General features: G+C 45.7%; 3 protein-coding genes and 1 non-coding gene across 8 annotated transcripts; 2 read left to right on the forward strand and 2 right to left on the reverse strand.

The window, feature by feature from the left end:
- Positions 1-109,102: 109,102 nt before the first annotated feature.
- On the forward strand, positions 109,103-141,668 carry APCDD1 (APC down-regulated 1). Its single transcript, XM_065932587.1, has 5 exons — positions 109,103-109,385; positions 122,678-122,861; positions 125,909-126,440; positions 138,341-138,662; positions 139,632-141,668. The coding sequence occupies exons 1-5, from the start codon at positions 109,328-109,330 to the stop codon at positions 140,081-140,083; spliced, it is 1,548 nt and encodes a 515-aa protein (XP_065788659.1). The 5' UTR covers positions 109,103-109,327; the 3' UTR covers positions 140,084-141,668.
- Positions 141,669-157,454: 15,786 nt separating this feature from the next.
- NAPG (NSF attachment protein gamma) lies at positions 157,455-169,524 on the forward strand. Of its 3 annotated transcripts, none has more exons than XM_065932588.1 (12): positions 157,455-157,657; positions 159,478-159,545; positions 161,248-161,332; positions 162,039-162,056; positions 162,717-162,747; positions 163,717-163,826; positions 163,928-163,994; positions 164,277-164,347; positions 165,452-165,530; positions 166,439-166,518; positions 166,946-167,075; positions 167,448-169,524. In XM_065932588.1, exons 1-12 carry the CDS (start codon positions 157,602-157,604, stop codon positions 167,589-167,591), a joined length of 939 nt encoding a protein of 312 aa, XP_065788660.1. In that variant the 5' UTR covers positions 157,455-157,601; the 3' UTR covers positions 167,592-169,524. The 3 variants fall into 3 exon arrangements, with proteins under 3 accessions (XP_065788660.1, XP_065788661.1, XP_065788662.1); XM_065932589.1 differs by lacking the exon at positions 157,455-157,657 and adding an exon at positions 157,833-157,991; XM_065932590.1 differs by lacking the exon at positions 157,455-157,657 and adding an exon at positions 157,961-158,037.
- Positions 169,525-175,091: 5,567 nt separating this feature from the next.
- Positions 175,092-421,426, reverse strand: PIEZO2 (piezo type mechanosensitive ion channel component 2). 3 transcript variants are annotated; one of them, XM_065932593.1, is made up of 52 exons: positions 421,242-421,426; positions 380,018-380,113; positions 338,125-338,250; positions 307,933-307,975; positions 288,276-288,438; positions 274,875-275,085; positions 273,416-273,629; positions 257,936-258,098; positions 255,396-255,515; positions 253,174-253,212; positions 252,082-252,220; positions 250,900-251,048; positions 248,218-248,448; positions 247,450-247,573; positions 245,752-246,032; positions 244,464-244,612; positions 242,304-242,477; positions 234,682-234,893; positions 234,224-234,384; positions 233,528-233,704; positions 233,132-233,257; positions 231,572-231,772; positions 230,838-231,042; positions 230,646-230,747; positions 230,085-230,250; positions 228,260-228,503; positions 225,802-225,898; positions 224,653-224,812; positions 223,916-224,005; positions 221,876-221,997; positions 220,829-220,900; positions 216,572-216,678; positions 211,783-211,894; positions 207,920-207,979; positions 205,551-205,717; positions 204,154-204,320; positions 197,687-198,016; positions 197,177-197,435; positions 195,556-195,738; positions 192,804-193,056; positions 191,690-191,822; positions 190,519-190,666; positions 190,213-190,427; positions 189,316-189,474; positions 188,431-188,578; positions 186,815-187,003; positions 186,434-186,526; positions 184,836-185,008; positions 182,535-182,663; positions 181,108-181,187; positions 179,904-180,087; positions 175,092-178,544 (listed from the first exon to the last, which is right to left on the reverse strand). In XM_065932593.1, exons 1-52 carry the CDS (start codon positions 421,303-421,305, stop codon positions 178,292-178,294), a joined length of 8,163 nt encoding a protein of 2,720 aa, XP_065788665.1. In that variant the 5' UTR covers positions 421,306-421,426; the 3' UTR covers positions 175,092-178,291. The 3 variants fall into 3 exon arrangements, 2 of the variants coding, with proteins under 2 accessions (XP_065788665.1, XP_065788663.1); XM_065932591.1 differs by having other exon boundaries at positions 257,876-258,098; XR_010662900.1 differs by lacking the exons at positions 175,092-178,544; positions 179,904-180,087 and having other exon boundaries at positions 184,912-185,008; positions 257,876-258,098; positions 421,242-421,361.
- Positions 421,427-452,580: 31,154 nt separating this feature from the next.
- On the reverse strand, positions 452,581-452,687 carry LOC136168048 (U6 spliceosomal RNA). Its single transcript, XR_010663211.1, has one exon. It is a non-coding gene; the product is annotated as a U6 spliceosomal RNA (small nuclear RNA).
- Positions 452,688-576,716: the final 124,029 nt, after the last annotated feature.

A 576,716-nucleotide genomic window follows, 5' to 3' on the forward strand; every position in this document is an offset into this window, starting at 1 on the left:
ATTTGAGCCTTGGGTGCCCCCCAGAATAGGGTGCCTGTGTAGGACACAAGGTTCCTGGCTGGCCTGGGCTGGTTTCAGAAGGGTCCAGCCCTGGGTGTCCCCCACGGGTCCTGGCCTGATTCAGAGCCCCCAGAACCCCTGCAGAGGGTGTCAGACCCCAGGGCGGTTGAAGCAGGGGAATGCCTTCCTGACCTGGTTCCTCCTCCGGGTCCCCACCCTGTGCTCCACCGGCCCTTCCAGGAGACCCGGCAGGCTCACGGAGCTGCTGCTGCTCACTTCAAAAGAAAATGGTCCTTTTATCTCTGTGGTGAGATTAGGAGTCCAGGCACATGGACTTGTGTCTGAGCGCTTTAAACACACTCCTGGGAAAACATAAACAGGATTTATACGAAATGCTTTAATCCCCCCAGAGAGCAATGAACTCTCATGAAAGGACACCAGCCGGCCGAGAGTTGAGCCAGTGGATGTTTGCTTGTGTCTGTTCCTCACCTGGGCCTTGGGGGCGGCCCCTCACCAACCATAAACGCCGTCCCATATGCCTCTCGAGGCAGGTGCCGAGCGGAGGAGACAGGCCAGCAGGAACGGTCTGGGGCTTAGGGCCTCCTGCTTATAAACAAGCCTCCGTGTTCAGTTTCAGTGGCTCTTTCATTTGCTGGGGAGTCTAGATGGTCCTCAGGAGGTTCTGCCGTCCACATGTTCCTAAAAACGTGAAGTGTCAGTGGGGTTTTGGGGAGACTGAATATTCACGTCCACACGTGTGTTGGGATGTGGCCATGATTGTGAATTCTTCCAAAAAGAAGTAGCTGATTGGTGAATCAGGACTTTTACAGCCTCACAGAACTCAATAAGCGAGTGGATTTCACCACCGTCTCCTGAAGTGGTCTTGTTTTGTGTATAAGGAAATGGGGCTCAGAGAGGCTACAGTCTTTTTCAGTGTCCCACAGCAGCTGTAGAAACGTCCAGGTGTGTTTATAGCAGGACACGTCTGTGTGTAGATCCAACACTGTACGTTGTCATGACACGTCAGAGTTTCCGCTTCAGTTCAAGAGACTGAGCAACTTATAGATTTCATGGTAGGAGAAAAGATACACAGCTGCTCACACACACACACACACACACACACACACACAAGACATACATGCACACACCTATACAGACACACTCGAACACACATATACACACATACAGAGACACACACACACACGTGTGAGCACACTTTATGTTTGCAAGGGAAATTGGGAAAAGAAGTGTTGATGTCAACTCCCACATCCTTAGAAGAGAAGGCAAGCCCTCTGTTCACTTAAAGTGTCTGAAATATTAATTATGTTTTCTTAAAACTACTTGAATTCTTAAAGTGGAGAGTGATTTTAAAGTCAGGTGGGACCAAGAGGAAAGGACTTAAATATCTATTTCTCTTCCCTGTGAGTTAATGTCTCCGTTGTCTGTGTTCTATTATATCTTTGGAAATAATGACTCTGCAGGTTTATTTTCCTTTTATTTATTTATCAATCCATTTTTTTGGCGGCCCTGTCTGGCCGCAGGGGGACCGGCTCTGGGCCTGTCCGGAAGGGCTGTGTGCAGGGTATTGTTTGCCTTCTGTGTCTGAATGAACATCTGGCCGAAACTCTCAGCCCAGGGCCGTCGGTTTGTTTTTAGCAGGGGAGGGGGGGTCATGAATTTTCTGCCCTTTCACCCCCATCAGCCTGAGAGACTCTAGGCTGCCCTCATTGGTGGAAAAGGACCAGGGGCCCCAATAGAATCAATGCTTTCTTCTGTTGCAGGGCCTCTGAGGTGTTCGTGATGGAGCCGCAGTGGTCAGCAGCACCTGTTCTGCTGCTAGAGGGAAAGTAGGGGGACCCCAACTCTCAGGGTCACAGCTTCCTTGCTGTGTCCCCAAGGATAAAGCACACATCCCAACAGGACAAGCAGTGCCAGAGATGCACCTGGAGGGGTCGGTCCTGGCTGGTGCGGCTGAGCCCCTCAAGTAGGGGGCTTATCTGGCTCGGTCCTGGCCTCTGTGTTGCTGTAAATGGGACTTGAAAGTCAGGCTCTCAGTGGATTAGGCCTAAAGATTAGCAAGAGTGTCCTGTGCTGAGAGGCCTGTGTTCTTCTCTCTCTCCTGAGACCCTGAGGGTTAGCGAAGGACCAGTGTGTTCAGGACTCTGGCGGCAGCTGTCAGGCAGGCAAGCCGGGTGCGAGAGGTGGGGGATGGAGGAGGGGGCTGTGTCCGCTCACTCTGCTCTCCCCTGCCCCCCCACCCGAGCATCCCTGTGCCCACCACCCCAACCTGGTGCGTCTCCTAGACAACCACCAGGGAGTCAAAACCTGGAAAGGAAGGGCAACAAGGTTCTCTTCTAGAAACAGCTGGGCTCCTGAAGCCACTTAGTGCAAAGGCTGGAGGGACCATTTGATGTTAGGGGTCATGGCTGAGAGTCCCGCTGTTTGTCTGGACAGACGAGCAGGGTGGGGGGCAGCAGCCAAGCTCCTTGAGGGTCCACTCCCCTGGCCTCTTCAGGGCCTCGCCATCCTCAGGGGCCTCTCCATCCGTGGGGTCTCTCCGTCTTCAGGGGCTGGGCTCTCAGATGCCGAGGGGACACATGTCATTCACTGAGCAGGAAGCAGCTTGTAGACGCCCTGATGTGGACGAGGCCTTTGTGAGTGAATTTCGTGTTGTTTTCTGCATTACCGTGGATAGAGCTGGGAGCTAACCTCGTGGGTGCTGTGGGATCTTCTTGGGATGATTCTCTGTGTGGTTCAGTCCTCTGTCCTCACAGCAGCCCTCGAGGCCCAGGGACTGACCTGGTGGTGCAGCTCCCCCGAGAGAAGGGGGAACTTGCTCAGGGTCACTGCTGCTAATGGGTGGCCGATGGAGAATTAAAATCCAGAAATTCCGGTGGCGGGATGGGGGGGTGGGGGTTGCCAGGGCCACCTCTCCTACCCCATTAGTTGAGGAGGTGGATTTTCCACTCCGTGGTGGAAAATCACTAAGTAGGATCTGCACTTGACTCGGGGGAGGCGCCCCCTCAACCCCATGCTCCCCGCTGCACATGGTGATCAGCCGCGCTACCGCCAGCCTGGGTGAGGATGGAGCAGAGCCAAGACCGCACATCAAAGATGGGCAAGGGTGTGTGCAAGGCTCCTTCCTGGCTCCCGCCTCCATCGCGCTTTCCCGCCAGTGTGGACAACCTTGGCTGAGCACTGGGGATCCCGTGGTGCGGACAGAGTCTCTTCTCCTAGCTTCATCCAGTCCAGTGTCAACTGGTGACAGGTGGGCAGGTGGCCGATGGTGGGAAGAGCAACAGAGGCTTCTTTTTAGGACATTCTTATGACTTTCACTGGGAGGTAAAGACCAAACGGTGAAAACTGCTTACGGTAAAAAAAAAAAAACAAACAAAAAAAACAAGCAGAGATCAAAGTGCGTTGATTCTTAGTCATTTAACAGTGCAGGGAAAGAAGTGATCTGACCAGTTGTTCAAAGGGTTAGAAAGTATAAAATTCCTTTAACAAAATTCTGTGGAAGGTGATACTTTAGAAACAGAAACCTATGAGGCACCCGAGTAGTGAACAAGCTGCACAAGACCCCAGACAGGTTCTAGTCCAGTGGGGAGACTGACCTTCAACAGTCTCGGTCCAAAACCATACAGAACACTCTGAACCAGAGAGTGGGGGTGGAGGGCTTTGGGGGTGTGGACACCTCAGGGTCTTCCCCACAATGACAGTATTTTGGCTGAATGTTGAAGGGTGCCTGGGATGTCCGTAGGCAGAGCTGAGAGCAGGACACGGGCTGAGAGCAGAGCACGCATGGGTATGTGGAGGCAGGAGGGGCCTGATGAGTTTGGGGGCCGGCTCCAGGACCATGATTCTGTAAGTAAGCCATCCTTGCTCTCCATGTAGGTGATAGAAAGGGACTGCGACTCATTAGAAGGTAAAATGCCTTTCACTGTGTGGTATGAGGATGCCCCAAGCTTTGGTTGAGATCTTGGCTTTGCCACGCTGTTCCTTTGTTTGAACCAATGGTATGATAAACAGAAAGAACAAGCTGGAAACACTCGCCCACACTGGAGATGGTAAGGTCTGAGCTGGGGCAGCAGCTATAGGAAGAAGACAGCGGGGAGGAGGTGTTTTCGAGAAACAGGAGATGAGATCAGCAGGAGGTGATGGATGCCGAAGATGTGAGGTTGAGGGGATTCGAGGCTGGCCCTTTGGTGGGACCTTTGGTCAAACAGATAGACACCCAGTGACACCTGCATTTCAGATAATAAGGAATGGATGCTTTTAGTATTAGGGTGTCCCATGAAATATTTGACACAAACTTATAAATGTATGGGCTTTCCAGGTGGTGCTAGTGGTAAAGAACCCATCTGCCAATGCAGGAGACATGAATCAGATGTGGGTTTGATCCCTGGGCCGGGAAGATCAAAGGGTATGGCACCCCACTCCAGTATTCTTTCCTGGAGAATCCTGTGGACAGAGGGAAAATGGCAGGCTATAGTCCATGTACACATTTTTTAAATCTGAACATCTTTCTCTCTGGACTTAAGGTGGAGAAGTCAGCTACACAGAGAACACAGAAGAATAAGTAGTATTGGTGATGAACCCAAATCTTTGCAGTGAGCAGGAGGAGACATCCAGTTGGCTGCTGTTGGATATGTGTGTCTGAAGTTTGTAGAGTAATCCGGGCTGAAGTCACCAGCATATTTCTATAGAGGTTGAAACCATGGAATGTGGATGAATTTTCTTAGGCACTAGAGGAAGTGATGGAAATTGTAGCTCCAAGATGGAACTCTGCTTTTTAGGTGACTTCGAGAAAGTCATTCATCTTCTCAGAAATGCTATTGCCTATCTGTAAATGGAGAAAAATAAAACCCATGTCAGACACTTGTTATCTTCAGGTGTGACACCATGTGAAAGGCCCTCAGTACTTTGCCTGGCTCTTACATTTATCAACATTATCCTGTCATCATAAGTGTTACTTAAATGGATCATACAAACCAGTGGACAAAGATGAACCAGTGTCTACAGAAACAAGTATGTCAAAATATTAGCAAAATAATACTCTTATTAAGAAACAAATACAGCAAGAGTAACCACAAAGCCCTGAACTATGGATTATTTTATGTAGTTCAAATAGTAGGAGAAATCAGAGGGATACATTCTTTACTGCAATAATCTCAATTTTCTTAATTATATTCTCCAAAGGATGAAGTGAAGAAAGACAATTTGCACCACCCAACACATCACACCAACAGTTTTTAACAAAGTGTTTATTTTCTTTTACTTTGGCTTTTCTGGGAAGAAAATGTTTCAAGATGTAAGTAATATTCATTCTCTATAGCAGGAGGAAGAATGTTAATTGTCTGAATTGGCCCACAAATACACACAGACACACACACACACACACACTCAAACCCCTACCCCTGTCTTCAGATTTTGCCTGGACACGTCAGCCCCACAATGACTCACTGTTTGTTCTGTACACACGGGAAGAAGCAGGACCACCAGAGCTTTTTAATCTTATACCAAAGGTGGGAAGCTAACGCCTCAATGAAAGGAAAAGGGAACACCGAAATGTTTGGAAAAAATTCAAAAAACTAATTCCTCAAAGGATTCCCTGGACCTCATCTTGGGTAGTGTAAACAGTTTTAGTGCAGTCTATGTTCATAATCTATTCGAACATTTATTTCAAGCTTCTGTTTGATGCACATCTTCTGTTTGTTTCCCAGTAGTTGTCGAAGTAGCATCCTAACATGTTCCACCTGTCAATTAAGCCTCCAGAATTTATAAAAGAGCTCCCAGGGCCTTCCTCTATTGTAGTAAATTATTACTAGGAAACCAAGAGGTATAATGATCAGACGAGCCTCTGAGGCTCTAGGTGGGGAGTGGGGGCAGGGATGGAGGGGAAACGCTCTGGTTTAAAGACACTCCTTCCACACTTGCACTCGGAGAGAAACACTGAGGAAACAAGCAGCCCCTTGTTCATTGTCTCATTCATTTCACTCCCAGAGGCTTTGCAGCCCATGCAGGAGTTCGGTTCTGTGAGATGGGGATGGGGCAGACAAGCGGAGAGCCCACTTCCTGTTACACAAAGCTTTAGGGCTCTGCTTAACAAAAAGAACAAAGTGCCAGGAAGGGAGACCCTGGGATTAACTCTGCCTGGGTGGGACCAGAAGGCTGACCCTGAGTTTTCCAGCTGGTTGCTCAACCAGTCTTAAATGCTGAGGCTTAAGAACAGAAACCTATTGCCTGGTTTGCCATGGTCCAGTAGTCTCCTACAGAACTAGCTTGGCCTCCCCTGGACAAGCCCTACACTTTCTCCAGCCTCTGTGTGGCCAGGTCCCCTTGTGTCTGTCTGCACGACTACAGCCTAAGGAACGGGCTGGCTTCCCAGTGCTGGGATCCATCGTGCACAGCGGTGTTTCCTACAGGTTTGCTATTGGCGTGACCAGATGCAGCGGCTCTGGAAAGCATGAGTGCCCTGGAGGAATTCCTGTTACCTTCTGTCCTCACCCACATTGTCTCTTTTAAATGAAGGGCTCCAAGTATTTGGTGCCGGGCCCACATGGGAGGAGGGGAAGGCGGATTCCAATAGTGACAACAAACTGTAGAGATTGATACCTCAACCAGCAGATTAGAATTGCAAGGGTGTTATTATTATTATTCCTATTATTTCAAACTGTCACAGGTCACTGATGTGCCTGTTAAGAAGACTTTGACCCAACTGACCGATTCTCGGGACTATGAACTGGCTTTGCTGAGAAGCGATGGGCCTGTTGTGAGCCCAGGAGGCCGTACAATCACTTTTTTGCTCTTACCCTGCTGTCTCCTCTCATCTAGGGCCCTACACTTTCTTTGGAAACAAAAATCATAATAAGTAAGCAGCATTCAGTGAGGGCATACACACATATTAAAAACAAACTGACCAGATTTCCTTTCATGTATATTGGTATGGAAAGGTCTGCTATGAGAAAGCTTTTGGGAACTATAATCATGTCAGCAATCATTTCACTTAGTTCAGCAGAGAAACAAAACTCATACTTTTTTTTTTTTAACTTTAAACTTTTTATTTTGTATTGGGGTACAGCCGATAGTTTCAGATGAACAGTGAAGGGACTCAGTCATACATATACATGGATCCATTCTCCCCCAAACTCCCCTCCCATCCAGGCTGCCACATAACATTGATCAGAGTTCCCTGTGCGATACAGTAGGTCCTTGCTGGTCATTCATTTTAAATATAGCAGTGTGTACATGCCTTTTCCAAACCCCCTAACTATCCCTTCCCCCAGGTAACCATAAGTTCATTTTCTAAGTTTGTGAGTTTCTTTCTGCAAAACACATACTCTTTTAATTTGATTAATTAAGGCCTATGGAAGAGAATACCAGTGTGGGGGCAAGGTGGTGGGAGACACTTGGACCACTTTGTGCATCAGTCCTCTCTGGGTGACGTGTCTGTCTTCTCTCATTACTCACCTGATGGAGCCCTGACAATGCTGGGTATGGAACCAATAAAAAGTTTCCACATATCATCAGATCTGCGGTTTATTCTTAGGTCCATCATCTTTGATGCTCTGTGCTTCTTTTTCAGCAGAGTTGCCCTGGATTCCAGTTCTTTGCAGACCTTCAGACACAATTAAACGCTGTTGTAAGGGAGGAGGGAGCTGGACTTGTCATTGCGTGTCCAATCTTCCCAGACTCAGATGAAGGAAGGCGGGACTAGTCCTGGGCCAGACCTCAGCCTCACCATCTCTTTCCCATCTCACCACCTTAGAAAAGAGAGAAGGACTTCCCTGGTGGTCCAGTGGTTAGGGCTCCAAGCTTCCACTGCAGGGGGTCGTGGGTGTGATCCCTGGTCGGGGAATTAACTAACTTAATAAAGAAAAGAAAATACAAAGAGAAAACCTAAAATACTGAAATCAACTTTGCACCCCGGGGAGGAGGCCTCATCAGGGGGCCCCACCCACCACCTTTGTTTTCACCATCCGGCCAGTGAATCTCTGGATGTCAGTTTGCAGGGTCACAGAGGGTCTTCCTTACCCGGTGTCTATATTGAAACCACCTGGATGGGCTTTCATAAATGAAGACTTAATTAAGAAAGCCAAGACATTTGTTGTTCATCAATAGTTGAAATGAATGAGCAAACTCAGGAACTAAAAGCCAACCAGGAACAAATGAATCATCAGCAACAGACTCATGTCAGAGCCTGAGAGTTTTCTAGGAAATAAGTACATTTAATTCAGAATTGAAAATGCCTTTTGCCATCACTAACGAAACATTTTCTAGTAAACAGAGGAAACGATGATTTGATTCTCCACATGTATGTATACACGTTATACACATGTATGATATAAATATGGATGTATATGTACACCAGCAGGTACGGCCATGTGTTGTAAGCTTTTTTTTATGGCACACTGGAGACCCCATCCCATGGGAGATGGAACCTGAGTTGCCTAGGGGTGCACGCTGGGCGCATATACCCTCTTTCTGGTCCAGCTCAGCCTTTCCACTCCTGAGTCAAGTGACTCAAGAGAACCATGTGTCCAGGATGTGGCTGTCTTCTGCAGTTTTGTTTGAAGTAGCCATGGTAGTAAAAGACCCAAATGTTCATTGTAAGGATAAAGGAGAATCATTTTCTCCATTTATGCAGGCCCCCAAGACCATTTTTCCTCTCTTAAAGAGTATTTTCTGGGAGAAACAGTGAATCTCCATCCTTGCTCTGTTGGGAATACATGTACATCTCTCCAGGACTGAGCCTGGTTTCCAGCCTGAGTGTAGACAGACTCAGGAATTAGTGCCAGGCTCCCTCCCAGGAAACGTGGCATGGAGCAGGAAGATGAGAGAAACCTTTGTCCTTTTTGCGCCTTTGCTCATAAATGTGTCATGTATTCCTCTCACTTTGTAGTTGTTTTCGGTCCTCCTTCCCTGCAGGTAAGTCTGTTGTTTCCACCACAGTGAGGCATCCTCCCCGTGCTTTTATGGGTCTAGAGGGTCTTTCTCTTGGCCTGATCGCTTTGTGCCCCCACTGACCCCCCACCTCCCACAGGTGGACGGATAAGCACTCAAGCTGGTAGGTGTTTGCAACCTACTCTTTTGTCCCTGTTCTGAGCAACTGTGACCCAGGACAAGTGGTCTTCACTGCCCTCAATTTTCTGCATTGTGAAACTGGACTAAAGAGTAAAGATATTTAAGATTCAACGATTTTGTGAACCTTTGTGATTTTTATCTTCATCTGAGTGAAGAGTTGGTGAGAGGGTTTGGTAGGATGGGAGTTGGAGAGAGGAGACATCTTCCCCGATAGCCCATGCCCTTGGCTGCGGGACCAGTGGGCCCCTCACTCCCCCTCAGACACGCCTTCACCTCGGAACTGCTGCAGTTACAGCCGTCTATTATCCTTCTTCAGGGCAACAACCACAGTTTAGTCCACTTTGTCTCCCTAATACTTTGTACCTAGCTTCGTGGCCCGGTCCTCAGTAAATACTGCTGATGGATAAGTGGGTCTAGGATAGATGCACACACGTTGAAAACAGATGGAGTGAAAACCATTAACAAAAAAGGGCTAAAATTCTACTTCAGTGATTCTCGAGGAGGGGGAGCCAGATGGCATCTAACAGCTCGTGTGGGTTTTAGTCACAAATTGTGTTTTGATATTTAATAAACCTTAAAGAAGTGTTCCTTTAAGTGGGCTTCCACAGTGGCTCAGATGGTAAAGAATCTGCCTGCAATGCAGGAGACCCAGGCCAGGCTCGATCCCTGGGTTGGGAAGATCCCCTGGAGAAGGAAATGGCAACCCACTTCAATATCCATGTCTAGAGAATTCCATGGACAGAGAAGCCTGGCAGGCTATAGTCTATGGGATCTCCAAAGAGTTGGACACGACTGAGCAGCTAGCACTTTTACTTTCACTTTCAAAGGAGTGTAGGAGATGCTGTGTCCTCTACAGGAAGCAGGCGCTAGAAAGAAGTCATGTTCTGGTTTCTTCTACTCTGCTTGGGACTGGACTCATCCCCTCCACCCAGCTCAGAGAACAGAGGCCATCTCAGATCATCGGGAGAAAGCGTGGCTCAGCTCATCTCATTAAAGAGTTGCCTTAAACACTCCCAGGCAGAGGCCCAAGGGAGCTTGACCTGGAACAGATTTAATTCTTTTATTTAGTGCCCCTGAGGACGTGGGAGTGGCATTCACCTGGCCTCCGATGTCCAGGAACCATGTCATAAAGCCTTTGGGTTCAGGCACTCCTGTTACCCTGAAATAAATGGAGCATGCTTAGTCCCACCATCCTGAAAGGCCACGTAGGGCCCGTCGAGGTCGAGTGCACTTAATCGTTGGGGATTTCCTGTCTGGAGAGTGAGGGGTACAGCTCTGCCAAGTGTAATTAAACCTTCACCCTCAGATGCTTCTCAGCATTTATCCACAGCAACATGTGGTTTGTGTCCTGCTGGGACTTTTAGGGTTATTGCATTGAGAGAGAGAGTGGGGAGGGGGTGCTTTTTTTTTCTTGAAATTTCCCACTTGACTCTGAACTGCGCAGTTTTCCTGAGGAAGAGCTGACCTTCCCAATACCCCCAGAGTGCCACCCTGTTCTCCCCCGTTTCTCTCCTTTCACGTTGAGGGGCTCTAGGTTTCAAAGGCTATGCATGGCTTGGTTGCTTCTTTTCAATCATCCAAAAAACGCTGTCCATTCTTTTCTGACGTGGGTTTTCATTTCAGATTTATTAAGGGACATTGGGACACCTTTTTTTCTGAGTTCTGAGATGATCAAGTGCACATTTCATCTCTGTGTTTGTTCTACACATGAAGCATTTTGGACCACCGGGCTTAAGGCATTTCAGTCATATTTGTGTGGAATAGTCCCTTCTTCAAACTATGCTCTGTCATCTTTGCTGAAAATAGAAGCCAATCTATTTCTGTTGACTGTAAATACAAATCCATGATAAAGGACAAATACACTGATGAAAGGAACCCAGGTGATTCTCCCGTTTGATAGCTTTCAACTCAGAAGGTGGAAAAAACAAGGTAGGTGGGACTGGTTTTCTGACAGAAGACTCTGACTTCAGCTTCAGCTCCTCCCTCCTCCCTGTGGGATAAAGGTTGGCCTCACTGTCTTGTGTGTGTATCATTTTTGGCAGAAACCACTTTCCCAACCTCTGAAGGCTCCCGGATGCCTGTCTTCTTGTTCAAGTTCCCAGGCCAGGGCGTTCGTGGGATCGGGTGCCTAGTCACCCCTGGAGAATGCTTGCCCTGAGATGCCTGCTCACATCTGGTGTTTAGAGAGGATATGAAGAAGTCTGCATCCTTCTTGGTCTTGACAGAGTCCATAGTGCATTTTCCCAAGCACTTTGCCCCTTCATTTTTAAAGTGATCTATTTTCTCAGGGAAATGCAGTCCGTATGTCTCTGACTCACTTACACTGAACTCATCAGACTGCTGTCAACCGGTGAAGTTCGGTGGTGTTTGCAGCACCCAAGGGAGCTATCGCCAAGCTTTGCAGGGTATGGGGTGCACGGCCTCTGCTAGTCCCGCTTCAGACCACATCTCCTCCCGCAGAACCTCATGAGGCCAAAGTAAACGCAACTCTCCATGCCTAGAATCTGTGAGTTATCCCCTGAAACCCGCCTAAGGACTTAATAAGAAAAACCTGGTCTAGCTTCCGACCTCCCATCTCCTCTCTGCTTCCCTTTCCTTAGAAAGCGCTCAGCGTTGCAAGTGAGTCCGGGAAGGCAGATAAATGTAGGGAGTTCTGACATCCATCTGATGACAAAAGGCCAGCCCGGCCTTGGGTTCAGCTGGGTGCCTGCCATTGACCTGACTTTCCTCATCTGGGGAAGACAAATGAGCATCCCAAACAAAGAGCAAGCAAAACTCAGATTTTCTAGAAGCCGATCTTCCACTGGGAGCACCACCAACCCCGACAGGCTTCCCAATCTACTGTGATACGTGGATGGTGGACCCCAGTGAAGGGCTCTAAGACCAGAGGCTGACTGAACACAAATGCCGACAGCGGTGCCCACCACTGAGGCTTCTGCCGCTAATTGCTGCCCAGGGCTCAGCAAGATGCTTCATTATCACAGAAAATGCAGCTATTTTCAGTTCTGTGGGAGGAAAGTAAGTGCCTGCACGTGTTTTAGATACGTCTGCTACATGGTCGAGGGAAACAGCTAGAAAATTCTGGTAAAACAATGTTAACCCCCAAAGTTGAGTAACCATAACATACTGCTGCCTCTGATATTTAAAGAAAGAGGACGACAAAAGTCACCTTGAGTTGGTCGTTTCCTGTGAGTCAGGAATGTCACATACCTTACGTGCAACCCTACCCCATCTAGGGGTTATCGTCACCTCCCTTGTACCTGGGAAGACTCGGGTGGAGGTGGCACCCTTTAGGAGGTGGTGGTCCTGACCCCCAGCCTCTCCAGCCGCCTCCCACCCTCTTTTTCTCCCAGGACATCATCCATCATAGATGCTTAAGTATCTGCTTTCAGATGCTGCTTCTCTCAAAAAGGGAGTCTGCGTTTTTTCTCTAGGAGGCTGTAGTCCAGTCTCCCTCTGCAGGTCAACAAAGGATTGAATCAGACACCACCCAAGCCAGGAATCAAGGCTGAACTCTTCCTTCAAGGAGAACCATGTGGTGAGAAGGGATGGAGAAACACTCACCACATCTGGAGGAGACTGGAATTTCCCTGATATTTTCTTGAGAAATGATTTCGGAGAAGCCAGAGGTGGAGTCAGAAAGCAGGGCCCCCAGATCTTGGGGCACACACACATGTGCCCAAGGAGGCAGCTGGCCTTCAGAGGGGGGATTGAAGGTGGGAGATCACCACACCCATTTCCCCACCAGCTGCCCGAAGAGGCAAAATGAGACTCGTGTGAAGTGCCTTATCCTAGTGTCTGCTCATGGCCATGGCCCTGTTGCAGGTGAACTTGAATCTGTAAGCAGTTTAAATTTGACCAAGGCAGTGTTTTTCTCAACATGGAATGGCCATCTTGGTTTTTTCACGTGGCACCCAGAGTTCTAATCAAGGTTGGTCTGTGAGCAGACTCCTGCACAGGATTGTGGTTTCCTCCTTTCTGTTTGCTGGGTGAGGTCAGCATTAGGGATGGGGTTATATTGGATTTAAGCACATCTCACTGCACATAGCTCAGTTGGTAAAGAATCCGTCTGCAGTGCAGGAGACCCTGGTTCAATTCCTGAGTCAGGAAGATCCCCTGGAGAAGGATAGGCTACCCACTCCAGTATTCTTGGGCTTCCCTTGTGGTTCAGCTGGTAAAGAATCAGCCTGCAATGCGGGAGACCTGGGTTCAGTCCTTGGGTTGGGAAGATCCCCTGGAGAAGGGAAAGGACACTCACTCCAGTGTTCTGGCTTGGAGAATTCCATGGACCATATAGTCCATGAGGTCACAATAAGTTGGACACGACTGAGCAACTTTAACTTTCATTCCTTACTGAAACTGGTCTGCAGAATCAGGCCAAACCCAGGTCCTGTGGTTGGTTCTCAGCCTTCCTGCTTCTGGTCAGTCTAGAAATTCTAGGGTCGGGGGGGATGCCCTGTCCATCCTGCTTCTAGGCCGCTTAGAAGACCAGATGTTCAGAAAGATGTGCTTCAAAACGCAGACTGAAAGAAAATCTTTCTGGACACTTTTCAGTCCCTTAAAATGTGTGTGGGTTTTGAGACAGTAAAGAGCTGGCTTTAATCTTGGCAAAGCTGAGGGAAACCAACATGGTTCCTTATCAGCCCAATTATTTATCAGGAGTGAGATAACTTGGAAAGAACTTCACAACCAGCGGAAGGTGCTGGGAGATTGCTCACAAGCACCAACTCTGAGGACCCATTTGAAGCCTGTCTTCCCTGACCCAATGTGAAGCCAGGGCTGCCCTGATTCCCACATGTGGGTGGTGGGGCCTCTGGCCGTGTCCAGTTGGAGGAATTCAAGGAGGCAAAGTGGGAATATCTATTGATTCTTTTTAAGGTTTCCCAGTGCATTTTTAAATTTAGTTTTTATTTTATATGAAACATCTATTGGGTTTTGGATGTTCTATTATAACTGGAGGAGATTGAGCCAACTGTAGTGTGTGTGTGTGTGTGTGTGTGTGTGCAAGAGAAACACAGAGAGCCGGAGAGCCAGAGATAGACACTGAGAGACTGAGAGGAGCAGAGTAATTCTCCCTCCCCGAAGCTCCCAGAACACATGCTCTCCAGTCTGTGTCTCTGAGCCAAGCTGTGGTTCCCACCACCCTCTGGCCTTTTCAGATGTGACCCAGATGACAAAAGCACGCAGGATTTGAACCCTCGTGAAAATCAATGTGACCCACTCCCTCCAGTGACAACACACGGAAATTAAAATTCCCAGAATCCATGACCCCTCTCAATCATCGGGAAAGTCCCATCTCAGCCCCGACTTGAAGGATGAATGTGTTAGTCCCCCGCAGCCCTGAACCGGGCTCAAAGCAGGACTTTGATCTTTCTACATGAGAAGAGTGACTTTAAATTATGAAAGATTGCTTTTGATGACTGGAATAAAACGGGTCTGCTCCCACCATGCAGGCTCCTCGTCCCCCCTCTCACATTCCTGGACTTCCCATCTGGGTATCCAAAAGCTGACGGCTCGGGGGAGAGGAGGGGAGGTGTGTGTGTGTGACAGCTCTGCTGGAGACGGGGTGGACAATGGGGGCGGGCACTGGGAAAGGCCAGTCTGGGTCTGGTTCTCTGTGCCTGGTGCATGGATGTCCAGCCTACATGATAAGGTGTCAGCATGGGCTTGCTGCTGGGATGGGGGAAAGGAGGCAGGAAAGGATACAGGAAAGGATGCAGAGGGTGGGAAGGCTGTGGAGGGGAGATGAAAGGACAACTTCTAAGGCTCCTTTAAGTTGTACCATCTTGAGCAGAGCCAAGCCTGAATCATGTAAAAACTGGCTGCACGCCCACATCTGGCGATGTTCGAATGGTTTTATAAGCAAGAGCTCTGCACCCGGCATGCGGATTGGTCGGAGGTGGGGGCGAGGCGCCTGTGAGAGGTCCCTGGACTGGTGGCCAGATGGATGCCCTGGGCAAGAGGGAGCCTTTCTGGGCACTTGACTTCCTGGTGCGGCCAGATGACAGGGTCCTGTCCTCCCCGCCAGTACGTGATCTGTGTTGTTTCAAACCCTTCCCTCCCCTCCTGAATTGAAAGCCACACCTCTACTCTGCTTCCACTGGGAAGTGGAATTTTCTCCAGGTTCTCTGGGAAACATGACCTTTCCTGGAGCTGCAACTCCATCCATTCTGCCCAGACCCCTCCCCCACACGTCCTCTGCCCCAGTGGGTGATCTGAGATCCTCAGCACCCCTGGTGCCCTAGTTTTAACTCGCCTCCGTTTGCTGCTTTGAGGCCCAGATGCCGGAGGCTCGTGGTGGCCCTGGCCGGGTCTGAGGTCACAGCTGACCGTGCCCCTCTGGGTCCTGTGTGCCAGGGTCCCTCCTACAACGAGGGCTAACCTGGCCCAGTTTCCACAGCTCCCGACCCACCCAACACTTGGGAAGCATGGAGATGTGGACCTGAGTCCTCTTCCCAGAGGAAGAAAAGAAGCGAATGTGCTGGGTGACACTCGAGGGGTGGGGTGGGCAGGCAGTCAGTGCAGTCTCTGGCCTGGCATTGCTTCCCAGAGAGAGGCCCGAGGGGGCCGCGGCTGGACCGCCCTGCAGTCCCTGGACCTGAGTGTGTGGAAGTCCTTAGCTCTGTCACCTACAAATTGTCACTTGGCAAGCTCCATAGAGAACCAGGTCTGGAAGGCCCCCAAACTGGCCCTGAAGTCCCTGACTTACTTAGATTTGCTCATAAAAACAACACAGTTGTTGGTTCACCTTAAGGTGGGTTGTTTCTCGGACTCTAGCTCTGCCAGGCAGGGTCCTGTAACCATCGCTGCATGCACGCTGCATCTCACAGGCCTGGCTGGCTCTGCTCTGCTTTCCATAGACAGGAGGAAAGAGAGAGGAAAGACAGAGAGAAATGGAAGTTGAGAGAGTACCTGTTGGACGCGGGTTTTGCTGATCTCATGTTTCATGGCGAATGGCTTAACTACTCCTTTTAAAAGACAGCCTTTGCCATACATCAACATTCATCAGCCACAGGTGTACATATCCTCCTCCTCCGGAAACTCCCTCCCACCTGCCACCCCTCTAGGTTGTCACGGAGCCCCGGGTTGCCTTCCCCGAGTCACACAGCTAATTCCCACTGGCTATCTATTTTACATATAGGGCAACACAATACTATAAGCAATTATCCTTCAGTTAAAAATAAATAAATTTAAAAAGACAGCCTCTGCATTTCCTCTTTCCTACAGCTTCTATTTCCTATAAAAAGTGGTTTTGGAATTTGACTTAAACTTTGACTCGGCAGGCCGACTCCCCAGGGACAGTTTTCAATGGCCTCTAAAAGCCGCCAACCCCCACCATAGTCCAGCCCAATGGACCACAGCCACCCAGCTCAGAGAGCCAGGGTCTGACAGGTGTCCCCTGGAGGCTGACGGGTGTTATCCTCACAGGAGCCTGGGACCAGGGATGCAGCAGGCAAAGTTGTCCATGTCTCCATCCTCCTGTGACTCTGGGTTGCAACCCACTTGCATTCAACCTTGTGTTCTGGAACCCTGGCGTGTTGTCTCCAGAAAGGCAGTGAGAGAGAGACTGCAAAGCTCCAAGGAGAACGTGGGTAGGAATGTGCTCTTTGCTGTAGGCTAGGCTTCTTTACACATGGCCCTGGCTGCGATTGGGGGTTGCCTGGGGGAGGAAGTGATAAAATGACTAATAAAATGATCAAGTCTCTTGTGTTGGGTGCTGACTTAAGCTGGGCACTGCTTTAGGCAAAGCGACTTGTCTTATTTGCCTTCAACCTCCAAAGACACCTTCCTGACATCCCCCTTGACCAGGCAGAGGGAGATGGACCACTGCCTTCAGCCAGGACTGACCTGGGCCACCCTCTGCTTCTGCAGGCTGTCAACCTACAGAGGGGGTTGGTGCAGATACCTATGAGATATATACAGCAAAACGCATGGAGCCGGGGCCTCACACCTAGGACAGGAATCCTGGCTCTGCTGTTGGTAAGCTGTGAAACCCCAGGTAAATCATTTACACTCTAGCCTTAGTTTTCTCATCTATAAAATGAACATAATAGTACCTATGTCTTAGGGTACCTATGAGTGTTCATTGATTACAAAGCACATACAATGTTTAGCACAAGAGTAAATGCTTAATAAAGAGTGGTCATATTATTACTATTATAACCCCAGGAATCATTATTACATGGTTTGAACCAGGAATTAATAACTTTTTCCAATATGGTATTTAAAAATGAAAATGAAGTCAATCAGACATCTAAAATCTTGCCTTCTCTAAGCCTCAATCATAGATCTGGAGTCTGACATCTAGCATTTTGAAAATGGGCCTGAAAGTGGGTTCCAGCGGGCTAACCGGCAGAGTCCCCAGGGAGGTGGCATTGGAAAGACACAGCTTAGCAGTGACTTTCAGACAAGGCACAGAGGATGTTACACTCATGCACTTGGAACCTGACATTCCCAGTCAACCCCAGGCCAAGCTCTGAGGACGATGTCGGACCTCACAGGGGGAAAACTGGATCTTTGGCCGGAATACTTTGCGGAGCGTGGGAACAATTCCCTTTACGGGAACCCACAGCAGAGGCGTGGGATGAGCAGACGGGCCACGCGGAACCAGAGACTGAGCTGGAGGGCTGTTTGGCAGACCGACTCAATCAGAAGGACTCTGCTCAGTGGAAGGTCTTGGAGTGTCTACAGCGTGACCCAGCTTTATTCGTAAGGTTTAGAGCTTCTGGTGGACGCTGTTCACAGCAAGGTCATTCAAGTCTCTAGAGTGACAAGAGACAGCAGAAATGGATATATAAGCTTGCCAGGAAAATTCTACAGACAGAGTCTGAGCGTGGTGGGCTACAGTCCATGGAGTCGCAAACAGTTGTACTTGACTTAGCGACTGAGCACCCACACAATCTTCCAAAAATCATTTGTTTTGGGCATACGCTTAAATTATGACTGGCTTATTTTGCATGAAACCCTGTGGGTTATCTTAATAAAGCCTCTCCCAGATTCTCCAAGGTGGCTATGAAGGGTGGTCAGAGGTCACTGTCTCTGACCTTAACCTGTCCTTGGCTGTCTCTCTCCTCACTGGTCTGGTCACATCATGGCTGTAGAGACGCAAACACCTCTTGCTTTCTTCAGTAATCTGGACACAGATGGTCTCTTACTTCCAGGTGTGTGGAGGAGAACAGGGTGTGATATTTCCTAAGACACAGGTCAAGTTGAGGGGTGATGGAGGAGATTGAAAGATAACATATAACTGGCTTCAGAGGGGATAGCACGCTGCTTCAGGAAGACCTCCCACCCATCGGGGGAGGACAGGTCATCTTAGAGCCCCTGAAAAGCAACCCCTCATGATAACTTTGGAGCCCAAAGTGTGTGGTGATGTCCCATACATGGGGTGACCCAACATGTAGGATGCATAGAGAGGACTGGGAGGAGTGGGCAGTTTCCTTGAGACTGTCATGCTTTGTGCTCTGAGCTTCCTCAATCCGTGAAAACAGCATTTCTCCTCTGAGGGAATTTTAAAAAAGAGTTTGACCCCTTTGCCACCAGCTACAACATAAAAATCATTTGGTAAAGTGTGGGCCAGAGCTACGGGGAACAGACTCAAGGAGCAGCATTTTCTCAGCTCAGAGAGGCAGTTGGCGGACAGAAAACCCACTGAGACCCCTGCTAGATTCTCCTGTGTCCACAATAGTGCTTTATTTTGTGGCATCTAGAGCCACAGAGATCTATTTCGATAATTAGTGAGTCTGAGAAATATTGTTGTGTTGTTTAGTCGTTAAGTTGTGTCCAACTCTTTGTGACCCCATGGACTGTAGTCTGTCAGTCTCCTCTGTCCATGGAATTCTCCAGGCAAGAATACTGGAGTGAGTTACCATTACGTTTTTCAGGAGATCTTTCTAACTAAGGGACTGAATCTACGTCTCCTGCAATGGCAGGCGGATTCTTTACCACTGAGCCATCAGCAAAACCCTTGCGAAATACTAGCAGCAAATATTTTCCAAACAAAGAAAACAAATCGCCTTCAGACCCTGCAGAAGACTTCAGCTATTGTGAACTTTTCATCATGTGAAATCTCGTGACCGAAGGTGTGTGGCAGAAACTGCCCACTGGCCCCCAAGGTCCATTCCCCACTTTGCTCTCTTAAGGACAGTGTTTTCTGAGCTTGTTTTAGGCATTTGGCTGCCTGGATGGAGACTCATCGGGGCGGGCTTTGACTACCTCTTAGGAGGGCAGTGGGCGTGACACATACAACGTGCCATCACTCCAAAAGGAACCTCCTGATCCCACTTCTGTATCCCTCTCTGGGTGCTGGGGGATGGGGTGGTCATCAGTGTGTGTGCAGAGGGGATGACACACAAGTGGGGGCTCTGAACTCGGGTCCACCTCCCTTTGGGGCTCATGAACTCAGATGGCAGAACTCCATCTTGACTTCCACTAATCCCTGTCTGACATCTAGCCTCTCTTTCATTGTCAGATGTAGTTGACAGACAGCTGTTGTCAACAGAATCTGATTTTTACCACCATAGAATTAGGGTAATTTCATATGGCAGTTCCGTTTTTGCAAATGTCCTGAAATACCTCCACTCCTCCTATCCTCAAAATCATAATTGACGTGAGGTCTGTTGGGAGACCTGGTTACTTAATGTGCTTGTGGGTCAGTGGTAAAGAATCTGCCAGGAATGCAGGAAATATAAGATATGTGGATTCAATCTCTGGGTCGGGAAGATCCCCTGGAGGAGGAAATGGCCACCCACTCCAGTATTCTTGCCTGGAGAATCCCATGGACAGAGGAGCCTGGTGGGCTACAGTCCACGGGGCCACAGAAAAGTCAGACATGACTTAGTGACTAAACAACAACAAAGATTACAAGGGAAATCAATTACACTGAAGAACAATTATAAACATAACTGGTTCTTTTATGATCTTATGAGTCTAATTTCATGCAGGTAAAAACATTATTCTAAGGTGGCATCCATCACCTTTATCAGACTGCTGAAGCTCCTGAGCAGTCAGTTGTTAACGTTTTTGAAAGGTCACCTTTAGCAAGGTAAAACTCCATGTAAACCACCTTCTGAAACCCTTTGCTACAGTCACCGCGGGTCACCCTCTGGTTCGGCCCACGAGGATGTAGCTGACCCCTGCGTGCTGGCGCCTGCCCCTGGGGTCCCCTGTTTAATTTCTCTTGGCTTGTTTCCCGCTCAGGGAAATTGCCAAATGCTCTTCTTAAAATGTTTTTCCATGAACTGCGCTGACTCGCCCTCCCATTAGCAGTGTTCCGTGTGTCCTGTGTCCACATTCCAAAAAGTCTCCCTTGGCTGAAGGCCCTGCGAGCGCAGATAGTTCCGAGGCCTGGGGCTCGCTCGGCTGGCGCCTTCTGGCCGCTGCTCCCCCTCGGGCTCAGTTCTCTTGGCTCCTTGCACAACCATCTGGGGAGCATCGCAGAACGCTTTTAAGGGTTCCAAGAGAAGGTTTTCCAAGAAGGGCAGGTCTGGCCTGGTCGGGATGTCTGGTGAGCTTTCTGTAGTTTGTAACGTCTGCCAGTTAAGACCTGTTTATTATTTATTATACTCTGTGTGCAGGGGACCTGGGTGACCTCTCACCCAACCGGAAGGGACCCACGTGCACTGTTTCGATGCTTTGAATGTTATGGACAGAACAGAGGATAGCACAGCCAACCACAGTTGCTGTGAGAGGCCTGGGAGAGTCAGGGTGACAGGGCCACAGTCCCCCAGAGTCAGACCTCAGTGCTTGTCTGTAGCATGGCAGGGCTGGCCTGTTTGGGTCCCTGGCAGTGAACTGTCTGTAATCCTACCTTTCATTCCCCTGGGGCAGAGCAACCACAGACAGGAGCCTCAGGCCGGGGCAACGACACTCAAAGTTAACGTTCCCCTCTTCTCTGCCTTGTCAAATACAGGTTGTCCCTCAGTTCAGAGGCAGCTGGGACTGGGGCTCCCTGCAGAGAGCAGTCCTCAGATGGGGAGGAGGGTCCACGCTGGGAGGAACTGGCCTCACAGGAGGTGGTTCAGGCTCACTGCCCACTGGTGGGGCCGATGCCCACCCTCTGCCCCTCCGTCTCCAGCCCACATCCTCTTCTGGCTTGGCACGGCTTGCCCGGTGGTGGGGAAACTCCCCCTGTAGGTCACGTGGTGAAGGGCCAAGAGAAGGAGGGGGCCCCTGCAGAAGGACCGAGAGCCGTGGCCCCGGGGCACTGATGGGAGCCTGTGGGGTCTGTCCAGAGCTGCCTGCATGAGCCCAGGGCCGGGAGGGCTCAGTTGTGCCCAAAACAGGCTCAGGCTCTGTTCCCCGGAAGACACATGTGGCTTCACTCAGGTTGCTCTGGATCATCACGCAGTTTCCTCTTGTTGCTTGCTTTGTTTTTGTTTGTTTTTGAAGAACTCACATTTCCTGTGCCCAGGGTTGTCCAAACACCCCCGTGCCCTGCCCTTTCCAGATGGGACATCCTTTGAAGGCGTCCCTGGATCCCTGCCTGCCCTCCAACCCCCTCCCACCCCAAGAAGAAGCTCTCAGAGGCCTAACACTGGGGTGTTTGGAGCATTTTCTGTTTTTCAGAGCCCAGGGCCCTTGGGAGTATTTCTCCCGGTGGGAGGGCAGTCCTTTGAAGGCACTTCTGTTTTGGAAGAGAAAAATCAGCTGAAGAAAACAGTGTAAGCTCTCTGGAGGGAAGTTTAGGGGTTCAGAGACATCAGATGAGAAACGTGGAGACTCCATTTGTGGCTGGACGACACTGGGGCACCTGGGGTCACATGCATCCCAGCACGTGTGTGTCCGGGGCGCTCATGTTCATGTGAGGGGGCTCTCTTTCTAAGAGAGACCGTGGTGTACTTGTCCTTTGCCAGGAGGAAAATAAACAATAAACCCAGGCCCCAGCAGAAGGTGGCCTCCTCCCCTCCTGGGTCCCTGCTTACCCACAGAGGGAGGTAAATCCTGTGAACAGCGGAGCCTGGTGGGCTAGAGTCCACAGAGTTGCAAAGAGGTGGACATTACGTAAATGACTTAGCACGCACATGATAGTTCTACTTTTAATTTTTTTAGAAATCTCTGTACTCTTTTCCACAACGGTCACACCAATTTACATTCCCAACATCAGTATATTGTCTAGAGAATCCCGTGGACAGGGGAGGGGCCCCTCCACCCCAGGAGGATGCATGGCTTAGCTCTCTCTGTCTCTCCTCACCTTGAATCTACCTTCTGGCTACAAGCCTCCCATGTCACGTGTGTTTCCAGACAGTAGATGAACCTGGGGTTGCCTGACCTATGAGCTCCCTCTCGGGCTCCTGGGTGCTCTGTCCTCTAGGGCAGGTCACAGCATCCTTGTTGGTGGACAGGTCACCTTCTCCATGTGTGGTGGGAAGGGACCGCTCTACAGCCCCAACTCTCCGCTTCGATGTTTCCCAAAGTCTCAGCTGAAGAAAACAGAGTTGGGAAATGTGCTTTGATCTCTATCAAATGATCTTGTTTGGGTTTCTACCTGATGCCCAGTGCCTACTTTTCATTTGGTTCAGAATCTGCAGGAAGACTGAAATGGATAACAGTTGAGGTTTACTGAGGATTTACTATGAACCAGGGAAGCAAAGTTTTGCAGAACTGAGATAAAATGTACCAAGTCACCGGCTGGTCAGTGCTGGACTAACCGCCACTAGTGCTACTGAATTCCCATACTTCCAGGAGCTCAGAATTCAACAAGTGGGACCCTAACACACTAAACAGCTTCTGCAGAGGAAAGGAAACCATCGACAGAATGAAAAGGCAGCCTAATGAGTGGGAGAAAGTATTTGAAAGTCATGTATCTCATAAAAGTTAATATCCAAATATATGAAGAACTCACCAACTCAAGAGAAAAAAAAAAGCACTAAACAACCCAATTAAAATACAGACAGAGGATCTGAATAGGTATTTTCCAAAGAAGATGTACAGATATACAAGAGGTACATGAAAAGATACTCAGCATCACTAATCGACATGGAAATGCAAACAAAAACTGCAATGAGGTATTACCTCACACCTGTCAGAATGGTTATTATAAAAAAGACAAGAGACAACAAATTTTGGTGAGGATGTGAAGAAAAGGGAGCCCTCATGCACTGCTGATGGGAATATAATTTGGTGCAGCCCTTGTAGAAAAGAGCACAGAGATTTCTCAAAAAATTAAAAGTAGAACTACCATATTCATGCTGAGTCAGTTCAGTCACGTCCAACTCTTTGCGACTCTATGGACTGTAGCCTGCCAGGCTTCTTTGTCCATGGGATTCTCCAGACAAGAATACTAGAGTGGGTTGCCCTGCCCTCCTCCAGGGGATCACCCAACCCAGGGATGGAACTCGTGTCTCTTGTGTCTCCTGCATTGTGGACAGATTCTTTACCTCTGAGCCACGGGGGAAGCCCAGAACTACCATCAGTTCAGTTCAGTTCAGTCGCTCAATTGTGTCCGACTCTTTGTGACCCTATGAATTGCAGCATGCCAGGCCTCCCTGTCCATCACCAACTCCCGGAGTTCATTCAAACTCAATCCCATCGAGTCGGTGATGCCATCCAGCCATCTCATCCTCTGTCATCCGCTTCTCCTCCTGTCCCCAAACCCTCCCAGCATTAGGGTCTTTTCCAATGAGTCAACTCTTCGCATGAGGTGGCCAAAGTACTAGAGTTTCAGCTTCAGCATCAGTCCTTCCAAAGAACACCCAGGACTGATCACATTTAGGATGGACTGGTTGGATCTCCTTGCAGTCCAAGGGACTCTCAAGAGTCTTCTCCAACACCACAGTTCAAAAGCAAGGATCCAGCAAATCATCTTCTCTGTGTTTATCAGAAGCAAATGAAAACACTAACTTGAGAAGATACCTGCACCTTCATGTTCATGGCAGCACTATTTATAATAACTAAGACATGGAAAAAACTGAAGTATCCATCAGTGGGTAGAATGGATAGAGAAATTGCAGTATACATATACAGGAGAATATTATTTAGCTATCTAAAAGGACAAAACCCTACCATTTGTGACACGGATCACAATAATTCACCTTGAGTGCCTTGTGTTAAGTGAAATTAGTCTGAGAAAGACAAATGCCATATAATCTCACTTATTTGTGGAGTCTAAAAAAGAAAAAAAAACTCATTTAAGTAGAGAACAGATTGGTGGTGGTCAGAGGCTGGAGTAGGGGGTGGGTGAAATGAAGGAGGTCAAAAGTTACAAACCTGCAGTTATAAAGTCAGTCAGTCCCGGGGCTGTGATGTACAGCAGCAGCATGGTGACTCTAGTCAGTAATACCGTTTTGCAAATTTGGGAGCTGCCATGAAAGTAGATTTTTAAAGTTCTCATCACAAGGGAAAAAAAATTTCAGCAATTATGTGAGGTGATGGATATTAGCTAGACTGTTACGGTGATCATATTGCAAAATATACAAATACTGAATTATTATGTTGTACACCAGAAACTAATACAACACATATCCATTATGCCTCAATTTTAAAAAGAATGAAGTTTAGCAATTTAACTAGAAAAAACTTCCATGGGACAGAGAATGAGGGGAAAGACAAAGGCGGGGAGCTGGAGAGAGACCCAGAGATGATTGATGGAGGTGGTCCTCGGAGCCCTGACAGGTACAGAGAAATCTCCATTCCCCATGCCCTTGTCGGCTGGTGCTAGGGCTCCCCACTGCAAAAAGCAGAGGTTTGTTGACCATACATCCTGGATTTTCTGGGGTCTTCCTGATTTCAACTATTTTTATTTCCTGCTACTTCCAACGTGATTCCAAAAATAAAGATGATGTAAGTGTGGAGGTTTTAGAAGATTGAACCATCTGTCTGGACTTTGAAAACATCCTTGTTCAAGGATGGAGAATCATAAACACAATTTCCAAACAGGACTTTTTTTTTTTCCTCTCCCATGTCTCCTTTACCAGTTATGTAAGGTAAAGGAGAAAAAGAAAGAGAGTTCCAGAAAAACATCTTCTTCTGCTTTATTGACTATGCCAAAGCCTTTGACTGTGTGGATCACAACAAACTGGAAAATTCAAGAGATGGGAATACCAGACCACCTGACCTGCCTCCTGAGAAATCTATATACAGGTCAGGAAGCAACAGTTAGAACTGGACAAGGAACGACAGACTGGTTCCAAATTGGGAATGGAGTAAATCAAGGCTGTATATTGTCACCCTGCTTATTTAACTTATATGCAGAGTATAGCATATGAAATGCTGGGTTGGATGAAGCACAAGCTGGAATCAACATTGCTGGGAGAAATATCAGTAACTTCACATATGCAGATGACACCACCTTATGGCAGAAAGTGAAGAAGAACTAAAGAGCCTCTTGATGAAAGTAAAAGAGGAGAGTGAAAAAGTTGGCTTAAAACTCAACATTCAGAAAACTAAGATCATGGCATCTGGTCCCATCACTTCATGGGAAATAGATGGGGAGACTGGAAACAGTGAGAGGCTTTATTTTTCTGGGCTCCAAAATCACTGCAGGTGGTGACTGTAGCCATGAAATTAAAAGATGCTCACTCCAACCTAGACAGCTTATTAAAAAGCAGAGACATTACTGCCAACATAGGTCCGTCTAGTCAAAGCTATAGTTTTTCCAGTAGTCGTGTATGGATGTGAGAGTAGGACTATAAAGAAAGCTGAGCGCCAAAGAATTGATGCTTTTGAACTGTGGTGTTGGAGAAGACTCTTGACAGTCCCTTGGACTGCAAGGAGATCCAACCAGTCCAACCTAAAAGAGATCAGTTCTGAATATTCATTGGAAGGACTGATGCTGAAGCTGAAACTCCAATACTTTGGCCACCTGATGCAAAAAACTGACTCATTGGAAAAGACCCTGATGTTGGGAAAGATTGAAGGCAGGAGGAGAAGGGGATCATCGAGGATGACATGGTTGGATGGCATCACTGACTTGATGAACCTGAGTTTGAGTAAGCTCCGGGAGTTAGTGATAGACAGGGAAGCCTGGTGTGTTGCAGTCTATGGAGTCACAAAGAATCAGACATGACTGAGTGACTGAACTGAACTGAACTGAAGGGAGATGGTGCTAAGAGAGGAAAAAGTGAATTAAAAAATTTATAAAAATCCGCCAGAGCATTTTAAATGCAGTGTTTGTTTTCTCTCTTCAGCTCCTGTGGAGTCAAAAGGCAAGGCCAGTGGCTGACATTCCTGCCAGGAGCCAGGATCGTGTGGGGCCCAGTGGTCTGCTTTAGAGTAACCACAGGACAGCTGGGGGTGGGGGAGGGGAGCCAGGGCCAGGGCTGGGGGCCTCCTTCCCTTGGTAGTTGAGGGGGTTTCTTAATCTCATCTGCCCAGGGAATGGAAAGTGTTATTGGGTACATGCGTGCTAAGTTGCTTCAATTTTGTCTGATTCTTTGTGACCCTATAGACTGTAGCCTGTCAGACTCCTCTGTCCGTGGGATTCTCCAGGCAAGAATACTGGAGTGGATAGCCATGCCCTCCTCCAGGGGATCTTTCCCACCCAGGCATCGAACCTTTGTCTCTTGCATTGTCTCCTGCATTGAGGCAGATTCTTTACCACAGAGCTGCCAGGGAAGCCTGGAAAGTGTTATTAGATTTGGGCAAATCCCACAAGAAAGTTCTTATTTTCTGGGCAGTGTGCTTCTTCCACTTGCATCCCCTTGGACTGAGATGCTCTCCCATGAGCCTTCGTTTGCAGAAGGGAAGGTCATCCCTGACGGTAAAGACAGTCTCTGACGACGCACTCATCTTAATGAAACAGAGGAAGCACTCGGGCACTGGCAGTGAAGGTGGGTGGGGGCAGGAAGTGAAGCCAGTCGCTTGGTGTTTCAGGCCAGACTTGGGGTCTGTCTTTTGGCACTGCCTCTTTAAGGGTCTTGCGCAGGGAAGCTGGTGTCCTCCCCAGCACTCAGGGCTCCATGGCCATGAGCTGGGTCTTGTGCAACTGCCTGAAGGGCTCTGGAGCCTGCAGAGTCCTAAAAGCTCACTGTGGCCTCTTAGGCAGAATCCCGTGAACTTGCATATCACCCAACAGTCCTCTGCTTCCCCAAAGGCTCCCCAGCCTTCCTTGCAGCCTTGCCATGGCCAGCAGCTGATCAAGTCACTTTTCCTCTCCTCCCATCATGATGGCCGATCTAAAGTCCAGGCAGACTGGGGAAGTAGGGGGCGCCCAGCAGATACGGAATTTCTGCTTTTCCCTGTGAGTTCTCCCACTGTCTACTGCTGCTGACAGCAGCTGCTGCCAAGCTGCTCTCTGGCTCCTGCAGAATTTCTGTGGATGTCCACCCCCTCATCCAAGAGGTCCAACCCCGCCTGGTGAGACACTGAGGGGTTAGTGGAATGCTACCAAGTCCACGAGATAAAGTGAGCAGGTTACACATGCACCTTCTACCCACAGTAAGCACTGTGGCAGTGTCCTTGGGAAGAACCTTTGAGGGGAGTGCCTTCTACTAGGAAGCTCATTCTGGATAACGCCACAGAAAGGCTTACCTCGGTACACATGCCAAATCCTTCATCAAATAACGACGTACAGTGGGAGCTGCCAAGACTCACTGGATGAAAGCCAGCATGACTTCTCCCTCCAGGGCTATAAGCAGATGGAATTCAGTGTATTCCACACAGTATGAATGAATGAGGCAGGGAAGAAAGTGCCTCAGAGAATCTGCTACAAATACCTTAGATGATAAAAAGACTGTTTCTTCATATTAATATTTTATTGTCAGGGGGTCATTGCCAGTTGGCTGGGCTTCCTGCTTGAATGAGCAGAGCTGTCACTCTGACTCCAAATGCTGCTGCTTTTGAGAAAGCCCACGCAGGCATGCTGTCAACCAACCACAGACCAGTCCTAAATGGTGCCAAGCAGGCAATGCCTATAACCTGAAAAAGTCAGACAAAGTGTGCAAGATTATGCCAGAGGGGAAGGAAAAATGAAGAAAAAAATTGTACCTTCCGTGAAAATATTATCTCAGACTGAAACTGCAGATAAAACCTAACCAAACTAAATTTCAAATTTTCTAAGTGGAAAAGGTAAATGATGCACAAGATCATTCATTATTCGATCTTTTCCCCTAATAGTTCCATATTTATGAGAAAGTGGTGTGTATGGTTTAGCTTGTGCCCAGTAACATACATTTCTCCATGGGATTCCTTGGCATGTTGGTTGGGGAGCACAGGTGACCATTTGAAGAGGCAACTGGTCTTAATTCTAAACCCCTGAGGCATAGCCTCTAGAGGCCCACAAAGATTCTGAGGCTTCTCGGGTTCTGGTGTATGGAGATAGAGGCTACTGAAGACCAGCATCCACCTATCCTCCCATCTATCCATCCAGCCATCTACTCATCCATTTTTCCATCCATCCATTCATTTACCCATCTACCACCCATCTACCCATCCATCCTTCCATCCAGTTACTTACTTATTCATCAGGAGGGGGTTTTGCAGAATGTCTTTGACTTGGTCATAGAAAAGTGAGCTCTACAGAAAGCTAGAGGTGACCCCTTTACTGACAGGAAGTACAGCATGGCACGTTCATGAAAGAGATGTACTTCAAGGGATAGGACAAAGGCTCCCAAACCCAGCAGGAAGGCTCAGCATATGACTCACATGTACAACATTAGGACATAAGCTGACTTGAAGCTGAAAAAGGCCCGAGATATGAAGACTGCTTGGGCATCAATGTGAAGACCACTGTGGGTTTCCTGGGGGGCTGCCACGTGATTATGGAGAAGGAACCAAAGGGGGATTGTTTTCCCATCTTCTGTCCTTGTCTGAGAGATGAGGATGCTCCAGTGATGGGAAATTTGGCAGCTGGTGAACGGGCTTAATATACCAACTACTTTGTCAATGTTGATGTATATTGTTTCATGTTAATTAAATAATATTCTGTGCCAAAAGATTTTTATAAGAAATGGTGCACAGGGAAAGAAATACTATCTTATTCAATTTTTTTTAGTGTTTAATACAAGTAAAACAGGTAGCAAACAAGGTAGATTATTCATAAAATAATGAATCATGGCCTTTCACGTCTGCAGAGTTGGCATGAAGTTCATTCATTCACTCAGCAAATATTTACTTCCAATAGAACTTTTTCTGTGCTGCTCCTTCAGCAAGGCTGATGCCATGTGAAAAACGGCCAGTGGTTTTGGTGTTCGCTCTGGGAAGAAACACCAGTTTGTGCCAAACAGAAGAAGCTGCTAGCTGCACATTCCCATCCTTATACCCCTCTGAACAGCCATGCTGACCCCAGCCACCATGACCTGCATCACAGAGATGCCCACGGTCAGTGAATCTGCTCATCTCTTGTGCAAATATCCCAAACAGGTGATCCTGGCGAGTGACCAGCTCTTCTCCAAGCAGTAGCTCAAACTGTAGCTCTTTTCCTTGTACAGTGCTGTCATCCTCACCGCCTGGCTTCTCTGCATCTCATCCATCCAGAAGAAGAGGGGCAGGAAGTCTTAAAGGGCCAGGCCCACTGTCACACATCCACCCCCCAACCCCCCGACCCACTGGTCAGAACTCAGCTCATTTAACCTCCAGGCCTTGGGAGACACTAGGACTGTCTAGCTGTGGGCCAACAGGGAAACTGGTACAAAATACATTTCTGGAAAGTTTACAGGGTGCTGGGCTACATGCCAGGGTAGCAGGTTTCCACGGTGTCCATGCGTGCAGAGGGCTCTGGTCACCTGTTGAGTTCACAGGCAACAGGTTTACGGGCAGGACTGGGAGTGGGACCAGGGGGCCTGGACCAGCACGCAGCAACTGTACCCCAACATCTGATCTCGGCCTTGTCAGAGACCACTGGGAGCTGCTTCGGGCTCACACCCCCAGCACCACGGACTGAAGGAGGACCTGGCCTCAGCAGCCTGCATGTGGGAGACGTGGGCACAGCCATGCCTTAGCTGAACTTCTCCTCAAATTGTGTGGATGCGTCAAGTGACACGTACTGGGAAGAGTTGCAGAAGAGAAGGACACCTCTCTAGACATCCGCATGAGGCATCATCACCACCACCCATGACAGCATCTTTCTCTGCATCTGGATGTGCAATTTCTTCCTCTCACCTCCTGCTTTGTGCAGGGACCTTGATTCTAGTTTGCTCTTCACTAAGGACAGAGACCAGCTGCTCCTTTTCCAGCTTCTTAGATATGACATAAGGTTCACTTTGGTTAAATTTCACCTTTTTACCTCTCCAGTCTGAAGCCATGTTGGTTTCTTGCCTTGTTTCCCCTCCAGGGGCCCCAGTCCAGAGCCGATAGCGCTTCCTGGCGGTCTCAGAAGACACGGCCGTCTTGCCAGGGGACCGGAGGGACACAGAATGCTGGCCGAGGGCCTGGATCTGCCTCTGCCTCTGACTGTGTGACCCTGACCATGGGCACAAGTCTTCTGAACTTGAGAGCCTTGAAGGACAGGGTCATTTATTTCTAAATTTCTTCAACACCTAAGCTTCTTAGGACTCCTAATAATTCTATTTCCTTTTTAAAAATCTTGACTTACAGCACACCACCCCCAAAAGAAAATAAATCTTTGTTAAAAGTGAAGGGGCATTAGTTGTATTTTCTGGGCTATACTTGTCAAGTAAGATTCACTAGTTCTGATACCTGCATTTGATCACTGTGTGTGTGTGTGTGTGTGTGTGTGTGTGTGTGTGTGTGTGTGTGTGTGTAACTCAGGACTTTCTTTCAGTTAAAGTCTTACGGAAGGATCACTATAGGTACATGATTCAAAAGGATAAAAACTGTGTGTGTGCATGTTCTTAGTTGCTCAGTCATGTCCGACTCTTGCGACCCCACAGACTGTAGCCTGCCAGGCTCCTCTGTCCATGGGATTCTCCAAGCAAGAATACTGGAGTGGGTGGCCATTTACTTCTCCAATAAAAACTATAATAAAGTATAAAAAAATCACAGACTGAGGGTTTGACTCCCATACGTCTCTCCTCCCACTCTTCTTTCCTCCCATTCTATTCTCTATTACCCCCTTTTTTCCTATTTGCTTCTTATCTATTATTCTAGTATTTCTTTACATGAATACTAGTAAATACATTCCTGCCCTCTCCCCAGTTCTTATTCTGTCATCTGCTCCTTTGCTTATTCAAAATTTATTTTAATTTTTGGAGTGAGATAGACTTGACATATAACATTATATCAGCTTAGGTGTGCAGCATAATTTGATATCTGTATCTGTTGTGAAATGATAGCCGAAGTGTCTAGTTAACATCACCTCACATAGTTATAATTTTTTTTCTTACAATGTGAACTTTTAAAATCTACTCTTTTAGTAACTTTCAAATGTGCAGCGCAGTATTATAACTACAGTCCCCATGCTGTACATTACAGCCCCAAGACTCACTACATTGTAACTGGAAGTCTGACTCCCTGAACCCACTTGCCTCCACACCCCCACACCTCCCCGTCTCCCCCTTAGCCTGTGACTTCTCTACGCACCCCTCTTCAGACCACGTCCCCATCATTTTTCACGGCCACATAGTATTTCAGTGTGTAGAGCATCATAATTCATTTACTTCACCTCATGCGGATGGACACTGGGGGTGTTTCCAGTGTCTTTGGATCACTGCAAAGAGTGCTGCAATGACTAGCTTTGTAAACATGCCATTTTGTATGTGTGCAACTTGTTCTGAAGTGTAGATTCCCAGAGGCAGAACTGCTGGGTCAAAGAGTGTGTGCACTGGAAATTTTGCCAGGTATTTCCAAACTGCCCGGCGTGGGGTTGTGTCATCCTTACACTTTCACCTTCAGTATATGAGCATCCCACTTTTCCCCAAATCTGAGGATATTTGCCAAACTGTGTGAGAAATGGCAATTCGGGACAGTCTGTGTTTTGTTTTTCTTGTATTAACAATAAGGAGCTCAGGGCCCTTTGAAGGCAGCAAAAACGTTTGTTAAGAGTGACTGAATCTCTCCAGGGCAGGAAGTCTGTCTTATTCACCACTCTTCTCTAAACCCCTGGTGGTTCAGATGGTAAAGAATCTGCCTGCAATGCAGGAGACCTGGGTTCAGTCCCTGGATGGGGAAGATCCTCTGGAGAAGGGAATGGGAATCCACTCCAGTATTCTTGCTTAGAGACAGAGAAGCCTGGAGGGCTACAGTCCATGGGGTCGAAGAATGTTGGACAAGACTGAGCAACATCCGCTTTCTCTAAACCAGCGGTTCTCAACCAGGCTGCACACAGGAATCAGCTGGGCAGATTTTAACAGGTGCAGAGCCTGGGTCCACCCAGACCATGAAGACAGAACCCTGGGGACATAGCTTCAGCTTGTCACCCCACACCGAAGTCCTCTAGGTCGTGTGTCTGTCTTTTTTCTGTTGTGCCCCCTGTGGCTTCCGAGGCCAGTTTCTGTCTTCTGCTTTTCCTTAGCCACTTGGGGACATTCTAGGTCTTGTTTGCAGCGAGCAGTACTTCCTGCCCTGGAGCAGGCTCTCTGTCCTGCGACAGGTCACGACAAGCCCCACAAAGCATACTGAAGCCCTGGCCTTGGAGGCCGGCAGCTCCGCTCCCCGCTCTGCGGCCCTACAACAACAAGGTTAAGGCAGGCTCAAGTTCACGAGCATGCTGTTGCCCTCTAAGAGCGTGTCCAGCTTTGCTAGGGTAGAACTGCTCTGGCTTTTCAGAGACTAAAGCATATTCCAATGGCAAATAATCTATACTGAGAGCGTGTATGTATTAATAAACATAAACAGATATTTTGATATAATGTAGAAATACGATGGTGAGACTCTTCTGCACCAGTTTCAAAACCGTCTCCTCTCACTGACAACTATAGCTGAGGAATTTGGCAGAGGGATGAAATCTTGGCTGCACCTCTGATCTGTCTTTCAAAAACCATGCAGGCTGCAGGGGATCACGTGGCGTGTGGGCTGTCAATGGTGCAGTGTTCCCGCCACTCTGCCGACACCCTAGAGAGAGAGAGTGGCTCACTTCTTTCTCCTTCAAGCTGGAGGATTGACTGGCTTGAGTGTGGAAGGTTCTCATGGGGTCATGAGGATGGGCTGGGGGTGTGTGCCTTCAGGGTGGGAGGGGGCTGCCCTCAAGGTTAGAGGTGACCACCAGGGGCCTGCGAGGATGCCCTCAGTCAACTGCAGAGGTACCTGGGCAGAGAGCAGATGGAGTTTGCAGAGACTGCTTCCTGACCACACGGACCTGACTTGGTCCAGCTGCAGCCACCGGACAGAGCTCCCTTTGATGGCAGGGCCAGCCCTGACCTGCTGGCCTGGAAACACCCTCCCCGGGTGCGTGGGCAAGTCAAGGAGAAGCAGTGCATTTATCAGGGGACTTGGAGAGAGTGAAGGAGAACTAGGTTTGCAGACAGCTGATCATTTTCTGTTCTTTTTCTAATGTATGAATAATGCCAGTGTTTTGTTTCTGACCATCTCTATGGCTTGGGAAGGTGGCATTAAGAGTTTGAAAATGGGCAGGACTCTCTGCCTGTCTTCAAGGTCACAGATATCACTCATGCTCTTCTTGTTTTCACCCAGAAAGAGTGGTTCCCTCCCTCAGGATGAAACTCAGTGCCGTCCGATAAATTGGGGGCTTAGCAAGTGAGCGGGACTCCTACTGTTCAGTGGCCATCCTGTCGCCCAGAGCCAAGACCCTGACCTTCTCCACCAGCTAGTTTCCTTTCGACCCAAAACACCCATGAATGAAGACCACAGGTTTCAATTGGCCACACTGTGAATTCAGAAATTTCTTTAAAAACAGGGAATGTGGAAAGTTGTATCTGGGCATCATACCAAGAAAAAAAAAGAGAGAAGTTTTAAAATCAGCATTTTTGAAGTAATGGAGCACAGTTTATTTTCCTCCGTGAAAGTCCCCCAAAAGATCCTATCGAAGACAATTTCCAACATGTCTGCACAAACGTGGAGATAAGACTTTGTTCTCTATGAGGTTTCAGGGGCAAACATGAGACAAGCTGGCCATCCAGCATCACAAATTCAAAACAGTTACACAGCGTGGATTTTAAATGTCTCACCTGGTTGTCTGGGTTCCCACAAGGCCCAAAGCTAACACTTGTCTGGTTTTCTTTTGGTGACATCTAGGAAAATCGTGGCCTGCTCTTCCTGGCCTCTTCCTGACCTCTTTCCCCCAGTGCTACTTATCTGATGGCAAACCTTTCATTCTGGGCAGTGACTTCGTGGCACCAGAGCTGCTACCCTCATAGCCTTTCTCCCTGTCTCCACGATTCTGAGACTCAGAGGCAAATGGCACTTCTCAGAAAAAAGCTAGAAAAATAGAATCTGAATAAATGTGCCTCGTGGTGGCCCAGGCTGTTTCAGAAAGTCCCACATCCTCCGGGGCTCGCCTCTCCTCGTCTCCAGGGAGTGGTCCCACCAGTGTCTTTCCTGCATCTCATCCCAGAGTCATGAAGGTTCTCATTATCTTTCTGATGTGAAACCTCAGCTTTCAGAACCAGTCGTTTCAGGAGGAAAATGAAAAGACACGGGTGCCTCAGTCGACTGAAATAATTAGAGGAACAGAATTCCAAACCGGATCATCAACAGCCCTCCCCTACAGAGCGAGGATGGTGCATGGGTGGGTTGATAATGCAGAACCTTCGCTGGCTCTTCATGGGCCATGCCCGTCCATCTTCTGCCCGGAAAGAAGCTTCTTTCCTTAGCAGTCCTGCCAGAGAAGCCAGGGTCCAGAAACCTCCGCTGGAAGCTGGCTGATGCCAATGACACATTTCAAGACCCTGCATCTCCCCAGTGCTCCCAGGAGCAAGCAGAGGGGTGGTGCCCTTGAACTTGGCCCAAAGGCTCAGTGCGTCCTACTCTGGGACTCACCTACTCAGGTTCTCCCCTGCAGGTCATGAACCACTTGTGGGTCAGGAAGCTCTGAGAGCGTGCTGATCAGCGTTTACCAAAATAAGTCCCTAGAATAGAGAATAGCTACGTGGCTCAGGTGGTCCAGCTGAGTTTTATTTCAGGGAACTTGCATTTCAGTTACGCGTATGAGTGTCTCTGTGTGTCCTGGGTGGTGACATAAAGTGTGGTTTATGATGTGGGTCAAGCTCAAACGAGACTGAATGTTCATTGGGTTGGCAACAGATTCTCCAGTGGAGGTGGCTGGAGTGGTCTGTAATTGCACACAGGTCACGAGCATTGGGTTTTTAAAATATCAGACAAACAGAATGCTGATCCTGTATTACGTTTCTCCAAACTCCTTGAGCAAAATCAAGGAGGAAGACCGGGATAGTCAGAAGTCTGCTGGCCACGGAGACAGAAGCCACTAACAACTGAGAGCAGGCCACGTGGGCAGGTGTCCCCTCCCCCAGGGAGGCCTTCTCTGTGGGAGAAGGGAGGGCACATCTTTTGATTTCTTGAGGTGGGTACTGCCACTCTTCATCTCGGTCCTCAGTCATCTGCTTCCTGACATGTCCCTGAACATGGCGTTCTGAATGCCAGATGCCCAAACATCCTTCCAACTGTAAACGCAGATGCTTTCTTTTAATGTTAGCATTTTCAATAAAATCCTGGAATAAAATAGCTTTCATCCCAGACATCAAAGTCCACCACCCTTCATCCCGTATTCAAACAAGCTAATCGGCAAAGTGTGAACATGGTTTAGTGCCAGGTACCCCAGATGGGAGTCCTGGGGGCAGGCCTGGCCTTCACCTCCACACCCCTTGCTGTGTGTCCTCCTGGGTACTCATCCCTCCTGGGACCTCTTGTCCAAGCCACTAAGTGTCTGAACCATTCCAGACTGTTGGAAGGATGCTCCACTGTCTGCAGTCGAGGGAATGCTTCTCTTTGTGGCTGAGGACAGTGTTTCTCACTTATGTTTCTACTTGCTGTGTGCTTTAGCCGCTCAGTCATGTCCAGCTCTGTGAGACCCCATGGACTGTAGCCTGCCAGGCTCCTCTGTCCATGGGATTCTCCAGGCAAGAATGCTGGAGTGGGTTGCCATGTCCTTCTCCAGGGCATCTTCCTGACCCAGGGATTGAACCCACATCTCCTGTGTCTCCTGCATGGTAGGCGGATTCTCTACCACTGAGTCACTTGGAAAGCATTTCTACTTGAGGGGGTTTAAATCACAGCCCTCCTCCTGTCTCTGGGGCAAGATCAACTGATAGCGGCTAGTCCTAATACACGTTTAATGGGCACAAGTCGGGGCCATATGTACTAATTTAAGGTTGAATAGATGCCAGGATTGACTTAACTGGGTTATCTGAATGGGAGAAGTCGTCTGTATTCAGAAATTATTTAGTATTGATAAAGCCACTTTTCTCCCAGAAACATCAACCATTTTCCGACCAATACCTCCATTGCCTCCTAAATTCACTTAATTCCATTCAGTGTAGACACACCCCAAGGCGCTTGACTCCAGGATATTAAAAGATAAAGAAAGTGAAAAGTGAAAGTGAAGTCGCTCAGTCGTGTCCAACTCTTTGTGACCCCATGGACTGTAGCCCACTAGGCTCCTCCGTCCATGGGATTCTCCAGCCAAGAATACTGGAGTGGGTTGCCATTTCCTTCTCTAGGGGATCTTCCTGATCCAGGGATCAAGCACAGTTCTCCCGCATTGTGGGCAGATGCTTTAACCTCTGAGCCACTAGGGAAGCCCAATTAAAAGATAAGGACCTGATAAATGTTATGGAATGTCAGGTTAGTGATTCCCCACACCAAAGCATGATGTCTCTGACCCAAGTGAGGGGCAACGTGTGTTGCTTGAATGTTATAGTTCTAATCTCGTCATTTTCCTTCTTTTTCATTGGTCTGAAAGGAGTAATGAGCCCAACAGAATCTGCCCTCAAGACCTACTAATAAGGTCTATTATGCATGAATGCGTCTAAATTCATTTTGAATCTATTTACAAGTTCCCCTGACATCCTCAGCATAATTTGCCCCATATGTTTATAACCTATTGTAGTAAACAATATTTCTTCTATTTGTCACCAGGACGACCTCCCTCAAACTCTAAGGGGTCTGTCCTCCAGCTTAGCATTCTGAGATTCTGTTAACAAAGCCGGGCCTTCCTAACTACCTCCATCCTGTGGTCTCGAAGCTTCTTTGCAGGCAGAGGGATCCATCCCCTGGTGCACAGAGCTCTATTTCTGAGACCAGGGACTTTTGAGCACTCATCCCTCTCCCGACTTTTTGTTCAATGTTTTCCTTGATACTTGTGGGCAGAATTATCTACAGAATTCCAGAGACAGGCCATGGTTTTGCTGAAAGTCATTCTTTCAGAAGAATAATTTCCTGTGACCCAGGGTTATGTCTGGGTTATCAGTGAAAAATTCATCCCAATTATGGTGGTGGTGGTGGTAGTTTAGTTAAGTTGTGTCTGACTCTTTGCAACCCCATGGACTATTGCCTGCCAGGCTCCTCTGTCCATGGAATTTTCCAGGCAAGAATACTGGAGTGGGTAGCCATTCCCTTCTCCAGGAGATCTTCCTGACCCAGAGATCAAGTCTGCATCGTCTGCTTTGCAGGTGGATTCTTTGCAGCTGAGTCACCTGGGAAGCCCTATCTCAACTATACACAGACCAAAACAGGCCTTCTATGGCACCAGTGGGCGACCCAAGTCCATCCAATCAGCAGAATGACTCATGGAGGATCCACTATAAATCTACTCTGAGAGGCCCCTGCTTATTATGATATTACTCTAGTTAGGGGGACCATATATACACATACTCCAGAAAAAAGTCGTGAGCAAAACAATACATATCTACACAGTGATATAATTGTGGGATAATTGGAAAACTGGGCTGTAATTTTATGAAATTCAAAATAATTTGAAAAAATTTTCCGAATTTTTAGAGGATAAAATGTCATGAACTCCGTGAAGGGGGCAGAGTTTTAACAGGGTCGTAAAAGATGGGGTAGAAAATAAATCAACAATAAGACTTGGATGGTAAAGCGTCTGCCTGCAATTCTGGAGACTTGGGTTCAATCTCTGGGCCGGGAAGATCCCCTGGAGAAGGAAATGGCAACCCACTCCAGTATTCTTGCCTGAAAAATCCCGTGGACAGAGGAGTTTGGCAGGCTACAGTCCATGTGGTCGCAAAGAGTTGGACATGACTGAGCAACTAGTGCGCGCGCACACACACACACACACACACACACACACACAAGAGAGGGTGTTGTGAGGTGTTTCCTAGTCTGCACGGCACTTGGACTTAGGAGAGGTCCTTTCCACTGGTGAAGGTGGTAATGCGTCCAAAGCCTGGTCCTGCCCCAGTTTTCTGGTTGGTGTCCCAGGAACCTGCTATCCAGGGCCCAACTGTGCAGGGCCTCGCCGTCCAAGTTGATGGCACAGAAATCAGTGTGAACCCTCTGCCCTGACCTGCCCCACATGGAGCTACTCTCCTTCTGCCCTGAACTTCCCAGAGTTCACCTGCGTTCACTGTGGGACCATCTGGATTAAGTATCCTCAGTAAGCCTAGAATTTGGGGATTTAAAAAAGCCTATTTCAAAAAAAAAAAAAAGCCTATTTCGGTTTTTATTTCCTAGGCCGTGCCTAGCAACTTCTATTTTTTGTTTTTAGTTCTATTCTTTCCTAATGGGTCTGCCACCATGAGAAACAAAGCACAAAATTTCTCAAGAAGGACCATACTGCATTAAATTATTAATAAATCATTACGTTTTAACTACAGTGGCAGAGTTCTGGGAGTGGAGATAAGAGAAGAAACTATTTTCCTTTATTCTGGCCAAGTTGGCACTTCTGTCTGAGGCCTGGCATGGGAAGTTCCATCAAAACAATTTGTTTAAGAGCAGAACCCAGCTGGGGCAGGCCACAGGAAAGTCGACTCTCACCCCACACCAACCAGGGTCCAAAGCCATCATCCTGCAGAGCCTGAGGAAGAAATGCATATTTCCCTGAACTTTCAGGAAAGTTTCTTGGAGAGGGGCAAAGGAAAAGTCACAGTCCACCACTCGGAGTAGCTGAAACTCCCCACAGACATCTCTTTAATCCCAAAGCTTCTTTCCCCGCCAGCTGTTTCTCCTCTTACTGGGCCCTGGCCTGGCCCTGAAACCACCCTCCCCCCTACCACCCAACATCCTCTGCTTTCTGTCTCAACTTCATCCCTCACTCAGCAAAACAAAGTCCCCAGAGTCAGTCCAACATGCGTCGCTGGGGACAAAGCGTTCTCCACCATGTGCATGCATGCTATGTCACTTCAGTCATGTCTGACTCTTTGTGGCTCTATGGACTGTAGCCTGCCAGGCTCCTCTGTCCATGGAATTTTCCAGGCAAGAATACTGGAGTGGGTTGCTGTGTCCTCTTCCAGGGGAATCTTTCCAACCCAGGGACCGACCCCATGTCTCTTAGGTCTCCAGCATAACTGCCATTCCCAAAATGGATACTCCCATCACCCTACTGCGAGGGAGGGTGGAACTTTTGCAGCACAGCCACCACCTGCTTCCTGCTTCCCTTCGGGGTTTCTCCTGCTGCCACTCATGTGGAGAAGGGGTACCTGTCCCTGGGAGCAGCCACCCTAACGGGGTCTGATTTCTAGACTTGCCCTGGTGGTCCTCCTGCAGCCCCAGCCCAGCACTGACCCCATCCCAGGCCTGGGGGGAGGGAGGCCGGCTGAGCCCATGTCCCCAACCCCAAGCTTCTGGTCCCAGGACTCTCCCCCAGTAGGTTCCCAGCAATAATTCTCCTTTGCTCCCATTTTGGAGTCCCGCTGCCTCCCTGTCTGTCTCTATTATCCTGAGCACCTCATTTTCCTCCGATCCAAACCAAACAGGAGTTTATCAGTCTTGGGAAGAATTTTGCAGGCTCCTGCCTGAGAGCTACCCAGGGCTTCCTGTGAGCCCCGCCCAGTGTGGTGGAAGGGCTCGGGCAGGCCAGGGTCGTGGGCCTCTGAAGGGGCCCAGGGGACCCTGTTCTTTCCCTGCCTGTGACACCAGGGTCAGGAGAGCCTCAGACACAAACTCCAAAGCCTGGGGGCCAGACCTTTGCTGGGGGTCCAGGTTGCACTGAGGGAGACACAGTAAAGAACACAGGGAGCCTGCAGTGGTAGGCCTGGGGGTGCTTGTTTCTTCAGAGCTGATGGGATAGATACGGGGATGTCCACTCCCCCACTCTGGTGCACCAGCTCTGCCGGTGGAGCCAGCACCAATGTGGACAGACTCCTCCTACCTGCTGGATGCTGTGGGAGGCTTCCATCCCCCTCCAGGCCCGGGACCTGGTCAGGCTCCCTCCCCAGCCATGCATCAGTTTCCCCATCTGTCCATCAGGGAAGCTGGGACTTGGTGTCCAGGACCCCTGTGGACTCACTCGTGGTGACAAACCTGGGAGAAGGCTGGACTCACAAGTCAAGGGCAGGCGGCACTGAGTCTTGCCCATGTCGTAGGGGTGGGCGGGGTGCTGGGGACACAGGACAAGTGAGCTGCAGTCTGCCCTGGAGAAGCTCATGGCCCAGAGAGGAGGCGCCTGGTCGCCCAGGCAGTCACGGTCCTCATGTTGTCATCTTTGAGGACGCAGCTCTGGCAGGTGCCATGTCTGAGGGACACACAGGTGACCTGGGCATCAGGTGTGGCCCCAGGGGAAAGCACTGTGCTCACTCCAGCACTGCCTGGGGATGCATCCCTTGGAGTCAGATTTGGGGCTCTGAGCACCCCAGGCAGATCCTGGGTTCTGTGTCCACTGGGAGGGTGGCCAGCCTCTGGTGGCTCATCCAGGCCCAGGAGCAGGACTAGGTCCCCCTTTACTTAGCCCTTTAAGAACTGAGGCAGGAGCTTCATGCATGCAGTTTCCACTTCCCTCTTGGGCTGGTTCTCCCGACCCCGTGCTGGTCTTGCAGGAGGCAGAGCTCTGGAAACATCTGGGTGGACACCCCTGGTTCATCTCTTACTGCTGCTCTGAATCTGAGCCTCTCATTCCTGGCACCTAGGGATTCTTCCCTTAGTATTAAACATGTATAGAAATAAAACCTGATATTTTATTACATTTCCCCATATTCCAGATTTGGGGGCCAGAAGGAGGGGAGTGGGTTGGAGTCTGCTTAGGCCTGGACACAGTCCAAGGTCATTGCTGGCCCGAGAGCTGTTGGCATTCCTGCCGAAACGCCCCTTCTCAAAGCTGGCTTGAGTCTCTGGACTTTTCACCTTGCAAGCTCTGAGCAAGATGGGTCGAGCGTGATCAGGGGAAGGTGGGATGTCAGAGCTGGGGCCACTGCAATAACCCAGGTGAGAGGTGACGAAGTCCTGAGCCGAGGCAGCGGGAATGTGGGTTTTTAGGAAAAACGCGAAACTGAAACTTGTATCTGGTCTGCCTCCCACTAGACATTTTCCACACCTTTTCTCATTTACTGTTTGCAACACTCATGAGAATTTCACATTATTATCCCTGTTTTACAGATAAGAGGTTCAGAAAGATTAAGTAAATTGATGCAAGGCTTCCCTGGTAGCTCAGACAGTAAAGAATCTGCCTGTAATGCGGGGGACCCGGGTTAGATCCCTGGGCTGAGAAGATCCCCTGAAGGAGGAAATGACAATCCATTCCAGTATTCTTGCCTGGGCAATCCCATGGACAGAGGAGCCTGGTGGGCTATAGTCCATGGGGTCAGTGAAGAGTTGGACACAACTGAGCGACTAACAGACTATAACTAGGAAGGAGGTGAGTCAACATGTGGGCTGTTCTTTTCTTAACACCAAGGAAATTCTAGTGGGAGCTGGTGGTAACTTGTATGTGGAAGACGAAGAAGGGGAGGAGAAGAACAGGGACCGGGAGGAGAAGAACAGGGACCTGGAGGACCCTGGCTTGGGCAGCTATCAGCTGGGGAACAAAAGTGGCAGGAGGCCGAGGGGGCTGGGGAGGAGGAGACAGGGCTGTGTGTGCAGCACTGGGAGGTCGAGGTAGAGATTCCTAGTGGACAGTTGGAAACAGGGCCCAGGGGAGAGGTCAGCTGGAGACCCAGCCTAGTCATGGGCTTGCTGCTCTTTATGGAAACCAAGGGGAGCGATGAGTCTTCAGTGAGCTGGTAAAGTGAGAAGAGATGATCCTGAAAACATTAACATCTATGATGGGCATGGATGGAGCCAGGCAAGGGGCTGAGAAGGATGGTGAAAAGGTACCCAGTGTATCCACAAGAAGAAGGGACTCTCAAATGAAAGGAGAAATCTTTTCTTTTTTGAATAAAGAGAGGATTTTCAGTACTAACAAACGCCAAAGAGGCAAACAGAATAAAGACTGAAAAGAAGACTTGGCTGGTTGGGAAGTCACGGACAAGCTTCACCATGATGGCGTGGAGGAGGACGAACCTTGGGGGGTGGGGCCCAGAGACACAGCAGAGAAAGCTGGACACTTGAGCAGGACCTGGAGTGTGTGGGTTGTGCCAGGCAGAGGGAGGGAAAAGGCATTCGGGCAAAGGGAACAACATGAGGGGAAAACAGTTCCAAACCAAGACATTTGGAATCCAGTTAGAGCTCTTTGGATTTTCACAGACAACATGAAGTTGGCAACACAAGTGTGTCAGGCCATGTGTTGTTTTCAACATTTTGGAGAATCTTACGATTTTTCTTTTCACTGCAGATGTAAGAACTGAGATTGGGAAAGTGAATTAGTGTCTTCCAAAGGGACATAGGGTTTATTTCTTTGTGAAAACAGAGTTGGGGCTTCACTGGTGGTTCAGTGGTTAAGACTCCACATTTCTGCAGGGAGTGTGAGTTCAATCCTGGTTGGAGAACTAAGATCCCACATGCTATACAGAGTGGCAAAAAGAAAAGAAAACAGACTTAAGATCAGACAGTAAGTGGGGAGACTCTCCAGACAGATATCCTAGAGTTGTCGTGATTTAGAAGGGTGACAAATGTTGGCCATTGTGACAAATAACCCCAAAGACGGTATTAGCACCATCAGAGCTCAGTTCTCTCCTAGATCCTGGGACGGGGGGGTTCTAGCAGCTCTCCTCCACAAGGTGACTTGTGGATCTATGTCCCTTGTCCCCCAATCTCATGTCCCTTCACTTCCAGCCACATGGACAGGACAAGAGACCACAGAGAAGTCATACTGGACACAGAAAGAATGAGATCCCGCCTTTGTGACATGTCTAAACCTAGAGATGATCACACTAAATGAAGTAAATCAGACAGAAAAAGACAAACACCATATGCTATCACTCATATGTGGACTCTTAAAAAAATAAAAACTGGACTCATACATAGGGGAACAGATTGGGGGCGGTAGCCAGAGGTGGGGGGAGGGAGAGGGTGAAATGGGCGATGGGGTCAAAGGGCACAACTTCCAGTTAGAGGGTGAGTAAGTCCTGGGGACTTAATGCACAACGGGCTGCTACAAGAGTAAACCTTACAAGTTTTCATCACAAGAAAAACACTTTCTGTGAGTTGTGTGTGGTGATGGATGCTAACTAAATTTACTACGGTGACCAATTTGCAGTGAATACAGATATCAAGCCATTATGTCATACAGCTGAAACTAATATAATGTTTGTCAATTGTATCTCAATGAAATAAATAAAAATAAAACTAAGCCCCAAATTTTCTGTTACTAGAACTCTTCCCTTAGACTGTGAGCACCTTGCCTACAGGGTTGAAGACAACAGGAGAGTGTTGAGAGGTGAACAGAAGTGAAGCCCAAGTGAAGTGGGTTTTTGGAGTTAACTCAATTCAGGGGATGCCAGGGGAACCATTGCTGTGGTTGGTGCTGTGGGGGCACCACACGGAGGGGACTCTGAGTCGACTCTGGAGCTGAGTGAGTGCACAGCGGGATTATTTATGTCACAATAGTGCTGTGTCAAGACCCTATTTTGGCATATTCAACCAAGGACTCCTTATTTTTTTATAGGAATAATATTATAAACATACTAACAGCAATTCTAAGAATGAAAATGATACCTGCACATCATTCTGCTCTAGTTTCCCTATTTCCTTACAGTTTGTTTTAACCTGTGTGTAAATTCCTCATAGAGCGGCCCCTAAGTGGCCTGACTGCCACGGCCAAGGCTCTCTCTGCTGAATGTCATACAGATGAGGCCGTAGGAGGTTTCTGTTCATTTTGGGGCCATTAGGCTGAGTAGATAGACAGGCGATCAGCTTGCTAATCCTATGATGTGGCAGCAGGCAGCCACATATTAGGGATTCAAATTTGGCTGCTAATATTTTCATTTCCTTGAATTAATGAAGAGGCTGGGTTGAGAAATTTAAAGTAATTTGAAACAGCTTAAAAATTCTCCTGCGTGCCCCAAGTGATGTTACTGAGTTTACCAGAAAGAGGAAAAAAAAACAAAGAAGCTCCACTATCTAATGAAAAGTTCAGTAACTTTCTCAGCTGTAACTGTGGCCTCTGGTCAGTCACAGGCCAGGCTGGTTCTCCTCCACCTTCAGGGAACTGACCTCGAAGACCAGGGACAGAAACTTGACCTTGGTTCCACTCCTCTCAGGACCCAGCAGTGTGGCTTGGATGACGCGCTTGCGTTCGGAGGAAGGATAGGACCCCCAAAACAGGAGCCTGCTCAAAACTTGAAAGCAGAGCTGGGTTTTCGTGTCGCCTTTATGTTTTATGAGTGTTGGGAACATGCTGGCTGTTTACTAATTATCAAAGCGGGTTTTATGACTTCCCTGAAGGAAAACAAAAAAGGAAAGGATCCAAGTGCATATTCCTCTCGGCCTGGGATGAAAGCTTGACCTTTTGTGCCCTTAGGGACGGGGTGGTTTGCAGCCCTGGAAAATAAAACTCGGGATGCATGTTCAGGAAGGCAGGAGCCTTTGAAGTGAGAAGCCAAACAGGAACAGCTGTCTTGATGGCGCTGCCACGCTGGCCTGGCATGACAGACTGGTCCACGCACCGCTGCTGGCTTCCCACGGGGCTTTGCTGATGTCCCGTGGACACTTGGTGCCGATTGACAAAGGACACATTCAACAAGCCCCAGACCCCAGGGCATCTCCTTGTCTCTCTCGGAGAAAATAACATGGCCTCATTCTCCCCACAACCAAAACCAGACTTGCATGGAAGCCTCAGAAACAAGGAAAATAGAAGCAGAGAACATGCTGTTACCGCTGAAAATCTCATTATGATGATTTAAGACTCGATCAAGTTTGACTGGAACAAAAACACTTCTGCCTCTTTAAGCTTCTGAGGCCTTGGAACTGGCATGGAGCAGAAAAATATCTTCTGCGAGGAAATTTTTATTTTCTCATTGGGATCTACGTATTAGGTTAAGTGCCATCAATCACCATCGAAAAATTAGCATAAAACATTCTTTTCCCTGGAGAGGATGTGGAAACCCTTGGAGCTCGTCACTTACCATAACCACTGGGCCGCAGTATTTATTTGCATTCTTACTTTGGTCTCTTTTCAATGGACAGGCCCTTTACGGCTTCCTTCCTGTTTCTATCAGCGGAAATTGAACAGTCGAAAAATGGTAAATAACTTAGCTCTCTCAGTTCCCAAGGCTGAGGTCCTTTCTTTTATTTTCTCTTAAAAATCAGTTCAGCTATATGGCTTTCTAAAAATAAAATTTAGGGTTGCCTTTATTGTTCTAGCTTTGTGTTATCCTGTTTGAAGTCTTTATGACAATATGCCATTTCCAGTGAAAAATACGATCTATGGGAAATGAGTTCTATAAATGGACTCACAGGAGTCGTAACACATGAAGTTCAAGGTGGCCCTTATCACTGTGACGGCAGGTAACATATGGCAGTCCGTCACCTCTGCCCCCTGCTCCACCTGTGTGGAGCCACTAGTCTCAGGCAGACATGTCACCTCCATCAGGTCTCCCTGTCCGGGGCTGGAGTAAGATCCCCTCCTCCCTCCCTCTCCCACTTCGCTTCACTCTGGGTTACAAGCCTTTCAACTTTGCTTGTGGTTTTCTCAACATGCCAGATTCCTACCTGCCTCCATGACCCCACGCGCCACAGTCCTCCTCCTGAGAAAAGTCCTTCCCTCGCTGTCTCCTTGAGAACATTCAGAAGTTCCCAAAACTGCTCTTCCAAACTTGCTTCTTTATCAGCTTTAATTCCAGCTGTTTGTATGGATGCCTTGCCCTGAACCGTGAGCTCCTCCAGGGCCGAGACTGTGTCTTAAACACCCCCTTCCAGCTCTGGTGGATACCAGGTAGCCATCAGGTGCCCTGGAAATGAGCAGGTGGGTCATGTCCACCAACTCTACCTCTTGAGGTTGGTTGCCGGTGGCTGGCTTTGTAGCCTCGCACTGGAGCAGACTCTGCATCGACAGCCTCAGGGGATGTTTAACAAGTACAGTGATCCAGGGATTAGAAGACACCAGATCGGGGAGATAGCCGCCCCCCACCCCCGCCCCCCGCCACCCAGGGATTCTGGGCATAGCAGCTATGAAGAAGGCTCGGAACCACACCCTCCTCCGGTGACCGCCCCCAGGAGAGAACCAGGATTCAAATCATTGGCGTTACCGAGAGAGGTGAGTTCAGCCAGAGAAGTGGATGTTTAAGGGCATCCTCCCAGCTAGCTGCAGATGTGTGAGTGGCAGTCGTGTAAATGACACGGAGTGTTTGGTCTTGGGGTTATCACCTTGCAGACTTGGGACCAGTGGTGCTAGTTCGCTCAGTTGTGTCCGACTCTTTGTGCCCCCATGGACTGTAGCCCGCCAGGCTCCTCCATCCATGGGGTTACCCAGGCAAGGATACTGGAGTGGGTTGCCATGCCCTCCTCCAGTGGATCTTTCTGACCCAGGGATTGAACCCGAGTCTCTTACATCTCCTGCAGGTTATTTACCACTAGTGCCACCTAAGCTGTCAGAAGACAGGATCCTGGAGATTTTTACTTCCCACAAATGATATCGACCCCCACCCCCCTAATTTTAACCTTTGCTTTGTTGCTCTCGATAGAAATGATCTGTGGATAAGACTTTACCATAAAATGGGCTTTCTGCATCCTAAGCTTCTTTGCGCCCTACCCCCAGTCTGGGAGATGGCTGCTCATTGTATCTCTTCTTATTATTTGGTGGAGGCGCCAGAATTAGCCATGGGGAAGGATCCCTTTCTGACTCGTTTTCAATTATCAGAAGATTTGCCAGGCTTTCGGGAGGGGGCCTTGCTCATCCCTGCCGCCCTGTGACCCCCTGAGTGAGCCTCTTTTATCTCTTTCTGGATGTCCTGCGTCCCCGCATGCCACACTGCACTGGCTAAATAAACGGCTAAGTCTAGCTTTTGTGTCCTGCTAATCCTTTTATTTCCTAAATCTTATTTAATCTGAGCAGCTTCCTTTCATCTCTTTAACTGTCCCCAGGGTCACCCTCGCATCTCATCAGCCGTCCTTGAAAATGCTGGGTAGAGTTGAAAGGGTTCCCGTAGTGTCCCCAAGTCTCGATGGATTCCAGGCAGGCCAGGCCACACTGACCAAGGGGCAGACTGGGGACAGACTGCACCTGGGCGCCCATGGCCCTGGGCGATGCCCACCAGTGGTGGAACCAGCCACTGACCTCTAGACTCTGTGAGAAAAAAAGGCTGTGTTTCTGACCTTGGAGACATGAGGACACGGCCAATGACAATATTAAGTTGGGCTCAAAGAAACACAGTACGGCTAGTTCATGCTAATGAATTTTATTTTTGTCTAACTCAAATGAAGTTTGGGTTTGAAGGAAATAGAATAGTGATTAATACAATGCCACTGCTTAAAGACACCCAACAAGCAAATCCACATAGATCCAAAACGAACATTTCTGTTTCAGTGCCTCCTAGATGCTTATTGGGAAAAAGGATGCTACAGAATCATTGAAACACCTGCCACTGCGTTTATGATGTTTATCATCACGGTCTTTTTGCTGAACTTTGCTTTGGTTTGACCCCCGGGTACACGGGCCGTCTTCCTGGTTCTGAGCTTCTACCTCATCGCCTGTTCCTGCATTGCTGGATTTGTTAGCTCTGATTTTGGGAGAGTAGCTGGAAATTTCTGAACTAGGAAGTGTTGAGGTTTCACCGAACTTTGACTTGATCTGTCAGCACCTGTCTGGCTTTAGCTAAGCCTTGGTGACTCCCAGCACTTTTGTAACGTAAACCAGGAAAATTATTTGGCCCTTGCAGGACTGAGTGCGGATTAGAGGGGATGAAAACTGGAGCAGCTGAAGCAAGTGACACACAGGAGGGGAAGACAAATGTCAGTTCCCACCGCCTGCAAAGTTCTCTTGAGGGAGGATTCATGAGATATGCGTGTGTAAGAGACCCACACTCAGCACAGACAATAGGGACACCAGTGGTGTTCGCACACACCTTGTGTATGAACAGGGTTATAAACTGCATGAATTTTAAGGATACTGGTGAGGGTGTTCCCGCCTTGTCCAGAACCTGGAAATAATCATACCAATACAAATGTGGAGGAAAGGCTTATCTCCAAGGCTAATGTGATGAGCAGTTGGATTCTAGTTTAATTAACCCATATTGGGGTCAATCAAGAAAGAGACTTTCTTTCCAGATGAGTCAGTGGGGTGGAGAACGTGAGGGAGGTAGAGAGGCAGATTGGCATGCCAGCTGACTCCTCCGGAAGCCAGATGCTCTCCGTGAAGGGCATACGCTCTCTGCCCTGCGGCATCAAGGCTCCATCCTGCTCCACTGTGTCGGCAAGCACCTTTGCTTCCAGAGAGATGCCCCTGGTGGAAATGACACATTTACCTAAATTCTCTGGGTTCTCAAGCTATGGAAGTATCCCCAGGACAATGGTTCTGTTCTGTGAGAAGTTTTCAGAAGTCTACTTTAAGCTCAGTGTAAATCTAGAAAAATCACTTGTTTTAGAGAATTTTAAAAAATCTGAATCACCCTATGACAAGGCTCAGTCGGTAAACAATCCACCTGCAATGCAGGAGACGTGGGTTGGATCCCTGGGTTGGGAATATCCTCTGGAGGAGGGAATAGCAACCCACTCCAGCCTTCTTGTCTGGAGAATCCCATGGACAGAGGAGCCTGGCAGGCTACAGTCTATGGAGTCACAAAGAGTCGGATACGAGTGAAGTGACTTAGCATGCACGCCCGTGGGAGAACACATGACATCGGGCTGAGGTCTGGGGACCCAGTTCTGGGGTAGCACCTGTTGGCCCACTGCTGGATGAGCCTTTAGAAACGGCCTTGCGTTACCAGAGATGGGAACTAGGTACAAGGAGGGCAGGAGTGTGGTCTGGAAAAGTTCTCCCTTACAGCCAGCCTCCGGGATGGGCCCTTTGTTCCTGACCTGGAACTAAGCCTCTGTCTCCTGCTCAGGTCCTGGGGCGGCAGCCATGTGGGTGCCAGGGAGGCCAGCCCAGCTCCCACTTTCCCATGGGAACGGTAGGAAGAAACAACAAAGAAAATGCCAAGAAAATCAGCCCGTCCGCCAGGAAGCCCCGGGGCCTTTGCTCAGCCGCACAGGCCACCGCAGATGTGTCAGGTGTTCAGAGGACCCGGGAAGGGGCCGGCCATGGCTCCCAGCGGCCCCGGGGAGGAGGAAGGAGAGGTGGCTGAGAAGTCACTCGGATGCCGTCCTCAGGTGGAGGTTTACCTGGACCACCTGGTCTGTAGGGTAGGTTCATGGAGGCCAAAACAGCGACCACCACACATCTGGGGATGCTGTCTGCAGACCAGGGGGCCCTGGGCACGTGACCCTCTCTGTGACCAAGGACCATTGTCCACACCTGCCTTGCCACATGGAAAGGACCCTGCCAGCTCTGTGACAACACACAAGTGCCCAGTGACTCTCCACCTGCGAGCTGATGGGGGATGAAGGGAGACAACCAGACAGTGGACTGTTCTGGAGTCACCGCGGAGCAGAGCCGCCTGGGTGAGGAGCACTGGTGAGATCTTCGGGTCCCCTTCCCTCTGTGCAGCACGTCAGGGAGACTGACTGCAAAAGTGAACCTGCTCAGCGGGCTCTTGGAAAAGGAAAATGCTGGGACAAGGTGGATGGTGGGGAAGAGACAAGGAGGCAGTCAGTCCCGGCTGGGGGTGGAGGGGTGTCCTCTGGGGAGCCGCAAGCTCCTCCTCTCACCCTCATTACCACTGTGGCCACATCCCCGGCCGGGTGCCCACATCACTGGGGTCTCTCGGGAGCCCAGCCTCCGCTCCCTGCTCTGTCTTGCCTTGTGTGCCTGCCTGGCCGGACAAGGGCCCTCAGTGAGGGACTTGGCTGCCAGCCCCCTGTGGCAGAGAGTCCGAGAGGGAGATGGGATTATTTCCAGTAAGAGAAGGAAGTGGTAAAGCAGTGTGTGATGGGGGCTGCCCTCTCAGAAGTGTATGAGGGTGGAGAGCAGCCTGGCCTGGCTGCCTTTAGCTGCCCTTTGGAAACTCCGGTGCAGATGTCTGTGGCGGAGACCCTGAGCAAGCCCCCGACCCAGGGTACCGGCTCACGAGATTGCAGGCTGGCCCTGCACCCACAGCATTGGAAATTTGCACCTTGAGTTCAAGGATGCTGAGATGTTGGAAGAAAGTGAATCAAGGATACAAGGTGCTGGGTCTCTGGCTGGGCAGCGTCCCTCTCGTGGTACATATCATTGGAGTGACTGGCAAACTAGTTTTGAAAATGGATCAAACACTTAGGATTAATCCTTCCAATAAATCCTTTTGCGAATGTGAGAACATATCCTCTATGAAGTTTTATCCACAGCAGTGGGAGCAGCGCCCATCCATGGCAACCCACAGAATTTCTCCTGGGAATGAACAATCTGGGTTCCAGGTGACCCCATAGTCTCGGGCCTGAGGCCAGGTCGCCAGAAGCGACAGCGAGGTTGGAACTTCAGGGGTGATGCAGGGCTTGCAGCTCCAAAGTGGCCTGCCAGTCGGGAATCCATCAGTGCTAGCTGTGGGGGGCTGGCCGGGGACCCAATTTCTAGGCACTAGGCTTGTGGCTATACTCTCATCCATTTCTTCCAGCTCCCTAGGCTGCCAGAACCCAAGAGTGGATTAGAAAGACTAAACCTGTGTGCATTGGATAAGCAACCAGCACCTGAAAGACCCAGGACACCTTGGTTTTCTAGACATTATGAATTTTAGGATGCTAACAGAACACACACACATATACACATTCATATACGCACAAATGTTCACACACACTCTCACCCACGTACTTACACACCCACACAGACACACACACGGCATCCACAGACACGTAACTCACTCACACACTCACAGCCTGCCACCGATGCTGCAACCAGAACAAAATGGTCTGCTTGCAGGGAGGGGAGAAGGGTGTTTGTGGAGATAGGAGGACGTCAGCAGAGCAAAGACATTCTGAAGCCTCATTGTTTTCCACATCCCGAAGAGGATAAATCATATCTGCCTGGCAGAAAGCTTATTTTCCATGAAAAAAGAGGGAAACCCTGTTGATAATCTAAGTTGTTGATGGGTTGTGGAAAGTATGAAAGCAGGAAAGAATCTTTGGAATCACACAGGTATGCACACATGCACAGACACATGCACACGCACATATACACACACACACGTGCGCGCGCGCACACACACCCCTAATTCATGCATTTGCAATCTGAGACTACCCTCAGATTTCTTTCTCTTGATAAAGAAGCTCTTTTATTTTCTACAGAAACCTAAGAGCAGGGTGGAAATTGTCAAACTATCTGGTCTAGTTCAAATTATTTCCCCCTTGAACCATAATTTTACCAAAACACCTTCACTTTCCTACATTAAATATAAACCAGATTGTAGGAATGTCCAACCTCATACTTCACCCTTTCCCAAACAGCTTATGTTTACCTGTGTTCTGTGTTTGCCCCTTGGAAAGAAGTATTTCTCTCCAAGACCAAGCCTGAGATGAGGGAAGCCCTTGAAGCGAGGTTCCTGGTGAGACCTCATCTGTGGGCAGAAAACCCCTGGAGTGACCCCGGTTAGATGCAAGCTGGTACAGAGGATGGTGGTCCTTGAAAGTGAACCTCAGAGAAAAAGTGAGTCTGGCCTCAGGGTAGCCCTGCTAGGGACCAGGGCCATGGAGGAGGAGCATGAATCATATCCTCGATTCACTTTCCTCCGACATCTCAGCATCCTTGAACTCAGGGAACAGGTTTACAGTCTTTTGGTGAGGCCAGTGGGCTTTTACACAAAAACACTGATCGTCTACTTTGGGAAAACCCTGTCCCTTGGGCCCCCAAATCTTTGGACTTTGAGCTCGTGGTGGGGGTGGCGGGGTCCTGGCCAAGGGACAGGGCAGCCTCTCCAGGAACCGTCCAGGCAGTAGTGACCAGGTCCACACGCCTCCTCCTGAGGGAAGTGGCTAGAGGGGCCCTGTGTCTATCAGACTGCGAGGTCCTCGCTCTCCACTTGACTTCCATTCTGGGGCTCCAAGCTTCTGTGTCCACTCAAGGTACCCGGGGAGCAGTGATGGGTAAATTCCCCCTCCTCCTGAGGGAAGTGGATGGCAAACTCTGTGTCCATCAGACTGTGAGGCCCTCACTCTCCCTTCAGCTTCCATTCTGGGGCTCCGAGCGTCTGTGTCCACTCAAGGTTACCCAGGGAGCAGTGATGGATAAATTCCCAGATGTGGCCCCTAGAGCTCTGAATCCAGTAAGCCTCGAATTTTTGATAAACACTGTACACGTTTCTGAAGTAGTTTGTCGAGTTCTCAAATCTGACACGTTCCCTTACACATAAGGAGCATCCTGAGGGAGCAAGAAAAGAACATAGATTCCAAACTGGTGTGCATTTCTCCTGTTGGCGAATCTGAAAAGGCAAGTGACTGTACCTCACTACAGATTTCAGTTCTTAAGGGTTTTCCTCTCCTGTCCGTCTCTAACTAATGCATGAGCATTAAATTCATCAATCTTTGTGTTTTTAGCCCATATGTTTATCTTTGGCTTCATTCCAGGGAGAATCTCAAAGCCTCTCACAAACAACATCGTATATAAGTTGAAGTAAAATTGATAATAAAAGACTGGGGAAAGTACAGACTAAGAGTCAACACTGCTCAGTTTGAAAAGACAAGTGCTCATCGTTAAGTAGAAATGTTTCAATTTAATTCTCATACTTCATTCCCTCAAAAAAACAGGATCCTATGAACCCTTTACAATCATTCATAGCATAATTAATGTGACTTCAATGTTCTAAAAACTTTGAAAAACAAACTTTTGATGGAGAACTAACACGTTATCAGGAAAAATATCAGGAACACACATTATCAGGAAAATGAAGATAAGCATAAATGATCAAAGACCATCAACGTTAATATTTAGGTGAGCTTCCTTCAGTGTGGAGATATATGTGAATATCCATAATAAGAAATTGGGTATATCATAACTGAGGTTATGCTAATGTAAGCTTTTTCAATTCTGCTTTATATGAAATGTTCAGAATAGGCAAATTTATAGAGAAAGAAAGTAGATTAGCCATTGTCTAGGATGGGGAGTTGGGAGGGGAAGTAAGCAGGGAAGGCAGGTGACTGCTGATGAGTAAAATTTTCCTACTACAGTGAAAAAAATGTTCTAAAATTATTGTAATGGTTGGGCCACCCTATAAATCTATTGAAGATCTTTGAATTGTATACTTTAATTGGGTGAACTTTACAGTGTGTGAATTATATATCAGTAAAGCTGTTTAAAATGCTTCAGTTAGTGGCCAACCAAGAGTTCACAAGATAAATTCTATATTTTCTTTGCAATTTTCTTTTACCACCTTATGTTGAATTGAATATCAGTATATGTTAGTTTGTTGCATAAATTGTGAGATTGTAAGGGTGATTACTTTGATATAGTTTGAAAACTTTACAAAATATTTTAATAAAATGATATGTTCTTCCAGAAAAGAAAAACCATTTCCTGAATGAACATATATAATAATAGATATGGACACATCCATCCATACACCTACCCATCCATCTATTCTCCCATCCACCCATCCATCTATCCTCCCATCCATGCATCCATCCATCCACACTGCATCCATCCAACTATCCATCCATACATCTATCCGTGCTTCCATCCACATGTACATCCATCCATCATTTCTTCCATCCTTCCATCCATCTATCCTCTCATCCATGCATCCACCCATCTACCCACATATTCATTTATCCATCCATCCCTCCATCCATTCATCCATCCATCTATACATCTAACCACTGATCCACCATTTATCCATCCATCCATCCTCTATTCATCCGTTCACCTATTCATCCATCCATCCATCCCTCCATCCATTCATCCATCCATCTATACATCTAACCACTGATCCACCATTTATCCATCCATCCATCCTCTATTCATCCGCTCACCTATTCATCCATCCATCCATCCGTCCACCCATCCATCCATCCATCATTCACCATCCACCCACCTATCCATTCACCCATCCATCCCTCCGTCCATCCATTCATCTATTCATACATCCACATATCCATTCAATAGCCATCCCCTGTCTAGCCACCTAGAACCCAGTAGTGAACACAAGGCATGTGATCTTGCCTTCACCAGATGATGCTCTCAGGGGCCACAGCAAATGAAGCTGTGAACAACTGTCCCTCCAGTCATTCTTCTACCATTCACTAAACCAATTTGTTAATAAAACATGACAAGTACCTTTGAAAGGAAATGCTTAAGGCAGTTATAGAGTCATAGAATTTCGAAAGGTCCATAGCAATTTCTGTAATTCTATCATTTTATGGACATGAGAATTGACCCAGAGGAGTTCAATGATTTGATCGAGGGAGTAAGTATGTAGGCAAAATGGAAACTTCTAAATTGCACAAACTCATGTACACGACCCAGTGAACAAGAGTCATTTTTCTCTCTGGAGGCATATTTATAAGGCAGATTTTCTGGGAGAGTCCCAAACTTAGGTACTTTTATTCTTTTCCAAAGGCCATTTAAAATGTATAAGTATATAGATTTATTTCTTTCCTTTGTTAAGACTTATAAAAAGTAAATTCCAAAGTCAAGAGTGGTGTTTTTCTACAGCATGGTTTTGATTCCTTCGTCAGGCCATATTTTTGGTTTATAAAATACAGTCACTGTAACCACATTCTTCTCAAAAAGAGTAGGTGGCTGAGGCTTTGGAGTGTCCTGCCAATGTCATTAACTTGCTAAACCTGAACTTCTGCTTTCTCCAAATCTTTAATTACTCCCTGCCTCTCTCAACCCTGTCAATATTACAAGCAATTAAATTGCAGAGGTAACGTCATCTTGTTGACATCTGGAAGGCATTACCACTTGCCGTCTTCCTCCCAACCAGACCCCAGGCCGAGGCTGAGCAGGACCCCAGCACCAGCGTCTGTGAGGGAGGGACGTCCAGCCTGGGGTCTCTGGGTCACTCCAGTACTGAAGATGGTGTTGTCTGGGGAGGCTGTCAGTACCATGGATCTCCAAGAAATAGCAGGGTGATTCATCAGTGATGCTGGCCAAGACTTCGAGCAGTAAGAAGTACCAGCAACTCACACCGAGCCCGGCCATCATGCTCTAACACATGATCGAGGCACCAAGGAAGGATTTGTTCAATGAAAGGATGGATAAATAAATGATTCTTTAGTGGTAAATTTTCCAGGACTTTGTTGGGCTGGCCAGGAAGCCACCTAAGGGTAATGTCTTGGATGACATTAATAGGGGCACATATGTAGCCTGAGGTTAGACACCAGCTGACGTGGGGGGAGGGGGCATGAGAGAAACATGGGTCTTGTGACAGAGTCCCCGGAACTCTTTACTTTCCTCTGGCCTCTATTTGGTGCACTGGCAGCTAAGCCTCGTTGCACATGTGTTTCTCAGGTGCCCATAGATCCTGAGCTGAAAACCTATCGTGAAGGTGCTGGAGCCTCTAGCTTGCCCCCTGCTTCTGGGACATCTCCTCTGATGCTCTTCCAACCCCGAGCCTGTCTTCTTCAATGGGAATCACTGTCATTTAGAAGAACCACTTCTTGCTTAAAAAATAAAAAGGGTCAAACTATCATGTTCTCAATGCCAATTGTCTTAAACACAAACCACAGCTGGGAAATAGAAGAGGAACCCTGTCCAAACCTTTCTTGCACGTTTTCCTTCAAGGACCCACACTTTTCATGGGTCCCATGCGAGACCACATGCACAGACAGGGAAATAGGCTGGTGGACATCTCAGGGAAAAGCCCACTAAAAATAAACACAGCTCATCCTGCTCTGTATTTTTAAAGACTCCTCCATGTAATCCAAGAACTGTCATTTAGACACAGCCCTGGTGGAGGCCACAGAGCAGGAGAGCCCGGCCGCTCCTCCTCCTGGCTGAGTCAGCCCAAAGAGCAGGTTAGACTAAGCCTGGGTCAGGAGACACATTTCTCTCCAAAATCTGTTCTCTCTTGATAATAAGGGGGTGAAGAGTTTAAAGCCACCACTTACGATGATCTGAAATGTTCTCTTAAGAGAGAAAGCCCCTTGGAAAAAGTTCCCAGGGCTTCAGAGATGGCAGGGTGGGGTTGGAAGGGCTGGGCAAGAGCCTCCTCTGGGTAATGGGGTCTGGGATCTTCTCCTCGACTTGGGAACCTAACCGAAGAGGAAAGGAAGCAAAGGAAATCTTTGCTCCAGCATTAGGCATGTGGTTGGCATTCGCCAAGTGTTTGTTAATAGTAATGACTGGTTGATGCCAAACCCCCTTTAGAGCAAATTGTCCCAGATCCAAATTCCACAACGAGCCTGAGGATCCAGGGCCCTGGCAGGAAGCTCGGAGGGTTTGGAACAGTTCACACATCGCACAGCCGCCTGCCCGGCTGTGTCTCCTCCCAACCCCCTGCACCACTTCCAGCGCCCCCACATCCAGTGGGGTGCCAACTGGAAGCCCTCTCCCATCTCCTTAGATAATATAAGGGTGTCACTTCTTCCCAACTGTACCAGGCTTTCTGCATTGCCTTCACAAGATAAACCAGGTTCTATTGGGTTCCTCCTCTGGAGGGTATGAATCAAGACAGACTTCATGAAAGCAAAGGACCCCTGGTGAGTGGGAAAGGATTGGGAGTCTGGGGTTAGCAGATGCAAACTCTTACATAGGATGGATAAACAACAAGGTCCTACTGTATAGCACAGTGAACTATATTCAATATCCTATGAAAAATCACAATGTAAAGGAGTACGGAAAGAATATATATATGTAACTGAGTCACTTTGTCATATGGCAGAAATTAACACAACACTGTAAACCAATTATATTTCAATAAAGCTTCTTTAAAAAAGAAAAGACAGTAAAGGAGTTGACAGCTGCTTCTGTGACCAGATGATGCAGGGAAGGCTGGTCCCTTCTCTGAGTCCCTTCTCTGCAGGGGGCAGAGGGCCTGCCCTTCTCTGCAACTAACAGGATCCTCTCCTGCTTCCAGCCCTGGTCACCTTGGGGAGCATCCTGTGCTTGGGATAATGTCATCACCAAACACATTTCCCCCACATTTGCAGGGAGCAAAGAAGTAACACTTTCAAGTCTCTCAAAGACAAGGTCATGAGCCCCTGGCTTAACGAGGCCACACCACGATCATGGCCACTCAGCCCGAGGAGACTGCACCCCAGCTGCCCCCACGACGCCTCATCCAAGAGGAACGGAATCAGATTCTCACTGTCGCTCAGCTTGCCAGACAGTCATGGGTTTTGCCAACTTCAGTGTCTTTTCTGCCAACACACACAGCTATTCACACCATCCCGACTGCCAGGGTGGGATGGTCTGGGTGGCTCGGTTCATAGGTACAGTGCAGAGAAAGAGACTGAGCTGTGTGTTATTTGAATTTACTCTCAATAACAGCAATTTTACTGAGCTCTGTTGTGTATTAACATACATGGGAGAAGGAGATTCGTAACAGCGAAGGAGAAAGAAATTTCATGTTTTACAGATGGGGCTCAATTTCTTTCCAATAAGAGCATAGCTCCACTTCCTCCATTGCAGTCAGCAAATGTACTTAGCAAGCTAGGCCCCTTGTGTAGGGTGGGTGCTCTGATGGGACCCTGGAAACTCAGAGGTGAGGAGCAAGACACAGTCCTGTCCTCAGGGAGCTTCCGACAGCTCAGAACACAGACTGCCAGGCTAAATATGATGAAAATGAAATTCCAGCGTTGTTTCTTGATTTTGGTGTTGGCTGTATAGGTGTGTTCTATTAGTGAAAATTCAATGAATTGTACACTCATCTCTGTGTGTACACGTATATGGATCTTCGGTCTCAGACGGTAAAGATCCACCTGCAATGCAAGAGACCGGGGTTCAATCCCTAGGTTGGGAAGATCCCCTGGAGAAAGAAATTGCAACCCACTCCAGTATTCTTGCCTGGAGAACTCCATGGACAGAGGAGTCTGGTGGGCTACAGTTCAAAGGGTTACAAAGAGTCAGACACAACTGAGCAACTAACACTTTCAAAAAGCTAAAGACATATTTGAAATCTAAAGACTCGTTCCAACATGTGATCATGTACAAGGGAAATAGACTTTTTCCCAAATTCTGAGGATATTTCCTCTAAAACATCTTGCCCTCTGGGGAAGGGGTGCCTGAGCCTGCTCACCAAGGTTTGGGGCATCTCATCTAGTGAGAAGCAGCCCTGGGCAAATGCCCAGGTGAATCCAAGTGCAGCCCCAGGAGTCCTGCCATGGCTCAGGGCTGGATCGGCCTCTCAGGGTTGGGGTGATGGCCAGACGGTGGTGAGATGTTCCCGGTGGGATTGGTGGAGCGGACGCTGCCATGTCATCTACACTCCCCATGCCCGCAGTTCTCACACGGGCGGGGCATCTGCTTGTGTCCCTGTGGTGGTCCTCACTGACTTCCGTAAAGGGGGTGGTGAAGCGAGCCCGTGACCACCCCAGCTCACTGCCTGCTCAGGTTTCCGGCTGCAGCTCCAGGAGGGATTGCGGTGGAGGCCGGATGTCTCTGGAACAGAGGAGACAGAATGAGACAGGCTGGCTGGATTTGATGGAGCAGGGTCTTGGGGAGGAGAGAGCTGCAAGGACGGAGACCAGCTCCCAGTGCAAGGTCAGCTGGTCAGCTGAGGCTCAGGGCCCTGGGGAATCTGAGAGGCGTGGGGGCCTACCCCGCATATCCTTGTTCAGAGGGGCAAGGAATCTGGAGTATTTACCACCACCACCGCCCCCACCCATCTGCAGGGGTGAGGGCTGTGTTGTAAACATCAGGCCTCCAGCATTTCTGACTTACTCTCCTCCCGGGGTAGAAAAAACCCTAGAGGGAGGGTCACAGCTGGGATGCGGGTAAAGCACTGACAATGCCACATTGCTTTTCCATTTCTGCTTTGCGCGGAGTTGTTTGTTTTTCCGTGAACTGGTAATGAACTTTTAAAAATGTATTTTATACATCTACCAACACGATCCTGGTTTTTTCTCTTTTATTCTCCTGACATAGTGAATGACATTGATTCACTTTCAAATGTGAAACCGACCTTGCTTCCCAGAACAAACCCAACTGTTTCTGATGGCCGGTCATTTTTATATACTGCTAATATTCATCTGTATACCATAAGCATATATGATTTAAAGTAACCACTAACACTTTGTTTAAGACTTTTGGATCTTTGCTTATGAGGATGACTGGCCTAAAATTTTCTTTCTTTCCAGAGTCCTTGTCACTGGGTTTTGTTATTAGTTCTTCTGGGTTCATAAAATGAACAAGGAAGTAGGCTCTTTTTTATATTTTCTGGAAAAGTTTATGTAAGACTGATGAGAAGAATCTTCCAGTAATCCTCCTGGATCTGGAGATTTGGGGGAATGTGTTTAATTACAAATTCAAGTTCTTTACTAAAAATAGTACTATTCTGGTTTTCTACTTCTAGAATCTGGTTTTGGCAATTCATATTTTTCAAGTCATATTATCTAAATTGAAAAGTAAGTGCAAAGTGAAGGTTGGAAAGATATCAAAGATAATTGAATTTAATTATTACTACAAATGTCTGAGTGATCCATTGATAGGCTGGTGATGACTCATGTATTTAATAAGTCATTTATGTCATTTATTGTGTATTTATTTCCCGAAATTTATTTTCTTGCTTTCCTTCCTTCCAACGGAGTTACTAGTTTTGTTTTCATAATTGAAATTTTTATGTAATTTGTGTTCTGTTGTCATTAATGTCTAATGAAGCAGACTTTCTCGAGTCATTGTAGTTATTACACTGACTTTAATTTCAACTTGGAGAAATTCTTCTGCTAAGAGAATAGCAACTGGAATGTCCACAAAAGTGTTAAAGAAATTCTTAGATTCAGATGAACTGAAAATGTGACATCAAAATGTATACACAATGGATTATTTGAGGAAAATTGTCTCTATCATGGAAAATTTTATGAAATATTTTAACTTTATTACATAAATTGCTATCATTTATATTATGACTTTTCACGACTGATACCCACACAGTATTTTGTTTTTCCACTTCCAAATTTTAAAATTCTGGGTTATGATGAAGAAAGTTGAAAATAGCAGTTTTACTGCTCAATTTTCAATTTCTTGAAATCTCTAATTAAGACTATACTGTAGCTTGATCTTTAATGGCGAGAATATTGTCTCCATAGAAATTGGGTTTGGCATTGTTTGTATGTGAATCTTTTCAGTTATGTGAACATTTTCATTTTAAAAACTCTCTTATAGTTTATTGGAAGGCCACTCATTGCAGATTTCACATACAATTTCTCTTTTTCCCATCACTTTATCATGAATAATTTTAAAGACAACAGATTCAAAAGAATTTTCAGTAGACACCTTGTGCCTACCGCCTGTTCTCTCCCTTTGACATTGTTCTATCAATTTCTTCATTCCATATCTACCCATCTCTCCATTTCTTATACATACAAAAGTATGTAATACTTACAAAAGTATATAATTATTTATATAGAAGTAATTAATCTTCATTTTGATGCATTATTAACTATGGGTATAAAAACATTTCCACTAGATACTTTATCACACAAAATTTTCTTTGATTTTTAAGAAAATATTTTCTCCAAAAATTTAGTTTCACTACTTTTGAAAGTGAAATAACTAAAGTTCAATCTGTTAGCCTTATATTCATAGTAGGAAATGGTTCATGCTAATTATAACTGTGAATGTCACAATTTAAAGTTAAATTCATTTTATCTGAAGGCTAGAATGAGCTTATTTGAGTATGTTCTCTTATTTTCTTAATTCTTGTAGTGCATCCCATGTCATTCTCAAAGAAATCTAATTTTTAAAGCATTTTATTGGCATTCCCATCATATAGCCCAAAGTGGCTATACAGTCATATTTTATGGGTTTCATAGGGATGTTCCTTTCAGGGAAGATGCAAAAAAGTATCATAGATGGTCACTGCCTGGTTCTGAAGAATGTCATTAACACCCTCACAGCTGAGACCACATCTTGGTTCAGATTCATCTTTATTGACACAAGAATCCTTTGGGATTTCTGATCAGAAGTCTGCTGACACCTCTTCTTTACCATCCTATGATTATTCACCCTTAAACAGGCTGTCTGAGGAAGGCTTTCTAATAACTGCTTAATGTTAAAAGTTACTTTTTCAGTTCCTAAGTCAAACCTGTACTTCCTATAGCAGGTGTGAAAGCAGTGAGCTGCTCACAAATCCCAGCTTCTTTGTTTTCATTCTGAAGGCAGATCAACAGGTATAATAAATACTAGTTGTTCAACGTGCCTTTTTCTCAGGTATGACCTAGTTGAAATAAGGAATACTCGATTTTCTCATTGTTATACATGTTTTTTTCTTTCTTTTACTTTATTATTGTTGTTATTCAGTCACTAAGTCCTGTCCATCTCTTTGCCACCCCATGGACAGCAGCACGCCAGTCCTCCCTGTCCCTCATTACCTCTCAGAGTTTGCTCAAACTCATGTCCATTGAGTCAGTGATGCCATCCAATCATCTTACTCTCTGTCACCCTTTTCTCCTCCTGCCTTCAATCTTTCCCAGCATCAGGGTCTTTTCCAGTGAGTTGGCTCTTCACATCAAGTGACCAAAGTATTGGAGCTTCAGCTTCAGCATCAGTCCTTCTGTTCAGGGTTGATTTCCTTTAGGATTGACTGGTTTGATCTCCTTGATCTCTTTTACTTTATCATTCCCCAAGCTATTAATCTTATTTTGAATTCTCCCTCCAACAGATTCATCATTTGTTTAATTGTTCTTATCTGTCTTTCATGTTTACCATTCTAGAATCAAATTTTGAACTTGTTCCTAAAAATGTCTTATTACGCTCTTTACATATTGTGCTGTGAATGCCTTAAAATGCAACGTTACACTCAGTTAAATACTGGGCATATAACTTTCTCAGAATACCACACCAGTGTTCTCTGTTAGCTTTTTCTTACCATTGTTAAATACTATTGTTTACTCCTTAATCAGCTTTATTAAAAATTATACTTATGACATGTACAGGCTTTCCTGGTGGCTCAGATGGTGAAGAATCTTCCTGCGATGTGGGAGACCCAAGATTGATCTCTGGGTCAGGAAGATCCCCTAGAGAAGGAAATGGCAACTCACTCCAATATTCTTGCCTGAAGAATCCCATGGACAGAGAAGCCTGGCGGGTTATAGTCCATGGGGTTGCAAAGAGTCAGATACGACTCAAGCGACTGAGCACACACCATCAAGCTGTGATTTGGGGGTTGGGAGCACAGCATTTTGTGCAAGTTTTGTAAATGTTATCTGTAGGAGTTCTCAACCAGCCAAATTTCTAGCCATTAACTAGAAGACAAAGCTAACTTCTAATGTGCCGTATTTACCCAGGCTGTCTAGAATCAAATCTCTTTTTCAATAGAAAAAGAGTCCTTACTGAAAAAAAGGTAAAACTAATGTCTTTTTTTAAGCTTACTGACTTTGAGGCTGTAAGAAAATTGAAGGTCGCATAGACGTTCCTCAGAAAGGAACATAGAGACAGCTGAGGACTTGACCCATGTCCTACTGCCGGCTCGACCCTGACCCTGGAGTTTGATTTAGCTGCAGGAGAATGAACAGTTAACTGTGGTGAGCCTTGCAATCTGCTCAACAAAGACTTCCCTCCTCATTATATTTCTTCTACTTCTCATAAACCCTCCCTCGAGGACCATTTCAGCAGGAACATGATCAGAGCGTCCTACGAAATGGCTGTGCTTTGGTTACTGAAGCACTTAGGAAATATGGTTTCCCAACCACATCTTGGGAACAAGAGGTCAGATGCAGTTTTCATGTGTGATGTTCTATTGTTTCGTAGGAGAGGAATCCTGAGTTTGCCAATGTTTTCGATGGCTGAAAGAACAAATGAGACCAGTCCACATAAACCCGCCTTGTGGGTTTCACGAGCACACAGATGCACCATGCGGTGAGGGCCTGGAGCAGAAGTGCCCTGGGAGGAGAGGGTCCCAGTCCAGAGACGTGCCGGGCTTGACTTCCTGCAGTTATTTGTGCGAGGACACAATGCTCTGGGCCTCTGCTGAGAGGCTTCTCCCCACCCTGATCTCTTCCAATCACGCAGAATGTAATGAGTCCTCAAAGGAAAAACAACTTCCATTTCGGCCTGTGGAGCGTTTGTTTATAGCTGGGCTTGCAAAGAAGAATCTGGAATTATTTATTGGTAATTTGCACATTACTGAATAACAGATGGTCTGCAGAAGGGAGTCTCTTTTGCAACTTAAAAAATGGTTGGATTTCACATGCCTTCTGTGGAAGGCGACTCGTGTTGCATGAAAAGTCCTTCCAGGGCTGCCGAGGCCAGGCGAGCACCCTGAAGACGGCAGACATGTGCTCAGAACCGGGCAGCCTCTGGGTTGGCATGGTCCCGCACTGGTCTGAGTGATCATTGAGACTCCTAGTGATGCGTGAGCACAGTGACCACAAGAGAGGGTCAGAATGGAGCTTGTGACCACGTTTCCCCAAAACAACTGAGTAATAACAACAATTTCATGTTATTTCTGAGGATCCGCTGACCTCAGTGTCCTAGCACAAAAAAGAGAAGAGAAGATGGGAGGGGATGGGGATGGGGCGGCGGAGGGGAGGGTCAGGACAAGGCGGGGGAGACCGCAGGACCTAAATCCGGGCAGCGGCCTACACTCCCGGGCGGGGTTGCTGTTAGCCACCCCACCATCCTGTGCAGACACATGTGAAGTGTGGTGTCCTCTGAGACCCGGAGAGAGCAGGGCCTCAGGAAGCCCCAGCGCTGTGTCCTCCCAGGGCATTGCTTCCCCCTCAGGAGCAGCCGGGTGAGTCCAGGCCTTGGGCCATGTGCCCTGGGCCCTGGAGCCCGGGGCTCTGAGAGGGGGCTGGTAAGGGGACAGGCCGTGCTGGAGGAGGTCCTCAAGCTGGTGGGGACATGGAGGGGGCGCCGGGACACACCGCTGCCCAAGACGTGGGACTCCTTTGTTCTTGGAGGATGAGCCAGCCCTGTTGCTCACTCTCTGGGCTCCGGGACTGGCAGGTGGGGGCTGGACTGGGGGTGTGTGGAAGGATGAGGAAGGGCCGGGCCCATTTTCTGTACTCAGACCGAAGATGACAGAGGAGGGTGAGCTGCCTCTCAACCAGAAACGCTTAGGGGCTCAGCAGTGAACCAAGCCGGTTTGTTCTGTTCTCAGAAGGAAGACACGCAACGCTACCCTGAGAGTGTGAACTACTGACATCTGGCCAAAGGCTGCTGGGGTCCCCGTCTACACTGAAGCCCTTCAGACCCCAGGAGGAGGAGCGCCTGAGGTGGCCATAAACACACAACACACTTGCGGGGCTTCCACTTTCCAGAAGGAATCTGGATGGAATGCGCCCTGTTGAAATGAGGTGGACTCTGAGGCCCATCTGACCTTGGTGTGTCCTGTGGCCCCAGAAGACCAATTCTTCAATAACAGTGTGACAGCTTCTGTTGGTAGAATATTCTTAGTGTCCAAAAGACTTCTCTGTCCTCTGTTTCACCAATTTCTATAATTAAATTAAAAATTTTTTTTCCAGAACACATTTATGAAGTTATTGTCAAATGGAGTGGTGCTAGTGGTTAACCCACCTGCTTGATGGGATACATGAGATACGGGTTGGACCCCTGGGTTGGAAAGATCCCCTGGAGAAGGAAATGGCAGCCCACTCCAGTATTCTTGCCTGGAGAGTTCCATGGAGAGAGGAGCCTGCTGGGCTCCAGTCCATGGGTTGCACAAAGCTGGACACGAGTGAATGACCTAGCACGCATACACACCAAATGGAAAAGGGCTAAAAAACCCCAGAAGATCAGCAGAGGACGCTGGACTTTCCTCCAGAGGTATATCTAAAATGAGGAAAAGGAAAGGGTATAGGAAGGAGGGAAAGGAGGAGAAAAAGACCCTGAGACGAGTTCTTTCTGTTATCACTTGGGAAGCAAGTCCCTCTGGAGGCATCAGCCCTGTGAGCTGAGGCCAGCCAGAGAAGGTGACAGAGACCCAGAGATGAAAGGGGACTTGCCCGAGAGACCATGGTCCTTGGTGACACAGCCGGGAGAGGGCCCTGCAGCTGCTGAACAGAGATGCCTGGAGGAGGCTGAGGAAGCAGGGGACGCCGTCTCACTAGGTGGGTCCCCGAGAAACCCTGACTGGCTCCATGTCTGAAGACTTGAAGAAATCACCCTCCACATGACCGGGTGTGGGGCTCACGGCTTCAGCCCCGCAGCAGGTGTCGTGACAGGCCAGTCGACTTTAGTCCGGGCTGGTGTCATCCACCCCAGTGCTGTGGGTTTAATCGAGGGGGCGTCCACGGGAGGGAGAGTGAGACCCCAGCCTCATGCCATCCAGCTGCCTATGGCTCACTTTCTCAGCCCCCTACCTTGTCCTTTCTCTCTCTCTGGCTGGGTTCAAGGGCTCCTGACTGTGTGGCTCTGTGGCTGGGTCCCCTGTCACCCACCCCCGCTTGCTCCCACCAGTGTGTCCCTGCATGCACACCCCAGCACAGCCCACATCCTCTTCCGCTCCTCACCCTGCAGCCGGGACCCCCTTCTCCAGCCCCTCCAGGCTGCAGCTCCAGATCTGTGCAAATCAGGGGTCCCTCATCCTTCCCTATTTCCTGTGTGCTTGCACAGGACAGAGCTCATAGGAGAGCTGGTTAATCTTGTCCCTCTTTATCAGCCCCGGTCAACAGAAGGGAGGCCTGCCTTGGCACAGGAGGAATTTAAACTGGGAGGGCAGAGGGAGGTTTGGGGATTATCTGTGGATTTCCTTTATTTGTTCTTTTTCCTCCTTTGCAGCGGCTAATCCAAATTTGATGGGAAGTGAGGCATCAGCTGTCTCAGGGGCCTCACGGGACCCTTTGTGATGTGACTTCTGTCACTTCTCGCCTTTGTGTCCCAGACCTACATTTCTCCCATCCTCCAGCCCCACACATTGTGCTGCTGTGTTTCCTGAAGTTCCAAGTGGTTTTTGACCCAAAGCTGGTACTGCAGGCCCACCTGCAGGACCTTAGCTGGTCTTTTCAGGCCCAGAGAGCAGGTTGTAGGTGCACCCCTGGCCTCGGGCTGGATGCCTTCTGTGTTTGGGGGTGCTCTGGAGACCAAGCATCTTCATTCTACAGATTCTGCCCCCCACCTGCTAACACCCCAGCCCCACAGGGCCCCTGAGGAGAAAGGGACCCCAGTGCTCACATTCTCCTGGGACTTGGGAGGCTGGGCTGGAGGCCCTTGGGAGGCAAGGCCTCATCCACCAGCCACCTGGGTGCTGTGTCAGGAATGTGCCAGCCCCGCCACCTGCCCCCTCGGGAGCTCCACACCCGCTGCATGAAACACAAGAGCCTGAAGAAGGATGTTTGACCAGAGGCAGAAGGCAAAACTGATTGACGGATTTTTCTTAACTTTAAAATCCCCAGGGTTGCTCTTTTCTGAGCCTGATTCTGACAGTTCTGACAAGGTTTTAATAAGTACCACCATCAACTCATTTACAGCAAACATTTTCCTTTTGGACTGGGTCTTACAGTCTTCTGGGGCTCCCTTGTTATTTCAGTGGTAAAGAATCTGCCTGCAATGCAAGAGATATGGGCTTGATCCCTGGGTCAGGAAGATCCCCTGGAGAAGGAAGTGGCAATCTACTCCAGTGTTCTTGCTTGGAGAATTCCATGGACAGAGGAGCCTGGTGGGCTGTAGTCCATGGAATCACAAAGAGTCAGACACGACTAAGTGACTAATACTTTATAGTCCTTTAAGCTCTGTGTGAATTACTATGATTTATGATATCTGAATTTTTCTTTCAATTATCAAGAAGTCAAAGACAAGTTTCATTTAAAAAAAAAAAGACATTTTAATAGAAATTAGGAAGTTGGATTTACATCATTCAAGAATAAAAGCTATATGACCTCACTAATCCCATGGTATATTTGAGGGCTGATTGAATTGAATTAGTCAAGAGAAGCCAGAGATAAAAAGGAATTATTCCTCTGCTAACAAATGAATTGTGGATAAAACAAACCAGACCATCAGTTAACTTCAAAGTCTGCTAGTTCAGGTTTAGGGGGAGTGAGTCAGCAGGGCCTGTGCCTGAAACTGGTGCAACCCCAGGCAGGAGCAGGAGGGCTCTAGACTCTGAACTAAGTTCCTCCCACCCCCCGCATTGAGCTCTCAAATTCTAAGAGTGAAAGTTAAGTTACACAACTGATTTTTGAAACTAACTTTTCCAGAACTTCAAAAAAAAAAAAAAAAAAGTTAAGGAGAGTCATGAGATTTTTTTACTTCTAGTTACAAATTTGTCCTCAAACCTTTATGACTTACAATTGCATCAATGGATTTAAAGTAATTGCAGCCTGTGTGAGTGTGTCGTAAAAACCTAAGCCAGTCTTCCCAGCTGACCTCTGAAGTAAACAAATGCACTTGGAGAGATCTTTGACCACAGAACTTTTCTTTCTCTTTGGAATAATATAAAGTGGATTTCTTTGAGAAATAATTTAGGCGGCAAGATAGAGTCTAGTAGTCAGTGAAGAATTTGCAATAGAAATATCCTCGTAACACATTGCTTATTCCAGCTCATGAAGTTCCAGTCTCCCCAGCACTGGGAATGTCAGCTAACAGTTTTTATCCTCAGGCTGTGTGTGCTTAGTTTACCACGTTCGCTAATAACTCCCACTCCTTCTCCAGAGGCCATTCTGAGCTGCACCTTAAAGAAGGAACATAATGAAGTTTTACCTTTTGACGTATTGAGACCCCTCTGTGTGCATACATTTTGGGGATTTGTTCGTTCCACACGTTACACTGACTGCCAAGGGCAATTGGATGGGAAGAGCCCCACCTGTCAAAGCCGGGGCCCCTCCTCTTGACATAAGACTCAAAACCCCCAAGAAGGGCCCGGCACGCTTTCTGTAACTTGGAGAAACAGATGAAATCACTGCTTCCTCTTTCCTGCCTTCCCGCCCCCAAATCCAAGGACATGGGACATCTAGAAGTGGAAGACCCTCTGGTTTGCTGGAGGGACGGGTTATTGAAGCAGCTTTCTCACTGACCTTCTTTTCTCTTTCTTCTTGAACCACCATATACCCCATTGCCTGAGCAATTTTCTGAGATGCAAACAAGTCCACATTAACCCAGTGTGCAAAGCTTTCAGTAACCCTCTGTGGCTTAAAATCATTTCCAAGGATACAATCTTTCATGATCTGGTTCCATTCCAGCTGACCCACCTGGACACCTTGACTAGGATGCTAAGAATGTCCCGTCAGGTCCACCCAGTAGACCAAGGCTATTTTATGGTACCTACAGTGCTCTTTTTGCAAGGGTAGTGCTGAATTACAGATGGTGTGTAGTGTGGATAAACCATGTGGTTGTCAGAAGCTTCAGAGAAAGAGACCCCAAAGAAAAGCTAGCTATACATTTCATTATTACTTCATTAGCTGAGTCATATCATGTCTGACTCTTTGCAACCCCATAGAGTGTGGTCCACCAGGCTCCTCTATCCATGGAATTCTCCAGGCAAGAATACTGGAGTGGGTTGCTATTCCCATCTCCAGGGGAATCTTCTCAACCCGGGGATTGAAGCCAGGTCTCCCGCAATGCAGACAGATTCTTTACCATCTGAGCCACCAGGGAAGCCCTCATATTTGTTTCATGACTGCTTAAACATTTTCGAAAGACAAAGAGCAGAAATGCATGACCTCTTAAATCTCAGGTGTTGATTGCACATTATATTTTAGGACTCCTTTGGCTCTTGGTTTTCAGTGGATTAGGCAGAGTCAGTGATACTGTGGATGAAGAGGTGGCAGCTGAAGTTTTGAGGAAATTTCCTGTGCCACCGTTGGAGGATTTAGGGGGCAGAAGAGGTATAAGCAGAGGGACTTCACTTGTAGCCCCACTGCAAAGTTCTCTCTTACTCTCTCCACTGCGCCGGCCAGTTCCCTTCACCATGTCTTCAGAGAGGATGAAAACTTCACCCATGTGTTCAAACTCAGCCAGAGTTCTGCCCGGTGCAGCGAGGGAGCTGTCTCTGTTCTGGCTGCTGGGTCTAGCAGCACGGGGCCTGGTCTTTATGTCACAGAGACCAGAATCAGTGGTGGCACCAGGTATGCAGACAAGTTACAGGGTTGGGCATGCGTGTAAGTCCTGTAAGAATGCAGATCGGGAGGAACTGGGAGGAGATGAAGGAAGCCCCCAAACCCTTCTAGAACCAGCTCTGGCTGTTTCCTTTAGCTAAATTCGCTCAAACAAGCACTCGTTTATATAAACAGCAGTGTTTCTCTCAGTGATTCTGTGGGATTTCTAAAATGTGCATCTATTTAGTCTAAGATGAAATACTGGTTATAGGATGAAGAAAAAATTAAACACGCATTCCTCAGGGCCCCGAGCCCCAACCACAGACTGAACTCCCCAAAAGAGTCATTAAATCACAATGTGTGTGCTTAAAATAACAGATTTGAAAGAAAGTGTTCCAAGACATTAAACTTCAAAATGATCTCTGACTGTAATCCCTTCTGCTTTTTGGATCTGGACAGCATTTCCCCCCCTCCCTCCGAAACATCAAGGGGGAGACTGGCCGGGCTCCTGGGAGGGGACGCACTTGGCCTGCTGAGTGAGAACATGGAAGCTGGGCTCTGGGTGTCCCGGGGGATGCGATGCTCCAAACTATTGGTGTGTGTGTGGACATCAGTCTGGAATCAGCTTCAAAGCCTTTGGTGGTTTAGTTGCTCAACCGTGTCCAACTCTGTGACCCTAAGGACTGTGGCCCACCATCTCCTCTGTCCATGGGATTCTCCAGGCAAGAATACTGGAGTGGGTTGCCATTTCCTTCTCCAGGGGATCTTCCTGATTCAGGAATTGAACCCCAGTCTCCTGCATTGCAGGCAGATTCTTTACCAACTGAGCTACCAGGGAAGCTCATAGATAGCTTTTTCCTCCGGAAGATTCTGAGAAAGTGGAGCAGTGGATATAAGCAGGTTCTCCTGGGCTGGTGAGTAGGAAATCCTTTGACAAATCAGGAGGGAAATCTCAGGTGTCTTTCTTCAAGGGGCAGCCTGGTCCTTGAGGCAGGGTTCTCAGATCTGGGAAGGGACACGAGCTTCATGTCAAAGTCCCTGGGAGGTTTTGGCAAACTTCTCTTGCCTCCATCCCTTGGAGGGATGGGGGCGTCTGGCCTTCTCCATCTGCTCCCCAAGAACCTCTGCCCCAGAGAAAGGCAAACTGGGGCAGCCACACTAGCCATGCAGGAGCAGAGAGGTGTGGGCACAGAAAGTGTGCCCAACTCTAGAATCCACGTCCCTATCCCAACCGCTGATGGAGCAGACCCAGAAGGTCAGATACATTTCCATGACCTTACAGTAAACGCACGATGTTCGAGAACAGTTGCTTTCTGACTTTGATCAGCAGCCGGCTTCTTACAGTCTATCAGAGGAAGTCCACAGCCAGGGTGGGAGCGAGCGTGAACAGAGATACCAGGGGAGGGGGCATCATCCCCTCTGTTCTAGGTCGAGCCCAAGGGCAGGGTGGGGCCCTGGATGGGGAAAGAAATAGAAGCCATGTCTTAAAAGGAATGTTTCAAGCACTAAATGTTTACTGGAGACAAAACACAGAGCGTAGATGACAGGGTTTCCTCCACATGTTTGAAGCACCATTGTTTGGGGGAGGAAGGAGCTTTGTTTTGTTTGGCTCCAGAGGATAGAATTAGAATAGATAGGAAGAGGTTGTAAGGATCCAGACTTCGCATCAATAGCAAGGAACATTCTAACAGAACTGTTTAGACAGACAGTGGTCATTCTCCAGGGAGCAAGGGGCTCTGTCTTTGAACTTGTTCAGGAAGGGCTATGAAAGCACCTGTCAGGGATGCTGGTGGAGGTGCCTCCAATTTGGGAGGGGCGACCGGGCGACTGGGCGGTTCCTTGTAAGAGGGGCGTTCTCCATGCAGAGCCTGGGCTGCTCTCCCTGCTGGTGCTCCACGGGAGAACGGAGGCTTGATGCCTCATTGCGTCTGCAGGATGAGCTGTTTCTGAGTTGGCAAGTGGGGATACTGTAAACATTCTCCTACTCTGCTCCATGTTTGTACAAACAAATGTGTTTTTGCTGAAACTAATGTAAATACGTGCTTACTAATGAATGCACTCACCCAAGCACTGAAGAGCCAACAGACCTCTCTTTTCAACCCAAATAGCTTAGCCCAGTTGTTTTATACATTAACCAATTAAAAAAACAGAGTCCACATTTGTCTTCTTTCTTAGCTACAGAAATTACCAGTAACAAATCTAAAATCGCAGAAGCTTCCAGGGAAGCAGGAGGTAGAGGTGGATGGAAGTGGACACATGTGGGCAAAAGCAAAGATGGAGCCCCAGTGTTTTGTGGGAAACTCCCTCAGGGTCCAACCCCACTGCAGGAACGTGACCACTGGTCACCCGTCCCTCTGAGAAGCACAAGAACAAGCAGAGGGCTGGGTCCTTGTTAAGGTAATGGACACTCTAGTCACTGCGGAGCCAAAGGTGGTTTACCCAATGATACCCCAGTCTACAAAAGAAAACAGAGTAAAAGGCCAATACACCAGAAGTGTCCACACCTCAGGGCCATCCTACAGGGATTTAAAAATGAGCAGTAATTTAGACTTTGCATCATCAACAGCAGCAGAAGGGTACGGGCTGTGGTTTGTGGTCCATGGTGATGGCAAAACCCACAGGCTACAAGCGACTGTCTCAGTGCAGCCATGGAGACCCAGCGAGGAATACACATGGCCATGGTGACTCCATCAGAGACTGCTTGTTGCGTGAGCATTTCAGGATTTCATCCAACAATCACTTCCTACTGAACTGACTCTCATTCCTACAGAGTGAGACTCCAGATTCCTAGAGAAAAGCAGAAATTTGAAATTGGAAGTTGTAGCAAGAGCGGGCCGATGATCCTGGCAAATCTTTTCTAAAGAGAAGTTCAGTCATTTTCCTCAGACATTTTACACCAGTTCCTGATGACGTGCTCTTGCCAAAACCATCACTGCTTATCACAAGGGTTTCCCGGTAAATCACATTTCATGCATCCTCTATCACTGCAGGGTGTATGGGGGCCATGTTTCAGGAGGTGAATGAGGATGGCATAGTATGATGTTCAGATAGAAAAAGACAGAGCAGGCTTGCTTGTGGACTTGTGTGGGAGAGGGCATGTATTATACACTGATTTAGAAAGAACTCTTGACTGTAAGTCAGTGAACGTGCATCCAAGCTCAGGTTCCCCATTTCACTGGGCAAGGGGCACTTAGTTAAATCCCCCATCTGTTCACCAGAGGGGAACCCCCGGCTGCCCGCACCTGCAAGACCAGTGTGGACCAAGCCGGTGTGAACTCAGAAGCACAGGTGAGATTTGTGGGCATTGGGGAGAGTGTGGACCCACATAACCTGGGTTGGAATCCTGCCACTCACCATTTGTTCACTCAGGCTTTAGTTAAAGTCCCCAAGACTTAAGTTTCTCAGTTCAAAAATCCCTAATTTTAGGTGGGATTCAGCTTTGAATAAAGTTCTGTTTAGCTGCTCCCAGGGGAGGGACTTGAGAAGGGAAGTTCTGAACAACCATCTCTCTTGGCTGACCCTCATGAAGCACTTCGTGTTTTGCAGACACGGTGCTGAGTGACTTCCCGTGTTCTGTCATTTCAACTCCACGTCAACCTCGTGAGTAATATTAACCCTACATCCAATAGGGCACCTGAGCATTAGAAGAGCTCCATAACACGCTGAATGTCACATTGTTTCCATTTTTAAGGAAACACCAGAAATTCATTATTTCAGTTACTCAGGGAGCTAGCTGGTGCCTGACAGTTTCTCTGACTTTTTTGGGGGGAAATAGCATCACAGCTAGCATATTAACCACCAAAGATAAGAGTGTCTTATGACTGTAGACTTTTTCCTTGCTTTTTCCTTTTTTTTTTTTTTTTTTGGCTCAAAATGCTATTACCCAGACTGATCACCTACCTCTGTTACTAGAACCTGCTCAGACTGATTTTATTTTATACACAGATCTCAACACCGTTAAGACTTGCCAGTATTTCAGGTCTTTGACAGAACCTGCTTTAGAGTCTGAAGACTTCTCCACATGGGAAGTCTGGCTGATGGGAGTCCAGCTGGATGAGCAGAAGGCCTCCCAGGGCCCTTTGTCTGTCCTCTCAGATCCCACGTGAGTGTTTCCTCTCTGAGATGCTCTCAGTGGCTCCTCCCTGGAGGGCATCCTGTCTGCCCTTCCTGACCTGTGGCTCTCTGCACACCTCAAAGTCAGACATGCACCTTCTCTCTGGGCAGCTGGACGCTCCTGGGGGGGGAGCCCGCAGGGGGGCCCACCCTGGCCTGCCCTTCCCCCCACATGCATTACATCTCTGGGTGTATCTCCCTTAGAGTCTGATGCAGGCCGCTTGTATCTGCCTTGCAGGTGCCTGTTCTCGGCCACGCTTAAATTGCAGCATTTGTCTCCGGGTGCCATGCCCCTCAAACCACTGTTTATCATCTCATTCATCTCTTTTCCACAGTCGACTTCTTGTTCTTTCCACGTTAAGTGGCATCTCACCGCAATTCCAAGTGAGACTGGCTGTCGGCTTCAGAGACACACGTTGCTGAGGGTGAGTGTGGTCCCTTCATTTTCCAGCTGGAGACTTGAGTCTCAGAGAGGTTAGGTGATCACTCAGGGTCACATAGCTTCTAAATTGCAGACCTAGAGTAAGCCCTTGTTAGGGAATGAGGAAGACCTGAGCAAGTCGAAACTCACCATCTTGTATCCTGCTCCTTCTGAAGGTTCCCCAAATTCAAGTGGAGCCTCAACAGATCACCAATTTTCCTCTGCTTCTCCTTCCCAGACCTGAGAGCTGCCAGCTGCTGGGAAGGTATACGGATTCATCATTCGCTGTGGGGCTGTTCCTGCACATTGCTCTACATGTGAGTGTTGGTCCATGTTCTTTATCTACCTTCCTTGTTGCACGGAGGGTCTGCTCTCTCTTCTAGCTGCTTGATGATCCCTGTAGCACCTGCCACGCCCGCACTCCCCCCCACCGCCCCCCGGCCGCCACATTTCTCTTGTGTGTGTGCATGCTAAGTCACTTCAGTTGCGTCCAACTCTTTGAGATCTCATGGACTGTAGCCCGTCAGGCTCCTCTGTCCATGGAATTCTCCAGGCAAGAATACTGGAGTGGGTTGACATTCCCTTCTCCAGGGGATCTTCCCAACCTAGGGATCAAACATAGCTCTCTTACATCTCTTGTATTGGCAAGCAGGTTCTTTACCACTAGCCCCACCTGGGAAAACCCATGTTTCTCTTAGGGGGACAGATTCTGCTTTGGCTGCTGTAAGAAAAACCACAGGCTGGGCAGCTTAAACAGCAGCAAATTATTTCTCAGGGTTTTGAAGGCTGGGAGTCCAAGATCAAGGTTCCAGCAGATTGCCTATCATAGACAGAAGGGGAAAGCTCCCCTGTCTCTTCTCTCAAGGTCACCAGTCCTATCATGAGACCTCCCTCACCAAGATTTAATTACCTCCCAAAGGTAATTACCTCTTAATTACTTTTAATTACCTCCAAAAAACCATCCCATGGGATCAGAGTTCCAGCATTTGAATTTGGGAGACAGGAGCCTGTGGTCACAGTGGATCCCAAGGCTGCACACTGTGCCCTTGGCAGGGGCAGCTCCAAGCTGGCATGTCTGCTGAGCGCTGGAGGGTTTGAGGTTGGCTGTGATGGAGTGTTTATACCATGGAGACCAGCAAATTCCATAAAGCAGGCCTTTCTTCCCTTAGAGAGATGGTCACCAGTAGACCCTTAATTGGTCTACTTAATCAACTTTTTCCCCATAACCTGGTCTGCTACTTTATCATACATTAAGTTCCCACAATACAAGGATCTGTATCTGAGCTCTCTATGCCATTCTGTTGGCCTATTTATGTTCTTTAATGAGTGACATCCAGTTCTTAAAATGTGCCTACGAAGCATATCTTAATACCTCATGGAACACAATTCCACTCTTCTTTTTCAAAGTTGACTTAACTTTTCATAGACAATTAGACATTAGAATATTATGCCACGTATATTTCAGAGCCAGTTCACCAAATACATTAAAATACATCTCTGACATTCGATTGAAGTTGTTTTAAAATTATAGGACAGTGTTGAGAGAATTAATTTGTCAAAAATTTGTTATTCTATCCAAGAACATGATTGATTCTCCATTTACTTAAAGTCTAGTTTACAAAGTTTAATTAAATTGTAACATTTTTCTAAGCAGATTTTATTCATAATTTGCTAGTTTCTGATGCTGCCCAGATATTGTTACAACTGTGAAAGGCAGCTTTTTTTTTTTTTTTTTCCTTCTGTTTTCTACTTGATTAGGTCAGAGTGCTGTTGAGTTTTAAAGTTTGATTTTTGGTAAACCCTCATTGCTTCTGTTGGAATTTTTGAATTTTCTATGATCACAGTGTCTGAAAATAATGATATATTTATCTCTCCCCTTTTAACTATTACATGGCTTCTCTTTCTCTGTCTTTCTTTCTAATGATGACTATCACCTACAGTACCAGATTCAGTTGTAGCAATGGTAATAAACAGTTAACAGATCTTGATCTAGAAATGACCTCAATATTGGAACTATCAACGAGATGCTAAATATGTAAACTATTTAAATAAAGACATCAAATGTGTTAAAGAATCCAGTGCAACAGATGGACAACATGCATGAACAGATGGAAAATTTTGGCAGAGAGATAGAAACTATAAAAAGAATCAAATGGCAATGCCAGTAATAAAAAAAAAAAAAGAAAGAAAAGAACATACTATCAGAGAAGAACTCCTTCAATGAACTTATCAGCAGACTGGCTACATCAGAATAAAAAAAAAATTAGTGAACACAGATAGGTCAATAGAAATTAAACCAACTGAAACTCAAAGAACAAAGAGACCAAAACAACAAAGCAAAACATGTAAGAGCTGTAGGACAAATTGGAATCCATATGATTGGAGAGGACAGGGAAAGAGGATGGGCAAAGGAAATATGTGAAGAAAATTGCTTTAAATTAGAGAACCAACAAACTACAGATGCAAGAGGTTCAAGAAAATGGAAATCAGAAAAACAAACAAAAGCAAACAAACCTAGATACATCATAATCAAACCCCCGGAGACCAAAGATAAAAGAGAAAAATCTTGAAGGCGGCAGCAGCAGAAAACTTACATAGAGGGAAAAAAATTATAGCCAATTTCTCATCAGAAATTTATCAAGCCTGAGGAAAATCAAGAGATGTCTTTTGAGTACTGAAAGAAAAACCAATAAACCCAGCGTTCTGTTTACAGTGAAAATATCTTACAGAAATGAAGACAGAACAAAGACTTTTTAACAAAAGCTGAAAGAATTCACTGCCAAGAAATATTGAAGAAAGTTTTTCAGGAAGAAAGAACAGGCTAGCAGATGGAAATGTGGTTGAACACCAAGACAAGCAGGATGATGGAAATAATAAAAATAATGTTCCATATAATAGGCACTTGCCTTACTTTTAATATCTTTGAAAGATCATTGAATACTCAAAGGGAAAATATTAACAATATGGGGCTTATGAAATACATAGAAATAAACTAAATGACAACACTAGCATCACACACACACACATACACACACACACTTGCTATAATAAAAGACTTAAATAGATCCAGAATCTTCCAACATAATACCCAAATATCCAGGATATAATTGAAAACCGCTCATCATGCCATGAACGAGGGAAATCTCAACTTGAATGAGAAAAGACAATTTAATAGAGGCTAGCCCTGAGGTGACACAGAGGTTGAAATGATCTAACAAAGATTTCACAGCGGCCATCACAAAAATGCTTCAACAGGCAATTTTGAACATGTTTGAAACAAATGGAAAATATACAGTCTCAGCAAAGACATAAAAGAAGTACAAAGAAAGAAAGAAGAGGCAAATGGGAATTTTGTAACTTAAATATGTGTGTGTGTGTGTTCAGTCGTGTCTGACTCTTTGCAACCCCATGGACTGTAGCTCACCATATTCCTCTTGTCTATGGGATTTCCCAGGCAAGAATACTAGAGACTATTGTCATTTCCTTCTCCAATCTTCCCAACCCAGGGATCAACCCAAGCCTTCTGCGTCTCCTGCATTGGCAGGCAGATTCTTTACCACATGGCATCTGAAAATGTAAAATATATAAACTGAAGGGCCACTCAGTGAGTCTGGGATGGTGGTTCTCTGAGGAGTGGCGAGCGAGTTTTACTTGGGGGTTAACATTTGGTGCAAGTTTGTCATCTTCTACATATTTCATTTTAATAAAACCCAGAAAGAAAAGCTAAATACTTTCTTATCTTTTATAGGGAGCATTTGGATGCTTGTACATGCTTCTGCTTTAAATAAAAAAAGAAGAAAGAAGATCTTTAGAATAAAGGCTGGTGAGCACTTGTGCCCTGTAGGTGAAGGGTGCCAGGTCCACTGGGAGGACAATCTCAGTGATGCTAAGAACTGAGAAGATGGCCTTTTAGATTCTAACATAAAAATGGTCATAAATCTGTCCTTTGACTGCTCTGAATATTAATCAAACCGTGTACTCTATACAAAAAAGCTCTGTGCTTACTAGGAATAAAGTATGTGCAAGAAAAATGTTGAGTCTGGGTCCTATCTAGATTAAAATTTTGTACCCACTGGAGTGGGTTACCATTCCCTTCTCCAGGGAATTTTCCTGACCTGGGAATTGAACCCACGTCACCTGCATTGCAGGCAGATTCTTTACCACGGAGCCACCAAAGAAGCCCTAGAGCACTCACCACAGCAAAGGTTGTGTGATTCAGACAAGAGGCGCTTGTTGCTATGGAAACTTTGAAGACTCAGTAATGACTTTGGGATTATTTTATCATCTGGTTGGTAGGGTTATACAAGGACCAAGTGATGTATTTGTAGAATCTACTGCATTCTCTTAACAAATATAAGGGTAGGCAACTATTTTCAGTGTACTTACTAAGAGGTAATAAGTTCATGGTGATGGCAATAGCCATGTCCCTGGTGGTTGATAATTTGATACCATGGCCTTGAAGATAAGTATAAAGCACAGGAAGACTAGTGTCTGTTTGGGGCAGAGTATCTGACTAGTTTTTAATCAGTTACTGGGAAAGCCACTGCTCTCTGGGCTCCTAAGAAACGCAATTGGAAGATGGGATGTAAATGAGACGGGAACCGCTTCATGCATCTGTGCCAACTTTTCCTGGTTGAATGGTTTTCTAGAATCACATTAGAGCCTATTCATTATTTGGAGATTGAAGGCCAGTGTCTCACAGACTCCTCCATCCAGGGAGCCCTCGCCCTTGAGAGCTCTGAGAGGCTCTCCTGGCAAAACACGGGCTGCTCACCATCTGTCTCTCGGCGTTGGGGGGGGGGGGGGCGCCGAGTGGAGACGGGAGGCGCCATGGATGGATCTGTGGGCGTCAGGCAAGAGTGGGGCCACCTCCCCTCCCCCATGCCCTGCCCACAGGAGGTGTTAGGGCCTCTTCTTGGCTTGGGCTACTCCTGCTGAGAAGGGAATACAAGGCTGAAATCACTCAGAGCAACAGCCGATCGAACATCAATTTAGGTTTCAAGTCTTTTATACAGTAAAGGACACCTGTGCCATTTCTTACTGGCAGGCTCTTCACATCTGTGAAATTAGGAAATACCAATATCATCTATGCAAGGATGAGCAAGAGATGAAGGTCTGGGGACTTGAATCCTGAATTGGGGTCTCATTGGGGGAGGGGAAGAGAAGGGGGAAAGAGGGTGATCAAGAATTTGCTTTTATGATAAAGGTTCTTTTTAGGCTGAAAATGCTCTTGGCATAATGAGTTAGATAAATTTATTATCATCTGTTTTTCCTTTTATTTGAACAAAAACAGCCCACTTCTTAGGACCCAATTCTTGGTATTGTTTAATTGCAGGGATCTGTGATTTGAGAAACCAATGCCCACCCATCCATCTAGTTTGTGGTTTCAGCTACGAGGCCCAGAGAACTGAAGCAAGAATTCTGGGTTCCCAGTCTAGGGACCTCCATCACGGGTGAAGTCACTCAGACCACCAAGCTTTCAGTCCTTTGATGAAAACTGGAGTCAGCCTCCTGGGATGACATTGGATTCCAGTGTAGAGCAGCAGGAGACAGCTGAGGGGAAGGACCTACATCCTGCGTCACCTCCCCAGCCTCAGGTATCCTGAGTGGTTGCATGTCCTGTGTCATCCTCACCCCTGGGGGCCCCTCAGACCCTCAGGTCTGCTCTTTGTCATGACACCAGCCTTCAGTGGGTCTTCCAGGGCACCGAGGGACAGCAGAACAAGGGTGCTGACTCTGGGGACATGTCCGCAGCAATTCCTGGGGTGGGAGCTCCGAGACATCATCTGAGAACAAAGTCTGTTCCCTGGGGGTGCATCTCAGGGGTCAGTGGGTTGCCTGGGTCCGCCTTGCCCTGCTGTGCACAAAGCAGGAGCAGCCGCTCCTCGGACTTTAAAACCGAACTTCTAAAGACCCACAAGTGTCTCTCCATGTGGCTGAATCTCAGTCACACCTGGCGATGGTCCTGGCCCCATCTGGTCCGCATGGGTGCAGAGGGGTGCAGCCTTGTATCCCGGTCGCCTAAGTGCACAGCATCAAGCAGGTCAGCTCTAAGAAGTCCAAGGTTCACTGTCACTGTCTCCCTTGGGTGAATGTTGGTAAGATTTAACATCTTCCTAACATGCAAAACCATGCTCATCCATGCACACAGAAGGGCAAGGGCATGTGCGCTCAGTTGCTCAGTCATATCTGACTCTTTGAGACCCCATGGACTGTAGGCAACCAGGCTTCTCTGTCCATGGGATTTCTCAGGCAAGAATACTGGAGTGGGTAGCCATTCTCTCCTCCAGGGCATCTCCTGACCCAGGAATTGGACCCACATCTCTTGTGTCTCCCGCATTGGCAGGCAGATCTTTACCACTGAGCCACCTGGGAAGAACAGAGGGCGCAGGAAGGCCTAAATCTTAGCCAAGCACCCAGTAAGAATTTGCACATCTTGTAGATATATTAAAATAGTTTACTCTTCTTCAGGCTGTACTCTGATGGGTTGTCTTCCCCAGGGGATAAGCACCTTGAGATGAAAGAAACAAAACAGGACAGAAGAGGATGGATGAATAAACTGAATGTCCACACATCTCTCAAGGGAGCCAGTGTGTCTGGGGAGGATGGGTGGTCCCCCGTGGCCCACCCACATCCTTCCTCCTTCTGAGATGACCCCGCCCCACCTCCCCTGGCATCCCAGGCCAGGGGTGCATGGACTGCAGTGTCCACAATCCCCTGACGATATGACCTACACTCGCAGGCTCCTGAGAGGGGCGGTTACACAATCAGGGTTCTGAAAAGGCTGGTAAAACATCAGAAGCTTCACAGCAATATTTCCACACTAAGAGAGATTTGCCATTGTGAAAAAAAAAGAGGTTCCTTCATGTGGCACGGCGCCCTCCTTGGCGGTGGGGTCACTGGATGCATAAATTTGATTTTCAGACTCAAAGGTCCTGATGCCTTTTGTAACTGGCTGGGTAATCCTCGGCCACCCGGCCCCACTATCCACTCAGACTCCCCATCACTGGAGAGCAAGCCCCCTACCAGGAGATCCTGAATTTCCGCAGAGGCTGAAAAAGCTCCCTAGCAACTTGGACAGCTTCACATCCATGCCGGGTGGGGGGGGGGATCGTGGGGGGGTAGGATTTGCCAGTGGGTCCCCACCCCACCCCAGCCCCGGCACACAAAAAGGCTTCTATTTTTTCCAGGGATTACACGCAGGGCAGAGAAAGGAGCAGCGAGGGCACGTGATGTTGGGGGTGGGGTGGGTGATGGTGTGAATGGCTGGCTGAGCGGGCCTTTGAGCCTGCGGCTAATTTACTGCCTGGGTTTCCTTTCCTGTGGCTTTGAAGGGGCCGTTGTACTCCACCCACCAGAGTCATAATCGCCCTGCCTATCCGCCCAACCACCCAAGGAACTCCAAAGCACTCGGATTTATTTGAAATAAAATTGAATAAAAGGGGTGCTCGAGAAATCCTTATCCGTAAAGCCCGTTGCTTCAATGCCAAGTTTCTGATAAGACCTGCAAGAACACCTTATTCCAGCCTGAGAGGGGCTTCTGAGCTCAGCCCCCAGGCTGGCCTGGCTCTGCAGGGAGTGCGATGACCCAGCCCCAGGTCTCTACCCCCCATCTTGTGCCTGAAAGGCCCCCAGTGTCTCTGCTCCAGCCTTTTCTCTGAGCGTGGAGTCCGAGCGGGACAAGCCGGGGTTGGTCTTTCTGCCGATCAGTCTGATCAGAGCTAATGCCTTCCTCTGTTCCTGGAGGTACGGGGCAGCCGGAGAGAATGGGGCCCTAAGAGGATTAAACAGCCGGTGAGGAGACGAGCAAACTGCAGGAGTCGAGAAGGGGGGGAAATGGCACAGCGGATCACAGAGTCTGAAAGCCATGAATACGTGTTCCTTTCTCTCATCTCCAATTCTAGTGGCAAATTAGGAAAAATGAAGATGCTAAGTTTTGACTCTAGTTTTAAATGGTGCAGGGTCACCAGTCTGCCAGCACTTCTGTGCACTCACAGACCTGATAACTAGGGAAAATGGCTTAAAAACACATCAGGATTCAAAAGTGCCTTAAAATATGATTTTAAGAACCATCATTTTCAAATTAGCACTTTTATGACTCAGAACAAAGTTAAGCTTCATAACACTGCAGTATGAGAATCAGTTAAACAAAGATTGATTATACCTGAGATGTGGGGTCCTTCCACAACATCCCTGTCTCAGAAACAAATTTTAAATACAAGATGATTTTTCACTTATTAAGGAAAAGTGAATTTGGAAGTTAAAGATGGCTGAATTTGTGTGATGTTAATGGCATAGAGTAATCAGGTGTGTTCTTTCATTCCATTCTTCTCATCTGTAATCACTCACCCTCATGTTTCTGTTCTATGACTATAATTTGGATCCAAATGGACCATTCAGCCTGATGACAAACAGTGCACAGTGTCATTTATAGCTAGGAGGTTTGAATAAAACTTGACAACATCATTATGGAACCTCACAAATGCTCCAGACCCTCCGCTTCATCTCAACCCCATCCCATGATGTGAAAATGGATTCTGGAAAACAGAGCAGGACCCAGGGCCCTGGTCACGTTGGGGAGGTGAGGGTGGGGTTGCAGGTCTCCTGGCCTTGCACGGTTCCCCTGACAATTGCCTGCATCTGGAGCACATTAAATAACCTCATCCTTTATGTGGGCCCATTATGTTCTATCAAAGTCATTATCAATGATCAACTGAGGACAGAAGACGTTTGAAATCAAAATGTAGAGAAAATATTAATATTTAACAACGAAGAAAGGGATCTACATGAAACGGCGTTGCCGGTGATGGTGACAAGGAAACAGGAGCTGGGCCTGCTGTGCATCCCTTAAACTCACTGGTTTGGGCGATACTTTTTGAATCAGCTGAAGATGGGAACTTTAGCTCTCACACATTCAAGAAGAAGCACAGTCCATGTGTAAGCCAGTGTATATCTTGAATGGCGCTCAGAAGGTCATGGCCACGAAGCCGAGTTTTTGACATATTGTTATCCATGAAGGGAAAACACTCAAAAGAACACTTCTTTGAGAAAGGGGCCCCAGAACAGCGCAGCTCTAAAGGAAAATCTTTCCCACAGGATCAAGCCCCCCAAAAATCGCTGATGGAGGGGCCACCATGACCCCACTGTTCACAGAGGGCTGCCTGCCAACCTGGGACCGGCTCCACAGGACAGTGACTCCTTGGGGGACCCACCCCCGGTTTTTGGAAATCGAGCCTTAGGCACTGGTGCTCCAAGTATGTGTTTCTACCTTGGGCAGAGACCCGGCTTTTGTGCTGCAGGGATGGCCCCTGCCCCGATGTGACTCCCAGACACAGAGACCGAGTCCATCAGACGATGCTGGTCTCTACCTGTGTGTAGCAGACAGGTGTGCACGTGCTTGCTTGTGGGCACTGGGGTGGAGAAGGAGCCAGCATGCCCCTTCCTCAGCTGGTCAGGAGGGAAGACGAAGGCACTTCTACCCTTCCTGCCAAAAAATGCAAACTCTGATCACATGCATGCGAGAGAGAGAGGACGCCGGGCTCAGGATCCAGGTCTTGCTTCCCGCCAGCATCAGAGCAGAGATGTGGCCGGAAACGCTGGCCTGGAGGGAGCTCCACAGAGGAGTGGCCGCCTGACACCTGTGTAAATGTCCGCCCCAGCGAGAGTGACCCCACTGTCACCTCCACGTTGTTCGAGCCTGAACTCTCCCTCAACCTGAGCCTATTTCTTGGCACATCTGCTGGCCTCTACCTGGCTGAGCCCCCTCCTCACCACAGGAAACCTCCCTGGGGTGGGGTCGCCCCCTCACCCTGACATCAAGGGCTCAGCGTGGAAATAACCCAGCTGGGCGCCTTCTCCAGCCAGGATACTCGCCAGCCCACGTCCATTGTTTGCAGAGTAGACACAGAGACCATGGTCAACATCCAGAGGAAAGGAGGGGCTTTCCCAGCAGGCACTCCGGCAGCTCTCAAACACCCCGGCACCTTCCCATCTGCCCCCACTTTCCCACCCTCCCCCTACCTATTCACCTGGCCCCCCTTCTCACCCATCTCCTACCTTCCCACCTACTCCCCACTGTCTCACCTACTCCTCCACCTTCTCACCTGCCCCCCACCTTTCCACACTCCCCCACCTGCTCACCTGGCCCCCACCTTCTCACACATCCCCCACTTTCCCACCTGGCCCCACCTTCCCACCTGCCCCCACCTCTCACCTATCCCCCCATGCCCGCTCTCCAGCCTCCCCAGCCCCGGGGGAGGCAGTGGGTGTTTTTGGCAGGTATGATCAGGGGTCGTTATGTTCCCAAACTGATTCAAGAAAGCATTCTCGTTAGGTCAATTGAGGAACAAGTGGCATGAGCACTCATAGAAAGCACACTTGCATGTTATCCCCAGGGCTTTAGATTTCCTGAAACCCAAGCTCACATCCAGTTCTATGGACCATATCATAGAACTGACTTGGACATAAGATGGATAAATTATCCATGGATCTTGACAAAGTTCCATAATGCTGCTTAAATAAGTACACAAAGAAATGAACTTGGAAAGTAAATATGTCACCCCACCTGTGCACACTCACAGCATCACCAACAAGTGTCAGCCCCCCAAAGGTACCATGATCAGCATCATAAACTGGACAAAAACTGTCTCCGAATGACAAAGCCCAGTCCAGGTAGGCCTGTGAGGAGACTGTTCCATTTCCTGTGGCAAGCTGAATTATTTCAGTATTTCTGATGTTGTGCATATTAAAAGTAAGTTCGCTGTTCAGATTTAGCCTTTCCCATTCCAAATCCTACCCCCCAGAAATAACCAAAGAAAAAACTTTAATGACTTGTGCAAAACAGGGGGAAATTGAAATCAACTCAAATACCCTCAGAATAATTTGCACAGAAGGGATGTCTTAGATGTTTCAAAGTCATGAGAGAGTGGGTGATGAGAGATGGTTTGGGGGGCCTTCCCAGGTGAAAAAGCCCCCCTGTGTCCTGATTCTTATTTGTAGAATAAAAGGCTTTTGTCTCCTAGGCCTTCCCCAAATTCCAAAGAGCAGACTGCAGAAGTTCATGATTAGGATAAGCAAGTCACCTTACTGTCTGAGCTCCTCCTGAAGGAATACAGGTTGTTGGACCCTGATGCATACCTGTAAGAAGTTCTGTAGAAACTAAGACCCCCACCCAGGTGGAGGATGGTGACCATCCGCTGACCGCAGCATGCAAAACCCAGACTGGTTGGAACATCACCCTATTACCTCACAACAACCCATCAGAAGGTCCACCAGCTGGTCGTGCAGCCTTCAACCCTCTCCCCTCACACCATCTTTAAAAACCCTGAAAGCCATCAGGGAGTGTGGGTCTCTGGAGCATGAGCTGCCTGCTCTCCTTGCTTGGCGCCGGCAAATAGTGAACACCCACTGTCAGAGTTTGGCTTTCTGCGCTATGAGCACACGGGTGCTTGCCATGGGGCTGGCTGCACTCTGAGCTCGTCCACACGGGCTCGTTCACTCCTGGGGAGACATATCAGAGACAGAGCAGTAGCTGCTGGGGCTGCAGAGTAGGTGGGGGGCTGGCGGCACTTCAGTGGGGAGGGGGCGGGAAGGGGCGGGTGCTCCCTGTTCACTGAGAGTTGAGGGCTTCAGATGCCTGTTTTCTCATCCAGTCCTAAAACCTTAGGAGGCAGAGACTCTTACCACCAACATCCCCACATCCAAGCCCACACCTCCTCCTTCCGCCTGTCCTCTGCCTCATCTTTCCCTGTAAACTTATCACCATGTGGCACTCTGGACATCTCACTTAGTTCTCTACTCTTTCGTCCTCTCTTAGGACTTCCCTGGTAGCTCAGATGGTGAAGCATCTGCCTATGATGCGGGAGACCTGGGTTTGATCCCTGGGTTGGAAAGATCCCCTGGAGAAGGAAATGGCAACCCACTCCATTATCCTTGATTGGAAAATCCCATGGACAGAGGAGCCTGGTAGGCTACAGTCCATGGGGTCACAAAGAGTCGGACACAACTGAGCGACTTCATTTTCACTTTCTTTCATCCTCTCTAAAATGCAAACTGGGGTTTTATTTTTTCCTCTCTTCCCCACTCTCTGGTTACCCATTCCTAGATCACAGCACGTGATGGGTGCTCAAGAAGAAACAATTGAATTAACTTGAGAAATCAAACAGAGCGGCCATCCTAACTTGCCCAAGGCAGTGGAGCTGGTCCAACACGGCCCCATGTTTTGAACTCTGAATATACCTACCTGGAACCCATATGAATTTCCTTCAGTGTCTTGATCATAAGAAAACATGCATGGATGCTGAGTAGAACTTTTTTTTCTTGCAGCCTCCCCACTTCTCATCCCAGTGACTAATGATTCTCCTCAACTATTGTCAACGTTTGAAATAGTTCTCCTTCCCTCTGCATGTCTAGTCCTCACAGGAAGCAGCTGCCCCATCTCTCCCCTGAGCCCACCTTAGTTTCTCCTTCTAAAGACGTGATGTCCATCTCCTCACTTGGGCCCTTGGATATAGAGGGACAGGTTAACAGAAGACCCTGTGGCTGCTCCCCCATCACTACCCCCACCTTTGCCCTAACCTTTCCCCATCTTGTCAACTGACACAGCAGATTTAAAATCAGAAATGTAAAAAATAAAATAAAATCACAAATGTGTCTATGAGTCTGTCACAAAGATGGTGTTATGTGGGTGAAAAACTGCCTGTAGCCACGCAGCCCCCTCGGTGAGGCAGGAAGCCTGCCAGCCACACCAGCTTCTCCGGGGCTGGAATCAAGACCCAGCAGGTCTGAGCCAAGGTCCCAGCCTCTCTCTTCAGACTTGGTGATGGCACATTCCTCACGTGCCTTCTCGTCCGAGTGCCCATGGGGCGCTGTTGTATGGGCAGGGTGCCCTTGCCCAACGACCTTGAATGACCCAGCATCTCTTTACTGAGGGTGCCTCTCTGCCCCCCAGTACAACGGGAAAGGTGCCGATGGAAAGCGAGCATCACAAGCAGGAAATGGAAAGTGCTCACTCACACCCCAGCCCCGGAAAGTTCCACCCCCAAGAGTCTGTCTTTCTCACTCATAAGAAAGGCTGAGAAAGCTTCCTGCACTTTACTCTCGGGAGGAACTGCTGGAGTCAGCTGGTGATGGGATCCCTTCTTATGACCTGAAAGGACCAGGCTGCCCATCCCCAGCTCCTGAAAGCTGGTGGTCCTCCTGGTTCAGAATGCCCTCCCTGTGAGTGTCTTCCTGCAGGCTCCCCTGTCCTGCCGCAAACACCTGCCCCCTACCCCTTCCGTCCCCAGTGATGACTCTGCAGGGGCGTCTCTATGATGCTGGCTTTCAACTCCGAACCCCGAGACTGCACACCTTCAGTGAGTTCTGGTCCTTGGAGACCTTTCAACTGGAAATCTGTAGAACATTCTGTGTCTGATGGAGTTGTAGCTTGGCAGACATCAATTGCCCACCTTTCCAACGGGGATGTAGGTTCTTTGAAGTTTAACAGCATTCAGAAGCACCTTGGAAATGGCACCAAGGCGATTATTTTTGTACAAACGGCTGCTGTGACCTGGGCATCACCCAGGCAGGCTGGTTTAAGACATTCAGAGAGGAATCTGAGCCAGTCTTGTCTGATACTTTTGCTGGGTTTAAGGGAAGGAACAAGTAATGCCAGATTTTTCACATACAATCTTGGTGGGTGGTTTCAAAGAGCCGCCAGGCCCCTGGGGGATCGGTGTCACTCCTGACTTGGGAAGTGTGTCCTGAGACATGTGAGAACCTTGCACACAGCTTATGAAGGGCAAATTAAAATGTCCAAGCAGCTAGGAAACAAAGCTTTCCCGGAGGAAAGTGAGCAGGACAGACAGGCAGCATGAAAACCCCAAACCAAGGAAGGGCTGGGATCCATTTGGACGGTGGCAGTGGCCAGTCCCCCTGGGTCACATGGAGGTGGTTTTGCACCTTTCTCCTTGGCTCCCTGGCTCCCCTGGGTCCCTGAGAAGCAGCCTTGGTGCTCAGGGTCTCCGAGCCTGCTTGCCTGACTTAGAATGTGTGCCCTGTCTCCACCCCCGTCTTTCAGCCTGTGAGCAAGTCACTCACTGTGGGAGCCTCCCTCCCACGCGGCAGGCCCCGGAGCGCTGCACCTGAGTGGGGGCGGAGGGGCCTCGTGCCAGGACTGGGTGTGGTGGCATCAGCAGGCCTCGCCCCTGGGCTCTGACTCCGAATAGGCAGGAGAACACTCGTCGGTGGAACCGAGAATGGACAGTCCCTTGCATGGGGGCTGGGGGAGGAGCAGAGGGGAGCCCAGAATGGGGGCAGTCAGCCAGTTGAGTAGAGAGCAGGTGGACTTGGAGGAACCCCTTGAGCCATCAGGGCACATCCAAGGTCAGGATGGAAGGGTAGGATGGACTAGAACAGGGCAGAAATGGTAGAATGGGATCAACAGGGCAGCATGGAGCAGGAGAACGTCCCATGGAGCTAGGGTATGGATGGTCCTGTGATGTATGTTGGAGGACCAGGCAATGACGTAACATGCGGCTCCAGTTGGAGGGAGTCTTGGTTAAGGGAAATGGACTGAGCGCTTGTAAAAGCTGCTTGGGTTTGCAGTAACCAGTCCTTAACCCATCTTATGCAACTCCGCTTTTTGAGGGCAGAGTAATAGCCCACACTCAAAGCTCTGTGTGCATCCTCAGTCAGCCTTTGGAACAAACTTACTGAAGAGAAACTGCTGATTGCTGCATTTTATAGACAAGAAAACTGAGGGGTAGATGCTAGTTAACTTGTCCTTGATCACACGAGCAGCAACAGGCACAGGCGAGATTCCAAACCAGGTCCGTCTGACATCAGAGCTAAGTGGTGACATAGGCTGTCCTTTTTCTGTGGCCTTGTAAGTCCTATAACAAGGGGTCACCCTCCTCTTGGGGCCAAGAAGAGGCTTTCAGGGCTTAGAGGGTAAAGGTGTGACTCCTTCTCAAAGATGCTTCAGATGACAAGAAACCTCCCCAAATGGGACCCTCAAAGCCACTCCATAGCCCCCCTGTCCCCAACACTCATACACATCTGAGGGACCATCAAGCTGCCACGACCCCTGTCTAAGGAATACACACAACCTAACTCTGCAGTAATTTGCTCTGGAATTTTGCCTTCAGCCTGTTTTCCCTCTTTTGAAAGTTGAGGCCATTTTCTTCCCATCTCCAACCTGTGGCACTTCTCGCTTGTTTTTGTAGGATATTGTCAGTAATGTTACCAGGAGTGATGTCAAAATCCTACCATTAATTCTTGGGTTTTATGAATCAGGTTGTTGAAATCATGGGGGAAAGGGCACAAAGGAGGACTTCCTCCCCATTCAGACACTTCAAACGTTTCTACTAGACTTCAGCAGATTTCCCATCATGTCAATAAACAGGGCAGGTGAGTGATACTCGTGCACAAACTATTTCTTTTCTGTTAAATATTTTGATATATACTTTACTACAATTTCCACTCAGGAAACGTGTTGTGGACCAACTGTAATTTTGTCACCTTGGCCTTACCAGGGCTTAAGCAGTGTTGGCATTTACGTTGGGACCATGGTAAAGGAATCCATAGTTTTCGTCTGAGAACAATTGGCCCCTTCTTATCGACAGCATCAAACAGAGAGGTTGGTGTTTGGAGGTTTTGTTAATTCTCAGGAGTCAGGTCTTGTCCACAGTGTGTGGTATAAACGGGACCTCCGAGAACATCTGGTGAATCAGCGGGGCCCCAGGCCTGGTGCAGGCGACCAGGCTTCCTCTGATGAACGGGAGGGCTAGGAAGCTCTTCTCTGTGACGCTGTAGAGGTGGTCATGTCAGTCTGCGTTTGTCGAAAGCCCACAGAATGTGCAACACAAAGGTGAACCCTACCGTAAGCTGTGGCTCTGAGTTCAGTAATAACGCGTGAAGATGGCTCATCAGGTGTAACAAATGGACCACACCAACACAAGATGTTAGTCACAGGGGAGATGTTGGGGGGAGGTGGGTAGAGGGTGTACTGGGGCTGTCTGCACTTTTCCCTCAATTTGCTGTCATCCTAAACAACTAAAAAAGTGTTTTAAATAAGAACAGAAGCCTCCTCTTAGCCAGTACACAAGCCTGCTGCAACAAAATTAAAAACAAAGAGCGGGGGGTTAGGGGTGGGGAGAGAGAGAAAGAGAGAAGGAAGGAAAAAGAAGATAAAAAAAGGAGGCATTAAATGATAAAGGACCCAATTAGGAAGAACACGTAACTTAAGAAATGGAAGAAGTTCAAAAATAACTTGAGGGAAAGAAGAAATTTCCCAAGTGCTTCAAACTACAGGATTTTGAAAATGCAGGTTAATAAATGATCATGGGATGTGGCTGTGATCTAGCCAAGAGAAATGTTAAGTAATGCCATATCCGCCGCAGCAGGAGCAAGGTTAACTGAATGTACCAATATCGCGTCGCAGGGTAAACCAGCAGTAACACGAGCACCCGCAGAATGCCGTGTGTCCCGGTCAGGGATTAACACCTAAGGGACAGCGGTCCCAGAGCTGGGCAGCGCACTCAGGAGGGGCTGGCTGTGAAACCAACCTCCCTCCTACCACCAGCTCCAGAAGGGAGCTGGGTGTGGGCTCTCCACTGCCCTAACTCTGACTGTCAGAAGGGTGAACACGTTTGTCCGGGGCTTGGGGCTACTGTTAGCACTTGGGACACATTAGAAAAAGGCACCAGCTCCAGTTAGAATACGTTGAGGAATAAAAAGACGCCTGTCTGGCTGGACCAGTCAGAGAAGGCACCACCTCTGGGCAGAGCCACCGTACGGTGTCCTTCCCTCCCCACCCTGTCTGGGGCCACGGCTTGGCAGACAGCAGGCTGGATGTCGGCCCCCCCTTCCCAGTGCCTGGTGCAGGGCACAGCCTGAACCTCCAATCCTGCTTCTTCACCCAGAAGGACTCACCCACTGGAGTGCAGACCCAGTTCCTGAGCCCTGGGTGCCGATCCCCCTTTAATGCAAAAAGGCACTGATGCCCTAGGAGTTTTTGTCCAGGAGACCCTAATTCACCTCAGTAGGCAAAACCACTCCTTCCTGTTCAATATAGAAATGTACAATACATGCATACGCACTGAGTCACTTCAGTCGTGTCCACCTCTTTGTGACCCTATGGACTGTAGTCCACCAGGCTCCTCTGTCCGTAGGATTCTCCAGGCAAGAATACTAGAATGGGTTACCTTTTCCTCTTCCAAGGGATATTCTGGACCCAGGGATCGAATGTGCATCTCTTATGTCTCCTGCATTGTCAGGTGGGTTCTTTACCACTAGTGACACATGGGAAGCACCAGTACATGGGTTTCTAAAACTATTAATAAATATAGAGATAAACTAATCAGATTAAACTTATTAGATTAATTACTTGTGTTAATTTACATGTATAACCAGAACAATAATATTTGTGAGTTACACCTGAAGTCTTGAAATAAGATGTTAATATTTGCCATTTTAATCAGTTGGATATTCATTTGAAGCCAAATAGCTCATAGGTAATCTTTTCTGCACATAAAATCACTGCTCTAACATTGGAAAGCACCCCATAAAACAATAGGCAAAATAGGGTTAGAAAAAACACATATAGAGGATTATGGAATTGTACAGTTGCAAAAGTAAATTGAGCATGGAAATAATACCGTTACATGACCAACCAGTAGATTAGAAACAGCAAGAAACACAATAGTTAAGGTCAGAAATCAATGACCAAAGTAAAAGGATGCTTTCATATGATCACAGTCAAGGTAAAGAAAAAAGACAAGTCGCTTACAACAAAGACAATGTAACACGTAAAAGTCGATGTCCTTAAGAAAAAAGTCAGCCAAACAAAAACTAACAGGGCTCAAAAATATTAATCATGAAAAGAATTTTCCTTAAATGCAGGGAGTAGGGAAACTCTGGATCACAGGGCACATTTTCCAGAAAATTAATACCTAAATTATGATCCTGGTTGTTATTTAATTCTCCAGAAGAAAATCATGAGTTCTTCAGTTGTCTAAGTCAAGAATCTTCTAGGGAGTATCTAGCCAGAATTAGGTTTGCCCACAGCAACATTTGAAGCCAAGAAACAGTGGAGCAAAGTTATAAAGGAAAGAGAACGTGACCCAAGGATGTTACACCCAACCAAGATGCGTTCAAGTACAAATATCTCCAGCTTGAAAGGACTCAGGAAATACAGCACCCTGGAGTCCTTCCTAAAGAACTACTTGCTGGTGTTACTGAGGCATAAGTGGGGAAACTGAAGTGTAATGTTCAGTGCCAGAAGATAGTGAAGCAGCTTACAGGACTCTAAGCAGAATCAGGAGTCTTCCTTTCCAGCATCTGAGAATGAAATCCAGCTAACCGAGTGATAAATCAAAAGAAACAGGGCATAGAATAGCCTCAGTGAAAGAACGGGGAGAGAGAAATTGTTCCAAAAGAGAGCTATGCTACAACGTGAAATAGAAATGTTCTAGAACTCTGGCTCACATCACAGGCTCAGCTCACAGGTCTCGGTCCCTGAGGAGTGTAGCGATAAGGTTGGAATATAAATGGGCGTGTGTCCGAGGTGGGATAGCTTGGGTGGGGTCACCTCGCAACCTTGGAGACCAAGAAGGTTTCTGTCTCCAATGGGAGTGGGCACAGCATGGCCTTGAAGGGGGAGGGAGTGTGGAGAGGCAAAGTAGGTAATCAAGCCCCAAAGACCCACCCCCCCGTCCTTGCCCTGCCCGGGGTCTCCAGCAGCCTTGCCCGGGGAACCTGCAGGACACATCTCTTCTGACAAGCCAGGCAGGAGCCCCTAGGGGGATCTGTCCAGGAAGCGAGCGCTGGTCTCCTCTGGATGAGGGAAAGGACTATCCCTCTGCTGGTCACCCTGCACACCACTTCAAATACCCCGACCCGTTCCTGAATTTTAAAGCAGTTACCCCTAGAGACCCTGATGCTGGGAAAGACAGAGGGCAGGAGGAGAGGGGGACAACAGAGGATGTGATGGTTGGCTGGCCTCACCCACTCAAGGGACATGAGTTTGAGCAAACTCTGGAAGATAGGGAAAGACAGGGAAGCCTGGTGTGCTGCAGTCCAGGGGGTTTGTAAACAGTCGGATGCAGCTGAGCGACTGAACAACAGCAACCCCTACAGAAAAGCCAAAAGCCTGATTGGTCCATTTGCAAAGCAGTCGTTCACAAGTGGCACTGAACTCCTGTCCGGCTGACTGAGTCACACTGTCCAGTCAGCAGGAACGTCCAGGAGGAGATGCTCAGGCCACCAGGAAACACCCCTGGGTCAGCATGGTTCGCAGAGACCATTTTGGAGTGGCTGATACTCAATAGGCCAAAAATGAGAAGGGATTCATTTCAAGCAACGGATATTCATTTAAAAATTATAATTAGTACCTGTAGGGTACACCTGAAAACAGGCAGAGGCCAGGAATGTAGCCAGCCTCACTGATGTGGAGTCCAGAGCAAGGACCAGAGAAAACAGGAATGCTAGGGCCAGGGCAGCGAAAAGCCATGAATGAAACAGAGCGGATGGTGTTTGCCCTCTGACTCAGGCAAGATGCCTCCCTGAAGGAAACTGGGGACCAAAGAGATGCTTGGAGCACAGCTGTTACAAACAGCCCCTCATCAAGGCCGGTCCCCAAGGCCCTGCAGAGACCACAGCACGCATGCTGCTTCTCACCAGCCAGGAAGAGGTTTAGAACACCATGTTATTGGTGAGTAAGGAGTTAGAGGAGTTGGGTAGGAATGTAGACTCACAGCCTCTCTGCTGGCTGACCCTCAGGCCTCAGACGGTCATGTAAGCTGTCACTGTCTCGGCTTCCTCATCTGTGAGAGGCTGGTCCACTCGTTTGAACCCTCACGCACACCAGGGATCACCCTGAGCACTCAACCCTGCGTACTTCAGCTCGAGCAAGCCCAGCGGATCCCACCTCTTAGCATACGAGCATCTTTTCCATCCACGTGTCACACAGCAACCACTTTGCCTTTCTCCCTGAATTCAGCAAGTTCTCCAGGCAGCTCCCCCTTCCTCTAATCTATCATCCACACACCTTCCGGAGTGATTGTCCCAACACACAACCTTACTGTGCTTCTCCTCTGCTAAGGCCTTTCTGATGGCTTCCTGGTCAGAGTCACAGCCTCTTGACCAGATGTGAGTGATGCCCACCTGTCTGGTCACATCCCCGTGTTTCCCAGGTGAAAAACCTTCCAGGTTCCCGCAGGACGGTCCTGTTTCAGTCATGCATTCTGGGAAACTTCCAGTCCCTGGCAAACCAGGAAAATAGGATGGGTCTCATTGTCTACCCAGACTCTTCTCTGCAGCCCTCTGCTCCCCCAAGACTTCCTCTGGGCCATCAGGCCTCATATTCTGTGGGTTGAGAATGGTCTTCTTATCTCCTTCTATAAAATCCAGTCTACATCTCATCTTCCAGGATGGTGGGTGGGCACCATCTCAGAGGGCTGCCGCCAACCAGCAGCTCCGGAGACCTTTGTGACCTTGTCAGAAATGCACATCTATGGGCCCCACCTTAGACCTACTGACCCAGAAACTTTGGGGTGGCCCTGAGTGCTCTGGGCTTTGGCAAGCCCTTCAGGGATGCTATTGTACCTGGAGGGTGAGAATCAGTTCCCCAGAAAACTTTCCTGAGCAGGGACCACTCCCCAGCTGGTTCATCAGCCCCCAGCCATGTCCACATCACCATGAGCCTGGCGGTGGTTTTCCTGTTGACACTTGAGTGCAGTTATCGGCTGACAATCCGCCACTCTGTCCAGCAAGTTCTCTGAAGACAGCACTGGCACTTTCTGCTGCTCTCCAGGTAACATCGGTCTATCTTTGTAAATCCTTGGCAGTATTAACTCTCTTATTAACAGAACAGACTTATTAGGTTCTGTTTTGTTCCCCAGGTCAAACCACGTTACAGAGAAGTGTGTGATCCCAGGGAAAAGGAGGTGGGGAAATGACAAAGAGCAGGTGTCCACATGTTGCTCGGGAGCGAGTTTTGCCCTAATTCTCACTAAAAGCCACAGGTCTTGGTTCCCCTCATTTCGTCATAATGACAGACATTCTTTTCCTGATCAAAGGATCATCACTACTTTTCATAATATATTACCCTTGAGCTCCAAGGCTATGCACTGAAGTTTTAGACATTAAAAAAAAAAAAAAAAAACACACACAACCCTCTAGAGAACTAAAATTTGATTTTGAATATTTTACAGCCTCTGAGCCCACACTGTCTTTGTACACTTTTGGTCTCAATTAAAACCCCCGCCACATGCCTGCTATTAATAATGACAGCAATTTACTTCTGTTGAAATTGAAAGCCTTCAGTTCCCTTTGAAAAACCTAAATGCATTTCACATGGTTTACAGACATGTTTCAAAGCTTTCTTCTCTTTTATAGTTTTTTTCCTTTGTATTTTTTGAAATAGACTTAATCTTCAAAGTCTATGATTGCCATCGGGTGTCTGAAGACAGAGATCTGAGCACACACAGATGCACACGCGTGTGAGTGCATTTACATGGATAACAGTATGTATATGCTGTGTTCAAAGAGTCCTGCCTTCCAGGACAACTTGTTATTGTTCATATAAATATGATTTAACTGATTTTTTCCCCTAGCATTTTTCCTTGACATTTTAAAAGCCAGTGAAACTATGGAAAAAAGAAAAGAAAAAAAAAAACTTTCAATGAAGAAACATAATTGTTCTCAGCAAGCCACATGTGACATTTCAGATGTCTGTTTTATATGACATTGCCTTGAAAGAGTAAGCATTTGGGAAGATTTCTTGAAGTAAACCATTAGAAGGAAACCTAAAACAAATCATTAAGGTTCATCAAATACACAAGAAGAGATTGGCTTTGGACCACATCAAATGCCCGAGTTTTCATAGTCCGGTTTCATATCCTGAACATTGCAAAAACAGATTCTGATACAAAAAGATTACGTCCCTGCCCAAGAGAAGTGCACATGTTGGCGAGTAGCTGGTGTGGGTGAGGGGAGATGTCTGGAAGCAATTGGGGCGAGACATCCCCAACACTCAGTAGGAAGCAGACCCCGTACCAGGGCCCTTGGTTTCTGAAGGACTCGGAAAAGTTAGGGTCAAAATTAAGTAGAAGGTTTTTAAGTCAATAAGTAAGAAAATGCATTTTAAAATTATCTCCAAGCTACTAATGACAATGTTTGAGGGTTTGCTTGGAATCTGCTTATGTGACCCATCTTCATTGATCAATTTTGTTGAAATAGCTTATCTGTGCCATTTTGTTGAATAGACACACAAAAAACCCAAATACAATCATGCAGTTACCTACACTATAATTCACGCAGGAAGTGTTCTGTATTTACAGTGCATCAAATGAGCAACTTCACTTATTTATGTATTTGTTGACTACTGAAACAGTGGTGGGTTCATTATATTTTAGTAACTGTTCAGTAACACTGTAAGTTACTGTATTATCTTGCATTATGCTCATTGCTTTTTAACTTAACTTTGTGCATAGGAGTTGAACAGACCAGAAATTTCATGCCTCTCCAATTCAGCTATATTCAGTCATTATGTGAAGAGTATATTGACATGGGCAGTGACTAATGAAAAACTTGCTGGAAGTGACAATATGTTGATGGATCAAAAGTGAGCAGGTAAATAGACCAAAGACACACACACTGCTATATCATTAGCTCCATAGGATTCTCTAATTAAAGTCAAGTATGAGGGTTGGGAAGGAGGTTCAAGAGGGAGGGAACATAGGTATACTTATAGCTGATACATGTTGTACAACAGAAACCAACACAGCACTATAAAGCTATTATCTTCCAATTAAAAATAGATTTTAAAAGAAAAATTTTTGAAGAAATCATGTAAAACAGTACTCATAGAGAGTTAAAATAACTAGATTTCACTGAACTTGCAGAATATGTAAATCTTTGTGATAGAGCTAATGTGGCATAAACATTCCCCACACTTCCATTTTTGTTGTTGTTGTTGCTATTTAGTAGCTAAGTCGTGTCCTACTCTTTTGCAACTCCATGGAATGTAACCTACTAGGCTCCTCTGTCCATGAGATTTCCCAGGCAAGAACACTGGAGTGGGTTGCCATTTCCTTCTCTAGGGGATCTTCCCCACCCAGGGATCAAACTAGGTCTGCTGAATTGACGGGTGGATTCTTTACCACTGAGCACCTAAGAAGCCAAAACTTCCACTTTAGAACATATCAATAAGAATCCTTAAAAAAAAAAAAACACTCCAATATTCTTTAGTAAACCATTTTGAAAATGTGTCCAAATTAGAAGTTGAAAATGAGTTGTTTAAGAGATACAGAAATTACATGAAACAGGCTAGAATTCCTTTTACCATATTTAATTGGTCAACAATTTTGCTTTATAATTTTTAATTGACCACTAGCAGCTCTATTTGATCCTTGTTTTTTCAGGTAATGTTTTTTAAAGTAATAGTCAATATGTTTATGAAGAGTTCAACAGGTGAAATTATACACACTTTCTCACGTTAATACTCTAACCTTTGTCCTTAACATTTTATTTTGAGACCAAATGAGCAGAGTTCAGTAATCCCCTTGAGGTTTTAAATTTAGCTTTATATGGTGCGAAGAAAGCAGCCTCTGACCAATGGAGAGAGGATCATCTTCCATTTTCCTTGCCTGAAGCAAGGGTTCCAATTTCCTCCAACTTTACGAAACATCTAGAGCTGATGGCTCAACATTTTTGATCACATATCCCTGAGTTTAAAAAAAACCACTCCATTATATCCTTAAAAAAATACACAGAGACTATAATTTCTAAAAGGATAAAAAGAGGATAAACTGAATAGACTCTTGAATACTATTAATGGCATTAAACAATATCTTCTTGCATCATGCTGGACTATGCTTCTTTGAAAATCCAGCATAAGAATAAAGTAAGCAGAATGCCACTGTTTTCTTTCCATCACCCTCAGGCATGGGGTGGACATGTGCCCTCTGAATGGCTTTCCCAACCGTGTTTGTGTCCATCTTCCTGTCTCCGATCTCAGGTTTGGGAAGAGGCATCACCATGAGTTGGGATGTAAAATCCACATGTGCCAATTATACCTGAGACAGACTTTCCTCTCTGTGTCTTGGGCCCGGGGACAGGAGGGTGCCTGGCCTTGCTAGACCACCCTGGGCTTCAGCAGGAGCACTGGGCGCACGAGGGGCTTCTTCAACATTCCACAGCCACCAAGGTGGAGGCCCCAGGGTACTGGAGCCACGGGGCTGGGACCACACTCTCTCAGCTGACCTCCCAGTGACCAGACACCCAGCCCCTCTCGGAAGGAAGCCCCCGGGGCTGAGGGTTTCCAGCCAGTTCTCCTGGGGTCTCTGTTCCCCACACTTGGGGTGTTTTCCATGTTCAGACTTATGTGGGTTTCTGTTCCCCATGCATGTTCCTTCATCTAACCCTCAGCAAGGTGGAGGCCACCCCAGGTAGACTGGCCAGAATATTCAGAGCCCAGTCACCTGAAGTCCTCAAACACTCCTGCTCCTCGGGCCCCACCAGGAGACATTCAGGTTGTTCCTGCCTGATCCACAGCTCCCATTCAGTTTAGCCCACAACGGGGCCACCTGATGAAGCACGTCCTTTGTCACCTGCTTGAGGCTGGGCAATGCCACCATGGAGTTGGGACACAGAGGATCAGGACACCAGAAGCTCACTCAGTGCAGACATCAGCTCCAACCCTGCCTCCCTGCCCTGGGCTTGTTCAGCACCTGGCTTGGTTTGGTTTCACAGAACCGTGTTGTCCAAGCTACTGACACCATCCACCCTTCATGAATTTCATAGGACAAGCTGGTTCTCCACGATATGGTTGCAATATTTTCCTTCTTTGTATGAATGTGTCAAACAAATCACGAGATTGTCAACCGGTTGGCCGTGTTCACTTGGCCCAGTTCTGGTTTGTTTTTTCTCCAGTTTATTCATTTTACCATGGGTATTCTGGGAATGTGAGAAGCAGGCAACCCCCACACCCCTGCAAGCACACACACACAGATCCACACACACACACAGACTCCCCCCCACACACACAGACCCACACACACAGACCCACACACACACAGACCCACACACACAGACCCACACACACAGACCCACACACACACAGACCCACACACACAGACCCACACACACACAGACCCACACACACAGAGTGTGGTTGTTTAGCTAAAACCCTTGAGTGAGCTAAACTGCCTGAAAGATGGTTCCATTGTGTAGTAAGAATAATGTTATTTAATACAGCTATTTTTCTTTGTGTGTGTAATGTCAGGCTGGTTTCTGGCCATTTGGTGTATTTTATGAACTGTAAGTAAAACTACACCCCCCAAAAAGCAAATGAGCTAAAGCTAAACTATTTCATTTTTCCTTTGTAACAACTTCTGTCTCCACTTGAAATTAACTGAATAAGTTGAAGACCATGCGTCTTCATATTATGAGAAGTTGTTCTTTGTGCTCAGTTGCTTCAGTCATGTCCAACTCTACGACCCCCACGGACTGTAGCCCACCAGTCTCCTCTGCCCATGGGGATCCTCCAGGCAAGAATAGTGGAGTGGGTTGCCATTTCCTTCTCTAGACCTTCCCAACCCAGGGATAGAACTCAGGTTTCCTGCATTGGCAGGCAGATTCTTTACTGTCTGAGCCAAAACAGTAAACTTCTCAGCAATGAAAGGAGGGATCTTAAGGCCTCAATTAGGCTCTGCCCTATTGGTTTGTTTATTTGAGCCAGGTACACTGTTTTCCAGAACGAGCTCTAAATAAGTCTGTGATAGTCGGCATTTATGTTCAAGTCCCAGGTGTAAAAATAGACTCCTCTGTTTTCCTTAGGCAGTACGGAACTAGAACAATTTTCTTGAGTTTTGGGACAGCCATACCCTCATGCAGTGTCGTTGACTTGCCAGGTCCATCATGGCACAAAGTACCACTGACATTGTCACCAAAGTACCGGTGACATCAGCATTTTCCCACCTTATGAAGCATCCTTGGACAGCACAAAGGCTGTGTGTCAGTGTGTTCAATAACCGAATCATAGTCCAGTTCTTGAAATGCATCAACTGCCCACCTATCATGGGGGAACTTGTGGGTGAAGCCACTGACCAGCAGAGAAGAGGGCCCAGGAGTCCCAGGTCCCTGACTTGCTGATGATGGAGGAATTGCCACCAGAAAGTGGAAGATGCAGTGATCCGGGGCAAAGCGTGGAATGAAAAGCAGGCAGAGTTTTTGGTGACTGCCCGTCTGTCAACTCTTCCCCAGGGGTGGTGACAGGCCAGGGGGTGAGGGGGTTGCCCAAAATGTAGAGAGGAGAGGAGAAGCCACCAGCCCACAGACCTAGAGATCTGAGCCACATCATCCCTGATCTTTCTCTGCTTTCACATGGGAACGGGTAGGGTTTTGCAACCTGATTCACAGTTCGGATAATTCAGGTGCTGAATTTATGTTACATAAGGTGGAAAACAGAACAGAACTAGATAACACTGACGAGTCAGAACAGAACCTGAATACAACGCTCCCAGTGGCGTAACCAAATTCTCCACCCCCAGCTAAACATCATAAATAAAACCACCAGAGCCATCACATAAATCAAAGAGAAATCTGGCTTTGTGGAGTTCAAAATAAACACAGCGAAGCCAAGCCCTGTTGCCCCCTCCCCCCCACTCCCACAGGGAGCTGGGGCCCCGTCCACACAAGCACAGAGGCTCCCAGGTGCCCAGGCTGGGGTGGCTGTCCAGATGGTGCTGGGGGAGCTATGCTTCCACCCTGCCCCAGAAATCCTGCATCTCTCACTCACCTCTGGGCTCTGGTATAGTAGAACATCTCGTATCCATGCATTGACTGGGGGTTCATACAAAGTTACTAACTTGGGCACTGCGCTAAAGCTAATGAGAAATCTAGACAAAATCTGAGAAAACAAACTAGAGATGCATATAGCTTTCTGAGGTGTATATGGTTAACTTATTTTCAGCTGAATTCTGGTGCTTTTTGAATGATTGTGTGTATTTAGAAACGATTCTCCCCTGCTATCTTTGTAAGGAGAGGGGCAGCAAAGGCATCAAAATCTGTATACGAAAATAAAGAGATCCTAGGTTAGGGCATGATGTGATCTGACATGAATGAAACACACAATGTCTATGTGCAGAGAGGCACCACCTCAGAGTGCTATGTGTCAGCCAGAGATATTAGCACAGACAAAATAAACCTCTCCAATGTCAGGTTCACGTGTCCAAGTCAGGGCCGCCCTGGCTGTCCTCCGGCCTTCACAAAACCGCATGAGATCAAGAGGGACCACGCATCTGAAAGCCTTTTGAGGATTATAGCATGTTACACAAGTGTGGAGATTTAAGCATGACCGTGGACTTGGCACTGTTGAACTTGGTGGCCCAGAGCACTGTTTGGTTTTGGCTCAGCCTGCCCTGGAGACCTGAACTTCAGGTTGCTGGAAGGTGGTGTGTGCAGCCAAGCCTGCATGGCTCGTCACTCTGACACGTACACCTGAAACCATGACAACGGAGACATGCCCTCTACAGCTGGAAATTCACAGCCACAGGGCAGCACTGCAGTGGCTACCTGGTCAAACCACCTGTTTCACTGATCGCAATGATCTGTTCTAAAAACTAGGCTGTTTGGATATTTTATACATAAAACGAACAAAGCTAGTGGAGGTGATGGAATTCCAGTTGAGCTGTTTCAAATCCTAAAAGATGATGCTGTGAAAGTGTTGCATTCAATATGCCAGCCAATCTGGGAAACTCAGCAGCGGCCACAAGACAGGGAAAGGTCAGTTTTCCTTCCAATCCCAAAGAAAGGCAATGCCAAAGAATGTGCTTGTTCACATGCTACCGCACAATTGCACTCATCTCACGCTAGCAGAGTAATTCCCCAAATTCTCCAAGCCAGGCTTCAAAAGTACGTGAACTGTGAACTTCCAGATTTTCAAGCTGGATTTAGAAAAGGCAGAGGAACCAGAGATCAAATTGCCAACATTCGCTGGACCATTGCAAAAGCAAGAGAGTTCCAGAAAAACATCTACTTTTGCTTTATTGACTACGGCAAAGCCTTTGACTGTGTGGATCACAACAAACTGTGGATAATTCTTAAAGAGATGGGAATACCAGACCACCTGACCTGCCTCCTGAGAAATCTGTATGCAGGTCAAGAGGCAACAGTTAGAACTGGACATGAAACAACAGACTGGTTTCAAATTGGGAAAGGAGTGCGTCAAGGCTGTATATTGTCACCCTGCTTATTTAACTTATATGCAGAGTACATCATGTGAAATGCCAGGCTGGATGAAGCACAAGCTGGAATCAAGATTGCCAGGAGAAATATCAATAACCTCAGATATGCAGATGACACCACTCTTATGGCAGAAAGTGAAGAACTAAAGAGCCTCTTGATGAAAGTGAAAGAGGAGAGTGAAAAAGTTGGCTTAAAACTCAACATTCAGAAAACTAAGATCATGGTGTCTGGTCCCATCACTTCACGCAAACAGATGGGGAAACAGTGGAAACAGTAACAGACTTTATTTTCTTGGGGGCTCTAAAATCACTGTGGATGGTGACTGCAGCCATGAAATTAAAAGACGCTTGCTCCTTGGAAGAAAAGCTATGATCAACCTAGACAGCATATTAAAAAGCAGAGACATTACTTTACCAACAAAGGTCCATCTAGTCAAAGCTATGGTTTTCCCAGTAGTCATGTATGGATGTGAGAGTTGGACTATAAAGAAACCTGAGCGCCGAAGAATTGATGCTTTTGAACTGTGGTGTTGGAGAAGACTCTTGAGAGTCCCTTGGACTGCAAGGAGATCCAACCTGTAAATCCTATAGGAAATCAGTCCTGAATATTCATTGGAAGGACTGATGCTGAAGCTGAAACTCCAACACTTTGGCCACCCGATGGGAAGAACCGACTCATTGGAAAAGACCCTGATGCTGGGAAATGCTGAAGGAAGCAAGAGAAGGGGACAACAGAGGATGAGCTGGTTGGATGGCATCACCGACGGGATGGATATGAGTTTGAGTAGGCTCTGGAAGTTGGTGATGGACAGGGAAGCCTGGCATGATGGAGTCCATGAGGTCACAAAGAGTCAGACATGACTGAGCGACTGAACTGACATATAAAACAGTGAACTGCAGACCCAAGTATCCAGATATCAACTGCAATAAATGTCCAGATAACCTGGCTAGCAGCCCCTTTGAGTCTGAATATCTCAGAACAACATGGAAATCAATTTTCTACTTCTGAGAGGTAAACAACATTTATTTATTTTTTTATAGTACGGCCTTAGAGTTGAATGACTTCGCTGTTGACCCAGATGATAAAGAATCTGCCTGCAATACAGGAGACCCAGGCTCCATTCCTGGGTGGGGAAGATCCCCTGGAGAAGGGAATGGCTACCCATGCCAGTATTCTCGCCTGGAGACTCCCATGGACAGAAGAGCCTAGAGGGCTACAGTCCATGGGGTTGCAAAGAGTTGGACATAACTGAGCAACTAACACTTTAGAGCTGAAAACAGCACCTTCCTGGGAGTTAGAAAACCTACTGCTTCTACCCTCCAAAAGTTGTGTGATTTCGAGGCAAACTATTGAATCTTTCTGGCCTTCGTTTTCCCCTCTGTAAAAAGAGATTAGTAATAGCTGAAGTATTTAAATCAAAGATAAACAATATTGAATGTGATGTTACGATGATGTAACCAGATGGGAGAAGGCCATCCAGATGTCCGGTTGAAGTGAAACATAATTTGGTTTCATATAATCAAAATGTACCCAGTGAAATAAAGAAACGAAGTTATTGCACAACTTTAGTATATCCTTAATTATAATAGCAGTCATCTTATAGTTTAGACTTTTAACACAGTATTTCTCAAACTTTTCCTCATTGTTTCTCCCTGAGAACTGCTTTGGAGAAGGCAATGGCAACCCACTCCAGTACCTTTGCCTGGAAAATCCCATGGGCAGAGGAGCCTGGTAGGCTGCAGTCCATGGGGTCGCTAAGAGTCGGACATGAATGAGTGACTTCACTTTCACTTTTCACTCTGATGCATTGGAGAAGGAAATGGCAACCCACTCCAGTGTTCTTGCCTAGAGAATCCCAGGGACAGAGGAACCTGGTGGGCTGCCGTCTCTGGGGTCACACCAAGTCGGACACAACTGAAGCAACTTAGCAGCAGCAACAGGGAACTGCTTTAGACATTTCTTCTTAATTTCTCCCCCATTAAGTTGTAGTTAACGTGGGTACACATTTCACCCTTTGGAGGGCCACAGATTATTGCAGTAGCTGTGTCTTTTTCACACCCTCCCCCACCAAATGCAATCTGGGATGGGGGGTGCGGTACAGTTGCACCAGGTGGCCCAGCGGCAGGGCTCAGTGTCAGTGGGTTATTTTTAGGGCACGCTTACAGAGTGCTGGACCATGTGCAGGCCCATAATCTTATTCCTCCCATCTCACAGCTGTGTTAAACAGCTTGCCCGAGGCCCCAGAGCCGAGGGATCTGAGCCTGGAGACTCTGGCCCCCTTAGTCGAGCGTCATCCTGTCTCTCATTTGTCAAGCTTGTCTGAACGTTGCTACGAGTGCACTAACAACCTAGCGCATGCTGGGGTTGACTGCCAGAGCTTCTGTGTTCTCCTCCTGCTTCTGTCGCCGTGTCCTGTGGTGGCCAAGGGTCGTGTTGGTCTCATAAAGACTCTTTCTTGATGCTCTGATCTTATCCAGCCTCATCAACCAGCACAACAAACGCCCATTATGGAAAGTCTTGTGAAGGAGCCAGGGGAGGAGATGTAACATAATACCCAATTTTCTTCCTTTCCTCAAAGAGCCAGATGATCGAGTGGAGCAGATAAAGCAATTCGCAGCCAGCCAGCCCTACAGGAAAGCATGTTATAAGAGGATGTGAAAGTACGACAGAAATGCTACTCAAGTCCTGTATTGCCTCATGCCCCTGGGGGATCTTCTATTTTCTTTCAGTGGGTAGGGCTTCAGTTTGTCAGCAGCTCCCAGACAAACTTCTGACATAGGGTGAAGAGACGGTTAGACTGAATCAGCCTTATCCATGTCTGCCCCTGTTTTCAGATGCTTGAGTGCCAAGTCGCTTCAGTCATTTTGGACTCTTTGCAGCTCTATGGACTCTAGCCCACCAGGCTCCCCTGTGCAAGGGATTCTCCAAGCAAGAACGCTGGAGTTGGTTGCCATTTCCTCCTCCAGGGGATCTTCCTGACTCAGGGATTGAACCTGTGTCCTCTTATGTCTCCTGCATTGGCAGGCGGGTTCTTTACGGCTAGCACCACCACTTGGCAATTGATTAACACAAGCTAATGGATGGATGGGTGGGTGGGTGGATGAAGGAACGGTTGCTAAGCTCACAAACATTTGAATGTTTTCTCTGACAACTATGAATGCAGAATGGAAAGTAAACTTTAACTTCTTAAGCTCAGAAGACTGCTGTTCAGAGATGCATCTAAACAGAGATGCATTTCAAAATAGAGTTTGCTCTAATTAACATGTCTTAAAGATACAACCCAGAAGGCCATCCCTTTCTAAGGACTCTTCAGAATAATTTTATTAGCTCTGCCTCTGAGGAAGATGTGTAGGATTTTTTCAAGTTTTTGTCTTTACCAGTGAAGCTCTGCTGTGGGTGAAATACTGGAAACACTGGCTCAGGTGATCAAAGGGGTAGGGAGGTGACCCAGCTCCGTTTCTGTCCTCTGGGCTCTTACGTACTGAGGAATCACCGTGGTGTCATGGGCTTGGCATTGACATCTAATAGGAAATTATGAGAGAAGTCTGTTCCTGGAGACCTTGCCCATCGTCTGAGGATGTGGGATGATGCTTTCAACCACATTCACGGTCAGACAGATGCTTTAATTCCTCTGACTCTTCTTTAAAAAAAAATTATTTATTTGGCTGCATCAGATCTCAGTTGGGACATGTGGGATCTTCATTGCAGTGCAGGTTCTCTAGTTGTGATGTGCCTCTGGCCTGTAGGATCTTAGCTCCAATGGGACGCTGGGGAAGTCCCCCTCTGATCCTTCTTAAAACTATAATTTTCTTCAAGAACTGAAAGTCCTGGGATCTTTGAAATTTCAAATGATTTGCAGGATCGCACGCCTTTAGGTCAATTTAACAGACATTAGGAAACCAAATTGTGGCCAAAACTTTAAAGGATTTTGGTCTTTGCATTTCCCAAGATAACGCAAGTGAAACTGAGCTGCTCTCTGCTCCCTAAGATACGAGACACCTTCTGAGAAAATCCAGTCAAGGTGACCATCCAAACTCTGTGCCCAGCACAGTCCATCCCTGAAAACCTGCTCATGATCCAGGGTTACTGGGGGAGAGCAAAGGTCTGGTTTTCAAAGACTGAGCCAGCTACAGAGGCTCCGAGGATCTTCCATGCTCGTGGGAAAAGACCTCTTGGCAAACATGTGAGCGGCCTTGTGAGTGGGTGACTGAACAGTCACGGGTTCCAAGTGCGCCTCTGAACTGGAGCAGCCGCTTTGTGTTTCTTCTTCCCCATCAACATGACAAAAGTTATTTATGAGTAGCTCCAAATAGTCTAACATGCTTGCTTATTGATGCTGCTAAGGGCATCTTGTCCAGCTGTGCCTGCCTGGAATTCTCCCAACACCCCAGGACCTGCTCAAGACTTGGTCCTTACAAGTGCCCCAGGGAAGTTTCTTGTGCTGGTTTCAGGGGGCCAGCTTCTGAGATGCAGCCCATAGTCACCTTATTACCTGCCTGGAAATGCCTCCCTTCCAATTATGCGACTCTAATCATCTATCCACATGTAATCACTCTAAGACAAACTTAAACCATTTGTTTGTTTGTTTATCACTGTTCTCTTCCAGAAGTGAGTACACTAATATCAACTGCAAAAAATAATATAGGATGAGCCCTATACAGAGAACACTCTATCTTTCTAGACCAGCACAAGGTGGTGAGGGAATTTCTGGGAACAGCTACTCTGGCTGGATGTTGAGGGTCGAGCATTTTAAGTGATGATATCACATGTGGAAAATAAACTGGCAAAACAGATTTGAAACTGGTGACATCATTCTGGCTCTGTTTCTACCACACCAGTAAGACCAGTTGGAAAGACAAAAATGGTATCAACTTGATGGTTATGATGACACCAAATCATGGCTGACCTGTTGGCTTTCTTCTCCTTTTAAATGACAGGATCAAATAATCATTTATGAAGATTATCACCTAATTGTTCTGCTAACACGAGATGAATGACCTTCACATTGCAATGACCAGTTGCTTGTACATAAACACATCATCCTTAACACTCTCGTGTCATTTGCTTGCTTCAAATGTTTCCTGATAGACTAAAAGGCATCCAAAGACAAAAGCATAGAGAAGCTAGACACCTCCCAGTATGTATTGTTGGTGACAAGGCTTAGTCCTGTTTAAGCAGTCAAATATGCTGTTTATATCATTCCCAATTGCCCAACATTCACGAGGAAATCACGTTCCTGCTTTAAACCCTATTGACCCATGGGCAGCATTCAAATCCCACAGGTCATAATTGACTACCCAAACCTAGAAACAGACACAAGAAAGGGATGGAGAAGAGTTGGTCCAGAGAGAGATGCTGCAATGCAAGCTCAACTCAGCTATGTTCCTGCTCCAGGGTTTTATGACACAACTGTCCCTTCTTTCACACATGAGAGTCTTTCATCTCCAGATTTGCAAACATAGGCACATAACCCTTACCACATCTTCGTGAGGTAGGCAGGTGGTGCCTGTTATGATCCCTCAAACTAAAGATGAAAGGTAATAGTGATGGTGATAAAAACTAAAGAACATCAAACAGTATCAGCACCATCACATCAAAAGACCTGTGGCTTTCTCAGGAAAAAAAAAAAAGAAACTGTCACACATGTCCTCATCTGTTTTACCAAGTTTTACGCAGATGCTAAAGTCCAACTAGTGCTGAGAGTCTATAACACAAAGAGTTGAATTATTGATGCTACTTTGTTCAAAGGGGCAGAAAACTCATGGACATCACGCCTTCTGTTATAAGTGTTTTATTTATGAAAAACACCAGCAGAGTCCAGAATGTCCTCCTGATTCCATGTGGTCCCTGCTTTTCCTCAGCCAGTGTGAGGTGACACTCGGCCTGCTTTACTGACAAACCTCCTCCTGAGTGCCCGGTAGCCTTGGAGGAGCTCAGAAGAGAACTCCAGGCCTACCAGAGTGAGGCCTCAAGTCCGCCAACAAGGCAGCTGCCTTGACCAAAAGCAGCGCCTGGCTGTCTCTGCCTTTGGGTCTTCAAAGCCAAGGAAAAACTGAACAAACTCCCAAGACCCACAGACCTTAAACAGAACCAAGCTTTGGGCTGGGAGGAAGGGGGGATAGGGGAAGGAGACCGTCAGGGAGTGTGCCCCTGAAATTCTTCCCCTGTTCCCACAAGTCCTTGTCTCCTGGAAGCAGACTGGAAGAGGTGTCTGCACCCCTCCCTGCGCCTGCTCGTGAACCCCCGGGGGTGGGGGGGGGAAGGCGCTCAGCATTCCCACCGGGGTCGGGGGAGCCTTTTCTCCCTTCTGCCACCTCTCCTCTCCTCTCCCTCATTCGCACACAAACCCCAAGCTTGGCGCGAGGACCTCTCTTCGAACCCACTTCGAACCCGGCCTTGCAGCGCCCCACTCTTTGTCCCCACATTTGCACAAGTGGGGAATCCTCCCGGGTGAGAGGAGAGAAGACGCCGGTCCAGAGCTGCCCGGAGTGGGGCGGGCAGGGAGGGGGAGGAACATGTGTCCCCCCTTTCGGGAGGGGGGCCCGGGCCTAGAGCTGTGAAACCCTCGCAGGAGAACCTGTCCTAGAGTGGGAGTTGAGGAGGGAAGCGGGGCGGACCTGGGGGAGGAGAGGGGATGAGGTTTGAGAGGAGGGGCGCGACAGGGTCGCGGGATAAGAGGAGGGAGACGATGTGGGGAGAGCCGGAGGCACAGGGGAGGGGAAGGGAGGGAAGGGGCGGCGATGCGGTGGAGCAGGGCCGGAGGAGCCCAGCGCCCTTCTAGTCCCCCAAAGGGTCGGGAGGCTCCCCGCCCCGTCCAGGCCCCGCCCCGTTCTCGCCCCGCCCCTCAATGCCCCGCCCAATTCACCCTCTTCCAATCGCCCCGCCCCGTTCAGGCCCCGCCCCCAATCCGCCCCGCCCCTGGCCCTTTCCAGGCCCGCCCCCTCCACGCCCCGCCTTGCCTCTTTCCGCGGCGGCGCCCTGAAAATATGAAGAGGCACAGCGGCGGCGGCCAGTGCAGCTCGGAGTGGCGGCGGCGGCCGGGCGGGCGCGGGGCGGCCGGGCGCGCAGGGCCGGGCACGGGGCGGGAGGCCGGGAGCGGAGGGGCCAGGCCGGGCATGGGGCGCGCGGCGGCCGCCTGAAGCGTGCCTGGCCCTGTCCCCGTGCCGCCGGGCCGCGCCGCCCGGGCTGCGGGCGGGTCCCGGGGAGCTGGGTCCCCGGACGGCGAACGGTGCGGCGCGCGCGGGCGGTCCCGGAGGAGGCCCGGAGATGTCCTGTGTGCGCCGCCTCCTGCTCACATCCCTGTTCCCGGCCCTCCTGCTTCACGGTGAGTCTGGGGAGGGTGGGTAGGGACGGGAGCCGAGGGTGTAACCGGCGGAGACTCCGCAGAACAGAGGTGACCCCACGGCCAGGCACAACCCCTCTCTTGGGCGCCCTGTAAGAGGCTCGCGTTCCTGGGCGTCGGTAGCGCTCTCTCTGGGAGGGCGCGCGCTCACAGACTTTCTGTCCAGGTCCCACGACACTTGTGTCCACTCTGTGGGGCTTCGGACTACAGGCCGTCAAGGACCAGCAGGCTGTGCGCCCTTCACAAAGTGTCAGAGCGCAGGGGACTCGCGCTGAGCTCCAGGCTTTGGGGGGACCGTGCAGAGGACTGTGCGCCCCCTTGGAGAAGGAGTGTCTCCAGGGGCTGGGGAGAAGTCTGTCCCAGGTGGACCGTTAGGTTCTCTGGAGGCACTTTGAGGGAGCAGGGTCCTCGCAGCAGCAGAGGGGCAGTAATTAAAACTAGTCCCCTAAGTTCTCCGGGACCTGAGCTTGCTTCTCTCCTGCTCTCCTGGGTTTTGTTTCTGATTCGTGTGTCACATGTTCTCAGCGGCCCCAGTAAACCCCCAGCTAGAGAGCAGCAGGCTTTACAAGTGCTCCAGGAATCGCAGTGAAGAAAGTAAGACAGCATTGCTCTGGGCTGGGAAGGCGGACTTGTGGGGCTGGGTGGCAGCAGCACGTGTGCTGATCCAGATGTCCTGGGCCAGCTTTCTCTACAGGTGAACGCCTGGCCCTTTAGTGGAGTGTCCGCCAGGAGCAGAGCTCTCCTGTCTCCACACCCACCATGACCTCTGCATGTTAGATCAGCAGGTCAGCACCCTCACGGCCTCTAGGTTTCTGATCCAGCTTCAGAAGGCAATCAGGCAGTGACCCCTTAGACCATCTAGGAGAGGGTGGGGTAGCACCCTGGGAGCCATGAGCGGCTGTTTTCTCTGTCGTTCTGCTCAGGCGGGCGGCGTGGGCAGCACAGCTCCCAAGGGCCCTGTGAACCAGTTGGGCTGGGCCAGACCTGCTGGACGGCCAAGGTGTACCCAGAACCCCAGCAATCCCAGACTTTAAAAGTCAGGTTGGAAGACTCGCAGTTCGAGGGCCAGAGAAAGAGAGAAGGTGTAATTACAGGGTTGCGCTCCTCGGCCCATCTGCTTGGAATTACAGAGCAGTCTTCATCTTTGGCTGAAACATGAAACAAATCAGAGCCCACGGGCAGATCAAACGGCAGCTGCCACCCACACCAGAAACGAGAGGCAAAGAGAGAGGACGAAGGGGAGAGTGTCCCCTAAAAAACCTCTCATCATAGTTGAAGGAAAACGGGCATATGGGCGAATGCCTTTAAAGTGAAAAAAGTACTTGAAATTTGCATGAACAGAATTTTTTTTTTTTTTTTTTGCACAAAGCCATTTGCCTTTTGGACTACAAAAGCCATCCTCAGAGACGCGGCCATCCTTGGCCAACCCGTCCTGAGTTTTTCCTCCTTGTTTTGAGGGGTGGAAGTTGTAACCACACTTCCTGCACCACAGTGCAAGCTGCGATAGTGCCAATGGATAAGGGGAGCCCAAGTGCAGCCTCACTGTGGCTTGAATCTAGCCCCAGATCTCTGGACTCCAGCCGAAGTCAACCTGAACCCCCTGGGGTCAGGGCTTACCCAGACCCACAGTGTGCCGGGAGAGAGTCAGGAAGGAGGAGTAAGCCAATGGGGCCAGCCCCTGTACATGTGTGCACGTGTGTGTGCAGGCATTCATATGATGAAAGGATGTAAGATTAAAAAAAACAAAGTTTGCCAAGTTTAAGGGGATGACGAGGATAATCCTACAAAAAGTCATCCCATTTCAAAGTGAACCTCCTGTGGCAAAATTATGCACACTGATGTTGCCCACAGACCAGCTACGCTCGTGGGGGCACAAAGGAGAAAGTGAGGGAGTGGTCTTTCTGGGTATAAAGCTCTGTTATCTGAGAGAGACTTGCTTGTTATGATGCCTTAGGGTAGTATAGAGCACCAGGAAAGAATTGAGTATTCTCCCTTTCGCCTTTTTCTGACCTGTTTTTACTTACTTGAAGTAGTTTTAACAAAATATGGGCATTAATCCATCTAACCCAAGGGAGTGGCTTGAGAGTGTGTCCTACTCTGTAGTTAGGGGTCTTGCAAGTATTTAAAGATTCTGTAGTAACAGATGGAGCTTGATCATTTATCTTAAGAGAAGTCATCAGTCTGAAGGAAATTGCCTGCGCTCTTTTAGAATGGCTTAATGATTTTTCTCCTGATATTGGAAAAGATTCTGATGCTGGGAAATATTGAGGGCAAGAGAACAAGGGGGTGGCAGAGGATGAGATGGTTAGATAGCATCACTGACTCAATGGATATGAGTTTGAGCAAACCCTGGGAGATAGTGGAGGACAGGGAAGCCTGGTGTGCTGCAGTCCATAGGGTCACAAAGAGCTGGACACGACTGAGTGACTGAACAGCAAAAACAACTTTAGGATGCCATTTGTTTCTTTATTAATATGGTAGCAATTAATAGATTAAAACATATTTTCTATGGTGATGCACGTACTTGGGGCCAACTTTAATTAATTTAGTTCCTGACATCATTTATAGATTATTTGTTCCACCAAGAAGTCTCATTAATAAGATGACAGAGTGCACAAGACCTTCAGGAAGATTCCAGGTGAAGATGCTGGAGAAACTATTGTGTTTGGCATCTGATCTTTGTTCAGTTTGGGGGTTACTTTTATTTCAACTCAGGCAAGTCATAAATCACCCCTAGATCCTATTGGTGAGTAAATTAGGGTCTGGCAAGACAGGAGTCTTTTGTTTATTTTAGGTTTTTTTAAGAAACTGTAAATGTGGTGAGAGACCCAAGTTCAAAATGTGACAATGAGAAAGCATGTGTGTCAGTTTTACTTTCCTCTCCTTCACCTCCTGAGAACAATTGCATTTTTTAGTCCAAATAAAGCCGGTTGAATGTTGTGAAGGTCTGCAGCTGAGGGATGTCCCTTGTTGCTGTTTTCTCTGCTTCAATGAAAAGTCACAAAAGTCATCCGGCTCCAGAACACGGATTAACATGAGGCGTTTCAGAATAAGTGGTGCTATCATATGCCCCGAGTGCTGATTCTCTCTGCTGATGGAAATGAAACGTTTGGGATAAAGTTTTGGAGCCGATGTTGGGGAGATGGTCTTCTCCTCAATACTGTTTACTTTGTAGCATTCATTGACTTTTCTGAAATGGGAAGACACTTTTGAGCTATTCTCTTTCACTCCAGTGTAGTTTCTTAAAGTTGAAAGAAACACACGCAACAACCCAAACTGTGTGGATTACCAAAAGATTGCTTAACCAACAGAATGGAAGGAAACATTGCAATAGGGTAAAATAGGATCTTTGAAATACGATTTTTATTGAAGGCAGTTCTTGTGACCAAAAAAACATTGCCTTTCCTGTACCTTTTCCCCCTTAGTCATAAAATATAATCTTGAAAAGAAATAGGACTCAGCTGCTCATAGCAGGGAGCAAGGGTCGTAGGCAGATGGTAAATATTTTTTTGTGGAGGAAACTGACCGGCCTCGAGCATGTGGCTGAGCTGACTCGTTGTAGCTGTGTTCCTTCTTTTTCTCCCTAAGTGAGTAGAGAGCTCAGCACCAGTGGGAGACAGGGCTGTGCGCATGCACATCGTTAAGGGACAGACTGACGACAGCCTGGTAGAATCGCCTGAAGGGAAGCGCAAAACATTTGGGACTAGAAATGTGAAAAGGTACGTTGGTGATTGTGAGCATCTGCTGGAAGCTTACGTGGCGTGAGTGTCTTTAGGAGCCTCTGCGTGCGGTGGAAGTGATCCTGGGGAAAAGCTCAGGAGAAAGTCTGCCACCGTCCCAGGTGGAGCGCCTACTGTGTCCTGACGTTGTGTGCACAGGCTGTTTGGTTCTTCTCACTTTGGGAATAAAATTATTTTGGAAGGTCGTGTAATCGGAGGAAGCTCGGTCAGAGAAAGGATGTGAAGTCACCCTGCAGTGACTGAGGGTCTCCTGTTCTCGAAGGGTTTTCTAGCCTCCTTCCTTCAGCCATTCAGTCACCAGGTCTGTCTACCAGGGCCTCCTGGTGCCTGTGTCCCTGCCAGCTGGGGACCAGGCTGGGAGGAGGGGCAGCGCCTTCCTGAAGACTCCTGAGAACACCTGGGGAAGGGGAGAGCTTACGGAGAGCCCAGAGCCGGGAGGTTGGCACGCTGCCCTGCCTGCAGTGTTCTCCCTTCTGGGAGTCCCACACTCCACACACTCACACACCGCGCACATAGACACACCATATACACACACACCGTAACATATATACTCACACACCATAACATACACACATAACACACACACACACCACATACACACACCATACATGCACCACATATACACACGCCACACACACACCACATACACACTCACACACCACACATATAGACACACACACCATGAACACACCATGCACATATACATAGCATGTATACACACACCATACACCACATACACACACGTACTATACATACACCATGTACACACACGCCACACACATTTATCATACACATATATACATGTGCCACAGACATGTTTACACTCATACCATACATACACCACATATACACACACTATACACAAACACATACATACCACACACACACCATACACATACATACCACACACACACCATGTACACACCACATACATACATACCATGAAGACCCCACGCACACACACACACAATGCCCAAACACCACGCACACACATCTTGCACACACACACCACACATACACACACAACACACCTCATGCACACAACGAACACACAGACACACACCATACACATAGTCACACACACTTCACACACACACATGACTGTGAAGAGCAGGCTGCGGTGGCAGCCATCAGCTCCAGGCCCAGCGGGCAGAACTGCCATCTGTGGTTCAACCCCAGCGTCTGGCCCGGACACCGAGGCCTTAGAAGAAAATGACTTAGAGAATTACCTCGTTTTCATCTGAAGTTAAATGAAAGCAGGACTTTGAAATCTTGACTTTATTGTGTTTCTCATAAAGGGAAAATGCTTTCAGATAAGAAAGTTTAAAGACTGGCAAAAGCAACGCTCTCAGCTTTGATCTCTAGAGACGTGGAAATAAAAACAAGAGCATGGTGAGTGTAGGTGCCCCTCTGGAGTGAACTCCAGCTTTTGTTCCAAAACATGGCAGCCATGTGGGCGGTGGAGCAGCCTGCCGACCTCACGGCCCACTCACTGTCTCGAGGGCCCCCTTCATGGGCCTGGCGATGTCTTGGTAGAGTGATCACTTGCATGTCCCCTGTTGTCCCGTCGTCTCTCCATGGATCTGTCTGCATCACAACGACTCCACCCAGAGAGGCGTCCTTGCTCTTGTGCAGGAGGGATGCAGGTCACGTTGCATCCAGGACACAAAGGTGCATGGTGAGCAGGGATGGGTCTTTCAGAGACTTGCTGCCCTCCGAAACCACCTTTGTGCATGTCTTGATGTTATACTTACTTGGCTGTTTTGATATTATTTTTTTAAAGCATTAAAGCACCTTTGCAGTGACTACCTAGGTCAGAGGTGAGTTCAGTCCCAAGTGTCCAAGCGTGCCTAGAAGTGTTTCCTTCCCAACTGATTTCTCACTTTATTGTGTGGACGGTGGTGTGGAGTGTTGGGTCCTCAGTCTAGATGGGCAGGTGAGAAGCTGCAGAGTATATTGAGGGGACTCAGATTTTTTAAATGTTACTGAGAACTTGGGGACGTGGCCACACACCATATTTCTCCCCCATGTTTCTCTTCACGTGTCAGTGATGGAGTTGGCCTCGTATAATACAACCTTGCACCCAGTAGGCCTGCAGCCATCTGCTGAGGGGTGAATGTTGGCTCTGAGTCACTACTCTGTCCCCCACCCCCACCCTCCCTTCACCGTCTGTCTGATCCTGTCGGTGGCCTGGCTCACTCTTCAAGAACAGCATGGGTTCAGGGATCAATGTGGGTGATAGAGAAATACTGCATTTGTCCTTGTTGAAGCTAGTGTTCAGGGGTGCTTACTGTGAGCAGAGCCTGGTGACCAGGGGGATGTAAACAGTCACCTGGCCCCATGGGCCTTGAACTTAGGGCACAAAACCCTGGGTAAATGGTTAATCCTGTGTCTCCTCTAGTTTGGGGAAACCTGGTCTTTTATTTGCTATCTCTGGGAGTTTTCACTGTCTGAGCAGTAGACTGTCAGTCATGGTAGAAATAAAGGTCGTTCTGGAGTCATTTAAGATTTCTGTTGTGAGTAATTTTGCCCGTGGGAATGAGTCGCTCTTGTACACACACATGCACGCACATACCCATGCAGAGTGAACCCATGTGTTCACTCTGGAGGGTGAACACACCCACTAGAGCCCCAGGAACTCATGTAGTTCTCTGCAAGAGGTCACCTATGAAGTTGTCCCTGAGCCTTCAGGAATTAGTTTGTTTTCAGCAAGAGAACAGTCTCCTTCCAGGGTCCATGTTTTCCTCCCTCCTGTACTTGAAAGAAGCTTCCTCGTTGTCATAACCATTTGATCTGGGCCCAGGCCTGAGACCTCAGATGTCAGAGACTATTCTGTAGTGAAGTCGCATTGATAGCCACTTCATCAGAGCCCCACTGGCTGGGCCGGCTGGGCGTGGCTGTATCAGGGCCTGGCTCTTCCTAGGACCCTTGACCTTGAAGACTGGTTTTCCTCTGCTCCTTTCTGTTCATGTGCCTGACATTTGAGAAATGAGATAATATGTGAGCCAAGTGAATCTTCAAGTGTTTTGCAGATGGTAGTTACCATTCCTGTTCCTCTAATTTTTAATTTGTACTGGGGCACAAAGGCACCTGTTCGATGACTTGGCTAGAGTCACCTTGAAGCCTAGAAACAGCCCCTTTCTACCTGCGCTGGTGCCGTTTAACCTTTGAGATGCTCTTTTCCTTGTAGTCATTTGCAACAAAACTTAACGAATAAGACCCGATGAGCTAGTCTTCTCAACTGACCAAAACATCTAGACTCCTTAGTTCACCAAAACCATGATGTTATTTGTGTGTGGACTCAAACATGTGTGTTTCCTCACTCATATGAGAAACACAGAGAGGGGGACCCTCTCGTGGCCTAAATAGAACTGTCACCTGCTCACCCACGACCGCTGCATCCAGAGCACCACCCACAGTCACTGCTGTTCCTAACAGCGACGTTGCTGTACACCGCCTTAAGAACCTGAAAGGCTGTCATGTCAACTGCACTCAATGTTCAATGGCAGAATTGTCAACAACCAAATATGGCAATGGGGTTTCCCAGGTGGTGCTAGTGGTAAAGAACCCATCTGCTAATACAGGAGACTTAAGAGACTCAGGTTCGAATCCTGGGTTGGGAAGATCCCCTGGAGGAGGGAATGGCAACCCACTCCCAGTATTCTTGTCTGGGGAAACCCATGGACAAAGGAGCCTGGCGAGCTACAGTCCATAAGGTCGCAAATAGTTGGACATGGCTGAAGAGACTTATCAAAGCACAGCACACAGTACAGCAAATATGGTGATTAGCCAATGCATTTCTGATTATACTGATAATCAAATCAAGTGGAGGGTTTTAAAGTTATTATGTATGATAAGACATTTACTATTATAAATAATAAGTACACTCAGGTAGGAACTGTTATCACAGTCGCCACCTAGGAGTTGGATGTCAATTTAGGCTGTTGAAGATGGGTGAAAGTGGACCTTTAATTATTTTGCAAGAGTTTGTTTCCAGACTTAGTACTGCATTAGTAATACTCCTGCTCTCTTCTCTCTGTCTTCCTCTCCCTCCTTTCATTTTTAAATACCTTCTTGGTGAGACCTCTTCCTACCACATGCCAGAGATGGTTTGTGCCTCTCCAGAACCACAGAGAAGATTTACTGCTTGTTGAGAGCAATTCCCTTCTCTCATCTTTCTCACGTATTCAGGAAAAAACGATACACTGAGCCATGGCAGAAGCTTCATAATTGATCCTCCTGCTGCTCATCCCTCCAAAAAAGGGAAAAGCAGTCTTTCCCAAATGGAATCCTTATCCTGTGTTAGTTTGCTTAAAAGCTTTGGGTTCCTCTTCCGTGTTCCAGCCCACTCCGTGCTCAAGATGACATACACAGAGCTCCGTCCTTGGCCACCCGGGGATCTCTCCTCCATGAGACCTCTCCATTCTTCTTCCTTGTGTTGGGCGTGGGCTGTAAACTGCCTGGACCATGTCCACTGTCTTCAGGACACAGCGGCCCCTCCAGGAACCCCCCAGGGTTGAACTCAGAGGCTGCTCCCCCTCATGAGCCCCTCCATAAATCCCGGGGTCTAGTTTCTTCCCCAACTGTAGGATGTGCCTATAGTGTGAATGCCTGGCCCTCTGGAGCCTTTCTGATGGTGTGAGTGAGTTGCTAGTTTCAGTCCCGGATTTGGAGCTGGCACAGTCCTAGCGATGCGAGAAAACGGGGCCCTGTGTTGGTCCTAAGACTGGTCTTGTAGGGTACCCCCTGGCTGATCCTGGGAAGGGATTCTTGGGGTATAAGGAGTGGGGAGTGGTCCACATGGCCTCCTCTACAGCTGAACTAGGTGCCTCACGTGGCCATTTCACTTCCAGTTGTTGATTGAATATTAGACTGAGCCTGGCTCAGACACTAAAGAATCCACCTGCAACGCAGAAGACCTGGGTTTGATCCCTGCGTTGGGAAGATCCCCTGGAGAAGGAAATGGCTACTCACTCCTATGTTCTTTTATTTTTTAATTGAAGGATAATTGCTTTACAGAATTTTGTTGTATTCTGTCAGACTGCAACATGAATCAGCCATAGGTATACATGTATCCCCTCTCTCTTGAACCTCCCTCCCATCTCCCACCACATCCCGCCCCTCTAGGTTGATACAGTGCCCCTGTTTGAGTTTCCTGAGACATATAGCAAATTCCTGTTGGCTACCTACTTTACAAGTGGTAATGTTAGTTTCCATGTTACTCTCTTCATACATCTCAACCTCTCCACCCCTCTCCCCATAAATCTGTTCTCTATGTCTGTTTCTTCATTGTGACACTCCAGTATTCTTGCCTGGAGAATCCCAGGGACAGAGGAGCCCGGCAGGCTACAGTCCATGGGATCGCAGAGTTGGACACAACTGACTAACACTTTTTATTTTCACATGGGACTGGCATCCACGATTCACACCAGGCGAGCTGGGTGAGTGTTGGCGATGCCAGTCCAGAGCTGACCATTAGAAACAGCTTCTCCTGCCTGCTCCCACTTGACCCCTTCAGTTTTGCTCCCTAAGAACCATCAAGGTGATGGGTACTTTGAAGGAAAAAGATAAAAAGAGAATAAATTCCAGTCCTATTTCCCACCCTAAAGATTCATCCCCACCTGGTGAGTAGCCCTGTGTCCCAGGGAGGGGTTGTCTATCGAGTCCTCAATCCTGCTGGCCTCCTGGGCAACACCTCGCCTGGCCCCCGATGTGGCTCATTGTCCACCAGGAGCAGCAGCAAGATGGAGACCTGTCTCTAGAAGCCGTTTACCTGCTCTCTGATGATGTGCAGTTGGTGGTTTGGGGATTTTATTTCTCTCTTCCCTGGTTAAAAAGCTGCCTGTGAGCTCCGTCCCTGGGTGGCCCCCACCTCCTGCAAAACCATGCAGGTCCCGAGCACCATGCTCTCTTCCCCCGCCCCTGAACCTACCTCCTCCCCAGACCCGGTCACCATCCACACTGGTCCTCGCACGTCCAGCCCAGTGAGACCTTGAGCGTCTCCGTGTTGGAAAAACTCAGCTTCATTCTTCTTTGTGCTTCCAGCCCCTACACTGCACAGAGTGGCAGCACGTGGGCACTGGTTACGGTGAGTAGAGCTTGTCACCGGCCTCGGGCCCCCACCCTCCTCTCCATCCGGGTCACCAGTGAGTCAGCTGCTAGGAGCCCAGGCCTCTGGGCATCCTGTCCGTGCAGAGCTCGGAGCGCATCAGGTCAGGGGCCTCTCACCGTTATGGTAGCTGTTCTGTTAGTTAGGAAGGGCTTTCTCAGGGCCTCTAAGAGCCTGATCATCATTTAAATAAAAGCATACGTGCATGCTAAGTCATTTCAGCCTTGTCCTACTCCTGGCAACCCCATGGACTCCAGCCCACCAGTATCCTTGGGATTCTCCAGGCAAGAATACTGGAGCAGGTTACCAAATAGCAACTAACATCTAATAAGAACTGTGAACCATGTGCTAAAGGAAATGCTCCTGGCGAGTCCTGAGACTGACCCCAGGACCCCACGGCGCTGTTCCCTCCTCTTTACAAGTGAGCACACGGGAGCCTGTGGGGGCCGAATGATGGGTTTGTGGTCACTGTGTCGTCGTGTATTTCATCGGTTGTAGGACTGCTATCCTTTCATAAACAAGGTCTGTACAGTGGGTGTGCATCTTCCGCTCACCGTGAGCCTGCGGGTGGTAGTCGTGTTGGGGACGTGTCTTCACCTGCGTGAAGCTGCAGGTGGACCCTGGACCCAGCTGCCCGTCCTGTCCTCAGCTCACTTCCTCTCTGTGTGCTCCTGTTACTCTCCATCTGTGGCATAGTTGCCAATAGCTTGGTCCTGAAAATAGAGTGAAAGTTTGAGCCAGGTATTAGAATTCACTTGTAAATTCCACTCTCAGCGCTGAGAACAAAACCAGGGTGGAAAGCAGGCAGACCAGTAAGAGAGCCGGGGGTGTCCTGTGACATCAGTGGGGCGAGTGTTCATCTCAGAGGAAGGGTGGGAAGTAACTGCCCTTACATGTTTCCTCACTGAGAAACAATCAGTTATGTGGAAGGGAAGATGCCCACGAAAAGATGAGGCTGTGTTTGAGCTTTGTTGTCGAGCTTGTTGCAGATCAGAGCCATTACTGTCCTAGTGAAGCATTGCAGCTGAAGGCCTGAGCTCTCTGGAGAGATGAAGCAGTCAGAGGCCGTGCTCTGAGGGTGTCTGGGCACTGCTGCTAAGGCCTGTTTCATCGCTTAAATGCAAGTGCTTTTTGTCACTGGTAATAAAATAATGATGCATCTTAACAACCACTGAAGTCTTGGGTTTGATGAAATCCGTTAAGTGGCTGATCCAGTTACAAACCCAAGCAGCCCAGCTCCGGCATTTCACCCATATCCACTCCCTTCCAGCTTTCCTTACCTTTACAGGAACACATTTGCAGGGTGTAAAGGGGTTTATATAAATCAGTTTTAGAACAGAGCTTGGCTTGGTTGATCTGAGAGCATGGCATCTTGACTGAATCCTGTTTCACATTTAAAAGAGAATCTTCCCCAGTTCCCAGTGTCTCTTGACTTGAAGACTTGAATTAAAGTCTATTTTTTTTTTTTAGCCACATAACAATTGCTCACATAATTGACTAAATGGATGGCAAGTCATACTGTATTATATCTTGGTTTCATTCCCACCAGGGCACTCAGGAAGTGCTTCCTATTGTCAGGATGATCACCGCTTTTGGGGTTGGTGGAGGCACCCCTCTCCAGCCTCAAGTTCAAAGCCAGCTGAGAGAGGTCCACACAGGTGCCGGACAAATGGGGACTGAAACCCTGGAATTGGGCTAGATACCCCAGCAGAAGACACAGGGAGGGTGGATGGCCATGTAGGATTGCTAACAGGCCACCCCTGACTTTTCTAGACTTTCCTCCTTCCCAGAGCCACAGCCTGCCTACTGAACGGGCCTCACTGTGGGGCTGGCAGAGGGGCTGATCAGAGTGCATGTGTTTTGAAAACAGGCTGGCTTTGCAAAGAGAAACAGCCGGGTTAGCAGACTTGTGTCCTGCCTGTTTCCTTCTGCTCTCTGGGGAGGGTCGGGAATGGAGCACCCAGGACCATGACTGCAGCAGAAGGGCCTTTCCTGGGATGGAGTTGAAGGCCCGGGGAAGGGGTCCTTACTTAACAGCCCTAAGCACTGACGTCTACACCACCCGATGCAGATTTCTGAGTTTTAGCGTCACCACATTACCAGGTGGCACTACTGGTTAAGAACCCCCCTGCTGATGCAGGACACATAAGAGACATGGGTTCGATCCCTGGGTCGGGAAGATCCCCTGGAGGAGGGCATGGCAACCCACTCCAGTATTTTGGAGAATCCCATGGACAGAGGAGCCTGGTGAGCTACAGTCCGTAGGCTCGCAAAGAGTTGTACACAACTGAGCACACACACACACACACACACACTCTAACTCACGTGTGACTCACATGGTTTGGCCGAACAGAGTTGGTGGTGACGTAGCATTTACCATTTATTATGAAACAATTACCACAATCAGTTTTGTTAACACCCATCTTTCATTGTTGTATGTTTGTCTAATAGTAGTTTTTTTTTGTTTTTTTTTTTGCTAACACAGTGCTGAATACCTAGTGGGTCCACAATAAAGACCCATCAGATCATGAGTTATTTCAGGATTGACTCTCAGAAGGAACAGCAAGCTTTCAGAAAGACAGCTCTGTCTGTTTTCATTGCCTTTTCCTGAACACGCGGTGGTAGTACTTTTGTATGCACATTTTGGCCAACCTGGTCCCCATGTACTAAGGAGGCATTTTGGCCTAGGTCCCCTCTACCCTGGAAAACATTTACAAGTGTTCAGTCTTGCAGTCAGTCTTATTAAACCCTGTAACGTATGTTTGTTTGTCACCAACTTTGGGTGGCAACTTTGAAAGATCACTGGGGGAAATGTCACCCCTGCCCCCTTGGAGGGTGAGTGGAAGACTGGCACCACCTTTAGAAGGTGTCAACTTGGAGACCGATGACCCCGAGATGCATGAGGTAGTGCGCGCAGAAGGGAGCCCCTACGGCAGGGTGTCTCCTGAGCGCCATGGGCCTCTCCCGCCAATTCCTTTCACCCTTTTGCTGAGGCCACTGTCATCTGTGTGTAACTGGCCTGTCCACCTTCCTGACCTCCCTTCCTGCCATCCTTCCAGCCCTGTCTCCAGCCTCGGTGGCCCTGAAGCACAGGCTTCTCTCCCATGCAGCCCTGCACAGCTATCCCCAGCGACATGGCCTTGTTGGCTGGTTCAGGAAACTGGGTTTGGGCTCTGGCTTTGCTAGGGACTCGCCAAGTGACCTCACGCAAGTCACGTTCATTGTCTCCCTGGATCCCATCTTCTCAGTTGGGCGAGGATCTCCTGAGACCCTTTCCCACTGAGGCACGTGAATTCCAGGAGAGCAGGAACAGCCATAGACCCGGCGTTTCCCACCTGGGGGACGTCCCTGCCTCGGGGAAGTTCCTCCGCCAGCCTCAGGTCTCTCGGGCTCCACTGACACCAGCTTCCGCGTTTCTGTTTCAGGGCTGGGAGAGGGCTCTGCTCTCCTTCATCCGGACAGCAGGACCCATCCCAGGTCCTTGGAGAAAAGCGCCTGGCGGGCCTTCAAAGAATCCCAGTGTCATCACATGCTCAAACACCTCCACAATGGAGCCAGGATCACCGTGCAGATGCCACCCGCCATCGAGGGCCACTGGGTGTCCACTGGGTAAGCGGCCGGGGCGCGAGGGCCCAGCAATTGCACTTCTTAGAGTTTCTCAGGTGCTCAGAGACTTTCTAGAACCCACAGTGATCCTGGGGTTGTCTGAGTTCTCACTCAGAGCCAAGCGACTCTTGGAAGCCTGGGTTGATGAAGAAACAGAGCTCGGTCCTGCAGAAATCTTAGCCTGGGCAGTGGGGATACGGGGCCACGGTGAAGCCACCAGGAGTGAAAGCGTCCTTGTTTACTGAACCTGAGGACCACTCGTGTATGAAAAGAAACCATTAGCAAGTGAAATTAGCAAGGCGTCTGTGTTTCACCAACCCTGAAACATGACGTGCAAGCTTCTGATGGTCTAAATAGTCTAGCCGTATCCTAGTAAGTTGATATCCAGCTTCAGAGTCTGAGAGTACATTAAAAGGGACCCACACTGCCTGGACCAGCCAGGGCGCAGCTCTTGGCTTCTTTTCCAGGCTGTGGAGCTGAGATTTATCCTGGTTTGAGCTCTGGCTTATCTTCCATTAGAGCTTTTAAAAATAGCCCAGAGGCAGACCTGTAGTCCTCCCCCTGCCCATTAAATTGGTGCAAATTCACATAGCTAACTAGGCTAAGGAATAGTGGGATCTGACACCTTCTGTGCAGACCTTCCCCAGGTGCCTCAGGGAGGGTTCACAGGCATCCAGAGAAGAGAGGAAAAAAAGGAATAAGATGAGGAAGACCCAGGGGTTTTTTTGTTTGTTTTTTTGTTTTCCCCTAAAACTGGGGTTTCTCAGAATAACCTCCTCATCAGTATTGGCACAGACAATCTTAACACAGTGTACTTTTAAATAATTTATCATTTTGTTCAACAAATATTTCTGGAGTGCACAAATGTTTACTGTGCCTAAGCACAGTTCTAGATTTTTTGTGTGTAGCAGAGAATCAAACAGACACGTCTTCAGGAATTTCACAAATAAACACACAAAGAAGTGTTACAAAAGAGGGAAAAAAAACAACAGGTGCTCCAGGAGAATCTCAGGGCCCCTATTTTAGGACGGGGTGGGGTGGGAAGGGCTACCAAGATGAGGACACTTGAGCTGAGATGTCCTTGGCAGTGCAAGACTGGGAAGAGCTCTTGCTGTGGGGCAGGCAGAGGCTGGACTGGAGAAGCACCATGGCAGCCCTTGTGCCTGGGGTGGGCGCGGGACAGCCCCCAGGAGGCCAAGGAGGAGGCTAAGCCGGCTCTCAGGGTCCTTGCAGGCCAAGTCTCTGTGAGTTTGGCTTTTAATGTAAGAGAACATTGAAGAGATTTCAGCAAGGGCCCTGCTAACAGTCCGATGTAATGTGACTGAAGGATGCTCTGGCTCAAGGGGATGGTGGAAAGAGTGATGGGGATAGTAGGGTTCTTGGCCTCCTTAATCAATAGAAATCAATCAGAGGCCGGACAAGAAATGCAGGCCAGGCTTTACTGGGGCCCCTGCTGCAGCAGAGGGGAGCAAAAAGAAGTAGTAGGTTGCCTTGCTCGCCCAGGAGGCTTAGTGGTAAAGCATCCGCCAGCCAATGCAGGACACTCTGGTTTGATTCCTGGGTCGGGAAGATCCCCTGGAGGAGGAAATGGCAACCCACCCCAGTATTCTTGCCTGGGACATCCCATGGACAGAGGAGCCTGGCAGGCTACACCACATGGGGTCACAAGAGTCAGACACGACTTAGCGACTAAACAAGGATAACAACAACCCCCCAAGGGAAGGGTGAGCTTATTCTTTACATGGGATGAGGGTAGGGGGTGTGTCCAGGGGTTGGCAGGTGGGATGGCTTAGGTGGTCTGCCCACACCTTAAGTGGTATTGAGTGCAGGGAGCACATACAGTCCCCTGCTTTTGCTCCTGGCTCTTCAGAAGACAGTGGGGTTTTTGATCTTTCTGTATCTTGTTCATAATTTGCCCAACCGTGGTCTTCCTGTATCTTGTTGTCCATAATTTGCCCAACCGCACATGCACACAGTTACTTTTAGTTTCGTAGTTTCTGTGTATCCATTGCTGGAGGAGAGGTATGTCCAGGTGCAGGCACTGTGGCCAAGGGTCCTGGGTCCCAGCACCTTTCAACTTGGGGATGACCAATTAAAAACCTGGCTGGAGACTAGTTCCAGCTGGAAATGGCTGAGGGCTGGGTGAGGGGAGTCAGAGTCGGCGGGCTGATGGAGAAGTGAGTGGGTGTGAACTTAGAACTGGATCAGCAGATTCTCAAGTGAGATGAGGTGTGAGAAGTCAGTGATGCTCTTGTCTAAACCGCGGCAGCAGACATGAGCCTGCTTACACGGAAGGACTCCTCTCTCCCTGGGGGATGGGGGGAATATGGGTTTCCTCTCCCTCTGTCACAGAGACAGATGCTCAGAGGACCACTGGGTGCCGTATGTCCACCCAGCATCTGCCGGCAGGTGAAGGTCTCTCCCCAGAGAATGGTACCCACTTCTGGTAATGCTCAGTTGCGTCTGACTCTTTGCGACCCATGGACTTTAGCCCCTGGTCCATGGGATTTCCCAGGCAAGAATACTGGAGTGGGTTGCCATTTCCTCCTCCTCTTCCTGACCCAGGGATCAAACCCACATCTCCTGTGTCTCCTGCATTGCAAGTGGATTCTTAACACTGAGACATCAGGGAAGCCCTAATGCCCATCCACCAGTTTGTAAACTAACAGTAATTTTGAGAACCACTGGCCTTTGGGATGTCGGCTTCACAGCTTGATTTAGCCACACATGGCTCAAACCAGATTTACCATACCTACTAGGTTTATATATAAATAATAGATACAAGCAGGTTAAAGGCCAAAAGTGGTGAGAGGAAAGTCCCAATGTCACCAAGACTAGGATCTGGCTAAAGGTGATGAGTGGATGGATTCTCTGGCCAACCCATTGACCACAGCTGTGAGGTGTGGGGTCAGACCCCTGTGATGACCCCCCCACTGTGCTCACAGCATCCCCCCATTTGTCTGTAGCTGTGAGGTGTGGGGTCAGACCCCTGTGATGACCCCCCTCCTGTGGCTCCAGGCTCACTGGGTCTCTCCCCCACTTTCCTGCAGCTGTGAGGTGCGGTCAGGCCCCGAGTTTATCACCAGGTCCTACCGATTCTACCACAACAACACATTCAAGGCCTACCAGTTCTACTACGGCGGCAACCGCTGCACTAGCCCCACCTACACGTTGGTGGTCCGTGGCAAGATCCGCCTGCGCCAGGCCTCCTGGATCATCCGCGGTGGCACCGAGGCTGACTACCAGCTGCACCGCGTGCAGGTCGTGTGCCACTCAGAAGCGGTGGCCGAGCAGCTGGGGCAGCTGGTCAACCGCACGTGCCCTGGCTTTGTGCCTGCCGGGGGCGCCTGGGTGCAGGACGTGCCCTACGACCTGTGGCGGGAGGAGGGCGGGCGCGAGTGCACCCGGGCCATGAACTTCGCCATGCACGAGCTGCAGCTGGTGCGCGTGGAGAAGCAGCACCTGCCACACAGCCTGGACCGCCTGGTGGAGGAGCTCTTCCTCGGGGACGTGCACACCGACACCGCCCAAAGGATGTTCTACCGGCCGTCCAGTTATCAGCCGCCGCTGCAGAATGCCAAGGTAAGGCGCAGGGCCAGATACGGGGGTGGGGGCTGAAACACGGAGGGGCTGGGGCGTCCAGCTACCAGCTGCCCCTGAAGAAAGCCAAGGAACTCTGATGCCCCACTGTGCCCCAGATGTTGGGGGGGCTCTGTCAGAGAGGGACTGCTGGGGGTGATGGGACAGGAGGGCTGCAGGCTGGGGGACACAGAGCCTGGGTCAGAGCACCTGGAGGCTCACCTCCAGCTCTGTGATGAGGCCTGGTTTTCCCATCTGATGAGGGTGATGGTCCTGGGTTGGTGGCTCAGAAGGGCCTTGGTGGCCATCCTTGAAAATTTCTAAGTCTTCTTTCTGTCCTGACCCTCTGGGAGCTTCTTCCAGAGTCCAAGAGGAAAGCTTGCAAGAAATGGAGAGGGGTTATGATCTTAGCACCTGGGAAGACAGAAGGGCAGCCAGGTGGGGATCCCCTGGCCCTGGAGGTGGGCGTGGGGGTGGGGGCTGTGGACTGTTAGAGCCTCCTGCTCTGTCTCCACGACAACCCCGTGAGACCGCAACGACCACCCTCTTAGCAGAAAAGCAAGCAACTGAGGTGTGAGGGGTGGTCTCCTGCCCAGGGTCACTGGTTAGTGACTTTCAGGGTCAGAGCTTGAACCCAGGTCTTTCCCGAGACCCCACCCTCTCCCGGTTGGACTGAGTAAGACCTCAGTCACTGTGGCACTGGGGAGGATGTGATGGGGACAATGAAAATCTTGAATGCTGACCCGCGAATTACACTTGAATTCACCAGGCACTTCCTTCCCTCAGGCTCGGAGTCTGTGTCAGCAGTAACAGGATGGTTTCCACCACAGAATCTGGGGAGGCAGGCAGGGGGCCTGGGTTGCAGGGTCTGGGGGGAGGCAGAGAACCCCTCCCCCTCATCAGACCAGCTTTTCTGGAATCCTCTCTAGAATAGCAGCTCTCCAATCACAGGGCTTGTCTGACTTTTGCTTGCTTGGTGGTTTATTTGTTGGTTTTATATTTTTTTGTTTTTTTAAATTTATTTTTAACTGGGGGAAAACTGGGCTTCCCTGGTGGCTCAGCTGGTAAAGAATCCACCTGCAATGCGGGAGACCTGGGTTCGATCCCTGGATTGGGAAGATCCCCTGGAGAAGGGAATGGCTACCCACTCCTGTATTCTGGCCTGGAGAATTCCATGGACTTTATAGTCCATGGGGTTGCAAAGAGTCAGACATGACTGAGTAACTTTCATTTTGTTGCTTTATAGTGTTGTGTTGGTTTCTCACCTGGTTTGTTCTCTCTCCTCTGAGGGCGCTTGTGTCTGGTGAGGGTACCGCACGGTATTGCCCCCACCAGACCACAATTGTCTTCTTTCTGTGACTGCGAGCTTGTGCCGTGAGAGTTGGGAAAGTCACCTTTGTGACGACTTCGGGACATCTGTGCGGAGGCCAGCCTGCAGACGCTGCTTCCTCCGGGTGCGTGTCTCGGGGACATCCCCTCCTCGGGCTCCAAGCAGACGCATGTCAGGTCCGTGTGCTGTGCCCTGCAAGTTCCTGGGCTGTCTGGAGCAAAGATGGGACAGGGTCATGGGGGAGAGGGGGACCTCCTGCCCCCAGGACCCCAGGCGCCCTCCCAGGGAGAAGGCAGGCAAGGGCTCTGCCTGCTCCGTGGCTGATGGAGGGGCCCCAGGCCCGGCTCCTGGGAAGTGAAAGGATGTCACAGGACCTCTGTGGGTGGCTGCCACCAGACACTGTGGCTCCTCTTCAGACTCTTGGTGTCAAGACACTGTGGGAAGGGGGTTTGCAAACGTGCACTTGGCGTCCTCTGAGCCCAGTCGAGCTGACATTCACATTGTCTCTGGGAATGAGTGTGTCACTGGCGAGGATGGCCTGCAGCTCGTCCGGAAACTCCACAGGAGCCAGAGTCCTGACCCAGCCTGGCTAAGCCTATGAGAGGATTGCCTGGGAGCAGAGCCTTTATTCCTGCTCACAGTCCAGCGAGGATGCTAGTGAGCAGGATGGTCAGGGACCAGGAAGGAGAGGGAAGCCAGACAGAGGCCCCCTGGCTCAGAGAGGCCGCAGATGGGCTGGACCTGACCTGCTGCTGTGTGTGCACATCATGGGGTCCAGGCCCCGCTTCCTCACCTGAGGATGCCCACATGGGCTCTTTGATCTCCTGTGCTCTCCTTACACCTGGAAAATCAGGGAATGCCCACACCCAACTCTCTCTTCCCACCTCTTTCTCTGCCGCCTCTCAATGTTCTCTGGCTCTTAGAACAAAGTTAAAGGGTAAACCCTTGCTCCTGAGCTGGTGGCTCCAGAGAGGCACCCCCAGTCCTGTGCCCACTGGGCTGACTTCCCTCACCAAGATCCGCCATCTGTTGGGAGAGCCAGGCTCAGACTCCAGCTCCTGGAGCACACACATTTCGGAAATGAGTCATGACACGTCAGCGTGGCGATAGAGGGTGGCACCTATAAGGCTGACCTTCTTAGGATTTTCATAGAAGAGTCGAGGCTTTATTTTCTGACAACATTGGACAGACTACAGAATATGTAGACCTTGGAGATGGAGCCAGTCCCAGGGTCCAGGTCTCCCGGGGTCACCAGCTGCAGGCTTGACAGTGTTTTTCTGACCTCTGGAAGTAAATCTTTCCTGTAAAAGAAGCAGAATTGATTGGGTTGACATGCAGAGCACCATGAGGTGTTGGGAGAGGCCGCCCACCCGGCCTGCAGTGAGGAGCCCTCGGGGCAGGTGGCTCCTGGGAGGGAGGGTGGCTGAGGAGGGCCCCCCCAGCGATGATGAGGCTGTAAGATGGATCCTCCTGTTTTCTCTTCCCTCCTCTGCGGGGACTGTTTCCCCAGATGCTTAAGAAGGAAACTCTTTAAAACCCAGGCCACGATCCCTCTCCTCGTTAAAGAAACGCTAAGGGTGGAGAGAGCCTTGGACCATAGAGATTACCCAGGACACACTGTCGAGTTTTGTTGTTTGTTTCAAAGGAAGGTATTGAGCAGTGTGAAGAGTGTGATACCGTGTGTAAAACTAGCAACAGAAGAAGGTAGGCTGACCAGGGACCTGGTGTTTCTGCAATGTCGGAACAAGGAGAAGGGGACAGTACAGCCAGGGACAAATGTTTGTCACCGGGAATGTTTCTGTGCCTTTGTGCCATGATCTTAACGCTATGCAAACTCGTTACCACACTCAAATTATAAAAAGGCAGGACTCCGAGGCTTGGAGGAGAGTGGTGGCCACAGATGGAGTGGTGGCCGGGCTGGGCGGACGTGGGCCGGCGTCCAGGCCTGGGCTGTGCTCTCTGCGGAGGCCGGCCCGGCCCCGTGGCTCGGGGAGCTGAAAAGGCCCGTTCTTCTCCTGTTGTCCCAGGCATGTGCGTCCGGGCCGCTGCGAGCGAGTGGTCAGGAAGTGTTACGATCCCTCCCCAGGCGGGCTGGGGGCGTAGGTCAATGGGCTCGGCCTCCGGGGCCTCTCTAGAGCCCTAGGTGCTGTCTGCCCACCGGCTCCCTCAGGCCCGCCCTCCCGCCGCCTGGGAAAGGAGGGGCTGGGGGCGCTTCCGGACAGACCACAGGCCCAGCCGCCCCCTCCTCTGAACCCTTCACCTCCCCTAATCGCCAGTCCTTAGAGACCTGGCTGAAAATTAGCTTAACTGCTAAATTGAGTTTAAAACCACTCGTTTCAACCCCTCTGGAAATGGGACACCGTGTAAAAATAGAAAATTTAAATCAGCTTGTTTTTCTTAGCTTTGTACAACTTTGCTGTGAGGTTCAGAGCCCTCGGCAAATACGTGATGTTTGAAGAGACTCAGGTGAGCCTCCTGGGAGGATTCTTCCGGATGAAGTTGGCTACTTTTCATTAAAAAGAAAAACAGGACCCCCTAAAGTAACCCTGAAAGAAGAGGCTCAGCCTGAGTCGAGTTCAGCTTCAGGGCACGTTCCCCTCTGCCTGGATTCCTGTGCCGCGGAGGGTTAGCCAGGCGCCTTCTTTCCTCGGCAGAATCAAAAGTGATTAGAGCAAAGATTGCCGGGGTCACTGGAAACGCCAGGGCCTCAGGATCAGGCTTGCAAGCAAACGGAATTGGGCTTTATCCAAAACCCTAGGCCGGTGAGGCCACAGCATCGTAAATCAGAGAGGTGTCTGCAAACCAGACCACTCTCCCCAGCCACGTGCCTGAGGTATTTGGCCTGGAATGTGATGGCGGGGCTGCCCGGCAAGGAAGAAGCCCAGCAGCATGTTTTGGGGCTGCCTGAGCCCTGGGAGGAAGCAGGGGTTCCCATGTGCTTTCTGTCCTGCATTCTCTGCAGACCTTGGGCTCAAACAGCCATTGTCTGGAGGGAGTTTGTCTTTCCAAGGCTCTTCAGAGCCCGTGAGAAATACAGGTTTATGGTGACATCTGTGACATCCCAGGGACCTTGGACCACATGGCCGTGGACAGCAGGTGTCCGCCCAGCTCTGGGAGGTGGGTCTGCGGCAGGAAGGGTGTCTCCTTAGGCCTGTGGTTGGCATGACTCTCGGTGGGGCAGTGAGTGGGTGTCACAGGTGCACTGGTAGAAGGATCCAGAAGCTCATGGAGGAATCTGAGTCTCCGCTCTTTTCTGCCAGTGCAGGGAAAGGAGAGGGGTTTGTGGAGGTGATGGGAATTGGAAGAGGTGGTCGAGGACGGGGCATTCAAGGAGTCAAGACTGAGACAGTGTCAGAAGCCGGCTTACCTTCAGGATGCTGCTGTAAAGAACCGTGACCTTGCCCCTGCGGCCGGGTGCTGCCCAGCGGTGATGGGATCAGCTGATGGGCTCTGGACTCCGGCGGGCTTGCTCAGGTAGACACCCCGGGGCCAAGAAATGCATTATCACGCAACGGCCACGCCGCATGGCTCCTGGCCTCCACTGTGTCTGCAGAAGCGTGTTTTCTTTTTTTTTTCTGATTCCTGAGTGCAAGATTGCTTTATTCAGGGAGTCAGCAGACCAGGAAGTTGTTGTTGTCAGGGACCATGCACGCGGTAAGCATTTCGTCCCTTAAAAGGCCCGGAGGCTGGGAGGACGGCGTGAGCTCCCTGGTGCAGGAAGTCAACGTTGGGAATTCCAGGGCGAGTCCTGGTGTTCGGGGTGTTGGCCAAGCTGCGGGGCGAGGATGGGGCAGGGGTCAGACGTGGGATCCACTGCCTTCATGGCAAACTCGACTGTGAGGATGAGTTGCCTTCAGTTCTTAAATGCTCTAGGACACAACCAAGTAAACGTTAATTCAAAGTTCCTTCTGAAACCTCCCCTACAGTCATCTGTATTGAAGAGCCAGCAGTCTTCTCAAGGATCTTTCTATCCTGCTTTTGGGTCTGGGCGCAGTGTGTCTGCAACGGCAAGCTGAAGGCAGGATTCTCTCTCGTGTGATTTACAGGAAAGGTCTTTGTGAGCTCACGGCTCAGACTCTAAACCTCCTAGAAAACCGTTTCTAGGAAATGCAGTGTTGTTCCCCAGGGGACACACCCAATGTCCCGTCCTACCTCCAGGACGCAGTGTTCCCTCGACTCTGCTCCGGAAGCATCCGGCAGCCACACACAGGACCGAGGAGCAGCTGAGCCTCTCTTGCCCTCGTTGTCCTTCCAGCTGGAACCTTCTGGGTGCCTGCATCACAGCTACAGGACTGCTGGGCAGCATCTTTGTGTGGCTGAGTCCTCTTCCCTCAGCACCTGCATCAGCTCCTGGCTGGTGGTAACCAGGCTGAGTGGGGTCTGAGCGCTGCTCCGGCCTGGCCAGACGGACTGCCAGCCTCCAGGGGTGGGGAGTGGGGTCTAAGGCTACAGTTACAGACACCCAACCCATTTCTTGCTGCAGGTCACTCCTCATGTTGAAACGCTTTTCCCCTCCTTAGTCATCGTGAAAGCCTGCTATTTAAGAAAAGCATCTGGGGGACTTCCCTGATAGTCCAGTGGTTAAGAATCCACCTTGCAATGCAGGGGACACATGTTTGATCCCTGGTTGGGGAACTAAGATCCTACACGCCACAGAGCAACTAAGCCTGCCTGCCACAGCTAGAGAGTCCTGTGCTGCAAGGAAGGATCCCGAGTGCTGCGACTAAGACTCGACCCAGCCAAAGAAATAAATATTTTTTAAAAAAAGAAAAGCATCTTGGAAAAGAGAAATTTCACACCTGGGGCAGTATCTCAGCCTTAATTTTTGCTTCCCCACGGTTGTTCCTATAGATCTTTTGAGTTTTATTCAAGCCAAAGTGAAAGTGAAAGTCGCTCAGTCATGTCCAACTCTTTGCAATCCCATGATGGGCTTCCCACCAGACTTCTCTTGTCCATGAAATTCTCCAGGCAAGAATACTGGAGTGGGTCGCCACTCCCTTCTTCAGGAGATCTTCCCGACCCAGGGATCGAACCTCGAACTTGGGTGTCCTGAATTGCAGGCAGATTCTTTACCATCTGAGCCACCAGGGAAGCCCAATATTCAAGCCAAGGATGGTGGTAATTAACAGCACAAATCAAAACTTTTTAAAAAAATCCTATCCACAAGACAGAAAGGTGTTCCCTTTATCCAACCATGACTGAAACTGTCCCCTTGTTGACAGTGTCTATTGAGAGGCCAGAAATCCCACTCATTTGTGACATTTGGTTTCTTAATACCAACTGAAAGAGTTGTTTAAAATTGTGACTAGTCAACTCAACAACAATAACAATAAAAGAAACCCAATTAAAAAATGAGTAAGGGGAGTTCCCTGATAGTCCAGTGGTTAGGATTTCAGGTTTTCTCTGCCAGGGCCCGGGTTCAGTCCCTGGTTGGGGAGCTGAGATTCCACATGCCATGTGGCACAGCCACAGAAGATGTACAAATTAGCCCGTAAGTGCATGAAAGATGCTCAGCATTTCTAATCCTTAGGGAAATGCAGATCGGAACTGCAATGGGTTACCACCTTCACACCTATTAGGATGGCTGTTACAAAGAAAGGAGAAAGTAGCAATTGGTGAGGATATAGAGAAATGGGGACCTTTGTGAGAATGTATGGTGTGAAGCTGCTGTGGAAAACCGTATGGCAAGTCCTCAAAACATCAAACACAGAATTGTCATTGTTCAGCCGCTCAGTCGTGTCCAACTCTGCGACCCCATGACTATAGCCCACCAGACTCCTGTCCATGGGATTCTACAGGGAAGGATACTGGAGTGGGTTGTGATTTCCTCCTCCATAGGATCTTCCCGACCCAGGGATCGAACTCATACCTCCTGCACTGGCAGGCGGATTCTTTACTACTGAGCTACAGGGGAAGCCCAAAGACAGAATTACAATTAGCAGTTCCACGTATTGACCCCAAAGAATTGAAAGCAAGGTCTGAGGTGTATTGGACAGCAATGTTCATAGCCGAATCGTTCACTGTAGCGAACAAGTGGAAGCAGTGTAGGTGTCCACCGGCAGATGATGGCTAAACCAAGTGTGCACGCACACAGTGGAGTACCACTCAGCCTTAGGACGGAGATTCTGACACAGGCTGGCATGTGGATGAACCTTGAGGACATCGTGTTAAATAAGCCAGTTACAAGAAGGACTGTATGATCCCACTTATATGAGGGACCTCAAGTTGTCATATATTCTTAGAGACAGACAGTAGGATGTTGGTTGTCAGGGGCTCGAATGAGGTGGGGCCAGAGTTTTGGAAGATGGAGAAGTTCTGGACACAGTTGGTGGTGATTGGACCACTATGTGAATGCACTTTGATGGCAAGTGTTATGTATATTTTACCACTACAGGGGCTTCCCAGGTGCCACTAGTGGTAAAGAACCTGCCTGTCAATGAAGGAGACGTAAGAGACATGGGTTTAATCCCTGAGTTTGGAAGATACCCTGGAGGAAGGCATGGCAACCCACTCCAGTATTCTTGCCTGGAGAATCCCACGGACTTAGAGGAGCCTGGCGGGTTACAATCTATAGGGTCGCACAGAGTCAGACATGACTGAAGCGACTTAGGATGCATGAAGTCAAGTAACTAGTTCACAGATTTGGCAAGATCAATACCCAAGGGCCAGCTTCCTCCCACTCCCTCCCAGCGGATGGATGACAAGCTTCTCCAAAACTACCCAGCCTGCGTTTCTCCGCTGCCAACCAGAAATGGTTCAGGCGGGACCCTCACTTACATGAAAGAACCAGAGTTCAGCCAGGTCCTCATCTCAGAGTTTAGGACCCCTGCCCTGTCTTTCTTAAAGAAAAACACCAGACACCACCGTGCTGGGCATGGACCAGCCAGGCCACACACCAGTGCCCCCTCCTCTGAGCTGGTTCCTTTTCTGAAGAACAGTTGATCCCTGGTGTCATCGGAGCAGCTCTTATAAGAACTAAGACCCCTTGTTCCCGCCCCACCCGCCCAGTCTAAGAATTCTGGGCCCTTCCTGAATGATATTGGTGTTTGAGGAAGCAAACAGATCTTTTCAGGGATTGAGGCTCGTGTCTTCCTAGAATGGCCAGAAATGAAGTGGTCACAAGTGATGTTTTAAAATTCCCAGATAGCAAACCGAATGGTGGAAGCAGGAGGAAGCAAGTGGAGGCTGGGTTGGCCTGTCGGGACCTGTGGGCTGCGTAGGATCTGGCTGGTAGGCAGGAGTCGGGGAGCAATCAGCAGGCTGCCAGCTGGCAAGCTCCTGGGGGAGTAGCCAAGCAGTCGCTCCTTGCGTGTGTTTTGGAAGCACCCTGGTGTGTGCTCTCAGAGGGTTCTCTTTCCAGGGTGTCTCCTGCACCACTTGGCATGTTTGCTAACAGGCACCAGCATCAGAACGTTTGTGAAATCTCAGAGACTTGAGTCTGAGTACTGGGCTGGTTTCACTCAGATGTTGTGGACTGGGGTGGGGGGGCAGGGACAGCAGGTATAGTTTGATCAAGGTGCTGCTCACAATAACACTTACTAGCCATTAAGCGGCTAACTTCCTGGATGCGGAAGCTTATATGATGTTACAGGCATTATATTAGCTTTCTATCCCAAACTTTGAGTATCAGAACCCCCTTCTAAGGTAAAATAAATTTGAAACCTTCACTTCCTAGTAATTTACAAGAAAATAACATCATGGCAAAATTACTGAATTCAATGATGCTTTCTTTCAATTAAATTTGTCTTTTTCATCCTATCATGCATTTGAAAGATCGTAGCACATATAGCAGGAGACGTGCTATTTGTTTGGTCTTCCTACCAAGTGCCATGCACACACACAGCCCCAACTCGCCGAAACTTCTCTATGCAGCAATTCTCGGAGTACAGAGTGGGACCTGCCTTAATCTGTGCTCATTTCCTACAGCATTTATGCAGGTATAACAGTGCTCATTTTATGCATGGGGACGTTGACATGGAGAGATCGGTATCTTTCCTACAGTCCCCAGCTGCAGTTGCTGGCCTTTGACTCTCATGCCATGGCTGGAATCATCATTTTTTGTGCAAAGAAGCCCCCGTGGGCTGTGTGCACGTGTCCTTCCGGTCCGTGTCCTCGTGGTGGCTTGCAGACAGCCCCCTGCTGACCACGGGCTGTAGGGCACTTTCTTGTGTATCTCAGAGACCTGGGCAGGAAACCGTAGGTGTACAAACACATGAGGACCGGGACAGAGAAGCCTCTGCGCTGCCTATTGGATCTCCTCCTCAAGCCCCAAGCAAACCTCCTTTCCCGAAAATAATGCCTGGCTCCACTGGCACGAGGACTGTCAGTGGGCGTCATGCTGTCCTGGAAGGAGAGCGTGGAGGGGGGAGACTGGAATGCCCTGGTCCCCTCCTTTGCCCTCCTGCTCTTGAAGGCAGCCCCTCTCAGAGTCAGTTCGAGGGATGGAAAGGCCTCGAGGTTGGATTTCTGCCCAGAGAACAAGTGCCTGCCTGCCGAGTGACCACCTGTCAGTCCTGCCCGCAGGCTCGGAGCTGTGCCTGGTGGGCCCCAGGCAGGGGCGGGACCAGGGTTGCCCTCCCGCCACAGAGCGGTCATGTGGGCGTGGGCTTCTAGCGTGGCCGGCGTCTGGCAGCCTGGGTGGGTTTACAGACCCACGTGGCGTGGAGAGGAGCAGAGAGGATGTCCGTCCTAGGAGGCAGCCCTGGCCACAGGCCTCCTGGGCCTTGGGTCCTGCAACTGGCAATGGCCATCTCTCTGGTCACAGAGCTGCCCTCCCAACTCCCAGACCTCAGCTTTTTCTATGAACCCCGAGCCTTGCTCCAGGCAGACAGCATCCACGTGGCTGACAGTCTCGGGGCCCCTACTCGGGGTTTTCTCAGCCGCAGCCCTAGACAGCCCTCATGCAGGATCCACGTTGGTGCCCCAAGGCAGGCCCAGGCAAAGAGGCACTCCCCACAGACAAGTGGCTGCTCTCACACTAAGTACGTGGCTTAAAACCATGAAGCAGGAGTCAGGAAGAGCCAGCACACTGTCCAGACTGAGGGCCAGCGCATACAGGTGGGTACAGGAGTGCCCATATCCTCCCTGGCCTCTGCTCTTGCCTCCTTGAGGCCGAGCCCTCATGCCCTCCTTCTCGGGGACCCCTGCCCTCATGACACAGCGCCCTGAGTCACCCACGGCAACTGGAGTGCTTTTATCCTTCTGTGCGTGCTAAGTCGCTTCAGTCATGTCTGACTCTTTGCAACCCCATGGATTATAGCCTGCCAGGTTCCTCTGTCCATGGGATTCTCCAGGCAGGAATACTGGAGTGGGTTGCTATTCTCTTCTCCAGGAGATCTTCCCGAACTAGGGATCAAACCTGCGTCTCTTATGTCTCCTGCATTTGCAGGTGGATTCTTTACCACTAACGCCACCTCAGAAGCCTTTTTCCTTCTAATGTCTCATAATTATTTTCATTGGAAAAAATCTAGTTGTGGTAAAATACAGGTAACAAAGTGTACCATCTTAGTTACGTCTAGGCATCCAGTTCGGTGATGTCAAGGACATTCAGGTTGTTGTATGACCTTCCTCTCCATCCACCCCAGCCCCCAGGAACTTCTGTTCTGCTTTTGGTCTCCATAGATTTGTCCACTTGAGGTCCCTCTATGTGGGATCGTACAGGGTTTGTCCTCTGTGACGGGCTCATTTCACTTGGTATAATGTCCTCCAGGTTTATCCATGTAACAGCCTGCATGTGTCAGAATCCCCTTTTTCAAGGCTGAATCCTATTCCTTTGCATGTCTGGACCACATTTTCTTTATTCAGCCACTGATACACAATGTTGCTTCCGCCTTTAGATTATTGTGAATCGTGCTGATGTGAACAGGGGTGAACAGATTCCTGTTTGAGGCCCTGATTTCAGTTCTTTAGGGTATAAGCCAGAAGTGGGGTGCCAGGTCCTAAGAGAATTCTTTTCTGAAGCAACTACATCATTTTACATTTCCACCAGCAGTGCAATGGGGTTCCGGTTTCTCTACATCCTCACCAAGACTCTCATTTTCTGCTGGTCTTGATAGTGCATGCTAAGTTGCTGCAGCCCTGACCTTATGGACTGTAGCCCAGCAGCCTCCTCTGTCCATGGGATTCTCCAGGCAAGAATACTGGACTGGGTTGCATGCCTTCCTCCAGGGGATCTTCCCCACCCAGGAATGGAACCTGGGTCTCTCATGTCTCCTGCATTGCAAGTGGGTTCTTTACCGCTGAGTCACTGGGGGAAGCCGGGTCTTGATAGTAGCCATCCTAATTGGGCAAGGTGGTGCCAGCCTTTCTTTTTGACATCAAGTGTCCAAGACAGGTGGTATGGAATAAGATGTAACAGGATTTTCAAAGGGCCTTCAAATCACAGTTGAAATATTTAGGCCTGGCTCTACCATCACCCCCACACGTGCGTGCTGATGAGAACAGGCGGGCACACACTCCCCCAGGCGCCCTCGCGTACCCTGGTTAACGGCATGGTGCCCTGGGGAGGCGAAGGCTGTGCGTTTGCACTGCCCTCGTGGACACCGTCTTTTCCCACCTTGTGTCTCGGCTGCAGAACCACGACCACGCCTGCGTCGCCTGCCGCATCATCCACCGCTCGGACGAGCACCGGCCGCCCCTGCTGCCCCCCAAGGCGGACCTGACGGTGGGGCTGCACGGCGAGTGGGTGAGCCAGCGCTGCGAGGTGCGGCCCGAGGTCCTCTTCCTGACACGCCACTTCATCTTCCACGACAACAACCATAGTTGGGAGGGACATTACTACCACTACTCGGACCCCGTGTGCAAGCACCCCACCTTCACCCTCTACGCCAGGGGCCGCTACAGCCGCGGCGTGCACTCCGCCAGGGTCCTCGGTGGCACGGAGTTCGTGTTCAAAGGTAGGGCCCACACCGCCCCGGAGCTGATGTCATGGGGGCGGTGCGGGGGCGTGTCTGTGGAGGCGGAGCCGGGGCACAGGGCATCTTCTCTGCAGGGATGTTGGGGAGGAGACCTCCCGCCGTCAGGGCATCGTTCGCTGCGGCCCCTGGGCTGTGGTCAGTGGCGCATCTGGTGCCCCAATGTTTGCCTGTCTGACCCTGGAGAAGATGCCATGCACTTGCAGGTGGGAGGTCGGAGGCCTGCAGGCAGGTGAAGGGTGACTTCACCAGGCTGCTGTCAGCCAGGGTGTCATATGGGCTCTATTTCTAGGCTTTGTTTGAGCATGTGCATCTTTTTAGGCAGGTGTCCACCCTGTCATGGACAAATAAGACAGTGGTGTGACCCCTCCCATGACAGCATCCCAGGGTTCAAACCCCGCCCCCCCTCCCCATAGCTCTTGTGTGTACACAGAATATGGCCCCTGAGAGGGGTTCGAATTTGGTTGGGGTTTCCCTTTAATGGATTTAAGCATATTTTTCTTGCTTGCCACCTAATTAACCTTAGTTGCTCAATTCATGGGCCAGTATTAATTTGCAAGACTGCTCACTCATATAGGTGTCTGACACCAAAACTATTTAAAAACCTCAAAACCTATTCATAAAAACAAATTCCAGGTTTTGTTGACAATGGTGTCCATCCCAATGAGCAGTGTCCCCAGAGACCACTCCCTGGGGACAGTCTGGCTTCATAGAACAGGCTGGGTCAGCTGCTGAGTGGGCTCAACATGGACAGCAGATGGTCTGGACTTCCCCTGGTGGCACCTGCAAGGTGCCTGGGGTGGCCACTGGTCACGTCCACGCATGGCATCCTTTCCACCCGAGGGTCCTTCCTGTGGGCCATGGTCTGCGGGGTGGGCTGACAGCAGGGGCCTGTGAGGCGTGGCGCCGCCAGCAGCCGCGCATCACAGAGCTATCTTGTCTCATTGGCAGTGAACCACATGAAGGTCACCCCCATGGACGCGGCCACGGCCTCACTCCTCAACGTCTTCAGCGGGAATGAGTGTGGGGCCGAGGGCTCCTGGCAGGTGGGCGTCCAGCAGGATGTGACCCACACCAACGGCTGCGTGGCCCTGGGCATCAGGCTGCCTCACACGGAGTACGAGATCTTCAAGATGGAGCGAGACACCCGCGGCCGCTACCTGCTGTTCAACGGCCAGAGACCCAGCGATGGCTCCAGCCCGGACCGGCCCGAGAAGAGAGCCACGTCCTACCAGATGCCCCTGGTGCAGTGCGCCTCGTCGGCGCCCAGGCCTGAGGACTTCTCTGAGGACCCCGGGGGGCATGGGCACCGCAGCTGGGCCCCCGGGAGCAGCCCAGGTCCCCTGCTGCTGGCAGGGCTCACCGGCCTCTGGACTCTGTCACCCTGGCTCGGCCTCGGCTAGAAGTGCCAAGGGTGTGATTTTTTTTTTTCCACACCAGGATGCCTTACAATTTACAGACTTTATGGAAAGAAGAGACACTTCTTCCTCAGATGCACTTGAGCGGCTGAGAATGGTGCTCCTTCCCGCCCGCCACCTCCACCCTCCAACCCGCCCAGCCTGAGTCATGAGCTGTTTGAAGATTCAGCTTTGAACTCCGTCCAGTTGGGTCCTGGGCCTGGGCGTCCTCACCATATAATTGCACTTTAAGACCGCAGAGGGTTTCAGGCAAGCGTGTTGGCAGAGGCAGCGGGGCAAGAGCTCCACCGTCTTCTTCCTTTCCATCGTTGTGCGCTTCGGGGGAGCTCCGGCTTCAGCTTTTCCTGCTGCTTCTCTGCGGCTGCTTCCTGCTCCTGTGAACCTGCTTTGCTCTCTGAGTTCCCAGCTGGGGATGCTGAGCAGAGTTGGTTGGGACTGTGATCCAGACAGTTTTTTTTTTTACATAAAGAAGAGACAGGGGAGCAGAAAAAGACATGAGTGTAAGGGAACAACTGTGCCAGCCTTTCCGCAGAAAGAGGACAAAGCCACACTTTCAGATGTTGAAAAGTATCTGTAATTAAAGTTTCAGAGTCACTTAAACAATGGTCGTTTTAGCTTGTTGGGAAAGGAGGTGCCGGTCTGTGCTGGTCCTTGGTCATCACTCTTACCGCCCAGGCACGGGGTGGGGCGGTGCGGGTCAGCACCCTTCCCACTACAGCTGGACAGGAGCCGCGATTCAGGGAGGATGACCCGGGTGACGTGGTGCCCGTCTGGTCTGGCCTCCTCTCTGGAGGACCCTGTCCTGGCTCACGTGGCGCCTGGAGGTTTACTCTGTCACCTCTGCCGCTTCAAAGACTAAGACTCAGAGACCCCATGTGGGCGCCACGGCCCTGGCTGTCCAGAGGAGGCAGTGGGGGCATCCTAGCCGGGTCCCCAGAGACCGTTCACCCTGCTCAGGGTTCAGGCCGGGCTGACCCGGCTCTGCCCCTGCAGAGAGTCTCAGGGCACCGTCGACAGAGTCTGTGAGGGTGCGCGAGTCGCTGTGGCTTATTAGGAAATGTGCGCTCTGAACACCGAAGATGGTGGCCAGGAGAGACATGGAGGGAAGCGTGCGTCACCGAGAGAAAGCCCGGACATAACTAGAAGCTGGTGTGCAAACCATGATTGAGGTCAAGAGTCCCACTGTACTTAAGCGCTGCCTTTATGAGACGCTGTGGTGATAAGTTATAAGGGGGCATGGGGGACCACAGTGCTGTGTCTTTAGATGATATTTTACATTGCGGTTGAGGGGGGTTATTCCAATGAAAGTACTAACTTAATGTCTGCCCAGTTTAATAAACAGAGATGTCAGAGATACTCCCACAATATACATTTTACCTGTGGATCTATTTAATTAACACTAATGCTATCTTTAAAGGATATAATAAAATTGTGTTAAAAAAAAAAAACCAAACATGTTCACTACAGAATACCTCTGTGATTTACTGTAAAAATGTTGGATTTATAGTCACTCATCTGGACTCAGCTGTTCACACTGTTTAAAAGTACACTCCATGTGTATACACATATACACACCCATATGCACATATACCCCAATACACAGGCTTTAATATGTATATAGTGTGTGATATGTATGTGTCTTAGGGACGAGATGACATTCATGTGTCTTGTCACTTTCTGATCTACTACAAATCAGAACAGAGAATGACCAGTATAATTTATTCACAAATTATTGTCAGTTGGATTTGTGCCTGTCGCTCACTGTCTCACCCACATACTTCACGTCCTAAAACTAAGCTGCCCGGGTAGCCTACGAAGATTGTCTTATTTTAAGAGATTCTCCATCACTTTGAAGAAACACATGGCCTATCCTTTAATAGTCATTCTGTTTCAAGAATTGGAAATTTTAACTTAAGGCCAAGGTGCCGTCTCTGAGGAAGGAATGGCTGACTCTAGAATATTCCATAAAGGCTGACAATACTCCATAATCTGCACTCAGGCGCTGGCCAGTCTGCCCTGAAGTTAGAAGCTGGTCATATTTGTAACTGAGATTGGGGCAGGCAGGGCATGAACACTGGCTGGCTCTCCTTGGTGTTGCTGGCCTCTGGGACTGGATGTCTTGTCCTGGGCAGCAGGCTGGTCACAGGCAGCTCAGAGAGCTGCTTCTTGGTCAGCAACATAATTTGAGTGTCACCTGGGCTTCAGACTCTGTAAAACCCAAGTTGACCTAGGACTCAAGAAGGAACTTCTAGGATCCCAGTGTCCCTAGCACAGAGCAGAGGGGGTTCGTTCAGACATTACAAGCGCCACCGTTTGTCCCAGAGGCCCAGCGTCCAGCACTGCCAAGATCGTCCATCCTGAGAGGTCCGTCACAGGGTTCCCATGCCAAGCTGCCCATTGGGGTGACCCCGTGCTTCCCGACACGGAGGAGCCCTGTTCAAAGGCGGGCAGCCCAGAACCTCTCTGATGGGGCCTCGCACACACACACCAGATGGAAACAACCTGAGTGTAGGCCTTGTAGCTCCTGGCTGAAAGAAAATCTTTCTGACGGTAGAAGCGCGGTTTTCTAGTTCATCAACTCTTTAAACCTCCTACTGAAAACAGCAGTGATGTTCATGGACATACACACAAACCCTGTGATGTTCTGTTGTAAATGGTACGTCCCATTCCTGTAACACATACTAGGTCCCTGGTATTTCTTTTGGAAAATAGAAAAACCACTCCTTAAATATATGTGGAAACCATAAAGGACCCTGAGTAGCCAAAGCTATCTTGAGAAAGAGCAAAACTAAAGGAATCACATTTCCTGATTTCAGAGTATATTGCAAAGCCACAGTTGAGTGTGGTACTGACACAAAGCCAGACACAGAACAGAGACCAGGGATAAAGCCACACGTCTGCAGTCAGCTGATCTTCGTTAATACAAGCGAGCCAGGACGATGCAAGAAGAGTCTCTTCGGCAAATGACATTGGAAAGACTGAATATTCACATACACTAGACGGAAATTGGACCCTTACACCAGAGACAAAAAGAACAAACACCAAGTCAAAATGGATTCAAGGCTTGAACATAAGGCCTAAAATGGTAAAACTCTTAAGAAGGAAATATAGGGGAAATATATCACGACATTGGCTTTGGCAGTGATTTCAAGGATATAATTCCAAAAGCACAGGCAACAAAAGCAAAAATTTAAAAATGGACTACATCAAACCAAAAAGCATCTGCACAACAAAGGAGAAAAATCAATAGAGGGAAAAAGCAACCCATTAAATGAAAGAAAATATGGCAAACTTTTTATCTGATAAGGGGTTAATCTCCAAAAGGAACTCCTACAACTCAACAGCAGCAGAAAAAAAAAAGCAAGAAACTCTCTTTATAAAAATGGTCAAATGGGGACACCCCTGGTGGTCCAGCAATTAAGACTCTGCACTTCTCATGCATGGGTGCAGGTTCAATTCCTGACTGGGGAGAAAGATCCCACATTCCTGGGGGCCAAAAAAAAAAACCACCCAAAACATAAAACAGAAGCAATATTCAATAAAGATTTTAAAAATGGTCCACATCAAAAAAAAAAAAAAAAAGAAAAAAGGTCAAAGGATTTAAATAGACATTTCTCCAAAAAATATTCTATTTTATATTTTCTCTTCTTTGAGTAATTTTGCCATGGAAACAAGTGGATGATGTCAGAAATGGATGGCATAAACATGGAAGTGCAGGCTTCACAAAAGAGCTGGTCAAAGATGAGAAATAGCTCTGATTTCCAAACAAAATTCATTTCAGTAGCCAAGAAAACAGAGTCCCTGGTGTGATAAAGCACATTCTCTAAAGAACCCCCTTTGAGTGTGCTCCAGCACGAATGTCTGTCCGCAGTATTCACAGCAAACTAGCCAACCTCTGCATTTCCTTATTAGCTTGAAACTAAATAGCAGGAAATAGCCAGGGGCACCAATAACACTGCAGAATCTTGTGCCAACTTCCAGCTGGGTAGACGGCCCTGTGGAGCTAGTTTCTTAATACTTTGAAAAATTCCACTGAAATGAGAGATAACAAACTTGAAAGGCAAGTCCTTTGTGCATCAATAAATCAGACATCAAAGTGATGATTGGGCCAGAGATCTAAAGAAGTCGTGTGTCATTTTCAGCATAATAAAGCAGTGAATATGAATTCAGATGAGCAGCCTGGCTGGAAATAAAGCAAACCATGTGCTCTATTTCTGGAGTAGCCCTTCTCTCCGGGGGGTGATACAGATTTCTATTCCATGGTATCTTGCACACTTGTTCACTCATCTCCTCACATTTCCAGACCACAGAGAGCCGTAAGTTACCTTTTCCGTTGCAATTCACTCCAAAAGCATTGGACTATTGAAGAAAATGGTGATGATTAAAACAACTAAAAACTCATAGGAGCTCTGTGCAAAATTTTACCACACAGGCGAACAAACAAGTTTAAAAACAGTTAATTCATGCTATACACCTGAAAGTAACACAACGTTGTTAATCAACTATGCTCCAGTATAAAATGAAGAAATGAAGCAGGTGTTCAACCTGTTCTTGTTAGGTCCATGCGGTCCCAGCGCCCTCCTCAGGCGCACTGCACAGCCAACTGCTCCTTGCTGGGGGTCCTGCCACAGCCCCGGGGCGGGGGTGGTGCTGGCAGGACTGTGACTTACATCAGTTACTCTAAGCTTCAGACACTTACTTTGACTGTTCTTCACTTATTTTTGCATGATCAACATTAAGTAAACTGATCGTTAGACTATGCTCTGCCACCATTTAGGAATAACAGTTATGTTGCTATAAATAGAGGATTTTATACTCAAAGAAAGTTTTGAATCCGTCTCATTCCATCATATACTCAATGCAGTGACCCTCCCCTGCCCCCAGCCAGTGCGATAACTCATGAGGACATCCTGGGTCAGCCTGAAAGTTCCCAGAGTCATTGCTGAAACTGTCAGGGCATGTCATTCCATTTCTGAACACTTATAATTCTTTAAAGATTCTTTCTAATATTGGGATGAATATTAGCCCCTAGTTCCACCCATGATCCTAAGTCTCTCAAAAGGAGTTACTCTTTCTCCACTTGACAGGCTTCCAAACAACTGTTCTCCCCAAGTCTCTTCTTTGGTAGAGTTTTGTTCACATTTTCCTAATATGATTTGGACCCTGTGCTGCAAATCACTGCTCCATTCTTTCTTATTTAGTTATGTTTCAGTTTGTATAATTAACAATTCTCTAAAAATACTGAATAAAATATCATAGATACACATGGACCAATGAAAATAATCTTAGCACCACTACTTCCCCTAGTCGAGACCAACTCTGAAGACAGCTGAAAGTGTTAATTGCTCAGTCATGTCTGACTCTTTTGCGACCCCATGGACTGTAGCCCACCAGGCTCCTCTGTCCATGGAATTCTCCAGGCAAGAAAACTGGAGTGGGATGCCATTCCCTTCTCCAGGGGATCTTCCTGACCAGGGATTGAACTCCGGTCTCCTGCACTGCAGGCAATTCTTTACCATTTGAGCCACCAAGGAACACCAACTCCGGTGGAACTAATGTTTTTTTTTTAAAGACATTCATTTTTGGCACTGAGGTCCTTAAATATTTAGAAGTTGAAACTGTCTCTTTTATGCTGCATGGTGTAGAAATGTCAGGACTCAACAAACCATTTGGAGGAGGAAGTGGCAACCCACTCCGGTACTCTTGACTGGAACATCCCATGGACAGAGGAGCCTGGTAGGCTATAGTCCATGGGGTCGCAAAGAGTCAGACACGGCTGAGCGACTTCACTTTTGCTTTTCACTTTCATGCATTGGAGAAGGAAATGGCAACCCACTCCAGTTTTCTTGCCTGGAGAAGCCAAAGGACGGAGGAGCCTGGTGGGCTGCCATCTATGGGGTCACAGAGTCAGACACGACTGAAGTGACTTAGCAGCAGCAGCGGCAGCAACAAACCATTGCTATAAGAACCTTGAAAGGAATCACAGGTTTTTAAAAAAGAAATAATTTGTGTACGTATTGGTTGTGTATGTCTACAAGATATTCCAATGTCTGCTTTACCCCCCCCCCCTCACTTCTGGCATCTATGGCTGTTTTCAAATGTAATCCACAAAATAACAGATGCTGCATGAAGATATTTGTTAAAATATTTTACCTTTGACAGATTCCTTGCGTATCAAAAGCTCACAGAAGATACTTAATTGCAAGGCCTGTTTGGGAATCACGGAGTCACCACCACTGGGTTTCCTTTCCATGTGGAACCAAAAGCTTCAAGAATTTGACATCTTTCTGGGGGAAGATAAAAGAGGGAACGTCACCTTGGTCTGATAGCAAGTGATTGTACTTAGCGTAGAGGAGTGGTTATAGACTTATATTTTGCTTATCTTAGTGCTTTGCTGTTTATGCTTTTGAAAATCTGTATTCTTGGCTTTGCCCTACTGCCTTATTAGCTTAGATTTTGCTGCGTTAGCTTAGTACGGTTAGATCGTCTGAGTTCTGTAACTTGCAATCAATGTTTCTTTATTTACTTATTTTTATCCCACTTTATTCCAAAAATGAGTCAAGGCAGTTTACGGAAATACCTACAATTCAAGGGGACCGAATAGAATATAAAAATAGCTGAGTACATCTGGGCAAACAAAATCGAAGGCTACAAAAATAAGAACAATCCAGATGTGACCTGGTTGTTCTCAGGATGTGCTTGCAAATCTTAGCCCCTCACTAGAGGGGAGCTACAGTTAATGTCAGGCTTTCTAGAAGCCAAAGAGGTAACATGACAAAATTTCATGTGACTCAAACAAACTAATTACTCAGGAAAAAGAACAACCATTTCTGGAGGCAAAGAAAGAGAGATTCTCCTTGGGACACTTGTTCAATAAAGAAGAACCATGCATTCATCCCCCAGTTTATCTAGCACATTATTCCAACTCAGGGCTTCAGAAGCTCCATAATCTTTGCATGCTGCCTGCTGAGCTGGGTGCCCTTTTGTGCACTGTTTAGAAGATACTCCAGGTCTGCCCCACATCTAGTCCCAGTGTGGAAATCTCTTAAATTTAAACCCCCGAGTCCATCTGAAATTACCCTCACGGGCCCAGGGATCTTTAGAAAACCTCGTTTTCTTATTTGTGTGTCCCTTTGAAGTCTACGGCTTTCATGTTCGATTACTGTGTGAAACACGGGGGTCACGGGGGTCTTCCTTTCCTGGGCTCTGTGGAGCAAAACTGGACTTTCATCCTTCAGTTAAATCTAAGGAAGAAAAAGGAGTGAAGAAACTTCCCATAAAAGTGAGATGTTATTATGTGCTAATGAAAAGCAGACTGTCTCCTGGTAACAAAAAGTCCAGTTTTGCTACACAAGGCTGCATTCCCATCAAGGACTCTTGATGATCTGTCCCCAGAGGGGACCCATAATCATTGGCTCCTGTTACCAGGTGTGTCAATAAATGCCCAAGCATGCAGTCCTCTGTGCTGAGCTTATCCAAGTTCAAATCCCAGATCTTGAGAGCAAAACCATTTAGTATGCAACCTCCATGAGAAGGGGTCCCTGTTTTTTGTTTTTGTTTTTTAATATCCAAGGATGGTCTTGCTTAAACTGTTATGGGGGGGGTGGTGGTGATCAGGGTGTCCTCACAGTCCCCACCACAGGGGGGTCTTGATGTGGCCAACCCCAAGGGTCTCCCCTCTCTAGACCAGTCAGAGCACACCTTTCACCCCAGCTCTCTCACAAGGTGGTTGGCAGTAGAGAATCTTTTTTTATTTTTTATCTTCAGGATGCTTCCTGCCCAGACAGTTGCCCCATTCCCGAGTCAATACATCAACCCTGGGCTTTCCTGGTGGCTCAGACAGTAAAGAATCTGCTTGCCAATGCAGGAGATCTGGGTTCAATCCCTGCATCTGGAAGATCTCCTAGAGAAGGATGGCAACCCGCTCCAGTATTCGTGCCTGGAGAATTCCATGGAATGTATCCCACCAGGCTCCCCTACAGGTGAGCTACATTCCATGGGGTCACAAAGAGTCAGACACAACTGAGAGACGAACACTTTCACTGGGTGGTGTTTCTTTCTGAAGAGTCAGCTGACTCTCAGATCAGAAACACCAAGGAGAGGATTTTTAGCTTATGTGGGCACCAGGCACTCCCCTGCGCCACCCTGTCACCGATGGGCCTCCTGGCTCTGACCCGAGGACTCCCATGTCTCCCCCACTTCTCTCTCTTTCTGCACCTCTTCCTTGTTTCCTCCTTGCAGAGAGTTTTTTTTAAGTCCTTCAATGCAAGCCAACTTCTTCTCTGGGAAATCCTTGTTCTTCCTAAGAGATGTGTGTGTGTGCACATTTATGTGCTTGTGTGTGCATGTCTGTGTTTTGCATCACAAAGCTTTCTCTTTGCCTTACAAACTACTGTCCCAGGCTTTACTGGGAGGTAAAGTTCCTCCTTGGCTGGATTCCAGCTGATTTCCAGACAGGAGAAGGCAGTGGCCCCTGAATGAGTTCAAAGTGGATTTGAAGGAGTGTCTACACAGCCTTCTCGTGCTTTGCTCCCACGTGAGCGGGGATGGAGGTCATCACTAGCAGCCAGCCCAGGACTGCAGGGTGGGTCTTGTTTTTCTGCAACGTTGAGAAGCAGTCGGCCCTCCCCAGAACTGGCTACAATCTGAGAGTTGACCCAAATTAGACTCTTTCTCTATTTGCAGTCATCCCCCTTTCTCCATTTCCTTCTCCCAATGTGTTTCCTCACTTCATCATACTTACAAGAGCTAGTCCCTCTGTGTACACACTACTCACCCATTGTGCAAATACTGATCATTCTGAAAAGCAAACTTCACATGGAAAAACACCAAAGTTACCCAGATGCTTCTTTCCTCCTAATGATGGTATTATTATTATTATTATTCCTCCATCTTTTCTGCTAACTTTGAGGATTCAGACGGAGCCTGCATCATCTTGAGGAAGCATCGCCTGCTGAGTGCCTGGCCACGCCCACACCTGAGCACAGGTGGAGCACACAGCGCCGCGACCGTCCCGGAGGCTCTCTCACCCATCATTTATCCTGGTCCTTAGGACCTTGTCTCCCTAACGCTTTCCTGAGCTGTTTGAGATTACACCCATGCCCACCCCACCTCCTGGCAGGTTCTGTCTCCCCAATGAAAGTGAAAGTGTTAGTCGCTCGGTCGTGTCCGTGTCCCACTCTTTGCAACCCCATGGACTCCTTTGTGACCCGCCAGCTCCTCTGTCCATGGGATTCTCCAGGCAAGAATCTGGAGTGGGTAGCCATTCCCTTTTCCAGGGGATCTTCCTGGCCCAGGGATCAAACCCAGGTCTCCGGCATTGCAGTCAGTTTCTTTACCATCTGAGCCACTAGGCTCAGTAGCACTTTCCATATTTGTCATTTTTTTCTAATGTTACTTAACAGCTGTCACTTCTGCTACCAAAGGAGGCCCTTGGTGGAAGGGGCCGGGCTGACTGGCCCACACTGTCCACACCTGGATCCCCAGTATTTTGCAAACATGAGCTGGATTAGGGAGCAAACAGTGAATGTGCTGTCTGGCTCCCCCCACCCACCTTAGAGCCTGGCTTGATTCAAAACTGCCCCAGATGGAATTCAAAGTTACAGAATATTACAGAATTTGAACATCGTGTAAACAGATTTCATCATGGCCTTGGCAATCGGCAGAACCCCAGCTTCAGAAAGTTGTCTTTTGTTTGAGTTCAGAATGTTTGGTTCTGGGTAAAACATCCAGACATGATTTCTAAGATGAATATTACCCTCGTTCTCGGTCTAAAGCCATTATCAGGAGCAAAGACAGTAACTGAAAGTGCCCCTCGGCACAGGCAAATCCAGGGCTTGCCTGAGAAACAGAGAGGAGACCCCTCACCCAGGAGGCAGAAGGGGGATCTTGTCTTGGAACTATGTACAGATCATCCTAGCAACACGGTGAAGATCTGTGTCTTTTCTGGTCGGTGCCTGGACAGCAGGGCGGCCAACACTGGGCCCTGAGGGCCAAGAGCACAGACTTAGTCCCACTTGACCACAAGCCATTCCTTGGTGGGGGGTGGGGGGTGGGCGGGAGAAGAGGGACAGGGCAGAAGTGGGGCTGTGCTTCCGGTGAGGGCTTCTGTCTACAACCCAAGAGTCTTGGTAAACTGAAAAAGGGAAAGCTAAAGTTGTTATCGCTTTAAAATAAATAAGACATAGAAGATTGTAAGTTAGTAAGAGGGCTGATTTGAGAGTCTATTTGGAATATCAAAGACACAGCCTGTAGTTTCAACTACACACTGCCGACTGGTTGATGCTTATCTAAATTATAGGTCCCGTCTTGGACTTAAGATTCAAAACCACAGAATTTCAATTCTACAGCAATAAATGCTGCAGCTTCTGAAGAAAGGCTCTAGAACTGGAACGTCAGGGCTGCTCCAAGGGGTCTCTGTGTTCAGGCGGGTCCCTGGGGGCTCTCCACACCGCCCCCCCACCCCATCTTGGGCATGAGATCGTGCTGGGTTCACCAAGGGTCAGCATCGACCCCTGGAAACAGGGGAGTCAGAGTCAATCAGTGCTAATGTGAAACTCTTCCTGGAATCGTCCACAGACCCACTCAGTTCTCACCAGGGTCACAGCTGACCTGCTGGCTCTGAGCAGGGCCAGCTCATTGTCCTTCGGTTCCCAGGACGACACCTGGTGGGTGGTAGAAAGCCCACCAAGTCCCTAAGAGGCTGCCCTGGAGCATCCTTCCAGAGGTAACAAGACTGGTGGAGGAGGACCGAGGGGAGCCGGTCCAGAAGTAGGTCAACATGGAGGGCAGGGTTGGGCCTGTGGGGACACCAGGGGCAGGCTGTGGCCCCCCAGGGATGGGGGGAGCTGGAAACAGGGAGACCAGAATTGTGGAAAACAAGAAAAGGGTGCAGGTGCAGCTGGCGGGAGCTTGCTGTCTGAGTGGGGGAGCACCAGTACGGGAACTGAAGCCCAGGCCCGGGTCTGCGGAAGGTCCTGGAGGCTTGGTTGGCAGTCTTTCCCCTCCACCTTTTTGCTTTTTGCTTTTGGTTTTTCCTCCCTTTTTCCAAGCAGCTGCAAAGAACCACGGGAAAAGCGTGTCACTCAAAGTTATTTGTCCCAGTTGTGGTGACTTGAACGGTTCTGGAAACTCCAGGTCGGGAGCCAGAGGCAGATTGTGAGAAGCTCAGGTCCTCAAGCAAAGACCCTGTCCTGCCCTCCAGGCCTGGCTCCACTGTTTCCACTGCCCCTGGGCTGAGCCATCCTTGCCTTCATCCCCTGCCTCCTCCCCACGTCCCCCCACCGCCCCACGTTCCCCTCTCTGGGTGGCACAGCATCCGCAGAGCAGCAGAGGGGGAGGGGAAGTGGGTACCCAGCCCCCGGGGTTGCTACAGTCTCCTCTGCCCGCGGGCACCTGCTGGAGCCTGATAACTGCAGTGCTTACGGAGGATTTGTAGCCCTGAAGCCCTTGGCCGCCCACGAGGTTCAGCTGTGAGGGATTTCCATGTCCTCTGTGCTCTGGGTGGAGAGTCTCGGCTGATGGTTCTGAAAAGCTGTGCATGGAAAAAGCATGGGAACGGCAGGAATGACGAAGGCTGTATAGACAGAGCACACAGCGTGTCAGCCCCGAGTCAACAAGCTTTGGACCATCAGCTGTAAAACCGACTGTGGCTCACAGGTGGCTCTTGGTGGGCTTGTCTTCCGTGACTCAGCAGGCGGTCCCAAAGCTCGGGGACTGAGAACAAAAGGCTATGGATGTCTTTCTCCATGGTGTGGACTGGATCCTGGGTGGAGCAAGTGGGCCCCCCCACCACCTGCTTCATGATGTCTGGGATCTGCCCTGCAGTGACTGCCGGCGGGCAGGAAGAGCTCCATGGGCCCCTCACCCCGAGCTCAGGCTTGGATTGCCCAGGGCTCCCAGGACCTCAGGAGGCAGGAGCTGTCTTACCTGAAGGTCTGAGCCCTGGAAACGCCCCTCCTTCAAGCTCTATTGTCCACGCAGTCAGAGGACCACCTGGGGGCAGCCCAGGGACAGACCCCACCTCTCATTGGGACAAGTGTCCAAGACTTGGTTGCTACTTTCAATCCACCACAGTATTATTCCCATTTTACAGAAGAGGAAACCAAGGCTCAAGAAGCCAAACGATATCTGTCTTATAAAAAACACAGCCGAGGCCAGAAAGGATGATGAACTCCAGGCCTGCTCTTCCCAGGATATAGCCCAGCTCCCTCATTCTGCAGACCTGATTCAAGATGAGACTTGGTGAGGGGCTGACAGCTCTCCACAGGGTTTGGAATAAAGCGGAGCAAAGCATTTTGCCACCGTCCTTTATACTGTGTATTACTCCCTGAAGAGGCCTCTTCTGTCTGGTAAACAGCTGCAGAATCTACAATTTCCATTCTGTTTGAGAGGTTGTTCAAGGTAAAAGAGGTGGAAAAAATACCGAGGAGTAAAATCACCAATTTAGATGAGCACTACCTGGCCCAGGGTAGGTTTCTATCCTCAGAGGAGAGAAATGTATTTACATTATGAGAGGAGCTGGGTCCAATGGGAACCCCGTGTTATTATTAGACTTCCTCTTGAGAAGGATTTGTAAATGAAAACGTAACTTGCTATTTTAGTATTTTGTTTTTCAGGGAAGAAAAACCCTTTGCAAAAACAAATTTAAAAGGAAAAACTTATCCATTTCCAGCACTTGTTTATTTTCTAATTTGCCAGGCTAAATCCATCTTCTTTCATCTCTGATTTCACTGGGGGCTGGAGAGGATGAGGGCTTTTCTTCCTTTTTCTGAATCTGAAAGGACTCTTCAAATTCTAGCAGGATTGAATCCTTTGGCATCCTCGGCCCTTCTGCTTGCCTGGCTCTCGGGCGGAGCTGCGGGCAGCAGCGCCGCTCAGCGGTCAGACGGGGAAGGGCAGGCCGGGGGGTTGGGGGAGCTGCGGGAGGATGTGGCCACGGCCTCCCTGCGAACAGTTTCTCATTTTTTAGTGAGCGCCCTACCATAGTGCTGCTATTCTATCTCCTCAGCTACCGAAAATCTCGAGAAAACGGGTCTTTCAGCTGCTTTTGCAATCCCAGTGCAACTGTGGGCTTGACATTTCCACGTTTGAGTCAAATCTCCTATGGTACATGTTTATGAGTACTTTCTTAGCTTCTCTGTTAACATGTATTCCTTGTTCACCACACAAGTAGCCGGAAGTTGTATTTAAGCGAGAGATGTGTTCCTGAAGATTTTCAAACATTCCTGAAGATTTTCAAACATAATTCAAACTTTGGCTAATTCTAGGCAGATCTCAGGAAGGTGTGTGGGCTCACTGGTGCCCTCTGCTCCTGGAAGGGCCAGGCGGCCCCTCCCTCTCCATGGGCTGCCAGCTTCCTAGCTTTATCAGCAGCGCTCCTGGGCCGGACTGACCCTGACTCAGGCCTTCACTGGGCAGGTCACCTGCCTGAGGAGGTAACCACGCCCACCTGGACATGCGCGTCCCAGGTCCCTCCTTCTGTTCTGTTCCTCCCCCTTGGCAGCCCCGACCCCCACCCCCACCCCATCTAGCGTCCCCTCCACACTGGTTTATTTAGCATGTCTCTACTCCCAGATCACAGTTGTCCCCTACCCTGGGGTGAGATACAACCTGGAGCATCCACTCCACAAAGATTTGTTGAGTGAATGCCTAAAGAGCAAACAGGACAAATCCAAGTGGCATCTGCTTCTTCCCAACACCATCACGTTGAGGGCTTCTGGAGGAATTTTTCATTTGGAAGATGCATGTTATTTTTTAAAGAACACATAGAAAAAAGTGTTAATATTTTGAATTGTATTACTTCAAATTCCTTAATTGACACTTGCACAAAATATAACCACATGAATATATTCTCCTTGCAAGAGAGTTAAACTATTATAATTTAAGGCTAATGTCCTTTTTACAAATACACCTATGGGATGTGGTATTAGAAAGAGACTTTTCACAGGGTGGAACTAGGTCATCTCCAAGCAGTCCAACAAAATATAGAGTAGGACTCCACCAAGCCAAGTCAGTAGGTGGTTTTATTTTATTCAAAGGGAACAAGAGACTTCCCTGGTGGTCAGTGGTTAAGACTCCGAGCTTCCAATGCAGGGGGAACAGGTGGAATCTCTGATTAGGGAACTAGGATCCTGCATGCCACGCTGTGCAGCACTTTTTTCTCTGTCTTGAGTGATGCCCAAGAGGACTGTGCTGGTTCAAGCACCTGCGAAAGTGACTTATTGTTGGACATCGATACTGCAGATCTTCCCAGCTCTACCGCACTTGGAGCTCTTGAGCAGCACTGCATAACTTGCCTACAACATAGTGAGGGCACCGCTTTTATGTGGAAAGTTCAGTAAGAAAGCAAAACCGAATTTGACCCTGTCATCCAAATTCATCATCTTTTGTTTGGATACTTCCAGGTTGTAAAAGTACGTGCAGGTGCCGCCACCTGGTGGTGTTAGGGGGAACTGCAGGACACAGAGCCCACTGGCCTCTGACTGCAGAGCCTCAGATGGGAGAGGGCCACTTGACAGCCCGCTTCATTCAAACCTAGTAAACTCTCAAGTCTAACTTTCAAATTATTATATTAGTGAAATTTCAAAAAAGTTCCATATGCAGTAAAGTGCACTATGATTTTTTCTTTAAAAAATATGGAAATCTATAATCTGTCCATGCACCTAAATGGGTGCAATGTGAGTTATGATTAATACAGTACAGTTGACCCTTAAACAACATGGGATGAACTGTGTGAGTCCACTTATATGCGGGATGCTCAGTAAATATATTGTGAAATTTTGGGGGGGATTTTCAACAATTTGAAAAGCTCAAAAATGAACTGCATGGACTAAAAATACTGAAAAAATTAAAAGTATATCAAGAATGTATAAGATATATGTAGACACTAGTCTCCCCTTATATAGATATAAGGTGAGTGATATTTAATATAAAGTTAATGATGTGTTATTTTTTTACTGCCTTATAGTTTTATTTTCAAAGAAGAACATGACTGTACAGTATGCCTGTCTTGTAATTGAAGAAAAAGTCTATCAACAGGTATTATTTAAAAGTATAACAATGCTCCTAATATTGTATTATTAATATAATACTGTGTGTCATAAAAATTTTAAAACCATTCACTCATGAGTATGTAGGCTGGGCTACCAAGAAGCATTATATGGGTGATGCTGCTGCTGCTGCTGCTGCTGCTAAGTCACTTCAGTCGTGTCCGACTCTGTGTAACCCCATAGACGTCAGCCCACCAGGCTCCCCCATCTCTGGGATTCTCCAGGCAAGAACACTGGAGTGGGTTGCCATTTCCTTCTCCAATGCATCAAAGTGAAAAGTGAAAGTGAAGTCGCTTAGTTGTGTCGGACTCTTAGCGATCCCATGAACTGCAGCCTACCAGGCTTCTCCATCCACGGGATTTTCCAGGCAAGAGTACTGGAGTGGGGTGCCATTGCCTTCTCCAATGGATGATGCTAGGTGACCATAAAGCATCGGTATTTCTGTTTCTTCATTATCAACACATCAATTATTATCCTGTAACTCTTTCGACCCCATGGACTGTAGCCTGCCAGGTTCCTCTATCCATGGAATTATCCAGGCAAGAATACTGGAGTGGGTGGCCACTCCCTTCTCCAGGACATCTTCCCGACCCAGGGACTGAACCTGTGTCTCCTGCATTACAGGCAGATCCTTTTCCATCTGAGCCACCAGGGAAGCCCCTAAATAAATATGAATTTCTTTTTTGCATTAGCTTTTAATCTTTGACATCCAGTGTTAGTAATACTTATAACATCTACAGTGCTTGTATCACGTGAGACAATTTTGATGTAAGTTGTTCTGGTCTATCATTTAGTCGTTAAATCGTGTCTGAACTCTTTTGTGACCCCGTGGACCAGGCTCCTTGTCCAGTGGGATTTCCCAGCCAAGAATACTGGAGTGGGTTGCTATTTCCTCCTCCAGGGCATGTTCCTGACCCAGGGATCAGACCTGTGTCTCCTGCACTGGCAGGCGTATTCATTACCACAAAGGCACCAGGGAAGCCCCGTTTGATGTCGGTCAATTTGCAAGACGATTCATCTTGCAAACAGACCAGGTAAAGTTATGTCAGTGAATACAGCACAGGACTGTAAGTGTATTTTATCTTCCTTCTGATTTTCTTGATAGCATTTTATTTTCTCTAGCTCACTTGATTTTAAGAATCGAGTAGTACACAATACATATAACATACAAAATATGTTAACTGTTTACGTTTCCGGTGAGGTCTCCAGTCAGCAGTGTTTATTTGCTAATTTTTATTAAACAAGAAGAGTCGGTAGGTAGGGAGGCAGGAAGATTCTGTTAGAGTTCTGAGGGGGGTGGAGTGTGGACAGCCATCCAGGTGAGTGGGCACGCGGTGTGGTGTGACCGGGGAAATGCAGAGTCGCTCCGCAGCTCTAGAGGCCTCCTGGAGGTTTGTAAGCAGTAATTAGGTGACAGTCGTGTCAGCAGCTGCTTTGTTTTCCTCTAGCCCCTTCAACCTGCCCTGAGCCCTTCCGGAGTCGGGGGGCGGGGGGGGCTGGGGCTTCCCCAGATAAGGAGAAAGGAGGTGCAGAGGACCAGGGGGTGCCGGAACCCCGGAGAAGCTAATGATGGAGCCCGGAATTTAAGCTGGGTAAGGAGGGGCGCTAACAAAAGCAGCGGGACGGGAACGGGGAGTTCGGTGAAGGTGAAAAATCGTCGGAGCTGGAAGGGCAGCAAGAGGTCAAAGGCTGCCTGAACTGACCCGAGAGGCACGGTGCCTAGCAACAGTTAGTTACCAGTGACTAGCGAGTTCTGGGTGTGGCTCCGGGACCAGTGTCTAGCTGGTGGGTGGACACGAAGAGGAAGCAAGGGCCTAGCGGGAGTCACCTGCGGACGCTGGAAACACCGCGAGTCGTGGGTCGGCAGCTGGTTTGCTAGTATTTCTGCGAAACCCTCGCCCCCAACCTCACTCGGCGCGCACTGATGAGCATCGACTCGTGATTACGGGACAGTGACCCGAACGGACAGTCGGGTTTGCAGATTGACAGACATTTGGCGCAGATATAGGACGAATGATCCAGGCTGTTCAGGTCGAAGAACGAAAGGAACGGATCGCAGCGGCCACGCGCGTTCTCGGGAGAAGGGGTGCGAGGTCCACGGGCGTAGGGTCCGGCCTGTCGCACTCCCTGCCGACCTGCCGTGGTTAGAACCGCGCCCTATTCATAACAGGTGCTCAACACACGTGAGCTCAACCCCGGAAATGGATGCGCGAACCTCCGTCTCTACTCACCGCGCCTGCGCGGGAGCCACGCGTGCGACCATTCCGCGCGCTCTGCGCCTGCGCAACGTCTGCCCGCACAGCGCCTGCGAGGCTCCCAGGCCGCTTCGCCTCGCTAGGTTTGAGCCCTGCAAGCCCCGGTAGCACGGCGGCGGCGCCGTCCCGGCCTCCTCCTCGGCGTTCCCACGCCCACTGGCGGGCTCTCGACCTCCACGTCAGGGCCGCGCAGCGGAGATGGCGGCTCAGAAGATAAACGAGGGGCTGGAACATCTGGCCAAAGCAGAGAAATAGTGAGTGAGGGGCCCAGCGCGGCCTTGGGCGAGCGCCGGGTTCGGCGCCTCCTAGGCCAGTTTGAGTCAGCACCGGGTGGGGGGGGGGGGGGGGGTGCTGGGGCGGGGGCGGAGCCGGGCGCGCGGGGTGGGACCGCCGCGCCCCGGAAGCGCTGTCCTTGGCCGCCGGAAGTGGTCGTGCCTAGGGCAGTGGGGGTGCCGCCGGGGTCCGTCTCTCTGCATCTTAGAGGGCGTGTTCCTGGTTCCTGGCACGTTGGGCCCAACTATGTTTTAAAATCTCTAGCTTTTTCCAAGTGTAGCAACAAGACGACTGAATGGATGTGTCTTGTCTTTGGTGGGATTTTAAAAGTTATGCTATAGTGGACAATGGGGCTTCCCAGGTGACTTAGTGATAAAGAATCCGCCTGCCAGGGCTGGAGACGCGGTTTCGATCCCTGGGTCAGGAAGATCCCTGGAGAAGGGAATGGCAACCCACTCCAGTATTCTTGCCTGCAGAATGCCATCGACAGAGGAACTGGCCGGCCACAGTCCATGGGGTCACAGAGAGTCGGACACGACTGAGGACTTAGGGGGTGGGTTGGGGTGGGGATTAGAATTTTGCTTTATGACGATGCTTTCTCAATTTTGTGGATTAGAGTAGACAAGCTGCATTTTAACCATTTTGTTTTTCTCACACACACACACACACACACACACACGGTGGAAAATATAATGAGGATTTAGGGGTTGGGGTGGGGATTAGAATTTTGCTTTATGACGATGCTTTCTCAATTTTGTGGATTAGAGTAGACAGGCTGCATTTTAACCATTTTGTTTTTCTTACCAGTCGTGCCCTTACTGAGCTTCAGAGTTGTTTACAAATTTGAAACTTACAGCAGTATTACACAAGCGTAAACTTTAAATAAGTTTAATTGGCCAAATTAAAAGGAACGCAAGAAAGGGTGTACGTCTGTAGGTTATGGGGGCTTCCCCGTCTCTCAGTTAAGGTGCTCCCCTGATTCCTTGGCTTTCACCAACTGAATTCAGAATTTAAGATGGTGTTTATTTAGCAATTTTTATGCTCACCCAAGTTTGACAGTCACAGGGTTAGTTTAAGCTGTAAGTCTGAAGTTACAGAAAGCATCGAGGAAAGGACACAGAGATAGGGACTCAGGATTGATTGTCCTGTGGTCCTGGAGAACTGCTCTCGTTCTAGTCGTTCTGCTCTCTCTGGTTGCCATTCGTGTCGACTGCAGCCTTCCTGCTGACGCCCTCTGTGGGTTTGTGTTCAGTAGTCTTTCTGGCCTCGGTCTGCAGTCTCCCTGGAGGATCTTAACCCGGCCCTGGTGTGGCCCATGTTGATGGCCCAGGTTATCTGTTCCTCTCCTGAGCTGCAGTCTCAGGAATCCACCTACTCACTGCTGTGCCTCACCTGTCTCAAGCTTTAATGCACCTCAGGGCTGGTTACACCCTGGATGCTGCTGATGCTACCCTGTTTCCGGTTCAGCAGGGCTGGGAGAGGCTCAACAATTCATAAATTTCTAGTGAGTTAGCAGTGAATAGTGGCACTGCTCAGTCTGGGGACCAGGCAGTGATTACCTCCACTCTCCTTGGATGTTATGCAGACGTTTCAAAAGAGGGAGACCGTGTCTGAGAGTGGGAGGGAAAGTGGTGAAGTGTGTAGTTATCAGGAAGTTTGGACGGAGGTAGACTAATGAGGACTTTGCACTTGATGATTCCCCTACCTCCCTTTTTACAGACCTACAAGGTCCTTACAAGCAAGGCTCTGACTTAAGAATGTGTTTCATAACTTCTGTTAACTGTATCTTTCTTTCATTTAGCCTGAAAACTGGTTTTTTGAAATGGAAGCCGGATTATGACAGCGCCGCTTCTGAGTATGGAAAAGCAGGTATCTGTGATAGTTGCCCTCCCCCCTGCAGTGTGTTATGTTCATCTCGGCATGATTCTCACCCTTAGTGCTTCCTGTAGCATCTTAGTTGTTAGAAAAAACAACCAAAGACCTCCCTAGACCCTGTGCTTTTCCAGCTGCTGTTTGCAGGTTTCTCAAGTGCTGAGTTGCAGACCTGGCTGCATCCCTCTGCCATGAGGGCAGACGATGGGGCAGGCGCAGCTATGGGCTTTTAGCATATTAGTGTTTTCTTGAACTGCAGTCAGTTCATACTATGTATTTCCAGGAGTTCGGTCATACTTTTCTCCTGTTTCTGAGTAAAGACTTCCAGTTCACTTTATAAAGCACCTAAGCCTCACTCTCAGCAATTGTGCACAGTGCATGTTAGATTCTTGTTCTTTACAGCCTTGCTCAGAAATATGCTGATAGGTTTTCATCCAGTGTTAAGTTTATAGGCATATTTTAATACCTTTATCAGCATATAAGGTAAAAACAGTCTGAAATTTCCAACAGAAAGAACTTACTACAAATTCAGCATTTTTAGATATGAAATGACAGCTTTCAGCATATCTGTGATGATTTTGGATATAAAGCATAATATGATTTTGAAATAGGCTGAGCACATTTTACTGTGTGTTTCTGCAGTGGTTGTGATCACATGTGTTAGCCTTGGATAGAAATCACCTAAGAAATGTGCTTTTGGTAGACTTTAGTTTTAGTATATCACCAGGAAGAAAGAAGTCAGGTAAATTGCAACTAATCAGCACAATGTAGGATATAGTTTCTAGATAATAATTATTAAAATAACGATTACAGGTTCATGTTTTACATGGGTTTTATCAACACTTTGTACAAGAATGTTTTCGTAACTGGAGAGCATGACATTTTGCAGATCTCCTCCATGAGGGAAATTTAACATGGAACGTTGTTACATATGCATCTGAGACCATTTCTGCTTTCAGAAATAAGTACTTCAAGTCAGATTTTCCCGTTAAAACATTCTTTGTTTATTTTCTTTAAGGGCTTATGCAAAATACATTTCATCAGTAAAGTTTTATGACAGCAAAATGTAGAAATTAAGGGATGAAATAGCTTGTTGTTTGTTTATTTTCAGCATTTTGTTAAAGATAATTGTAAGAGTGTTTTTAGCAAGTAATGTTTTCTTAAAACAGTATGCTTTTCACTTATTTGTAAACAACACTTCATGAGCTTTCCAAAGTCTATAAGATAGTATTTAAAGATTGTGCTAAAAAAAATTATAAAAATATTGAGTGTGCTTATTGGACTTCAGTTTCAAAATAATTTAAATGATAGAATAAGCTTAAACTGAGTACTGTTTCTGTTGTTAACTGTGAAACTGATGAGGAAAGGAGCTGTCTTTGTGACAACCCCTGTTGTTTGACTTGTTGATTGGTTGATGTGATCTAAGTTCCTCAAAGTGTACATGCTGGTCTTAGAAAGACTTAAGGAAAAAAAAACTTTTGAAAATACTTGTAGATTATTGATAATCAAAAAAGTTATAAGAAAATGGCTTAGAAAAAAGTAGTATTTATAGTTTTATGAAGTTTCCTAAGTATTTGATTAAGTGTTAAGTTTATTTTCTAATACCTCACACATCATGCAGATTTTGGTATTGATTCATTTGAGGTTTTTTTTTAAATGATGGAAATAGAAAATCTGTTTTTATTTTTGTCTATTTCAGCTGTTGCTTTTAAGAATGCCAAACAGTTTGAACAAGCAAAGGACGCCTGCCTGAAGGAAGCTGTGGCCCATGAGAACAACAGGGCGTATCTTTTCAACTTTTGGAAATCGTTATGAGTTTGCTGCCCGTGGGTTACAGTGCTGTTAGCTTAGAAGCCTCTTAGAACAACTCTGCATGTCTGAACTCTGAAGATGATTTATGGAGACTTGATTGTGATCCACACTGCTCTGCAGAGCTGCCTTTGAGAGTTCATTATTTCTGGATTTGCTCGATGACGGTTTTACTCGGGATGAAATGAGAGAGATGGAAAGAGACAGGTCCTGAAAAGTGAAGAGGTGGTGCAGGTGGTAGAAACAGTAACCGCTGTCTTAACTGGTTTAAAAGTACAGTCTTCCTCAGGTACTTGAAATAACATTTTTAAGTAGTTGAAAACAAATTTTCCTGAAGTATTTTATAATCTTATCAACTAAAAAATGTTTGTTTTACCTCACTTGCAGTTTATGGTTATAGTAACCTTGCATTTTTACTAAAACATCAGATTAATGCATAATAGAAAATGGAAGTAGCTTAAAAATCTGTTTGGTGTTTTGTCTGTTTTTGTGAATTGTGTAGTTTTTAGTAGAGATCCACAGGCATTAAATGATTTCTTTACCTGGTTTGTAGGGTTTGCCTTTTTGAACAAATTGGGGCAGTGATTTAGTTAGCCTTGCTTTTTCAAATAATGGATCTTTAGAAACTGTTGATTTTTTTTTTTTATTTCCCTTAATTGTGGCTTTGTTACATCTATTCAGCCTTTTTCACGCTGCCAAGTAAGTATATTTCCTCTGTATGTCCATGTATTTGTAGATTATTATGTTTTAAGTGTTGTTGCTTTCCCTTAGGTCAGTAAATTTTTCCTAAGTTATAAGTCCAGAAATAGTGAATTCATGTGTACTGATGTAAATAAGATAGGCCTTTACATTTGTTTCAGTCTTCACCTGAACCTTAAAAATGAAGTCACTCCTCACTAAGATATTCAGTGTTTAAATCACCGTCATACTTTTAGGACTATTTTGTTTAGTAACCTGTGAAAAAACAAGTGAGTTAGAAACCCTGTTTTCCCCCCTTTCTTAATATAGTTACTGTGCCTGTTCAGAGAAGCAGAAAGTTTTCTTTTGCTTCTGTGGAGAAAAAAATATTTGTTTCAAAACTTGGATTTAGATTTGTCAGGTAGAAAGTCATTTGCCTTCTCTGAGCTTCATTTAATTTTGCATTTGCAAAGAGAAGTCTCTTTACCTTAGATGCCTGCTGTTTCCAAGGTATTGTTCCCCATGTAGATAAATGGAAGAAAAATTTCATTGTTTCCTAACAAGGGCCTAAAGTAAGTATGTATTGCCTGAGCCAGTTTAAACTGATGCAGATTCTTGTGTCTGGTAGGAGGTTTCTCCTCCCATCAGGATCTCATCCGAGAACTTGTATTCTCTCTGCAGAGCATATGAGCAAGCTGGCATGATGCTGAAGGTCAGTGACGTCGGGGCACAGCTGCCCTGTAGGTAAAACGAGTCATGGTTTGTAGTCTTAAGGACGAGACCAGCAAGTGTGACATCCTCAAGGATTTGTCAGCTTAGTGAAGGATGAATGGGCAGATTTGAAAACAAGCCATGCGAGGTCAGCATGGAGACGCAGCGCGTCAGCCTAGAGTAGATAACACCTGTCAACTTTACACCTCGTTTTTTCATGACTTTTTCCAGTTTTTAAAAAAGGTTTGGATTGGGGATGCTAATGTATGGCTCACATGATGCTGAGACTCAGTTTACTAGTAAGATACGTAGAGTTACTTTGTTGACGGCACTCAGAGTAAGAGGGTTGCAAGCGCAGGTGCACACAGGGGGATGGCTGAAATGGAGGAGGCAGGCCTGGACGTGCCGGGGGTGGGGAGAAATGTAGCCAGGAGGGGGTAGGTCCTCACAGCCACCACTCTGCCCCGCTCACCAGTGCCGTGTGGGGGCGTGAGCCTGCTGATGCTTTTAATATTTTAATATATGAAGCCACCAGCAGACCTTCTGTGGACATGTCTGATGACAAGATGCGGATGGTTAAAGCGCAGTGTCCTTGGAAATGAGACCCAGCCCTTGGACTGCTGGTTTGCAGCCTGGCTTGCACAGGCCTTGTGTATAGCAGGCATTCACGAGTATTCCAGCAACTGTAGCTGCTCAGGAAACACTGAAGAGCAAGTGGCTTGGCTTCTCCTATTTGTGTAGTTTCTCTGAAACCCTGTGAAGGACTGGGCTCTGCAGGATTAATTGGTGTCTTTCTCGTTTGGCTGGAGGAAGCCTCATGGGGAGAGTGACCTTGCGAAGGCGTTTTATTTTCAGTATATATATCGTTGTGTCGTGTTTTGGGTCTTTTGCTCTCTCCAGTTTCAGATTGTTAATTCCGTATTTCTTAATTCATGCATTTACTGCTTTGTGCCCTGTTGTTTGCCTAAAGGAGATGCAGAAACTCCCGGAGGCTGTTCAGCTGATCGAGAAGGCCAGCATGATGTACCTGGAAAACGGCACCCCGGACACGGCCGCCATGGCCCTGGAGCGGGCCGGGAAGTGAGTGTGGACAGGGGTTCCGCCTGGGAGTCTTTTTGATAAAGTCCGGTGAAAACAATTTTCTCTTTCTCGTATAAGTCAGATATTCTTGTTTCATTTAGGCTGATAGAGAATGTAGATCCAGAAAAGGCTGTGCAGTTATATCAGCAGACAGCCAACGTGTTTGAAGTAAGTGAATTTGTTTTCTCTAAGTAGACTTAGAATGTTCAATTTCGTGAGAAACACAGCGGCTACTTTGAAAACTCCCCTGTGCTCACAAGTGAACTCTGCTTCTGTGAGCAGCGAGATGGGTTCTAGTAGCTTTGGTGTCACTGCCCCCGCTTCCCCTGACCTGTTCCTCCCCCATCCCCTCCCCCCCATCCAGTGCAGTTACTTTTTAATCAGATAGTTGTTGGAAGAGAAAAATTCCTGCCTTAAAGCGACCCACACTCTCTTCTCTTGGATCCACAGAATGAAGAGCGCCTGCGGCAGGCCGTCGAACTCCTGGGGAAAGCCTCCCGGCTGCTGGTGCGCGGGCGCAGGTATGTCTCACACCGCGGTGCTCCTGTGACCTGTGACCTCCAGGCCATGTTTAGGCAAGGGCTTGTTGATCGTTTGGGTGCAACCTGGGCACACCAGGCCCATAAGACAGCAGCACATTGGGTTAGACATTGAAAGATCCACTGCTTCTCTGAGTGCCGTCCCAACGTGCGTTGGGCTCTTGTTGGTTAAGACCTGTCTCGGCTGCTCTAGAGACGGCTGTCTGGTCTGTTACCGGGGGTGGGGAGGTCGCAATGTCTCTGGGGTCGCAAGTGTCTGTAATGTTCACCCAGGAATGTGGGCGGGTTCCTGACAGCCGGATAGTGTCGTCACACAGGTTGTTTACCATTTTATCTTTCAGACTTAGGACCCACACCATGAGTAGCTGGATCCCAGATAACTAGGATCCTGTAGAATTTCCCTGTTTTTACTTTACTGCAGTTTAATCTTAGTAACCTATCTCCATTATTAATAAAGTTGTGCAGAGGAGAATGTGTGTGAGTGAACAAGAGAAGGTGACTGTTGAGGAGTGTGGTATCGAGGAGGATGTTTGCTCACCTCTCCCTGTCTGCCCACTCTGTGCCCCCCCCCCCCCCCCGCCCCGCCCCCAATCACTGCCTCTTTTGGGCCCTAGGAGCTGTCAGGGCCTGACAAGGTTGGGGTGGGCGCTTGAGAATGTGGACCCAGTGGGGGTCGTCCTTCCAGCAGCCAGTGCCCCGGGGCGTCTGCATGGCCTTCCAGGGAAGGAGAGGGCTCTGCGATGGCGGAGTCAGGCCTGGCCTCTCCAGGGCTTCTTACAGCCTCTCTCAGAGCAGTTAATTGAATCTGATGGATGCTCATTATTGGATGGTCTCTATCAGACCCAACTCCTATATGAAGCCTGTCCTAAAGTCCTCTTGCTCTGTCTACTGGGGGTCTGGGAGGACAAGTCAGATGCAGTAGTCATGCCAAGTGTGTGGAGCTCACGGTGGGTGTGGGGCAGTGGTTACAGCACCCGATGCCACCTTCATTTTTCTAGAACCTGTGACATCAGACATGTCACACCATGGTCTCTGCTGTGGCGCACTTAGACCTGCCTTGTTCAGCATTTCTTATTTTGTCTTCAGGTTTGATGAGGCAGCACTCTCTATTCAGAAAGAAAAAAACATTTATAAGGAAATTGAGAATTATCCAACTTGTTATAAGGTATGTTTTCAAAGTGCTTAGTTTTGGCTTTTCCTTGGATCATATTGGTATAACTGTGTCTGAGATCATGTTTCATGAATATTTGTTAATTTTTTAAAATAATACCTTCTGGACCTCTGTTTCTGGCTGAAATGAAATGATCCTACTGTTGCCTCTCTCCTGCTGTTCATAGCCAACACTGCTGGGCAGAGCACAGAAAACAGTGCCCTGAGGACTCTTGAGCATTGAGTGGGTGGGAAGGCTTCTGACTTCATGTCCCCTCTGCCTCTCAACTTCGAGAGGAGCACCCCCCCCCCCCGCCATCCTCTAACCAGAGGGTCTGGGGAAGAGGCCCCCATAGAAACCCTATCTCTCCAGCCAGAGGAACTCAGGAAAAGGGCCCAGAGAGGAGGGCTGCAGGAGGGGGCTCCCGAGTGTGTGTGCATGTGTGTTTCGGGGGGTCGCCAAGCCTGGAGCAGAGGGTTTGAACTAAGACCAGAGCCACTGCCCAGAAAACAGACCGAATGTGTGGCCTGAGCCCGGGATGGTGGGTGGGTCGGTGCAGGGGCCAGGGGCCAGTGACTGGGCAGAGGGAGTCGGGAAGACGTGATGGTTGTCAGAGAAGAAACCCAGGTGTTGGAGTCAGCAGATCTAGACCGTGAAGAGGCTGTGACAGCTGCTCCGTGCGACCAAGGGCAACACTGGTGGAGGTGTAGATAGAGGGACTGATTTTTTTTTTTTAATAGAAACTATAAATGAACTAAATGAGAGTTTTAGAGCTGAAACAGCAAGGTCTGAAACACAGTAGTGGACGGGCTTTCTCTGAAAATGGAGAATAGTGTCAGATGCAAACCAAGTTACATTCCAGGTATCTTGGAATCGACTTCTGTGTGAATGTAAACTTGGCCTAATCCCTTCTTTTGTTTTAGAAAACAATTGCCCAGGTCTTAGTGCATCTGCACAGAAACGACTACGTGGCGGCTGAGCGCTGTGTCCGTGAGAGCTACAGGTGAGGCCCAGGGTGCGCGCAGCTCTGCCCAGCTCTGCTGAAACTGCTGGCCCTGCTTCAGAGATGGGGTTTTTGTTTTCTGTAAAGTTCAGGACAGGGCAAGTTACATGGCAAGCCTTTCAGCTTTTGCAGCAGGGTTTTTATGAGTTGGGTTCTTTGCTGTGTTTTTCTCCTGGTACTTCTGTGGAAGTGAGTGACTTGAGTAATTTTGTGATATTTGCCATATGTGAAGAAAGAGAGTCCTCAGGTGTATGTTTCAGGAAGGTCAGGATAAGGGGTTTTCTCATGGGTGATATTTAAACCGAGCAGCCTGAGGCCAGCCCCCCCGACACCTGGGCCCTGGTCCTCTGCTGGTGACCGTCCTGGGCGTGATCTCTGCTCGTATGTGGTCAGACCTATGGGCGGGGTGGGTGTGCGTGTCCCGCAGCATCCCCGGCTTCAACGGCAGCGAGGACTGCGCCGCCCTGGAGCAGCTCCTGGAGGGCTACGACCAGCAAGACCAGGACCAGGTGGCCGAGGTGTGCAACTCGCCGCTGTTCAAGTACATGGACAACGATGTGAGTGCCCACCCCGCCCCGGCCCTGCCCTCCTGTCCCCTCCCGAGGCCGATGCTCAGAGAGGAGGCTCGCAGGGTGCACGCTGAGCAGGTTTACTGTGGTGACACCCCTCCTGCTCCGTCTGCGGGCCCCCTCCAGGTCACTGACTGAGTTTCTTTTAGGCTCATGGGGTCTTGGGGCCCCTCAGGCAGTGGCCACACTGGTCGAGCCCCTGCCCTGCGGCCCAGCAGTGTTGAGTTTCGTGGTGGTGTTTCCCTCCAAGTGGTGTCCAGGTTTTTGGGGGGCAGAGACCAGGCCCTGGCGCACAGGTGAGAGCCTGTATTGAAGGTCAGGCCCGGGCGTCCAGTCTGAGCTGCACTTTGTCGTTGACAGTACGCGAAGCTGGGCCTGAGCCTGGTGGTCCCAGGAGGAGGCGTCAAGAAGAAGGCAGCAGCCCCCCCGCAGGCCAAACCTGAAGGCACCGCTGCGCCCGCCGCTGAGGATGAGGAGGACGAGTATGCAGGGGGGTTGTGCTAGGCTCGGCCCTGCCCGCACGACTCACACCCCCGGACTCCTCGGAGGGCGGCCGGACTCACGGGGTCCTGGCTCTGATGCTGTAAGACAAGTCTCGTTCCTGGTTCCCGGACCACTGCCCTGCCCGCTGCCTGCAAGCGTTTCCTTTCTTTCCCTGACAAGAGCTCTTCTCAGACACCAGCAGGAATTGACAGAAACATCCCATCACGTCATAGGTGATTTTAAAATTGGCAAACCCATTTCTCCACAGACTTGTTCTAAACAAAAGGGATAACACGCATGGACATTCTTTTCTCTTGGGCTCATGTCATTTATTGTTAGAGAAGTTGTTTGCATTTTATTTCATAATTGCTGCTAAAAGTGAAGTTTACTGGTTAAACAAAGTAATATTGTAAACATTTGTTTTCAAAAGGAGATTTATGCCCCGTGATAATTGGAGACATTTAAGTTATTAAACCTTCAGATGGAGTGTGGGCCAGAGGCTGTTCTGAGCCTTACGACGTTGCTTCTCCCAGAACAAAACGCAGCTGGAGCGTCACGTGGACGCTGAATTCTGACGGGCGCATGTCCCAGGGCTCTGTGCGCGTCTCCAGTCCTCCCTGGATCGTGGGCATTTCCTCCTGAAGCTCAGTGACCGTCTCTTCACCCGCCAGGTTGTTGACCTTAGCCCCGCAGACCTGTCCTCCCTCTGAGGACCTTGGCTCAACGCAGAGGTGCTCTCTGTAAACCTCCTGTGTGTGGCTGAGAGAACAGGACTGGCTGCACATGTGGGGCGCTGGTGTGTGGTTCCTTCCCGGCCTCTCCTGACGGGTTGTCTTCAAGGTGTTCTCTGCGTGAGCTCAGCCCTCTCTCCTGGTGGGAAGAAGCCCAGACGCTGCAGTGCAGCTGATGCCACTGCCTGGCCTCCTGGGCTCAGGTCTGCTGGCTTCCCGGGAACACGGAGGTGGTATCATGGGAGGTGAAGGTCACCCTGGGCTCTGGGAGGGTCCAGGGAGTGTCCTTGTGGGGCGGGTGGGTGGTAGATGAACTCTTTGTGGAAGGCCTGGGTCAGAACACTAATGAGCATCCTCCTCCAGGCCCCCCCACCCGGCACCCAGGTGGTCTGCGGGCAGTGCCTCTTCCCAGCCCTTGTTTGGGGACACTGGTCTCTGTAGCATCCGTGCTCAGTGACGCGTTAATAGTGCACACCTGTCCTTGCTGCTGTGCCCTCCACATCCAGCCACCCTCCAGGAGTCACCTTGATGTGCATTTGAGCTCATTCACAGCCATCTCAGCAGATTCGGCCACACCTAGAAGATGCTCTCAACCGCGTTGTGTAGACTGTTATCCAGTGCAGCCTTGGAAGAAAGGCTTCACTTCTACTCTTTTCTTTCATATTAATAGAACAAAAATGCGTACTGAGCCGGGGGTGTCCTGCAGGGCTTGGGGGCTTGTGGGGCTTGGGGAGTGGGCCGCCCAGTGCAGGGGGCTGGAACCCGGGCATCCCTGACTATCCCCACCCCACCCCCACGGGTTATGGCTCGTGCGGGGCAGGTGGCTGTTCCCCTGATATCAGGGCTTCCTGCCTGGGGCCTGGCGAGAAGTGTCTCCTCTTCCTGCTGCCAGAAGCTGTTCTTGGGGGCGCTCAGGAGCAGGGAATGGTGGTCCCAGCAGGGAAAGGGGTTCAGAGCTCATGTGGCCCCTTTCCCGGAGTGGGGTCTGTGTGCGCCTTCTCAGAGCCCAGCAGTCCCCATGCTGTCTTGTGTGAGTGAACCAGTCTGCAGAGTCTAATATATTGAACTTAACTGTACATATGCAGAGTGTGGTATTTGTGTATGAAACTGTGCTTTATTCCTGTTTTTTTCCAGCTTTGATGAATGATATTAAATGTTATGGAAATGCTGATTATTGCTTCTATGGGAAGATAATTACAAAAATAAAATCTGAAACCATGCAAGTGTGATTGTTCTTTTTATTATTATATTTTGTGCTTGACTTGTTTGCTTTTTCCAAAGATACATCCTCAGCTACTGACAGGCTCCCAGCTGTGCCAGACAGCACACTGTGCACTTTGAGGTCCAGAGGCCCCTCTAGGGGATACTGTGAACTCAGGGAGCTTTTCAGGGTGCCTGTCACCAGTTACTGTCAGACCTTGTTCTCTGGCCTCAGAGAGGTGGGAGACTTCAGTATACCAGGAGAGTAATTCATTAAATGAGGAGGTAAGAAAACCAAAGTGAGGAGGTTGGCATTTAATACCTGGTGTGCACCTTAGTTAACCTGTGGATTCACGTAACATCACTCAGACGTTTCCTGAGCGCGAACTGTGGAAGCCCTCTATGTAATGACCCTGCCCTGCTGGGCGTGGGAGTCGGCGGGAGGATTTGACACCAGGACGGAAGTTGGGGTGAGAGCCTCCAGGACACCTTGGGGGCGGGGGTAGCCACAGGTGAGTGGGCAGGGCCAGGAAAGTCCAGGGGAGATGGGGAGGTGGGGCCCCTCACAGCCGAGCCTCCGAGGCCCAACACCTCTTCCAGGGCCCCATCGCACTTCCACTTCAATTACAAAACACAAAGGTGAAACTTAATTCCGGGTGACCCAGGGACACCCCTCAGAGCACGGGCACTTCTGGGCGCTGGCCCTGTGCTGACACGAAGGTCGCCGACTCCAGACCCCTCCACGGGGCAGCGCGCACACCTGGGTTCAGGTGTGAACGGTGCCTCCTCCAGCAGCAATTCTCCTGTTTGGACGTGCGACCTACCCTCCCCCCGCCCACCCGCCCCCTCCACCTGGACACTCCTCTGTCCTGGGGCAGCTCCCCCGGGGCCTGGGGTCTAGTTCCGGGTTCATCACGGGGTGGGGGCCGGGGTTGATTCCTCCCCTCCGACGCCTGGGTGCCAGCCGGCCTCTCGGCTCTGGCCTGCCACTGCCCAGAAAACCGCGTTTCTCCTGCGGGTGCGTTTCTCCTGCGGGTGCCGATCTAGCTTCTCACTGAGCTGGGTGGGTTGGGGGCGGGGGCGGGGGCGGACGCAGCGTAGGAGTGCAGAGAGTTAAGAGAAACCAGATTCAGTTTACAGCGGGAAGGCTGCTGCGGTGGAGGGGCAGTAAGCCAGAGGCCATCGGCCCCCACCGCGCCCCCACCCGCCCCAGACAGTGAGCCCTGAGGGGACTCGGGGTTGGGAGCACGGATGGCGCATGTCGGACGGGTGGTCTCTGAGCCCGGGTTCTCGAATCTTCTCACACGCAAGGAAGCAGAGGTCTGGTCCTCTGTGTGTGTGTGAGTCAGTCATGTCCGACCCTTTGCCACTCATGACTGTAGCCCTCAGGGCTCCTCTGTCCGTGGGGATTTTTCCAGGCAAGAATACTGGAGTGGATTGCCAGTTCCTTCTCCAGCGGATCTTCCTGACCCAGAGATCTATCTAGCCCAGGGACCGAACCCAGGTCTCCTGCAGCTCCGGCATGGCAGGCGGGTCCTTTACCACTGAGCCACCTGGGAAGCCCCCTGGTTTTAACAGTTTAATCCTTTGCTGTTCTGACTACCTGGTCTTTGTGGCAAACACGTCCCCACCCGCCGCTAGCTATATCCTGGCTACCCCCTCCCTCCTCGGAGCAGCCCTCAAAGCTGCCTGAAGGGCTGCCTCTGGACTTGAAGTCCTCCGACACTCGGTTCAATAAGATGTAATTCTCAGCTTTCAGGTTTTTTTGATTTTTGGGTTTTTTTTCAGGGGACAACCTTTATTTGTGGGCTGTGCCCTCTCCCTTCCCCTTCTGGTGTACTAACGTAGGTTCGTGAATCTGCCTGAAATACCTAGCTTCTTACGAGGACCTTTAGCATTTTTTTGTGTGTCTTATGAACATTCTTTAAAATCAGTTGTAGAGCTGTATAGGTCATGCAAGATTAAAAATCTAGTAAATCATCACTTTATTTCTATGATTCCTGCACTTTTCACCTGAATTTGTGTGCGCTTCAGAATATGAGTGTTTGTCTTTATCTCATTTACTATATGTCACTCATAGATCTTAAGATAATGACTGATTTTCAAATATGTTCTACTCTATTCTTACTTGCACTGTAAAATGAGAATGTGAATAAGCCTTCAGAGAAGTGAAATAAAGATGCTGATTTCAATAATAATAATGTAGTTTTGTTAAGGAAGGTCTCCCCTCAAGGGCTCAGTCCAGCACCCGAGTTTCCCAGCCACCAGGTGGCGCTGTGGAGCGGCTTCAGGACCGCCCCACGGGGACCAGCTGCAGGGTCACTGCTGAGAACGGACAGCAGGATGGACGACACTTGTCTAAACAGCCGATTGGACGAACAAAGGAGTGCATGCACTCACAGACACAGGCTTTATCAACCCTGTTTGTTGTGTCTGCCTGCTCTTATACTTCCTGCCCCAAGCCACACCCGATGCTGAGTGGTAGACAAGGACTAGCTAGCTGGGCCTCTGGGATCTCCCCTCAGCTTTGACCTGGACCACCTGCCACATTTGGGGGGCGGGGGGAGGATTGGGGAGTGTTACTGGCATTGCAGTTCAGCCAGCTGCCTGTAGGTGCTAGTAGCCCCCCAGCACTGGGATGAATAAGCAATGTCTCCACGAGAGCAGGCACGGGGTACTGTCCCTTGTCAGGAACCAAGACCGTCCCTCTGCCCACATCCCCCAGCACCACGTGATGTCAGAGTAGCAGCAGCCCCGCCTCCAAGCCTGCTGCCCCACAGTAGCCACATGGAACTGTTAAAGTGGACACAAAAGGAAATAAAATTCATTTATTTGATCACACTGTCACGTCTGAGATGCTGGGTGGCCCTGTGTGTCCCTGGCCACAGAAAGCCACTTGGACAGTGCTGGTCTGGGTGCCTGGTGGGTGTCGGAGAGTCGGATGGGGTGGGGAAGACTCAGGCAGGAATCACACCCGGAGGATATTTCCACATCAGTGGGCGAGGCCCAGTAGTAGTTTGGCGTGTACCAGGCAGCAGAGTCCAGGAGGTTCACGGAGAGGCTAGGCTGAGCTTTTAATTCCACAGCTCAGATCCCTCACTTCCAAAAGAAAACAGTGGTGCCTCCAGGAAACAGCAGAGGAGACGCTGGTGTCATCCAGCCAGCGGCAGGTGGGATGGGAGGCGTGCCTATGTGCACTCCTGGTGTTTCCTCTGGACCCGCTCAGTGCCCGGGGCTGAAACACCCACACATCTGCTGCCCGCTGGCCCCCAGATGCCGGCCTGCCTACAGAGGGTGAGGGTGTTTCCACCCTGGAAGGAGCTCTGCTTCCCTCTTTGGGGAAGAGCTCTGCTTCCCTCCTTGTTTTATGGAAATTATGTAATTTTCTGTTTTGTGGAAATTATGTAACTTTCAGTGTTAAGAAAAAGCGCAACCAGCAACCCCAAAAGTACAAAGAATAAAATAATTCTCTTCAATCTCATTTTCAGAAACAAGCATTTCCTCCATGACCATCACTCCAGGCTTCTGGACAAACTGGGAGAGACCAGCAGGTACAAATTCTCTATAGGACAGGCTCCTAGTTACTATTTGTAAATGAAAGTATGACACTTAATCTTCATGGAATTTAGTGAGAGAGAAGGAAAGCTAAAAAATTTTTTGAAATTCACATGTGTTTCTTTATAACAGATGTATTTCTAAAAGATCTCACATTTAAAATACATTGGATTGTTTATGTTTTCACATGTAACTGTTTCAACTTTTGACATTTTCTGTCAATTCCCTGCTCTGGAATATGGGAAAATTAGCACCATCTGGACCCTTTTTTCTTAATATTTTTCTGATTTTATTATTAATTTTCCATGTTTTAGGTTTGTAACATTGACATCTTCTTTAACCACAATCCCTCAGCTTTTTTTTAAGTCTAAAAAACTTACTCTTAAATTTATATTTAAATGGTTCAGAACTCACCACCACTACTTTTAAACCATAATTTTCCCTTTTTTTTAATAAAATGATTTTGACTCATCCCTTATTGACTAAATTTCTCTTTTTCCAAGAAAGGCTCATGGATTTCTTGAATTATTGCCTACATAGCAGCATCTGCTTTGTGTCTTTTTACTTTATGTACAACTTGGCTAAGGTTGACACTTCAGGGTGACCCTTCCCCTAGGAACCTAGTGGGAACCTCTACTAATATGATGAATTACCATGACTTTTTCTGATGTTAAGCCCACTTGATCATGAATTTTTTTAGGGTGCTGCTGAATTGAATTTGCTAAATTGTGTTAAGGATTTGTGTCTGAGCTTGTGAGGGCTGTCTTTCTCTAATTTTCTTTTCTTGAATCATCTGTGATGATGTTGGAATCAGAGTAACATGGGCCTTGAATTGAGGATTCTTCTCTCCTCTACTAAGAGACTTTATGTAGGTATTGGTATTTCTTTTAAAATTTTTGCCACAATTCACAAGTGAATTCCTCTTGCCTGGAGTTTTCTTTCTGGGAAAGTTTTCAATTATGAATTCAATTTTCTAATTGGCATAGAACATTTCTGGGGGGCGGGGACCACCCAGAAAATTTTATTTGGAGTCAGTTTTTGCAATCCATATCTTAAGAGGATTTTTTCCATTTTGTGTAAGTTGTAAAATGGCCTACGTTTGTTCATAATATGTAACCTCTTTATCCTTTCAATGTCTGGGAAAGCTGGACTGATAGCCCTTTCTGTGGTTCGTTTCCTGGGTCATTCTCATCAGGAGCCCACAGAGCAGCGCCAAGCCCACGCACCTTCCCCGTGGCCCTCGTGGCCCACCCCCGCCCCCAGCCTCAGTGTCTCTGCAGAGCCAACCTGAGCCTGGTGCTCACTCTGGCTGGACCCCAGTGTGGGCAGCAGCCCAGTCAGACCCCCCACATGACTGCTGTCTGCAGGGCCCCTCTGCCCCTTCTGCATGGGGGTTTTGTTTTCAGAACACTTGCTGACACCACAGGGTCTCTCCTCTTTTTTCTGGCTGTTTTTTTTAATATTTTCTGATTCTTTGTTTTATGCGGGGGTGGGGGGGGGGGAGTTGATATGCTTTCTGGGTTTCTTGCCCCAAGGGCGATACAGGGCAGAGGCTGCTTGTCATCAGCTGCTTCAGACACAGGGTGGTGCTGAGCAATGAACCATCTGCAAGGCTCATTAATATTTCACTGCTTTGCATCAGCCCAGTGCCCCAGCAGCATCGCTCGTGACTGAGTGGAGCTTTGTGTGGCTCCCTGATGCATCCTTAGCGTTTCAGGAGGGCCTGGCCTGCGCACTCGGTGTGTGTGCTGGCGGCCTCCGAGGGCAGGCTCCGGGCAGCCCCTCCGGGATGGGGAGGGGCAGCCACGCAGCCTGGCCAAGCCGTCAGCCAGCCAGTCAAAGGCACTGGGATCCAGAGAGTTATCCCAGAACTTTCCATGGCTCAACCCGCCTCTGTTCTCATAAAGTCTTCCTACACGGAGATGGAACAACATGATGGATGTAAGATTTTCCCTGAAAGAAGCTTGCCGTGATGGAGGTGGTACCAACAATTTAAACAGATGAACACATCAAAGAAAACAGCTAGGAGATGGAAACCAGTTTTATTTGGTGGGATCTTAAGTGTCTACACTTGCATACCTGGAGGTCTGTGTCCTGGGAAGGAGTGAGGGCCTGGGTCCTGCAGGCACTTTGGGGCAGGCCCAGCAGTGTAGGCGTCAGGTCAGTCCAGGTGTTCCAGGCTCCATCCCAAATGGTGTCTGTCCCTGGTGACCCACGCACCCCCAGGCCCTCCCTTCTCCTTTTCCCACTTGTCTGGCCTCCAGACACCATCCACCCATCGCAGAAGTTCAAGGAAACACACTCCCTCCCTTAGGGCTGCTCCTTTTGGGCTTCTCTCTAATGCAAATACAGTTTTTTTGTTTTTTTTTTTTTACAAAATAATTTCCGGTCTAATCCAGTGGGGGTGGGGCAGCAGGGGTATGATTTCTCCTTAGATCTGAGAGCCTCCTTGGTGTTACTGAGCCCAGACTCAGGGAGGACTCACCGCCCCCTCTAGGGTAGAGCCCAGGTTTGGGGCCCCCAGCTACACCACACTTATTACCATTTACTCCTGAGGATGCCCAGATGTTTCCAGTGGTTAGTTACAACTTGGTTCCCAGCCTAGAGACGTCTGTATCAGCCATCAGTTTTATAAGGCTGCAAAAATTCTTCCCTTTTCTCCATAAGTTTGACCTAGTTTTCCCATCAGGCATTTGACCAGCAACTGAGAAAGTCTAAGTGCTCAGGAAGGGAACCTGAGGGATGCAGATATGGACCTTCCTTCTCAGAGCTTTCGTCTCTCAGTTGCTTTTGACGACTGGGGACAGACATCCTGTGGTGGGGGTGGGTGGGTAAAGTTTTGGATCCAGACAGGGTAGATGCCAGCTTGGCCAGAGGGCCAGCAGGGTTCACGTTTACGGAGAGTCTTCCCCCTGGAATCAGGACCGCTCAGCTCTGCATGAATCTCTAGAGCACCTCTCTCGACCAGGATGGGGAGGGTGTGTCCTTCAGTGTATTTATCCGACCATCTACCAAAAGGCACCTCGGCTGCTTCGGAGATTTTGGCAATTGTGAATAAAGCATCCAGATGTTGGGCCTTCACCGGGGACCAGTTCACCAGCGCCCCCAGAGCCGGGGCCAGTCTCATGGCGCTCTGTCTGGTTCTCCCTCTTCACTGGCCAGAAGGGCCACTACCCAGGTCCTGGGGGATGCCCCTCTCAAAGATGTCTCCAGAGAACACATTCTAAGGGACACACGTCCATCATCCTCCGGGCAGGGCCTGGTGCTCATTTGTGGCTGAGGGTGTGGCTGGTTACAGCCTGCTGACTCCTTCTTGTTGCCAGAGAAGCCAGCTGAATGGGGTGGTGACAGGCTGGGCTGGGGTCCCAGCCAGCCACCTCCTTCTCTGGGTGAGTCCCCCTCCAACACAGGCAGGACGGGGCTTTCTACATCTGTGTCCTCCCTCCTCCACACCTGAGGATCTTTCTTGAACAATGGGACTTGTCTTTCATCTCTGCGTCCTTGACCTCTGTGCCTGTTAGAGAGAGTCCCTCTCCCCTCCTCCCTAAATGTGCTGTATGCTCTCTCCATATCCCCCGCTGATGTCTTTAAAAGAAAGAATTCACAACCAGGAACGTGCAGGCAGGCTGAGGAGGTCGCTGAGTGCTTGGAATTTATTGCTATGACGACAAGCATTTACCCTAAGTGGTTCAGGAGGTTCCAGGCATTCACAGCTGAGGTGCAGGTCTGCACTGATTTTCCAGAAGACACTGGGCATCGTTTGAACTCTGATATGTTTTAAAAGCTCTGTATTCACTGTAATGGTTTCCTCCTGGGAAGGTTATTTTTTACCAGTTGTTTCTGCTTTTATTAATCCCCTTGAGCACACACATGAGAAAACCAATATAGCCAACCCACCAGAAGTGGGTTCTTAGCTCTGGGCACACAGTACAGAAGAGTCGCTTCTCCTATTTCATGCAACAAGGCAGAAGGAAGAGTATTCTTAAAGTGACTTTGCAGGATGTGCTTTATTCTCAATCAGTCCCGAACCCAAACTACAGAGGGTCAATTATTTGGGACATATTCTAGTCCATTCAATGATTCTTCTCAGAAACTGTCCTTTAATATGGAATGAAAACTACATGTCAATCATCAATTTTTCATGCTACATTGTTATTTCATGAAGACGTTGTATGACCCATAATAATAATTTAAGAAAAGGCCGTTTATTTCCCCAAGCTCAATATACATATTTCTTTCATAATTATGAACTTAAAAAAACCCGTCTCAGATGTAAAAATGTGAATTGGAATATGTAAACTCGTTGAGAGACCTGAAAAACAGGGAAAAAAATGTCACATACTGGAAAAACCACTGCTGTGAGTCATGGAAATGGGAGGAAGCGTGGGGGTTGGGGGGGCAGAGGGGAGCTCAGACCTCAGTCAGCAAAGGTTATAGTGTCCAAGGACCCCACCTCCACCGGGTGGCATCTCTGTCTGTCTCCCGGGTCGGGGTTTCAGGGGAGCAGGAACTCTCTGGAACCAGAAGAGCCACCAGCTGGGCCTCGGCAACACTGCGTCCATGTCTTTGTTTTGCTGCTTTTTTTTTTTTCCTGAGAAGTCACTGGTGTTGAATGGAAAGATTTCGTATTACTCTTCAGTTAAGGTAAGGCAGTAAGTGTCACTAAGGTTATCTTTTTGCTTAGAATGAGGCTTATCCTTCCACTGGCGTCACCATGGGTCACCGGCCCCTCCCTCTTTCCCCCTAGAAGTGTATGTAGGGGTTTCAGCCCCCACTCTGCTGCATATTTGGGGTGCAGGCCCCTGGCCCCTCCCCACAGCAGCGCCCCCTTGGCAGCCGAGCACCGGGCAAGGCGCTGCGATGACCGGGTATCTCCAGGAGGGCACCGTCCACCCAGGAGAAGGTCTCTCCTTCCTCCTCCTGCTGTTCTGTGTCTCTGAGGACCAGACCTGTCATCAACTCCTCCACACAGTCAATCAGGTCGCGAGGCACCGTGGACGGCCACAGGCGAGCAGCCCCGACTTCAGAGGAACGGAATTAACACGAAGGATGTTTCAACAGCGCCTTGGCTCGTAGCTCTGGGGGCAAAAGGGAGCCCAGCCCTTCTGCTCCCGTCAGCATAGAGACTGTTTCCGCCGAACTGGAAATGCTTAGCTCGCAGGACAAGATTGTGCTTTTCTTCTTTTCTTTGGAAAATCCCCACGTTAACTCGGCTCGTGGTCTGTGGCCAGGGTGTCAGTTTGTTTTCTCCCTGGTCCATTTGATCATGGTTTCTGGTGACCGGTACAGGAATATTAATTTGGCATAGAGATCCTCCTCCAGCTCCAGCTCTCCCGTCTCCCGGACTAAAAAAATGTCTGTGCACAGCTTCAGAATCCGATCCACGTTGGGAAGTTCTTCAAACATGATGGAGTGAGAAATCCCGCTGAAGAATTCCCGGACAAACTTCCCGATCACCAGCACCACGGAAGCATAGAGGCCCATGATACTAGGGAAAAAAAGATGAAGAAAAAGAGGTAGAAATAGTATCTAGCAGTTCAGTTCAGTTCAGTTCAGTCACTCAGTTGTGTCTGACTCTTTAAATATGGTTAATAGAAACACACACACACGAGAAAACATAATAACACTTTCCCTCAAATGCCACAGAGGATGTGATAGACTTACCAAAGCTTAAATTATTCCACTTTGGTGAAAACATTGACTTTTTTGCTAATGAAAAAGGTAATGCATGCTTTCTCCATCTCTTTTCTAAAATTACACATTATAGAATTGTTGGACTTGAAAAATGAAAGTCCTTTGAAATCTCACCTTCTGGAAACAAGCAGTGTTGATAGTTTCACGTATGAACTTCTGGTGGTTTTACTGCATATGTTATATGCATAAGCTGCATAGTGTGCATGAGTGCTCAGTTGTATCCAACTCGCTGAGGCCCCATGGACTACAGCCCTCCAGGCTCCTCTGTCCATGGGATTCTCCAGGCAAGAGTACTGGAGTGGGTTGCCATTTCCTTCTCCAGGGGATCTTCCCCACCAAGGGCTCGAACCACTGTCTCTTGGCAAGCAGATTCTTTACCACTGAGCCAGCTGAGGAAGCTACATAATAAATGTGGTAGAAATGCAACTGTATCATACACACTTTCTGTATTGAGAGCTTTTCCCTGCCTTTCACAGAGATTCGTGTTTATAATAAAATTCCTAAGAGACAATGATTTTTTAAGAGGCTCTTTCTAGGAAGTGGAAAACCTTAGTGTCCTGTTGGGGGTGCCTGTTAGAGGATTGAAGCATCAGAAGGTGGAGAAGTGGTAACATCAGGCACGTCCCAAACTGATTTCTGACTGACTTTCATCTGCTAAGGTCAGAAGGCAACATCAGCAGAAAAGAGAGAACTCAATCCCAATTTCTAGATTAAACCCCAAATTGCACCGAACTGTGTGGTAGCAGGAAGGAATAGTTAAAAAGCTGGAGATACGACAAATATGGCTTCAGGTCCTGTGTTTGGTTGGAAGGACTACCCAAGGCATTTTTCACTTCTCTGGGACTCTGGTTCCTCATTTTTTAAAACAAAGTTCCCGGTGACAAACCATAATGGAAAAGAATATGAAAAAGAAATACATATACCTGTATAACTAAGTCAGTTTGCTGTACAATAGCTATTAACACAACACTGTAAATCAACTATACTTCAATAAAGTTTTAAAAATATAATATGAAGAGCCAAGGATCTGTGAATTCTAATAACACAGCTATAGAATCTGAGAATTCTAGGAAGATAAAAGACGTCCGTCCTCAGCTTGGTGTGGTGCAGAAGGGGCCCTGTCATGACCATTGATGGCAAAACGGCTCCTTACCCGTAGCCGGCCAGGAACCCCAGGCTGGGGGGGCTGACCTTGTCGTTGAAGACCACCAGCTCCAGGGCCTGCGCTTCCTGGTTGTAGATTCTGTTCCCAGTCAAGTTGAGAACCCACCACTCACTGTTCGAGTTAGTTGAATTGTCTCTGGACAAAATGATCGTGATGTTCATGAAATTATTTTCTGGAGAAGGAGAAACATGAAATCTGGTCAGCAGGAATGTTTAAGGATTTAATGCACACAGCAGTTCTGGGATGGCACAAGATGGTTGGTACCCATGGCGCTGGGTCCCAGGATGAGTGCACAGGGGCATGTTGACTCTGTGAGGAAAAGGAGTGGTGGGCCTGGCAGAGGAGGGTCTCTCTTTTTCTCCAAGAGGCCAGTCCTGCTGCTACATGAGATGGCAACCACATCACAGGGAGAAGGGAACCCCATTACTGGAACATCTTTGCTGACAAGCCCCAACAACTAACTAGACATTTAAAAACCGCAATAACTGACTTGTGATGGAATTGACGGACTCCTTCCTGTTAGCCCTGTTTATTGAGCATCTTCCAGGAAGAAGGTGCTCCAGGAGGTGCTCAGGGATCACCCAGTCGCACGCAGCCTGGTCCAGTGGGAAAGGCCACCTCCACAAGTACAGTTTATGGGCATGTGGCAACCACCACAGCACCTGTACCAACAAGGTCTGTGAGCCTGGGGAGGCCGCTTCTGGTCGGCTTTCCAGAGGAGGTGACCTCTGAGCTGAGTTTTGCTGGGTGAGAACTTTAATAGATGGAGCCCGACTACTGGCACTCAGTCACCCTTGGGCTGAATCATGTCCATTTCCTGCCATCTTTTTATTGTTTTTATCATGGGGCCTTTGGCATTAACACTGTAGGAGGCAATTTTCTGCCAAAGATGTGTTTGCTAATAGAAGCAAGTAAATAGGTTCTGATAAATCAGCTAACCTGTCACTCAACATGGATTTCAGTCAAATCAAGTTCTATATTGATGAAGAAAGGAAGATGAACATGCCCCGGGTGGGTGAGTGATCCCTTCTTGCTGGTGGACACAGCCTGGAGCCTTAGGTGTCTTGTGAACCATGTCACATGAGAAAGAAACCTGGCCAAGGAGCTTGATAGAGGCTGAAAGGGCAAACTATAGACGTTGATTGAAAGAAAAGATTAAGAACCATTCTGAAGTGATCCTTCTCATTCTTACCAGATAAGAGCTGCTTTATGGGTTTGGAGTTAGAGTCACTTGGTGCTTTCACGTAGTATGGGTAAATCCTTTCTATGGTCCTGGGAATTAAGAAGAAAAAAAAAGAGGTAATTAAGTTCTAGCTGTTTTGCGTGCTCAGTTGCTTCGACCCCATGGACCATAACCCACCAGACACCTCTGTCCATGGGATTTTCCAGGCAAGAATACTGGAGTGGGTTGCCATTTCCTTCTCCAGGGAATCTTCCCGACCCAGGAATCAAACCTACATCTCCTGAGTCTTCTGCATTGGCAGGCAGATTCTTTACCACTGCATCACCATGGATGATGATTTCCTTTTTTTTTGCTACTTTCAACTTCATTTCAAACAAATAATGGTGAGAGTCTTCCTATAATTATGCAACGTTCAGTCATCATAGTGTATGTGTATTTTACATAATGTAAATACACGTAGTGTCCATTAAAATCAAAAGTCTCCAAATCTGAATAAATTCACCAGGTTCTAACCAGATGTTCAGGCCACCTTTGTACCAAGCTAGTTAATGGCTTAAAAATGGCTACACAGATTTTTCCACACCTGTGACTTTTCTGAAGCAAGGGGCTATCTTTCTTGACAAGATCCGCCCACTCTTCCAATTTTAATTTTCAGGATTTCAAAATTCCGTATAGCGGAATGGGCTGCTCCAGCTGATATGAGGATGCGGGTGTAGGGAACAGAGGACTGGAATCCGAGCCCTCAGCCCACAGCTGCTCCGTCTCTCTAGGTTGCTTTCTCATCTGAGAAGCGATGGGGAGAGCCTGACGGTTCTCAGGGGCCCTTGGTGTTCAGTGTCTGACATGGGGTCCTTTCAGAATCATGTCTGAGGGTTGCATGGTGGTGGTTCTCACCCTCAGCGCTTTGACGTGGGTTGGGGCAGAAAAAGGGGGACAGATGGGATGGCGCTGGGCACTGGGCAGTTTGGGATCAGCAGCAGTTGTTTGCTCCTGCTGCTTCTGACATGAGACTCTAACGTCACAGCGTAGGGGTTTGGAGTGCAGTGTTGTGTGGCGGGAGAATATATAAAGACATAACTTTTCCCTTCTGCCCCCTTGCCTTCTCCTCACTCCCCTCCATTAGCCAGGCATTCAGTGCCCCAGAAGCAGGGGTGACGGTAGAAAAGGGTCTCCAGAGGCCTCTCCTTGGTGATTACGCCAGGTGGGAGCAAGGTCTGTCACCTGGAGAAGAGCTCTGTCCTCCCCAGACTCGCTGGGGGGCGGAGTGGGCGGAGAGCAGGTGGGGCTTTGATGCAGCCCGTCGGGGCTCAGCACAGGCTCACTCGAGTCACCCGAGTGAGCAGGTTGAGTTTCTCGCCCACCTATGTTTGCAGAGGGGACTCTGCACCAGACATATACGCCGACTGTCACTGTGTTAACAACGATGACCAACTCACACAGGCGTCCTGGAACTTTCTGTGTCGCCGCCGGCTATCATTTTAGCAATATTCTCTCGTGTCGTGTTTTTAAGAGGGAAAGAAAGCTTATCTGTTGCTATTTCTGCTTTTGCACCCAGACTCATGTTTCTGTGAAAGAAAAAAGAAGAGGTCAAGGTCAGTGGTTATTCACAAATCTGCAGGTGAGATGAAAACTCCTGAAACACTCCTCTCACCAAGTTTCATTGGGTCCACAGTCGTCAACCCCCACCTCTCTGTTCACCTCAGCTGGGCATCCAGCCTCTCAGACAGCCAAGGAGGCTGCGAGCACCTTCAACACAGACCACAGGTGAGGAGGAAGAGTGTGGGGACCCAAAGAGACATGGACCTGAGCATCTAATAGGGCTCTGAGGCACTTTATATTAGCCCAGCGATGTTAGTCTCCATGAGGACTCACAGAATCCAGACTTTAAACAGAATATTCACAATGAGATGTCACCTTACATCTATCAGAATGGCCATGATGGCCATCACTAAAGAGACAAGAGACAGCAAGTTTTGGTGAGGATGTGGGGAGAAGAGAACCCTTGTGCACTGTTGGTGGGAATGGAAACTGGGGTAGCCACTGTGGGAAACAGTTTGGTGATTCCTCAAAAAACTAAAAACAGAACTACTATAGGAGCAATCCCACTTCTGGGTATTTTTGCAAAGCAAATGAAAACATATCTGCACCACCATGTTCACTGCAGCATTTACAATAGCCAAAACACAGAAGCAACACACGCGTCCAGATAAATGAATAAAGAAGATATGACACATACACATGATGGAATATTATTCAGGAATAAAAAGAATGAAATCTTACTCTTTGTGACAACAGATGAACCTTGATGGCATTAGGCTAAGTGAAATAAGTCAGGTAAAGACAAATACTGTATAATCTCATTTGTATGTGGAATCTAGAAATAAAACCACAAAACCTGAACTCATAGATACAGAGAACAAATTGGTGGTTCCCAGAGGTGGTGGTGGTGGTGAATGAAATGAATTATTTCATTTCAGGAATGAAAGGAAGTTAAAGGGAATGAATTTTCAGTTATAACATAATTAAGTCCTGGTTAGGTAATGAACAGCATGGTGACTATTTTTAATAAAACTCCACTGCATATTTGAAAGCTGCTAAGGGTAGATCTTAAAAGTTCTCATCACAGGAGAAAATGGTTGGTAACCATGTGGTGAGTGTTCATTAGACACTGTGGTGCCCATTTTGAAAAGTACATAAATATTAAATCACCATGTTGCTCCCTTGCAACTAGAACAATGCCACATGTCCATTATCTCAATTAAAAACAGAATGTTCAACCAGAAATTGGTTTTTAATTTTGGGGGGGTGGCTCTTCAAAGAAGGGCTAAGAAGTGCATTTTTGCCAACACTGAATTCCATGTGGGGAGTTTGGGACATTTAAAAGGAGAAAATAAGATTAAAGAAGGAGTTCTTTAAAGTCTCAGCAGCCCTCTCCAAAATCCTTCTTTACTACTTCCCTCTGAATTCAGATTCCAGAAGGCTTTCTTCTTTACCTATCATGGTTCTCTCTTAATTCCAGCCAAGAAGCTGGTATTGTGCACCCAACAAGCCTACCCCACGCCTGCCTGGAGTCCTGAGAGAAACAAAGCTCATCAGCCAAGGTGCTGGGTCAGGTCCCCAAGCAGCCCCGCGGACACGTTGGGCTTTGGATGTGAGAACTTTTCCTGAGATAAGTGATGTGGTGGCCACAGGCTGGCCAGAGGCTCATGTCGGGGGGGAGTGTAGGAATACCCCTGCTCTGCCGCTCTGGACCTGCCCAAGGGGCTCCCCCAGCTCAGGCTTGGAGAAAACAGTCACAGGGGCTGCCCAGTGCTCGGGGTGGCAAGGGAGACTCGGGGTTCCAGGGGCTACAGGTCCTGTGTTATGAGACCAAACCCCGAGCTCAGGGAAATCTCATGCATCACCCAACTCGGTTTCATTTTATGAGTCATGACTCTATTTATTTTCTCTCCACCTCTCTCTTTTGCTCACAGACCTCACGGTCAGTGGCTTTAGAGCTAAAGTTAGTAGAAAAAGGAAAATTGAGACGTTCTTGCTGGGCCAATGAGTCTCAGGCAAATCACTGTTTAATAACACACAAAAACATTAGCTGTGGCATTGAATGGATGTTACCCAAGAAGTAACATGAACCCAGATCCATGTTAATCTGAGGTTTCTAACCTCCCACGCCCCCCACCCCCACCCCAAGTTCAGGTTGGGGAAAAGGGGGAAATTATGCACGGAAATCCAGTAACTACCTCTGAATACTCCATGAAAAAACAACAGAGAAGCTACTATTGGGGTCCTTGAGTTCGTGTATCATTTTCTGCTTACTGGGAGGGCTGATGGTCCATAAAGAATTTGAGTTTCCTTCCAGTTCTGCAACTGTTATGTCTTCTTTTTCATAATTTTCCAGAAATTGCATAGCACCCTGTATGCACACAAACACAGCTGCATAAATAGACCACACCCCCGAGGACATGCAAGAAGGTGACTACCCTTCCCTCTATCTGGCTTTGCAGAGGGATTTTCGTCCCAATGGGGTGCCTGGTGTGTTCTGGTGCTAAGAGCTCCAGTCACATCACCAGACCCCAGTGGTCGTGCTGCTACTCTCATGGGCATGGGTGCTGGGCAGATTCAGTCGTGCCCAACTCTGCAACCCTATGGACTGTAGCCTGCCAGCCCCCTCTGTCCATGGGTTCTCCAGGCAAGAATACTGGAGTGGGTTGCCATGGCCTCCTCCAGGGGATCTTCCTGATCCAGTGATTGAACCCATGTCTCTTACATGTCCTGCATTGTTGCGGGACGGGGGTTCTTTACCACAGCACCACCTGGGAAGGCCCCCTCCCCACAAGGCCACGGAATCACTCCAATCAAACAGTACAGAAAAATCAGATGATTTAGTGTTTTCTTTTCCTTCCCACTAAAAAAAGAAATGTATCAACTATTGGGGAACATCCCTCTCATAAGAGAGACAAATTTAATCCACCCTGGACATCTGGGCCCTTCCTCACAGCTGTGTATTCCTCAAGACTAGCGCTGACAGTGGGCATTACAGGCCAATCATTTTACAACGGGGAAAAGCATCTGTTTGCCTAATCACTGTACTTAAATGAAAAGTATCATTTGTAAAGCTGATTTCAACCATGAAGAGTCATGCTGTCATATTATTAAAAGCATGGAATGCAGAGAGAAGGATGACATCAGCCACAATTCCACCACCAGAACTTGATTCCCGTTCTATACAGTTAAGGATGCATGTCTTAATTTTTAAAATCAATTTTAAAATAATGGCATCCTTTTAAATCTCTTTCGTTTTGAGAAATTTTCATGCCATGAAATCATATTCATAATTATCATCTTATTAGAAAGGAATTTGCTTGGAAAATCTGCCATAATTGATTCGTTCAGTCCTACTTGTTGAATCCCCAAGCTGCCTAGTTCTTGTGAATGTGGAGGATGTTGTCACAAGCAGGTACCTGCCTGGGGCTTCTCCCATATCCTGAATGACTTTCTTAGGATAGACTCCTGCAGGAGACCTCCCAGTCAAAGGGATCAATATCTACCACGATTTTAAAACTTTAGAGACTTTAAAAGGATCAGCACCTGTTGTGCTTAACATGAAGATTCTCTGAATTAGAATTATGTTTATTATCACTTATGTCCAATAATACAGACACAACATCTTGGATAATCAAAGTGGCCAGTGGCCAGGAACCTGCAGTGTAACAACTGATCATCCCTAGGAAGTCCTGCCCTCCAGCTCAGGTCGTGGCCAAGTGGTGAGTAAGGTGACGACAGTCAGCTGGCCAAGGTGACAGCTGTTCACAGAGACCAACTCCATGCATCTACTTACAGTGTCCTTAGAAAAAGTTTTAATGAATTTACTAAACATTGGCTGGTCCATAACTTTCAGCTGGCTTTGCTGGGCACTCATTGTGAAAATAGGCTGGAAAACAAAGACACATGGGACAGTTAATATTTGAAATTCCTTCTGTGCATCCTGGGTTCTGAGAACAATATTAGACCGTGTATTACCCACAGCTAGTGCAGAGCTCTCTTTCCCTTTCTCCTGCACCTTAGCTCACATATCTGCAGAACTATCAATACTCAGACAGGAGATGGGGGTCCACTGAACCTCAGTAGGTCATCCGGGTGGTGGTCAGGGAGAGGGCCGTGCTGTGTAAGGACCCACAGTGGGGCGGGGGATTGGAGACCCGGAGAGGGGCATGGTTACCTGGTACCCGCCCAGGGTGATTGTGACTGAGACGTCCAGGGGCTGATTGATGACCCCGGCGACAGATTTGACCAGAGACATGAAGAGCAGCGGGAACCAGACGATGCAGATGAGCAGCACGATGATCATGCCCCCCATCCCGTACTTGACCACCTTCTTCTTCTTCTGCCCCCGGGGCTGCGGGTACCTCTGCAATGGGAGGGTGGCACACTCAGGTGGTGTCCCCAGGAAGGGCGGGCACTATGACCACAAAGTCTGCCCAGGACTGAGTCCTGAATCTGTTCAGAATGCATCCAGACCCAGCCCTGGAACAAGGGAGGCAGTGATGCTGGGCTGTGAGGAGCCTGCTCTGTGACCCCAACAGGGTCCATTGGGGCCTGAGTGGCATTTTCCTTAAAAGGACTCTCTGGGTTTGCTGGAGGCAGACCTGTGGACCAAGGGACCAAAGCTTCTGCTGAATAAACCTGGTTTTAAAGGATCAGGTGGAAGAAAGACATTTTACTTTAAATTCCTGAATATTCATAACTGTGCCTTTCAAGGGGCTCCTCCCCTCCCTTGGCGGGTGGAAAACATTTTAACTTCGTTCGTGACACATGTTGTCAGGACCACACTGTCCAAGCTGGAATCACCTCCATCTGCTGCATCAAGGGCTCCCCAGCCCAGAGCTCAGCCTGCAGGCGAGTGGAGGGCTCAGCTCCGCCCTGTGTCGTGGAGGCTGCTCGGGTCTACACGCCTATTCCATACTTAGATGCTGCTTCTACAGGACCTGTGTTCTTTAACGGGTACTCTGGAGGCTGAACTACATACGTATTATAAACTTTTGAAAAATTCCTTGAATAATCATGCCATTGTTCAGTCGCTAAGTCATGTCCGATTCTTTGCGACCCCCATGGACTGCAGCACATCAGGCTTCCCTGTCCTTCACCATCTCCCAGAGTTTGCCCAAGTTCATGTCCACTGAGTTGATGATGCCATCCAACCATCTCATCCTCTGCTGCCCTCTTCACTTTCTGCCTTCAGTCTTTCCCAGCATCAGGGTCTTTTCCAGTGAGTCGGCTGTTCGCATCATGGCCAAAGTATTGGAGCTTCAGCTTCAGCATCAGTCCTTCCAGTGAGTATTCAGGGCTGATTTCATTTAGGATTGATGGAATCATGATTCCATCCACATCTAAACCTTAATATCCAACCTAGTAGAATAAGCAGATATTTTCACTTTAATTTTCTCTGCACAGAGAGGTTGCCTCCTCTGTCCCTCATCGAAGAGTGACTCAGGGTGAACCTGAGTCTCAGACACCTGGACCACTTTCCTCCAGCACATCTCACCCCCTCCTGCTCCCAGATGAGCCATTTTAGATTGACTGTGTGGTCTAGCACCGTGTCACCTCTTCTCACAACAACCACAACAAGCATCTGCCCATCTGGAGGCTCTTCTCGCTATGGCAGCGGCAGGTCCAGATTCCTAACTCCAGCGGGGTGAAGTCAATGGGGCGTTCATAGGTCCTGGTGGGTTCTACCTCATTTATTGGGCCACAAAACTTGCAGAAGGTCCTATCAATCTTAGAACCGGCCTGTATCTAAAAGACACAAATACAGCTGAGGCACTGCTATTGGCTTACTTTTTCCGACTCCCGCCAACACTTGAGGATGAAGATGTGAGCATAGATGTCCTCCACACAGATCCAGCTGGACAGGCTCAGGGTCGTGTCTGTCCACACCCAGTCCATCACAGCCCTCAGCTCCGTCAGGAAAGGGACAAGGCGGAACCTGTAGAAACCAAGTCTTGTTAGAAGGATAGCTGTGGGCTGGCCTCATCACCGGACAATCTTGCAAGCTCATGGACGTCTGGACTGTCAGCCCTGACAACTCAGAAAAATTCTCAAGGTCACTGTTACTATAAAAATTCAACATGGAATACAACTGCTTTTCATTATGTTAAGGAATGGTATTTGCCTTTCCTTTTTTTCTGGCTGATGGTCTTAAAAAACTGGAATTCCTTTTATAAATACATTTGAAAGTGTCTTCAATTTCTTTCATTAAGCCTTATAGTTTTCTTTGTAAAAATCTTTTAACTTCTTTGGCTAAATTTATCTTGAAGTATTTTATTATTTTTGATGCTCTGGTGAATGGGAGTGTGCTGTTTGCTCAGCTACTCAGTCGTGTCTGACTCTTTGCGATCCTATGGACTAAAGCTTGCCAGGTTCCTCTGTCCATGGGATTCTCCATGCACAAATACTGGAGTGGGTTGCCCTGCACTCCTCCAGGGGATCTTCCCAACCCAGGAATTGAACCCATGTCTCTTACATCTCCCACACTGCAGGGCGAGTTCTTTACCACTAGCGCCACTTGTGAAGGCTCCCCTCCCCTCATGGCCACAGAATCACTCCCATCCCTGGCGGCTCAGGTGGTAAAGAATCTGCCTCCCACTGCACCTCCCCATACCCCTACTGACCCCAGATCCCCCACACCCTGTGCATGGCCAGGATGGCACCAAGCGCCCTCACCCCTGGAACAGGAAGAGGTTGACGTAGTTGTAACTCTTGGTGAGGAAGTTGCCGAGGACCCGAGTAGGGTAGCCGCAGCGGATCTGGTAGGCGGACAGCCCAAAGTACACGCACTTGACGAAGTACCACAGCTGAGCGACCAGGTTCTGGCTGAACTTCCTGGGAGAGAAAACAGAAAAGTTCAGGGTGGGATGCTCTTACAGTACAGAAGGACACCAGTTTAGGGTGAGAGAAAAGCCTAAGCATCCCTCTGGCTTCTAAAGGCAGGTCCTTATCACAGACGTCTCAGCCGCATCTGGTTGGCAGGAGTCATTCCTAAGCTAATGACATCCTCCAAAGCTGGGAGGGCAGTGTGGTCACCCGGAGAATGCCTCCAGATCCCACCCAAAGATGGGTATGTCCTCACCCCCAGAACCTGGGGACATGTGACATTCCTCGGCCAAGAGGACTTGACAGACATGCTAGGGTTGGGGACCTGGAGGTCGGGAAGAAGAGTAGCTGCCCGGGGGCCCCCACGAGCAGGCCTTAGCTGGACAGCCTTGCTCAGCTGTGGGCAGAAGGAGACGCGGCAGGGAAGAGATGCAGGGTTTGGAGGAGGAGGAGGAGACCCCAGGCATCTCTGAAGCTGGAAGAGGTCAAGAGATGGATTCTCTGGGGACTCTCCAGAAAGGACCGCCGCCCCACCCACATCGTAATTTCAGTCCAGTGAGGCCTGGGTCTGCCCCCTGGCCTGCAGAGCTGTAAGACAATGCACTTGCATTGTGTTAAACCCTGACTTGCAGTGGTACTGATTAACTCCTACCCTCTCCTTCCCTATGGGCTTATCCTTACAAAACATTTCCTTCCCCGACGGGGTGCAGGAAAATGGCCCCACAGCTCCAGTTTCCAAGGCCTCACCTCTCGGTCACGCCAGGCAGGATGAAGAACATCCAGAAGTGAATCCCAAACACCAGGATGACCTGGAAGATGACCTTTCCCAGGACGGTCTTCCTGAGGTAGAGCGCCCGGTCCACCACCATGGTCCCGAACTGAATGAGCACCATCACCAGGAAGGGCCCTGGCACCTGATCCTCGGACAGCGAGGACGTGATGTCGGCCGCAGCCGAGTGTTTCTGGGGAGGAGACCGTAGGTTCAGGCCTGGACGCACCCGCAGGACAGCATCGCTCATCCCCGGGGTGCGGTGGCCTCGGTCCCCCACCTACCCCGAAGGCCCAGAAGCCGAAGACAATGATGACGAAGTCCACGGTGTCCGCCAGGAACATAAGCACATACACATCAGTGACAGCGCTGTAGTCAGGGTGGATGAGGTCATAGAAGAACTGCCTGATGGGCACGTAGAGCTGCAGGGTCCTATGGGACAGACACCCAGTGTGGGGTGGGTGGAAATGCAGGACCCGCCAGAGACCCCATCATTCCACCCTCTGTTGCTCTCCTCCACAGCTCCCCCTCCCCTGCTCCAGTCTCAGGACACTCTGCTGGGGGCAGGGGCCCCTGCTCTGACACAGACTCTGAGCAAGTTCACGGCTTCTCTCCTGAAGCATAATGGAGTGGTAGCCCCGGAAACAAGGGGCTGGTTTGTGCCCTGACTCAGTTACTCGCCACCTGTGAGACTTGGATCCTACTACTGAGCCCTGTGTACTCCCATCTCCTCTTCTGTAAAAGGTGTAACGAGACCCGAGGGCCTGGGCTGCAGTGAGAGGGACAGGACCTCCTGGTCCTGCTGGGCCCCGGTAGATGCCGGGAGCCCTGCTCCTCCCCTTTCTGCCCTCGTCCCTGGGGCCAGGCATCATCCTGGGCTCTGGGGCTCAGCTTCCTCCATCCCTGTGCCTCCACTCTGGATGTCTGCCTAATCTCTGCCCCTCCTCTTCATTGTTCACAATTCAAGACCGTGTCCAGGTGTCCTCGGTCTCAGAGCTCAGGCTCAGGGCCAGCCTTGAGGCACTGGCCCTGTTTTCACTCCCGTCTGCTGCCGGTCTGCCTCCCTGATACCTGGGGAGGGGGCCCTGTGACCTTGGCTGGTGACCTTGGGCTGCACGAGAGGCGAACCTCTTCTCAAGTGCACCTCGGCTTCCCTCTACAGGGTGAGCATATCTCTGAGAACCTTCTGATTTGACTTCATTGCCTGTCTGGTTGGACTCATTCGTGTGCCTGGAATTACACACCGTGAGCTAGTGTGTTTAGAAGTGCAATGGATATAAAAACGAATCATCCTATTGGAAAGTGATTTTTTAATGCAATATCACGGCGGGGCATTTTGTTCTGCCAGAAGCTGATGACACTTTTGATGGGACAGGTCACTTCTCAAGCATGTCACCTTTGGCTGATGCTGAGGAAGTGTTCCCAGCCCCCAGGTATCCTCACGCACTCACTCACTTCTTTATGGTAAAAGCTTTCGCTTTGATCAAGTGTTCTTGCAGCTTCTCCATGTAAAGTTCCCGTCTGCTCTTCTGCTTGATGCTCACGACGCTGCTTCCTTTCTGGCTGCTGTTCCGGGTGCTCGTGCTGCCTGGAGACAAGAAGGAACCGAGACGCGCCGTGAGCTGTGCATCTGTTGCCGTAACTATCGTAGAAGCCCGCCACCCCCACGGCAGAGGGACTGTTGGAGGCTGGTTAGAGGGTGGGATGCACACATGTCTGTAAGAACAGCGGCGGAGAACTTGGGATCTGCAGCCCCCACTCTGGTTCCATAGCCAAAGGCATCCGTGGGCTTTTAAACTCACTGCTGGCTCCTTCCTGGGTGGCTGTGGGACCTCTGTCCCAGAAAGAATTAGACTGGGGAGCAGTTTTTCTCCTGCTCGATGGGGTCCCAGGTTTTGGTTGTGGGTTTTCTAGTCTGGGTCCAGGACCATGCCTTTTTTCAGGACCAAATTTCTCTAACTGTAAAACCAATATGAGATGGCCTGCCAGTGGTGGCCAGAAAAAAGATGAATACAGAGGGCCTGGAGAGATTCAGACAGGAGCACTGTCAACACAAAAGCGCAGTTACCCCAGGAGGGGCGACCGTAATGCACGGGTACTTTCCTGTCACTGGCTGTTTAGTAAGAAATTAGTAACTACCCTAGGAAATAACTAGGTGGTTTGGCTTAAAGCTCCTATTGATTAAGTCTAAGTGTACTTTCAAAATAAATCATGATGTACAGCACTCTGGGCACACCTGGCAGAATCTCTGGGTATGATTGACAACTACCCTGTGTCTGACACTCACTATGTACAAGGCAGCGTGCTGGTCACTTTTCACCAACACCTGAAATCTTTGTCCTAGGTGGGGGTTGGGGAATTCAGACAGACACCCTAGACAGGGATGTGAGCACCCCAGGCCACACACACAGCTCAGCCAGGATTTGAACTTTGTCTGGTTACGAAGTACATTCATTTCACATCACAGTATCTGCTACCTTGACAGCACCCAGCTCCCTTGCCCCTGACCCCCTGGCACCAGGGAGTAACTCTGCTCGAGACTCCTTACAGTGACACCACGCAGCAATACCTCTCTTGGACCTATTCGAGGAAAAGCTGGATCCCTGTGATGTCTGGGAGCCGCTGCTGGAGCGCTTCCTCCGGACGGCAGCCGGCTGCTCGGGGAAGGTCACGTGCACCGACTCCACAGATGCAGCCAGGTTGATGGACTTGAGCGAGTCGGAGGAGGCCCTCCTGCCGTGGCCGAGGGACAGCTCGTCGTCTGAGTCCACTTTGTCCGAGCCGCTGTCCACGATGTCGTCTTCGTCCCAGAGGCCATGACACTGAGGAGGCGGAAAAGGGACAGCTCAGCCTGCTGTCCAGACAGAGGCTGGGGCTCGGCCCCGTGACATCCAGGCCACCAGCGTGTCCCTCAGGATAGGAAACCACACGTCAAACAGGGCGACTGCAGCCAGCAACACTGCTGGACAGTGCAGACTGCTAGGAGAGCCAACCTAAGTGTTCCCACCAAATGCCGACCAATAGGCAGGTGAGGAACTGGTGGATGTGTTAACCAACCAGACGGGGGTCCTTGCACCATATATACACTAATCAAATCACCACATATACACTTCTGATACCTTACAATTTCACTGGCCAATTATACATTAACAAAGGATCCTTTAGTTAAAGCTATGATTTTTCCAGTAGTCATGTACGGATGTAAGAAGGCTTAGTGTCAAAGAATTGATACTTTCAAACTGTGTTGCTGGAAAAGACTCTTGAGGCTTCCCTGGACAGCAAGGAGATCAAACCAGTCAATCCTAAAGGAAATCAACTCTGAATATTCATCAGAAGGATTGATGCTGAATCTGAAACTCCAATACTTTGGTCACCTGATAGGAAGAGCCGACTCATTAGAAAAGATCCTGATGCTGGGAAAGATTGAGGGCAAGAAGAGAAGAAGGTGACAGATGAGATGGTTCGATGGCATCACTGACTCAATGGACATGAATCTGAGCAAACTCCAGGAGACAGTGAAGGACAGGGGAGCCTGGTGTGCTGTAGTCCACGGGGTCACAAAGAGTTGGACATGACTTAGCAACTGAGCAACAATACATCAACAAAGCTGAAATTTTTTAAAAAAGATAAGAAAACCAAAGCAAGGTCAGGGATCCTAAGAAAGCTTATTATCTACCTATATGTACTTTTGCAAACTCACCACACCCCAGTGACTCAAGAAAGACTCCCCCAAATGGAGGGTTAGGGACTGGCAATTTGCAAGGTGACAGAAGGCAGAGTGAAGATCTTGGTTACAGTCCACATAGGTAAAAGCCTGTGTGAAACAGCCTACCAAGTAGGATAGAGGTCGAACACACATTTAGATGTATGTGTGTGTGATGTATGTGTGTATGGCAGCCTGGTGGAGCAGAGACCAGAACCTGTCCCATGACTCGACGGTGTGGCAAACTGCGCCCTTGTGATTGTCCTGGTAAGCATGCTAAATGGACATTCTTGGGGCGGGATGTGCTCTCTGCTCCGCTACACTGCCTACCCCTTCATCCATCCCCATGAAAACAAAACAAGATGTTCCTGATCAACAGCAAATCAAACTCCGCTAATCAAACTCCCCAGTATAGCTATTCCCTAGTGATCTGATGTGACTTTTGCCAATAAAAGTGTGGGCTGAAAGGAGCAAGAGGGCCCCCTGACTCCCCGTTTGCCAAATTATATATATGTGTCTGTCTTTTCATTACGCGCTCACCCCCGTTTCAGGTCTTTCTCACCCGCTGTGCTGGACGTGGCACATGTGTGCTTAACTTAGGCCAAGCTTGTTCTGAAAAGGAACTAACAAAGATACTACTTGATAAAATGAATGTAAGATATGTTATATCAATACAGGGAGACAGTTAAAACAAGAGAAGGAAAGTGAGATTCTGACCGTAGGCACATCAGTACATCCAAGGCGTGCTGTGTGACAATCTCTAACGTGTAGACTTGAGTGGTGTATCACAAGTTCAGCTTATATTTCACAGTGTCTGAGATGAGAAACTCTACAGGTGCTCAGCAGGATGACAGGAGGTACAGATCCCAAGATACCCATCTTCCCAGAGCAATGCAGGCATGGTTTTCTCAGAAGTGACCTCTCTAGGAGCACAACTTTGGATCCCCAGGCCCATGGGTTGGACAGTCTCTCACTAAACCAATGATTTCAGAGCAAAAAACCATGAGAAAAGCAATGCTCCTAAAAGGGGGTGGGCTAAGGTCAGGCTGGAGAGGAGACCCCAAATTCTAGCTCCCCAGTGATCTGCCTTCAACTCAGGAACGATTTGATGGATCCATCAGTAAGAACCACACACCCTTTGGGCAATTCCCACAAACACAGGATAATCACGGTGCCTTCATCCCAGGGTGGGCTTCACAGGTGGTGTTACTGGTAGAGAACCTGCCTGCCAATAGGGAGATATAAGAGGTGTGGGTTCTTGGGTCAGGAAGATCCCCTGGAGGAGCGATTGGCAACCCACTGCAGTATTCTTGCTGGAGAATCCCATTGACAGAGGAGCCTGGTGGCTTATAGGCCATAGGGTTACCAAGAGTCTGACATGACTAAAGCAACTTAGCATGCACGCATGCATCACAGAGTAGAAGTAGGGGGAAATTTCCCCCAGCGAATCACAAACTCCATTATTGAGTACACAGTGCTGAGAAAACGAATGAAATGAATAAAACTGTTAACAAAGAAAACAAGAGCACACAGATAGACCTCGCCCGTGGCCCCCAGCCCCTCATGATCCCAGCGCCGGGTCCTCGGAAACATCCCAGAGGTGGTGGATGGGCAGTACCTTTAGGATGGAGCGGTGGAAGAAGAGTGCCAGCAGCTGGATGAGGTCGTAGAGCACGTAGGCGTCCTTCTTCTCCACCCCAATGATGTTGGGTGGGTGGTAAGGCTTGTCCTTGTTCAGTTCCACGTTCTTGTTCCAGGGGAAGAACCCAAACTGGAAAAAGTACTTGACCACAATGGCCACCTGGACAGACGTGAGAAATCAGAATAAATGACGCCCTTTAAGAGTAGCTCTAGATGAGGAACAGTGATACAAACATTAAGGGAAAAAGCCTAGTTTTGGTGCTGGGAATGCACACAGCATGTGGAATAACAAATTCTCTTTCCACAGATACTGACTTCAGGACAAGCCCTGAGCCACACCTCCAGGGCCTGTGACCACAGACACAGCGGGGCCATGGAGGTTACTCCTGACTTGGCTCAAATGACTTCTGCTATTGTCAGGGAATGGGCTAGTTTCTGGGCTTCCCAGGTGGCACCAGTGATAAAGAACCCACTTGCCAATGCAGGAGAAATATAGATGTGGGTTTGATCCCTGGGTCGGGAAGGTCCCCTGGAGAAGGGATTGGCAACCCATTTCAGTATTCTTGCCTGGAGAATTCCATGGACAGAGGAGCCTAGAGGGTTACAGTCCATAATGTCGCAGAGTCAGACATGACTGAAGTGACTTAGCACGCATGCAAGGGCTAGTTTGTGCTGATTCAATTAGATACTTATACAGATATTCAGCTATTAAATGAGGTCATTAGGACAAATGTGAACAGCAGGATCTTTATTCTGCAAGTATGGCTTTAGTTTGTAATCTTTAGGAGAAAACTGCACAGATACTATAGACAATTTTCACTTTATTCTGCACTCTTTCCTCTCAGCATTTTATTGCTCACTGGAAGTTCTCCTCAAGAAGAAATAAAGGCGAATGAAACAAAACCTTGCCAGCCCAGGGTGTAAATGTGGAGATGTTTGTAGAGACTGACACTGAAACACTCCTCCAATGTCTACATCATCAGGATTAACTGCATCCAACTGTGTTTCAAGTGCTTACTGTATTGTTAGATCCAATGTCCACTCACTGACCATGCACCGGTCCTAGCACCGTGCTTGTGTCTGCCTCATACTTGCCATCTTGCTGGTCAATATCACAGGGCAGACACCAGATCTCAAAAGCCTCCCCCACCACTCACCAGCTGGGTAAAGTGAAAATGTTAATCGCTCAGCTGTGTCTGACTCTTTGCAACCCCATGGACTGTGACCTCCCAGTCTCCTCTGTCCATGAGATTCTCCAGGCAAGAAAACTGGAGTGGGTAGCCATTTCCTTCTCCAGGCAATCTTCCCCAGCCAGGGATCAAACCTGGATCTCGTGCATTGTAGGCAGATTCTTGACTGTCTGAGCTATCAGGGAAGCCCATCTTGGGCCAATTATTTAATCTCATAAAGGCTGTTCCTTATTCCTTTTTTACGGAATGATATTAGCTCCTATGTTGTGTGAGGTGTGAGATGTGAAAAGACAACTATAGTTCTCAGCACCAACAACTGCTGGTTATAATCACGTGCTGACCTAAGACGATCCCTCTAACTGACTATGTGAAGCAGGGGTCAGGCAGGTCCATTGGAGGGACGCCTACCTCTGTGTAGACAATGGCCATCATCCAGAAGCGCCTGCTGGGCCGGGGGACAGACAGCATGGCCCAGAGGAAGATGAGGATGGGCAGCACGAGGGTGATCATGGAGGCGGAGACCATGTGGTTGAGGATGATGACAAAATAGCACACCATCTCGGAGCGGGCCACCAGCGTGTTGTACAGTGCGTAGAAGAGCAGCAGGAAGCGTGGCTGCCCCACGTAGAACTTCTCCGACTCCTCCAGCTCGTCGTCATGGAACATCCTGACAGAATGCTGGCCTCAGTTCCTCCCGGGCACTGATTCCATGCAGCGAGACCCCGCCCACCCCTCCCTCCTGCCTGGGTCCCCAGGCATCCTGTGCTGTCAACCTCCTGTCGTGTTACAGAGAGAGAGGTGAGCATGCATGTGGTTCTAAATGTCTAGGGGAACCTTTTCCACATGGTCTCTGCACCCAGCAGCCCAGTGGACACTAAGGGTCACTCCCAGCGCCATCGCTGTGGCCACAGCTCTTACTTGTTCAGCAGCAGCTCGCTGGCTGTCAGCTCGTGGGTCAGGGGTGGCAGGATGCTGGCCTCCAGCCGGTCTGAGCGGCTGTCGTCTGGGCTGACCTCCATGTGGGTCTGGCCGGCCGAGTCGTCCCGGGAGTCAAAGGACAGGCGCTCAAAGCTGACAGCCTTGCTGTACGATGGCGGGGCCTCCACGTCGCCGTCCTCCGTGGGGTCCTGTGGGGACTCGGCTTCCCGGGCCCCCTCGGGCGCCTCCTCATCCTGCTCAGCCTCCACTTCCTCGATTGTCTCCGTGGTCCCCTGGCGCGAGTACAGCATCGTGCACTGCGTGGGCTCGCTGTCAGGAGACACGGAGGGTGCCACCTGGCCTCAGCAACTCCCCCAGCCTTCCGCGGCACCCACCGCCACGCACCCAGGAACGTGGGTGGGGGGATGCCTCCTCACTTCCCACGTTCCATCTGCTTTGTTCCTTCTGGATAATCATGTCTGGGTGCAGAGACGGGGGAAGGGTGCTGGGCGGCAGGTCCTGGGGCGCCAAACCCTCCTGTGTGTAGCTTTTCAGTCCCATCGATGTTCCCAGGCACGGGGCCCACTGTTTATTTCCAGTCAGGACAGAGTGAGCACAGTGCACTTCCCAGAGCACAGATTGTAAAGAAAGGTGCCCAGGGAAAGGAGATGTCTCAGCTGGCTGGGTCCATAGGTCTTGGCCAAGACGCACTCTACTCTCAACAGAACCCAGACCCTTAAGGGGAGGCCCGGAATGGTGGACCATTGGCAAGATAAAGCCTGCTTCGTCCTTTATGCTGGCTCCTCCCTGCACTTCCATCCTGGGCCTTTTCTCACTGGTGCCTCTGACACCTGACTGGACGCTCACCATCGTCCTTTTCCCGACTCCCCACCACCTGGCACGTGGAAGCCCCATCCACCACTCTCTGCCCCAGGGTCTCTCCTGGGGCTGCACCCACTCTCCCCTCTGACTGCCCTCCTGCTCTCTCCTCCAAATGGCTTTCACTGCCAGCTCCTCTTCCAGCTTCATTTTCCAGGAGCCCCTCTTCCCTGGTCTTCACTCTACTTCTGTGCCCTGTCTTCCCTTTTGCATCTCTCCTTTCCTTCTTCTAACTCTCCCTGATGGGTTCATGCAAGAAACACTGGAAACGACAGTACAGCAGTCACAACCATGAGATCAAGGCCTGCCTGCTGTGCTGTGTACCCCAACACACCCGGCCCTGAAGAGAGGAGGGGAAAGTCACCTGGAGATGCCGAGTGTACGGGGTGTGCAGTGATCATCTGCTAGGCTCTGAGATGGTGCTGCTCCCCAAATGGCATGTGTGAGCATCTGGGGTCATATCACTGAGATGCTCAAAGGTGCAGACTATACCCATTTCTCTTGTCATGGTCACTGGTGCACACATGTGAATGAATGAATGCGTCTGGCTGAGCCCTGAGGCTAAAGAGCCAGACTTGCATGAGCTCTTGTTCCTAATTCAGGGGTGTTCAGGGCCCCAGGGCTTTGGCCCTACATGTGCCTACAGCACATTAGGCTCTCAGAATGCCAAGACAACAGTTTTTGGCTAAGACTTACCTTGATTAGACATGGCCATCAAACTGACTGGTCACCCAGTTTTCAGACCACTGGAGCCAGCCCCACAACAGGTTCTAACTTCCAGAGGGACCATGACCTATCACAGGCATGCTGTGTATGGGTTTTGATGAGGTCTGGCCCCAAAGGGATTCAGGTAAATCCTGGTACGTTCAGGAATCAGCAGATTGGAATGGCATAGCCTGTGCCCACCAGAGGACATCTTAAACGGCCGTGGCGTTCCCTGAAACACTGGGTGCCAGCCTCCTGCAGCTCTGAATGTGCATCCGTACATAGCCGCTGGCAACAGAGACCTAACACTGCCTGACCTGACAACACTGCCCTTAGTTTCAGATTGGGTTATTTGGGTGGTTGTTTGGTGTTAGGATAAGCACAATACAGCTTGTGCTTCTGTGCTCCTGTTGACTTTTCAAAGAAGGGCTTTTGGATTTTAAGCAAGTGATTTCATTTCTATGCATGATTATAGTTTTTATTGTGGGATTTAATGAGAAAGCATAAGCCCAAAGTAATCTTTCCCAAGCCAAACAAGTTAAGGTCTCCCAAAGTAATATACTCTACTGCATAATAATATTATTTTACACTTGATCTTAGCCGAAAGGCTGAGAAGTGATTAATATTATTTTAAAAACAACAGTTGAATATATTCTAACTTTCATGTCAGCTGGGCATGTAGCACGTGGACAGATTCATCCTGTATTGACCAAACGTGACTACATACAGAATTTGGGATTATCTCCTACTGTGTGGATCTTTGAACAAAATTATGAGAACGTTTCCTACTCTTCCTGATCCACTTCTCCCTGTGAGGACTGCCTCCTGGCACCCTCAACCAGGGAGGAAACATGCTTGCTGCTTTGGAAATAGAAAGTGTGGAATACTTACAAAATGGAAGACAATGTTTATAGTAGGATTTTTAAGAAACTCCTAACAGACAAAAAGCAAAGAGCAGTTAGTTGAATAGAACACTATCCTGGGAATGACCAGTTGTGTCCCAGGAAGGATGCTGGTTATGCTTTCATTAGTCATGCACCTTCTTAAGACAAAAGTGAACGAAAACACACAGGTCACAATAACTCCTCTGTGCAATGGCACGGGAAGGGGTTGACACGGTCACGGACAAAGCATGCACGGGTGAGCACCTGGAGGCTAAGCTGGCGCTCTCGGCTGACGAGGAGGACACATCCATGCTGAGCATTTTACGGAGCCCGGGCCGAGCGCGCTCACTCGTTTTAGGCACAGTTTCTGGTCCATCTAAATCATCAAGGGTGGACTGCCTTGAGAACAGCATGGTTGCTTCCGTGTAGCAGCTAGCAGCGCAAACAGTTACAGAGACACAGTGTTAAAACAGCGCCAGAAACAGGAGTCACACATGTCAAGAGACCCAGAGACCGCCATGCAGCAGACCACACGCCACTCCAGCACCACGGACAGCGGCCACCGCAGCGGGGCTCCAGGACAGAGAAGGGAAGATGAGACGGGGGAGCACTGGGCTGAGAACAGAACTGATGATAAAGGATGAAGTGTCGCTCTCTGGGTGGGACAGGCAACTAGAATAATGACAAGTCCTGACCTGCCTCTCACAGAGCAAAATTCATCTTTACAATTGTACGGCTGAGGTTTTTTTTTTTTCAATGACAGGAAATATATTTTATTCAGAGCCCCCCTTCCCCAATCCTGAGTTCAGTTCTTAAGCAGAAACACCTGCTCAAGTAAAATTTATATAAAAATGCCATTTGAAAAACATGGTTTCCAAAAGAAAAGAAGGAAGCTCAGGATTGACTGCAACAAACTGAATTTTCCACCCCATTTTCTGAGTGATATTCAGTTGAGCCAAACTGGATGACTTGGAGAAGAGATGCTGGTTTGATATGCAACTGGATATAAACCAACATCGAAAAGAAAAGAAAAGAAATGGTACAAAGGCAACAACATAGGAAGTCCAGCAGTGGCAGGGCCATTTTGTCTGTTAACTGTTCATTGAGCCTAATGAGTGGTTTTTCTCTGTGATCACATTCTAGGTCTTGGCGGGTGTCAGCAGGGTGAGATCCCACTGGCTGAATCCTCAGTGCCTGTCACTTGACAGTCAGGGAGGAAACTGAGGCAGATTCAGGGCTGAGCTGCTACTGAGTGATCTCAGTAGCAGCCAACAGCTCAGATGGAGGCATGATGGCAGTTCACATGCGGAGTTTAACCCCAAAGAGGCACATCCCCTGAAGCTCTTGACATTGAGGCTCCCGGGGCACTGACTTCCAACCCGAGAGTGAGTGACCCAGCTGACCCTTCATCACACAAACAACTGATTTACTGAATGAACATCAGCCTCATGTGACTGCACCAGGGGACCTGCTGTGTGCCAGCCTCACAGTAGGCACCCTTAGTCAGTGACCGTGGGGCAGAAATGGAAACCATTCAAGACGATGGAGTGACCTCTGGGGTCCCCTCTGGAGGTGGGGAATTTGAGGCACTCATGGCACTGCTGAAGGGCTTTCAGGTTCTCAGAGCCTTAGCAGTCCCTACCCCCGAGTGCTCTGCGGGAGAACACACTGACTGCGTGTCACAGCCACATGGCCAAGACAGGACCCAGCAATGGGAGAGGAGACAAGGTGAGCAACCAAATGGTCTCTAATAAGGATTTTAAAGAACAACCCTGATTCCTTTTGATGTCAACTCATCCTGAACAAGAAGAGGAGATTGGTGAGATGAAGTAGAAACATAGTGGACATTGACTACATGCCAGATTTTAGATAAATCCTTCCCCACTCTTCTGGGTCTCAGTCTCATCATTTATGAGATGGGGATCTGGATCTCTGAGCTTCTGTATTGTTTCATATTTTCAGAGGTGGATCCCCCAGCCTTTGGGGAGTTTGCAGCAGAAACAGGCCATGCACTCTGACCTGCCCGATTTTCTGTGTGGAATCAGTGCTCTGACCACAAAGTCCTCTTTACCTTGTTAATTCTTGGGTGATTTCTGCCACCATGCAGCCTGCCCTCAGACCCCACACTACTGGGTTATTTGCAGTGGATTAACTTGTCGTCCAAGCCAAGACAGTTTTAAAACTGAGAGGGAAGAGCAGGAGCTTTACAAAAACAGGTGACAAGTCTAATTGATGTCCTCAGGTCACTTGGAGCCATCCCAGGGGCACAGAGCACACATTCCAAATAATAAACACTGTGAATGTATCTAGGAATGTTCCTTGGAATGTCACCAATGTTTCCTGAAGGAACTTTATTTTCTGGGAAGGTAGAGGATATCTGATTTCATAAAACAACCATTTTTTACATCTGGATTTGAAGGAAATCGTGACTGTTCCAATAAGTCAAAAGTAACATAAGCACATTAGTTAGGTTCCTACCCCAACCCCCTCTACTGTCTGCTGAAGGGAAAAGTGGGTGAGATGGGGCAGGTGGGACAACTCCTTGCAAGCTGGGTCCTTAAGGGGCTGGGCTACATAGAGCATGTGGGTCCCTGTGTCCCTGTTGGGGGTGACGCTACCTGCCCCAGGGCACCTGTGTGGTGATGGCAAATGTCCACACTGGGGTCCCTCCCAGAGAAGACCACTACCTCGTCAGAAATCAGTGTGGCTTCTTATGGACTCTATTGCAGACACACAATTGTTTGGAGATTTGAAAGTTTCCTAAACAAAAAAAAAGGTGGAAGTTCTCCTTGGCCTTTAAGAAGAGGGCAAATATGTTCACTCAGTTACTAAGGGCATAAATGACCTATACGGTGTCTCCCTTTTCTTTATGTTACAAATAATGAGTAAAAGGACATTAAAAATAATTGTAAAGGTATTGGTTTTCTATTAATAAATTTATCGATGGATTGACCATTTAAAAATGCTGGAATATTTTGACAGTCTTTGTTAAAAGGCAACCAATGAATTTTAATATCCCCCACCTCATAGCTTTTGACTATGGGTGCAGATTTGTTAACTTGGATCAGATTTAAAGGCAGTTACTTGATTTTATTTTAGCCAGTCTTTGTTTTCTTTTTCTTCTTCTCCCTCCTAAAGTTGTGGTTTACAATATTTACTTTCTTAATTGACCATATTATCAGTTGTTACACGGCTGAAAGTTACTAATATAGGAACCATGTATGTTTATTTTATGAACAACCGATTTTCAGTTCACTTTCTAATTTTCTGTTTGATTCATTGGGTTCAGAGTTTGGTTCTGGAGCCACTATTCTTAAGCCAGGCTCATGCATAATATTCAGTAAGCCTGGGAAACGCCTGAAGTTCTACAGGAAAAAATGTGTAATTATGTGTGATCTTTCACAAGAAGTTCATGTCCCTGTCAATTGGGGATGATAACAGTATATCTCAAGGAGTCTGTTAAGGAAGTGAGGAAACCCACACACATTGCAGCCCTGGGAAAGGGTCAGTGCAGGGGCCTGTGTGAAGCAGGGGTGTGACCACACAACTCAGAAGGTGGGGCCCACAGAACCACTTCTCAAATTTTTACGATTCCGAATCATAAAGTAAAATTTCTGAAAGAAGAAGATGGAGAGCAACAAGTGGCAAAAGACTCTAGAATAGAAGAAACTTTGTGGAACAGCATTTTAAAGGCACTGAAGATGCAGTTCTTGATACAATTACTCATTTTGTGTCAGGAGGCTTGTCTGACTTTAACTCCAGCTTGGAAATCCCAGTCCTGGGCCTGGCAGTCATGTGGGTCTTTCTAATAATTTATTACTGATATCTGCTTCTCTCTGCTCGGACCAGGGGCAGCAATGCTCTGCTAGGCCATGCCCACGGAGACAGCCCAGAGCAGCTGGGCACCCGCAAGGTTCTGATCAGCCTGCACCTCTCCCATCATCTCTCACCTCTGTCATCCCTGCGGAAAACAGCACCACTATGGAGCACGGGACGTACCTGGAGATGCTGTCGTGGGAATCCAAGCTGTCCATCCTGTGGGCGCTCTGTATGCCTGCAGCAGTGCCAGCATGGTCGTCGATGGTGTCCAGTCCTGACTCCCTGGACAGGTTCATGATGTGGTTCTGGTAGTACATGTGGATGCTCTCCCGGGTTGGGACGTTGCCCTGCAGAGAGGGAGATACTGTCACAGCCCTGGGCAGACATCAGTGTTTCTCAGTGTGGACAACCCTCCGCCATCACACACACCTCCAGCAGGATGAAAAGCCAAGTCAGTCAAGCTGAGGATTAATGTCAACTCACTGAATTAATGGTGCTGGGTGTTACTGGGTCATGCTGAACAGGAAACCCCTCCTAGTTTAAGACTGAAGATGGTCAAATGTACAAACTTGCAGTTATGAAATAAATAAATCATGGGAATGCAATGGTGACTAGAGTTAATGATACTGTATTGTGTATTGAAAAGTTATTAAGAGAAGAGATCTTCAAAGTCTACTTCACAAGAAAAAAAATTTATAACAGGTGCAGTGAGGGAGGTTAACTAGATCTACTATGGTTATCATTTTACAATACACATAAATACTAAGTTATTATGTTGTAAGCTTGAAATGAATAAAATGGTATATGCCACCCACATCTCAAAAAATAAAATTAAAAAATTAAAAAGAAATCCCTTCTTTTTATTATGTAGATAATAATGTAGATAATTTTGTAGATAATATTGTAATAATTATGTAGAAAATTTTGCCAAGTGAAAGTAACCTTTCCAGCTGTGAACTATTTTTTTTTCAAATGTAATCTATAAACCATCTATGGCTATGTTTTGTCTCAGTCCCTCAGTCATGTCCAACTCTTTGCCACCTCATGGACTGTAGCCCGTCAGGCTCTTCTGTCCGTGGCATTTCCCAGGCAAGAATATTGGAGTGGGTTGCCATTCCCTTCTCCAAGGGATCTTCAGGACCCAGGGATTGAACGTGGGTCTCCTGCATTGCAGGCAGGTCCTATACCGTCTGAGCCTCCAGATGTATATATTCCTTATTTTCCCTGTGAGAAATTTCAGGTCAAACTTCCCAGACTAAAGCACATGATCCTTTATGAGACAAAACAGAGCCAGTGCAGCTGCGAACTGTCGTAATGAGAGGAGACAGAGTGAACATGCTGGCCGAGATCCCAGGACTGTGAGGGTGAGGGTGTGTGTGTGAGTGCATGCGTGCGCGCGGACTGTGCATATTTTCATTCTGAGCATGGGACAGACTGAAATACACCAAAAACCCAGAGGGGTTTTGCAAAGACTGGAGAGGAAGGATTTTGTCTGAGCTTCCATGGAGGTCTGGACACTGGCTCTCAGAGCCTTTGTGACTCGGGCAGAAGTGAAGCAGGGTCACGAGCAGGGCTACCTTCTTGATCTCTCTGGTGAGCATGCAGCGCTCGATCCTCAGGACGGTGGAGATGTCGATGTGCTCCCTGGAGATGGAGTTGAGCCACGTTGTGAAACTGTCCACGGTTGCCAGAAACAGGACCCAGGTGAACTTCAAAATATTAAAGATCCTCTTGATGATGTTGTCTAGGAGGAAGAAGAGAACCTGATTTAAAGGGACATCATGCCCTCAGTCGTGGTGCTGTGTGTGAAGCAGTGGTGTTTTACCAAAGACAGCCCTGTCTGGTTTTGTCCTTGACCCCGACATGGAGAGACGGGGCCGTGGTGGGGGAGGATGGGCACAGGTATGGGAGTGGTGGGCAGGGTTTTCCATACCTGCAGTGGCAGCTCCCAAACCAAACTCAGATAGAATTGCTAACCTTTGGTCATAGCTTCAGTCGAAACAGGTCCATACAGAGATACCAGGTCTGATTAGAAGTACAGTCTGCACTCAAGGGTATTTGCTACTGGCCAGAAACAGTCTGTATCTATCCAAGAAATTGGTTCCATTAATGCTTTTCTTATTCTGTTGGTTCTGTTGGTTCAGTAAGACTCTGATGTTTCCCACTGCAGCTGAATGGCAGTTGAACACCTTTCAAAAGTATTTTGTACAGAATTCAGTCCACACACTAAGACTCTATCCAAACCCCTGAATCATCTTTCTCATATGTATTTAATGACACCAAGCTGTGCTAACTATAAAATTTTGCCTGAGTGGTCAGTCCTTTCCAAACCATAGGAGCCCTGAGATGCCCACTGACCTTGGGCCACCTCCCTCCTCTCGGCTGTGACTGGGACCCGCGTAGGGAGCTGCATGTGACTAGCTCACCTCCAGTGCTCATCTCTACCCCCAAGTGGTTGTGTAGATTTGGGAAAGCTGGCTAGTTTTTTTCTGCCTTGGGTTTTTCTCTGTCAAGTGGGGAAGAGGGTTTTGAGGGTGTTGAACAAACTAATGTGTGTAAAGCTTCTGGTGAAGTGGACGAGCTACTCGAAGCATGGGGCACTGCTACCAGGAAAAGGTTTGCAGGAATAACAGGGTGTTGCCCCACAGACAGCAAGCCAATTGTCTGGACATGGAGGCCTGCTTCAAGGACCGTGCCTCTGAGGGCTTGGAGAGCCTTTGGAAAGTCTTGTTTTGTGTCAACAGAGTGCATCCACGGATGTATTTTTTCCAGCATGAAAGAGCCTGAGCACCTTGCCTGTGGGTAAGTGGTACACCCAGGACTGCCAGCCCCAGGGGAGAGGAAGCCACATGTCTGTGGGGCCAGAGAGGCATGTGGGTTCACTGTGTTCAGAGGCTTTTGTTTCTCCTCTTTTTTTTTTCCCTGATGGAGAAATCTTCCCCCCCAGTCTCGGGTTCTGTGAAGCCCACGTGGCCCCGGGCCTGGGCTGGGGCTCAGAAGATGTGAGTTCTATCCCTGACTGTGTGGAGTCCTGAGCAAATGCGCTAGGATTCAGGTTTCTTCCCTAAAAGGAGGAGTCAGCCCAAGCCCTGGAAGCTGCTCATTTCCCAGCATACTTACCTCTCACGCGTGCTCATTCGCTTCAGTCGTGTACAACTCTGTGCAACCCTGTGGACTGTAGCCTGTAGGCTCCTCTGTCCATGGGATTTTCCAGGCAAGAATACTGGAGTGGGTTGCCATTTCCTCCTCCAGGGGATCTTCCTCACCCAGGGATCGAAACTACCTCTCACTTCACTCCTTTTCCATGCCTTCTACATGCCAATATTTTTTTGTGCCTCCATGCTGATGGTTTCAGAGAAGGCCATGGTACCCCACTCCAGCACTCTTGCCTGGAAAATCCCATGGAGGGAGGAGTCGGTGGGCTGCAGTCCATGGGGTCGCGAAGAGTCGGAGACAACTGAGCGACTTCACTTTCACGTATCACTTTTACACATTGGAGAAGGAAATGGCAACCCACTCCAGTGTTCTTGCCTGGAGAATCCCAGGGACGGGGGAGCCTGGTGGGCTGCCGTCTATGGGGTCACACAGAGTCGGACATGACTGAAGTGACTTAGCAGCAGCAGCAGCAACTGATGGTTTCCCTGGGACATTTATAATTTGTTCCCAACTCCCTTTCATAGGCATTTGGGTAAAGGACTTTACACATGGACTCAAATCCGACATCTCATCCCAAATGCAAAGGTAGGTCTGATTTTCAGAGTCTCTTTGCAATTTCACTAGAGATGCGATTTCAAGGGATGCCGATGATTGAGGCACAGTCCAGAAACAGGATTTAATTCATTGTTTCCAGGCAGCCTTCCTCACACACCATCTGGGCAAGAAACAACCTCCCACTCCCAGCCCCCACCCCCACCTCCCCTGTTGATGGGAGTCTTCACTTTGTTACCTGGTCCATCAGACTTCTTTTTGACTGGCTCATCCTCCCGGTCTTCCCACTCCACAGGACCTGCCAAGAGTGTTCAAGGAACATGAGTTACAGCCTTTCAGGGTAAATTAACGCCTATGCTACACTCCTGGACTGAGAGGAATTTTATAATGAAATCTGGGAAGTTCCGCCTATTTGAAGAGCTCTGAGGGAAGAGTTGTCAGAATTCTGAGCTTTCAGGTTCTCCTCACTTGACTTCAGAATGAGTATCATGGAGTTGGGGATGGTAAACCAAATTGTTTGGCCAAATCTTTCCTGCTTCCTGTTGTTTAATGGCCTGTGAGTTGAGAGTGGTTTTTATATTTTTTCAATAGTCGAAAAAAGTCTGAAGAAGAAGAATATTTTATGCATAGGAAAATTATATAAAATTCAAATTTTGGTGGAACATAGCCATGCCCACTTGGGGACGTACCATCCGAATCTGCTCCAAGAAGGCAGGGTGAGTTGCAGCAGGAATTTACAGTGCAAAGCTTATCATATTTACTATCCAGCGCTCTATAGAAAAAGTGTGCTGAGTGCTGCTATATACTATGAAGTTGTAATTTTGAACACCTTGAGGATCAAAATACAGAGCCCAGAAACATACCTAAGAGTAAATGGGAGATTAACACTGTCAAAAGGAGCATTTAAATTAATAGAAAAAGAAAGATTCATTTACCAAACAAGCTTAGCATAATAGATCTCTACCTCAAAGGATAATACAAATTCAAAAGGTAAATAAGAGGTAAACAAGGTAAATAAAGGTAAAAAAGGTAAATAAAAGGTAAACAAGAAAACATATGCATAACATCTGGGGGGAAGACTTTCTTAAGCAAGATGAAAATACAGAAATTGCAAAAAGAAACCAGACCAAAAAAAAAAAAGAAGAAACCAGACCTACTTGACATCAGAAAAAAATTAAATATTGCTTAGAAAACATACACCATGAACTAAAAGATAAGCACTGGGTTGGAAAAAAAGATACTTGCAACACATAAAAAAGGATAATATTCCTAACATAAATACCTCCTAGATTAATAAAGACAATCCAATAGAATATTATGAAATGTGATAAAAATGTTTAAATCTTGGGTTTGAAAGTAAAATTTATTTACTTTTGTATTCAAATTTTTTTCATTTTAATATTTACCAAGAAAATATGACATAAAAATGTTCAACCTTATTAGTTCCATTAGTCCATGGAATTCTCCAGGCAAGAATACTGGAGAGGGTTGCCATTCCTGTCCCAGGGATTGAACTCAGGTCTCCTGCATTGCAGGCAGATTCTTTACCATCTGAGCCATCAAGGAAGCCCCCCCCCCCCCCCCACCGCCAAAACCAAGAAAATATGAAAAAAAAATTCAACCTTATTAGTTAGGAAAATTCAAATGAAAATGAAAGCCGTTTGTCATCCTTGAGAAATACACACGATAAAAAGAGTAGTAACAGCCCATAGGACAAGGCTCCAGGGAAACAGACATTCCTATGCCTCATACAGAGGAATTTAAATTTCTAAAACCTCTTGGAAAAATATTTATTAAAGTAAAACAATAAAAGCACCCACTTTAACCCAGAAATTCCACTTCTGATCATCTATTTTGGGGAAAGTATGTGTTCATCCTGCTTTTGCCATGCATTTAAACACATACACACATATGACTACATATGAATTTTTGTGTGAGGAAATCCATGATAGTGTTATTTATTGTGGCAAAAATTTGGAAGCAAACCTTATATCCATTAGTAATGGAGGAGTTGGATAAATTATGCATATCCATATTACAGAATATTTTTCAGCTATTAAAAAAAGATGATATAGTTTTATAAATACTTAATTGGAGAACTGTTCATGATATATTGCTAATGAAGGTACAGGAGAATCTGTGTAGCATGGATTCATTTTTGAATTGAAGGAAACATTACCTGCCCACAGGTATGTATATCCAGGAAAGGGGTTGAAAAGAATACAACCCCTGCAAAGATTTGGTGCTTTAGGGTAGCTTTCCAGGCTATACTGCATCTGCTTCCTTACTGCTTGACTTGCTACATCCTCAGTGTCTTAATTTTGCCTTTTTAAACCAATCAAGTAAAATAAAATGAAAGCTACAGGAGGTAGCAGGGAGCAGAATGGTCAAAAAAGAGAATGGTTTTGCAATTAGAGCTCCATTAGAAGTTATGTTTTCCTTTTCTTGTTTGAATACATTTTTAATTTCATAAAGAATCAATATACACATTTCCTTTGTAAAGAATTAAAATATAACAAGCCTGAAGCTTTCTTTAATCCTACCCCTTACTCTCAGCCTCCCCACCTCTTCTGCCAGAAGTAACCACAGCAATTAACTGGCTAAGTTTTCTTCCCAATCTTTTCCTTGTGCATTTATACACGATTACATGCATCCATTAAAAATGCAAAACATTGTCTGGAGGTACTTTGGTTTCCTTCATTTCGTAAGTGGTTTCATAATGTGCATGCCAGTTTGCAACAAATGCTTTTCACTTAACAGTATGTCAGGAATTGTTCTCCATGTCAGTTCAAAGTAAGTCATTTTGCTTTTTAAACTACTAAATAGTATGCCGTAATATACTGGTCACACAATTTACTTGGTTCTTCTTTATGTGGGCATTTAGGATATTTGCAAATTTTCGTTAGTGATAATAATGTTTGATGAATATTCTTAGACACATGTGCTTGTGAACATGAAAAAAGTGAAAGTTGCTCAGTCGTGTCCAACTCTTTGTGACCCCAGGGACTGTAGCCCACCAGGGTCCACTGTCCATGGAGTTCTCCGAGCAAAAGTACTGGAGTGGGTAGCCATTCCCTTCTCCAGGGGATCTTCCCAACCCAGGGATCGAATCCAGGTCTTCTGCATTGCAAGTGGATTCTTTACCAGCTGAGCTACCAGGGAAGCCCACAAGTGCTTGTGCTTATGTGCGAATACTGGCTCATGTGAAGCCACACACCTGGAGGTGGGATGGATCTCTGGTGGGAGAGGCACACTTAAATTTTCAGATTGACATCTGCTCTCCAAAGTGGAGGTGCTGCTTTACAATACCACAGACAAGTATGCCTCCTCTAGCTCCAAACAGAGCTATGTTTACATTCTTGCTAATCCAATTGATGAAAAAAACAGAATGAAAAAATATTTAGTTTGCATTTCTCATATTGAGCTACTTAGTGAAACTGAGCTCCTTTTGGCTGCTTCTGTTTTCTGATCTTGAATTACTTTTCATACCCATTCATTCACTGGGCTGAATTTTTCTTTTGCTGGCTCTCAGAAGTAATTAATATAGCCAGAACACTGATCTTTAGCCTGATATATAATGAAAACATTTTTCCTGAGCTCCCCACTTGCTTTTTAACTTTGTTTTGGTGTGCTTGTTATCATTTTCTCCCCTTAGAAAATGTTTCTATCATATATTTTTAAATGAATTGATAGTGTTGAATACAGCACTGGTAGGTATATTCCAGTTTTGGTCCCTGACTGCTCTTTAAGTGTGCTTTTCCTTTTTTTTCTTGATCAAATTTCTAAAGGTTCATCTTTCTTATTTTCCAAGAACAGCTTTTCACTTAATGGTCAGGTCGTCTTCTATCTCTTTTCGATGACTTAATATCCACCTAAAAATGATTATTTTGCTACTACTTTCTTTGAGTTTAGTTTGCTCCTATCTCTCTTTCCATTTTATAAAACGTGCCTCAACTTAAATTCATGTTTTAATTTATTCCAAGACCTGAGAAATTAAGGGCAAGTAAAAGTCTTTGTGCTCTTTAGACATTAAAAATTTCATTCCAATCAAGCTTTTTCCCTGTCCGCTGCCTGTCAGTTGCAGCCCTCTCCATCACTCACCCTCCCCAGATTCTTTTCTTCTTTTCTGTTCTTCTTTTGCAGATCTTTTCTTCTCTTTGCGCCTCTGTCGGAGTGCTGTTTTAGGGTCAGTAATCCAGGCTTGATAAACAAACTGAAGGGAGAAAGTTTCATTATTTTCTGAATTTTTAATAAATTGAATTAAAGAAAAAGGGACCAACACCAAGTTTCCTGACTTTCAGAAATATATATATTTTTTGTCTCAACATGAATTAAACCTCCCTTTCTCACATCTCGCAATATACTGAGCTGACCACTGCTCACTGGCCATGAAATAAAATGTGAAAATAGATGTTGTAGGCATGTATTTTGTTCAGTACCAGGCAATCATGAGATCCTCTGGAACCACGAACACCTACTTCTCCCCCATTCCCCATCCTACTACATCTCTGACACTTAGCTCCTGATTCCCTTGTGTGACATACACTAAGCATAAGCTAGAAGCCTGGCTAAGTGTCATTCATTTTCTCCCACACAAATAAAGTTTCAGTCAAGACCGAAACATCTTTTGTTCATTTACTTTGGGAAATTATTTTTGCATGTTTGTTACTCTCTCTTGTGAGTAACAACTATTACCAACAACTTGAGAAAGAGCTTTGTAGATTGATCAGTATTTGGAGAGGAAAGATAACGTGCTGTGAAGGTTAAGAGGTTATTCCAGAATGGGATGGAAGGAGAACAGGGGAGCTTTAGGTTGCCTTCTGTCATTCATTCAAGAGATGAAAATAGTTGCATTAATACATGACAACCAATAACCACAACAGAGCAATTTTTAATGTCCCACCCACCAACAGTGTCCCAAGTCATGCAGAAGGAACAGAAAGAAAACCCTGAAATGCAAAGTCAGCCATCCACAACCATGAAGCCAGGAAGCATGCTCAACATGCACCCACTAACACACCTGGTCTCAGGGAAGCTGGGTTTCTATCATGAAGATAAAGGAACAGGGGCTCTTGTAAACCCCAACACTTTGATTTTATTCTATATTACTTTCAGATTTCTGAAATCCTTGAAAAACACAGTGTAAACAAACCACTGGCATTGTAGAAGTAAAGAGGGGTTCAACTTTTCCATCCATGGAAATGTAAAGGTCGTGGGTTACTAGGTTACAGAGCATTTCCTCACAGGTAGATATCTGAATCTTATTGGCAATTCACACACATACAAGATCTGTATTGTTTCTAAATAATAAACCCAGGAGGCAAAAAAGTTATCCTAGTTTATACCAGAAATATATTTTGAAAAGTAAAAGTGAATTGCAATTTGAAGAAGAAGCACCAGAAAAAGGAATTTATGGTTGATGTTTATTGAATTTGTTAACTGGAGATTCTATTAAGAATATCTCTGAGGTTTAGGTTGTTAATAGGCAAAGTTGCTTCAGCAAAACATTGATTCTTTAAAAGAATCTGAACTGCTAAATGAAAGAAATTGTCAGGTTTAAGAAATACATACTGTGACACTTCCTTAAAATGGTGTTATTACAATATTGCTTTTGGATAAAGCAAAAATGCCAAAGTGGAAAATAAGAAAGTGATTCAGGATTTGTGAGTGTACTAGGTGAACACTCTTTTGCTCTGAAGAAAAATGAAACCCCTGGGAGACGAGAGAGGGGAGGACAGAACAGGGGAGGGTTTAGGACAGTATTGAAGGTATCTTGTAGAAAGGGCTCTGGCCGCACAAATGATGCCTCATTAAAATGGTGTTCCTGGTTCTACACGTGGTCCTTCAATGATTGATCCTGCTGGTGTTTCCTCACTGAGATGAGTGTTTGAAGAAAGGAGGGAAGGGGAGGATCTTAAGACAAGTCCTCATTTGTAGGAAAATGATTTTCATGTTCATGCTTCGAAGTACAAATATTTTACAGCTCCAGGAACATTGGACCGAGGATCAGACCAACTATTTCTGGGAAAAGTTGATGATGAAGGGGGAAAAGGAAGCATCCTGATTCTTACTGAGTTAAGACACCAAATTAAACTTCTTTCTGAAATGTCTCAATTTTGAAGTCTCAGTGGTAACTACCAGCCAGTGTCACGGGTATCTCTGGAGAACAGACACATGAAGAACTAATCTTGGGTAGAAAAACACACGAAAATGTGCGTAAATGACATCGACTTCTCCGTCTGCTACTGCCACTAGCCTGTACCCAACTTCATCTCAGAGTCCACCCTCACTGATTTCATCTTAAATGTTAGGGAAATGGGATTCCTTTTACTGAAAACTTTTTACGCAAAAAGCATTTGCTTTTTGAAACAGGAGAGGACTTTATTGAAGTGGAGACCTTTAACCGAAGTTGGTTAGGTTTTCTAAAATGTTTTTTAATCCAGTTGTGATCCAGAACCTTACGTTGTTGGTAAGAAGATATTTCTTAAACTAAGATGAGGGATAACCACATTGTAATCTTTCATATAAATTCTTAAACGTGAATGGAAAGACACATAAGGCAGTCATAAAAGGGGAAAGAAAAGAAACCCAAGGAAGTAGCAACAGGGAATATTAAACTAGAACTCAGAATTCTGGCATTTTACAAAGGGAAGAAGCTCAGGGGTCTAGACCCTGCTACGCTAGGCGAGCGACTTTAAGGCTTCACCTGAGAGCTTGAGAAAAATCTAGAATTTCAGGTCCCTCTGGACCTGATGAATTTAAATAACCTGCATTTAAATAAGACCCCCAAGTGAAACATGAGAGGCAATGGTTTCCCTCGATAGCCACATCTTTGTGGAGCATTTTACTAGTGTAAGTGTATGCTCCAATTTAAGGCAGGAGAAGCGGCTTTCTACAAAGCACAAGAGTAGTGAGTCACTCTTTATGATTTCCAATAATGAAATGACCACAGCAGAGGTAGTTAGATACTTTGTGTTGTGTGTTGGGTGAATTAACAAATAACTGTAGCAGTTCATTCAGCAGTGTTTCTGATGATGTGGACCATGGAGGCTGGGTGGACCGTCCACAGCAGCTTGGCCAGTGAAGAGAGACACTGAACTTGGGCAGAAGATGCCAGAAGAGTCCAATTTAGGAAGATGGAGGCTTAACAGGGAGCCTGAAAGGAGACGGAGCAAAACGAGTCGTTTTTTCCTGTTTGTAATTTTACCAGCTTTCTGAGAAAATGGTCATGTTTTGACACATCATATCTGATGCATGCAACCAGACGTGACCCTTTTAACATGAGACGTGACTTAGGCAGAACTACAAGAAGATTTGTATCTGCATTTTCTCTTTCTATTTTTTAATCAGCTCTGATGCCGACTGAAAAACAAGAATCACCATAATGAGGAATTTGGCTTCTCAGAACGATTTTTGGAAAAGTCTGCCCAATATTTTAAATTCTTTTCATTCCTTCATCGTAAGATGTATAGAACAGGGAAAACGCAGATGTGGGCAGTGGGGGTCTGCCCATCTAAAGGTCTACGGAGCGGAGGGCCACACACCACACATCAGTAAAATGTCAAATACCTTTGCAGCTCTGATTAAATACTGAAGAATAGTTTTGGGAAGTTTAATGATAGACTTTGGCAAGGCTAAAATGGCTGATGCAAACTTCCCAATAGCTCTCTACAAAGAAGGACAAAGCAAGAGTAATTAGTAGGAAAAAAAACAAAAACCGATCACTTAATATAAGCCATCAGTATGAGTTTGGCTCTATAATTATATCGACTGGGTTAAAACGTGCTCATCGCTGAATGTGGAATAAGACGTGCCCTGCTTGTAGGTTAGAAATAAAGAAAATGATTTATCATTCATGTCATCTGTAAAAATGGTGAAGACGACCCGCTCTCTCCTCTGCTGCCTGATGAGTGAGGATTAGAAGGAAACTCGAAATAAAAATAAACAAGTCATTAGTGTTGAGCAAGCCAGCTGCACACATGCACACGCTGTCATCAAGAAACTCACGCGGGCAGCAAAGGGGCAAGTGATAGAGCATCGTTAGAGCAAAGAGTCCCCGCGAACAATTTAGTTCTTCACTTTCACTAGGAAGACAGGGTGGAGGTAAGCTGCCCGCTTGGGAAGACCTGGCCAGCAAAGTGGACACTGGCCTCGTGAACACATCATGAGACTGGCCGGATGTCCACCTGTGTGCCTTGTAGTCTAACAATGGGGAAAGAACAGTCCTATGTCTGCTCCCTTGTAACGGAAATCTACCGAGTGTTTCATCTCATATGGAACTCTACTGACAAACCCACATCTTTAACAAACACTGATGATACAATTGCTGGATACATGCTTCTAGGCTGGTGACTCATGTCACCAAGAACGATACAGCAGGTTCTGAAAAAGAGAGGCAGTTAAGCTGAGAACATCAAAACTGGGCTGGAGGTTTTTATGATTTGAGTACAGTCTAAAATCTTTAGAAGTACCAAGGGAACTGATTTTCAAAATTCGAAATGACTGTTTTCAAATCAAAGCGAGGATTTTATTTTCATGGTCAGCTACTTCACCTATGGAACTAGAAGTCCACTCAAGTGATCCAAAGCTTGAAACGAAGTATACCCAGGGCAGCTTTAATTTTGTTTAGAGCATCAGAAATTTTTTTATGCAAATGAACAGCTGCCTGGACCATTGCCCTTGCAGGAATTCTGGTAGTAACAACTGCAATGCTGACAGCAAGCAGCAGGACAGAACAGTTAGAAGCACGCGACTTCAGATGTGAACTAGAACCTCTGGGAGCTACCATGCATGAACACGGCAGAGGAAGTCAAGGCCTGTGGTCAAGGTCTGTCAGAAAGAAAACCTCTTCAACCAACCAAGGCTGTGATGTCCTTATCCCCATAGTTACCTGGAAAGCTGACCTCCGCGGGGGCTCTTCGTCTTCCTTTTTTAATTCTTCCTCTTCCTCCTCTTCACTATCCGTTTCAAACAAATAGTAATCTCCACTCCTGACCACTAAGTAAAACAAAATATGTACTTATTTCTTGGAAGAAATATGAGACAGTTTGGGGTGTATTTATGAAATGCCCCCCAAAGACATATAAATTGTCCCTCAAAGGCATCGGTGGGGAGGAGGACACAGGAGATGAGGAGACCTCACTCTGGGCTGAGCTACATGGTCTGTGGAGCACCAGGCCTTGTCCAGGCCATGGAGGGGACCTGGGCACTGTTGGGTTCATCTGGCATTTTCTTCCTTCTTCACAGGAAATTGTACACGGATGCACCAGATCAAGCCTGCAGCAACCAGTTCTGTTACCAAGATGGCCCAGAGGACTGAAAACTATCATCATGTCACAGTTTAGCACTTTGGGACCTCAGACAAGGTCAAAGTGAAGCGGAAGCTTCAGCGTTGTCTGAATGGGTACAAATTGCTTATGGCAAAGCTAATCCGGATGATTCGGAACCAGGAGTCACGTGTCACCACCTTCTGCTTCACTCTATACTGTGCAGACACAGGCCATAACACAGGCCACAAGACATTTGAAAAAGAGGGTTTTTTTAAATCACACATTATCATGAGGAGGAAATGGGCAAATAACATAAAAAAGAAAAGAAAAGAACAGAAAAAAAAGCACAATCACAAAATCACCACCACCACACTCTGGCTATTTCTACTCATAGGCTAGGACAGAAGGAGCCAGGTGGACATGATCCATACGGTTTAGCACTGTTAGGCTTCTGGTCAAGAAGAAGCCCCCCAGTTGCTTACTGAAATTTGAGGAGAACTGTACTGACCACAGGACACAGAGCACAAACCGTATAGATGGTCCTTGCCTGGCATTTTCCTTGCAAAGACATATTGTGTCTTAAGCACGGAGGCAGTCTGGAGAGCTGAAATGTTTAGAGAGCTCAAGAAGTTTGAGAATGGAATCTTTATCAGTTTGATGGCTATTTTATCAGAGAAAAGAGACCCAGCATGTGCATTTCTGATGCTATAAGAACTGTACTGTCACTGCAGGAAAACATATGCATATTTTCAAGTTATATTAGAATTTTCAAATGCTGAGGTGTCTTTTGGATGACATCATTTGATGTCTTTAGGTATCTTCTGGACTTATTCATTGTAACATCACAGGAAACCTTGGTTTGTTGAAAATTAGTTGCTATCACTAAACATGATAGTGAGTAATTTTGCCCATGTTTTCAGACATATCTGAAACCTTCATCCATGAAGATGCAGAATGAATGAATTGGGCCTTATATCCTTGAACAGAAGCACTGTAATTTGTTATGTTTATTTTGAAGAAGGAACCAGGCCCAGAGGACTGGTCCCAGGCCTGAGGAAATAAATGCAATTCAACATAAGGTAAGAATAAGCAAGAACGAACCAAAGTCACAGCATTACATTGGACCGAGATGGAGACCATGAAAGTAATGCTTCAGATAAGCTCAGAGATTTACTGGAAAGTCACACGGACTTGACGTCACGTGGTCATTTGGTAAACACCGAGATTTTCAGGACTGAACATTTTACCCTCATTATTGGCTCTAAAATCAATGATAGCTTCAACTGTATTCAATCATACCTTCAAGAACTTTTGTTCAAGTGGCCACTTAAGTCAGTTTTCATCACAAGCAGTCATACATTGATTTTTATTGTTTGAAAGATGCTGCCAATTGTATGCGACATGTGCCATTAACACATTAAAAATGGAAGAAAATGTTTTAAAAGTCTCCTATTCCTTTATAAATTGTTATTGAAATGAAACTCAGAAATAGATAATATTTCCTGAAGTTCTATCTGCTAATAATAAGTAGAGAAGCTCTTATATTTATGTTTGTGAGTTCTGATAGGGGTTCTGCCTCCAGCCTGGGTCCGTGTATGTACCATGGACACTGATGCTGACAGCTTGCTTTTAAAATCCCACCACCTGTAACACCAGGGACTTGGTCCTGTATTTCAGATATTTGACAACAAAGTGAGGCTTGTCACTGATTCTGCTGTACAGAACTGATGTGGAAACAAGTGCGTCTCACTAGCATGGAAGGTATCATTGAACAGCAATGATGCGATGGTCTGTGTGCACATAGACATGGAACTGGGAGGATGTCACCTACAGAACATGTTAAGAGTGCAGATGCTCACCAATAATGTGAACAACACAGCAACATTATTGCATCATCAATTAGTTTGCAAAGGGTATTTCAAAGACACTTATTCTTACACTTGGCACCTCTAAGATATTTAAAAGCCCAATGACTCAAGAGATCGGAAAACAGGCTTTCGATAAAGTGCTTCCAAATCTAAAGATAGGTTTTGGAACTCGTCATTGTCTACAAAATAAGCCACACATCAATTCCTTTCCTTTCCTCCCCAGTTTGTAAAAAGAAATACCTGATTCCAAACTATGAATGACACACACTCCGGCATCATTGCACTGGAAGTTTTATAACGAGGCACAGGTAGTGTAATCCCAGCCTTCAAGAACTTGATATAATGAGGGTGAAATGAATCAGAAACTCTAAAGTCAACAACATTCAGAGGAAGTTCTTTCAAGGATAACCAACTCATCAGGTGGTGATCGAAGACCATATCCAATTCCTTCCAAAATGCAATGTTTACACGAGCAAAGGAAAGACTCATGATGACCGCAGTGGGCATATACCCCCAGGTTAAAGGACAAAACATCAGTATGACACCATTTTGAAATGGATAGGTCTCTCTAAACTAGCAAAGGGCCCTTTAAAAACAGAAAGATCAGCACAGTTTACTTGTGACTTGATAGAAATTGGCACACAGTGTCCGCACAGGAGACTGTTGGCATGACTGACACGCCAGCAGACAGTGGGTCACACAGAATTTCAGCTTGAATCTTTGTCTTTTGACTTGAGCAGCAGATGAAATGAAACTCTTTAGAACTCATGGATTTTTTCATGCCATAATGCTACATTCAATATTTGAGATTACATTTTATTACATCCAGGTATATGGAGCAAATTTTGAATATCGCTTCCTGAAATTGGCTTGATGATTTTAGGAAATTATTTCTTGGGTGAAAGGCCAAAGCCAGATCTAAATGATGGTAAGAATTAGGTGAGGGAAAGGATTCTGACTGATTTCCTACTGATTCGGACCACCATCCTGTTGACGTTAGGGACCTTGTGATATTACTTGTCTGATTACATAAGCTGCAGTTATCAAGACACAATACAAGACATAAAAGTCTGAAGACATTACAAGTAATCTGCAAGATAATGAATAATTATGCAATATTCTAACAAATTCAAAGTGGGCCAGACTGAAATGGATCATTCCATTAGAATGCCATTGCCAAGAGTAAGTGCTACATCCTTTGCGAAGCGGAGCAGGCATAGCTGCTGCATTTTGCAATTACTCATTCATTTTTTTTTTTCTGTGATAGAGTAAAACACACCATCTCTGAGTGGCTATCGAGCTCTGCTTTTCCAAAACCATCATCTGACTTTGTTCTGAAGGGTCTTGTCTGAGCTCTGGTGACTCTGAGACCACCCACACACCAGGTATTGGATTTGGAGGGTAGTTTTAGAGTTTTTTTGAAACTGAGGAGGCAGGATGAGAAAGTATTAAGGTATCCCCATCTTTGTGCTTAATAAACTGCCAACTACCCTTACATAAAAATGGAATCAATGCTTTGGAATGGCAGAGCGGTGGATGTGAGGGGGCGGGGCGGGGGTGGGGGCTCGTTCACATTCACACCCAGTGCTTTTCAAAGAGGGTCACGGACATTCCAAATACAGTGGTTTTCTTTAAATTCAGAGTTCCAGGAGGAGCTGAAAAGCATTTTCAATAAGGGATTTCAGTCATGGAACAAACACACCTCAGCAGAGCTCTGGACCTCAGAATCCAATAACAAAGCCATCACCCCCTCTTCCCTCTCTGAGCCCATCATGGGTGGTGCTCAGGAATACGTAAGCCATATGGTAGTCGGCTGACTGCTCTGGAAGATTCCACCTGTCAGGCTCAGAGACCTACAGAGATCACAGTGTTTCTCCCCTCTGCCCCTCCTATCAAGTCACAAGCATCAAACCATGCATGGAACACACAGGTCATGGGGACGCCTGAATTCTGGTCAAGGATATAAGGGTTAGAATCGATGAAATCGTAAGAGGATCAAGAAAAACCTACTGGAAGCATGATCAACCCAAGGCCGCCACCACTGCTTTTTTTTGCCCTTGGTTTTCTGTTTGTCTGCTTCTCCTAAAATAAAATATGTCCAAATATTAATTCTCAGGAAGTGAGAAAACAAACTTTGAAAACCACGCTTTAACAACTCAATTGGCAAAATCAAGACATATTGCAAAAGTACACCCGAGGTCAGGAAAAGAAATCCTACTGACTAAACATTTATGTGGTTCAGCAGTCAATTCCACAAGGTAAATATTCAGTATTCTATTAACAAAATGCCACATTTTCACTTTCTTTTTAGTGACTGAGGGCATATAAAAAGTATAAGAAAAGGATTATCTGTCAAAAATGCATCCCACATTGAATTTTCCATAGAATTAACAAAAAGAAGCACCACTCAGATATTACAGAAAAATTTAGTGGCAAATAATTTGCTAAAATATGTACATTCCAATAACCAGAAATATCTCTTGTGATCATTTTAATGCATGGTTGGAAAAATATCAATTTACTGTTGATTAATAGATACTATGCACTGGAAGAATACCATGTAATATTTCTCCATTCCCTTCAAATAGAAAAGCATGCAAGCATCTTTAAGAACTTTTAAACTTAACTGGATATAACAAATCTATAATTAGATATAATAAATATGTATTTCATCTCAAGTTTCATTCGAACAGACCATAATTGAATATTTTAACTACTGTTATTCAGGGGCCTATGTATTTAATTTTTGTATAAAATTTATAGAAATCAAAGACATAGTTTCTTCCCTAAAGAAATAAATGAAGCCAACTCATCCTATTTTCTTTAGAGGCACATGTCCGTGAAATGGAAGCTAGTTTATATTAAAGTCGTCTTGCTAAATATGGTGCTATTCATAAAGTCATGGATTTATTAAATATGTACTTTCTGAAACACATTTCACCCACAATTGGAATATAAAACTAGAATGAATAGTAATGTTATTTCACAGCCCTACCCTATATCATGTTTTTACTCAACATCAAGGTACTGAGTGAAGAAGGAAATATTTCAACATACTCTCGTCATCCTCTTCAGAAAGTTTTTGGAGATCTTGGCCTTCCCCCGACTCCTGGGTCAAGCTCAGCATCCTCTCCTTACCCTTTTTGTATTTCTGTTGCCTGGCCTTGATGCGATCCATCCTGAACAACAAAATAGCAGCAGCAATGCCAAGAACACATCCACAGTTACCTACACACTTATGCACACGGCCTACACCCGGTTACCTTTACACTTTTACGCACACAGCCAAAATCGTGGATGGAGTCCCAAAATTGGGACGTGTGGATGGCTGCTTGTTAGCAACAAGTATCTCCTTGTTTCTTATATTCTCCCAGGTTTTGCATTCTTCTTTAAAAAAAATATATTGCCTACCTCATATAGTTGAGAAGATCAAGTGAAAAGACGTATAAGTGTAAGAACTGTTCTGTAAATAGCAAGTTGCTACTCAAACATTCTTGAGCTTCTATCAGACCCCAAGACTCTTCTGTGTGCCACTTCTAATCTCTTATTGGATCTGGGAAAATGTTGTGTTGGAGCTCTTTGTCTGCTTATTCAGGAAGTCTAGTCAGAAACTTCAGTGTTGAGCTGCATCTCCCACATATGCCCTCTTGAAATATATCATTTTTAATTTTTTTTAATTAAAAAAATTTTTTTGGCCATGCTGTGCAGCATGTGGGATCTTAATTCCCAGATCAGGGATCAAAACTCTGCCCCGTCCCTGCAGTGGAAGTCTGCTGGACCACCAAGGAAGTCCTAAAACATTTCATTTCTTGGTTTCTTAAACTTCTAAACGTATGGCCCAAGTTTTAAAACTAATTTAAGTGACATTTCTGCTTTGGGCAGCTTAAATAATATTTTCTTTATTTGTTTGTCTTTAGCAATGATCATTGCCTTCATTCTTTTTTTTATTCTGACTTCTCATTTAAGGAAATGGAAAAATCCAGTGATGTAAATTATACTAAAAGGTCTCACTTATGGGAAATTAGGAACACATACTACATGTGGGTTCAAATTTGCTCTTTCTCTAGAGCTGATTTAGATAGCTAGAAACAACAATAGAAGTAACTATACCATCTTGTACTTTCATTATATATATTTTATATAACTCATATCTTTGATTATGAAAATAACCGTGCCATGGGATAGTGTGATTCATACTGACAAATATTTCTTGCACAGGGAAAGAAGCTGGGAGATGAGGTCAGGGTGGAATGAACTAGTCTTAGAAACTCAGGGAACTTTCCTGGTGGGCTGACCAGAGTCTCTCCACTTTCCTGGAGAAAGTGGCTAGGTTTTGAATTCTATGGCCATCAGCTCTTAAACTTGGCCCCAAACATGTGAGGCACTAGTCTTCCACAAAAGTTCCACTTACTTCTAGAGATTTCACTCCACGAAAATAATTATTTTCAGTGGGCTAATTAAAAAAAAAAAAGACTTCTCAGATCTCCTGGGTGGAGTTAGTCCATGGAGGGCTCCAGGATGGCGTGGTGGGACAGGAAGCCAAGAGCTGGACATGGAAACGTGGGTGTATTTTTAGTGCCACCTCTGGTGAGCTGTGGGTTTTAAGTCATCTACTACATGCGTCAGCAGCTTCTCCCCAGACTGGACCGTATTATCTCTAAAGATCCTTCTCAAGTAAGAACCCATGTTCGTTCGCTTCACCCACAGACACAATGGACTTCTCTCCGAGTTAGAGTCACTGGGAACGACCCTGTCTCAGTCACTAGCTTGTTTAATATTTACCAGGATCAGGCAGAACCGAGCCCTAATCTAAAACAGAAAACTGGAATTCAGAGAGTTCAGAGACCTGCTGGGGGATCCAGAAGAAGCATCTAAACTAGGACCTGACGCTGGTCTTGCCCATGGCAGCTCCTCCCCTTGCTCCCACTCCCCTGCATCGTCCTTTGGACAATTTCCATGTCAGTCGACATGGAGCAGACACCTGGGCATGTGTGAAGGTCACCACAAACGGCTTCCTCAGGGCTTGGGGCTCCCTGGGAGCCAGGAGCTGGTGGGATGGGATCAGGAGAACCCCAAATGAAAGGGAAGCATCCTTACTGCCTCTTCAGCTGGTCCATGGACTTTTTCTCTTCCTCGATTCTGGCCTTCACAGCCTTCACAATGGTGGCCTGGAAAAGCTCAGCCCCTCTAAAAGAAAGCCAGAAACAGAATGAAGGAGCATTTTTATCGCTATTGGCCACTTTCCCTGACAACGGTTACTAAGGGAGAGAAAACATTTGCTGGGGGAAGGGCGCACTGCTGCCCGGAGTCTCTGAACTGGGACTGGGGGTCCCAAGTCCCACCTAGAAGCCCCATCCCCATGGACAGACTCACACAGCCTCCAGTCTCTCTTGGGGAAAGGGGCTTCTCCAGCTACACTCTGAAAGGTAACAGGTGTGGATGCTTTTCTCTATCTTCAGGAGTTTCTCCTTAAAATGGAGGCGGCCGAGATGGGGGAAGATGCACTAGACTCTGGACCAACACGGTCTCTGCTTCTGTTCTGACTCAGGAGGCCCTAAGGAGCTCCTCCAGGACTGAGGTCTGGACAGAGGGGCTCAATGTCCAGTCTGTCTTTGAACTTTGAGAGTATCCCAGTCCTGGTGAGGTGTAACTCCCTCCAGAGTCTTCCTCTTTACTCTTCTGTTCTAGATCTTAAAGCCTTGGATCACTTTTCCTGGAAGGAATGTGTCTTAATTTCTTGGTTCTACAAGGAAGCTCAGACAGTAGGCCGGGTGCAATGTCACTTCCCAGCAGGTTTCTTAGGAGAAATCCTTTGATTCCACAGCCCGACCCACCTGGATGCCAGGATCTGCGAGGCTTTTATATCCGCCACCACGTGCAGGAAATAGTAACTCATGAACACTCTTCTCTGCAGCAGCAGGAAGGCAAAGCATATGCTGTCCCAAATGATTCCGGCCTCCCCACTGGGCAGTTTACATGAGGAGTCATCATCAGCTGGGGGAGGGGAAAAGAAAAAGAAAAAAATTAAAATGAATACTCATTTTCACTGTTATTTTATAAGCTCCGTGATAAGATCACACAGACAAATGAGCAAACTTCCGAAGCATTGAGTCCCTGTGAGTGGATTTATTTGCAGTCAAGGGCACAAACTTCAAGTCCGGTAATGGCACCAGTTGATAAGGCTGACCACAAGTGAGCTCTGGATACTCTAGGGCTCAGGAGGAAAGGTCAGGGAGAAATTGAATCTGTATGTCCCAACACCAGAGGGAATCTCGGCACAAACAAGGTGTGTTCTGGGAATGGGCCCTTCCCAGGGCAGCCAGCAGAGCAGCTACAATCTACTGGAAGAAGAGGTGCCAACAGCATGCCTGGCCCCAAATCAGAATAAGCTCTAGCACCTTCTTCATCTTCCTACCAGAAGGCAGGGCGGGGCGGGGGTGCGGATGGGGGAGCGCCAGGTTCCAGGCCCCATGGAGAACAGAGGACAGTGGTGCTGTCCAGGGTTCTGACGCAAAAGGCACAGGGTAGGTATGGGAGTCCCGTCTCCAGCAGCGAGGGAGTCTAACTGCAGACACCCTGTTACTCCTCCCAGCTGTCCACCCGGTGGGGTTTCTCTGAGCTTCCGGGTGGGGGTCTGCAGGTAGAGCTCCTCTGCTGACCAAGATGCCCACTGAGGCAGCCACAGGTGTGCGTGGGCATCTGTGACCCTTCCCATCAGAAACACAGGAAGTTCAGGGAGTTGCTAAAGAACTGCTTGGGGAGGGAATGGGATATTTGTCAAAGATCAAAGATTATCTTGAGGGTGGGGGTGTCCTGGCCACAGATAGCCTGGCAGCACCAGCCCACAGCTCCTTGAAGACACTGAGTTGGGCGTCCCTTCATCTGCTTCCTTCAGGGACTTTGACCCAGGTATTTAAATTAGAACACTACCTCTACCCTCCCTTCTCTGTGCCGCCATCCCCAAATCTGCTTTTCATACTCACGCATTTTGTAGCCCTTGACTGTACAGGCCAGGCTGAATGCCTGGATCAACCAGCAACTATTTTGAACCAATTTTTCAATATAGCCACACGCTCCTATCTGAAAAACAAATGGGAAATGAGTGTCCTGAAACTATGCACCCAGAAAACAAGGTTGATGTCTTGCAATCCCAACATGTGCAGGAATTCCCTGTGGCTCAGTGCTCTGGTGGCTCCTGATATCCAGTCCCACCCAGTAAAGTGGTTGATGCTTCACTTCTGGGAGTTAAACCCAAGGAGCAAGGAGGAGAAGCCTCAGCATGGTGCTCTCTGCACTGGGAAGTGCCTCTCTTTTCAAAGAGGATACTTAGAGAGTCATAGGAACAAGCCTGACTCTGCAATAGCCAATGGGTGAGCACTAATCCAGGACTCAGATTTGGGCAGAGACAAACCTAGACAGCATATTAAAAAACAGACACTACTTTGCTGACAAAGGTCCATATAGTCAAAGCTATGGTTTTTCCAGTAGTCATGTATGGATGTGAGAGCTGGACCATAAAGAAGGCTGAGCACTGAAGTATTGATGCTTTTGAACTGTGGTGTTGGAGAAGACTCTTGAGATTCCCTTGGGCAGCAAGGAGATCAAACCAGTCAATCCTAAAGGAAACCAACCCTGAATATTCATTGGAAGTACAGATGCTGAAGCTGAAGCTCCAATACTTTGGCCACCTGATGTGAATAGCCGATTCATTGGAAAAGACCCTCATGCTGGGAAAGATTGAAGGCGCGAGGAGAAGGGGACAACAGAGGATGAGATGGTTTGATGGCATCACTGACTCAATGGACATGAGTTTGAGCAAGCTCTGGGAGATGGTGAAGGACAGAGAAGCCTGATATGCTGCTGTCCATGGGGTCTCAAAGAGTTGTGGACACAAGTGGGCAACTAAACAGCAAAACAACAGCAAAGTGAAGACCAAGTCTGAAATCTGGGTTTACAGAATGAATGAATGAATGAATGAATGAGTGGATTCCACAGTTACACACTCTCCAGGAACAGCTGTCGGGAGGGATCAGCTCCCAGGCGCTGGTCTCTGCCCATCAGACCAATTTCAGGAGAAAGAGTGACCTTTTGTCCTGACTCATCCTCTGCCTAAGAACTCTCAACACCACCCCACAGGCAAACACGCACTGCTGGAGTCCAACTGAGGAATAAAAATCACTTTTACTACCAACTAGAAACTTAACCATTCTCATGGACTGGAGAAAAAATAAATTCTTCAAATACACACTCATGGTTACATAGACTTGGCTTCTCCAGACCTCTAAACATAGCAATGTATGTGCCTTCCTCAACCCAAAGTCAAATGCTTTCCAGGAGAATTGCCTGGCGAGTTCATCTTTAAGCACTAGGAAGGGGAGAAGCAGGCAGTTGTACATCACTGTTCTTTTATTTTTATTTTAATTAATTTTTTAATTGGAGGATATTTGCTTTACAATACTGTGTTGGTTTCTGCCATATATCAACATGAATCAGCCATAGGTATATGTATGTACCCTCCTTCTTGAAACTCCTTCTCACCTCCCACCCTATTCCACCATTGTTCTTCTAAAACTCTGTCAGTTACAGCCATTAGGGCAGGCCCTGGGATTAAGTTCAAATCAGAGTTAGATGTGGATTAATTCCTTCAGCTCCTGAAAGGTCACTGTTAATTTCCCGACACGATAAATAGCTTAAAAGGTATCTTTGTGGCCTAAAAGATTTCACATGACTCTGGGATAATCCATGGGCAGTTTATCTACCAGGGAAGGGCCATATTGTGGCATGGAAAGCAGAAATTTAACAGAGAACTGGCCACGTTCTGTGGGCAGGAGGTGTTCGTCTCAACCCTGAACTATCTTAGCTGTTTTTAAGTCAAGACCCCAGTGCTTAGAGCAGCCATGAAGTTCCCGTGTCCACCTGCACATCAGGGCACCATAAAACACGTGCACCTTTGGGGGCCTGTCCCTCCCATCTGTACCCCACTCTGTGTCCTGGAAAATCTTGCCCATTCTATCAATATTTACACTTGCATGGAGCTTTTCCAGTAAAAGAGTCAGTTTCAGCCAACATGATATAATTTGTGAAGACATCACATGACTGTTTCATCTCATAAAGGGCCATGTGCAGCCTGTCCTAGAGTGATAACCAATTGTTCCTTAGAAGGGATAGATTTTAATTGAGAAAATACATTTTAGAGGTTTTTTCCCCCTACAAATACATATCCGTTTGTCCTTGAGAGGGTGGACGTGAGCAAAAAGGATTCTGCTTAAAACGGCGAAACAAGGAGTAATAAATGGTCATTCCAATTCTGAGTTTGCCAGGATCCTATTTGGGGCGGTTAAGAGAGCAGCATGAGGGGCTGAGGGCTTTCAGTAACCACTGAATGGGTCATTTGCTCTGAGGCTGGGACTGCAAGTGTGTTACACGGCACGAGCCACTTACAGACAGTATGTTTTTCATTGTGATCACGAAGACGTTGTAAGCGATCAGCCAATCCCAGTAGCGCAGGATGCTCTTGATGGGTTTCAGCAGCAAGTCGCCCCCAAAGAGCAGGAAGTAGAAGCAGGCCACCAGATAGCCCATGCAAAAGATGCTGATACGGGTCGTCCCAGTGATGAAGATGATGGTGAGCACGAACCAGAAGAGGTAGCTGAAGATGACCACCTTGGACATGTCCAGGTACGACCTGGACAATGAAACCAAGAGGCAACACAGATTGCAGCCAGACCAAGTCGGGAGGTTCTAGCTGAGGAAGGAAATGCGTTCACACATCCTCCTCCTGACTCGGCCTGGAGGCACAGGCCAGACGGGACGCTCTGATCGCCGGCTGGTCCGTGGGCAATCCTCACCCAGTTAGCGATGGACGGAGCAGTACTTTGTGAAAACGCCGTGTGCACTTTTATTATCATCAAACTGGGGCCAAAATTCCCACAAGCAGCAACGTTTTCTGCCTAGTACTTGAAGAGTCAGACATGACTGAGCCACTACCGCTTTCACTTTTTTACACACCCACATGGAGCTTGCAGGCTCTGTCAGCACTCTCTCTGCACTTCCCTGGGCCGACCCAAGGTCCCGTCTGTGGGACCACTCCTCACTCTGCAGACAGGCAGATGCTTGGGCCCCCTCGTCCCCCAGTGATGGAGCTCCGGGAGCTTCCCTAGCTGGGTATCAGCTGACAGACATCGTGCCTACAAGCCACATCCTGTCTGGATTCATTTGCTCAGAGACTCTCGGCTTTGGAGGCTTTGCTTTGGTTGTTTCTCTTTCCAAGTTTGGGGAGAAGCACAGAAGCACCAATTGTGCATCAGATACTTGATAACTGAGCTGTTATTTTGTTAGAGCTCTTAAGTCATCTCTGATGAAATATGTGCTATACTGTTTTCAGCATAGTTAGGGAATAAGTGGTCCCTAGAAGAACACTGATGATGAACGGGGTAGTGAAGTTGGTGATGGACAGGGAAGCCTGGCGTGCTGAGGTCCATGGGGTTACAAAGAGTCAGACATGACTGAGTAACTGAACTGAGAAGAACACTGTCACAGAAGTGGACTTTCGGACTGTATTCTACTTAGACTAAAATATTCAACACTTCTGAATAGTTCCATGATTTTTCTCTAAACTATGTTTCACTCATCCTTGATGTCATAAACACTGGAGAGTGCATAAGATATGGGTGTTTCTCAGCATCCCACGGTCACAAAGGTAATGTCAGGGATTTGGTCCTGGTATGGGATCTGAATGCCCACAGTCCTCCTGACGTGTGTGACTTAAAGTCGGTGGAACTAGGCTGCTGGCATGTTTGAATGTGAGTGTGTGTGTGCTTGTGCACACGTGTTTGTGCATTGTATGCTTTCCATCCATTTCCCTTCCTTGCCTGCAGCTGTGAATCCCCCTGCAGGAGCCCCATCCCTCACTCCTCAGCCTGACCTGCTTTGGGTTCAGAAATCAGAACTAAGCCTGTGGGAACAGCATGGAAACACCAGCCAACATGCCCCGGGGAGGACCTCCAGGGCCCCTGGAGCTCTTGAGGCCCTTGCTATCCTGGGGTTCAGGGGCATCTGCTCCCCAGAACTGTTCTGGGCATGTCCATGGAGGACGGAGGATAACAAGGAGGTTTGGCCTCCAGACCACCAAGCCGTCTGGCCCCGGGATTCTTGGCTTCATGCATGGTGCAATCAGCGGGTCAGTGCCCAGGAAAGGCAGGGGAGCTGGAGGCACGGGCTTGGGAGTCGTGCCTTCCCAGGGGCTGCCCTTGGGCGACTGCGTTACCTGCAGTGGATGAAGTCGGGCACAGGGTTGTGCTGGCTGAATGAGGCTGCATCCAGGTTCATGCAGATCTCCACATTGTCGCCCGCCACGATCCGCACGGCGGCCTTATTCTCATCCTCAAAGATCTGCCGTTGCAGCGAGGCACACAGAAGTAGCATGAAATCATCTGGCAGAACAGAAGCATCTGTGGTCTGGCCTCGTCCTTCCAGCTACCCTGTCCAGTCTGTAGGTCTATGTCTGCGGTGGCAGCAAGAAGCAACCGCTTTCCCCAGGACCAGGCCCACCCCCCGCAGCCTCTCTCCTAGAAGGTGGGTGCATACAGGTGTGTGGGGCTTGATAGTGGGGGTGTGTGGCAGGAAATAAAATTACTAAAATGAAAAAAGTGTTTGGAATGCTAACATGGTATTAACTCTGCAGACAAAACAGGGCCAGCAGGAGCCGCTAGTGGCTGGTGATGCTGACGCGTGGAAGCCAGGGCTATATGTGCTGGGGTGCGGTGGAGGGGCAGGAATGCACCACCAGGGGAAAGATGAGCAGGCGGGACCCCAGTGCCGCACTTACACACAAGGAACACGGGGTTGGGTCGAACGATGAAGTCAGGGAAGTACAGCCACTTGACGATGTTGTCATTGAAGCTGGCGCCCTTGAATCTCCAGGGGTAGTCTGCGGGGTGTGGAGTGGGAGGAGTCGGTCAGGGAGTCCCCCATGCAATTGAGTTCCCCGCTCCCGGCGACAGTGGGGTGGGGAACTCACCTCGGCAGGGGGCAGGGGGGATGCCGATGCAGATGAAATATTGGAAGGTGATGATGCAAGCCAGGAAGCAGCAGTACTTGGGCCAGATCTCGGCGATGGCCTTCCTCCTGCGCCGGTACAGGACGGCAATCAGCCAGCAGGCGTGAATCATGGCGTAGAAGTCCATGCGCTGGCCGATCACGTTAACTGACATGAGGAAACAGGTCTGCGTGAGGATGAAAGAGGCAGAAAGTCGGCTTTACAGGGAAGGGGAGTGGCATCAGCAGGCAGCCCCCAGGGGCGGTGGAGACCTGTGTTCCTGGGGCCAGACCCTGGATGAGTTCTTCCCCTGCTCTGCCTCTGCAGTGTGTTTTCATCATGAAGACAGAAGACTGACCAGGTGGCCGTCAATAAGAATCACTGTCCCAAGTACTGAGGGCAGGCATCCCACATTAATCAGGCCAAAACAGTGTGCTCTGGCTGAGGTCATGCATTCAGAAGGCACCCAGACATCTGTGAGACCGGGCATCCTGAGAAGCCATGTCCACGGCTGCAGAGCAGGGGACAGTCACTGAGGCCCGGAGACTCTCCACCAGGCCAGGAACCCTGCCATGGAACTTCCCCCCAGACCCCTGGATCCCAAGGAGACAGAAATCAGGGCATGGAGACGTGCCACAAAGCCCTAGTGGCCACCTGGCTGAAAGCAGCTGCTGGAGTTTTCAGAAAAAAGAGAACAGGTCAGTAGGGAAACTCACCTCCAGACCAAACTTGTAGAAGAAGTAATTGATGAAATACTTGGCACAGTTAACAAGTCCATCATCCAGCTGGAGTCTTGTGATGTTGTGGAAGATGGTTTTAGACACGGGGGTTGAGAGGTTGTTCCGACCTCGGTAGTACTCCTGATGGCGGTAGATGGTGACCTCAAAGGCCAGAATGGCCAGCATCAGCAGGTTGTTCTAGAAAACAAGGAAAATATACGTGATGCCACATGGTCATCTACAGTCTCTCTCAAAAAGCCATCTCATTTCACTGTGGGTGTCTAAAGGGACAGTGTGTGATCAGATCCCACATCCATGAAACAGTCTTGACTTTAATGCTCATTTTCCCTGTATTGTGGTAACAAGGGTGGAGTCATCTCCAGTTTGCAAATCAGGCTAATTTTCATGATAACAGGATTTAGAACCTCTAGACCAGTGACTGGCGATGGTTACGCCAGATCCAGAAAAAGTACCACTGAACCAGACAGCTGGGTCCAGTTACTTGGAAGGGTTGCCTAGCCTTCTTTGAAACTAAATGTGAGAAACCCTTATACAGTATCCTACAGGGAACCCGGGAAACAGACTGAGCTGCAAACTGGGGCTCAACTTAGCAAGTTTTGAACACAATACCTCTGAAAACTGGTAGAGTAAAAAATATGCTAATCATACTACAAAATAATAATACAAAATAGGTAACATTTATGAGTCAGACACTATTCTAATCATCCCTTTCAAATATGAGTTGGTTTTATCCTTGTAACAGCTCTTAATGGTAGACATCACTTGTATGTTACAAACAATATCGGTCATATGAGCAAAACACCACGAAGCTACACCAGGAGAGAGAGGAGATGCTTAGCATGCTTTCAGATTCCAGGAGTTGAGTACAAAGGTTTTAATTACATCATCAGCATAATCCATCAAAGTAAAATGCTCAAACTATCCATCACGGAAACATGTGAATAATCTGAACTATATTGCTTTCCTTATGTTTGTTATAACTATTTGCAATCAGAATTCATTTTTCAAAGACTTGCTCTTTATATGTGGCTACTTCTAAGCATAATAGATGCCACTGATTAAAATCTGTAGAATTTAGACAGCAAGCATTTCTTGTCATGCTACACTTACTTCTCAGAAATAATTACTCTATGACCATTTGGTATAATTTACTCAATATTTTTTCTTTGTGCCTACAAGACATCAATCTATGTATCCTGTTTTGAAGTTTGCTTTTTTTTTTCAACATTACAATATATTTTGGATATCTTTCAGTGTCTGATAATATTATCAATCTGCCTCAGTCTTTGAGTGGTTTTGTAACATTCCAGTGAATATATTTGTCATACGCTATTCAACGAATCTCAAATTACTTAGCTGATTTCTTTTCAGCACAATTCAATACTGATTTTAATACTTAGTCGTGTGTTTTGGAGGTGACTGCAAATCCCACATAAGAGGACGAGGCTGCTCTCCAAGGTGAGGTGAGCGGTCTCCAGGGAAAGGGCTGCAGACATGAACTTGGCAGAGGCAACGCTAAGGATGAGGAAGCCTTACCCTCAAGTAGACAAGCAGAGGAGACGACTTCCTGAGGCCCACCCATTCTGTGGGATCGATGGGTGCACTGTAGAGCAGAGACTTGTTCAGCTGGTGCAGGGGGATGTTCGTCTGGTTTTCATTTGGCTGAAAAGAAGAGAGAAAGGAGTAAGAGACGGCCCTGCAGTCAGGAGAGTTCAGACTAGTCTCCCTCAGTTTTGAGCCAAGGGACATGGGGATGGGGAGGGGAGGACCCACTTTAGGGGGGGTCAGCATCAGGAGAGAAAGGGCCAGGACACCTCCGACTCACTGAGCCGACAGGGGCCTGACGGCGAGGGCTGGGGGACGTGGGTCCACCAAGGTCTGCCTCCCTTCCCTAAAGGCCAGGCAAGGAGACCCTCCATCTCCGGGGCTCACCAATGTACAGTTCACAGAGAAGTTCTCAGGCTTGATGGTCTGCAGCTGGTACAGCATCTTACAGACAATGATCACACACGTCCAGACGGTGCAGATGCTGGAGGCCAGACGGCGGAGCTTGGCGTATGGCAGAGCGAAAGCCCAGGAAATCAGAAACACGTAGTTGAACAGAGACACCTGAAAACACAAAATTGGAAATGGGGACAAAAATATGTCACATGGTACAACATCTAAAAACCTAGATGTTTTTAGGCAACTTGACTGATTCAGTTCCTCTGAGCTGAGCAAAGGCTGGCTGAGCTCCTCGTATGCACAAGAAATGGCTGTGGGTGTTAAGACATACATCTTGTACACAGAAAGGTGTGCAAGCAGGTGATGTTAAGTAACGTCGCAGCGGGAAACTACAGAGGTGAACAGGCTTTTGAGAGAACACCCAGAGGGTCCTCAGCCCAACCTGGAGCTTCAGGAACCTCTCCTGGGAGAGAACACGCCTGAGCAGTAGTACCCTCAAGCTGTGCAGAATTCAGGCATACCCACTCTGGGTGGACACGCGGCACACAGCCATGCCCGTGAGTCAGCGTCCATCTCTGCCCCACCTGCGCTCAGCGTGGGGACCTTAAGTCCGAGTGGCCTGAGGCTCCAGCTGGAGCAGATGCCTGGCTGGGTCTGGCCTGAAGACACAAGAGCGTCACTTGCCTCCTTCACAGACACCCAGATGATGTAGGAGGACACGATCTTGACGATGTGCAGCTCCAGGATCCACCATAAGAATGTCTGCAGCTGGTGGAAGCCCTCCAGGAACCGCAGGAGCAGCACAGTGAGGCGGTCGATCACCAAGTGCCACTTGTTCCTCAGATCTGCAAGGCAGGGCATATGACTGTGAGTGGAGACCTGGCCTGTATTGATGGGTCCCTTGTACCTTTGATCTGCAAGGCAGGGCATGCGCATAGCTGTGAGTGGAAGCCTGGCCTGTACGGCTTGTTCCCACAGTTTCTAGCTCACGGCCAGGGTCAAATAAATACTTGAGCATATGAGTATATATTTTATTATATATTTGTATATTGAGTATACATTTGATTCCCTTGGAGCAAGACAGCGGTTTCTTTCCTCCATGTGTGAGCCACATCCGAGCGGCTCCTGGGCAGGCAGCTTACCTGACGTCTCCTCCTCCTCTTCGTCCTCCTCGTCCTCGTCCTCATCCTCGTCCTCGCTGTCCCTGCCAGGCTCACCCTTCTTGGCTTTTGCAGGGCATCCCCCCGGCGTCTCCTCCACAGGCCCAGCCAGCTGCTTGACCTCCGCCACCTCCAGGCTGGCGGTCAGCTTCATCATGGCGAGGTCCGGAAGGCTTCCCTCGGGGTGGGCCAGCCTGTCGGCAGAGAGCAGCCAAGTCATGGAGGGAAGAGCGTCGGGAGCTGAGAGTGAGGGGCACGTGGAGGAGGATGAACAAAATGGAAGTCTCTACGTAGCCTGGCATGTGGGCTTGTTAGTGTCTGGTCACTTTTTATTTTTTAAAGCTTTTTCTAAAAAATGAACTGTAAACTCAGGTTTGGTGAGCTCTTCCAATTCAGGTTCTAGTGATGAGTCAGTCATGAGAGCTATCAACACCTAAACTTGACATTTTTTCCCACAGGAGAAAATGGTCAGAGTTTAGGATGGAGAAGCATGAAATGGCATCATGTAGAGCAAGCATTTCATGGCTTCACGGGGGGACTTACTCATTGTGGTGGATTGGTAATTTTTTCTTGATGCTGCTCAAAGTAATGGAAATAGAAAGAAAAAAAAGGAGATGAGAACAGAAGAGTTATAAGGAGAGTCAGAGATCACACATCATGCTACAGTCATCTACTATCGCATTCCTGTACGCCAGGTGCAGGGGCCCTAATGCCACGTGCATTCCAGGATGGCGGCCACAGCGTGCTTTGGCTGGGAGCCCTGAGCCGGGCAGCTAATCTGAGAGTGGACGGCGCTGCAGTGGTGAAGGGCAGGACGCAGAGACTGCTGAGGCAAGTCAGGTCATGCTTTCTTAGAAACACAACAAACCATCCCCTAGGAATCAAGTCATTCACAGTTTAAGGAGGGATATATATTTTTAAAAATTCTTAAATAATGTGTAATGTCAGTCAACCTTTGCATGGACCAATCTCATCCTGTAGCCATCTGAAGCATATGCAGTGGATGCAAATGCTTCTGGGGGTAAGAAGCCTACATCACACCCCATCCTGGGGCATCAGGTGAGCAGATCTCCTGGGAAGAGTGCAGCAGCCTGGCTGAGGGGGCTGCAGCCTTAGGGAGCTCAGCAACTCTTGGGGGTCCAGCTTAGCTCACAGCGAATAGTACTGAGTATGATCTTGTTCCTCAATTTTTAAAGAGTATATCTTTTTATTCATATTCAAATGAATGTTTGAAGGAACGTTTGTGGGCAATAAAGTAGACAATAGGAAAAGGCCTATTACAGATAATGCAGGTAGTCCTCCTCATTTGCAATAATTTATTCATTTCAGCCTGACTGTCACAAAGACAGACATTTAACAATGTTATCATATCTGTAATGCTCTTAGTTTTATCTGTAATATTGTATCTGTAATATCTGTTATTGGCTCTGAGTCAATTTCATGTCTCTGGAATTTTACTTTTTTTTTTTTTTTTTTTACAAAATGAAGAAGTTTGGCTAGATAAAAATCTAAGCTCACATGCAACTTGTTGGTTTTGTATTTAAAATGCCTGTGATATTGGAGAACTGTGGTCAAGGTTCTGCATTGCTCTTGGACTTTCAGAGAGGTTCTCCCTCAAAAGCAATTCCTTTTAGCGATGTCAAGCAGGTAGGTCACAGAATGTCAGAAACGAATTGCTAATTTAGTGAACAGAGTGTTCTAAGGTCGGTGGAAGAAAGTGTGCTGACATGTACTTGCTTGTTTTCTTTTTTTTTCCTTCTCTTATTGGATATATGCGTACTCTGACTCACATTGTTGCACAGCAGAAAGTAACACAATATTGTAAAACAACTATATTTCAAAATATAAATAGATTAATTAAATCGCATGATCCAAAAAAAATTCACCTTTCAGTTTGGCTTTGATAATCCACATTATAGCCAGGTTTCCACAACATTATTTTCCACTTGTATGTACTTGCTTATTTTCCTAAGCTAGATAATTCACCTGAGAAAATCTGTGTTCATAAAATGCCTCTGGATGAAAGTATTTTCAATGCACGGTTGGAGTTTCTACTTTAAAAGACACTGCATGAATCCTTTCATTGTGCTTTTGTTTTTCTCATAGCATTTTTCTGAGACAATCCAGAACAGTGTTAAAAGCATGCTCTTTGGAATCAAAAAGATTTAGATTCAAGCCTAAACTAGACATCTTACTAACGAGGGGACATGGCAAAGCTCCTTAACTCTGTCTTTTATTTTTAAAAAATTTTATTGAAATAGAGTTGATCTACTATGTGTTAATTATAGCAATGTGATTCAGTTACACATGTACACAGGATCAGGTGTAATGGCCCTGGTTTGTGTATATGTAGGAGAACTAACCATTGCTCCTGTTAAAATATTCTAAATCATTCTGTTTACAAACTCAGTTGGAACGTCCCGCAATTTTTCACACCATCAGAATTGTATCAGTCAGCCACTGTCCTGAACACAGCCCTACCTCACATCTTATAAGGTTAAGTCTAAATTGTGATTGACCCAGAAGTTGGATATAGGTATGTCCCCTCTTTCATCAGAACTCCCATCTACAAACACATTACCCTCCTTATTAAACAGCACTGAGCATACAGAAATAAATTTGGGGAGAGGGAAAGCTTATTTACTCAATAAAAGGTTCACCCTGTCATTCTAATCAAGAGAAGTCCCTTCAAAACTGGACATACTTCACGTGCAGCCTTTCAGAAGCACACACAGTGTAGAGAGAGGGTTTGTTAGGTCGAGTGCTCCCCAGGGCACAGTTCTGACTTTTAAAATGTGGGCATTCAGACAAAAATGAAAGTTCCCTGGAAAGAAGATTGAGCTAACAGTGGAATGCTTCAAGTTTTTAATTATTTTAGATGACTGCATCTGGGTCGTTCTGAGAACTCCTGAGTCAGTTCAGGGTTGATGGGCGTACGTTTTTCCTCAGGAGGAAAGCAGGGGGCCAACTCTGTACCATCAGCATCCTTGGCACATTGGTTCTAGGACACCTATGGACACCAATACCTACAGGTGCTCAAGTCCCTTGTATAAAATGCTACAGTATTTGCTTGTAACCTACGCACATCCTCCTGTATATTTTAAATTATCTCTAGATGACTTGTAATAATACCTAATACTATTTGAATGCCATGGAAATAGTAACTTGAAGACAGCAAATTCAAGTTTGCTTTGGGGAACTTTCTGGATTTTTTTAAAGAAATGTTTCTGGTTGAATCCACGGATGCAGAAACCATGGATATTGAGGGGTGAATGTATTAGTTGTCAGAGCCCATCAAACCACTCCTGCCTCTTGGGCGCCCCAGCCACTTCCTCTTAAAGCACATGGTCAAGACTTTATCAGAAACACAGAGGGAGAGAGAGACAGATATAGCGTGGTTCTTTATGAGGGATAAGACTGATATGGCTGCTCAAGATTTATGCTTCAAGTCTCTAGCTTACTTCTCTAGCTGGCAGCTAAAAACTTGAGGTTGACATTTCTCTCTCAGGTTGCCCCCAAAACCAGCCCCAAAGGGAGCCCACCCGGCCTCATTCCTCTTCCATAGAGATCTCCACAGAGATGCATTAAGTTTTTACACCTCTTTCTAGACATTCTGCCTCCTCAGGTCTACTACTTGGTTATCAGCCTCAGCATTCCTCTTAAGAGGAAAGAGAGTGGAGTAGAAAACCTACAGATCTTTCCAAGAGTTGTTTTGTTAAGTGGATTTATTGCAAAATGCATGCTTCTACTACCTAGATTACTGACTTGATTACTTAAGACGTGAAGTTATGGGAGTGGATATTTCAATTCTCTCAATAAAGTAAGAAGAGCTTTGGTGAATTAGACCTGAAGACTCTTCTCTTTTGGGCACTTGAGGATAGCTCTACACATGGCAGGTGTCAGAGCTCCCCCTTTGTTACCTGTGGTTATGAACATGTGCTATCTCCCCGCCTGGGTGATGTGCATATAAGACATGCTGCCCAACTTGGCTTTTTTTTTTTTTTTTTTTTGGCCGATGGCAAATATATTGTCATATCTGTCAAGTAAAATACCATCCTTCTATATGATGCTCTTTTAAGTAGATGCATACTTGAAGAAATTGGTGTTTTAATTTTCTCTTAACCATAGATTGTTGGAGCTATTATCACTTCATTCATGCATAACCACTAGTGGTTAAGCCTCCACGGTAGGTGAGATATTGGCCCTGCAGTGGACTGTACAGGGACCCAGGGCCTGAGGGGCGGAGGTGGCGGGCAGGGGAGATAAGACAGGCAGGCAGACGGGGCTGAAGGCCAGTGTTGGGAGGCGGCAGCAAAGAGAAAGTGCTCCGGAAACTCAGAGGAAGGGCCAGTACGCTCAGCAGGGACTCGGCAGAGATGAGTGGTTTGTGGAGCAGCTGGCTCTTGAGCTGAGCTCTCGATTAACGTGTTCAGGAGGGAGATGGGCTCGCAGGCAAGCCCAGGGCTAATTCTACCAAAGGGTGACCAATGCCGAGCACCAGCTGAAGACCCTCGGCCACCTTCGAGTCCACTCAGCAGCACCATTCGGTCCAAACACAGAATGGTTGGGTTTGCAAGAGACATCCATAGCATACCTGGAGGCCATGTTCATTGTCTGAAGATGTCAGTTTCATTTACAAGCTAATAAAGAGCTTAACACCCCCAGAGACCATTTTAAAAGAGGAGCCAAGAGAGAAAACGTTGAAGTACCCACCTATTTATTATCAGATACACACGCCCATTGACCTTGGCATGGCTACGCAGGAAGCGCAAGGCGGCAGCGGGGAGACAGTCGGAGAGAGAAAGAGGAGAGTGTTAGCCAGAGAGAAGGAGCTGACTGCGTCCTGTAAGCTCTGCATCACCAGGTGTGTCACCAACACCTTTCATGCACTGCGAAGTGTCCAGACAGCGAGGTTCGGCGGCCCCGTGGAGTCAGACAGAGTCAGGTTTGAAGACACTTGACAGTGACAGCCTCTCCCTCCCTCCCTCCCCCAAAGAATCACACGTCTGGTCAGGTACCTGTAAGGTTTAAATGTCCAGAGTGAACTTATCAAATAAAATACCACGCAAAACGTTAATTCTTGGTCCTTCTCCAGAATTAAAATAAAATCCTTTGAGTATCCGTATTCAAGAAACTGTCTTCTGAGGTTTTTCTAAAGTTAAAGTTCAAAAAAGCCATCCTATTTTTGTATGTGTCACGGTACCTTCTAAAACAAATTATTGACACGTGGCAGTCACAGATATTTAATAAGGAATGGACATTCAGTATCTTACTGTTAAGTGTTTATTATATAATAATTATGTTGTAATTATGTTATAGTGTCTATTTTATCAATATAGAAGGGAGATGATATTCCTGACAATGTCTACCTAGAAATAACAATAATTTCTCATAAGATTTGTCATAAAATTTTTCATGCTAACTCTAAATTCTAGAAGGCTCAACATGATGAATTCTGCTTCAGACACAAGTGACACTTGCCTGCAGGGCAGACATAATCACACAAACAACAGACAGAACAGGCAAAGGAGAGCTGGCTGCTCATAGAAACAACTGGATCAGAATCAATATAAGGGATAAAGTGCACTGATCATTCCCAATTTGGGATTTTTTTTTTTTTTTTTTTTTTTGGTGTAGCATCTACTAAGAGGGAAGGAACAGAGAAGGTGAAGCATGACAGTCAATCCAGTTCTGAAAAGATCTCTTTCTTCATCATTTTGACTCTAATGTAGCCACTTACTAGGGTCCTAGGGACTAAAAATCACTAGTAAGGAAAACACTGCAATGGAAAAGATTTGTGAAAAAGATGGGATATACACCCCATGCTCCAGGTAGAAATTTGGGGATTTTTATATGAAACTCCTGCATGAAATCCCTAAATACCAAACTCGGATAAGTCCTTTGAACTCCTCTTTTCACAGAACCAAAAATGAAATCCCATGACCCCAAACCATGCATACTGCTGACATTACTCATTCTTGCCTCGCCCTTTATGTTCTCTTGGAAAGTAACAGTTCAGGGGGTGCTAGGGGCTGAGCCTTGGCCAGAGGAGGGCCAGCCATGGCCTCAGACTGACCAGACCATGGGGCCTCCTTCCTGTCCAGCCATGTAACAGGGCTACAGGCTGGCTGGACAGTAGGGGAAAACAGGAGGACACATCTTGATAGGAGGCTGCTATCCTTTTTCAGAACCCACATAATTAAATCACATTTACGTACTTAAGGAAACCCTGTTCAACACATTCAGTTTTCCATAATTCCACCAGTCAATCTTAAGTGAAATCAACCTTGAATATTCATTGGAAGGACTACTGAAGCTCCAAGACTTTGGCCACCTGATGTGAAGAGCTGACTCATTGGAAAAGACCCTGATGCTGGGAAAGATTGAGGGTAGGAGGAAAAGGGGGTGACAGAGGATGAGATGATTGGATGGCATCACCAACTGAATGGACATGAGTTGAGCAAACTCTGGGAGACAGTGAAGGAAGGAAGCCTGGCGTGCTTCAGGCTTCCTGCACTGTGCAGGAACTGTGCCTAATTTCATGAATGTGCCTAATGAATTACTGCTTCATCTTCTTTCCATGGACTCACTGTTTCCCTTGAGAAGGGGCTTGGGAATTTTCACCTGTGGTGTCTGTGTTCCTCTGAAGGCAGCACTTTGCTCCCTCATCTATGCAACAAGGACTTTCCAGAAACTGAATCACAGGCTATTATGTGAAGCAGAGAGGAAAATCTGTATCAAGGCTCATGAGACGAATGCCTGAAATGTTCCTGAGATGGAGCAGGCCTATGAATGTGTGCTGACCGGCTATGGCTCCATGCACATGGCCAGGGCGAGACAGATCCCATCAGCTACTTGGAAACACTTTGTATTAGTATTGACTGATGGAAGCCAGCAACAGTGAACTGGTGGCAGAAAACATTGCCTTTGCTCTTTCCTTAAACGCTACTCTGGTTACTCACAGATGGCAGAACCTTTCAGCTGAGGTCGTTCCTTCCCGAAACGGAAGGGAGAATTCTGTACTATGCTTTCACTCAGAGACTTCCTTACTACTTGTCGGTGCAACAGAAAACTCACCCTCTGAATTTAGCCAGATTCTGTAAACATTCTAAAAACACCCCACCACCCTGGATACAAAAGACACATCACCACCACAAAGGAACCTCAGAAGCACAGCTCCTCTGGACCAACTCACACGCCTGTCAAAATCACCCACAAAATGTCATAAATCACTACCCGTGTGCAAGCTAAGTTGATCAGTCATGTCTGACTCTTTGCGACCCCATGGACTGTAGCCCACCAGGCTCCTCTGTCCACGGGATTCTCCAGGCAAGGATACTAGAGTGGGTTTCCATTTCCTACTCCAGGGAATCTTCCTGACCCAGGGATCGAACTTGTGTCTCTTATGTCTCCTGCACTGGCAGGCAGGTTCTTTACTACAAGCACCACCTAGGAAATGTAAATCACTACCTACTGTAAAGTGCCATCAAACACTCCACATTTTTTCTCATTTTTTCCCACTCAGAGGCTGACTGTCATGGCAAGTACAGGTGATATTCTCAGTGAGAAGACGGGAGGGTCTGGCTGAGCTTGCATGGGCTCACCTATAGACAGCACTGTCCTCCTTGCTGGGGATGGACTTCAGGTCGGTGAGCTCCAAGAATCGGTCGTGGAAGTAGTGCAGGTGCAGGATGCAGACCAGGAGGAAGGAGGTAGGGATGAAGATGCGCGTGAACAGCTCGGCCACCGTGAACTGCTTCAGGCCAAGGTCTTCCAGCCTGTGAAACAGGGCGGGTTTCCCCGGTGGGCTCTTCCACCCCAATGTCCACAAGAATTTGGCTATTTCTCAGTGATTTCACACTGAACATTTTCAAGACAGAAGTCTCCATTTCCCCATATTCCTGAAGCAGTCAAGCTGTTCTCGCCCCCACCCCACCCTGGTCTTCCCTGGCACAACCGTCCACCTTGAGCAAAACGCCCAAGTCAGGACATCCCCTCCCCCAACACACTTTCCTGTCTCCACCATCCACAACCCTTCACCCTCATCTCCTGAATCTGTGCTCTAGTTTCCTCTCTAGCGCCTCCTATTCTAGGTGAAGCCGCCATCCTCAATCACAGAACACGCCCCCACCCCCACCCCTGCTGGCCGACCATCTGGCTGTGTCTATTCTTGCCCCCACACATCACTGCTTTCTCTGCCAGACAAGGGTACTTTAAAGACTTGTAGACATTTCACCGAGAATGAGACGCAAACCGTCATCACCTAGGAGCCCTGCACCTCCAGGCGCCTGGCTGACCTCCACCCTCCCTGCAGGTGAGCCTTCCTGCTGTTCAGCACACTCACCAAACCCTGTCCTGCCACAGGCCCTTTGCATTTGCTGTTCTCTTTTCCTGGAATGTTCTTCCACCTCTCAGCTCCCAACTCAGTTTTCTAAAGACAAGCTCCTTTTTATTCTTCAAGAGTTTAAATGACATCTCCTGGGACTTCCCTGGTGGTCCAGTGGTTAAGATTCGGCACTTTTACTGCCGAGGACATGGGAAATCTGTGCTGGTCAGGGAACTAAGATTCCACATGCCAGGTGGTGCAGCCAAAAAATTAAAAATGACACCTCAGGGAAGCCTGCCTGAACCACTCCATCTCTAGCTATTGTGCCCCCACTTCGGCTTGTTTTCGTTTCCTTCACAGATGTGTCAGTTTGTAATTTATTTCACATAAAGTAGGTTTTTTGGTTTGTCTCCTGTCCTAGAATGTAAACTCCACTGAACTCAGACTCCCTCTGGCTTCCAGTTGATATTCAGGTGCACAAGAGTGTCTGGCTCAGGCAAGGTGTTCAGCTCTATGCTTCCTCCTCTGGACACTTGGCTCTATGCTCAGTCCTGGTTTGATTTCCAAAGGAATTTAGGAAGTTTGAGGAGCTGAGTAGAAAAGGCAAGAGTCCTGTCTATTTCATGCATGAGAAAGAGCTCATCACAGCTAGTTTCCATGGCCAAACACTCCTTGAGAGTCCCTTGGACAGCAAGGGGATAAACCAGTCAATTCTAAAGGAAATGATCCCTGAATATTCATGGAAAGGACTGATGCTGAAGCTGAAGCTTCAAGTCTTTGGCCATCTGATGGGAAGCCCCAACTGACTGGAAAAGAGGCTGGGAAAGATTGAGGGCAGGTGGAGAAGGGGACAAGAAAGGATGAGATGATTGGATTGCATCACCAATCCAATGGGCATGAATTTCAGCAAACTCTGGGAGATGGTAAAGGACAGGGAAGCCTAGCGTGCTGCAGTCCAGAGGGTTGCAAAGAGTCAGACACGACTGAGCAACTGAACAACAACTCCTTAGAATTCCAGCACTGGCTCCATCCAGGAGGGAGGCTGATGCTCTGGAGGGAGGCTGATGCTCTGGAGGGAGGCTGATGCTCTGTGTTACAAGACTCCGGTTAGGAAGGGAGACCATGTGACTGTGAGGAGCCAGGCAGGTGAGCTTCACATGAAACACTAGAAAAAGCTATTTCACTAAGAAGGGGCTCAAAATTTACTTTCCAGTCAATTCTTACTGAGTACATATTATGTGCCAAAAGCTCAGGCCTAAGTCATGAGAACCCAAAAAAAAACCAGGACCAATGTGTTCTGTTCTGGAGGAACTTACAGCCAGTGATGATGTCAGGTTTTACTAAAACCTCCTTCCTGGCAAGATGTTTGGAACAACACGCCCTGGCAACTTCACCCGGTGGGTCACTTTCCACCCTGCTGTCCAGCACAGTTACTTACTTTTCTTTTTTCAGTCCAGTCATGTTTTGCCACAAGCCTGGGAAGTTTTCAAACTGATATGTGTATATAAAGATGAGCACCAGCATTGTGTAGATAACCACTGACATCCAGAAATACTTCAGGATCCGCCTCCACCATTCATAGTGCACCTGTGAGTCAGACGGTGAACAACACATGAGAAAAGGCGTGTTAGCGGAAAGCTCACAACAATTCCTGCCGCATTCAACAAGAACAGGTGATTCCATTCACACACGTCTGAAAGCAAAGTCAAGCTCATTTTTAGTTTTTGAGGCTGTATTGCTCATAGAGTTGGGACAACGTAGATTGGAATCTGAGGGCTTCCCTTGTGGCTCAGATGGTAAAGAACCCGTCTGCCAATACAGGAGATGCGGGTTCGATCCCTGGATCAGGAAGATCCCCTGGAGAAGGAAATGGCAACCCACTCCAGTATTCTTGCCTGGAGAATCCCATGGACAGAGGAGCATGGCGGCTACAGTCATCAGGGTCACAGTCAGACACAACTGAAGCAATTTGGCATGCAGGCACATTGTGTTAGTTTCAGATATATAGCAAAGTGATTCAGCTATATGTATTATATATATATATATATATATATATATATATATATATATATATACACAGATTTTTTTCTTTTATAGGCTATTACAAAATCTGGGTACAGTTCCCCAAGTTATTCTGTAGGTCTTTGTTTACCTCTTTTATAGATACTAGTGTGTATATGTTAATCTCAAATCCCAATTTTATCCCTACTCCTACTTTACCTTTAGGTTAACAATAAGTCTGTTCTCTATGTCTGTAGGTCTGTTTCTGTTTTGGAAATAAGTTAATTTGTGCTGTATTTTAGATTCCACACGTAAGTGATATCCTATGGTATTTGTCTTTCTCTGTCTGATTTACTTCACTTAGTATGATAATCTCTAGGTCCATCCATGTTGCTGCAAATGGCACTATTTCATTCTTTTTATGGTTGAGTAATGTTACATTGTATAAATTACCACATCTTCTTTATCCATTCATCTGTACAAGACAAGGATGCCACCCTAACCCATTTTCTGACTTTTTAAGAACATAACATTTCAAATTAGTGAACAGGTGGAAGGGGCTCACTCCTCACTTTAGGATTCCTAGCTATAGTGTTTGAATCTCATCGACCCCTTTACATGATGTATCTGTGAGGTCACAGTCACTCAGAGCCTCGCCGAAGGAAGCTCCAGGCATACCCCTGGACAGATGTGAGGATGGCAACCTGGCGGCCACAAGCACCCACCTGATACAAGGCCACACAGAAGAGGAAGAGCACCATGTAGATGATCTTGTACATCACAATTTTACCCTCGAAGCTGACGAAGAAGAACATCCCCCCGCAGACGTAGATCCAGTACTTGATGAACAGGGCCACCACCAGGTTCCCTAGCACCTTCATCACATCCTGCTCGTCCGCTTCTTCCTCTTCCTCTTCCTCTCTCCGCTCCTGCTGCTCCTCCTTCGGCTGCTCTTCTTCCTCCTTCTCCTGAGCCTCGCTGTCCCCCTGTACATCCTGTTCATCATCTTCAAGACAGAAGACCCTGCTGTTACGAGAAGCTGGTCCCTGGACCAGAACCACACACTCTGACCCGTGTAAGGTGGGTGCCACACACGTTAGGCATTACCATACGATTTAAAATAATTTTAGACAGTTCTAACAAACAAGGCAGAATTTACAGAACTAATCACAGTTCACTTTCCTAACCTTCCTGAAACATAAAAGAAACACATTTTGTAATATTCTTTTACAAGCTTTTCATAGCACCTATTTCACTTGCATTGTTCAATAGCTATAATTACTGTAGGATCGAGAGAAATAAACAGACACAATAACACAAACCGAACTAACTCTGACAATTTTAGATTGACTACAATGTGCCTCTAGCAGTATTTTATTGAATCTGGGTTATTGGTAATAATGTTAACCAGAAAGTATGATTTTATAGAATGAAAAAATTGAGTTGAAGCCAAATATAATTTAATTTAAATTAGGTTTCAGGACTAATTATAATTTAACTAAATTTAACTAAATGCATAAAAAATAGTTTTATGCATTGGAAGTAAAAGCTTATTTGGTCTTACTTTAAAATATGCTAACATATAGGACTCATCTTTATGGTCCTAAGGTGACCTACCATTTGAATAACTTACTCGAATGACCAGGAGATCCACAGAGTGAGGGGAATGCACATGGGGTGAGAGGTCAGAGTAACTGTTGATCTTAAGTGAACTGTTATTTACATAAAGTAACCGGTGAATTTAATCACTGTGTTAACAGACATCCAAACTCAAATAGTCAAGATTCAAACCTTACAGACTTTTGTTGCTGAAAAACAACCAGTGTTTAAGTCTAAATGAGAAACTATAAGAAAAAGATGAGTTGGTTTTCTTCTCCTGACAAGGTTAATCTGAAGGTTACCAGCCCTGCCTCTGAGAACATTTATGGCTTCCTTTTCAGACACACCTCACTAGTGGTCTCCAAGCTGTTCTACGAGCATTAAATTTTATCGTATTTACTGGAACATCTACATAGGTAGGGAGCAAGTGATTCTCATTTGACCCATGCAGTGGGGTCTAAAACTACAGAAGTGATCACCAAAACATCATCTTCCTTTTTTTTGACTTTGTGGTACATTCGATTTTGAAAAGGCGAGAGGATTTGAATTTGGGAGATCTGAGTCACTCTCTTGGTACTAACACTCAAGAAGCTGTGACCTTGGAGGACCCAGGGAATGCCCTGCAGTGGGGATCACTTTTGAGTGGGTCAGATGACCCAGGGTCTCTGCAGCTCCAGTGGACGCCCATGTGGGCAGGGACTCAGCCCTGGGATGTGGTCATCTATCTGCTCACATCCACGCCTGGCCTCCCTCTGGTCTGGGACAGAGCCTCCAGGGATGTCGTCTGGGGCCCTTCTTCCGGTCACACTGCATGCACTAATTACCTTTTTCTTCACTTTCCTGACTTCCGATTTTGACCTCAGACAGAAGAGCTTCCTTTTCTTGGAGAGCTTTCTGCTCTGTGAGGTGCTGTCTCAGCAGCAGCCAGAATGTGATGGTGAACAGAATCTGGAAGGAGACAATAGGGATCAGAGCATCACGCCTCTGAAGTGTAAGCATGTTCAACCACGACTATGCTTCCCCGGCCTTCAGTGGGAGCACGCTGCATAAGCCTGTCTACTTGAGACAGTCAGGCCCCCACTACATTGCACCTGAAAGTCACCAGCTTTTAAATCTCCTTCCTGAGGATGCTGGCGTGTGGTCCATTGCCGGGATGCCTTCATGCCTGGGACACTGCAGGAAGATGCACAGGACCACCTATGATGGAAACCGACGTGGGCCAGCGGTCTCCTTCCTGCCTGGGACCTCAGCACAAGTAGAAGAGGAAGATGTATTTCTTCTGTGAGCCCCGTTACTTCTACAGTGTTCCTTATTTTGAAGAAATCCCCAGAAATAGGAGAAAAAGAACATTTCATCCCAGCAAACAGAGTCCCTGAATCCTCCCTTTCTTTTCTGAAAGCTGACAGGGGAGTTGTTTACAGTGCTCACATGTCTATATTAACATCTTAGTGAGGGCAAGGGGGGAAAAATAATGATTTCAAGGAGCATTGAATACTTGGAACCTACTTTTGCACGTTCCTGCTTGGATATGACTGTTTTGATTACTGTGGTTTTGTCTGAATGCCCTGCCCTCTTTTTCCCTGCCCACTTACCTTTGAGGCGAGCTCCCCCGGCTCCTTCTTTTCTAAGAATCCTGGGACCTTTTTAATCTCAGGGAGTTCGAAGCTCCATATGTACTGCAGTATGAGCAGCAGGTTTCCATAGATGACCATAAAGGGGGAGCTGATCATGGCGTACTTCCTCCGATTGCGGATCATCCACAGGGTGCAGGACCAGATGAGCAGCACAAAGGTCAGCCAGCTGTGGTAGGTGATGCTCCAGGCCTTCAGGGGGAAGGGCGAGAAAGCGGGGCGGTCAGTACATGGTGCAGTCCCCACCCTGCTGAGTTAGACGTGGTGTACAAGGAAAAGGTCAGTGACATTCACACTAGGGGAGAGGATCATGGTGAAACTATGGGGGAAATGTCCCAGCTGCATAGGGGAAGAAGCAGGGAGAAAGGCTGCCCTGTGAGCTGACACTGCCCTCAACCTCCTAGAGGGAAGAGGGTCAAGCGAGGGTAGGGACGGCTTCACTCTGTGCCCTTTGCCCTCCACCCCAGATGTCTTCCTTTTCACTGGATTTGCTGGATGAAATGCAACCCTAAGTGCTTCCTCCATTCTTCCAAATCAGCTTGGGGTCAACTATTTTTCCTGGGTGCTGGGTGAATGGGGCCAAGCTGGGCTCAGAAACAGAAGCTGTGGGACCACAGGGTCAGCAGATGAGCTGGCTTCAGGGGTCCCCTTAGCCGACCCACTGGGAAGACAGATGTGATAGGAATCAGGGAATCATCAGGAGGAGGTGGAGTGTCAGGTGTCTGCACCCCAGTAGTAAAGCCAGGCTAATGGAGAGCCCAGCCTCAGCTTCTGTCCTGTAGGGGGCAGGACATCCTCCAGTCACACCAACCCCAGCAGACCTAGAACACATCTCAAAGGGCAGCTTCCAGAACATTCTAGAAAGTCAGGCTCATGAATATCATTAACCTCAAGAAATCTATCCTCTCTTACCATAATCTTCAATACCAAATTTCTGTGAAAAGGCCTCTGTGACAATCTAGGAGGGTGGGATGGGGTGGGAGGTGGGAGGGAAGTTCAAGAGGGAAGGAACATATGCATACCTGTGGCTGATTCATGTTGATGTGTGGCAGAAACCAACACAATGTTGTAAAGCAATTATCCTCCAATTAAAAATACATAAACATATTTTAAAAAAATATTTTCTAGTTGAGGCTGAGTTCAATCATATTCCTGACTATCACAAAATTCAAGGCTTATTGCAAAGTCTGAAATGTTTTATGTCTGTTTTGCTTCTGGAAAGCAGATAAGTATTGAGATAAATAAGATAAATGAATGAAGTCAGCCCAGAACAAATACTTCCTCTCAGCAACTTGCAAATGTGTTCTAAATCAAAGCTGGTTTTTAAAGTACAGAGTTATTTAAAGTTGTTGTTTAAAACATATGGAAATTAAAAACTAGAAATTAAAACTGCTTTTATTAAAATTAAGTGAGAAACTGACAGCTATTATTAAGTCATGAATTATTTTCATGAAAAATCCTTGGAAATGGTGCTATCAAAGTGTTAGTTGCTCAGTTGCGTCTGACTTTTTGTGACCCCAAGAACTATAGCCCTTCAGGCTCCTCTGTCCATGGAATTTTCCAGGCAAGAATACTAGGGTGGGTAGCCATTCCTTTCTGCAGGGAATCTTCCCAACCTAGGGATCAAACCCGGGTCCCCTGCATTGTAGGCAGATTCTTTACCGCTGAGCCACAAGGGAAGCCTGGCGTTATCAAAGGTCAGTAATATTTAATGCCTTTATCCCAGAATGAAATTCAGATCTGACCTTGCCACTTTTGTGTGGATGACCCAGGAGAGTAATCTGCACAGATAATGTAATTCCAGGAGAATTTTTTTCCCTGTACACTATTCCTGTTTGGATGAAAAAGGAGGAAAACAAATTGGGTAATGTTTTGTTAAACTTCTCTCATTTTTAAGGCCTCAGTCACACACAACCCTCGGTTGTTGGGGGGTAGAATCTGCTTCATGTTCCTTCTTGCGTGCAGTTCTAGGATCATCTGAAGGTATGGAATACTCACACTGTGTGTTTTTGAATAAAGACGCCTATCATCCTAACAGACCTGGCTCCTTAGGACTGCTCTAGAAAGAAGAGATCTGCTGTGATTAAAAGTCTGCTGCCGAGGGGAGCTTCCAGGGAAGATGCTCACAACCGGAAAACGCTTCTCGGGACCCGGTGCTTGGTGCTCAGGCTGGTAAGCATTTGTTCCAGTTCAAATGGAATAGTCTCACTCAAATCCAAGATGTGACTATAACCCTCATCATCTGAGAGAAATAAAAGTGGCCTTTGTTAACTGTGAACACCTTCAAAGCCACTTAGAAAAGCTACCATGTCCTTTTAAATCTGAAAAACAGGGGACAGTCTGACTTGATAAGTTAATTTGAGAGACAGGTATTAATATTTAAAGTCAGGCTAAGGGGCATAGAGGAGGAAATGGTTTTGAAATCTATAGGATAAAGATCCCATGAAAAATTAACAGAATCAGCCATTGTCTGCCAAGACATCAGGAAGATGAAGAAGTCGCGCTGGTGGGAGGAGGCGGTGGGGCTTGGAGCCAGCGGGGCTTCATCACTGTCCATCCCACCAGCGCTAACGTTTTGTCCCAAGGACAGAGCAAGGTGTGGGGCGGAATCTGAGTGGAAGTCAGGACTCGGTGCATACGCACCATCATGGCGATAAGCGCACAGATGTAGCTCTGCTTCATGATGAACTGGAACACAGACACCATGGCGTGCACTTTGACACTCCTCTTCTCCTCCCGGCTCCGCTCCTCTTCAAACTCTTCTTTCTCATCATTGTCTTCCTCCTTCTTTTCTAGAGGGACAGATTATTTTATGTAACAATTTATGCACGTAGGTGAATTTCATATAAGCATCCCAAGCACAAGTTTGTCCTCTCTAGTAACAGGCAGCTCTCTTTCAACAGGATTGTTGTGTGCTAAGTCGTTCAGTCGTGTCTGACTCTTTGTGACCCCATGGACTATAGCCCACCAGGTTCTTTTGTCTATGGGCTTCTCTCTGCAAGAATACTGGAGTGGGGTTTCATTTCCTCCTCCAGGGGATCTTCCTGACCCTGGGATCAAACCCACATCTTTTTCATCTCCTGCATTGGCAGGCAGATTCTTTACCACTAGTGCTTCAACAGAATAAATTGAAGGAAAAGGGAAAAAGGTCTAGTCAAAGTTTTGGGCCTTTTGGTTTTCTCATTAGACAAAAAGAACTCTTCCAGAAAACATTCACACACTAACCAGCAAAACTACGGACCGTGATAGTGGAATCAAACTACAAAAAGACTAAAACACAAATATGCATGTAGGTTTAACACTGCAAACAAGATGACTTGTTTAAAAGAATATTTTACCTTCTATTTTTCAAAGTATATTCCCATTGTGCTCAGTCACTTCAGTCATGCCTGACTCTTTGCAACCCTATGGGCTACAGCCCACCAGGCTTCTCTATCCATGGAATTCTCCAGGCAAGAATACTGGAGTGGGCTGCCATGCCCTTCTCCAGGGGATCTTCCCAACCCAGGGATCGAACCTGTGTCTCTTAGGTCTCCTGCATTGGCAGGCAGGTGTTTTTTGTTTTTTTTTTTAACCACAAGTGCCACTTGGGAAACCCTTATCTCCATTAGGTCACTTATTTTGTACCAAGGACAGGAATGCACAGAGCAGGATAGAGGGGCAAAATCTGGGCAGAATCTAAGGAAATGGGCTTCATCAGACTGACTGTGGAAGGAAAAAAAACCCCTACTAAGATGAAAAGGAAAGAGAACTATACCCAAAGAAGGATAAACCAAAGACAAGAGATGCTGAGTTCTGCATGCCGTGGTCCCACAGGCTCCTTACCCGGGGAGGCGGCAGCGGGCTCCCAGCGATACTGCGGCGTGGAGTAGAGGTCAGCCTTGGCTGGGCCGTTCTCCAGCGGGAGGCTGGGGTGGATGGTGTGGTAGTCCACGGGGTTGCCGTTCACGGTCACCAGCAGGCCCTGCCAGGGGCGTGGGGCAAAGGCAGGTGGGACAGCAGCTCTGGTTTCCCGCACGGACCCCCCTCCTCTGCTCTGCTAGGTGGGCACACTGGACGCTGCAGAGCCGAGGGGAAGCTGAGCACTGTGGGCAGTGATGCCCATCAGCAAGACAGCCCTGATCGCCCTCCAAACCCAGCCCCACAGAGTCACCCAGGACGAGGCAAACCTGAGCTGGCCCACTTCTGCTGCACCCATGCCATGCGCCCTGCTCTCTGTATGAAGTGTGAAGCCTGGAAAGGCTGCAGAGGGCTCAGGGCCTGCTCTGGTCTTCCTCCAGCCTCAGCTCCCGGGCCTCCTCCAGCTACAGGATCTCCAGACAGACTAGGTTCTGGCCTGGAGCTACTGCCTGCCCTCTCCCTTCCCCTCACCCCAGCCCTGATCCCACCTGCCCCATATGCCGCGTGGCCCTCAGGACAAGCAAAGTCTCAGGTTAGCCACAACCCTACAGTCTCTCCCTGACACTGCAGCCTGCAACTCCCGTGTTGCAGCATCTCATACACTAAATACATTCTCCTACTTTTTCCCTCTGGTTTCTTTGGCTTTACAATTTTTTATTTATGCAGATGCATATAAACATAAGACACGCACACATACACGTGTGTCCACAGACTTGTGAGACTTCCTAGTCAAATCATAGAACAGCCATATCTGCAGAGCAAAACGCCTTTTGAGAAAAAGCCCTCCAACGTGGCTTTTTAAAAGTTTAAATACATTTTATATGTTTATACTTGAGCTCATGTTATATGAGTCAGTGTTTTAACAGCAATAAATCAGATACAATTTCTGCAAAATAGTATTCAAAAACGTATGAAAATTTTATAGAGCATTAAACTACACTCAGAGGAGCTAATTCCATTTATGTGCCCTTTCCATCACTGACGCGCACAGAAATGAGAATTCTAGGGTATACTAACGTCGGACGGCTTGTAGTCATCCTGAGTCATGGATAAAAGCTGCAAAAGCAATACAGGACAGCATGTTAACATGTGAGCAGAAAGTGATGTGATGTTTACACACAGCTACAAAGTCTCAGCACACATGCACTGGCTCCTTCAGCTGGGAGCATGCAAGTGTGTTAACATTACAGTGCAAAACATAAAGGGACAGTGATGCAGCTGGAGGCTGCTGTTTATTGTAACCATTTCTAGTTTCTGATGCTGTCTTTTCATCACAATAAACAAGCAGTCACTAACCACATGACTGAAAAAGCTGATACTGTTTTTCAAGTGTTTTATTTTCACAGAATCAGCTGCTTGGTTTTAGACTTCTAGGACCCTTTGAGATGTCTATAGGATTCTGAAAGTGTTAACTTTTCAAGAAACTGGAGTTTCATAATAAAGAAAATTTGACTTGTAGTACAGTTTAGGATTCAGATTTGCGTACTGTCCACAACAGAAGAATTATGACATGGCTATGACTTTGAGCTGTATTAGAGCTGGGGGGTCCAGTTTCCCCAATAACAAGCATCTGCTGAACTAGCGGTTCTTTCACTTTTTGGGTCAGAACTCGCTCACTTTCTTAAAAATCACTGAAGATCCTGAAGACTTTTACTTATGAGAGTCCTACCCATCAAAATGTATTGTGCTAGAAATTAAAATTGCGGCATTAAAAATATTCATTTGTTCATTCATTAAAAATTGGCTTGCTCGCATGAATAATTTTATCTAAATAGTTATCTTTAAAAAAATAGTGAAAAGAATGGTGTTGTCTTATTAAAATATGCTTTTGTGTATCTTTAATGTTGGGCTCAAAAGACCACTCCATTTATTTTCCAGTAACTGTCTGCCGAAAGCTCACACCCAAAACCCCCAAACTGTCCATCGGCTGTTCTTGCACATAGACCTGTGGTACACGGATGGCAGCTGGGTCCACTCTCCAGCCAAGCACTTCTCCTCCTCGAGGGATCAGGACTTCAGGAGGTCTTCCGCTGATGTCACTCAGAATATTAAAGAAGTGTGTGCCCCAAGGTTGAGATTTAAGAAAAGCAAAGACTATTTCTGGTTTATCAAGAATATTCTTAAGTGGAACTGACCTTTCTGTTTTGTTTTGTATGCACACGTGGCTGTCAGGTTCGTGCTGCTGCCATGGTTGGAGCTCTTGTACCATCAGAGCAAGTGTCAGCACAGCCGAAAGGCACATCTCTTAAATGTTGTTACAAAAATTGTTTCGGGCCCGTGGATCCCAGGAAAGGTCTTGGGAATCCCCAGCCGTGGTCCACAGCCCTCACCTTGGAAACTGCCATGCTGTCTCCATGGATACCATGGCTTAGTGACCTGAGCAGGATGGTCTGGCACGTGTGTGATGGGACAAAAGGGCTCCGGGACACTAGATGTCTCCGGGTACCACGGCTGCTCCTCCAGGCTGCAGCACCCTGAGAAGTTCATTCACTGTTTTCCCATCTCTTGGCCCACGACAGGCAGGTGCACAAACAGGATCAGGTGTACAAATAGGACCAGGTGTCTTAGAAAAACTGCCACCGAGTCAATCAAAGAATCCCCTCCTTAATTCCTAACGTGACCCCACCAGAGAAGTGTGAGTAACTGTGGTCCCCACATTGCAAATGGGTCACTGTAACAAGTCAGTGGCTGGGGCATGTTGAAAATAGTGAACAAATGGTGAAAACCTGAAGAATCACCCAGCTGTGCTCTTGGCCCCGGCACCCACACCATGACCCTGACAGAGGGAGGGGTTCCTCTTCATGTCCACACAGACAGGCCGGGTTCCATCAGAGGCTGTGTGAGCAGTCGTGGTCACCATGGTGACCGCCCCAACATAGAATCACTCTCCACAGCGCATCCCAGCACCCAGGCTGTCACTGCCCAGGGCCAAGGGATCGCTTTGTTTTTTGTTTTGTTTTGTTTTAAAGGCAAAAGTATCTTTAAAAATTAAGACCACTCTCTCTTTCTGGGATTGAGAGGCTTTGGGGGGAAGCACTGAACTGTCAAAGGTTGGGTCTGACAGAGCCTGGGGTTTCCTTTCCAAGCACTGGGCTCCCATGTCTGACCCTAACCTTCATCATCAAACAGCCCCTACAAACTGAGCAACCTGGGTTTGCACGTGGACTCACATAGCCTCTATTCAGCAATATGATAAAAAGCAGAAAATAAATGAGACAACCCCTGTCCTGACAGCTTACCTTTCTTTCGTCCGTGGGGTAGTGGGTCGCGTACCACAGGCTCCGCCTCCTCTCAGCCGTGATGGGTGCAGGGCTGCAGGCCAGGGCTCTGTCCTCCTCTTTGGTTCTCTCTTCCTGCACCTGAGACACAGAATAATCCACAGGACAGTCTTGTTTCTGGAGCAGGCCCCTCAGCAGCCCGGGAGCTCAGACAGAGTTGCTTGTCTCTGCCCCTACATGCTGATCTCGTAAAGTAACGTACACCCTACATGGGCTTTCATCGCGACACTTTATAAATGGCGGAGACAGCAGACTCGCTTGTGAATTACAGGAACAGGTGCCCATGCTCCATTAGGAGCCTCCAAGTATGTTCTGACCTGCAGAGGGAGGGTCGTGCAAGGTCCACAGAGGCCACAGCTGCCCGTGGAACCTGCCAGGAGACTCTCATGAAAGAGACATTCACCAAAGGCAGCACCGTCTAGAGCTTACATGCAACAGTAAGCAAAAACACAGCTACTGCCTAATACTGCCGCTCGCCTAATCGAACCTTGGCCTAAATCAGTTGCTCCAGGAGAGATGGATAGAGAGAGGAAGGATCAGTATGCACTTGGTGGTTGAGGATAGTTTCCAACAAAGATGCCCCATGAAAGGGCGCTTACACGCACTGATCTGCGGGCAGAGGGAGAGTGCTCAGTGTTGCTGCCAATTCCCGGGGCCCGGTGTCCATACAGAGCACCAGACCCCAGGGAGCCCAAGTCTTACATTCAGCTCCAGACACTTGTTCCTCTCTTTCTCAAACTTACATCATAGACTTTTACTGCAGAACTCATGTTTTTCATGACACCTACCAGGCCACCTGGAACCATGATATTAATGCAACCTGGCACCTGCCCTCCATCATCACCTTGGTGAGGAAGTCCTGAGTGCCAGCCCCATTTAAAACACCGACCCCCCTGAGGGTCGACCTGGTATGAATGAGACCCTGCTCTGCACACACCCGCAGACGCTGTAGGGTAGGACCTGCTGTGGACCGTGTGTCTTGGAACATGGCCTGTCCTCCCCACTCTCTGCCTTCTCTGGTTCCTGGACATCCCAGGGCCAAGGAGGTTGAGAGTCTCTGGGACCCGAGGGTCTGGAACAGCCTGGCAGCTCCTGCCTGAGGCACCAAGGGAAAGCCAGGGGCAAATGGGACTCTTACGAACCCCAAGGCATTAAGGTCATTTCCATCATTGCCTAAGATGTTGTTCAGAGTAGTTCTCACATTTTAACTTCTTTCGCACAGTTTTATGTGTGCGTCTACATGTACCCGTATCTGTGTGTTTGTGCAGAAGGCAAACACAGCCACACTTGTAAGGGGTTTACTGGTGCCCTCATGTTCTTAGAAGACACTCAGAGGAAAAGGTAACCAAGGTTACTGGGATTCTCCGTGAGCCTGGAATCATCCTGTCACCACCGCCGTCTTGGGGTCCAGGGAAGGTAAGACCTGAGACCCCTGCAAAAAGGATGCCTATACAGTGGGCCAGGGTGGGGGTCCCTACACAGAGGGAGGCAGGCAGACCCCTGCAAACAAGGATGGCTGTGCCATCGGTTGCTCATGTATTTGGGGGCTGCTTTTCCTCTTATAAAACGTTCAGTGCCTCCCCTCCTCTGGGCCGATGCTCTACCTGTGGCCCCAGGCTGGGGTCTGAGATGCTGGCTCGCTCTCAGTACACAATGGTGGCCTGGCTGCTGGCCACGTGGATGGAGCTGGAGGGGAGCAGGTGCCAGCCTGGCATCTCACCTTCGCCCCCCCATCCCCCTACCCCGCTCGGCATGCGGCCGGGAGGTGATGCGGAGCAGCCCTGTCTATGCCACCTGTCTCCCTCATAGCTGAGTTTCTCAAGAGTCATTTTGGGAGAATGAAAGGGATGTGAGTTGCTGTCACTGAAAAGGAAAAAAGAGGGACCACAAGCCGTCCTCCCTGATAGTGCCCCAACGTACCACATTCTACGAATAACCCAGCAGGGAAGAGCCCAGTCCTCAGCCCTGCCCAGCGACCCTGGGGGTTACAGCACCACCGAGGGTGGGGACATCCCCATCATATCATCAGAGGTCAGAGGTCTAAGATTTAGGAAACTCCAGTTGCCATGACAACAGTCTGGGTGGTCAGAGACCCTTGCATTGTCGGCAAACATGGGCTTGAATCTGATTTCTACTGTTCAGCAAGTGCGTGATTTACCTCTCTACCCTTGGTCTCCTCATCTCTAAGATGGGTACAACACCTGTAAGTAAACAGCCCCAGCACTTGGCCTGGCACCTAGTGAGTGCTCAATGAAAACGAGGCTTCACTGCCCTCACTACTGGCCCTCTGAGCAGCCTGGGGGATGCTAACACAGGGAGGCTGGTCTTTGATCTGATAGAATCTATACTTGCTTAGGGCTCTGTGTGGAAACAAAGCACTCTGATAAGAACACTATAGTTATTTCAGAATATACTATAGTCAGCAGTTGATAGGAACGAACCCTTTCCCCGGAGTCTCCTGCTACTTTGCAGACAAGACCATGAAAACTTCTGGTCCTTACAACAGGCTCCTGCAGCCAGATTCGGATCAGAGTGGCCAGCGTGTAGTACATCACCAGCAGGACGATGGGGTTGGCGTGGTGGTACCAGGACAGGTCGGGGTTGGCAATGATCTTCCACGTGCTGGAACAGTCCGTCTGAATGACTGATTTGATACCAAACAACCTGTTTAAAAACAAAGAGAAATATTAAAAAGATGCAACAAAGATCTGGGTCCGATCCACAGAATACAACCAGCTTGTCTGACACATTCCTGAGCTGTGCTGTGCTCAGTTGCTCAGTTGGGTCCGACTCTTTGCGACCCCATGGACTGTAACCCACCAGGCTCCTCTGTCCATGGGATCTTCCAGGCAAGAATACTGGAGTGGGTTGCCATTCCCTTCTCCAGGGGATCATCCCAACCCAGCAATTGAACCAAGGTCTCCAGCATTGCAGGCAGATTCTTTACTGTCTTGAGTCACCAGGGATGCCCCATATATAATACATGCATCTGTAAATCATATATATGTGTGTTTGTCTATGTGTAAAATTCATGCCAACATTACCCAGATGGCCTTTCCTCTGGTTCAACAATCTAGCTAATACTAAATCTTTGCACCGTTATTAGAAATTTATGTCTTAATTGTCAATAAGTGTTTTCTTAATGTAGATTTCTACTATATAACCAGATATGATACAATTATATAATGGGAAATTGTGTAAATGTGATTCATTAAGAAGCTCATTTTATATGAATTTTTTTCTCAGAAATGACTCTACTAAGTGAATGAAACATTTACATGTCAAGTGAGTCTCCCTGGAATGGAATCTTTCAATAGTTTGTAGCATTTACATGTGAACTTCCTTTGACTTTGACGTCCCATTTTTTGCTGCTCTAAGGTTTTCCAAGACTATGAATTCTCCACTTGTAAAACCTCTCAGAGATATTGCAGTTATTATCATGAGGCCAGGGCGATATTAGTGACCATCCCCACCCCCACTCCTATCAGATTCCTGCTTCTCTTCCTCCTCCTCCTTGGCAGGAAGCACAACTGTCTCTCCACTCCCCATGGAGCACTTGCTTTGTGATTTTTCTCCCCTTTCAAAGCACTCCCAACATCTGATAGCGCATGGTGGTTATGACTTGGCTGGGTGTTTGTTTCTCCTTGCACATGTTGGCAGATTTATAAAACCTCCACCTGTTTTCAGGTTCACTCCAGATCACATCTGTTGGTCTCTGGTAATACAGAAACCCAGCCACTTGCAAGAAATACGTAATACTGAAAATAACACCCCACTTTAAAACATTACATTGTGGTAAAATACAGATAACATACCCTGGGTTGGGAAGGTCCCCTGGAGAAGGGAACAGCTACCCACTCTAGTATTCTGGCCTGGAGAATTCCATGGACTGTATAGTCCGTGGGGTTGCAAAGAGTCGGACACGACTGAGTGACTTTCTCCTTGCAATCTCCTATACAGATCTTACGCATAACACAGAATCAATCATCTTACATTTTTAAGTGTACAGTACAGGGGTATTAACTGCATTCACACTGTTGTACAACAAATCTCTAAACTTGTCATCTTGCAAAACTAAAACCCTGTCCCCATTAACCACTAAAACCACCCCTCCGCCATCTTCCCCCTCAGCTCTGGGTCACCACCATCCTACCTTCTGTCTTCATCAAGATGATTATGCCACGCACCTGGTAGACTCTAAGTGGAATCACACAATATCTGTTCTTTAGTGACTGTTTATTTCACTCGGCATAATTGTTCTCAAGGTTCATTCACTGGTGTAGCAGGTGTCAGAATTTCTTTCCTTTTGAAGGCTGAATAATATACCATTGTATGGATGGATCACCTTTTCTTTATCCATTTCTCCAAGGATGGAGACTTACACATTTTTGCTATTATCAATAAAATTGCCATGAACACAGGTGTACAAATACCTTTTTTTAAGATCCCACTTTTGATATTTTGGGCCATATACCCAGAAGTACGATTGTTGGATCATTTGGTAGTTCTATCTTTAATTGTTTGAGGAACCACTGTACTGTTTCCCACAGTGGCTAAAATCAGTTTATGTTCCCACCAACAGTGCACAGGACTCCAATTTATGTACATTACTGTCATGTTTCAAGTTTTTTGATGGAGCCATCCTTGCTAGCATGACCTTAGACACCATGCTTTTAATTTAGCCTTTTCTCTCAAGAGCTCAGAGATCTTTACAATCCAAGCCCCTCATACTAACACCTGGAGGCATATTCTCCAATCAAATATGCCCTCACTAACCAGCTGACACTGTATCTTCACAAAACTTCACTGAGAGATGGTCAAGAGGTGAATCTTATTTCAGGAGCTTTTTATTTGTAACTCTGAGTTTTTACCAAGAATGACTTTCTTTAGTCTGAAAAACACCCTTTAATATTAAAAAAATATATATATATATATATTGTGTGTCATGAAGATCTACTGGTGCCAAACATCCTCAGTTTCATATAAGGACATCTTTGTTTGACCATATTTATATTTTTCCATATATACCTTTGGATATAAAATCACACATTGATTTTTTTTTCCAGGAGAATGTGAAAGATGTTGTCCTTTGGCATTTAGACTGGCATAATTTCTGATGAGAAGTCTGTGATCCCCTTTCACAAAATGTATTTTCCATTGTGAGGCTATTACTATTTTCCTCTATCATTGTTATTCACAATTTAATTGTACTGTGGCTTGGTGTGTCCAGCACCCTGCATTATGGGGTGAAAGGGCGGGGCAGGTGTGGGGGGGACGACCTTGCAGAACGGGGGGCCACCAGCAGACGAGGACGGAATCTCCTCCTCCAAAACCCCATGGTAAAGTAAAGGCCAAAAATCTAACTGCTGGCAGGTGGGAAACAGAATTAGTTTTACACATGAATAAGGCAAGGACACACTGTCAAGAAGGCAAGACAGGTCAGATGTCCACAGAAAATGAGGTTTGAGCTTCCACCCCCCTGAAGGCATTTCCTCAAAGTTCGACAAATGTCTTTGCTGGAAGGAGACTGAATCTAGCTCTCAGTGGTCCTCCCAGCAAGATGCTCCCCCGTCCTTACGGCAGCCCATCTGGGTGAGGACAGACCACTTTTACACACATGTTCTTGCTGCTCTGGCTTCCAACCACCCTCCCCTCTGTATTGCATCATATGAAAAACACAGCCAGTGTTTAACGTCTTTTTTCATTAGTTTCCTACTTATGCTTTAAACACATTTCCATGCCAAACCCATAGACATTTTTGAGAAACTGGAGTTTGACAGTTTCCGCACAACATTGTTTTCTTAAGCCTGGAAAAACTCTGCATGGAGTCCCCTGGGCTCTGCATCACGCCTTTGAAGTCCTTTCTGGCACACATGTGTCTTAACGGTCTGCCAGGTTGTCGTAACTGGACTTAACCCTACACGCATGGAACCCTGCCTTATAATATAAGCATTCTGTCCATGGGATGATTTTGCACAGGTAGAGTCTGTTGTCTTCAGAAAGCGGACAGCTGATGAACACACTGAGGCCATGTGGAAGTTCCTTGCCATTTCACCATTAAAGGCCCACTCCCCTACTTGAGATGACGCCACATCTCAAGAACATTTATGTGCTATGAATGTCGTAGATTTATGGTCTATTTTCTGTGTCCAAACACATTTTCACCTCTGAGAGCAGTGCAGAAATGAGTCAGAACCAGGACTCCCAGGACCAGTTGGTCATCCCATACGGCTTCTTATGACAAGGCCAAGTTCGGCCCCTAAACCATGCAGCCTTCTATGTTGGGAGCACAGGATGAGAAATATCAAATGTGGGCATTTCTATTACCCACAAACATAATTTTCCCCAAGTAGTTATAATGTAAGCATGGATTTGAATACCTCATTTTAAGGCCCTACATAGTTAATAACAAATGACGTTACAAAGGCAGAAAGAAGGAGACCCAGGCCAACTCTGCAGTTCCCCTGAAAAAATCAGGCACTATGTTGAATGTCTGAGGCCAGCCCTGCTGGGGATCTGCTATTGGCTCCATTATACATATGAATTGAGGCACAAATGAATAAAAAGGTTTGTATGTGGTAGGGTTTATGTATCCAGGTCTGCTGACTTCAAATCACACCACTCCATTTCTCAGGTGCAGTAAGTGGTGAAATAGGAAAACCCCAAGGATATCAGGAAACCCTCAGGAAAGGGCATTAGTCATAGGAAGATTCCACTACAGGACACATTTAGTAAATTTGTCCTTTTAAGTGCTGAGTCCTGAGTCTATTGAGTACTATAGTTATTGTCGAGGATGTGCAAACAAATAAGATACTATCCCTGTCATCATAGAGAATTCATGATGGTGGGAATACTACTCAAATATGGCGGAATGATTTTAGGAAACGTGCTCTGAGCTGTTCACTCATTGGAAGGTGGTTATCAAGCTTTCCTTCCATAGAACTGTGTTGCCTGGATGATGGGTGCAGAGTGATGATTTGCACCACCCCTTTCTGAGCATCAGAGCAGTAGGCATTACCTCTGAAGGGCACAGGGGCACCTCACTGACCCCATGGGAGGGATCTCACTCCCCAGTGGAGTAGTTAATTGTTGGCTCTTACATTTTAATTTATTTGAAGGTCACTAAAGAGAAATCTGCGAACTAATGACCAAGGAGTTTCATTTAGTGTCAGAAAGGTCAGAGATATAGAAGGAAAAAGATTGGATAATCCATCTACGGAGGCATGCTCAAACAGGGGAAAGCAAGAAGTCTGTAAGAAAAGTTGTAACTAAAGTTACTCTAGGAAGAAGTCAACACATCTAGAAAAGGAAACAATTGGCAGAAGTCTAGCTAAAGCCCAGATCTTCTCCCTTTAAGTCCACATAAAATGTTTCTACATTTTCTAGGATAAAGCCCTAAGTTTCTCAGGTTCATATCATAGGAAACGGCTTTCCATGAAGTGTCCTTGTAATGCGATGCAACAAAAAGTATAAGCTTTTCCCATTCTTGGGAATTTTCTCTTTTAGGGAAACATGAATATACTTTAATCAACATGTATCATGGAAGTATGGTAATGTTAATCAGTTTCAAACCCAGTGAATCATGGAATGGATTCTAACATCTGGTTTAGAATCTGGTTTTTTTTTGTTTCTTTTTCTTTTATTTTTTTTTTTAAATTCAGGGAAGCAGTTATCAGGAAGGTGAGTGCAATTTTCCATCAATATTAATATATAAAGTAACAATAATAAGAACTACAGATTTATTGTCAGACACAATGCAAGTGAGAAGACAGTGAGGGAACATCTTTAAAGTAGCAAAATAAAAGCTATTACCCCAGAATTCTATACCCAGAAAAACTATCTAGCACCAGAAGGTGCACTACAAAAAATGTGAAAAATTATTTTATGCAGAAGAAAAATACCATAGACGGAAATGTGGACATGTGGACAGAATAGGGGAAAAAGACAGTACAAATTCTCTGAATAAATTAAATAATTATTCTCTGCAATAAATTAAATAACATCATTACTGATTCTACAAATATTCAAAAGAAAACAAACTCAACATTATTAGCAACTTTATGCTCATAAATTTGACATCTTACATGCAAAGAACAATTCCTTGAAAGACACAAATTACTAAAACTCATTCAAGAAAAAATAACCTGAGAATCTTATATTTTTTAGAGAAATTGAATCTGTGCTTAAATACCTTCCCATAAAGAAAATTTCAGACTCACATAGCTTCATAAGTGAATTCTTCTTAAGGAAAAATTTAAAAATAATAAAAAAAAATTTGACACCAACTCTTCTGTCATACAAATTCAATCCCAGCAGGCTATGCCATAGACATCGACAAACTGATTTAAAATTCATATGGAAACATAAAGGGCTTAGAATTGCTTAAACAACTTCAAATTAAAATAAAATAAAAAAAAAGTCTGACATTGCTTAAATTCAAGACATTATCAAGCTACAAGTAATCAAGACAGTGACATAAAGATGAAGAGACAAATTGTATAAAATAGTCTACATATAAACCTAACCACATGATTTTCAATAGATGCAAAAGAAAACACAGTCATTTCAATAAATGATTCTGGACTACTTAACATTAAAGGCAAAACAAACTCTGAGAAGAAGATATAGAAGAAACGTTTGTGAATTTGGGCTTGACAAATAATTCTTAACTACCACACCAAAAGCATAATTCACAAAAGAATAACTATGAAGTATATTTCATCAAAACCAAAAACTCTGCTCTTGCAAAGACACTAGTAAAAGGATGATAACCCATAGACTGGGGAAATATTTGCAGAAACATATACCTGATAATTGATTCATGTCCTGGTTTTCTAAACAACTGTCAGAACTCAACTGTAAGAAAACAAAGTTAACATGATTTTTAAAAATGGGTAAAAGGTGAAAGATTTATACGATCTGAAAAGAGTGTGATGAAGAGACAGTAGCATCGACATACAGTCCATAACGTTGCAAAGAGTTGGACACGACTGAAGTGACTTAACATGCACGTGTGTGTAAAATAGATAGCTAGTGAAAAGTTCCTATAAAACACAAGTCCAGCCTGGCACCTCTGTGATGACCTAGAGGGGTAGAATGGGGGTGGGGTGGGGAAGGAGGCTCAAGAGGGAGGCGATATATGTATAATTATGGCTGATTCTCATTGTTGCACGGCAGAAGTCAACACAACATTGTAAAGCAATTTCCCCTCATTTAAAGATAAATTTTAAAAGACAAATAAAAATGGGTAGAATATTTTAACAGACACTTCATCAGAAAGAAATATGAATGTAAAATCAGCTTATGAAAAAGATCCTCAGCCTCATTAGTCATTAGGGAAATGCATTAAATTAAAACCACAAAGAATTGCCTCTACACAACAATTAGAATGCCCAAATTAAAAAAGATTGACTTTACTAAGAGAGGATGAAAAAAGAAATGAACTCTCACACTGCAAAATGAGACCTGCCTCCTGTCCCACCCAGGATAATAATAATATTAATTATAACAACAATAATAGCAACAGTAACGTTAAAAAGTACATACCACAATATTTCATTTATAGGAAGTCCTAGAAAATGTACTCTAATCAAGTCAGGGAAAGCCATCAGAGTTTACCTGGGGATGGGATGAAGGAGGATGAAGACAGGAGAGAGATTACAAAGGATGATGGTGCTCTTGGGACAGATGGGTATATTCATTCCCTTAATTATGGTAATGGTTTCACAGGTATGATTATGTCAAAACTGATCAAACTGTAAGCTTTGAATTATGCAGTTTATTTCATATCAATTATACATCAAGAAAGCTGTTAAGAAAAACAATTATACTACTTCCACCAAAAATGAATAACTAGCAACTTTATGAAAACCACTGTTAAGTTTTCTCGGGAAGAAAAGCTTCTTTAGAGAAACTCTGAAGAGAAAAATCAAAGCCTCTCAGTTCCCATTTCCAGAGCTAACCTCTTACTTCTGGGTCAGTTTGTTTAGAACTAAAATGAACACACTGCTATATTTAAAATGGATAACCAACAAGGACTTACTGTACAGAACATAAACTCTGCTCAATGGTATGTGGCAGTCTGGACTGGAGGGGGGTTTGGGGAAGAAAGGATGCATGTATAGGTGTGGCGGCTTCCCTCAGCTGTTCACCTGAAACTATCACAAGATTGTTATTCAACTACACTCATACAAAATAAAAAGTTTAAAGTTTGGAAAAAGAAAAAAGAAAAAAATGAAGACAACAACAGCCACAGTTACTGCATAAGTAACATTCTGAACTTCAGAAAGCCAAGCAGTTATGAGGCAATATCCTTCTGTATGTTTGTCCTCAAGATACTTTGCAAGTCAGCCAAATTGGCTTATCTACAGTCTAAAAAATTAATGAGGTGTTACTGCATTGAATTAAAGTCCAGTCCATGAATGAGAATCTTAGCTCTAATAAACAAGATGGTCACACTTTCCAACAAAACGTTTGATAGCAAAATAATTGTTATGTTCCAAAATGCCCTTTCTTAAAAGAGCGCTTTAATTTTTCATCAGCTGTTATCTTAACTTGAAGGATTCGTCCATCTTCCCACCACAAGAACTTTTACCATCATTAATTTGCTATTAATTTTTAAAGTTGAAAGCACTTAAATGTACCATCCAGGCATGGTTTGTAATATGTTCATTAATACTAATCATTTGGAGCAAATGTAGAAAAAAAAATAACTGCTAACTCTGCCTAATCTCTATTCCTCTTCGTATTTTGAAAGATTAAATGTAAAACGAGTCATCCTTTCACCTGGCAAGGTTCACTGGACCATACTTTATCCTTGAGAGCAGGGACAGCACTTGGGCAGAAAGGCCCTGACTTGCAGTGACCTGTGCAGGTGAGCTGCTCTGTGCAAGCTCCAGAGCTTGACTGCCCTCCAGGTCAGCGAGGAAACCAGGTCACAGGACAGGGTGGGTCCTTCCTGGACACTGGAAGAAGACCCTTCTGAGAGGCATGCTCAAGAGCAAAGGCAAGACACAGCCAGTCGAGGGTGCACTTCCAGAAGCCCAGGTGGGGAGGTTTCAGGTTCAGATTGTACAGACGTCCTGTGCGGAGGCTCGCCTGCCTGGTCAGGGGCAGTGGCTGCTTTAAACACAATGCCAGGTGTCACCTGGGTGGCAGGGGGACACTCCACCCAGGGACCCCCCTTTCCCAGGGGTCTTGGGTCAACACCACAGCCACTCACGGCCCCAGGTGACCATCAGGTTGTGGCGATTTCCCGAATGGACTTGAGGGTCAAGTATTTACATTCTATTGATTTTCCATTTATCTGTGGAAAGTCGATTTGTTTCTCTTGGTTCCCAGTTTTTGCCTTTTAGATGAGCACAGATGAAGTGGGTCTGAGATCGGTCACTTAAATCCAAAAAGAAACACAGTTTGGTTGCTGTTATGTCACCCACCACCTGGGCAAACTAAACCATCGGCTACCTGGTGGTGACACCCTTAGTGAAAAGGGGGAGTGTTAACCACAGGTTCATTTACATTCCTCAGCGTGAAAATGACCTGCTTGACATTAATTTTCCCCCCATGGGACCGCTTTCAGATGAAGTTCTCACCAACCTGCCTCCATTAAGAACAATTTCGTCTTTCTGTGCTGTTTCCATTAGCGAGGCTCAGACAGTTCTGATGAGGAGGCAGCACCATGGCTGTCCCAGGTGAGGCTGCAAACGCACTAGAACAAGCCGCATTAGACAATCACCTGCAAAGCCAACGGCATCAGACACAACACAAAAGTGACTGCGCTTTGTCACTTTCTAGGAGCCCACTGGCTTCTCCAAACCAGAAGAAAAACACACAGCATCAGGGCCATTAAGACTCCTGAGACATTACTGACATTTTAATGACTAGTGTAAGAATAGGACAAATATAATAAATAATACTGTACTTTTCGTGTTTACTTTTCATTTTTGTTATTTTGTTACAGAATGGCTAAATATTCCTGAAGTTGGAGGCTTTGACTTTCCTTTCGTATACTGTTTTAACACTGAAATAAACATGTTTTTCCTTCACTAAACAAAGCGCATTTTCTTATTGTGATTTGTTGAAACAGGACATGGAAAGGCCGACATGGGACAAGTTGTTGTGTATTTATTTAATAGAGAATGCTGCCTCCACAGGGAATGGCCTGAATCTCTCCCATTCCTTCCCACAATTCTTGTTCATTTTCAAACTGCAGGATCTAAGGTGAAAAAAAAAAAAAGCAGCAAAACAACAAAATGAATTTGAGAAAAGAAGTCCAACCCCTGCAGTATAGAGAAAGTGACTGTGACTGTCGCAGAGAAAGTGCAGAGGTTGGAATGACAGCCAGTCAGAGATGATGAGACGCGACCTTGAGGGCTATTCAGTCACCCCCACGTGAGTGCTCACTGCGCACAAATGTTCATGACACACAGAAGAAGAAAACCTACAGGTTCCATCACTCTCAGTCATGACTACGGAAACAGTAGACGCTGGCTCCCCAGCCAAGCCCTCCACCTAGCCCACGATGGAATGTTTGCTGCGATTGTCCAGATAATGTTGGTGAGAAAAAAAGGACCACCCCCCACCACTCCCACTTTGCCCAGGGCTGTTTTTACATGAGCTCACCTCAGAATTACTTGCAGTGTCATCTTTGCAAGGAAAGAGTCAACAGTGAGTTGACACTATTAAAACTGGCTTTTTGTAAAATCACCAGCGAGTAGATGTTTGTTTACAGCACTCAACACATTTCAGCTCACATTCAAGGACACCACAGAGCAAGCCAGGTCCACCAGCCTCGGTCCCGTCATCCACCCGGTGCACATCCCACACTTTCCATGCAGAAAACCCACAGGACACAAGCTGGCTGGGACTGGTGGCTTTATCACAGAGGGGAACCCAGGTGAGGACTCTGAACCCTGACCCTCGCCTCCTGGCCTTCAAAGTGTAAGGTGTTTGCTGTCTACAGAAATTCCCGAGGAAACACAAAACCTTTGGAAAGTCCCATACTTGGGATTAACTAAGCCAAATTTTGTTTAGTCTGCCATCTTCCTTAGGGAGACCTGCCAGAATACGTTGGAACTGGGCTCCATTCCATTAAACAAACTGTGCTGAGTGGTATGTTATCTGTCTTTTGTAAATTATGTGGATTAGCTTTAAAGCTTTATCGTGCTGGATCAACTTCACAAGAGGGGGCACTGAATTTTTTATGGTTTATAACCATGTGAACCATATAATCCAGTGTCTCATATCCTACTCTCAATCTGCCTTAACCTTCCCAAGTGTTATTTGCACCAGTCATGTCCTACTGTTTGTGACCCTATGGACTGCAGCCCGCCAGGCTCCTCTGTCCATGGAATTCTCCAGGCAAGAATACTGGAATGGGTAGCCATTTCCTTCTCCAAGGGCTCTTCCCATCCTAGGGATTGAACCCTAGTCTCCCACATCGCAGGCAGATCCTTTACCATCTGAGCCACCACAGAAGCCCAACCTTCCCATAGGTAAGCTCATAACTTATCAGAAAAGAGCCCTGAACTTTGTTTTGGAGAATTTGGACAGTTCTGTGCACAAACAGGTGGGAATCACTAACTTTTCCTCGGGCAGCCCTCCTCCCTGTCCCTTCTCTACATCCTCCCAGTCTCCTGTCTGCCCAGTCCACTACGGGTCCCTACCCACCTGCTCCACAGGCTTCCCTGGCTAGAACCTTTGGGGAGCTCCACCCAGTTGTGAGTGGAGTTGGAAGGAATCATATGATCTCTTGGGACTCTTGGGTTGAAAGAAGACATCACCCTAGAGAAACCCAAGCCTGCAGAGGTGTGCTCCACACAGGAGCCGGATTTCAGGTCACAACACCTGCGTGAAGACCTGTGAAGCAACATGGTGTTCCCAGGACCAGGGAAACCTCCATGCCCTCCCGCAGAGCAGAGCACTAGTCAGCCCGGCAGAGGCTCTCCCACAGCTGAGGGACCCTGGGGCTGCTTCCACTCATTATGAGTTTTTCCTAAGTTCATAAGTAACATGGATGCTCAAGAGAGCAAAAATGAAGAATCTAAATCTCCTGGGTCAGAAATCAAGGACTGACTACATTACAGCACAGCTACACAGTCAAACACAATCAAAAGCTTTGCAGGCCATGAAAAATCACACTTTACAGGAACATTTCATGACATGAAGAGATGCAGAAGTTGCACAGAGCAAGTTTCAGAATGGCCTGTGAACCATACTGTGCAACAGTCAAGCATCACGATTCAAAGTCTGTTTGTAAAAGGCACATTTATGCACAGGAAAAGCACCGGGAGAATACAGACCAAAAATGAACAGTATTTCTGGGAGTTTTCTAGGATTTTTAGGATTTCTAGGATAATTTTTTTAAGTTTTTAAAATTTTTATAAATTTTTATGATTTTTATTTTTTAATAAATTTTATAAATTTTTTAATTTTTAAAAAAATTATAATTTTTTATAATTTTTAGGATTATTTTTTTAAGTGTTTTTCCTGATTCTTTTTTACACTTTTCCAAACAATCATCCACAAGCATCTTAATGATAAACAAATCAATTCAATATTTCTAAAAGTATTCTAAATATATTCTAAAAATAAAGCTAACCTTCACCAGAAAGCCTATCTGAAAGCTTACAAGAGGACAAAAACGACTTGGATTGTTTTGAGGACAGCCACATCCGAAGCTAGATACATGGACTGGAGTCTCTGTGGTTATGAAATTTGTGACAAATGCCCACGCAAGATGACTTTTTCTTCCTGATTGTCTGCAGTTTGTTTTCTGCCAGCTCAGTTGGTGGATAGCAATGCGTTGAAGTTACGCCTTAAGAAAAAGCTATCGTTTAAAATACGTAAATTTCCAAGCTTTCAAAGGCTAAAAGGCAATGTCCTACTTTCACCAAGTTAATGGAGGAAGAAACTACAATAAGGCAGCTACATGCAAACGTATGTATATACACACATGTATATGTGTATATATAAATGTATATTGCATTGTTTAGCTCAAACTATCTATACTCTGATAAACCACCCAACTTCTAACGACTCTATAAGAGTACAGTGATGAAGCTTTTAAACTTTTTAAAGGTATTATCTTCAAAGTGTCTATAATAACTTACAACCATAATTTTAAGGTTGAGGTAATCCCAATGAAAGATAAAGATGGTAAGTTATTACACTATTAGGACTGCTATTATCCACACACTTGGTTGGAAAGTCTGGTTTACCACCTGTTGTAACTAGTGAGCTAATAATGGCTTTTGCATTTTTAAGTGGTTGGGAAAAATCAAAATAGTATTTCATGAAATGTGAAAATATTTTGAAATCCGAAGTTCAGTGTCCACAAAGTTTTGCTAGAACCTAGCCAAAACCTTAAAATCTCGTACAGGGCTACTTTTGCACTAAAATGGCTTCCTGGAATAATTGTCAACAGAGACCATAGGCCTGCAAACTCTAAAATATTTACTAACTGATCCTTTACAGAAGAGGTGTTTTCAAGGTGGTTCAGAATAGTCTTTGTATTTCCTATTATCAGTCTCTAGATGGCAGAAAAGAGCCTTAAATTGGGGTATGTGGCGCGACCACAGCCCCATAGAAGGTATACAACTTACATTTCCAATTAAATCATCCCTTAAAAGTCCAACAGTGCAAAACTTTTTGCTCTATGTGTTCAATAAAACCAAAAACTAAACTTCTAGTAGAACAGAAATATTCATTCAGTCTGGAACTAACGATCTTGCAACAGTAAAAACATTCTTCTATATGTGTTCAATAAAACAAAAATTATATGTGTAGAAGAAACTAAAAGACTCACTCAGCCTAGAACTAATGTCTGCACTGAAATTTTGTATCTATCCACTTCTGCTTAAAATAAATATTATGTAAATCCACATCATTAAAGAGACTTCTCAGTGCCCCCCAGCTTTATTGAGGTACAATTGACGTGTGAAATTGTAGTATATTTAAAGGGGACAGCATGATGCTTTGATATAAGCATAGATTGTAAAATGATGCGTAGAACCTCAATCAAGTTAATAATCACTTCACATAGCTACTCTTTTTCTTTTCTTTTTTGCGGTATGAAGGTTTAAGGTCTATTCTCAGCACGTGTCGGTACAATGTTATTACAATGCATTGCTACTACTACAGTGCCCCTGTATATAGATCCTCAGAATTTACTAATCTCATACCTGAAAATATGTACCTTTTTCCACCTCTGCCTATACTCCCCACCCTCCAGCGCTTAGCAACCGCCGCTCCCCTCTCTGTTTCTAGGTTTGGCTTTCTGTTTAGATTCCTCATAAGGAGTGAGATATACAGTATTCCTCTTTCTCTGACTTATTCCACTCAGCACACTGCCCTCCAGGTTCATCCAGGTTGTTGCAAATAGCAGGACGTCCTTCTTTTTCACGACCAAGTAACATTCCTTATGTGCTGTGCTTAGCCACTCAGTCGGGTCCAACTCTTTGCAACCCCATGGACTGTAGCCCGCGAGGCTCCTCTGTCCATGTGATTTCCCAGGCAAAAATGCTGGAGTTGGTTGCCATTTCCTTCCCCAGAACATTCCTTATATATGTATACTATTCTTTCTTTTGTCATTCGTCCATCAACAAACACCTAGATGTTTCCATGTCTTGGCTCCTCTGTTTTTCATGTCCGTGTATCCTAAAGAATTCACCCCGTATCTTCTAAACTAATGACATTTTCCCAGATAACCACACACAACCATGCACCTAAGAACTAACAGGAAGTCTGTACTATCAGCTAATAATCAGTGAATATTGAAATTTCCCCATTTAATCTCAAAAGGATTTGTCCTTAAACCGAGATGTGATCCAGAGCTGGGCTTCTCATCTGTCTGCAGGCTTCCTTGCTTCTCCTTTGAAGTAGAACGGTCTCTGCCCACACCCTTCACACACACTTCTTTTTCAGAATGCTGATTTTTTAAGAGACCAGGTCGTTTTCCTTACATTCTACATTCTGGATTTAATGACTGCTTCCCTGTGGAGTCAATTAAACCACATTCCTGCCCCTTATATTTCCTGGAAATTGGAGGTTAGGTCTAAAGTCTTAATTATACAGTGCCTCGTTCCCCACACTGTATCCAGCCTAGAAGTCTGAAAGGTCAAGAGACCCCGTTCTGGTAAAGTTTGTTTGGATCAACTGGTCAAGATGCTGACTACCCCAGAAGGGGCTTTTCCCTTTGCAATTAGCAAATGATCAGTGAGCTTACACTCTATTATCCTTGTAAACAATCTTCATCCCAGGAGCCTCTTTAAGTCATGGTTTCAATTTGTGAATAGATTTAAGTATCTCATGAAGAATTGGTAAATGATAGTTTTCTAATTCTAGCACTCCTTTCCCTTCATTAGCTAGTGACATCCTATCAGGAGGAGTTTTCCCTCATTAACTGAGAACAGCCTAGAATTCCTTCCAAAAAGTCAAAATAAATGCTGGGTTCTTTACCTTGAATTCTCATTTTCATATAAGACGTTGGGATAATAGTCAACTTCAACTGAAGCACATAAAATCTCTCTCTCTCTCTCTCACACACACACCATGGACTCATGTGTTTTTACTTTTACATTTTTATGGTCACTCAGTTCTTTTTGACCCTCAATTTGTCCTCTGTTTGCCCTCAAGAGCGCCCTCCCACGGATGCTCTGATATGTCCTTCTTATTCCTTGCTGTAAAACATTCTCCCTGGTCTCCTTCCTCAACTGAGACCATGTGTCTGCTCTTTGTTGCAAACAACAGCTTCCCTCCGCTTCACCCCAGCAGCAACCCCACCTGAAGCAACACCTCTTCCCTCCAGACCGTGTAGCCAACACATTCAAGGCAGAGACTGTGTCCCCATCCCCACCAAAGCCCGGCTGACCTACCAGTGGGCATCAGAAGAAACTTAGCAGATTCTCAGGGCCTGGTAGGGGCCTCCCAAGGGCTCAAGGACTATATTACGGAATCGTCAAATGTCCAGCGATGCCTCTTACCTGGCGTAGTAGTCGTTGGGGGGAACGGCTTCCTGGAAGAACTGGAACTGGTACAGATAGAGTCCGATCAGGTGTCCCGCGGTGAAGATGGCCAGCAGGACGCAGAGACAGCTGAAGAGCAAGGGGTCGAAGGTCCGGCACCAGGACCACCAGGTGCACAGGCCCAGGAACACGAAGAAGTACACGGATGAGGTCAGAGAGGGCAGCATCATGCCTGCGGGGGCAGGGGCGGGGCACGTGTGAGAAACGTGGAGAGGAGGAAACCCCGCACAGCTCAGCCTCCCTCACTGCTGGGGATGATGAGGAATTCCTCCTATGCGTGTAGTAAAATTCATCACACTCTCTTGATGAAATCAGAATTAGTGCTATTTGTATTGTGAAAAAAAGTCACATGTAAAGTGAAATTTGTAAACATGAGGAAATATCAGATGATGAAGAAACCCTACCTGTGACACTTGAGCCCCGACAACAAACATTCACTTCTCCAACCAGTAGAATTCAGCATGTTTACTTGCCTGTTTCCATTCTCTATTTCTCCCCCAGTTTTTCAGGAATACTGTATGTCCGTTCTAACTGTCTTCAATAAATTTTTAAAATAATGATTTACTTTTGCTTCTCTGTTGACGAGGGTTCATGATAATATTGCATTCAGTGGCAGATAAAACCTCACTAAATCTTTGTCCTACCCGACAAAATGTGATTCGCTCTATCACTAAAAGTGGAAATGTCAAATGAAGTCATTCCTTCATAGGCATTTAAAAACTTTTCAGGGAGCATTTTGAAACAACTTCTCATTAAAGTCCTGAGTTACATTTCTTGAGAAATACTCTTCACTTTTCTATCTTTTAACTCTCCCATGGAAAAACAGTTGCTTCATCTTGTGAAACTTCACAGAAGCAGGATGGAATAAAGTTCACAGCAGCTCTGGGGCAATGGGGACGGGGCAAAGATGGAGATAAGGTTTTTATGGAAGGAGCAGCCTGCAGCCAACAGGGAGAGGAAGTGGGCGTGTGTGCTGGGAGATTACCATCTAACCGGGGAAGAAAAACACTCAATCCTGAGAAGTTAAATTAAGAGACCTAATGATTCAGTGTAAACAGACAAGCTTCCGAAAGCCCCTCTGGATGGGGACAGAAAACGGTCCCTTGTCACAGATCTCCACCTACAGGCTCTGAGGGAGGGGAACAGTGGGTCTGTTGGTCACGTAGAAAACGCCACCTAACTGCTACAGGAAAAGACTGCTTTACAGAGGTTAACAAAAACCATCTAATACATTAAACCTACAACTGAATGGGAAAAACTGTGTGTGTGTGTGTGTGTGTGTGTGTGTGTGGTTTGTACACGTGGCCAGTTTCACAAAGCTAGAGTTATGATTTTGTTGCTGCAGAATAGAACTGTTTCCTTCTTTCATCATTCACCAGCTCGCTCCCTGTGCGCCCCAAGACTTGGAGGTTCTCACCTGACGAACCCAGTAAAATCGTCACAACAACCTTCCCCGCAGTGGTTATCATGTTGCCAATAAACTCCTTCAGCTTGGAGGCCACGGAGGCCAGCCTGCGGAAGAGTTTTAATTTCGTGCTTTCCTCCAAGTCGCCTTCAGGACCGTCTCCTTCATCTAAGTCCTCTTCATAGATCAGGGCCTCTTCGGAGTCTATTTTTTCTCCTCCAGCCTAAATAAATGAAAAACAGAAAACACTGCAGTCTCTGCCTATCCACCCAGAATATTATATGGTTTGTAATTTACCGGTAGGTCAGTGAGGTGAATTTCAGAAATGAGGAAAACATGCAGACTACCACTCAACCACGTAAGCCCCCTCAAGTCTCCGGTGGTCCCTGTGTGAAGCCCAAAGAACTTTGATCTTTCCTCAAGGCATAAACAGGAAGCATCGCTAATGATAGGGTCCCTAACAGCAGGTCATCTCACCTACACGAGCTCATTTTATTTTACACATAGAAGCCAAAACTGTCTGAAACACCTATTCATAACTTAGCTTTCAGCAATCTGGGTTTGGTTCCCCAGATTTACTTAATGTGCCACTAAGGTGATGGGAAGTTTGATGAATGGGCTTAAACGGAAAGGATGGGCCAGATCAGCGCTGAGGAAATCCCTTCTCTTTCTGGAGTTTATCTTTGTTCACTATTTTAGTATTTCCTGCCCGTGGGAGGACGAGTGGTCCCGGCTACTTGGCTAAATAAACAGTCGCTTCCTATCTCATCCATTTAGAGAACTGTGCATGGGTCCAACCCCAGACCACGTGGGACCTCAGGACCACCACTAGATTCAGAAGGAAACACACGCACAGCACATACACACTTACATGGATTATTTCAAACTGTGTATACCATGGGCTTTTTTGTTCATTTTTAAAGAATACATAAAATTTTTTTTGGATAATTACAACCTTTCCCTGGAAGGGCTAGGATTTTTTTTTAAGGAATTATAAATATAAACCATTCCGTTAAGATAAAAGGAGCCTGTCTCAGATGCAGGACAGGTTTCATCTTGAAAAGACAGCAGCTTCTGCAGAGTCAGACAACTCTGAGGCCCAGATCAGACATCGAGTCCAAGCAGTACCTGTTTGCTTCATTTTCCCATTTTAAAGTTTCTTTCTTCTTAAAAATTTTTTATTGAATGAAAGATCCTTTAAACTCTATGGTGCTTTACAGTTTCAAAGATTTCACACATATGATTTCATCTAATTCCGTAAGTCTTTTTTCCCTACCCCACTACTAACTGCTAGTTTGTTCTCTACACGTGCATGCCTACTTCTTTTTTGTTTCATTCACTAGCTTGTTGTATTTTTCATAGTTCACATATAAGTGATATCAAACAGTACTTATCTCTCTCTGACTTATTTCACTGCGCATAATGCCCTTCAAGTTCATCCGTGTTGCTGCAAATGGTATTACATCATTTTGTGGCTGAGTAATATCCCATTTTGTGTGTGTGTGTGTGTATATACATATCACATCTTCTTTATCCATTCTTCTGTAGATGAACGTTTAGGTTGCTTCTGTATCTTGGCTGTCGTAAACAGTGCTGCTGTGAACACTGGGGTACCTATTTCTTTTCCAATTAGGGTCTTTGTTTTTATTCAGATATATATTTATATATACATATGTATATATTTCTTTATATGCTTAATTCAGAATTACATAATATTCACAGCTGGTGTCTCAGCTTCCATCTCACTGGAGGAAGATGGGCATAGGAGGCCGGTGCACAGCTCAGCAAGTGCTGAGTGACCTGAGGGCTCAGACCTGCTGTTTGCCTGGGTGGGTACCAGCCACTTGGGATTTACACTGGCTGTTAAAGAAGCCAAGGCTATAGGATGCACTCCCACCCCTGTGCGCGCATACACACACACACACACGCACACCACACACACACACACACACACACACGAGGATGTAATCCCAGGCTATTCAAGTTCGTATACCCAAACTGGGTTTCGCATTATACTGTATTTCATCATAGCACATTTGTACTTTTTCCAGAAGGAAGAAGAATGTCTTAGGCCTGTGCATGAAGATTTTTCAATCTGCTCAGAGCCCATTATGCCTCAATGTTACTAGTAAGAGACAGAAGAGCACACACACTAGTAAGAGATACAAATAAGTCAACAACTAAATATCTCACAGAGACACTTGCTATTCCAAGAATTAAAACAGAATGATGTGATTGAGGGAGTCAGGGCGGCTGTTTTAGATTCTGAGTTCAGGGAGAGCCTCTCTGAGGAGGTGACATTTAAGCTGAGCTCTGAATGTCACAGAGCCACCAGCCATGGAGAAATTCTAGCCAGAGCCTTCCAGGCAGCAGGAAGGGCTGGCCAAGCCTCCATAGCACATCCCCAGACCCACTTCCTCTTCCACCTGCTCCTCCTCCTCACTATCAGTTGATGCCCCTGCATCCCACGTCAAAGAGACATGGGGCTGAGCTACAGTCAGTGCAACACCAGCAGCCCCACCTGGGATGATGGGAGAGCTACAGAGCTGGGGTACCAGGAGGAAAGCCCACCACCCCCTGCCCTGCACCACCTACAGAAGGAGTTTTGAAGCAAAACTCTTCGAGAGGTGGCTGGACTCAGAGCAGGACTTGACCGATGCTTCACTTCTCTTGAACCCAAGCTAAGAGGACTCTGATCACCAACCACTCCACCCAGTGAGGGCGACAAGGGGATCCCTTTCCTAGAGCAACTCCAGCAGCTGCAGTAGGGGAAGAGCAAGGGGGCCCTGCAGCCAGGAGGCTGTGCTGGTGGAAGAGGGGTTGGGGAGTGGAGCTGAAGAGGGTTCACGTCTTGGGCGAGCATCTCGTAAGTCCAGTCAGCAGACCCCAGTTGGTAAATTTCACATGGTAGGGGGAGGGAAGAAGGAGGACCAGAGGGAGCTCTTGTCTTTGTGGATGAGGTCAGGATGACCAGTCATGGAGCAAGTTGGGAAACCAGGTCTAAGGTGGAGGTATCACGGGGGCAGCTAGGGAGGAACCTGGAGTGTAGACAGAGGTGAGAATTGGAGAGGTCTACCTGAGGCTCACTGTCAGAGTGGGATCTGATGAGGTGACCTGGAGAGAACACAAAGCTGCCTACCTGTTGGAGTTGCCACACCTGGGACCAGTCTCTCTCTCCAACTTTATCCTCATCTCTTGGCCCAGAAACATCACACACAGGGAAACATGTAGAGAACCTGGATTCCACAGGCTCTCTGCCTTGGGATGTGCTGTTCCCACACCGGGGAAGCCCCTACCCAGCATCCAAGGCCCCAGCTCTCAGGCCAACTTTCTTTCAACTTCTCCATCTCCCAAAGCTGAGTTGCTGTGGGGACTGATCCAGGGATACTGTTGCTATGACATCCACATCACCACACACATGGGCATTTGTTGCTTAATACTCCTTATACAGCAGGTGGGAAACATCCTAAAAATGCCTCTAGAGGAAGAAGATTAGTCCAAAACTTTCAGTCTCTGTACTTGACCAAGGAGACAGAGAGAGGGTACACAGCTAGTGTTGCCTGGGTCACAGTCAGAACACACTCCTAACTTTCATAATAAATGACTTATTGCTCAATTACGGAATTGCTACGGATGTAGATTAAATCAGATAGAAATCTCTAGTCAAGAACCTTCTCGAGTTTAGATGAATGCACTTCCCCGACCTCTCCTGGGCGGGACAGGGACCCTGTGATTTTTATAAACAGACCAGTGTACTTGAGGTTTTTCAGCATTTTTGTACCGGAATCCCTGGGGCTTTCAGTTGAAAACACTTTCTAAACCTGCCAAACTGAGAGGGAGCCAAAAGTGAGCCCCACCATCCTGGCTGGGACCAGAAGTGCCATTAGTCACGTCAGGCTGGTCTTCTCCCTGAAATGATCCATCTGGAGCAGCGTAAACACCAACGCCCTAGAAGCCCCTCGGCTCACTCACCAGCAAGCAGACTGGGCTGCTGGAGCTGAAATAAGTTCCCACGTTGGAACTCAACTGGATCCTAGCCGTGGAGCTAAGAAGGAGTACATGCTAAGTCGCTTCAGTCCTGTCTGACTCTTTGCAACCCCATGGGGTGTAGCCCACCAGGCTCCTTTGTCCATGGGATTTTCCAGGCAAGAATACTGAAGTGGGTTGCCACGCTCTCCTCCAGGGGATCTTCCCGACCCAGGGATTGAACTCCCGTTTTCTACCGTCTCCTGCATTGGCAGGCAGGTTCTTAACCATTAGCACCACCTGGGAAGGGCTTCCCTGGTGGTTCATCTGGTGAAGAATCTGCCTGCAATGCAGGAGACCTGGGTTCCATCCCTGGGTCAGGAAGATCTCCTAGAGAAGGGAATGGCAACCCACTCCAGTATTCTTGCCTGGAGAAGCATGCTGGGGAATACATGTAACTCTATGGCTGATTCATATCAATGTATGACAAAATCCACTGAAATGTTGTGAAGTAATTAGCCTTCAACTAATAAAAAAAAAAAAAAGAAAAAGAAAGAAAGCTAGGTACAAAAAAAGAAAAACTTTGTCTTTCAGTTTCTTCATAAGAAGGAGTAGCTGTAAATAAAGATTTATCTTTTTAGTTCTTGAGCTATCTTAGAAACAAAAGATAAAGAAAGCCTTTATAGTTTAAAAAGCCTAATAAAATATTACATATCAGCATTGTCCAGGTTGAAGTCTATAGCTTATGTAAATAAATGTAAGTGCTTTGACTTATCTTCTTTAAAAGTCTCTGACTTCAAAATGTGCCAGAAGTACTCAGGTAGCATCTCATGTCACGTGAGGACACTCCAAGTGCTATGGAGTTAACTGGGTGTGAGGTCATGGTTCCCTGAGCCTGGACCCAAGCCTCCATGCCTCATCCCATCACGGTGTCCAGCCCTGCAGCCTCATCCCCAGCAGTCAAGCCTTCGCAGTTACTCCCACTCAGTTCTGGACCACGAAGACACCATCAATTACTTCTAGTAGAACCCAGACGTTCATTTTTCCTTATCCCCAAGCACTAAATGAGTCTACCTGTCTTGGACTAAATCCAAGGCTCACCTGGGGCTCTTTAGGAGGCCAGATTACCAGACTCCACCTCACAGTTCCTGAATCAGGAATTCCAGGAGTGAGTCCCAGGAATTTGTCTGAATAAAGGGCTGCATGAGATGATGTGGAAGCAGCCAGCTTAGAATCCACACTCTTCCTGATACCTGTGACCCTGGACAAACTCAACCCCCTGGAAGTCTTGTGTTTGAGTTGGATGCCAGGCAGACTCCCTTGACTGGAAAACATATTGAGGTAATTTATCTAATGGCATCTCCTTCTGATTTCAGACAAACTTTAGATGTAAGCCCAGAGCTCCTCAGATCATGGACTCCATCCTCCTCTTCCTGTGGCTTAAACCATGCTCGAAAAGATGCTTTGATGGGAGAGCATCAGAGGTACAGATAATGAGCCAGCAGATCCAGAGGCAAAGGCAGCACTTTCCTAAAATGTTGCAAGTTATTTACTCATTGTTTATTATTGAAAGTTAGCAATTTATCTTCATGGAGTGGAGTCATCTCAACAGAAGAGTCCATGGAAGGAAGAGGCTGTGACTCATTGCCAAAGACAAACGTCCACCATCCTCCACAGTGTCCCCATGGACGCAGTGCCTAGAGAGCTCTGGAGCCATGCTGGCAGGGGTCATGTGAGTCACATAAGCCTATCGTGACAGCATCGTGCAGACGAAGCCAAGATTTTATTCTGTTACCAAGCTTATTTTAGGAAGATTACTTTTCCAAATATATAAGCACAGTCAAATTGTTCCCTGCTCCATTTGGAAGAGTGAGTATAGAGATGTATGCTTTCAACCACTTCCTATAGAGAAATACAAGTTCAATAAAGGACAAGCTAAGACAGACCAAGTTAGCAGGCAGCAACCTGCTAGGCTAGCCAGGACCACAGGCCTGAGGAACTTTAATAAAACAATCCTGGTACAACCACACATCTGCCTGCCTCCCAGAATTCTGACTGAACATATGTGGGATGCAGTCTGCGCCTGGACCTTTACAAACTCCCAGGTCAAGGTCAGTTCAAAGTGGTGAGGAAGGAAGAGCCTGAACCCACCTCCTCCCATGGACATGACAAATATGTTCACAGGAGGACATAACTACAAATATGCAGTTACACATGGGTCTATTTTCCCTGGAAAGGACCTGAGAACTAGCTGAACACCTGATCCACAGAAGAGGACAGGAAGGGCCACACCTAGGCAGGTGGGGGAGGCATGAGGTTGAACTTGCCCCGAGAGAGGTGAAGTGCCCAGAGTGTGACACCTTCTGAGACTGTGTGTAAGGGACAGTCATTTGCGAATCCAAAGACATCTACTGGAGGGTGGGGGAAGGAAGACACTGCCCAGAGACTGAGGCAGCATTGTGTTCCCACCCAAGTCAAGTCATTCTCCCCCTGTCTTCCCAAAGCAAGGGAACAAGTCCGGCCCCCACACCCTCTGGCTGAGCCCAGCAGGGGCATACACAGTGCATATGGGGACATGCCCTGGCGGCCAGCAGGACTGGAGACCCTGAGCCCCACGGGGCAGTAACAACCGGAGAGACAGCTCTTATCAGGCCACCACCGCTAGGTACCGCAGGACAGCAGACAAACACAACCCCAAGCTTCCTGTGAAAAAGATCCATCTGTGGAAGCTAGAACCTCAGGTTTCCCTCACACCTGGCGGTGAAGGAGGGGCCCCTGGGGAAGTGAGCCATGAGACATCATCCTCGAACCCCCGTGGCCTTGCTGCCACTCAGCCAGACTCCAGAAGGAGCTCGTGTAACCCTCAAGAGTCCCAATTTCTGCAACTGTTGCCCAGAGGACACTTCCAAAGCCTACATCTGGAGAGCAGCAGGGATTACAATCACGGCCCTGGGACTGTATCTGTCTCCATGCTTTAGAAGCTGCTGCCGTCTGAAGCCTGGCTTCAGCCTGAGTGCTGAAGGAGAATCTCTACCCCATCAAGCACTGACAGGTCCCAACATGCCCTCAACAACAGGGCTGCTTCAGGGATAAATTAGGCGTGTAGACAACTACAAAGATTTCAGAGATAGCCGAGTTAAGGTGGTGCTAGTGGTAAAAAAAAAAAAAAAAAAAAAAAAAAAAACCCACCTGCCAGTGCAGGAGACATGAAATACAGGCTCTATCCCTGGGTTAGAAAGATCCTCTGAAGAAGGAAATGGCAATTCACTCCAGTATTCTTGCCTAGAGAATCCCATGGACAGAGGAGCCTGGTGGGCTACAGTCCATGGGGTCACAAAGAATCAGACACAACTGAAGTGACTAAGCACAGAGAGATGCGCTAAGTAAGGGTTGAAGAAGAAGGATTATCACCTACACAAGGCCGCGCCTTTAAGACTGAGAGGCGGCAGTTTTGCCTACTTCATAGAAACAGAGAGTCAGCAAAATGAGGGAATATGTTAAAAAAAAAAAAAAAACAAGACAAAAACCTCAAAACCAAGACAAAACCTCAGAAAAAGACCTTAATGATATGGAGATAAGTAATCTCTCTGATAAAGAATTCAAGTGAAGTGAAATTCGGTCAGTAGTGTCTGAGTCTTTGCGACCCCATGGACTGTAGCCCACCAGGCTCCTCTGTCTATAGAATTCTCCAGGCCAGAATACTGGAGTGGGTAGCTATTCCCTTCTCCAGAGGATCTTCCCAACCCAGGGAAAGAACCCAGGTCTCCCACATTGCAGGCAGATTCCTTACTGCCTGAGCCACCAGGGAAGTCCAAAGAATTCAAAGCTATGGTCAAAAGATGCTCCTTGACCTTGAGAGAAGGATGAATACAGTGAGAACTTCAACAAAGACTTCGAATATATAAAAAAAGAACCAGTCGGTGCTGAAGAAATTAAGAAAGTAATCGTGCTTATAATTGCATCAAAAAGAATAAAATACCTAGGAATAAATTTAACCAAGGAGATTAAAGACCTAAATTCTGAAAACTATAAGGCACTGATGAAAGAAAATGAAGATGACACAAATAAATGGAAAGATACACTATGCTCAAGGATTGGTAGAATTAGCATTGCTAAAATGGCCATACCACTCAAAGCAATATAGATTCAATGCAATATCAAATGGTAAAGGATCTGCCTGCAATGCAGGAAACTCAGGTTTGATCCCTGGGTTGGGAAGATCCACTGGAGAAGGGAATGACTACTCCAGTATTCTTGCCTAGTCTTGCCTGGAGAACCCCATGGATACAGGAGCCTGGAGGGTTACACTCTATGGAGTCACAGAGTCAGACATGACTGAGCAACTAAGCATAGACACACACACACACACCAAGTAGCAATGGCATTTTTCACAGAACTAGAACAAAAAATCCTAAGAGTTTTTATGGAACCACAAAAACCCCCAAAGAGCCAAAATAATCTTGAGGCAGAACAAAAATGAGAGGTATCATACTCTCATTTCAAACTATATTACAAACCTACAGAAATCAAAACAGAATGGTACTGGGATAAAATACATACATAGAGATCAATGGAACCCAATAGAAAGCCCAGAAAAAAGCCCACCTATTTACGGTCAATTGGAAGGACTGATGCTGAAGCTGAAACTCCAGTACTTTGGCCACCTCATGCGAAGAGTTGAGTCACTGGAAAAGACACTGATGCTGGGAGGGATTGGGGGCAGGAGGAGAAGGGGATGACAGAGGATGAGATGGCTGGATGGCATCACCGACTCGATGGACATGAGTTTGAGTAAACTCCGGGAGTTGGTGATGGACAGGGAGGCCTGGCGTGCTGCGATTCATGGGGTCTCAAAGAGTCGGACATGACTGAGCGACTGAACTGAACTGAACTGAACTGAATCTATGACAAAGCAGGCAAGAATGTACAATGGAGGGGGGGGAGGTGGGAGGGGGGATCGGGATGGGGAATACATGTAACTCCATGGCTGATTCATGTCAATGTATGACAAAACCCACTGCAATGTTGCGAAGTAATTAGCCTCCAACTAATAAAAATAATTGGAAAAAATAAAATTAAAAATAAACCACAAAAAAATAAAGAATCTACAATGGAGAAAAGACAGTCTCTTTAGTGCTCTTGTGAAAACTGGACAGCTACCCACAAAAGAATGAAACTGGACCACTCTCATACCATATGCAGAAATAAAGTCAAAATTAATTAAACACTCACTCCACCCTAGAACTGGCATAGTACTCTGAGCAGAGCACAGGCTCCATAAAAAGTTCTGACTGGAGGGCAAAATGAATGGATGGACAGTGGGGTGGTGGAGGGATGGGAAAGAAAAGCAGTGGATTCCAGGGCCACCACACTGCTCAACTTTTTGACATTTTAGTAACAAAGGCACGCATTTTCTTTGCATCTTAGTTCATCACAAGTAATTATGGTTCCTGAACCTTTATGGACACTTTTAAGCAACAGGAGTGGTCTAAATGCCCTCAAAACTGTGACTTTTTGCCATCACTCCCTGAATTCTTCATTTCTAGAGAAGGAACAGCAGTCAGAAGAGCTAAATTTAGCTGGTTCTGATCAGAGAAAATGGGAAGCTCAGGGTCAGTAATGATGTCTGTAACCGAAGACCAATAGAGAAGGATGACAGAGTCTGAGCTGGAAAACCAGGATCTAGAGGATGTTAAGCAGGTGACTCTGGATTAGATCTCGGGTGGGGACTAAGCAGATGCCTAACGATTAATATAATTAATATATGCTATAATATGTTAATTATACTATACTCTTTATTAGTCTTTAATAAAGAGATTGTTTTCTTCCATTCTTTGTTTCTTGCTCTCAAAAAAATAGCAACTAGAGCTTCAAATCTGAAGCTTAACTCACAGGCCAGATAGCCACTTTCTGTGCCAAACACCACAGTAGCCTAAAGGACTTTAGGTATCACGAAGGGGTTGCAGCTTTGAGATTCAGAAAGAATGTCTAAATAACGTGAGTGAGATTTAAATGCTGTATCCCTGATTCTTAATGGATGGGCTATATCTGACACTGAATGTATAATGTATATATGTATAAATGAGACATCATTTATATTGGATTTGTTACACTATATAGAAGAGGCCACTTGCAGCAGACTAAGTCAAGACTAAAATTCCTAATGAATCAACATTTATCATAAATTTGGTTTCATATTAAACTACTCTGTTTCAAAAAAAGCCCAAAATCTCATTAAACAGCTAGAAAGAGCTAGAAGTACACAAATATGCAGATACTATCAACTTGGTGAAATTACTGATGTCATTAGTGTTTTATTGTACAGATAACCTTTCTGCACAATTTAACTCTCATAACACAACTCATTTTTTTTTTTAAGACTTAAGAATCTGAATCTTTCAGTCATGATTTGTCAATCTGCTTCTGAATTAAAAGGAACAAATAAACAAGACCACAAGTATGTCAGTTGGCAAAGAATGGCACTTGGAGAGTTGGTTCTTGACTGAGGTTTGCTTTCTGTAAAATTCAAGAACAGAACAAAGCCTCCTCCCCCACTCCACGCCCACTGGGTTTTTTTTTTTTTTTTTTGGGAGAATCCTTGGATTTGTGATGTCCTTTAAAACAGTGAACTTAAGCCTCATTATCAAGTCCATGGAGATTTGGGAAGAGTCTTGAGCATTCTCCAGGGATTACTTGCTACTCTGAAACAAAGCTGGATTTGAAAAGCAATTCTCCCAGGCACCAGAGGGTTGATTAATCTGCCATTTCTCCACTGAGACAAATGAGAGAAGAAGCAACGCCAGCAAACACTGTCCTTTCAAAGGATCCTCAAAAACCAAGCAATCTAGAACACAATAGCCAAGATTTACGAGTCGCAGGAAGTATGCTAGGGACTTCAAAATAAAATAAATTCTCCTGCTTATTTTGGCTGTGTATTTATATTCTTTTCAGACTCTAGCCAGATGGTTCCCCAGTAAGAAAAATTTCCTCCTGGATTCATCATGGGACAGTCACTCTAGCCTGCTCCCCTCGGCCACCTGGGGCTGGAATGTACTGAGACTGTGAAACTAATATCTAAATTAGGCTCAAACAAATTTAACCTAGAGGGAACTCAACTTTATAGTAATGATATTTAACATTTTCAATATTAAGGGTTTTTCTGGTGAGTGAGACAGTGAAGAATTTGCCTGCAGTGCAGGAGACCCAGGTTCAATATCTGGGTTGAGAAGATCCCCTGGAGGAAGGCATGGCAACCCACTCCAGTATTCTTGCCTGGAGAATTCCATGGACAGAGGAGCCTGGCAGGCTACAGTACATGGAGTTGCAAAGAGTTGGACATGACTGAGTGACTAATGCTTTCACACTTTCATTTTCAAAGCTCCCCCAAAATAATGCTTAGAGAATCTACCCCTCTTTATCATTAAATAATGTAATCAATAATATATAGGGTGCAGATATTTAAACAAATTTCAAATGGGAGAGAGGTATCACGAGCCCATCTTCGAGAACAGAGGGGAATCAGGAAGGAAACGTGATTTTAGTATCAGTCAGTGACGTCGTGTCTCTTCTTCACCAGATGGGTGACCTTGACCTAACATCCCTTATCTTCTGTAGTCAGTGCAGGTTCTCCTAATTTTATGGCAAAACAGTGTTTGAACTGGAGACAGAAGTTCTTTCTGTAGGAAGCTTTGTAATTCAGTCATGGTTGTCCGTTACCAATGGCAAGGAAGGAAGTCCTTTACTGAGTGAGCTGGCCTCAAATACACCCTCCAACTTATCTTTCTCTCATTCTAAGAGGCTTTAAATTTGACATTTTTGCGATTGTTCTACTTCCTTTCAAACTGGAGAAGAGCAGAGGGAGGCAAGCAGGTGGCCCTTTATTAAGTCCTCAGGACAATCTCCACTTTGCAGAAGAAGAAAGAGGATAAACAATTTTCCCAACATCACACAGCTTCCAAGTCTGACTTCAGAGTCCACTCAGTTCACAGTAACTATCCCTTACCCTCCATCTATAATATGAGGAGAACTGAAAACAAATCTTGCCTTATAAAAAATAATAATGAAAAGTCCTAAGTCTGGAGAGCTTGAGCTAATTGATTTATTTTCACTGAATCTGGAAAAAACAGGGTGATTGTTTAAGCCAGATGATTTTTCAAAACTGTAAATACTATAAAAGAAATTTCAAATGTAAAAGCAGAGGTTAAAATTTTAAATTCTGTCTTAACCAGAAGAAAAAGCACCTTCATAGTTCTATCTATTTCTAGGACACTGACAAATGTTGTACAGTTTGTGAACTTGAATGCAAGAGATAGGTAGTTATGACCTTGCTGTAATGGTTTTTTACACCATGTACCATTTTTAACATTTACCTTAAAAACAGCAGAATATGCATATGCCACAGGATTATATATTTTTTACTCACAAGGATTTTAGGCAATAACATAATTTCTAGTCTGCAGAGGTTTATGGAATCATATTTACTCTTTCTTCATTGTTGTATTCTAATAAATATCAAGGTAAAATGCTGTTCATTTGTGAAGCACACACATTATCTGCCATAACTGAGAACTTTCTGTCTTTGATGCCATCGTGGTTACCATTCTCAATATCAGTAATTTCAACTAACTTCAGTTTTATAGGTTTAATTTCCTACCAAAGCTTATGAATGAAACATTCAGTACTTAAAAGTATCTTGGGTCAAATGTCCAAATACAGTCTTTTAAGGATTTTTTTTCCCCTGTAAATTTTATCTTTCAATTACCAGATCAATTACTTTTTAAGTCACTGTTACCTAGACTTATATGAGAAAGTGCAGTTATTAGAACAAACAAGTCAGGGACAGAGTAACAGCTGTCTCCCGCTTCCATTCGCCACGGAGTGAAATCTGACATGTCCCCTGATCCGGCTAAAAATTCACAAATGTTTTATTCATTCTTACACTTTTCCAAATGCATGTATTTTTTTCTCTGCAGTACTTTAAAAAATACCTCGATAGAGGCATGCAGATTTAACCACTGCCTGAGGATGGCAGGGTGCACAGACTCGAAGCTTCCTTCAAGGTAGAATTACTTTTTTTTTTTCCTCTGACAACTGCCAGGTGTTCCTTCTCTAAGAACGTTGCAGTAACTAAGTATCTAGGCCAGGGGCCATGACATCGACTTGAAAGGTTCCCAGTGTGAGCTAAGGGCGGATGGTAATGAAGAGACACCAGGTCAGGCCCAGGCCCTTAGGGTTAATGCGTCTCACAGGGCAGCCCTCACGTCCCCGGACTTGTTTCCTCGTGGCCGATTGTGGGTGAGAAAGCGCATGCGTGAGGACCACACGAGGTGTGCAAAGCAACCACCCAGCATAGCAGGGCATGAAGCACTGTGCGCGCCTCACTGTTCACTGTCACAACCTACAAAGCCCCCGAAATCAAAGCAGGAAGAGGCCCAGACTCAGACTTACCGACTCTTCGTTCTCAAACTCCGGGTTACACTGCGTGGCCTCTTCGGCCACTGGCTTCTGAACAATGTTCCTACAGACCAGCCAGATGGTCAGGCTGGCGATGAACATGCCTACGTCAGGCACAAACACTCGGATCCCATTGCCAGCGTCGGCTCCCTTTAAGCTATGGAGGGAACAAAAGGGAGGAGGAAATTCAGTTGTTTTGATGTTGCAATGGTTAAACCATCACAGAGTATGCATGAATACATCACAGAGTATGTATGTATGAATCACAGAGTATGTTCGAATCTTCTTAAGATTCAAAGAATGCTCAGTTTCTGCCTGGAAGGTATCAGAAAGCTTTTCTCTGACTCCAGTCTTTCACAATCTACTAAGACTCAGGAAGATTTCAGGGAATTTCAGAAATAGCATGAAGAACCTGAAACCAACTCTCACTCCTAAAACGTACTGATGAACTAAATTGTTATTAAATATGCCACGTGTCCAGGACAGAGACAGGTGTTTGTAATCCGGTGGATGTACACAAGCAGCCCTGGAAGTAAATCCAAGTTTAGAGGGAAAACAGAAGAGACATTAAAGCCATCCTTGAACAGGGACCCTTCATTACTTTGAATGCTGAGTTGATTTTGTTTTCCATCTTGTTCCAAAAAAAGGCAGGTCATTAACAGAGAGCTCAGAAGATTTGGTCCCAATGTCAGCAGGACCTGGTGGCTGTGTTTCACTGGGACCTTCCCCTCATCCTGTGCTCCCCCCTGCCCCAAAGAGATAACACTGTTCGTCTTCTTTATCACACAGGACTCAAATGAAAGTAACCCAATGTGTATCAGAGCTAAAACTTGTTTAGGGAAAAGCAGCAGAATATATGAAGTTATGTCATGTGAAGATACATATTTTTAAAATACACTTTATGTGATGAAATATATAGTCATCTACATTGAATACATGATGTATTTGGGTAAAAACATAATCAATAGCAAGACCTCTATCACCTAGAAATAACCATGTTGACATTTTAGTGAATTAAAAAAATCATATGATATTGCTTCTATGTGGAATCTAAAAAAATGACACGAACTATTTACAAAACAGAAATAGACTCACAGACAAAGAAAACAAACTTCTGGCTACTAAAGGGGAAAGGTGAGGGGGAGGGATAAATTAGGAACTTGGGATGAACATATACACAGCACTGTATATAAAATAGATAAACAACAAGACCTATTGTATAGCACAGGGAACTCTACTCAATAGTTTGGAAACTATAAGAAACTACTATATATGCAATCTTAGAGTTAACAAAACTAGCCTCATACTTTATTGCTTTTGAAAATAATTTGTTCATTTAATACATCACTCACATCTTCACAACTCCCTGAAGATTTTTAAACCTTTACCACACTCACGGTCAGATAGTAGCTACTTAACTAGTCCACTACTGTTGCACCTTTAGAATATTACCATTTATTAGTTACCATAAAATGAATGTAACTCAAGTCTTCATTAACTGAAGAGTCTCGTAATCCAGGATCTTCTAGGAAAAATTCCTCAGACCAGTCTGACTGGCTTTTTACAAAAACAGTCTGGACAAGGACCTCCCCATTAGAAGCCTAGGTTTTATACACGACTCTAATCTTCTTTGAACAGAGAAACATGGAAGTGATGAGACATCCCTTTACCTCCATATATAAAACACATGTGGTCGTGTGAGAGATTTTAAAAAATGGCAAATTTCTTGCATTTGGGCTAAAAGTAAGAGAAATCAAATAGGAAAACTTCATCCAAACGTATAATACTGTGAAAACTTCATCCAGACTTTACAATTACTTATAAAATTCATAATCCAAATCCATAATGAGGAAATCTGATGATTGATTTCATCATAAGAAAACTGTAGAGGTTTTGCCTACTTTGCAAGTACACCTAACATGATCAGACAGAGCAAAGGAGGATTCATATCATCAGAACGAGAATTCCGAGATCAAGGAGACAGGCCAGGAGATGAAGGCCAGGCTGGACGGGGAGGTGTTTCCTGGGTGGGGCTGAGGTCGGGGGAGCCGGCAGTCCCTCCCGAGTGGATTTGGGGGATAAATTACTGCAGCTCTTTTGCGGAAAACAAACTGACCATGACATTTTATGAGAAGCACAAACCAAGCCCACTGGAGGGAGAGTTCTCTGAGGAACGTACCCAGAGTCCCACCCGGCGCAGTGGACCCAGGAGCCAGCTGTGCCTGCACCCCCCCTGCCTCCAACCCCAACCTGCACTCTGTACATGGCTCTCATTTGCAAACAGTGGCTTCAAGTCAACAGCTTCAGCTTTGTGCTCCTAGGTCCCCAAGGAGACACTCGATCACCCACAAACCTGAAGAGAGTAAATGAACCCCAATTGCAAAGCAATTACTCCCCAGCCATGACAGAATGCGGCTCCCAGAACCAGGACTGGGCTGTGGTCCAGCTCAGAGTGGAATCTGTCAGCCACGGAGGTGCCAACCTGTTACCTGCTACTGTCGCCCGAGCTCACAAAGCAGCACATTCAGAGATCTGCCAGCCCACGGGCTCCAGGAGCCTCCAGAAGACGACAGCGCGGGCCGTGGACAATGACCAGGTCAGAGACCACTTGACACCTCCCATGGGGACCATATTATCACTACAGTCTCCATCTTCGCTGGCTAGACCAGAGTCTACTGAAGCACATTCATCAGAGTGCTAGTCCTCAGAAATACTGTGAATTAAAGCAAAACATGACCAAAAAAAGAAAAAAAACTGCCTCTGGTAAAATAGTTAGACAATCACAGCAGTTATTATTATAGTGAAGAACTTGAGAAGTTCTGTAGAAAAACAATAAATTGGAGTTTATGTAAACCTCTGAGCTTCCCAGGTGGCTCAGCGGGTAAAGAACCCACTCACAACACAGGAGACACTGGAATCATAGGTTCCATCCTGGGGTCAGGAAGATCCCCTGGAGAAGGATATGGCAACCCACTCCAGTATTGTTGCCTGGAGAATCCCATGGACAGAGAAGCCTGGTGGACTACAGTCCATATGGTCTCAAAAGAGTCGGACACAACTAAAGCAACTGAGCTTGCAAGCAAATCTCTGCTTCCCAAATTTACCTAAGCACAAACCATTTCTTAAAGTTTTATCTAAAATCTATTACATTTTAGATAAATGTACTACTATTACACACAGTAGCTTGTGCCCAAGCTACTGCTCATGGCACAGGTTTTAGAAAACGCTGAGCTGGAGTCTCTTCACTGGTCTAGATTTTTGATCACAATGAATGAATACTTTGGAAATTGTACTTAGATGTAATTAATACTCATATATTTGGTTTTGAATAAGCCCCTAATAACTACAGTGCCTTTCTTAGGGATTGGAATGAAAACTGACCTTTTCCAGTCCTGTGGCCACTGCTGAGTTTTCCAAATTTGCTGGCATATTGAGTGCAGCACTTTCACAGCATCATCTTTCAGGATTTGAAATAGCTCAACTGGAATTCCATTACATCCACTAGCTTTGTTCGTAGTGATGCTTTCTAAGGCCTACTTGACTTCACATTCCAGGATGTCTGGCTCTAGGTGAGTGGTCCCACCATCGTGATTAACTGAGTCATGAAGATCTTTTTTGTACAGTTCTTCTGTGTATTCTTGCCATCTCTTCTTAATATCTTCTGCTTCTGTTAGGTCCATACCATTTCTGTCCTTTATCGAGCCCATCTTTGCCTGAAATGTTCCCTTGATATCTCTAATTTTCTTGAAGAGATCTCCATCTTTCCCATTCTGTTGTTTTCCTCTATTTCTTTGCATTGATCACTGAGGAAGGCTTTCTTATCTCTCCTGGCTATTCTTTGGAACTCTGCATTCAAATGCAGAGTTCTCATTCCAATCCCTAAGAAAGGCAATCCCAGAGAATGCTCAAACTACCAAACGATTGCACTCATCTCACACGCTAAAGTAATGCTCAAAATTCTCCAAGCCAGGTTTCAGCAATACGTGAACTGAGAACTTCCAGATGTTCAAGCTGGTTTTATTTATTTATTTTTTTTGTGTGTAATAAAGTTTTATTAAAGTATAAAGGAGATAGAGAAAGTTTCTGACATAGGCATCAGAAGGGGGCAAAAGAGTACCCCCTTTGCTAGTGTTAGCAATGGAGTTATATACTCTCCAATGAATCCAAAGAATGTCTGGAGGTTGCAAAGACCTCACCAGACCCACTCCCATAATTTACATTTTAAGATAACAGAGTTGGCTAGAAGGTTTAATCCAAAGATTGTCCTCAGGCAGGATATACATCCTTTATGGGAGTAGGTCAAGCTGGTTTTAGAAAAGGCAGAGGAACCAGAGATCAAATTGCCAATATTCGCTGGATCATCGAAAAAGCAAGAGAGTTCCAGAAAAACATCTATTTCTGCTTTATTGACTATGCCAAAGCCTTCGACTGTGTGGATCACAATAAACTGTGGAAAATTCTGAAAGAGATGGGAATACCAGACCACCTGACCTGCCTCTTGAGAAACCTGTATGCAGGTCAGAAAGCAACAGTTAGAACTGGGCATGGAACAACAGACTGGTTCCAAATAGGAAAAGGAGTATGTCAAGGCTGTATATTGTCACCCTGCTTATTTAACTTATGTGCAGAGTACATCATGAGAAATGCTGGGCTGGAAGAAGCACACGCTGGTATCAAGATTGCTGGGAGAAATATCAATAACCTCAGATATGCAGATGACACCACCTTTATAGCAGAGAGTGAAGAGGAACTGAAACGCCTCTTGATGAAAGTGAAAGAGGAGAGTGAAAAAGTTGACTTAAAGCTTAACATTCAGAAAACTAAGATCATGGCATCTGGTCCCACCACCTTATGGGAAATAGATGGGGAGACAGTGGAAACAGTGTCAGATTATTTTTTGGGACTCCAAAATCACTGTGGATGGTGACTGCAGCCATGAAATTAAAAGACGCATACTCCTTGGAAGGAAAGTTATGACCAACCTACATAACATATTAAAAAGCAGAGACATTACTTTGCCAACAAAGTAATGGTCAAGGGTATGGTTTTTTCAGTGGTCATGTATGGATGTGAGAGTTGGACTGTGAAGAAAGCTGAGCGCCAAAAAATTGATGCTTTTGAACTGTGGTGTTGGAGAAGACTCTTGAGAGTCCCTTGGACTGCAAGGAGATCCAACCAGTCCATCCTGAAGAGGATCAGTCCTGGGTGATCACTGGACGGACTGATGCTGAAGCTGAAACTCTAATACTTTGGCCACCTCATGCAAAGAGCTGACTCATTGGAAAAGACCCTGATGCTGGGAGGGATTGGGAGCAGGAGGAGAAGGGGATGACAGAGGATGAGATGGCTGGATGGCATCACCGACTCGATGGGCATGAGTTTGAGTAAACTCCGGGAGTTGGTGATGGACAGGGAGGCCTGGCGTGCTGTGATTCATGGGGCTGCAAAGAGTCGGACTCGACTGAGCGACTGAACTGAACTGAACTACAGTGTCAGCAACACCTGATTTCTTTCCCTCATCCCCTCTCCCAGATGTCTCCTCCATCTCCCAAGTGTCCACCCCCTCTCCCAAGTGTCCACCTGCTCTTGGGACAGACTGAAAGACGCTACAATAGTGCACGACAATTCAAAAAGCTGCTCATTCGGTCCCAGCAGGTCCCCAAGACCATCTGCAGATACCCATCTTCCTATGAGATGTCTCTGCCCAGTGTCTGACCATATCTCCACACGTCTCCCTTCACCACCTCCTCTTCTGAATGACTGTCATTTTGCCTTGGGGTGTCCCCTCTTCCAACCAGGCCGAGCTGAACTTATAGAAACACAGTTTGGACTTGCTCACTGCACCAGCGATGATAAAGGTCTATATTCCCAAGTTCACCTACGAGGCCTCTGTATTGCAGACGTGTGTGCCTTGTCTCTTGCTAAGACTTCCTCGGACCTCAAATTCCAGCCATGCTGGCTGCACATCTAAGGACAGGCAAGCGTTTGTCCCTCTGAGTCAGAGTACGGTCTTCTCCCTGGGACCACAAAACCCTCCTCACACACACTTCCACGTCATCCTCATCAGTCAAGACTTACCTCCCTCATCTCCACCACAAAGCCCACCATCTGTTTCCTTTAGACCCCTAACACTTTATGTTGCTCACTTATATCCTATATAAGTGATATCCAAGAGGACTATATATATATATATATACACACACACACACACATATATATACAATATTTGTGTGTGTGTGTGTGTGTGTGTGTGTACATTTGGTATAGTGTATGCTCTGAATACAGGCTGGCAGAATTAATGCTATCTCCAAATATTTACTCTTTCTTTCCTATGACAATAGTTTGTGCAAAGTCCTGCTGAAGAATTAGATCAGGTGTCTGCCACAAAGATCCCCGTATTTCAGTTCAGGGAAGATAAAGCACAAAGGACGGGACAGTCACTAGTGTTTGTGGAGTGCCTGAGGACCGGAGGTTGATGAGTAGCATCTCAGTTCTTTGGATGTGAGTTAATGGTCACAATTGAAAACTATAAACCATTAAAAATATATATGCACTTTTTGCATACACCAGAGAAAACATTTCAAGAACAAGAACTATTAATTGTATCCAATGAACATGAAATGGCTTGATTTGGTCAGATTTTTTATTTATTCCAAAAATATTTATTATGCCTCTATTGAGTGCCAGGCCCTCTCCCTGAGCACGGAGTGTTGGTTATGAAAGTTTGTCTTAAACACAGAGATAAACCAGGAAGAGGTGTTGTGGCCAGGTCCTCCTTGCTGGACTCGGACTCTGGTGAAGCATCTGCACAACCAGAAGGGCTGAAGGGTTTGGAGCAAAGGACTCTCCACCATCACCATGGAACTGAGACCACAAACAAAGTCACAATCTGGTCTCAGGAAGTGGGGCTGGGAGGTGGCCTTGCCATGGTGAGGGTGAGGTGTGGTACGGACATGACAGGTCACCCTGGAAGCCACATGGGGTTTGTGCTTGAGAGAGGTCTTGGCTGGAGGGGCAGAGCAAGAGATTTTTTCTCATGTATGTTGGCTAAAGTCCATGGAGTAAGTCAGATGGTCCAGGGACTGCACAGAGTATAAATATTTACAGGAGGCTCTGTAAATGAATTGTCAGTGTTTATTTCAGAGCATTTAATAACAATTAAAATGCTTTAATAGTGTAATTAATTAATTTATTTTTGGTTGCACTGGGTCTTTGTTGCTGCATGGGTTTTGTCTAGTTTCAGAGATCAGGGGCTAGTCTCTAGTTGTGGTGGCCGGGCTTCTCATTGCTGTGGCTTCTCTTATTGGAGAGCACAGCCTCTAGGGTGAGTGGGCTTCAGTAGTTTTGGCTCCCAGGCTCTAGAGCACAGGTTCAGTAGTTGTGGTGCACAGGCTTAGTTGCTTCGCAGCCTGTGGGATCTTCCCAGATCAGGGACTGAAACCATGTCTCCATTGGCAGAATTGGCAAGCGGATTCTTATCCACAGAGCCACCAGGGAAGCCCAACAAATCAAATTTTATTTCAAGTAAATTCTGTGTTTGAAATCAGGCTGACCAGGTAATGCGTAGAAGCCCTATTCTAATAAATTAAGGAGATTGATGTATACATTTCCCCATAAAACGTTATCCTAGATCGCATGACTTTCCAGGCTCAGCTCAGTTACATTTTCCGTATAGAAAAGCACAAGCTAAACAACTTAAAACCTCATTTCTCTTCAACAGGCAGACACTTCCTCTCCAACCTGGTTACAGTCACACGATCCTATTTGTGCAGGGTGATTATTCCTCTTGGAAGGGAGTTTAGGAAGCTGGAAACTGGGGGAAAAACTCCTTATCCATCAAGAGGAGAGAAAATGTAGCCATAAAACACTGTGAATCAGTAAGTCAGTGCAAATGTACATGCAACCTGGATCTACACCAATAAACATGGAAGCATCTCACAAACATAATATTGAGAGAGAAAAAAAGAAGTAGCAAGCATACTGAATATTGATCACTTACGGCCTCACCCATAAAGAACTCCATGAAAGCGACAAACATGTTTCTGGACAGTCACCTGTGTTGCAGCACCTAGGTTTTTAACTTTGAAAGCTGGTTGGCATGCACAAAAGTGTATTTTTAATATTTCATATTATTTTTAAAAATTAGAAGTGTCATACTATTAAGAATTCCTCGTGTAGAACGTATCATGAAAATACAAAGTCGATTACCTGCCTGGAAAAGAAAATGACCAACTGCTACAGTGTCAGCCATGATTATAGTTGATCAAACTCAATTACCATCCTCCCATCCAAGTCCAGGGAAGCAGTGAGGCTAGGGTGGATATTCACGGGCAACCCACTTTGCTTTTGTAAGTCTCAGTTTCTCACCAACAAAACGACTTCTCAGAGTCTTCCCAACTGTCAGGTTTCATTTTGACTCAGAAAATTCAAAATAAAGAGGCAGGGAAATTGAGAAGGGGCCAGGAAAGAGGAAGAGTGTTGGAATTCCAGGTATGGCTGAAAGAAGAAGAGTGTTGGAATTTCGGGTAGGGCTGAAAAAGCAGACTTAGGAACAAAAACAAATGCTGTTACCTTCAGAAGCTGGAAAAGAACAACCCCATTCATGCCACTCCTTTGGGAGCCAGTCCTTTGGTTCCCAGAGTTGGTAGGAAGGTCAAATTCAATTGAATTCCAATAAAACAATTAAAATGCAAATGAGCATTATTTAGATGAATATGAACTACTGAGATGGTTGTACCTGGTCTTCTGGTGGTCTCTGGAGCCTAGGCACTGATGCTTGGTCACCGTCCCACAGCAGGGGAGCTGCACAGGGACAGGGCTGCCCCAGGGACCCTCCCCGAGTCTCATCAGGGCCCCACTTCAGCACAAGTGCAGACTGGTTCACCTCCTCTTTCTTCCGGGACCCCTCATTTCCCCAGCGGTGTCAACAGTTGTGCACAATCCAGCGCCTGAAATATAACCTTTGTCTCACACTCACTCCCTCCACCAGCCCACCCCATGGTGATCCTCTGATTGGTTTGCACGGCCCTGTGAACGACGAAACACAGGAGGTGAGTAAAATCTAGTCTACTCTCTCTGGAGCTGGGTGATTCACTCCAGGTGACTGGAAGACACAGTCTCAGGGTTCCCTCTGCTTGACCTGAACTGCAAAGATTTTGAGTCGAACCTGCACACGCATTTCTGTGATAAAGCAGGCCTCATGTGTCACTATGACAGCCCGCAAATGCCACGACATATAAGCGTCTGTCATCCCCGTGGGCCAGGGCACAGTGAGGCGGGCACGGACCTCCAGTCTCCCTCCTGGCTGAGCATCACCTGCAGCTCATGGCTTTCTCAGCTGCAGCCACGACTAACCAGTTTGTAATCAAATAAATGCAGCGGCACCAGCCAGCATTTCCTTTTTCATGAACGCAGCAAAGGAAGAGAGGAGTACACTGCATGCAGAAAGAGGAGATACTGCTTTGGAAACTGGATGTATTTGCACTGTATTTGGTCGTGGCATAAAGTGCACAGGTGTAGTCACAGTGAAAAAGAAAAAACTTCAGACTCACTATCTAGCACAGCTCGGTTCCATCAAACAGCTAGGGGGCAGTTGTGCCGAAGACAGATGGAGAAGAAACAGATCCTTCCTCCAAATCTCTTGGAGCCGAGTGTCTTGCAATGTTCATACTTTCCCAGATGTCAGGAAGGTGCCTCACCAGACGATGCTAACTGTGGCAGCAGGCTCGTGGGCAGTGCCTCCTCCCCCAGCACACACACCTCGTCCCTTCATACTCAATGCAGTGCTCTCCCCCCAGCTCCCAGGTCAGTTCAGGTCAGGTTTTTGCCACTGAGAAATCAAGCTAAAATACCAAGTGTTCAGAGCATACTGGAGTTTGAGATTGCAGGTGAAGGTTGAGGATCCATCCTCAACCACACCATAACAAATTAGAAGCACTAAGCTCTGAAACAAATCAAAATTGCTCAGGAATAAAATGTTAATCAAACAAATTAAAAAAAAAAACACCTCTGAATTTTTACCTGTCCAAAGATGCACCCTATGCTCAGTAAATCCAAGAAATGAAAATAAAAATTTGTGAAGCAAAAATTATAGTGTCTTGGCCCATACTGTGAACAGAATCGCCAAAGCATCTTTCTACATACACTTCTCTGTACGGCTAAAATGTGACTGAGTTTTCATGGTGTGTTCAGAAAGCACTTTGAGTAATTTAGGGCTCACTAACTAAAGAGGCTGAAGGCAGAGGACATAATCAAGGGACATATCACACAAATTTGTCCACACAAAGATCTGTAGGCAAAGGTTTAGAGCAGCTTCATTCATAATCACCAATAGCTGAAAACATGCCAAACACCTACCAGCTGCTCCCTGGATAATTTGCAGTGATCTATATAATGGAATACAATTTATAATGAAAGTAAGGATGCTTTCAACTTCTGTGGTTGAACCTAAGAAGTATTATGTTAAGCGAAAGAAGCCAGATATGAAAGGCACAAACTGTGAGTCCATTCACATGACAACCTGGAAAAGGTGAAACCAGAGAAAGAGAACTCTGATCAGTGATTGCTGGGGGTTGGGGGAGGAAAGGGATTGATGACAAAGGGGCCGAAGTAGACTTTCCAGAATGGTAAAAATATTATAAATCTTGAAATGGAGGTGATGACATGGCTGCCCAGGCTGTCAAAGTCATAGAATGACACACCTAAAAAGGGGAGAATTTCCCAGGCTATAAATTACACCCCAATAAACCTGATGAGGGAGAAACTGGAGAAATGCAGAGTGAGTGGCAAGGATAACCTGTGAGGAAATCCCAAATCTGAGACAATGTAATTGATGGATAAAGAAGCTTTGGTACGTGTACAGAGTGGAATATTACTCAGGCATAAAAAGGAATGAATTTGAGTCAGTTCTAATGAGGTAGATGAACTTAGAGCCTATTATAGAGTGAAGTAAGTCAGAAAGAGAAAAACAAATATCATGTGTCAGCGCATATATATGGAATCTAGAAAGATGGTACTGGTGAACCTAACTGCAGGGTAGCAGTGGAGACACAGACATAGAGAACAGACGGATGGACACACTGGGGGATGGAGGAGGTGGGAAAAAATGAGTAGAGTAGCTCTGAAACATATATACACTGCCGTGTGTAAAACAGACAGCCAATAGGAATCTGCTGTATAGCGCAGGGGGCTCGACCCAGTGCTCTGTGACACTCTGGATGGGGTGGGATGGGGTGGGGGGGGAGGGAGGGGACATATGTATATCGATGGTTGATTCTCATTGATATATGGCAGAAACCATCACAATATTGTAAAGCAATTATCCTCCAATTAGAAACATATAATTTTTTAAAAAAAGAAACGGCAGGAAAACCTAATAAGCACTTGATACAAATGCCCTGTATAAACCAGCTGCATCTATAAACATATAACTGCCGAAAACATACTGAATGGCAGAGAGGGTCCCAGGACATCTCCACATCCAGGAAGGAAGGTGGTCCCCAAGGTCCCTGAACATCTCTCCTCGGTATTTCCATGGAGCTGCTCCTTGGCCACTTCTCCCAGGGGACTTCCCCACGCAAACAATTTACGGCAGGGATAAAATTAACAACGCGGGTGCGGAGGAGATGGTTTCTTCTGCAAATCCCTGTGCTTGAAATTCTGGGAAATTATGTTTTAACAGTTCAAGACCTATTACAAAATCGCTGATTTATGAGATTGGAGCTAGGTTATTGGGAGACTTTCTTCTAAACACAGATTCGTTGTTTTTATAAATAAGCAAATAAAATAAACACTCCTAGAGTGAGCCGTGGCCACTGAGGTTTGCATGCCTGCAAATGTGAACAGTGCACGTTTCTGTCCTGTTCTCGGGAGGTGGGAGAGATTAAGAGCCCCAAGGATGCTCAGGCAGTTCCTACTCACGGTCCTCGGTCCCCTCTCAGGACCCTCCCTGTGCAAACACTGACCCCCAGGATCCACCACCACGAAGCCAGCCGCCCACACTGGGTCCCTAACACTCCAGCCCTGTTGCTGATGAACACAAGGCTGTCCCTGTTGACCTTGAGTGTTGGGGAGACCACTGAGAGTGGGTCAGCAGTTCAGGATAGGGCATGTCTTACCCATCTTTTCCACTCTCTCCATGTCCGACCCGCCACCCAGGTCTGCATGTATAAATGCCCCTTTCCTGACTTACACGAGAAATCATCATTTTTTTTATGGTAAAATTTTATAGTCGCACTGAATGTTTCCATAAGGGCTCATGTTTAGGCTGGAATGAGGTTCTCATCCTCCCAGGGCAGCTGAACGAGCCCTTCAGGGAAGTGCCTGCTATGTGCTGGGCCCTGGAGCTTCCTCCGGCACACAGCATGTTACTGTCCCATGTGTGTGGGTTCCACAATCCGGGCCCCTCCTTACTGGCAGGAAATTGCCTGAAGGACAGCTGAGTCTGGCCCTCCTTAGGGCGCCCACGTGGTTCCTCCTCCCCTCCCGGGGCCTCAGCCAGCTATTGTTTGTCCAGAGAGAATGTGTATCCAGAAACCTGGGGCTCCCCCGGCTTGTCCGGCAGAGAGCACCCGAACCTGGGGGGGCTGCCCCGTCCTACTACGGAGCCCCCACGGAACCGGGCTGGGTGGTACTGTGGTCACACAATGGGCAGCCTCCCGCCTGAGTGGGACTGGGGATGTGGGGCCTGCCTCAGGCGGTCAGAGTGGGAAACAGCCCTGGGACCCCAAGGCGGGGGCAGCACTTCCTCAGACCCTGTGCCTGGCAACAGAGGGAGTTGGCTTTGTTTGGTTTTATTTTTTTCCCTAAAAGTCACTTAGGCAACATGTGGATAAGGACACACAGCCCTCCAGGGGTGCAGGGGGCCAGTGAGGGGACAGACACTGACCACTAAGCCCCTCAGCCCAGGGACCCCACCGCCAGTGAAGAGTCAACCAGAACAGCATCTCTGCCATCTTCTTTCGAACCTTATGCTCCTCTTTCTGGAATGTGCTGGAGTCCACCACTCTCAGGGCAAAACTAGCGCTGCACTCAGATGCCTGAGGACCCGGCCCCGCTGCCCCCACAGCACAGCGTACGTCCATCAAAGTCCCAACGGGAGACACCAGCGTGTCCACAGAAACACACTCACTCTAGGATGGAAGCAGTGACCTGCCTGGATTCCTCAGTCAGCGGATCTCGCCCGTCAGAGCAGAAAAAGGACATTTCAAACCTACCCACTTCCTGCAAGGACCGGGTGAGACAGCCTTCCCTCTGTGTGGGGCAGGCGGGTCAGGACAGCCACGTGAGGGTCCCCCAGGCTGCTCCACCTATTCTCACCTGGTGACTAGGATCCCTGGGCTGCTGGCCTGCTCACTGAACAGCATTTTCACTTGCTCTCTGGATGACAGGACCCCACGCCACTTCTCCATCCCCAGGAAGCGTGAAGTGGGCATCAACCTCAGTAGTGACCACAGGGAGGGTGTGAAAGAGGGATTTGGACATCAGAGCCTCTCAGAGGCAGGAGGGAGTCCGTCGTGGGTGAGACAGCAGGTACAGGATGGTCCGGGGAGGGTGAGATAAGGGATTAACACATCAGCCTGGGACAAGTGGGGTTCTGCCTAACCACAGCTTCCCGAGCCCCCTTGGCGCCGAGGGACATGATCAACTGAGGTGACATGATTGCTCCTGCTGTGTGATAAGACCTTCAGAAGTCCACAGAGCTTAGAGAAGAGGAGGCACAGGCTTCACAAGCAGAAAGACTTAATGCCACCTGGTCCTGCATAAAGAAGTCACTTAGTCCTCTGAATCCTCACTTACACGTCACTGTGTGAATGAAACCACGAGACTCTGGAAGGTGTGCGACAGTATCACGTTTGCTACTTCCAAGACTTCGTGTATTTTAGAAGTCTGTGTGGCTGTGAGCGTGTAGAGACAGGTCGGGGAAAAACAAGAGCCAGGAGGAACTGTTTCCACTTTGTTCATCGTGGGTGATGGGTTTCCGAGGATTCTGATGGAAAACCCACACAACTCCTCTGAAATCTGCCTCAAACTGTCTCTTCATCCAAACAATAATGCTCGGTTGCGAGCTGAGGTGTTTAACTGGCTGGGCTGCGGGAAAGACATTTCACTGCAGTTACAGCTATAAAAGAGCTAATTTCGGGACCTCACGATGCAGAGCAAATGAGAAATCTGAACCGAGGCTTGGGAGTATCTGCTAGCACGATTCCCCAAAACATTCCATTCTACAGACTCAACATCCAGATTTTACCTCCGTATCAAACAGCGTGAACTTCCTATTATTCACGGTGCTGTCTGCACCAAGGTTTGAAAAAGCTTTCAGAGATCTATTACACAGTTCATTTGCTCATGTCATTAATGAAATATAAAACGTTCTGGCTTGGTACCTCACATTTTGTACAGAACAAGGTGCCAAGCTTACCACCTGGGAATTTGGGATTTCAGTTCATGAATGCACCATTCTCCATAGGACCTGATCTTTATCACTCATTCATTCAGAGACTGTTTATATTAAGTCCTAGGGACCTGACTTAGTGAAGTTGGAGATTACAAATCAGAAAATCTTTCCTTCCAGACATATTTTGAAGGAAAAAGGATGAAGGATTACATCTTTCTTTTTCTAAAAGAAAAATAGATCTGTTCACTAAATACTTACTAAATGATGTCATTGTGCTTGAATAAAAAAAAAAGTTCCTTTCCAAGTTGGAAGTCAAAGTCTTAGGTAAAGCTCTCAACAGCCTAAGAAATGGATATCACCTACTTTTATTATACACACACACACAATACACACACATATATACTTATGCACACACATACACACAGAAACACACACACAGACACACACACATGTGTGCATACATTAATCATAGATTTTACTTTCCATTTCAAGAATAACTAAGGTATTTTGGCCGATCAAAGAAAACAGCAAAATTGATCAGCTGCATAAGTAAAGTCCAGTGAAACGGATTATATGATATCACAGGATGTAAAAGTCTCAAACCTAAGATCTAACTTTTCTTTCAATTGTATGGGAGTTAGCGACATGTGTTATGGACTGAATGTTTTCGTTCTCTCAAAATTCACCTACTGAAATTCTAACCCCTCAATGAGACAGTATTAAAATACGAGGGTCTTTGGGAAGTGATCAGGTCATGAGTGTCGAGACCCAGTGAATGGGATTAGTGCCCTCATAAAATGCTTGTTTATGAAACATTTATTGAATGCCTATCACTGGACAACCCTTGGGCTGGCACTAGCAGGTGTAAAATGAGAAGACGTACATCTCAGCAGCAAGGGTCTAGAATGACACACAGTAAGTCCACACAAGAACACATTTGGTGGCTTCGTGACAGGAGGTGTTGGAAGACAGAGGAGGGAGCCTGAGGGTGGTGGCTGTGGGGTTGGGGAGGTTTGGGAGGAGGTGGGGTTGTTGGGTACCAGCAGGAACTGTCCTGAAGGAACCACAGGCAGGAAAGGGGGAAACCAACGAAACACAGTTTACAGACATCTGCTAAGCTCCCGGACACTGCTGCCACAGAATCAGGTCCTCACATGTCTCCCTCTATCTGATCTTTTAGTTTGCTCATCAGGATGCATCTTATACCAATATTACTAAAAGGGCAGGCTCACTCCCTAGGTCCCCTCCTCGCTCCCCATCATAGAATGTACAGCAGAGGACAACTTGGCTTTCTTTTTCCTGGAGAAAGCTTTGAGGTTTGGCTGACTCAGTCACTTTTTTTTTTTTTTTTTTAAGATGTGACCACTTTGAAATACTCTGTTAGCAAACAGACTGATGGGCAAACTTCAAAGGACACAGCACTAAAATGATCAATATCTCTCACAATGGCTCTAAAGGGCCAGACAGTTTCATTTAGGATATAATTGGAATTCCCTTGAAGTGAGAGATGGTGTTAAACTTGAGAAGAAATCAAGCAAGGCCATGTTTAACAGCACTGCATGACACAGTCTTTGCAACTGTCAATGCACAATAACCCCATCTATCAATATCTATTCTGTATTTCAAGATACTTGATGCAAGGCAGAGACAACTCCTGCCCTTACATGAGAAAACATGTGACAACATGGGAAGACAAAGGGTGATGTTTTAAGATAACATCTAAAACTAGGGATGTTCACCAAACTTAGACTACAGTTCAAAAATACAGCCTTTCACTCAAAATATCCCTTAATAATATTTTAAGGTATACATCTATTCAGAAGCATATCCATTTAGAGAGGCATTACGATAAGCAAATTTTACTCCCTGACTTTCTTCAAAATATTCATAAAATGAGAACAGCTGATAAGACTTGAGACTAAAGACAATGTCCCCAGAACTACAGGGATAGGAAAAATAAACAACACAAAACCAAAAAAAGCTACAATTCAAGCATTCAGTGTGGCTGGATGTAGAAAGCCAGGCAGACTTCTTGAACGCAGGTCAATGTGTGTGGCTACAGCTCTCTGGGTAGCTGCTTGGTTTTCTTTAGGTTTCTTTACCTGTAAGACGGGGTCACAAAGGCTGGCCAGCAGCCAGTCCTGCCAGCTTCCTGTTTTTTTAAATAAAGTTTTATTGGAAGAAAGCGTGCTCATTGCCTTCTGCTACCACAGAAACTGTATGGCCTATGGAACCTGAAATGTGGCCTCTCCCTCTTCAGAAAAAAGTTTGCCAATCCCTGGTCTGTGGGGCTGCTTTACAGACTGAAAATGATGTGACACAGTCCTCGGTACATGACAATTGTTGTCATTACATCATTATTCAAGTAGGCAAAAGGTTAAGGTCATGCAAACTAGAAAGAAAATGTTTCAATTGCAGAATCCTGCAGATCAATGAATCCTTAACCATCTTAGAAGAAGCTCTTGCTCTTAGACTTCTGCTCAGGAAATGGCAAAGAATCTCAGCCTGAACTCCACTGTATGGAAAAATGACTCAGGATTAATGTAGATTAGAAGGACACCAAGCTACCACTTCTCACCCATCAGGCTGGCAAAAAACCTCGAGTGTGACAGCACGTTCTGTTGGTGAGGCTCTGGGGAAATCATTGTGAAAACTGCTGCCAAAATTTTAGGGAAACTTGGCAATGCTCATCAAAATTCCACAAAAATTTACTCTTTGATTGTACTCAGGAATCTATCCCTAGAATACCTGGCAAAAATACAGGCATGCACAAAGTTGTTCATTACAAGAGCCAAAGGCTGGAAAATGCCTAAATGTCCACCCTCAGGACAGATGGCGGATGCCAGGTTCAGAATCCTGGATGGGCTTGGTAACTCCCACTGTGCTAGAAGGACAGAAATGAGAAAAGAGCAGGCGGCCATCGACAAAGGACAATAAATCATCATGAAGCTGTCCCCAATGGCCAAAGAGGAGCGATTTGAGTTTATGTGAATCAGAGGGTAGACTGACAAGGTAAACAAAGCCACAAACAGACACTCCAGACAAGACAGCAGTGCTGCAAGACGGAGGAGCTGATTTCCTCAGAAGCTCGTAACAAGAAGAGAAACCCAACGAAGGTGGGAAAGCCTCAGGGGACACAATCTCAATACAGAGGTGTAGATGTGGCAACAGAACAGAATCAGTGGTGACAGTGGTAACTGGTCACATAGTGGTGATCATTTCATGACATATAAAAATATTAAATCAATATGTTATACAGCTAAAACTAATATTGTATGTTAATTATAACTCAGTAAAAAATTTTTTAATTTTTAAAGCTGAAAAAAAATTTAATAGTAAGTGTGGGCTTTAGGAGGATGCTGATTCAACCAGTGTCTGTAAGACAACACTTTTGAAATGATCAGGAAGTGTATGCACTGATTGGTATTAGATGGTGCTAAGAACTGGCTGGTACTTGTATTCAGTACCAGTGTGGCATCATGATTCTGCAAGAGAACATCCATTTTTTCACAGACATACACTGACTTAGGTAGGGGTGATGACACAGTATCTGAGGTTCTCTTTACAATATTTCAGTCCCATCCAACCCTAAAAATGGACAAAGCAAGTATAGCAATGTCTTCTTGAAGCCAGGAGACAAATAACTGATGTTCAATTTGCTATCCTCTCTCCTTTGACAAGACTTTGGGTCTTGAAAGACTTCTGTAAATTTACAATAAACATTGGTTTAAGGATAGAGTGAACAAACAAGCGGGCTTCCCTGGTGGCCCAGCAATACCCGCCTGTCAATGCAAGAGACGTGGGTTCAATCCCTGGGTCAGGAAGATCCCCTGGAGAAGGGGATGGCTACCCACTCCAACATTCTTTCCTCAGAAATCCCATGGGCAGAAGGGTCTGGCAGCCTACGGTCCACGGGATCACAAAGAGTCGGACACAACTTCGAGACTAAAACAATAACAGCTTCTTTGGTTATCTTTGACATTTGTCGATACACAAAAGAAGAATCAAGAGAAAGATGCTTTGGGGAAGGTCTCAAACACACAAAGCTGCATGTGATTTTCAGCCTGAAAGCTGGTCCACAAGATCTGCCGGCCCCAAACCAACATCATCCAATAACCTCAAGGACCAACCATGAGAACTCACTGAGAGATCAACAGTGACGGCGCTGATGGCATGGACGAGCACGCAGAGAAATAAACAGCCTCTTGAGTCAATTACAAATGGTACCAGAAATGCCATCACAGTCAGCCTGGTGATGAAATATCTGTTCTTCCTCACTACTGGAGAAATAATGCATTTTAAGGTATTTTATTGCTCTTTTCATATGCTCTATGCACTCCGTCAGCTTGATTGATACACATAAAGACACATTTTGAAAAATGAGTAATACTCTACTGTTAAACGTAATGAAATCATAGCACACTGTAAGCTGTACTCTCCAAAATTCAACTCTTAACTTCATGTGGTGTTTGGAAAGCTAGAGGGTCACTGACATTCCAATCACTGGACACCATGGCTTTACCTCCTCAAGGCACAGGATTTACATTTATTTTTTAAGCTAAACATTTTAGTAAGAAGTCTTTCGAATGCAAAAATGCTATTATGCTGTAAAGAATTAGTCAAAATCTATCTTTAGAGTAAAAAAAAATTTAATTACTTTTCTGTCTCAATAGCTGTTCCGATGCTGCAAGTTCACTGTGAGATGTTAAATTGTCCATATGGTGTCATTAGGGCTATACTGACCCTACCTGCACATTTTCTGATGTTATCATGAGTCAATTTTTTTTCTTTTCAGGACATGCTGGTGCAGAAATGCTTTTAGCTACGAGTGACATGATCTCAGCCTTTCACTTGGAGCAGATAAGATCAGATAATTTTAATAATCAGGAAGATATCAATATAAATATAAATTTCTCTGTACTAAATCTATAGAACTGAATATAACATATGACATCAGGAAGAAATAAGAGAGTCAACTCTCTTCCCTGTAATGCCCTAATTCTACAACTTATCTTTCACACTGTTTCACAGTAGAAGAAGCATTTTCACACAAATTGCCCCATTTAATCATCAATTTCAATCTGTGTGCAGGCAAGGATGGTATAAATCAAAGGTTTATTTTACAAGGAAACCGAGGCTCAAAAATGATGACTTACTCAAGGGCATGGTCACTGAAGTAGTGGTGGTGAGACCACCAACGGATAATCAGTGAACTGCTGGAATAAAACAGGTCATGAGTAACCAAACCCAGCTCACCTTTCGAAGCCGATCTGTCGGAAAGTCTTCTCCCAGGTTGAGCCTGCAATGGGGAGGAAGGGACACAATCAATGTACATCAAAGACTCAGTTCTGCCCAGTTACACAGCCTGAAAGAGATTTGCTTGTACTGATACATGTAAGTGGGGTGACTGTCTTCCCTCTCAGAGACCAGTCTGGGTGAGCACCCCCTGCCATGGACAGCACCCACCCCTTCCACTGCTGACACGGCTGCCCATTATTCAACCTCTCCAAGTCTACATGTGTCCTCAGCAGAAAAATGAGTAATACTCTCCTGTTAAAAATAATGAAATAGTAGCACATTATAAACTGTACTCTCCAAAATTCAACTTTTAACTTCATGTGGCATTTGGAAAGCTGGAGGACGCTCTGATGTTCCAATTCACTGGACATCATGACTTTACCTCCTCAACACTGAAGCACAGGATTTATGTTTATTTTTAAAGCTAAACATTCAGAACTCTCCTGAATGCAAAAGTGCTGTTTCCAATGACATGATCTGAAGGATATCCAAGTCCCCAAAAGAAAAGGTTGGTATAAATATGATTTTCTGTTATTTTTCCATGTTTTTCCTTACACTATACACGTGACTATTTTCTGAGTACTTTATATAAAGAAAAATGATCATTTTAATCAAAGACCATGTTAATAAGAAGTCTGCATTTATAAGAGTTCAGGGTTCTGCTAAAGGAAATCAACCCTGAATATTCTTTGGAAGAACTAATGCTGAAGCTCCAATACTTTGGCCACCTGATGCAAAGAGCCAACTCACTGGAAAAGATCCTGATGCTGGGAAAGATTGAGGGCAGGAGAAGAAGGGGATGACAGAGGATAAGATGGTTGGATGGCATCACCGACTCAACGGACATGAGTTGGAGCAAACTGTGGGAGGAGGTGAAGGACAGGGAAGCCTGGTGTGCTGCAATCCATGGGATCACAAAGAATCAGATACAAATTAGCAGCTGCAGAATAACAAGGGTTCTGCTCAGCCACACTTTCACATTTTCCCAATGCATTGTCAGGGGCAACAATAACTTGACTTCAGTGACTGTTCGAGTTATCACCTCTGCTCACCCCCAGACCTAAATCCATGAGCTGTGTCATGTACTAGTTGCTTTAATAATCACAGAAGATAATCACCACCTTTCCACACAATTTGGTCCTGCAAATAGGAAGTGATATGTTCAGCACTGGGTCTCCAGAGGCAGCTAAGAAGTTACGCTGCTTCTTTTCCTCAAGTCAAAATAAATCAGGAGGGCATTTAGGTTTCCTTCTAGAGAACTCTGCCCCCAGCACTGTATTCTCAGGTGGCCACTCAGTGCCTCCCAGGCATTAGACAGGATGGTTTCCAAGCTAGTCTAAGCAGGCATGAATGTGGTGTCTCACTAAGGGACCTGAGTTCATACTGCTTCGTTATGATGGAGCATTTTCAATAACTGCTATAAATGCTGCAAGGCTAAATTTGGTATCTGAACTATACACACCTGCATCCACACACAATTTAAAGCAGATTCAGATTTATCTCCTCAGATGAAGTTACTCTTGTTCAACTGAATCCCAACAGGCTTTGCTGAGTAGGAGGAAAGCCATGGAATTTTTGTTAAGCAGTCCAGGAATTTCTTGTGGCCCCTGGCCTGGGGGAGTGGGCCCCATAAGAATGTCTTGTGTCCTGTGAGTCACTTGCTAGACAGTGGAGATTCCCCGGCTCAGGAATTCTTGGACGACAGTTATCCTGCCCTTGAGATGCTAGCCATTAAGATGTTGGTCAAAAATTATAACCTGAATCAGAAACCATGCTGAATTCCAGGGCAGCTGGCAACAGCCTGGCCGAGACTCAGGTTGGAGAGATGAAGAACCTTGTGCCGAGTGAGAAGCAGACAGTCTGCACTGGACCCAGTGGAGAGGGTCGCGGTGGGAGCTGGGGTGGGGAGGCGTTGCGATGCTATTCTCCTTGACTTCCCTTGCTTTCATTGAGAAACAAGCCACCTTTAAAATTTTTCCACCTTTCCATTTTCTCCCCCTAGATATTCTCAGTGCATTCCTATATTGATTTTTTAAAAATAAACTCAATTTATTATCAAAGTAAAATAAAAATAAGTGACTTTGCTCTATTGTACTATCAGGTTTTGAAAACATGGAAATTTAAGTAAGAAATCAGTTTCACATTTCTGAGAAAAATAAACTTATTCAAAAAGGGTAGAATAAGGTAAAAGTTTCGGGGGCAAGACTTCTAGTGCTCCTTAAAAAAAACATTAACCCACTCAACCAAGCACAGTGGAGATGGGGGAACACACTTTTCTTCATCACTAGAAGTCAACTTAATTAGTAATTTGAGCATCCTACATACTATAGATGCTCATCATTGTCTGCTGGTGATCCCCTACTAAGTACCTTAATATGTTAGGTATGGGACTGAATATATGAAAATATGGTTTCTTCCCTCAAATACCACATACTCCAGAGGTTTGGGCTTTTGTGTCTTTTGTGAGCACTTAGTCACGAGGGAACGAGAAACACACAATAAATGGAACAGACGTGTCCAGATCCTTTGGCACCAAGCATATTTTTGACAGCCCATTATTCAGTTGCTGGGGAATTCTTTTAAAGCCATTCCCCATGTTTTACATGGTAAAGTAATATTATTCTCCTATGCCAGAAAAGTCCAACACGGAGAGAAAAGTAGGGAAAACAAAGTCGCTGGCAGACTGCCTTGATTCAACACTTTTAAAAATGAGATTTATAATATGGAGCAGTCTAGAACACGTTACCATCTTCAGGTGAAAGCAAAGGACAGCAAAAACAACAGGAAAGGAAAATACAGCAGAGATATGGATACAGTTCACAAGAGGGGTGTTCCGATCCAATTTTAGATGAAGTAGTTAGAAATAATGCATTGCAGTTCTTCACTTGTAAAAACTGGTTACCAAAGGGGAAAGGTGAGGGGGGAGGGATAAATTAGGAGTTTAGGATGAACATATACACACTACTGTATATAGAATAGATAACCAACAAGGACCTGCACAGGGAACTCTGCTCAATATTCTGTAATAACCTATAAGAGAAAAGAATCTAAAAGAGTATCTGTATGTACACCTATAACTGAATCACTTTCCTGTGCATTTGAAACTAACACAACATTGTAAATCAACTATAACTCAAATTTTAAAAACCCAACAGGTTACACTCACACCCCATTAGGTGCCGACTTCATACATATTAGTTCATTTAATCCGTGAGGTCAGTACTACTATTAACTCCTTCCTTTCAGGTGATAAGCTGAGGGGGGCAGACCCCAGATCCAGCACTGTATTTAACTCCCTCCCTCACTGCTCTATCCTGCATGGGGTCCTGCCCTCGTCTCACCGTCCTTCTTCCTTTTCCTCTTCTTTTTGTCCTTCCTATCATTTGTCTCTTGCCACAATCTGGCTACACTATGAGATTCCAAATGTTTTATTTTTAGCTCCATAAAGTTTTGTGTGTCTGGCTATTAACTTGAGAAGCATGAAGTGTCTACAGCAGGGGTTCTGCAGCATCCAGCCCTCCTCCATCAGCGGGACTAGTGAGCTACTCCTGCGGGAATTTTGTTAGACACGCAGCACGTCCCGCAGGAGCTCAGTCCACACAAAAACATTGAGACTCGTACCCCAGACACGTGGAGTAGAGCTGCTTGTTCTTTATTTTGTCTGATTTTTCTGCAGCAGTGGTTTAAAACCGAAGGACTTTGCCTGCTACTTGAAACCAGACAGCTGAGTTCTCCCAGCCCTGCCTCTGGTTTGTTTTTTTTTTTTTAAACAAATTACCCTGGGGTCTTTACAACACTAGAGGGTTTTCCACAGCTCCCATTCAGTTTGTCATTGCATTTTTTCATAAACGTTATTCAAAACTGTAAAAATTTCTATCTTTATGTTGTAGGTTAGTTACTCACTTTGTTTCCTCACTGACTACTTTTATCAATCATTTAAAATCAACTTCTTGCTCAATTTCTAATACAAAAAATGTAACTTGGTTTTTCCTATAAGTTTCAAAATGCAGTTAGAAAACTGGTGGTCAAACAAGGCACAGATTTTCTCCTAATTGAATAGTCCTACACCAAGTACGCCCCAGACGTTAACAGCCGCTTGAACTTGGACCTGCACCTCTGCTTTTTTCAAAATAATTAGCAGAAAAGGACTAATAATTCATGGAAGTGGTAGATTTTTTGCCAGCATATTCCTATAAAAATGGAAGCATTTTCATATATCATAAGAACTGCCAGACAGCTGAACATGGGACCTGGCACAGAAATTGGTGACAAAACACTCAAATACCAGGAAATTATATCACTTGTGAGTTTTCTTCATTGACATTATTTTTAACTCTTTAAAGGAAAAGTTTTTCCTATCTAATCAAAGAGTCAAGATTCTATTACACATTGAACGCTGGACAGGATGTGAAATTCTAAGAGGAAAATAGAATCTTCTCAGTTGCTTAGGAATGACATTTTACTCTGCGAGTGTGAAGAGGTTCTTGTGTTGAATTGTGCCTGAGCTCCATCAAACCACGGAAATGGATGCTCTGATAGGTGGTGTATACACACACAACTCACTTTTCCCAGACAAGGAGCAACTTCAGCCTTTTGGGTGAAATGAAGAGGTCTGCAAAATTTTCTGAGTCCTAATTCCAGAAGATATTTATCATTAGGGGATTAAAAGTAACTGTAAAAGATAAGGATAAGGAAAAAATTCTTTACCACTCCTTAATTAACATTTTTAAAAATATTAAATGACCTATACAGGTATAGTTTTTAAAGCATCATTTTTTCCTCTACCTAATACTCTTGTTTTTTAATGTACATTACTCCCTGCTCTGACCTTTAGTATCTATATGGCACTGCTTTAGTCACATAATAATAATGTAACTCTTTCCATGTCAATAAATGGGCTCATGATCAATTTAAAGTACACAGTGTTACATAATTTAATAAACTGTAAATTCCTTATCAATTTCTGGTGCTGTATGAATTATACCTACATTTTTGCTATTACATATAACAATGTTTTGAACACTTCTTACATATATCTTTGAACATTTATTCAGTTATTTAAGATAACTTTCTCAAAGTAGACCTATTGCACTGTGATGTGTCATATGTAAAGTTTTGGTTAATGCTATAAAAATTTTTACCCTCAAATTTTATTCAACTATATAAACTTGACTGAATTGTTTTATGGATCTTTTTATCTCTTATAAGACATTTCCTTTGAATTTATATTTTCAGAAATAAGGATGAATTAAACAAACATTCTTAGGTTTGTACACAATGTTGGTATTTTCTTTTGTGAACTTTCTTTTGCTGAGTTCGCTGTGCAGCCTCAGGGATGGGGTCTCAGGCCTGCGCAGTCCAGGGTCACACGCAGGGGAGGGAGATAGGTTGCACGCTTCCGGGTGTCTCATCTGGGCAACCCCATCCAGTCTTACTTCCACTTCCCAGTATTGTTATCTGATCCACCCTTTAACACTCTCAGAAGTCAGATCTTCTTTTCTTTTCTGCTTTTGGGCTTCCCAGATGGTGCTAGTGGTCAAGAACTCATCTGCCAATGCGGTAGACAGAGATGAAAGATAGATCCCTGGGTGGGGAAGATACCCTGGAGAAGGAAATGGTAACCCATTCCAGTATTCTTGCCTGGAGAATCCCATGGACAGAGGAGCCTGGTAAGCTATGGTCCATAGGGTTGCACAGAGTTGGACACGACTGAAGCCATTTAGCCATGCATGCACTTCTTTAGACAGACTCTTTTGAAGTGCAAGTTCTTTGCTCCCAGAGACATCCATGGAGAGCCCTGTTCTCCGCCCAGAACCCTAAGTTTGTTCAGATGAGGAGACTCATGCGGAGTTTCCAGGCCTCAGATGGGTTGAGGGTATGGGGAGTGGGGGAGTCCTCTCTCTCCCCGCAGGCTCACAGAGAGGCTGATGTAACAGTCCTGGGATAGCCAACCATCTTCTCCAGAATCATGCTTCTTACTGATAAATATTGCTGACATTACAGGCACATATAAGAATGTCTGACTAATCTCCTGGCACAGAGCACAATCCCTGAGCTTGAAATGTGAAGCAGCTGAAAAGCCATCAGTCAGCTTTTAAAGATGCAGCAAGTACCCGCCTTTTAAAAAGTTTCTCCATACTGTACTTTCAAACACACAATGTCTGGTGGCACCTGATGCGAAAGCTGAAGCATTCTTGGACTCACAACAGAAGCCCCCTCTCTGTGCTCTTCCAGGAATCCAGATGCACACTGTTCATGCAGACAGAAACTTGTCTGGGCGCTGATAACTCTAGCAGGCGGGCTCCTTCACTTTATTGTGTCCTCTCTGCTTTTGGTCAAAGTGAGACATAAAAACTGCATTTCTAGGGGAATAAGACATTTATGATGAGGGCGGGCAACCCAAAGAACTCAGACATGGGTAACGTATATAGTCTGGGGGATTCAGACCTTCAGGAGCCCCTCCTTGATTACCATGCCCTCCCCTCCTGCAGAGGCAGGGTCCCTAACGCAATTCCTTGGAAGTGACTTCCCAGGGGAGGAAGTGGGGCCCCAGGCAGATGGTTAGGAAAGGAGACAGGATACCCCCCGCCACCCGCCCAGGCCTTGGGCTTTGAAACAAACACCAGTGTTTCCTTCGACAGACAGGCAGAGGAGGGTTTGGACGGGAAATGGAAAGTCTACGGAGCAGAGGAGGGTGATGAGCTCTGCTTGGGGGTGCAGGCTGACACAGAGAAGTCCTGAGCGTGGCCACAGATTGCTCCAGAGGGGAGGAGAAGCAGGCGATGGGCTGCTGGCAGGGCACGTGCAATGTTCCTGTCTTGAGGTCTCAGGGATGAGGTACACACACCCACCAGGTCCCTGGGTCCCCAGTCCTCTGCTTCACATGTGATCCTCACTCCTCTTCACAGGAGGAGCCAGAGTTTTATATTTTCAATCCCTCATCCTTACAACACTATAAATAAACAATGAAAGAGATTCCCTGGTGGCTCAGACAGTAAAGAATCTGCCTGAAATGCAGGAGACCCGGGTTTGATCCCTGGGTCAGGAAGATTCCCCTGTAGAAGGAAATGGTAACCCACTCCAATATTCTTGCCTGGAGAATCCCATGGACAGAAGAGCCTAGTGGCTACAGTCCATGGGGTCATAAACAGTCAGACACGACTGAGCAACTAACACTTCCACTTCACTTTCAAACAATGAAAAGAAGGTGTTGCAAATGAAAAAAATATGATGAACACGGAGCAGGTGGTTCAGCCAGCACAACCCCTGATCTGAACTTGGTTACATCCTGGTCCACGGAGCTGGCTTGACAAGAGCCGAGAGATCCTGGTGATGCTTAGCGACCTGAAGAGATCCAGGGCCATAGTCCTAGGAGCTGCCTCACTTCACAGGCCAGAACATCGCTTTCCGGTTGTGGTTCAAAGTGCAGAAATATTTGGAAAGAGCTGTGAAACCTTTGAGGGCTTCCCAGGTGGTGCTAGCTGTAAAGAATCAATGCAGGAGACGTAAGAGACACGGGTTCGATCCCTAGGTCGGGAAGATCCCCTGGAGAAGGGCATGGCAACCTACAGTATTCTTGCCTGGAGAATCCCACGGACAGAGAAGCCTGCTGGGCTACAGTCCATGGGGTCGCAAAGAGTCGGACACGACTGAGCAACTTAGCAAGCACGTGAAACATTTGGGCATGTCTGACCCCTTCCTATTGGTGAGAAACTTACAGTACTTCACCTTCATCCCTGCTTAATGATTTAATTCGGATGCATTAACAGAGAGAGGGGAAAAAAAGAATCCTGGATTGTCTTTGTGCTGGCTCAAGATTTATAGAACTTTGCGGAGGCTTTGGCTGACTGCAGCCTCCCAGCTGCTGCTGAAAAGGTCTTTGTGTAAACACCCCCGGCAGTAACCACAGCTGCAGCACACCGTAGAGCCGCAGAAAAATTCCCTGTTTATGTGACAAGCTGGAGCGTCTTGCCTGAGCACCCTGCTGAGATGCAGGCTCCATAGAAGAAACCAGGGCACGGAGATGCTCCTAAGTGATGCTGATGAGGACCTGTGATGGGGACCTGTCATTATCCTGTGTTTACTGAAGTGAGTCCAGAGTGGTGCAGAATCACCCCAGGGGCAAAGGCATCCTGGATGGTCTTGACAAGATTCCTACACCTTTTCCTGGACCTTCAAGGAAGGCTGGAGAGTCTGAACAAAAGAGAAACAGCTCTTCCTGACTGCTCTCTGTGAACTGTAATTTTGCATTTCCAAAGTTTCACATTTGGGAGCCATTTCAAACGAGGCACAAGCAGGAAACTGGGCTCACACACTCGCATCTCACCTTTGAGGGTCTGGGAAGAAGAGGGTCCAAGGTGGGTTGGGAGAGCGAAGGGCTCTCACCCAGCTCTTGGCCCCATTTGCAACCAGTCCTCCGAGGAGAGGCTGCTGTTCCCGCCCACAGATTATTTTATGTTATTGAAGTATATTTGATTTACAATATCGTGTTAGCTTCAGGTGTAGAGCATAGTGACTCAGTAATACATATATGCATATTTTTTTCAGATTCTTTTCCCTCATGTTGTTGTTGCTGTTGTTCAGTCGCTAAGTTGTGTCCATGTCTGACTTTGCAAACCTGTGGACTGCAGCACATCAGGCTTCTCTGTCCTCCACTATCTCTGGAAGTCTGCTCAAATTCATGTCCATTGAGTCAGTGATGCTATCTAACCATCTCATCCTCTGCTGCCCCCTTCTCCTTTTGCCTTCAATCTTTCCCAGCATCAGGGTCTTTTCCAGTGAGTCGGCTCTTCACGTCAGGTGGCCAAAGTTGCTTCAGCTTCAGCAACAGTCCTTCCAATGCATATTCAGAGTTGATTTCCTTTAGGATTGACTGCTTTGATCTCCTTGCAGTTCATGTGGCTACCCCTTTGCAAACCCTATGATATCTCCTTAAACAAAGAACTAGCAAGATGACAGACATGTTTATACCTTTTAATATTTACAACTAAAAATGTCTTCCAAAATCCCATTAATTTACAACTTGAAACTTATGAAACTGATATAGTTGACTGCTTTTGCTTATAAAAGCCATTTCATAGAATGCTTCCCTGGTGACTCAGATGGTGAAGAATCTGCTAGTAATGCAGGAGACCCGAGTTTGATCCATGGGTCAGGAAGATCCCCTGGAGAAGGGCATGGCTACCCATTCCACTATTCTTGCCCAGAGAATCCCATGGACAGAAGAGCCTGGTGGGCTACAGTCCATGGGGTCGCAGAGTCAGACAGGACTGAGGACTAAGCACATAGGACTCAACATACCAGAAGCACATTTTTTAAAGAACCTTAGTAACTGCACTTCATTACTTAACTGAGCATGTGGAAAGTGTGGACGGAGCAGCTACTGCAGCTGAGTACGTTTCAGGCCCTGAGTAAAAACCTGGGAGCAGAGCGTCCATGGTCTGTGTCTGCCTGCAGTGCACAGTCTAGGGCCGAAGAGAAGCAACAAGGACAGCAATGTGATTAAAAATTACAGTAAAGTTTTAAGAAGTAAAAGAAAGGAGAAGAATGCTTCGAACTAAGAAGTGGGGGGCAGGGTGGTTACCTGGAGTCACAGTCGACTGTCCACGCAAAGCTCTCAGCCCACGTTAACCTGGGAGCAGGTGCCATGTCCCGGGACTCACAACTTTCCTAACACTTCGGAGGACAGAGTTGGTAGTATGTCCTAATGGGAAGTGATTCACTTAACACAGCATCTTAGAAACCCCCTCTTCCTCACATTAGCCCAGGCTCAGGTCCTTGGAGAGGCCCCAGTCACTCGCCAAGCAGGAGAAGCAGGGTTCTGTGCCATGACTCAGTGCTGGGGGCTGGCGCTGGCCCTTCAGCAGCTTCCGGGAGGAGGGAAAAATGATGCTCGCTCTCCTGCAGAGGAAGGCCTCACCTCACTTTCTGTCCGAGCAGTTTTAGGATCAGGCTTCCACAATTGCAATGTCTCAATTCTTTTTTTTGTTTTTTTTAAGAAAATCATGCAAACTTTACAGCTCATAAACCTTCATTGGATTTATAAAGGTGGAGCCGGCTTTGGAATGTCTCCTGGAGCTTGTTCTCATGAAATTGCTTTTTAACACACTCTTCAAAAACAAAAGAAAAGATCCTAGAAGAGAGGTTCAGAAGCGTCCAGACTGAAACGTGCCCTCAGTGCAGTGAGGCTGTTGTCAGAATCCTGGCCTTCATTGTCTCCTCCTTTCTGCTGATGTGAGGGTTGGCTAACTTTCCTGGCCGGGGGGAAGTTCAAGGCCTGGCATCAAAACTGTAACAGTTTTGCCAAGACTAAAATACCTGGGGCTAGAATTTCAGCCCCTGAATGTAGGAAGGAAGCTGTCCAATGTCATCACTTCAGGCCAGCGGTCAGCAACTTGACCCACAGAACATACCTGTGCTGGAGATAAGAGAAGCCACACACTACAACCAGATTCCGCCAGGCTCTGCTCGAAGGGTTGTGTACACACAAGTCAACAGAGCTCCCGTCCGTGGGGAACCTGCCCCAGCAGCCCGCTGCCCAGCAAGGCCTCCTCTCGAGCGTTGCACCCTACCCCAGCCCTGCCTCGTAAACCTCCCCCTCCCCGACCCCAGGGTTGCCTTCTCCTCTACATCCTGGAGACCTGGGCTGCTTTTAAGCTTGTTTAAAGATGCATTTTAGCCTACTCAGCTTTCTTTACAACGAGAACTCCTAAAGCAGACTATCCAGCTTACTGTCAGCAAGAGAAGTGGATGTTTAGTTTATGAAAAGCAAACTAGTTGCTAGAAAATGACACGTAACAACCAGGAGATGGCATGGAATTAAACACATCTCCTTAAAGTAGCTGTGTGGAGCCACCTATGCCAGGGTCTCCCAGGTGGGTAAACAGAGGGACACCCCAACGTGTGGAGTACCTGAGGGGTCTCAGGGTTCTTCGCTAACACACACAAGAAGGCATAATGGACTCTTCTTTGGTTTCGAGTTTGGCTTCTGGACAGAGGCATTCTGGCCTTTCAGAAGTGCGCTCCCCCACCAGCTGTGCAATGACAGCACCTTCCTGTTCTGAGCCTGTGAGCCTTCTGTCGGGAGAAAGGGGCCAGAGCCACCCCACGCCCAGGCTGGGAGGGGACAGGTGACCGGGAATTCTCGCAGATTTTGGCTAAAGTGTTTAGTCGCTCAGTCGTATCTGACTCTTTGCAACCTCACGGACTATAGCCCGCCAGGCTCCTCTGCCCATGGGATTCTCCAGGCAAGAATACTGGAGTGGGTTGTCATTTCCTTCTCCAGGGAATCTTCCCAATCCAGGATCAAACTCGCATCTCCTGCATTGCAGGCAGATTCTTTACCATCTGAGCCACCAACTTAGCCATCTGAAAAATAGCACTTAAAGACCTCATTTTATATTTTTATATTCATTTCATATTCAATTCCACTTTATAATTGACCAAGCAGTGAAGCAGGGCATCACCAGAGTAACAGAAAGAGCAAACCTGGGGTCGGAAGACTCATAGACTATGAACTTGTGAACTTGACCCTTGGCCTCAGCTTTCTCATCTGTAAAATGGCTTTAATAATACCTGCCTCATGTGGTTCTTAGCATTAAATTGAAATAATACTGGGAAGCATGCTTTGCAAAGAGCCCAGTACTACAAAAAGCTAACATATTAGGCATCTAATAGATATTAATAGCAGTGGGGTCTGACCACAGGCAAACACCCATTTTAAGCTCTGACTTGTGCCAAAAATCCAGGGCCAGACGGAGGAAGGAAAGGCCCATAAATCAAACAGTCCCCTTAAGAAGCATCCCTAGGAAGTCAGCAAAGACTTGAACATTTTTAGCTTCCAGTTAAATGAGCACTGAACAACTCCAGGAAAGTGCTAGAAATCAATTATTTAGACTTCACATGTCATGAATAAAATACATTGTTCTAATAGACAATAATGAACTTATTGAAAGATTCCTCTTAACCAGAAAAGAGGATACTCAGTGCATTTTAAAAATGAATTAATAAGTGAATTCATTTTATAAATTAAGGTGACTTTCTAGAAGGAAATTTCCATCAAAAGAGACAGCTAGGTAATGGCTATTTGCATTTCAAAAGCAGGTTTACATTATTTTTAAAAACTTTTTAAATTGAAGTATAGTTAACTTCCAATGTTGTGTTAGTTTCAAGTGTACACCAAAGTTACACACACACACGTGTATATTCTTTTTCAGATTCTTTTCCATCATATGTTATCACAAGATGTTGAGTAGAGTTCCCTGTGCTATACAGTAGGTCCTTGTTTAGCTATTTTATATACGGTAGTCTCTATATGTTAATCCCAACCTTCTAATTTATCCCTCACTCCTCTTCCTCCTGGTAACCATAAATTTGTTTTCTGTGTCTATGGGCCTATTTTTATTTCATAAATAAGTTCATTTTATCATTGTTTTTAGATTCCACATACAAGTGATATCATATATTTGTCAACATAGTTTCAAGAGAAGACTCTGTAAAAAGTGAGAGATTTAGCAAATATATTATAGGCTGCAGCAAAACTTTAATTCCCATGGATGCCTGTGCATTATGCCCTTAGAAGAGCTGAGACTGACACTGACAACCCAAGAAGAACATACATCACACACCACAAAAGCAGGAAGGGTGACCTTTAGGCAGGACTGTTTCGGACGCTAAGGGTGCTTCTGCACAGGCCTGGGAGAGGTGTGAATGTCAGCTGACTCCCAGTTGGACACCAGGCCACAGTTGTCCTCTTCAGAGACACAGCCTCCAGGGGTTGTTGGCCAGCTTCTGCAGCAGGGAGCACCCCCGGAGGGGGCTACAGTGCAAACCTATTAACCACCACACTGAACATAGATGATCTCAAGATTGCGAGGGGTACACTTAACACCTTTGAGATACAGGCAGTGTTTTAGCTGTACTGCTAATCTCTGCACTTTTAATGATTCCAACATATAATAAAAATTAAAATATACATAGAAGTGTTTACAGAATCTCTACAGTATTAAGAATCACTGTAATAATGGTCATGCATACACAAATGAGCTACTCTGATATTCTGACTGATAACTCTTCATTTATCACAGAGATGAGTTATTATTAATTTTGTTAAATTATAACACCAAGAGATACATTCTCAAGAAAACTTGTGATGCATGTTTTTTGATTAATGCAATCTTTGAATACCAGCAAATGTCAGATAATCCTAGTAAAAGCTGATCTGGTCCTCCAATTGTGGTATTGATGATGTTTTATATCTATTTTTTAAATTTTAATTAAAATTAATTAATTTAATTAATTTTAATTGTAGGCTAATTACTTTATAATATTGTAGTGGTTTTTGCCATACATTCACATGAATCCGCCATGGGTGTATATGTGTCCCCATCCTGAACCCCTCTCCCATCTCCCTCCCCATCCCATCCCTCAGGGTCATCCCAGTGCACCAGCCCTGAACACCCTGTCTAATGCACAGTATCGATGATGTTTTAAGATTGAAACATTTTTTTGTCTTCTCGATTGGAATGGGTTCCGAGAGTGTGTTCATTGGAGAGGGTGAGAAATGGTAGGAGTTAGTGTGGTACAGACCAGAAATACTCAAGGTGGGGTGCGGACTGTGTATCTCCCAAAGAGGGAAATAACCCGAATCAGCTATAAGAGACTGGTCGATTCTTTATTCAAACTCTCACGTCATTTCCCAGTAATAATTCACAAGATGTGATCCTCTCTGACAACTTTCACTTATGGAGAATCTGACTCTATATCTTCTTTTATAACGTGTATGTGTGTGCACAAGCATGTGTTCACATTTGTGTTACAGAACTACAAAGCATGCAAATACACAAAGTGGTGTGACATGGGTTGTCATGTATCTTCTTGCATAGATACATGCAGATGCATCAGGTGATGGGACCTGAGGGTGTTACAGCCTGTTTGTAAAAACCAGCTTCTTAGAATCATATTGATTATATTCCAGCACCTATACCTGCTCCAGAAAACACACTATCTCCATCTCAACACAAGGCCAAGCATCCTTTAAGGAAGCTTAAAGGCTCAGTAACGGAACTCTGAGTGTTAACCCAGAGATCATCATTTATTGGTTGACAGAAATGGTAGTTAGATCTATTTTGAGATAAAATTTCCCAGGAAGCAGCAACCTAAGTTTTAATTCCCACCCCACCCCACACTGGCTAATGACTGAGAAATAAGAAACTTTTTTTCTCATTTCCTCCCACTTTGTAGCCGCCTGAATCAATACTAATGCAGGATATAGGTGCGAGTCCATGTAGCTTTGCCCTTCACATCAGCAAGCCTCCAGGAACAAGAAAAACCAAGAAAATGCCATCAATACCAACATGAATATGCTAGAAATCATGTTTAAAAAGAGAGGCTGGACAAGAACTTTCTGGAGCTAGAGGTGTCCATCCTCTAGCACTCTCCCGAGAGGTCAGCCAAGAATTCTCCAGAACCTCATTCCCACCCCTCCGTCTACAATCGCAGGGCAGGATGGCTCCAGGAGGACAGGGAGCCATCCAGCCGGGGGCCCAGTAGGGACCTGCCCTCCGCCTTCCTGCTCCACCCAAAGGGGAGGTCTCAGAACAGGGCTGAGCGTGCTCGTGACATCAGCCAGAGCGGCAGAAAAACTGCCAACTCCGAACCACTAACAGGGCCAACTTGTGCAACACAGCAGGCGAGAAGGCACTTTTCTTCCCAGGACTCAAACAGAACATCATCACAGACCTCAGAACAGGGTGGAAACCACACAGGTGAGAAACCACTCACCTACCCAACACTGTTATGTCCTCCAACTATTTTTTTCAACTAAGGAGCAGGTCACGTGAGTTACTGGAAATGCGTCTTTACCTATGACCGGTACCCTGATAACACCCTCATCTGTATTGCCAAGAGAATGTCCTTCCTGAACTATAGATCCATTTACACAATAACCTACCCGACATTTCCCCTTACAGCTACACAGATGCATGGATCTGGATTTCAAACACCAAACTGACACCCACCCTCCCTCCCTCCCCAAGTCAAATCTGACCTTCCTCATGTGGTCCTTACACTGGTGAAACAGTACCTCCACTCACCCAGTCAGTCTCTTTCTCCTTCCACCACGCTGAAGTAGACAGCATTGTCTTTCTCGAACCATCTCTTCTAAAATTCCTCTGCAGTCTCCTTAGTTCAGGTTCTTGTCACTGGCCCTTCCTCTTCCATCGCCCCACCTGCCATCACTCACATACACACACCCACACAAAGGTATGCACTGTGGCCAGGATGATCTTTCTAAAGCATCACTCAGGAACCTCCCTGGAGGTCCAGAGGTTAAGATGTCACCTTCCAATGGAGGGGGTGTGAGTTCAATCCCTGGTTGAGGAGCTAAGATCCCACATGCCTGATGGCCAAAACACTAAACATAAAACAGAAACAATATTGCAACAAATTCAATAAAGACTTTTAAAATAGTCCACATCAAAAAAAGTCTTTAAAGCATCATTCATTCCTATTTCTGCCATTAAAAAAAACAAACACACAAACCCTCAGAGCCTCCTGCTTCTGCTAAATTCAGAACTCCTCTAAGTGATATCCAAGACCTAACAATGCCTGAGTCACTCTCCATGCCCAGCAGCTGTTGGGGTTCCTCAGGCCTTTGGGGGATGACTTTATTCATCAGACACATGTTACTGCAGGAATGTGTTTGTGTGCCTACCCCTCACCTTAGAGGAGGAGCTCCCCAGAGCAGGGGGTGCTACAGCAGTCTTATCTGTGGTTTCCTGGGGCTGACATACGCCCAGAACACAGAAACCCCGTATGATCAACCAAGACTTGTTGAATAACATCAATAAGCTAGGAAGCACTTTCAAAACCATCCTCTCTGATCTGGTCTTCACAACAGCAATTGAGATAAGAAATCACGACCTTTAGGATCTGCAGTGGGACCAGAGTTTACTACTCTGATGCCACCACTCTTCACAGAAGCCCCAAAGCAAATAACAAGGGGAAACTCTGATTTGTTCCCACAGTGGTCAGTGACTTTTAAAAAACATTCTTCACTACTGTTGTTCAGTCGCTAAGTCATGTCAGACTCTTTTGTGACCCCACAGGCTGTAGCCTGCCAGGCTCCTCTGTCCATGGGATTTCCCAAACAAGAATACAGGAGTGAGTTGCCATTTCCTCCTCCAGAAAAAAAAAAAAAAATCTTATTAAGGTATAACTTACATAACTTAAAACTCATTCATTTTTTGTATAATTTTTCAAGTTCTGACAAATGCATTCAGTCCTGTAACTACCACATCTGTCAAGATACAGAGTAGCTCCATCAGCCCCAAAGTCTCCCAGCCACTGGTGACTGCCAATCTATTTTCTTGGAGTTTGACCTTTTCTAGAACATCATTCACATCATCATACGGGCTTGAGAATCTAAGACTGGCTTCTGTCACTCAGCTTCTTTCACTGGAGAATCAGTTGTGTGTGGACCAGCACTATGTACTTTTCACTGCTAATTAATACTCCATCCAGGATCTGCAGTTTGTTGATCCATTTACTAGCTGAAAGACATCTGGGTTTTCCCGAAGCTTGGGGCAATTACAAATAAAGGTACTGAGAACATTTGCTTAGAGATTTTTGTGTGAATATACATTTTCATTCCACTTCAGTAAATTTCCAAAAGTAGGAGTTCTGGGTTGAACAAGTTGTATGTGGCTGACCATCAGATATACCAGCAACTGGTTTTCAAAGTGGCTGCATGACTCTGCATTCCTAGCAGCAATACGTTTGAATTCCAGGGGTTCTGCATCTTCACCAGAAGTTGGGGTCCTTCCTTTCTTCTGTTCTCCCATACTAAGAGATACGGAGCAGTAACTTCATGTTTTTAATGTTCATTTTCCTAGTAACTAATGATGTTAAGTGATTTTCATGCATTTATTTGTCATCTGAGTATCTTCTTTGGTGCAGTGCCTGCTCAAAATTTCTGCCCATCTTTAAAGTTGAGATGTATGTTTTCTTGGTATTGAGTTTTGAGAGTTCTTCATATATTCTGGATGGAAGTCCTTTACCATATATGTGATTTGCAAATATTGTCTTTCAATTTGTGGCTTCACTTTTTAACATCTTATTGGATTTTGAGAAGAAGTTCTTAATTTTGATATAAGTTCAGTTTATCCATATTTTTTCCCCTTTGAATCATTCTTTTGGTGTCATATTTAAGAAATCATTTCTTTTGTCCAAACCAAGGCCTCAAAGATCCTATTTTTTGAAAAGAGTTTTATGGTTTTACATTTTAACTTCAATGATCCACTTTGAGTTAATTTTTATAAAGGGTACAAGGTAAAGATTAAAGCCCTTATTCTTCATATGAATTTTAAAGTGGAATGGATTTAAATATGGGTTTAAATATGAAACCCACATTTTTTTCAGTAACAATTGTGTTTTATCCACAAAACTGCTTTTGCATCTCTGCTGAAAATTGACCATGTATGTGCAGATCTATTTCTGTACCCTCTTGTTCTCTCACTAATGTGTACATCTGTCTTCTCACCAGCAGCAAAGCGGCTCGATTACAGTGGTTTACAGTATTCTGAGCACCTCCTATTCATCTGTTGATGAGATCAGGATCCCTTGCCTCGAGAGAATGAGATGGTTGAATGCACAACACACAACACTAAGCAGATTGGACTGGCAGAGTTTCTTGGTCACAAACACTCCTGACGCTGGGAAGGAGGATGCTGCATGCTCTGAGGGGCTACAGGGGCCGTGGAGTGAGCAGGGCTGTGGGACACATGCTCAGTAACATCAGGAAGGTAGGGCACCCCCTGCTTATCACAGGAAGATGTGATAGACTGGTTGGAATAATTCTTCAATCTACAATGTTTCAGCTCATGAACAACTATCCAGAGTGTGTGTGCAGGAAGCAAAGGACTCCTGAAGCGGAGGCGCTGAGCAGGGGAAGGTGGCGGCTGCGTTCCTCCACGTGTCCACTTTGCTTCTCTGTGGCCTCCCTGCCTGAAACATCACCCTGCTGACCTTGATATTTCATTTCTACTTTCCTGGGTTAATTTTCTTCAGAGCATTATTACAGCTGGAATATTATAAAGCTTACTTATTTTATACATCTCCCACATTACAGAATACGAGCTCTGTAAGGGTTACGATTTCAGTTGCTTTTGTTTTTAAGCTGCTGCAGCCCCAGCAGCTGGAACAATGCTTGGGACACACAGATAACTGATGACTGTTTGTTGGATGGATGGGTGGACTTGAGCTGTGCTTTTAAGACTCTTGACATCCTTGGAGGTTGGGGAGGGGCTACTCCTCTCTCAGTTGATTGAAATAAAGTGTCCATAACGGTTTCATGGAATTCATGTATGAGGTCTTGCGTGACTTGGTGCCTGCGCTGTTTTCAATGGAGAAGTCTTATCATGATCCAGTTCTATGATTCCAGACCAATCCCAACATCTTCACAATAATACCCCTTAGTTTTACTCTACTAGAAACAAAAAGCCTACTTTTCCCAGAAGCACATTCAGGGACTTCAGGCAGCCTATAATTTAAACTAAGTTTTAAGCAACATTGTAAATCAACTATACTTCAATAAGAAAAAATTCTAACAAATGAATAAGCACTATAGCCATAAAAATGTAGACATATTATAGGAAATAAATGTGGTCACTCTGACTTTAAAATATAAATAAAAATACCAACTCTATGAGGACTGTATATTATCGAGTATAAAGTTTACTGGTATAGTTACTAAAACATCATAAATTTTAAAATTACATCATTAAGGAGACTGTTTACTGCTTTGACTCAAAGCCAAGAATAAATAATATTTCCAAGAGTAAAATAAACGCCAGTTACTGTTGACAAGAATGTCTATCTATAATTGAAGCACAGAAAGAAAGCATTGAATATATTTTGTTGACCAAAAAAAGATACAGTTTTGTCCATTTGTCCATTTGTACATTTCACCCTTAAAGGTGAAATGCCTGTTAGTGCATTTCATTAGCCTATTGATTCAAAATGTAAAGTATAAACTAGTGACTTGGCTGTTTTAAATGCAACATGTGTTTTGGTTTGTTTTGCTTTCAAAGTCTTCATGGTGAGATGGTGTGCTCACCTGCATCCAAGTCTATGGAAAGGGTAAATGATCTTATAGAGATATTGTCAGAGACTTCATAGCCTGTCTGGATTCTAAGCTTTCAATTATCCAAAGGCCAGCTCTTAAATAATAACTTATGTTTTGGATGACTTAATGTTTGGGAAGAGGGAAGTGTCACATGCCCAAGTTCATTACCAACATGTTGGAAGATCACATGGAGATAATCCAGGGCAGGTACGGCTAAGGTGCCATGTATGTGACACATCCACCCAGATCTAAAGAATGAAGTCTTCAAATTGATTCTGAAAACTCCCTCACTTTGTCAACTTCTCGTTAACACCTGTGCTTAACAATTCTCTCCCCCATTCCCCATGAGATGTCCAACCAGCTCATCTGGTTGGACAAAACAAAAAAACAAAAAACTGTCTAACTTTATGATTGATTTTGCTTAATTAGGTTTTTATGGATCAAGAGTGTGTCTGTTTTTGTTTCTTTTCATCGTGAAAATTAAGGTGGTTTTTGGAGAAGACTCTAGAGTCTGAAAAACCAAAATACAAGTAGAAAATGTACGTTTTGGAGGACTTCAAAATGCAGATGCTAAACTGCCTGAACTGCCACATATTGACATGTTCAACCACCTTCATTTCACAGTAAGACATAAACTAAGTGTATATCTCAATACCAAGGCACAAATTGATAAATAAACTTCTGCTAAAGGAAGTTAAAATACCATACATTTTGGAAGCCAGATCACACTTAATTTATAGGTGTTTTTATCCATCCTTCTTCCACAAATTGTGACAATGTCAAGAAGGACTGCCATCTATTTTGAGGATACAGAAGATAAATGTAGAAAAAACTTGAATGTCTTCCTTATTGTTCTCTAGTATAATCAGTTAATAAGGAAAACCACCTTTAATGTTTTCTGGATGTTATGCACCAAGGCAAGACCTTGCATTAAATTTTATATGTATTTGCTGAAATTCTTCAATAGACTCTCAGCAGAGACACAGAAATGTGTCTTTTACTTCATAGAGTCAAAATTACTGTTTTAAGGGCTGTTAGGAATCTCATAGTAAACAGATTCTTTCCAGGGACTTGTTGTTGTTGTTGTTGTTGTTGTTGAGTCACTAAGTTGTGTCCGACTGTTTGTGACCCCATGGACTGCAGCACGCCAGGCTTCCCCATCCTTCACTATCTCCCAGAACTTGCTCAAATTCCTGTGTGTTGAGTCAGGGATGCCATCCAACCATCTCATCCTCTGCTGCTCCCTTCTCCTTTTTAAAACTTGATAGGAGGAATATTCTTGAGTATGTGTGTATCCCCAGAGCCAATTCTAATCTTCAGAGTTCATGAGATGATAGAGGTGAATGCATTTCATGATAGAAGAGCACTTTCATGGTTGTCACAAGAAACAGCTATATCTTCAGGTATCTACTTCCACATCACTTCCTCCAGGAAGCCTCCCATCCTAGGCCAGACTAGGTACCTATTAAGTATATTTCCACTGATCTTTCTACATCCTCAATATCAGTGCTATATCCAACTCTGCTGGTTGTGGTCATTCATCTGTCGGCCCCCACCTCACACCAGTGGACTATAAGGTCTGTGAAGGCAGGACTGTGATGTCCATAGGCTACCATGAATGTACATAGTAGGCATTTAATTAAAAGTTACCACATAAATTAATATATGACAAGACTGTGGGATTATAAATTACCTGAATTATTTAAGATTAATTTTCTTTGCAGTTGTTGTAGAGGCTACTTTATGGAGAAACATTTTCAAAGTTAACAATGCAAGATATCATTGTTACAATTTAAATATGACATTCATTCGGATTTCTCAATTAGGAAAATAAATACAGTTCGGACAGTAAAGAATTCACTTGCCAATGCAGGAGATGCAGGTTTGATCCCTGGGTTGGGAAGATAAACTGAAAAAGGAAATAGCAACCCACTTCATTATTCTTGCCTGGAAAATCCCATGGACAGAGGAGCCTGGAGGGCTACAGTCCATGGGGTCAAAAAGAATCGGACATAACTTAGAAACTAAACAACAACAATAATATTTTTTGAGGAGTAAAATAAAATTAACATGAGATTGCAATGAAAATATCCTCCAAATTCTGCAAAACTAAAAAGAAGGAAATATGTGCACTCACTTCTGATCATGGTGGTTTACATGTCATAAGTCCTTTAATTTGATTATCACCCATTGGCTAGTGGGGAAGAGGAAGAAACTACCACATAAGAACCCTGGCAAACCAGCTGTCCACCCATCTTCCCCTGCACTGCTTCTTAAAATGCTTTTGGGGTCTTGGAGAATGATCACTCATTTAAAAATTAGAGATGATAAACTAAATAACAATGCAAGGTAATGAAAGAAAAGCATTTGAAACCATAATTATCAACATGCAATATTTAAAACATCCATCTACAATAAAAGTAACATTTTATAGTAATATCAACTCTAATACTGTGGCCACCTGACGTGACGAGCCAACTCATTGGAAAAGACCCTGATGCTGGGAAAGATTGAGGGCAGGAGGAGAAGGGGGCGACAGAGGATGAGGTGGCTGGAAGGCATCACTGACTCAATGGACATGAGTTTGAGCAAACTCTGGGAGATAGTGAAGGGAAACCTGGCATGCTTCAGTCCATGGAGTCACAAAGAATTGGACATAACTAAGGGACTGAACGACAACAAACAATAATAGTAATATCTCTAGTATTTTATTCACTATATACTCATGTCCTACAATAGGAATCTTAGGAAATGTTTAAATGTCTCTAAACATTAACATAAGAGATAAATTATGCTAGCAACTTCTTTGCCAGTCTTCTATGTCCCTCAAATATATTTTCAATACATGAAATCAAGAGGAATTTTCTGAATCCAACATTCTGTTTATAGGAAAAATGTTTTTTTATTTATGAGTCCACATGCCTAGGTCCTACAATACACACCTATTCAATGAGTCTAAAGAATAACTAAACTGTCTTACAATTACTACTTCCTAGAATGTCATGACTGTTTTTGGCCCAGCTATACTCCTTGATGCCCTTGAACTACCCTTCCATCACACCAGGCGTTTGGAAACACACAATTACAGCTTTAGGTTGCCCATCTATAATTTTGAGGTTGAGTTTACTCCCATACCACACAGACTAGCCTTAGAGCTTTTATGGTAAATAATTTACACTAGAAATGCTGCATCATGAAATTGAGGGTAGGGAAATTATTATTTAAGCAAACACAATCGATCCCAAGTCATCTTGAATTTCCCGGATCTTGCAGCCAGCTCGGAGGGTGTGGGTGGGAGCAGAGGGGCCTGAGGAGACTGGCCGGGGCATCATTCACTGCGGACCTCTCTCCCCACCCACCCAGGTATCCACCAGACCTACCCACCCACCTATCCCGCCTCCTCTCCCCTCCTCGCTGCTTCTAAGGCCAGCTCTGTCTTCCATGTTTATACTCCCAATGTCCCCAAATCCAAGTGGAAACCTGAGTTTCCCTTTGCACCAGGTGACTTTATTTGATGGATCATTTTTAGAAAGAAATAAAAGCCTTCAAGTGGACATGTCTTTCTCCTACTTCCTCAGGAACTGAAAAGAAGGGAGATGGTAACCACTACAGAGTAAGATGTACAGTGTGCATCTGGGGCAGGGAGTCGGGCTGGACAGGGAGAGGATGTCCCCGCCCTGGAGCTGCACTCACAGGCCCAGAAGATGAGAACCCACCCATGGAAAAGTGATCCCCAAACAACAAAGTCGTCTGATTTTATCTCTGTCACCTTTCCGCCAAGTTTCACCCACAGGACTGTGTATAATTTGTGTACAATTTGGTTTTGGGTTATTTCTGCCCCTCTAATAATGACAGCAACTTTAACAATAGCAGTAATAATAGTTGATAGTCCCTGACCACTTGTGGGGCAGGCGCTGTACTCAAGTGCACGGCCCGTGTTTGTGAACCTCACGGCCACCCAGTGAGATGGTGACCACATCACCTTCATTTCACAGTCCAGGAGACTCAGGCACAAAGAAAAACAACTTTCCCACAGTCCCCCGAGGTCCTAAGTTCACACATATAGCAGATAGTATAAAAATTTTCATTAAAAATGTTTCTCCAGTAAAATGAGATACTATCCTGGAAGAAATGCTAATAAATGATAAAAGCAGACAGCCATCACTGCAAGTGAACCAGGACACCAAGCAGCCCTGGCCTGCAAGACTTTCACCCTGATGGGGTCTCTTCCCCACAGTGTTACCCACCCCTATTCATCCCCCCTGCCTGGGTCTAGCTCTGGCCAGTAAAAACTAATTGTGTCCATCATTCTAGGAGCATGGACTCATCTGTAGCAGGTCATCAGAGTTCTCTTTCAGCATGCTGTCCACCAAGATCTACCGATCACAGGTCAGGCCCAGACTGAGGGGCCTTTGCCCCGCTGCTGCACATCACACTCCTCTCAGTGGGCACATTGGTCCATGTGCAGTGAGTTAAAAAGCAATCTGCCTCCATTATCAGGGGCTGCGGGAAATACCACTTAAGGCTAATTTCTCTAATAATATATGCGAGCGGAAGGTGTGCATACAATCCAGAAGCTTTTAAACTACTTCCCTTAAGAGAAAATCAGCGAGTGGTCCTCACGACGGCACAGAGGGCCAGGAGAAAGCTGACAACCTGGTCCAGGTTTTTGCTTTCATTGTTGTATCTTGGGGCAGATCCTGCTTTCAGGAGCTGGCAGAGGAGAGGAGCATGACAGGGCCAAGAGGAAGCTGATGCTGCCAGATGCTGCCCTCCAGAGCCCCCCGGTCAGGACTCACAAGGATGCAGGCAGCAGAAAGGGGCCAGAAAACGGCTCTCAGAGCAAGGGAGGCCAGTGTCCTTTCGAGTATTTTGTCTCTCGTTTCATAAGCATCAGCTCTTGCTTCCACAGTACCATGTCCAGTGAAGACATAAAGAGGAAGATAAAGAAATGGACTTAATTTTAGGAGGATGGACCCGCCAGGTGACTCAGTAAACCTCAGGCCCTGTCTCTGACCAGCAAGACTTAGGATGTACCAAGTGGGGATGGAGGTTCCACAGACAAGTCAGTGTGGGTTCCAGGAAACAGGGCACCCAGGGGATGCTACTCACTCACTCCATGCTCACCCCATGTCATCAGGATAGGATGCTCGCCTCCCAGACCCACGACTGGCCCTGGGTGCTTCCATCATCTGCTGAGGTTTCAGATGCTGGGTCACAGCATTGGGACCCTCGTGCTTTGAGGATTGAAGGGCAGTAGGAGAAAGTACCTCTGAGGTCTAGAATAACCTCTTGGTCAGTGGATTCCAAGCTCTTAGGATGAGAAAAGTTGGAACCCTAGGTGCCCCTCCCTCCACAGGAGAAGAAAGCAGCTGATCTGAGAGGACTGACCCTCAGGGTAAAACAGATTTAACAATGAACCCAGCAACTGAAAGAAGCAAAAAAAAAATATGCAATTCATTATGAGGACAAATCTCCAAAGAAGAGAAAATCATGGACTGAACACCAGAAGCTCTTACTTAAACCCTTTGAAATTGCACTAATCCAGAGTCTTAGGAAGTACAATGGGCTTCCCTGGTGGCTCAGATGGTAAAGAATCTGCCTGCCAGTGTGGGAGAGCCGGGTTCAATCCCTGGGTTGGCAAGATCCCCTGGAGAAGGGAATGGCCGCCAACTCCAGTATGCTTGTCTGGAGAATCCCATGGATAGAGGAGCCTAGCGGGCTACATTCCATGGGGTTGCAAAGAGTCGGACATGACTAAGTGACCAAGCTTGCACACGTGCAGAAAGTACAGTGAAGAAAATAATCCCAAACTGGTGAAAAACAAGGGAGTTCCACAACAAGGAGCAGAGAGATCAGAAAAGATCGTGGCTCGCACGGCAGTGGCTCTGGCCACTCTCTCGACCTCTCAGCTGGGCTCTCCATCTCCATCCTCAAAGCCACCTTCTGCCCCATCTCCACCCCTCCTCACCCCACCTCAGCTGCACATTCAGACTGGGAGCTACAAGTTCCCAGAGAAGAGAGATCATGGGTGGCCCCGCTCTGCAGAGGCGAGACTCGGCCATCAGACTGGCCTCTGTGCAGGAACAAGCTGGTCCCCATCTCCAGACGGATCCAGCCCGGAAGAGGGCGGCCACTCACCTGCTGAGGCCCAACCTGCAAGGTCAGGTCGGCTCTAAATTGAATGGGACGGTGTGCGCGGAGTGCCCTGTGCAAAGAATACTGCAGCCCATTTGTAACAAGGAGAAAGGAGGCGTTAATTAGAAGAGGGATACAATGACAGGAGGGGCTCTATTCAGAGTAGCCGTCATCACCGCAAAGCGTCCCTTCACAGTCCGGACAGCAAACGTTTCTTTCAATCAACAGCCTGCTTCAGCACAGCCCCTGCATCATCCAGACGGGACCTGCATCTCCCCCCGCCACCCCTGCTTCCCAACCCCCAGGTCCATCACCGAGGCAGACAGACTGCTTCTACAGGCTCTGGCAGGACATGACTGAAACAGTCCAGTTTTGATGGAATGAAAATATTTTAGTAAGCTGCACAACACGTGTCTGAGGAGAATTTACAGAGGTGCCGCCCGCCGCTCCCTCCCCCCACGATTTCCTCACTTACCTGGAAGTGAAGGGTCCCCCTTCTGCACAATGGCATCTTTAACAAACCCGCCAGCCGCCAAACCCTAACTGGGCTGGTCTGAAACAACCTTTACTGCTGCCAGTGGCTGTTCACAGGGCTCTTGGGGGAGAGAACTTCCAATGGCTGGATATTTATAAAGGCTACCGTTGTCACCAGACTCACAGCTCAGATTCCTGAGGGATCCTGGGAGCTTTTGCCATAACGAGGTTGAGGGCATATGAGTGTCAGGCAGGGAGAGGAGCTGTTAGAACACCAAATTAAACACGTACAAATGAGCACTCAGTGGTTTGGAGCCTGAAGACCACTTGAGTGAGATGGGGAACCCGACATGTCTGGGTTCCTTCATTTTAATTTGACAAAGTCTGGCACACAGAGGATGCATTCAGACGGCACAGGCACTCTCTGCCTTTTCATTTGAAGTTTTGCTACTTTACATCTACGGATGCCAAAAGAAGGCGGAACATCAAATGTGGGATATCAAAACAGCGGAGTTCGTGTTTACAGCTCGGATGGTGTAATCGAAACTGCAAATGCTAGAGAAACAATAACACGAATAAGGTGAAGTCAGCCCCAAATGAAAAGTCAGTGTTTCCATTACCACGGGGACAGGGTTTTTCAAGAGTTTATATAACTTGATCATTAAAAAATGCTCCAGGCTGAAAACCTGGTCTGTGTCAACCTTGGACTAAACTAGTTTGCAAGGCTCTGAAGTTTGTTTGCTCTCCTCTTTCATCCCTTTTCAAGAATGTATGATTTTTAAACACTGCACATGAAGCTGAACAAAAAAACTCTGTAGACTTGGTGCACCGATGCTTTGCAGCATCGCTGGTTTTTAGGAGACACTGGTGATTTCTCTTTGTAGACTCACTCTCAAGGTGCCCATGGGGCTCACATCCCTTTCTAACTCATTCTTTTTGGGTCTCCTGCCTCGGTGGTGACTTCCTCAAAAATGCCAGAACTTCACATTGGAGCACCCACTTTTGTGGAAATAAGCTTCAAAGTAGAATTTAACTTGTTAGGAATAAAGTTTACTGTTAGATTTCTATTATATTGACATGGGTGGAAGAGAATAGAGTTTTTATATGAGATATCACAAAGGAAAGAAGGACAGTATGACAGATTTGGACATGTTTAAGACACATCTCTGTGAAGAGTAACAGCAGAAAGCACTGCGCATGAATAGAATGATCCCTAGAAATATACTGTGTCTGGAAGCCCACATATTCAGCTGTGAGGTTAGGAAAGGCAGGTCTGACTCTCCAAGACTGTGCTGCAGGGAATGGCCAGTAAGAGATATGTCAAGAGGACAGATCTGACTGGTCTCTACTTTCACCACTGAGCAAGGTAGCCCAGGACACCAACATAGGTTCCATCCAAAGGGTCTAAGTTATGTGGACTCTGGCCTGGGAAGAAGGGGAAAACACGAGTACAAGCTTCTGTGTGTGAACATGTGTGAACATGTGAACAGGTGTGTGTGATATGTGGTGTGTGTGTGGTATATGTGTGGTGTGTGTGTGTGTGATGTGTGTGTGATCTATGTGTGTGGTGTGTGTGCTTTGTGTGTGGCATGTATATGTGTGTGATGTGTGTGTGGTATGCATGTGAGATGTGTGATGTGGGGGGGGTGCGTGTGTGTGTGGTATGTGTGTGGGGGGTGTGTAATGTGTGTGTGTGATCTATGTGCATGTTGTGTGTGTGTGATGTGTGATGTGTGTGTACACGATGTGTGATGTGTGTGTGCATGATGTGCGCTATGTGTGTGATCTGTGTATGTGTGGGGTGTGTGTGTGGTGTGGATCTCTATGTGTGTGATCTGTGTGTGTGATTTTTGTGTATGTGTGATGTCCGATCTCTATGTGTGTGATCTGTGTGTGTGATCTGTGTGTGTGTGTGTGATGTGTGTGTACACGATGTGTGCTATGTGTGTGACCTGTGTATGTGTGGGGTGTGTGTGTGATGTCCTATCTCTATGTGTGTGATCTCTGTGTGTGTGTGTGTGTGTGATGTATGATGTGTGTGTGTGCTTTAAGTCTGTGTGTCTTTCTGTCTCTATCTATACCTTATAGGAGAGGCTCTTCCACATACAGTAAATTCATTTGTAAATGTGAAAAATGGAATACAGTCTTAGCATTTCACATTTCATTTTTGTTTTGACCTTTGTAGAACTGTTGCAAATACTATTTTGAATAAAAATAGAAAGACCTAGACTTTGGACCAGAGAATATTACGTGTTCACATCCTAATCTAGATACCCTTCAGCACAGTCTGTCTACAACATCACTCAGCACCAAACGGCATTTGCAGACACAGGCAAGCTATATATTTGTAAACTCAAGTTTGAAAAACCTGATCAGTTGTGATATATCTTGTAACTAAATGCTTTCAGTGATAAAGATAACTTATTATTTATGCATCCTTTTTTAAAACAAAGAGATATTTTACTTTCCACATTGCCATGGTATGAGTTATTACTCAAGAGAAAGAAAATAAAATGTTGATGTCAAAACATTATATATACAGAATATATAACATTATATAATTGGATTATGGAATCTCATCTGGATGCAAAATATCAAATAATTTTTCCATGTTCTTCCTCTCACACCTACCTTTTTTGCTTCAAATTCAGCTTTTATTGTGGGGAAGGTAGCAAGCTGTTCAGAAAATACTTACAGTTAAAAAATCCCTCCTTCTGGCTCTGGGAATGCCTGCTTAAGACCTACCCAAAGGATTTTTGATTCAGGAACAGGAAAAAATATCACTGCTAACATTTCTACTAAGTTCAAAAAGACCTGAATCTGGCCAAGTGTAATAAATGCTTCCTATCATATTAATAATACAACTAAAGTACCATTATTTAAACATTGTATTTTATCAAGTTTTCAATAATGATGTGACTTTCATCAGACATTAAAACCACATTGTAACAATGAAATATTATTCAGCCACAAAAAGGAATGAAGTCCTAACATAGGCTACAACATAGATGAACCTTGAAAACATTACGTTGAGTAAAAGAAGTCAAACACAGACATCATGTAATTCTGTTTGGATGAAATGCCCAGAGCAGGTAAATCTACTAGAGTCAGAAGGTAAACCAGTGGTTGCCTAGGAATGCATGGAGAGGTAAAGAAGGATGTAAAGTGTTCATGGGTGCAGGGTTTCTTCTTGGGGTGATGAGAGGTTTCTGGAATTAGTAATAATGGGTGCACATCCTAAAAACCACTTAGTTGCATTCCTTAAATGGGTGAATTTTACAGCATATGAGTTCTAGGTCTTTTTTAAAACATATCAATTCATAGATCTTAAACAAAGGATCACCTTGATAGGCGTTATTATCCAAGGACCTGGACACTTCATAAAATGGCCAAAATGAACACTAACTTAGCTCTGTGAAGTTTAGCTCTCTGAAAGCTATGCAGTGAGAGATACTGAATAATCTATAACTCTGGATTTTACTAAAGAATCTCTCACTACATTTATGCTAATATTCTTTGATCCATGAATAATTTTAATCTCTTTTTATTTTACTGGGAAGGGTGGGTTTACTTCTTTTATTTGTGCTTGCACTTATGAAAGATCAGGAAATTTCAAACCCACAAACGAGTTCCTCAGTGAAAAACTGACAACTTAAAACTATTAATTTAGTCTTTTCCAAATATCTCAGCATTTCTTCAGGTTTAACTTAAAACATATGGATTGTATTCCATCTCTTTGAAATCCTTATTTTTTTTCCAAATGACAAACACATCCTATAAAAACAGGAGTAGAATTTATCTGATAGTAGATTAATTTTAGAAAAATGATACTACCTAGATAATGCATATATGTGTTGACTTTTTCAGATCAAAACCTTAAAATATAACCTGTGTAAGATATATCATTTCATTATGAATAGCAAAAAGTAATCCCAGTTTGAAAAAGAAACCGTCATTCACTTTTTCCCCATAAAGATGAGCGAAACCTTACATTATGCTTTAGAAGTGGATTGAGGTCACTGTTGTATAATGTTATTTAACTTTTATACTCTTATTTATCCTGGTACATACTGTACCTGTCTCATCTCACTAGCTGTAATGAAAGGTCTAGGGTCTATAAGTAAATCTCAATTTTTTTTCAGACTATACCCAGACATAGTGTGTTACATACAGATTGGAGTCTAGTAGCTAATATGTGTTGAAGATGCATTAATTAAGTTATTCACATTACCCCACTGTCAAGGCACATGAATTTCTTTGTACATATTTATAATGCGTGAGGTTGACAAAAGGCCAAAAACTGCCACCGTTGGTTTTTTTTTTATGTAATCATTGCCTAGATTTCTATGAGTGTCACAACACATAGCGTTGTTAGGCACGTTCGCAGCATGATAAAAAGGCCCCATCATACTCACAGTTGTAACCAGGTGCGATGCGGTGCTGTGCCTCCAGACTCGCCAACGTGATGTGGAAAATGATGTGCAGCAACAGGAAGGAGAGACTGGTGAAGCACAGAGACTTTAACAGCCGTCCCGTGTGTCCTGGGGAGGAGAGCACGGAGGCGTGAGTAAAGCTAGGACGACCACACTCATTCTGACCTTCCCACAAGTTCACACAGAAGATGTGTCTACATAATCTGTTCTATGGGCTTCCCTGGTGGCTCAGACGGTAAAGACTCCGCCTGAAATGTGGAGACCTGGGTTTGATCCCTAGGTTGGGAAGATCCCCTGGAGAAGGGCATGGAAACCCACTCCAGTGTTCTTGCCTGGAGAATTCCCATGGACAGAGGAGCCTGGTGGGCTGCAGGCCATGGGGTAGCAGAGTCAGACACGACTCAGCAATTAAGCACAGCACAGCAATCTGTTCTATAGAATGACTCAAAAGTACATGAAATGTAATAGTGACTCTCTTAATTATTAGTTTAAAGCTAAAAGCAACTTATTACCTTTATAAAATTATATGATTAACACTGATTAAAAATGTGTTTATCACAGGATGCTTGCTCGCATGTTTGCGTGCCCAGTCGTGTCTGACTCTTTGAGACCCCATGGACCGAAGCCTGCTAGGCTTCTCTGTCCGTGGGATTATCCTGGCATGAATACTGAAGTGGGTTACTGTTTTCTACTCCAGGGGATCTTCCCGACCCAGGGATTTGAACCTCATCTCCTGTAGCTCTGGCATTGGCAAGGGGATTCTTTATCACTGCACCCCTGGGAAGCCGTTATCATAGGATATGTTACCACAAAATGGAAACACTAAAAATCCTCTGGTACAGAAAGCTTTATAACGGAGTTCTGCCAACTTTGAAGGAACAGATAATCCCTATCTTATAAAAGTAGTTCCAGAGAGTAGAAAAAGAAGGAAAGTTGCCTAAAACATTTTACAATTTAGAGTAAGTTTATTTTCAAAATTAAATAAGGCTAGAAAAGTGAAGGAAATTATAAGGCCATTTTACTTATGAATATAGACACAAATTATTTGAAAACAGTATTTGCTCACCAGCTGAAATAGCAAAGTAAAATACAACACTAAGTGAACTGTCAGACAAAGACAAACATCATATGACATCACTTATATGTGGAACCTAAAATTTTAAAAATGATACAAATGAACTTATTTACAAAACAGAAACAGACACAGATTTAGAGAATGAATTTATGGTTACTAGGGAGAAGCAGGGTGGTGGGCAAGATAGTTAGGAGTTTGGGATCAACATGTACAGAGATAAACAAGAAGGACCCATTGTAAAAAAATTTTTTAAAGGTAAAGTTCAAGTCAAATATATAGACAGTAAAAAGGAATCTGAAATTAAACAAATACAATACATCAAAAGAAGCTTTGTTGCAGAAAAACAAAAGTGGCTTAATAGTAACAAATCTGTAATGTTGACTCATACACTTGTTGGCTGATTTGATGATCTTATTAATGGATACACAGGAGAATTTTATTAAGTTCAAAATCTGTTTCTGACAATATAATACTCTGAAGACTGGGAATAGGAGGAAATGGCCTTAAGATAATAAAGAATTTATACCATAACTAAAGCAAATATCTTGTTTCTGGTGGAATTGTGGACATAGTTGTATTAATATCAGAGAATCACCAAGGACACCTGAAATCATCATCACTTATATCACTAGGTATACTGGCCAGTGTTGTAAGATAAGAAAAAGAAAGAAGAGTTGTAATAACTAGAATTATTTGCCAGTAATGTGATCAAATGGAATCATTTGCAGATGACCTTATCATCAATATAGGATGTCAAACTTAATCCACAGACCAATTATTAGAAAAAATACACAAAAATGATTCAGATGCAACATCATCTTGCAAAAGTAAGTACAGCTCCTCTGTGTTGGCAATAATCAAATAGAAAGCAAGATACAGCATAACTTAGCAAACAAAACTATATCGTAATGGCTTTGTCAAGGTGTCAGTATAATCTAACACTGATCAAATGTCGCTGTGAGTTTACAGATACTGCTAAAGTCTGTAATGAACTGACTTTAACATGCTTTTCATTGATCTGGGTGGGTCCATTCAATCAGTTGTAAGTCCTGAAAAGAACATATAATTGGCCTTAAAGTTGAAGCTTAAAGGTCTAAACTGTTATAAATATAACTAAAATACTTCATTTTGTCTCATTTTTTATTTTCAAGTCTAGTTAAGGGTCTGTCAATTCTGCTGAACTTTTCAAAGAACCAACTTTTGGTTTTGCTGATTCTCACTATGGTTTTTCCAGTCTCTGTTCCATTTAGCTCTGTTCTCATCTTTATTTCTTCCTTCCTATTGCTGGTTTGAGGTTTAATTTGCCCTTCTCCTTTCCACTCCTTAAGGTGTAAATCTAGGTTATTGATTTAAGATCATTCTATTTTTTAAATATAGTTGTTTACAGCTATAAATTCCCCTGTGAACACTGCTTTTGTGTATCCAGTAAGTTTTAGCATGTTATGTTTTGTTTCCATATATATGTATGGATTACTCTCTTCATACCATTTAAATTTTTTTAATATATTTATTTAAGGCTGAGCTGAGTCTTCATTGCTTTGTGTTGGCTTACTCTAGTTGCAGTAAGTGGGGGGCTACTCTTCACAGTGCGTGGGCTTCTCATTCTGGTGGCTTCTCTTGTTGCAGAGCACAGGTGTGGTTTTCAGTACATAGGCTTGGTAGTTGTGGCCCACAGGCTCTAGAGCTCAAGCTCAGTAGCTGTGGCGCACGGGCTTAGTTGTTCTATGATATATGGAATCTTCCCTGACCAGGGATCAAACCTGTCCTCTTCATTGGCAGACAGAGTCTTAACCACTGCACCACTGTAGAAATCCTTTAAATAATCTTAAATTTCCCTTGTAGTTATCTCTTGGACCTGCTGGTGTTTAAGAATGTATTGTTTAATTTCCATAGACCTGTGAATTTTCCAATTTTCCTTCTGTTATTTATTTCTTAGTTTCATTCTATTGTACTTTGAGAAGATACTTTATATGCTTTCAGTCTTTTTAAATTTCATGAGAATTTTTTCATGATCTAACATATGCTCCACCCTGGAGCATATTTCATATAATCTTGAGAATAATGTGTATCTTCCTAGTGTTGAGTGGAAGGTTTCATATTTATCTATTAGGCCTAGTTGGTTTATAGTATTGTTCAAGTCTTCTTTTTCTTTGTCATTCTTCTATTTAGGTGTTCTCTCCAGTATTGAAAGTGGGCTATTGAAATAGCCAGTTATTATTGTATGATTATCTATTTCTCCCTTTAAGTCTGCCAATTTTTTTGATGCATATATTTTGGGGCTCTGCTATTTGTTGAGTAAATGTTTATAATTGTTACATCTTCTTGAATTGAACTTTTATCAATATACAATGTCCTTTTGTAATGATTTTTGACTCAATGTATATTTTGTCTAATATTAATGTAGCCACCTCAGTACTTTTTTGATTATTATTTGTATAGGACATTTATCCTTTCACTTTCAACCAACTCTTCTTTGGATTTTAAATGAATCTCCTGCAGACAATGCATAATTGGGTTATATTTGATTATGCATTCTGCTACCTTTACCTTTCATTGCAGAGTTTAATCCAATTATATTAAAATACTTCCTGATAAGGATACATTTCTGTCATTTTTCTATGCTTTTCTGTATGTCATAGCTTTTTGTTACTCATTTCCTCTGTTACTTCGTCCTTTTTTACTTTTGAAGGATGTTTGCCTATATAAGATTGTCTTTTAAAACACAGAAAATATAATCAATTGGTTAATTGATTTTTACATAGCATATATTCTTTTTGAGGTTCTTTTACATTGTAAGTTACTACAAGATATTGAATACAATTCCCTATGCTATAGAGTAGGACTTTGTTGTATCTATCTTTCTCCAACCCTATAACTTCTTCCAAACCAACAATAAGACTAAATTAATTAACTGGAGTATAAGACCATCAAATATATACTCTTTCAAAATGCTTTTTTCCCCTCCTGATTCTGCCCCAAAGACTCCTGGTTTCAAACTGGCTTCTGCCCTGAAGATATTGAGTCTCCCCCACCCCATTCCATCTCTCTGACCAGGGGAACTGGGGAAAGGGGTCTCAAGAGCTGAAGACTAAATGGGAATCCTCTAATTCTATTATAAACTAGTATAAGGCCTGGTCTTACCCGCAAGCTACACATGTGTGCAACAGACCCAAAGGAGCTTTGAGAACTGAACTACAATATAAAGAACCACATGGGTCCCAGACTGACCCCTGAGGGGTGCGTGTACAGGGCAGATCCAAATGGAAAAGCAAAGTTTTGAGAACTAACTGACATTGGAACCACCAGTCACAAAAAGTGAGCCAAAGCTTGTGAGCTGAAACCAACCAGACTGATTGCCTGTTGAAAAAAGAGAAACAAAGGGGAAAAAAAAAAACAAGTTTCTCCAGAGGATTTAAGATGACCCAATGATTCATAACATAATATTCAAAGTGACCAGGATATAAACCCATATTACTTGGCATAGAAACCACCAGGAAAATCTGACCAAGTCCCAGGAGAAAAGACAATAAAGTCAACCTTGAAATTATCCAGATGTTTAAATTATTAGAAAATTATTTTAAAACGTTCATTACAACCACACTCCACGAGCTCAAGGTAAACAACCTTGAAATGAATGGGAAGATTGAAGTTGTCCATAGAGAAACAGAAAAAAAGAGAAATTTAGAATTGAAAACAATATAGTATCTGAAATTTAAAAGTCACTTGATGGGCTCAATAGTAGAGATGATAAAGAAATAAGCCAGTAACTTGAAGAGATTAATAGAAATTATCCACTGTGAGTATCAGAGATTAAAACATTGGAAAAAAATTCATAGGTTCTCAGACCTCAGATTGAAGGATTAAAGGTCCATGTTTGAGTCATTTCTGTCACTAGGTTTACTGAAGGGGAGGAAAGAGAGACTAGTGCAGAAAAAAGATTGGATGATAATCAAAAGTTCCCCAAATTTTTTGAAGACATAATCTACACATTCAACAAGCTCATCCAATCTTAAAAAGGAAGAACTTGAAAAAATCATGCCAGACTCAGAATAACCAACCTGCTAGAAGCCCAAGGAAAAGAAGAACTCTGAAAGCAGAGAGAAGAAGATGTCACATTAAACACAGGGGGACAGCAGTTTGAGTTACTACGTGCTTTTCATCACAGATGATGAAGACCAGGATAGCTGGAATGACATCTTTAAAGTTATGAAAGAAAAGAATTACAAACCCAGAATTCTATACCCTGTGAAAACATCCTTCAGGAATGACGGTAAATGAAAACATTTTTGGATGAAGGAAAACTGAGAGTATTTGTCACCTGGAGGTCTGCTCTAAAAGAAGCACGAATGCAGTTTCTTCAGGCTGAAGGGCAATGAAAGGGAAATGTGGAACTCCAGTCACGAGTAAGAGCAACAGGAAAGAGTAAAAAGACATTTGTTCTCTTACACACATACACACACACACACACACACACACACACACACTCACATACACACACTGCAATTACAGCCATGCTCCAATTAACTCACGGTATTTCTAGAAATGATCTGTTTTCCTGGTTTTCGAAGTATTTTGTGTGCACAGGAATAATTGAGGGTGTTATGTTGCCCATGTGTTTTGAGTAGTCACTCTTATTTACACAAGAAATATGAATTATCCAAAGCTATGTCACCTAATAAATAATCATTCATAATGAGAATCATAAGAAAATGGGGCATATAAGAAATAAAAACATATATATATAATAAGTTCAGGATGATTTCTCAAAGTAACTCAGATAGCAGATTCACAAAATAGGCAATTCATGGCCAGCATAACACAGCATCAACCTGCATAATTATACACTGTTTTCTCCAGTTATTAAGCAGAAGAAATTCAACATTAAGGGAAGGAATAAATAACAAGGAGGAAAAGGTAGAGTTTTTCCAGTCAACTTTAGCTCGGGTTTCATTGATTGATTTTGTTTATTTTTAATATATTTCCTCAAATAGAGCCTTAAAAAAGACAACAGTTACTCCATAGATTCCATCCAGGAACTGGGATTTAAATATAAATCTAACTCCTCATTTATTACACTTTTGAAAGAATTCAGAGGTTATTGCTATAGTCACCACTTCTGATCTATGGTTTCAAGTGATGTTTAAGGTGACTTTTAATATGAAAGGTCTATGATTCCCATGGTGGTAAGCTAATCTGGAAATTTTCTTATTAAGAAGCAATGCATATCCCCCTATTTGAGCAATTCTTCCAGAAGAGCTCTGAGCCTTGTGCAATCTTCTTTGTGGTAAGAATGAAACAGCAAAAAAAATTCACTGATCTGGTTTTATGGATAGTGGTTTAGTCACTAAGTCGTGTCTGACTCTTGTGACCCCATGGACTGTAGTTCGCCAGGCTCCTCTGTCCATAGGATTTTCCAGGCAAGAATACTGGAATGGGTTGCCATTTCCTTCTCCAGGGGATCGTCCCAACCCAGGAGTTGAACCCAGGTCTCCTGCACTACAGGCAGATTCTTTACCAACTGAGCTGCCAGTGAAGCCCCAAAGTTAATGAATTAAATGCAAATTCTGTATAAATACAGAGTTTGAAGACTTTATTTTAATACTTTTTAAAGTCTCCTTTAGCCTTCCCCAAGATACTTTTATTACCTGACTACAATTTATTTACAAAGACGTAGTAGAAGCACCATGTGGCTTATATACATGGCATTTAGAAAAAAATACTTGGAAAGCAAGTATTTCTATTTTATGAATCACTCATAATTTTAGGCTCCAGACAGAACAAGTGAAAAGCAAGTTGACATATAAAACTTTTTTCTTTTTCTCTTCAAAATGAGATTGAATATAAATACCTATTAGATGGGCTTCCCGGTGGCTCAGTGGTAAAAGAATCTGCCTGCAATGCAGAAGCCACAGAAGATGTGGGTTCAATCCCTGGATCAGGAAGATCCCCTGGAGGGGGATCTCCAATATTCTTTCCTGGAGAATCCCATGGACAGAGGAGCCTGGTGGGCTATGGTCCATAGGGTCACAAAGAGTCAGACACAACTGAATTGACTTAGCATGCGTTAGCTGGAAAGAGCATGCTGCGACTTCAAAACAAATTGGACAGTCAGGCTTCAAGGCTAAGTATAAGAAGGTGCTAACACTCACCATCTGACTTACAAGAAGTTCTGCACCATTTCGTTGGCAGAAAACTAATACGAATGGAGAGAAGAAATACACATTGACCACATACGCTGTTTGAAATCTCAGCGAGGCCATCATTCTAGCACTGCTCAGAACCCTTTTCTGCTAAAAAGAATGAGTCAGAGAGGCTTTCTGGGAACACTACAGAAGCAATGGAAGAATAAACGACGAGCTTATTCGCCCAGAATTCTTCCCGCCTGAACCAGAAGCTTCCACGGCATGTCTCCAAGTGGGACTTGGAATTCCCCCTTGCCCCGCCCCTTAATCCTCCCTTGCAAAAGCTCAGTTCTCTATTTCCAATTTTGTTGTTGGCATATTATTGAAGCCAAAACAATATTTTCCCCTCTCCCTTCCCATTTGGATCTACCATTTATTACTCTGGCTTTATGTACTATTACTTAATAAGTTTTAAAGTGTTGTAATCTCTTCTAAAAGTTTCTCCACACCAAAGCTGATATGATCAGAGAGAAAACAGTGCTCAGGGTATGCAGGATTGAGGGGAGGTGGCTGAGGGGCTGGGGAAGGGGATGTGAAGCCTCCAGTATCATGTGTCCACTCCTCCCGTGCTTCCAGACTTACCGCTTGTGACCAGGTCTCATTGCTTCTACATCTTTCCTTACCACCTTGATCACATGGACCTCCCTCTGACTCCTAAATTGCATAGTGTCTATATCTAACACTTGGTATCTTACAATGTGAGTTGCTGTCTCCTAGTTACCAGGAGACAGCCTCTGAGTTGGGGCTGCTCTGCAGACAGTTACTGGGAGAAGAGCTCTAGGCAAGGACACGTCAGGGGAGCGAGGGGCTGGCCTGGAAAGCAGCTTCAGGGGGCCCTCAGCTGGTCCTTGGGAAGCCTGGAGTGGGAATGGCCCTTCGCAGATATCTAGGACTGAGGCAACAGGGCCAAGTGTTTGCACCTCACCCACTCCATCGCTGACCAGAAATTTGATGTGGGCTGTCCCTAAAGATGAGTGCTACCTGTAGCTTCCTACAGGTGAAGACAGTTCCTAGGGAGGAACCAGCTGCAGGCCTACAGTCGGGAGTATCCAAGGGGGACTGGTGCCACGATCACAGCATGCTGGGCCACTGGGCCTTCTGATTCTAGACACTGATTGGCCTCAGGCAGACCATAAGCATCCTAGAAGCAGGGACTTCTTCCAGCACAGGTAAAGCTTCACAGGAACCTCACAGCTAAATATCTATGAGGCAAGAAGCAAGTGGGACAGCATGAGGTTGTGGGGGTCTTCCAATTCCAGAAAATTCCAAGAGCCGGGGACTTCCAGGTGACAGAGTAGTTCATGGTAAGAACTACTTTCTTGGCTCTAAGCATGTAGAGATGGTAGGTAAAATGTGAAGAGGGTCACCAGAAACACATAACCAGTCAGTCACACAAGATAAATATTTCTGAGGTTAGAAATGGAGCAGAAATGAAAAGCTGTGTGCAGGCATCCTTGAGGCAGACACTGGAGACCAAGGTGGGCTTCCTGAGGAGCATTTCATTACATGCTCAGTGTCAGCAAGGAGGCCACTGTAGGAATCACTGATTAAAACAAGGGTTTTGGTTACAGCTCCCCAGTTTTCAAAATGATGCTGGAAAACCTTCTGTGATTTATAAGGAGCTTAGGGAGGGGAGAGATTGTAGGCATGACTAGTGAGAAAGCCCGAATACCCAGCATCATCCAAAGTCACATCTTAACTCTCCATCCTCATGGGTCCAGGTGGGAAAAACACAAATGAGTCAGGACAGATGGGCACAGAGGTGTGGAGGAAGGGCTTGAAGAAGAGCAGAGAGAGACAGAAGGAATGAGACAAAGAAGAAGAGCTTCTCTTTCAATACGAGGAAACAAAACATGATTCAAAAGCATATAAAGAGGGACTTCCCCTGATGGTCCAGTGATTAAGACTCTGCACTTCCAATGCAGGGGAGGCAGATTCAATCCCTGGTCAGGGAACTAAGGTCCTACTTGCCTCTCAGTGTGACCAAAAGATTAAAAAATTTTTTAAAACATATGAAGAAACATAAAGCCATAAAAGATAACTGGAACATGGATTCACCAAAGCAAATATTAAAAATTGTGAAACATGTTGAGAATGACTTTAAGTTGTTTGGGAACCTCAAAAAATAAATTAATTAAATCTTGAAGTGTGAACAAGAAATTATTTTTTACAAACAGAAATGAAGAAGATGACACTGAAAAAAGCAACTATATGTCTTAGAAATTTACAACATAGTCATATAATTAGTGAATTACATCAATAGATACACTAAGCTGTATGTATTGCTTGGTTGGATACCAAGGCAAAGATAAATTTAGTGAAGTGCATGGCAGTACAGAGTTCACCCAGAACTCAATACAGAGTAACAAGGAAGAAATTAAACAATAGCTGGGAGATACAGAGGGTAGGCTGAGAGAATTCTACTTATGTGTGGTTAGGAATTCCAGAAGAGCAGCATAAACAGAAAAAGAAATATTTTGATGAATTGTATTCTGTTCATTTATTTTTTTTTATTTATTCATAAACAAACAACTGTTTGATGACTCCTATGTGAAAGTCCCCTTGCTGAGACTTCAGCCTTCTAGCATAGAACAAGAATATAGTGCTCTCTTGAGATCAGACATGCTACCAAGGAGCAGAGGAAATGCCAGGTACACCATAATGATGGTAAAAACTGGACAGAAATTGGAAGTAACAGCTTTGTTTAGTTGGAAACAATATATGTAAAAACATACTGGGACATGAAAATAGGTTGGAGAAGCCAAAGATTTCAACTGAATTAAAAATTCTATCAATAAATCCTCCAGCTCCAAGGACCAGACAGTAAAGATCTTAAATGAGGACACAGTTCTGCTTTGCCGTGCAAAAGCACACAGACAATATGTGAACAAATCAATAAAGGCCATGAGCCAATAAAATCTTATTTGTGGGCACTGAATCTTGAAGTCAGGTTAACATGAAAATGTCATGATTTATCTTGATTTTTTTTCAAGCAGATTATCTTAAAAACTGATAGGTAGAGGTAGATTGGGCCTCCCTGATAGCTCAGTTGGAAAAGAATCTGCCTGCAATGCCGGAGACCCAGGTTCAACTCCTGGGTCGGGAGGATCCGCTGGAGAAGGGACAGGCTACCCACTCCAGTATTCTGGCCTGGAGAATTCCATGGACTGGATAGTCCATGGAGTCGCAAAGAGTCAGACACAGCTGAGTGACTTTCACACAGAGGTAGATTTGGCCCCGGGGCTGTCGTTTGTGTACTTCAGCCCCACAGAAGCTGAAGGAAAACGTTCCCAAGTTAGAAAAGCAAGAGCCTGAATTCTGATACTGGAGAAACTGCCTGGCAGGCATCCGCCTGGTTCCATAATGTCTGAGGGTCAGTCCCATTCCCAGGGAACAAACAAAGCAGGTGTTGATTCAGCCTGACCAGGTCGTAAACACTGGCGCCCACCATTGGCCTTCACGTGGCCGCCTTCCCCAGAGAGGACCCACCACACACTTTCACTTTCTCTAATTTCACCGTTTCCAAGAAGGAATCGGGCCAACATTCAGAACTCCAGTTGTAAATATACACTGGATTCTTTTTTTTTTTTTTTTGCACTGGGTTCTTAATGTCATGAGGTAGTTGTCCTGTGGCGATGGTCTATGAGAGGGGGAAAAAGAAAGCTGTTCAGGGAGAAATGTATTAAAACACACAGGACGCCGTATAAGCACACCGAAAACTTCCTGCCGGAGTCTGCGAGGCTGAACTGCGGAAAAGGGGCCAAACCGAACAACTCGAGCTCAAGCACCCAAAGGAAAAGGCTTCCCTAGCACATTCTCACGGCCCTGCCTGGGCGGGTTTGGCGGAGAGCAGGCCAATACAAACATCCAACGTGGAGATGAAGAATTCTCTTCATGGAATCAATCAATTAACCAGCCCCACTCGGAGAGAGGAAGGCGTTTCCCAGGGCATGAACTCTGAGGCCTCTCGCTGAGTGGCCAGTGCCTTTGCATGAAGTCAAGGGCAGGCTTCAGCCAGCAGATTCAGAGGGAGGGGTCAGGAAGCTGCCCTGCCCTCTGCAGAGCTGCCCACTCTCCTCTGCCATGAGCCTTGTCCTTCCTGCCTGGAGGCCATGAGCCTCATCCTTTCTCCTGGAGCAGGACAGCCCTCAGAGGCTGAATAACGCTGGGGGCATCAGGAACGTGTATGATATTTACTCAACTTTTCATGTAAAAGTGAAACCTCTGAGTTAGGGCTTTGGGCCAATTTGGTAAACTACCTATAGGACTAAGAGAAGAGGGTTACTACTATTTTTTGCTGTTTTTACTTTTTTTTTTTAACCATGTTACAACTTCTGCCCCTTGGAACCTAAGGGTCCAAGGTTTTTGGATAGTCTCTGTGTTTCTCTACCCAGGCCTGAGAAGGTAAGGTAGAGCATGGATCATCCACTGTCACATCATCTTTCTGCACAGATACCCTGCCCAGGCCTGGAGCTCCGGGTCTCCATGTGGCACATGGGGAGGGGCTGTCAGTGGTTAGTCCCTGGGGTGCCACCAGTCGGGGACCAACCTTACTGCTCACTGCTTCCCTGTAGGTGGAAACCTTGCCAAGTCCAGAGGAAAACATGCAGAAAGAGGGAGTAATTTAGATATCTACCAGATGTGGCTCCTGACTGGAGACCCTAGCCCTCGTCACCCCTGGTTCTGGGGTGTCACATGTGTGTCAGACTACTCAGTGCCACAACTTCAATCCTCAGGGACTGCTCTGCCGCCCAGCTGTAGCAGAGGGCAGCCATTTGGGAATAAAAGCCTCAGTCATTTTTAAGATGATTCAAAATATAAGAAGTGTGGTTGGTTGTCCACACATTTACTTTCAACCAAGCAGGAGCCTTGGGGAGTTGGGTCAGAGAGGATATGGAAGGAAAAAAAATATAAAATAAATAATACACACCGAAAATCTGCTCTGCAAAACAAGCTGTCAAAACCCAAAGGGAGCAATTTTTAAAAGCAATTTTGAGGTTTATGAATCGCATTTCTGAGAACTTCAGTTGTCTTAGTTTATCATTCAGGGGAGGAAAGCCCCTTCAACATGTTGCTCCCCAAATTCTCACCACCTTCCAGTAAGGAGATTTTGTCAGACGATAGCCCTTTGCAACAGGTCACCCTAAGGGACAGATTGTGACAACCTACATTGACCAGAGGCCTCCAGAAGGCAGGAGTGAAGTGTCACACCCTTGGAACACTCCTGAATGTCAGCACAGTGCTTGGGACATCCCATCCAATGTCACCAGAAGGACGTGACAAGACATGAAAACTGTGGGAGAGGAGCTGCTCCCAGAGCAGTGACCAGAAGACCTTGTAGGTCTTGTTGAACCACTTAGGCCCGTTTGTGGAATTCTGCACCAAGGGACCTGCAAATGGGAATGAGTGAGGAAACCACCAGGTGATGGAGTCCATTCCCCTGGAGGCCGGCTGATCTCGGGGAGCATTCTTTTGGTTGTTAGCCTCCTGGGTCTCCTGCACCAAGCTCTCCCACAATTGCTCATTCTTCCAGCCATTAGCTCCCTGCATGGAGCCCTCCTGCAGTATCTCATTCTTCAAGCTGTTAACTTCCTGCATGGAGCCCTCCCGCAGTCCCTCTAGGAAAACAATGAAACAAGGCCTACCCCATGGGACTCTGCCCTGTCCTTCCCTTTCACTTCTCTTTCCAGGAAGCCCAGTTTGGATCCACACTGATCGAGCATCAGCCATGAACAGTCACCGCCTCCAGCTTCACACTGATGGAGAGTCAGAGCCTCGGTCTGGAGTGTCTCCACACTCCAGGGAGTGGTCCAGGTGCAGACTAATGACCATCCATGTGCCTCATCGAGCTGTGTTCACATCTGCCCTTGGCAGGCGTAAGATGTCCAGCTTTGCTGGCTGGGAGTCTTCCTGTCCTGCTGGCCCAGCAGGAGAGACAGTTTGTATTGTTACCATCTTGTTCCCTTGGGGAACACAAACAGGTGACCATGACTAACTGCCTCATGACCTGGTTTATTTATCTCCCCAGCCCCGCGCTTCCCTCTCTGGCTGCAGGGCTGCGGGGCAGCAATCAGCCAGCCCTGCTTCTCTTTGTTCTCTGCACTCTTGAGTCCTGGGCAGTGAGTCATCCACACAGGGGGCTCCAGGGAGAGGCACAGACTGTCCTCAACTTCTCTCCCCAGAAAGAGCCCAGCACACTTTGGAAAACCAGCCTTTTTGTTAATTTTTCATCCAATGACTCTCATGGTATTTTTTCACCTACCTAGGAAACTGGCAAGAAGTCAATGCAATTTCTGTCTGTAGATGGTACAGGCCTGTGTGTTCCTTTGGCTCAGGCCTGAGATGTGATGTTTAGACCTTCATTGGTTATTTAAGTTGTAGTAGACACAGTCACCTCAGGGACTCCTTGTCACAGGTCCCTGCTGTGTGCATTGCTTACAATCACCTTTATTTCTATCACCTGATTCTCTCTCACACAAACACAAGCACACAAATACAAGGATCCTGTTTGCCCTGCTTGTGATCACTGTACTCCTGATGCATAAAAGAGTGCTTAGCAGGCAGTTAGCACGCAACAAGTATTGGTTGAATGAATGAACAGATGAAGGAATGTCACAGGTGAACTGAAGAAGTCATATGTTAATTTACAGTGGCTGACATAGGGTGAAGGACTGAGGGGAGCAGAACATTAGCACATGACAGTGAAGTGTCTCTGCAGAGTTCAACTTCTTGAGCTCAAAAATTTACCTAGTGTTAGCCTACTGTCCTGCATCCACACCCCAACATCTGCCATGAAATAGAGCAGCCAAGTTCACAATCCTCCTTCCCATCACCTTCAAGTTCATTCATCTTTTCCTTCTTTCCTTCCTCCCTAACTTCCTTTCTCTCTATTTCACACACACACACACACAGATCTCAAGATGTATCCCTTCCAGTTTCATAGATTACTTTTCTGTTGAGCACATCTTCTTAGTATGAAGATCCTCCCCTAATGGTTTAGAAAATGTTTTTAAAGTATCTTTCTTTTTTATTAAATTACCCATTTTTTAATTTTAACCAGAACTTATATAATTTAGAAGATAAAATATGTGCAGAGATTTTTAAAATGTCCTTAGAAATGAAATGACAAATTGAATCTCCAGACTTAGTTCTAATAGACTCATTTATTACAGAAAATCAACACATCTAGCTTCCACAGGTTACACTTTTTTTGCGTTAAAGCTTTAAGTCACTTGTCTAGGCTGCATACAGTGAGATGAATAGATGCTAAGAGTAAAGTGCAATGAGTTTGGTAAATGTCTGCATTGGTGAAACCACCACAAGAAGACCCAGAATGTCCTTCATGTCGTTTGCAGCCAGTTCTCACCTTTACAGAAATCTAAGAATCTCAAAGGACCCCAAGGGCAACAAAACAAAGAAAAATCACCCTAGGATACATCACAGTCAGACTACTGAAAGTCTAAGAAAAGCGAAAAAGCTTAAAAGAACTGGAAATAAATAACACATTATTTAAAAGTGGATAATGACAAGATATATGACTGACATCATCCAAAAACTGTGGAAGCCAGAAGAAGTTGGAATGACATATTCATGGGGCTGAAACAGAAAAGTTCTTCAATCAAAAATTCTATACCCAGTGAAGCTGTCCTTCAAAAATGAAGGCAAGCATAAAAGCCATTTTAAGACAAAAACTGAGAGGATTTGCAACCAACAGATTTTCTGTGTAAGGAATGCAGAAGGAAGTTCTTCAGGGAAGGAAAATCACACAACAGGCAACTCAGATCTACAGGATCCCAAATTGTGCAGAAATAGCAAATACGGGCATGAATATAACCTCCTCCACACCACCCCCCAGCAGAGTTCCACAGCCCCTGACTGCCTTCAGAGGCACAGCTTCCTCCTCACCTGGCAGATATGGAGTGTATTTGACAAGTGGCCAATACCTGCATATAGAGAGGAACATGTAAACCCAGGTCTCCTGTTACCCATAGCTTTCCCAGCCACCATTGAGTAGGCATCACACTCTCTGAATCTAGAAATGTTCCCTTCAGAAAAGGACTCCTTTCTTCAGATCAGCTACAAAATTACCAAACTCGCTTTGCCTTCTGAGGCTGCGATGTGTTCCAGCCACAGGGATGACCTGTGCTGGTCACTGAGACGCTGTCCCCACACTGAGACAGGCAGCACAGTAGGACACCAGCATCTATCCAACCAAGAGATGTCACAGCAATTGTCAAACACAGGCCTGGAACTTCCCTGGTTGCCCAGTGGTTAAGACCCCAAGCCTCCATTGCAGGGGCACAGGTTCAATCCCTGGTCAGGGAACTAAGATCCCACATGCCTCAAAGTATGGCCAAAAAGTAATAAAAAGAAAACAAACACAGGCCTGCCTCTTCAGGAGGTCATTCCACCAGTGACTACTTAATTCTTGTGATGGCCCCCCTTCCTGGCTGCCTGCATGTTTCATGTCTAACGATAACCACCCCAGTCCTGGAACTGCCTGCCCATGCACATCTGTCTTTGCATATCCCCATCTCTCTCTGGTCCACTGGCTTTTGACCTTTGGTAACTGAAACCTCTGGACCACTAGCTAGCTCTGACTTTTGAGTTTCCATGTTGCTTTTGTGGTTCAGAGCTCCATCATTCACAAAGCCCTTAATCATTCACCATCCATTCTAACCCTTGATGGCTGCACAGTTTATGCCAGAAATATATTGGTTGCCATGGTGACAAAGGTAAACAACACAAGGTCCCTGCACTGGAAGCTTTCCTGTTTCCCAAGGGGTGAGGGGACAGATGATTGATTTACATATCAGAAAGGGTGACAAGGTGTTCTAGAGGATTAAGGCTCTAACAAATGTGCAGCTTTTCACCAGTTATTAAAGATTATCAGATAAACCAGAGAAAGACAAATACTATATAGTATCACTTATATGTGAGATCTAAAAAAAATACAACAAACTAGTGAATGTGACAAAAAATGAAGCAGACTCATGGATACAGAGAACAAACTAGTGGTTACCACTGGGGAGAAGGAGGGGTAAAATAGGGATCAGGGGGAATAAAGTTATTATGTGATTAAATGAAACTGTTATCAGACACAAGTCCATGTGCCCAACACACAGTGAGGCCAAACCAAAACGCTGAAGTCTGGAGCAGAGAAAGGTGTATTGCAGGGCTCTGCAAGGAGGCATAAATGCATGTTAATTCTATTCATTTTGCAGTGTATTTATATTTATATACATTTAAATATCTCCTTTCCGTTGCTACTAAATTCCTTATTGCTGCATATATTTGGATAATGTTTATTTTAAATATGCTAGTAATTGTGCTTTAATGCTCATGTATTAGAATTAGGATTCTACTTTAAGTAGAACTGAACACTTTGCAATGGGCATTCCTATTTCTTTTCTATCATTTATTTTCTGCTGTTCAGATGCTTTAACTGCATAAGAAAGGGGATCCCACCCCAAGGTCTTTGAGGGAGCAGCCCCTCCCCAAACCACAGTTAGGTGCTCTTTGACTTGTATCCCCAAGAAAAGTTAAATCCACAATTTTTGATATATCTATGTTCACAAAAATATATATAAACATGAATATAACTGAAATAGGTTCACTACCAATGGTTTCATTATTCTTGTTCTTTTGCAAAAGGGAAAAAAGAAGTTCCAGGAGAGACATTAGAGGGCTTCTCTCCATTCTTGAAGGTAAAATATTTTCAAGGGTGTATAAATCTGAATAATTGTTCCTTAGAATGTCAGAACATCCTTTCAGCATCTTCTTCAAATTCCTTAAGGGCTTCATGGTGACATCTAAGTATCAGATCAAAATGTCCACCCACAGGGTCTACTGATCAGGTTTTCTCAGGTACAACAGGTTCATGAACAAGTGTCCCGGGGTCATCCGCTTCCTCAGCACAGAGCTCAGTCCTGGTACCCCATCTCTCATCTCCAGACATTGTGAAAAGCCTATTACACGTCTCTAGAGTCTAACGACTTTCAATCAAGCTTGATTTCTATTTAATAATTAGACAGATATGAATACTCGTGTGGGCTGTTTAAATATAAATTTCTGATTTTCATGAGACAGCCCAGGATGACAGTCCAGGCGGTGTTTTAGGTTGATGTTTTTATATTCTTCATTATATGACATTATGGACAGAGGAGCCTGGCGGGCTACAGTCTATGGAGTTGCAAAGAGTGGGGCACAACAGAGTGACTAACACACTCACACATATGCACATGAAAACATCTTTAAACCAGAAAATAGACAGCCATCCTTTCCTACTTGTTAGTTTATAAACAAATATAATATTTGTCTTTCACTTACGTTGGTTATCAACACATTCTTTTAAAACATTAGGTTATTCACATATTCTAAAATTTTCTGACTAAATCTTCTATTTGTTCGTTATCCATTTGAAAAGTTATTTGACATAATAATGGCCCCCAAAGATGTCCACACTCTATAATCTCTATCTAATCCCCAGAAGCTAAGAACATATTTCCTCATATGGCCAGGCCTCACGCTGGGCAAAATGTCCTCACTTTCCTGCCTGAGAAACACATGTGGGCAAGAAATGCTGATTCCTGATTGTCACTGAGATGTGATGGTTTGTTATGCAGCAGAAGCTGCCTGATACACTTTCCATCTCAGCATCTTGTTGACTTTCTCCACAGCACTGATCACAATCTATAATGGAATCACTTCCTGTTTACTACAATCACTGGAGAGAGAATCCATGAAGGCAATAGGTATCTCAATGCGCCTGATGCGAGCCTGAGAAGCGCTGATGCCACCGATGCAGGAACTCACTTGAGGCCGAGTTTATCTATTCTACATCTGACCCAATATTGCACTCTCTCTTAAAAAAAAATACTTCTCTATGAAACTAGTTAGAAGCTTCAGTTTCCCAGTTTTCAAAGTTTGGGATTTGGGGACTGATTTAAAACCGAACAAAAACAAAACAATTCTTCCCTTGGCAAGAAAAGAGAACACAGGAAGAGGCCACTTGCTAAAAGATTAGATGTGACTTTTAGTTATATTCTGTGTAATCCCATAGAATTTGTCATCCTTGACCCTTCTCTGCCTGATGGGTCCCATCAGTGTCTCAGCATCACTGACAGACACTAAGGCTCCAGGGAATCTGATGATTCAAATGTCTGTCCCCTGAGGTTTCCTCCAGCAACATTCCTGCTCTGCTGAAACTGAGCTGGCACTGGGAGTACAATAATGTCCCATCATTCGTTCAAGTCAAAATGCAAAATTAGGTATTTTTGGTTCACACATTTGCAGACTTGCTTTTTTCCTGTCTGTGCCCGGCCCTAATAAATTGCTGGAGTTTTCTAGAAAAATAAAGTCTCACAGCTTTTAGAGTTGTGGACAAGATCATAGCAGACTCGCAGTGTCTGAACTGCTCAATAACTGCAGAGTGGTGTTTTGAAAACATTAAAATCACAGGTCTCTAGCTGTCTACTGACCACAAAACAAAAGTTAGCAAAAGAGACAGACAAAATGACAATTGATGTTTCACTAAGCGAGCCCTTTCTTTCTTGACAATTAACTGGTCTCACTAATCGAATCCTTTCTTGAAGCCCAAGTGCTTGCAGGCAACGTTAAGAAGAACACTTGGAATTCATCATTCAGAAGCAAGTTCTATCCTACAACTGGGTTCTTCCATCTTACACTTTGGGTTAGTTCTTGTTATCTTTAAAACTGAAAAACAAGCAAACAAACCCAAACAAACCTAACCCAAAAGAAAATCAAAGAAGTCAAGCAGGTAAACAAGTAAGAAAGCAGATGGTATTATAAGCTGTTTCATCACCGGAAGTGGACTTGCTCGCTTAGCCGAGATACTCTGACAGCAATTTTGCCTCCAGGTGGATGTGCAACATACCCACTGCAAACACAGATTCTATCTTCCTAGAAGTAGGTCTAAGAGGGGTTTCTCGGGGTGGGGGGCCACTGCACACCAGTGCCAGGTTTTCAGCTCCTTTATACAAGGGTGGTGAGAACTCAAGCTCTCTCTGACCAAAGTCCCCATCAGCACAATGGAGATGACAACCAACTATCTGTGTCGTTTTCAGCTGCAATTAAAATATATAACACTCTGGAAGGAGTGTCATTTAAGTAGTAAGCTATCTATTAAATATGTACCTTTTTGTTATTTTTGAGCCTCACAAATCTTACAGGAGATAAATAAGGCAGGATCAGCATTTGTTGTTTCAGAGGAAATATTTACGGCCTGAGTGGACTGGCCAGGGATGCAGACAGACCACGCTGGGCCTTGCAGGCTGCCCCCTACCCCATCTGGAACATACTTCCTCTAAATTCCTAGAGGCTCAGATGCCAATTTCTGTTTGTTTCTCCAACACCCTCTCCCAAGCCCTGCCACGATATTACGTATTATGTATTATCTGTTGATGTATCCGTCTCCCCCCACTAACCCATAAGAGGCTTGGAACACAGACTACACATTCAGCTCTGGACTGTCAGCTCCCAGACAGGATAGGGGGAGAAGCATCAATTAAATGAGTGTGGAGTTGAACCAGCCTCGAGAAAGAGAAACAGGAAAGACCTCTGCCCTGCAAAGAATTGTCAGAAGTGCCTCTGGCAGCCCTCAAGCTGATGGGAGCCCTTTCCAAGTTTTGTCCAGGATTTATAGTCACCAGATTTGACTCTGCCCAAGAGTGCTCCAAGGCTATTCAGTGACATACGACCAACATGCAGGAAAGACTGCAGCACCATCCACTGCCAGGCTGTGTGCAGAGCAGCAGAAGCCCCGCCTCACACTGATAATGGAGACAGACTCCAAATAACTAAAGCCGGTGCAGAATTCTCGGGATCCAGGGGATCTGAATAGACCCGGGAGTGTGGGTGAGACTTGGAGAGATGAAGGGAACAGCATTTGGGAGGAGGGAACAGAAGGAGCAGCTGTGCCCTTGAGCTCTGGGTTCCCATTCTAGTGTGAGAGGGAACCCACCAGCCATGTAGACCCTGGGGGCCGCCAGGCAGTCATGGTCCTGCTGGGAGCTCCAGTAACAAGGTTCAAGAGGTTAAAAAAAAAAAAAAAAAAAGGAATCAAATTGACAGAAGAAAATTTTGCTGTTGTTCAGTTGCTCAGTCGTGTCCAACTCTTTGTGACCCCACGGACTCTACCACGCCAGGTTTCCCAGAGTTTGCTCAAATTCATGTCCACTGAGTCAGTGATGCCATCCAAGCATCTCATGTTTCCCCCTTCTCCTCCTCCCCCCAATCTCTCCCAGCATCAAGGCCTTTTCAGTCCTTTAGTGAATATTCAATCCTTACAGTGAATATTCAGAGTTGATTTCCTTTAGGATTGACTGGTTTGATCTCCTTGCTGTTCAAGGGACTCTCAAGAGTCTTCTCCAGCACCATAATTCGAAAGCATAAATTTAATTTTCAAGACAATACAGGCTTTGCATGAGAACTACACCTAAAAGTCATCTGCAATCACCAGCAAATTCATATTTATTTGTATGGTTTCCTTCAGAAAGCAGTGTTGGTATCTTTAAAAAAAAAAAAAACTGGAGCGAATTTAATTTAAACGTTTGCCTCAGGTAATTGGTTGATGGATGAATGGGAGTTCAGGGGGGTTTGAGTTCCATGTGGGGTATCCTTTCACAATTATGCTGTACAAATAAATGCAAAAATCATTAACATGAACTGAAAATGGCCATTCAGCATAACTCCAAGATGGACAGTGGCCTTGATGTGTCATTTAGAGCTTCAGTTCAATACTGAAATTTCAGTTTATAACTTGGTAAGTGGTTTTTCCATTTGAGAGGGGTAATTTTTTTTCTTTTTAACCCCAGAATAGATTTTAAAATAATTGTTAAGAAGACAGTTTCACTAGTGAGGTCTCTTTTCTTAAAAACAGTGTATGAGAAGGTCAGCACAGAACCTCTGGGTTCTTACAGAACCTCACAGAACCTCTGGTCTCCTCTGGGTCCTCGGCGAGGAGCAGGCAGGGCTGGTGCTGCCACTTACAAATCCTTGGGGAGCTCTCACCCAGGGCTGCACACACTCTAGAAATGATTCCATAAAGATGAGCATCGAGAAAATGGTATTTCAGTAAATAATCACATTTTTGTTAACTTGGGTTTAGTTCTGGTCACTGCAAAATGCATCGTTACTTAGCAGGATTTGAGGATCCATCTCAAATAGAACTGGGCAACAAAACCTTGCTTTTGTAATTTTTTTTTAACTGTCCTGTCAGGATCTTGAGTAAGCTCGTTTTTTGTCCCCTCCCCAAATTAATTTCATGCATCACGATTTTTAAAGATATATTCCATTCTTAATTCTTAGCAGAAATAAATGTCGAATACTGCTAAAGATTTTTTAATTGTCCTGAAATTTCTTAAAATATAACTAAATTTTATGACTCTGGGATCATACTAGTTTAATATTTTAACAATCTTCACAAAAGTGATATTTAAGTTGTACTATTCTTATAGTTTTTCCAGAAATAATATTCAAGTTATTTAGCTAACAGCCTGACTGACACATGAAGAAGGAAATGGCAATGCACTCCGTATTCTCATCTGGAGAATCCCATGGACAGAGGAGCCTGGCAGGCTACAGTCTGTGGAGTCGCAAGAGTCAGACATGATGTAGTGACTAAACCAACCAACCAACCAACCAACTGATGTACACAGCAACTACTCAGAACCAAGGCCAGTTGTGTTGCTGGGGCAGGTTCTGGGGGCGATCAGGTGAGTCAGGTGTAACCAGTTCGTCACTGTATCATAATGTCATGGTCTTGGAGGAGGAGCGGGAGCTGGGACATTGGGGTAGTAGGGGACCGGGGCGAGCGAGTGGGTGGCAAGCTCAGGGTGGTGGCTATTTATTAGCCTATCAGGTGTGTTTTCATACAATCTGTAATCCAATAGACTGCACAGGTGCATTCCAGCTGAACATTAGCCCGACTCATTATCCTTACATCACATCTCCCAGATGCAAAGACAACACTCTCTCTCTTTCACACACACACACACACACACATCTTTACAGTTAACTCTAATAATGATACAATAATAATCACAAGAACTTACACTTTTGGGAATCTGTCTTGTGCCAGGCATACCTGACATTAATTATCTGATTTTAATCTGAACAACAAACCAATGAAGTGAAAAACTTCATGAATGGTGGAAATGTAAACCCAAATGAACATAGCGGCTGAGCGCCTTCTGTCCCATTGTGGATCTTCAGGTCTCCAGGACAGTCTAAAGGACAGAGGACTACATTTGAAACAAATGAAGCTCGGGGATCTCTTAATGAGGCCACAGGGATTTCTGCAAAGGAATAAATGCCACTTACACCGCTCAGGCTGTTCATTTCCATGTCTGCAGACAGAGGTAATAGCATCCGCCCATTATATCCTTTATCTCACCTGGGAATAGGACATGCTGAGCATCAGCCCAGCTGCCCTGGTGCAGGGAACTATTCTCAGACTGGCCCAGAACAAGTGTATAGACTTTGGCCACAGGCTGGTCTAAGAACATCAGGGTCAAACACACTGATGCTGCTGGGAGGATGTTGAGATACAAATATGGGTGTGTGTCCTTGAAAAGGATAGTATGCTCGAAGCCAGAAGGCAAGTGTCTTTCAATTTTAAAACAGTAATGCACATAAGCAGAAGTATATATGTACACACATGTATGTGCATGTGTGTGTGTGAAGTGTACATGCCTGAGACCTGGAGTTGTCTACAGAAAGGCTACTCTTGCAGACCACCCACCTTAGATGCTCTGAAGTCAGACATTCAAGAACCCTTTGGAGCCTGGCCATTAAGTCACTCCCACAGAGCCCACAGAAGTCTGAGCAGGACCATCCTGGTGACTCAGAGGAGAGAGGAGAAGTCCAGCCATTCTCAGCCAGGACAGCACTCAACTCTCTGTTCCCCGCAGGGCAAGTACGTGGGGATGGGGCACAAGTGACCAGCACACCTGCCATCCTTCCACCTGGTCAAACAGCTGACAGTCTCTGCCCACCGCCTCTGAGCCCAGCTCCCAGTCGCTCTTGGCAGCCCCCAGCCGGCACTGATCCTACCTCCATCGTACAGACAAGAAAACCAAGGTGCAGAGGTACTGAGTGACCACCACACTCTAAGCTGGTCAGTAGTGGATGTAGATCTGATTTCAAGTTCATGCACTTCCCAAGTCTGGACACTCAGCCACCGTGAGTTTAGATTTTGGGGCTGACTCTGACAGGTGAGGGGTCCTGGCTAGTGGGGGATCCCCTCCCTTCCAACAACTGAACACAGATGTGACTTGGGGTCTGTGCACAGGTCTCACCTGTCACCAAGCAGATCCAGTGTGATGAGCATCAGAGTCAGCTTGTATGTGTGCTCAGTCACTTCAGTCATGTCCGACTCTTTGCAACGCCATGAACTGTAGACCAGCAGGCTCCTCTGTCCATGGAACTCTCCAGACAAGAATACTGGAGTGGGTTGCCATGCCCTCCTCCAGGGGATCTTCCCGACCCAGGGATCGAACCCATGTCTCCTGCATCTTCTGCATTGCAGGCAGATTCTTTACTGCTGAGCCACCAGGGAAACCTGATCAGGAAGTAGAAAGAACACCAAAGACCTCCAGTATGAACAGGATGTCATTTTTGTGCCTGAAGAAGGTCCACATAGGCTTTAAAGGTGAGAGAATGATGAGGAATCAGTGTCTCCAAAACTCAGTTCCTGTGCGACACGGGTGCAACACACACCTGTAAATAAGAGAACTAACAAGGCATGCACCAATGCCCCGACCTAAAAGCCCATGGGGTTTTCCTAGGAGCAGCAGTAACATCTGTGGTCCAGACATCTGTCAGGGGCAGAAACTCAACAGCTGCCCTCCAACCCCTGCGTGTGAGTGAGAAGTCCACATCTGCAGCTCAGCCTCAGAGCACAGGCGGGGCTCCAGCAAGGCTAGGCGCTGTCAGGAAGGGTCAGAAACAGCCCCTGGTGCGGACAATCAGGGCCACCTGGAGGTCCAGGCTCAGATGTCACACTGAGCGCCTCGGCCTGAAGCAAACGCATCCCTTTGTTGCACTGCAGAAACTGGGTTTCACCCTGTGGATGAGATAAGCGAGGAAATAACTGCGGTTCTTTCACTTGCCGAAGCAACTGGTAGTGCGGGGCTCGCGGCCTCTCTCGGCGTCCTCTTCCTGAGGCTGAGTAAGTGGAACCGACTCCAAGCTGCAGCAGTAAGACTCGCTCTGCTTCTGAGAAGCCTACTGGTTTTTATCTCATGGGCTCCAAATTCTTCATGTGATGACCTCCCTCTTGGACTTGGCTGCTTCAGTGCTTGGACTTTTCTGTGACTCCACCCCTGCTAAATTCCGCAGAACCTTTGGAATTCATTTTATTCCAGGTGTATTTTTTTTTTCCTATGCTCTGTATCATGCTATATGTTATTAGGTGGATAGATAGACAGTAAGCTATTATAAAACTTCTGATAAACTTGACGGCACTGGTTTCACTAGTGTAACCAGTATCGTTCTATTAAGTCTGCTTTATGGAATAAGTTGGGAGAAAGTAACAATAAAATTAATTTCCAAAATATAAAAACAGCTCATATAGCTCAATATAAAAAAAAAACAATCAAAATATGGGCAGATGACCTAAACAGACATTTCTCCAAAGAAGACATGCAAAAAAAAAAAAAAAAAGACAAGCAGACAATAGGCACATGAAAAATGCTCGATGTTGCTAATTATTAGAGAAATGCAAATCAAAATTACAATGAGGTATCACCTCACTCCCACCAGAATGGCCATCATCAAAAAGCCTGCAAATAATAAATGCTGGAGAGAATGTGGAGAGAAGGGAACTCTCCTACACTGTTGGTGGGAATGTAAATCGGTGCAACAACTATGGAGAACAGTATATAAGTTCCTCAAAAACTCAAAATACAGCTATCATATGATCCAACAACCCCACTCCTGGGCATGTGTCTGGAAAAGATGAAAACTAAAATTCAAAAAGACACATGCACAATATTTAAAAAATTACATTAGCCAAGATAGACAAACAATCTAAATGTCTATGGTCAGATGAATGAATAAAGAAGATATGATACATATACACAATGGAATATTATCCAGGCATTTAAAAAAAATGAAATAATGCCAGTTGCAGCAACATGGATGGACCTGGAGGTTATCATACTAAATGAAGTAAGTCAGAAAGAAAGAGACAAACATCATATGATATCACCTCTATATGGAATCTAAAAAAATGATACAAATGAACTTTTTTATAAAACAAACTCAGAGACACAGAAAACAAACTAATGGTTACCAAGGGGGAAAGAGAAGAGGGAATAAATCCAGAACTTGGGGTTAATAGATACACACTCCTATATATAAAATAGATAAACAAGAACCTACTGTACAGCACAGGGAACTGTATTCAATATCCTGTAATAATCTGTAATGAAAAAGGATCTGAATATGTAATATCATACATATCTATCATGATGGGTGGTGGGAGTGGTTTTTTTTTTTTTCAGTTTTTTTTTTATTTTTTTTTCCAGTGGGTTTTGTCATACATTGATATGAATCAGCCATAGAGTTACACGTATTCCCCATCCCGATCCCCCCTCCCACCTCCCTCTCCACCCGATTCCTCTGGGTCTTCCCAGTGCACCAGGCCCAAGCACTTGACTCATGCATCCCACCTGGGCTGGTGATCTGTTTCACCATAGATAATATACATGCTGTTCTTTCGAAACATCCCACCCTCACCTTCTCCCACAGAGTTCAAAAGTTTGTTCTGTACTTCTGTGTCTCTTCTTCTGTTTTGCATATAGGGTTATCATTACCATATTTCTAAATTCCATATATATGTGTTAGTATGCTGTAATGTTCTTTATCTTTCTGGTTTACTTCACTCTGTATAATGGGCTCCAGTTTCATCCATCTCATTAGAACTGATTCAAATGAATTCTTTCTAACGGCTGAGTAATATTCCATGGTGTATATGTACCACAGCTTCCTTATCCATTCATCTGCTGATGGGCATCTAGGTTGCTTCCATGTCCTGGCTATTATAAACAGTGCTGCGATGAACATTGGGGTGCACGTGTCTCTTTCAGATCTGGTTTGGGAGTGGTTTTAATCACTCAATCATGTCCGACTCTTTGCAACCCCAGGGACTGTAGCCCAGCAGGTTCCTCTGTCCATGGAATTTTCTAGGCAAGAATACTGGAGTGGCTTGCCATTCCCTTCTCCAGGGAATCTTCCCAGCCCAGGGATCAAACCCAGGTCTCCCACATTGCAGGCAGATTCTTTACTGTTTGGGCCACCAGTAAAGCCCATACATATATAAACCTTCCTGTACACCTAAAATACTGTAAATCAACTAAACTTCAGTTTGCAAAATACATGAATAAATAAAACTGGGTGAGAAGTAAAAATACGACAGACAGCATCACACTTGATTTTCATCAGCTCAAATACGGTAAGAGGTCCTTGGCATCTTAGCTTCTGTATAACTTTATTCTTCTCCAGATTTACTATAAAGCAGCATAGCCATAAAAACCATACCACCTATTCACACAGAATTCATCAAGTTATATTTGGATAATGTAAAATACTTGCAGAGAAGAACCACAAACCTTCAAACCGCTGAGCTGGCAGTATTATGTCTAAGGTGTACTTTCTTTCCCTGATTTTTAACTTATTTAATGACAGGAAATTAAAAGGTAAGTATGCCCCTGGCAAGTGTAAGCCAGGGCCCTGATTTCAGACTCTCCCTTCCAAAAGTTTAGGCCCAATCCCATTTCGCCTTTTCCTCCACCATTTTCCACACTCATGAGCTCTGGGATGCAGTTCTCTGAATGAAAACCTCCTGCATGAGGACTGGACTGCACCTATGGGGGAGGGGGCATCGCACTGTGGTTACCTAGCAACACGGTAGTTAAGGAAGAACCCAGAATCAGAATCCAAAACATGGGTGCCTCTGTTGGCTCTGCCACTTCTTATTGGTGGTGCTTTAGATGAATTGTGCAGCTTCAATTTCTTCATTTATAAAATGCAATAGAAAAGAATGAAAATGAGCTCCATGTAACCCTTAGGTACAGTTGAGACAGACAAATTAGATCACACATGATGCTTTTAGAAATTATAGACTTCAAAAACGTATGGCTACCAAAAGGGAAAGGTAGGGGGGGATAAATTGGGAGACTGGGGTTAACAAATGCAAGCTACTATATATAAAATAGATAGTGATAGTGAACAAGGACCTCCTGTTTAGCACAGGGAACTCTGCTCAATAGTCTGTAATAACCTATACAGGGAACAGAATCTGACAAAAGAATGAACAAGCGTATATGTATAACTGAATCAATCTCCTCTACACCTGAAACTAACACTGACACTGTAAACCAACTATGCTCCAATATAAAATAAAAAGTAAATTTAAAAAGAAATTATAAAGGGCAATGATTAACTTTTCAATTTTTTTTTCCATTTCCTGAAGATAATAGAAAAGACAGTAAGGATCATGACCAACACCACTGCAGACTTGACCAGAAGTGGATGTATAAGTGAGTTCTTACACAAAATACCAGACCCAGGGGGGCATTGTCTATAGCACAACTGATTCATAAAATTAGTCCTCTCAAGACTCACACTGTCTGCAGGATTTCACAGTGAAGATGAAAAGAATGGAGGAGGGAAGTTAAGAAAAGAAAGAAAGGAAGTGGGAAGGAAATACCCTTGGACACTTAGAGTCATAAAGCACCCGGCACGGTCTGCAAACAGGCACAGGGGCCGGGCTGCTGGGCACGGATTAGGTGGCGGGAACACACGCTCTGCGGAATGTAACAGCCAGGTACTGACTGGACTTCTTCCCACAAATGAAACTTTCTATAGGCAGAAGGGGGAAAAAGCAGTGCCAAGTTCCAGGATAGGGCAGAGACATCATTTTAACAGACTTCTTGAAAACCCAGGCTGCTTTGGGGAAGTTTCTGTGATGCCCCAACCATCTGGTTTTATGTTACTTCACTCCTTGCAAACATTCAGGCGAATGTTCTGAGTTCTCCTAACTCATTCTGTCCTTTCTTCTCCTTTACTGGACATAAATAACCCCCTGCGGTAGTTTGAAATGAAATTGATGAATGAAAATGATGCTAACACACTCCCACACACACACACACACACACACACACACACACACACACACACACACTTTCAGGATCAAAACTTAGCAAAAACCAGCTAAAGTATTTGATATGTTAAGATCCCCCAAGGATATCTCTTCCTGATGCTTTATTACAAACAGGAAGTACAATTGCATTAACCCCCCAACCCCCGCCCCAAGATGCACAGACTCGGACCCTTTAACAGAGAGCCTCACAAATCCAACAGCCTCGGATAAACTGCCACCTGAAGAGTCACATGTTCATCCCACCCAGATGGCGTGGCCTTGCTTGCACATTTCAGAAGACACCACAAAAACACACAGAGTTGTTGGCCAAACACTGTCTGAAAAACAGACTACAAATCAATGACACCCAAGTAAAATCAGAGCTTTCAGGAACTGCCCTCCCATCCTCTTTAGTTACAGAATATATAATATACATTTATATATCATTTATATCATGGTGGCTCAGACAGTAAGGAATCTGCCTACAATGCAGGATATCTGGGTTCAATCACTGGGTCAGGGAGATCCCCTGGAAAAGGGAATGGCTACCCACTCCAGTATTCTTGCCTGTAGAATTCCATGGACAGAGGAGCCTGGCGGGCTACAGTCCATGGGGTTGCAAAGAGTAGGACACTACTGAGCGACTAATATCTCAAACTTTAGCTACTTGTGCTGTTATTCATCATATTCATCATATTATTGACATATCTCACACTTATCCATTGACTCTTAATTTCCAAGTATAATCTCAGGGTTAGATGGGAAACTCCTTGAATTTAGAGACTTTGACTTATTTACATTTCTTTGTATCCTGAGTCCTAACTTAGAAAATCTCCAGTAAAGACTTCAGAGATGATGGGTATCCTAAGAATACAGTGAGCAGGTAACCATCATCACCACTATTGATGAGATAACTGTGTCTCGTGTCTATGGTGTCATTAAGTTAGTTACCTCCCTGGAAGTTTTGCTGCCATTCCTGAGTGAGAGCTTGAGAGGACTTGACTGGAACATTGAGATGCTCAGGACTGCATTGTTCATATAGAAAATGTATCGTCTACTCTTACCTATGTGCTTATATAAATTACTTCCTAACTCCATACTTGGGATAGGGTACTTCCCTTTCTGAAATGTTTTCTCCTACCCTCGGAGCTCTACTCCCAAATGAACCTCATTGTGGAAGTGAAAAGTGTGTTTTGGTTTCACATTAAGCTCTTGCACTTGGGGCTACTTTCCTTTCTAGGATGTTTGATTGGATTCCATCAGTTTCCTTTCCCCAAAATGCTTGTTTTTCATAACTTAAATTCAAACAGCACTCATAATAAATAGTTACTTAAAATTACTTTTTCTTAATAGGAAAAATGGTATCAATGAGGCCAAGTAAGTGGGGTTAATGGGAACTGCCTAAAAGGCCCTGAAATGCCACAGTTGTAGCCGTTTTGGACAAAGCGGCTCCCTCTGGTGGAAACAGAATCTTCTCTGGATGGACTGGACCACATCACACAGCCCAGAACCGGGGGTGTCTTCTGAAGACATGGGAACGGGGGAGGAGGAATCTGCTGTTGGTATTTGGATGGTCCATGGCAGGTGGGAAAGCTGAATCACTGAATGGTTTATCTTCAATTAAATTACTCTAATCACTGCCCCCAATCCTCTGGGGTGACTGGCCAGTGGGAACCTGAATGGTGAGGTACAGGCACATATGGGCACTTGGAGATCAGATACAACTCACATGCTCCCCAAATTCAATCCCGAGGCTCCAAGATGGAGGAGAAAGAACAAGATGACCAACTGCAGGAGCTGGGAGGCCCACACAGAATAGAGGGGGGGCGACTGGGCCTCATGGCCCTCGACCCACGGAGGAACAAAGATGCGATTTCAGAGCGAACAGCATACAGAACCCCTCCTGAGATCCAGACACTCACTCTAATTGTTGCTAAAGGTCAGTGGATTTTTAAACTAAATAGTTGGAACTGGAGGAAATCTGATGTTCGTCATTGTTTATTTTACCACATTATTTGCCCGCATCTGTGGTTTTTTTGTGTTTAGACTAAATTTGTTCATTTTCCTGCTCCGTGAATTGTATGGATCTTCTTAATGTGAGAATAAGTACATATTACTGAATTGCTTGAATACCACTTAAAAATACATAACTGTTCTAAAATCTAGAGAACTGAGTAAAACAGCCTATGAGGAACTCATCTACTTGTTATACCTTCATGTAATTCTTGACACAGTAACATCTCCACACTCAACATCTATATTGACACTTTGTGCAAAATTCAGCCGCATCAAAAATTATAACTTGCCTGTTGCACGGGGACCTCTACCCAGTGCTCTGAGGTCCCCGAAATGGAAAGGAAATCCAAAAAAGAGGGGCTGTATGCATACATACAGCTGATTCACTGCTGTACAATAGAAACTAACACGACACTGTGAAGCAACTGTACTCCAAAAAAAAATTTTTTTAAGTTATAACCTGAAACTGAGCAGAAAGAGTGTCTCCTCCTCATTCCAACCAGGTCCCACTGTCCTGGTAGTGGGGCCATATTCTGAGCTCCTGGCAGATGGTGACTGTTCACACATCTATGTTCTCTCCAGGAGAAACTCGGTCCTTAAGGAGGAAGGCATTGCTGGGCATCCTGTAACCATCGCCCCCGAGAGTCTTAATGTGTGTTCATTCGGGTCAACCCTGAGCCCCACATTCCAGCGCAAAACATAGACATTTAACTCTCATCAGGGCTTCCCAAATGGCACTAGTGGTAAAGAATCCGCTTGCCAGTGGAGGAGATGCAAGAGACACAGGTTCAATCCCTGGGTTGAAAGATCTCCTGGAGTAGGAAATGGCAACACATTCCAGTATTTTTGCCTGGGAAATCCCGTGGACAGAGGAGACTGGTGGGCTGCACTCTACGGGGTTGCAAAGAGTTGTACATGACTGTGTGACTGAGCATGCACACACACACACACACACACACACACACACCTCTTGTTGCTTGTGGCAGTGACGCTCAGTGATGATGCCCTGAACACTGAGTGGATAATACTGACCACAGGTCCTTGGGGAAACACAGTAGGATCCTGGAAGCCTCTGGTTACAACATTTTCACCAACCGATCAATATGTAACCTGTTTAGAGACGCCTTATTCAATACCTATTGCAGATTTATCAACATTGAACTCACAGCCAACAGTACTGTAATTCCTGCTTGAATGTAGTCTCTCTGATAAATGTATTTTCCTCACAAGGCATATCCCAGCCTCCTTTTTGTTTCATTTTAAAAAACTGAATTCACATATGTATCAATATAAATATTGATATATATTATATTATTTTCAGATTATTTTCTATTACAGGTTATCACAAGATATTAAATAGATTTCCCTGTGCTATAGAGTAGGTCTTTGTTGTTCATCTGTTTTATATATAGCAGTTTTTATCTGCTAATCCCAAACTCCTAATCCATCCCTTCCTGATCCTCTTTCCCTGTGATAACCATAGTTTTTTGTCCATGTCTGTGAATCTTTTTTTGTTTTATAAATAAGTTCATTTGTATCATTTCTTTCAATTCTACACATAAGTGATATCATATGATATTTATCTTTGTGTGACTTACTTCACTTAGTATGGTAATCTCTAGGTCCATCCATGTTGCTGAAAATGGCACTATTTCATTCTTTTTTATGGCTGAGTAATATTACACTATGTGTACATACCAGATCTTCTTTATCTATTCATCTGTCAATGGACATTATGGTTGCTCCCATGTCCTGGCCACTGTAAACAGTGCTGCTATGAACACTGGGGTGCATGTATCCTTCCGAATTAGAGTTTTCTCCAAATATATGTCCAGGAGTGGGACTGTATAATCATATGTCCATCCTTCCTGAGCTCAGGAAGTGCAGTGCACTTGAGGACATTTTAAGCAGCAATATCGCCAACACAAAGAACAAAAATGTGGTACGTGTGCCACTAACTAGTGTCCTGTTCACAGTCTGAGCTGAACCCAAAGGAGACCTGGTCTTGACCTTCCTCAGCCGCACATGCACGACTGGTAACTCCAATTTCCTGCCACTCCTCAAGGGTGCACCAATGACCATGAAAGCGCTGTGAGCGTCACTTGGGGGTCACAAATGAATTTTAGCAGGTAGATGAATTAACAAACACAAAACCTGCCAATGATAAGAATCAACCTATTCTAAAAAATTAAACATCCTTTTGTATTACCAACTGGAGAGTAAATTTCTGGATTTTGGAGCCATGTTTACTTTTGTTCTCTGTGGTATTGCCAGTTCTCAACATGTTATTTATAAAGAGTAAATGCCTCATCAATATTTGTCAAATGACTGAATGCATGAAGGAAGGAATGAATCGACACTTCCTCTGGCCCCCCACTCAGCATAGGTCTATCTTCCTGCGACAGGTGGTCCCCAGAATTAATACAGGGGACTTGTTAATTCGGATTCTTGTCGGAGCATTACATACAGAGTCCAAACAACAGCAAAATTCTGGACCACAAATATATTTAATTCCCCAGGTAACTACCCCCCACCCACCTCCTTCAATGCAACAAGTCAGTGTCTCATTTCCAAACAAAAATCCAAGCCCAGCCCCATATCCAGAAGCCTGGCCTCTGGCTCCCTTTGGCTTGTGCGTGGGCCCACGAGAGGCCTTTACAAATGCCCTGGCTGCTGAATATTTGATGAGCAGCATCTGACTGAATGACAGAGAACCCTGCCACCTACAGACAGACGCAGCCCACCAGCCCCCATCACATTGTCAGCTCCTCTGATGGACAAGTGTTTGCTTCACTCTCACCTTCATGAACAAGCAGCCAGCACAGCCGGCATGCACGATCACACCTTTCCAATAAGCTGGCCGTTGAATGAGCCTGGTGGCAAAGAGATGATTAATCCTCACCTATTGCACAGTCCGCAAGCAAGTAATTGAGAAACAGAGGAAAAGCAGAGCGGTACAACTTCTGGGACCGGAAGACCTGGTCCCGTAGCTATGGTGCCCATCGCTCTGCTGTCCAGACCCGGCCTGGCCATTAGCCCTTCCTCCACTTGCCTCTGTGTCTCCACTGAGATGAAGCGGTGATGGATCTCTGCGGCCTCGGAGTAGCTGGGTGTCTCTGGGGAGAGGAAGCAGGAACTTACAGGCTAATCGCTGCCTGGTGGTCACTCAGGGCTCATCTCAAGGATGCTGGGGGGTCAGGAGGGGAGTTGATGGGATTGCATTGAGTAAACAAATGGGTCACCTTCAGGAGCCTGTGTGTTGCTGTAAAACATGCCTTTTCTGTGCTCTCTCCTTTTCCCTGCAGGACCACTGCTGCCGCCTCCCCCATGGGACCCCTTCCCCCGGAAGCACACAATCCTGTACTGGAGTATTTTTTTTTTCTTGGTCAGCAAAACAGGGGTCAGAATTCAGGCTTCACACACTCTCTTGGCCAGGACCCTGTGTCAGAGGCTCTTAGATGACCCGCCTTTAGTGACTCTCTCTTAGATGTCTATACACAACATAATCTATAGAATGAGATAAAGAAATGTGAATGGCCTTTTAGTCAACTCATGATAAATGAATAACTTTTAAGCATTCAGAAAAAATATCTTTGGGATCCTCTTCTCTGCTGAATGCTGAGAAAATATCCTAAATGGTGTTTGCAGTACAATAACCGTCCACTTACATTGTCACAAGGCAGCTGATTATATGCAAAAATCTCTCCACTTATTTTCACTCTGTATTAATTTTATAATAAAACCAGTAGAATGTGGGAAATGCCTGGGTTGGTAACTGAATTATTTATTTTAGAAGCTTTCACTTATTGGATCAATTTTTTTTAATGTTCATTTCAGGAATTATTCATGAACCTCTGTGTGTTTCTCAGCTTCCTTTTCTGTAAAATACTATGGATTCCTATTTCATGGGGTGTTGGGAGGACTCAATGAGGTGTAGAAAGCTTGGGGGAGCTGCCTGGCGTCTGCCTGCATATGTTACCTAGTGGTTCTTCCAATTAGCAATTAGCACTGCTTGAAACATAAATGTAAGTCTTCATCTGAAAGGGTTCTTTTGTATGAATCTATGCAAACATACGTGGGTCTGTTTAAGAGAAATAGTTACACGCAAAGCAAAGCCTAGACTCTAACAAGTCAATCCATCAAAAATTAGTCTCGTCCAGACTGTGAAGTAAATCAGCTTCAAAACTGAAGCAAATGGACTCCAGATACACAGAGAAGCAAATCAAATCAGTTGAACCCTTTCAAAGAGAAGATACATTTTTCAAGTAAAAGGGATGACCTCCTCCTCTGAGCTCTTTAACCATTTATTCAGCACAAGCACAGGACACAGTATCCAAGAACTTAACTCCACAGCAGATGACTTGGTGTTCTGTCCAGGACCAGCAGGTGGACTCAACATGGGGGGAAACCAAGACCCTGGGAACTGAAGCAGGCTGCCGCCCAGGATCACGTTGTTCATGCACACCCTGTGCTATTTCTTAGTGTCCAAATGCCCGGGACAGCGCTGATACCGGGCACCAGTGTGTGCCCGTCAGGTGAATAAGCAAAAGAAGAGTCATTTCCAGCTTGAATCAAACTGACATCCAATTCAGGCCCCTCACCCACCCCCGACCTTGTCATGATGAACAGCACCTAAATCACAGGTGAGGTCATACTGCAAATTTGGTTGATCACAGCCAAATAAAGTGCAAAGTTAAGGACTTCTGAGAACATCTCCTGACTCATATAATAATATGACCCCATGTTTCCTGAGATGAGAATTATATGTGTGCCTGAAAGTTCTGTGTCACTGAATGCTCTTTGCCAAATTCAAAATAACCACCCCCCAAAAAAGAAGAGATAAAATAACCTAAAAGTCTTACCATTAATTTATTCAAAATTCTGGTAGCATTCTGTTTGGTTGAGCTAATATTGATAATAAAGCACTTACCCCCAAATAATTTGCTCAATTAAATATTTCCTTGCCTTTTGTTTTATGATGACATAATAAACCACAGTAATAATAAGCTTAATGGTATAAAGAGTAACTGTGTTTTTAACAAAAACCAGATGCCAGCAGTTTAAAATATCTGCTACTATTTCCTCTCTGACGTCTAAACACAGCTTTACAAGTTACAGGCCACTCTGCCTCTTCACATCAGCAAATGCAGCAACATTTTTCTTTTCTCAGGAGCCTTCAGTGACTCTGGTAAAGTGTTTCCTGGGTCAGAACATGAGGATGAGGCCTTCTGGTGATTACTTCACAACACACACACACACACACACACACACACACACACACACACACACACACACACACACACACACTATCCTATGATGATTACAATTTCCTCTTAAACTAGGACCCTGTTCAGAGCTGAAGAGAATAAAATATTTTTCCCTATTATTTTCGAAAAACTTTAACAGTTTACGAAAATGAACCTGACCTGCTAAATTGCTCACCTTTGTCCTCAAAGCACAATGAAGCCTCTCTTTGACCACCCACCTTCTAATGCTATCCTCCTCCCAAATGTTGAAAGAGATCCAAATTACAAGAAAAAGACCTTTTTAATGACTTTTGAGTCATTGTAAACATAAGCAAACACAGCAGGGAAATTGCTACCTTGCTCAAAAAAATACAGAAAAGTTATGTAGGAAAAAAAAAATTTAGAAACCCACCCCTTTAACAAAAGGAGAAAATCTTCTCCACAAAAACCACATGTTGAAAAATATTTGGAGGGCATATCCTGCAAGTTTGGTCCTTTTGGTTTCCTTTGGCAACCTGACTGCCTCAGCCAGGTCGGGACCCTCATGTGAGCTTTACCTGCTTCAGAAGGACCTGGCTTCCGGGACTGAACAGGGAGACCTAGGAAGACCCACCCAGGTACCCAAAGCCCTTCCCTCCCCTCCACCCCCAGGGCTCTGTTCCCACCTATGAGTCATTCAATCTCAGAGAAGGTTTCTGGTGACTGAGGGTCCCTGAACCAAACAACAGCTTTGCAGTTAGAAATGATTACCCACCATAGACAACACTTGTCTCCGGTCCTTCAGTATGTTTGTGTGTGCATGTGTGTGTGTGCACGTGTGTGTGTGTGAGAGACACAACATGTCACCTGTGAACTGATTAGATGCTGATGCTTCTAAGATATGTTCACTGCAGGTCAACGACTAGTATTGCCCAAAAAGCATTGTAGTCTTGACATTTGGAGAACTCCTTCTCAAATAGCCCCCAATAAGTAAATGATTTTCCCCAAAAAAAAAAAAAAAGAATGGAGAAGACATTCTTACCCTCCCCAGCCTGCAGGAGAACTAAGACAAGATGCTGGCAGGACTGAGCAAGGAGACAGAGTGATTTACAGCAAAGGCCACATCCCACACCAGATTGTGGCTCTCACCCCAGACCCCGGACACTTGACTGATAAAGTAAGAGCTGTCCTTGCACGCAAGGATGTAAATAAAACTCTGTTGAAACCAACCGAAAAAGACTCGGGACTCTGAACATCTACAGAACCAAAATCTAAGAAGGTATGATCAGGTGTGTGGAACCAGACGGTGAGACCCAGCCTTATAGCGGAAACACTCCCTGATCGGTGGAGACTGGTGAGGTAGGATGGGAACTAGTCAGGAATCTAGACTGTCCTAAAAGTGACTGAGTCTCACCAATCTCCGTGGCAGGAAGAGAGTGCAATCACACCAGCCCTTCACCATGCAGGTTCCTAGCTGGTTAAGTGGATTTATAAGCCAGTGGGTTTTTTCATTCCAGAGAGAAGGGGGGTTCCTGCCATTTCAATCAATCATTTTCCACCCTCTAATTAAATGAGGTCATGTGTAGGGAGCACTCACCACAGCTCCTGACACATAGGAAACTGACCTGCTCTTAGCACCCTCAGTCCCCAGGCCTCTGAAGACACACCACCTGACTCTCTGGTCTGGGCCAGGTAGGAGTCGCCTGATGGCTGTGGTCAAGACTTCAGGTAGATCGAGCTAATCAGTACCTCCTTCAGGATGTTGCCTTCTGGTTCCCCCATCTCACTCTGCCCAACGTCTTAGTGTCATACATCCACGCATCCATATGAACCCATCACGGAAAGATGTTCCATTTTTTGTCACTCGGGTGTATCATCCAATAAATCTTAAACCTCCTCAATGATCATGAGGCATGACCTTCAGGCACTGTTTTACACTCAATACTCTGGGTTTTGTCTTTTTTCTTTTCTAAAATTGATATAACTAATTCATCACCAGTTTTTTCCCCATCAAAGTTGACTCAAAATACTATCACATCAGACCCACCTTAAAAGGACAGTGACTTGCCACCATGGAGCCTGCAAGCATGTGTGCTAAGTCACTTCAGTCGTGTCCAACTCTGTGTCCCTATGGGCTGGAGCCCTCCAGGCTCCTCAGTCTGTGGGATTTCCCAGGCAAGAATACTGGAGTGGGTTGCCCTGCTCTCCTCCAGGGGAGCTTCCCAACTCAGGGATTGAACCCATGTCTCCTGCATCGGCAGGCAGATTCTTCACTACTGAGCCACCTTGTAAGTTACTTAAGGCAAAGTCCAAAGGAGACCGCAGAGGATTAATCTGAGACTGGTTTAAAGAAATGATAGCATCACTGGAACAAGTCCATGGCTTCCAAACACAACTTCTTTGACAGAGCTACCCTTCAATGAAACACACAAGAGCCAGCGTGCTTGGAAGACCACGACAGTGAAGAACCATGTTTTCTTCTCATTTTTATTCTCTACAAACCCAAACACGGTGTTTCGTGAAGGGCAGTCTTTCAATTAACATTTGTTGAAAGAAATAAACAATCACACTCAATAAGATGTATTTTCTATATAATACCCACGTGTCATCAATCTGCACTGAAGCAAATTAAAATATCTCCTCTCAACAAACCCATATCATCTCTCCAGATCCTTGTGCCCAGGGCCTGGTTAATCTATCAGCCAACAAATATTTATTCAGTGATTAGGCTTCCCTCTGTGCTTGCAATACTGAGAACAGTGTTCTGTCCTGGGCACGGGTCAGACAACACAGGGGTTAAGAGCATGACCACCTACACAGCACCTGTATGTCCTGGCCTTGTTAACAAGAAAGCCTGGATATCACACAATTCTTAGCTGATATTTAAAGAGCACTAGGAAATATCTTGAGGTTAGGACTAGCTATGAGAATGAGATTTCTAAACCCAGCTCACTCTGATATTCAAAGTAATAACATTATCCTTCAAAATAACAGTCATGTTATCATCAGTCAGTGTGTGCTGAGTATACACAGTATACGGACTTTTACATCTCATACATTTTACCACTTATGTTCATCCAAACAAAATACCAACTGTTCCACCACAATGGGGATATGCATTATGCATAGACATAAGGAACTTAATACATACACGTCTAGTTAAAGAATTTAATATCTCATCAACTTGGAATATTTGGGCCACCTGAAGTTAACTACATATTAGCTCCTATTTAATGGAGTGAAGTCTCAATTTAAATGCAAAGCCCACTGCTAAGTAAACAGCAAGCGAACAGCAAACTGGCCTTCCTTCAGTATCTTAGGCTACAATAAAATCCCTAACGTTGTAAGGAAAGCATACATCATTCTGATTTCTTCAATTATTCATAATCCCCTGACCCCCAGTAAATCTAACGTAGCATACATCCCAGGACCTACTACCCCACCCCCAAGCTTCTGTCTCCAGAGGAGAGACAGGTGTGAGTGATCAACTGTCCTGCGACGTTTGCTCTCGTGGAGGCCGAGGGGAGCAGAGGACAAGGGCTGAGTTCCTAGATGCCAAGAACTCTAGACTATGAAAACAAATGCACTCATTCATTCATTCTGTAAATATTGATGGACGGACGGCTAGACACCAGGCGCTGTCCCCGGTCCTGGAAACACAGTCACGAACAAAAGAGCAAAACCCTTGCCATCTTCAAGATGGTGCATAAGGAGGGACTCCATAAATAACTGCACTAAGTGGGCTCTGGCTCAGCCTCTGGGGAGACCTGAGTGGATGGGGGACAAGGAGAATGTCTGAGGAGCTGACAAAGTTGGGAGGATGGAGATTCCCAGCCCAAGGAGAGGGGCTTCGCTGAGACCACCCTGAGCCTGAACTATACTGACATCTGACTCCTGCTGAGAAATCCAAGGAGAAAGAAGGGAGAAGCAATTTGCACACTGACTTACTAAGAGTTCCCATCCTCTGAACCCTGACTGTGTGTTGTATGTGGGGGGGGGGGGGTGTGCATGTGTGCATGTGGGGGTGTGTGCATGTGCGTGCAAGTGTGTATGTATGTGTGCATGCACACATGTGTGTAGACATGTGTGTATGTGTGCACGTGTGTGCATGCACGTGTGTGTGCCTCTGTGCTGCAGAGGCCCTGAATGGCAGGCAAAGCAGATGCCCATGACACTGGACCTTCCTACCCATTTGTGAGAAATGTGTGTGAACAGTAACTTGAAAGGCCGAATGTGTGTGACCCCGAGACTTCTGCAAAGACACACAGTATCACCCCTCCAGGTCCACCAGGTCCACCACTGTCTGTGTGGATGCCACACAGGCATCTTCCTGGACCATGTGACTTGAACCCTGGACCACAGCCCTGCTAGAAACGCCTGGGCTGGGTGCCTCCAATCACAGAAGTAGAACCGCCAGACTGTGAGTCCTGTGAGTTAATAAAGACCATGTGGGGCCTCCCTCCCTCCAGTCCCTGTGCGATTCCAGACACAGCATATAGATAAGGTTGTGAATCTCAGCCATGTCCCTCGGCGCTGAAAGATAGGAAGGACGGGAGGACAAGACACACAACCCCAAGCCCTGCCCCCGGGTACCAGCTGGAAAGATGCCTGCGGGCTCCCTCTGAGCTGCTGGTCTCCCTCTGAGCTGCTGGTCCCCCTCTGAGCTGGGTGGGGTGTGTGCGGGAGGAGGCAGACACCTGTGTGTGTGTGCAGGATGCCGTCTGTGTTCTGACCTGCAACACTCCGGGGATTCAGACATTTCTTCCCATACACAGAAAACCGCTCTGCGTGTCTGATCTCATCCTTCACCTCTATGTTCCTGACCGTGTCATCCCCTCTGTGCGTGGGCAGAGATGGTGGGCCACGTTACACATGCCCACCCCCACAGAGACTGAGGCCCTGGGCAGAGCAGGGCTGGGTCACTTGGGAAGAAGCAAAGCCAGGCGTCATGACTGAGTGTGACAAGGAAACCCCGTGACCTGGTTCCAGATAAAACAAGGGGACACCCTGACAGAAAAGCAACAGATCATTTAATTGAGGACAAACAGGTACTCATTTCTAAAGCACTTAATTCTAAAGGTGAAACCTTCTTTCTTTAATACATGAGCTCCCAGCCATGAGGTAGGAGTTGCCTGTGTGTTACCATCTTGGTTCCAAGGCCAGAAGCTATGCTATCTAAATGTCTTTGTTTATGATGGACTCTAGGAAGGAGGCTGCAGTGGGCGGGGTCTCGTAAACAACATATTTTTGGTCTGATAAGGATTTGTATAGACTCACATTTCTCTAGCCCTTCTTCACTGTGTGTATTAAGATTTAAGTGAATTAGAAGAGCTATTATTTAGATTCTTCCTAAGGCAGGAAAACCAACAGTGCATCTGCAGTCCTAACCATCAGGATGAACAATCAATTTAACAGTTGGGGGAGGACAGGAAAGACAGTCATGATTTACTACTCTGTTTACACCAGGACTTTACTGCTTTTCCTGAGAAGTCAGCACTGTGAGCGGGCACCATGGAGCCACGGCCATTCCCATGTCAAGCCTGACTTCCTGTCCTTTGCTATAAACACAGGGCCATCATTCTCACCTAAGACGTGGGGCACAGTTCTGATTTCTTATAATGGCATCGTTTCAAAAAAACAATTAATTCGATTAACTCAGTGCAGTTTAATTTGTCTCTTTGTGGAAGAACTTCAAATCAGACCAGCTTCTTCATCGGAGCCTCAGGAAAGAGAGTCACTATTTCTCTCTACGCCTTCAGGTTCCTGGAGAGCATCGGGGAAGGAGCTATGGGTTTGCAATCACACGCTTGAAAAACTAGCACTAGAATCTGTGTCTTTCTGTACCTGACTGGAGCACACGTGACAGATCCCAGCTATGAAGCAGCCACGACCACCAGCTTCCTCCCCAGGCCTCCTCCTGCTCCTGTCCTAGCTGCACTTCCCACCACCTACTCCCAGCACAGAGAACCTATAGATCTGCTTCATTTTCATGACCACACGTTGAGTTCCAGAACCTTCCAGACCCTCTGCAAACCTACAAATGCAGGCCTGCCATAGAACATGTGTGGGAAAAACAACTGCAAGTGACAGAAACGCATCACCATCAAGTGCCCCAGCTCCCCACTGGACCGGCATCCCTCCCTTCTGGTAATAGCACCCCAGGGACCCCCAGATGCACCCCGCCCTGGAGCAGAGAGCCAGGGGCTCTTACCTTGCATGGTGGCTTTAGTCGGTTCCGAGAACAGGGGGATGAGCAGGAGGTAGATGAGGTAGACAAAGGAGAGCCCGTTGTACCGGAAGGCGCAGGCTGTGGGGAGAGAAGAGGGCGTTAGTGATGGTGATGGTGGCCTCGGGCATTGTGGTGTCTGGCGGCCACACAACCCCAGCCATCTTCCCTTAGGAAGAAAACACAGCCGCATCCATCTGTGCCCATCATCACGCGGAGTGTGGTGAGAATTGGAGAATGACAGTGCTCCCATCACCTAGCCAGGAGGCAGCACCAGCACCCCTGTGATAGGCACGAAACCTGTCACGGATGAAAAGCACTGCAGAGACGCAGGGCAATGGGCTGTGAGCATGTGAGGTGTTCAGGGGAGGCTGTGGGTAGAAGGAGAGGTGAGAATGAAGGGAAAAACGAGAGAATAAAGTCTTTGTCAAATGCTCTGCGGCCGAGCTCGACCCCAGTTATCTCAGGAACCCTGTCTGACAAGGATGGGCCCCCAGGCTCAGGGACCCACTCACTCGCTGTCCATTGAACAGATTCACAGGATGGAGAAGTATGGGGATGAACATTCGTCAGAGAGAATGTGGAGCTGACAGCACTAGTCCCTGACCACGTCGGTAAGAAGACATTTCAGGCAGATTACTCTGGAGACACGTGCCCAGGACACACGAGTTCACGTCAGTGTCAGCTCACACCAGCGTTGCCCCGAGTCAAGCCTTATCTGTGCATTACCTCTCTCTCTCACCACCCTCCTTGCACAGATCCTGTTTTTATTCTCTCTACACAGGACAACGCAGCAGGAGTAGGAAGCACGGCCGGGCTGAGGTTGGAGTCTGTGAACCCGTCCCGCTTCTGTGTCTCCATCAGGAAGTCTGGCAGCCTCCACTCCGCATCCTCACCTGTCTGACTCATCCCCAGGAAACCCCCAGGGGCTCAGGGGGCCAGAACCTTCCTCCCACAGGATGCTTGTCACTGTTTTGGTTTTATATAACCTTGTTCTGTAAGGTATCAAATCGTTCACACTGGAAATATGTACACTGAGGACATTCCCAAACACTAACTCTGAAGAGGGATAAATGAGCCCACTTCTGGGTTCTCAGGGCAGAGCCTTTAGTTCCCATTATTTATCACAAAGTCCCAAACACTTAAGGAGAGGCAAGGACGACCCAAGGAGGGTAGTCAGTTCAATCTCTCAGTCGTGTCCAACTCTTTGAGACCCCATGGACTGCAGCACACCAGTCTTCCCTGTCCATCACCAACTCCCAGAGTTTGATCAAACTCACGTCCATGGAGTCAGTGATGCCATCCAACCATCTTATACTCTGTTGTCCCCTTCTCCTCCTGCCTTCAATCTTTCCCAGCATCAGGGTCTTTTCTAGTGAGTCAGTTCGTCACATCAGGTGGCCAAAGTACTGTAGCTTCAGCATCAGTCCTTCCAATGAATATTCAGGTCTGATTTCCTTTAGGATTGACTGGTTTGACCTCCTGGCAGTCCAAGGGACTCTCAAGAGTCTTCTCTAACACCACAGTTCAAAAGCATCAATTCTTTGACGCTTAGCTTTCCTTATGGTCCAACTCTCACATCCATACATATGTGACCCCTGCTCCCATGAGTGGGCTGAACCTGGGGCTCCGAGTGACCAAAGACAGTGAAAGTACCAGGATCCCTCTTGGGGGCTTCTATCCTGGGTAGCCCTGGCCCCTGAGGGGAGCCAGCCACTGGGTTGCAAGTTGTCCCAAGGAGAGGCTCCAAAGGAAGGAGCCGAGGTCTCCAGCCAACAACCAGCCTGCACCAGAAAAGGAGATGGGTGAGCCTAGAAGAGGGCCTCACAGGCTGCACCCTGACTGACCTTGACTGCCCTGACCAACTTTGACTGCAGCCCATGAGAGCCTAAGCCAGAGGCGCCTGCTGAACCTTCCTGGATTCCCCATTCCCAGAAACTCTGCAGCAGGGTTTGTTGCTTTAAGCTGCTAAATGTTTAGGTAATTTGTATGCAGCAACAGATGACTAATACCCAAACTTTCATTAAAAAAAAAAAAAAAAATCAAGCCACTTCTAAAACTCCTTCGTTTATTTTTGTCTGAAATTATCCAGTCTGATTGATGACAGTGGCCTAATTGCTGACTTTTCTGCTTTATTTTATGTGTGAAGTTGCCACCCAGGAGTCACCTGAGCTTACGGGCAAAACATGCCTTTGAGCTTGTCAGCAAGGCACAGTCAAGCTAGAGAAGCCTCAGAAGGTAAACAGCATCGCTCTCTTACCCAGTGTGATGTTGTCGTGGTCCACGACCTGGAATCACGGAGCACACCCCCTGCCTCTGTAAAAAGCTATCAGATGCCCGTACCTACACCTCTCAGGGGCCACGCAGGCACCTGGAACCCTGTCCTCTGCCTCGGGGATTTACTGTGGACACCACAAGTTTTTACAACAGAGATCAAGTTGTTCTAGGGGAAAAAAAGTCTTCACTCTAGCTAAGAATGCACTCTTTCCCACTATTTCTACCTGGTCAACTATCCAAAATTATATTTGAAGTTCCCTCAAAGAATAACAACAGGAATTTTCCCCAAAAAAGACCTCCCCAAGCTTAGAGAGCTCACAATTAGAAACTGCATGATAACAAGTTATCAAGTAAAGAGCATTATCAACATTAGTACAATCATTTAAACTATAGACAACTGGACTGGTCTCATTAACAAATTTCATTTTCTAAAGGTGAAAACAGATAGACAGTTCAGGAAAAACTCTCCAAGTAGTAGAAAACATAGATGTAACTTAGACAACTTAATCAGTATAGAAAGGGAGAAAATCTCTTGCAAATGTGAAATTTTTAAGATGGCCACATAACTTATAAAAAATACTTGTGTTGCAATGCACGTGTACCAGTTTACAATGTATTACATGATCACAAAGAGATTTATGCACACTCTAACTTCCACAATAATTGAAGGTAATAACAGACTATGTTACTAAAAATAAGTATCCTCAGAGCTGAATTTTTAGCAAAAATGTATCCTCTCTTCCTCCACACCTTTCAGCAAGGTCAAAGAGGCCCCCACCATGAATCGCCTGCAAGATGACTGAGCTTAAATGTTTAGAACCTCCATCTCAACTAGGTACATTCTAAATACTCCTTAATGGCCTTAAAATGCTTTGTTTATTTTAAGTTGCCAGACCAGTAGATACACATTATTCAGAATAAGCAACTTCACTACCAAGAGACAAAACAGTGCTGTCAGGTCAATGATTCTAGAACTTCTTTTTGTGTTTATACTTTCAATAATTTCCCTTCTGCCCTCTGAAACCATCGATGGCTTTTAAAAGGATCTCTTCTCAAAACCATGGTGATTTTATAGAAAACAGTAAAGACAAGAGAAACAGCTGCAAAGTATTTACAATGCAGCAGAAAAAAAGCCCAACAATTGCAGATTTTTCCTAAGGAAGCAAAACCATCAAAGAAATGAGACAGGAAAGACTGCCAAGTCACCTTATTCATTGTCTGTTTGTGTAAAATTCTTTCCCCCAGGACATACTCCTGTGTTTTACATCTGGTGAAACTTATAAATGTCACGTGGTGATGCTTTAGGGCAGCTGACAGGCAGGACAAGATCACTCTCTTCCCTCTTCCTGTATCTCCGACCTCCACATCCAGCAGAGATCTGGTTCCAAGTGCTTCCTTCAGAAAGTTGCAGAAATGAGTTTTTCTAGAAGGAGGACACCAGGGAGTCAGTCCCTTTCACTACAGTTCAGAAGGTGGACATCTGACCACACACTCTTCCCACGCAGCGCCTGCCCTGCGTGGGAACCATGAGTTCACACGTGCCGGATACAAAGGGGAACAGAGTATTCATCAAATAAGAAAACACACGTACAGGTAGTCCCTATATTTTAACACTAATTTTTTATCCAAAGATGCATGAAAGCTGACTTTGTTCTCAGAAGTCTGTCAGTCAACACTGAATCCATCAGTCATATGTTTCAGATACTGCAAGAAACAGAAATTCCTCATCACATAAAAGAAATGGTAATTATGTGGTGAAGGTGCTAGCTAACCTGCAGAAGTAATCGTTTTGCAATATGTAAAAGTATCAGATCAATATGTAAACTGACACAATGTTATATGTCAATTGTATCTCAATGAAGCTGGGAAAAAGTTAAATACTGGATATTAATTTCATTATAGAAGTTGGTTAGAAGAATGTAATTTTATAGTAAAGCTTCAAGGAAAACAGGACTATTACAGAGAATAAAACCAAACTGTATTAGCAGAAAATCATAAACACTACTCTGTTTACTAAAAATTTTAAGGGATCTAAGGAAAACTAAGGTGAAAGCATCTTATTTGTAAAGGATAAAAGCTTTTGAACTGAGTTTTCTACTTTTCTCCCATACAGCCTGGAAAACAATCTGTAAAATATGAATTGAACCAGATGGCCATGAAAATCTTAGTGTGATTTTTTTTTTAAGCCAACTGAGTTTAAATTTTTGTTTCCTTTTTAATTTTAAACCTGTAGGATCCCTTTTCTATTTTAATTAATTTAATATATACCTGATTGAATATTACTAACAGTATTAAATTTTAACTGAGTTCTCTAAGCTTAACCCTGGTTGTACAGTTTGCAGAAAACAAATTTTAAAATAAGAATACACAGTGCTAATTTTTTTCTTCCTTTAATAGTATCATTTCATATACTAGTCATTAGTTTACAAGTTTACCCATAGAAAGCTGTTGCATTTAAAATGTGAATCCTATGCTCAAGCTTGACCAGGCAACTTGATCCTGAGAGTTACAGCATGGATGGTCTCTTGTGACTGCAATGAGTAAAGCTTTTATACCAAAACATAATTCCTTAAGCTTTCTGAACACTCAGAAATAGATCTGTTTCATTGAGTCTGAAGAGTCCTGCAATTAAATCCACAGTTCCTACAATTCCTCAAAATAGAACCTGCTCTCTTACTATTGTGATGAATAAGAAATTAGGCTGGGTAAGTAAGTGCAGAGAAAAGGTGCAGCTTGAAACTGTTTCTTTGCTCACCCGACATAATCTCTTGACGAGGAGAGTTAGTGTTGTAGATGGGGACATCCAGAGTCACTGAGGTCTGTGTCTTGGCATTTACTGATTTCTTTAGAAATCACTAACCATCCTTCACATACCATTCATTCTCATGTGAGGAAGGTACCCTTTACCTAAATCTTTTAGGTAATGCAACAATTTATAACTAGACCACTATATCTCTCTACTAGTCTATTACTAGCAGAAAGCAGATTTATCTTTTAGTTTTTAAAAATATTAATTACGATTAAGCCTTAGACTATAAAGATTGTACCTATTTAATCTATAAAGATTAAATCTATTCATCTTTAAGAATTTAAAGCTTATTTTCCTCAGAAAAATTTTTAAAGAGAGCTGATAATCAGTCAAGTTTAATTTTATATTAACTTTTAAATTCCAGTTTTTAATTCTTAATTAATTTCATTTAATTCTCATTTTTAATTAACACTTCTTTTCTTTAATTTTCCCAAAAGGTAACTTATCTTCCTAATTTATACAAATTCTACTAGACTACCAGTTCACAGTAGTTGAATTTTTACATCACTGGTCCTTTGAAAAACCTAAGAGAGGTGCTTAGAACCCTAATAATATGGCACTGTTTCTTTCTGGATTTCTAGTTACTTAGATTTTTAATACTAAGTCTGATTCACAACTTTACCATCCATAAGATCCAGCAAGATTTCAAATTTGGAAAGCTAACCCTCCATTAATCAGTACATCTAAACTATTAGGATGAACCACTGAACTTGATGGCTTCATATACCAAAAGTAGTCAACTATGAGGAAGTTCATGGCATTCAACCTGAAATAAATCGGGATTGGCTTGCTGGACTCCATTATAAGTGGTGACCAAGTGGCATCTTCATTTTAGAAATAAGAGAAATCAGCTAGAATTCCATTCTCTCCCCCAGTGTTCAAAGGCCTCCCACATGCTAGTCCCTGAGTGACCTGAGACAGCTACGGAGGAGATATGAGGGCTGGAGAATATATGTGTATGCATGTGTGTGTGTAGGCTTCATGTAGGCAGCACCACTTTTAATAACAGGATTAATGTACTGCCTGCCACGTTTTCCTTCTTTCAAGAACTCAGTAAAATGAGATTTTTTTTTTGCAAGCTTTCACTGTAGGCTTCAGAATATTCTATATTATTCTTGGCAGCATCCTCCCCAGACTGCTGTGTGCATTAGCATGAAAAAAAATCGGTTCAACTGCCTACATGAAGTCCTATTTCTTCCACCCTCAGCACACGATGCTGGCCAACTTGGTCTTTCCTTTAACAAGTAATATGGCTGAAAAATGATTAAAAAGCACTGTTTTTATGTTGATAAATTTACTTTGACATTCTGCCTGCTTCTTCCTGGGAACACCCTCTTCCCTGACATATATGGAGCCATCGTTATTGCCTTCAAATATTTCTGGTGCCGGAGAAGTAGACACACCTTTTATGGCATGAATTCAGCCCTCGACTATGTCTGGGCTTTATGCTTCTGATACCACAGTAATGAGGAACAGCCACTGACCACAGCACGAAACGCTTGCTCCTAAGAACAATGTCCAACACAGTGAGGAACCGGACTCACGCCTCAAAATCAGCTTCTCCACCAGATCTCCTGCTTAGGTCTAACTCAGACTCAGAGCCTTTGATTTTGCACTCAGTCCTTTTCTCATCACTCCAAATGCCAGTCTGCATAACTGAGGATGGGGTGAGCACCACACACTCCTGGCGGTGGACAAACCACAGGACACTCAGGTCATACCCCCAGCCTCATCCCATCTCCAGCTGTCTCTGCCTTCTACTCTCTCTGTTGTGCATGCATGATAAGTCCCTTCAATCATGTCCGACTCTTTGGACCCCATGGACTGTAGCCAGCCAGGTTCCTCTGTCCATGGGATTTCCCAGACAAGAACACTGGAGAGGGTTACCATTTCCTCCTCCACGGGATCTTACTGACCCAGGGATCAAACCCACATCTCCTGCATCTCCTGCATCGCAGGCAGTCTTTACCTACTGAGCCTCCTGGGAAGCCCCTGCTTTCTCTTACTACCATTCTTTTCAGTACCCACCACATCCTCTTGTCTCATAAAATTAAGGGACTTTAAGATCACTTGTGAAAAAACAAAAAGATCACTGGTGATATGTTCTATAGGGGAAATTGATCATTCCAGGAACATGTTTAAGTTTATGATACAAGCTTTAATCAGCTCATGACCCTGACATGAGAGAGCGTTTGATTTTTGGTTACTAAATGACCAAGTTTTGGATCTCCTAAATTTCCAAGTGTAGATGACCTTTCCTGACCCATGGCTAAGCCCTGGATTTGCTAGATGACCCATAATTGTCAGAACTTTCCCCAAAGTCCTCAGAGTCAGACTGTTTGGGCATCCCAGTCTAACTCCACAAAGCAGGTGTGAGTCCTGAGCCCACTGAGGCTCAGCTGGATGCTTCCTATCAAGATTCTGTCCGGGCTGAGTTACCTCCACGAATGTCATCACTAGGTCACTGGAGCCATTTCCGCAGGGACAGGCAGTTGCAAAACCTCCCACCCTTGGCCTGTGCCCAGGAACAGCTCACACAATGCATGTCCTTAGACATGTCCCCTTCTACCCACCCCCACCCCCATTAGCCATTCCCCAAATGCACACGACCAGGCCCTCGGCCATGTCAGAACACAAACTCCCTCCTGTTCGCTACTCTATTTCCAGTTTCTATTCCCATTTCTAAACATAGTAAGCAGTCAGTAAATATTTACTGAAAGAGTAAATAGATCCCTGCCTCTTTCTTTGCAAACCTGTAATGCCCTCTGCACAACCGTGGGTCCCAAATTCCGAAGCATACTTCAAACTTGCCCAAACATCTGTCTCCTCCCAGACAATGCCCCCGTCACCCAATAAATAGTAATCTACTCTGAATAAAAAAGCACACCTTTCTAGCAGTAAGGAAACAATCCAGTAAGACTGCCACACTGGGAACTCTGCACCACAAAGAATGGTTGTTGCTCATAGGAGTTCACACTAAAAGATGTGCACAAAATGATGGGTCAAAACCTGGCTTAGACAACTGTGTACAACACGACAGGCCTATGAGGTTGACACTAATATTTTTAAGGTCCCCCATTTTCAAGAAACTAAGGTGCACAAAGGATATGCAACTTGCCCAAGGTCAAGATGAACTGGGATTCAATCCAAGTCAGGCTCTACTCCTCAGCCCTCTATACACACAGAAAACATCTGGAAGAACATCAGACCATTAGCCTCTGGGAGGAAGGGTTGAAGGAGGGAGAATAGTCACCTTTTAAATAATAACATTAATTTTTCTCATAACAGGTATTTGTACATTTTGCATTTTAAAATCAAACTGCATGCATGCTAAGTCGCTTCAGTTGTGTCCAACTCTTTGTGACCCCATGAACCGTAGCTGCCAGGCTCCTCTATCCATGGGATTCTCCAGGCAAGAATACTGGAATGGGTTGCCATGCCCTCCTGAAGTGGATCTTCCCAGCCCAGGGATTAAATCTGGGTATCTTACATCTCCTGCATTGGCAGGCGGGTTCTTTAACTAAATCTAAGGAAATATGATTGCTTGCGTTTCGGAATACCCATCACATTTATGACCTGGCTCCATGTGACCTTGAAGTATTTCACCCTGTAAGCTCATCACCCTTTTGAATGGTTTGTAAGCCCCTTAAAAGCAGGGCTGTGTGTCAGCTGTGATTTTGGGAGCCCAGCAGAGTACCTCTCACATGACAATCATGTGACAATGGTGCAGAATGAATGAAGGAATGAAAAGATGGACTTCTCTTACCCTTGGAGACAGAGATATCTGAGAAAAGCTGTCGTGTCTGACCAGTGGTGTAAATGTTCAGTGGCTTTTACCAAACAGATGATTCTGCGATGCTCAGTCTGGCTCACATAATGACATGGCTACAAAGAAGAATATTCAAAAGGGATGAGACACAGATATCTATTGGAAAAACAATATCTGGGTAATAATTTCCACTTAGGCATCCAGGAAGAGGCAAGAAACAAGAGAGCTTCTTGAATTGTGAACCTTTTCTGTCATGATGAAGTTACACTCTAGGGAGCTTCTCTTGGAAGAAAAAGGTATATGAAGTTCAAGTCCAATTCTTAGCCATTTCCTTCTTACGGATGGATTCAATGCAAATTCTACATCACCACAAGAAGTTCTATAAGGCTTTGGTCAGCTTTGGGGGGTGGAAAGACATTTATTAACCATACATACCACACAGAGAAAGTGGGGAATTGTGCTTTCAGTATCCATCTTTAAACATTGACTCTCACAACCTGACTCCTATTTGGTGGCAACTAAGAGGAAGTCAAAATGTGAACCCGAATAGAGCTGAGCTGGACAAATCCACCAACATCTAAGCCTCAACTTCCTGTCTCACGGCTTCCTTGGTGGCTCAGTGGTAAAGAATCCGCCTGCCAATGCAGGAGATACAGGTTTGATCCCTGGGTCAGGAAGATCCCCTGGAGGAGGAAATGACAACCCACTCTAGTATTCTTCCCTGAAGAATTCCAAGGACAGAGGAGCCTGGCGGGCTACAGTCCATGAGGTCACAAGAAGTCAGATACAACTGAGCAACAACTTCCTGTCCCAGAGAAGGAAATACGCCAGGAATAATCTTGTAATGCTACTAGAGGCCAGTTGAATCAGCAGTACTTAAATCATAGGTAGGATGAGTTGAAAGGACTTTGCAGACCTCCTAAGCTGTCCAGGGGCCACTTCTCTTCTGGACACGACTCCTAGGTGGGTTTAGCACTAACCGGGCATGATCTAGGGGCAAAATTCAACTTCCACTTGGGGTTGAAGACAAATAGCTGGGAGCAAAAGGCTTCCAGTTGATGTCTTTAAATCGAATTCACCCTCAGGACCTCCAGCATTTTCTTCCATTTCTTCTTTAGTTAAAAATGGAGATTGTGCTGAGTCATGTCCAACTCTCTGCAACCCCATGGACTGTAGGCCACCAGGCTTCTCTGTCCATGGATTTCCCAGCAAGAATAATGGAGTGGGTTGCCATTCCCTACTCCAGAGGATCTTTCCGATCCAAAGATAAAACTTGCATCTCATGCATTGGCAGGCAGATTCTTTACCTCTAGTTCCACCTGGGAAGCCCTCAAATGGGGAGGAATCTCTCAAAATCAAACGTCAACTATCTGGCATAATTCACACTACGGCCCACAACCGAATAACATCCACCTCCCTCATCAGAAAGGCTTAAAGTTTCAAGTGAACAGGTAACCAGGAGCCAAAGGAAGGGGGATGAAGACCACTGGTGGTGATCACCTTCTACAGAAAAGGGTTCCATGCGGAGGTGATTCTGCATTTCTAAGCTGACCCACCCTCCGTTGGCACAAATGAATCCTAAAGAGCAAATAACTCCTTCCCCCACCGTGCCTGCAGATAGAGAACTAAAGTTTGTTGTTGTATTTTTTCAGTTTCAGCTGGAACCTGTTAATTTTTGAAGCAGACTGCCCAGAAATACAACCTGGAAAGGAAAGCAATCTTCTTCTAACTCTTTTTCTTTCGAAACACATCTTGGGGCCCCCAAAACTCATCTTCTGGAAGCGTCCTCCAGACAGCAATAATTGGGCCATTTCATAGGAAAAAGCACTATTTGGCTCCAGCAAATAACATCAAACACACAAGCCAGGATGAAGGAATATAAGATACACAGTGGATTGAACCAATCTGAAGCTCACTGGGAATCAGAGGTGTCAGTGTCTGTCACAGAGTCACCTTAACAGTTGTCACTGCCTCTGTTCCGTAGACTCCACGGAGGCTCCAGGTGAGCCAAGGACCCACTCCTCCTGCCAGATCACACCATTCACAGCCTGAGGGTCCAGCCCACAATGTGTTTAAAAAAAAAAAAAAAACTTTTTAAAGCAGACTTGAATTGGAATGCTTACTGGCACACAAAAATCCTGCTTTGGGAAGGAAAGAAGAAAGGAAGGAAGGAAGAGGGGAGGGGAGGAGGGAAGGTGGACCTCCCACAGTGAAAACCCTGGTGTTGAGGGGGTTGATCTGAAACCTGTGAGCCACTCAGGACAGAGACTATAAACCATCCCCCTGCATCTCCAGTACCCAGGACAATGTCCTGACACAGCAAGAGATGGATAAACACCTGTTCACTGAACTGCATTGATGTGACATACAATAAATAATATTTATTATGATATACACAGGTTCCTGAAAATTGATATGTCAAAAAGGAGAAATATTAAAATTATTACCATAAAAATTGATGTGAAGATGACTTTAAAAAAAAATCATCTTGCTTCTTCTAGCAATAAGAAAATTCAGTGTGGAAGTCTTAATAACAGGTTAGTGAGACTGATAAGTGAAAAAAAGAAATAGGAGGACAAGGAAGTTATTATAAATAATCGAACAACTAGAACCAATTTGCAAATTTGCCAGTAACTATTCTGAAGGAAGTAACTGATATGAAAACACTATTAAGTGGTGAGAATGGAGTCTGTTCCTCTAACCAAACTGTGTTGCAATTTTTAAAAAGGCAAATAAATAATTCAAAGTCTTTTTAATGGGAAAAGGTAAAAGAGCTGAAAAGTCATATTTAAGAGAAATAGGATTTTAATTCAAAACTACACGCCAGTTCCCAAAGTATTTATATGGAATAGTATAAGTCTTGTATGTTCTGGATATAAATGAGTGGCCAGTCCTGCTGTGGCTTGTCGGGAACTTGCCCATGTCCTGCTCAGGGTCACCGTCAGCCCTGATCACTGGCAGAGCCCAGGTGACTGCAACTCCTGGACAATCTGCTTGCTTGACAGTGTCCTCTCCCAAGCAATACACTTGGTCTTTGTTCCTTTGATTCTAAACATACTTTTCTGACTCTAGACAATGGAGGTGTTTCTTTTCTCTGCAAGTTAATAAGAACACAGAGCTAGTGCTGGAGGAGTCTATAAGTTCAACAGACAGGGAGAAGAGGCCAGGTGGACACCCTGATGCCTCCTGCAATGGGTGAGGCTGCTGGTCCCTGCTCTGGGCCTCTCTGCATCCTCTAATCACTCCACGCTTCCTCCCTTCCCCCAAAGCCCTTCATCAGGAACACCTAACCCCCCACAGCAGGTCTTCAGCTCCTGTCCATCCCTCTTGGGTGTTCATTTTCCTCCAGTGCTAGACACAGATATGGCAATAAGAGGGTTCTGAGGGCCATGAGGACCACATACCCTGCTGCTCCTGCCCTTCCACCTGCCACCTCTGCCCACACTCAGGGTCCAGGTGCAACCACCTCCCAGCAGACCCTCCCACTGCTGCTTCTTTCCCTGTTCTCTTGCCATCTCTGTACCAAAACCCATGGTGTCCTGCGTTTCCATCTTGACTGGCTTAAGTGCCATCCTCAGCAAGCCATCTCCTAAGCATCTGAGGCTGACGGGGGTCACCTCCTAGGCTGTGCTCCCAGGGGGCCTGTGCAGACCTCTGCATGTACCCACTATGTCTGTACTGTTTGGTCACAGTTCACCCTCTCCCAAACAACTTTTAACTTCCCAGAGGCATCAGCTCCATCCTAGGTCTTCCCGTATCTTCAGGAACCTGAGAACAAAAGAGAAAGTCCTGAGATGAACACATAAGACCAGAATTCCCAGTGAGTCTGAATGAGGTGGAACTCCCATTCTGATGCATCTTTGACAGTGGCCTGACCAAGACAACCTAAATGGAATGAAGTGTCTCAACATGTCCTTACATGAGAAATCCAGAGAATTCTCCATGGCTGTCTACACTAATCAGCATGCCCTCATCTCTATGGGGCAGAAACAAAGAATGTACACAGAGAGCCCTTAGATGTCTACTTTCCTAGTTTTTTGAGTCCAAGTATAATCCATTTAGCAATCATCTTCCTCATCACAGGTGCCATCTCTCAGCCACCAATAAAGAAGACTTTGTCAACCAAGGTCCCAACAGAACACAGGAGGCATAGTCAAATTGGGTGATGAAGGACTATATCCAGGGTTACAGTCTGGGTTCAAAAAAGGTACAAAGGACAGCAGAGCAGCAGGGGGCGATCAACAGAGGAGAGAAACCTGCACCCAACTTCTGTCCCACCCCACATTCCCCATCTCTTGCCAGCACCTCTCCATAGCCACTCAACCCAGGAGAACAAGGGCAGAAAAGCACCCTAATGCAGTCCACGCAGACCAGTGAGGGCAGAGCGAAGGATGGCCCATGGGGGTGAGCCAGGTAACTGCACCAGCAGCACTGAGTTTTCTTTAGTTATCACAGACACTACTCCCCTGATGTTCTGTGTATGTCAATTCTAGCAATTGGCAGTTTGCTCATGTTCATGACGTGCCCATGTGTGTGTACCCGGGTCACACGTCACAACCTCCTGGACCTCTGAATCCAAGCCCCAGCACCCCAACAACTGTGGCTTTTCAAAGTTGGTAACCATCCATGTAAAGTCTCAGAGCTTAATTCATTTGAACTCTTATTTATTTATTTATTTATTATTTTTTGGCTTGTGCTGGGTCTTTGTTGCTACCCTTGGGCTTTCTCTAGTTGTGGTAAATAAGAGCTACTTTCTAGTTGCAGTGCACAGGCTTCTCATCGCAGTGGCTTCTCTTGTTGGGGAGCAGAGGCTCTAGAGTGTGAGGGTTTCCGTTGTTGCGGTTTGCAGGCTCCAGAGCACAGGTTCAGTAGTTGTGTGGCATGGGCTTAGTTGCTCTGTGGCATGTGGGATCTTCCCAGACCAGGCATCAAACTGGTTACCCTTGCAATACAGAGTGGATTCTTAACCACTGGAACACTAGGGAAGCCCTGAACTCATCTTGACAATAGAATTCCTGACAGAGTGACTGAGGACCTCCCTAGTGAGACTTAAAATCTGTCTTTGAGTTGAACTCACCCAAGAGAACACAGGTGTGATGGAGCATCTCCAACAGAAGAGATGTAACTCAGTTAGAGAAATTATTCTCTCATTGACAGATGAGATTCCAAAGCCTGGTGGCTGGTGAATGTGCACACAATCATCAATGGCCTCTGTGACCTTCTCAAATGCCTTCGCATCCCAGGACTTGGAAAATAATGAGGAAAGGATGTACAGTAATCTGATGACCTGAATTCTTGAAATTAGTTTTAAAAGACAAGGATTTCAGGTTGAATGATGGGGGTGAGTAAAGGGACATCTCTTCATCCTGGGAATAATGACCACCGTCCGGCATTCTGGAATAGCAGCTATGCCTGGGATGCCGGCCAGTTCCTCGTATGTCCATCCCGGGGCTTTCCAGCTGGTTCGTCGCGCTGATGGCAAAGCATGTGGACGGGTGGAGGATCCATCCATCTCCTCAAACAGTCCATCTGATCATGAAGGTTTCAACAAGAAGGAGAGAGGCCTCTTTTTTGTCCACAGAGGTGAGGAGGAGGTGAGCAGTGTTTTGAAAGCAAACCCCCCTGAGTTCTGTCTCCTGTGCCAGCCCTCCAGGGCCACCACAGCTAAGACTCTGATGAAAGCTCAGAGCATCACAAGTCTTACCAAGAAAGTCTATTGATCTCCTGAGCCTTAATCTCAGAGGGATCATACAATTGTGACAGAAGATGTCAGACACTTCCCTTTTCCATCACAGTGAAGAGGACAGCACACAAGTTTAATTGGAAATTCCGAAATGGAGCTCGAGGTATCAACCAGCTAGGCAGAGCCCTTCCGACGGGAGGAGGCAGAGCAGGAAGGTGGCCCTGATGCCCAAACCCGGCTGATCTGTGCCCCAGCTCAGCTCAGTAGCCAGGACTCACTCCTTCTATTGATTCCCCATCTCGGAGCCTCTGCCTCGGGGCCCTTTTCCTGGAACGGACAGTAGCAGTCCCCTTTGACCTCTGATAAGCTGGCTGCCAAGTCAAGCCTACAGATTAAATGGCCAAGAGACAAAGGAGAGGGAGGGAGAAACACAAACGGCCCCTTAAAATCAAAATGAAAACTAAGTATTTATATTTGGTTTTAAGCTTAAAAAAAATGGAAGTGAGTGTGAGGCCCCCTCCAAGAAGGATGCACCAATCCCAAACGGTCTAAGGGCTTCACAGTGTCCACTAACTGTACTGGCGAAACACTGTGGAAACCTATTCTAGACCTGAAGAGGCGGGGTGGTTGGGGAGAGGGCAAGGGCAAGGGAAGTCAATTACTTCCGGGCAAACTGCCCAATAAGCTTCAAGTATAAATACAAGCAAAAATAGATGCACAAGCATTTTATCTTTCCAATCAGACTTTCCCAACCACACGTCCTGCTTTCTCTGAGAGGCTGCAGGAGGCACAGTCATCTTTCAAACAGGCCCACATGTTTGCACAGGAAGGTCCATTTGTTAAGAAAGCCACAAAAAAAATGGTACAGATGAACCTATTCACAAAGCAAAGATGGAGACACAGATGTAGAGAACAAACCTATGGGCATCAAGGGAAAGAGGGGGTGAGATGGATTGGGAACTTGGGATTGACAGATATACACTATTGATGGTGGTTTAGTCAGTAAGTCCTGTCTGACTCTTGCGACCCCGTGGACTATAGTCCAGCAGGCTTCTCTGTCCGTGGGATTTCCCAGGCAAGAATACTGGAGTGGGCTGCCATTTCCTTCTCCAATACACTATTGATACTATGTATAAAAAAGATAATTGGTGAGAACCGACTGTACAGCTCAGCGAACTCAACTCAGTGCTCTGTGGTAACCTGAATGGCAAGGAAATTCAAAAAAAGAGGGGATATGTCTATACATATATAACTGATTCAGTTGGTTGTACAGCAGAACTAACACAATATTGTAAAGCCAATCTACTCCACCAGTAAAAATTAATTTATAATAAAGAAAGCCACAAGCATATAGCTTCAGAGATTCCTGTGTTAGTACACATGAAATGTTACCCCTCTAGAATCTGTTTAAAATTAAACAAGAATCATCCCCTAATAAATGTGTAGGTGCAGTGGAGACAAATTACTAGAATGGTGGCCTTTGAGCCCTGACATTAATAGGGAGTGTTATATTGAAAATATATTTATTCCAAGGCAAGATGATCTAACAACTCAACTGAAGAGAGCTTTTCTGGCTATGTGGTCCCACCGACAGCATAGAGAGGAGATGGGTGCCTATTTCAGTGCGACAGGGAGGTTAACTGAGACGGGAGCATGCCCAGAAGGGGCTGGCCCATCGCGAGCACGACAAAAGGGTCTGCTCTTGTTCATAAAGCAGTTGTTGTTGGAAATCTCCTGGCAGCTGCAGCTCAAGAGCACAAAGTTCCCTGGTTAGAGTCATTCCTCAGACTCGCAGATGCCCTTCTTCCGCTGTAAATGTCCCTGAAGGAGGCCTGTCCTGTCACAGTGCAGGGAGGGCGAGATCAGCGGGTTTGCATGCACTTTAGTGAAACACAGCCAGGTGTCCAACACAGGACTCTCTGGAGTGGGTAGCATATGTGCTCCTAAACACGGGGTCAGTTTCACTCAGACCCACAGCTGAAAGTCAGCTTTCAGAAGGAGGTTACAGGAAGAGATTGAAGATGTAGAGTCACAGAGACATTAAAAACACATCGTCTCAAGTACTCTAGCAACAAAAGCAGAGAACTGGAAATAACAGTAAGAAATAGTTTAAAATGTGCTTTAAAGTCCATATTATGGAATAATGTTCATCCACTTGAAGTCATGCTGATGACAAATTTTTACCAAGAGATTGTTAAATAATTATAGCAAATTACAAACCACGTCTAAGCATCTGCTTTGATTTTATGAGATGTCACATGAAGTGATAAGAGCTAGGGTAAGGAAACATAAAGATAGTAGGAATAGTCATCGCTCAGGAATGCAATTACAATTGATTTGTATTCTGTATTTACAGATTTCAGTCTCTTTTTATATTTTCTGGAATGGACATAGGTTATTTTTGTAGCCAGGAAAAGAAGTTATTAAAGTTGTTTTTAATTCTCACGTAAAAAACCAAGACATATTTCTTTCCATAACCAAGAATCAACTTCACTGGACAGGGTAATCTGGATTCAACTCTGAATCTTGAATAAATATGAACAAAAGTGTTTTGTAAAACCAGGAAACAGAGTCACAGATCAGTTCAGTCGGGGCCCATCAGTAATGTAGCCAGTGTCATTAGGGTCAGAACTAAGAAAATGACAGGGCTTGGCCCCCCTTCCACCTGCCATTCCCAGCCTTGGACCCACACACTCATCCTCCGTGCAAGGAGCAGGTCTCACATTTTCTCTTGCCTTTCACTGTCAAAACCTGTTCTCAGAAAAATTGATTTCATATGTGTCCACGGTGTTATTTAAAACCCCAGGATTCTCACAGACTCTAAGACCTGACAAGCCCTAGAGCCTTCAACACTGACTGTATTTGGGGTCAGGGCCACTTGGTGTCCAGATTTTCAAATCAGAGATGATTTCTGGAAACATTCTAACTTCAGCAGCTTTGCTTCCCCTTGATACATGGGGGAAAGTAGCCTGGAGGAAACTCTCTTTTTCCCTGGTCTAGAAGGTGACTTGCCAGCTCCGGAAACCTGAGTAAAATGAATGGAGAGGCAGGGACCATTTGGGGCAATGGCCCAACACCCACCAGGTTGGTTCCCAGTCAACAGGCTTTGTGACCGACAGCTGATAGAAGAAGATCCTAAAACAGGTGTAAAAATCACTTCACCTTCATGGACACAATTTAAGGAGCAAACAATAACTGATCATGGTTTAATTATTTTTTTAATCTTTTTTTTATTAGTTGGAGGCTAATTACTTCACAACATTTCAGTGGGTTTTGTCTTACATTGATATGAATCAGCCATAGAGTTACACGTATTCCCCATCCCGATCCCCCCTCCCACCTCCATCTCCACCCGATTCCTCTGGATCTTCCCAGTGCACCAGGCCCGAGCACTTGTCTCATGCATCCCACCTGGGCTGGTGATCTGTTTCACCATAGATAATATACATGCTGTTCTTTTGAAACAACCCACCCTCACCTTCTCCCACAGAGTTCAAGAGTCTGTTCTGTACTTCTGTGTCTCTTTTTCTGTTTTGCATATAGGGTTATCGTTACCATCTTTCTAAATTCCATATATATGTGTTAGTATACTGTAATGTTCTTTATCTTTCTGGCTTACTTCACTCTGTATAATGGGCTCCAGTTTCATCCATCTCATTAGAACTGATTCAAATGAATTCTTTTTAACGGCTGAATAATATTCCATGGTGTATATGTACCACAGCTTCCTTATCCATTCATCTGCTGATGGGCATCTAGGTTGCTTCCATGTCCTGGCTATTATACACACTGAGGAAACCAGATCTGAAAGAGACACGTGCACCCCAATGTTCATCGCAGCACTGTTTATATTTTTTTAATCTTTTTAAGACTTCATTTAAGCTCATCAAGATGACAGTAGGCTAGTTCTAATGTTATCAGATGACAGTCAAATCTGGGGCACCAGATAGCGTGTAGTGTGTCAGTCACTCAGTCATGTCCAACTCTTTGCAACCCCATGGACTGTAGCCCGCCAGGCTCCTCCGTCCATGAAATTCTCCAGGCAAGAATACTGGAGTGGGTTGCCATGCCCTTCTCCGGGGGATCTTCCCAGGGATCCCGCCCAGGGATCGAACCTGGGGTTCCCACATTGCAGGCAGATTCCTTACTGTCCGAGCCACCAGGGGAGCCCAGGGCACCAGATGTGAAATTAGCTCAGTCGTGTCTGACTCTTTGCAACCCCATAGACTATACAGTCCATGGAATTCTCCAGGCCAGAATACTGGAGTGGGTAGCTATTCCCTTCTCCGGGGGAATTTTCCCAACCCAGGGATCAAACCAGGGTATCCTTCATTGCAGGTGGATTCTTTACCAACTGAGCTATCAGGGAAGCCGGGTATCAGGGCACCAGATATTCTTGCACAAAATTCTCCCTTTTCAAATGCTGGGCAGATGCCCCCAAGATGACTTCCTCTTTCATATCAAATCTCTTCCCTCCACATCTTGAACTACCTTAAACGAAACTTTAAAAGGTTTACATCTTCAGCACTATAGTGGGCTAAATAAAACGCTTCTCTGACTGTAAGTATCCTGAAGGTAAATAATACATCTTTTTTTGTTCAAACCCATACACTTAGTCCCTGGCACAGAACCTAGTGCACCACAAATACTCAATAAATGAGTGTCAAGTGACAGAATGTTGCATGTACAGCTGTTTAAGTCTAGTGAATTCTGTGATTCCAAATTGATGACTTTCCATTATTTTCCAGTGGCATCAGTGAGTAAGGGGCGCCCCTGGTGGCTCAGATGGTAAAGAATCTGCCTGCAATGAGGGAGACGTGCGTTCGATCCCTGGGTCGGGAAGATCCCCTGGAGAAGGAAAAGGCAAACTACTCCAGTATTCTTGCCTGGGAAATCCCATGGAGAGAGGAGCCTGGTGGGCTACAGTCCATGGGGTCACAAAAGAATTGGACACGACTGAGTGATTTTCACTCACTCAGTGAGCAAAGCAACTTCCTTCTCTTAAAGACCTAGTGGCAAAATGCAAGAGCCTCATACTGTGGCAGGAGCCAGGGGGTGACAGCACCATCCCAGCAGCTCTCCAAAATCAGGTGACTTCCGCAGGTGACGTCCCAGAAGCCCTGCCCATCACCATCTGAAAGCAGATGCCACCACCCACCACCCATGGGCACCCCAACGTTCCTACTGAACTCTGGAGGTATTTTTGCTTCTTCTAATAAAATGAAGACATTCCTTCTCAATTTTTCAGTACAAAGTTTAGACAGGAAAGAGAAACAGGAGATAGATGAAGACTGATCTTTCTCTATAAATTATAGAATATCTGTAAATACTGCCTGGAATCATTGTCCAGTTCTCATAAATGCATCTCTCCTTTGTAAACATTCGTCTGCAAATTTAGAAGCACTTAATAAAACGTCACATGAAGCACCACAGGGCTGGCTTGACAGGGAGCCACCTCAGGAGCCGAGTCAGCTCTTCCTAGGAACCTGAGACTCACCCACAGGGATCCGAGGCCCATCACATTCAGGGGTGGAGACCAGGATTCTGTGGTCCTCACCCACCACTCTTGCTCAGCCCTCCACGGAGAAGACTTCCGGTTCATGCTGGGGGCATGCTCGTCCCCTCTGACGGAGCATCTCTCTGCGGTCCCGTTGAAATGACTGCACAGCAGGGACTCGCGGAGGAAGAGCCACAGTCCGCTTCCACGTGTGGCTCACAGGGAAAGATGAACCTACTGAGCCCCAGCAGTCTAGACACTGGCCTCCTTCCCTTTCTCCTGGGGCCCAGCGAGAAAGAAGTAATATTCCCCTTCCTTGCCAAATGGGAGATCCAAGCTACTTACAGAGAGAATGCCCTGGCTCTGTGCTCTGGAATCACTGGTGTTTGAACTACGTGGTTTTCATTTTAAAAGTGAGGAAATTGATACCCAGTGGGGCCAAGACACTTGCCCCAGATCAGAGCTAAATGGGAAACTAGAACCCAGGTCAGATCCACTCGGCCCCTCCTGACTATCCCACACTCCAGCTCCCCCTGCCATTTCTAAAATTAACTCAATATGTGGTCAAATATATTTCTGAACAATATGGAAAACATAACAAACTCATAAAATGCTGGTGAAAATTATTTCATTCATACCAAGTGAGAATCAAATGGCAGTGGGAAAGAAATGGGCATATCCTGCCGTGTGGTTAGTAAAAGCTAATAACCTCGACGTGAACCCCTGCTCATAGGATTCCTGGATCCCAAGTTAGGACGTCAACCAGTTTGGAAGATTTGGTCCAAACAGCCCTGAAATCCCCTTGCTGCAGATCAGAGGCGAGATAGGATGAACTGGCCTCCTTTTCCTGCACTGACTTCCCTACGACTTCCAAAAATAATACTCTGGCCCAGCTGTTCAGTAAGGCCCTCAGTTTATTTGTAGTGAGTTGGAATAGGAGACCATAAATTAAACTCAGATGCCGTGAGGGAGAAATGTCAATCCTTCCAAACCCAACACTGAAAAGCCTTTCTTGTTTTCGAGTGGAATGAAAGAACATCGGGCAAGGAAGCTTTGACCCGACGCTCCCCCAAGTCTGAAGATGAAGGGCCAGAAGAATGGACTTGTCCTAAGCCAGCAAGCCAGCTCAGCCCCTTGTTTTAATCCCCAGGTGCCTGAAGACATACAGAAATTTAAACAAGGGCAAAGCACAGACGTCTTTTGGCCTAGGAATATTCGTCTACCAGGAAACAGGATTCCCGAGCATCTAATAACACAATCATCTTTCTGAATGGTAAACAGAAGTGGTCACCCTGTAAGAACAGACTTAACATATTTACATGAAAATGAATGACTGTGTAGTTGCCAGAGTTACTATGACACCCCCTGCATTTAACAATCTCACACATACATCTAGTTATCTTGCTAGTATTTCTGCAGGTCATTTTTTTGGAAGATAAAGTGGGCACATCTTGAATTTCAATAGTTAATACCATGTGTGTGCTGCATGCTAAGTCCCTTCAGTCGTGTCCCACCCTTTACAACTATGGACTGTGGCCAGCCAGGCTCCTGTGCCCATGGGATTTCCCAAGCAAGAATACTGGAGTGGGTTGCCATACCTCCTCCAGGGGGTCTTCCCGACCCAAGGGTCGAACCCAGGTCTCCTGCATTGCAGGCAGATTTTTTTACTGTTTGAGCCACCAGGGCAACCCAGTTAATACCATACTTTCCTCAAGAAAAAAAAAAAAAGGAAAGCCCATGCTCTGTCTAGGAGTTCCGTGTTAAATGCACCCTCAACACTTCCAAATTAGTCTGCTGTCTTTGCCATTTATGTTTCAACAGGCGAGGTGTGGGGTCTTCTTATCATTTTAATTACATTATTATCATGGATGGGTTTGACTTTATTTAGTATGACTTACTGGTAACTTGCACTGCTTTTTTGTAAGTTATTGATAAATATTTTCCATTTTTCTTGGAGGCTCTCTCTCTTTTATTGCAGCCAAATTATCACATCCTCTAACAAACCATGGAGAGCAAACCTTTATTCATTATATACATTACAAATGTTTTCTCCCCAGAGATATTTGGCCTTTATATAGCTTTATGAAGTTTTTCATCATAAATAATCCTTTAATTATTATTTTATATTAAGAAAATCAAGAATATTTTTAAGTGGATCAATACAAAGCTTTTAATTGTTGTTATTCAGTCACTAAGCCGTGCCGACTCTTTGAGACCCCATGGACTGCAGCATGCCAGGCTCCTCGTCCTCCACTATGTCCCACAGTTTGCTCAAACTCATGTCCATTGAGTCAGTGATGCCATCCAACCATCTCATCCTCTGTCGCCCCCTTCTCCTCCTTCCCTCAATCTTTCCCAGCATGAGTCTTTTCCAGTGAGTCAGCTCTTCACATCAGGTGGCCAAAGCATTGGAGCTTCAATTTTAGCATCAGTCCTTCCAATGAATATTCACGGCTGATTTCCTTTAGGATTGACTGGTTTGATCTCCTTGCTCTCCAAGGGATGCGTAAGAGTCTTCTTCTAGACATAGATAACATGGGAAATTGAAGCCCCAGTACCTGGACCATTTTTCCTCACTGATCTGAACAGGAAATTGCATCTTGCTCAGCGGAGAAGATTAAAGGCTTGGACTTGGAGGACAGTTTCCATAATTATTCAAAAAGAATGAGGTTTTTAATTGAATACACCCAATGCCCTAAGTCCCCAATCATTTGATTGTTTTGTTGAAAAGAAAAGCCTAAGTAAACCAAAAATGCATGCTGGATTTGTGGCTTGGAGTCACAGAACTGCTCTGAATTCAATCACTCTGTCACAGAAAACGCTGGGTCCCCCATGCTCTCAACTTTCCTTCTGAGAGAGGAGGTTCTCAGGATCTGACCTGGAGGAGCCCCAGGAAGAAACTTCTAGAATACGGGCAGACAAGCTCATTGGTGAGTTTAAGCTGCCAAAATCACAGGAAACAGACTTCAGGATACCTGAAGGCATGCATCATACAAGTTCTTTCAGCTTTTCAAAGCACTGGATAAGTATACATGAAGCTCAATAACTAATCTATTGCCATGGATCTGAGACCCTAACCCCCAGCTTCACTTCCCACCTCTTCCTGAACCCCTTCCATACACCAGACTCCCCTAGGAAGAGGGAACTTTGGGTCATCCAAGATAACATTTCATCTCGGAAGAACTTTAAACAGTGAAGTTTCTCCTTCTACTGAACCAAAATTCTTTGGCCCTCTTCCAACCACCTGCTCCTAACTCTTTCTCACGTTCATGCCTCCAAAGGCAACATCCGTGGTATCTTGGTTATGGAGCCTTCAGAAGTCTGGAGACAAGGCTCACTGTCTTCTCCATGGCAAACTCTCTCTCCTTCCCCAGACGGCTCCAGACCTGCCAAGCCCCCAGAGATAGTCCTTTCATGGGAACCACAAGTCTGAAGTCTATTAGCACAGAAATGCCACTTGCCAGCATTTGGAAGAACAGCTTGACTAAGAATGACACCGTATAGTAGACAGCGGGGTCAGGAAACAGAAAAAGACATGAGATTCAGACCCCAGGGCTTGCCATGATTGAGGAAGTGCCAATAAATCACCCACTTTCTTTAATTAAGATTTTGTTTTGTTCCAGAACTTGCAACCAAAAAATAAAGGTCTGAGCCAACACACTGCAAATCGAAACAGACTCACATCCCCTGTTGGAAAGTCAGTGTCTGGGGAGAAGGAAACCGGAGATCAGAGTTCCTCCTCGAGCCAGTGGACCAGACAGACACCAAGCTCTTCAAACTGATAAGACAATGCCCCATTTGTACAATGCTTCCAGGGACAGATAACAAAGCTCAACTCAGCAGTTCATTCCAGCTCTTAGCAACTTCATGGTCACACGCTCCCACGCTTCAGCCACCACTTGGCAAATCTCTCCAGCCCAGTTTATCTCAGTCTCCTCAGCTTTTGAGAAGCCGAGGAAGCCCTAGGGTTGAGGTTTGAACAAAATGGACATGACTGTCCACACAGGGCTCAGGTCTCCCCCGCAGGGTCCCACAGAACTCAGAAGGCAGCCTACCCAAGCTGGGGGATGGTTCACTGAAGGCTGGTACTTCCTGAGGTTTGACTGTAAAACTCCCTAACTGCATAAAAACCGTCTTATAAGATATGAGCAAACTTATGTTGGACAACAAGGAGCAACGCGTTTAGACCGATCCTCCCTCCAGCCAAGACGTAGGGCCTAATGGACCACACGTGGTCCCACACCACAGACCCATGGGGCCCTTCTCCAAAGCAGCAAGAGCCCGGGTTATGTGAAAAGTTCGGGCCTCATTTTTCAGCACAAGGATGAAAAGTCAGCCACGAATACACTTCTAAAATGTCTTTTGATCATCCTGCCTACGCATCTCTGAAAAATGCTGCTTTAGGCCAAAACTCACACGGCACTGTGTTTACCCACAGGCCACCCCCTGACTACTCAGGCCCCCAGCTCTCCCACTGCACCCAGCACACAGACAGGGGACCAGAGGGGACAGGGGACAGGCAGGGCTCAGACATCCTGAAGCTTGGGTCCTCCCCAGCATAGCCTGTGGGTCCTCTGTTTCTCTGAGTCTCCCTGGGGTTTGCACAGAGCTGTTCTGATCACCAGGTTCAGACCTGGACATCAAGGCCATGCTGTGTTTATTCATTTTGGCTCCTGACCCAGCGCCCGGCAGAACGCAGGCACCAGAAGTTGCTGATGGAGCTAACTCACAGCATCCTGGAAACACGCTCTGGCTGGCACTGAACTTCACCTGAGCCTGTGCTTCCGGACCACAGCCCTCATGAGGGAAGGCCCCCACCCCCCAGAGAGCACTGAGCCCTGCTCACTCTCTGGATTCAGGGTGTCAGAAACAGATCCAGGTTGCACATGCAGTCAAAATTTCATCCTTTCCCAATACATATGGTATACCTATCATGGTAGAATATCTGTATACAGGAAACCTCCCTGTATTTGCTTCATTTGAGCTATTCAATCTAAACCAATCCACAGGTGTGCAATGAAAAATTTAAATGCTTAGTTATTTTTCCCAACAATGAATAAAATAACCTCTGGTGGTAAGATGTCTGCTATTAACGTCTTTGCTCACTTCCTGGAAAGGTGGTTTAATACCCAACTACTACAGCGCCAGGGTTGAAAGTCACGTTTAAACACATGTACAAATAGATGTCAAAATTAATGTTATTAAAATAACAATATCATCAAAATAAAAGAAAGAAGGAAAGAAAGAAAGTCTCCCCATTTCACCTTCCAGAAAAAGCTCAGTTCACAAAAGCCTCCTCCCGCTGTCACCCAATGAGATTCAGGGTCCCCCTTGTTTACCTTGCACAAGCATGCTCCACCTTCCCATTCTTTGTGTGAAGGTGAACTGATTGTCCCCAGTGACCAATCGAGACGAAATACCTGCTGACATGACTTAACCAAACTGTAGTCAGACACTGCCTCCCATGGGGCCCAGGACCTGACACTGGGAGTGGGACAGTCCTCCCCAAGAAGCTCCAGAGAGCAGAGTGCCCTCGGGAAAAGCTGCTGGACTGTCCCATTAAGCCCTGCACCCTCTTTACTGTTTACCCCTCCCCCACCCCATGAAAATGAAGCTCTTTCTTCCCAACCTCTGAGATGCTGGCAGGTCTTACAGCCAGAGCATCTGCTCTTCTCCCATGGTCCTTGGGATAAAGTCTCTCCTTGCTGAAATCCAAACTGGGTTTTGTATTTCACTAAGGAACTGTGGTGTTGGAGAAGACTCTTGAGAGTCCCTTGGACTGCAAGGAGATCCAACCAGTCCATCCTAAAGGAGATCAGTCCTGGGTGTTCATCGGAAGGACTGATGTTAAAGCTGAAACTCCAATACTTTGGCCACCTCATGCGAAGAGCTGACTCATTGGAAAAGACCCTGATTCTGCGAGGGACTGGGAACAGGAGAGAAGGGAACGACAGAAGATGAGATGACTGGACAGAATCACCGACTCGATGGACATGAGTTTGGGTAAACTCCGGGAGTTGGTGATGGACAGGGAGGCCTGGCGTGCTGCGATTCATGGGGTTGCAAAGAGTTGGACACGACTGAGTGACTGAACTGAACGGAATTGAAGGAAACTACTCAAATATTAGCCAACAGGTTAGCTCCTTAGGCGTAGTCCGTGGTGGGGCAGGTCCTCCCCACCACCCACTCCCTCCTGAGGCCCAAGGTGGAGAGAAGCCAGGAGGTGTCTGGGTGCTGTCCTGCCATCCTTGCTGTTCCCGACTGCTAGCCCCTCGGACAGAATTTCTCAGCCTCATCCTCTTTCAGTACGTATCACACCACTCCCGGGGCTCTTGTGAAGTATTCGTGTGGTTCAACAGCAAAGCCAAGTCCTTGACAATCTTGTGCAGGTATCATGGAGTTGGCTACATTCACATCAGAGATGCGCTGAGTAACCAGACACCATCCAGGTTGATAAGCTTCTTCCAAAATCGTGGAAGCAGTTATCGCACATGTGTGGTTGCATCACAACTTTAAAATACCACCTGAAGATGTTTGGGTTGAAGGAGATTTTATCACTAACATGATGCTCCCCACACACACAAAGTCTAAACCCCTCCACCTGCACTCGAGGTCTCCAAACCTCCTCTCAATCTACTTTCCAAGTTCACATGCAACCCTAGCTGTGTTACTACAGGTCCCTTTGCAGTCACCCAGAGTCATGTGCCGAGGATCTTCCTAAAGCTACCAGAGAACACGCAGTCTTATGAGGGACCACTCAAGTCACGGACACTCAAGTTCAAGGCCAGAAGCCCTTGTGAGAAACACGGAAACACGGCTCAGCATCCCTCAGAATGCCACCTGTTCCTAAGTGACCTCCCCTCTCTGTGCAGCTCATAGTCAGAGATCCTCAAAGAGGGGACAGCTTCAGGTCAGGCTGTCCCCAGCCCATCCCTTCAGGAGCATCTCCCCAGCTCCTGCTCTGCTCTGCGCACCTCTGTCTCATTCTGTTGCCAGCCTGTGGACCACTCAGGACTGAATCATGATTTCGGTCCTCAGGGCCAAGGAATTGGTTTCATTCAGAAGGAACAGGCAGAAAACAAACCCCAGAGGGTCTTTTCCAAGAAGTAAACGTGGAGTCAACTCCAGGATGAAGGTCCCTGGGCCTGCCTTCCTTTTCACCCTGAACCCTGTCCAGACGCCAAGGGAAGCAAGGTTCCATCTATGATTCCTCCAGCCCCAGGGCTCCTCCCCTGACCTTCTGGTACAGAGCTCCCCAGCTTACCCGATCTTGTCTTTTTATTGTTTGTTTAGATTCGCCTTGCCTTCCTTCCAAAAGGATGCAAAGGAGCCTCTATAAGTACATTTGCAACATTAGAAACAACAAAGGCTAGAAATCAAAAAGAAGATGCTGCAAGGTCCAATGTACATAAAGCATTATGCAAAGGGGAGACTGTTGAGAAAACAAAAAACACATCAAGACAGAAATATGTTGTGCTGCTGAAGTCATCTGGAATTGGAAAAACATGCTATAGCAACACTCTGGAAAGAAAAAGACATTTTAGTAAATCTGCAGTTACCCACCTACACAATATGAAATGCTATCAAGTTATGACTTCATGTGTTGAATCAAGGCTCAGTTTCTGATTAAAGCATTTAATTAGTCCTCACAAATTCCAAGAGAAAAAAAAAGAAATGACTAAATGGCCTATTGATATTGAAAAAACTAAGTTAAATTGGGAGTAAAATGACTTTATTCTAAAACTCACTATTGAAATGAATTTTCATAGAAGAACTGGAAATATTTAACACATGGTTAAAATGTATTTCAGAAAATTTAATCCTTCTAAATACATGGCACAAAATATATCAGAACATTGTTTCAAATTAACTAAGACGAGTTTTATTTGAATCCTGGTAAGTGACAGACAACTCAAACCTTTTGCTTATAAAACTGGGAAAATAAACTGAACCTCTTGCATCATGGCAACCCCAGCTCTTCAGATTCTCCTCCACCAAATTGAAAGCCAAGTCATATTTTAGACCTAAAAACACTCTGCCCAATGAAAAGACATTTTTATGCTGAACTTTTATAGCTGGAGAGGGTAAGTCTATCTAAATTTATGTGGTCTCAGGAGATATATTTTTCTCAACAATTTTATAAAGAGTTGATTAAATGAGCTCCCTTGGGTGAAATATGCATAATTTATCTAGAAAACCAACAGACAGTCATTCTAACAATTAATATGTTATTTTCCAGTTCCTTAAAACAGACCTAATGATGTGTCAATGTAGACCCAGCAACAGCAACATCATACTCTTCAGAGCCAGAGGCTGCTCATGGGGGAACAGGAAAACGTGGGAAATCTCGCTCAACTCTGCTGTAGATCTAGAACTGCTCTAAGGAAGAAAGTCTACAGAACTGAAAAATAAACATAATAAGCTAAGAAAGTACCCTATAAAAATACAGTCACTGTCTGTAATCACTGCCATTTTCCAACATTTATTATAACAGATTTTAAAAGAATTATGAAAGTGAAAAATGATTAATGTCCAGAGTATGATGATGCCTTCAATATCAGGCCATGTCCTGTTTGGTGGTATGTGATTCTAGAATCTTCTAGGAGTGTGAGGGCTACCATGAGGGCCAAGTTCCTCTGAGCCCCAGAGACACTGGAGGAAGCTGAAGGTGGCTTCCAGAAGGTGTGAAAACACACTTCCATAACACTTGATTGATTTGTTCCTTGGGTGTGAATGGATAAAACTTGCAGACTTCTTTTCCAACTCCATGGTACTGAGTCAGAAATTATTTTCTGTGTGGAAGCAGAACACAATACCTAAAGTGGAAGGAAATCTGGTCAAATCATAAGGAGATCTTCAGATGGGAAAACCTTCAGAATTCAAGAGGAGACAGATGCTGATCAGCTAAGGGGACCTAAAGGCTCAGCCTGGTTGAAGTTAGATGAGTCATGATCGTATTGAGTACTTAGGGGAAAAGCTGGCATTACCATGTAAGGGACCATAAAACATTCCTTCAGCCTACAGGGCTCACAGCATGATCTGTAAGGGCAACACACAGGATTTGTCTGACTGGTCGGTGAGCACACATTTGAGTCCTTGGGAATCCTCCAACAATACAAGTTTTGTTTACAATGCTTTCCCAACATTTCACTCATCACCTACATCGCTAGGTCCTAAAATTGTTTCCAAAGTCTAAGAATCAAGTCTTTCTAGTTGAGACAGAACATTAGCCTTTGAATATTTATTGGTCTATGGGATCCAAACGTGGCATCTACTTGAAAGATCCAACTAATGTTTCAAAAAGGTTAGGTGGGAAGAGCTTGTGGGATCAATGGGCTTCTTCTTCAGGTGTCGATCTTCACAAGGAAGAGCATCACCAGGTCCAAGAGGGACGTGAAGTCAGTGCCTCTGCTTCCAAGAGGCTGAATTCCACCAGGTGAGCCATGCTCAACCCCGTACTCCACCGCCAAGGGATACAGAGCCTGCATTCAAAGGCCTTCAGAGAGCAGCTTCTTAGCTTCGCCTCCTTTGACTCAGAGCACTAAGCGTTCTTTTTATTTCCTAGCTGCATGGCTGAAAGTTTACATTGTCAGCATACATGTAGCAATTTTTATATTTCCTTCAATCCCCATAAACTTCTTGACACATTTCACCCAGCTGACGTTTCCTTTTACCTCTGTAAGCCTGTCCTCTGCTCATTCTACTTGTGTGAATTATTTCTCTGGGCAGTGTGATCACTGCAAATGGGCACACTTGAGGCAAGGCTTACCCAGGTCATCCAGCCACAGATGACCCCACTCTGGGGTCATCTGACACGCTCTGGTCCCCAGAGCACAATCTTAACTCCTCTCAACCACCCGCTAGGTGTTCTGGGGGCAGGCACTGTCCAAGGCTTGTCCTCTTCCACACCTGTTCCCTTTTCATTTCACTGCACAGTGGAGGTGCCTGGAGTGAGAACCCCAAGATGTGGTAGCATTATTCGTCTCCAACTGGCCTCAGATGGGAACAAACTCTTCCAAACAGCATTAGAACATCAGAAAAAATAGTAAGACTCGATCAATTGCACCCAACCTTTGGAACTTGTTCAAAGGCCAAACAATGGTGGAAAGTTTCATAAAAGAAATACTGTAAAAAGAAAAAAAATACCATTAAGAAGCAGAATGAGAGGCATGAAAGATGCCTTACATTCCCTTATTTTACTGTAAGATTGTTTCTTAAGGATGAATCACTGATACAGCTTCAGATTGCATACACTGTTTCAGGTGAATCTTTAACATAAAGAATGAGTCAAATGAAAACAATCACCTGTCAGATAGGGTTAGTTACATGGAGAAGAGACCTAAGCACCCAAATCTACAGGAAGAATCTGCAGTTCAAGTAAACATCTTAGATATCATTGCAGGCAGAGTGGGACCCAGCACAAAAGACACAAATGCTAATCTACAGGAGGATTTTTAATTCTTCACCTTGACAACAAACAACACAAATAAATCTATCCTTGGGGAAGCTGGCATCACGTCACATAGTTATATAACTCCTGTTCTGCCTTGAGAACCTCTAAAGGGAGTGAGGGAGAAGCCTGAACAGTCTGATTTATAACAAAACTAAAAAAGATGAAAAGAATAGTTCTTTGGGTGGGTGGGGGAGCAATAGAGCAAATATTAGCATCTGGTTACAAATAAAACCAAGTTACTATGGCTAACAACTGACAAACCCCTCTTCAAAAGTACTTCAGCAATGTAAAGCAAATAGAATAAAATGTGTATATTCTTTGATCAGCTTCTAAAAGTCTATCTAAAAAAGTATTATGTGGCAGCCTGGATGGGAGGGGAATCTTAGGGAAAATAGATACATGCATATGTATGGCTGAGTCCCTTTGCCATTCACCTGAGACCATCACAACACTGTTAATCAGCTATACCCCAATACAAAATTTAAAAGTTTTAAAAAAGAAAATCAACCTATTATGGCTTAATTTAAAAATTATCAACTGATAACTGTCTTTGCCTACTTATGTTTTAAAGAACTATGTTTGCAACTTTCTCTGCTAAAAACTAATTTGGCCTCTGTGGGTTATATTAACGATGAAATAGGAAGGTAGCAGAGGCACAGAATGAGCAGAGGACAAGAATGTGGTTCTCAACATCAGTGCAGCATTTCAAACCAAGTATCACTGGACCCAGCTCTCCATCACAGACACACTGAGGCAGCCATCCATCCTGCCAGCTCCAGATCACTCCGGGGAGTAAATGGAGCAGGTAACTGTGTTAAAACAGCTTTCCTTTTCTTAGCTTAAAAGATATGAAACTATTCATCTCTGAGTTTCTAACAGCAAATAAACAACTGTATGAATGTGAAAGCAATGAAAAATCAACCATGACCTGAAATTACTAACAAGTTGGTACTTCATAAAGTCATAGTGATTTTGGTAATCAAAATGTAAGTTTGGAGGCCAGGTTTGATCCATCCTCTTATTTGGAATTGCTGTTAGATGACTCTTGAGAGTGCCTTGGACTGAAAGAAGATCAAATCAGTCAATTCTAAAGAAAATCAACCCTGAATATTTATTGGAAGGACTGATGTTGAAGCTGAAGCTCCAATAACTTGGTCACTTGATGTGAAGAGCTGACTCACTGGAAAAGACCCTGATGCTGGGACAGATTGAAGGCAAACGGAGAAGGGGGCGGCAGAGGATGAGATGGTTAGATAGCATCACTGACTCAATGGGCAGGAGAGTGAGCAAACTGCAGCATTAGTGAAGGATGAGAGAGCCTGGCATGCTGCAGTCCACAGAAGTGCAAATAACTAAGTAACTGAACAACAACAATTCTGATGTGTTGACTAAAAGGTGCGGTCTTCTAGTCATCCTTTCTCACATTGAAAGAAAGTGTGTGTAGAAATATTACTGGAGAATCAGGAGAATATACCTTAGTCTGGAGCACCTCGTTTCTAGAGAGTGTAATTGAGGAAGAATGTTTCCATGACTTGGCAAAGGCCCACAGCTCAATATGAACAGGATGGAGACCTGGTCTTTAGACCTTCAGACCAGGGCACTTCCCAAAACACGTGCTGTGCAGACCCCCAAGCAAGGCAGTGTGCTCCCACTGAGAAACTAGAGCAGCACCTGCCCACAGGTGGCCACTGTCCTGGGGCAGCAGGAGGAGACAGGACTTGGGTTAGCTTGGATCTATACCCTGGTCGCAGGGCGCTCTGCTTCCAACTTCTCAGCTTGCTAAGGTCCTCCATCCTTCCTCCCCTCCTGCACCTGTGGCCAAAACTGCTGACTTAGGGGATTCAACCACAACGGAAAACAGATCAATTTGTGTGGTTCCAGGAGAGCTAAAAACATCTTAAAAAATAATATGCACTTCAAGGATGATGCTCCGGGCAAGCTCTACCATCTCAAGTGGGTTTTTCTTTCTCTATTCACTGCAAAGCAAGTAAAAGGTATTAATTGTCCTACGGAAGAAATTCATGTTTAGGCAAGTTGCAGAGCATTCACATCAGACCATCATGAATTTTACATTCAAAGATGTAAAAACCCAGAGCTGTAAAATGCTAGACTAAACTTTTTTTTTTTTTCAGAATTCTGAGATATTCAAGGGAAAAAACTTAGCCCACGAATTCGTTCGTCAATCAATCAGCAATATTTCTTCCGTGTTCACTGTAGGTCACAGCCCTGGCTTGGCAGCTGAAGGGCAATGTTGGGACACATCTTTGCAGTTTAAAAACCTACAAATACCTATTTACTATCTACTGTGTGTTAGGCAGTACGTTTAGTGCTGGGTGTGGCATGAAGGATCACACTGGGTACCAGAACTTGCAGACACTTGGAAGGGAAGAGAGAGATCATGTAACTCAGTACCATCTGTCAATATATGAAGCCAAGTGGCAGGGGAACACAGAGAGATGGCTCAGCCTGCCTAGGAAGAAGGACTAAAGGTGAGCAGATGTCCCCTGTTTTTAAGGCAAAAACAAACAATGGCCCAGAGTCCCCCCCTCCCCGGCCTATCCAACTTGAGGGGCACCCAGATATTCTTTCAATCAGGCCTTCTTCTGTAGCTTCCTTGGAAGTTGATTGCAACTGCAATTTAAGGAGCAGGTCCTCAGACTCCCCTCAGACAATAATAATGCCTAAATTCTGAGCCTACACCTGACAAGGAGACCCATGTTTTATTAGGTATTTACCACAGACTAGGCACTGCACCAAGAGCTTCACAAGTATTGTCAGCAATGCTCTGAGCTAGCTAGTTTTTCCCACACCCCCAGAGAGATCATGCTCTATGACTAACAACTTGGTTTACAAGGGAAATCACTGAAGAACAGAGAGGTTAAGCATTTTGATCAATGTCACACAGCTAGTATGACAGGCCAAGATCGGTATCTAAAACATTCAGACTTTAGAACCCAGGCATTTCCCCTTAGACATCAGAAACCACACACTACAAATAAGAGAAGGAGGAAGAGAAAGAATTTCTGTGTTCTTTCCTGTGTAAGGAGCTAGCCCTGAGAAGATGTGTGTCTTTTGATACTAGAGCTCTTCTTGGTGAACCCCCAAATGCCCAGGGGCATTCTCATCCCCTAAAAATAGCTATGACATCTCACCCTGCATCCATATCCCACATTGTCTCATTCACCCGAGATGCCCATCCTGCCCTAGCTGGGTGACAGGAGGGTAACAAGCTGATTGAACAAATCACGTAAACACAAGGCTGAGAAACTGTTGTCTTATTTTTCCACAAATATCTACACGTTAAGTGAAGGAATTTTGGCTCACACAAATGTAGCACGAGGTGAGCAGAAGCACAGGGGCCTCCTCCTCGAGGTGGACATCTCTGCAGGGAGCAGCTCCCTGAGTTTTCCTGGCGTCCAGAACCGCCACTCAGAGGCTCCATGACCAATAGCTGGGCCAGAGCCAGCTCTATGTTTCCGCCTAGTTTTCCCCACACCCCCAGACCCTTCCACACGGGTTCCTCAAGCTCCTGTCTGTATAAACTGGGGAACTCGGGCGACCCCTTTGGAGGTTAGAGAGCCTCCTCTGGGTCACGGTCTGCCCCTCACATGTGGGGGCCGCTGGAACTCCAGCCTAGAAGCCGAGGGCGGAGTTCCACGTAGACAGATCCGCAGTTTGCAGGCACCTAAGCCACCCTCCTCACGGGAGGCAGAGCCTGACATCTGGACACGTATCCCCCGTCTCTTCTTCTCACCCCTGTGGCAGAAGCACCTTCCCTGATCCTCAGCTGAGCTCAGACCAGTCCAAATGAAGATTCACTCCCCAGGCTCCCGGGCAGTCAGAGGTGAATGATGTTATCAAGGTCAGGCTACTGAGATGTGAACAGCAGTGAGTCACGTGACCTCCAGGCTGTATCCTGGGAGGGTGGGGAAGGGGTCCCTCCTGTGTGTCCTCCTTCCGTCCTCCAGCTGGACATGGACATGTGACCAGTAACTTGAACCCTGGGAATGGATGCAATTCCTGTGGGAGAACAGAGCGCTGACCGCTGACCTGGATCATCTCTGGGAGCACAGAGAGCATGCGCACTGCATCCCTACAGTTGTATGAGGGGAAGAACTTTCATTCATCTCAGCCTCAATACCCTGCTAACCTACATTGACAAGGGGACGTGTCTTTGCTTAGAATGGACTGAAAGGGCCATCTGGTGGAGGGGGTGGGCGTGGCCATAGGGCCTTGGGTGACTTTCTGCACTGAGGTTGGGCCGTGATGGACAGGAGGAAAGCTCAAGGTCTCTGGACCACAGAGTAGATTGGGGAAAGGGGTGGAAGACTTCCAACAGTGGACAGCACGTGGCTCAGCACACGGGAAGGATGGACAGAGCCCAAGAGGCCAAGACAGAGACTTGAGGCTCCCTGGCACTGCAGGACACACAGGGTGTGAACACAGGCGATGCTTCAGGCAGCCAGGGTGAAAGGGCAAAGACAAACATAGATGGAGATCTGTGGACCTGATGTGTGATCTGGACAGCACTTCAGTTTTGGGCGGTGGTACCCAGTGTCTCATCAGAAATGCACAGGGTCAGCAGTGGAGGAAAGCTTGTGCTGAGCACAGGGGAGGTGTCTGCAGGGCAAGGACGGGAGGCCTGGCAATGATGGAATCAAGTCTAAGGGTAGGGAAGGGGCAGTTCAAAGGGGGAGAATCCTGAGTTTGGTCACAGAGTGAATAACTCCCTATGAGAGAGGTGGAGGCTCAGCAAAACCTCCATCACCATCCCCAGCCCCCCATGACTGGTGAAATCACCACAGGAAACCAGGACTAACTACATGGATACACAGGTTTGTTCTTTTTAGTGAAAAGTGTGGAAAACTTGAAACTCATATGTTGTGCTGTATATAGTCTCTCAGTCATGTTCAACTCTTTGTGACCCCATGGACCGTAACCCACCAGGCTCCTCTGTCCATGGAATTCTCCAGGCAAGAATGCTGGAGTGGGTTGTCATGCCCTCCTCCAGGGGATCTTCCCAACCCAGGGATCAAACCCAGGTCTCCCGCATTACAAGTGGATTTTTTTACTGTCTGAGCCACCAGGAAAGCCCAAGAATATTGGAGTGGGTAGCCTATCCTTTCTCCAGGGGATCTTCACGACCCAGGAATTGAACCAAGGTCTCTTGCAATGCAGGCAGATTCTTTGCCAGCTGAGCTTGCAAAGGGAAGCCCCATAATATTATAGTTTAATGCAAAAGTATGACCACCAGCAAAGCCGAAAAGAAGAATCCAACAATAGCTTATGAATCAGGAACTAGCACCATCCCACACAATGAAAGGAGGCAGATAAAAATCTGTATATTCTGCAGGAGCCTGGAAAAACATTTTTAAATTGCTAGTATACTTAGGTGCTTTAATCAACCAATAAATAGGAAAATGCAAATTTGTATGTTATCATTCCTAAATTCCCATTAGATAATTATTGGACAGTTCAAAAATTATGAAATTGCTAAAACTGTATGTCTGATGTGCTCTTTACACAGACACTTAGCATGTGGTCTTCTCATTTTCTTGATCTTTCCGTGTCTGAGTGGGTCTAAAAGGCCATGTGAGGGGCTGGTTAAAATGACAAGCTTCCTCTAGGTTTATCTCTTACAGCCAAATATTTTTTAAGTGTTTGCCAATTCAACCTTGTGTCTAGCCTCCATTCAATCAGATATTTGCTTTATTTTGTTGACCTGATTTCTCATCCTCAAAACAACTGTTTATATCTGCAAATCTCACAAAAGTTAGTTTTACATTTTATATATCATATCATCATATGTTTCTTCAATCAAGCACTCATTAAATATCTGGCTACACTTACACTATTCTAAGTTCTCTTGGACACTTACGGAAAAGTTATAATGTGATATACATGCTGTTACTATGCAACTTCATAAACAACTAACTTGTAGTAGCACAGGATCTAAAAGGGAAAAGGCCATGTAAACACAAATAAAGGGAAAAAATAAGATCACATTAAAGGCTATGAAGATGGTGGTATAGCATCAGGAAGACAGAAGTAAACTGTTGGTACAGTTCTAGGGATAATCTATTATTTAATCAGAATGTGATGCAGATATACAGACTTCTAAATAAACCAGCAGAAAAGTCCTGATTATTAGAAATCCTCCTGCCACACACAAACCAACTTTCATTGGAATAATCTGGCTCTAGATTTCGGTACCAAACTGTTTTCATACAAATCCTATTTACACAGCCCAGGCTCCTATGACTCATGTCGCCACCTGTTAGTCTGCTAACTTCTGCCTGGATCTCCCTCACGCCTTCCTGCCACTCCCCTCACAAAGGCAGCCAGGATCCCTCCCTCTAGGAGCACCTGCAGTGTGTTAGGTGTTACCCAAGATGTGCAGGGCACACTCTCTCACAACTAACCAAGGAAGGAAGTGTTAATACCGCCAATGTGCAGAAAGAAGACAAAAACAAACAGGCCAAACCAGTTCTGTGATCAGAGGCGAGATCTGAATGGAGGTCTCTAAAACTGTGGAGTCACCAAACCCTCTTCCCCAAAGTTATCTCTGATGATGAGCAAGGCACACATGGCCTATAGAGGGACAGACCAGTGACAATCTGTGGGGTGGACACATGGCTCCAGCTTTCACTGCCCGGCTAACAAAATCCTCTTGCCTGCCTATGTTTACGAAATATTTTATTTTAGGTTTAAGCTATACATTCCTGATCCTTTTCACTGGCACTCTTGTCCTTGCTGAAAGTAATAAATAGTATCTACCTGTCTAAGCTTCAGAAGGTGTGATAGAAAAAGAAAGCGATTTCAAACTGCCAAAGCTCCCTTCATCAGCTGAGACCTCCTCCTCCATCTAAGAGCTACAGCAGAGGCAAGGGGGAGACTTTGCTCAGGCTTCACTGGTAATTCTTGGAGTATGTGTAAATGTGGCAGCAAAATGACACATGCTGCAGGAGAAATATATTACGCAATAGAGAGGAAATTACATTCAGATATGGCCACATGCATGCATATTCCAAAAGTGACTCCATGGTTTTGCTCACTTTAAGCCAACTATCTCTAAAGGGAATTTTGGAGATTCTCGCTAGATTTGTGAGATTATCCAAGTGGGACTTGCCTGCAGAGCGCTAACTGGTTGGTTGATTCTTTTCGTAACTAACAGTCTCCCACGTGGTTCTGGTCACTTCATTTAGGGGCATCATAAGTTCATGGTGCCCTGTGGCTCTGCCCCTCCTGGGCCAATCTGGTCTGTCCAAGCCAGGCTCCCCTCTCCCCCAAAAATAACATTAAGTCAGCTCTTCCAGGAAAGACATGAGGAGACTCCAGGCAACAGCAGGCAAGACGGAACGAGTGGTCAGCAGCATGCCAACCAGCTCCCAGTCCTGGAATGGACTCAACCATAGACTTAGAGTTGAGTGGGATAGTAGAGTCAGGCTAAAAGATAACAAACATAAAAACATTTCTAAAGTGCTCAACGGTGACCAGATATTATTATGATTATTAAAGACTGCATAATATCATGGAAGGGTTTATCTAGGTTCTCCTTCATGTATAGTTTGAGGAAAAATAATCAGGGTGGCTACTCAAGCAGTCACAGACAATTTTGGAGATCTTCAAAATGTTCATTTACTATTGATGTAGGAAAACCTGTCACTGGATGTCTATTTTGGATGCTAAACAACATATTACATCATACTGTATTATATTACATTATGCTACTTTATGGTTTTGTTCTGCTTTAAACACTCAAGAGCCCCTAACGCTGGCTTGAAAGAGGACTGATTTCACTTATTTTTTCTCTGCAAATTTCTTTTACAGGAAAAGAAAGAACTCTTAAAACATCAGATTAAGCACAATGGCAGTTAGTGTTTAGCATCCATCCTTGGGGGAGGAGAGATGGACATCCATCTGCAGAAACATTTCAACATGGATGGTGATATATAAAGGCCTGAGCTTCTGCAAAGGCTTGGCTTTAAAGACTGCCTCTGCCAGTTACAAAAATAGACGACTAAAACGTAAAAATCGATTCTAATGGCAGGCGGATCACTGCACTCTCCATGTCCAGGATATTAGGGAAATCTGAATATTTGATTTAGTAGCACCCTGGGAGCCGGGGAGCCTGAAAACCCTCCAATAACCTTGAAAACACCCACTTCCTGTAGTAGAGAATTGAATGTCTACATCAGGCAACACCCACCCAGCAGCCTCTCGTCCTGCAGTTAAAGGACAAAGACTAGAAGGCGCGCACCAGCCGTCGGAAGTGGGTTGTCTTTCCTCACCAAGTGGTGAGGGGTGAGTGGTGGGAGTGAGTGCTCTGGTCCTCCCAGGAGCTGTGCTCTCATCCAGGCGGTGGGGCGGGTTGGGGGATGGGGCGGAGGTCTGGGGTCCGAGGTCCCAGTCCTTCCCCTTCCTCCCAGGGGAAGGGGAGCAACAAGAGATAACCTAAGGCCCCACCCAGCGCAAGCAGCCCGCCCCCACATACAGTCACATTCGCACGCCCCAAATGCGCAGCCACACACACACACACACACACACACACACACTCGCACACCCTGGGTTCCCCTCCCTGCACCCGGAAGGTGGAGGGAATCCTGAGAATTGAGCTGGAAAGGGAAGGAGGCGAGGCTGGAGCCAGGATGCTGGACTGCGGGCGGCCCGGCGTCCTCGGCTCCTGGACGCCGCTCTCCCGCCGGGAAGGTCGGGGACCCGCGGGGCGCACGTGCGAGTCTCCGCCCCTATCGAGCCTGGTTGGGCCCCTGTGCGCCCCCGGTGGTGACCGTATCGCGGGGCTGAGGGGCGCTGGGAGTAGGCCGGGGAGGGACGAAGCGGCCCCGAACGATGACGGGATCCCACCCGCACGACCGTTGTCCCCGCTCCTCCAGGCGCCCCGGGGAGCCTGTGGCTCCAGCCTTGAGCCTCGGGCTCCAAAGCCGGAAAGTGCGCGGTGCCCGGCCCTCGAGGGCGCAAAGCTATAACCGTCCTGCAGAAGGATTTTGCGGTGTAGACCCCCAAGATGAGTTGGAATGACGCGACCCCACCCCAGAGGCCGCGGACTTCCAGAGGAAGCTGGCGGGCTCTGCAGCTGCCAAGTTCAGTGCGAGGTCGCCGGCCATCAGCAAGTAATCACTGCTGTCCTGTCGCTCTGCTAGGTGTGCGTCGCAGGTTAACCACCGGCAGTCCCCAGGAGCTACCACCCCTCCGAGCCTGGGCGGGGGGTGGGGGGGACAGGGGGGTGGGGCCGGAGGGACGGCGCAGGCTGCGGCAGAGCCATTCCCCATCTCACTGACTACCACGAATCGGCCCCAGACCGAAAGCCCCCGCTAAAGCCGGGCGCGGTATCAGGCCCTGCAGAGACACGCGGTCCCTGGACAGGACGCGACCTGCGAAGCAGCCGCACAGTGTCCCTGATCGATTTCTCAAAGGCTCTATTCTTCCCAAATTCAAGCAAACTGGCAGGGACAGACGCCCACAGGAGCTTCGTGGGAGCCGCGCTCCTCGCCGGCAGAGCGATGCTCAAGGACAAATATGCCCGCAGAAGGGTCCTGCCGGGAAACTAGAGTGGCAAAGAGGCCGCGGCCGCCTCCGCGCTGGCCCCTCCTCCTGCCTAGGGACCAGGCCTCTCGCCTCTCCGGGAGCCTTCTCGGTTTTCCGCGCAGGTTTCTTCTGTGTTAATACTCGGCCACATAATCCCCCCAGGAGCTGGGGCCAGCCCTCAGGAAACCCTCCCAAGCCCTCTTCCGATTATGTCCCCACTGAACACAGGTGTGACCCTGATCCTCCACCTCTGGTAAAATAGACAAAGGTGGCTTTTTCCGCATGAATCTGGCTCTCCTTGCAACCGCAATTGCTACTTGCTAAGACGTGTCCTCTTTTCTAGCTCCGGTGGGAACAGGTGAGGGTTAGGTGCCCACAGTCACCTTAGCGGGGTTCAGTGTGGCACCTCTACGAGAGGAAAAACTGGGCCCCTCTCACTCCAAGCCCGCGTCCCGCGGGTGTCTTTAGACCTGAAGGCCGGTGACTTTTCACGCCCTACCGGCCGCATAAAAACAGTGAGATCCTTGCCTGGGAATCCGGGAGGCTCCTTCTGGCCTCGCTTAAACCTCGGAGTCCCAGCGCAGCTACAGATCCGTCTGGACCGCGCAGGAGCGGAGCTGGGCCTCCGTGTCCGCAGCCTCGTAGGGGCTTTTGTGTGAGTAAAGCCAGCAACTTCAGGGCACCACTTGCCTGCGCGACCCGAGTCCGTCCCTTCTTCCTCCCAGGGGCTGGGACACGGGACGGAGCAGAGGTGGCCTAGAAACCCTCTGGATGCAGCGAGTGTCCTGCGTCCAGGGACAGGGGGAGGGTGCTCTTGTTCAAATCTGGGAAGGGGTCTACAACTACCTTCCAGGCGGATTCGCATCCATTGTGCATAAGTCAGCACTCCATAAAAATTTCCGTGTGTAGTAAACTCAGCTCCGTCTCCAGCACTGGCCGAGCCGGCTGCCCGGATTGTGCAGGGGGACGGTTAAGACCCCGATCATGGAGACCCCGTTCGTGCGCCCCAGAGCGAGAATTGAAAGTGCCGGGCTTCGGCACCCAGACCACGGAGCTGACTCCCCGAACCGGGTCTCGGGCACTCGAGCTGGTGATCTGGGTTTGCGCTGAAGCCCGCCCCCTTCCCAGAAGCCCCCTCCCCTCACCTGGACCCTCGGAGAGCGGGAAACACTCACCTACTGCCAGGCAAATGGGGAGCAGCAGCCTGAAGACGAGCCCGCACACCACTTCCGAGGCCATCGCGTCGGTCCCGCGAGTCCGAGCAGAGGGTCTCTAGCACTGCGGTGCCAAGCCCATGCCCGCCTAGGGCCTCCTGCGGCCGGCGGCTTGCAGCCGCCCGGGCATCACCTCGACTAGAGCCGCGGCGCCGTGCGCCCCGAGGGCGCGCTCTCCGTTTTCCCGGCCGCGCCTCTCCAATCTCCCGGCCGCCGCTCACCAGGCCCTACGAAGCCCCCTCGTCGGGCGCCCGACCTCTCACGGCCGGCCCATTCAGTGTGGACTCCCCGAAGGTGCCGGAGGTTTCTGCAGCGGGTGCCGGAGGCCGGAGCTGGGGACCTGGCACTTCGAGAGGGTCCCGCGAGGCGGCGCGGCGAGAAAAGGGGAGAGGAGGGCGTGATGTCCTTTCGGCGGCTCCCGGGATGTCGCTCGCGGGCAGCGGGGAGCCTTCTTCGTGGAGTCTTCTCAGAATAGAGGTGACGGCGCGGCCCTCTTTCGGCGTGAGCTCGCGGAGAGGTCCTGGCCCCGAGCGGCCCCGCGGTGGCTCCCTCGGCGGTCTTCGGTTCAGCCTCTGCGCCCCCGGGCTTCGGGCCGGAGACAGCGGGGCGCGGGCGGCCGGACTCGCGTAACCATTCCCGACTGCTCGGGGCTCCCTGACCGGTCGGCAGAGGGGCGCGCGAAGGGGCAGCCTCCACTCGCTCCTCCTCGGCCTCGACTTAAAGGAATAAAATGAAAAACGAACGCCGCCCGGCGGCCAGCGCGCCCCCGCCCCGCGCGGTGCTGCCTCGCCCTGGCGGCGCAGCCACGGCTCCGGGCGGGCGCGCACTTCTCCACCTTCAATGAAACTTTCGAAGCCGCGCTCGCGGACGGGCGTGCGCACCGGCCAATGGGAGGCGACTCGGGGCGGTGCGGTGTCCCTCCCCTGGACGGCTGGAGGCGGGCGCGAGGCCCAAGTGCGGGGAACAAGCGCAGGCAACCCCCCGCCTGCGAGTGATGGGCTTGGCGCGCTCGCTCCCGGACCCTCAGGACCGCTGGGTCCAGTCCTTTTGCAGACTGAAGGAACCATCCGGTCCCCAGGGCGCGGCCCTGAGCTCACCCCCCGCCCGGGGAGTCTTTTAAGGCTCCAGGAATCGTGCACAGGCGACAGGAGAGCAGAAGTTGGCGCGACTGTCACTGTGCTAGGTCCACACGTGCCCACTTGCACGCACTAAGAGGAAGAAAAGCGGCATTCGTCCAGACCAGTATCCCTGCGAATTCTGAACCGAGCGAGAAGTTTCATCTTTGACGCGGCCCTGGGAAATCCTGAGTCTTTCCAAATTCATTGGGTCATTGGGAAATCTGCGAGTGAACATAGGAATCAGATGCGCGCCCACTTAGATTTTGGAGACGTCTTGTTTTCGCCTCGGGTTTGTTTGTTGCTTGTCGTGGCCCCTGGGAAGAGAGTATACTGTTTCTCTTCTCTACTCATAACCCCTGTTTTCTCTTTCTCTAGGTAAGATCTAGAGATACCTGGTTCTAGCTGGGAGATGCTCTTTTCTCAATTATCCAGCAGTTTTGTCACTGAGGGGACACTGGAGACCTGAAACAGGTGATCTGACCTGTAGGGAGGACCCTTCAAAACTGGCATTTCCATCAGGAGGGCAGAGAGGCAAGAATTTGACTTCCACCAGCCTTCTGGGCTTGAACTGGTGTTTGATGATGGAGAAGTCTGCTGATGGAAATTTACACAAACCTTAGTTCTCTATGATAACCAACAAGGTCTCCCTTTAGAGATACAATAAGCTTGCATTTTGAGCCCAAATTTCTTCACAAATTCCCTGAGAAAGACAAATACACTGTGAACCAACACCTTTTTATGAAGCTGTGATGCAGTCAGATCTTGCAAAGACACACCAAAACTTAGACCATCCTTGTATTCTGGAACCCTCAAGAAGTTTCACCACCAGAACTCCAAACGTCAGTGTGCACTGCGCTAGGGCTAGAGAAGACAACAGGAACTTAACTTATCAGCAAATCATTGTCCTCACCCAGGAATTGTGTTTTATAGAAGCCTGGTGACAATCTGCACCTATTTTCCAAGTCTAGCACTGTGATGCTCATAGGTGGTGTCCTCTGGTTCTCCCTCTGTCCATCTCTCTGATACAACTTGTTTTGGGAACCTAATTATGAGGTCACAAAGCCCTCCTGAATTTTATGTAACACTGTGTCACCACCTGAATCCTCAGTTTACTCTGAATATTTCGTCATGTTCTTGGTAGGTTTCCAACACTGTCTTTTTCTTGTTGTTCAGTCACTAAGTCATGTCCAACTCTTTGTGACCCCATGGACTGCAGCACACCATGCTTCCCTGTCCTTAGTTGTCTCCCAGACAACTCAAACTCATGTCCATTGAGTTGATGATGCCATCCAACCATCTGTCGCCCCCTTCTCCTCCTGCCCTCACTCTTTCCCAGTATCAGTGTCTTGGAGCTTCAGCTTCAGCAACAACAGTCCTTCCAATGAATATTCATGGTGGATTTCCTTTAGAGCTGACTGATTTGATCTCCTCACATTCCAAGGGACTCTCAAGAATCTTCTCCAATTCGAAAGCATCAATTCTTCAGCGCTCAGCCTTCTTAATGGTACAACTCTCACGTCCATACATGACTACTGGAAAACCATGGCTTTGACTATGGCCTGTCTGATAGACAGAACCTAGACCTGTCTAGATGTCCTCTGAATCACTATCTCAGATACCTGGCTAGGAGAGGCGTGATCTTCCCTAATCCACCTCCTGCTTGTCCTGCCCCTCTGTGTACCAAGTTGACCATTTGGTCTTTAGAGACTCTAAGACCTGGATCCCACTTCTTTGTCCACCCACACATACAGTCAAGGAGTTTTAGTTGTCTGCATTTTACTAGAAGGTGTGCTGTCCCTGGCTGCATGCTTCAGGCACCTGGGATCTCTCCATTAAACCAAAACTCTTGGTTTTGACTCTGACTTGTTCTCGGCCCCAACAGCTGTGTGCTTGGGAAAGCCAGGAGGTGGGGTGCTCAGGTGCGCAGTCGGAGGAGAGAACCACTCTCCTCATTCACATGTCAGAACTCCGGAAATAGACCATGGTTTTCAAAACTTGCCTCACCCAAGCAACGCCACATTTCTGGAGCTGTGTTTTCATACTGTGGTGACACAGGCCTGCACGTCAGTAGTCAGAGGTGTTGTCTTTACAAGGGCTGTTTTACCCTAATAATTCCCCAATGTGAGGAGCAGTAGCTAATATCTAGACCGGCTGATTTTTAAGGATTTTCCAGCCCACAAGACACAACTCCCCTTGGTCAGGAGCCCTGTTTGGCCAGTCACTTTCATCCTCCTTCTGAGTATGATCTTGCCTGAAACCTGCCACAAGGTAGAAAATGCTTTATGGAGAAAATCAACTCCATTGGATACTCATAAACACATTGTTTTGATATCTGATGAGCACCTAAAGGATATGACCCCAACTTTTGCCCACGTGATGAATCAGGCATTGGTCACTCCAGGCGTCTCTGCATCACATGGGTGGGTCATTACTGACACTTTAATGCCTTGGATTCCTCTTCCATACATTAAGGAAAGCAATACACACTAGCTCATATGAAGCGCTATGTAGATGGAGAGAACCCTCAGAGATGCCTGGAGCACAGTTATCATCCGATGAACAGTAGCAGCTAATGTTAGCATTCATGCTATTGCCATTGCTATTATTGAGAAACAAGAACTATTCCTGCACTTCTGAGGCTGTTTTGCTAAAACACCATAACCTGCTCTGATACTCAGAAAGATGTCCTGGCCTCAATAACATGTTAAAAACTGCCCCCCGCCATCCACTGAGAGACATTCTCCTGAGTGTTTGAGATTTAGCCACAGACAATATGGCGCTGTGGCTTCTGTGGGTTTTGTCTCGCCTGTGGGTTTCGTCTCACCTGTTTAGGCTTCATCTTTCTGAACTTGGTCTGATGCCCCCCAGTTGACAAAATCACTCAGAAACACCATCCTTGTCCCAAAGGCTAATTTTCTCTACTGTGCTCAAAATCAAACACGGAGTTAATAACCTTTTTCAGTCTCAAATGGTAACTTTACCAGTGTTTCCCAGAGGAGTATGAAAGTTGTCAACTTGGCATTTTCTTCTCCCAGTGAAATCTGCCAAGATCCATAGGCGCCATTGAGCCTGCAGAGAAAGTGGTGCCTCCAGCCAACTTAAGGCCCTCTTCTCCCATCAGTAATGTGTGTTCTGTCGACATATGTACTCACTTCATATTTTCAGAGATTCGCGTTTCTGTGTTTTCATTTGTAAGTTACAGTATTCGTCTAAAAGTGATTTTAGTTAGAAGCCACGTGGTTTTTGGCTCTTAAACTTGAAAAACTTGGAAGCAGAATGAAAGCCTGTCTTCTCTTTGCTAATATATTCTGTGGTTACATTTTTTAAGCTGTCAGTTTGATGTTTACAGCAGAAGTATTTTTAAGGTCTCCAAATTCCAAAAACCCAGACACCTTCTAATAATTTGTGGGAGGCATCATTGTGCTATGCTTCTTCTAAAAAGCTCTCCCCCAGGTGGTCTCCCCCACAGTCATCTACAGCAAAAATGAACCAAATCCCTGTGTGTATCCCTGTTTCACCATCTGCGGCATCTGGCCCTTACCTGCCATCTTTCTGCGGGATGTACAGAAGTTTACACCTTGGCCCAAAGTGCAATTTTTGAGCTGTCATGTGGATTCAGAATCTGAAGCCAACTGCTGGTTTTGTGTCTGATGATCAAGAACTTTGAAAACTCAGCCAAGTGACATGTCCATGCCTTAGTTTTTCAATCAGATTCTAGGCTTTCAGGGTATGGGTGGAATCCCACCTATAAAGCAAGCTATGAAGCAGGCTATACAGCAAAATATTGTCTCCAAATTGTGTTCTGGTTACTTGTGTCCATTACACACACACACACACACACATACACGAATATCTATTACAGGGTAAGAAAGATCTCATATGAAAATACAGGAGCATGTACAATTCTATTTATTTTTGCAGGACTGACACATAAAAGAAGCAACTATCAATCTGTGGGGAGAATGCTCTGTGGAGGCTGGTGACTCACCTTGGGCACTGGTGACCAGATGGCTGACACTAAAACATGGGAACCACCATGTATTATTCACAGTCAACACCAGGTTTCTGAGCAGATTTTTATCTCGGGATTGTTTAGCTGCTTTCTGTGTCATTTCTCCTGAAGCCTTTAAAGAGGCTGAGGGCTTCATTTCACCCAGAAAAACTAAATTAAACTCTGGAAAGAGTCTAAAGGGAATTTGCACAGCAATTTAGCAGTAAAATGTAGTCACTCAAAGCAAATTACTAAACAAAAAATTTGCAAGTTTTTTTCTTTACTTGGATTCACTGAAACAGGAAAAGTTTCCTCGTCTGTATTCTATAGACATTTATTAGTTAATAAATGCACATTTCAAAGTGACTTGGATTCCAGCTGCATTTCCTGGAACTCCATCAGGATTTCTTAAATGGTCTTTGAAATGTGAATATTCTTGGTGAGTCAAAGTGATTTTCATTCTTGGCTCTTAAGATCTTTGGGATGTGTGTTTGTGTGGGGTGTGTACACGTTTGGGGAAGGGCCAGTTTTGGTTACTGACGTTAGCCTACATTAGCTTGCAACTGGGACTGTCTCAGGCCCTTCAGTGACTAAGTCAGCAAGTTCGGAGCTTCCTTCACTTATTCTCCTGCAGCACCACCTTTTGGCTAAAAGTATAATGAAAACATACAAGTACCTAAAGCAAGCAATTAGGCACAACCAACAACCCTCTCTTGCAGCCAACAACAGGCTGATGGGCTCGAACACACAGAGGGGCCTTCATACAGAGACTACCCGGTAAAGACAGACACGAATCAATCACTGTAGATAGTTAAGGAAACTAGACCGGAGCGCAGAGGACTGAGTGGAAGAATCAGGTACCACAGGAGAGTGTGGTGGTGAACCTTGTTTGTTCTCAGGGAGTTCAGGACAGATTTCTCCAGAAGGTGGTGCTTGCTGGACTTTGAGGGATGGCTGTGGATTCTGCAGAGTATAAGCTCCGTGAAGGCAAGAACTCTCTTCTGTTCACTGCTGCGTGGCTGGAACCTGAGACAGGAGGTGGCCCAGAGCAGACCCTGAGTAAATGCTTGTTAAATGAGTGAAGGACTTATCCAGGCAGGTAGAGAAGGAGCAGCAACCCAGGCAGGAAGAGCGGCCAGCGTCCTAGAGGCAGAGGGAGGACCACGTGGTCGATGACAGCAGGTCACAGTCTCCACTTTCCGCCAACGAGGGACACCTACAGCTCAACCAGATCATCCAGCTTTCAAGCCACATCCTCTGTCTTCTCTTTAATTCAGTTGTAACAGTCATGTTGTTGTTGCCGTTCACTTGCTCAGTTATGTCCAACTCTGCGACCCCATGGACTGCAACACACCAGGTTCCCCTGTCCCTCACTATCTCCTGGAGTTTGCTCAAACCCATGTCCATCGAGTCAGTGATGCCATCCAACCATCTCCTCTGTTGCCCCCTTCTCCTCCTGCTCTCAATCTTTCCCAGCATCAGGGTCTTTTCCAATGAGTCGGCTCTTCACATGAGCACCTGCTAAGCACACGTGGAGCAACAGACACACCCAGGCGTACTGTAGGCGTGTTACAGGCACACTCAGGCATGTTAAAGGCTTGTTGCAGACACACTCAGGTATGTTACAGGCATGTCACAGGGGTGAGAACCGCAGCCACCGAAACCTGGGATTCGTGGGTCGACCGACGTCCACCCTCTGTGACTTGTTGTTCGCGGCAGCCCTGAGACCCAGCCTGAGGTCAGTGTGGGAGGGCACTCAGGTAAGACCTAATCACTGACCACTTCTGGGAGGTCCCAGCACCCGGGGCATTGCAGCTCAGGCAACCTCTTGACCTTTCTAGGTTTCCCCATGATGGGGCGTGTGTGTGTGTTTAATCGACTTTCTTTTACTTCCTTCTACAGAAAGAGCATATTCATGTGTCCTCTGGGCTGTGGACGCTGAAGCCCCTGAAAGGCTGATCTTTGGTCCAGAACTTACCCGTGTCTTCCACTTTTTCAGCAGATGGATGGCGTCAGCGGTTGTGAGCCCACAAGCAGAACAGACATCATTGGCTCTGAAAAGTCCAGTCACGTTTCTCGATTGATCAGCACGAACGTCTCTCTAGCTTGTCCAAGGATGCGATAAACATCATGGGTTTTGCCAAAATTCTTTTAGGTCCTTCAAACAAGTGCTTTGCTTGTTTGTTTGGGGATGTGAGAAAATGGTCCCTCTTACAAAAATAAATAAAAAACACCAGGCTCCTCCCCCCCAGCCTGAAGAGATTCGCTTCTGGGTCAGAATCCCCTGGTGGAGAGGGGGATTCTGAACTCCCCTGCCCACAGCTACCTCAACGTTCAACTTTCCTTCCCTTCCTAACAGGGTAGGAAATGCCTCTTTAGATATTCTGTTTAAAAAAAAAAAACTGAGAAAAGTGGACATCTTAAAAGCGAAACACACTACAAAATTCAAAAGGAAGAAACCAGGAATGGTATAGGATGTGTTGGAATTCTTGGAACCGAGTTAGATGTCAGCTGACCCAACACCGAGGATGACACCTGGACACACAGCTGAGAGGAGGGGAGGGGCATCACATCAAGTGCAGGGCCCTCTAGGGGTGGCGGAGAGCTGTGCGTGGTCAGGTGGGTCCCCCACAGAGCCCCCCAGGAGGGAGTGGTGTACCTTCCCCGCAACCCCATCCAGCCCCTCCTCACCAACCGTGTGTCCAGGTGGCGTCTTCAGGATTGGGTCAGCCTACATTTAACTCAGTTCCAAATATTCCAACCACTCATATGATGGAAGCTTGGGAAGAAGACAAGGGCAAAGAGGCTGCAAGAAGAAATCTGCAGCCAAGGGGGGAGTCGAATACCCTCGATTCCGTGTGTTCATGCACAGTTGGACGACGTGCAGGTGAAGAGGTTGTGACTGTCTCCCTTTCCTTTGGCTCCAAATTAGGCTTTGCACCCCACTTCCCGGCTCATGTGGCACCTTGGCTGGGCAGGTGGACCTCTCCAGGTGTCATGGCAAGCGTGGAGCAGAGTCAGAATCCATCTTCACCAAGATGGTGGCACTTGTGCCATCGTGGGCAAGCACAGCGTGCAGGCCTGGGCTCGCCCACTGGGCCCCGGAGATGCAGCCCCGCATGGTATGGTCATCATGGACCCGCCCGTCAGTGCTGGGATGCAGGGTTTCAACCATCCTGGAGAATCCTGGCGAAGGAGCAGTCCACATGCAGTGATGTCTCCCTGCCCCTGGCCTGAACTCAGGTAGGCACACCTGCCAGAGTTGGCACTGCCGCCTGGCTGCCTGCCCTCCCTTCTCCTCCAGAGTCTCCTCCTGTCTTCCTTCCAGTGGGAGCAGAGGGTTGATTCCAGGAGGCCCTCTCAGCCTCCACAGTAGAAAAACAAGACGTGTGTTGGGGGCGTGGAGGGGATTTGAAGTTAAACAGACCTACCTTCAAACCCCAGCTTGTGCACTTCCAAGGGGCCAAACATGGCAGTTGCTTAAAATGGTGTGTTTTTGTTTCTGAAACAAACAAAACAAAAAAATAATGAAGGTGAAGTGTGGCCAGTGGGGACGCTCAGTTCACCACCTGTGTGGAAAGCAAGGGTCCGGCCACTCGGGTAAATGGCCCCTGGAAAGAACCAGGGTCCAGCCTCTTTCCCAGAAATGGTGCAGAGTGGGGAGGCATCACTCAGACCTCGGGCTACAAGGATGATACCTGGCACCCTCGGTTCCTTTCCATTGAAAGCTCAGGGTGCTTCTGAGACGTTATCTCATGAGTTTGCAATTCATTCCTGGGAGTTAGGTAGGAAGGGAGCCAGACAAGTTTCTAACCCGCAACTTTACTCAGAACCGAAGATTGAAATGCCCTATCTGCCAGTAGATGCACCTTCTGGGCGCAGAAACACTGCTACTCAGATCACACACAGGGAAAGTCAATGTGCCGATGAAGGTAACACCCATCTTCCACAAGGTACGTGTTGTAACAAAAGTCTTCCTCCTTGATTGATGGATGATGGCAGTGTCTAGAGGGTTTTGCTCCCAGAAGCACAGTGGGAGATTCATGCCCACCCAGGTACTGAGTTGTTGCAGGTGTGAGCTTCCTGCCTGGGCACCAGGCTGTGATGGAGCACGATTGCCTTTTGAGAGCTCACTGTACAATGAACCCCAAAGTGACAGAGCCAGAAATCTGCAGTGCCCTCAAATACACAAGATAAGCAGCAGTCAACATGACCCCACTGACCTGACAGAAGATACTAACACATCTAAACAACATGCCAGCTAAACAGAACAGACACATATGGAGGGCGAGGAGCAGTTTATCCCCCTGACCAGATAAACTCTGTGCCGTGAAACAGGAGGGGCACTCAAGACCATCAGTAGCTGGTCCCATTAGCAAGGCAGTTCCTAGAGGGAATGTCTCCCTGGATGGTAGCTTTTGGCACAAGGATGCAGAGGTAAACATGAAATCCCCAGGCTCACAGAGTCTGGGAAATGCCCGTCTGGCCTGGGTGAGCCTGGGCAGAGAGCAGAGCCTGTGGGGAAGAAGACGGCCCCACGAAGCAGAGCCTGGAGGTGGGGGTGGGGGAGGTTCTGCTACAAGAGTTTGGCCAAGGGGGGCCCTTGGGAGAAGAGGGGAAAGGGAGCAGCTGGGCATGGGGAAGATGTGAGGAAGGCTGGGGACTCATACAGCCCAGCTTGCACCTTGAATTTGGCATCAACCATTCAGATGAGGAAGAACACTGTGGACCGGCAAGAAAAGACTAAGGGTGAGTTCTAGGCTGATTTGAAGACTCTCACACATATTGTTAAGTGAAAAAACAAAGGACGGAATGTACCTATAGAATGACCTGTTGTGTGTATAGAAGTGGACCAAGTAATAGCCGAGTCATATTTACAATAAAATAACCCAAATGATTCACAAGGACAAATAGAGGGTGCCTCTAAGTGTATAGAGGTGGGGAGGGAGGTGGGAAGAACTGGATTGGAATTCTCAATATACCAGTTTTATGTTGTTTGGATTCTTGAATCACATAAACGTATCGTGTAAATAAATTCTGCTAAACAAAAACCATTAGACGTTGTATTTTAAAATTGTATATAAGATCATATTTTAGTAAATTCTAAAACACTGTAGTTCAGTTTAACAATGAATAAAAGCATACACTGTTAAATAAAAAACACAAGGTATAGAACAGTTAATTTAGTGTCCAGTCTTCTGTGACAGGAAGGAGAGGAAGTGTGTGTGTTTGCTTATTTATGTAAAAAAAAAAAAAATACAAGATGGATCATCAGAAACTGAGAGCTTATATGGGAGCAAGACTTCTTTGAGTGTAAATTTTAATATAATTTTGATATGTAAATGGAACATATGAGTATTTTCTATATTCCAAAAATAAAATTTTACATATCTCTTTTCAGTAATAAATAATTCTAGAACAATAGAAAAAAACAGAAAAAAACAATAATTCTAGAACAATAGAAAAAAATAGAAAACAGTGGTTTTCATCAAAAAGAAAATGCTCAATAATGCTTTGTTGATTTCAGACTATTCCCTTCTAATGTTGTTGAGTGCAGGTGACAAATTGCTCACAGGATTAGATTTTGAAACAAGTAAAGCAAAGTTAGTCACTCAGTCGTGTCCAACTCTTTGTGACCCCATGGACTGTAGCCCACAAGGCTCCTCTGTCTATGGAATTCTCCAGGCAAGAATACTGGAGTGGGTTGCCATTTCCTTCTCCAGGGGATCTTCCCAAGTTTGAGACAAGTATGTTGCAAGAATTTTTAGCCCTTAAAGGGCTGTGAAAGCAAAATGTCTTTTAATTTTAAAACAGTCTGTGCCTTTTCATATATGCATATTTTTTAAGTGACTCTAAAATTTAGAACTTTTCATGTCTCATAACTAAAGGAAAGCTTGTTCTGACTTTCAAAACTATAAAAAGTTGAAAAGATTAAGATTATCTCAAGGGTTGATGAAGTTTGTGAGAACTACGCAGCAATTTTGTGACAGAGCAGCCTGGAAGGCACCTAGGGTTTGGGTTAATTACAGAGCTATGGTATTTCACATCATATTTGCACAGTTCTGTAATTGTCTTGTGCTCTTCTGCAGCCAAGAAGTAAAGTAGAAAACCGGTTTCCATCTCACTTTTTCCCAAAGAAAAGAGAAACACCACTACAGCAGTGAGACCACTGTATTAAATTCACGTGAATTTGTAAATTCAGCAGATAAAGGTACTCTTCTGAGCTTCGATGCTCCCTGGCCACAAAATGTTCACCTAATTCTCCATCCCACTTTTTCTTTTCCTACCCCCGTTCTCCCTCTCTCTTCCTTCCTCATCCCAATTCACAGCTCTCACCATCAAAGTTCAAATTCAATGTCTCTGGAGCATCTTCAAAAATGGGAACTGGGGGAACAAAAGTGGCTGAGGCTGTGCCATGAGAAAAGATGACAGAGGGAAAGATTTCTGGGGGAATCAAAGACAGATGGTGCTACAGAGACACAGGGGTCAGTAAGCACAAGTTCGCTGGCCAGCACATTACCGGTCACGCGGACCACTTGCAGTTTGCATGTAAGAGGGCAGCCCTGTGCTGCCCGCTCTCATCTCTCCTTCTGTGCTTCCACCCTCTGTTCCTCCCTCCTCTGTGACCCCACTGCCGCTCTCAGTTCAAGCTGCAGCCACATGTGCTGCATGATAGAGCATCGATACTGGAATCTCAGCCCATCCCTTCTCTGGCTCCTTTCACCCCCGAAGGTCCGAGTCGTTCAGAAGGGGTACGAGTGACCCCAGCCTAAGGAAGACAGGTGGGAAGAAACCTTTGAAACTGTAGCACCTAGAGAACGTTCTTTGGGTTCTCTATATGCGTGGCTACACTCAGTCCACTCAAGATACAGTCACCAACCTCTAACGCACTGACCCTATCTTCAACTGAGGTTTTATAAGAAAACCCAGGCTTCAGTTGATGGATTAGGATTAACGTGATCTGCAAAGTAAAGAAAACCACACAGTCACTCCTGGTCTTGTTCTTGTGTTTAAGTCACACGGTGACTCTCCATACTGCCCTCCAGGCCTGTGAGCCCCAAGGAAGAGAGGCAGGCTCCCAACAGCCCCGAGCCCCACTGCACTGGGCAGCCAACATCTTTAAGTTCAGCGCCTGGAACACAGATGGTCTTCATAAAATCTTACACCTGTAATAGTAGCTTGTGATGTGTGACCCAGGCCCCAGGCACGTCCTGGAATGTGCACCCTCTCCAGGAGAGTGGATACTCGGTGTCTCTTGGAAGGTTCGTGTTTCACAGGCTGTGCTGCTTGGCACATCCCGGGATGTTCTGGGGGAGTCCACCGCCTCCTCCCTCCACAGGCCTCTCAGGATCGCCAGCTGAAGAGATTCCCTGTGACTCAGACGGTCCTCCATCCCACACCTCCTGCAAAAACCATTAAGACTCAGCGCGAGGCTGAATAAAACTCCAGAGGATTGTCAGGTGATGATGCCTTTTTCCCTGATCGTCAGTCCTGGAATAACCTTGTCATTGTCCAGGTCAGGCAGTTCCCCCTGGAAGCGCCAAACAGGAGTTCCAGCCCGAAAAACAAAAACACTGGGCTGCCCCCGAGAAGGAACCCAAAAGGCCCGCCCCAAGGGAGTGAGGCCACAAAGCCTCCGACTGCCTGCCCCTGCATCCTGTCCTCCTTCAGTCAGACACTTGGGTAATATTTGGCGTGTTCAGAGATGCTCCCTGAGCATCTGCTGTGTTTTGGGCAGCCTCCTCCCCTCTATCCCCACCCGGCAGCTAATCTCACCTGCCCCCGACTCCGTGAGATGCCCTGTGTACCTTCTCATACACCTGTACCTGCCCTGCCCCACACTCAGCCCTAAACTCCTTCAAAGGGGAAGACTGTCTCATGTGACGCAGGTAGTAGGTCCTCAGCCCGCAGTGGACACTCGGAGAAGAGCTACTGAGCAAAGGTCCACTGGACGGGGGCTCGTCAGCTCTCTGCTGGAAAAGAAGGTCAGAACAGTCTGCTTTGAGCTCTTCCTCTGTATCAGCCATGTGTTCAGAAATGCTTCTAGAAGACGACTTCTTCTAGTCCCAGCAACAGCTCTGCAGGACAGGAGCCACCATCCCTGGGTCGCAAACAAGATTGCCTAGGGGAGCAGGGCAGGTAACTGGGATGAAAATCCATCCCTGGTGGCAGAGACACCCCAAGCCTCCCCAAAGGGAAATAAGGGTGACCCACAGCCAGGGTGACCCCTCACTCTGACCCCTGCAAGACTGTAGTGGACTCAGGGCTGATGGGACATGAGGGAGAGGGTGACGGGTGTCCAGGCTGGGTAGTGAGGGGCTGAGGGAAATGAGGGTGGGCATCTGGTGTCAGCACATCTTCAGGAAGATGCAGAGGGGGCTGGAGGACAAGGCCAGTTCTGCGGTGGATGCCAGCCGCCCTGGGAATGCCCTTTGAGGGAAAGGAGACCACGGGCTCATGGACAGACAGGCTCTCCCAGTTGCAGGTCAGGAGGATGATCCCAGCAGCAGCGGGACTGGTCCTGGAGATAGAATGTGAACCAGATTTAGTGAAAACTGGCAAAAAGATGGATGATTGGGGGCTGATGGGCAGAGAGGGAGAGGGTTGGGTGCAAATGTAGAGAGGCCCTTGGCAAAGGACTAGATGAGCTTGATGAGTAAACAAAGCAACATGGTCAGTACTGCTTAAGAAGAATGAGCTCGTGTGTACTTACCAGGCAACGTTCTCTTTAAGGTTATGGGTCAGAAGGCAGGCCGGGCGATGTCACAGGTCCCCCAGCTCACGGCTTCAGGACCCCTGGTGAAACCCCAGTCACCGAGCTTCCTGCTCCCCGACCCCAATTGCCTGTCCCTTGTCAGGCTTCCCTCTGGCTGAATTAACCTCGAGAAGCCATCGGAAGACACAGGAAGAGGCATGGCACCAGGTTCAGTGAGGACCATGGCCCCTGTCACTGATGGCAAGGCTGTGGCCAAACATGTATTGGTGATGTAGTCTTAAATTTAGGCAGTTTGATAGAGCAAGTGCTCATCTGGAGTTTGAGAAGGAGACACAGTTGGGCTCAAGCGGCTCTCAACACAGGAAAGAACACAAACCCAGGCCAAGGAGCCTCTTCTGTGTGTCCAGAAGCCAGAGGCCTTCCAAAACGAGCTGCTGCCCCCGCAGGCGGCTGCTCAGGTCATCGAGTGGCAGGTAATACCGGCTCCAAGCATTGGAAGCCAGGTGATTTGCAAAGCACCACTCAGAGCTCCCGTCCAGGATGGAGGTCAGCAGGGGCACCTGCAGTGGGGTACCAGCTGAGGCCAGAGCCGGGGTTTTGCAGTCAGGCCAGCTGTCGTGAGGTGGGACTGTCTCCAGCACCGGCTGCTTGCTGGGTGTGGGCACGCGGCCACTCCAACCTAGGCTGCTGGGTAGACAGATCCTGCAGAGTGAGCTTGGAACTCAAGGATGTCGGTGGTGCTGGTGGAGGCGGGGTGACGTCCAGACAACGATCTGTGGGGCTCCCCGCATGACAGAAGCTGACAGACACAGGGACGGCTTCGCAGATTTAAAAAAACAGAAGACATTCTCTTTTTGTGGGAATTGGGCAATCTGAATTTTTGTTGTTGTTGTTTGAAACCTCACTTCTCTCTTTCTAGGGAATTCTTAAAAGAAGAGAAAGGCTGTGTTACCTGTGGAATAAAATCTTCCTGTCACAACACCTGTAGTTTAAGAACAAACGGGAAAGAGAGAGAAACTGTAGAAGCCACCAGGACATGAGTTGGCCCAGGCTTTGTGAACAAGAAACCCACAGTTAAATACAAGAAGGAATTTCTGGCCCAGCCCCATGAAACATGCAACAAAACCCAATGCTTAAATTCAGGCTGCTGACTCAACAGGGTGCAAAATTGAGTGGGCGCCATGACTGATGGTCCCGTCAAGCTCTCGGCGGTTTTGGGGTTTGTTTGGGGCATAGCACCTCAGAGCCCATAAGTCACTGCTACCAAAGGCTGCGGGTGTGGGGAGGGGCCTAAGACCCCCTCCAAGCACACAGACCTTCTTTGTTGAGCCCAGCAGATTTCATGGGAACAGACTCTCAAACTCTCATTCCTCTCTGATTTTACTTTAAATTTGACTCAGAAAAGAAAGAAATCAAACATTTTGCAGATCATTTTAGGCTCACTTTTCATCCAGACTTTGTTACAAAAAAACAAATTCATTTTCAAGGAACATAGTCAGTCAATTCAGTCGCTCAGGTCATGTCCCACTCTTTGCGACCTCTTGAACTGCAGCACGCCAGGCTTCCCTGTCCACCACCAACTCCCAGAGCTTGCTCAAACTCATGTTCATGTTGATGATGCCATCCAACCAGCTCATCCTCTGTTGCCCCCTTCTCCTCCTGCCTTCAGTCTTCCCCAGCATCATGGTCTTTTCCAATGAGTCAGTTCTTCACATCAGGTAGCCAAAGTATTGGAGCTTCAACTTCAGCATCAGTCCTTCCAATGAATATTCAGGACTGATTTCCTTTAGAATTGACTGGTTTGATCTCCTTGCAGCCCAAGGGACTCTCAAGAGTGTTTTCCAACACCACAGTTCAAAAAGCATCAATTCTGTGGCACTCAGGTTTCTTCAGAGTCCAGCTCTCACATCCATACATAACTACTGGATAAACCATAGCTTTGACTAGGTGGACGTTTGTTGGCAAAGTAATGTCTCTGATTTTTAATATGCTGTCGAGGTTGGTCATAGCTTTTCTTCCAAGGAGCAAGCATCTTTTCATTTCATGGCTGCAGTCACCATCTGCAGTGATTTTGGAGCCCTAGAAAATAAAGTCTCTCACTGTTTCCATTGTTTTCCCATCTATTTGCCATGAAGCGATGGAACCAGATGCCATGATCTTAGTTTTCTGAATGTTGAGTTTTAAGCCACCTTTTTACTCTCCTCTTTCAATTTCATCAAGAGGCTCTTTAGTTCCTCTTATTTTCTGCCATTAGGGTGGTGTCATCTGCATATCTGAGATTATTGATGTTTCTCCTGGCAATCTTGATTCCAACCTTTGCTTCATCCAGCCTAGGGTTTCAAGTGATGTGCCCTGCATATAAGTTAAATAAGCAAGATGACAATATACAGCCTTGTCTTACTCCTTTCCCAATTTGGAGCCAGTCCGTTGTTCCATGTCTGGTTCTAACTGTTGCTTCTTGACCTGATACAGGTTTCTCAGGAGGCTGGTAAGGTGGTTTGGGACTCTCATCTCTTGAAGAATTTTCCACAGTTTCTTGTAATCCACACAAAGGCTTTAGCATAGTCAACGAAGCAGAAGTAGATGTTTTTCTGGAATTCTCTTGCTTTTTCTATGCTCCAACAGATGTTGGCAAATTGATCTCTGGTTCATCTGCCTTTTCTAAATCCCAGCTTTAACATCCAGAAGTTCTCAGTTCACATAGTGTTGAAGCCTAGCTTGGAGAATTTTGAGCATCACATCAAGGAACACAATTTTCGCCCATTACATTGAAGATTCCTGTATCAAACACAGGAATAATTTAAGAAGATATTGCCACATTTACAAGCTTTCATAATATATCCTTTGCTTTAAAGAGACATAAGGTGACAAAGATCTTTCATGATTCTAAAAGTGCTATCACAACAATAAATCTATCCATTCGACTAATAGACCAGTTCTATCACTAATAACTTTCTTCTAGAGAATAATCTACATCAAACATCTAAGAGAAGAACATAAATTAGCAAAATGATGGGTATTCCAAAAGTTTAATTATATTTTAGTTATTTGTGTTTAAAATCCAGAATAGGAAGAGGTGGGTTACAAGTGCAACAATAAATAAGCCAAATTATTCACAATACTTTAATCCATTACTGTACAACTAAATTAGAGCACTTAAAAGTCTAACCACCATTTAAAACAGTATTTCTAGAACAACTAGCTTTAGGTTCCAATTCAGGCTATTAGGAGAAATGCTGATCCCACCTGTCCTCAGCCCCTCACAAGAGAGCTGGAGTGTGGCATCTGGAGGGGCACCGAGCTCCCTCCAGGGTGACTCCCACCCTGGGGGACAGGGTGAGGATTCATTGCTGAGACCCAAGCTCCAGGGTTGGGGGAGATCCTGGGAAGATGAGGCAGGTCATTGCTGAGACATGGGCTGGGGGCCGGTGAGGGGATGGTCCTGGGAAGAAATCGTGGTCTTCTGCAGGAACCTGAGAAATATTTAGTTGAAAGACTGATTCACAATGAGAACTGAATGTGCTTTCCTATCATGCATAAAATCATAGATTGTTTATCACTGTTCATCACATGCCTTCTCTCCCACTAGGCTGCCAGCTCCAGGATGTCAGGGTCCCTGTTGGCCTCACTCTGCAGGGCATCAGCTTGCTCACAGGGAGAGTGGAGTCTGGTAATTTGGAAGGATATTAGGTACATGTGCCATAAGTACTTATATTTCTAAGATCTGTGAGTCTTAGAATTTTGAAAAGGATGAATAAAATGAGACTGTGTAAGACAGAAAAGAAAATATATTAATAAACTCCAACTCAAAAAGATACATACATCCCAATAGCAGCGCTATTCACAATAGCCAAGACAAGGAAGCCACGTAAGTGTCCATCAATATACATCAAAGGATAAAGAAGACGTGGTATATATATGCATATACACAATGGAATATCACTCAGCCACAAAAGAAAGAAATAATGCCATTTGCCGAAACATGGATGGACCTGGGGACTGTCATGCTAAGGGAAGTAAATCAGACAAAGGCAAATATCATATAATATCACTTGTATGTGAAATGTGTAAATATATATATATATACATATATAATATATATACAGATGAACATATCTACAACACAGAAGCAGATTCACAGACATGGAAAACAAATTTATGGTTACCAAAGGGGAAGTGGGGAGGAGGGGGACAAATTTTAAGTTTGGGATAAACAGATACAGAACACTATATATGAAACAGATAAACAACAAGGTCCTACTATACAGCACAAGGCACTATATTCAATACTCTGTGATAAACCATAATGTGAAAGAATATGAAAAACACACACATATGTATACATTTTTATAACTGAATACTTTACTACACACCTGAAACTAACACTGTAAATCAACTATACTTCAGTAAAAAAGACAAGCTATTAAAACAATGAAATTACTTCTCCTTGTGCATTATAGAAATCATTGAACATTAAAGCTTAAAGGGATTCTACAGATTATCTGCTCTAGCTTCGTCACATTCATTTTCCTTTGAATCAAGACACTAGTGTGAGCAGCAAACTCGTCCTCACATCAGTTACCCTTAGAGAACTTCAAATTCCTAAGGAAGCACCATGAAATTCTGGAGAGCAAGGATGTTTGAAAATATGTGATGCAAAGCACAGTACGCCTTTTTAGGGTCAGATCGTGTAAAATGACAATTGAGCTAGACTTATGGAAACACTGTGGACTAGTCTCCTAATCTTCTACTCAAATGTTTAATTTAGCTTCATTTGGTTAATTTAAGCTGAAATTTTGCTAGTATAAAAAGGCCATCTTCGAAAGATGTAAAATAATGAACTTCGATAGGGAAAATCCCACAATTTTCAAATAGATCTCTGATGGCCCAGAGTAAACCAATGAGACATAAAGAAAATAATGAAGTCAAAAGCACAAAATCAGTATTTGTCTTTCTTAACATAATCCATGGTTAAGAGGAAATACTGATTCAGAATATAATTTGAATAATGCTTAATAATCAGTTGAGTGTGCAAAGGTTTACATGTTGCCAAAGAGGATAAAATAAAAAGAGAAAATTTAAAACTAATATACTGAAGGATTCACTTTGGCTTTTCAGATGAAAAACTTCTACTTACTGTGGAAATTATGACTTTATTTAGAATGACAGATTTAAGGTTAAATGTTTATTGGCTTCCTATGCAAAGAATTAAAGTACAATTGGTCTTTTGCTAACTTAATTATTACAATTATAAATTAATAGAGTCTGTCTTCCCCCAAGTCTCTCTCCAGTGTTTAGATTCTGACTCTCGGCATTTGGAAAGCCATTCATTTCCATCACTCGGTTAAAAGGCTTCTGGAGCTCAGAGAAGCTGGGTCATCACTCCGGAATTCAAAGCAAAGTTAACCACAAAATGCAAACTTGCTTTTAAGTACACAGGGCCGTTTAGAGAGGTTACTGTCATACTTACTGCAAATTGAATCACACAGAAGTCAATATGTAAAGACATATTGCCTTTGTTCTATAAGGATGTTTCCTCAGCCGTGCCAACTTTTTACACAGATCTCTGCAAGTCAGCAAATCAACAAGGAATTGATATCTACAAAGCCTTTAATTCACTTTTGAGGTTAAGGTTGAAGGAAATTATAACCATAATATGACAGCCTAAATGTGCAGTAATCTAAGAAAATCTTGTTTATTTAGCAGAAAGAATAGCGAGAAATGTATTACAAGAAATCCTATAGGTAGCTGCCTTTTGGTTTTTGCTTGTTTTCTTTTCTAATAAAAACAATCTTATTTATACAGTGTTGTGGAAAACATTATTATTTAGTCATTCTCTAAGCTAGAAAAGCTTGTGTTAATAGATGGTATTAATGTAATCACAAAATTAGTTTTATATTGAGGGATTTACAGGAAATACTGAGTTAAATAACGTAAGACTTCAGAGTTTTATCAAGGAAGAAAAATTTAATTAAAAATGTAAAAATGAACAGTTTTTGTTTTTAATTTTTAAAATTATGAAAGTATGATAACACATTTACAAGAGACTTGGAAAATACAGAACAATGTTACATATAGTTCCACTTTAAGTAAAGAAAGAAAGTGAAGTCGCTCAGTCATGTCTGACTTTGTAACCCCATGGACTGTAGCCTATCAGGCTCCTCCACCCATGGGATTTTCCAGGCAAAAGTACTGGGGTGGGTTGCCATTTCCTTCTCCAGGGGATCTTCCCAACCCAGGGATCGAACCCAGGTCTCCTGCATTGTGGGCATATGCTTTACCATCTGAGCCACCAGGAAAGCCCACTGAAGCCCACTGTATAGTTCTACTATATGTTACAATTTTTTTGTAAGTAGATAAATTAAGATTTTTAGTTAGAATTTCAATATCAAACTCTGAAAAATCAATAGAATGTATAGACAGGAAAGTGGAAGGATATATAGTAGACCTGAAAAGCACTATCAACCAATTCAACATAATTAAAATTTATTTTTCACACAATAGTAGGAAAAAAGTTCTATTCATGTTCCCATAGACTATAAACCAGGTGCCACTAGGACATAGGGTGTAAAAAAGTCATGGTCTAACGGTATTGAAATCATATGCAGTCTGCTCTCAACACTGTGGGGTTATTTAAGAAATCAATATCAAAGATAAAATGACCATGTTTAAGTAGATCACATTGTTCTTCCCCCTACTCACCTTCTTTTCATGTTTATCCATCAGTCTTGGACACACCTAACATGGTCAGTTTGCCTTTGGAGGGAACCTGCTAGGCTTCAGCTAAAATATGCCTCAGCCACTGCCGGTCTTTTAGCTGAAAAACAGCTTGAATGTGAAGAGAGGCCTGGGCCTTGGAGCATGTGCACATGATGGCGTCTTCTAAGATGGTTTTCTTTCTCAAATAACCCATAAGGATATAGCCCAGTGCAGGGACAAGTGAACCAGAGGACCAGAGCTGGACTCGCTGAGTTTTCAAATCCCTCAAGGATTGCTCTGTCAGAAGTCCAAGCTGATGAGCTGCATTTTCTGTTCTCTATCAGGTCCTGGTTTTACTTGGAACCTTGACTTTACGTCCATCCTTGTGCAGGGGACTCAGTTACCTGTGGGCTATAGTCGTCCATCATTATTCAAAGTCAGTAGTTTGATGTCCGTTAAGGAAATCTTTGGTTTGAAAATAATATTGTGCATAGTTGAAAAATCATCTGATTTAGAGTCAGAACACTTGGCCCCGAGGGCCTGGTTCCTAAGCAGAACAATGGTCCCCAGAGACATCCATGTCCTGATACCCAGAGCCTGGGAATATGTTCGACTACAAGGAGAAAGGGAAGGAGAATTTGCCATCAACTGATCTTAAGGTAGGCAGCTGATTCTGGACGATTTTGGAGGGCTCAATGTAATCACGGTGTCCTTATAAACAGGAAAGAAGCTGACGAAGAGAGTCAGAGGAGAGATGTGATGATGTGACAGGTAAGGGAAATGCTGAACTGTTCACCTGGACACTGGGGGAGTGATCACCTACTCCAGATGCAGGCACCCCTAGGGCTGGCGCATCAGGGAAACGGTCCTCCCCAGAGCCGCCAGAAGGGGCAGGCCTGCCCACACCCCGACCTCAGCCCAGGGAGGCCTGTGCTGGACCCTGAACAACAGGACTGTGAAATAACACATTCTTGTTGTCTTAGGCGTCTAAGCTTGTGGTAACTTGTTAAAACAGGAATTTAAAACTAGTTAGAAGGGAATTTGCTGGCAGTCCAGTGGTTTAGGACTCTGCACTTTTCACTGCTGAGGGCACAGTTTCAATCCCTGGCTCGGGAACTAAGATCCCACCTGCTCTGTGGCATGATCAAAAAAAAATTTTAATGTAAAAATCTTTAAAAAAAGAAGTTAGTAGAAGCAGTGAGGCATGAGTCACAAAATCTCTTTGAGATCTTCTATGTGTCAAATAAAGAGGTTACATTAGGGCCTTTAAGCCTCTGAAAACAGGAAACATCCTGAACTATTCAGCCCTTTGAGTCGGCAGGTCCAAGGGTGTTCCAGAAGGGCCACGTGAGCTGCTCCACAGAAGGCCAGGGAGTAGGTGGGGCTTTGAATACTCTGAAGAGAATGGCTAGTGACTGCATCATGGGTCCAGCTCAATGCTCCTGCTGTGCACCTTTACTGCGCTTACCAAGCACCAGGCCCTGGGCAGGGTCTTCCCATATATTTCCCAACAACCTGGTGAAAGAAAGAAAGTGAAGTCGTTCAGTCATATCCAACTCTTTGCGACCCTATGGACTATAGCCCACCAGGCTCCTCAGTCCATGGGGATTCTCCAGGAAAGAATACTAGAGTGGGTTGCCATTTCTTCTCCAGGGGATCTTCTTGATCCAGGGATCGAACCTGGGTCCCCCACGTTGCAGGCAGACTCTTCACCCTCTGAGGCACCAGGGGAGCCCCACAAGCTGGTGAGTTTGTTATAAAAATAATGCCTGCTTTACCTGCATGAAAACTGATTCTCACCCTCATTGATAGTCTTTGGTCCCAGGCCACACACCTGCCAGGTGACTGAGGTGTGACTTGAACACCCACACCTGCATATGGGGCCCTCCATGGTTCTGCTTGGCCAGTGGCTGTTACATTCACCAAATATATTGCTTATTGAGCCCCCACTATGTGGCCGGTGCTATTGCAGGTGACAAGGTTATAGCAACAACCAAAAAAAGATAAAGCCAAGCTCTCAACAACCTTACAATCAGCAGCAGCAATTCACATACTCAACAAATACTCATCAAGCTCTCGTGATATGCCAGGCATCATGAAGAGGAGCTTATTGAATTCTGTAGCCTATGAAAGCTTGTGCCGCATCACCAACACAGACCAGGATGCATCTTCAACTCATCTCATCCAAAAGCATTGCCTGATTCATGGAGTCCTGTCCACAAGGACTGAATTGTTCACCACAGGCAGGAGCTCTGTTCTCACTAAACAAAGAATGGGAAATCGAACAATTGCTCAATTCCATCACAGCCTTAAAGGCTTTTCTAGCTACTCAGAAATGAAAAGGAGAATAGTGTCAGAAAGAAAGAGATTTTGTGTATGTTAGGTACATTGAGTTTACTTCATTTTAATGTTCAAGTTATAATAGAGATTCTACTGTTAGAATATCTTTAGTTTCTTACTGGAAAGGACATCATTTAGTAGAAGAAAAGCTATGTATCTCATATCAAATGTTAGAAAAGCAGAATTCACTAACTTTGGTCTTATGCAGATTTAAGAGTGATGACAGAGAATTTGGGCTTCTCAAGTTCCTGCCTTTCATCATCATTTGCTCATTAGAAAAGCCTTTAAGCTAACAATGTCACAATAAGGTAATATTTATCTATGCCATCTTTTATTCCAAAAATAATTTGTGTCAGAGAAATGTCATAACTTTAAAGATTTAGTAAGTAAACCCACTAAAGGCATAATTTCAGCAGATTATCTGAAAAGGCTTACTCTTTTTTTCCTAAAGCATCACAAATCTTCACAAGAGATTATCTTTGAAGAATGTCTTTAAAATTTTTTCTCCTCATTCTAAACAACCATGAATCATATCAGAACACCACAATTAAACTTTGTTTTCACTAGACTTTAAGCTTTTTTTAAAGCCTATTTTGATAAGCTAGTCTTAGAAGAGGGAGGTTGACTCTGGCAAAAGGAACAGCACATTCCAACTCAATAAATTACTAAAAATCAAGTGGGCACATATATTGAAAGCTAGGAATGAGGAACTATCACAGCTCTGATTCTTTTCCCCCCAAATGATGATACCTTATATCAAGTTCAGTAGAGAATATAAGCTTAAAAATTTTAAATAAGAAAAAATATCTTGGTTATACATGTTTTTTTTCCTACCAGCGAATTTTAAGTTTCCCTCAAAAATGAATACTTGAAATTATTCTCTGAGGTTATACCTCATGTTTTCAGCAACGTGGACTCTCTCCTTAGGCAACAGAGTTGTTATTGTGGTTCAGTAGCTCAGCGACTCTTTGCAATCCCATGGACTACAGCATACCAGGCTTCCTTGTCCTTCACCATCTTCCAGAGTTTGCTCAAACTCATTCCCATTGAGTCAGTGATGCCATCCAACCATCTCATCCTCTGTCATCCCCTTCTTCCCCTGCCTTCAATCTTTCCCAGCATCAGGGTCTTTTCCAATGAGTCAGCTCTTCCAATCAGGTGGTCAAAGTATTGGAGGTTTAGCTTCAACATCTATCCTTGCAATGAATATTCAGGGTATTATCTTTCAAAGGGATTATTCCTTCTATGAAAAGAAAAAAAAGCTTTTTGGTAGTTACTTCTCTCCTTTGCAAGTTAACCTACAAAGTAGGTTTTACATATAAATGCACGCTACACACACACACCCCACCCCACCCCCCCCACACACACATATGCATGTGTGCACACACACACATACACACACACAGGCTACCTCACAATTGCTCCACATAGCCCAAAAGTCAAGCAAGAGGGAAAAAATAGCAGCTGACTTCGGATTTGCTTTTGGAAGTAAGTGCCATATGTTACAAAGACCCAAACTGCCAACAAAATTAAGAAAATAAAGGGATTAACTCTGGTTGAGGGTGCACATTGCAAATTGTCTCCAGGTTGCTGGGTGGTTGGGGCTGAGGTGTTCCAGGCAGTTAAGATCTCAGTTCAGGAGGACTGCAAGGCTCGAGAGGAGACCCCAGGGAGGGGCCACTCCCTTACCATAGAAAATATAGGCCCTACTTAAAATCCTAAGATATTATATCTAGAAAAAATGATCAGATTTGTTTCTTATGCAGCATTCACTACCAAGATGTTTGGTTTGAAAAGATAATTACAGAGGGAAACATTGCTTACCTCATCTTCTTTAGGAAGAAAGAATATTACAAGATAAAGAAAAGACATTTTTAGTGTTGGGACTCTGAAGTTCAACTGTAGTAACTCTAGAAGAAGGGAAGGATTAAAAAAACAGAAGCTTTGTCAGCAGTAACAAACTCTGCACAGGACGGAAGGAAAAGCAGGCGTTCTCCACTGTTTAATGAAGATTTCTTAGCAACTGCAGCCATCTCAAGCCTTGGCAGTACCTGGCTCATCTGAAACGTTTGTCTATAAATTTTTGTAGACTGCTGACCTAAGTGTTATTAAAAGTTCCTGTACCCATTAGGTCTGGAAAGCCAAAGAGAAGGTAAGTTTTATTTCTAGTTGAATTTTAAGGTTGGTATGATTGATCTGAAGTCCCCACATTGAATGTGTACATGGTAAACAACTCTACAGAGAGATTATTTTTAAATATATATCTGTAATTAATGTATAAGTGTATTGAAGACTTTGGGTGGGTAAAAGGAAGCTTGGATTTTTAAACATCATTTTGCCAAAGTCTTTCTAGTCCCAATTTAGTTTAGTAACAACCCCCTGGACCTGAACACTTCTAATGGGGATTGCATTACGAGTAAGTATCCTTGAAGGAAGAATAAAAACCCTTGTCGTGGGAAGAGTCCATCATGCCATGGTTAGCCCTCTGCACCCTCAGGTTCAAGGAACAGGGGATGGAAAACTCTACAAGATTCACAGTTGATTGAATCCACGAAGGAGGAACCCGAGACTACAAAGGGACCCGAGCATCCGTGGAGTCTGGTGTCTGCAGGGGATCCTGGAACTGACCCCTACAGGTATGGAGGGATGACTGCATCTAATTTAAAAAGTCACCACAATTGCCATATGTAGGAACTTGCTGTATGTGGAGTTCAAGAGGCATCTACACTGGCAGATCCCCTCACTGCCCTTGCTCTTTGGAAGACGAAAGGCAAAAGAAAGAACACACTCCCGCTTAATAAAGCACCAAAAATCTAGGGGGCACAGTTAATGAGAGCCAGGGATGAGGGAATATCACAGTTATGACTCCTTTTCCCCTAAATAGTGAGATCCAAACCATCCCAGGACCTAGTCTGGGGTGCCTGAGAGGTAAAGGAAAACCCAGAAATCTACCACAATGTGGTTCAACACTTCTGCCTGTTTTTAGTATCAAAGTAATGCTGACCTCATAGAAGGAGTTGGCAAATATCCCCTAACTTTCAATTTTTGGAAGAATTCTTTATTACTGTTATTATTTATTTCTTTAATAAGAAATAAATAGCAGAATTTGCTATTTATTTACTTGCTTAGCAGAATTTGCCAGTAAAGACATCTGGGGCTAGGGTTTCCTTGTCAGCTGCATGAGTAAATCTAGTGGAATTCAGTTTCTCATTTTTTTCTGGATCAAGTTTTGTCAGTTTGTCTCTTCCAAGGAATTGACTTTTTCATCCACATTATTGTTTATCATAAAGTTGTTCATAAGTTTCCCTTATTATTCTTTCATTATTGTGATGTCACCTGTCTCATTTCTGATATTTGTCGTATGTGCATGCACTTTTTTCCTTATCAGTCTGAATAGGTGATTGTCAGTTTCATTTTCATTAAATTCAAAAGACTTTCTGTTCGTTTCCCCATCCCGCTTCCCCCCAACACACAACCCCTTTCTTTCCGTGGACTATTCGGTATGCCACTTAGTTTCCAAATATTTGGGGATTTTCCTGATGTTTTTCTGCTATTGACCTTTAAATTATTTTCATTGTGGGAAAAGGACATACTTTGTATGACTTGGATCCTTTGCGGGGATTTGTTTCACGGCCCAGAATACGGTCAGTCTTGGTCCATGTCCATGTGGAGCCCTGCACACTCTGCCCGATGCCCGGTGAGTTATGAGGTGTCCTCGCTGGCCGCTGGGAGCAGGAAGCGTCCCCACCTGCCTGCAGCTCCAGCTTCATTTCCTCGTTTCCTCTCGGGTGGGTCTTCCCCCGGCGCCTGGTATTTTCCTTACTTCACTCAGTGACTCACAGTCAGATGAAGACTCAGGGCAGAGATCTCCGTGGCTTAGGCTCAGGGATCCCTCTCTCTGCAGTCCGACTGCTCAGCCCTCCCCAGATTCACAATCTCCATTCTTCTCCAGGCAAGGCTCGCCCTCTCCCTGGTCCCCCCATCTAGGGCAGCCTCCTCACCGACAGAGTGGGTGGGTTCTCATATCTGCTTCCACAGTCAAAGCGCTGTGACATGCCGTTTAGGAGAAAAAACACCCAGCCTCACAGAGATGCACGATGGATGTGGAAAACACAAGATTATTTTAGAGTTTTTCCCATATTATTATAGGTAGTTTTCATGGACAGTACACCCAAATCTGACAAATGGTTATTTCTCAAAGTATAATTGCAGTGAAGAATCAGTAATCATATTGATGAAAAGAAACCCATCTACACTGTTGGTGGGAATGTGAATTGGAGCAGCCACTGTGGAGGACAGTATGGGCAGAAAACTAAAAATAGAATTACTATATGATCCAGCAATCCCACTCCTGGGCGTCTATCTGGAGCAAACTATAATTCAAAAAGATACATGCACCCCAATGTTCCTAGCAGCACTGTTTTTGATAGCCAGGACATGGGAACACCCATGTCCATTGACAGAGGAATGGGTAAAGAAGATGTGGTATATGTACACAATGGAATATTACTCGGGCATAAAAAAGAATAAAATAATGACATTTGCAGCAGCATAGATGGACCTAGAGGTTGTCATACTAAAGTGAAGTAAGTCAGACAGAGAAGGACAAATATCATATGATATAACTTAAATGTGGAATCTAAAAAAATGATACAAATGAACTTATTTACAAAATGAAAATAGCCTCACAGACATAGAAAACAAATAATATGGTTACCAAAGAAGAAAGTTAGGGAAGGGATAAATTGGGAGTTTAGAATTAACAGATACACAGTAATACATATAAAATAGGTAACCAACATGATCCTACTGTATAACACAAGGAACTGGACTCAATATCTTATAATAATCTATAAGGGAAACAAATCTGAAAAGAATACATTATATAATATATATTATATATATTAAACATATATAATTGAATCACTGTGCTATACACCTGACACTAACACAACATTGAATCAACTATACTTAAATTTTAAAAAATCATTGTGTTTCAGTTGGAATGGATCATTTTCTATATAAGATTTTGTTACATCATGCATTCACCAGCTGGCTGATTCACAGAGTTATGCTGACTTTATAAATGTTGATACATTTCATTACACAATATAAAAAATTGACAATTGTTATTTTCATTGCAAATCTCACCTTTCTTCAAAATTGCCAAGTGTTGAGGTTCACAGGCCATGGAATGGACAGGGAAGCCTGGCAGGCTACTGTCCATGGGGTCAAAAAGATTCAGACACAACTGAGCGTGTGCACATGCGTGCACACACACACACACACACACACACACACACACACACACACACACGAGCTCAAGAGCACACACACGTAAGCTCGTTCCAAGTTTCAAGATTTCTGTTTTTTAACTCGAAACTTTGAGATTTATCATTGGCAACAAATACTGCCGGTTGCTTTATTTAAGATAAGAGGTTTAATTCTTTTTTTTTCCCTTTTATTTATTTATTTTTTTTTTCAGTGGGTTTTGTCATACATTGATATGAATCAGCCATAATTCTTTTGAGGACACTTTTGGCCAAAACCCAGGTCTGGGAAACTGAGGTTTGTCAGGAATGTCAGAAACAGTCACATTGATTGCATTCGAAGGAATCAAGTGAGAGCCTTGTGCAGGGTTCCCATGCTTCCCATTCAAGCTGACTGAACTCCCCACCTCTCCACTCGAGGTATCCAAAAGGTGTGCTCAGGTACACAATGTCACAGAGTTAGTAATGTGTGCAGTTTCACCCACAACGCTCTCAGGTGGGACATTCCTTTTCACCGTGAGCCTGTGGTCATGATGAGCACAGGAGTGACTTCTGGTTTTGCCACGACTCCTGCCCAGCAGCTAACATTTCTTCTCTTCTTTTAAACACCAAAGTCAACATAGCTAAAAAGGGCAAATAGCATTTTAGTTTTATTAAGATAATAGTTTTGCCCTCAAGAATTTTTTGAAAACTTCAAAGAAACTCCAAGAGTCCACCCTTGGAAATCCAACTCTGAGAGTCTCTGGTTTAGGGAACTTGCTTAGGGTCACATTCTGTGCCAGTTCATAGAATAGGTTTCCTGGGTGGAGCTGACCCCCAGCACTTTCCCTGACTCCACCTGAGACATCTCCTCAATCTTGTGTCTGCTGTTGGGAAGAGTTACGAATGGGCTGAAGTGAAGGAGATAAATTCGATGTTTCGCTGCATCCAAGCCTTACCTCCAACACTTTTTCTTGTTAGCTTGATGTCATCCTGCCTTCCTCTAGGTCAGAGTTACAAAAGCTAAAAGCATTGCAGTTCTCTGAGTTAGAGTCTTGGTGCCAAAAGCCAGCTAAGCTATCTCAGACTGAGTTTTCTTTCTTTTCATCCCGAGGCAACAGAAACCAAGAGAAGGGGGGTGGGGGGGGGGAGGGGTCTAAACAAAAGACATCCAGACCAGGAAGCTTGATGCTGCTGCTGAATTTTAATGTTCAGACACATCATCTTGCCAGAAGTTTCACTTCCAGACGCTGACAACAGACAGCCCACGAGCTCTTTTGTATTATGTCACTCATCATCTGGTTGGGATGAAAGAAAGAGATAGCTTTTCAGGAGGAAAGTATGCATTTATTTTGAAATTATTCTGTTATACTTATTGAATCACAAGTTCCATTAAGAAAATGTGCATGTGTGCTCAGGTGTGTCTGACTCTGTTCTACCCCACGGTCTGTAGCCCACCAGGCTCCTTTGTCCATGGGATTTCCCAGGCAAGAATACTGGAACAGGTTGCCATTCCCTTCTCCAGGGGATCTTCCCAACCCAGGGATCAAACTTCCATCTTCTGTATTGGCAGATGGATTCTTTACCACTGAGCCACCAGGGAAGCCCATCATTTGCTTAAACTTATGTAATAGACCTGCCTATGGAAGTGAAAATAAAATTTACTGCTGGAGAAGAGACCTGAATGTGTCCAAATAAAGTTTTTCCAGCTGATTGAAAACAAATGTTTTTCTATTTCTGGTAAGAATTCAGATTTAAAAGTCTCATATTCAGCTTCATTAGTGGCTCACACTCATGCCCCTGTTACTATGGTAACTGAGATCCCAGGTCTCATGGGATCAGTGTCACCTCTTTCTTCCCAGGTGGTTCTGGCTTCTTGGAGTCAGTTCTTCTCCAATCCCATTCCTGACGTCGGTTCAGACAAGCCCAGCCGTCTGTATTCCACAGCTAATAAATCAGCAGACTTCATGGAAATACCATCTACAAAGCGTCTCATCTCTAAAGCTGGGCCGCACATAGTATTTTTGGATTTGCAATTAATTATCTCCAGCCACTGGAGAGCAAAGAACACTCCAACCTAAAGCATCAAATGAACGTCCTCCATGCCCTGGGGTCGCAGAGTTCACTGAACTCATGTGACCTTGAACTGCACAGAATCCCTTAGCGACATGAAAGGACATTCCATCCAGCACCACTAGCTTCACGCGAAAGTGAGTCCCAGAGGCTGTGAGTTCTGAGCCTAGGGTCACACTCCTGACTAGCTCTTGGTCCAGGATTTGCTCTCAGGTTTTGTACTGTATGTTTTATATGGTATGTTTTTCTTAAATGTTGTTCCCCTTTTGAAATGAGGAATCCTAGAAGTCACAAACTACCTCAGGTGTACACAGCGTGTTTGTGTGTGTGTGTGTGTGTGTGTGTGTGTGTGTGCGCGCGCGCGCACACGCAGGTGAAGGAAAACAGGAAGTGTAAAGAAGCAGCATGTAAATTAGGTTCAAGTGCACCAGTTCCATCAACCTTGTCTTATCAGTTGTGGAATACAGGACTGATGCCAGGCTGCTGGGCCAGAGACAGTGTCACCAAGGGAAAATGTGGGCCTGTGATTGTGCTCAGGGTGAGCGGTCGTGAGTGATGGTTTCTGTTCATCTCTGTGTGGATGCTCGAGATCCTGATGAGAGGCTGTATCTCGGCCCCTGAAAGGGGTTTGGGGGCTGAAGTCTGATGTTCCCTCGTACCTTACGATTGTGGACAGGATATTCATTATTCATTCTTGACTCTACTAACTAAAAGTTGGGCAGCATTTCAATACTCTCCTCATGCAATTCTGCAGCCAACGCTCAGTGATCGAGGGGCTGTGCTTTATGGATTTCACTCTCCTCCTGTCTTATCCTCCCATCCAAACCCCCTCACCTCTGCCTTCATCAAAGGCACTGATGATGTCTTCTCCAGAAGAGGCTGGCTGGGAGTGAGAGGAAGAGGCAAAACTCAAAGGTTACTTTGTCTTCTTGTTCTTAAATTTTTTTAAGTTTTTTAAAAAATATTATTTATTTTTAATTGTACAATAAATGCTTTACAATGTTGTGTTGCTTCCTGCCATACAACAATGAGAATCAGCCAGATGTATACATATGTCCCTATCCCTCTAAAAGTGAATTTTTAATTTCATGTAATTAAAAATTCATGTAATTTCATGTAATTAAGTAATTTCATGAATTTTCGTGTCATCCTTGCTCAGGGGCCACGCTAATTTTCCCTGTATCATTACAGTTTTAGTATAAGTGCTGTCAAAGCGAGCTCTACTTTGTCTTCTTATCCCTGTGAGCTGAGAACAGAGGGACCATGAGCCTGAGGTCACCAAAATACACACGGTGACCATGAGGCTTCCGTCCAGACCTGCCATTGAAGGGGTGGCTCTTGGAAGAACCCACTCCCCACCCTCTGCTCCTGTTGCTGGTGGAGGTCACTGTGAGCCCCCACGAATGACCTGGATGTCACACAAATGCACACATGCACATGTGCACACACACTCTTCACACTACTGACTGGGGTCACACACGTGCTGACTTGGCTGTGTTTCCAAGCTTCTTCAACCTTTGCTCCCTCCTCAGCAGCCCCTGCCAACTCGTCATCCTTCAGAGTTCACGCAGAGGCCTCCTCGTCCGTTCAGCCTTCTCTGCTGCCTCCAAGGCTGGATTGGACATCTCTCCTAAGGGCACCCAGACTCCTGCCGTGAGAGTGTCTACACGCACCCAGTTGGCTGTACTGGAATCGGATGTTCCTGGGTCTTCACTACGTTGTCTTTACCTCAAGAGTCAGCACATGAGTTGTTGTTTTTGTCGTTGTTCAGTCACTAAGTCGTGTCCGACTCTGCGACCCCATGGACTGCAGCATGCCAGACTTCCCTGTTCGTCACCATCTCCTGGAGTTTGCCCAAGTTTATGTCCATTGAATCAGTGATCCTATCCAACCATCTCACTTTAAGTTGGTGTCCTGTAACTTAACTAATGATTGAACAGTGAGTGTGTGAACAGGTTTTGCACAAATACAACCCCTCAGAGGAAGGCCTTCTGCACATCTGGGGTTCAGTTCAGTTCAGTCACTCATTCGTGTCCAACTTTTTGCGACCCCATGAACCACAGCACGCCAGGCCTCCCTGTCCATCACCAACTCCTGGAGTTTACCCAAACTCATGTCAATTGAGTCAATGATGCCATCCAACCATCTCATCCTCTGTCATCCCCTTCTCCTCCTGCCATCAACCTTTCCCAACATCAGGGACTTTTCAAATGAGTCAGCTCTTCTCATCAGATGGCCAAAGTATTGGAGTTTCAGTTTCAACATCAGTCCTTCCAATGAACACCCAGGACTGCTCTCCTTTAGGATGGACTGGTTGGATCTCCTTGCAGTCCAAGGGACTCTCAAGAGTCTTCTCCAACACCACAGTTCAAAAGCATCAATTCTTCCCGCTCAGCTTTCTTTATAGTCCTACGCTCACATCCATACATGTGGGCTACCTGTAATGGGAAGCTCCCAGAAGGGATTCTCTGAATGGGTCTGTCCAACATCCTGGGCAAACAGCGAGCTTCAGTGAACTTAGCACCTCCACACCCATCACCACCTGGATCCCTGCGCGCGCGCACACACACACACACACACACACACACACACACACACACACCACTTCCTGGGCAACTGGTTTTCAGCCAAGCCTCTGCTTTAGGCCACACACCCACATACCACACGACTGTTGCTATGAAGTATGGACAGACAGATGGACTTAAATAACAGACGAACTGGCTTTCCTCTGTTCATGCTCTTTGGGAGCCACTACTTTTGAGTTCAGATCTGTGGTGTTCTATCTTTTTTAACACTGTTGACACTTTTCTTCATTCACACATCTCTTACTCTGCTTCCTTGCCAAGAATTTACTGTTTGTTTGGGACTTTCTCATTGGAGGCCTTCACTGAGAGTTTTAAAATCCTCCTTTCTTGGAAAATGTGCTCATTTTGCAAATTCCTACTTATCAGGTCCAAGAAACTCTGAAGCCAAGAATCATACAGTCTCAGCATTTCTGGGCTCTCTTTTGTGAAGCTATCAGAGCATTCTCCTCCCTTGTATATTTAACTCTGTTCCCCTCAACCTCCTGCAGGGGAGTTCCTCCCCTGGCAATTTCAAATTAGAGTTTTTTTCCTTCGTGTAACAAGATTAGGAATACTCTGTTCTTTTCTCTGTGATCTGTTAGTACAAGTGGCAGTCTGAGCAGAAACAGTACAAACTGCAACAGCCCCAGCCCAAGGCATTGGCTCCTCCACCTTCCTGCTGGAGTGCCCACCCACCCCTGGTCACCAAGGACTTCCTGGGTCTAAAATTGGCTTCATGAACTTCCCTGGTGGTCCAGTGGTAGGACTTCACCATCCAGTGCAGGGGGGTGTGGGTTTGATCCCTGTCAGGGAACTACATCCCACATGCCTCAAGGGTCAAAAACCAAAACATAAAAAAACAAAAGCCATATTGCAGTAAATTCAAAAAAAGACTTTAAAAAAATTGTCTATATAAAAAAAAATCTTTAAAAAATAAATAAAATTTATTTCAAGATCACATTCTTTTCTTTGCTGAAGGATACACAGCAGCTGGGACTCTGGTTTTTCAACAACGCAAACTCATCTCAGACTTTACAAAGCAAAGCAGCAAACTTCCAGGGACTAACCTGGAGCCTCAGAGACCAGATCAGAGCTAAGCCTCAGGCTCGGGGCGACGAGACCAGCCGATGCCATGTCCTCGCTCCTCTCCCTCCTCCCTGTTCCCTGGCGCATCCGGGCCTTTCCTTCTCCATGTGGGCCCCTCTGCTGCTCGGTCGGCCTGGCCACCACCTGTCCCATCCCTTCGTATCATGGGATGAGAGCACCCAGAAGAGATTGAGGCTCTAGATCTCTCCTTCCAAAATTCCTGAAAGAGACATTTATGTTAACCTGAACTGACCTCATTCTCAGGGCTAGATAAACACACAAGCCGGCTTGCAGGTGGCGTTACCTGATCGATACAGTAGTTTCCACAACAGTCATGTGAACATGGGTTGTAGGCAGCAACTTTAAGGGAGGGATTCCTGGGCAAACATTCTTGCTGGTCTCCATTACAGCTGCTGTTGATGAATCCTGGACAAAATAGTCTACCTCTGTGTCTCCACTATAGGTTATACTGTCAGTGGTGTTTTCTCTTCCTTCCTAGGCCTAGCTTATACCAACCCTTTTTTCCCTCACACACACACACACACACACACACACACACACACACACACATACATGATGGACAGAGTCTATTTCCAAATGCAGGCTCAAGAGCTGGTCTCAGGAAATCACTGCCTGAACCATGAGAGAATGAGTCAGTGTTATCAAGTGAAACTGTTTTTTTCTTAAACATCTAAGCAAAGGAAGTTCATTGGGAAATGCTAGCCCTTGACCTCTAACCAGTTAAATATTTTGTCTAAAACTTCATTAAATTCTTATCTTACCCAATAAGCTGACTTCATGATTTCTCTTGTAAAATATGCCTAACAGCCAATAGAGATAACAGTGTTTGTGATTTCTGGGACAGCTGCTTGTTCTTGCTCTTTTTCTCCATTTCCAGAACCACTTCTAGCCAGTCCTCCTTGGGCATAGTTAACCCGTCACAGTCAGAGGAAGTGGGCGGCATTTTGTCACCAGGGCAGAACCAGGGCTGAGAAACGCCTTATGTTAAGAGTAGGCTTAGACCATGTCTCTCAGCTCCTCCGTCTCCCACCATGAATTTCTAAATGATATGGATGGATTCTGATTCTGTACAGAAGAGACATTTCAAGAATGAAAGTAATCAGTGGCATCCTTGAAATCAAAGAAAGGAAACAAAGAGTGTTCACTAAACAAATGACTTTTAGCTTTTCTTTCACTTCAAAACTTCACGCTCCTCGTCCTGGACAATTGAAACCTCACTCCAAGTGATGAAACTATAGCCAACCAGGACCCTACGAGGCCTTCCCAGGACAGACCGCCACTCCATGCCCTTGCCTATCTCTGGTCTATAGAGAAATGTTAGCCTCCTAGGCCTCCCTTGAGATCCAGAGCATAAATTTAATCAGAGAAGTGAGAAAATGCAGAAAGAAGGGGAAAGAGTCAAGCAAGAAAAAATAATACTAGTTTATTCATTAAACAAATTCCAGGACCTTCACTTCCTCTTCAGTGTGTGCATTCTCAGTCACTCAGTTGGGTTTGACTCTTTTCGACCCCATGGACTGAACCCCGCCAGGCTTCTCTGTCCATGGGATTTCCCAGGCATTAATACTGGAGTGGAGTGCCGTTCTGTCCTCCAGGGGGGCTTCCCAACCCAGGGATAGAACCCACGTCTGTTGCATCTCCTGCATTGGCCAGCAACTTCTTTACTACTAGCACCACCTGGGAAGCCCTTCCTCCTCAAGGGCTGTAGATAATATTCTGAGCCATGTCCTTTGACTGTTATTTCCACAAGATGTCTCTTTAGAGGCAGTGCCATGAGTTCTAAGATGAAGTAAACTGATCACAAATTACGGTCAGGATGAAGGGGTGTGGGAGGGGCCTCACTGGCCAAGAGCCACCCTTTCATTCTGCAGGGGTCATTGGCCAGTCACCAGGGCCAGCCTGAGTCCATCAACCTCTCCTATAAATACCTGCCATCCAGATGGTAAGGATGTTTGTCAGGAAGTGGGTGTGTGCATCGGTGTGAGAGCTAGAGGCACTTCTGGGGAGTGAGAGGAAAAAGTGGTTGACGACATACCTGTGGGTTCCGATACAGAGATTATGAAGGAACTTTTATTTCTTACAGTCAGTAGGACACATCTCCCATGAATCACAGCTTTTTTCATCCTAATCCTTTTACTACACTATAAAAAGACCTTTGGAAATATTGCTTTTCAATAAATTGCAGTTTTTTCCTAAGCCTTAGTTACATTATTAAAAGAACTTTGGCCATAGGGAGATTTAAGGCTTTGGAAATTGGTAAGGGCTTTCTTAAAACCTGTGCGTGGCTTGCCAACAACCACCTGCCACAGTGACTCACTCCAGTGCCGTGGGCGTGGTCAGCACACAGGAGGGACAGCTCTCAGGGCAGGTGTGAACCAGGGCTTCTCTCTTGCAGAACCGACCATATGATGATCCTCGGGCATCATTTCCTGGGCAGAGCACCAGGGAGTGTAAAGGTGAAGACTAGACAGTGTGTCTCCGCCTCCGCCCCTCCCCATCAGTGCCCCGGTCCCTCCCCAGATGCTACCTGGCCCTGTTCCCCTGGTCACCTCACGCACCCCCCTGCCCTGCGGAGGCCTTTCCTGCCTGGACCACAATAGAACCTTCCTGCTCCGGTTACCCTGAATCTGTCTCCCTCCCTCTGGGCAGAGATGCTCTCTCTCTCCGGGTATCTGGAGCGTGTCCATCTAGCTTCCATCCCTGGGAGACCTGATCAGAGGCCTGGGAGACACCAGGGCTTGAGGTCGAGCTGGCAACCCCTCGTGGTGCAGTCCCTCCCACACCAGCACCAAGACCAGCCCAGCCTCCTGCTCCCTCAAGGCCCTGAATCCCAACTCACACACCTGCCTGAAGCCAACCTGGTCAGGCCTCACCCTACCCTCCTTTAAAAAATTTTTCTTTCATACTGGAGTAGAGTTGATTAATTACATGTGTTAATTTTGGGTATACAGCAAAATGATTCAGTTATACATATACACATGTCCATTCTTTTTCAGTCTTTCCCCACGTAAGTTACTACAGAATGTTGACTAGAGTTCCCTGTGCTATAACAGTAGGTCCTTCTTGGTTATCTATTTTATCCAAGCAGCGTGTCTATGTGTTAATTCCAAACTCCCAATCTATCCCTCCCTCTCCCCAACCCTTTCCCCCTGATAACCATAACTTTGTTCTCTGTGTGTCTGTTTCTGTTTTGTGATTAAGTTCACCTGTATCGTTTCTTTTAGACTCTGCATATAAGTATTACTGTATCATATTTGTCTCTCGTCCTGCCCTCTCTCCTCCCCCACCTCATATCTGCTCACACTGACATGCTATTTCCAGCCCCCAGGATTCCTAAACCAATACACAAATACATATGCGTCCAAGTTCCCCTTCCCCTAACACTCTCAGAAGTGAAATAAAAGTAAGTCTAGTTCTCTGCCATGGTGGAAAGTGCTAGACACTTGCGATGCCACAGAATTCAGAGAGACAAATGAACCTGTCCTGACATGATACCCGAGAGTATCTGGGAACTGAGGTCTGACAGCAAAGGAGGAAGCACCCGGCCTTTCCCCGCAGCCAGAGGGGAGCCTGATCCTACAGAGAAGAGAGAAAGCCAGAAACAGCAGCACAGAAAACCCAAGACAGCTCATCTCCCTGCCAGAGTCCCTGCCTGGTGCCCACGAGGAGGCCCCATCTAATGAGAAGGTTCCACGGTGATACCCTCAGTGGAGACCTGTCAAAAAGCCAGTTCCCCCTGCCTCCTCCCCAGGCTGCTTCTGGTTACAGTGTCCCCTGCAGAGCACCTCCCCCAAGGCCTAACTGCCACCTCTCCAGACTCTGCTCGACTCCTCTCGACATTCCTTTTAATATTTCATGGCTCTCTTGAAAGAGGGAGGAGCAGCGTCTGTCTGTGCATGCTCCTTTTAATCGATTTGTTATGGCAATTACAATTTTTTTTTTTTACTCCAGAGGATGGTAAGGATACTGCTGCTTCCTGGAAAGGGAGTGTTTTGGAAGAGGGTGAAATGCCACTTGGCGCCACTTGTGGGGTCTCCCTGGAGACGCCCCTGCATCTCTGGAAAGCCAGGGTCCTTCCAGCCAAGGAGCTGATGGCTAAGACCTTGTCTGAGATGAGCAGAGGAATTGTTGGGCTCATTCAGTAGTGGCTGAAGAGGAAGTTAGACAAGGGAGTATCGGGTCACAGGCTTCCTTCTAGAGAAGGTGCAGAGAAAGACCTGTTTCCGTGAATGTGGACTGTGGCTTCCCTCGGTCACACAGAATACACGCTGAGCTGTGGACTCCAGCCCCGTCTGCCAACAGCCAGGGAGCTGTTCATCACAGCACATCTGATGTTTTCTTCAAGTTTTCACTCCCACATGTGGGAATGACTGTTGCAAGTAACACTGATTAGAGCTTCCCTGGCGGCTCAGTGGTAAAGAATCTGCCTGCAAATCCAGGAGACTCGAGTTCAATCCCTGAGTCAGGAATATCCCTCAGAGAAGGGAATGGCAACCCACTCCAGTATTCTTGACTGGAGAATTCCATGGACAAAGGAAACTGATGGGCTACAGTCCATGGGGTCTCAAAAGAGTCAGACACAACTTAGCAAATACAATAGCAACAACAATATTGATTAATTTTACATTGTTATACTCCAGAAACTTCATAAATTCAACATGGAAATAATATCCAAAATAGAATTGGATATCCAAATATCTAAAAGTTGACTAAAAAAATATCAGGTAGAATTATGCTAAATTAAACTTGCAAGCATTTCATCTTTCCCTTCTTCCCTCCTTCCTTCCGAAGGTGACATGATACAACCTGGGTTTTCACATGGTCACTATTGCTGCTCTGAGGTCAAACCACAGAGACTGTTCCCATCACACTTGTAACCACTGTCAATTTTTAAATGTTCAATGAATAACCTGTGTCAAAGCACATAGTGGTGACTCTGGACAGTATCTGAAATTATATAACATAGAGTCACTTTGAAGGAACTGGGGCATAAAACAAAACTATGACTTTTCTGTAAAAACAAAACAGCCCCCATCCCAGCTTTTTTCCAAAGCATAGCAAAGATTTGATTAACCTGCGGAACGTGGAGTGCTGATTAATTGAATTTTCTGATGAACTGATGGGTTAATCTGATGGAAAAACAGAGGAAAATGAAAACCATCCATGTTCCTGTCTTATTAAGAAAGTGTATAATATGCAATGCAGATCACTTTGATGATAGTATCTTCTTCCTGCTTCAAGTCATTGTCAGAAATACCTGCAGGGAGAGACAGATGGTGCACGGGCTGGGCTGATGGACAGATAGGCCTGGGGGCCACGAGGGAAATTCAGGGGAGGAAGGACCTGGGGGACATGAGGGGAGGGCAGGGACACTGGACAGTTCTTCTGCAGAATCAGCTCCTTCAGCTGAGTTAGACAGTGAGATTCTGAGCCACCTGGAAATGAGAGGAGATGCTCTCAGATAGAAGTCTCCAGAGTCCACATCCTCAGCCAGGATTAGGGAGTGGGGGTCTGGCATCATGGGATGGGGGGATGAGAGGAGTGGGGGGTGGGGGGGATGGGGAGGCAGAGGGACCCTTGCTGTCTTCCTCTCACAGCGACTCACTCATCCACCGGTACATCTCACTGTGGTCGACTCGCACCCTGCATCTGCAAGACTGTCCCTCACAAGATAAACTTGTTCTCAAGGAAAGATCTAGACCACTGGCCCAATCACCCCCAAACACAGGACGATCTTTCCCAGAGCTCCCGTTCTGTTACTAATTTAACTCTCACCAGACACTGACATCTGACACTGAGAGTATGTGAATGCTTGGTTTTTCTCCCGAGGGACCGGGTTCTTCTTGCTCCCTGCCGACCCCCAGCAGGAAGGCAGCGGAGCCCCGAGATTCGGAACCTGGAATCACACTCCCAGGCTCTGAGCAGCTGAGCAGGCACCAGGCAGCAGGTCAGCCCCCTTGGCCCCGGGACACAGCGGGTGTGATGACAGGTCGCGAGCTTGCACGGCTGCTCAGATGGAAGTGACAGAAAGTATCCTGGTGACAAGCTATAGCTGCATTTACTCTTGGTTCCCTAGTAAGCAGGTTCCTCTAGCCATCAGTCTAACAGATCTGGGCCGTGGAGTTGGGTGAATTGGAACCAACACAGGCCTGGATATGAGGAAAAACATCAAATGCACTATTCGTGGAGCATGCCTTTCAGCCCCCTGCTGGTCCACCCTGATGTCCAGGCCAGGCAGGGGGACAGGGTGACCTATGGGCTTCTGCTCCCCAATAACCCCAGGAGGCCTGACCAGAACATTGAGACTCGAATACATGCTCAAGATTATCTTTCCTAATTTTTCCTACTTTGTGGGATTTTCAGCTAGAAATCAAGAAAGCGGGACCCTTTGGAGATGCTGTGTCAATGGATTCCATGTCTAACCCACAGAAGAAGCCACTCACAGTCCACGCCACTGTCCAGGGGGACTTGGCTGCCCCATCGGCACCTTCATTTCTCCTCCTAAACTTTCCTTGCTTGACTTCTCAGCCGTGTAAACCAACGACAGTTTTAGGGCCGAGCAGGGAGGAGGCAATGTTGATGCTGAGAGTAGACGGGTTCGATGACCAGGGCGGCGGGTGTAGCGGGTGGAGGTCATGTTATCCTGCCTTTCTGACTACACAGAGAGGCGTTGGAGTTTCACAGATCACCCAGATTCTAAAATCAAACTCAGGCGTTAACTGTTAGCAACCTTGTTTGCTACCTCTGTTCTCCAGGTAGAGCATAAGCAAAATACAGAAGGATTTTCAGTTTTTATTCCCTGTGTGTACACAGCCCCGGAAACCAAACTTCAGGCCAGAGCTACAGTGAACACTAGTGGTGCGGGGGCCTCACGTGGCAGAAAAGCCATCCTATTTACATCTCATAAAAGCAGATTAATCCACATGCTGGGTGTCTATTTACACAGTAAATAGCAGTACACGTTTTTACCAATTTTCCACCATTAAAACACCAAGCAAATAATCTTCTGATTGTATTGCTCTTCATCCTTGGGAACTATGGCTTACACCCACTGAATTTTCAGGAAATTGAAAGAGTGAAAAGTTGGCCATTTGTCTAAAATGAGAGTGTGTTTAAAAAAAGAGAGAGAGGGAGAGAAGAAAAGGCTCCCCAGAGACTATTTTAATGCTGTTGAGCATTTAGTAAGAAAACATTCCAAAATAACCAACATCTGTGGAACTGTGGAGCCTACAAAGCTGTCACTTAATTTCAAAGGAGAAACTGGCTGAATCCAGGAGACGACACAGCACAGTGCCCAGCCGCGCCTTCCTGTTCAATGTCGGCGTTAAAAATTCAGACACATCATTGTGAATCGCTTCTACTGGCAGCGTGTTCATTGCAGAGGGTTTGCTCTTAACTGCTTTTCTACTGCCAGCTGGGCGAGATGGCTGAGTTTTCCCTGGTGTGTCCATGATGAAACTGGAGGCCCTGCCTGCAAGGGTTCCAACCAGCTAAGATCATGTTTGGGGAGAAGCCAAGTGCAGACGCAGCATTCTGCCTCCAAGGTCACTAAAGCGCAGGAAGTTCAGAGAGACGTTCCAGGGAAGGACAGAGTCTCAGGGTCGTCAAAGGATGCCCAGGTCAGGCGGCTCAGGTCCCACGAGTGTGGGAAGGCTCCAGAGGCCAGGAAGGCCAGTGGGTCCAGGGAGGAGGCTCCAGGCTCAACTCTCCTGCGCTGCTGGCCTCCACGTTCTTTCTTTTGGGAGGCTGTCAGTGAAGATGTGCTAATTTGGTTTTGTCTTCTGACAATATTCCATATCTTTCTTCCAGAAATCCTCATTAAAATAAAATAGCACTGCAACTTTTCCAAAACTTTTTCCATATTTTTGTCTCACTCTCATAACAACATAGAAATAAATGCAGGGGGCTTATCTCCTCCAAGAGGCTCCCCACCAGGCACCTGCAGAACAGAACAGACTGATTTAATACCCCAACCTTGGCCTCAGGACTACACAAGGGGACTCCAGGCCACAGGCACCATCCCTGTCACTCTGCTCACACTGCTCAGATGGGAGTACAAGTCTGCAGGACTCCAAATTCAGGTTTGAAAGCAGAAAGAAACTTGTAAAGCAAAACAGAGTAGATGCAAGCCTAGAGACAGTGGCAAAAAATCTCAAACACAGACTCTAAAGCCCCCCACCAAAAGCAAACTTAAAAACGGAGTTATCAGTGGTGAAGAGGCATCTTCCCATGTAGAGAAGTGGTGCCCAGGATGGATGCTGGGAGCGGAGATATTCCACTGGCACTGCTCTGGGAACAGCTCACGTCGCTGGTGTCTGGGCGAGGGGTTGGCACATTTTTTCCCGTAAAGATGCGTATTCTGGGGCTCTCTGGCTCTCACAGTGGCGTCTGCCCCACTCCAATCGCAGCGAGGGGGCAGCCATGGGAAACACGTAGACAAAGGAGCCTGACTGCGGAGCGTCGTGTTTCTCCTCAAGATGAGGCAGACGCCAGATGCAGTGTGTGCCTCATGAAACCCCTTATTCATGCCTTTCATCCTTCAATCAGTGACACTGCCAAGAACAGCTTGAATTAAATTTTGGAGGATCATCGTTCAGCTTCATAAGGCCAGCACATTGGGTGAAATCTTTATTGGAAGACCAAAAACATTTGTGATTTTTTATTTTTTTTATTTTTTAAAAAGATAATATTGAACGATTATCATTTATTAGCATATTCATATGCTGCTGCTGCTAAGTTGCTTCAGTCGTGTCCAACTCTGTGCGACCCCATAGACAGCAACCCCCCGTCCCTGGGTTTCTCCAAGCAAGAATACTGAGGTGGGTTGCCATTTCCTCCTCCAAGGCATGAAAGTGAAAAGTGAAAGTGAAGTCTCTCAGTCGTGTCCGACTCGTAGTGACCCCATGGACTGCAGATCAGACCACCAGACCAGGCTCCTTCATCATGGGATTTTCTAGGCAAGAGTACTGGAGTGGGGTGCCATTGCCTTCTCCGTATTCATAAGCACTTACTAATATTTAGCACGTGGTGGTGGTGGTGGTTTATTTGTTCAGTCATGTCAGACTCTTGCGACCCCATGGACTGTAGCCTGCCAGGCTTCTCTGCCCATGGGATTCTCTAGGCAAGAGTACTGGAATGGGTTGCCATTTCCTTCTCCACATTTGTGATTTTTTAAAATCTTCCACTGAAATCTAACCTTTGTCAGAGAACTCTCTACAAAAGTTGTTTTCACCATGAAGGAGCTGCCATCCTGGTTGACTAGGATCAAAGATTTGAGCTTACAAGTACCTCTGACTTCAACAGTATGTGAACCATGAACTTCCAGATGTTCAAGCTGGATTTAGAAAAGGCAGAGGAATCAGAGATCAAATTGCCAACATCCGTTGGATAATTAAAAAAGCAAGAGAGTTCAGAAAGACATCTACTTCTGCTTTATTGACTACGCCAAAGCCTTTGACTGTGTGGATCACAACATACTGTGGAAAATTCTTAAGAGATGGGAATACCAGACCACCTGATCTGCCTCCTGAGAAATGTGTATACAAGTCAAGAAGCAACAGTTAGAACTGGACATGGAACAACAGATTGGTTCCAAATTGGGAAAGGAGTACATCAAGGCTGTATATTGTCACCCTGCTTATTTAACTTATATGCAGAGTACATCATGAGAAATGCTGGATTGGATGAAGCACATGCTGAAATCAAGATTGCTGGGAGAAATATCAATAATCTCAGATCTGCAGATGACACCACCCTTATGGCAGAAAGCGAAGAAGAACTAAAGAGCCTCTTGATGAAAGTGAAAGAGGAAAGTGAAAAAATTGGCTTAAAACTCAACATTCAGAAAACTAAGATCATGGCATCTGGTTCCATCACTTCATGGCAAATACATGGGAAAACAATGGAAACAGTGAGAGACTTTATTTTCTTGGGCTCCAAAATCACTGCAGATGGTGGTTGCCGCCATGAAATTAAAAGATACTTGCTCCTTGGAGGAAAACCTATGACCAACCTAGACAGCATATTAAAAAGCAGAGACATTACTTTGCCAACAAAGATCCATATAGTTAAAACTATGGTTTTCCAGTAGTCATGTTTCGATGTGAGAGCTGGACCATAAAGAAAGCTGAGCACCAAAGAATTGATGCTTTGAACTGTGCTGCTGGAGAAGACTCTTGAGAGTCCCTTGGACTACAAGGAGATCCAACTAGTCCATCCTAAAGGTAATCAGTCCTGAATATTCATTGGAAGGGCTGATTCTGAAGCTGAAACTCCAATACTTTGGCCACCTGATGCAAAGAACAGACTCATTGGAAAAGACCCTGATGCTGAGAAAGATTGAAGACTGGAGGAGAAGGGGACAACAGAAGATGAAATGGTTGGATGGATCACTGACTTGATGGATATGAGTTTGAGTAAGCTCTGGGAGTTGGTGGTGGAAAGGGAAGCCTGGCGTGCTGTAGTCCATGGGGTCACAGGTTTGGACACGTCTGAGTGAGTGAACTGAACTGTACCTCTGACTTCAGGCAGTCTCCTAGAGCTGTAATTTCTACATCTAACTGCTGGTTTTAGAACAAGAAACCAAGTTACCTCATGGGTTGATTTCCAAAATATATATAAATGATTTTCCTAGGGTATTATAAAGGCCTGAGTTTGTTTACCAAGAACTCCTAGATGAGTGCAACCTTTTCCTATCATTAAGAAGGAACTGAAGAACCCTAGTGAACCAGACTTGGGGCTTCTAGTGGTTTGGTTTTTATCTTGTAATTTTGTTTTTTTCTTCTATGGCTAAGCCGTGTTTCAAATGATTGCAGTTGATGCATTTCTATGTTATTTAAATCTCAGATTGAGAACAATTTAAACATTTCTTGCTTTAAAAAAAATGAATACAAAATCAAGAACAATCTTGAAAATAAGAATATGTATTTTAAATAGCTACCTTAATGTTGATGCATTCAGTTAAACACAGTTATTCTTAAAAGCTCACATACACAAAACAAAAAACTGCAAAGTATAAAATTAAGTTCTCTAAGTTCTCTGCATTTTACAGATTACCTAGAGTGTTGATTCCCATTGCCTATTTCCATGAAAAATAAATTTATCAAGAAAAACACAAACCTGCCTTCACTACTTTAATCCATACTTGAGAAGCTCCCATTCACTTCACTTTCACTTTTATGAATCTACTTGAATTGACTTTTGGTTAGTACCAAATGTTGCTGTGGAATGTTTCCCAAAGAAGTTTTTTTTTTTTTTTTTTTTAGGTGAGACAGCCGATATTAAATACTACAATATCACTAACTCAGGCAATTTTTCCCCAACAAGTAACAGGATCAATTTAAAACATCCTGAATAATGGCTTCGGTCTTTACTTAAACCTTTCAAAAACAGAAAGAAATGTATTTATAAGAATATGTCAGTTTTAACAAGATGTATGGCATACCTCCTAATTTGATCTTTCTTAGAGCTCAAACTAGAGAATTTTTCAGGATTTGAAACTTGGGAACAGGCTTTCAGAAGTTTCAGTTGTTAAATAATTTAAAGGGAATCCTAAACTGTGCCTAACCCACCTCTGGAACATAACTGAAGCCCATGTGTCTAGAAGCCTTGGGGGCAGCACCTCATGACCTGGGAACCAGTGGAATTACTTATTTGTTAGTTGATTCCTTCCTGTTTGAACTTCTTTGCTTTCAGGGATATTTTTCTTTGGATGATGGTAGCAGAACAAAATGATATGCATGACAAAGGGTTTTAACACATAATGATCCCCACCAACAGGGCCACTGGGGTGGGGGAGAGTGGACAGAGGTTCCCTGGACCCACACACTGCCTTCTCAGCGTGGTTCTGTAGCCCCTTCCACTCAGTAGGTTCTGCAGTAGGTTCTGCAGCCCCTTCCACTTCACCATCAAACAGAGAAGGCTGAAAAGAGCTATCAACTGTCTCCTGCTGCTGGAAGTTGTAGGTTAAGAAATGAAGTTCCTGGGAACCAAATCAGGAAAAGCGTAGCATCATCAGGCAGCACTCCTAAACCACATGCTCCGCCTTTAAGACTTTGAACAAAATGTGTCCACTACCACGTCCCTGTAAGACACGTCCTCTTAGTCACCAAGTCATTTTCTAGTAAACTCTCTAGTGAAACTTGGTCTCCACCTTTTCATCCACTGAGAGCCTTGACGTCTAAAGGAAGCATCATTTTGCAAGTCAGGGGTCAAAGGCACGGTGTGAAGAGGGCTGAGGCCAAGGGTCAAACCTCATGAGTACAACCTTGCTGCCTTAGAGCTAGATGTCTTTAGGCAAGTCCCCTAGGGACTGAGTTGTCTGCAAGAAGGGCCACTTCCTATAGTCTCTATGAGAAATCTTAGTTGTGGAAGCTACTAAAGACCTGTGTATTAATTGTCCACCCGAGATTTTATAGCCAAACAGACAACACAGCACAACAAGCTCATGCACGATTTCAGCCTTTTTAGAGCAGAGAGGTCGGCACCTTCCACACCCACTACCCAGTACTGACCTGTCTACAGGGACTGTCTCCACAGCAAGAGGTCATCAGGAAGTGTCCCTGGGCCCGGATGGAGGTAAGAGAAAGCCCTGGTCATGAGAAGAGGAAAATATATTAATAATTCTGAGTGAGTTTTAATGTTTTGGATTTTAGGATGCAGCCATGTACAATATTTCTTGAACACACCTGTTGTCTCCTTGGCCGAATGACTTTTCTCCTCCCAGAAGAAGGGTAAGAGGGGTCTGGGGGGAGTGAACCATTAAGCCAGAAATGGTTCATCTAGTTCCTTGAAAATAAAAGACAAGCTATGTCCTCAAGGGGCACTGTCAAAGGAAATAAATATTTTGCAAAGATGGTCCTTTTTTTTTTTTTTTAACTCTAGCCCTTATTTTATTTTCTTTAAAGAAGCAAACATGAACCATATAATCACAGCATACAGAAGTAGATGACGATGACTCCTACGAGGGAAAACGTAGGCACTGGTGTGTGTTTATTGGGGCATCTGATCCAATGTAGGAGCCCCAGGAAAGCTTCCAGCAGAAACAGCCCTAAGCTGAGACCAGAAGGTGGTATTAATACATAGTGGGGGGGCGGGGGGGAAGATTGGCAGAGGCTCAGAGCAAACTGAGGAAGGGGAGTTGAGACCCCGGTGGGAAGAGGAGGAGGAGAGGGGCCATGACAGGGAGGGTCACCCGTGGGACAAGGCCTTGGGAAGCAGTGCTGGATGGGGTCAGACCACCATGAACTCACCCTTGGAGATTTAGGAGCCAGCTCTCCTAAGGTACTCATGTACCTGGGGGCACAAAATAGAGTGCTTGGGGGGAGGTGCCCGAACCTCAGCTGACATCCCCCCACTGTGAGCTCCACCTGAAAATAGGAAAGGCTCGGCTCTCTTCCCACGGAACAAGGACAGACACACATCCCCTCCACCCCCCGCGTGTGCGTCGGGCACTGTCACACAGCTCAGAGGTACAGGCATGTTGGTTTAGCTTCCCGTGATGCATCAGTGGCCGCGTGTCCCCACAACTTACCAATCGTATCATCTAGATTTAATCGATAAACCACAGACTGAAGACGAATGTCATGATACAAGCTCAAGAAAAATGAGGGACTCATACTCCTAACAGGAGCCACGTGTGCAGGTAAGAATAGTCATCATTTCATTTTTATGTGGACCTTTACAAATTTCATTTAAAATGTACAGGACCTGGAAAACAGAATGCTCTCAGGCTTACAAGGAAATACATCAATCCACAGAGTGTTTTAAAACATTTTGTCAACAGTGAAGTTTCATTAAAATTGCCCGTGGACATTGATGTAGATGGCCAATCCATACCTGGGAGAAGGCATCCCACCTGGCCTCACTGACCGGCTCTCCTGCCCTCCACACCAGGAGCTCTGGCATACATAGGTGACAAGTGTGACCGCAACAGTCACTGTGGGACAAGGAACTCAAACAATGCCTGGGGTAAACCACAACGTGACTGTCTGGAGGAATCCCCCTGCTGCCCGGATCTTCCCACGCAGGCACGACAGCAGCAGGACACCCTCCACATCCTTGGCCGTGGTCAGCCACCGGCCACCCTGAGGCAGGCCTGCTGCTCACCTTCGCTGGATGATCACCAAGCTCCATGATGTCTCTGTGATGCCTGCTCCTTGATTTGGCTCCCGGAGCTCTGCAGTCTGAAGTCTTACCTTGTTCTGGGTGGAAACCATGTTGATCACAATTGTTGCTTCTATTCTACACCCTGAATTCACTGGCCTTCATCCAAACCAAACCTCGGCCCCAGTTTCCTCAATATTTGGCCCATGTTTAAAGCCTCCCAGCCAGCCTGGCTTGGATCTCAAGTCTCTTTACGCACATGGTACACAGCTCTGCTTTTAAAACCAGCAAGCCCGCCATTGACCACTCAAGAATCCAATAGCCTTGCCCAACTCTGTTGTATTTTCAGTACTGTTTGTTTAAAAGAAGAAAAAAGATTGCTTTGTGACTCAAATCACCTAAGCTTACTAGGACCTGAATGATCTGGGCAATCTTTTTCAAGGCTGCAACAGCTAGTCATTGTAGGTTGAGCTGTGTATTCTGACACATGGAGAATATTAACAGAAATCTTCCCACAAAGTTTCTTTTAGAGTTTAATGCTGCAATTTGCTAAAGTTCTCCCTCACTTTGTGTAGAAAAGATCATGGTCCCTTTTTAAATAAAAATACTTTAATGCTTTCCACATATTGCTTTTGTAAGAAAAAAATGCATACCTTTTTTTCAAAAAAAAAAAAAAAGGAGGAACAGCATTTGTATGTGGCAGGGCGTCATGTAGTTTGAATCCTGACATCACAGAGTTAACGCCACCTGTGAAAAATGTTGATTCTGTGAACATGTTAGCACTGTACGTGTGGGAGGAACACACCGTGTGTCTTACACTTTATGAATATTACACCGGAAGTACACCTGAAAGATGGCATCTCTCTTCCACGGGAGTCCCCAGACTTGACTTCCTCTCCAGATGCAAGGCAAGTATGCCTAAATCCATGTGTTGATTCTCCATCAGCCCTGAGCACACCCTCCCTCAGATACACAAGAGAGAAAGGCTGCAGTTGTTTTCCTTTCCTAATAGTTATCACAGCACCAGGGAGATGTAAGCAGGAGATGCTGGCGTTCTGAGCTCTGGCCAGAGTCAGATCAGGGACAGGAAAGGTGTGGGGTGTGGTGGAGATGGGGGGGCTCTTGTACATGTGCAGGGGCTGAGGCAGGGCTCGGCCAGCCGCTGGGTTCAGCCTGCAGTTTAGAGGTGAGGGGCCGGGATAAACAGTGAAAAACAGCGAGGTGTTGTTTTAGGGATGGAGGCTGCCAGGCCACCTGGCCAGAGAAGTGACGTCTTGAAGCACAAGCAAGAAAAACAGAAAAGGAAGAGGCTGGGCACGTCCACGTGTGCTACAACTACAGGCAAATACCGCTTTAAACAGAGACTCGGGAACAGGGGTGGGAGCAGCGCCTGCCTTAGCCTCCGAGGTGGTCCATCTGCACAAACCCAGCCTCACTGCCCATTGCTCAGCCCCGGCTCACCTCGTGATGCAGGGCATGACTAGACCTCAGCCCGTTCTCCTGGGTGAAGTTCCCGGGGTGCCGTTCTAAACCAAGGCTTTTGTGGGTTTTGAAGCCAAGTTTCATGTTCATAAATCAGGTAGCAAGTCAAAAGGCTGATTTCTAAATTCCCTGAGGGATCCCTGAAGGAGTTCAACCCCTGGAAGGTGAACTGGAACATGTCCTGGTTAATTCACAGGCTCATCTCACTAACTCCATTTATTTATTTAACAAGTGCAGTTCATGAATCTAAGGCACCATGGATCCCCATGTGCACCCTTATTTCACAGTCCTCTAAGGAAAATACTAGGTTATACTGTCAACAACAGTGAAAGGCATCAGTGGAAAAATGCACACTGATTTACTTTTTTCTTTTTTTAAAATTTTATTGAAATATAGTTGATTTACAGTGTTGTGTTACTTTCAGATGTACATCAAAGTGATTCAATTATTTATATAATTGAAAAAATTTTCAATCAATAAAAAGAAAAACATAAATCAGTGTGCATTTTTCAGTTTGTTTTCCTTTCCTGATGTTTATCACAACACCGAGGAGACGGCTTTTTAAAAATCCTCTTCCATTCTAGGTTATTACAAATTACTAAGTAAAGTTCCTCGTGCTATACAGCAGGTCCTTGTTGGTTATCTACCATGTATATAACAATGTGGACAAACTTGTGCCGGGTGATATATTAACCCAGGGTGTTTGCAAAAGTCTCTTTAAAAGAAAGGCTGTTTACAAATTGAGTTGCTAGATGTTCCCTCTTAGACATATTCTCAATTCACACCTCATAGGTGCATGGAGGCACCAGTTTTTCTGAACGGTGAAGACCTATGACAAGGATGTGGATAACAGACCAGAACATGGAAATGAGGACTGTCCTGAACATTCGAGCTGCCCGACCCCAGACGCCAGTTTTCAATTGTTGAGTACAGTCCCCTAATCTGAATCTCTAAAAAACACTTTAAATATTGTTTTCAACTTTGCCTTTCTTTCCAGGATATGGTGACACTAGTGAAATACGTGTTTCCTTTCTTTTACTTAAGGGGACTGAGTTTTCTCTCTTTTTTTTTTTTTTATCTTTTTTTTTTTTTTTTAATCTTTTTTTTTTTTAATATTATTTTATTAGTTGGAGGCCAATCACTTTACAACATTTCAGTGGGTTTTGTCATACATTGACATGAATCAGCCATATAGTTACACGTATTACTTAAGGGGACTGAGTTTTCTCTATTAAAATGTAGTCACAAGACCACCACAGCACCGCCCACCCCACTCCACCCTCTCACATACACTACCACTCTCTCTGGTTAGTGGACTGAAAGGTAGGGGCCGAGGTGGAGGGGTCAGGGCAGGGTCTGGCAGGGGTCAGCATGTATGACTCCACACATAAGAGTGAGATAAATTTTTCCATTTAATCATCAGAAATAACATTTCATGAGTTGCTATGCCTCAGAGTACAAATACACTGACTTGAGTGTATCCTACTTTATACCTGAATGGTAATTTTTATTTTTTATACCTCCCTTTATAAAATTAAAGAAAAGGGAATGTAGGCAGTTTGCATAAATGCATATCTGTTTTAACAAAATTTAAAATTAAAGTGATGAGAAAGCAATAAAGTAATGATAGCAAGGAAGCAACAATAAAGATAAAACCCAACTCATGGTGTGAGGTCTTTTATTTATAATTTATGACTAGTCTAGTTTTTTTTAAAGGCTCTGAGCATTTTGGCCACTGATTAAAAGAAGAAAATAATAGTTAGACGACTTGAAATGCCTGAAAGAAAACGCTCACCCACGGTCAAGGGTTAATTAGAAAAGCCCCTTGTACACATGGCAGACACAGAAAGCCTGTCATGTGGCACATGCAAGCGCGCTAAGTCGCTTCAATTGTGTCCAACTCTCTTCGACCCCATGGACTATAGCTTGCCAGGCTCCTCTGTCCATAGGATTTCCCAGGCAAGAGTACTGGAACAGGTTGCCATTCCCTTCTCCAGGGCATCTTCTTGACCCAGAGACAGAACCCATGTCTCTTGCATTAGCAAGTAGATTATTTACCACTGAGCCGCCTGGGAAGATCAGGACACTGGAGGGTCACCTTTAAAAGTTTTCAGTCATCATCTACATTCTCAAGGCAGTTATGGCAATTAGATAAAATGGCAATTTTATCCCAATAGAATTATATGTGAATGCCTGACAGCACCAGAATGATGGACATGCCTCCCCCTTTGAGGGGAGTGAAGTCCACAGCCCTTAATGGGGGCCCTGCCACCTGAGAGCAAGTCCAAAAAAGCTAACCCACAACCGCCCTTCTGACAAGCCCCAGAAACCCATTTTTTTAGAGGTGACATAAACAACCAGGAATCTTTAAAATCAAGAACAAACACCCACCTTGTAATTGAAAAAAAATCAATAAAGCTGTCATAGAGTATTTGACACCGAGCAGTAAAACTGCCTGATGCTCTCACCAAGATAGAACAGTTTAAAAGTGTGTTTCCAGGGAACTCAGGGAGTTGAACTCAAAAGCAATAAAATGCTGGCAGAAGTCTAACCAAAATGCTGTCTAACATAATTGATATAATTGGGTAATATTGTCAACTGACCCTTAAAGCCTAATTAATAACATAGAAACACTTTTTAATCTTCATCTGAAAGAATGCCTTTGCTGTTGTCCTCTGTGAATAAGAAAGTCACTCAAAAGAGAGGCATTTCCTAAGTGAGCTAAAAAACATGAAAACCTTAAAGAAGGTAAGATTTGACCATCTTACGATTTAAAGGCTTCGTATGGGCTTCCCTGATGACTAGGTGGTAAAGAATCTGTCTGTATTGCAGGAGACGTGGTGATGGGAGTTTGATCCCTGGGTAAGGAAGATCCCCTGGAGGAGAAAATGGCAACCTCACTCCAACAATTTCGCCCAGAAAATCATTTCAAAAATTAAAAGACAAATGAAACAGTGGGAACTTAACATTTTAAAAAGATTAACCTTAATTTAAATTTTCCAAAAATAAATTTTAAAAGGCAAACATATAAAAATGAACAAAGGCCAAAAACATACAATTTCTGTTACATCACGTGGACACCGACTCCCTCCACGTTCCTGCATTTTCCATCCTCTTCTTGCTGCAGTGGAAACTTACTTCCCCTTGTTCTTCTCCTCTCCCTCTTCACTCTTCAAAACTTACTTTGGGAAAGGAGCTGATAAGCTGAGCATAACGATGCATGGATGAAAGGCTCAGGTGTGTACTCAACAGGGGACAAGGGTCCTCATGATAAAAGACCACCTCCCCACCTGTGGCATCCACAACTTTATGGGGAAGAAAGAGGACTTAATTTTTAGGAAGAGCAAGCTTCCCTGGAGACCCTCTATCCACCTGGTGACCAGTTGCTCTGTCTACATCTAAGACAGATGCTCTTTCTGAGTGTCATTAACAACCATAAATCTCTTTTCCGAAGATAAGTCCAGGAACTGGCTATGTCTTCGTCCTTCCCCAACATCTGAGCATTGGCTCAGTCTAAAAGGAATCTGTGCCCTGTGGCTCCAACACCAAAATGTCTAAAAGCAAATCTATCACCCTCTGGAAATAAACACACATATACAGACATAAAAATTGTAGAACAAAAACAAACTAAAATATTTTTCCTTGGTGGCACCCACTGTGCTGATCAAATCTCATCTAAAGTATTTTATCCAGAACCCCAGGCACAGAGACAGAATTTGAACATGATTATGATCCAGAATCAAAGAGTAAACCCAAGGCTGTGTCTTTGGCAGAAGGGGGACCTGGGGATAGGATGTGGCTGCAGGAACATTTCCCCTTCAAGCCACTGGCTTCATGAAGCCTTTGGGAAGAAAATTCTAAGAGGTCATTTTCATCATAGTGTCTACATGAAAGAATTTTTAACTTAAATAGCCACCAAAGGTACTAAAACTACAGGAGGCTTTGATTTGCTAGTTGATATGAGAGTGATGGGCTATCCAAGTGGAGCTGATGGTAAGGGATTCACCTGCCATTTCAGGAGACATGGGTTCGATCCCTGGGTCAGGAAGATCCCCTGGAGAAGGGAATGGCTACCCACTTTGGTATTCTTGCCTGGAGACTCTCATGGACAGAGGAGCCTGGCGGGCTACAGTCCATGGGGTTGCAGAGTTGAACACGACTGAGCACACAGCACACACATATGAGTTTGGTAAGCTCAGACTCGTAGATATCCACCATCTAGGAAAGTCAGCTAATGCTCTAATGCCTGACACCACTGCATTGCTGAGTTATGACTCTTTGTTATTACCAAAGAAATAATAATTTTAAAAAAGATATTAGTCCTCAAGGGTTTCTTTTACTAAGTTTTAGGACAGTAAATAAAGAGCATTATAGAACGAAAATTCCCATAAGGAATAAATACTTCAGCTTACAGCTGCAGGATCTGTGTAACTTCCTAAACTCTAAATTTGAGAAGCTTGAGAGGCAAGGCAACAGCATCAACAGAGGAAAAGAAAAATCCTGTGTTGAACATCTTCACTTCCAGCTATCATTTCTTCCTGTGGTTCTTCAGTCACTCAGTCATGTTCAACTCTTTGTGACCCCAAGGAACTGCAGCACACCAGGCTTCCCTGTCCTTCACTGTCTCCCAAAGTTTGCTCAAACTCATGTCCATTGAGTCAGTGATGCCATCCAACCATCTCATCCTCTGTCGTCCCCTACTCCTCCCGCCTTCAATTTTTCCCAGTCTTTTCTAATGAGTCAGTTCTTCTCATCAGGTGGCCAAAATATTGAAGCTTCAGCTTCAACATGAGTTCTTCTAATGGATATTCAGGACTTATTTCCTTTAGGATTGACTGATTTGATCTCCTTGCTGTCTAAGGGACTCTCAAGAGTCTTCTCCTGCATCACAGTTCAAAGGCATCATTTCTTCGGCACTCAGCCTTCTTTATGGTCCAACTTTCGCATCCACACATGACTACTGGAAAGACCATAGCTTTGACTAGATGGACCTTTGCCAGCAAAGTGATATCTCTGCTTTTTAAGAAACTGTCTAGGTTTGTCATGGCTTTTCTTCCAAGGAGGAAGCATCCAGAAAACTCAAAAAGAGAGATCAAGCACACAGGGTGTCACATAGATTTATACTGCTGCAGAAATTTGGTCAAGAGACATAAATGTAGGAGTGTAGCCTTTTATTTAGAGGCACTTTGATAATGATTGGTTTTTCAGCATTCTTCTGCAATGGGCACACATACCTAGGCCAGCACCGTCCACAGAACCGGCCTCAGTGATGGGATTGTCCACATCAGTGCTTCTCCTTGTGTCTCCAGGACCTGTATGCAGCCATCAGAGCAGTGGGAGTGTGACCCAGGCAAATGAGGTGCTGAATCCTTATATTGCTTCGTTTTTATTCACTTAATTTTTTTTTCTTTTTAAAATTTTTATTGCAGTATATTTGATTTACAATGTTGTGTTAGTTTCAGATGTACAGCAAAGTGAATCAGTTAAACATACACATATACCTGCTCTTTTTTAGATTCTTTCCCATTTAAGCAATTACAGAGTATTAAGTAGAGTTTCCTGTGCTATACAGTAGGTCTTTATTAGATATCTGTTTTATATATAGTAGTGTGTATATGTTAGTCCCAATCTCCCAATTTAGTTCATTTGTACCCTTCTTACTCACTTAAATTTAAAGTCACCTGTGGCCGTTTATTGCACAGTGGCAGAATGGATGCATCTGGGACTTTACCCTACACACACGTGGGCATCAGACACCCTACTTTACACACAGGAGCACACACATCCAGACACTCCAATGAGACAGAAAATGGGTCTGACTACTGATACCCATAGACACCACTCCCCCTGAAGTTATAGTCACTCAACAACTAACTACTGAACCCCGACTACACGCCCAGCACCAGGATGGACTAGATGAACACAGGCCCTGACCCTGAGGTTGCGCTCACCTGACACCTGAGCAGGTGCTTATCTGGGAGTAGATGTGACAGAGCATAGCAAAGAGTTCCACACAATGTGGCTAGGGCTCTGGTGGGAGGACAGTGTGCAAGTGGGGCGAGAGGCCCCACCTCAACCAGGGAGAGCCGGAATCTTTGGATGTGATGCAGGGTGACCACATGCTGGCTGCCGGGATGGTCCTGGGTGATACCTGCTATCAGAACACAGTTAACACCCTGAGCATTTCCACTCATAGTCTGTACAGTACATTTTGGACTATAAATTACATGGTCAGCCCAGAGAGGCCAAAGGGATGTCTTTCTTCCCCTAAAAATGAGAAAGCTTCCTTAGGACCTCGAGAAGCTCTTATACTTCCTTACATTATGAGCAACTGCTCATGCAGCTTTGGGGATGTAAGAAGTCATACCACGCAGGCAACTATACAATAATCTACACAGTGCCCCTGTGGGCACATCATGTCACTTCCACACCTGCATGGAGCATCACTGCCTTTTAAAGGTGAGTGTTGGGGGCAGAGAGGTGAAGCACTTGCTCAGATTCAGCCAGGTGGTACCTGGACCAGAGGAACCCTGCCCTAATATCTCATGATGCCTCTCACGTCAGCCCCTAGAGTCTGCCTCTTTGTCAGACGTTCACCTGCCTGTTGTCACCATAAATCTTGTGACAGAAGAGGGTCACACTTTCTTAAACTTCTTTGAGAAAACAGCTAAGATGAAAGCATAACCCTATGTCTCTTATTTTTTAAGTCTCTGGCAAAGGGGAGAAAAAGGCCTCTTATTCAGTCCAGCATCTTTTTTTTTCAGTTGTTTAAAGAGGATGATTTAGGGACAGTTCGGTTTTGCCTGCTGTAGCCATGAGCAGCGAGGGAAGAAGATTTCAACAACTACTTGAAACGGCGGCAAACTTCCTCCTGTGTGCAGCTCCGGGGCAGTCCCGAGGAGCTGGTCTGCTAGTCTCTCCAAGCAGGAGGTCATCGGAGCCACGGCGGCCGCCAGGGTCCACTTAAAACTATGCGGCCTCAGAGCCCTCGAATGGCTCCGGTTTTCCTGTTCTTTCCCAGCGGAGAAATCCTGAAGGGAGGGGGAAATATCATACTTTCAAGATGAGTCTTTCAAACCCTTTGCCCTGAAAGCCGCAGATGCAGGCACATAATTTTTACAAATATTTGGCCCCATGTTGCCACTCTGTCAAATAGCAGACGGTACCAATATTTTATATCGATTCTATTATTTTTTCCAGGGGAGTGTATCACAGTCAGCCAGGTACACATTCCTAATGGCATAAATTAATCTTGTCGACTATGATATTAAGTTCTGAAGAACTGCTGACTGTTCTTCGGAAAGCCAGGAATGTTTCTCAGAGGAAGGTTTCTAAACTCAAGCCAGACTTTTCACGGTTCAAATGTCAGGCAGTTATAGTCAAGGGGCAAGAATCAAACAGCCAGGGATGCCTCCAGGCTGCCCAACAGCATTTGTAACTTTGACACAACTGGGGAGACAGGGGGCCCTTGGCGAGGGAGGTGAGAGGTCTGTGAGCTCCAAAACCCCAACTTCTGCTTTGTCAGTTTCAAAGTGATCAGTTGGCTTGTCCAAGAATTGCAGTTTCTCTCAGAACCACAAGGATTTCAAAGATCCTGTTGATTCGGTGAGTTAGGGCAAAGTGAAGCCCTGCAGCCTTGCTAAAGATGAAGCAGGACTTTGTGGAAGACATGTGATCCGGGAGGGCAGAGAATGAAGTCCACGTCTAACACTAGAAGTAGAACCATGGATGACGGTGGGAGGGCCCGAGAGAGCCGAGCCTCCAATGCTTGTAAAGGTCCCTTTCACTCCCCCGGAGGGACTCTAGTGCTCCCTCCTCATGCGGCTGTGGACAGAGGAAGGTGGTCAGCTATGACCAGGTGCTCTGTCCGGTGCATTTAGCCCAGTTCCTCCTGCACCTGCCTATCACCTGTCAGAGTGGAGACGTTATTCTTCCATGCACAGTGAGACCAACGTCTGAATTTAAAATGTTTTGTGCATTTCTGATTCAGCTACTGCAGTTCATGAAGCTGGAACCCTGGGGGGTGTAAATGGCCTGTGACGGTGACAAAATGACAAATAGCACAAAGAAAGATCTACTCTCAGCCAAACGAGGAGGGGTTTGAGCAGCGGAGGATGCTTCGCAGGTTGGACCTAAATTTAACACACTTCAACTTGATAGGTTTTTCAACATACTGCCTTGAATAGGTCCAGCCGTTTACCAGCAAGTTTAGAAAAATAGGAATTTGAGGAAATGGATGACATTTGTCAAGACGGATTATCAGCCAGGGCCAGGCCTTCGGTAGCAATCAAAGCACAGATGTAGAGTCAGCTTCTCTGAGCAGAGCTGGTCAGGCATGGTCTACTCATGGCCCAAGGTCGATCCTCTGCCGACTCTCCTTACTGCTGGGCTATTGCTGTTGGAAGGGAGCCTCCAGAGCTGTTAAAAGATGAAGGTTTTCCTAGTGCTGGGGAGGGAGACAGCAGTGAGAAGAGAAACCGGAATGTGACGGGGCCCAATAGTGGTACAGGATGAAGCCCTCATCTCCTGAAGCTGAAAGACAGTCAGAGGGGAGCACCAAGGCCAAGATTTCGTTGTAAGAACAGCAGAGCTGGGACTTCCCTGGCAGTTCAGTGGATAAGACTTCACCTGCCAATGCAGAAGGTGTGGGTTCGATCCCTGGTCAGGGAGTTTAGATTCCACATGCCTTGTTGCCAAAAAAAAAAAAAAAAAAAAAAAAAAAAAAAAAACCCAAAAAACCAAAGCATAAAAAAGAAGCAATGTTGTAACATGCAGTAAAGCCTTTAAAAGTGAGAACTTTCTTTAAAAGTAGAAAACAGTGTTATGTTCTCTATCTAATCTGCCTCTCTCCCTAAAATAACAAACAGTAATACATTTTGTAAGAAATTATAACAGATTAGCATGTATGCATGCTAAATTGCTTCAGTCCTGTCCAACTCTTTGTGATCCCATGGACTGTAGCCTGCCAGGCTCCTCTATCCAAGGGATTCTCCAGGCAAGAACACCGGAGTGTGTTGCTACGCCCTCCTCCAGGGTATATTCCCGACCCAGGGATCGAACTCATGTCTCCTGAGGCTCCTCCATGGCAAGTGGATTTCCCACCGGGGAAGCCTATAGAAGGTCAGAACAAATAACAAATGCCTTTGGTATTGCACCCTTTAGAAGTCAGAGAATAAAATTTATGGAAAGGAGTTTTGGAGTACTCTGACATTTGAAGCAAAATTCTGAAGCAAAATTCCACAAAATAATAGTAGAAAACTGTTTCTTTCTTTTTTTTTTTTTTTTTTTTTTTTTGTTTCTTTCTTTTAAAATATGATCCTGAGTTGCTGAAGGTACATTCTTTATCTCAAAGCCATAAACAACCTCTTGGTCCTTTCAGAACCAGAAGCCAGTATACAGAAGCAAATCGCTAGCAATTAATGTTCATATACAAATTTAAAGCTCTTTGAAATATTTCAAGCTGTGAAAATATTGATAATGAACAGTATTGAATCAAGCCTTAGCCTGCCTGAGATTGGCTCTAATGTCAAAAATGTTTCAATCTCTTTGAAATAGAAGAGCTTTATAGAGGAAATCAAAAAAATATATACTTATTAATTTGTTGTTTAGTCATATCCAACTCTTGCACAGCACTAATTTTATTCAATCAAAGTGGCATATGTAAACATAGTATTTGGCTAAAAATTAAATTTTCCTTATAGTCTGTCTTGAAATTTGGGGAAGGTGAGGATTAAAAAGTCTTCTCCTAACTGCCAGATAAAATTGAAGCAACTTAATCCTTGTCCCTGACAAATTTAATCTATTTGAAAAATAATTGTAGTTCTAAGAAACTTTGCCCTCTATTTTTGACAGACTGTCCATTTTACCATCTCAGTAATATCCTTTCTAAAGAGCCACTCCAGGCGCATGTGTGAGGTCTCTAAACAACACCAAGAAAAATTAATTAACTGCATACATTTTTATGTGTAAATATTAAAAATATTTCAAGTAGGGAAATTCTGAGTACTCTGAAATTAAAACAAGCCTCTTTGCCATGATTAACTTAGGATATTTTTTGTCCTTATAGATTTTTTTCAATGTTAACAGAGAGCTGAGAAAACTTGAAAATGCCTTTATTTAGCTGGAGAAGACTCTTGAGAGTCCCTTGGACAGCAAAGAGATCAAACCAGTCAATCCTAAAGGAAATCAATCCTAGATATTCATTGGAAGGACTGGTGCTGAAGCTGAAGCTCCAATACTTTCGCTACCTGATGCCGTTTCATTGGAAAAGAGCCTGATGCTGGGAAAGATTGAGGTTAAGAGAAGAAGGGGATGGCAGAGGATGAGATGGTTGGATGGCATCACTAATTCAACTAACATGAGTTTGAGCAAAGTCCAGGAGATAGTGGAGGACAGGGAACCCTGGCATACTGCAGTCCCTGGGGTCACAAAGGGTCGGACACTACTTAGCGACTGAACAGCAACAACATGATATAAAACAGTCCCAACTGAAATTCTAGGTTAAAGAAAATATATACTGCCTGAGATGAAAAATACACAGAATGAGATAAACAGTAGAGTAGACACTATGGAAGAAAAGACTTAGAAACAAAAACTACCCAAAATGATGAAACTGTGAACTGTGGACCAACATCAGGCATTCTAATACATGTGTAATTCCAGCCCCTGTAGAAGACAGCACAGAAAGAAATATTTGAAAAAACAATGTCTCAAAATTTTCCTAATTTTATGAAAACTGTAAACCCACAGATTCCAAACCTCAATGAAACTCCACAAAAGGAATGTGGTGAAAATCAGACCAACACATCTGATAATCAAAGGGCCGGCAACCGGGTAATTTTATAGAAAAAAAATTTCTTCAGGTTTTTAAAAATTAAATTTCTGTTACAACCATGCTGCATTGGCACTAACATCTCTACCTAAAGACCTTAGAGACTTTGTATATGTGAAATCAGTTTAGTCGCTCAGTCATGTCTGAATCTTTGTGAACCCAAGGACTGCAGCAGGCCAGGCTTCCCTGTCCATCAGCTACTCCTGGAGATTACTCAAACTCATGTCCATTGAGTTGGTGATGCCATCCAACCATCACCCCCTCTGTTGTCCCCTTCTCCCGCCTTCAATCTTCCCCAACATCAAGGTCTTTTCAAATGAGTCAACTCTTCGCATCAGGTGGCCAAATTATTGGAGTTTCAGCTTCAGCATCAGACCTTCCAATGAATATTCAGGACTGATTTCCTTTAGGATGGACAGGTTGGATCTCCTTGCTGTCCAAGAGATACTCAAGAGTCTTCCCCAACACCATAGTTCAAAAGCATCAATTCTTCAGCGCTCAGCTTTCTTTATGGTCCAACTCTCATATCCATACATGATCACTGGATAAACCATAGCTTTGACTAGACCAGCCTTTGTTGGCAAAGTAATGTCTCTGCTTTTTTAATATGTTGTCTAGGCTGGTCATAGCTTTTCTTCTGAGTAGCAAGTATCTTTTAATTTCATGACTGCAGTAACCATCTGCAGTGATTTTGGAGTCCAAGGAAGTAAAGTCTGTCACTGTTTCCATTGTTTCCCCATCTATTTGCCATGAAATGATGGGACCAGATGCCATGATCTTAGTTTTTTGAATATTGAGCTTTAAGCCAGCTTTTTCACTCTCCTCTTTCACCCTCATCAAGAGGCTCTTTAGTTCCTCTTAGCTTTCTGTGATAAGGGTATTGTCATCTGCATATCTGAGGTTATTGGTATTTCTCCCTGTAATCTTGATTCCAGCTTATGCTTCATCCAGCCCAGCATTTCACATGATGTACCCTGCATATAAGTTAAATAAGCAGGGTAACAACATACAGCCTTGACGTTCATCTGTTAATATCCTTTTATATAAAAAGTACTAATTTATAAATTTGGGAGTGGGAGAGGCTGAAAAAGAAATATGAACTAGATTATCATCAATTTACCATCAAGCTATTAATTTGGGCCATTTTTATGAAAGTAAGTATTATGGAAATCCTGTAACTTCAAAACCCTCTCTTACTAAAGGGTTCAGAGCCTTGGCTTCAGGCCTACACAAGTCTGCATCTGAATCTACCACTGTTTTGCTGGTGGTTTTTTTGTGGGTTTGGATTTGGGTTTTGCTCATGGTTTGTTGACTTTAAAGAAAAAAGAAAAAAAAAAACAGAGGAGCAATGTGGATGTTTATTTTACACAAATAAAATCAGAAAGAAAAATTGAGAGTGACTGGTGAATTTAGAGGAAAAAAAAAATCCAAGGGATAAAGAGAGAGGGATTTACAAGGGAATGTTGCAAAGTGAGGTCCACCCAGATACTAGCGGATGGTTTTGGATGATACCAGTTTACTCATAAATCTGCATGACTATTTCTGACCTTGTGTGGTTAAATAGGAAAAGGGACAGAATGCAGTAATACGAAATGCATAATTCAATGCATCCTGTATGGCAAGTCCTTTTTATATATTATCATGTGAAATCCTTATTTACAAACATGCCATGGATGAGTTAATGAGTTATTAGTTAACAATCTTGTTGTTACAGAATAAAGACTGAGGTTTTCAGAAGTAACCGTATAGACCAAGATGTAAGCCACTCAGTGTAGGAAATAACATCAAATACAAGACACAAAGTGAGGACTATCTTCCCAGTGGAGCCTGGCTCACCTCCATCCCTCAGAATGCATCCCTGAAGGTCACGAGCCTTTGGAGAGTCTCCTTGATAAGCATATATTGTTGGCTCCTCCCCATCACCCTCCAGAATTATTTTCAGAATTCTCCATGATTTGAAATTATTTCTGTATATGTTCACTAGCTTATTATCTAAATTAAGCCTGCTGAGGAAAGAGCGCTTTCTTCATCAGGCGCCACTGTGTGTGGGTACTGCTCCTGCTACCACGACAGCAGCAGCAATACTGCAACACTAGACTGCACATAAGGACTGCGGTGCTTACACAGTCCAGAAAAAAGATGAAAGATGGACCATGAAGTGGAGTAGGTCCATTTTTGTCAGTTTGATGAAAACAGTGATAAAATAAGTCATGATACATTCACTGTGATAAGAAGAGCAAGCTGTTGTAAATTTAAAACAATTTCAGTTACCAGTCAAGCCTGCGCTTTAGCAGGTTTTCCATTAGAAACAGACCATTTCAGTAGAAATCGCCCCTTGCTTTACAAGTAGCCGTTTTCTGAACTTGTCCATGAAACAGAAACAGACTCAGATACAGAGAACAGACTTGAGATTGACAATTGGGATGGGGCGAATAGGGGTGATGAATTGGGAGTTTGGGATTAGCAGATGCAAACTAGTATACAAAGGATGGGTAAAAAACAAGGACCTACAACACAGCACAGAGAACTATATTCAACATCCTGTGATAAACTGTAATGAAGAAGAATATGAAAAAGAATATGTATGCATAACTGAGTCACTTTGTTGTATAGCAGAAATTATGAAACATTGTAAATCAACTATAGGGCTTCCCTGGTGGCTCAGTGGGCAAAGAATCTGCCTGCTAAAGCAGGAGACATGGGTTAGATCCCTGGGTGGGGAAGATCCTCTGGAAAAGGAAATGGCAACCCACTCCAGTATTCTTGCCTGGGAAATCCCATGGACAGAGTAGCCTGGCAGGCTACAGTCCATGGGGTCACAAAAGAGTCGGACATGACTTAGCAGCTAAACAACAACAAAAAACCATCAACCATACTTGAATTTTTTTATAAAGAAGAAGCCATTTACAATACATGAAACTGTTTCTCATCCAATGAAACCTTATTGGCTAAGCAGTGCTGCATAAGAGATGTAACTAAATAAACCTCCGCTTCATGTTTTCTAAGAAGTCTGTACAGTGTTTGGAAAGTAATTAAAATTCTTGTGGCTTTTGGATATTTGATATCATCACGCCAGTGCTCTCACCCTTATTTGCCTAATCCTCCCATTCGATCATCATTCTGGTCGCCAACTGCCTCACTGTTTCATTTGATGAAGTGCAGAGCTCTGTGAGTATTTAACATAAAACATATGGAATGCACATGCCCAGAGCAATTAAATCAATGGGAAATTCAGAATGTACTCCACTCCCTACACCTCAGAGCTCCAAAAATATAAATTAGTCACACCCATCTAAGACAAGGAGTGCTTGGAGTGGGACTTTTTTTAGAAAAACAATCACAGAAGGGTTCCTTTAAAGTAACAGAGTTGTGCAAAAAAAATGAACAACAGTGTAAATAGCTTTTTCCTATCTAGAGCTCAATAAATTAGGAGTATTAACTCTAGTTTTCAAAAAAAGATGGAATCTGCTCAATAAATTCCTTCTGCAATTCCAAAAGCCATTCCTGCCTCTGTACTTTAACTGATAGCTTCTTAACCCAAAATAATCTTTTCCCTGAACATCTAACTTACTTACTTCAGATAACATGGAACAGTGAAGAAAATACTGTGTGGTTTTTTTTTAAATCACCCACACCTGGTTTGGAATCTTTGCTCTTTTGCAAACTTAGGGTGAGTTTCACTTTATAGGCTTTTTAATGAGATTAAAGCAAATGAAAGACCTCCTGGGAATATGGGATCTTTTCAAGACACAGGATGGCCATTTATTATACTCTGGGTTACTCTGTTAACATTCTACAGGTCTATTCCCATCCCACATGGAATCTCAGCTCAAGCCATCTGAGACGTTCCCTTCCTTGGTCATCTGCCACCTCCATCCTTAAACGGAACACCTAGGGAAGGAGTGTCTCCTTGTCCCCGCCCCCTCCCCCAAACCAAGTTAACCGCTCCAGCAAAGAAGCTGAGCATCCTCACTACCTGCCTTTCCCAGTCCTGGACCAACATCCTAGACCCATGATCTGGAGGGAGGTGGGGATGGGGGGCATGGTGGCAGCCCCTTGGCTAAGATGCCAGACTCCCATGGTTCTTATCAAGGTTCAGTTGTTCTTCTTGAATAAAGTTTCTCAATTTTTGTATGCCTTTGGTCATTTTCTAGAGTCCTGCAATGCTTCTCCATTTTATCATTGTTTTTGTGGGAAAAAGTCTGCCCTGCTCTTCACAACACCCTGGAGGTTCACTGTACACTTTTGTAGCTTTCAGCCCCTGAGATTTGGGAATTTGCTACTCAACCCTCTCTCCTCTCCTCCCTCCCTTCCTCTCATTCAAGTAAGTCACATATATTGAAAACATTCAAAGCTTAATTCCCATTTCTAGTTTCACCAACAAGAGCTTGGAGTTTGTCACCCCATTTCGCCCCAACAGAAAAAAAGATGAACACACTTAAAATCAATGAATCTCCATAGATGCATTATAATAGTGAGGTCAAAGGGCAAACCCCCACCAACATCTGGAGAGACAAGCAAATACAAAAAAAAAAAAAAAAAACCCCACAGCCAAGGTCCAATTACTTAAAGCAGAAGATTCTGAACCAATAGGTGGTACAGAACAATGATGACTTTGTAGTCTTTGCACCACAGGCTTTAATAAAAGCCAGAGTCACGGCATCTTCCTAGTAAATCATTCATCTTCTCTATATACAATTAACCTCATTAACCCTGATCAATTTTTGCCTTAAATTAATTTCTCTTTATATGTTGTTGTTTCCAGGATAAAGCAGAGTGACCTAAGAAGATGGTACTGCTAGCAGATGAGTCATGATCCAATTTATTTTCCTCTCGTGGTCGGCCCTGTGAAAATAGCTATCAGCCTCCTGGGTGAGGAAGGAATTCTGTGGGATGAGAAACCAAGGGTCACTCCTCTGAGGACTTGATGTGGTTCCCGGCCCGGGTCTGGTTGGTGCGCTCTGCTCTGGGTTAGCCTCTGGGGTGGCTCGGCGTGCGCAGCCTCCGTGAAGTGACCTTGGAGGCAGCCGGTAGTTCGCGGTCCCTGATGGGGTCCCTTCCCTTCTCTCCTTCTCACCTGTGTTACCTTCAGCCTCGGGAGACTTTTGTGCACGACGAGTTCCCAACATCATCTGTCCCTGGAGGTGGCCTTAAACCTTGTCCTGCTCCCCTGCTGTGGCCTTGGGAGGGCAAGCTGCTCCTCTGATGGTACTTCTATTTTTAAGGCAGACAGAGTTCGCCGAGATCCGCCGCCACAGGGCTCCCACGAGACTTGGAAAGCCCTGATGTTTGTATCTATTTGAGTGGAATTAGAATGAAAATATAATTGGATGGTGAGCAAAATAGGCCTTGATCATGGGGTTGATGGGAATGAGTAAAAGCTGCTATGAAATCCTATTATAACCACATCTTGGTTCTCACTCTTAAAGGATAGACTAAGAGGCTGAGTGCGGGTTTCCCAGGTGGCACTGGTGGTAAAGAACCTGCCTGTCAATGCAGGAGATGCAAGAGACTTGGGTTAGATCCCGGGGTCGGGAATATCCGCTGGAGAAGGGAATGGCAACCCACTTCATTATTCTTGCCTGAAGAATCCCATGGACAGAGGAGCCTGGCGGGCTACAGACCATGGGGTCACAAAGAGTTGGATGTGACTGATCGACTCAGCACGCAGGAGGCTGCACCAAGGTCAGCAGTGCCCCCTCCTATTTGTGAGGCACCTTGGTCTACTTTACTTGTCAGATAATACAATGGAATGTGGTTATGGCCCTTGCCTTCCCATTTTTCCTTTAGTTTCATAATTTTTAGATTTTGTTTCATTTTTTTCAAGATGTCTAGGTACATCCTTTGCCTATTCAAATTGTTTTTTAGAAACCCTCTTTATCTTTTTATTAATATTTACATGTGAATCTTATGTTAATACTTACATGCTAATTTTTCAAACTTAATATTTTCTCTTTTTTGGGGTTTTTCTTTCAGTTTCTATAAAGTCTTTTTAACATAGAGAAGTTTTATTCTCTTGGAAGTAAATTTATTTACCCTTTTCTAATGATATCTGGATTTTCTGACTTTCTTGGAAAAGTTTTCATCACCACAATCATCTACTACTGACACACACATGTGTACATGATCATAAATACTAAGTAACTATATTTGCTAGTAAAATCTTTTCAATTTTTAAATATACAAATTTTCTACATTTGGAATTCATTTTTACACTAGAGTGAGGTAAGAATAGTACCATAAATTTTTCTGTGTTCCTTGCCCACATTTATTTACTCTTATTCTCTTACTAGATTTATTCCTAACTATGAACCATTTTATAATTCTCAGAGTACTTAATTTTTATATTTTTAACTATTTGTTAAAAACTCACAAGACTTTGTTAAAATTGTAAGAATAGCACCATAAATTTCTGTGTTCCTTGCCCACATTTATTTACTCTTAATCTCTTACTAGATTTGTTCACCCTTTCCTTGTATGCTTTTGGGCTTCCCTTGCAAGTCAGCTGGTAAAGAATCCGCCTGCAATGTGGGAGACCTGGGTTCAATCCCTGGGTTGGGAAGATCCCCTGGAGAAGGGAAAGGCTACCCAGTATTCTGGCCTGGAGAATTTCATGGACTGTATGGTCCATGGGGTTGCAAAGAGTCGGACATTACTGAGTGACTTGCACTCACTCACTCCCTTGTATGTTTATATGTGCTGAAATATCTGGTAGAAAATTGTAGATGTGATTAACCTGTTCTGCTAAATCTGATAGTGTGTAGGTACTAAAAACTAGAACATTCTCCTATACGACCACAGACACAAGGATCAAATCTAGGAGACTGGCAGCACTGACACTATCCTATTATCTAACTTATGGTCTATATTCCAGTGTTGCCAGTCATTCCCATCATGTTCTTTATATATTTTATTGTTCTGATCCAGGATCCAATCAGGCATTAAATTTAGTTATCTTGTCTCTTTAGCATTTTTAATGTGGAAACTTTCCTCAGAATTTATTTTTCTTTCATGACACTGAAGTCTTGAACAGCACAGGACAGGAGCTTTATAGACTGTCTCTCAAACTGAGTTTTTCCTGTGTCCTAAAGCTTAGTTTCAGCTTCTATATTTGGGGCAGGAATTTACAGAAATGATGTGTCTTCAGTCATCACAAGAGATACCTGGTGTCAGTCAGTCTGTCTGTGGTCGGTCACGTGAGTTTAGATAACATACCTGCCAGATGGCATGACCATTTTTTCCTCTGTTGTTGTTGTTGTTGTTCAGCCAATCAGTAGTGTCCAACTATTCACGACTCCATGGATTGCAGCCAGGCTTCCCTATCCTCTACTATCTCCCGGAGTTGCTCAAACTCATGTCCATTGAGTCGGTGATGCCATCCAACCATCTCATCCTCTCTTGCCCTCTTCTCCTCCTGCCTTCAGTCTTTCCCAACATCAGGGTCTTTTCCAATGAGTTGGCTCTTCAAATAAGGTGACAAAATTATTGGAGCTTCAGTCAGGCTCAGTCCTTCCAATGAATATTCATAATTTTCCTTTGCAATTAGTAAGTAATCTGTGAAGGCAGACAGATATCCAGGACTGGTAATAGCTTTTTCCTCATCTATATCTCACCCACAAGTTTTAGAATCCCTTAATGATTTTTTGTCTGAATCAAATACTTCTATGCTGGCAGCAACATGGTCCTTCAAACTCTCCCATTTCTATTTGTATTTATTGGTGTCATTTTACTACAGGGAAGAGCTGTTCTCCCCAAGTCACTCCGTTTCTCCCTCCCCTCCTTCCTCCTTCCCTTGCTTCCATTCTTCCTTCCAGTCTATGGACACCTGGATTCCTTTTCCACCAATGGGCTATGGTCCATTACTATCTTTATTATGTATTCTTTCATTGTTCTGCCAGATTCTACTTCTTAATATTTTATTTATTTGTCATCAATATTTATAAGTGATACTGATCTATAGTTTTTATATTCTGTGCTATCTTCATCTGGTTTTGGTATAGCTTTTATACAAGTGTTCTAAGAGTAATCAAAACACTTTAGAACAGTTGAAAAGAAATGAAAACTTATGTTTCTTTTAAGCTTGGAAGAATTTCCTCTTCATTTTTTAAAGATGTAGATCTTTTAGACATCTCTCCCCCTCCCTCCCTCCCTCCCTCTCTCCCTCTCTCCCTCTCTCTCTGTCTCTCCGTCTCCCTCTCTCTCATCAGTTTTGTGTTATTTGTACTTTCATTTTATCCTGTATTTGACCTTGTTTAGGACAGATTTCTGTCAAGGACTCATAATGATTTCAAGTTTGTCTAAGCTGGTTATTTTCCTATTCTTATTTCTATTTTGTCATTCTTACACTCTCCCCTTTACCAATTCCCTGATTGATTGATTTATTGGGCTTTATCTGATTAATGTTTATTTATCTATTGAAGGAATAACCCTTTATATGGATATCAGTTCTTTTATTTTTCCTTTTTCTGACTTATTTTCACAACTTTAATAATTTTCCCTCCTGCTTTTCCTAGGTTTGCTTTCTGTTACTTTTTAACAACCTAAGTTTTATGATAAATTCTGCTTTCCCCTGAGTGCAGGTTTGGCAATAAGTTGTGGATTTTTATTTGGAGTTTTCCCATTATTGTTATTTTCTAAATGTTCTGCAATTTCAGGCTTGACTTCTTCTTTGATCCTAAACTTACTTTCCAGATGTTTGTATAATATTAAAATGGAAGGGGTTTTATTGCACTGTTTTCACGGTTGGCACTTACTCATAATATCATTGCATAGCCAGAAATACACAATGTTTACTCTGTCTATTCACAATTTTATTTCTTTGTAACATAATACTTTGCTAGCTTTTATAAATGTTTCATGAACATTTGAAGTGAAAATTCAGTGTCAGCTTATAAGGTATACATTCAGCATATATTAGATTTATTTGGTAAACCTTATTTTTACACTCAAATATTCTATGTATGTACTGATTAGATACTTCCTCATCAAAGACTGAGAAAAGGCTGTTAAATTGTCCCACTGTGTGAGGTTTTTTTTTTAGGTGTAACTTTTTTTTTTTTTAAGTAAGTGAAAGAAACTGGGTTCTAGAAGCTGAAGTTGTGTACGAAGCAAGTCTGTGCATCAGATGCAGTCCAGCCCAGGGCAGCCTCGCCCACATGCTGGCTGGTCCTCAGTGTAATTACCCCTGTTGGCTGCTCCCACTTGCTTACAAGAACCTCATCATAATATGATGAAAGTCTAGTAAAAATACCTGCCTATTCTGTGTTCTGTAATGTCACACACAGAGTGAACCTGTTGGAGAAAAATGAAAGTTTCGTCCTGGGTCATTTCTGCTTTAGGTCATGACAGCATCTAAGAAAGGTTTCAGCTTGGGCTGTAATTTATGACTCATACTTGCAGAGATTTTAGAAATCACTCACAGCCAAAAATCAAAGTTATTCAAACTAGTTTTCCCCCGTTTGAACTTATAAAGGCAAATATAAATGGCTAGAAAGAGAGACAGACAGAACAATGAAAAAAATAAAATGTTTTCTTCTGTCAGAAGGTAAATACTATGACATTCAGACTGCCCTCTCCCAGTCCCCCTTTTTCTGAGATTTTTGCTGAACACAGAGGGCTCTTTATTCTTTTTTAACTTGTGACAGGAAGAATAACTTGGTTGACTGTTCGACCCTTACCAGTTGGGTAACTTTATTTGGTAGAAAAACACAAGCCCTGCTTTTGAGAGTGAGGGGCAGAGAGCAAGGGGTGAGGAACACCCTTCAGGGAAGGACCTCAACGTCAGGCTCATCACCTATCTCTAAGTCCCCCACACTTTTCTCCAGAGGCTCCCTCTTCCTGACACCACAGAGTACGTGAGGGCTCAGAGAAAACTGGGGAAGGTTCCTGACTGCCGCTGCACCGGATGTGACTGGCCCACTACTCCGGTCACATATGTGGGAGAGGGACTGTCATCAGAAAGGGAGGGATACTCAGCAAGGCGGGATTCAGGAGTCAAAGGAGCCATGCCTCTGGTCCAGGAAACAGGAGAATTTAACTGATGTGGTGGGAGCAGGGGTGGGGGTCAGGTCAGGTAGGAGAGTGAGCGCTTTTGGTTTACGGTCCTCTTAAACAGAAGCCCATATGCCAGCTGTATGCATTTGGCACCTGTAAGTGTTTCTTTGAATAAAAGTTTTTCACTGAAAATTCAGAAAACCACTGATACTGGCCTTTCCATTGAGGGGAAGAAAGTACAGTAACTGCTCACAAGGGCCTCAGGTATCAAGAGGCAGCTTTTGACAGATTTCCAGAACCTCAGTCAGTTTTCTTTCCACTCTGGAGGTGGACAGATGCCACGCGTTTGTAGAGACACATGATGACTATGGGCTAGCCCAGTAAGAATGAAGCTCCATGTCTCGTAGAAAAGACAGTTCTGACTCGTCTTCTCTTCATCTCCCAGGAAGGCAGGAACCATCAAACCACATATTTTTAAGAAGTAAAAAACCATAATTGCTATTTCATTGAATCTCTGAACCAAATTATGTTTATTTGTAATATTTTCTTTTTGATATGAAACTGAGTATTTATTTAAGAAGTTATATAGCACTGGCTTTTTCAGAATTACAGTGGAAGGAGATTTAATTTTCCAAACTGAGTGCATACCTGAGTTTTTTGAACTCTCTTAAATGAGTCAAAGTAATGCATTCCAACAATTATAATTCCTGGGTTAACTTAGGATCCTTTATGACAGGAGAAATGCCCTGGTGATGCTATGGGGACTCTTGGCAGGGGAGGAGCAGGAAGTTTACAGCAGCCAAGCTCTGCTCAACACAAACACTCACGCACACACACACAAAACATGCATATACACATACACACACATGCATACACACGTGCATTCATACACACATACATGCTTATACATGTATATACACATATACAGAACTATACATATACATGTATGCATATATACATTCACACACATACACGCACAACCACACACTGAAGTAAGGTCCTAGACCCCAGTGTGTCTGCTTCCTGGTGGGTTTTGGTTTCAGCCACCCATCTCCATGGTGTGAAGAACCCACACTGTGCTGCCTTAGCTAATACTCCAGATCCATCATGCTCAGTCTGTTTTCCTGAATCATCACAAAGGCCCCAGATGCTGATCAGGGAACTGAAGGGAGGAGGAGTTGACCTTTGTGACCTTGAAGCCGGTTCTCAGTCCCATGCACATCATCGCACTGCTCTAACATGAGGACAATTACTGTCTTCCAGGCAGAAGATGTCTAGTGTAATGTGGCCAGCAGGATGGGATGGATCACTTCCCCAGGAGTCCTGCTCACCTTCTTAGAGAAGAATGTGGAAATAGGTGTCAGTAGAAGCAGCATAGCTAGAAACCAGGAGTGGGGACAGGATGCCCAGTGAAGGGAAGAGGAGAGAGTACCAGAAGGGGGGTTGCTTGTGCCCTGAAGCCAGTCTGGAGCATCTGGATCAGCACAGCTTTAGTTTTTTAACCAAAAAAATGTGCCAAATAGTGTATCTGCAAAATACACTGTTTTTGCTTATAAATTAGCTGAACCAGGCCTTCTTCACCTGGTGTCTATCAGAGGATACGGTAGTTTAGGCATCTTGGAAAGGGAATACCTAAGAATATACCCACCTATGACATTGAATACTAACTTCCCCACAGACGGCCAGACCTCTGCAGAAGCACAACCTTGGCATCACCCACCATGACCTCCGAGGACAGGCTTGGAGTGAGTTAGGACACAACTGAGGCATTTCCATGAGTCCCAGCAGGAGCCAAGGGCCCCAACATAGCAGCTTTGGCAGGATCAGTGATGGGGGATTGACAAGGCTGGGGGGAGAACAGGGAGCCCCAGGGGCCCAGAAGGACTGCAGGATGGACACAAAGGCCTGTGTTGGCAGAGAAGAACAGCAGGGCTGTAGCGGAAGCAGCCCACCAGCCGGCCCTGAGCCAGGGAGCATCCCAGCTCCTCTCCCCTCATTGCCCCCTCCACCCCCAAGGGGGTTCTTACAGCCGAGCCCAAAGGGAGTCAGAAGTCAGAGACCCCAGTGCACACAGGGCCCTCCAGGCGCAGAGGACAAGAGGGTGATGGGCAAGCAGACGCCAGAGGAGGGAGATGCCCGCTCATCCATCCAAATGCAGAGCCCGCATCCATCCGTGGAGGGGCTTGGGGCCACACGTGGGTCTGTGCCTGGCTCCCCACGACTGGCTAGGGCTTAGGGCCAAAGGTGTACAAATCCACCCTCCTTGGAGGTGACAGCAGCCTCTCGGGGGCTGGAAGGACAGACAAGTCATGTGCTAACCCACCCCACACAAAGCCTCAGCTCTGGACTTCAGTGCTCACTGACAACCTGGCCTGGGGAGGACCTGAGACTCCCAGGCCTGGCCATCCTCTGCCGGCCACACACAAACCCCTGGTGGTAGAACGAGGCCCAGGCCACGGACAGAGTCACACAGGCCTTTGGGGCCGGCCCGGTTCCCCGGCCCTCCTGCCACATGCACGGGTCCTCTGCCCCCCTCAGACAGGGGTGGCTTCTGCCCAGTGAACCGGACAGAAAGGCTGTCAGGGCTCCCTGTCATCCACTCGTGAAAAAGCCTCACAGCAACACTGCAGCAAGATGACAACTTCCCCTACAGACGGTGAGGCTGCCAGGTTATTCCAGAAAAGCCCCTGAACCCTCGTGATGGCTGGGGGAGGGGGGGCGGGTTGCTCAGCTCCACTCCAGGAACCAGCACAAGAGCCTCTTTGTCTGTTTTCCAACCTGGAAGCAGAACAGGCCCTGCAGACTAGGCACCATCCCAGCTCATAACATAGCTCAGAGCAAGGCTCAGAACAGGGCTCAGAGCAGGGCTCAAAAAAGGGTTCAGAACAGGCCTCAGAACAGGGCTCAGAGCAGGGCTCAGAACAGGGCTCAGAACGGGGCTCAAAGCAGGGCTCAGGGCAGGGTTCAGAGCAGGGCTCAAAATGGGGCTCAGAAGAGGGTTCAGAACAGGACTCAGAACAGGGCTCAGAGCAGGACTCAGAACAGGGCTCAGAGCAGGGCTCAGAGCAGGACTCAGAGCAGAGCTCAGAGCAGGACTCAGAATGGTATAAATCTTTGATCTGTCAGAAAACACACTGCATGTTGTTTCAGAGCTGCCGGGCGTCCCACGAGATTTCTCTTGATGTGGCTAAACCCTTGGTATTTATGGAAGGTCTGAGTGTCCGACAGGGATCAGGCAGCCACTCCAGGGCTGTTCAAACCATCAAGTTCTTGAATGAAAGAGAAATATTCTCTTCTCTCAGAAACTCTATCAGTTTCATTAAGTAGATTATTTCTTGATTTAGGAACTATTTCTAGATAGACCTACCCTCAAAGGAAGAAGGTGGGATGCCACTTCTCTGGCATCACATGGCTGAGGAAGGAGGTTCACCCTAGTCCAGGCAACAACCCAGGGCACCAGGGGCAGAGCAACGGCTGCCCCCGGGGACTCAGCAGGAGTTGTGCCTGCCTCGCTCGGCCAGGCGTGAGGACAGAGACAGGAAGCATGTGGGCCCTGGCTCAGGGAGATGCTGCCTAGAACAAATGTTCCCTCCAGAAAGAGAGAACTCATCTACAAAGTGGAATCATGAAATCGGAGTTATTGGGGGAAGTTGACTGCAAGTGGAATGAATGTGCAATCCTGCAGAAGTGTCCAAATCCATCCAAAACCACATGCTCCAAAAATTCAGCGAAACAGACAAAGCACCCTTTAAATTATCATGGTTCCAAGAACATGCAAATCACAATAAATATTATAAGAGCTTCTTTTGGGACAGCATAGCTCCTTGTGGAGCGGTTACTATTCTCAATTAGTTTTCTCATATTTATCACCCATCTGGGGCCAGCTCATTTCTGAGCCATTAACTTGTTTCTTTCATTTCGTACAGTTAATTGAAATCAAGAAACATTGCAGTGAGTCAATAAGAGGAAATTCTTCTCAGAAAGAAGACATGAAGATTTTGTTTTATTGTTATTACTATCATTATGGTTAATTATAGCATCTTAGTGGCAATGCAGGACTAGTGGGGGAGCAGGATCCTGTGGGCCAGGACACCTCAGTCATCTTCATCTATGAGGAGCGAAGACAGAAGGATAGAGGGAGGGAGAGAAGGAAGGGAGGGAGGGAGAGAGGAATGAGAGTCAGGGGGTCTCCTTTCTTGTACAAACAAGCACAGAAGCAAGCGCTGGGCCCCTTTGTTGCTGGGTTGAGGCGGGTGGATGACGGAGGAAAAGACCTACATCTGTACTGCACTGTGGACCAGAATGACTCCTCCAGACCAACACCAGTGACCAGATCCCAGCAGGAGGAGAGGGAAGCTGGCCACAGCTCTAACATAGCCCTGGCCTCCTGGGTCCCAAGACTGGGTAGGTGTTACCTTGAGGGCTCTTCGAGGATATGGATCAGCTGGGCTGTGACACGAAGTACAGGTGGCTCCCCCACCTGTGATGAGGGTAGAGCTCAGTGAAGGCAGGATTTACAGAAGTCCTGGAACTTGTGGGTGGAGGTGGACAGGGCAAGGTTACTACAGGAACCCAGCCATGGGTCAGGGCAGGGAGCTGGGCAGTGAGGAAATGTTAGGCCAACATTTCTCATAAACAGCAAACTTTTGAACTTTCTGTACTTGCTTTTCTCTCAAAAAGATCAGCGATTGAGTACAAAATGATTGGGAAAGATCTGTTTTCTAATAGAAAAATGACTTTTCAAGAACTATGATTTTGTGCTTTCCCAGGGAACTTGGAGGCGAAAGCCAAACATGAAGGAAATCTTCTAATTCAGGGAGAAACCTGGCGGTCAGCCCAACGCATGGGTCTGAGGGCTGCGAAATAACATAGAGTTTCCGACATCGCCCTACAGAGAGAAGCGTTCCTCAGCTCCCAGTTGTCTCTGGTGTGAAAGCAAAGAAAAAGTGAATCGTGCCTCTGCTGGACAAGACTGTCTACAAAATGTCCAAATGTTACCAAAGGGAAACAAAAGCCTAGAGGATTATACAATGCGGGTGGGAGAACCCAAGTCTTCCAGAAAATTCACATCCATTGTGAGTGAGCCATGAAGATTGTGTGGGCTCAACTTCAGTGCATTTGGGAGAAGGGACAGAAACCACCATGAAAATGGAACCGCATATCTTGGTTTCTTCTTCTATCTTATGAAATGCTGAAGGGTGAAAGCAAGAGACATGAGAGCATTTTTTTCTTTTAAACAGGATGAAATGAGTTTTTGGATTCAAGGAACTATCTTGAAAATGAACCATCATGCAGGATTATCATTGGTCACAAAGAGCTCTTTCCTGGATCCATACACAGATTTCTCTGGGCAGATCATGATCAAGTTTGTTCTATGTTGCTGTTGCTTTTCTCTGGGGATTTTTGTGAGTCAGCTGGGAAGTTGGGCAGGGACTGTAGGAGGTTTGGAGCTAGATACTTACTAAATGAGAAGAGAAATATTTATGAAAGCTATCATTGCAAAGAAAAAGACAAAGAATTCAAAGTGAACGCAGAGACCAGTCTGCCCACTGTTGTTCACAAACCATTAGTAGAAACCATCCGTATAGTTGGCCTACTTTCCTGAGAAAGCACATTAACAGACTACGTGAAGCTCTCTGATGGGCATGAGTAATGTCTTCGGTTAACAACACAAGCGTTGAGTCTCCATTGTCAGGAGTTCTTCCCTTGGCATTTGTCAAGGCATCTCCATGCATCTCCAAGCTAGACCGGAGACTTCCGTGGCTGCAATAAAAACATCAATAATTAAAATGACTTCGGTTGTCCCTTCCTTTAACATTTCCTATCCAAAAAGGCCATAAATCATTCCAAGAAAAATACTTTATTGCCATAAGCCTAGGGTCTGTGTTTACGTTTCTGTGCTTCCATCTTATATGTGCATCTGATGCAGCAAGAATTTAACTGGTGGCCATGTGACAATGTTCTTAGACAGACAACCACAGCTCAGGGCTCCAGCCCAGGGGAGGTCACAAAAATTAGATTCACAGGATACCACCCACAGCTTTCTCTTTCCACCAGGTTCCATGCGCTGAATCAGATTACCAGCCATAGTCAATTAACTCTAATTGAGAAGCCCTTTCAAGATTTGACAGTGCGGGAGCAAAAATAGCAACAACTGTAACACTACTAAGTGCCTGAACCCACCATCTTTGTTTTATCAAATACTCAGACTTAACTAGGCATGATTAATTCTATTTTCTCTGTTTTACAGTATTGACAATAATTGTCCAGTCACTAAGTCATGTCCAACTCTTTGCAACCCCATGGACTACAGCACGCCAGGTTTCTCTGTCTTTCACTCTCTCCCAGAGTTTGCTCAAATTCATCCATTGAGTCACTGAGGCTATCTAACAATCTCATCTTCTATCGCCCCTTCTCTCTTGCCCTCAATCTTTCCCAGCATCAAGGTCTTTTTCAATGAGTCTGTTCTTCTCATCAGGTGACCAAAGTACTGGAGCTTCAGCTTTAACAACAGTCATGAAATTAAAGATTTCATGAATAAAATTTTTCTTTAAAAAAAAAAGTGAAAGATGACTGTGGTCTAATTATTAGAAAAGGACATAAGATGTCAATTGTCTCAACCATTGTCTTCAAAGCAAGATTCTGACCCAGTATTGAAGCTGATGGGAAAGCATCCTAGAGTTTAACTTCTTTAGGGAAAGCGATTTCTTAAATTGCTTCAGTGTCCAACTATGGATTATTCTGTACATGTAAATTCATTCCTGAAATGCTGCTTACTTCTGAGCAGGCTCTTCTGGTTTTACTCAACCAACTCCATCCAGATGGTACCTAGTGACAGTATCAGATAATAAATGCAAAGTGTGAGACCATGACATAGCCCATCCATTCCTTCCAGGCAATTTCTCACCCACTGTATATTGCAACAAGATGGATGTTGAATAATAATTATATGAATTACAGGCAGCTTGGCAGAGCAGAAAAGGACTGGATTTGGGATTCAGAAATAATTGAATTCAAATCACAGTTTCATTACTTAATTGATAAGCCTCATTTTATCAGAGTAACTATAGGGCTTTCTTGGTGGTTCAGTAGTAAAGAATCCACCTGCTGGTGCAGAAGACCCAGATCCAATCCCTAGATAGGGAAGATTCCCCTGGTGAAAGAAATGGCAACCCACTCCAGTATTCTTGCCTGGAGAATTCCATGGACAGAGGAACCTTGTGGGCTACAATCCATGGGGTCACAAAAGTAGGACACAACTTAGTGACTAAACAACAACAACAATTGGAGAAACTAAAATCGACTTCCAATGATCCAGAAATGAACCCAAGAAGAGTAAAGCTGAGCTACACTGCACTGGAAACAGGCTAGGCTAAAACTCATCCTTTATGAAATTGGTAGATAGGAAAAAATATCATAGAATCTATGTCGATTAGGAATGGGTTTGGTTATACACAGCAGAGCAACACAAAATACTAGTAAGCTAAGCATAAGATTGGAGAAGGCAATGGCACCCCACTCCGGTACTCTTGCCTAGAAAATCCCATGGATGGAGACGCCTGGTAGGCTGCAGTCCATGGGGTCACGAAGAGTCGGACATGACTGAGCAACTTCACTTTCACTTTTCACTTTCATGCATTGGAGAAGGAAATGGCAACCCACTCCAGTGTTTTTGCCTGGAGAATCCCAGGGATGGGGGAACCTGGTGGGTGCCGTCTCTGGGGTCGCACAGAGTCAGACATGACTGAAGCGACTTTGCAGCAGCAGCAGCAAGCATAAGATAAAATTTTTTTAATTATATAAAATAATTCAGGAAAGGTATGTATGGTTACTCAGTGGATTAAAAGAGGAAATAAAAACTAATGAAAGACTTCTAGTTCCTATTTTTCTGCTCTTCAATGCTTCCTTACATCTTCAGAGTGAAAGGATCTGTTAAAGCTCTAGTCATTACCTCTCCATTGTAAATAAATGAGAGGGAAAAAGTAAAGGAAAACCAAAAGCATACTTGCTCCTCTCACCACCTTTGAGAGAGCCTTTTTGGAAGTTTTATATAGCACCTGTGCTTGCACCTGATTGGCCAGAAATTGTCACATGACTGTGTTTATCTAAAATGAAGAGTGCCATGAAATGCTGTTCTGGCAGGATACAACGTGTAGGCTTGTGACCCAAAGGACAAAAGGAAGAATAAATACTGAAAACTACTGATGCTATAGTCCTCAGAGCCTAGGAAAATGACCAGGAACAGCCAAAACAAGTTGAAAAAGAACAAGTTTAGAGAACTTACTCTATTACCATAAAATCTAAATAATCGAAAGAGAATGTTATTGGCATAAGAGTAAACATACACATCAGTGGAACAGAACAAAAGTATTCCAAAACAAATGCAAGCATCTACAGCCAATCGATGTTTGGCCAAGTTTCAAAGGTAAACGATTCAATGGGAAAGAAAAGTCATCTCAAAGAATGATTGATACAACAACTGGATATCAGTTTGGGAGAAAAATTAACCTCAACTACTGCCTCACAACATACACAAAAATGACACAAAACAGGGCTTCGCTGGTGGCAGTGATTAAGAACCCACCTAGCAATGCAGGGTACACGGATTCAGCCCCGGTCCGGGAAGATCCCACATGCCTCGGAGAAATTAAATCTCAGAGCAATTAACCCCATGCACCTGAGCTCTGGAGCCAGAGAGCTGCAACCATTGAACCCATGTGCAGCATCTCCTGAAACCTGTGTACCCTAGAGCTTGTGCTCCCCAACAAGGGAAGACACTACAATGAGAAGCCCACTCATCTAGAGAAAGCCCACATGTAGCAATGAAGACCCAACACAGCCAGATAAATAAATAAATAAAATAAATTTTTAAAGGATACAAAACAAAAACCTTCTGTGATATACAAAAAAAAAAAAAAAAATCCCTCAAAATGTATTACAGAACTAGGTGTAAAACATAAACTATACAATTTCTAAAGAAAAAAAAGGGAAGGGGGAATCATTGCATCCTATGTCAGAAGTCCACTTATTGTAGACTTCTTTCTTGAATAGATGAAGAATTCTCAAAACAGAATAATTAAAAATAAATGAGTAATTTGAGCAGATATTTCGTGTATGAAAATATGCTAGTGGCACATAAGCACAGGAAAAATGTTCACTATCATTGGCCTTTAGGGAAACACAAATTAAAACCTCAAGAGCTATCCTTGCAAACCCATTAGAATGTCTAGAATTAAAAGGATTGATTACAACCAGTGTTGGGAGGAGATGAAGCAATTCAATCTCGCATAAGGTGCTGGTGGAGATTTAAAATGGTACAATCCGGTTGGAAAGTCATCTGATAATTTCTAAAACATTAAACATGTAGCCAGTATATAATTCAGCCCTTCCTCACCTAAGTACTTCCTCAAGAGTAAGGGAAACATATGTCATAATGTAAACAAATGTGGGGATATACTAACATTCATTGCAGCTTTATCTATAAGATAGCAGATCTTATAGATAGCAGATCTTAGCAGATGAATGGGTAAATGAATTGCAGCATCTCCTTACCATGGAATACTACCTTCCAGTAACAAAGAGTAAACTATTAATGCACTCAGTTGTTGTTCAGTCACTAAGTCATGTCCAATTCTTTGCAGTCCCGTGGACTGCAGCACATCAGGCTTCCCTGTCCTTCACTATCTCCCATAGTTTACTCAGACTCATGTGCGTTGAGTCCATGATGCCATCCAACCACCTTATCCTCTGTCACCCCCTTCTCCTCCTGCCCTCAATCTTTCCCAGCATCAGGGTCTTTTCCAAGAGTCAGCTCTTCACATCAGATGGTCAAAGTAGGGGAGCTTCAGCATCAGCATCTGTCCTTCTAATGAATATTCAGGGTTGATTTCCTTAAGGATTGACTTGTTTGATCTCCTTGTTGTCCGAGGGACTCTCTATCCCTGAAATGTCCAGGAGTTTTCACTAAAATCTGAAAACTAGTAGAATAAATAATCAAAATTGGCAAAATGGATAATTATAAATAAAATATAAAAATTAAAAATGTTCAATAATATTAGTAAATAGCTAGACATATTATGACTAAAACTTCCCTTTTCAAAACCAACAAATCATAATGTACCATATCAAATACACATATACCATAGACATGAAGTATCTAAGGCTTATAAGGAAAAAAAACTAGAAATGTGTACTGAACAAGTTAATGGATTAAGTAAATTAATGAATCTAGTTCATCATTGGATGGAAAGACTCAAAATGGAAAAGATTCTAAAATTCCCTTCAAATTAATTTATAAATGCTGTGCAATTCCAGTCTAAATTTCAATGTTATTTTTTGGAGGAGAGTGGTATTTGAAAACTGTCAATCTGATTTTTAAATGTGTCTGGAAGGCAAAGTATGGAAAGATTCTGAAAAAGAAGAACAGTAAGCTCCACTGATGCCATCAGATATCAAGGTATATTTAATAATTTAAATTAAATGAAAATGCTTATTTAAATAGTGTGGTTATTGAGCAGGACAGAAAAGTAAGTGGAACAAAAAAGAGGACTTAAAGAATTACATTGAAGTATATTCATAGCATTTCAGCTCTATAGTGGAAAATGAATTATTGAATAAATAATGGGAGGGCAAATGACTGGTCATTAGAAACAAACAAAAACAATGTGTGCTGATTTGAGCCTTACAATATAATGTGCTCCAAGTGGATTAATTTGGGATATGAAAAAATGACCATTTGTAAAAGTACAACCAGGAAAACAGCTCAGGTTGTTGATGACCTGGGAACAGGAACTTTTTCCTCAGTACATAAATACAGAGACTGTTAGAGAATGAATGATAAATTGGGCTATATAAAACTTTTAATTTTCTTCAAACATTTTGTATCAAAGATGAATGACAAACTGGGAAAATGTTTCCATTTTATAAACCAGCAAAGACCTCTGACATTAAAGGTACAAAAAGATCTTACCAATCAAATGAAACATATCAATAGAAAATTGGATAAGACATGATAGGCAATTTGAGAACGGCTAATAAATATAAGAGAAGGTGACCAATTGTATTGTAAAAAAAGAAACTCATAGATAAACATAAAGGTTGTACCTATGTAGTTAGCAATTTATTACCATATGTGTAATTGGCTATAGATACTGTAAAAAGGGTTTGCCAGGTGGTGCTAGTGGTAAAGAACTTGTTTGCCAATGCATTAGACACAGGAGATGTGGATTTGATCCTTGAATTGGGAAGATCCGCTGAAGAAGGGAACAGCAACCCACTCCAGTATTCTTGCCTGGAGAATCCCGTGAACAGAGGAGCCTGGCGGTCTACAGTCTATAGGGTCACAGAGTCGGACACAACTGAAGTAACTTAGCAATAGCACTGTAAAAAACACACTTCTGGGCCATTTTGGATATTGTATGTCCAAGCTATTAAAAATTACAATGTTTATCATAAACATGCAGATACATCCCTTAAAAAGCTGAGAAGGAAAAGTAGCTTATTAAAAAGCCATTAGAATGATTTCTTTTTACTGCAACTAGAGATTATCATACTAAATGAAGTAAGTCGGAAAGAAAAAGACAACTACCATGTGATATCATGTATATGTGGAAACTAAAATATGACATAAATGAGCTGTTCTGTGAAACAGAAACAGAATCACAGACACAGAGAACAGACTGGTGTTTGCCAAGGGAGATGGGGTTGGGTTTAGCAGATGCAAACTATTATATATAGGATAGATAAACAACGAGGTCCTACTGTAGAGCGCTGGGAACTATATTCAATATCCTGTGATAAACCATAATGGAAAAGAATATTTACAAAGAATGTATATATCTGTATAACTAAATCACTTTGCTGCACAGCAGTAATTAACACAACACTATAAATCACCTATACTTCAATGTTAGAAAAAGAATAATTTCTGTTAAAAAAAAAAAAAGGAAATGCACGTGCACTTGCCTATGCAGAAGAAAGTCCACGGTGCTGTCCTTCATGGGGACCAGGTGTGTGACAAAGAGAAGGTGTCACAGAATTGGGACAGGATGGACATTCACCCTGGCTGCCACCCTCCTCTCATCACATACCTGCTCACAGTGCTCTTTGCTGTGGGCTCCTGAGAGCCAGAACTCTGCAGTCCACGTCTCCCACCGTCCACGTCTCCCACCGTCCACGTCTCCTACCGTCCACGTCTCCTACCGTCCACGTCTCCTGGAGGCAAGCACTTTGCTGGAGAGGAACCTGCCAGAGTTCACAGGGCTCCTGGCCCTCTTCCCCAACCCCCAGGCTCTGTACCTTTCCCGTCCTAGGCTGAGCACAGGAGTGCCCCTGACCCTTGACCCCCGGCTCAAAGGAGAAGCAGAACAAAGAATTAGTGATAAAGGACAACGTGGATCTTACTAGGGAGGGTAGAAGATGTCAACCCTATACCTTTAAAAACTATTTGTCAACCAGTAATACTCAGAATAATTTTTCCTGCAATACCATAAAATGCCTAGAGAAATTCAAGATTTTTCTGAAGCAGAGTGATTTATTTGAAGGGACTATGCTGACCCTAAGTCTATTTTGACCCCTTCCCACCCTCTCCTTTCTCTTCTCTCATGCCCCCTCCCTCCCCACCTCATCTATTCCTCCCTACCTCACCTGGCACCCCTCCACTGCCTCAGCCCCTCACCCCTTCTACCCCCAGCTCACCCTCCACTCTCCCTGTCAGCCCCTCCATTTCCCCCTTCTGGGACCCCCTCCCTTCCTTTCCAGAGAACGCCACCCCTCACACCTTTCTCCCCTCCTGCATTATTCTACAATTATCTCCCACATTTTGGCAGATAAAATGCCTTCCAAATTTCTCACTGATTCAAAAAAATTCTATAAGTAATTTTTTCAAGTTTACAGTAACTAACATTGATCAAAATGATCAATAAAATGATAAAATTGACACTGGTTGAAACCTTATAATGTGTTCTACTGCTCAGACACCAGCTGGTGAATGACAATAACTTGATGTCACTTTTAGAACTTCAACGGTTAACCTATAAACATTTGTATTCAAAGAAAATAGTGACTACAGATGACAATCCAAAATAGAACTGATAATCCAAAATGTTGATGGGAGAAAATATTAGTTAAATGAATCAAATTTGTATATACATCTGGTAGGGTAGAGGGATAAATTAGAAGGTTGGGATTAACATCTACACAATGATATATAAAATAGATCATCAGCAAGGACCTGCCTTGTTGTGTAGCACAAGGAACTCTCCTCAATATTTTGTAATAACCTATATGGGAGAAGAGGGGCTCCCAGGTGGCACAGTGGTAAAGAATTCCTCTGCCGAGCAGGAGACAGGTGCGATCCCTGGATCGGGAAGATCCCTTGGAGGAGGAAACGGCAGCCCACTCTCTTGCCTGGAGAATTCCATGGACAGAGGAGTTTGGTGGGCTATAGTCCGTGGTGCCACAAAGATTCAGACACAGCTTAAAGACTGAGCACAGCACGGTCATACGGGAAAAGAATCTGAAAAAGCATGGCCACACGCACATGTACACGTGAATCACTTTGCTGTACACCTAAAACTAACACAGCATTGTTAATCAACTCTCCTCCAGTATGAAATAAAAATCTGAAATATATAAATACATTTAAATAATTATTTCAATCAAAAGTATATGGAACGATGGAAACTGTGCTATTATAAAACATTGATTACAGAGTTTAGCTTGACATAATGGAATCTGTTTCAAAAGCCACATTCTTGACCAAAAACAAAAAAATTGTATCAATGTTGGCATAATTATGATTTTTGAAAGTTTGTATTTTAGAACACTCCAGGTCAAAATGGGCTGAGACCAGGAATTTCCTGTTGTTACACTGGTCCCATGCATCCATTAGGCCAAGAGTGGCCTTCCCTTTACAAGGAAATGGAAGAAGCGGAGGTCTCTGGGTGTTCCTGTTACAGAGTTTCAGGAAGAAATGCAGTCAAGAAAGAAAGCCAAAGAAAATACACATGTAAGTGGAGCTGAAGACCTCTTCCAAATAACATTATCTCCACAATTTATTTTACCAAATGATGCTCAGTGCAAACCACAGAGCCCGGCAGGAAGTGTCAGGATCTTAGGTCCATTGCTGTCCTTATGTGATGAGGCACCAGCCCCCAACCAGATTCAGACAGTGTAGTAACAATGAATAATGGTTTTGCACAATAATGTTTGATATTAAAGAGACCAAAACCTAGAGAGAAAGGAAACTGTAGAAAGACTGCATTATTTATAAAGTTAAACCATCTCCTGGAATGTGTCCACAAGGGCAGTTATGGAGTCAGGAGATCTTAGCCGCTAGGATCCCGCCACTGGGTTCTGCCCCTCTGCAGACCGGCAGCTGGCCTGGACAGTGCTCTTGGTGTGAACAGCAAAGCTACCATAGTGTGAATGGGGGAATTCATGCTTCTTTATCCCTGTCCTTAAAGGAGACCACAGCTGTTACTTGCAAAAACTCAATGATGTATTTCTAGCGGCATTGTTGCCCAATCATGTGATGAGATTGCTGGATTTCATCATTGTGCACTATTTTTGCTCAGTAATTACTTTGGAGGACGATGGGCAACTCTCTCTCCCTCTGTTTTTCTTTTATCCTTGCCTCTCTTAGGTAAACTGTTAACTTGTTTACACTCCCATCTTTTCACACAACCCTTGCTAAAGAAAAAAATCACTGTACATTCAGCTATCTCATCACAGACTCAATGGACATAAATTTGAGCAAACTCCAGGAGGTGGCACAGTGGTGAAGAAATTGCCCACTAATGCAGGAGACGCAAGAGAGGTGGGTTCGATCCCTGGGTCAGGAAGATCCCTTGGAGGAGGGCATGGCAACCCACTCCAGTATTCTTGCCCGGAGAATCCCCATGGACAGAGGACTCTAGTCATTTGGTAAATTTTCTTTACTGCCTCTATTTTCTTTACTGCCTTAAGTCTTGGGTGCTGAGATTTTTTTTAAGTCCCCTAACCCTATCTGGTTTCTTTCAATTTCCCATTGAATTACTGAGTTCTCATGCTTTATATATTTTAATTTTTAATGCAACTTGTTTTAGCACAGAGTTTCACAGAACTTATATGGACAAAATGAGAATTTACCATGTTATTTTAAAATTTTTACTTATATATTACACAGTATTTAAGAAATATAAGGTTATAAAAACAATGCAACAAATATTTGAAAACCAAAACATTAGCAACACAGTTAATTCATCTTCATGATCCCTCCCCTGGGCTGTCTATCTTCCTTCCTCCCCAGCTGAAACCTTTGTACTACTTCTTAAGTTTATATTTCTCATAAATTTTCTCATACTTTTGTTAGCTATGGGTCCAAAAATAATATACTATGGCAGTATTTTACGCAGTGGAATTTCATGAATCAATGAAAATGAATGTTTTTAAGACATCTTTCAAGTCATGAAAATATCGAAAATATTTAGGAAAAATAAACAAGTGCAGAAAAATACATGCAGTGGTGAAAACCATTGATAACCTGTTGTAAAACACGAATTTTACTTTATCAGTATAAAATATTCCTTTTTCTCTCATTTAAGTCTTTTGCCTTGAATTATTATCTTTAATATTTAATATGCTAATATTTGGGTTGTTTCCATTTTCATGATTTACAAGAGTTCACATTCAAGCTTCTATTCTTTGTAAGATGACTTTGTTTTAAATATGTTGCCTTACACTGAACATTTTGTCTTATATCCAGTGTGAAAGACTATCCTTTCATGAGGTAGTTCAACCAATTAGCACATAGAGTTGAAATACTTAGTCATCTTTTTGTGTTGCTCTTTCCCTTTTTGTTTTCGAACTTCATCAACTATTTCCTTTGTTTTCATTTACTCACTAAATAAACTGTTTAGCCCTTGCTTTTATCATAACCGATGTTTTAATATACATAAACAAATGACAGATATATATACATACTTACATAAACAATGAATCTTGCCTTCTCTTTTAACTACCAGTTATTTTTAAGCTTTTCAAAACCATATTTAACCTATATTTCTTGTTAACAGTCTTCTTACACTGTCCTAAGAAAAGACAGTAGATTTTTGAATTATACTGAGCAGAATACTTTAATATATTTTACTACTCCACTTATTCTTCTCTCTCCCACTCACCACTGGACTCTATTAGCCTAATTAAGAAGATATTTTTAATATTTCTATTGCATTATCATTTTTAATGCAGTTTCTCCTTTGACACTTGTATTAAGTTTCTAAATCTTATGGAGAAGTGTTTTTTCATTTATTTCTGTTGTTGAATGGGTTTCCTGTTTCCCTTCTCTCTCTGTCCTCTGTCTTCCCCCTTTCTGAGTTTAATATGGACTTTTCAGTGCCCTCTATGACTCAGCCTGGAATTACTGACTCCAAATACAGATGACAACTAAGATCTAGAATCTCCTATCTAGATCTCCCTAGAATCTCCCCATCCAGGATTGCTCCATGCCCAGCTATTCCCCCAGGACGGGTCCATGCTGGGACTGAGCATCTCAGATTTGGCCCAGAGCAGACCTGCCCCTCTGGGTGCCGTGGCACAGGACCATGGCTCTTCTGGTCCACGGATGCTAGACATCCACATATGTGGGAGGCTTTCTCTCTCCTCCTGTCCCTCCTCCTTTCAGGACACTTTGGATGCTTTAATTAATGCACACATAGTAAAGGTGCAAGTTCAGATGCTGAATGAATTAAAAATATAAATGATTCTTGAAACATGTTGTGGGTAACTCCCCAGAAAGGTCAAAGAGAGAGAAAGGAAGTAACTCAACAAATAATTAGTGTCTCTAGTTCATAGTGGAATCCCCTGTGTGCAGTATGTTATTTTTTTAATGTAATCTCTTGGCCTTCCTGGCATAAGTTCTCAGGCATTTACTCTGCAAAATATTTATTTGTTCAAAGTTTCTCATCATAAACAGGAAGGCAGAGATTTGCAGAGGTTTTCTTTATGCTTTATTTTCTTTGTGAGTAATTAACAAGCTTTCTAGATTACCAGACAGATTTTAGAAAGATGACACAGATGGTATTTGTTAGTATTATGCTTTAAGTTTTGATCAGTTAAAGCAGAAAAATGGGGAACTGGGCAACCGGCCCAGCCATACATATCGTTCACACGAAGTTGATGGGTAAGAGAATAAGACAAGCACTGTGTTTTCCTGGCAAATACAAACAACACACAGTGAAACTCAAAAAACCTTAGATGTGTCTCTGAAAAAAAGAAAGAAATCCAGAGAAGGTGGAGTTAGCGGACATCCCTACATGTGCTAGCTATTACAGGGCTGGTGTTCAGCCAAACCCCCGACTGGGACGCAAAATTAAACTTTCAGTCAATTAATTACGACCTGGGTTTTGAGCAAGTGGGTCTTTTTGAACAGAGGCGTTCTCAGAGCACCCCGTTTTCTTGGTCCCTTGAGCACAGTGGGCTTTGCAGCAAGAAACAGCTCTCCTCAAGGCCCAGCTTGAGAGAAACCAGTAGAGAAAGCATGCCAACCCTGTCGCTGCCCCCATTTTTTCTCTGCTGAGTTGGAACCACACTAAAGCCTTCATCCTCAGAAGCATCACCCACGCATTCTTTGTCATAGAAATAAAGCAGAGTGGAAATGTTGATAAGAAACTTCACATCAACCTTTCACAGGATGGAGGTGTGACCTGGCAAAGGAGCACTTTTCTCAGAGTAGCCGGCACTCTTCCTCTCAGCCCAAACAGAGTTTCTTTACCAGCATCTGGAAATGCTGCAGGGGTAAACCTCCAAACCCCTCACATACATGGGGCCTGGGTCTGCACTCGGGCCAAGAGGAGGCCAGCTGGTGTTCGCAATGACCTGGAAGCCAAAAGGCCTTCTCTCCCACCTGTCCCATTCATCCTGCTGGAAGGCAGCTTCAGACCTAAGTCACCCTGCCTGCACTTTGCTCTCCTGCTGTGGGGGTGACAGACACCCCCAAATTCAAGCTCAGAGCCTTGCATATCTGGTTAACAAGCTCTGTATCCAAAGAGAGTAAAGATAGTTTACACGATTCCTGTGACAGGTAATATGTGTGCTCAAAATGATACACACTGATTCCCATGGCTCTGGAGGCCAGAAGCCCAAAGTCAAGCTGTGGACTGAGCCATGCTCCCCGCGGAGGCCCCAGGGGAGGCTCGCTGTGGTCCTGCTCCAGCTGCTGGGTGGCTGCATCAGCCCACCTCTGCCTCCTGGTCAACTTGCCTCTTCCTCTTCATGGGAGTCTGTCTCTCTTACCAGGACAATTGTGATAGGGATAGGGTTTGAGCCCACCCAGATAATCTAGGATAAAATCCCTGTCTGTGTGTGTGCTGAGTTGCTTCAGTGTCCAACTCTTTTGCGACCCCATGGACTATAGCCCACCAGGCTCCTCTGTCCCTGGGATCCTCTGGGCAAGAATACTGGAAAGAGTTGCCATGCCCTCCTCCACAGGATCTTCCCAATGCAGGGATTGAACCTGTGTCTCTTATGTCTCCTGCATTGGCAGGCAGTTTCTTTACCACTCACTCTAAACTCCCTACCTTTCACTTAATGGAATTAGGAATTAGGACCTGGTATCTTTGGGTGACCATTATTCACCCAAAGTGACTACAAAAGGTAAGAAGAGCTTCCTTTGTTTAATTCAGTCTTCTCTTATTACACCGGATGTCTTGGCCTGCTCAGGTTGCCATAACTGGATGGTTTCAGCAATAAAAGCTTGTTTACTTTCTCGCAGCTCTGGAGGCTTGGAGGTCAAGCTGATGGAACCAGCCTGGGGAAGCCTTTCCTTGAGGCTAACAGATGGCCACCTTCTCCCTGTGTCCTCATGTGGCCTCTTTTCATTCATGCTTAAGTTCGTGCTGGCATCTCTATAACGGCACGCATCCCACCATGAGGCCCCATCCTCCCAGCCTCGTCTGATCCTAATTACCTCCCAGATACCCGTCTTCAAACACCATCACTTTGAGGGTTAGCATTTCAACATGTGAATTTTGAAGGGACACAAACATTCAGTCCCAAACACTGCTCGGAACTAAAAATGCCCAACTACAAACTCCAAGGGCCCAGGTGGTGCTAGTGGTAAAGAACCTGCCTGTCAATGCAGGAGACATAAGAGACACAGTTCCAATCCCTGGGTTGGGAAGATCCCCGGAAGAAGGGCATGGCAACCCACTCCAGTATTTTTGCTGGAAAATTCTACGGACAGAGGAGACTAGTGGGCTACAGTCTATGGGGTCGCAAAGAGTTGGACATGACTAAAGTGACTTAGCTCAGCACTACAAACTCCACCAAGGGAAGTAACCCAGGACTCCATACTCATCACTGAGTCTCTGAGTTCAGCTCTGTCAGACATAGAATTAGCTGTTGGAAGGGCAGCTTTTGTTTCTCTTTCAAGAGGAAAAACGGCACACCACACTTGCTGGCTCTTGGCTGGGGGTGGGATAAACACTTTGCAGAACAAAGCTTATTGTCACTGAAATGTTTTCCCCCAAACCTGCTGGGATCTCACTCACGATGCACCTATAGTGAAAAAGTACAAATATCCTCTAAATTACCCTGTTTTATAACATCTAGGTCAAAATAGTTCTTGAGACCCAGAGGTTTCATAACTTGCCTAAGAATCCAGACCATATGTTAAACATTTCTCTCTGCAATTTTGCATTCTGGATATACATCTGGGCCTAATCCGAAAACATCATGTACTCATTCCACAGGGCAATAAATTTTATGACAAACTGAAGAATGCAAAACCATAATCTAACATTAAAGCATATATTTTTCACTTCTAAATAGTTTAGCCGCTTATCCTCAGAGATCAGAAATACAGCCACGGAAGCCAACTTCCCTCCCTGCTTTCTGAACAAGGAGATTCTGTGATATCCATCCTTCTTACACTTCTTTGCAGTCTGTGAAAAGTAGCTTGTTGTTCAATCGCAGAGTCACGTCCAACTCTTTGCAACCCCAAGGACTACAGCACACCAGGGTTCCCTGTCCTTCACCATCTCCCGAAGTTTGCTCAAACTCCTGTCCGTTGAGTCGATGATACTACCTAACCATCTCATCCTCTGTTGCCCTCTTCTCTTGCCCTCAATCTTTCCCAGCATCAGGGTCTTTTCCAATGAGTCAGCTCTTCGCAGCAGATGAAAATCACAAACATTTTTATTAGGCCTGTACCTTTGAAGATCACTACGGAGTATATGTTAAACTCCCAAATGAGAAAGACAGAGAGAGGAGAGACACACAGAGATGGAGACAGAGCAGAGTGTGCTGCAGAGACTTGGAAGGAATCGGGAGGACCGTTCCTGGAGCCAGCTGGCCCTGCAGTGGGACCTTTAAACTGTTTGTGAAATGTGTTTTCTACGATTTATGGAGAAATTTCCCCAAGATGCTGCCCAATTCTTTTTGTGATCATTTGGACCATCTTCTGTCTTTAAGGAAATAAAAGCAATGCATCATTTAGAAATAAGTTACAAACAGCAAAGACTAAAATCGCTCAGGCTGTGTCTTGCACACATACACCACATGTTGCTTGAGCTAAAAACACCATCAACCAGCCTCCATCCCTCCCATGTCCACAGGGGTCTCTTCTTGCTCCTAAATTGGTTGTTGATTGCTGAATGCAATGAAGATGGAAGCTTCTTTTGGGGTGTGTTTTCTTTCTTTCTGTAAAGGGCACAGGAGACTGACGAGTATGAGGGGAAAATAATTCACAAACCTAGCATTCATAATCGGCAACTCTTAGACAATTAGCTATTAGGATACACAGAAAGAATCGACTTGTTTTTTAAGAAGAACCTCATGGGATTTCTGAACCATAACCTTAAGTGTTCTTTTACGAGCTTCGCTGGTAGCTATCCTGATCGACATTTGTGAGGAAGCCTGCCTGTGATGGCCCTGAGGGATAGGAATATGCTGCATTAAGGCCACTCCCAGCTCAAGAACAAGTTGCATTCGCATTGCTCCCTCCTAACTTGATTGTTTGCCATTAAGTCTCTTCCCCAGGTAACCACAGGCTGGGGAGTTTCCCTGGCTAGCCTGAAGAAACCTTTTTATTCCTGACCAGGCCATGGGTCCTCCAGCTGTGGCTTCAGCAAAGAAGCAGAAGCAGAAACGTCTATTCGTGCTGCCTGCTGCTCATAAATCCAGGTCCCAGAACTGAGGCCTGGCTCTCCCGGCAGCATCTTTGTTGACACATGTACTCTTCAGGGGCAGAAAGCCCTAAAGTTGTCCCAAACAACAAGATCTCTCAGAACCACAAGGTGGGTAAGATACCATGGTCGCAGTAAGGATAGCCTTCTTCTGTTGTTGGAAATACCAAAAGAAGGAAAGAAAAATTAGTTTCAATTCATTATGTTTTTAAATACACTACTTAAAAAAGAAAAAGAATGTGTTATCAAAACAGTTAACTTCATAAGCCACAGTATGGAAGAAGAACACATTCACCTATGGAATATATGGCTTTTCTCACCATGGAAGTTCAGAGATCTTTATGTGAAAAACTTTTAAAGTGCTAAAAAAGTGTGCTTTCACCAGTGGAGGATAGACCCATTTTAAAGGCAAATGTTTACCCCTGAATTGGTGGTTCCCCGCTGCTGTCAGCGACTGCACTGTGATTTTTCTGCTCACTGTTACCTGTCTCATCAATTTCTATTTACTATCGTCCACTCCTAAGTGGAAACACAGTTTACTGCATAAACCACAAAAGCCTCTTGTTATCCTTCTCAGGCAGGCATTAATAATGCATTCTGCTGTCCTGCTCATAAATGCAAGTGCATTTACAAACTCCACATTAACTGTGGAGGCCTCCCAGCACCCGGGGCTCCTGGCATCCATCAGAAGTGGGAGAGGTGGGTCTTGCTCAGCGATCAGTAAGTGTGCATCCCCCTTATTGACTAATTCATGGACTCTGAACATTAGGACAAAACCTAGAAGTCATCTACCCAGCTACCGATTCAAAGCAGAGACTCGCCAGGCCCCAGTATCTTCTGGGAAATCTCCAAGAAGGAAGATATTTAGTGCTTGGTTTTGTTGTGTTTTTCTAGATAATGAAATGCCTACATGATGAAAAGTAAATCCAAAATGTTCTGAATAAACAGTGAATGGATGTGATAGTGGCTAAGTTTCTCATCATAAGCAAGTTTAAGTTTTAGGAGTAAAACCATCTGAAAGAGTTATATAAGAAAGGTGTATTTGGCTTTTATTTTACATAGAGTATATTTCAGAGCTAATTCTACTTGATCTGTTCTTCAAGGAGCATGAGTTCCTAGAAAAAAAAGTCATGGATAATGCGGAAATGGATTCAACAAGAGTAAAAACGTCCCAATATTTAAATATAATAATGCAAATGTGCATTTGGGCCTTAGGTTTGAATATTTTAAAACTAGAAGAATCTAAAATTATTTGAGGAAAATAATCACATCCTCATGTCAGCTGTTCAATATCCTTATTGCTCTCATCTGACAAACTGCAGGTAGAACAGAGTTTTATATTCACAGGCAGCAATATTATTAATTAGATTTTTCCAGGAAGACATGTTTCTTTAAATCAGTTAGAAAAGTTCTCTCTTTCCTTGAAGGTATGTAGGTATATTTCCTTGTAAGCCTAATCCAGATACCAACAGATTAGAAAAATGTCTCAGTTTATTTCAGTCAATGAAGGATAATTTATTCATAGAGTACTCAGAGGGGGAAAAAAAGCATTCATTCACCCATTTGACAAAGTGTCTATTAAGTGTTTTCTATGTGCCAACCACTGTTTTAACTGCTTCAAATTGAACGTGAGCATAAAAGTCCCAGAGCTCATGGGGCTCTGACATGGACACTGAAGGGCTAATTCCAGTTGACTCGCAGATATCCTGAGGGGACCACATGGAACCCTTCACACATGGAGACCTCGACCTTCTTGTGGATAAGTGAAGAAGCTCTTGGCTCTAAACCTCCCTCATTCTGTACAAATAGAAAATGCCCCACACAGGTGAAGATGATACAGGAGGTAAGAAACATTTCCCCATTTAAGGAGAGGAATTTCTGCAAACCCACTTCATTCTCTTCCGAACCACTTCAGACACTATAAAAGTAAATGGTCCATGTCCTATGGATACAGTGTGGACAGTCTAAACTGGCTTTAAACTCAATAACTTTACATCCTAACCAACGGGTTTATAGATCTGCCGTAGAATTATTTTCATGGATACCCTCCCCCAAAATAAACCTAAGTGAAATGCAGCATTTACGTCATGAAACTATCCAACTATTCAAACTATTTAAAAGGTTTAAGTCACATCAGCATTACAAAATCAAAATATGCAGTCCTCACGAGAATATAAATTCCACAGGGGCATGGGTCTGTGTTTGTTCTCTGCAGTCCCCTAATCCTGATGGATTAAATACCACCTCCAATAGTAGGCATAATAATTTTTGATTAAATATTTTTAATGTAGACAGGCTTTATATCTACATGTACTTGGATAAATTGCCACTTGCATGTGTGCTAAGTCGCTCCAGTCATGTCCATCTCTGTCCATGGGATTCTCCAGGCACGAATACTGGAGTGGGTTGCCATGCTTTCCTGCAGGGAATCTTCCCAATCCAGGAATCAGACCTGCACTTCTTATCTCTCCTGCATTGGCAGGCAGGTTCTTTACCACTACTGCCACCCAAGAATCCCAAATTGCCATTTAATATAAGGCAATTGGTAACTCCAAATGGCAAATAGATGTGGGGAAAGTGGAAACAGTGGCAGATTTTATTTTCTTGGGCTCCAAAATCACTGCAGACAGTGACTGCTGCCACGAAATTAAAAGACACTTGCTCCTTCAAAGAAAAGCTATGACAAACCTAAACAGCATTTTAGAAAACAGAGACATCACTTGGCCAACAAAGGTCCATCTAGTCGAAGGTATAGTTTTTCCAGTAGTCATGTATGGATGTGAAAGTTGGACCATAACTTAGCTGAGCACCATTCTTTGTCTGAGCACCAAAGAATTAATGCTTTCAAATTGTGGTGTTGGAGAAGACTCTTGAGAGTCCCTTGGACTGTAAGAAAATCAAATCAGTCAATCCTAAAGGAAATCAACCCTGAATATCATTGGAAGGATGCTGAAGCTGAAGCTCCAATACTTTGGCCACCTGATGAAAAGAGTCAACTCATTAGAAAAGACACTAATGCTGGGAAAGATTGAGGGCAGGAGGAGAAGAGGGTCGACAAAGGAGGGGATGGTTGGATGGCATCACTGATTCAAGGGACATGAGTCTGAGCAAACTCCAGGAGATAGTGAAGGACAGGGAAGCCGCCGTGCTGCAGTCCATGGGATCACAAAGTGCTCGACTCAACTAAGCGACTGAATAACAACAATAACCTTCATTTCAAGCTATTTAAGCAAAGTAAGGCTGAAAATCCATTACTTAAGAAAAAAACAATTTCAACTCCAGAAAGATTCTCTATGTGGTGATACTCCTAGTAACTGCTTCCACAATTGCTCATGTTATAAGAGAAAACATTATTTTTAAGTGATTAATCACTTACGGTCTGGATATCAAGTATACTGGTTGCAGTTTGCTTTGACACTACTTGGAAACATTAACAGGACATGCAAAGGAAACAGAAACATCTAGTTACCCCTTCACTGTACTGTTCTTCTCCACTTAATCCCATAAGAAAGTCACTTCTTTCCACCCATAACTTGGAAAAGACCTGATTTTGTGTATTGGAGAATGGGAGTGACCCATGTTGAACTGACCACACAGGCAGTGGCAGAAAAGTCACTCCACATGGCCCCTGGGACATGGAACCCCAGCCCAGAGAGAAGGAGGGTAGCTTCTGGCAGCTCTGACTCTGAGGGCTGCGGGCGAGCCTGTGGCTGCTGCTGTGGTTGGAAGCAGTAAAAAGGTTTCACGGGTTATTAACTTTCAACAGTTGGGCATTTTTAGCTTGAGAAATGACTGGAAGACTCAGCCTTGCCATGTCTTACCCTGAACCAACACTGGCCATGAAAACAAGACAGGCGGCATCTCTGCACTGTGGATTTTATAGTGCAGCAGAGAAGACAGAAAATTAGGCAGATAAAACCATGAAATAGGAGGAGGCTCTGAGAGAAGAAACTGGATTGTGCTGAGAACATATCCCAGGGAGTCTACCTGGTCCCCGAGTCAGAGGAGGCCTCCCCAGGAGAAGATGACGAAGACCAGGGCTGGAGAGTTGAGGATGCCAAGCATTCAAAATATGACTCAGATGCAGCCTCAGCAAATATTCCCACCCTGCACTGAACTCTCAGGAGTGCAGACACAGCTCATGTTTTCTAAGAAGGAAAAGAGGGTGGGTTGGGATAGCAGATCAGAGAGAGGGTTAACATTTCAGCTTGACAAGGACCATTTCCTTCAGCTTCTACAAAGTTTGCAATTCAAGAATATCGATCTCTCTAAAGTAGATGCTGGCCTTAAGTAAGCAAGGAAAGAAAAGCATAAACAATCTCTTCTCCACCAAACAATTTTATTTTATTATCTAAGTACTCTGTGCCTTTCGAAAGGCTCCACATCAACCACTCGTCAGCGTCTCCAGCAAGAATACTGAAATTCTTGGGGGGGGAAAGGAAGCAATTAAAAGTGCTTTCAGACACACAGATACAGAGAACAAACTAGTGTCCCAGTAGGGAAAGGGGTAGAGGGTAAAATAGGGGAAGGGGATGAAGAGGAACAAGCTACTGGGTACAAAATCAGATCCAAGGGTGTGATGCACAGCACAGCGAATACATACAGCATCTGAAATTATCAGATGATATTGACTAGTCTATAAAAATACTGAATACTAAATAAAATATTAAAATACTAGGGAAAATGATAACCCTATATGCAAAACAGAAAAAGAGACACAGAAGTACAGAACAGACTTTTGAACTCTGTGGGAGAAGGTTAGGGTGGGATGTTTCGAAAGAACAGCATGTATATTATCTATGGTGAAACAGACCACCAGCCCAGGTGGGATGCATGAGTCCAGTACTCGGGCCTGGGGCACTGGGAAGACCCAGAGGAGTCGGGTGGAGAGGGAGGTGGGAGGGGGGATCGGGATGGGGAATACGTGTAACTCTATGGCTGATTCATATCAATGTATGACAAAACCCACTGGAAAAAAAAAAATACTAGGGGAAAAAAGTGCCTTACTAATGAGGTGTCGAACAATTGTGATTTTAACTTTAGGATTTCTAGTATGAATGATTCTAATTTTCTTGACTACCTAAATCCAAAACCTTTTGAGTACAGTGTCTTTAAAAATAGTTTATGATGACATGCTTGTAAGCAATTATTTACCTCTTTTCCTCTTTCCCACCTCTACCTCCAGAGAAAAGAGTGAGTGTGTGTGTGTGTGTGTGTGTGTGTGTGTGTGTGTGTGTGTGTGTGTGTGTGTGTGTATTTGGGAGAGGAGGCTATTTAGTCATTGAATCTTAAACGAATTATCTCAGTGCATACAAGCCCCTTTCTAACACACATAACCACATCCATACTAAATTTTTAAGCACCTAATTCACATTGGTTCTACATCACCTAATTATAGAAATAAGAGATGTTGAAATAGTTTAAACATTCCTTTAACAGAATCTAGAATTATTTTCATAAGAAATGCTAATAATAGTAAGGCATTCAATAAAATAGGTATAAATAAGGGAATATTCCAATATGATCACAAATTGCTTGCCATCCAGTCCTGTTTTGAGCCAAGTTCTCTCATTTTAATTTAATGTGAAAATCATTAAGTTGCGGGGAGATTCAAAATGCACCAAAAGAGAATAAATTAGAGAGGAACAGATGATGACTGGTTCTCTTTTATATGTACCAAAAGATTCATAAGCCCACTTTTAAAATCCCTGCACATGAAGAACCCAATAATAAAGTAAGCTGAATCAGCAAAACCTGTGTTCGGGGATGGTGGGTCAGGGGAGTTGGTCTCTAACAATTATTTTAGTCTCCATTTCTTTCTGCTTTACAATAATCAGAGCAGGTATAACTGAATTCCCATGGAAAGGGAAGTACTTGGCCCAGAAAAAAAAAAATAAAACCTCATCATTTGTTCGAACTTTCACAGATAACTTCAGGAGGGACCTTCTTGTAAAGAAAGATTATAATGATTATTTGCAACAGCGCCAGAAGAAGCAAATAGTAAGCATGTCAATGTATTTGGTTTTCAGTCAAGTACTGTATATTGATGAAAGGCTTCTGGGGGCAACGGTTAAAGTTACTGAATGAATGAATATTTATACACTTATGTTGACCACAGGTATAACAACTGATCAAGAACTGAGAGTACTTGTAGCGATATTACACCTAAAACAAACACTTGAAAGTTAAAATGAGGCAGTTATTACCCTCATAAGCTCAAATATATGACAGATGGATTAAGCAATGTGTAAAAAATTTTAAAAAGAAGCAAACAAGTTTAAATTTTTATTTAATTTTATAATAAAATTACAAATCATTTATTTAATTTTAAATTACTAAAAAGAGAAGAAAATGTATATTTGAAATTATGATTGGGATATTTTAAAGACATGGAAAAACCAGCAAAGAAAAATAAAATTTCACCACATAAAGATGAAAAACTCCCAGGCATCTAACAATAATAGTTGAAAATTTTAAATAAACAAAAGAAAAATATGTGTAAGCAAACATAACAAAGGATCAATATGTAAAAATTTTATAAAAACCAATAAGCTTACTAATGCCCCCAAAAGATACATGGATAAAGGCATGGAGAACCTCAGGTGAATTTTTAATCTTCAGGAGTATGTTCAACCATATCTGCTACATTTTTTTAAGCAAACTGAATGTGGAACTATATTCAGTATCCTGTGATCAACCATAATGGAAAAGAGCATTAAAGAATGTGTACAGATATAACTCCATTCCTTTGCTGCACAACAGAAGTTAACACAACACTGTAAATCAACTATGCTTCAATTTTTTAAAAAGTGAGCTGAACGACACAATGTAACCCATCAGGTGGTTAAGGGCCAAACTGGGGGCAAGTGAAAACCCTTCCCACACAACATCCTTCATCATCTTGCACCCCCTCCAATACTCCAATAGCAAAATACTTCAAAGTGACCTCACAACGTTTTACTAACTTACTCAAGGATACCTTTCCATTTGTCATCTAAAATTTAGACAACTATTACATCATTCTTTTTGCATGAAGGAGATTTTTCAACTCATTATGTCCACTTGAGTCGGATAAACTGCTTTCACTTCACCCACAGAGCACTTTACATGAACATTCCTCCCAATTCAATAGAAGAGATATTATATTACCAACTTTATGGACTCTGGATTTATTTGCTCAGTAAACAAACAAGGGCTCAAATTCTGGTGAAATTTCTCTTGCTTATGCCAATTCACCTGGCTATTATAAGTCGTTGCCACCCAACATTTTCTCTGCTCTTTGGTGATGCCTGAAAACTTTTTTTCTCCAGATGGAATGTGCAGTAAAGTGAAAATGTAGGTACTATCTTTAAAAACAAAACAGAAAGGTAACAAATATTACCATCTGAAATCCATATCATTTTGAAAAAAAAAATCTAACATTCAAGGTGTAATTAATTTTCAGTCTCACAAGTTCGAATTTATACATCATTGGCTACATTTTATCATTTTTCTTTTACCATTTAAAACTTTTCTACTGAATAATCAATACTATGAAGAGAGAACTTTTGAAAAGTAGATAAATTAAGTATAAAAATGAGGAACTTCCCTGACTCTCTGCATTTACACTGCACGGGGCACTGATCCAACACCTGATCCAGGAAATAAGATACCTCATGCCACAAGACCAGTAAGTAAATAAATAGGTAGATTAAAAAATTTTTTTAATGAAACCCAAACTGTTTCAAATGGAAATTCATTTTTATTCACAACTAGGAATAAGGTGAGTAGGAGACAATTCCAAATGATTCATTACCACTGGACAAGAAATACAAGTTCACTTTTCCACTCAAGCTCTGTGGAAATCCCTAGGGACCGAGGAGCCTCAATATTCCTGGGCAAAAGTTTCAGGCTCAGATTCTACTCGGCCTCTGCCAATGCTGCCCTCCACATAGCCTTACTGACCCACGCATCTCCTGACTCATGGACAGTATCCCCTGGGCCTCCTTTGACACTGCTTCATCTCTACCAAGGAGGGAAGAAGTGCAGGCTTCCCACATGGCCTCCAGGGGCACTCCAGTGCCCGGCAGGGCTCCTGGGCCCCACCACTGTGTGGAGACTGGACTCTTACTGCAGTCTGACAAGGGCTGGAGTCCAGGCTCCTTGTTCAACCTGTTCAATGATGGGGGAAGGAGTGGAGAAATGGACAGTTTTTTCTGTGACATTGTCTGCAGTAGAGAGTTATTATGTAAACGTTTTCTCTCTAATGAGGCTGCTCCCTTCCTGAGTTCTGACCAGAGACAGGAGGTTTCTGTTTTTTTGGGTTTTTTTGGTCCATGCCAGTGGGGTTTCCAGGTTGCTGAGTTTTTTCAGCTACAAGTCTGGAATATACAAGTCAAAGGAAAACCCAGGGAACCCACCACCACGCCACTGACTAGGTCTCCACATCCCCAGCCCGTCTGCTGTCTACTTCACCTTGCAGAGCCTCTTTATGCTGGTTTCCTATATAACATTTGGGGGGTTTAGTTGTACTTACTGAGAGGTATAGGGAAAACTACCTCTACCCTATCTTCCCAGAAGTAGAAGTCCCCCAACAATTAACTATTTAGAAAATTTACATGCCATTTATTTTTCTGAAATATTTAAGAAGCTTTTAGATTTGTCAATTTCTCTAATTGATGCAAATGTTTCAGTGAGGCAATCAGTGAAAAGAAAGCGAGCATTCATCCAGCACTAGTCCATTGGGAGGAAAGAAAGTAAACAACAACAAAAACATCTCCTGAGGAGCAAATCGAGATGCAGTTGATGGATAAGGGGAATCTTATCTTAGATGGACGATGTGTCTACTCTGTCCATTGCAAAGTCAACCTAATGAAAAACACAAGACAAGGATGGACTTAACAACAAACAGCATCAGGTCAACAGGGAGGATTTCAGATATAGAAGGCACATTGTTACTAACAGGTTTAGGAGAAAGACCCTCTTATCTCGAGTTGCATTTTAGCAACTGTATATGGCTGCTATTGAGCCTTGCATTGGAGAAAGGAGGAATGTTTTTGCTCTCTGCCATCTGCAGTACGGAATCTGGTCATAGATGGGGTTGTGCCTCGGCCAGTTAGACCAAACGTGGCCTACCCATAAATACGATGGTGTTTGCACCTCTATCACACACCTTCCTGCTGCTGTGGTCTTTAGGCACAGTTGTTTTTCTCTACTCGGTGCAAGTAATACTTTAGCAAGAAGGAGCTTCTCTCCCAAAATATTCCACTTTCCCACCCCAGGAACTTAGAAAGCAGGTGATCTCTAAGAGCAAAACTTTACAACAGTGAGTTAATGGATCAAAACAGAGTTGTGCCAGTTCACCGTCAAGAGACAGCATGGCTCTCAGGCCAGCGGTCCCCAACTAAACCGGAGAGATGCTAGCCTGTCTCTGGAAGCAGTGTGCCAAAAGTGGGGTGATGGGTGATGCAGGCAAGGGAGAGGCGGGTGAGAGGAAATCCTGAGGCTGTGTCTCCTGCCCTTTGCAAGGGAGCAGATGCCCCGGCCTGGCAGCAGGACCTGTTCATGGGACACAGCATCTCATTGACAAGAGTGACAGTATAGGACAAATACACCAATACTTCCCCTTGCTAAGAGCCCAAGCTCCGCAAGCAACCTCTGACCCTCATTCGGCTCCCATGTAGATTTATCTCCAAAGAGAAAATTAACTGGATGGTACACCTCATACCTACACCGCTTCATGTTCTCAGTGTAAAGTAATAAACAGGCATTTGGGGTTTCACTACCATCCATCCCCACGACTCTTCCAGCCCAGTTACTTCTGAGAACATGAGCACTCACATCTGAGGCTCAGGAAGACCAGGATGAGGGAAGGCTCTCCTGCCTCCTGCCCCCTGGGGAGACCTCTCTACCCCTGGAATTCCTGCTGGTCTCATTGTTTGCTCCCTCCAAGCCACAGCATATGAGTTCCAGCTCCCTTGAGGGAAGACCCTTAGTACACTTTATCCTTACATTAAGGTTCACACCCTGATGCACCATCGGTTTAAAATCCCACATCCAATCGCCAGGTGAAACTTTTGCTCAATATCTGAGCCTGTGTCTCAGTTCCCAACCTGCCCTATCTAAGTCAGCAACTTCAGTTGCAGGCCCTGGCATCCACCTCAACCCAGCATAGTTACCTGAACCATCACCATGGCTATCTGGACCATCACCATTGTTCCCTGGGCCATCACTATGGTTACCTGGATCATCACCATAGTAACCAGATCCATCACCATGGTTACCTGAACCATCGCCATGGTTACCTGGACCAGGTCTGGCCGCATCTCAAGACACAGCACTGGCCAGGAAGCAACAAGCACCATTATAATAGGTTGAATACTTTTAACTGCATTTACAGCCTCTCCAAACATTACAAATCATTATTAATGCAGACTTTGGGTCTGAGGCCTAGGAGAAAAACTTGAAAGTACTCAATACTATCTCAATAGTTAAGTGCATAATGGAACTGCATAGACAAAGGATGTTTCTTTTATCAATATAATTGCAAATATGATCCATGAATCATGTGACACAAGTCATAAATCATGGCCCGCCTGTGAGTCTTGTCAAAGCACCAAAATGCAACTCGAGATAAGAGGGTCTTTCTCCTAAACCTAAATCAACAGAGGCTTATTCACCCATGAATCCAGCCTCCAAACAGAGAAGTGTGGGAGTACACAGAGACATGGGTGGCCTTTTGTGCAGCTGGAGGTAGGTTCTCATGGTCATCACTGGAAACACAGAAAAAAATGACCATGTGACCAAATGGGGTGTGCTGGGGTAGGAACCCATCTTCCAGAATTCAGCATCAGCCCACTTCCTTCTTCCTTGTGAGTAAAGAGCCATGCCCTCAGGCCCTCAGCCCTGTCTGTCCAGATCTCAAGCTTCAGTGCTCAGCGAAGGGAAGAGGACAGGAGCCCAACTTCCTCAGAGCTGTGACCACACGAAGCCTCCCTTCATCTTGTTGTTCAGTCACTCAGTCGAGCTCAGCTCTTTATGACCACATGAACTACAGCACATCAGGCTTCCCTGTCCTTCACCATCTCCCAGAGTCTGCTCAAATTCATGCCCATTGAGTCAGTGATGCCATCCAACCATCTCATCCTCTGCTGTCCCCTTCTCCTCCTGCCTTCAATCTTTCCCAGTATCAGGGTCTTTTCCAATGAGTCAGCTCTTTGCATCAGGTGGCCAAAGTATTGGAGCTTCAGCTTCAGCATCAGTCCTTCCAATGAATATTCAGGGTTGGTTTCTTTTAGGAAGGATTGACTGGTTGGATCTCCTTGCAGTCCAAAGGACTCTCAAGAGTCTTCTCCAACACCACAATGCAAAAACATCAATTCTTCAGCACTTAGCCTTCTTTATGGTTCAACTCTCATATCCATGCATGACTACTGGAAAAACCACAGCTTTGACTACACAGACTTTTGTTGGCAAAGCAATGTCTCTGCTTTTTAATATGCTATCTAGATTTGTCATAGCTTTTCCTCCAAGGAGCAAGCATCTTTTAATTTCATGACTGCAGTCACCATCAACAGTGATTTTGGAGCCCAAGAAAACAATCTGTCACTGATTCCATTGTTTCCCCATCTATTTCTATCCCTTCATCTTGTCTGGGTCCAAATAAACTCCAAGATGACTTGTGGTAACAGCACATGTACACAGGCCATTAGGCTAAGAGAAGGTGTTACTTTCTCATACTCATAGATACAAGGTGCTAATGTCCGCTTTGATGGACAAAAACATTTCCTAGTCTTTGGCCATTGTAAAAAAATCAAACAACTCCCCACACTTTTGCTACTTTTCTTATAAATTTAAACATAAAGTATTCAGACCAGCATATCCCAATCTGTGTTTCAGACACAATGAGATACTAGAAATAGGTCTCATGGCCCAAAAAGTCTGGTAACCCCTACAATGTCTGATGCCTGGAGAATCATGAGGAATGTTTATGTATTTAGAAACTTAAAGGTCCTGAAGTTCTTGCAATTACAGACAACTAAATATTATTTAACCCAGATTGTTTGACTGATTGATATGTGAGGACATAAATATGTACATACATATGCATGAAATGTTTCTTTCCAAGAGTTTCATTGAGGTATGATTTGCATACAATAAATAATGTTCTCATTTCATGCTATGCTTTAGTTTGGACCACTGTATACACCCAAGTAAAGATCACTTCAGTCAAAATACAGAATATTTCCATCACTCCATAAAGTCCCCTGATTATTCTTTACATAAATCCATAACCCAAATCTAATGATGAGAAAAACTTCACACAAATCTAAATTACGGGACATTGCACAAAATAGCAGAAGTCCTCAAAACTATTATGTCATACAAAGCCAGAAGGAATAGCCCAGTATCCCAGGAAGTACGGAAGTACCACAACTAAGTGTGAGGTCTTGAGGTTCCATGGCACCAATCAAGGAAAAGAAAGAGCCGATTGAATGGGGGCAACTCCTCAGGTCAGTGCATGCGCCATGAACACAGCGTGCGTGGAAAGAAACCCAGCAGGTTCATCACTTCTCCTCTGTGCCTTCAGAAGGACCACCTGGGCGACTGTGGTGGGGCAGAAGCACCAAGAGAAGCCACAGCATGTTCCCAGGGATCCCCCTAGTATCACAGGCAAGAAGCTGGCTCATCTTCAAGGTCTGGGCCACTGCACACAGAGCATTACAGCAACATCTCAATATCACCTGTGAACCGTGATGGAAATCAAAGAAGGCTAGAATTTTTAACTATGAGGAATTTTAGCAATTATCACCAGAAAGCATCACTTTTTATAGTGAAACACTCAACCACGTTCAAAAATGGCATGTTCATAGGAAGTTACAATCTACGTCGTACTTTTCATTCATATATGTGTTATTCTAAAACAACATTTTATTCAACTGTATTTTAATGCTAATTTCTAAGACACATTTTGGTTCACACATTTCAGATTATGTAATATTTCAGTGTTTGCCCAAATCTTCAGTGTCCAAAGCCTTTACTTTAAGAGATGATCTAATATTGTTTATGTTTCTGAAATCAGATAGATGATTAGCAAGATAAAGGAATGTTACTCTAAAAGCATAAATCTTATCTGGATCAAATTATTTGCAAGTGCTCCCTCAGGAAGGCAGAGAAACTGCTGACATCCCAGAGAGGAACAGCCTGAGTGCACATTACCGAGGACCAGCTGGCTTCCTCCCTTCACGTGGATGCTCTTCACAAAATGTAAGGTGGGGAGAGCAACTCAGTTCTTTTTATCTCTTCCAAAACTTATCAAGAGATCATGTAAATAATGAAATTCCTAACAAATTCCATGCGTAAACGAGCACCTGCATATCCCACGCCTTGTCTAAGCCATCCAAATTCAAAAGAATATTTAAAATAAGGCCCATTTTAAGGAGTTACTATTCTGGACATAACATGGTTCAATGTAATTAACACTCCTCTGAAATACATCTCAAAGAAAGCAAACCCTCAGGGCCCTTGGTGGGAATGTGATCCTCTGGGTCTTCCCAGAAGGAAATTTAATCATCACCCATCACAAAGGGCAAATTGCCTTTTTGCCACAAGTCCGTTTTGTGAGTATGTATTGCTGGCTTCTCAGGTCCTGGTCACTCCTTTGATGAATGAACAAATCATGGCCCGAGGCAGAAGTAGTGAGCAGTAAGGTCTCAACAGGCTTCCCTGGTGGCTCAGACAGTAAAGAATCTGCCTGCAATGCAGGAGACCCAGGTTTGATCCCTGGGTCCAAAAGATCCCCTGGAGAAGGAAATGGCAACCCACTCCAGTATTCTTGCTTGGAGAAGCCCATGGACAGAGAAGCCTGGTGGACTGCAGTCCATGGGGTTTCAAAGAGTCAGACACGAACAGTTAATACTTGAACACCCCAATGGACAATAAGACCGCCCTAAGACAGGTTCCATGGTGACAATAAATAGTAGAATGGAATGATCTAATTATATCCTTGCCTTTCAATGTTAAGTCTTAGTCTGGTCTCCCCAGGGAAATCTAAACAAACTGTCAATGTCCCTCAGACAGGATCCAGACACATCTGTGAGCTTGAGGCATCTTGCTGCAGTATCAGCATCAGGAGTTAGTGATGGGGACCCAGGACTCTCTGTATCCCCCCTGTACATGGTGCCACTTCATTGTGTGTGTAACTAACTCACCCCCAGGAGCAGAGGTCCTGAAAGTGTGGGCCACAGTCCATGGGGGTTCCCCAGTGCCCTTTCATGTTTTCACTATTTCATTTGAATCTATTTTCATAACTTGTATGATCTTTGCGACAAGTTTTTTTTTTTTTTTTTTTGTAAATTAAAAAAACATTTATAAATGTGTGTAGAGAGACAGAGAGAGAAGTCGCTCAGTCGTGTCCAACTCTCTGTGACCCCATAGACTGTAGCCATGGCTTCTGCATCCATGGGATTTTCCAGGCAAGAATACTGGAGTGGGTTGCTATTTCCTTCTCCATGCGACAAGTTTTATAATACTAACCGGACATGATTTGCCTTCCTTGTCTTGTTGCCACATGCAGTGATGGCAGAAAAGCAACAGGAACTAACACAGTGTTGAAGGTCAATTCTACTTTAAAAACAAACTAAATCATTTTTTTAAAAAAGAGAGAGAGACCAGATTTGCGGTTACCAGAGCAGGAACTAGGGGGAGGGAAAATTGGATGAAGGTAGCAAAAGGTACAAATTTCTGGTTATAAGGTATGTATTAGGGATGTAACATAGTATGTTATATAGAAAAGTCATTGAGAGTAAATCTTGAGTTCTCATTACAAGGGAAAACTCTCTTCTTTTTCTTATATTTTGTATCTCTATGACATAACGGATGTTCACTAGACTTTTAGCTACTTGAGAGGCATTCAATCTTCTAAACACAGAGACCAAATACCCAAGTGAGTCTGATTCCTTGGGAAACTAGCAATTTCTTCCTGGCTCCTCTTCTCTAAAACAGGAAGCTAGCATCCTTCCCAGGTGAAAACGAGTATCTGTTCTCTTCCTTCTCTGGTTTCCAACCAAATGTCTGAAAGACTTATGGAGATTTTGTTTCAGGGATAGAAAAAGTATCAAGTGCTTCCAGGAAATTTTCCTATACTCATTTTTTTAATTTCTAGTTGAGTGACTTCAATGGGTTCACACATTTGATTCTACTCATATTGCTGCTGTTGCTGTTGTTCAGTTGCTAAGTCATGTCCAACTCTTTGAGACCCCATGGACTGCAGCACACCAGACTTCCCTGTCCTTTACTATCTCCTGGAGTTTGCTCAAACGTGTCCATTAACTCAGTGATCCCATCCAACCGTCTCATCCTCTGTTGCCCCCTTCTCAATCTTTCCCAGCATCAGAATCTTTTCCAATGAGTCAGCTCACACTGTGGGATGGAATTACTTCAAGGCCCACAGTCCCACAGCATCCCCACTGCCCAAAACAACAATCCTGGACCAGGAGATGGAGGGGGAAGGGAGAACATCCAGACCATAACTGCTTCATGGTCAGTCTCAGCCTCCAGGAAGGTCTCGCCTTCTAAGAAAGAGTAGCTGGAGATGGTCTGTTGTCCATGCCACCCCTGACACAAATGAATGGGAAACCTTCCACTAAGGTAAAGGATTGTCTTCTAAAGTACCTTATGAGTAGACGATAATAGGAAGACTTCAGAGAACAGGTTCAGAGGGAAATCAAAACAAAGCCAAGCTCGGAGCTTTACTGGTTTTCCTTCCTATTACTGATGCTGAGCACTGCCACAGTCCACAACCATACCACCCTGAATGCACCAGATCTTGTCTGATCTCAGAAGCTAAGCTGGATCAGGCCTGGTTAGTACTTGGATGTAAGAACAACTGTGGACTCCAGAAGTTGTCCATGAACTTCTGGACACAGTGCTTTGCCTCTCAATTTGGTTCTCTATCCAGGTTTAAATTTGTCATAGGCCTTTGTCAGGATTTAGGAAATCCTGATAATGGGGCAAAAGCAACAACCAAATAACATACTTTTTAAAATTAAAATGTGTTGTCCTTTAGGGGATTTTTAGTTGAGTTCTCACTTCTCTGTTATTTACTATTTGGTATTTTGTAACTTTATATATACTAGAGATGGTACTTCAAATTTCTCTTATGATGCATTTTTGGACTTCATTGTTGGGAGTAATTGCTTTAAACTTCAGCATCTTTGTTGATGAACTACTGCAGGTGACATTCCTTTCAGGTGACCTTGAAGAACACATCTGATGTGTGCGTCCCATAGACCGACCCATTGGGTGTCATCTCTCTGAGACTCACCCACAGATCTATATAACAATTATAATCACCACTCTTGGCAACACATTCAAGAAGGAAATCTTGAAACACATGTGAGCATCACAGGACCATGGAGCTGAGACCATGGAGAAACCAAGGCCTAGTTTTCTTCAGTTGAAAAAGAAAACTGACCTGCGTCACATGCAAGTATTCAAAAGAGAGCCTAATAACTCTTCTTCCTAAAATACCTAGGAAATTGCTTTAAACTAAATGAATAGAGTGTTTCCCACTTAGGTGTGTGTGGTATAATTGCTTACAGTGGATTTCCCAGTGTGCTGATACCTAGCACTTACAGGAAATCTTAACAGCCTCCAGCCATCCTTCCTTTGGTGTTAGTGCAGCTCAGAAGCAGTAGCCTTCTGGAAGCCACCCACGGGGATGGTCACAAGGACACCCAGGCCCCTCAGCTGCCTGCAGAGGTGGGTTTGGAGCTGGAGTGGGGAGAGATGGGAAGAAAACTGCCAGGAGAACTAAAGGGGCAAGTTTGTCAGATTTCTGCTCAGCGAGTTCACAGACAAAGAGACGTGTGTTTGCCCTCACCCTCGTTCACTTTTCTCAGGCTGCATCAGCAGCTACACACAGAGCCTCTAGTGCCCTGCTGTGATCCATTATTTAAGGAGGCGACGCATAACCCATCCAGACAGGCACCTTCCTGCCCACTTCCTACCGCACAAGCAGGCAGCCCTGAGTGAGGGATTACAGGAAGGGGCAGAAGAAGAAAAAGCAATTCCTCCTCAATAGTGAGAAAGGACTCTGTGTATTGATTAGCCTGGGGGTGACCCTGAGCTGGAGAAACGAGCATCATTTGAAAGGGATCAATTCATAATCAAAGTGTGTGTGTGCAGACAGACTGGGGCTCATGCAGACTTTCTGAAAATGATTTCCCCTCCACAGGCATCAGTTGCCTCACTGGTCAAGCAGATATTTCATCCTCTCCTGGTCTGGATATCATAAGGATTCCAGAAAGTCTATGAGAGGAACTGGCCCTGCATGTGATCCACAGCAGGGACGCAGTGAGTGCACAGCCACAGCGGCCGGAGTCAGAGGAAGAGCAACACTCCCCAGACAGTCTTCTAACCACAAAAATGGGTTTGGTACACACTTTTGAACTATACACACAACTGCTCCTCAAGACAGGGGTTCCCCACAAGTCTTCTGGGTCATCAGTTCCCCCAGACAGTAACAGCTTCATAGGAAGAAAAGACAAAGTCAGGGGCAGTTCACCTGGTCATGTAACTTTTGCGTATTGTCAGGTTAACAATTAATAGTTTCTTTCTAACAATTTCTTTAGGACTTAATATGCTAATGCATATAAAACTCCCATAATATGCTGTGTACCCCAAAAGCTTATGTAGAATTATTTTTGAGGGAGCATCACACGTGACTGATGATTTACAGAAATTTTTTTGAAAACTGCTGCTCTCAAGATACAAGTGATCACAACAGATCAATCTGACCATGTAACTGAAGAATAAGACAATAAATGTATGAAACAACCACGATAGCATTTTTCTTTGGTAATTTTTAAATAACATCATCAACTCTGCACATCTCCTTCTGGCTTTTTATTTGTACAAGATAAGTGAACTCCTAAGAAGTCACGCCTCTGCGGTCCTGAGGGAGCTGCAGAGGAGTGACTGCAGACTCTGTGTCTCAGAGTCCATGCCTGAGGCCTTCCTGGGCCATGTCAGCCTTCAGCGGTCCAGCCACAAGAACTTGTCACCTGAACCCAAACTCAGCAATCTGTGTACCGGGAGCCTTACAAAGTCTCATGAAAACGCTGACTTTACTCTGTGCTTCTAATACCTGTCTCCCCGAGGGGGAAAAATGTCAAAGGGACGAAGTGGGGGATGATTGCCAGGCTTCCCAGTTATAGAAACCATGCCAAGTAATAGTCCAGGCAAAACCCCAGGCAACTCAGGCATACAAGTCTGTGTCCGGCTGTGTCCCTGGCCCACAATTAACTATGAATCCCGCTTCCTCTTGCTGAAGTTGTATTCGACTCTTTGCAACCCCATGGACTGTAGCCTGCCAGGCTCCTCCGTCGTTCATGGGATTTTCCAGGCAAGAGTACTGGAGTGGGTTGCCATTTCCTTCTCCCTCTTGCTGAAGTTGAACAGGGGTCCCTGAGAATGAGACCAGGAAAGTGGTGTGGTGCATGCAGAGGCAGGGCAGAGGTGATAGCAGCTCCCTGACTATGCTGAAGGGGTCCAAGGGCACACAGATCCAGCAAGATCTACCCCTTAATGCTTATGAACAGCAACCCACTCCAGCATCCTTTAGTCTGTAAGCACTGAACACAAAATGCCACCATCCTCTGGAAAGCTGATTCATCAAACCATCCACATGTCCCACGTCAAGGGAGTTCTCCCCAAGGGTCCACACTGGGCGCTTCTCTGGATCCAGTTAGAGAAGCAAAGGCAACAAACAGAAGTCCTGCCCCACGGAGTCTGTGTTCTGTTGTAATTATGAACCACAAAACGTCTCTGATGTCAGGGTTGTCTTTACAGCCCACTTGGAACTACACTGCCATAAGAGTTTGGAATTTGTTTAACTGCATCCAGAAGATGGTAGGCATAGCGTGGAGAGTCTTCACGACTTTTGGGAAGGTAAGGCGTCTGGAGACTCTGGACACTGAACACAAGGGGTGTGTGTGTGTGTGTGTGTGTGTGTGTGTGTGTGTGTGTGATATGTATGTGTGTGTGTACAGTGTGTCTGGTATGTGTGTATCTGTAGTGTCGGGGTGGTGTGTCTGTGTGTTGTGCACCCATGCACTGATCATATTTGAGTAGACATGGAGAGCATTTGGGCTTCCCAGGTGACACTAGTGGTAAAGAACCCATCTGCCAATGCAGGAGATGTAAGAGACATGGGTTCGATCCCTGGGTCAGGAAGATCAGAGAGCATGGCTACCCACTCTGGTATTCTTGCCTAGAGAATCCCAAGGACAGAGGAGCTTGGCAGGCTATAGTCCACGGTGTCTCACAGAGTCGGACACAACGGAAGCAACTTAGCACACATGGATTCACGCACACATGGATTCATGCATACATGGGAAGCATTCATGGGAAGAACATGGCGGCAGGTCTGCCACCCCAGGATTCATCCCAGGCCAGACTCCCCTCAAGTGGGAAGGAGAAACAAAAATAAACTGGCGCCCACTGAGTGCTCTGCTGAGGCCGCACTGCCATCTCTACCGTGAGTCTGATGAGTTTCATTAACTATTTACACAGGCCTTGCTAATTGCACAGGGCACTTGGGGAATTCTAAGAGGGTACTCACTTTTAATGAGTGAAGAGAATTTCTGAGTCTGACGATCCAACTGTAAAACAAACTGGTGGGGGCGGGAGTATGTAAAATGCTGCAGTGAATATATTAGGCCCCTTCTGCCATCTGCCTGGCTCACAGGGCAGTCTTTGAGCTCCCAGTCAGGCCCCTTACCCTGGCCCCAGCCACAGACGCCTAAACCAGTAACCACACCAGATCTGAATTTGGGAAATCAGATAGATGGTCCTCCCTGGCAGTTTGCTATTGGAGCTCTGCAATCTGGTTGCGTCTGTGCTAGTCTCTCTAATCAAGAGCATCTTGTAAATTATCAAGAAAATTGGTAGGGACTGTTGTCTCCATTTTAACGACATGATATCTTGGACCATAGGACTATGTTTCTCTCACCCCCAACTGTGGACTGAGCAGAGTCAGGATGCAAAACTGTAGAATGAAATGGATGGAAAGAAAGAAACCACTTGGGTATTTGACGGTTTTGCAAGTACTAACTTCAGTACCACTGAGGCTGAAGACTGGGTTTCCCAAAGATAACCAAACCATGTCTCCCCTGCCACATGCTCTTCTGACTTCTCACACTCATCTCCCCACCGAGACCTTTATGCCGATCCCTCCCGCTTGAGTCAGAGAGGCTTTTGTGACTTTGAACCAACAGTGCAGCACGACTCATGGCCTGGGTTCCGAGGAAGCATGGCTGTTGCCTCCTAAGCTGGGACATTCTGCTTGGCCGCCCTGAGGCAGTGAGTATGGACCTGACTGCCCAGTGACCACCGCGATGGGAGGAGCCCAGGCCACACAGGGAGGGCGTGAAGACGGTCCAGCCATGGCCCACACGAGGCTCTGCTGACCACCAGCCTGAGCTGGGAGACCCCAGAGTAACGACACCTCCAGGAGCCAACCCTTCCCAGACGCTGAATCTTGCAGCCAACACCTCGGGCAGCGTGCAGCAAAGACAGGTGCCCCTGCCCATGTCCTGTGTGGACTCTGCCCACAGAACTCGAGAGTATGTAAGGTGGTTGTTTCCTTACATGAGTGTTGGAGTTGTCAGTCTGCCAGAAATGGGACATACAACAGAGGCCCGGCTTTGCTCCTACCCCAGATAGATGATGGAGACACGGCAGAGTCACAAGAGAGGTAAGGACCACAGGGGCAATTTAGGGGAAGATGATTTGTCTGGTTTTGACGGCAGAAGTTTCAGGCCACACAGTGCTTTTTCTCTTGGACCCTCTGCTGTGTTTTTCTTTCTGACTTTTTTTGACAGCGAATATCTAATACCTGCTTTCAGCAAAATGCAGGATCAGATCAGAGCAGAGGTTACTGAGTACCACATGTGATCAAGTGGCACAAATATGGTTACAAGTATCTTTAATTACAATGCAGGACTTGGGTAGAAAATAAGCAGTATTTCCTCCCCGCCCAAAAAACGGACATTGGAGATTTTTTTTAATTTTTAGAGTTGATATTTTGAATAGTTTGCCTTCCTAAATATACAACTATTCTCTGAGGGAAAAAGCCTTCATTTCTTTCCTGATTTCTCTTTCCTACACTTTTCCAGGGCCTGGAGTCACCCTATCACAGCTCTGAGAGATTTCATTTATTATTGTTTTTCAGCCTCATCGTCCAGGCATTTGATAAGTCAGTGGAGAACTGAACCCTTTCCTAAATCCTGCTGGAAAGCTGATCTTTAAAAAAGAGTTTCAATGCAGCAGTCATTCTGCAGTCACTGTCCATCAGGCTTCCCAGCCATGTCTCCAGTCGATCAAGAAAGGGGCTGTTCAGGCCACTCACATGTCTCCTCCTGGCAAAAGACAACGATTGCCTTGTGAAACTGCTGCTGCTGCTGCTGCTAAGTCACTTCAGTCTTGTCCGACTCTGTGTGACCCCATAGACGGCAGCCCACCAGGCTCCCCCGTCCCTGGGATTCTCCAGGCAAGAACACTGGAGTGGGTTACCATTTGCTTCTCCAGCGCATGAAAGTGAAAAGTGAAAGTGAAGTCGCTCAGGCGTGTCCGACTCTTAGCAACCTCATGGACTGCAGCCTACCAGGCTCCTCCGTCCATGGGATTTTCCAGGCAAGAGTACTGGAGTGGGGTGCCATTGCCTTCTCCTGTGAAACTGCAGAAGAGGCAAATTCAAGTTATAACTCATCCTTCACCCTCAACCTTATTAACTATTTTAAACATAACACTAATAGTAATAATAACAGCAGCAATAACTCAGCAACCGCCCCAGCTCCCACTTCCTCAATGATTTCAGTCACTCATCTTCCAAGGGCTATTTGATGGAACAACAGACAGTTTCCAAACCAATGTCATACCTCTGAGGTTCCTGCCCATGTATCCTCGTGAGACAGCATCCACCCTCCCAGCTGCTCCAGGAACTGTCCTCAACTGGAAGACTCATTTCACCCCCAGGTCATGCTCCCTTCCCGGGAACACCCCCTCCAACCATGAGGCAGAGTGTGGGGTCCCAAGAGTAGGGCCGAGTTTCAAGTCTCAAGAGGAGCCTGGCATCAGGGTTGCAGTCACAGGAGGTTCATGGTCTCCAACCCATCCCTGCACCCCTCACCTGTGACAGATGGTGTGACTGAGCTTCCATCAAACCTTCTCCTTATAGATCTCAAGTCTGTTTCTGAGGGAAACCAAAGTACTGTGTATGTAATAGAGAAGGAAAGGCAGCAAAGGTAGAGTCAGCCTGGACCTGACATCTATGTGTCTACTTTAAAGCTAAATGATGACTTGTTGCTTCACTAAGCCTCAAAATACATCCCCCAAATTTATAAAAGTTGAAGCAATTTATTGCTATGATCATGAACGTTTATAAAATTAATCTAATTATCAATGGTTCCTCTTTTTCACTGAAGAAAAACACAAAACCGATATGGGATTAAGCTACCTATCAAGTTTAATTTCATATTTAATGAGATAGTTAATTTATAGTGAATTTCTTGACAATGCATGTTCAACCCTTTGAAATTATTTGAAGGATGATGAGTTTCATTAAAAATATTACTTTATCATATACGTGGAATGGATTAAATGCATTAAAGAAGTTAATCTCATCCATGTGACTACACATGACTTTTTTCAGTAGTGTGGTAAGGTAAGAACAAGGTGGGAATCAAAAGCCTGAGTTTCCACTCTTCCCACATCCCCACCAGCCCTGGGTCCTCTTCCAGCTGCTCCTTATGCCCTGGCCCATTTCCTTATCTGTAGGCTTTCTTTAGAAAGCATCTGTGATGTACTTCCAAATCTAACACTCTATAACTGCAGGATCACATCCAGGCCTTTGATATAATTGTTTCAAGCTCTCAGTAGTATAAAAAATTACAGCAGAGAGTGGGAAATTTCTAGGAGCACTATTTCTACAGAGGCACCCTGGGAACACTTCCCCAATAACATTTTAAAACAATGTGCAACCTACAGAATTAGGAAAACACAGCTCTATGCTATTCGTGTCCACGGCAACAAACAGCAAGTCTGGCAAATAACAGGCACTCAATAAATCCTAGATAAATGAGTAAATGATCATCCTGGCCATCATCTCACAAGAACTCTGTTCATTTAAAGGGAATATGATCAATTTTACCCATCAAAGAAACCCAGGTATCAGATATTTTACCGTCACCTGTCTACCAAGCTACTTGACAAAGATGGTATTCTTCTGGAAAAGACTTCAGTAGAGAAATAATAATCACCTGCCTGTGATATAAATATTTTAACTAAGCCAACATATAGTTTAAATCATCGAGTTGCTGGGAATCTTTCTACATTGTTTTGGAGACAAAGTGCTTTCAAAATGCTTCCTAAAAAGTAGAGGGCTGTGACTCTAGGGGCTGTGTGCTACAACCAGGTCTGGTTCTTGGATTTAGATCACAGCACTTTTAAGGGTTTTTGATGTTTGGCATCTCAGTGCTTTTCACATAGGTGCAGCCAGGCATGACTCTTCCTGCCAGGACCCAGGGTTCATACCTATCAACTCATCACCTCTAGGGTCACCTGCTCTCTCTGACCCTAGGTACAGATGTACAGTGTTGTCAGCCCAGCCTCTGCCATCACACAACCTTGGTTCTGGGGCCCAGCTCTGCTTCTGCTTAGAGATATTTCTCATCTGTAGATTGAAAGGTCATACACATAAAACACTCAACATAGCACCTCACATATATTAAGCACCTACACGTCAGCACATCTTTTTATGATCATGGTAAAGTAGGTCATTTCAAGTCTTTGGAAATCTTTTTTAATCTTTAAAACAAGTTTAGATGATGATTGAGATGTCTGGTTTTGAGATTTTGTAATTCTGTATTCTTCATTTTCCAAGCTGATACAATGTCGAGTGGATTTTTTAGCCTCAGATGTAATCGTTTCCCTGACTTTTAAATGTCCAGCTGGAAAGATCCTGCGGAGGTTTCACCCCAGTAAGCTGGATGCTCCGAGAGCCAGAAAACACCATGGAGACACATATCAAGGGGTCGAGGCCGACTAAAGAGGCTGACGCATCGGCAGAGAAGCCAAGGGTGATGGTTTTCTAATGTGGTTCTGTTTCTGTAGCTCCTTGGGAATGAAGCTGTGAAACAAGACATGGAAACGTGGCAGGTCGAGGAGCGTGAGCCCCTGGACAGAGGGTCATGGGGTCAGGTTTACTTACACGTCTCCCCACACCTTCACTTCTGCCATCTGCACTTGAAGGACCCAACTGGCCCCTCTAAGCATCTCCACACTCCGTGGAGGCCAAAAACAGCACCATCCAAACCACATGCCTCATACAGTGAGCCCACTGGGAGGTCAGACCTTGGGGTCAAAGGTCTGCATTACCCCACCAAGCAAGCACCCAGGGCAGCTGAAGTGCAGGTTGATAGCAGGGAGACCTTAGACGGGCCATAAAGGGGGGGAGTGATGACATTAACAAGGATATTAGCTCCCCTGTGGCAGCAGTGGAGACTGTGGCTTGGCATTTCCAGACCCTTTTGCAGCCTTGGGACAGATGGATACCAACTGTCTCCGTTTTCTGGGAAGAGGTAAGGACATCTAGTTCCCTGGCTACTTCATCCATGAAGAGTAGAGATATGCCAGGATGTTAATCAGTTCTCCAAACACTGGGGACAGACAGAGCACGTTTTCTTATGGGATCGGCTTTCTGGATGACTGTCTTTCTGCACTCAAGTCAGTATGTCACAGATTGAAATACGAATGGGAGGTCCATTTTGAGATAATGGGAAACCTACAGGACACTTACCTGTCAACTGAAACTTCTTGGTTTCCAGACTCTGGGGGGGTGGGGCAGGGGGGTACTGTGATTGGAAATTTGATGAGCAAGCCTTAGGTTCTTTGGAAGCTAAATAATCTAAATGGTAAAAGAATGTGAAAAACAATAGATACGTGTATATGTATAACTGGATCACTGTGCTGTACGCCTGAAATTAACACAACATTGTAAATCCATTCAGTTCAGTTCAGTCGCTCAGTCGTGTCCAACTCTGTGTGACCTCATGGATCGCAGCACGCCAGGCTTCCCTGTCCACCACCAACTCCCAGAGCTTACTCAAATTCCTGTCCATGGAGTTGGTGATGCCATTCAACCATCTCATCCTCTGTTGTCCCCTTCTCCTCCTGCCTTAAATCTTTCCCAGAATCGGGGTCTTTTCCAGTGTGCCAGTTCTTCACATCAGGTGGCCAAAGTATTGGACTTTCAACTTCAGCATCAGTCCTTCCAATGAACATGCAGGACTGATTTCCTTTAGGATGGACTGGTTGGATCTCCTTACAGTCCAAAGGACTCTCAAGAGTCTTCTCCAACACCACAGTTCAAAAGCATCCATTCTTTCGGTGCTCAGTTTTCTTTATAGTCCAACGCTCACATCCATACATGACAACTCTAAAAACCATAGCTTTGACTATATGGACCTCTGTGGGTAAAATAACGTCTCTGCTTTTTAATATGCTGTCTAGGTTAGTCATAGTTTTTCTTCCAAGGAGCAAGCGTCTTCATTTCATGGCTGCAGTCACCATCTGCAGTGATTCTGGAGCCCAGAAAATAAAGTCTGTCACTGTTTCCACCGTTTTCCCATCTATTTACCATGAAGTGATGGGACCAGATGCCATGATCTTAGTTTTTTGAATGTTGAGTTTTAAATCAGCTTTTTCACTCTCCTCTTTCACTTTTATCAAGAGGCTCTTTAGTTCCTCTTTGTGTTCTGCCATAAGGGTGGTATCATCTGCATATCTGAGGTTATTGATATTTCTCCTGACAATCTTAATTCCAGCTTGTGCTTCATCCAGCCTGGTACTTTGCATGATGTACTCTGCATTTAAGTTAAATAAGTAAGGTGACAATATACAGCCTTGATGTACTCCTTTCCCAATTTGGAGCCAGTCCGTTGTTCCATGTCCAGTTCTAACTGTTGCTGCTTGACCTGATACAGATTTCTCAGGAGAAAGGTAAAGTGGTCTGGTATTCCGATCTCTTGAAAAATTTTCCACGGTTTGTTGTGACCCACATAGTCAAAGGCTTTAGCTTAGTCAATGAAGCAGAAGTAGATCAACTAAGCTCCCATAAAATTAAATCAATTAAGTTAAAATTGAATCAACTAATTAAATTAAAATTAAATCTAAACTCACATAAAATTAAATTTAAAAAAAAGAAAGATATAAACAAACGTACTATCTTTTTTAAAAAAAGAGAGTATCTATTCCTTTGCTGCAAAGTTAGCTCCCTCCAATGAGTTTTTTCCTAATTGAGTCCAAAATATAACAATGATAGGTGGTTTTGATAGACCCACCAAAAGTCATAAAACACCATAGACCATGTCATAAACCATGCAATGATCACACCCCCACTGAAGACAACGACATCACTGTGATGTTTGCAAACATCCCTGAAGTGCCCAGTGATCCTCCCATGGAATCTCTTATGAGACATGAAAACCTCTGGCATGGAAGATAATTGAGTTTTACTCCTATCACGAGCATTATCTAATGTTCCTCAGAGGTTTTATGAAACCAGGGAATCACTGTCCAATCCCTACTGCATTTATTCCTGAAAATTGGGCCTTGGTGTTACAGAGAGACCACAATTACACAGAGATGGTCCCACAAGGGTAAATTTGATCTCACCCACCAGCAAGCAATGAAGACAGCTCACAGCCAGAGAAGTAAGAGGCAAGGAGGGGAAAGGTTGAAAGTTGTGTGATTGTAGAAAAGTGTACAAAGAATTTGCTTATCCAGTGATGAGGATGTTAGAGGGAACTCCTGATCTGCTTAACTGAGCAGACAAAATTAGCTGTCCACCTTGATGAAACTAATTATTACAACTTCAAAATTGTAAATGGCCTTGGGGGAGGGGGGATGTTACCAAACCAAACTTGGGTCTGCTCGCCAATCAGTAAAGCCAATCTATTGACACCTGGTCATGGTCAAGGAAAGCACAGTGTTTCTTGCAGGCATGAAGCAAGAAGTCCAGTTTGCTCATGCTCAAAATATCTGAACTCCCCAGTGGCTTTCAGGGTAAGGAATGAGAGTTTTAGGATGTGTGATCACCTCTTTGACTTTCTTCTGATTGGCTGGTGGTGAGGTAATAGAGAGTCAACATCATCAACCTTCTGGTTCCAGGTAGTCTAGGAGGTCTGCCTTTTTGTGGTCAACATACAGACAACTCTTTCCACCTGGGGCAGGGGGCGGCTTCAACCAGCTCAACCTATCTGCAACCCAGCTCATAGGACATGGCTCAGCCCTTGAGGAGGAACTAAAGGTCCATGACTTTGTTCAATGGCTGGATATTATTATTTTGTCTTACTTGACTGCTTCCCTTTCTTTCTGTGTCTTCTCACTTCTCTGATGAAATTTACTGTTTGGAACTTGGGGAAGCCCTAGGAGGCCAAAGTTCCTCTAAAGACGAGAGGCAGGCAGAGGACATGAGGGGGGTCTGTCCTGGGAAGGCCCCGCAGGATTCCGCTCAGTCACAGGTGACCTAGAGCAGCCTCATTTTGAAGTGAAAGAACAGAAACCCAAAGAAGTTGCATCAATCCCACCCACCTTGGTGTGGAGCCAACATGGAAGCCAGTAAGTACTCAAGGGCTCTGGGAACTCCGTCCTCATCTGCAGCCCCAGACACACAGGAGCTGCAGCCGAGCCTGACGAGTGAACCCACTGCCTACAGCCCAGCCAGAGCTGGCCCGACCGAGGCTCATGGGCCTGGTCTTCCCATCACACCTGTCTCTGCGCTTCAACGTCCACCTTGCTCCCTGCACCGATGTTTGTCCAGAAAGGAAAGACCATTCTTTCCAAAGCATTTTCTTTGTGAACTCAACCAGGCCAGAGGTCAGTCTTTGTGGTCTAAACTTACAGTTTGGTGCTCCGAAGACATTGTTACATTCTGTATTGGGTATGAAGCTCCCTTCACTTGGACTTCCCTCCAGTCTCTGAAGTCCATCCTCCCGAGGTGACCAGGACTCTCCGAGTTGCTCAGTCCAGTGGAATCCGATCCTTCCTCTCCCATCCGACCATCTGGAGCACTTGGCTCCATGCGCATGATCCCTCCCTCTTGAAACAACACCTTCTGTTGGTTTCCAGGAAAACTCTATTCTCTTGGTTCCTTCCTGCATTTTCCTCTCCATCCTCGCTGCTGGCTCATCCTCCTCCGCCCAGTCATTAAACTCTGAGGCTTCTCCAAGTTCACTCGCAGTTCACTGTCTCACACTCAATCCCTGCCTGAGAATTCCTGAACCCCAGCTTCACTCTCTTCTGAGATCCTTATATACACAGGCCATTGACCTCAGAGTCTCTGTAAGGTTTTCAGAAATATACACTCCAAATTCAACACTGTACACATCGAAATTCATAATCCTCCCCTCCATAAACCCATTTTCTTCCAGGGATGTCAAAGCGAAGGACTAAAACCACCACCCACGCATGTGGAGACCCGAAGACTTCGAGGACACCGATCCTCACCCTTCCTCTCTTTCACTTCCAGGGACGACCCATCTCCGAGTCAAGGGGACTTGCCTCCCTGGGTCTCCGTCATCTCCATCTTCAAGTCCCTGACTCCTGGAATCCATGCTTGCCTCTGCCCCCACCTCCTAACCAGTCCCACCAGACCTGGCTGGTCCCCTGCATCTGCTCTCTACCTGGTGGATACAAAGTTCTTGACCGAATGCTAGTCTGATCAAATCACCCTCTGCCTAAAACTGATGGGCAGCTCACCTTGGCCCCTCCCAAGGCCCACAGGCTCTCGGTGGTCTGCCCCTCCCTTGGCCATCAGCTTCTTCTCTGTCGCGACCCCAGGATCCCGTGCCTTCGGTGCTCCCCACCCCTACCACAGGGCCCCAGGGCACTCCCCTCCCCCTGAAAGGCATCCTTCATCCTCAGACAGTTGAATCCTATTTCCCCTTCAGCTCTCAGCCAAAACAGGTTTCCCAAGACAATGGTTCCTAAACCCTCGTCCTGTCAGGACCACTCACAGTGCCTTCCAAGCCCCTCTGCCTTCCTTTGCTGCCCTGCCTGCCACCACTGTCCTTTTCCACTTGTGTCTGGGATTATGTGGTTGCAGGACCCTGGACTCTAAGCTCCAAGAGAGTGAGAACAATGCCTGGTCCTCCAAGTCGTGTACAAATCCACAGGGCCTGGCACGTAGTAGGTGCTTGATAAACATTTGTTGAATGAATATCAGTGGGTGTTTTCCCCCTTTTCCTGCAGACTCTGTGATGTGAAGCAGGTCACTCAGGAGTGGAGAGTAGGTTCTGGAGTTACCGGCCCAGCAGATCCTGCCTCTTAAGCAACCTGATGTCACCAATGACACAAATATCTCCAGTTCCTCCCTTAAGCAACCTGATGCCACCAATGTCACCAAATATCTCCAGCTCCTCTGGCAGAGACAACCTGTCCTTCAGAGATAGATGAGAGGGGCATGGACTCCTCCTGCTTACTGGTAGTACTGCAAGTGTTTTCCTGGGGAAGCTATCGAAATCCCTGACAAAGTGAGCTTGTGGGTTTCATGAACTCACATCATCCCTAGGCCTCAGGAGAACAGACCAGGAATGGAGATCACAGCCATGCCCCAGGGCTCCCCGCCTGCAACCCCACATGAGTCACCCCGCAGTGCTGGAAAGAACCGGCTTGACACAGGTTCAGATTCTTCAGCCAACTAAGTAATAAAATGATAAAAGGTCACATTGTCATATTTAGCCTCAGCAACAGGCTATAAATTTGTAAGTGTGCTTTGGAATTAAGTTCTTGCTCTAAAATTTAAAAGGATACTTAATCACCTTAATTTTTTTTTTTCATTTTAAAAACAAATTATTCTCTTTATCCTCTGAAAAGGGAAAAGTCAGGACACCCGACTCCTAGTAAGTTATCTTTGCCAGGACAGCAAGCAGGGATCCATGGGCAACATGAACGTTTAGGGTGGGGCCGGGGAAAGGGGGGCCAGGAGTCACCGGTTGGTCAGAGAGCCTCACTGCAGACAAAGAGGTGATTCTATTACTGTTGGTTATAAGGATGCTTTTGTCTCACCTGGGTGACCTCAAAATGCTTGACCTCAGGTCATCTCTGTCAGGATAAAACTTTAAAAAAGAGAAAAATATTTTAAGGAAAAAGAAATTTTCAACTGGAAAGGATGCAGATCTTTCAGCCACAGTGAAGTCACACAGAACAGAGCCGTCTCAGAAAGACGGTCTACAGTGTTTGTCTTTCTCTAACTTATTCCCTTATACCTTCAAAGTTCATCTGTGCTGCTGCAAATGGTAGTAATGCCCTCTTTTTGTGGCTGAATAACATTCCATTGTATGGCTAGACCCATGTCCTTTATCCATCCCTCTACCATTGGACACTTACTCAGTTTTCCTGTCTTGACTGCTGTGAATAATGCTGCAAGGAACAGGAAATCCTGCCATTTGCAACAGCATGGAATAAACTTGAGGGCATTATGCTGAGTGAGATAAGTCAAACAGAGAAAAATAAGTACGAATCTTAAAGGGCTTTCCAGGTGGCACTAGCAGTAAAGTATCCTACTGCCAAAGCAGGAGACACAAGAGAGTCAGATTCAATCCCTGGGTGGGCAAGATCTCCTGGAGAAGGAAATGGTAAACCACTCCAGTATTCTTGCCTGGGAAACCCCATGGACAGAGGAGCCTGGAGGGCTACAGTCCATGGGGTCACAAAGAGTCGGACACAACTTAGTGACTAAACAACAACAAGAACAGCATATATGCAGAAATTAATCTCTACGTCCTAACATGGAAGGATCATCAAATATAATGTTATCTGAAGACAGAAAAACACAGATATACTAGTATTATTTCTCGTTATAAAACTTATATACTATAATGGAGTATTACCTCTTTTTTCAGGTTAGTGATTCATGTGCTCACAGAGATGAAAGTAAAGTTGCAGGGACTTGTATAATTTTTAAAGATATTATAACAGTTCCCGTCCCCCATCACACACGTGCATAAACTGATCAGGTTGGTAAAGACGAAGAGCCCAGGAGAGGCATCCTGGTCTCATCCGAAACCAATGCTTGGCCAAGAAGCTGAGTCTAGCCTGTTCCCCATGGAAGGCCAGAACCTGCCTTACAGGGAAGAAAGGAAAAAGGGAGGAAAAGAAACTTTGGAGAGGGATGACCCACAGGATGGGCAAGGAGACCAGGCGAGCCTCGCGCCCCGAGGAGGCCAGAGGCCACAGAGCAGGACCTTCTGGAAGAGGAGGCACACAGTCTCCCGAGATGAGACCCACCGACCTCCACTGACCTCCCTGCCCCCTTCCTCCCAGGATCACGCGAGCAGCTCAGTAGTGCAGCGAGGGAGAGGCCAGACTGAAGGACCCTCAGCTGCCAAGCGGGTGGTACTTCCGGTGGGCGTGGCTCCCTGGAAGTGCCGGGTGCAGGTGCTGCGGGAAAGGTGCGACGTCGGGACCAGAGAAAGGTGTGGAAGCCAGGACGCCAGCATCCTTGAGCAGAAGCAAAGGGAGAATCAGAAGCAAAGTGATTTCATGGTGGTGGTTTAGTCATTAAGTCCTATCTGACTCTTGCACCCCCATAGGCTACAGCCAGCCAAGATTCTCTGTCCATGGGATTTCCCAGCAAAGAATACTGGAGTGATTTCATTAGGCTCAACCACTTTAAGTGAATTCCATCACTTTGCCCATCTAACTATAGCCTGTTTCTGAAGATGCCAGCAGGCTGGACGGCAGACTCCCATCCAGGTGGTCCAGGTGCAAATGACTGTCCCAGCTGGCACCAGCGTGGCATCCAACCACAGCCCAGCTTTCAAAGGAACCCTGGCTGCAGGTACCGAGGTTTCAGGCACTCCCAACCACAGGCCTTTCCAGGTCCATGACTGGCCGTCCATTTGCCCACAGACGGCCTGAACCCAAGTCCTCTTTCTGCAGAGGCGCCTTTAAGAAGTCTTCCTGGCGCTGTTGCTTTTTTACTTCTGGTAATAGCTCTAGAAGAACAAAGCTCTTTGTTTAAGGGGGGCCCAGGGATCTCCTAATTGCCACAAGGCACATGAGAGGTTCCTAGACTTTCTAAACAGTTTCTCTTTTAACATTAAATATTAAGTTCCTAACGTTTGGCCAAAATGTAGATGCTCCCTCAGGAGGGGGATGTTGTGCGCTCAGGAAGATCACGGAGGCTGGTAAGTGATGCCGCCCCACACCTCACTTAGAACCACAGAACACAGCACACACCCAGGTGGGCACAGACTGACCTGAGCCCCGAATCCAACGAGGCTGCACTGGAAACACAACAGGCTCCCTCCTCACGTGGCATCGGGGCTTCTGGCTCTCATTAAATCTCTTCCCACACTGCTTCAAACTGTGGTCCAGTGGTTCACCTATCCAGCCCAGATTCAATGCATGGGGTCACATTTGTAGGAGCATTTTCGGAATCTGTAGGAGCTCCCATCCACACCATGCCAGGACCACCTCCCCAACCCCTCTTTCTCCCTCAGTGGTTGATACCTCGTTTTCCCCCAGAATTTTCCTTTTGTAACTAACAGCAATTTCAGGGACACTCGACGCTGTAACTGAAACCTCAGAAAAGCAGAAGAGACGAGAATGAAGCCCTTTAACCCGAGGACCCAGACACCCCTTCAACCTCTTCAGGCTTTGTCGTTGCTCACGAGCTTTGTGCAAAAGACGAGATCAATGTGTCTTTCCCAAACACAAGTTCAATTTTCAAGATAATGTGGTGCTTGGGCAGAAGGTCTATACTGTGATAAAAGGTTATCTGATCACAATTTTGTGATACAGACCTCAAATCTTCACACAGAGGGAATCTCTGCTCTCGGCTAACTGGTCATTCTCTGCATGCGTAGGAGACCATGCACACACCAAGCCCACTTCACAATGCTGGGCTTCTGCAATGTTCAGGAAAACAGAGAGGAAATAACAGACCACCAAAATCCAACAAAATCAAGCTTCTCCACCTGACTCACACTGCCCTAACTAGTTCTGTAAGACTTGAGCAATTCTGTCTTATATTTGCAGGATGGTCTACAGGGAGTATTTAATCTTCAGGTATGAGTTAGGCATTATTAGCACCATAAAATGCTGAGGACCTTGGGAGGTGACTTCTCCAGACCCTCTGGTTCACAGAGCTAAATGGGAGCCCTTCTCCAAAGAACCTAAAGAGATAAAAGCACAAGTTCCGATGGCAGCTGCAATGGCTGGACAGATGTGAGCCTTCCATTTTCAACAACAACCTCAATGGGTAACTTGTGTGGCCAAGCTTATGAGGAGGAAATTATGCTACGTTGTCCTTTGAGGACAGGATAAAGGACTCACTTCTCTCACGTACTCACTCACCCTGGAAACAATTAGAAGGAAATTGTCCACAATTTGAGGAGAACTGGGGCCCAGCAAAGTCATTCATTCCCAGAGACCCCTGCACAGTAGCCCTATGGACTTACTGGACCTGCAGGAGAGGGGGCATCTCCACAGGAAGAAACAAGACAAAGGTCCAGGCTGGCTGTGTCAACCTCCAGGTTTCCTGAGAATCTGAGTTTCCTGGGATGGAGAGGGCCCAGCTTAGGGGAACCAGGGCCAAGACCCCATCCCTGGGGGTGTGAAAATGAGAGGACAGACCAGGCCACCCAAACTCTTAGGAGCAATTAAGCTCATTCATAAGCATCTGCCTTTACTCGGGCAGAAAACGAGTGACAGAAAACCAACTCTGTCATTTTATCTCCTTTTAAAAAACACTTTGGGCTTCCCTGATAGCTCAGTCAGTAAAGAATCCGCCTGCAATGCAGGAGACCCCAGTTCAATTCCTGGGTCAGGAAGGTCTGTTGGAGAAGGGATAGGCTACCCACTCCAGTTTAAATCTGGTATAAGTGAAGGCTTGTTTTTGATTGTGTCACTTTTCAATCCAACACATTTTTATAATAGAACTTTGACTCTACTAATAACCAGCCACAAGCTTCCACAATGATAGGCGGTGCACTCCAGGACACACAGACAGGCTGGCCTGGGCACCTGGGGGGCATCCCCACCGAGGAGCTCCTGCCAGCCTGTCCACCACTTGTTGGGGCTGGAAGAGTTTGGGGACCACTTCAGACTCCAGCTTTAGCTGCGGGTGGTCCATTCGCAAAGCAGGAGGAGGTGAGGACAAAGGAGGTCTTGGCCTTCCCCCCTTCCCCTCTTGTTTTGAAGATGACAAAGCTCAGCTCTGAAGGAGCCCAACTTCATCCCAAAGGGCTGCGGCTGACCCAAAGGACTCCGACCAGGGCCCTCCTCCTTCCTCCCTCCGCTCCCCTCTCCAACACTGAAGACCCCCACCCCCACCCGCCCCTTCCCTGTTGGAAAGGGGCTAGTCCAGTGCCAAGAGGAAAGTGAGAGCCTGGGTGATGGGAGGACCTCAGCCATGTGGTTTTGCCACCGCTTAGACATGTGTTCGCGGGAGCAGAAGGGTTATGACTGCTGTGGCCCTGTGGCTTCAATGGAAACAAAATTATTAATAGGAAAACCATTTATTTCCACTTCACCTTCTGATGTAGTGAATGAGCATTTGGCAGCTGGCTCTAGTTTGCTTTGTTAATTTTAAAATGAGTCTGCATTCCAGAGTGGGTGCCCAGGAAGCACTGTGAAGGCCACCCTGTGAGGCCACACCAGGGCCACCACTAACCCTGTCCCCTCCCAGGGCCACACGGCTGATGTGTCCTTCCTCCAAGCTCGTCGCTCTGGGGTAAAGTAATTTGCTCCAGGATCTAAATGTTGGTTATTTGTAATGTGCTTCTCTCAAAACTAACCCACAGATCCAACAAAATTGGGATGATTTGGTAAATTCCAGTATACAAGTGTGCTAACAACATTTTAATGTGAAGTAGGTTTATATGAACTGATTTGAAAAAAAATATATTGTTAAGCAAAAAGAGACTCTGTCAATGTATACAGTGCAATCCAGTTTAGTCGAAGCACCATAAAACCATGTATATGACATGCATGTGGTTGGATGGAGGGGCACAGGGGACAGTCCGGTGTGACAGCAAGCTATCAGCCATGGTGATTCTAGGAGCCAGCTAGAGGGCAGGGGGAGTCTCACTGAACTCATACACTTCAGAAGAGTGAAGTACTATTTTAAAAAAATCTCCTTTTTGCAGTTTTTTCCCCTAAAATTTATGTGTTATATTTCCATAAAACTACTTTTTCTTTAACATTTTTAATGAAACCCTGTCTTCCGACCTCCCATCTCCACTCCTATCAGAGAGGCCTGCCTGGCTCAGGCTGCAGAATCAAGGCTCTCAGCAGTTTCTCTGGGCCTTCATATCCCATTGAAACTGCAGAGGAGTGGACAGGAGTGGACCTGGGGCCACAAAAGACTGAGAGCCTGAGGTCATCGCAGCCCATCCCCATGGAGGCGAGAGAGTCCAATCCAAACGCACACGTGGCAAATCTGTGACAAACAGCTTACCTTTGTTGGTCTTCCTTACCAAGAAGAAGACCAAGATTGTAAAAACCAGGACATCACATCACCTTATCAGGGCTGGCTTGGAAGCCCTCTCTCCTAACACATTGTCGAGGGCGGAGCATTCCCCAGCCCTCATTACGCTCCAGAGAGCAGTGTGGCTGACTTCACTCCACAGAGGGAAGAACAAGCTTCAGAAACAACTAAGTCCAAGTATGTCTCATATTGCCTTTGATTTCACTTAGATGTCCTTCAACAGATGAACAGATAAAGAAGCTGTGATAGGTATACACAATGGAATATTACTCAGCTATAAAAACAAACACAAATGAGGTGGATGAACCTAGAGCCTATTATGCAGTGATATGTCAGAAAGAGAAAGACAAATATCATATATTAATGCATATATTTGGAATCTAAATAGAAGGGACTGATGAACCTATTTGCAGCAATGGAGACACAGACATAGATAACAGACTTGTGGACACAGTCTACAATTTGGACACAAATTGCCTGCAATCTCCACTTCTAAAAAAGAGAATAAATTAAGCTTCCTCCTGCCCTCTCTAGACTCTACTTCCCTTGATATTTCAAGATGACTCCTTTTTCTAATTCATTGGGTCTTTTCAAGGAGAACTAAAAGGATCTTTCAAGATGCAATAAAACAGCTTGTATTATGATGTTTATTAGGACTTTCCAGGCGGCTCAGTGGGGAAAGAATCTTCCTGCAATGCAGGAGACCCGGTTTGATCCCTGAGTCGGGAAGATCTCCTGGAGAAGGAAATGGCAACCCACTCCAGTATTCTTGCCTGGAGAATCCCATGGACAGAAGAGCCTGGTGGGCTAAAATCCATTGGGTCGCAAAGAATCAGACACGACTGAGCAACTGAGTGCAAATGCACAGTCTCATTCTATGATGCTTATTGTTTGTGTCTGTGCGTTTATGCCTATGTGTACTTTTTACAGTACATGAGAAGCCATGTTATAACAATAAAAGATGAGTAAAACCACAGGGACCCTGACACATCTGATCTTCTGCTTCTAGGGAAAACCTGTTGCCCACTGCTGTAACAGGGTGAGCACACACTCCCTGAACTCCTGCCATGAACTCTGGGGTGTGGATTAGTTGTCACTGTCCTCCGAGAGTGGTTCTGAGCCTGTCCACAATGCTGCTTTATGTGCTTCGCTCCTCTGACCCACTTCATGGACACACCACTGTGTATAAATGGGTGTGCCTATTGCCTCTGCCTTCCCAAATACATCTTCATTTTTTTTCATCCTCTTCCCCATATCTGCCAGGCACTTTCTACCTGCTTTGATCACCTAATTTACATCCTGAATCCTCCCTTAGTCCTAACACTGAATTTACATCTCAGTGGAGCCTTGTCTGCCAAAAAATATCACTTTATTCAGGTTTTTTACTTTTGTCTTTAATTTTTTCAAGCTGAACTCTTATTTTATTAAATTTATTTATTTTTAAGTGAAACGAAGATGAATATTTTTAATGATAAAAGGTGCAATTCATAAAGAAGATAGACATCATAAACCATTAGACACCTAACTTTGTGTGTCTTTATAAGTTGGAAAATAAAGTGGCTTGGAAAAATAGCCCTTTCTTAACATGAGGATGATAAATCCTCCAGCTCCACTGAGGAGGTGAAGGAGACTGGAAAGAGCTCACCTTAAGACGGCAAATTAATTTACTGTAAATGTGCTGGCTATCACTTGGCCAAGCTGAGCCTCCAGGGCAATTGTTTCCCAGGGACCAAAAGAATCCCTACAGAAACATGACATCAAGAAAAGTGTCTCAGGAGATGGATCTTTCAGAGGATGACTGAAAGGACCCCCAGGGATGTTTGGGGTGATCTACAGTGATTTCTCAAGCCACGTGGGGCCTGGTTATGGGGTGGGCGGGGACGGGTGTCCCAGGAACCTACGTCACACCCGTGGATTCACTCAGTGGGCTTCAGGTGATCCATGCCTGCTCTGAGACAAGGCTGCCAAGGCCTTTCTTTCCCTAACATCATGTCAGTTGAGTAACTTTAGATCTGCTCATGGTGTTTCTTTCAGCACGTTTGGAAATCCCTACATCTGGTGTAGGGCTTGTTCATGCAAATGTTGGAGTTTTACAGGCAACTTGGGAAAACCACAACACAGAGGGTACAGTAAAACCAAGATTTCTGGGAGAAATATCAATAACCTTAGATATGCAGATGACACCACCCTTATGGCAGAAACCAAAGAGGAACTAAACAGCCTCTTGATGAAAGTGAAAGAGGAGAATGAAAAACTTAAAGCTCAACATTCAGAAAACTAAGATCATGGCATCTGGTCCCATCACTTCACGGCAAATAGGTGGGGAAACAGTGGAAACAGTGGCTGACTTTATTTTTCGGGGCTTCAAAATTGCTGCAGATGGTGACTGCAGCCATGAAATTAAAAGACACTTACTGCTTAGAAGAAAAGTTATGACCAACCTAGACAGCATATTAAAAAGCAGAGACGTCACTTTGCCAACAAAGATCTGTCTAGTCAAGGCTATGGTTTTTCCAGTAGTCATGTGTGGATGTGAGAGTTGAACTATAAAGAAAACTGAGTGCCAAAGAACTGATGCTTTTGAACTGTGGTGTTGGAGAAGACTCTTGAGAGTTCCTTGGACTACAAGGAGATTCAGCCTGTCCATCCTAAAGGAGATCAGTGCTGAGTGTTCGTTGGAAGGACTGATGTTGAAGCTGAAACTCCAATACTTTGGCCACCTGATGCAAAGAGTTGACTCATTGGAAAAGACCCTAATGCTGGGAAAGATTGAAGGCAGGAGGAGAAGGGGACGACAGAGGATGAGATGGTTGGATGGCATCACTAATTCAATGGACGTGAGTTTGGGTAAGCTCTAGGAGTTAGTGATGGACAGGGAGGCCTGGCATGCTGCAGTGCATGGTGTCACAAAGAGTCAGACACAACTGAGTGACTGAACTAAATTGAACTGAACGGTAAAACCACAGCTTCCGCCTCCACCTTCACATCAAATAAATAAACTGAGAGATCAGTGCAAATAGGCCTGGCTTCTCCTATTGGGGTGACCATCAGGATTACTCACTGGGTCTGAACAACTTCCAGAGTGGGCCATAGCCCCTCCCCCAAATGCACTCATAGCGAAAAGGGAGGCAGGTGGATGGGGCAGTGCCTCGGAGGGAGCATCAGAGGAGGTCAGTCCTCAGGGGCTGTGGACTCCATCAGCGCAAAGCAGAGAAGCATCTGCATGCAAACTAGGCAACTAGACAGGGTGACTCCTCCTCTCAGGGCTCCCCCTCCTCACAAGAGCACCGCCTCTGGAGACCTTAGGGAAAGGAAAGCTGCTTCAGTCCTCCAGGATGCACTGGACTAAAGCATCAAGCAGACGTGATGTCAGAGCAGGGATGACTCCACCCCCGGGACCGGAGAAAGGCGGACCAACCACAGGTTGCAGAGGACAGTGGGAATGTGGGGTCACGCAGAAAGGACAGCTCATTCTGTGTTGTGCATGGCGGTCGTTGGCCATATTTGCCCCAGGGAGGGGTGGCTGGAGACGGGCAGCAGGGAAAGACTAGATGTGAGGCCACAGACTTCTGCCTCCTCCTTGATTTCATTGGAAGTGGACTAAGGAAATGGGACCAAAGGACAAGAGAAATCAAAATTTGGCTGAAGTGTGGGGGAAAGAGGGGTGGAAAGAAATGAGTTTATTATTTTCATATAAAAGAAATGGGTATAATATGGGTTGCTCATAAAAATTAGAATTTGTGAAAAATAAACATTCCTCCAAAAAAAGAGAAACAATGATATTGAAATAATTTACAAAAGAGAGCTTTTGCTATTTTTCTGGGCCACATAATTTAGAATTCAAAGGAAGACTGAAGATGATGGAAATAACATCCACAAGGCAGATTTTACTTCTTGGAAGAAGACTTATGCCCATAGCAGTGACGGCCCAGGACTTTCAGCAGCCCTGACAGCTCCTCAGTGCAGACCTCCGTCCATCTGGGAGGACAACCCTGGGAGGACTATTTAATGACACACGTGGAAACATTCAGTGGATTCCCAGGTTCCGGGTGTCTGGTCAGTCCCTCTGTCCGCTGCCTGTCCTCAGGTTTCCTCCTGGAGCATTCTGTGCTCAGGACCCCATCACCTGATCTGGAGGCCACTCAAGGAGCAAAACCGGGTTTCTTTACATTATTGGATTCACCGTCTTAATCAACGAATGATCAAATAGAATCCCTGGTGCCTAACAGGGTCACCTTGGTCCCCAGACCACAGACACTCCAGGCCATCCCTGGCTGGCTGGGGGTTGCATAGGAGGACCCCCAGCCCACCTCTGAGCCCAGGAATCCTGGCGCAGGTTCTCTGATTATCTTCCAAGCTGGACGCCAGCTGGGAGGAAACATGACCTGGGGGGCCACTTGATGAAGTGTTAGTTGGAGAATTTTCCACCGAGCATATTTCGTAGTGCCGTTAAGGAGAGAGGAAAAAGCCCAGTGTCTGTCTGGAGATATTCTGTGGGGCAAAGGCCCGTTGTGTGAAGACAAGTGGCCCACAGGCCCCCACAGTGGACAAGACAAAAGTCTACAAACAAGCTTGACCAGGGGACCAGGAAGTTCCCAGTTTGTCCCAGATGCAGGTTTTGCTCGCACACCCTGGGAGCTGTCTGCAGAGATTTCAGAGGCCCTGCGAGGCAGCTCCAACCGAGGGAGGGTTCAGAGTGGAAAGGAAATGCCTGTCCTGTCTTCCTCCCTGTCTCATTGTCAGGCAGCAGTTTCACCAGGTCTCCCTGGGGCCACCTCTGGGGTGCTTAAGCTCACCATGTCCACAACCTGTATTTATGTATTTATGACTGCACTGGGTCTTCAATGTGGCACATAGTCTTTCTGTAGTTGTGGGAGGGGGGATACTCTCTCTAGTTGCAGTGCAGAGATTTTTCATGGTGGTAGCTTCTCTTGTTGTAGAGCACGGTCTCTAGGCACATGGGCTTCAGTAGTTGCAGCTCGAGGGCTTTGTTGCTCCAAGGCATGTGGGATCTTCCCAGACCAGGAATGGAACCTGTGTCCCCTGCATTGGCAAGGGGATTCTTAACCACTGCACCCCCAGGGAAGTAACACCCCTTATTTTTACCAATAGTTTTATTGGGAACACAAGCTTTCTTCTTGTCTTACTTACTGTCCAAGGTGGCTTTCACCTACAGGACCTGGTGGGGTGGGTTCAGGACCCACGTGGCTGCCAGACTGAAGGTTCTCACACTCTGGCCCTAGACAGAAGAGTCTGCCGGGCCCTGGTTAAGAGGCTGGTATCAGGCCTGGTCGGCTCCTACTTGATCAACCCCCACCCTGAGCTGCCCCAGGCTCTGCCTCCCCCTCTGCTCTGATGCTGCAGATGTGGGCTTCCCACATGCACGCAGGTCCAGATGTCCTTCCTACAGGAGAAAGACAGAAGGAAACGCATCCTCTTTCATCTCATCTGACGGACACTGACGGTGTTGGCAGGGTCAGGTTCATCCCTGGGCACTGGGCGTGTACTGGGTGGGGACTGGGGAGCCAGTCACTTTAAAGAAGAAGTTTGGGGGAGGCGCTGCTCCAGGAAAAGCATCTCAGGGGCCTCAAGCTGCCCGGTGATCCTGACGTGAGCTCGACCTGACCCCTTCCTTGACAGGAAGGGACTCGGAAGCCTGGAGGAGGTTCCTTGGGGGCTGTTCCACCCCCTCCCTGTGTGTGACACATCTCCCCATTTTTGGTGTTAAAAGGAGTGCCTGGATGTATTCTAACTCTGGATGAAGGGCACTCTGAAATCTGGCGACTTAAGTTTTTTCTCCAGAGTACGATTTAAATTCCTTAATTAATCATCCACGCCTGCCCAGCAGAGAGGCACTTTCAGCTCACGGGGAGCTTGGCTGGTCCAAGTTCTGAAGCGAGTTTTCAAGCCTGGCAGTGTCCTTCTGTGCTGAAAGCAAAGGCTTGATTTCCTACCAAAATTATAACTTTCATGGGAACAAAAGGTAACATAAGATTTGCAAAGCTTTTTGTTTTCTTGTTAATAAGAAAATGTATTTCATGTTAAAATTATCATGATTAATAGTGTTTTTCTTGAACTGGTGAAGCCGACCCACTGGACAGGAATGCCGAGTTTATGGCACTGGATATTAAAAACCCTTTTCAATCATTATTGGCCCTAAAATCAAAGCTATAAACACCCTATGTTGGAAAATACATTCTGCTTTCTGTCTGACGTTTAATTCCAATGAGATGGAATGTTGGATAAGAACTTCTTGGTTATTGATGAGCAGAAAATTTTGACTTTCCAGAAGGAGAAATTTCTTTTCATCTATAAATTTTTATGTAAATGATTTACTCAAGACATACATAATATGGAATGCTGAAAGATAGAGAAAAACATTAAAATATTAAAGCCTTTAATTCTGATTTAGTAAACTCTTTAGCTATTCTTTTGAGCCAAGTTCCTTCACAGACATCCTGACTTAATCATCACAGAACCCTTGTGAAACGGGCACATGAGCCCACTTTACAGATGAGAAAGCATAATCTCATTACCTTTTCCCAAGGTCATATACTACTGAGTAGACATCCCATTAAATAACACTGATTCAAAATAGGTTTTATAAAATGCAAACATGATGAAAATCCAAAAACCTAAAGAATATTGTAGTGCAATTTGTTTTTATTTTCTTAAGTAATATTTCTGAGTTCATACTGTGAAGATCACAAACGCTAATGCAAAGCATCAAAGGAAACAGGACTCGGCCACTGTTGACTGTTGATGTCGCTATCTGAGAGGGCTGGTTGGGGGGAAAGAATGCAGAGAAGCCTCTTCTCTTGAGTCTCAACTGTTTCTGTTGAGACTGTGGGGTCTGCTGTGCCGTCAGGCAGAGGCTGGAGAGTAGTCTGGCTGGTGAGCACCCTCTGGTGGCACTTTCTGAATGCTCATTGGGTCCTCACGTTTTGGGGGGCTTCCCTTGTGACTCAGACAGTAAGGAATAGGCCTGCACTGCGGGAGACCCAGGTTCCATCCCTGGAAGAGTTAATGGCTACCCACTCCAGTATTCTTGCCTGGAGAATTCTGTGGACAGAGGAGCCTGGCTGGCTACGTAGAGTCAGAAAGAGTCAGACAGGACTGCGTGAGTGAAAGACTAACATCTGGAGACCCGCAGGAATGCTGTTCTGTCTCACCCGTATCCTCAAGGGTGATTGAGACAGCCCTTTAGGACAGGAACGCTCTCGGTCTGACGAGTGACTTGACTTTTCAGCCCTCACTTCAGTGCAACAGTGGCCCGAATTGTGTCAAATTATATAGAAGTGTGTATCTCACAATATTGTAATTATCATTCAATTTAAAATAAATAAAGAAAAAATAACCTAAAGGAAAAAAAAAAAAAGTGCCTCACACTGACACCCAGACTCCCCAGAAGACTGATTTTGATGGTCTAAAATATTTTACCTCCTAATGAGTGTTTTCAACAAGTATCTGTATGAGAAGAGGATGAGAGCCTTTGGGGGTCCCAGCTAAACAATTTAAGCAGACCCATTACCCCTGCCCCAAACCCCCACATTCCCATCCAGGGCCATGAAGAACCAGCTGCCATCGCCTTAGCAGGCCACCCCTACCCTCTGGCATCCACCAGTAGTCACAAATTAAACCCGCACTTATAAATGTTTCTAGGAATTTGCTTCCTGGGCTCAAACACTAAGTTTTTAAAACTCCTTTTAACTTATCCAAAAATCAACAGAGGGTTAGTATTTTCTGCTTGCTAAACTGTTAACTTGGCAATTTGTTCTCAGTGCGGGACTGGGTACAAAGAGACCAATTCAAAGCATATATTTATTCATGTCTAAAGCTGGAACACCTATGGAATGTTCACATTTTAGCACTCTGAGGAAGGCAAAAAAAATTATATTTTAATGTCCCTATGAAAAACAATTTGTTTCTTTATCAAAATGTCCTGTGTACTTTAGTGATAGTGTTGATGAATTTTTAAACTAAGAAGTTGAAATAAATGAAAGGATTCAAGAAAAAAAATAGCATTTCCTAGAGGCTCCTTTCCAAAACTAAGTTTGCCTTATTGAAAACTTCAGGAAGAAGTGTAGCTGTCTGTGAAAGGTGTGGGCTGGACAGGGTGACCCTCATCACACACGTTCTGTGCCCAAGTTCAAGTTTAGCACTAAATTGTGCATTTCACTGTATCAATATCCCTAATTCACAGCCTACCTCTCCCAATTTCAGACATATGTCCAAGTCTCTGTCATTATTTTTGCTACTTGCTCTATTAGGAATTTCTCCAAATATCACCTCTGACAAAGGAGAAAATAAGCTTGCTTTTCCAACAGGCGACCTTGTATTTGCTACGAATCTCAGGCTGAACCAGCTGGTTGACCAGAAGCCTGTGTTGTTTCAACTGCTGGAAATTCTTCTGGATTTTCTTTCCTGCCTCAAGTAGAGACATTTCTAACTTAATACAAACAAGAATACTCCAAAACTTCATTTTCCATGGGTGATTTAAGACCTCAATCACATTACTCGCATAGAAATGCGATTAGAAATGGTTGTTATCTAAAGTCAGTCTGTGAACGATGATTGTGATGTGCATTACCATGGAGGCTGAGAGTCCCAGGTCTTCACACAGAAGAGACTTGTGGCCACTCTCACCTGCATTTCATTGAAAGTCTCTGAAGGGGTGAAGCCAGCTCAGATGTGAAAGGAGAGTCTGAGCACAGACAGCAACCCAGATGGCTCCCTGAGTCTCAGTTCCCTAGTATTCTGACCTTGGGGTCATTCAGAAATGTCCATTCAACAGATCCTTAGCCCTGACTGTGGCCATAATGCTACCATGGCTGTTCCCCTGGTCGTGTCTCCCCCCATCCACAGTCCACACAGCAGCCCAGCTGACTGCCAACAGACACACTCCTCCACCATAGAATTTACCAGGTCAGTGCCTGGTATCCAAACCAGAAATCCATTCTCTCATTCAAAAGAAATGTATTAAGCTTTGGTACCTGGTGATGGATATGGAAACATGAATATAGCATGATTAGACCTATGAAAACTACCTGTACCCCTGCTTCAAATAAATGTTACCTACCAACTCACCAATGATTAGATGGAGAGTGACCTGAAGAGCTGTTATGAATCAGAGCCTGCATCCAGACTGTCTGCAGCCCAATCTGGGCCACTCTCTGCTGTCTATGATTTTGAAAATTTTCCTGACATGTCTCCAGGCCCTGCTTTTTTTTCTGCAACATGGAACTAGTAAGAGTGTCCACTAAGATTGTTGTGAAGAAGAGATTATTAATTCAAGTCATTGGTTAAATAGGGCTTCCCTGATGGCTTAGATGGTAAAGAATCTGCCTGCAAAGCAGGGGACCCAGGTTCAATCCCTGTGTCAGGAAGATCCTTTGGAGAAGGAAATGGCAACCCACTCCAATATTAATGCCTGACACATGGTGTGCATTCAAAAATGTTAGCTATTAGGATTATTATTCATTAGCATTAAAGTGGGTTTCAAATGTTTAGTACGTGCTAATGATGGGTTAAAAAAAGAAGAAGAAAATTAGAAAATAATGCATATGATGTCACCACAACAAAGAACAGAAAAGCCTTATGTGTAGAAGAAACTTATGTGGAAGAAAGTGAAGCCAAATATGTTCTTTTCGTTTTTTGGCTGTACTGTGTGGTTCGTGGGATCTTAGCTTCCTGATCAGGGATCAAACAGTGAGACTGCAGAGTCCTAACCACTGAACTTCCAGGGAATTTCCCAGTCAAATATTTTCAATGGTATGTTGGAGTTAGATGGCACAGTGGTAAAGAATCTGCCTGCCAATGCAAGAGACATAAGTGACGCCATTTCCATCCCTAGGTCAAGAAGATCCCCTGGAATAGGAAGTGGCAACCCACTCCACTATTCTTACCTGGAGAATCCCATGGACAGAGGAGACTGGGGGGCTACGTGGGTTTGCAAAAGAGTCAGACACGACTGAGCATGCAGCATGTTGGAGTGGAAAGACGATGAGAAGTTGTTTTTTTTTTTTTTCCTTTTCTCTTTTATTAAAAGATAAACTGAGTCATATTAAAAGTTTTAAGAGTTTATTTAAGCAAAAATCAATTCAAACAAGGCAGCATCCAGGCCAGCTGATAGAAGGGAAGTCAGAGGAGCCAGCTGTATGAAATGAAAGACTTTTCCAGGCAGAAGGGAGCCAGAGGCAGAAGTTACCCTGGACAGGAGAGTGGGTTGTGAGTTCCCTCAGGGGATGGTGGGGACTATGGGGCAGGTGACTGGTGAGGGTTCGTTCCTGGGAAAACTGCACCCATAATTAGGTCACGGTTTGGACGTGGGGCTTAGCATGTTGTTGTTGTGTTAGTCACTCAGTCGTGTCCAACTCCTGGCAATCTGCCAGGCTCCTCTGTCTGTGAAATTCTCCAGGCAAGGATACTGGAGTGGGTTGCCATGCCCTCCTCCAGGGGATCTTCCAGATCCAGGATCGAACCTGGGTCTCCCGTATTGCAGGCAGATTCTTTACCATCTGTGCCACCAGGGCAGCTCATTAGCCGGCCATGAGCAGCTCCATATGGGGCCTGAGGTCTTGTTTTTAACACTATATTCCAAAGGATCTTCCCCACAAAATGAAATTGCTTGTATAATTTTAATGTTCCTTAAGAAAATAAAAACTGTAACTGCTAACCAATAAGTATGATAATAATGCTACTTACCATTAAAAGAAAAATTAGTTGTTAAAAGGTGTATACCCTCTGCACTCCCAGCTCCCTTTAAAGCTGATCATGTAGGTCACTTTCTGCTTTGTTCATCGATACAGGGCACCCAGTGCAGCAACGTCCAGATAGGAGAGCAAAACCTAAGGACATGTAACAGTCTGACTTCCTAATACGAACTTGGTCAATCTCCGATGCCCAGAAGACCATCTGTCTCCCTTTAATGTCTGAGATAACTGTCCATATGTTTCAGGTTTACCACTCCAGCCCTAATGCATCTGCCAAACACATGAATATTTAAATATCTAAAAAGACTGCATCAACAAAAACAAAAAGGTGACTTATTTACAGCTTGGGGGGGGGGGGTTCACATTGCCCCACAGAGGGGCTAAGAATGGGTGGGGCCTCAAATCCATTTTGCTGGGAGGACTGAAGACCCCCAAAGGAAAGAACCTCCATCCTAAAAAGAGCTAAGCATGCAGAGAACTTGCATTGTCCCAGCCCCAGGCTGTGTGTCTGACATTCATCATCTCATTTCACCCTCACAACCGCTCTGTGAGGTATGAAATGTCATTCACCTGTGATACTGTGATTAAATATACACTTGGGAAAAAAAAAAAAAAATATATATATATATATATACACTTGGTCTTCCTCCCAGGTTGGGGTTGTTGGCACAGAGCTCCTAAAACTCCTGGAATTTCCTACCTGATAAGAGACACAAGATGTCTTTTTCTTATTCATCACAAGCCCTATTCCATTACGCTAGAGTTTAAAGTAACAGTGGTTTTTGGAAAGTCCCCCAAGGATAAAAGCTGTTTACCAGGGAGACCAGGGGAGTGATTAGAGGGTTGGAACTTTCAGCTCCAGTCCCCTGACCTCCTGAGGGATAGTCAGTCACCAGTGGCCAATGATTCCATCAGTGGTGCCTAAGCAGTGACGTCTGCACAGACCCCAAAAGACTGGACTGGAGAACTTCCAGGTTGGTGACCACGTGCAAGGCATGGAACCTCCATTCCCTGCACACGCCTTGTCTTGGCCTTCTCTTCTGGCTGTTCCTGAGTTTTATCCTTTAAAATAAACTGGTAATCTTTTTTGTTATATTCACTAGTGTGTTGTACTTTTTAGATTCCACATATAAATGATATCATATAGTGTTTGCCTTTCTCTGTCTGATTTATTTCACTTCGATAATAACCTCCAAGTATTACATTGCTGGAAATGGCAAAATTTCATTCTAGGGAGGCCAGGAGGGATGGGGAGGTAGCATATAGGGGTAGGGTATTAAGAAGTACAAACAAGTATGTATAAAATAAGATACAAGGATATACTGTACAACATGGGGAGCTTAGCCAATACTTTAAAATAACTGTGTGCTTAGTTGCTCAGTCGTGTCCAACTCTGTGTGATCCCATGGAGTGTAGCCCACCAGGCCCCTCTGTCCACGGGGATTCTCCAGGCAAGAATACTGGAGTGTGTTGCCATGCCCTCCTCCAGGGGATCTTCCCAGCCCAGGGATTGAACCCCAGGTCTCCCACATGGCAGAAAGATTCTTTACCATCTGAACCACCAGGGAAGCCCAAAAACACTGGAGCGAGTAGCCTATCCCTTCTCCAGTGGATCTTCCCAACCCAGGAATCGAACCAGGGTCTCCTGCATTGCACATGAATTCTTTACCACTTGAGCTGAGCTACCAGGGAAGCCCAATAATAACTATATATGGAGTACAACCTTTAAATAGTGTGAATCACTATATTGTACACCTGAAACATATAATATATACATAACTATACTGGCTTCCCCAGTGGCTCAGCAGTAAAACATCTGTCTGCAATGCAGGAGACACAGGTTTGATCCCTGGGTTGGGAAGATCCCCTGGGGAAGGAAACAGCTACCCACTCTAGTATTCTTGATGAGAAAATCCCATGGACAGAGGATCCTGGCAGGCTACAGTCCATAGGGTTGTAAAGAGTCAGACCCACTGAGCATGTACTACTTTCCATTCTTCAATTAAAAAATAAAATTTAGGAACTGATAATCTGGAAAGTAAACTGTCTGAGCTCTATGTGCCTCTGTAGGAAATTAATGAAGCCCGAGGAGGGGGCTCATGGGACCCGCTTAACTACAGCCAGTCGGTCAGAAGCACGTGGATTGGGGATTGGCTGGCGTCTGAAGTGGGGATCACCTGGTACACTTCCCTGAACCCTCGGGGTCTGACAGTGACAAGCAACCCTAGCCAAAAAAATGGATCCCTAATTCAACACAAACCACCTGGGGAATTCCACCCAGGGTTTGAATCTCTGGGTTTCTGAACAGTGAGTCAGAGTCTCCTTCCCAAGGATGTGCTCGCTCCTGATGCGGGGAAACACCTTGCAGGCATCAGGTGCCCTGGGGTTCTGTTCTGCCCTGCTGGAATCCCACAGGGATTCCTGCATCAAGGCTTTTGAGCTCCTAGAGCTTTGGGCTCCACCTGGGTATGGAATCACCCTGGCGTTAGCTGAACTGTACCAGTCAGCAGACTTTGCTAGAAGGGTGAACATGCCCTGAGGCCTAGAACCTCAAACGGTGAAGAGGATCTTGTGGATGTGACTTAAGAGTCTTGAGAGGGGAGATTGTCTTGACCGTCATTCTTGACTAAGGCAATCACAGTGTCCTCAAGGGCAGCAAAGGAAGGGTTGATGCAGAAAGAAGAGGAGGCCCTGTGAGGAGGGTGGAGGGCTGGGAGGCACGCGTCCACAAGCTGAGAAGTGCCAGCAGCCGCCCGGGGCGGAACGGCTCTCCCCAGAGCCCCCAGAGAAGGCATGGCCCTGCTGACCCCTTAATTTCTGCCCAGGAATGTTGATTTTGAACTTCTGGCCTCCAAGACTGTTAAAGATATTTTTAAAGCCACCTCGTTTATGGTTGTTTATGACAGCAGCCACAGGAACCTAATACAGTTTTCAACTGGACTTCCCATTGTTTCACACTAACTTGACCTCAGACACAAACTTTGGTATTAAAACCCCCCGAGAAATCTTCTGCAGACACAACTATGCTTGCGCCAAGAACTGCTCTCAGCAAAGCCCAGCTTGGGAGAAACATCCATTTTCGTTGACGCGAAGGAGCAATTCAGCTTGTTAAATATAGGGAAATGCAATTTTCAACTCCAATTTTAGCAATCAGTGTTCCTTTATATGCAAATAGGATCTGTGTTTCCATGCTAACTAGCCAAAGCTAATAAATAAATTCTGTTTCCCATCTTCCAAATGGGTATAATTAGGCTGTTTATTATTTGTCTGTTCAGAGAGGATCAGGCACATTCAGGGTGGTATGGCCATTGACGTCTGTTCAGACCATCTGTCTGTTCAGACCAATCCTAATTACAAGTCTGAGAGGAGAGTTTTCAGATAAAATACGTTACCTAAAATGGAATCGATTTCAGAGGATTTAGTTAAAACAAACAGCTCCTTAAAAGTGGCTCTTTTCCCTGGTAGCATCTTGAATCTAGACATCTTTGCAATATAATGAAATTTTCAACAAATGGAGTATCCTGTAAACACAGGATTGTAAGAACTGCTACTGTGGCTCAGATTGTGAACTCCTTATTGCCAAATTCAGACTTAAATTGAAGAAAAGTGGGGGAAACCACTAGGTCATTCAGGTATGACCTAAATCAAATCCCTTATGATTATACAGTGGAAGTGGCAAATAGATTTAAGGGACTAGATCTGATAGACAGAGTGCCTCATGAACTGTAGACGGAGTTTGTGACTTTATACAGGAGACAGGAATCAAGACCATCCCCAAGAAAAAGAAATGCAAAAAAGCAAAATGGCTGTCTGAGGAGGCCTTACAAATAGATGTGAAAGGAAGAGAAGCAAAATGTAAAGGAAAGGAGGAAAGATATACCCATTTGAATGCTGAGTTCCAAAGAATAGCAAGGAAAGATTAAAAAAAAAAAAAAAAAAAAGCCTTCCTCAGTGATCAGTGCAAAGAAATAGAGGAAATTAATAGAATGGGAAAGACTAGAGATCTCTTCATGAAAATTAGAGATACCAACGGATATCATTAGAGTTACCAAGAGATAACATTAGATAATATTAGAGATACCAAGAGATAACATTTCATGCAAAGATGGGCACAATAAAGGACAGAAATGGTATGGACCTAACAGAAACAGAAGATATTAAGAAGAGGTGGCAAGAATACACAGAAGAACTGTACAAAAAAGATCTTTACGACCTAGATAATCACGAAGATATGATCACTCACCTAGAGCCAGACATCCTAGAATGTGAAGCCAAGTGGGCCTTAGGAAGCATCACTACGAACAAAGCTAGTGGAGGTAATGGAATTCCAGTTGAGATATTTCAAATCCTAAAAGATGATGCTGTGAAAGTTCTGCACTCAATATGCCAACAAATTTGGAAAACACAGCAGTGGCCACAGGACTGGAAAAGGTCAGTTTTCATTCCAATCCCCAAAAAAGGCAATACCAAAGAATGCTCAAACTACCGCACAATTGCACTCATTTCACACACTAACAAAGTAATGCTCAAAATTCTCCAAGCCAGGCTTCAGCAATAGGTGAACCGTGAATGTTCAAGCTGGATTTAGAAAAGGCAGATGAACCAAAGATCAAATTGCCAACATCCACTGGATCATTGAAAAAGCAAGAGAGTTCCAGAAAAACATCTATTTCTTCTTTATTGACTATGCCAAAGCCTTTGACTGTGTGGATCACAATAAACTGTGGAAAATTCTGAAAGAGATGGGAATAGCAGACCACCTGACCTGCCTCTTGAGAAATCTGTATGCAGGTCAGGAAGCAACTTAGAACTGGACATGGAACAACAGACTGGTTCCAAATAGGAAAAGGAGTTATGTCAAGGCTGTATATTGTCACTGTACTTATTTAACTTATATGCAGAGTACATCATGAGAAACACTGGGCTGGAGGAAGCACAAGCTGGAATCAAGATTGCTGGGAGAAATATCAATAACCTCAGATATGCAGATGACATCACCTTTATGGCAGAAAGTGAAGAAGAACTAAAGAGCCTCTTGATGAAAGTGAAAGAGGAGAGTGAAAAAGTTGGCTTAAAGCTCAACATTCAGAAAACTAAGATCATGGCATCTGGTCCCATCACTTCATGGCAAATAGATGGGGAAACAGTGGAAACAGAGGCTGACTTTATTTTTTTGGGCTCCAAAATCACTGCAGATGGTGACTGCAGCCATGAAATTAAAAGACGCATACTCCTTGGAAAGGAAGTTATGACCAACCTAGACAGCATATTGAAAAGCAGAGACATTACTTTGCTAACAAAGGACTGTCTAGTCAAGATTATGGTTTTTCCAGTAGTCATATATGGATGTGAGAGTTGGACTATAAAGAAAGCTGAGCTCAGAAGAACTGTGGTGTAGGAGAAGACTGTTGAGAGTCCCTTGGACTGCAAGGAGATCCAACCAGTCCATCCTAAAGGAGATCAGTCCTGGGTATTCATTGGAAGCACTGATGTTGAAGCTGAAACTCCAATACTTTGGCCACTTTGATGCAAAGAGCTGACTCATTGGAAAAGACCCTGATGCTGGGAAAGATTGAGGGCAGGTGGAGAAGGCGACGACAGAGGATGAGATGGTTGGATGGCATCACCGACTCAATGGACATGAGTTTGGGTAAACTCTAGGAGTTGGTGATGGACAGGAAGGCTTGGCATGCTGTGGTCCATGGGGTCGCAGAGATTCTGACCCGACGGAGTGATTGAACTGAACTGAACTGATATCAAGAGCCAGAAGCAAGCAGAGGCTTGAAGTGAGGTCTTTTAGTTCTCTGCCCAGGAACTAAGAACTGGGTGGACGGTGCTCAGTCAGAGTTGACTCTTTGCGACTCCATGGACTGTAGCTCACCAGGCTCTTCTGTTCATGGGATTTTCCAGGCAAGAATACTGGAGTGGGTTGCCATTTTCTCCTCCAGGGGATCTTCCTGACCCAGGGATCAAATCTGCATCTCTTGCATCTCCTGCATTGGCAGGTGGATTCTTTACCACTGCATCACCTGGGCTTCCTGGACCTGGGTGGCCTGGATGAAAACCAGAAATCCTAGCTGATAGTCCAACAGGGGCTGGAGGCTAGAAACAAGGTTCTCCTGGCTCTTGCCACCCCCATTTGAAAGACTGCTTTAAGGAGGAAAAACTGCAAAAAAAAAAAGAAAAAAAAAGGTACAAAATTTATTATTGGAGACACAACACATAAGTAGGAGAGTACAACAGAGAAACAGAGCTTGAAGGAGGACAGGGAGGCTCTAGGAGAAAGGGATACATGTATAATTAAGGCTGATTTGCATTGTTGTATAGCAGAAACCAATCAACACTGTAAAAAAAATTTTTTTAAAGAGTCAAAAGAAAAAGACAGAAGAAAAGCAGAGATGTATACCCAGAGAGAAAGGGTGTAGGTGTTCCCTCCAGTGAGGAGAAGCCCAGTAAAGAGGTGGTTAAGTCATTTATATAGGGCAGTTCTTCCAGGCCTTTTTTTGTGTGTGTGCATGCTCAGTCCTGTCCAACTCTTTGAGACCCCATGGACCGTAACCCGCGGTGCCAGGCTCCTCTGTATATGGGATTCTCAGGGCAAGAACACTGGAGTGCGTGGCCATGCCCTCCTCCAGGGGATCTTCCTGACCCAGGGACTGCGTCTCCCGCATTGGCAGGCAGAGGTGTTACCACTGAGCCACCCGGGAAGGGTGCCCAACTTATTTCAAGATGGATTTCTGCTCATAGGCCTATAGGGGGATCAGGGAACTTGGCATCACTTATTCCGGGATGTCGCCCCCTCCCCTTTGACCCCAAGGAGGCTTTCTGGGCGTGTGCAGTGTTTCCCTTGCCCCAAGGATGGGAAACAGGTGACCTCTTGATCTTTGACTCAGACAGGGCTTGGCCCCTCTTGACCCTGACATAGCTGTTATCTTAAAGTGTTCTCAGGAGATAAAGTCCAGCGACATACCCTGCTCCTGCTGTTAGTTCCATCATGAAGTGTCTGTAAACCTCCAGGAGCCCGTGTCCCGCCCACCTCCCTCCTGTGCCGAACTGAGGCTCCTGTGCGGTGTGTGCTACTCACGTTGGCGACTTCACCTCTGAAGCGCTGCTGCCTCACATCCACAGGATCCGCCACCTGGACCCGCCGAGGGTCTCAGCGGGTCTCACCATGAGACCACCCCGAGGGCCGTCTGGCATGTGATGAGGAGTGGGCAGCTTTCAGATGCCCACACTCATGGACGACCACGGGCATGTACTGTGACTGGGACCAGCCAACTCTGTAGAGACCGTCCCAGTAATAACGCCTTCTTCCTTCACCTTGACAGGTGGAACAGAAATGAGCCCATTTTGCTATGATGTGTGGAAAAAGAGTAACTGCAGGGCATCTGCAGGGAAAGCGTGGTGGGCAGGAGCAAGATGGAGTTGGGGAATGGGGGTTTGCCCACGATGCTCGGCCTCCCGCAGCTCCACCCCCAACCCATAGGCTGATGTGGGGGACAGCAGGGTGGATGGACCTCTCAGGAAGGAGCCTGAGTCCCAGACCAGCAAAGGGAAGGCTGTCCGCCAGCCGGAAACACAGATTTGATCTCTCACACTTTCCACCTCCTGCTGATTATCAGGGGCCCTGCTCTGGACCAAGGCCAGATGCTCTGGGGTCCACCTGGCCCCTCACTCACAGCCACAGAGGACAGAGCACATGGGGGACAGGCTCCCAGGTCTGAGGATGCATTTAGAGAGCCCTGGGAAGGCTGAAAAGGTGTGGTTACACCAAAACCTCCCTTTCTTAGCCCACAGCACCCTCTGCTGCTACAGAATGAACATGGGGTTTTCGTTGTTCACATGCCTGTAGATTTAGGTTTTCTACTAAAAAACCTAAAAACCTGTGTCACACTCCCGTTTTGCTTTGACCTTTAACAGACCCCCATACTTTGACCCCCATGCAGAAGGCAGGATGAAGAACAGGAGAGCATGGAGGCCCCAGGAAGAGGCCCCGATGTGCACATCCTCAGGGATGACCATCTGTGGGACCACAGGCACCAGCTGGGTGTGAGCCCTGCAGTATCTGAAATGTAGGCAACTTAACAAAAACGGGGTCCTGACCACCCTGAGCCAGGGGTTGGGGGAGGTATGCTGTGAGGCAGAGGCATCAGGAAGGACATCTCAAACCAGGGACTTCATAACTCAGCAGGTCTTTCCACCTGCCTGTCTCAGCTGCCTGGGTGAATTTGGACTCAGACACATGTCCAGGGGGTAATGGGTGAGGACCCCATGAGGTCCATCCATCAGTATGTCCTGCCCCCCAAAAGGTGGGTGCCTAGACCCAGGAGGTACACAACATTGGATGAACAGATTTTTTTTAAACCCACCAGTATTAAATAAATTTTACTAGGATTACCATGCTTATTTGTAGTTGCCTGGTTAATCTCAGGAAAATCACTGAACAGCAAAAGCTTCCAGTGCATGAAAATGGGCCCCATTTATGCAGATGAAACAACTCTTTCAGGGCAGAGCCAGAAACTATGTTTATGCCAGAAGTTCAATCGACTGGATGTTTCTAAATGTTCATTTCTCTCAAACTTCTCAAGTATATTCCTCAAAGATTTTTAAACAAAAGGCTGTTATTATTTCTCCAACTGAAAATCCTGCTGACCAAGGACCTCTGTAGGGCAGCATGGACCAAGGCCAGACTCGGGGAGCCCCTTCTTCAGCACCCTGACGTCCAGGGTCCATCTCACCAGTCCAGAGGGAACCTGGCCGCCCACCAACCCCAAGGACCAGCAAAGGGACGGTGAGTGATCTGAGCCATGGAAAGGACACTAGCAGCCGGAAGTGCAGGACGAGCTAGATGAATAGCACAGATAGGCGCTTGGCGTGTGGACTGCAAATTGCCAGGCTAACCACCCAGCAGCAGTGGACATCCCAGCCGGGCGCCCGCCCTCCCCTGGACTGTGGCCATAAAAATTCTGTCTGCCCAAGAGACATTTCTTATCTGCTGTCAGGAAGTTGAGAAGGAACCAAATAACACAAAGAATGTGGGAAAGGACATTTCAGGAGGAAGAAATGGAGTCTGGGATCTTGTGGTGGAGGGTTGAGGCTGACAAAGAAACCTGAGAGACAGTGATGCAGGAAGAAGGGGCGGGAGTGAGTTACAAGCCTGGTGCGAACACTCTATGTTAATCTTATGTGTTCACACCTGCTGCTGAAACTCAAGCCAAGAAAATGCTTTTTATCACTGAAGCCCTGTATTCCGGTTCTTTTTGTCCATTCCCTCTCGCTCTCTGCTCAAGGGAGTTCACATGCACTTGCTTGATGATAAAGCAAGTGGTTTGTATTTGCATTTTTTGAGGTTCTTTCCTGGGTGTCCTCTAACTGCCCCTGGTGGTACTGTTTCTTCCTGGCTTCTCAACCTTTTTTTTTTTTTTTCATTTACTTCCTGACTTCTCAGCCTTTTAACCAGAAAATCTTTACTGCATCCACGAACCACATCTTTAAGGAAAGTAGAAGGTCTCCTTTTCTTTCCCCAAACCACTGAAAAGTATAGAATCACAGAGCAGCAGCCTAGGGAGGCTCTGGAGCCCAAAAGGCCAACAGGCAGCCAGTGGGTGATGTCCAGTAGGTGACCAACAGGTGAGTTGCTGCCCGCATGCTCTCAGGCCACCCGCCACCCAGGTCTAAGGAGGAGTGTTCTTCCCCAATAAGACTGTACTCGTGAACTCGCAGAGCCTAGTCATCCACCAGAAAAAAACTCGAGAAGTTTAGCCAAAACATGGGATGGTTGAGTCACTCAGAAAGGAAAGACAGCATCTAAAACAGATGGGGGAGTGGTCAAGTCATAGCATCTTCATATGATGACCCCGGGCTTCCCCGTGGCTCAGTCATAAAGAATCTGCCTGCAGTGTAGGAGACCCAGGTTCAATCCCTGTGTCGGGAAGATCCCCTGGAGGAGGTAATGGCTACCTACTCCAGTATTCTTGCCTGGAGAATCCCATGGACAGAGGGGCCTGGTGGAGTACAGTCCATGGTCACAAATAGTAGGACATGACTAAGCGACTCAACCACACAACAGTATGATGACCCTGCCGCATCCCTTACCCTACATGCACGTGGATTGTTTGAGCTGGGTTTGTTGAATGATGTCATGTGGAATGCTGTTCCCTCTCCTGTTGCCAGGCTGAGAAACACACAGAAGGCTTAGGATCCCAGCAGAGGGATCTCATTTTCTCCATGTTGGTCACGTGGTTCAACAAGGAAAACTAGACTAAAGGACCTACTGAGTTATCTTTCCAGAGGCAGGGTGTTTTGGGATGACAACCTTCCTGCGGCGGTCTGACAGCTGCCGTGTTCTCACAGATGCAGCAGAAGGTTTGAACACACTGAACTTTAACCTTCAGGACAGAAAAGAGAAAATCTTCATTTCTGGAAGAAAGTGTGTCTGCACAGACCAGCGCTCTGCCGGGACAGGAGCCGCCGTGGCCCAGGAGCCACTGAGCAGACGATGAAGGTGTGTCTTCATCATCACAGTCCTGGGACAGTTTCACTTGCCGGATGGAGTTTTCCATGCTCTGGAAAGAGCCACAGCCCAGGCCAAATTTAGAGGGAGATGTCTTTGCAGGTCAAGCCAAAATGTTGCTTCAGCTTCTCAACATGGCTGTATACCCCGCACCATCAGGCAACCCCTTCGAAAAAGGCTCAAGAGCGGAGGCTCCCTTTGTGATTCTGGACAGAGTCTTTTCCTCACCCTTTTATGATCATCTGTGACTCACCAGCTAACGTGCAGACAGAGATGCTTCAGCAGCCAATGCCATGTGACGAGCTATGTTTCAGGGCTTTTGTTTGATGGGGAGGGGAGGTAAACTTCTTATCATTGTTCTTCACACCAGGAGGTTGACACTTTCTCAAGACCTCAATCACTGCCTGGTAAAGCGGCTGGAACAAGAGCTCTGGAATTTGATGGTTCAGGTGGTCTTGACTCTTTGACTGATCGTGTGAATTTGAGCCCAAGTTTTACTCTCTTACACTGATTCCTTCAAAAAGATATATGATATGGTATTTTTAATTTTCTTCATTGGTGGCATCATCCCAAATACAACAGTCTGCTGTTATCAATACTGGAAACTTGGTCCCTATTACTAAAAGATTGATGGGAGAGCCATTGTGTAAACATAGAGTATTCTGACCTCTGGAACAGAATGACATTTCCGTGATAAAAGATGAGAAGAACAGGAGATTCAAAGTTTTCTATCTCACTTGAATTTTTAACGCCAGCACTTGATAGCACTGGCATTCTGTTTCCGATGGGTATTGCACCCTGGAGCTAAGTTGCCTGGTTCAAATCAAGGCTTTTAGACTTGCTAACTGAATGACTGAGTGCGATGCTTACCCTCTCTGAACATCCTTTTTCTTATATGTGAAACCAGCATAATAGCAGCTCTTCTCTGTATGGTTTTGATGGGTTTTAAATGGAATAATACATGTAAGTGGTTTGGCCCAACGTCTAACATATAGTAACTTTTCAGTGAATTTACCTACTGGCATTTTAAAAACAATTGAAATAGAGGCATCATTTTTTGAGAAATTACCATCCTCGGTGTTTTTTGAAAGAGGACTTGGATTAGTTGTAAATGTATATTGCAAAATCTAGGGCAATAAATTTTAAAAGTACAAAAAAAAACAAAGGATACCTGGTATGCTAAAGAGAGGAAAGAAAATAAAGTCAAGAATTCTATAAAATTTTAAATTAAAACCATACAAGGGAGTCAAAGAAAGGAAGACCAAAACAAACAAGCAGGAAACAAAGAACAAGGACAACAAATATGGTGGATATTAACCCAGGTACTTTATTAATCACTTTAAAGCGATGGTCTAGACAAAGATACTGTGCGTGTGTGCTGAGTTATGTCTGACTCTGCGACCCCGTGGACTGTAGCCTACCAGGCTCCTCTGTCGGTGGAATTTCCCAGGCAAGAATACTGGGGTGGGTTGCCATTTCCTATTCCAGGGGATCTTCCTGACCCAGGAATTGAGCCCAAGAATCCTGTGTCTCCTGCACTGCAGGCTGGTTTTCTACCACTGTGCCACCTGGGAGGACCATTAGACAAAAAATCATCAGATTTTAAAAACCAAGATCTGATTATATGTTATCTACCAAAAACCCACTTTCAGCACAAGATAGATTAAAACCAACGAGAGAGAGACGGCAGGCTAACACTAACTGAAAGAAAACTAGAGCCACTGGATTAACTTCAGACAAAGCCAACTTGAGAAGGCGGGAATTACTGGAGATATAGAGGTGCATCACATAATGATAAAAGGGGTCAGTTCTCCAGGATGACATAAAAATCCCTGAAGAGCATGTGCCTAACACAGAGCACGAAAATACAAGTCGCAAAAACCAATAGAACTGTAAGGAAAGAAAAGTGAATCCACTATTGTTCAACACCCACTCCAGTACTCTATGAGGCCAGCATTACCCTAATACTAATATCAGCCAAAGGGAGATATTACTTTATAAGGAAGGGAAATCTCAGACGAATAGCCCTCATGAACATAAATGCAAAAATCCTCAGCAAAGTACTAGCAGTCAAACAAGCAACCACAATCATAACACAGCCACAGGTGTATGGAACAACCAACTACAGGCACACAAGAACACAAGAGAGGAAGGGGCAAAGGACCCCTGTCAATGCCAGACCAGGGACCAGGACAAGATGCAGAAGACAGTCGTGAAGGTAAAAATACCCCTTTCATCACAGGCAGGGAAAATCATCTGAAACATCTCCCACTCATTCAAAAAAGCTGAGAGAGAAGTAAGGTCGATAATATTTGCTTATTACCACAAACTGAATGAGAAATAATCAGAAACCAGAAACTCTATTAGTGGACATTAGACTAGGACTTACACTGTACAGACTGAGACCCAGAGACCTAGAAACATCTCCTGCATTACCAGGGCGGGCTGAAAAGAAAGTCAGCCTCATAGAAACCAAATCTTACACCTACAGGGTATACCAGTGAGGATAGTTAAGATAAAATCAACCAGTTGCGGAAGGAAAAAAATGCATACCAGACCCAACAATGCATAAAAGCATTATACACTGTGACCAACTGTAATTCCAGTGAGAATGAAAGTGTGCAGCAAATCAAACAATAAAGTCCATGCAAAAAGCACAGAGCCATAAAATTTCAGAACCTTACCCAAAAAAAGAAAAATGTAGAAATGTTCTCAATGGAAAGAGTGATCAAGAATAAGAATTTTCTCAACTTCTAAACAATAACAACAACAATTTTAGAGGACAACACAGCAGTGCAAAAATTCTGAGGACAGGGTGTGCACAAATTCCAGTTTTACAGCTCTCTCCAAACTGTCAACCCTAATGAAGGGAGAGTATATTTCCAGGCATGTAGACCTGTTCAGATATTTTGCCTGTCATACATGCATTCTCATGATACTCCTTCCCTGTCGGAGGACTAAATTCCCATACACCCTGCAGCATGGCACCATTTGAATTGGAAAGACCTCTAAGTTGTTGATTTTTTTAAAAAAGACACTTTATTGCTAAAAAAAATTGCTAATCATCTGAGCTCTTGTGGCAAGGTACATTCTTTCTGCAATAGTAGCATCAAAGATCACTGATCACAGATCACCACGACAAATATAATAACAAATGTAGTTAATATAATAACAAATATAATAAAAATTATAAGGTCCAAAGTACTGTGAGAATTACCAAAATGTGCCACAGAGACATGAAGTGAACAAATGCTCTTTAAGAAGTGGTTCCAGTGCACTTGCTAGAGGCAAAATTACCATAAAACTTTCATTTGTGAAAAACACAATAAAGCAAAATACAACACAACAAGGTCTGCTGTAAAGATTTATATGATAGGAGACACCTTGGCAGAAACTATGTAAGCCAGAATACAGAAGAGCAACATCCTCAAAGCACTGGAAGGACAAAAATTATCAACCTAGAACTCTACTTCAAAGAGAACCTCTTTCAAAAGCAAAGGCAAAATTAAGATCATTTTTTTTCAGACACACAAAAGCTGAAATGATTCATCATCACCAGAACAACATTATAGGAAAAAGTAGGAAAGCCCCCCAGGCAGAAGGGAAATGATACCAGATGGAAATCCGAATTTACAGAGAGAATGCAGACCACACTAAACTGTAAACATGTGGGCAAATATGACAGTGTCGCTGATGCTTAAAAATTTCTATAAGAAACAACTGAAAGCTTATAGCAAAAATTAATAATAGTGCACTGCACAGTTTATAACCTATCTGGAAGGAAAATGTATACAACAGCACAAAGACTAGGACATGGAAAAACGAATGCGTGCAATTGTAAGGTTATTGTCTTAAGTCGATTTGCCTGCCATAACAAAGTACTACAGACTGAGCGCTTAAACAGCAGAAAGTCACGTGCTCACAGTTCTAGAGTCTGGAAGTCGGAGATCAGGGCCCTGGGCGGGGCGGGCTTCTGGTGAGGGCGGTCTTTCCAGCGTGAAGGTCACCCTCTCGCTGCATCCTGGAATGACCTTACTCAGGATGCGCAGGTGGAGAGAGCGAGCACACACAGGCTCCCTGAGGTCTCATCCTCCAAGGGCCCACTCACATAACCTCATCTGACCCTGGTCAGCTCCCATCACACTGGGGGTTAGAGCTCCAGTACCTGAGTTTTGGGGGAACACAAGCATTCCGTCACCCATATGAAAAACAAACTTTTCATGCTATGTAAAGGTGGACCACTAAGGGATGTATACCGTAAACCCTAAGCAAACATTATATAGAGCATCATTAGTAAAATTAATAAAACTGAAAAGGACCAGACCCTGTGGTCCTTGCCCTCCCTCCACCATGTCCTCTGCCTGCCTTTGGTCTATGGAAAATTTCAGCCAAAGAATAAGTTTAATCAGAGAAGTGAGAAATGTAGAAACAAATATATAAAATTGACTTCATCAGAACTCAAATGTTTTGAGCTTCCAGCTATTAAGAAAATGAAAAGACAGCCCAATGACTAGGAGAAAATGTTTCCAAAACACGTATCCTACAAAGAACTTGTATCTGGAATATATAAGGAATCCTAATAGCTTGGTGACAAGACAAACAGTTTACTGTTTTTTTAATTGACAAAATATTTTTTTAATATTTACTTTCTTGGCTGTGCCAGGTCTTGGTTGCATCTCCATTGCAGCATGGGAACTCTTAGTTGCAGTACAGGGGATCTAATTCCACAACCAGGGATCAAACCCAGACCACTTACCCTGGGAGCATGGTGTCTTAGCCACTGGACCCTCGGGGAATTCCCTAATCAGCAAAATATTTTAAGAGATTTCCACACAGCGTGGATAGCATGAACAACAAACGAAAAGACTGAACATTATCAGTGTTCGAGGAAATATAAACTAAATAAGACATCCATACACACCAAGAAAACAGACAAAACTAAAAGACTATACGTTGGCAGGAATGTGGGGGGCAGCTGGAACTTGCTTACACTGCCGGTGGAAATGTAAAAAGGTAAAACCAACCTGGAAAACAGTTTGACGGTTTCTTTAAAAGCTGAATATGCATGTCTGCGCGCGTGTGTGTGTGTGCTAAGCCACCTGAGTCACATCCAACTTTGCCAGAACATATGGACTGTAGCCCACCAGTCTCCTCTGTCCATAGGATTCTCCAGGCAAAATACTGCAGTGGGTTGCCATGGGAATCTCTCCAACACAGGGATCAAACCCAAGTCTCTTTTGTGTCTTGCATTAGCAGGCGGGTTCTTTACCACCATCACCACCTGGGAAGCCCCAGTAGTTGAACATACAACTTCCCTATGACCCAGCTACTCTATTGCTAAATATTTAACCAAGAAATGAAATCATATGTTCAAACAAAGACTGGGACATGAGTATAAAGTTATGGCAGCTTTATCTTTAGTTGCCAAAATCTGGAAGATAACCAATGTCCAATTCCAGGTGGATCAGTAAATCATGGTATACCCATAAGATGGAATACTACTCAGCAATAAAAAAGGAACAAACTATTGACATCCATTTATGTAAAACTGGACAATGGTGAAGCTAAGGATCCAATACTTTGGCCTACTGATGAGAAGAACCAACTCATTGGAAAAGACCCTGATGCTGGGAAAGATTGAGGTAGGAGAAGGGGGACAACAGAGGATGAGATGGTTGGATGGCATCACCAACTTAATGGACATGAGTTTGAGCAAACTCTGGGAGACAGTGAAAGACAGGGAAGCCTGGTGTGCTGCAGTCCATGGGGTCTCCAAGAATCAGACACAATTTAGCGACTCAACAACAGCTATGGTGACCAAAAACAGATCAGTGACTACCTGAGAATGGATTACAAAGAGCCATCAAGAAATACTGAGGGATGAATATGCTCATTTTTTTTGTATGGGTAAATACATATGTTAAAACTCAACAAATTATATACTTAAAGAAAGTACAGTTTATTTTATAAAATTACACTTCAATAAAACCAGAGTAAATGAGCAAAAAAAAAAAATGGACTGCCCGACTGTATAATTCATCCAGGTGGGTGACCCCCTGTAATTTACTGATATTTCCTTCATCTCATCAGGTCACCTGGTCAAATACAGGTGTTCCCTTGGGAAGATTGCCCCCTGTTCCAATCCATCCTCTATGATTTTCAGTACAATCACTATTGAGCCTCAGGGGTAACAAAACCCAAAAAGACAGACTCTCCCACATGCTCACAGAGGTTCTTTTCTCTGTCTGAAAGGACCCTCCTCTGTGCTGGGTTTGAGATCCCTGGCAAGTCTGGGAACTCAGGACTCGCAAGTCCTCCCTGGCCAAGGCGACAGCCCTGGGACCCTGAGGCAAGCCATGGATGTGGTGAAAAGATGTGGGACTTCTGATGCCCACGGTCAGAGAGGAAGTGGATCCTTGCAGAGAATAGAGAGCTGAAAACTGGAAGCTACCAGATAGAGCAGGAGAACATTCTGCTGAAGACACTGACCAGGGCAGAGAGCTGGGCCAAGTGCCCCACCCTGCCCCACCATCAGCCACACACAGGGTCAGCACCACCCATCAGGCTCCCAGGGGAGCAGAGCTGTCAGTTCCCAGAGGGGACCAGGGCAGGAGGGGCTGCCTGCAGCAAGTTCTAGGCTGTTGCCTGCTGTTCAGGGAGAGCGAGGCTGTCTGCCTCGGGGGCTTGCGGCTCCATCCAGGCATGGATTCTGCGGTGACCCTCTTTCGACTTTTTACAGAACAGGGAGGTGGAAAGTCCCAACAGCCCTGCAGAAAAGTGACATCCACCCAGTTCACTGAGGTTGACCCTGGCCGTGTCTTCGGAAGAAGCATTGCCCAAGAAAGCCATTCCCATCCCTACAACACATGCCCCCAGCCCCGGACACCCACGATGCACCAGAAGCGTCAAATTCAGGAAACACATCCTTGATCAGACAGGCCTCCAAGAGTTCGCTCTCTGACACGGCCTTGGGAACCACATTCTGCTGCTTGTGCAGGTGCGGAGCGGGTGCGTGAGAGCACTGGCAGCCACTTGAGCACCCTGAGGCCGCCACGTGGAGTGCAGTAGACACTGCGCAGAAGGTGGACAGGACAGACAGACCAGGCTCTCGGGTCATGGGCAACAGCACTGAGTCATCGAATTTGAACGTCAGTTGCCTGAGGTAGCCACCTGAGTATGGCCTGGGGGTGGGGGCAGGGAGAGAGAAGCGACGCTATAGGAAAGCAAAGCAAAGGACCAACTGAC

This window comes from Muntiacus reevesi, chromosome 4 (genome assembly GCF_963930625.1).
Source record: "Muntiacus reevesi chromosome 4, mMunRee1.1, whole genome shotgun sequence".
Taxonomy (NCBI): Eukaryota; Metazoa; Chordata; class Mammalia; order Artiodactyla; family Cervidae; genus Muntiacus; species Muntiacus reevesi.

Coding starts and splice junctions, on each gene's coding strand:
- APCDD1 (XM_065932587.1), top strand. CDS start 109,328: ATGTCCTGTGTGCGCCGCCTCCTGCTCACATCCCTGTTCCCGGCCCTC. Junction 122,862..125,908: donor GGCCACTGGGTGTCCACTGG/GTAAGCGGCCGG, acceptor ACTTTCCTGCAG/CTGTGAGGTGCGGTCAGGCC. Junction 126,441..138,340: donor CGCCGCTGCAGAATGCCAAG/GTAAGGCGCAGG, acceptor TCTCGGCTGCAG/AACCACGACCACGCCTGCGT.
- NAPG (XM_065932588.1), top strand. CDS start 157,602: ATGGCGGCTCAGAAGATAAACGAGGGGCTGGAACATCTGGCCAAAGCA. Junction 157,658..159,477: donor CTGGCCAAAGCAGAGAAATA/GTGAGTGAGGGG, acceptor TCTTTCATTTAG/CCTGAAAACTGGTTTTTTGA. Junction 164,348..165,451: donor CTGCTGGTGCGCGGGCGCAG/GTATGTCTCACA, acceptor TTTTGTCTTCAG/GTTTGATGAGGCAGCACTCT.
- PIEZO2 (XM_065932591.1), bottom strand. CDS start 421,305: ATGGCCTCGGAAGTGGTGTGCGGGCTCGTCTTCAGGCTGCTGCTCCCC. Junction 188,579..189,315: donor AACCTCTTCCTGTTCCAGGG/GTGAGGGCGCTT, acceptor TGGTTTCTACAG/GTTCCGCCTTGTCCCTTTCC. Junction 185,009..186,433: donor AAACTTTTTCTAAGGACACT/GTAAGTAGATGC, acceptor GTGTGCATACAG/GGTGCTATGCAATTTCTGGA.